The sequence below is a fragment of the Rhinopithecus roxellana genome, chromosome 15 (assembly GCF_007565055.1).
Source record: "Rhinopithecus roxellana isolate Shanxi Qingling chromosome 15, ASM756505v1, whole genome shotgun sequence".
Taxonomy (NCBI): Eukaryota; Metazoa; Chordata; class Mammalia; order Primates; family Cercopithecidae; genus Rhinopithecus; species Rhinopithecus roxellana.
In genome coordinates this window covers 54,045,335-54,622,050 of record NC_044563.1, presented here as the reverse complement: position 1 = coordinate 54,622,050, position 576,716 = coordinate 54,045,335, and the positions used below count along the sequence as shown (strand labels likewise).

Below are 576,716 nucleotides of genomic sequence, written 5' to 3'. Positions count from 1 at the left end.
TCTATAATTGCATGAGTCAATTCCCATAGTAAATCCCCTCTTGTGTAGCTAAATATATTCTGTTGGTTCTGTTTCTCCAGTGAACCCTAATACAAGATTGGATAAAATAAAAGCCATAAAGAAGATACAAACAAAATTCTAAGGAGGTCCTAAGCAGGGAGAGATTATGCTAGTGGAAAATAATTAAGAAAAGCTTAATTGAGAGAGGTGACACGCTTCTTAAACATAATTTTAATGGTTGGATATGAGGAGAGGCTAGGCAGATATAAGAGTAAATCCAAAGGCATGGAAGCAGGAAATAACAGAGTAGAATTGAAGAATGATAGACTTTGACAGTTTTGAAGGATATATCCAAGAACTTTTAGAACCCTAAATGTTCCTATATACCACTATATCAAGAAATTTTTCTCATAAAGTGCACACCTGATGCTGAGTATATAGCTACCAAGCTACACATGCTGTAAAGGATGGACCATTAGCCAGGCTAGCTTAGCAACTAACTATGTGACTTGCTTTTTTTAAGTAATAAACACTAGAAATTGATTTCTCCTAGTTCTGGAAGTCTGAGATCAGGGTGTTGGCATGGTCAGGTTCTGATGAGGGATTTCTGGGTTGCAGGCCGCTGACCTCTCATTGCATCCTCACATGTTAGAGAGCAGAGCTCACCAGCCTGCCTCTTCATGTCCATGTCCTAATGCACAGGATTTAGATTTAGGTCTCAGAAAAATGACACATGACCACCGTTTACTCAGGAATGGTAAAAAAAAAACCTTGAATGTTAAATCCATAAATATCTACTGCCCACAGCAGTTCCATTTGGCTGCAGTGCTCAGCATGAATCATCCCAGAGATGAATCCTACTTATTTTAAGATGAATGAGAACATTCTATCATTTGTTGGAAACTTCTTAATATTTCTTCTACTTTGATGAATCACTTCTGCATGAATATACCCAGTGTTTTGTCTTCTCTCCTGTCCCACCTCTTAGCTAAAACAAAGGGAAAATGGATTTGCAGATCAAGAACTGGAGAGGTCCAGCCCTTCAGAAGGCCTCGTAGGCCTCTTCCGACCATCGAAAGAGTGGCCCATAGTAGCTTCCCAACCATAGGTCAAGAAATGCTGTCTTTTTTTTGAGATGGAGTCTCGTTCTTGTTGTCCAGGCTGGAATACAATGGTGCAATCTCGGCTCACTGCAACTTCTGCCTCCCAGGTTCAAGTGATTCTCCTGCCTCAGCCTCCTGAGTAGCTGGGATTACAGGTGCCTACCACCACACCTGGCTAATTTTTGTATTTTTAGTAGAGATGGAGTTTCACCGTGTTGGCCAGGCTAGTCTCGAGCTCCTGCCCTCAGGTGATCTGCCCGTCTTGGCCTCCCAAAGTGCTGGGATTACAGGCGTGAGCCACCGTGCCTGGTCTGAAATACTGTTTTAAGTACAAGCCTTAGAGATAAGCATGACCTTACGATATTGACTGGGGGAAAAAACCTCTAACCTTGGTCATATCCCAGCTTCTCTCTCCTGCTGCCTCTGGTAGCCTTTAAGCTGTAGAAGAAGAGATTGCAGAAAGAAATACATTTAAGCTGGGCACGGTGACTCACGCCTGTAATCCCAGCACTTTGGGAGGCCGAGGTGGGTGGAACACCAGAAACGGGAGTTCAAGACCAGCCTGACCAACATGGAGAAACCCCATCTCTACTAAAAATACAAAAAATTAGCCGGGCGTGGTGGTGTATGCCTGTAATCCCAGTTACTCAGGAGGCTGTGGCAGGACAATCACTTGAACTCGGGAGGCAGAGGTTGCAGTGAGCCGAAGTCATGCCACTGCACTCCAGTCTTGGCAACAACAGTGAAACTCCATCTCAAAAAAAGAAAAAGAAACACATTTAAGATTGCACAAAACAATGACAAAAACAACAGCACAACCCCACAAAACCGTGGTCTCCACCACTTGACTCACTGCCAGAAACAGTAGGCACTGGCCAGGCACAGTACTGCAGAACCCGGGAGGCGGAGGTTGCATTGCACTCCAGCCTGGGTAATAGAGTGAGACTCTATCTCAAAAAAAAAAAAAAAAATAGTAGGCACTGAAAGAACAAGAAGCAATGACCAGGAAGAACCTCTGTCCACAAAGCAAAGCCCTGATGAATAACTGACTAACTGAAACCTAACTAGGTTTCCAGAAGCTGCAACTGAGGGCTTCAGCAGGCAAGAGCCATGATCAGAGCACTGAGGATTTGAGAAGAAATAAGCACCGATTTGACTCATGGCCATTATCTTGAGATACTAATACTGCAAATCCAATTCTGACAAAAGCCTCCAAAACCAAAAAGACAATGTCCAACTTATTAGAAAAATAGTTCGGCTGGGCGCGGTGGCTCAAGCCTGTAATCCCAGCACTTTGGGAGGCCGAGACGGGCGAATCACGAGGTCAGGAGATCGAGACCATCCTGGCTAACACGGTGAAACCCCGTCTCTACTAAAAATACAAAAACTAGCTGGGCGAGGTGGCGGGTGCCTGTAGTCCCAGCTACTCGGGAGGCTGAGGCAGGAGAATGGCGTAAACCCGGGAGGCGGAGCTTGCAGTGAGCTGAGATCTGGCCACTGCACTCCAGTCCGGGCGACAGAGCGAGACTCCGCCTCAAAAAAAAAAAAAAAAGAAAAATAGTTTTCTGTCCTCTTGGTGTTGTAACACATTGAATGGATACTGCAAAAAGAATTAAAGCTGTGCTTGAGAACATTGCTTAAATCATGAATTAAAAAGGGAGACAGAATTTTTTTTTTTTCAGTAATCCTTAAACTTCATCTCTAAAGGCCTTAAAATATGTAAATTGATAAGACTATTGGTCAGCGGGCAGATAGCTTGGGCCCAGGAGTTTGAGACCAGCTTTGGCAACATGGAGAAACCTTGTATCTACTAAAAATAGAAAAATTAGGCTGGGCGTGATGACTCATGCCTGTAATCCCATCACTGTGGGAGGCCGAGGCGGGCAGATCACCTGAGATCGGGGGTTCGAGACCAGCCTGACCAAAATGGAGAAACTCTGTCTCTACTAAAAATACAAAATTAGCCAGGCCTGGCAGCTACTCGGGAGGCTGAAGCAGGAGAATCACTTGAACCTGGGAGCTGGATGTTGTAGTGAGCTGAGGTTGAGCCAATGCACACCAGCCTGGGCAAGAAAGAAAGAGAAAAGAAAAGAGAAAAATTAGCTGGGTGTGGTTCTGTTGTCCCAGCTACTTGGGAGGCTGAGGTGGGAGGATCATCTGAGTCCAGGACACAGAGGTTGCAGTGAGCTGAGGTCACACCACATTACTCTACTCCATACTGGGCCACAAACCAAGACTCTGTCGGAAAAAAATAAAAAAAGGAAGGCTACATAGGGCTGGGCATGGTGGTTCAAGCCTGTAATCCTAGCACTTTGGGAGGCAAGAGGATCACTTGAGCTCAGGAGTTCAAGACCAGCCTGAGCAACATAGTGAGATCTTGCCTCTACAAAAAATTTTAAAATTAGCCAGATGTGATGGCACACACCTGTGGTCCCAGCTACTCAGGAGGCTGAGACAGGAGGATTGCTTGAGCCCAGGAGGTCGAGGCTGCAGCGAGCTATGATCACACCACTGTATTCCAGCCTGAGTGACAGTAAGACCCTGTCAAAAAAAGAAAAAAAAAGAAGGCTACATAGAAACATGAGTAAATGATCCTTAAATAATGTTGAGTGAAAATAATCAAAATAATAGCCTGCGTTTATTTACAATAGAATTGACAAAGAAAAATATGTACTATGAGTATGAATTAGAATGAAAATAGTTGTATTAGAATATGAGACTTGGTGTAATCTTTTTTATTTTCTTGAAAATTTTCTTTGATATTCTTAACACAGCAACTGATCAATTAAAATAAATATAATCAAATAAAGACAAACTATGGCCAGGCATGGCGGGTCATGCCTGTAATCCCAGCACTTTGGGAGGCTGAGGCAGGCAGATCACTTGAGGTCAGGAGTTCGAGACCAGCCTGGCCAACATGGCGAAATCCCGTCTCTACTAAAAAAATAAAAAATAAAAAATAAAAAAATAAAAAATTAGCTGGGCGTGGTGGCATGCGCCTGTAGTCCTAGTTACTCAGGAGGCCAAGGTATGAGAATTGCTTGAACCCGGGAGGCGGAGGTTGCAGTGAGCCAAGATCGTCCCACTGCATTCCAGCCTGGGTGACAGAGCAAGACCCTGTCTCAAAAACAAACAAACAAACAAACAAACAAAATAAATAAATAAATAAATAAATAAAAACTAATGAATACCCAAATTACACATGATTACATATGAAATAATGATTTTCATGTGCTCTGTCCCATGTCCAAGTTTATAACAGAAAGTATTGATGGGAAATTTGACTTTTATGAGAAACCACAAGTAAATCACTCTAAAAACATACATTTTTTAAGAAGCTGAAAATGAGGGATTTGGTGTGAAAGTGTGGAAAGAAAACTTAACTTAAAGCAATATGTCGCCAGGCACGGTGGCTCATGCCTGTCATCCCAGCACTTTGGGAGACCGAGGTGGCAAGGTCAGTAGTTTGAGACCAGCCTGGCCAACACGGTGAAACCCCATCTCTACTAAAAATACAAAAATTAGCCAGGCATGATGGTGGGCGCCTGTAATTCCAGCTACTCAGGAGGCTGAGGCTGGAGAATCACTTGAACCTGAGAGGTGGAGGTTGCAGTGAACCGAGATTGCACCACTGCACTCCAGCCTGAGCGACGGAGTGAGACTCCATCTCAAAAAAAAAAAAAAAAAAAAAAGTACCATGTAAAATTGGACCTACCTGTGACTGAGTTAATCATCAGGTTATTAAGGATTTACCACTTATTGACTGCCCACTAGCACACTCAGTGCCTGTAACATAGTAGGCTCCAAGAAAAGATATGTTTGATGGATGGACAGATGGATGGATGGATGGATGGATGGATGGATGGATGGATGGATGGATGACTCAATCTCTGTCTTCAGAGCCCTAGAAGAAGAGACACTTGTTTGTTCTACATATATATTTTTTCATTTCTTTTAATTTTTTTATTTTTTATTTTTGTGGGTACATAGTCGGTATATATATTTGTTTCCCTCCCTCCCTTCCTTCTTTCCTTCCTTTCTTCCTTCCTTCCTTCCTTCCTTCCTTCCTTCCTTCCTTCCTTCCTTCCTTCCTTCCTCTCTCTCTTTCTCTCTTTCTTTCTTTCTTGTACTCTGTCGCCCAGGCTGCAATCTCTGTTCACTCCAACCTCTGCCTCCCAGGTTCAAGCCATCCTCCCATCTCAGCCTCCTGAGTAACTGGGCATGCACCACTACACCTGGCCAGTTCTTATATTTTTTGTAGAGATGGGGTTTTGCCACATTGTCCAGGCTGGTCCCAAATTCCTGGGCTCAAGGGATCCACCTGCTTTGGTCTCTTAAAGTGCTAGGCGTGAGCCACCACACCTGGCCTTGTTCTATATATTTCTAAGGAATGCATTTGAGACCAGGAAGTGCGGTATTAATCTCTCTTTGTTATTTTATTTTTTTGAGATAAGGTCTTGCTCTGTTGCCCAGGCTGAAGTGCAGTGGCACAATCATGGCTCACTGCAACCTCCGCCTCCTGGGCTCAAGCCATCGTCCCACCTCAGTCTCCTGAGTAGCTGGGACTATAGGCATGTGCCACCATGTCCAACTAATTTTTAAAAATTTTTTTAGAGACAGGGTCTCACCATTTTGCCCAGGCTGGTCTCGAACGCCTGGGCTCAAGTGATCAGCCCACCTCAACCTCCCAAAGTGTTGGAGTTATAGGCATGAACTGCCTGCCCTGGCCTCTTTGTTATTTTGATCAGAGAAAGTGGGTTTGGCTAAATCAAGTCCAGGCTCTTGGGGAGAAGCCCTTGGGAAGAATAGAAGTGAAAGAGGCTTCTCTGAGCTAGTCAAATGCTCTCCAGATCTTCAGACTCTGCTGTTCCCACATCGCTCGGCCCAGATGCACTTAGTTTCTTTGTGGAGTACGTAGAAGCTACAAGGAAGCAGTTTTCACATAAAATCAAGAACGATATTCTAATAAACTGACCACACATGGGAAAAGTGCTTCGAAAAAAGCGGGTTTCTCATCACCAGCCCCTGAGATGAAAGAGATATTGCCATAGTTGTTGTTACGTCAGGGAGGGAATTCTAGCTTTGAATTGGTGGTTAGATGAGAAAAACTCCTTCCAGCCTGAGATTTTGTGATTTCATTTATGAGACACTCACGCTTTCACAACTAGGCTTTCAACTGCCACCTGGAGGCTTACTTATCGAAAAGAGAATAAATGTTACTACAAATCTGAACCTGAAGAGAACGCTGTTCTTTATCATTTTGAATTTTCAGCTCCACTTGGGCCTACAGGCATCCCTTCCCTAGGTATTTCCAAGGGCAGAATCTTATAACAGACTAAATGTTATGCTCTTGCAATATCAACACAACTCAACACAGCTATAGGACAAGGACAGAAACACAGTTAGAGGAGGCTTCTTCTCTTTCTCAGCCTCAGAGATAAGGACACAAGTCATATACATGATGAAATAAATTACCACGTGAGTTAGAATTTGCCAGACAGCTAATGCAGGTGATTATTGCCATGAAAGTTGAGTCAATGAAGAGATCCCTGTGGTCTGGGGTGGAAAGGCTTTTGGGGAGGGTGTAGAATTACAGCTAGCTCTTGATGAAGAAATAACCTGGGGAAGGTAAGATGGAGCAGGAACAGATGGAGGTGAGTGTAGCTAAAGAGCCTAAGCTTTAGAGTCCAAAACACTAATTTTGAACTGTCTTCACTAGCTGTGACTGTAGCTAGTCTCTTAAAGTCTCTGACAGCAGCTTCCTGCTCTTACAACGGGGATACGCTCACCTTTCTTGAAAGCGTGCTGTTTGGATTAGAGATAATATATGTAAAGCAGCACAATAATAAACACTCACATGGCTGTTGGCATTGCTGTGGATTAGACACTGGGGTGGACCTGGTGTGGGCAGAGCACTTATGGAAGCACAGGAAGTGAGCCCAAGGCAGTGTCGAGTGTTGAGAGAACCCATGACCAGGAGTCAGCATACCTCAGTGTGAGTTCTTGATTTCATGTCACCAGGCAAATCACTTTCATTTTCTCTGGGCTTGTCTTTCCCATCTGTACAGTGAGGGTATTGGTCTGGAGAAATAATTCTCTACCCTGGCTACATAGTACATGAGGAGACTGAAAATCACATGGTGACCACTGAACAGGCCCCAGAAACAAAAACTCCTTACCTGAGAATTTAAAAGGGAGCAAATACCACCTGGTGACCATGAAACAGGCCATCCAGAGACAAAACTCCCTACCTGGGGAAAATTAGAAGTAATTAGACTTCCCTATTTTCTAAAGCAGGTATCTGGCTCCTCTGGTTTTTGGTAACAGATGTGCTCTGGATTACCTCCTAGCTGAACAGGGAGGAGTCTTTGCTGTCATCAACAAAACCTGTTGCACCTACATTAATGTGTCCAGAGAAGTGGAAACTAACGTCCAAGAAATTTCCAAACAAGCCAAATGAATACACACACTTTCCCAAAGTAACCAAAACTGGACCAAAACTTTTACTAATTGGTTTCCAAAACTCACTTGGCTTCTCCCATTCCTTGGACCTTTGTTCCTTGTCATTCTTCTTTTAATATTTGGTCCCTGGTTTTTTTTTAACATGCTCATTAAATTTATATCTTCCAGATTGCAAAGATTCCACCTACAGATGGCTATGCAATCCCAATACCAACCTGTAACAGCAACTTCCGTTTGCATGGGCCTCTTGATGGAATCTGGTTTTCCCTGTACTGAACAAATTTTTCATGACCCTTCGTTCCCTTCATGACAGAGCAAGAAAGGAAAAAATACAACCTATGCCTTCAATGCCCCCTTTCAGCAGGAAGTAGCCACACTCCACACCCCTCTTCACTGTGGTGTTTTCCCTTTCTTGAGACCCCAATTGTCAGGCCTCTGAGCCCAAGCTAAGCCATCATATCCCCTGTGACCTGCACATATACATCCTGATGGCCTGAAGCAACTGAAGAACCACAGAAGAAGTGAAAATAACCAATTCCTGCCTTAACTGATGACATTCCACCACTGTGATTTGTTCCTGCCCCACCCTAACTGATCAATTGACCTTGTGACATTCCTTCTCCTGGGCAATGAATCTCAGGAGCTCCCCATCAAGCACCTTGTGACACCCGCACCTGCCCAAAAGAGAACAACCCCCTTTAACTGTAATTTTCCACTACCCACCAAATCCTATAAAACTACCCCACCCCTATCTCTCTCCCTTTGCTGACTCCTTTTTCACATTCGCCCACCTGCACCCAGGTGATTAAAAAGCTTTATTGCTCACACAAAGCTTGTTTGGTGGTCTCTTCACATGGATACATGTAACATTTGGTGTTGAAGTCCCGGGACAGGGGGACTTCTTCAGGAGACTGGTCCCCTGTCCTCACCCATGAGGAGATCCACCTACAACCTTGGGTCCTCAAATCAGCCCAAGGAACATCTCACCAATTTCAAATCAGGTAAGTGTTCTCTTCACTCTCTTCTCCAGTCTCTCTCACTACCCTTCAATCTCCCTGTCCTTCCAATTCGTTCTTTTTCCTCTCTAGTAGAGACAAAGGAGACACATTTTATCCATGAACTCAAAAACTCCAACGTCAGTCATGGATTTGGGAAGAAAGTCTTCCCTTGGTGTCTGATCACTGCAGGGACTCCTGCCTTGGTCATTTACCCACATTCCATTGGTATCTGATCACCGCGGGGATGCCTGCCTTGGTCATTTACCCATGTTTCCTTGGTGGCAAGTCAATCGTGGGGATACCTGTTTTGGCTGCTCACCCACATTATACCTAGCCCAGGGCTGCTCACCCCCACCCCCGACCCCGTGTCTCTACCTTTCTCTTTAAACTGACCTCCTTCACTATGGGCAACCTTCTGCCCTCCATTTCCCCTTCTTCTCTCTTAGCCTGTGTTCTTAAAAACCCACAACCCCTTCAACTAACACCTGACCTAAAACCTAAACATCTTATTTTCTTCTGTAATACCACTTGGCCCCAATACAAACTTGACAATAGTTCCAAGTGGCCAAAGAATGGTATTTTCGATTTGTCTATCCTATAAGACCTAGATAATTTTTGTTGAAAATTCGGCAAATTGTCTGAGGTGCCTGATGTTTAGGCATTCTTTACACATCGGTCCCTCCCTAGTCTCTGCTCCCAACGCAACTCGTCCCAAATCTTTCTTTTTTCTCCCCCGTCTGTTCCTTCAGGCTCCATCTCAAGCTCTGAGTCCTTTGAACCCTCCTTTTCTACGGACCCATCTGAACTTTCCCCCACTCCCCAGGCTGCTCCTTGCCAGGCTGAGCCAGGTCCCAATTCTTCCTCAGCCTCTGCTCCCCATCCCTATAATCCTTCTATCACCTCCCCTCCTCACACCTTGTCCTGCTTATAGTTTCATTCCATAACAAGCCCTCCCCCACCTGCCCAACAATTTCCTCTTACAGAGGTGGCTGGAGCTGAAGGCATAATCAAGGTTAATGCTCCTTTTTCTTTAGCTGACCTCTCCCAAATCAGTTAACATTTAGGCTCTTTTTCATCAAATATAAAAACTCAGCCCAGTCCATGGCCCATTTGGCAACAACCCTTAGACACTTTATCACACCAGACCGAGAGAGGCCAGAAGGCCGTCTTATTCTCAATATGCATATTATTACCCAATCCGCTCCTGACATTAGAAAAAGCTCCAAAAATTAGATTCTGGCCCTCAAACCCCACAACAGGACTTAATTAACCTTGCCTTCAAGGTGTACAATAATAGAGAAGAGGCAGCCAAGTGGCAATGTATTTCTGAGTTGCAATTACTTGCCTCTACTGTGAGAGAATCCCCAGCCACATCTCCAGCACACAAGAACTTCAAAATGCCTAAACCGCAGCAGCCAGGCATTCCTCCAGGACCACCTCCCCAGGATCTTGCTTCAAGTGCTGGAAATCTGGCCACTGGGCCAAGGAATGCCCACAGCCCAGATTCCTCCTAAGTCATGTCGCATCTGTGCAGGACCCCACTAGAATCAGACTGTCCAACTTGCCCGGCAGCCACTCCTAGAGCCCCTGGAACTTTGGCCCAAGGCTCTCTGACTCCTTCCCAGATCTTCTTGGCTTAGCAGCTGAAGATTGATGCGGCCCAATCGCCTCGGAAGCCTCCTGGACCATCACAGACACTTCAGGTAACTCTTACAATGGAGGGTAAGTCTATCCCTTTCTTAATTGATACGGAGGCTACCCACTCCACATTACCTTCTTTTCAAGGGCCTGTTTCCCTTGCCTCCATAACTGTTGTGGGTATTGACGGCCAGGCTTCTAAACCTCTTAAAACTCCCCCACTCTGGTGCCAACTTGGACAACATTCTTTTTGTTTGTTTGTTTGTTTGTTTGTTTGTTTGTTTGTTTTGAGACGGAGTCTTGCTCTGTTGCCCAGGCTGGAGTGCAGTGGCCGGATCTCAGCTCACTGCAAGCTCCACCTCCCGGGTTCCCGCCATTCTCCTGTCTCAGCCTCCCGAGTAGCTGGGACTACAGGCGCCCGCCACCTCGCCCGGCTAGTTTTTTGTATTTTTTATTAGAGACGGGGTTTCACCGTGTTAGCCAGGATGGTCTCGATCTCCTGACCGCGTGATCCGCCCGTCTCGGCCTCCCAAAGTGCTGGGATTACAGGCTTGAGCCACCGCGCCCGGCCTCAGACAACATTCTTTTATGCACTCTTTTTTAGTTATCCCCACCTACCCAGTTCCCTTATTAGGCCGAGTCATTTTAACCAAATTATCTACTTCCCTGACTATTCCTGGGCTACAGCCACACCTTATTGCTGCACTTTTACCCAACTCAAGGCCTCTTTTACATCCTCCCCTTGTATCTCCCTACCTTAATCCACAATTATAGGATACCTCTACTGCCTCCTTGGTGACTGATCATGCACCCCTTATCCCATTAAAACCTAATCACTCTTACCCTACTCAACACCAATATCCCATCCCACAGCAGGTTTTAAAAGGGTTAAAGACTGTTATCACTCGCCTGTTACAACATGGCCTCTTAAAGCCTACAAATTCTCCTTACAACTCCCCTATCTTACGTGTCCAAAAACCAGACAAGTCTTACAGGTTGGTTCAGGATCTTCGCCTTATTAATCAAGTCATCTTTCCCATCCATCCTATAGTGCCAAACCCATATACTCTCCTATCCTCAATACCTCCCTCCACAACCCATTTTTCTGTTCTGGATCTCCAAGATGGTTTCTTTACCCTTCCTTTACACCCTTCATCCCAGTCTCTCTTCATTTTCACTTGGACTGACCCTGACACCCATCAGTCTCAGCAACTTACCTGGGCTGTACTGCCGCAAGGCTTCAGGGACAGCCCTTATTACTTCAGCCAAGCTCTTTCTCATGATTAACTTTCTTTCCACCCCTGTGCTTCTCACCTTATTCAATATGTTCATGACCTTCTACTTTGTAGCCCCTCCTTTGAATCTTCTCAATAAGACACCCTTCTGCTCCTTCAGCATTTATTCTCCAAGAGATATCGGGTATCCCCCTCCAAAGCTCAAATTTCTTCTCCACCCATTACCTGCCTCAGCATAATTTTCATGAAAACACACATGTTCTCTCTGCCATTTGTGTCTGGCTGATCTCTCAAACCCAAACCCATTCTACAAAGCAACAACTCCTCTCCTTTCTGGGCATGGCTGGATACTTTCACCTTTGGATACCTGGTTTTACCATCCTAACAAAACCATTATATGAACTCACAAAGGGAAACCTAGCTGACCCCATAGATCCTAAATCCTTTCCCCACTCCTCTTTCCGTTCCTGGAAAACAGCTCTAGAGACTGCTCCCACACTAGCTCTCCCTGACTCATCCCAACCTTTTTCATTACACACAGCTGAAGTGCAGGGCTGTATAGTCAGAATTCTTACACAAGAACCAGGACCGTGCCCTGTAGCCTTTTTGTCCAAACAACTTGACTTTACTGTTTTAGGCTGGCCCTTATGTCTGCATGTGGTGGCTGCCGTCACTCTAATACTTTCAGAAGCCCTTAAAATAAAAAGCTATGTTCCACTTACTCTCTATAGTTCCCATAACTTTCAAAATCTGTTTTCCTCCTCACGTTTGACGCATATACTTTCTGCCCCCCTGGCTCCTTCAGCCGTACTCACTATTTGTTGAATCTCCCACAATTACCATTGTTCCTGGGCCAGACTTCAATTTGGCCTCTCATCTCATTCCTGATACTACATCTGAACCCCATGACTGTATCTCTCCAATCCACATGGAATTCTCCCCATTTTCCCATATTTCCCTCTTTCCTGTTCTCCACCCAGACCACACTTGGTTGATTGATGGTAGTTCTTCCAGGCCCAATCACCAATCACCAGCAAAGGCAGGCTATGCTATAGTGTCTTCCACATCTATCATTGAGTCTATAGCCCTGCCCCCTTCCACTACCTCTCAACAAGCTGAACTCATTGCCTTAACTTGAACTGTCATTCTTGCAAAGGGACTACGTGTCAATATCTATACAGATTCCAAGTATGCCCCCCACATCCTTCACCACCATGCTGTTATATGGGCAGAAAGACGTTTCCTCACTACACAAGGGTCTCCGTCGTTAATGCCTCCTTAATAAATAAACTCTTCTTAAAGCTGTTCTACTTCCGAGGAAGCTGGGGTCATTCACTGCAAGGGGCATCAAAGGGCATCAGATCCCATCGCTCAGGGCAATGCTTATGCTGATAAGGTAGCTAAAGAAGCAGCTAGCAGGGCCGGGCGCGGTGGCTCAAGCCTGTAATCCCAGCACTTTGGGAGGCCGAGACGGGCGGATCACGAGGTCAGGAGATCGAGACCATCCTGGCTAACACAGTGAAACCCCGTCTCTACTAAAAATACAAAAACTAGCCGGGCGAGGTGGCGGGCGCCTGTAGTCCCAGCTACTCGGGAGGCTGAGGCAGGAGAATGGCGTGAACCCGGGAGGCGGAGCTTGCAGTGAGCTGAGATCTGGCCACTGCACTCCAGTCCGGGCGACAGAGCGAGACTCCGCCTCAAAAAAAAAAAAAAAAAAAAAAAAAGAAGCAGCTAGCATTCCAACTTCTGTCCCTCATGGCCAGTTTTTCTCTGTCTCATCTTTTCACTTTAGATTTCCAGTTTTGCCTTACGCAAGGTCTCTTCTTCCTCTGTGGCTCCTTCACCTACATGTGTGTACCTGTTAATTGAAGAGGCACATGTACACTAGTTTTCCTTACCCTCAAAAATCAATTTGCAAATGGCACTGAACAGCTTCCTGTTCCCCTCATGACACCAACACTTCACTACTATTTTGTTTTGTTCTTCTTATTACTAATATAAGAAGACAGGAATAGGCCTTGACTTACTGCTCAAAAAGGACTCTGCATATTTTTAAATGAAGAGTGTTGTTTTTACCTAAATCAGTCTGGCCTGGATATGACAACATTAAAAAAAAAAAAAAAAAAAAAAAAAAAACTCAAGGATAGAGCCCAAAAACTCGCCAACCAAGCAAATAATTACACTAAACCCCCTTGGACACTCTCTAATTGGATGCCCTGCATCCTCCCAATTCTTAGTCCTTTAATACCTGCTTTTCTCCTTCTTTTATTTGGACTTGGGTCTTCCATTTAGTTTCTCAATTCATACAAAACCGCATCCAGGCCATCACCAATCATTCTATATGACAAATGCTCCTTCTAACAACCCCACAATATCACCCCTTACCCCAAAATCTTTCTTCAGTTTAATCTTTCCCACTCTAGGTTCCCATGTTGCCCCTAATCCCACTCGAAGCAGCCCTAAGAAACATCACCATTATCTCTCCATATCACCCCCCAAAATTTTCACCACCCCAACACTTCACCACTATTTTGTTTTGGTTTTCTTATTAAAATAAGAAGACAGGAATGTCAGGCCTCTGAGCCCAAGCTAAGCTATCATATCCCCTGTGACCTGCACATATACATCCAGATGGCCTGAAGCAACTGAAGAACCACAAAAGAAGTGAAAGTAGCCGGTTCCTGCCTTAACTGATGACATTCCACCACTGTGATTTGTTCCTGCCTCACCCTAACTGATCTTGTGACATTCCTTCTCCTGGGCAATGAATCTCAGGAGCTTCTCACTGAGCACCTTGTGACCCCTGCCCCTGCCCACAAGAGAACAACCCCCTTTAATTGTAATTTTTCACTACCTACCCAAATCCTATGAAACTGCCCCACCCCTATCTCTCTCCCTTTGCTGACTCCTTTTTCAGATTCAGTTCACCTGCAGTCAGGTGATTAAAAAGCTTTATTACTCACACAAAGCCTGTGTGGTGGTCTCTTCACAGAGATGCATGTAACACCAATAGGCAGTAGGTAGACATGAGCATGGGGGAATTAAAGAGTCAAAGATTTGATCAAAATATTGGTTGGGGGAAAATGAGGAGAGTGAAAATCACCTGGTGACCACTGAACAGGCCCCAGAGACAAAAACTCCTAATCTGAGGAATTTAGAAGGGAAGAAAGACCACCTGGTGACCATCAAACAGGTCATACAGAGGCAAAACTCCTTATCTCGGGGAAAATTAGAAGTAATTAGACTTCCCTGCAGGGTGTGGTGGCTCATGCCTGTAAACTCAGCACTTTGGGAGGCTGAGGCAGGCAGATCACCTGAGGTCAGAAGTTTGAGACCAACCTGGCCAACATGGTGAAATCCCACCTCTAATAAAAAATACAAAAAAAAAAAAAATTAGCCAGGCTTGGTGGCGGGTGCCTGTAGTCCCAGCTATTTGGGAGACTGAGGCACAAGAATTGCTTGAACCCAAGCGGCAGAGGTTGCAGTGAGCCAAGACCTCGCCAAAAGGACTTTCCTATTATCTAAAGCAGGCTTCTGGTTTCAGATTTCTTTCCCCGAAGAAAACCTATAAGTGACTAAAATTTCTATACACCTCTGGAATGCTGAAACTCATTTGACAACCATAAATACCCCTAAGGAAAAACCCATGGAGGGCAGCACTCTCAGTCCTCTCACTGGGGCACCCCGCTGCACCCTTCTGCAACATTCTTCCTTTCTAATAAACTTTCCTTTTTCAAACCTACACTGTTGCCGGTAAATTCTCTTACCAACCCACAAGTCAACCACTGCCGGTGTTGGGACTCTGAAACCTTGCCTGGCAGTAGAATCATCCAGAGATCTTTAAGAAATCCCAATGGGCTGGGTGCAGTAGCTCACACCTGTAATCCCAGCACTCTGGGAGGCCAAGGCAGGTGGATCACAGAAGGCAGAAGTTCACAGCCTGGGCAACACAGCAAAACCCCATTTCTACAAAAAATACAAAACTCAACTGGGTATGGTGGTGCATAGTTGTAGTCCCAGCTACTGGGGAGGCTGAGGTGGGAGGATGGCTTGAGCCAGGAAGTCAAGGCTGCAATGAGCCATGATCTTGCCACTGCACTCCAGCCTGGGGTGACAGAGGGAGACTGTCTCCTAATGCCTATGCTACACTCCAGACCAGAGCCTCGGGCTGGGACCCTAGGCAGCAGACTTTTTCAGCTCCCCAAGTGATTCCAAAGTGCATCCAAGATGGAGAGGCATTGGACTAGATAATCTCTAAGGTTTCCTACCATTGTGGCATTAGGAAGCTAGGGAAAAACAACAATGAATGATTATTATATAATGGCTACTACACATTGAGTGGTGTCAAGCACTTCACCTAGAGCTCTGTGTGTGCTACTTAATATTCACAGTTAACTTAAGGGGTAGGAATTATACAAATGAAGAAATAAGTTTGAAATGATTTTCATTTCCCCAACATCATGTAACTAATGTCAGAGCTAGAATTTTTACACAGTTCTCTCTGATGCCCCAAATGGAAACTTGAAATTATTGCATTCTACTATTTTGCATAACTCTCACATGGCATTGGAAATGGTTTTTTGAAATCTTGCTTACTTGGATGGAGGCAAATGCCTAATGCTTGTGAATGGGTAAAATATTTCTGTGAACTTAGGGGCTTTCACTCTATTTCCAGATAAATATTTCTTGTTAAAATGCCTCCATTTCCAAATATGGGCTGTAACCCTCTTTTTTTGAGATAGAGTCAGGCCGGGCGCGGTGGCTCAAGCCTGTAATCCCAGCACTTTGGGAGGCCGAGACGGGCGGATCACGAGGTCAGCAGATCGAGACCTGGCTAACATGGTGAAACCCCGTCTCTACTAAAAAAAAAAATACAAAAAAAAAAAAAAAAAAAAAAAAAAAAAACTAGCCGGGCGAGGTGGCGGGCGCCTGTAGTCCCAGCTACTCCGGAGGCTGAGGCAGGAGAATGGCGTGAACCCGGGAGGCGGAGCTTGCGGTGAGCTGGCATCCGGCCACTGCACTCCAGCCCGGGCGACACAGCAAGACTCCGTCTCAAAAAAAAAAAAAAAAAAAAAAAAAAAAAAGAGATAGAGTCTAGCTCTGTCACCTAGGCTACAGTGCAATGGCATGACCTCAGCTCACTACAACCACAGCCTCCAAAGTAGCTAAGACTACAGGCACACACCACCACACCTGGCCAGTTTTTATATTTTTTGTAGAGATGGGGTTTTGTCATGTTGCCCAGGCTAGTCTTGAACTCCTGAGCTTAAGCAATCCTCCTGCCTTGGCCTCCCAAAGTGCTATTTTTTATTCAGTATCTTCATACTGAAAAAGTCAACTGTGAAGCATGAATGACCACCAAACAAATGAGTATAAGATGCTGCCATCTTGTGGCATTTTGAGCCAGGCCAAGTGTGTAAGTAACCAAGAGCGAGGACAGCCCAGCACACGAAACTCTAGCCACACCTGCTGATTTGCCATCTTTCCAGTGCCTTCCTACCGGTAACATCATTTTCTTTCTTCAAATTTAATACTAAGAAGGAATCAATGACAGCAACACGAGAAAATAAATAAGAACTGAGGATCAAATAATAAAGTCCTCTAAGGATCAAATAATAAGACCCTCTCCTTTTTTTTTGTGAAATGGAGTCTCGCTCTGTCACCCAGGCTGGAGTGCAGTGGCACTATCTCAACTCACTGCAACCTCCATCTCCCAGGTTCAAGCGATTCTCCTTCCTCCGCCTCCTGAGTAGCTGGGATTACAAGCGCAAGTCACCATGCCCAGCTAATTTTTGTATTTTTAGTAGAGACGGGGTTTCACCATGATGACCAGGCTGGTCTCAAACTCCTGACCTCGTGATCTACCTGCCTCGGCCTCCCAAAGTACTGGGATTACAGGCATGAGCCACTGCGCCCAGTCCTCCTTCTAATAACTTGTCTGTATAACCTTTGTCAGGTTAATTTTTCTGGGTCTGAAATTTTCTTATCTATAAAATGGGGACAGTAACACTCATCTCATTAGTATTGTAAGTTCAAATTAGAACACGTGTGTAAAATCCTGGCAAATTGTAGGCATTTGACAAATGTGGCCAAACGTTCCTCCACTTAAGCATTTGTGCTGTTGTGGGTATTGCAATACAAAACCCTCCCCCTGAGATCCCCCCACCGCCCCCAGCGGTTTCCCCATTACTCACAGCCATTCCAAGATCCTATCAGAGTCTGTATCCTCCAACTCTGCTTATCTCTTACCCCTGGCCCTTTCACCCGCCCGACCCTGGGTGACCTGATACACATCTCCCTCTCTGGCCTCAGTTCCCAACACCATGCCTCTCCTTCACCCTGCTCTGCCCACTGGCCTCCTCCCTTTTGCTGTTCCTCTGCCTGAAAGGCTCCCCTAGATACTCTCACAAAGTAGCAGAAACACACAAATCCATCCCCAGTCCCTTTCTATCCCCTTTGACCTGTGTGGTTTTAATTTGCAGCACGTCTACCACTCATCTCATATTATATGTTTATTATTTTCTGGCTCCCTGCCCCAACTTAAGCACCTGAAGACAGAGCCTTCATCTGTCCCTAGCGCCTTGCACAGTGCCTGGCACAGACTAGGCACTCAATTCATATTCGTTGAGAGAATGAACAAAACCCCGGGTAAGGGAATCTAGATGGGCGGGCAAGGCCATTTCCAGAGCACTAGTTCTCACAGTTTCAAGAGTCACTGGGAGCTTATTCCAGGACCCCATCCACAGATATCTGAGTAAGGATCTCTGAGTAGGCATTTTAAATGACATCCATGTGAGTCTGAGGCAGTGGTGTGTGGCTCCTTTTGAAAAACACGCTGTGGGGGAACAGATAAGCCTAAGAATGAGTTTTCTAGAACAGGGATGTCTTTAGGGCAGTTTCTCAATTTTGGCACTAATAGCGCTTGGGACCAAATCAATTCTTTGTCCTGGATGCTGTCCTGTGCACTGCAGGATGTTTCATAGGATCCCTGGCCTCTGCCTGCTAGATGCCAGTAGCAATCCCTGCTCCCACCAGCTGTGACAATCAAAACTGTCTCTGGACAATGCCAAATGCCCCAAGGGGCAGTGGGGTGGGGGGTGGGGTGAAAAACTGCTGCCACCACCTTCCACAGAAAACTATTTCCCTGGAACGTGCAAGGCCCTGGGCCAGTGTGTGTGAGTGTGTGTGTGGGTGGGGGGAATGTTAATATTAGCAATATGTTTTAAAATGTATTGCAAAACTCATGAGCTCATGTGAGCTATGGTGATTTACTGATGAAGATTTAGAATGAGTAGAGAAGAGGTATTCAGGTGTTTGTTGTCAAGTCAGTGCACATGAATCTTCTTTGTGGTGTCCAGGTGCCGTGTCCTTCTGGTTTGAGAACCATCTTTTTATGTTCTTTATTTGCAAATGCACCATTCCTCGCTGTTTTCATAGCTCCCACTCCTGAAGAAGGTAGCAATGCTGTTATTACTCACAATGCCATGACTGTTTGGAACCTGTTTGTATTGAAGCAATATAGACATTTTGGCCTCTGCTGACCCTCAAAACCTTTAACTCATGACACTGAATCATCCACCATACACACGTGGCTCCAGTGACTCTGTTATAAAGATTGTTATCATGCTTCATTGATGACTAACACAAATGCACGTCTTACCCAGAGTCTGAATGGAAATGATAACTACTTTTCTGGTGATGTTAAATTCTCATTTCAGATTTTTTTTTTTTTTTTTTTGAGACAGAGTTTCGCTCTTGTTGCCCAGGCTGGAGTGCAATGGTGTGATCTCGGCTCACCACAACCTCTGCCTCCCAGGTTCAAGTGATTCTCCTGCCTCAGCCTCCCGAGTAGCTGGGATTACAGGCATGCACCACCACGCCTGGCTAATGTTGTATTTTTAGTAGAGATGGGGTTTCTCCATGTTGGTCAGGCTGGTCTCAAACTCCCGACCTCAGGTGATCCCCCTGCCCGGGCCTCCCAAAGTTCTGGGATTACAGGTGTGAGCCACCATGCCAAGCCTATCATTTCAGATTTTATGGCACAAACACACGACTCACCTTCCAACTATGTCTTCTCTTGAAATCATTAGGCTGTTATCATTGCATTTCCTTGAATGTAATCTTCTTCAATGTCAGTGGAACCCTTTCCTTTCATCGGCAGGCAGAATAGATGAGTGGCCCACCTGCACAAGGGTGCTCTGGATAGGAGGTGTCACAGTGTACACAGGCAAGAGTCAGTGGACAGGCCCACACATGCAGCCCAAGCCAAAAGGTCAGTAGTAGAGAAGCAGCAGAAATTCCAAGATATATGAGGGGGAAGATTGACCAAGTGTAAGGTATAGCAACTCAGTGTCTGCTTGTGACAGTCAACCGAAATCTGCATCGGCACCATCCTATCGGTCCAACTTCACATGAGCTAATAAAATAATATTGTATTGGCCAGCAGGAGTGATCTGCCCCACAGGCTGTCCTTTCGGAAATGTGGCCTGGCCACTGGGCTCTGAGACAACCCCACAGGCACATATTCTGCAGCTCCTCAGGACATCTGTTTGACCCCATGCACTAGGAAGAAGGTTAGAGAGTACTTGAAGGGGAGAAACAGAGTTTGGAGCATCCCACCTGGAGAACACTACTAGTCCCAGCCTGTCCCAGTCAAAAGAGAGAAACTTAAAATTTCAAGGTAGGTACTCCACAGCGGGATGGGGGGTGACAGGGTCCTGTCTGCCCAGGGCCAAGGGTGGTAGTGCTGCACTAGAGCAATGGTGAGTAGTCAGTAGCTTCTTAAAGTGTTCTTTCATGGGAGGGCAAGGTTCACTTGGTGGAGCATTGGGTCTTTAGTAATGGATTATTGCTGGGACGTTAATTATTAATATTTATATATGTTAGCTGGTGGTAAAACATGTAAGATAAAGCTAGAGAAATTTATTTTGCTTTTCTTAATTTTTAATTTTTATGGGTACATAGTAGGTATTTATATATTCATGGAGTGTATAGGATATTTTGATATAGGCATACAATGTGTAGTAATCACATCAGAGTAAATGGGGTATCCATCACCTCAAGCATTCATCCTTTCTTTGTGTTACAAACATTCCAATTGCACTCCCTCAGTTATTCTAAAATATACAACAAATTATTGCTGACTACAGTCACCCTGTTGTGCTATCAAACACTAGATCCTATTCATTGTATCTAACTATATTTTATATACGTTACCCATCCCCATTTCTCACCCACTGGCCTTCTCAGTCTCTGGTAACCATCACACGCTCTGTGAGTTCACTGGTTTTAACTGTTAGCTCCCACAAATAAGTAAGAACATGAGAAGTTTGTCTTTCTGTGTTTGGCTTATTTCACTTAACATAATGTCCTCCAGTTCCATCCATGTTGTTGCAAATGACAGGATCTCATTCTTTTTTATGGGTGAATAGTACTCCATTGTGTATATATACTACATTTTCTTTATTCATTCATCTGTTGATGGACATTGAGGTTGCTTCCAAATCTTGGCTATTGTGAATAGTGCTGCAGTAAACAAGGAAATGCAGATGTCTTCAACATACTGATTTCCGTTGATTATACACCTAGCAATGGGATTACTGGATCATATGGTAGCTCTATTTTTAGTTTTTTGAGGAAATTATATACTGTTCTCCATAGGGGTTATACTAATATAGACACCCATCAACAGTGTATGAGGGTTCCCCTTTCTCCACATCTGTGCCAGTGTTTGTTATTGACTATCTTTTGGATAAAATCCATTTTAACTGAGATGAGATGATATCTCATTGTAGTTTTCATTTGCATTTCTGATGATCAGTGACGTTGAACACCTTTTTAAATACTTGTTTCCCATTTGTATGTTTTCTTTTGAGAAATGTCTATTTGGATCTTTTATCCAGTTTTTAGTCAGATTATTACATCTTTCTCTATTGAGTTATTTGAGTTCCTTATATATTCTAGTTATTCATATCTTGTCAGATGGATGGTTTGCAAATATTTTCTTTCATTCTGTGGGTTGTCTCTTTACTCTGTTGATTGTTTCCTTTGCTGTGTAGAAGCTTTTTAACTTGATGTGATCCCATTTGTCCATTTTTATTTGGTAGCCTGTACTGATGAGCTATTACTCAAGAAATCCTTACCCAATAGCTACAAATAAAAGCCATATATGACAGACCCACAAAATACCCCTGCAGAGTTTCCCCAATGTTCTATTTTAGTAGTTTCATAGTTTCAGGTCTTAGATTTAAGTCTTTAATCCACTTCGATTTTATTTTTGTATATAGTGAGAGATAGGAGTCCAGTTTCATTCTTCTGCATATGGATATCCAGTTTTCCCAGCACCATTAATTGAAGAGACTGTCCTTTCCCCAAGGTGTGCTGTTGGCAACTGTGTAAAAAATGTTCACTGTAGTTATATGGATTTGTTCATGGGTTGTCTATTCTGTTTCACTGGTCTATGTGTCTGGTTTTATGCCAGCACCATACTGTTTTGGTCACTATTGCTCTGTAATATAATTTGAAGTCAGGTAATGTGATGCCTCCAGTTTTGTTCTTTTTGCTCAGGATGGCTTTAGCTATTCTGGGTCTTTTGTGGTTCCATATATATTTTTGGATAACATTTCTGTGAAGAATGTCACTTATATTTTGATAAGGATTGCATTGAATCTGTAAATTGCTTTGAATAATGTAGACATTTTAATAATATTGTTCTTCTAATTCATGAACAGGGAATATCTTTTCACTTTTTGGGTGTCCTCTTCAATTTCTTGCATCAATGTTTCATAGTTTTCATTGCAGACATATTTCACTTATTTGATTAAGTTTATTCCTTGATATTTTATTTTATTTATAGCTATTATAAATAAGATTATTTCCTTTTTCAGATTGTTCACTGTTGGAATATAGAAATGCTACTGATTTTTGTATATTGATTTTGTATTCTGCAACTTTACTGAATTTGTTTGTCAGTTTTAGTAGTTTTACGGTGGAGTCTTTTAGGTTTTTCCAAATATAAGCTCTTATCATTTGCAAACAAGGACAATTTGACTTCTTTCTTTTCAATTTGGATGCTTTTTCTTTCTTTCTCTTGTCTGATTGCTCAGTACTATGTTGAAAACAGTGGTGAAAGTGGGCATCCTTGTCTTGTTCCAGAACTTAGAGAAAATGCTTTCAATTTTTCCCCATTCAGTGTGATACCAGCTGTGGGTCTGTCATATATGGCCTTTATTGCGTTGAGGCAGGTTCCTTCTATACCCAGTTTGTTGAGGATTTTTATCATGAAAGGATATTGAATTTTACCAAATGCTTTTTTGGCAGCAATTGAAATGATCACAGGATTTTTGTCCCTCATTCTGTTGATATGATGTATCAAACTGATGAAGTTGAACCATCTTGGTATCCCTGGGATGAATTCCACTTGGTCATGATAAATGATCTTATTAATGTGTTGTTGAATTCAGTTTGCTAATATTTTGTTGAAGACTTTTGCATCAATGTTCACCAAAGATACTGGCCTGGCCTGTAGTTTTCTTTCTTTGTTTTTTGTTTTGTTTTATTTTGTTTTGTTTTATGTGTCTGTATGTGGTTTTGGTATCAAGGTAATACTTGCCTTGTAGAATGAGTTTGGAAGTATTCCTACCTCCTCTATTTTTTGGAATAATTTAAGTTGGATTGGTATTAGTTTTTCTTTAAATGTTTGGTAGAATTCAGCAGCAAAGCCATTGCTTTGCTGGGAGACTTTTACTACAGCTTTAATCCCATTATTTGTTACTAGTCTATTCAGGATTTGGATTTCTTCATGGTTCAATCTTGGTAAGTTGTATGTGTCTAGAAATTTATCCATTTCTTCTAGGTTTTCCAATTTATTGGCATATAGTTGTTCATAGTAGTCTCTAATGAACTTTGAATTTCTGTGATATCAGTTGTAATGTCTTCTTTTTCATCTCTAATTTTATTCATTTGGAATTTCTCTCTTTTTTTCTTAGTCTGGCTAAAGGTTTGTCACTTTTGTTTATCATTTCAAAAATGCAACTTTATGGCCGGGTGCAGTGGCTCACGCCTGTAATCCCAGCACTTTGTGAGGCCAAGGTGGGCGGATCATGAGGTCAGGAGTTTGAGACCAGCCTGATCAACATGGAGAAACCCTGTGTCTACTAAAAATACAAAGAAAAGAAAAGAAAAGAAAAGAAAAATTAGCCGGGCGTGGTGGTAGATGCCTGTAATCTCAGCTACTCTGGAGGGTGATGCAGGAGAATTGCTTGAACCTTGAACCCGGGAGGCAGAGGTGGCAATGAGCTGAGATGGCACCACTGCACTCTAGCCTCCGTGACAGTGCAAAACTCAGTCTCAAAAAAAAAAAAAAAAAAGCAACTTTTCATTTTGTTGATCTTTTGTATTGTTTTCTTCATTTCAAATGCATTTATTTCTGCTCTGATCTTTATTATTTCTTTTCTTTTTCCAATTTTGTGTTTGATTTACACTTGCTTTTCTAGCTCTCTCTCTCTTTCTCTCTCTCTCTTTCCCTCTATCTCTCTTTTGTATTTTCTATACAGATGGGGTTTTGTCATGTTGCCCAGGCTGGTCTTGAACTCCTGGGCTCAAGCAATCTGCCCACTTCAACCTCCCAAAGTGCTGGCCACAAGGTGTGGGCCACCAAGCTAGCCTTCTAGGTCTTTAAGATGCATCATTAGGTTGTTTGTTTGATGTTTTACCTTTTTTTAATGTTGGTGCTTATTGTTACAAACTTTCCTCTTCATACTGCTTTTGTTGTATCCCATAGGTTTTGGCATGTTGTGTTTCCATTTTCATTTGTTGCAAGAAATTTTAAAATTTCTTTTTTAATTTCTTCATTGACCCATGATCACTCAGGAGCATATTGTTTAATTCCCATGTGTTTGTATAGTTTTCAAAACTCCTTATTGATTTCTGGTTGTATTCCATTGTAGTGAGAGAAGATACCTGATATAACTTTTTTTCAATATTTTTTTTTTTTTTTTTGAGACAGATTTTCACTCTTGTTGCCCAGGCTGGAGTGCAAGGGCACGATCTCGGCTCACCGCAACCTCCGCCTCCCGGGTTCAAGCAATTCTCCTGATTCAGCCTTCCAAGTAGCTGGAATTACAGGCATGCACCACCACGCCCAGCCAATTTTATTTGTATTTTTAGTGGAGTCGGGGTTTCTCCATATTGGTCAGGCTGGTCTCGAACTCCCAACTTTGGGTGGTCTGCCAGCCTCAGTCTCCCAAAGTGCTGGGATTATAGGCGTGAGCCACCGCGCCTGACTTTTTTTTTTTTTTTTTTTCAATTTTTAAAGTCTTATTTTGTGGTCTAACATATAGTCTATCCTTAAGAGTGATGTAAGTGCTGAGGAGAAGAATGTGTATTCTGCAGCTGTTGGATGAAATGTTCTGTAAATATCTATTAGGTCCATTTGGTCTATAGTGCAAATGAAGTTTGATGGTCCCTTTTTGATTTTCTGTCTGGATGATCTGTCCAATGTTGCAAATGTGGTGTAAAAGGCTCCAGCCTATTGTACTGGGGTCTCTCTCTCTCTTCAGCTCTAATAATATGTGCTTTGTATGTCTGGGTGCTCCTGTGTTGAGTGCATATATTTTTATAACTGTTATTATCTTCTTGCTAAATTGATCCCTTTATCATTTTACAATGATATTCTTTGTTTTTGTTTTTGTTTTGAGACAGAGTTTCACTCTTGTTGCCCAGGCTAGAGTGTAATGGCTCGATCTCGGCTCACGGCAACCTCCACCTCCGGGGTTCAAGAGATTCTCCTGCCTCAGCCTCCCAAGTAGCTGAGATTACAGGCATGGGCCACCATGCCCAGCTAATTTTGTATTTTTAGTAGAGACAGGGTTTCTCCATGTTGGTTAGGCTGGTGTTGAACTCGCGACCTCAGCTTTCCACCCACCTCCGCCTCCCAAAGTGCTGGGATTACAGGTGTGAGCCACCGCACCCGGCCTCTTTGTCTTTTATAATAGCTTTTGTCCTGAAATTGATTTTGTCTCATATAAATATAGCTACTCCTGCCCTTTCTTTTTCCATCCATTTACTTTCAGTGTTTGTGTGTCTTCATAGGAGAAGTGTATTTCTTGCAGGCAGTAGATCATTGGGTCTTGTTTTTTTAATCAGTTCAGCCACTCTGTGTCTTTTGATTGAAGTTTAGTCCATTTGTATTCAATGTTATTGTTGATGAGTAAGAACTTATTACTGCCATTTTATTTGTTTTCTGGTTGTTTTGTAGTCTTCACCTACTTCTTTCCTTTCTTCCTGTCTTCCTTGAAGTGAAGGTGATTTTTTCTGGTGGTGTTTTAAATTCTTGTTTTTTATTTTTTGTGTATCTGTTGTATGTTTTTTGATTTGAGGTTACGAGGCTTGCAGATAATATCTTACAAGCCCATTATTTTAAACTGATGACAACTTAACACTGATTACATAAATAAATGAACTAACAAACATGCAATGAGAAAACTTACAAAAACTCTACATTTTAACTTCATCTGCTTGTTTTTTACGTTTTTGCTGTTTCTATTTATATCTTATTATATTGTCTATATCTTGAAAAGTTGTTGTAGTTATTATTTTTGACAGGTTCATTTTTTGTGAGGGAGGCTTCCAGTAAAAACAAGAAAGCCTGCTGGACAAATTCTTAAAAAGCTGTAACACTGACAGGTTCATCTTTTAGTCTTTCTACTGAAGATGTGAGTAGTTTACATACCAAAATGACAGTGTTATAATATTCTGTGCTTTTCTGTGTACTTACTACTACCAGTGAGTTTTATATCCTCAGATGACTTCTTATTGCTAATTAACATTCTTTTCTTTCAGATTGAAGAACTCTTGTTTGCATTTCTGGTAGGACAGGTCTGGTGTTGACAACTCCCTCAGCTTTTGTTTGTCTGGGGAATTCTTTGTTTCTCCTTTATGTTTGAAGGATATTTTCACTGGATATACTATTCTAGGATTAAAGTTTTTTTCCTTCAGCACTGTAAATTGGTCATGCCACTCTCTCCTGGCTCGTAAGATTTCCACTGAAAAGCCTGCTGCCACGCATATTAGAGCTCCATTGTATGTTATTTGTTTCTTTCACCTTGCTGCTTTTAGGGTCCTTTCTTTACCCTTGACCTTTGGGAGTTTGGTTATTAAGTGTCTCAAGGTACTTTTATTTGGACTAAATCTGTGTGGTGTTCTACAACCTTCTTGTACTTAAATATTGATTTCCTTCTCTAGGTTTGGAAAACTATCTGTTATCTCTCTGAATAAACTTTCTACCCAGATCTCTATCTCCTCTTTAAGGCCAATAACTCTTAGATTTCCCCCTCTGAGGCTATTTTCTAGATCTTGCAGGCATGCTTTCTTCTTTTTACTTCTTTTTTGTCTCCTCTGACTGTGTATTTTCAAATCGCCTGTCTTGAAACTCACTAATTCTTTCTTCTGCTTGATCAGTTCTGCTAAGAGACAGCTGGGACTGGTCGCTGGTGCTTTATTTAGTTCATTCAGTGAGGTCATGTTTTCCTGGATGGTCTTGATGCTTCTGGATGTTCATCGGTGTCTGGGTATTGAAGAATTAGGTGTATATTGTAGTGTTCACAGTCTGAGCTTGTTTGTACCTGTCCTTCTTGGGAAGGAATTCCAGCCATTCGAAGGGACATGGATGCTGTGATTTAAGTTTTTAATCACTGCAGCCATATCTGCACTAGGGGGAACCCCAAGCCCAGTAATGTTGTGGCTCTTGCAGACTCGTAGAGGTAGTGCCTTAGTGGTCTTGGGTAAGATTTAGGAGAATTCCCTGGATTACCAGGCAGAGACTCTTGTTCTCATCCTTTACTTTCCCCCACAAATGAAGTCTCTCTCTGTCTGTACTGAGCTGACTGGAGCTGGGAGAGGGGTGACATAAGTTCCCCTGTGGTCACCACCACTGGGACTGCCCTGGGTCAGACCTGAAGCAAACATAGCCCTGGGTTTCACCCAAGGTCCACAGTGACCATTGCTTGACTACTACTTACTTTCACCCAAGACCCAAGGGATCTACAATCAGCAGGTGACAAATAGAGCCAGGCTTGTGTCCTTCCTTTTAGGGTGGTAAGGTCCCCCTGGCCCTGGGTGTATCCAAAGATGCCATCTCAGAGTCAGAGTCTGGAGCCAAGAACCTTAGAAATCTTATCTACTGCTGCTGAGCTGGCACCCAAGCCACAAAACAAAGTCCTTCCCCCTCTTCACTCCCCTTTCCACAAACAGGAGTCTCTCTTCATGGCCACCACTGCCCTGAGCCTGCAGCAAGTACTGCCAGGCTACCACCAACATTCACTCAAGGCCCAAAGGCTTTTCAATCAGCTTGTGGTAAATGCTGTGAGGCCTGGGACTCACCCTTCAGGGTAGAAGACTCCCCTCTGGCCCAGGGCAGGTCCAGAAATGCCATCCATGAGCTGGAATTGGGGACACCAAGAGACTGCTTGGTGCTGTATCCCACTGTGGCTGAGCTGGTACCCAAGCTACAAGACAAAGTGCCCTTTACCCCTCCATCTTCTTTCTTCAAGTAGCCACCACAGCTAGGAATGTGCTGGGTCACATCTAAAGGCAACACAGCTCTGAGTTTTACCCAAGGCCCAGGGTGAGTAATACCTGGTTACCACTGCTGATTATTCCTTCCCTTTAAGGCAGTGGGTTCCCTTCTGGTCCATGCTGTGTCTTGAAATGTCATGTGATGGCTAGACCCTAGAATGGGGTCCTTAGGACTCTGTCTGGTGCCCTATCCTCCTGTGGCTGAACAGGTATCCAAGTTGCAAGACAAAGTCCTCTTTACTCTCCCTTCTCTCCTCAGGTAGAGGGGAGGAGTCTCTCCCAGAGCTGTGAACTGCACCATCTGAGGTTGGGAGAGGGATGATGTAAGCACTCCCTTGGCCTCCCTGGCTCCATGTACATGTCACAAGTACCCAAGTATGAGTACACTGGCTCCAAGCCCAGCACAGCAATAGGACTTGCCCAGAAATTGCAATCCTTAGGGCCTAGACTGCCTTTAAATTTATTTAGGACCCCAGAGCCCTTTACCAAATGGTGGTGGCTTGCCAGAGGTCAAGTTCTGACCACTGGGATGGGCAACATGCCTCTGGCTAGGGCTGATCCAAATGCTCCCTCCATGGGCTCCAGCTGAGTTCTGCCTTGTGTTGCTTTCCGCTGTGACAGGGCAGCACTAAGTTCCAATGCAAAGTCCCATAATCACTGCACTCTCCCTCCCACAAGTGCACAGATTCTCTCTCTGTGCTATGCAGCCACAGCCAGGCAATGAGAAAGGGGTGCTGTAGGCAATTTGAAACTATTTCTCCTACCCTTTTCAGTGTCTCGTTCCTTAATGTGCTGTTAAAACCAGGTACTATGATTACTCACCTGATTTTTGGTTGTAATGAAGGTGTTTTTTGTGTGAATAGTTGTTCAATTTGGTGTTCCTGCAGGGAGGACAATTTCTGGAGGCCCCCACTTGGCCATATTGCTCCTCAGTCTGTATTCCTTTTGCATTTAGTTTTACAGAATCCACTTATTTCCAAAGTTACTTAGGTGAGCAATTTTCTCCCATTTCCTTCATTGAGGTTTTTTCATAATATGGTTGGATTATTTTGTCATGTTCTTTATTTCATCTTGGGATCATCTATCTGAGCTCCTAAATGATTTTTTTTAATTTGCATACATTAGGTTCTAAGGGTTTTGACAAATGCAAGGTGTCATGTATCATGTCACTACCATTATAGTATTACACAAAATAATGTCACTATCCTAAAATATCCTGTGATTTACCTATTCAATCCTCCACCCTTACTGAATTCCTACCAACTTGTTTTTCATCTCTGTAGTTTTACCTTTCATAATGTATATAAGTAGAATCATGGCCGGGCATGGGGGCTCACACCTGTAATCCCAGCACTTTGGGAGGCTGAGGCGGGTGGATCACAAGGTCGAGATTGAGACAATCCTGGCCAACATGGTGAAACCCCATCTCTGCTAAAAATGCAAAAACTAGCCAGATGTGGTGGTAGGCCCCTGTAGTCCCAGCTATTCAGGAGGCTGAGGCAAGAGAATCGCTTGAACCTGGGAGGTGGAAGTTGCAGTGAGCCGAGATCACGCCGCTGCACTCCAACCTGGCGACAGAGCCAGACTCTGTCTCAAAAAGAAAAGAATTATACAGTAAAAATTCATCAGACTTGCTTCTTTGACTTACTGATATACATTCAACATTTATCCATGTCTTTGCTTTGCTTGATAGCTAATTTCTTTTTTTTTTAATTGTGGTAAAATAAACATAACAATTTCCATTTTAGCCATTTTCTTTGTTTTGTTTTGTTTGAGGCGGATTCTCGCTCTGTCACCAGGCTGGAGTACATAGCGTGATTTTGGCTCACTGCAACCTCTACCTCCCAGGTTCAAGCAATTCTCCTGCCTCAGCCTCCCAAGTAGCTGGGACTACAGGCACGTGCCACCAGGCCTAGCTAACTTTTGTATTTTTAGTAGAGACAGAGTTTCACCATGTTGGCCAGGCTGATCTCAACCTCCTGACTTGGTGATCCAGCTACCTTGGCCTCCCAAAGTGCTAAGATTGAAGCAGAAATTTAAAAATAAATATGCATTCATTCACTCCAAGAAAAGTAACAGGCAAGGCAAGGGTTAAAAGCAAAAGAACAAGTTTTCTTCTGCCTAGCAAGCTCACTTCAAGGACAGTTATAAGATAAAGCTGTTTGAGAAGCCAAGGCCAAAGGAATGGGCTCCAGACACCCCTCCCTCCAGAACAAGGTTGAAGGAAAAAAAAAAGAAAGACAAATTCCTTTACTGTTACTCCTTTCTCTGGCTTGTTAAGCATGATTATGTCTTACAAATGTCTGTATTTAGCCAGTTCGTGTCTTTCTTTTGATGCAGCTACAAGGCCAGCTATGCAAGGCCACAAATTATGCACTATATGATTAACTGCTTTTGTTTTACTTTTTAAGTCCACTTATAAAAACCCTGTTCTGTCTTTGTTTAATGCTCAGCTTTTTGGATATGAATCCACTCAGCCAGAGCATACCTAAAAATAAGTATCTTCCTGTACTCTCATACCAATCTCTCCATTCCTCAGTTTCCCGTAACATTTCTTGGTGAGCCAGCCAGGAGTGGAGATGACAGGCTTACTGTCTCCTCTGCCTATGGAGGGCTGCAGCCCTGAGCTAGGGGAGACCTGTGACCCCAGGCGCCACCAGGAGAACTTCAGCCTGGAGGGGAAATCAACTCTCCCATGACCAGGCACCACTACCCAGCAGCACAACGGAACCTGAGAGGAGCTGCAGGATGATTCTAGAAAGAGTGCACTTCAGGAACTGTGGTAAGGTTTTGCGGCCCAAGGCAGGACCCATCGTAAGGATGGAAAGGGAGCCTGATCATCTCCCAGGGTGTGCCTAATAGTCTGACCCAGAGGGGCTGGGGGGCGATGAGAGTGGCTCATCAATTCGGATGAAACTCACACCCTAATTGACACAGGAAGTGAGAGTGGCTCACTAAGTTGGTTAGGAAAAGAAAACTGGAGGTGGCGAGAGTGGCTTATCACCCCAGTTAGGAACACAGGAACTAGGAGTGGGGAAGTGTGTAAAAGTGTGTGAATGGAGGGGCCTAATTAGGCTCATCAGCCACGAAGTGGGGAGTTACAGATCTCTTCGTGTGAACTATGTGCCCGAGCAAAGTGTGGGGCCAACAAGAGTAGTAGCAATCTGCATACAGCTAATAGGAGCTGCCCTACAGCTCAGAGTTGTAACAGGAATGAGAATCTCTCCAAAGCCATGCAGCGTCTGCAAACTGCTGTCATAGGAGATGGTATAGTAGGCCTAAACAAGAGGAAGAGTGAGTGTGCAAGAGTGAATGTGCTGTGCTGTAAAGGGAGGAATGGTGGGAAAGTCATCAAAACTTACTCCATTGGAGTCCATGTTACAGAACTTTAAGAAAGGTTTTGCAGCAGATTACGGAGTTCAGTTAACCCCTCAGAGGTTGAGAACTCTCTGTGAATTAGAATGGCCTTCTTTTGGTGTTGGATGGCCAACCAAAGGAACTATAGATAGGGAAATAATTGGCTGTGTATTTAAGAGGGTGACAGGAGTCAGAGGACAGCCTGGGTAACCTGATCAATTTCCTTATATTGATTCACAGTTAAATATGGCACAGATAAGACCGGCCTGAATCCAGCCCTTTTTAGCTGCTTATTGCAAAACACTTGTGGCCCGAGCCCAGCCAAGAGTAAAAGTAAGAGCAGTTTCGCCGGCAGACACAAAGTTAAAAGGGAAGTCCCAGAGAGAACAAGAAAAGCCAATTTTGCAGAAATCGCCAGAGGGAACAGAGATTCTTCCTCCATATGTCCCAGCCTACCCCCGTTTACCGAGGCCAACAGCCCCCCAGGAACCAGACTCAGGAGTCAGCGTGCCCCAAGTTGCACCCCGAAGGAGAGGATCAGAGCCTCGAGATGCCAGGGAAAGAAGTCAAGATAGTCAAGCAGGCTGTCTCAGATCTGGCCGTTCTCAAGCTATGCAAATGCCTCTCAAGGAGATGCAAGAGCCCATTTATTATGATGACCAAGGCCAAGTTCAGGGGGGCAACAGACTTTCATTTACCAGCCCTTTCAACCGCTGATCTCTTAAACTGGAAACACCATACTCCCTCCTACATGGATAAAGCCCCAAGCTCTTATAGATCTGATGCAATCCATCTTTCTGACACACAATCCAACCTGGCCAGACTGCAGGCAGCTCCTCCTCATGTTATTTAACAGTGAAGAGCATAGGAGAGTAACACAGACAGCTCTCTGCTGGGTAGAAGTCCATCCATCAGCAGACAAAGTGAATGCTCAGGCATATGCTCAGGGTCAGTTCCCAGACCAAGATCCCAAATGGGACACAGAGAATGCAACTCAGCTTCTGTGCCTGCAGAGGTACTGAGAGGCACTTCTGCAGGGGCTAAGAGTTGGTGGAAAGGAAGCAATTAAAACAGGGAAGATTTCAGAGGTGCTTCAGGGAAGTGATGAGAGCCCTAGCCAGTTTTATGAAAGACTCTGTGAGGCATACCGACTTTTTACCTTGACCCTGAGGCTGCTGAAAATCAGCATATGGTGAATACCTCATCTGTAGGACAGGCCCTGGGTGATATCAAACAAAAGTTTCAGAAGTTAGAAGGTTTTACAGATATGAATGCTACCCAGCTTCACCAAAGCGTATGTTAACCATGACCAGGAGGCAAAGAAGGAAGCAGTTCGGAGGCTTAAGAAAAAGGCTGATCGTTGACAGCAGCCCTTATAGAAAAAGAGATTAACAGTGTGAGAGGATGTGGATGCAGACGTAGCCATAGAAGAAGTAAAGTTAGACTAGGATTTGAAAGCCAACCAAGGCTAGAGAGGGATCAATATGCGAGATACAAAAAGAAAAGACACCATCCTGGCTAACACGGTGAAACCCCGTCTCTACTAAAACTACAAAAAAACTAGCCGGGCGACGTGGTGGCGCCTGTAGTCCCAGCTACCCGGGAGGCTAAGACAGGAGAATGGCGTGAACCCGGGAGGCGGAGCTTGCAGTGAGCTGAGATCCGGCCACAGCACTCCAGCCTGGGTGACAGAGCGAGACTCCGTCTCAAAAAAAAAAAAAAAAAGAAAAGAAAAGACAGTGGAAGGATGAACATCCAGAAAGCAATGAAAGAAATGGCCAAGGCCATGAGATGAAGAGGCCATCGGCCAAGGGCTGCAGCACCTTAGAAAAACCAGATACTGATCTGGTCGGGGTGGTGGAGTTAAAGGATGTGAGGACTAGGACACACCGGGCTTCTTCTTATTGGGCCTTCAGGAGCCTATGGTCACATTAGAAGTTGGAGGCCAACTGATGGACTTTTTGGTAGACACTGGGGCTGAACACTCTGTAGTAGCTCAATCCATAGGGCCACTATCCAAGAACTATACAACTTTTTTTTTTTTTTTTTTTGAGACGGAGTCTTGCCCTGTGACCCAGGCTGGAGTGCAATGGCACTGATCTTGGCTCACTGCAACCTCCGCCTCCTGGATTCAGGCAATTATCCTACCTCAGCCTCCTGAGTAGCTGGGATTACAGGCATCCACCACCACACCCAGCTAACTTTTGTATTTTTAGTAGAGATGGGGTTTCACCATGTTGGGCAGGATGGTCTTGATCTCCTGACCTTGTGATCCTCCCGCCTTGGCCTCCCAAAGTGCTGGGATTACAGGCATGAGCCACCGTGCCTGGCCGAACTATACAACTATTGTAGGAGATATTGGAGTCTCAGAGAAAAGACCATTCTATGAGCCCAGAAGGTGTGTTATAGGACGACAAGAAGTCCAGCATGAATTCCTATACCTCCCAAATTGTCCAGTTCCCTTGCTAGGAAGAGACCTACTTCAAAAATTGCAAGCACAAATTACTTTTGGCCTGCAGGGAGAAATGACTTTAAATCTAAGTCACTCGAAAGCCATGGTGTTAACCCTTGCCATTCCACAAGTGAGGAATGGAGACTGTATAGAAAGAAAATGCAGGTGCCAATGCAGCCTCATACACGGGAAGAAAAATTATTATTTGGACTAGCCAATAAAATTCCTGGGGTATGAACTGAAAAAAAAACCACCTGGGCTGGCTGTAAAGCATCCAGCCGTAGTAGTTGAACTGAAACCAAGAGCAACTCCGGTCTGGGTTCATCAGTACCAGTTCCCCAAAAGGCTGTACAGGGTGTCTGCAAATATTTAGAATGGCTCTATAAATATAGGATCTTAATCTGATGCCAGTCCCCCTGGAATTCTCCACTTTTGCCAGTATGAAAGCCACTGCTGGGACCAAGGTCTGATGAGTACATACTGGTGAAGTTTTGCAAGCCATAAACTGGGCCATGGTGACCATCCATCCAGTGGCACCAAACCCATAAACTTTAATGGTACTTATTCCAACAAGTGCCACTAGGTTTACAGTCTTAGACTTAAAGGATGCTTTCTTTTATATTTGCTTAGCACCAGTTAGCCCATTTTTGCATTTCAATGGGACAAGGAAGCTATGCAGCTCACCTGGACTAGGCTCCCACAAGGGTTCAAAAACTCCCCTACAATCTTTGGGGAAACACTGGCCTCAGACCTCAAGGCCTATACCCCGCCAAATGATAACTGTGCCTTGTTATAGTACACAGGCAACCTCCTTTTGGCGGCCCCAACCCGAGAGGACTATTATCAGAGAACCCAAGACCTCCTCCATCTCCTGTGGAAAGCATGTTACAAAGTATCTAAAAAGAAAACCCAAATTTGCCATAAAGGGGTTACATATCTAGGTTTCATAGCGAGCCACAGGAAATGCTGGCTTGGCTATAAGTGAAAGCAAGCCATTTGTGCACTTCCAACCCCAACCACCCAATGTCAAATAAGAGAATTTTTAGGGGCAGCAGGATTTTGCCGCATCTGGATTCCAAATTTTTCATTGATGGCTAAGCCGTTATACGAAGCCACAAAAGGGGGAGAAAAAAAACCCTCCTTTGGGAGACTAATCGAAAACAGCATTCAAACAAATCAAGGAAGCTTTAACTCAGGCCCTAGCCTTAGGACCACCAGATATGACTAAGCCTTTCTTTCTATGTGTTCATGAACGAAAAGGAATGGCTATAGGAGTTCTGACTCAAGTTAAAAAGTCATAGCATCACCCAGTAGCATACTTATCCCAAACAACTGGACTCTGTGATGCTAGGATGGCCTCCCTGTGTTAAGGCATTAGCTGCCACCACCTTGCTAAACACAAGAAGCTAGCAAATTGACTCTAAAGACAGCAGTTAATCATTCGGGTGCCACACTCAGTCATAACTCTGATGGACCAAAGGGGGCACTATTGGTTGTCAAACCTGAGAATAACTCAGTACCAAGGGCTTCTATGTGAAAATCCCTACATTCCTTTAAAAACAGTGAACACCCTAAACCCAGCTACCTCGCTCCCAGTCAAACCGGGAGCTCCCCTTCATGACTGTGTTGAAACAGTAGATGAGGTATTCTCCAGTCAGAAAGATCTTACAGACAAACCCCTCAGAGACCCCGATGTCGAGTACTTCACAGATGGAAGTAGTTTTGTGTTGGAGGGGGTCTGACGAGCCAGGTGTGCAGTAGTAGCATTGGACTCAGTAGTAGAGGCTCAGCCTCTGCCTACTGGACCATCAGCACAAAAGGCAGAGCTGATGGCCTTGACAAGAGCACTGTTGCTAGCAAAAGACAAGAAAGTCAGTATTTACACAGACTCTAAATATGCTATTACTACATTGCATGTACATGGAGCTATATATAAAGAAAGAAGACTTTTAACAGCTGGAGACAAAGAAATAAAGTATAAAAAAGATTCTACAGTTCTTAGAGGCTGTATAGGCTCCAGAAAAAGTAGCTGTAATACACTGTAGAAGGCATCAAAAGGCAAGAACACCAGAAGCTAAAGGAAACAGAAAGGCAGACAGAGAGGCAAAGCAGGCAGCAATGATTGTGCCACATTTTAAAGAGGAAGCTTTAGCTATGCCTCTCCTCCCAGAACCCCCCTCCAAGAGGACCCAAGCTATACTCCAAATGAAAGAGTCTGGTTTGCCCAGGAAGATTAAAAATATATTAAAGGAGGGTGGTGGAAATTCTACGATGGGAGATTACTCATTCCAGAGATGTTGGCTCCTAAGTTCGTAAAACAAATTCATCAGGGAACTCATATGGGGAAAACGGCACTAGAAACGTTATTAAAATGTCATTTCTATGTGCCATGGCTCTCTGCCATCACTCGAGCTGTCTGTGAGCAATGTTTAACCTGTGCTCCGAACAACCCGCAACATAGACCCACGTGGCCCCCAGGAATTCAGTAAGTAGTAGCCATGCCTTGTGAAAACTTACTTTTAGACTTCACCTAATTGCCCCATGCTGGAGGCTATCGGTACATGCCAGTGTGTGTTTGCACCTTTTCAGGGTGGGTTGAAGCTTTCCCCATCAAAACAGAAAAAGCACAAGTGATTATAGTACTGTTAAGAGATATTATCCACAGGTTTAGACTGCCTTTAACTTTAGAGTCAGACAATAAGCTGGCATTTGTAGCTGAAATAATGCAAGATTTAACAAAACTGTTAAAAAATAAACTGGAAGTTACATACAGCCTATCGGCCACAAAGTTCAGGAAAAGTGAAATGCATGAACCGGATACTCAAGCAGCTACTGAAGAAATATTGCCAAAAGACTCATCTGAAAAGAAATCAGGTTTTGCTTGTAGTCCTCCTCCAAGTCAGATGCACCCCCACCAAACAAACTCAGTGTTCATCCCATGAGATTTTATTCAGTCGGCCTCCCCGAATCATAAGTCAAATTAAAGGAAACCTCTGAGAACTAGGGGAATTAACTAAGAAAACAAATGCGGCTGGGTGTGGTGGCTCACAACTGTAATCCCAGCACTTTGGGAGGCCAAGGCGGGTGGATCACAAGGTCAGGAGATCGAAACCATCCTAACACAGTGAAACCGCGTCCCTACTAAAAATACAAAAAATCAGCCAGGTGTGGTGGCAGGCACCTGTAGTCCCAGCTACTCGGGAGGCTGAGGCAGGAGAATGGCATGAGCCCGGGAGGCGGAGTTTGCAGTGAGCCGAGATCGCGTCACTGCACTCCAGCCTGGGCGACAGAGGGAAACTCCGTCTCAAAAAAAAAAAAAAGGAAAAAAGAAAAAGAAAAGAAAACAAATGTAAGCTTTAGGAATAGCCATGCAAGAGATCCGTGACTGGATACAGAAAAGAATGCCTATAAGTCTAATAGACCCAGAACACCCCTTTAAACCTGGAGATTCTGTTTGGGTTAAAAAGTGGACTCCAACTTCTCTAGGACCCATAGGAGATGGGCCCTATACTGTGATCTTATCCACTCCCACTACTGTTAAAGTTGCAGGTGTTGTGCATTGGATCCACCACAGTCGGCTGAAACCGACAACTCAAGACAAGTGGACCAGCCAGCAGGACCCAGATCATCCAACCCAGCTGATCCTGAGATGAGACCGAACTGCTGCTAAAGATGACCGCCCTGCTCTGGTCACTCTAGAGTCCAACCAGCCTACACACGGCTGAAGCTTGAGGAAACAACAAGCCCTGCTCTAGTCACACACTGAAAGTTGACTAGTCTATGCACGGCCAAAGCTTGATGACTCATCAACCAAGTAAATGTAGTTAGAAATATTAGGACTAGTAGTTTTCCTTGTAATATTAACTGTTTTAGTATTGTTCTGTCACTATTCTCAACCTCCTCCCCCAAGTAAGGACCTCTTCTGTCCTTACTAGATATGAATATACTGTACATTGTTTTGCTGTTGTTACCCACCTTAACCATGCTAGAAGAAACACCCATAGAAGGGTATTCCTATTGTACACATACTACATGGTCAGAAAACAGTATAACCAGGACTCTATTATACCATACTTACTATGAGTGTACAGGGACTTACCTAGGAACTTGTACTTACAATGAGATCACCTATTCAATTGATGACCCAGAAATGGCCAGCTACCTACGCGGAAAATAGGTCATGGAGTTACCGTATTCCTACTTACATGCTTTAGCGCGTCATAAGGTTACAGGCAGGGCTTGAGATCATTAATAAAACAGCAAATGCATTAGATTTACTGGCCCAGCAAGCTACAAAAATGAGGAATGCTATCTATCAAAACAGATTAGCTTTAGACTACCTCCTAGCCCAGGAGGGAGGAGTATGTGGAAAATTCAGTCTAACTAATTGCTGCCTGGAAATCAACGACAATGGAAAGACAGTTATGGAAATAACTGCAAGAATAAGAAAATTAACCCATGTTCCAGTTCAAACGTAGAAAGGGTGGTCTCCAGTTCTCTCTTTGAAGGATGTTTTTCATTTTTCGGAGGCTTCAAGACTTTATTTATTTATTTATTTATTTATTTTTTTGAGACGGAGTCTCGCTCTGTCACCCAGGCTGGAGTGCAGTGGCCAGATCTCAGCTCACTGCAAGCTCCGCCTCCCGGGTTCACACCATTCTCCTGCCTCAGCCTCCCGAGTAGCTGGGACTACAGGCGCCGCCACCTCGCCTGGCTAGTTTTTTGTATTTTTAGTAGAGACGGGGTTTCACCGTGTTAGCCAGGGTGGTCTACGATCTCCTGACCTCATGATCCGCCCGTCTCGGCCTCCCAAAGTGCTGGGATTACAGGCTTGAGCCACCGCGCCTGGCCAAGACTTTAATAAGAGTGGTTCTGGCCATACTAGGAAGTTGCCTAATACTCCCTTGTCTCTTACCTCTCCTTGTTGGAAACATTCAATCAACTATAGAGGCAACAGTAGCTAGGCAAACTACCAGTCAGCTAAAGGCTCTATGTAAATACCAACCTCTGTCTAAAGAATAAAACTTGTCTCTTCATGCAAAATTAAATAATAGTGATGCCTCCTATTAAACTTCTTTTATAAAAGGCATCAAAGGGGGGAAACTGAGGCAGAAATTTAAAAATAAATATGCATTCATTCACTCCAAGAAAAGTAACAAGAAAGGCAAGGGTTAAAAAGAAAAGAACAAGTTTTCCTCTGCCTAGCAAGCTCACTTCAAGGTCAGTTATAAGATAAAGCTGTTTGAGAAGCCAAGGCCAAAGGAATGGGCTCCAGACACCTCTCCCCTCCAGAACAAGGTTGAAGGGAAAAAAAAGAGAAAGACAAATTCCTTTACTGTTACTCCTTTCCCTGGCTTCTTAAGCATGATTATGTTTTACAAATGTCTGTATTTAGCCAGTTCTTGTTTTTCTTTTGACGCAGCTACAAGGCCACCAGCTATGCAAGACCACAAATTATGCACTATATGATTAACTGCTTTTGTTTTACTTTTGTAAGTCCACTTATAAAAACCCTGCTCTTTGTTTAATGCTCAGCTTTTTGGATATGAATCCACTCAGCCAGTGCATACCTTAAAATAAATACCCTCCAGTACTCTTAAATTGGTCTCTCCGTTCCTCAGTTTCCCACAACAAGATTACAGGCATGAGCCACCACACCCGGCCCATTTTAACCATTTGCAAATGGAGAATTCAGTGGTATTAGGTACATTTACATTGTTGTGCAACCATCACCACCATCCATCTACAGAACTCCTTTTATCTTATGAAACTAAAACTCTATACCCATTAAACACTAACTCCTCACTCCTCCCTTCCCTCATCACTTGACAGCCATCCTTCTACTTTATGTCTCTATTCATAGGTATGAGCACCCCCCACACACAAAAAATCGCTAATCTAAAAGGAAATGTCAAGTTTGGAACTTCTTAGGGCAAACTTGCCTCCCATTCTATTCAAACTTACCCCTCTGCTCTCTGAGATAAATGCATATCTCATTGCCTCCTTTGGAGAGGCTAATCAGAAACTCAAAAGAATGCAACCATTTGTCTCTTTTCTACCTATGACCTGGAAGCCCCATCCCTGCTTTGAGTTGTCCCGCCTTTCTGGACCAAACCGATGTTCATCTTACATATATTAACTGATGTCTCATTTCTCCCTAAAATGTATAAAACCAAGCTATGCTCTGACTACCCTGGGCACATGTCATCAGGACCTCCTGAGACTGTGTCACGGGTGCACATCCTCAACTGTGGCAAAATCAACTTTATTTTTTATTTTTATTTATTTATTAGAGACAGAGTCTCACTCTGTCGCCCAGGCTGGAGTACGGTGACGCAATCTTGACTCACTACAACCTTCACCTCCCAGATTCAAGCAATTCTCGTGCCTCAGTCTCCCGAGTAGCTGAAATTACAGCCTTGCGCCACCACACCCAGTTAATTAGCAAAATAAATTTTCTAAATTAACTGAGACCTGTCTCAAATTACTGGGGTTAACATTTTGGTAACCACATAGGGACTCTGCGTGCAGGAACAATTGAACTTTGACAAATCTCCTACTGGTGTTTGGTATCAGCATAAGCTAATTTTATGCATACTTTGCTGAGGACTTCTCTGAGGATTTCCAGAGAATCCCCGCTCTCCCTAAGTCTGGTTGAGATCTAAAGTTTATTTTGCTGTACAACTGCCTCTTTTTTTTTTTTTTTTTTTTTTTTTTGGAGTTTTACTTGCTTCCATGACAATGGCAGGTAATTCCTTTATGAGTTTGAGCTTGCTTCCAACAGAAAAAATGATTTTTTTTTCCTGCTTCTAGGATGGTAGAGAGCAGTCTTCAGCCTGAGACCCATCCCTAGGGAAGTAGCCTGAATTGAGGCTTAGTCTTGGCTAAAGTTAACAACCAGATGATCATAATTTCTCCTTACCATTAAAGCATTCAGTAATCATGTAAGTTTATGATCATTTGTTTTGCTTAGCTGTTTGTCGTGGTTGTTTCTGTTTTTGTTGTTGTTTTGGTCTTTGTCCCATTAGGTTTGAGCGACTCTATAAAACTTGATCAAATCTGAAGGAAAGTTCCAAATTATGGGGAACAAGGCCTCTCAAATACATAAATTCCCCCCCGCCACACACACACACACAAAGGTGGTATGGTGGGGGAGAAAAACAGCCAGCAAAAAGAAAAAAGAGGAAAGATTTTTGATTTTGAGTACTACACGGGCTTTATTTACAAGGCCACCTTTTAGCTAGCCAGGCCAATCTGAAAGAGCAATGGTTGTACTTCTGAAATAGCAGCAATTTTAAAAACAAAAGCAAACAAACAAACACAAAATAAAAAACAAAAAAATAAAGGTGGGAACGGTGGCTCATGCCTGTAATCTCAGCACTTTGGGAGGCCAAAGCAGACTGATTGCCTGAGCTCAAGAGTTCATGACCAGCCTGGGCAACATGGTGAAACCCTGTCTCTACTAAAATACAAAAAATCAGCCGGACATGGCAGTGTGCACCTGTAATCCCAGCTACTCGGGAGGCTGAGGGAGGAGAATTGCTTGAACCCAGGAGGCAGAGGTTGTAGTGAGCTGAGATTACACCACTGTACTCCAGCCTGGGCAACAGAGAAAGACTCCATCTCAAAACAAACAAACAAACAAACAAACAAAGAAAAGAAAATGAAATACAAAAATTAGCTGGGCATGGTGGCACATGCCTAATCCTAGCTACTCGAGAAGCTGAGGCAGGAGAATCACTTGAACTTGGGGGCAGAGGTTGCAGTGAGCCGCGATCGTGCCATTGTACTCCAGCCTGGGCAACAGAGCAAGACTCCATCTAAAAAAAAAAAGAAAAAGAAAAAAAGAAAAAGAAAAAAGAAAAGAAAATGAAATAGCACCAATTTGTCTCAGTTGAAATATGGTAATGAGATTTAAAAACTTCTTTTTTTAGAGGAGCTCATTTGTTAAAGTCAACTTAATTAAAAGCTAACATCCAAGATACGTATGTGTGTTTGTATTTAAAAGGTCTTAATGGTTTGTTTTTTTCTCTCCTATGACCTTGTTCTTTTGAGCAAGGTTTTTCTTCTCAGTTGACTTAATTCTGTTTTTTTCATTTACTTCTGCTGTCTCTCCTTTCTCTTGCACCCTCTGCTGCATGAGGGACCTGAAATAGTTTAGCCTGGGTTCCTTTAAGAAAGTGGAGAAGGTGCCAAAAGTATAAACGGACAAGTTCATCTCAGCTTTTAAACTGTTTGCTTTTGTATTGTGTTACATGATTTATTGACTAAAATAGTTATTTGCAACAGAGGCTAGCCTTGGGTCTTTAAGGAATAGTGTATTCAACACTTAGAAATGTCTGTTTAAAAAAAATTCTCTTTAAGTACAGTGTAAAAACATCATTTGGTCTAGCCTCATAATAATTCTCCCCTTTTGGAAACCCAGGATTTGGTATAGGCTCTGCCTAGAGCTCAGAGATCCAGTTAAAAGATAGGCAGTCCTTACCCAAATAAAATTGGTCTCCTTATACAATCCTATGATAGATTTTTATAATTTTATGTTTGATTTGACATCTATCTTTAATCTCCCTCTGGCACACCAGACTTTTCCTCTCTGTACCTTATGATGTAAATTCTGTTACTTGATTTGCACCTGAGTTGTTTTCCTTTAATATGCAAATTTAAGGCTATTTAGCTATTTAACTGCCTAGGGTTGTGAAACAGGTTATCAAGAACCTGAAAGTCTAAGATTAAAAAAAAAAAAGGTCTTTATGAATCTACAGGATATACTTCTATCAGCATGCCTAATACATCTATGTATTTATGTGTTGTGCACACAATATTTCACTATTGAAAATATATAAAAGAGCTAATTAATTGGCTTAAAAAAACAAAAGCACTTAAATCGGATACTAAAGAAAAAAAGACTAGTCAAATGCTTTTTCAAGTTCATGGGACTTAAATAAAATCTTTAATAAATAAGCTGGATTTAAAATTATTGGTAAAATAATATTAGAAATGTCTTAAGAATTTGCCAGCAATACATCTTTGTTTGCATTTACTAATCAAGCAATTTTATACTTATCCCAGCCAGATACTATAAGGTGTCAAAATTTGGTATAGAGGTTACAAAACTATAAAATCAGCCCAAGACAGAATTATCTTTGCTGGTATAATCTTTAATAAATAATACATTGATATTGGTTTAATAAAAATAGCTACATCTTGAATTTAGTAAGATTACCATACTTCTTTTTTTTTTTTTTTTTTTTTTGAGACAGAGTTTTGCTCTTGTTGCCCAGGCTGGAGTGCAGTGGCATGATCTTGGCTCACTGCAACCTCCACCTCCCGTGTTCAAGTGATTGTCCTGCCTCAGCCTCCCAAGTAGCTGGGTTTACATGCATGCACCACCATGCCTGGCTAATTTTGTATTTTTAGTAGAGACGGGGTTTCTCCATGATGGTCAGGCTGCTCTCAAACTCCCAACCTCAGGTGATCTGCCCAGCTTGGCCTCCCAAAGTGCTGGGATTACAGGCCGCCCATGCCCAGCCAGATTACCATAATTTCTAATCCTGTGGTGTTAGGCAGTCTAGTCCACAGGCAGTAAGAGATTTCCTTTGGGAAGACAGTTACTATTTTTGTTTCAAAGCTAAACTATAAACCAAGTTCCTAGTAAAGTTAGTTCAGTCCATACCCAGGAATGAACAAGGACAGCTTGGAGTTTAGAAGCAAGATGGAGTCACTTAGGGCAAATCTTTTTCACTGTCTCAGTTATAATTTTGCAATGGCGGTTTCATAAATTTAAGTGATGACTATCGCAGTTTTCATAAATAATCTAGGTAAATGATTAAAATAAAATAATTAGATAAATGTAATAGGATAAATACTAAACTAGTCATAATTTAGAATCTAAAGTTATATTAAATTAAATTATAGATATTTCATTATTTCAGTATTTTTCAATAAAAACACATTGTAGGAAAACATTCTTTCTTAAAAAAAGTGTCCCTTTTAAAAACGTGAACAATTTTTGTCTAATTCAAAGCTTATTTAAAGGTCATGTATAAAACAAAGTAAAAGGAGCCAGGAAATAAGAGAGGTATAAACAAAATTATAGAAAGAAAGAGTTATTTTTTGGTCAGAAAGCTTAAAGAGAAATAATTTAAAAAAAAATTTTTTTTTTTTTTTTTTTTTTGAGATGAGCCTGTCTCCCAGGCTAGAGTGAAGTGGCACAATCTTGGCTTGTTGCAACCTTCTTCCCACAGGGTTCAAGTGATTCTCCTGCCTCAGCCTCCTGAGTAGCTGGGATTATAGGTGCCTGCCACCACACCCGGCTAATTTTTGTATTTAAAGTAGAGATGGGGTTTTGCCATGTTGGCCAGGTTGGTCTCGAACTCCTGACTTGAGGTGATCTACTAGCCTTGACCTCTCAAAGTGCTGGGATTACAGGCATGAGCCACTATGCCCAACTGAGAAATAATTTTATATGAAAAATAATCTTGTGTGGTAAATTTAGACCAAGAATAAAATGAGTGGTTGTTTAAGAAAGAAAGATGTTCAGGACAAACCCGAAAGTCCAAGCATGTCATGAATGGTCTGTGTAAGTAACAATAAAAGGATTTACCTAAAAAAAAAAAAAAAAAAATTTTCATATGATCAAGTTGTCTATAATTAAAGGAAAATTATAATGGGTTTTTCTAGACATTGGGTTTGATGTAATGAAACACACATGCTAAAGAATTCAACAATAAAATGTCCTTAAGGGATTGATTACTTCTTAATAAATTATAAAGATTTTAATTTTTTTAACCCAAGGTTCAACTTTTATTTCATCATGCTGTTTTCAGTTTTCTTTCCCCTTTTAAAAGGTGCAAAATTATAACACTCTCCTTCAACCCATTTTCAGCTCATATACGGTGTTTTTTTTTCCCTCAAGTTCTGTCTGTTGTGGCCTGATGCTAACAATATTTTCTTAAAGATCTAAAGGAAATGTTTTATTCCAACATAATTTTCCGAACACAGCAGAAGATCTTTTCTTTTGCCTTTTGGTAACTAGCTTAATAAATTTTACATTTTATCAAAATAACTCCTATGTTATTACTATTAAGTTTTGGTTTGCTTAGGAAAAAACTGAGATTAAAATTTATTTAATTAAGATTATTACATCCATAAATTAACCATTAATGTCAAAGGCACATTGATGCAAGACCAGAATATGTGTCACTGTGTCAGATTAACAAGATTATCTTGAAGCATTAACTCCTTAGTAAAGGTTATAAAAGGCTTGTGGAAGTTATATCTTACAATCTCTTACAATCAAGATTAAAATGTTATATAGAGTGTTTGTACAATTTTGAAAAACAAATTTAATTGGTTTCGTGCTGTTCTTTTTTTTTTTAGTTTTTGAGATGAAGTCTGTCACCCAGGCTGGAGTGCAGTGGTGTGATCTCAGCTCACTGCAACCTTTGCCTCCTGGGTTTAAGTGATTCTCCTTCCACAGCCTCCTGAGTAGCTGGGATTACAGGAACCCACCACCATGTGTGGCTAATTTTGTTTGTTTGTTTGTTTTGTTATTTTGAGACACAGTCTGGCGCTGTCACCAGGCTGGACTGCAGTGGTGTGATCTCGGCTCACTGCGACCTCCGCCTCCTGGGTTCAAACGATTTTCCTACCTCAGCCTCCCAAGTAGCTGGGACTACAGGCCCATGCCAACAGGCCTGGCTGATTTTTTGTATTTTTTAGTAGAGACGGGGTTTCACCGTGTTAGCCAGGATGGGCTTGATCTGACCTTGTGATCCTGCCCGCCTTGGCCTCCCAAAGTGCTGGGATTAAATTTTTTGTATTTTTAGTAGAGACAGGGTTTCAGTATATTGGTCAGGCTGGTCTCGAACTCCTGACCTCCAGTGATCCAACCCCTCTTGGCCCCCCCAAAGTGCTGGGATTACGGTGTGAGCCACTGCACCCAGCCTGTGCTGTTTTTGTCAGGGCTTATTGTTTGGAAAATTAAATATCCTCTCTCAAAGAATGAAGGTTTTCACCTTTTCTTTGAAATCCTTGAGTTATCACTTTGGTTAAATGAATAACTTATTTACCAATGACCTGTGATTCTATTTTGTGATATCAAGTGTTTTAAACCTTTGATATTTGACAAACTTTCCAAGATCAAATTATAAATTATGTCTTTTTCTGATTTAATTAATCCTTTAAGATATTATTAATAGGTTCCCTAAAGTCCAAAAATGACATATTTGCCTTATCTGGTATAAAAACTATACAGGAATCATTGTCACATACAAAATAGTGTTTGGTTTTCTTTGGGCTACATTTATACAAATATGTTACTGGTATATGTTCCAAAATTATGGGAAACTCCTATAATTATAACTTAGTGTACACAGTGAGAGACATTTAGTGATATAACTTACTGTACATTATCCATAATAATTATAATTCTTATGTTAAATTATTGTGTGCCACAGAGGTAACAAATGTCCTTGTCAATTGTGTCTTTGACTATGGCTGCTCTAAAACTGTCATCCACAGACAACTGTTGTCTTGTTTTGGCCCTCTTTAGAAGGTGGTTTTATAATCAGCTACAGAACTCTAACAGGTGTTCTTAAATGTAGGTTTCTGATAACTTTGGAATTTGTGACATTAGAATAGAGGAAAAAAGAAACTTTTAGGACTCTTATGGAGAGCTGTGAAATGTTCATGAATATCAAGCAGAACAGGAGCTAATTGCATAAACTGAACTGATAGAAGACTAAAGTAATCTTTTTGACTTTTGCTTTAAATGTTGCTGATTGTTTTTTTTTTCAGAGTCAAGGAAACTTTTCTTTTGAGCTATTGACAGCTTTTAACAATTTAGTATACTCCTATGACTAAAATTTGGTGCGTATTTGTTTCTCTCTACCTGATTTCTCCAGAACTTGCAAACTATTTTTGAGTATGCTTCACTTATGGCAATACAGTAATTTGTACAAGTGTAGTAAGAATCTGTTTTCATTTTGCAACAAGACACAAAAGGAGAAACTGGTTATTTTACCAAGGTTCTGACTGTAATAGTGTGCTTTCCTTTAAGGAATCAAACTTGACTTATGGAAGTCAATAAAGCTCCTTGCGGAAACTGGCTTCATACCTTCCCTGTACAGCGTTCCTGACCTGTGATAAGTAAAGAATGTCACTTTCTGACAGGCCCAGGAGCCCCAAGTTTACTTTGGAACCTCAAAAGCAGAGGATCATCCAACTTATAGGTATTTAATGGCACAAATCCATGACTGGTCTCAGCTTTAAATAAAGGTCTTAGCTGGGTGCAGGGACTCACGCCTGTAATCCCAGCACTTTGGGAGGCTGAGGCAGGTGGATCATTTGAGGTCAGGAGTTTGAGACCAGCCTGGCCAACATGGTGAAATCCTGACTCTACTAAAAGCACAAAACTTAGCTGGGCATGGTGGCATGCACCTATAGTCCCAGCTATTTGGGTGGCTGAGGCAGGAGAATAGCTTGATCTTGGAAGGCAGAAGTTGCAGTGACCCCAGATGGTGCCACCGTACTCTAGCTTGAGGACAGAGTGAGACTGCATCTCAAAAAAGAAATTATAAAAAATTTCAAAGATCTTATTTGGGATTCCTTCTATAGAACAAAGTTCCATCAAAGCCAATTTAAAAGTGTATTTGAAAAATAATTATTCTTGCTGTATTGTATACAAATAATTAGGCCAAGAATAATAAAGCAAATCAAATTACTAAAGACATCACTTGTCTTTAGTAAAAATGGGAAACTAGAGAAAGAAAAATTATGTTTTGAAAACTGTGGTACACCTGTTGTTAGATTCTAGTCTTGCCTAATGTTTTTCAATTTTCATTATTGTGGTACTATTTGGACAGAATTCTAATTTTTTTGTAGCTACATGTATTTGAAATAAGGTTTTCAACCTTTTCCCCCATTTTTTCTAGTTTGAAGTCATGGAAAACTAAGCTGTGCTTTCTTTTTATTATTTTTGAGACAGAGTCTTGCTCTGTCACCCAGGCTGGAGTGCAGTAGCACGATCTCAGCTCACTGCAACCTCTGCCTCCTGGGTTAAAGCAATTTTCCTGCCTCAGCCTCCTGAGTAGCTGGTAATTACAGGCACCTGCCACCACACCCAGCTAATTTTTGTATTTTAGTAGAGATGGAGTTTCACTATGTTGGCCAGGCTGGTCTCAAACTCCTGACCTCAAGTGATCCACCTGCCTTGGCCTCCCAAAATGCTGGGATTATAGGGGTGAGCCACCATCTCCAGACTAAGTTTTGCTTTCGTTTTTATTTATTTATTTTTATTTTTTTCAGACAGAGTCTCACTCTGTCACCCAGGCTGAAGTGCAGTGGGGCAATCTCAGCTCACTGCAATCTCCACTTCCTGGATTGAAGCGATTCTCCTGCCTCAGCCTCCCGAGTAGCTGGGATTACAGGTGTGCACCACCATGCCCAGCTAACTGTGCTTTCTTAAAGCCCTGCAAACTGAAGCCAGACAACTTAAATTTCAGAAGAAAAGAACAGCAATCTATTTACATACGTAAGCCACTTTCATACTTGCCTATTGATGTATGGACTTCAGAGTAATCCAGCCTGTAATGATTTTCCAGGATTGTTCTTTTGTTTGTTGTTTTTCTCCCTTGCTCCCCCTGTTTTCTTTTCACAGGACATGAGACTTCACAATCTTCTAAAAATGAACTTTCCTAATAACTCAGGACCTACTCGTCTAGGAGTAAACCATCCTAGCCATGACAGATCAGACGAAACCTGAGACCACAAACTCATTTTCTCCTAAAATGCTTTTTCCAAAAGATTTTAAAAAAGGAAAGTGAGAAATGTGAAAGGAAAATATCTTATGTCCCCCAAATCACTAAACTAAAGGGAAAAGTCAAACTGGAAACTGCTTAGGGCAAATCTGCCTCCCATGCTATTCAAAGTCACCCCTCTGCTCACTGAGATAAAAACATATCTGACTGCCTCTTTTGAGGAGGCTAATCAGAAACTTAAAAGAATGTAACCATTTTTCTCTTATGTACCTATGAACTGGAAGCCCCCTTCCTGCTTCAAGATGCCATGCCTTTCCAGACCGAACCAATGTTCTTCTTATGTATATTGATTGATGTTTCATGACTTCCTAAAATGTATAAAACCAAACTGTGCTCTGACCACCTTGGGTAAATGTCATCAGGACCTCCTGAGGCTGTGTCATAGGCATGCGTCCTCAACCTTGGCGAAATAAACTTTCCAAATTAACTGAGACATGTCTCAGATTTTTGGAGTACATATCTGATAAAACACAATGAGAAAAATGTGGCATCAGTTCTGTGATATTCCTGCTAAAGATGCATACCCTGTGAGGCTGCATTGAGCCGCCATCACACACCCCTGCACTCCAGCCTTGGCAACACAGTGAGACCCTGTCTCAAAAAAAAAAAAAAAAAAAAAAAAAAAAAAAAAAGACACTTCACCTACTATCTAGGAAACATTAAACAAACCCAAACTCAAGGAGGTTTTACAAAATAACTGATCTGTAACCTCAAAATTGTCCAGGTCATGGAAGTCAAAGAAGAGCTGAGGAACTTCTCTAGATTGAAGGACACTCATGAGACATGACACTAAATGCAATGTGCAATTCTGAATTGGATCCTTTTGCTAAGAAGTACAATGTTGAGACAATTGGCAAAACTTGAATGGGATCTGAGGAGTAGATGGTGGTAACAATGTTAATTTCCTGATTTTGATAGTCTTATTATGGCTATGTAGGACACAGTTGTTTAAGAAAATACACCCTAAAATGTTCTGAGTAATTAGGCATGGTATCAACAACTAATTTTCAAATGGTTCAGGAAAAAAAATTTTTTGTACTATACTCGCAACTTTTCTGAAAGCCTGAGATTATTTCAAGATAAAATATTTTTTAAATGCAGTTACTTAAATTCTTCCCATGTTTCTGCCCACGTAAACGTCAATCCGAAGGACATGCCTTCAGAAGCTTTTTTTTTTTTTTTTTTGAGATGGTGTCTCACCGTGTTGCCCAGGCTGGAGTTTAGTGGCACAATCTTGGCTTGCTGCAACCTCCACCTCCCGGGTTCAAGCGAATCTCTTGCCTCAGCTTTCCGAGCAGCTGGGACTACAGGCGTGTGCCAACACGCCTAGCTAATTTTTGTATTTTTAGTGGAGACAGGGTTTCACCATGTTGGCAAGGCTGGTGTCGAACTCCTGACCTCAGGTGATCCACCCACCTCGGCCTCCCACAGTGCTGGGATTACAGGTGTGAGCCACTGCGCCTGGCACAGAAGCTCTTAAATGCTTTATCTCCTTGCAGATGTTAATGAAATGCAATTCTGAATTTTGGCGGGTTGTTTTTTTCTTCATTTCTGTCTTATCTGAAGCTTCAGTGCAAAATCCATGATTATTGAACTATCACCTATTTTACCTCCATTTTTACATATTAAACCTTATTAAGCACTACTATGTGCTGGGCCATGTACTAAATCTTTTTCAGGCATTATTTCTTTTAACCTTGATCTCTTGCTACTTCCCCCCTTCATACTCCAGCCTAGAGCACGGGGACTCCTGTGGGCTTTCTCTCTGCATGTTTGCAAAATGCAGTGCCTCTGCCTCTCTTTTTTCTCCCTCTTGTCTTCACTCCTTAACTCCTATTTATTCTTCAGGTTTCAGCTAGGATGACACTTCCTCCAAGGAGCCTTGCCTTAAGTCTGAGTGGGGGCCCCTCCCTGTGCCCAGGCCTCTCTTCTTTTACCATTGTACTTTTACACTATATTTTAATTTTCTGTTTTCTCTTCTGTTCCCTCTTCTATGCTTATTCAAGAGCAAGGACTGTTTTTACTGCTGTTTTACCAAAGCTATCAGAGGCCGTCATCCATGATGTCACTCTCAAGAGATTTTAATTAGTGATTTCTTGCTTCTGAAAATAGGAAGGTTGATTTGATGTAAAATATCCAATCACTAGTAATTAATTACGTTAATTTTGCCCTTGTTCTTTAATTAAAACAATGTCCAAAGTCCTTTTAATGACAATGTGTATTACGATGATACTAAAATTTCTTACCAAAGTCCAAAACACTGGTTTTCTACATGACTCTTCCAGGTAAAAGTGAGTTATCAGCAGAGCAGTAAATAAAATACATTCACATTAATCCTCAAGTGACTTCTAATCTAGGGGAGCACTGAAAGGGTTACATTCATAGGATTGATTTAAAGGCAACTTCTATAAACAGCAGTGACTTAAAAATAATTCTAATTTACTCTAAATTCTTTCTGGCCAGGCAATTAACACAGGAAAGAGAAAAGGTCTTGATTTTCTACTAATTTGTGTCTTGCAAAAGAATTTTTTTTTTCCTTGAGACGGAGTCTCTGTTGCTCAAACCGCAGTGCCGTGGCGCTATATTGGCTCACTGCAACCTCCACCTGAATTAATTTTTTTAATTCAGAAAACATCTATTGGCACCACAGAAATCTTGGAGTTACAATAAAAGTGAACTCTATGTTATAAAAGGACAAGTCGAGATTGGTGAGCAAAGCTGAAAAAACCAGCAAGAACACCTTCCAAGTCCTCTACCACTTGAAGTTAACGATTCCCTTCATTTTTGTTCCTCTCTCCCTCCCCTCCAGCCCCATGAAACATGGACTTGCAGTCCACAGAGTCCAGTGGAGGCGCTGAGCAGCTGGAGAGTGACCCATTACACTGTGCCATTAGCACAGAATTGTTCTAGGCTGGGGTCTGAGGAAACCGACATTCTCTTCCACTCTGCACCCACAATAGGCCACCGCAGGGGACCAGCTGCTGGGACTCAAGAGCCGTGGACTCTGGCTGCTGGAACCTGCTGTTTCCACTGTAAGCTACCATATAGTGAACATTTTCTACGTATTGGGAACCGTTGTAAGTGGCTTTCATGTTTTGTTTTTGTTGTTGTTGTTGTTGTTTTTGAGACGGAGTTTCGCTCTTGTTGCCCAGGCTGGAGTGCAATGACGCGATCTCGGCTCACTGCAACCTCTGCCTCCTGGGTTCAAGCGATTCTCCTGCCTCATCCTCCCGAGTACCTGGGATGACAGGCATGGGCCACCATACCCGGCTAATTTTGTATTTTCAGTGTAGACGGGGTTTCTCATGTTGGTCAAGCTGGTCTCGAACTCCCGACCTCAGGTGATCCGCCCGTCTCGGCCTCCCAAAGTGCTGCGATTACAGGCGTGAGCCACCGCGCCCAGCCGAGCCTGGTTTGTTGTTGTTGTTGTTGTTTCTAAAAACAGCGTCTCACTCTGTGGCCCAGGCGCGGGGTGCAGTGGCGAGATCTCGGCTCACCGCAGTCTGGAACTCCTGGGGTCTCCAGTTACCTGTTGTTTCCTCTTCACGTAGGAAGAGTGCATGTAACAGTAAGACACAACTCTTTCATATTATAGGTAAAGAGTTTATGCCAAAGGTTATAGATAACAGTCACACGCCAAAACTAGGCTACAATTCGAAGAATCACCGCTCAAGTTCTGGAAAAAAGAGGTGATAGTTGAACAACACTGTGAAGGTAATCGATGCCACTGAAACACGCTTAAACTGGTTAAAGTGGCGAATTTTGTCTGGCATATATTACCACCATTTTTAGCAATGTTTTTTGGCAGGTGAAGAAAAGCAAGGCTCCAGGAGGCCCTGCGCACGGGTCTACGCCCACTAACTCACCCGCCCCCTGCGCCGTGTCTCCCTTCTCAATTTCAGTCGCCCCATTGATAAAAACGAGGTGGCTATCTGAGGTGGCCTTTAGCGGTCTTTCCAGCTCCACGGTTTTACAGTCTGGAGCCGGTAAAGAAAAACTCCAAGGTCCTCACTTCAAAGCAACCGTCGGAGCCCCGCCGCGCCGCTCCTCTCCGCCCCGGGTCCGAGAGCGGCCGCCCGCAGGGGCGCAGAGGCCGCAGCACGCGTGCGCAGTGGGCACCAAGAGCGCTGCGTCGTCCACGCCGCGCCCGGCCCTCCGTCGCCGCACCCGCCTGCAAGGCCCTGAGGGAGGCGGCGGAGGGCGGAGGGCGAGTGCGCTGAGGACGAGTGCGCGGCGGGCTCGGCTGACCGTTGGCCCCTCGGCCGGCGCCCTAGCCGACCTCCCCTCGCCGCCCCGCGCCTCCCCGCCTCCCCGGCTCTGGTTCCAACACCCCAGCCCCGAGCTAGGGAGGCGGGGAGGACTCCCCAAGTGTGCCGCCCCGGGGCCTCCCGCTCGTCCCGCCCCGAGGGGCGTGAGGAGGGGAGGGGCTGCGGACTTCGGACTCGGGCCTGGAGACTGCCTCCTACCCAGAGCGGGAGCCCGCAACCCACTCAGGCGGCGACAGAGCCATGTCGCCGCTGCTGGGGCTCCGGCCCGAGCTGCAGGACACCTGCACCTCTCTGGGACTGATGCTGTCGGTGGTGCTGCTCATAGGGCTGGCCCGCGTGGTCGCCCGGCAGCAGCTGCACAGGCCGGTGGCCCACGCCTTCGTCTTGGAGTTTCTAGCCACCTTCCAGCTCTGCTGCTGCACCCACGAGCTGCAACTGCTGAGCGAGCAGCACTCTGCGCACCCCACCTGGACGCTGACGCTCGTCTACTTCTTCTCGCTGGTGCATGGTCTGACTCTAGTGGGTACATCCAGCAACCCGTGCGGCGTGATGATGCAGATGATGCTGGGGGGCATGTCCCCAGAGACGGGCGCGGTGAGGCTATTGGCTCAGCTGGTTAGTGCCCTGTGCAGCAGGTACTGCACAAGCGCCCTGTGGAACTTGGGTCTGACCCAGTATCACGTCAGCGAGAGGAGCTTCGCTTGCAAGAATCCCATCCAAGTCGACTTGTTCAAAGCGGTCATCACAGAGGCCGTCTGCTCCTTTCTTTTCCACAGCGCTCTGCTGCACTTTCAGGAGGTCCGAACCAAGCTTCGTATCCACCTGCTGGCTGCACTCATCACCTTTTTGGTCTATGCAGGTTTGTCATTCCCACTAAATACTTGGCACTTCCAGAGCCTCTATGACATGAGGCTGTAAGTTCTTTACTAAAATACATTTGAAACCCTCTATCACGCTATGATGTAAATGCTGGAATCCCCGTTATTCTAACCATTTTGCAGCCCGTTCTTAACCAGTAGGGCCGACACATAGCGCCTTTATGCAGTGCTTTTTTGAACACCCAGAGAAAGGAGCCACCTCTGTGCTGAAACAGATATTGTGAGATATTGCCAGGGGTTCACATATCCTACAAGGGGTTTGTTTTAATGGTAGAAAGGAAAGATAACTTATTTATGCCAAGGTGCTATTGATCCTTTCGGATACTCTTACTGAAAAATGATCCTGGCTTTACAAAGTTCCTTTCGATTTAAAACACAAGGCACATGATTGGTTAGTATAACAGCGGAGAGTAGGAATTTTGTAGTTCCATTCTAGTCCTATAAATTACTTAAAGTCATTTCTTATTTCCTTAATTCATTTTGAGTTACGAAATTTCTTATTTTAATCATTCATTTTGAGTTATACATGAACTTTTAAGTGACCTATCAAGAAAAATGTGTTTAAATGAAAACTTGCTTCAAATTAAAAATGCTTTTTAAAATATAACTCCTGAGAAATCTGTTGATTTCTTTTAAACCATTTATTTACTTTGAAAGATCTCAGATGCAGTGGGCAATCTAGTCCTAAATGGGAGGAGGAAATCCAAAACACAAGTATTTAATGATGAAATGTGTCATGTTAAATGCGTACAACAGAATATATTTATTGTGGCTACATCTAAATTATAAAAGACTGGAGGCAGAAATTACAACAAAGGAAATTTGTGGTAATAGTTATCTTCTGCCCATTAAAAGTGAAACCATGACTAGAAGCAAACTTCAAGATTATAAGGACTCCTAAACATGTACTTGACCTTCTAGGGTAAAAATGAAAGCCTTCAGCCGGGCGCGGTGGCTCACACCTGTAATCCCAGCACTTTGGGCGGCCGAGGTGGATGGATCACCAGAGGTCAGGAGTTTGCGACCAGCCTGGCCAACATGGTGAAACGCTGTCTCTACTAAAAATACAAAAAAAAATTTAGCCGGGCGTGGTGGCGGGCGCCTGTAATCTCAGCTACTCGGGAGGCTGAGGCAGGAGAATTGCTGGAAACCGGGAGGCGGAGGTTGCAGTGAGCGGAGATCGCGCCCTTGTACTCCAGCCCGGGCAACAACAGTGAGAATCTGTCTCAAAAAAAAAAAAAGAAAGAAAGAAAGAAAGAAAGAAAGAAAGAAAAGAAAGAAAGAAAGCCTTCCCAATCAATTTCCCCTTCTTTAGGTGTAGTGCCACTTTTTAAGTAGGCATAAATGGAAATAAGTGGTGTAGGAGAGTGAAAGGGACCGGGCGCGGTGGCTCACGCCTGTCATCCTAACACTTTGGGAGGCCAAGGCGGGTGGATCGCTTGAGCCCAGGAGTTCGAGACTAGCCTGAGCAACACAGAGAAATCCCATCTCTACAAAAAATACAAAAATTAGCCGGGCGTGCTGGTGCGCACTTGTAGTCCCAACTACTTGGGAGGATCACCTAATTCCAGGAGGTTGAGGCTGTGGTGAGCTGTGATAGTACCACTGCACTCCAGCCTGGGTTATAGAGACCCTGTCTGTCTCAAAAGAAAAAAAAAAAAAAAAAAAAAGTGACAGGTACAGGCATATTTGAGGGATTGGTGAGTAGTTGCTTATTTATTGAAGTGTTAGATTTTAGCTAAAGCAGAAACATCCCCTGTATATGAACAAAATTGTCACTGCAAAAAAGTTATGCCATGGTTTACCTCTGTATTTCTACAATTAAAAGCAGTAAAAACTTAAAAGAATTTTTAAATCAATAGAACATCAACTACAGTTGGATTTTTCAAAACCTATGTTCCTCTTCCCTCTCTTGATTAGCCTGAAGTTGATATTCTTTCTCTACTTTTAATACATATTTATGATTCCATAGATAATACTGTATAAGCCATTCCCTATTTTATCAGTGACAAAAAATTTGAGAGAAGAGACACAGATAATATTTGGAGTTATAGATCCAGTCATAGATATAAGGAAAGTTATTAGAAGGAATCTGTAAAATATCAACTTAAGAGATCAAAAATACTGCCCTTTTTTTCTTGAAATGAGGGTACTAATTGATGTGGGAGAGGGAGAGTATAAAGGGATCACTAGAGCAGTGGTTCTCTCTGTATTAAAATCACCTGGGGAGCTCTTTAAACATGCTTACTTATTCTGGGCTCACAGATTAAAATCCAATTGCTCTGGCAAGGGGCCTAGGCAGTGACGTATGTTAAACCTTCACAGGTGATCCCATTATGAAACCAAGGTAAAGAAGCACTGCTTTAGGAGTCTAGACCTGCACTGTGCAATTCAGTAGCCACTAGCAGCATGTGGTTATTTACACTTAAATTAACTGAAATTAGATTCAAAGTAGCCACATTTCAAGTGGTCAGTTGTCAAATTGTGATGTAGCTAGTGGCTAAAGTATTGGACAGTGCTAGACTCTGTTTGCCTGGGTAGAACAAAATAGACAATTGTTGATTACTACTAGTTACAGAAATTTATAATGCAGTATGATCTTCCCTTTTTTTGTTTTCTGCCAATATAAGGGAGATAAGAATATTCAGTTGTCAGCTGTTACAGGCCAAGCATTTTGCTAGGTAATTTATGAGAGTTATCTTAATCAATCCTTACAAGAACCCATCGATGAATACATTCTTCCCATTTTAAGTAAAGTAAGTGAGGCCCAGAAAAGTGAAATGACTTGTCCAAGCTTACATAACTAGACTGTGCTAGAACCATGGTTCCAAATGGCACTAAAGCTCATACAGATTCATTATCAGCATTTCCACAGTGTGCTCCTCAAAAGTTACAAAACTAGACACAATTGAATATATTCAGCCATAAAAAGAAATGAGTTATGATATATACTACAACATGAATGAACCTCAAAAATATTATGCTAAGCAAAATAAGCCAGACACAGTAAGACAAATACTGTGTGGCTCTACGTACACAAAATGTCTAGAATAGGTAAATTCATAGAGACAGAAAGTAGAATAGAGTTACCAGGGACTGTGGGGAGGAGGAGGAATGGGGACTTACTGTTTAATGGGTACAAAGTTTCTGTTTATGTTACGAAAACCTTTCAAAATGGTGCTGCTGGTGAAACAGCATGGTGAATGTAATACCAATAATACACTTAAAATGGCTAAAATGGCATACTTTATGTTATATATATGTTTCACCACAATTTATACAATTTTTAAGTTACAAAATGATGTTCCCAAATAAATTTGGCAGACACTGGATTAAACAGGTTTTCTAATTGTAAGACTTCATAGAGCCTTTACTATGCTTCTATGTATTGTGAAACTCCAAGAGGAGGATTTGGAGCACAGTTTTTCAAACTTATGAGATCGTCTTGTCTAGGAGCATATAGCAGAAGAGAACATACTTTGGGAAATGCTGCACTAAGCCCCATCTCTCCCTTTCATTTTCTATGGCTATAAGTCATAACTTTGGAACAGAGTTGTTACAAATAGGACTGTCTTGGGACAGTTGGCTAAGTCAGGCATCATTACAAGTTATTTTGAATGTCTTTTTTAAACTTCTAACATACTGCAAGTACAGATTTGACAAAGGTGCATATTGGGAGATTTCTTTAATCATTTGCATTTTAAGGGCAGTCAGAAGTCACCAATACAGAGTACATCAAAATAACTGATTATGTATTTTAGGATTACAGAACATAAGCGTCCAGCAACATAGCCACAGGCTCCTAGGATAGCCAGTGACCAAGTGTCTGTGTATTTATTGATTTAGCACCCCAAATTTTGATGGACACATGGAGCCTCAGTTATGTCATTACCATGTATCATGTATTAGCTGGCTCCCCTAATAGTGTAAAAAAAAAGAAAGAAAGAAAAAGCTGTGTGGTTTATTAACATATTAGAGCTATAAACTGTTAATCAGATTTCAAGCAGATCTTTTTTTGGGTTCTGGAAAAAGTTAGTTCAATGAACAGTTTGAGAGAGCTGCATTCATTTTTATGCATAATTAGATATTGAAAAACATGTGGGCTGGGTGCGGTGGCTCATGCCTATAATCCCACCACTTTGGGAGGCCAAAGCAGGTGGATTACCTGAGGTCAGGAGTTTGAGACCAGCCTGACCAACATGGAGAAACCCCACCTCTACTAAAAATACAAAATTAGCTGGGCATGCTGGTGCGTGCCTATAATCCCAGCTACTCAGGAGGCAGAGGCAGGAGAATTGCTTGAACCTGGGAGGCAGAGGTTGCAGTGAGCTGAGATTACGCCATTGCACTCCAGCCTGGGCAACAAGAGCAAAACCATCTCAAAAAAAGAAAAAAAGAAAGAAAAACATCTGTTATTTAACACGTGTCAATTGTCTTTATTACCGCATACTGTTCATTTCTTTCATAGAATTTTAAATTATATTGTTTTCTGACACAACGCCTGTTTTCCTCTACCAGATGATAAGCTTTGAGTCTATAGACCACATTTGTTTTATTTGTCATAACGTATATCAAGATCTTAGCATAGGACCTGGTACAAAGTAAATAGTATTTTAAGAATAAGTGAACAAACTAGCAAATATTCTGTTTACTCTAAAAACTTGTATAGAAAGAAATAATATAGCAGGTGTGGTGGCTCACACCTGTAATCCCAGCACTTTGGTAGGCTGAGGCAGGCAGATCACCTGAGGTTGGGAGTTTGAGACCAGCCTGACCAACATAGAGAAACCCTGTCTCTACTAAAAATACAAAATTAGCCAGGCGTGGTGGTGCACACCTGTAATCCCAGCTACTAGGGAGGCTGAGGCAGGAGAATTGCTTGAACCTGGGAGGTGGAGGTGGGAGGATCCCCTGAGTCCTGGAGGTGGAGGTTGCAGTGAGCCAAGATCATGCCACTGTACTTCAGCCTGAGCAACAGAGCAAGACTCAGTCTCAAAAAAAAAAAAAAAAAAAGAGAGAAGGGAACATATGTTCTTTTTAAATAGGAGCTATTATCAATTTACAAATGAAAAACACCTTCAAAGGTCCAAAATTTATTTTGTTATGCCAGTATAATATAGTGGTTAAGGCTGGGTGTAATGGCTCATGCCTGTAATCCCAGCACTTTGGGAGACGGAGGTGGGTGGATCACCTGAGGTCAGGAGTTCAAGAACAGCCTGTTGATTCATAATCTGAATCAACATGACCACCCATAGCCTATTCATTAGCATCATTACTCTACTATTCTTTAACCAATTCAATGCCAACATGGTGAAGCCCCGTCTCTCCTAAAAATACCAAAATTAGCCTGGCATGGTGGCGGTCGCTTGTACTCCCAGCTACTTGGAGGCTGAGGCAGTAGAATTGCTTGAACCTGGGAGGCAGAGGTTGCAGCAAGCTGATATCACACCAGTGCACTCCAGCCTGAGCAACAAAGCGAGACTATGTCTCAATTTAAAAAAAAAAAAATTATATATATATATATATGTATGTGTATATATATGTGTATATATATGTGTGTGTGTATATATATGTGTATATATATGTGTGTGTGTATATGTGTGTGTGTGTGTGTGTGTGTGTGTGTGTGTGTGTGTGTATATAGTGGTTAAGGCCAGGTATGGTGGCTCATGTCTGTAATCCCAGAACTGGGAGGTCAAGGCAAGAGGACTGCATGAGGCCAGCAGTTTGAGACCAGTCTGGGCAATGTAGCAAGACCCTGTCTCTGCAAAAAGTGTTTTAACTGAGCCAGGTATGGTGGTGCACACCTGTAGTCTTAGCTACTTAAGAGGCTGAGGCAGTAAGATTGCTTGAGCCCTGGAGTTTGAGGCTGTATTGAGTCATAATTTCATCACTGCACTCCAGCCTGGGTGAAAGAGTGACATCTGTTTTGATTAAAAAAAAAAAAAAGACTGTGCCCTTAGGCTGGGTACTTATTTTGGGCCTCACTTTCCTCATCTCTAAAATGAGGAATACTATCTCATAAGACTTGTATGAGGAATAATAATTCAAGTTTGTAGCATAGTACCTGCCATATACGAAGTGCTTGGGAAATAGTGACTTTTTGTTATTATTTCCCTCTATATTTCCAACAGGATTCCAGTATAATTTGATCATTTTTGCATATAATTTGATCAGTTTTATTGCTCACAACTCCTTCTGGGATAAATTCAGGAAAATGTAAGTTGTAACTTTTATAAAGAAATTTGTCCATTGCAAATAAGTCAAAGATTTTGGTACAAATCCCTAGATGTTCCCCACAACATCTGAGAACAGTCTAATGTCACTCTTCCAGGTCTGTAAGAATAACAACTAATTTGAAAACAGGCCAGGCACAGTGGCTTATGCCTGTAATCCCAGCACTTTGGGAGGCTGAGGTGGGCGGATCGCTTGAGGCCAGGAGTTTGAGACCAGCCTGCCCAACATGGCGAAACCCAGTCTCTACTTAAAATACAAAAATTAGCTGGGCATGGTGGCTCAGGCCTGTAGTCTCAGCTACTCAGGAAACTGAGGCATGAGAATCACTTGAACCTGGGAGGTGGAGGTTGCAGTGAGGTGAGATTGCACCAGTGCACTCCAGCCTGGGTGACAGAGTGAGAATCTCTCAAAAAAAGAAAAGAAAAGAAAACAGCTAGCTAGCTAGCTTAGTTAGTAACATTAGAATATCAACAGAATACAAACCAGAAATGAAAAGTGGAGTTTGGAGATGCAAACTTTGAAATTATTTGCCTAGTAATGTCTGGGAGTAGAGATTGAATTTGGGGAAAACAAACAGGCTTGTCATTAGAGAGGTATTTTCAACTCCTGACAATGACATTTTATCAGAGCTCATCATGGTCTGATAACACTCCTTTTGCTTTGCTTACGTGCTCATTAAAATGGGTGCTCTGGAGAGGGAAGACAAATATTCCAGTTACTAGAAAGCTAGCTTCCACTCTAAATTAATAAAGAGACCTTCCAGCTTCTACATGAGTGTTAGGTGATTTTAACTAGTATTCTTCTGTCACAGAGAATTTTATTCCCTTCAGGAATACTGAGAAACTTTAGCACCTAAAATGGCCAGATTTGAGACTTAGCCTCTGGCTATGGTTATTTCACCAAATCCATGCTGTCCTCTGACTCTTGGCAGTGGACTAGCTGGATCTCCCGGTTATACCTCTTCTTCAACATGCATGATTGTCATCTCCCCTTCAAATGTCAATAAATAGTAACTTGTTTTTGGAAGCCACCTTCTGATAGTTCCGTGCCTGATGATTCTTTAAAAAATAATTCATGTTTAATGACACATTACGTGATATGTTCTTTATGTAAAAAATTCAAAGACTGAAGTGCCTTTTGACTCCATCCTCCATGCCTCCGTGCCTGCCTCCTCTCCTTCCCCGTCTACTCTTACTTCTAGGGTAATCCTTGTCTCTGATGTTTGTGTTACAACCTTCCAAACTGTTTTTGTTGTTGTTGTTGTTGTTTGGGGGTTTTTTGGGATGGAGTATTGCTCTGTCACCCAGGCTAGAGTGCAGTGGTACAGTCTCGGCTCACTGCAACCTCTGTATCGCAGGTTCAGACGATGATCCTGCCTCAGCCTCCTGAGTAGCTGGGATTAAAGGCGACCGCCACCACACCTGGCTTGTTTGTGTGTGTGTGTGTGTGTGTGTGTGTGTGGTTTTTTTTTTTTTGAGACAAAGTTTCACTCTTGTTGCCCAGCCTAGAGTGCAATGGCGCAATCTTGGCTCACTGCAACCTCTGCCTCCTCAAACGATTTTCCTGCCTCAGCCTCCGGAGTAGCTGGGATTACAGGCATGCGCCACCACGCCCAGTTAATTTTGTATTTTTTGTAGAGACAGGGTTTCTCCATGCTGGTCAGTCTGGTCTTGAACTCCCGACCTCAGGTGATCCTCCCGCCTCAGCCTCCCAAAGTGCTGGGATTACAGGCATGAGCCACCATGCCTGGCCACACCTGGCTAATTTTTTTTTCTTTTATCTTTTTCCTCCGGAGTAGCTGGGATTACAGGCACCTGCCACCACACCCACTAATTTTTTAAAAAAATATTTTATTTTTTAAAAAAATTATACTTTAAGATCTTGCTAGTTCTTTGCTACAATAAACAATCTTGTAGAGCTGCGTGCAGTGGTTCCTGTAATCCCAGCACTTTGGGAGGCTTAGGCGGGTGGATCACGAGGCCAGGAGATCAAGGCCATCCTGACTAACACAGTGAAACCCCGTCTCTACTAAAAATACAAAAAATTAGCTGGGCGTGGTGGTGGGCGCCTGTAGTCCCAGCTACTTGGGAGGCTGAGGCAGGAGAATGGTGTGAACCTGGGAGGCGGAGCTTGCAGTGAGCCAAGATCTCGCCACTGCACTCCAGCCTGGGCGACAGAGCGAGACTTTGTCTCAAAAAAAAAAATATATATATATAGTGTATATGTCTTCTCATACACAAATACCAGTGTTTCTATAGGACAGCAATTCTCAACTTGGGGACAGTTTTCTTCCCAGGGGACATTTTTGGTTGTTACAATGTGGGGAGAGGGAATAAGCCACTGCCATCTAAGTAGAGGCCAGGGATGCTGCTAAACATACTACGGTGCACAGGACAGCTCACAACAAAGAATTATCCAGTAAGACATTAAAGCCAATGCCATGTTTTTGGCTTTTGTTAACACAGAACCCACACCTGACATGGATTTCTGTATCAGTTAACTATTGCTGTGTAACACACCATTCAAAACTTTTTTTTTGTTTGTTTGTTTGAGATGGGTTCTCACTCTGTCACCCAGGCTGGAGAGCAGTGGCACAATCTCAACTCACAGCAACCTCAACCTCTGCAGGCTCAGGTTATTCTCCTACCTTAGCCTCCCAAGTAGCTGGGACCACAGGCATGTGGCACCACACCCAGCTAATTTTTGTATTTCTTATAGAAATGGGGTTTTGCAAGGCCGGGCGCGGTGGCTCAAGCCTGTAATCCCAGCACTTTGGGAGGCCGAGACGGGTGGATCACGAGGTCAGGAGATCGAGACCATCCTGGCTAACACCGTGAAACCCCATCTCTACTAAAAAATACAAAAAACTAGCCGGGCGAGGTGGTGGGCGCCTGTAGTCCCAGCTACTCGGGAGGCTGAGGCAGGAGAATGGTGTTAACCCGGGAGGGGGAGCTTGCAGTGAGCTGAGATCCAGCCACTGCACTCCAGCCTGGGCAATAGAGCGAGACTCCGTCTCAAAAAAAAAAAAAAGAAAGAAAAAGAAATGGGGTTTTGCTATGTTGCCTGAGCTGGTTACAAACTCCTGGGCTCAAGTGATCCAACCGCTTCAGCCTTCTAAAGTGTTAGGATTACAGGCATGAGCCACCATGCCTGGCCCCAAAACTGAGAATAACTTATTTTTCATGATTCTGTGGGTTATAGATGGGCAGTTCCTCCGAGATCACTCATGTAGCTGCATTCAACTGGACAGTGGTGAGGCTGGAAAGCCCAAGGCAGCCTCACTTATGTGTCTGGCAGTTGTCAGCTGTCATCTAAGATGCCTCAGTTCTCTTCCGTGTGGCCTTCCATCCTCCAGCAGCCCAGACCAGCAAACTCACATGGTCACGGCATTCTTCTAAGAGAGCAAAAAGTGGAAGCTGATGCGTTTATTGAGACATGAACCTAGAATTCACACAGCATCACTCCTACCACATTCAGAATTCACATAGCCCTACTCTGCTCCATTCTATCTATCAACACAAGTTGCAAAGCCAGCTCATTTTCAAGAGAGGGAAAGTAGACAACCTCTTGGTGGAAGAAGCAGCTACCACTAAGTCACCTGATCAGAACTGCTGTGTGAGGATGAGAAGATTAGGAAGTGAAGTCGTTTGAGTTTTAGGATGGTGTAAGACTGATCGGTGGTGTTCATCTTAGATGCAGTGGAAAACCTTCAGTATACCATGGCCTTGAATACTGAAGTAAACTAATTGAGGGTAATGATTCAGTCCATTTTTATCAATACATGCCTAAAAGTCACAGGTCATTTATATTATCATAGGTCATATTACGTTATATTGTAAATGTCTGTGTGAGTCTTTATCTTTCTGCCCATGGTATCTAGTACACAGGAACTCAGTAAGTTTTTGTGGAATCAAACTGAAATGACTAGCTGCCAACCAGACAATTCTGTTCACCCTTAGCAGTTGCAGGTTTAACATTCCAGGATTTGACTATTCAAGAATGATTCTGAAGGTCCATGATATCATTTATAATTGCTGAGTTATGAATATGAATCATGCTGTGAGGCTGGTATGCTAGAAAAAACTCGTAGCTATTGAGTGAGCTTAGTTCATTGCTCAATATCTTCATCTCGACACAGCTTCATTGTTCTCGGCCTATTCAAGTGTGAAATCTCAGTAGTGAAATCTTATGAAAGGGCCACTTAATTTCCATGAAAACAGGCTACAGTGGTGCACGTCAATAATAAAACTTGTGAAGATCTCAAGATCTATCTCTGTGGCTAAGTAAAGGAGGCAGAGGTGTGCCTTGGAAAGCTTCCACTTGGAAAAACTGCTGAAAATGTCACCGTCTGAGGGATGCTCTTAGGCTGGACTTTGAAAAGCGAAGACACAGCTCTGTGGAGTACTGCTGGACAGGCATCCAGCCTCCTCTACTGTTCCTTACCTGTGTGGTCAGACTACAGACTCCTAGGCCCCACATCAGAGAGATACCCTGGGTGCAGAGCTGGAACACACATCCTAAAAAGTAGCCAACAGTTATAATTTCTGCTTATCTCTCATGACTACTCCCGGTCACTTCTTTTTTTTTTTTTTTTTGAGACAGAGTCTCGCTCTGTTGCCCAGGCTGGAGTGCAGTGGCCGGACCTCAGCTCACCGCAACCTCCGCCTCCCGGGTTCACGCCATTCTCCCGCCTCAGCCTCCTGAGTAGCTGGGACCACAGGCGCCCGCCACCTCGCCCGGCTAATTTTTTGTATTTTTAGTAGAGACGGGGTTTCGCCGTGTTAGCCAGGATGGTCTCGATCTCCTGACCTCGTGATCCGCCCGTCTCGGCCTCCCAAAGTGCTGGGATTACAGGCTTGAGCCACCGCGCCCGGCCGCGGTCACTTCTTAAGGGTTCTGTTGACAAGTGAAAATGATAAAGCTTTGGTCTGTTGGTCCATTTTACCTTTTCTTTTCAATACAAAGTTATGCTTGTACCCAAAGGATCTTGGGGCATTGTATCTATTTAACTATATTTTCATTTTACCTTTCTTATTATTCATTCATTTAAACTGATGAATGTTCAGGGCAGCCAAATCTATTTTATAAAACTGTAGGAATAGTAATAGAGCACATTAACTTTCAGTGTCCACTTTATAGTCTATAGGAAAAGCCCTGGGTTCAAACTTTAATGTCCTTTGTCTTTTTTTTTGTACCTGGCATATAATCTATGATTATAGTCTAAAACATGCCAGGTGATTCTGCAAAGGAAGATCACAGACTAAGAATACCGAAAATAAAAGTCACATTAAGTAACCATTTATTTCCAGTTACAAGAAAATGTAAGATAAATCATTTGGAATCACTCTGCTTAAAATCTATTACAGGAGGAAGTCTAACAGGAGCTGTATTTAATCCAGCTTTGGCACTTTCGCTACATTTCATGTGTTTTGATGAAGCATTTCCTCAGTTTTTTATAGTATACTGGCTGGCTCCTTCTTTAGGTAAGCATATTTTAATTTAATATGTCGGAAGGATTAGGGTATTTTAAAATATGATATGTGTATATTATTGTAACATGTCAATTTCCAAAGCCAGAGCAGGCACAAAACAGAAAATGAAAAAGGTAGTTAACATGCCTGAAATGATACTTTGTGTAGTATCCTTTAAAACTGTTTTTATCTTTAAAGAAACAGTATCTAGTTAAGGGTAGTCAGTTTCAGATACGCTATTACTTTAAGAAACCTTGAGATCTGAGCACCAAAAAAGCAGAGTGTTTACTTCCCTTCAAATACAATCTTTTTTTGTTTTTTTGCTAAAGAAATTTGTTTTTTCACATTTGTGATCTCCAGATAAAGTATCATTTAGTTCATTTGACTCATTTTGCAGAAAAGCATCTCATGAAACAGTGAATACCTGTATTAAGTATAGTTTAAAAGTCATCCACAAGTTACATTCCTGTTATTTTTATTTTATTGTTTTTGTTTTGCTTTTTTTTTTTTTTCGAGACAGGGTCTGTCTTTGTCACCCAGGCTTGAGTGCAGTGGCATGATCATAGCCATAGCTCATTGTGCTTGAACTCCTGGGCACAAGCAATCCTCCTGCCTTAGTCTCCTGAGTAGCTGGGATGACAGGCATGTGCCACCACACCCAGCTAATTTGTGTATATTTTGTAGAGATGAGGTCTTGCTATGTTGCTCAGGCTACATTCCAGTTATTTCTATTTGGATCAGATATATAAACTCTTTATAAAGATGGGTCAAATAACACACAAAATTATACAATATACAAAAAATTGTTATGTGTTTCTTATGCATTACTTATATAAAGTTATCAGCATTTCTTGATTTTGTTAAGTCATCTGTTTTAAGCCTGGTTATAACTCATAGCTGTAAGTGAATATGAAGATGCTTGGCCCTCCATTAATTCACTCTTCTTTTTATCCAGTTAGCATATTGTTTCTTGTTAGTCATTTTCTTTAAAACATACACACACATACACAGAAGGGAACACAGAAGGGAAGTGCCACAACAGGTTTGAAGAGTCAATCACACTTTACTCTTCCTGTTTACCTTCCATTCCTCTATCTCACATTTATGTTATTGTCATGCTCAGTATCATATTGTTATGCTCAATGATATCTATAGGCCTCAACATAGAGTATCAAAGAAAAATTGGTTTTAAATGCTAGTAATATAACTTTTGGTCAGTTCTGAGTGCTAGTATTTTCCAATAACGTCTTTAAAGAAAAATTTTCTCTGTTTTTAGGCCGGGCGTGGTGGCTCACGCCTGTGATCCCAGCACTTTGGGAGGCCGAGGTGGGCGGATCACGAGGTCCGGAGATTGAGACCATCCTGGCTAACACGGTGAAACCCCGTCTCTACTAAAAAAAATTAGCCGGGCGTGGTGGCGGGTGCCTGTAGTCCCAGCTACTCAGGAGGCTGAGGCAGGAGAATGGCGTAAACCCGGAGGTAGAGCCTACAATGACCCCAGATCACGCCACTGTACTCCAGCCTGGGTGACAGAGAAAGACTCCGTCTCAAAAAATCCATTTTAAAGTTAAAAAGGTCACTATTGTAAAGAAGTTAAGAAGTTAACAAGGTCTAATTGGGCAGGCCTACTTGTAGTTTTTATATGAAAAAATTCCCCCAGTATGTCTGGAGACTAACATATATTAACATGATTTATTTGTTAGCATGCTCCAACTACAATTGTAATAGTAGGCTAAGGCAGAGGTCCCCAACCTCTAGGCTGCAGACCAGTACAGTCCGTGGCCTGTTAGCAACCAGGCCACACAGCAGGAGGTGAGTGGCAGTCAAGCTTACAAAGCCCATCTCCTGTCAGATCAGCGGTGGCGTTAGATTCTCATAGGAGCATGAACCTTACTGTGAACTCAGCATGTGAACGATCTAGGTTACACGCTGCTTATGAGAATCTAACTAATGCCTGATGATCCAAGGTGGAAGAGTTTCATCCCAAAACCATGCCCCCAGTCCATGGAAAAACTGTCTTCCAGGAAACCAGTCCCTGGTGCAAAAAAGGTTGGGGATCACTGTGTTAAGGAATTATTTCATCCATTACTTGACAGAACATTAAAAAGTGTAGCCAGGTAGGCTGGGTGCGGTGGCTCATGCCTGTAATCCCAGCACTTTGGGAGGCCGAGGTGGGTGGATCACCTAAAGTCAGGAGTTTGAGACCAGTCTGGCCAACTCTACTAAAAATACAAAAATTAGCTGGGCGTAATGATGCGTGTCTGTAATCCCAGCTACTCGGGAGGCTGAGGCAGGAGAATCGCCTGAACTCAGGAGTTGGAGGTTGCAGTGAGCTGAGATCGCACTATTGCACTCTAGCCTGGGTGACAGGAGTTCAAGCCTTGGCCTGCCAAAGTGCTGAGATTATATTTATGAGCCACCATGCTTGCCTGAGATCAAACATTTTCAAATTCATATGATCCTTTTTATATTTAGCTTGTTGAAAATATGTATTCCAAGATTCTTACTTGGTCTAAGGACCCCTACCTTTTAAAATAGACCCAACATAAAATTTGTATTATATTTTTGGTTTAAAGAGGCATGTTTGTATATTTCTTTCTGAGATTTATGAATTAGAATAAAGGCATCCTTCAATATATGTAGATAAAAGACATGTATGTGAATAAATGATGATTTTTAGAATACTGCGTTCTAGCCTGCCATTGAATTTTGTCATATATTGAAGTTACCTTCTCACTGGAAAAAAAAAAAAAAATGGCTCCAAATGAAATAAAGAAATAAAGCGACACATTATATAACTCTGAAAAGAATAGGAAAAAATAAATTATAAATTAAAAGAATCATTCAGAGTTAAGAGATGAGGAGTCCAAACTAAAAATAAAAACAAAAACCCCAAAACAAACACCACTCAACTACCAAAGTTACATTAATTAGGCAGTGCTGGGGGAGTGAGACAGAGGAAAGAGTAACCCCAAGATATCCACCTTCTTTCCTTTCTTGACCAAGCAGGAAGCAAACTCTTCTTGGGAGTCATAGTCCATATTCTTTCTTGTTTCTCATCACAGCAGAGATAATTATAATTCCTCTAATGGCCCCTGCCATCTTCCCAAATTAAAAATTTAGAAAGGTGACTATAAGGATGCATATGTGGCCTGGTGTGGTAGTACATGCATGTAGTCTCAGCTACTTGGCAGGCTGAGGTAGGAGAATCACCTGAGCCCAGGAAGTCGAGGCTGCAGTGAGCCGAGATCTTACCACTGCACTCCAGCCTGAGTGATGGGAGTGTGACCCTGTCTCAAAAAAAAAGAAAAAAAAAAAAAAAATATATATATATATAGTATTCTCTAGTCTATACATTTCATACAGTGAAAAGTGGAAAATTCTATTTGCTTCTATGAAAGTACAATTCCATTTTTGGAAAAAAATTTAAATGTAATATCTTATTTTCTAGTTCTGACTTTATAAAAAATGACAAAAAAAATTGTGGGTCAGTTAACATAAAGGTTGTTTCTGATATATTTTCATTTAAAGCCTTTGGTTGCAAACAGACTCATCTTTCACAAATATGTTAAGGTATCTGGGTGCTTGCAAAACCTTAAGGTTTTTTGTTGTTGCAAACAAGAGAACATAATTTCAAATGTGCATGTGACAAAACTTGTTTTCAGTCTGAATTTAAACTGATCTAGGGCTCTAAGCCTGAATACATTCAGATCAAGATGAAAAATTAACCACTGCAGATTTACTTTTCAGGATAGTGACTTGAGCCCTCACTCTCCTTAGTCCCTATTTCGCACTGAAAAATTGACCAATAGCTACATGCCAGATTTCTCTGTTGTAATTCTCAGAAATGAAGAGTACTAATATGTGAATTTTCAAAACATTTTGGGCTGGGTACAGTGACTTACGCCTGTAATCCTAGCACTTTGGGAGGCCAAGGCGGGTGAATCAAGAGTTCAAGACCAGACTGGCCAACATAGTGAAACCCCGTCTCTACTAAAAATACAAAAATTAGCCAGGCGTGGTGGCAGGCGCCTGTAATCCCAGCTACTCAGGAGGCTGAGGCAGGAGAATGGCTCAAACCCGGGAGACAGAAGTTGCAGTGAGCCAAGATCACACCACTTCACTCCAGCCTGGGCGAAAGAGCGAAACTCTGTCTCAAAAACAAACAAATAAACAACAATTTTGTATTATATTTAAGATTTAAACTTCCACCATCGACTGAAATTTTGTTTTAGATATTTTATTTGCTTGACACATCTCTAAAAGCGGTTGTCAGTTAAATAAGGTTGAGATAAAAATGAAAAAAAAAAGCTGTTAATGGTTGAGATTAATGAAAAAGGAGAGACTGGAGGAAGTAACCTAACATTGTTTTTATTTGAGCATTCTAAGTGAAAACTCCGAATGCTTTCAGTTGCATTATTCTCCAGGTATGTCCCTGGGGCACGGAGGGAAGGGAGAGTGTTACCATTTTAAAGAGAAGACAATGAAGACCCAAGTCTAGGGTTTCTTACTTAGCAAGTCAGTAACAGAGCCAGAACTAAAACTATACATCTTTGGATTTGGTTTATCCTTTGAATTCATTAGATCCTATTGGTTTTGCCAAATGCATACTGTTTTTAAGGATTCACGGTTGAAGAAAAAATAATCTGAGAATATTAGATTTAAATATCTAACATGTTTCACGTAGAATTGATGTAACAATTCTTTAAGCATAGCTTTCCAAACAGCTAGGTATATAATTGTATAAAATTTTAAAATATACCCTCCTAGTGATTATGAACTTCCTTAAAGATTGTTTTTTATTTTACTGTATTTTGTCTTTCAGGTATATTGTTGATGATATTGATGTTCAGCTTTTTCCTTCCATGGCTGCATAACAACCATACAATTAATAAAAAGGAATAAATACTGTTACAAAGACTCAGACTAACATACAGGACAGTCCAGCTGGATGTGATAAAGATTTTATCACCTCATATGGAAAACACTGGCTGCACTGGATTCATCAGTGTTAACTTCCTTTGAGGAAGCTGCCTTATAGTTTTCATCACTGGGACTTAAACAAAAAATTACTGTGAAAATGAGGTATCCTGTACTTCTCAGTTAAGACTTGTTCTTTGAGTGATGTATTAAATGCTGCTAGAAAAGCCTCATTACATTAAACATAAATCAATCTTAAATGGTAATTGTTAACTTTGATGAAAAATGAGTACAGGATGAGAAGGGAAGTAGTGGTGGTAGTAAGACCAAAGAATTTGTGTATCAAGTGTCACCCAAATGAACAGAATTTTTAACTGTAAGTACAACCCATCAACTTACAGAACTGGCGAGAGGATACTTTCAGCCACCACCTCACACAATGATACCATCAAGCAGTGTCATCTTTCAGCAGGAAAGTCGCTTTTAGAAGTAGAATATAGGCCGGGCGCGGTGGCTCAAGCCTGTAATCCCAGCACTTTGGGAGGCCGAGACGGGCGGATCACGAGGTCAGGAGATCGAGACCATCCTGGCTAACACGGTGAAACCCCGTCTCTACTAAAAAATACGAAAAACTAGCCGGGTGAGGTGGCAGGCGCCTGTAGTCCCAGCTACTCGGGAGGCTGAGGCAGGAGAATGGCGTGAACCCGGGAGGCGGAGCTTGCCGTGAGCTGAGATCTGGCCACTGCACTCCAGCCTGGGCGACAGAGCGAGACTCCGTCTCAAAAAAAAAAAAAAAAAAAAAAAAAAAAAAAAAAAAGAAGTAGAATATATATTCACTCACATATAAGCAATTTCCTACATTTTAAGTACATTATAATCTAATATCTAAAATATTTTCTCTAAATAGACCATCTCACTAGCTCTAGCCAAGTGGTTATTCTTTAATAGAATATACTAAAACAAAACACCCATACGAAGTCAGGATTTAAACTTTTCACATTCTCCTTTGAGCCAACAGCTAGCTACCTTATGAAGCAGGGAGGGCATGTATTTTTAATCTCCATTTTACAGATAAGGAAACTAAGCCTAGATGGGTTTGCTGCCCTGGCTTAGATCACATAGAGCCAAATACCATCTCTAGTCTTTGACTTCAATCCAAATATTCTTCTCGGTCATGATTATGACTAAAGGGAAATCAAGGGTTCATAGAAATATTAAATACTTATAATAACATTAAAACTTGTTTAGAAATTAGTTTTTGAGATTTAAAGAAACTTCCAGTTTTACTATATTAGAAGGCTTCTTTTATTGTATGTGGTCTATTTTTTTATTAAAAGTTCAGGCCATGAAAGGTTAAGTGTGTTTCCCTTCAAAGGAAATTCCATTATCAGAGTTAGAATTGAAAGTAAAGGCTGGGCGCGATGGCTTACACCTGTAATCCCAACACTTTGAGAGGCTGAGACAGGAGGATCACAAGGTCAAGAGATCGAGACCATCCTGGCCAAGATAGTGAAACCTCGTCTCTACTAAAAGTACAAAAATTAGTCAGGCATGGTGACGTGCACCTGTAGTCGCAGAGCTACTCAGGAGGCTGAGGCAGAAGAATCACTTGGACTCGGGAGGCAGATGTTGCAGTGAGCCGAGATCATGCCCAGCCTGGCAACAAAGCGAGACTCTGTCTCAAAAAAAAAAAAAGGTAAAATAATGTAAAATAATATGGGGTGAGATATAATCCGTTTGAGTAATAATCAGTTAACAAACAACTGATAATTTGCCAGGTAATTTAAGTGATGCTTGGTGATCAGCTTGTAGACGGTAACTCTATTTATATCTGCAGACTGAACAGGTGCAGCCTTTTGCCAAGTCTACCCAACAAGGCAGCCAGCTTTGTATTTTAAAAAGCAGAGTTCAGTCAGGCACAGTGGCTTATGCCTGTAATCCCAGCATTTTGGGAGGCTGAGGTGGGTGGATCACAAGTTCAGGGGTTCCAGACCAGCCTGGCCAAGATGGTAAAACCCGTCTCCACTAAAAATACAAAATTAGTCGGGCGTGGTGGCAGGCACCTGTAGCCCCAGTTACTTGGGAGGCTGAGGCAGAAGAATCGCTTGAACCCGGGAGGCGGAGGTTGCAGTGAGCCGAGATCACACCACTGCACTCCAGCCTGGGCAACAAGAGCGAAATTCCATCTTATTAAAAAAAAAAGCAGAGTTCACAAATGTGACTAAATGACTAAATGCAGTCTCTGACCTATTTTATTTGGCCCGCACAGTATTTTTTTTTAAAGTCAAAATTAAGTAAAATCTATAGTTCCAGCTGCTCTCAGAAAAATTCCAAAGACCTTGCGATACTAGGCCCGAATTCTGCCATACAACACAAAATAATGGTTGTTCCCTTTAAAATGGTCCCGTCTTGCAAACATGAAGCTAAGTTTCACTTACTGTTTCATGGCTGTTTTTCTTATAGGAATGTGTCTTTTTACATCTTTAGCATGAGGACTTCTGTGGGTTAAGAAAAATGAGTATTAATCTGTGCAAACGCCTAACCCTCTGTACTTCACCTGTCAGACTTTGGAGTTTGTGACTTCTGATGGCATTACTACCTCTACAGCCCTCTCAAGTAGTGGCTATTTTCTCTCCCACACTTAGTATACCACTGTGCCTGGAGGCAGAGTAGATTTCCTTGTCCTCATTGCTGCTGCTCATCCATTCTCCTCTGCTTCTTCCATTAAAAACATGTCATCAGTTACCTGGGTACTTGTTGCAGTCTTCTAGTATATAGTCCCCTCAATTCCCCTTTGTTCCTTTCAGATCTTAGTTCCCGTCTCACTCTCTTACCACCACCACAGTTGTACTTCTTGGTGACAGATACAAAGATGATCCTTCCAGCTTCGTGGCCTTGGAGTTCACTGGATCTCTCCTTTGGTAATTTTGTCTTCTGCTTTGCCTCACCTGCAATTTTGGTGGTAACCTTGAACTTACTACCAATAACTGAAATATTATATGAACTCAGACACCCTGCTCTCCAATCACTGACCCCTTTCCAGCTCAGTCTCTTTAGGACCCCATCTCCAGTGAACCTTTGACCCCCACGTGGAACTTCTGTTCATTGATAACATCACTTTTTCACATCTCTCACCCCTCTCAAGTAGCCTCTTTTCCTTAAGCAGCTTACTTGGCCAGTCATCATCACATGCATATACCCTTAACTCCCTTGCTCCTCTATCTCATACTCACAGAGCTTAGCCTCAACTTGATTAAATCCAACTGTTTGCTTATTCCATGCCTGCACATGTGCAACAGAAGAGCAACTTTTTTTTTTTTTTTTTTTAAGATTTGGGGTTGTAGTAGACAGCTGTACATTTTTTGCAATCCAGCATCTAAGCATCCTTCTTATCTGGCGTAATCCACTCCTGTGAGCATCTGCATAGGAGCAGTGTCCTTCTATTGTAGAAGCTGAAAGGCCCAGATACTCCTTCTGCCCTTGGCAATGAAGACACACAGTGCCAACCAGAAGTTTGTATCTTAAGTGTGGTGACTCATAGACACAGGGACAATCAAGAAATCAGTCTAACAGCAGCGGACGAATCGTAACATCTAATGTAGATTTCATCTTTTTATAAGCCTGGTTTATTTCAACTTTCCTGTCCATTTAGTGAGCTACCAGATAGCTTTCTAATAAAAATTTTCTGCTTAGGCCGGGCACAATGGCTTATGCCTGTAATCCCAGCACTTTGGGAGGCCAAGGCAGGCGGATCACTTGAGGTCGGGAGTTCGAGACCAGTCTGACCAACATGGAGAAACCCTGTCTCTACTAAAAATACAAAATCAGCGGGGTGTGGTGGCACATGCCTGTAATCCCAGCTACTCAGGAGGCTGATGCAGGAGAATTGCTTAAATCCGGGAGGCTTAGGTTGTGGTGAGCCAAGATCATGCCACTGCACTCCAGCCTGGGCAACAAGAACAAAACTCCGTCTCAAAAAAAAAAAAAAAAAAAAAAAATTCTGCTTAGTCAGATTTGGATTTACAATCATAATTTGGGTTGATACAGGGTCATAATTTTATGAACATAAATTGCTACGCTGTCCTCATATTTGTACTGTTTACTATAGAGGCTTAGACTGCTATATTTTGTGGGAATATAAGCACCTTTTTCTCCTTGTCAAACCCACTGTGTGCCTAGAAACTAGATATTCAAGTACATTAAACCTGTTTGTAGAGCAAGAGTAGAGATTTGCAGTGAAGGTGTGAGGTCCTATGAGAAATAAGTATAGATTTCATGATGTCTAATTGCTCAGTGGATTTTTAAACTTCAAGCTAATCAGATGTATTCTAAATAGTGAGTTGATATATTTGTAGCTGCTGCTTTCTGTTACGAAAAGGATTACTACTATTAGTTAACAACTACCATTACTGAGCTATATTCTAGGCACTGTTGTTCTAAGTGCTTTATGTGTACTAGTGATTCATGTAATCTCCAAAATAATTCATTTTTTTGTCATTTAAAATTATGAAGTTCCCCTACTGATTTTACTTATGTAAATATAAACAGAGTGAGATGTTAGTGGAAATATGTTCCAGCTTCTTCATAAAGGGATGGCAATAATTCTATGAGGATCCCCATGAGAGACAATGCTTAGAATTCAGTTATTTGTCACAAAAGATGAGTCCCAGATATGGATTCATCCATTCTATACTTTTAAAACAGGATTTGCATGAGAATCAGGTATATAATAGTGAACCCATCTGAAATCCTGCAGATAAATTCTATCTAAATATCTATTATCTCTGAGCAGTAATCATACCTGTCTTCTAAAAGTAAAGGACTATACAGATTGAGTATCCCTTAAGCGAAATTATTGGGATCAGAAGTATTTCAGATTTTGGAATGTTTTTAAAATTTTGGAATAATTCGCATTATACTGGTTAAGCATCCCTAATCCGAAAATCTGAAATCCAAAATGCTCCAATGAGCAGTTCTTTTGGGCATCATGTTAGCACTCAAGAGTTTCAGATTTTGGGGAATTTCAGATTTCAGATTAGGAATACTCAACCTGTATATTATGATCATCTGCACATAATCTCTCACCTTTACCAATATTGAGGAAGCTCCTAACAGAACCTCAAAAATACATAACCTTTTTTTTTTTTTTTGAGACGGAGTCTCGCTCTGTCACCCAGGCTGGAGTGCAGTGGCCGGATCTCAGCTCACTGCAAGCTCCGCCTCCCGGGTTCATGCCATTCTCCTGCCTCAGCCTCCCGAGTAGCTGGGACTACAGGCGCCCGCCACCTCGCCCGGCTAGTTTTTTGTATTTTTTTTTTTTTTTTTTTTTTTTTTTTTTTTTTTTTTTTTGAGACGGAGTCTCGCTCTATCACCCAGGCTGGAGTGCAGTGGCCGGATCTCAGCTCACTGCAAGCTCTGCCTCCCGGGTTCACGCCATTCTCCTGCCTCAGCCTCCCGAGTAGCTGGGACTACAGGCGCCCGCCTCGTCGCCCGGCTAGTTTTTTGTATTTTTAAGTAGAGACAGGGTTTCACCGTATTAGCCAGGATGGTCTCGATCTCCTGACCTCGTGATCCGCCCGTCTCGGCCTCCCAAAGTGCTGGGATTACAGGCTTGAGCCACCGCGCCCGGCCTTGTATTTTTTTTTTAGTAGAGACGGGGTTTCACCATGTTAGCCAGGATGGTCTCGATCTCCTGACCTCGTGATCCACCCGTCTCGGCCTCCCAAAGTGCTGGGATTACAGGCTTGAGCCACCGCGCCCGGCCTCTTTTTTTTTTTTTTTGAGACAGAGTTTTGCTCTTGTTGCCCAGGCTGGAGCGCAATGGCGCAACCTCAGCTCACTGCAACATCCACCTCCCAGGTTCAAGGGATTCTCCTGCCTCAGCTTCCCAAGTAGCTGGGATTAGACGTGCCCCACCACCACACCCAGCTAATTTTTGTATTTTTGTAGAGATAGGGTTTCACCATGTTGACCCGGCTGGTCTTGAACTCCTGACCTCAGGTGATCAGCCTGCCTGCCTCAGCCTCCCAAAGTGCTGAGATAATAGGTGTGAACCACTGCACCCAGCCTCTATTAAGGATTTAAACAAGTTTATCGCCTTGGCTCACTGCAACTTCTGCCTCCTGGGTTCAAGCGATTCTTGTACCTCAGCCTCCTGAGTAGCTGGGATTACAGGTGCCCACCACTAGGCCTGGCTAATTTTTGCATTTTCAGTAGGGACGGGTTTCACCATATTGGCCAGGCTGGTCTCAAAATCCTGACCTCAAGTGATCTGCCCACCTCAGCCTCCCAAAGTGCTGGGCTTACAGGTGTGAGCCACCACGTCTGGCTGGGACCATATCTTAATGAATACATTTTTTAAATGATAGAACCTAGAACAGAGAACCACTAACTCTAGCTTTTAGGAACATTTAGATGACTTACATTTTGGAAGGGAAATGTCTATGTACCTTTAAAGTGTCTCTACATCAGGAACACAAAAAGAAAACAATTACAGCAACCCTAAAGTTAGGCTCAAATGAAATCAATAAATATTGTCTGGCTGATCATTATACATGTTATCTTTTAAAAGCCTGGCCTGCTCTTTTTTCTCAGCTTCTATTTTCTCAACGCTACAGTTCTAATTTACTATTTAGTGAATTATAGCTCAATCTTTGAAAGTCATTTAGTCTAATGAGGAAATAAGCCCAGAGAGGTGCCCACATGCTTTGGTCTCCTGCCTTTTTGCATACTGCATTGACCACAGCAACACCAGTAAGAAACCCAGTACACTCTGAATCTCCTCGATATTTTGCTATCAGAGCAATTTTGGCTTCATGGAAAGTCACAATTACAAATTTGTTCCCTTTAAAAGGAACTCAAATGGAATTTATAATACTAGCCTTGAGAATGTCCTGACTGCTTACTGAAGAATGGACAAACTCCTAGGATAGAATTATGGGTGTTGCTCAGATGGGTGGCAGAGAAACTTGGGAAGCTCTTGTACTGCCATTGAAATGTTAACACTAAAACCCTGCAGCAGTGGGGAGAGTGTGCATGCTTTCTGCTGCTGGTAGATGGTAAGGCTGTATGATGTTTTAAAGCACAGGCTCAAAAATCACAGTTCACTATCTACATGACCTTAAGCAAGTTATTTTACCTCTCTCTATAACTCAGTTTCCTCAACTATAAAGTGGGATAAAAGTGTATCTCATAAGTTAATTAAGAATATTATAATACATAATAAAGAACTCAGGACAGTGGCTGGTACAGAGAAGGTCTCAGTAAATTTTAGTTTCCATTTCAAGTGGCTGTTTTACTCACCTATTGTTAACAGACTCAGAAATTCTGAGAGTCTGGTTAGAAAAAGGAAAATTAGTTTTTGTTTCAGTCTACCTTGCAAGCTGAGGGAAACCAAGTGACAATGCTGAAACGAACACTGGGCTGAGTGTCACCAAACATCAGTTTATTCACTAATTAGCCAAGTGATTCTGGTAGTAAGATTAGCTTGTATAACGTTATTTTTAAGGCCACATAATGGTATCAAAAGTCCAAGTATAAATCAGTAATTACAAATCAGCCTTATAATACCCAGGTAATCTATGAAAACTGAAAATTGAGAGTTGATAAATAAAAGAAATTACTGCTAATCTAAAAGGAAGTGGCAGAAATCCCCTGAAATGTGTTAAATCTTTGCCTTACTAAATACTTGCCAGAAGCTCTATTTTATTTCATGTTCTCCTTAATAAGTAAACAAAAATAAAGCCAACAAAATTCTCATATTTGCCAGCATTATTTTTTAAAACACATTTCTCATTAATGGTTTTAGTCAAGAATGAGAGCACAGTAATATAGAAAACCTAGGTTTATTTGTTAAGCTATTACAAAAACAAAACAATTACCATTTGAAGTACTTTGAGGACTTCATCCAAGACTCACTTGCTCTGTTACGGAAACTAACCTAAAAAGCTGGAAATTAAAGGATATAACCTAAGAGTTTGTAACAGCAGACTGATAAAACATGGCAAAAGGAGCTCTCTCTTTCCTACCCAGTCTACCTACACCAAGCTCCTGTGCATTTTCACCACATAAATCTGCTAGCTTACAAAAGATGCACATAGTCAAGGCAGGAATTATAGGCCTACTCAGAGGGTACCCAGACACAGAAAGTTTTGGGGTAAATAATAAACTACAAATACCCTCTTGGTTAAGTTAATTCATCAAGTTAATAAAGGTCATATTATCTATCTTCTGCTGGTGACAACTTATTGTCTCAGTATAGTCTGTCTCAAGAAGGAACTGGTTCAGGTTGGGTTGTGGAAAAGGAAAAAGACTTCCATCAACTTCACTCCAGAGTGGAAGAGGCACCAAGTTCTCTCCTACAGTTAGGAGCAGAATCTGAAAAACAAAAGGTTCACAGTGTTTACAATAGTAATAATAATAATAGCTACTATTTATTGAATGCCTAGTCACAGAGTGCCAGAGGACTTAGGTACATTTTATCTCAGCCTCTGCAACAACCCTGCAAGGTAGTTATTATCCTCTCCATTTTACAGATGGAGGAAGTGAGGATTAAATAAGTTATATGCCTTGTCCAAAGGTGTACACAAGTATGTGGCAGAGTTGTGATTCCACCATTAATGTGCCATCTCCACCCCACCTCATGCATTGAGAAGTCCTAGTTCCATTATCATGAAATTAATAAATGGCTGCATAAATTACTCTAATTATTTATACCTTGTTCATTCTTTAAAAGCATGTACAATTTTAAATGATTAAAAATTTACACAGCCAGGTGTGGTGGCTCACACCCGTAATCCCAGCACTTTGGGAGGCCAAGGCGGGTGGATTACCTGAGGTCAGGAATTTGAGACAAGCCTGGCTAACATGGTGAAATCCCGTCTCTACTAAAAATACAAAATTAGGACCAGGCGTGGTGGCTCACACCTGTAATCCCAGCACTTTGGGAAGCTGAGGCAGGCGGATAACCTGAGGTCAGGAGTTCAAGACCAGCCTGACCAGACATGGAAAAACCCCATCTCTATTAAAAGTACAAAATTAGCCAGATGTGGTGGCACATGCCTGTAATCCCAGCTACTCGGGAGGCTGAGGCAGGAGAATCGCTTGAACCCGGCAGGCGGAGGATTCGGCAAGCCGAGATTGCGCCACTGCACTCCAGCCTGGGCAACAAGAGTGAAACTCTGTCTCCAAAAAAAAAAAAAAAATTACCCGGGTGTGGTGGTGGGCACCTGTAATCCCAGCTATTCAGGAGGCTGAGGCAGGAGAATCGCTTGAACCCCGGAGGCAGAGGTTGCAGTGAGCCGAGACTGTGCCACTGCACACCAGCCTGGGCGACAGAGTGAGACTCCCATGTCAGAAAAAAAAAAAAAATGTAGACATTGTTTGGAATTCAGATCAATTATCCAGATGAAGAATATGTATAAACATTATTTACAACGTTTATACATTATAAACAGGGTGCAGTGGCTCATGCCTGTAACCCCAGCACTTTGAGAGGCTGAGGCAGGTGGATCACGAGGTCAAGAGATCAAGACCATCCTGGCCAACATGGTGAAACCCCATCTCTACTAAAAATACAAAAATTAGCCAGCCGTGGTGGCACGTGTCTGTAGGCCCAGCTACTCGGGAGACTGAGGCAGGAGAATCGCTTGAACCTGGGAGGTGGAGGCTGCAGTGAGCCAAGACCACGCCGCTGCACTCCAGCCTGGGCGACAGAGCGAGATTCCATCTCAAAAAAAAAAAAAAAAATTATGAATAAAATAATTCTCTGCCTCTGAGCTCTAGGATAAAATAAACAGAAAACAAAGTTCATTGAAAAGTTTGTGGCTATTTCACCATTAAAAAGAATCCTAAGAATTCTTGCCAAGGACTGCAGTAACACCCCATTTGTTTAACTGTTAGTGACATACCAAATGAGTTTCTCATGATTCTGATTAATTAAAGAGTGGCTGATGTTCTCTGAACAGTCTGTTCTTCAAAAGAAATATGTGAAAGCCCAAAGACCCAAAAATCTGTTTTCTAACTGCAATAAAACAGTTACTAAACAAGTATCACTGAACTGAAAAAATTAATATGCTATAATGTGACGAGAAATAAGGAAAAAAGACTTAAGTTGATAACAAAAGATTTCCCATGAAGTAGAACAGTGAAGTTACTGACAATTGGAACTGGGAGAGCTAAAAATCAAAGTTAACAGAGCTCCAGTGATACAAACACATGATTTCAACAGAGGGGACATTGCTAATATTAGACTGTATGGCTACCACTGACAAACGTAAATGTGGAAATTAAAATTAAGTATTTAAGGGAAGATATAAATCATAGAACTCTAAGAGGTTATTTTCTGATAGTTCCACTGGCAGGACGTGAGAAGAAAGCAGAGGTCCAATATCACAATTCATGGTCAGTATAAGAAGCAATGTTATACAGTTTTCACAATGGCAGTAACTTGGAAGCTAACTGGAACTTTAAAAGGCTGGTTTCTGAAACGAAATAGAACAGGGGTAAAAGAATTAAAACTTGTAACTGGAGAAAAGCCAATGATTAGAGAACTAGGTTCAGAACTAAAATCTGTATCAGAAGAAATGAGAAGGAATTCTGAAATATTTATCACTGCAGGGAATAACAAAGGGTCTCATAACTGGATGACTGATAGTGGTAGCAGAGTCAAGTCAAAACACATAAATTTTGCCATGCTATTACTATATGCTTTAGTAAAATAAAAGGAGGATAGCAAGAGCATCTCAAAGACTGGAGGATAGCCAGTATTCAAGAAAACAATGCTATAAGGTAGGAGGAAGTTGTAGTGGGGAAAGAGGAACAACAATTTAATAACAGTTTATAAAGGACTATTACAATTACTAGTTCTAGCTCTGTATGATATGAACATGACCTTCAGTTATTATCTAACATATAGTTGAAATACTTAGGCTGGCAAAGGACAATATATTTCTCAGAATAATGGAATAGCAAATAAATTGTCAGGGACAATTTGAGCTTTAAAAGAAGAAAAATATTTTTTAAAGAAAGAAAAAGAAATAGGCCGGACACAGTGGCTCAGAGCTGTAATCCCAGGACTTCGGGATGCCGAGGAAGGAGAATCATTTGAGGCCAGGAGTTTGAGACCAGCCTGGGCAACATAATGAGACCCTGTCTCTACGAAAAATTTTAAAATAAGCTGGGTATGCCTATAGTCCCAGCTACTTGGGAGGGTGAGGCAGGTGGACTGCTTGAGTTCAAGGCTGTAGTGAGCTAGGATCATGCCATTGCACTCTAGCCTGGGTGACAGTGTAAGACCCTGTCTCAAAAAAAAAAAAAAAGTAGGAAGTAATCATTTCACATGATTTTCATGTTCAGTGACAAGGAGAAAATGAACTACTCACCTTAAACCTGCATAAATCATTTTCAGTGATCAACATCTGCATCCTCAAACTGTCCAGCAACTGTTGGTGTGGTATCCACCTCCATCCCATCTAAACAAAAAAATTACTGAGCAATCCCTATGTACACTTCAAACAGGTAGATGCAACTTATAACTTCTACCAGAAGGAAGCTAGTGCCCTCTGCTGGTAAGAATTGCTTTTTCCTCTTTTTTGAAAAGAAAAGTCTGAAAGGACAAACAGAAAGAAAATGCTACCTGGGGATTTAGGCCACATCAAAATCAGTCTGTGACATTTACTGTGTAAAGTGTCAACCTCAATACTAAAATAACTCTACGTAGGAACTTTCAAATGCAGGATCAACTGTTCACCCTTTACAGATCTAAGTATTTACTGCTGGGCTTTTTTTTTTAAGCTATCCTCACAAAGCTTACAACATAATTCAGGAGGAAGACAAAAATCAGTACAGCAAGCTTTTTGCTTATTTCCCCATTTTTGTCATCTCATTAAATAAAAGGTGGGAGGCAACAAGAGAAAAAAACAAGAGCCCTGATATGGTTTGGCTGTGTCCCTACCCAAATCTCATCTTGAATTCCCACGTGTTGCGGGAGATAACTGAATTATGGGGCAGGTCTTTCCCGTGCTGTTCTCATAATAATGAGTAAGTTTCATTAGATCTGATGGTTATTATAAGGGGGAGTTTTCCTGCAAAAGCTCTTTTCGCTTGCTGCTTTCCACGTACGATGTGACTTGCTCCTCCTTGCCTTCCACCATGATTGTGAGGTTTCCCCAGCCATGTGGAACTGTAAGTACAATGAAACCTCTTTCTTTTGTTAATTGCCCAGTCTTGGTATGTCTTTATCAGCAGTGTGAAAACAGACTAATGCCCCATGGAAAGAGTTGTCTTAGCTGGGCACAGTGGCTCATGCCTGTAATCCCAGCACTTTGGGAGGCCAAGGTGGGTAGATGACCTGAGGTCAGGAGTTTGAGACCAGCCTGGCCAACATGGTGAAACCCCATCTCTACTAAAAATACAAAAAAACTACCCGGGCGTGGTGGCAGGTGCTTGTAAATCCCAGCTACTCGGGAGGCTGAGGCAGGAGAATGGTTTGAACCAGGAAGGCAGAGGTTGCAGAGAGCTGAGATTGCACCATTGCACTCCAGCCTGGGCGACAAGTGCACACAAAAAAAAAAAACTCCAAAAAGAAAAAAAGAGTCATATACAGCTATTTTCTTCACTTGCTCACCTCCCAGTCACCCCTCAACTCTTTGGCCCACCAAAAAATGTCTTCTGCCCACAGCCCCAGGGCACCCCGTCACCTGCAGATGCAAATGTAACGTATCTAAATTAACTGTTCATCTTTCCACATTTAAAAAATGCCATTTTTTTCCAGTCTTACTAAAGGGTGCCTCTTATCCATTTAAACTAGAAACCCTTATCCCAAGCCCCTAACTTCTGTTGCTTCTATCTCTTCAGAGTCTGAAATCTGTCAGGTCTTTTGATATTCACTGCCACTACCTAATTTAGGTGATCACCTCTTATTTAATATGTAAGTCACACAACAGGGTTTCTCTTTTTCTCTCCAGTATTTTTCTTCTCCAATCAGTTTTCCAAATTATAACCACAGTCACCTTCTGAAACACTAATGAAATTCTTCAATGGCTTCCCACTGACCTAAGAGTTCCTCTAAGACGTTACCCAGTTCACTATTCTACCTTTATCTGTTACCATAATAACTACCTTTCACACTGAACTACTTTCAGTTCCCCAAATCTGAATAGTCTCTTGAACCCTTCTTTGCACATGACTAATCCCTTTACCTGCATCTCCCCTCAACGTCTTCACCTGGGCCATTTTTTTTTTTTTTTTTTTTTTGAGATGGAGTCTTGCTCTGTCACTAGGCTGGAGTGCAGTGGCTTGATCTTGGCTCACTGCAACCTCTGCCTCCTAGGTTCAAGAGATTCTCCTGCCTCGGCCTCCCAAGTAGCTGGGACTACAGGCATGCGCCACTATGCCCAGCTGATTTTTGTATTTTTAGTAGAGACGGGGTTTCACCATATTGGCCAGGATGGTCTTGATCTCTTGACCTTGTGATATGCCCACCTTGGCCATCCAAAGTGTTGGGATTACAGGTGTGAGAAAACATGCCCAGCCCACCTAGGCCATCTCTATACATCTTTCAGATCTTGACTTAAATGTCACTTATTCCATGAAACTTAACACTCCCCCTGACTATCCAGGCTGGGCAAAGGGCCCAGCCCTTACGATTCCACAGCTGCCCAAGCACCTCCTATATCTCAATGTACTGTTAACTTTTCTTCCACCAGAATGTCACTGATATGAAGTCAGTAACCTCATCCCTTGAGTACTGCTGTATTACCTGTACCTGGTACAGCTCAATAAACACCTCTTACATAAAGGAGCACATGAAGCACTAAAAATGCCACACTAAAAGTGTTTCACTGGCAAAAATAATGATGTGGGTGCTCAGGACTTCAGAGATGGAGACTGGCACAGGCTGAAGAATTTTTATATATAGGCAACTCCAATGTGTTAATGAGGCTTATGAATAAAAGTCCAATAATCTCAACTTAGCAAAAAGTATTTATGACCTTAAAATCATTTGCTATAAGGCATGAAGTAAGCGTTCACATGGCACTCTTTAGGCAATTACTATAATAAAAAAAGGTAACATCTTGACCGGGCGCAGTGGCTCATGCCTGTAATCCCAACACTTTGGGAGGCCAAGGCGGGCAGATCACCTGAGGTCAGGAGTTTGAGACCAACATGGTGAAACCCCACCTCTACTAAAAATACAGAAATTAGCCAGGCATGGAGGCGCATGCCTGTAATCCCAACTACTCAGGAGGTTGAGGCAGAAGAATCTCTTAAACCCAGGAGGTGGAGGTTGAAGTAAGCCAAGATCATGCCACTGTACTCCAGCCTGGGCGACAGAGTGAGACTCCGTCTTAAATAAATAAATAAGACAGAATCATGGCTGGGTGCAGTGACTCATGCCTGTAATCCCAACACTTTAGGAGGCCAAGGCAAGCGGATCACCTGAGGTCAGGAGTTCGACACCAGCCTGGCCAACATGGTGAAACCCCATCTCTACAAAAATTAGCCAGGCATGATAGTAGTGGGTAATCCCAGCTACTCGGAAGGCTGAGGTGGGAGAATCACTTGAACCTGGGAGGCAGAGGTTGCAGTGAGCTGAGGGCACACAGAGCGAGACTCTGCTCAAACACACACACACACACACACACACACACACACACACACACAAAGAATCAGTGTATATACACATACAAAAGGACACAAACAAGAAAGGAGATGCAACAGAAAATTAATAATAATTGCCTCTCAGAATTCTATTTAATTTTTCTACCTCTTCTTTGCCAGTGCATACTTTAAGCCAACATGGTGAAACCTTGTCTCTACTAAATATACAAAAATTAGCTGGGAGTGGTGGCAGGCGTCTATAACCCCAGCTATTCAGGAGGCTGAGGCAGGAGAATCGCTTGAACCCAGGAGGCAGAGGTTGTAGTGAGCCAAGATCATGCCAATGCACTCCAGTTGGGGCAACAAGAGAGAAACTCCATCTCAAAATAAAAAAAAGAAGGATGTGATAGTCAAACTTATGCACCAACTTGGCTAGGCAATGGTGTCCAGATAGTTGGTCAAACATTATTCTAGACGTTTCTGTGGAGGTTATTTTTTAGATGAGATTAGCCTTATAAACTGGTGAACTTTGGGTGAAGCAGATTACCCTGCATAGTGTGGTGAGTCTCATTTAATCAGCTGGAGGACTCAACAGGAAAAAGACTCACCTCCCCTGAGCAAGAAGAGATTCTGCCAGCAGAACTTCTGAGGCAGCAGAATGCAACATCAACTCTTCTCTGGGTCTCCAGTCTGCCAGCTTACCCTGCAGATTTTGGACTTGCCAGCCTTCTGTCACATGGGCCAATTTCTTAAAATCTCTCTCTCTTGCTTTGGTGGGTGTGTGTATACCTGAAGAGATGCCTGAATTGACAGCCCTCAGAGATAACCTACCATGGACTTCTAGCCTCCAAAACTATGAGACAATAAAATTCTGTTTGAGCCACCCAGCCTGTATGACACTTTGTTATAATAGCCCTAGTAAACTAATACAGAGGTGCAACAGAAAATTAATAGTGGATATCTCTCAGTTAGAATTACACTTATTTTTTTTTCATGTCTACTTTGCCTGCGCACATTAAAAGAATGTTTTTGACTATGAACAGACTGTTTTGGTAATGAGGAAAAAAAAATCACCAAAAACAAGTGACATAAGCATTCCCACACTATATAATTCTGTATCTGCTTCCTATACTACAGTCAATTATTTCTCTTAGTTATTAAAAGAACTTTTATGACTATCCATAACTTATTGCCCAAGTGCTCATCTGACTGTTCACAATGCAAAAGAACACTCACCTTCATAATCTCTTATTGAATCTTCTGTCCTGACCCCAGCCATATTATACTGGCTGCTCACAGACTGAGAGAGCATTCCTTCTAATCTCTCCAATGTGGCTTGGCCTTCTGCTGTTAGATGGGATAATCCTTCTTCATAGGTGTAAAATGTAGGGATGTCCCCCTGTCCTTGTTCTAAACAAACAGAAAACTTAAAGTTTAAATACAACAATTAGAAAAAACAAAATGGAATCCATAATTGCTGCCAGCCTGGCCAACACGGTGAAACCCTATCTCTACTAAAAATACAAAAATTAGCCAGGCGTGGTGGCACGCAACTGTGGTCCCAGCTACTCAGGAGGCTGAGGCAGGAGAATCACTTGAACCCCGGAGATGGAGGTTTCAGTGAGCCGAGATTGCACCGTTGTACTCCAGCCTGGGCAACAGAGCAACATTTTGTTTTGAAAAAAAAAAAAAAAAAAAAAAAAAAGAATCTGCTGAAGGTAACATACAGTCCAAATAGGCTTCCAGGAGATACTTTTCAACATTTATTTATACACATATATAGGCTACTGCTGAAGCCGGAAATACAAAGAAAATGCCCCTACTCTCTAGGGTTATTAAAAGAGATAACAAGCCAGTAAATAGCAATTCCCAAAGAATTCCATGTCCAGGGACTAGAAAAAAAAAGTGTGTTCCTAAGGTCAGAGAGTCCTACATTATCCTGAGGTGGGAATTTTACAAGTGAGCACAAATTAATTTACATTAATTTGTATAATGAAGATGTTTTCTGATTAAAAAACATGCTCCTTTCTTAAAAAAAATCAGGGCCAGGTGCAGTGGCTGACGTCTGTAATCCCAGCACTTTGAGAGGCCGAGGTGGGAGGACTGCTTGAGCCCAGGAGTTCAAGATCAGCCTGGGCAACACAATAAGACCTCATCTCTCCAAAAAAATGTTTTTTTAATTAGCCAGGCACAGTGGTGTGCACCTGTAGTCTCAGCTAATTGGGAGACTGGGGTGGGACAGCTTTAGTCCAGCAGCTCAAGGCTGCAGTGGGTGGTGATGGTACCACTGCCTTCCAACCTGGGCAACAGAGCTAGACCCTGTTTAAAAACAGAAAAAAAAAAAAAAAAAAAAAAAATCAGAAATTCTGGAACATACAAAAAGGATAAAAAATTTTAAATCACTCAAAAATCTCAGAAAGGTAAGGATATATTTGGACATATTTAGGTATGTAATGGAGAATCCCAGAAATGTGTTTATCTAAGGCCAGGAAGTGGGTGTACATGAAAGAAAGGGCTTTGGATACCCAGATTGGTGTACATAAGACCAATAGGGAAAAGAAAAGAGAACAGCAAGCACTTCAAGCTATAAAGACTCTTTATCACACTAGTGACTACATTCTGGTCTGGGGAAGGCAACGGGAAAGAGTTCTTAAATAAATGACGTATAGTTCTGAGAAAAATAAATGAAGTATGGTTCTGAGAAAAAGAAATGACCTTGGCAGTGAGCTGTTTGAAGGAACATGTTAAATAAAGATGCAGGCCAGGCCCGATGGCTCATGCCTGTAATCCCAGCATTCTGGGAGGCCAAGGCCAGAGGCTTGCTTGAGCCCAAGAGTCGACCAGTTTGTGCAATATGGCAAAGCCCAGTCTCTACAAAAAATACACAAAAATTAGCCAGGCATGGTGGCACAAGCCTGTCGTCGCAGCTACTCAGGAGGCTGAGCTGGGAGAATCATTTGAGCCCAGCAGACAGAGTTTGCAGTGAGCAGAAATCACGCCACTGCACACCAGCCTGGGCATCAGAGTGAGACCCTGTTGCAAAATAATAATAATAATAAAACAACATAAATGATCCAGGTTCTCAAGGTGTAGAGAGAGAAGCTTGTTCTCTGGGGGCAGCTGCCTCAGTTTAAAAGACTTTCTGACTATCCAGTTTCCTCTCTACCATTTTCTTTCCTTCCATATGCTCTACTTATCCATTCTTCCCAACAATCTCTACTTTTTACCCTCAAAAATTTGTCTGCTGCAAAGGGCTTTGGCATAAAGTGTACTACTGTGTCATTCTCTTTCAATAATAATCTTACCAGCCAGGCGCAGTGGCTCACGCCTGTAATACCAGCACTTTGGGAGGCCGAGACAGGCGAATCACCTAAGGTCGAGAGTTCAAGACCAGCCTGACCAACATGGAGAAACCCCATCTCTACTAAAAATACAAAATTAGCCTGGCGTGGTGGCGCATGCCTGTAATCTACTTGGAAGGCTGAAGCAGGAGAATCGCCTGAATCTGGGAGGTGGAGGTTGCGGTGAGTCGAGACCACACCATTGCACTCCAGCCTGGGCAACAAGAACAAAACTCCGTCTCAAAAGTAATAATAATAAAAATAATCTTACCATACTGCATATTTTACAGACATATAAAGAACTATAATCCTCTACCCTTAATACAAATAAATGCTTACAATGAAACACTAAACAAACAAACAAAAAAACATTTTAAAATCCATTTCACTAACCATGCGCTTCCACATCATATTCTTCTCCATCGTAGTCATCTGAATCCTCATCCTCAGGATCTGGATGCAAGGCCTGGCACTCGCACATTGCAGTGAACATCGCCTCCACTGAACAAGGGAATTAAACTGTAACCGATTTTTTTTTCAATGTAGAATATAATTTTATAATAAAAATAATCATCAGTGCCAATAAATTTAATGGGTACACAAAAGGCCACAGTATTTACAAACTTGCCAAATTGTAAAATCAATCTTGAAAGCGGCTGAAGCAAAGGACAAGTCATAAAATAATAAGAGTTCATTATGAGAGATTATTACGATCTCTTCATGGCTCATGGGGTTTTCCAAGAAAAAAAGGTCAGAGTCCTGGTAAGACTGCTGGCATCAGGGTGAAGCCTCTCTCAGCTGACAGTGTTCTTTCCAGCCATCCTGAGATCTTCCACTTTAAAACTGCTGTAACTCCTCTGCCATCCAGCAGGTGAGATTAAGTCAACAGCACCAATCAGTAAAACTAACCAGAGTCCATTCACAAAAGAAAACCAGATAACAGAGTGTCTACAATATTCTCACTACATTCACAACCTTTGATGTTAATAGGTATTTGGTCCTCAATATTACCAATGCTAAAATGAAGAAAAAGCAGTAAAATGGAGGTAATGGTGGTAAAGGTGAGAGCTGTGTGTGTGTGTGTGTGTGTGTGTGTGTGTGTGTGTGTGTGTTAATTGGGAATGCTTGGTACATAAAAGGGGAAGAATCAATACTGTAGAACACTCACATGCTGATTTATCACTAGGCACAAATCTAAATTCAGTAATAGGTTCAACATCATCATCACTGTCTTCCTCTTCTTCATCAGCAACAGGTTCTTTTGATTCTTCTAGAAAATAAAAACACCCTTTTAATGTCATTATTTGACTTTAAAAAAATGAAGCGTATTGATAAATCTGAATACTGCAATTCAATTTTAATTTCCAATTGTGGTTGACAAATTTATTTCCAATTATGGTTGAAAAATCCTGATTATTTATCCAGTGAGCATCCTAGAAAAGCCTTGCCTCGATCTCCTTACTTCTAGATCCACCCACCTCGGTCTCCCAAAGTGCTGGGATTACAGGCGTGAGTCACCACGCCTTGCTGGGAATGAATTTTTAAGGTTATTTTTAAGATAATCTAATCTCATCCACAGATGACAGAGCTAATGGTCAGTCTGTTTTTTTTCTGAGACTGGGACTTATTTTGTTGCCCAGACTGGACACTCTTGCCCTCTCAGGCTCAAGCGATCCTCCCACCTCAGCCTACTAAGCAGCTAGGACTACAGACACTTGCCACCACACCCTGCTAATTTTTGTTTTTTTGAGATGGAGTCTTACGATGTTGCCCAGGCTGGTCTCAAACTCCTGGGCTCAAGTGATCGTCCTGTCTTGGCCTTTCAAAATACTGGGATTGTGGCTGGGCGTGGTGGCTCAGGACTGTAATCCCAGCACTTTGGGAGGCCGAGGCGGGCGGATCACGAGGTCAGGAGTTCGAGACCAGCCTGGCCAACATGGTGAAACCCCGTCTCTACTAAAAATACAAAAATTAGCCAGGCATGGTGGTGGGCGCCTGTAATCCCAGCTACTCAGAAGGTTGAGGCAGAAGAATCGTCTGAACCCAGGAGGCGGAGGTTGTAGTGAGCCAGGATCACGGCATTCCACTCCAGGCTTGGTGACAGGGCGAGACGCCATCTCAAAAAAAAAAAAAGGTTGGGATTACAGATGTGAGCCACTGAGCCAAGATCACGCCATTGCACTCCAGCCTGGGTGACAGGGTGAGACTCCGTTTCAAAAAAAAAATGCTGGGTTTACAGATGTGAGCCACTGTGCTCGGTCTTGATGGTCATTTATAAAGAGACTTATAGAGGTATGCCAAAGAGAAAAAAAATATTGGAATTTGGAGAATCAGAATGTGAGGAACAAAGGCTGGGAAAATATGATTCAAGTATGTGTAATTTATGAGAGAAGTTTAAGATAAAAAGAACTGGAGGGCCAGGCAAGGTGGCTCATGCCTGTAATCCCAGCACTTTGGGAGGCTGAGGTGGGCGGATCATAAGATCAGGAGATCGAGACCATCCTGGCCAACACAGTGAAACACTGTTTCTATTAAAATACAAAAAAAAAGATTAGCCAGGCATGGTGGCAGGCGCCTGTAGTCCCAGCTACTTGGGAGGCTGAGGCAGGGGAATCGCTTGAACCCAGGAGGCGAAGGTTGCAGTGAGCTGAGATCGCGTCACTGCACTCCAGCCTGGCAACAGAGCAAGACTCTGCCTCAAAAAAAAAAAAAGAACTGGAGAATTAGTGAAATAAACATGACCCAGGAAGATACTAATTTCTAGTAAGATAGGAAATCCTGCATATTTTACTAAGAAAGGATTACTCATAATTACATCAATTACAATCAAATAATCATATAGACTCTGTAAGATTATAGAGCACATATTTAAAACACACACCCTAAAACCTACTGAACTGCTTTTTCCTAGTTTAGGACTTACAGCATTTGCATTTTAAACAAGCTTCCCACGTATTTCTAATGTGTATCCGTTAGTCTTGAGTTTGAGAACCAGAGACCAATACACTCCCTTAACTTTTTTGGATGAAATTCAGGCTCAGAGAGATGCAAATGACTTGCCTAGCAAGTTAATGACAGAGTTTTTACTTTTTTTTTTTTTTTTTTCCAACAGAGTCTTGCTCTGTTGCCCAGACTGGAGTGCAGTGGCGCAATCTCAGCTCACTGCAACCTCCACCTCCTGGGTTTAAGCGATTCTCATGTCTCAGCCTCCCGAGTAGCTGGGATTACTGGCGCCCGCCACCAGGCCCAGCTAATTTTTGTATTTTTAGTAGACACGGGATTTCACCATGTTGACCAAGCAGGTCTCCAACTCCTGACTTCAGGTGATCCGCCTGCCTCGGCCTCCCAAAGTGCTGGGATTACAGGCATGAGCCACTGTGCCCCGCCTAATGACAGAGTTTTCTTATTCAATGTGCTTTTGCCCTTTATTATTAAACGCTATTTCCTAAGCCTTTCTCTTGATATGTACCTTTCCCACCTCCAATGCCCGTCACTATTTAGGGCCATTTCATACAAGCATTTGGAGCTGACTGGCAAGAGTACCTCCAAGGTTTTGCATTTCTGGAAATGAATGAATGCTTTAAACTAAACATTACACATGATATTCTTAGTTATAAAATCATAGTTGCATTTACTTAGATGAAGAGTAAATTTTGTGCCTAATGCCTTATTAGGAAGTCTTACTACACTACTACACCCCAGGGTTAACAGCCTTTTACTTTTCCTAATCCTCTTCTTCAGACTTCACTAGATTTTTAAATGTCTTTGAACCTTTTCCAACGGCAAGAATTTGAAATCTTATAACAAAAATATTTTCAGATAGCTGAATCAGTCATTACCACTTAATGAGGCAGGGCTTGCCAAAAGTCCTAAGAATTACTAAATAGTGTCACAACTGAATATAAATGATCATATTATTATATCTGGAACCGTATTAAAATCCCAATTTGAAAGAGCAATAGCCTTATAGATAAATTCATGGGATTGTCTCTTACACACTACTTCAAAGAAAAGCAACCCATTATTTTAAACATGAACATCTTCACTAGATTTTTACAAGTCTTTGCAATTATCCCAAAGCAAAACTTGAGAATCTTTATATCCTACAGTTTCTCAACCTTGGCACTACTGACATTTGGATGGAATAATTCTTTGTTGTGGTGGACCATCTGCGCATAGCAGAATATTTAGTATAATAATAGCACCCTTGGCATCTAACTGCTAGATGCCAATAATATCCTTCCTCTTTCAACCAAAATGTCACTGCCGAATGTGGGGGAATGGTGAGGTTGGTGGAGGTCCATGGAAAATATATTCCCCCTACACCCACTGATAACCACTATTGTAACAAAACGGAACAGTTCTATCTTAAATTCTCAGAAGCACAGGGTATACTGATCCAAGCCTCTAAGGGTGCCTTTTAAAAAGAGAAAGGCAGAATAAACAGTGAAACTTTAGAGGAAAGCTAGAAATACATATCCATAATAAATGAAGAATTCTAAGTGTAAATATATAGAAATATATACAGACACACACAAACGTCCATTATGAAAACTTCAACTGTCCAAGTTGCTGTGCTGAAATTTTGCTTAATAAACTACTATCCAAAATGAGTCAATGGCCTCAATGTTACATTGATTATTATCAAACACTCTTTTTTAAAATATAATTTGCTATCAAAGGAGGCATTAGATTAAATTACACCATACATACCTTCAAATTTGGCATTCACCATAACATACAAATGCTCTCCTAGACAGTCACTTCGGTCCCTGGATAATGCATGTAAACTAATGGTGGGGTATTCCAGTGAGAATCCTAATCCAGAACCATCTAACCAAGAGAGGCGGCTGAAAAACATGTTTTAAGTAGATTAGTTTTAGAAAGTAAATCCTAATGTAATATCACAAAGTATATAAAAGTTCAGCTTGGACACCTTTATGCATATAAATAAATTCAAGCTTACTTTTTTAGAAATGTTCATAAAATAAGAAAATTCAGTAGTGGAAATTGAATTTTCTTTAAGATCAATTCTGTTAAAGTCTCTTTCCCTCTAGCTATAAATTCAAACAGACTTGAAATTCCATTTTCCTCAGTCACATGTATGTTTCTATGACTTTCAAGCTTACTCTTTTTTGATATGTCTTCAAATACCCTCTTTGCTTTTGCAAATCCTCCTCTCTTCCATGAGGTCTCCCTTCAACTACACCAGTCCATAAAGACCTCTTCTTTTTCTGATTTGCAAATTTTAGTACTTAACTCTGTGGTAACGAGTCTTATATGTGCCCTTATGGAATATGAGCTATTTGACAGCAGAACTCATCACATTCCTTTATTTAACATTCTTCAAAACCATTAACAAAGAGCTCAGGAGGTAAGTATGCAATAAATCCTTGGTAATAATTTGTTTCTCCATGAATCCTACACTAAAAGACATAAATGGGTGTCATTACACTCGCCGCAACTCAGGAAATATTTATTACCTTGAGAGACAGACTCCCTGAAGCCTCTCATTTATTCAACATCTTTAAGAGAAAGCCACAGAAAAGCTAGGCCTAGTTTTCCCTCAAATGTGGTCAAATGCAAATATTTTATTGGTGTACCAAAGGAAGCACATCACCAAAATCAGTACGTTAAGCTTTCAGTAGAAGCTAGCTAATTTTCTAATACTTCATCCATCTGTACCACTTAGCAGAAGAAAAGTAAAAAATCCTGAAGAAGCCAAAAAAAAAAAATGTTAATGCAATACAGTGGTTGTCTAGGGCTAGAAGGAAATGGGAATGTCTGCTAATGGGTACCAGGTTCTTTTTGGGGTGAAGAAAATATTCTAAAATTGTAGTGATAATTGCACGATTCTGTAAACAGACTAAAAACTACTGAATTGTATATTTAAATGGTTAAACTGTATGTTATATGAATTATTTTTAAAAGTTAATGAAGTAAGACCCATGTATCATTCTATATTCTATACAATTTTAACAAGCCTGGCTGTCTAATTTTTAACCAAGCAAAAACAAAAGTAAAACAGGAGAACCTAGGACTGCCTTGGGCAGGAACAATGACAGTGTGACAGTCTGAGATCATTCATGTTCAGTGGAAGGGGAGGATGAACTTCACACCACAGTTGCCCTAAAGGAAATCAATGTCTAACCACATACTATGAGTGTTAAACACGTCTGACCCTCAGTTACCAAAAGCATTACCAAAACAAAGGCAGATTATTAGACTGTGGTGATAACTGTACAAATCTGCAAATATACTAAAACTTATCTAATTGTTTACTTCAAAAAGGCAAAAGTAAGTATATGCACTGTCATATGGAAAGATCTCCGTTCAACATTCTTATCAAAAAAAAAAAAGTAAAGGAAATCTAAGAAGCTTAAAGGTGATAAATCTTTGTTTTTGTTTTTTTGAGATGAAGTCTCGCTTTGTCACCCAGGCTGGAGTGCAGTGACATGATCTTGGCTCACTGCAACCTCCACCTCCGGGGTTCAGGCGATTCTCCTGCCTCAGCCTCCCAAGTAGCTGGGATTACAGGCCTGTGACACCACACCTCGCTAATTTTTGTATTTTTAGTAGAGACAGGGTTTTGCCATGATGTTCATGATGGTCAGGCTGGTCTCAAACTCCCAACCTCAGGTGATCTGCCACCTCGGCCTCCCAAAGTGCTGGGATTACAAGCCTGAGCCACTGCACCTGGCCTAAAAGTGATAAATCTTAAAGAGCTAAAAGTGATAAAACCTCTACAAATTATTTTCCAGAACAACTCATTCCTACTGGTTCCAAAGAAACATTGTATTATGTAATGAGTTATGTGCTGTATGCATCTTTCCTGCTCACTGCCTTCCTTTTAATGTGGAGATGAAATAATATCCAAGTATCACGAGTCCCCTACAAAAGCTATATAATTTTAAAGCAAATAAACTGCCCTTTTCTGATCTCAAAACTTTTCTGGCATTATCACAATTCAGAAAGAAACATTCCAAATTTGGGTGTTCAAAATAATTTCAAATATCCAGAGCCATAAAACTTGAATGAGGGCATGGAAAAACTGAAACCTAAACATAGAATCATTGCCTGTCAAATTATGGCCTTTACTTTTAAAAGCCGTAATAATAACTCTGTAATTCCTTACTAGTGCAGAGAGAATAAAATGCTCCTCTGCACAGCATTTGCTATGGAGCTCTCATAATCTTTACATGAACTGGGATTATGCACTCTACAGGACAGAAGCCAAGTTCCACACTTAAAAACACTTACTCTAATGGTTAAATTCTTTTTTTTTTTTTTTGAGACAGAGTCTCACTCTGTCGCCCAGGCTGGAGTGCAGTGGCGCGATCTCAGCTCACTGCAAGCTCCGCCTCCTGGGTTCACGCCATTCTCCTGCCTCAGCCTCCCGAGTAGCTAGGACTACAGGTGCCCGCCACCTTGCCCGGCTAGTTTTTTCATATTTTTTAGTAGAGACGGGGTTTCACCATGTTAGCCAGGATGGTTTCGATCTCCTGACCTTGTGATCCGCCCATCTCGGCCTCCCAAAGTGCTGGGATTACAGGCTTGAGCCACCGCACCCGGCCCTTTTTTTTTTTTTAATAAAAAAAGAAAAGAAACCCCTAGGTTTCTATATTTTACTTTTTCAGATTTACAAATGCATATCATATATTAATATTCACAGATATTTTTAAATGGAAAAACAACTTACTTTCAACAACTTATTTTTTCCAACAGCATGTTACTATGTTAAAAAAGATTTGACATTATAGGCCAAGCGTGGTGGCTCACGCCTGTAATCCCAGCATTTTGGGAGGCTGAAGTGGATGGATCACCTGAGGTCAGGAGTTCCAGACCAGCCTACCAACATGGCGAAACCCTGTCTCTTATTAAAAATACAAAAATTAGCTGGGTATGGTGGCAGGCACCTGTAATCCCAGCTACTCGGGAGGCTCAGGCAGGAGAACTGGTTGAATTCAGGAGGCAGAGGTTGCAGTGAACCAAGATCACACTACCACACTCCAGCCTGGGCAACAGCGGGGAGACTCCATCTCAAAAAAAAAAAAAAAAAAAAAAAAAAAAAGAGAGATTTGACAGTACATTCATTTATCTGGCAATTTTAATTTGAACAAATAGCTATTAACAACAAATTAAATCCTATTGCACGTAAATTATTTGTTGTACCACCACCAGATTTTCTAATTCTAGCAGAGGCCACGATGAAATAGGCCAGACATGCTGCCATTAAAGTTTGCTGGGATGAGACTGTAATAAATCTACTCAAAGTATTCAAGTTATAACTTTTAAAGTGCTGTAGAGAAACATAAAAGATTTCACTGTATCATCTAAAAATATAACTGTTTTGTCTGATCATTAAATTCTGATTTTCATTTACTCTTTGTATATATTCTAGAAGAAATCCTTCTAAAATATCTAATTAACCATACCCAGTTTCAAAGAAACTGTGAGTCAAAAGGGAAAGACAAGAAGAATTAGAAACCAAGTAAACATGTAGAGAAAATGTTTTGCTGAATTCAAATGCTTTTGCACAAGTATGGTCAGTGTCCTTTATTCCCAGCATGGGATGAAAAACAGGACAAGAAGCTACGAGAGGTCTTGAATTTGGGTTAACTTAATTATTTGGTTTAAAATTAATTTTGGAATGAGATACAAAAAAAAATTATAAGTTTAAACTACTAATTTTAATGTGATAACCTATTTTATTTTACCTGTTTTAAACTATTTTATATTATTCATGCCTCTGTATCTTCCTTATTTGGATAAAAATTCAACTTCCTGGCCAGATGCAGTGGCTAATGCCTGTAATCTTGGGAGACCAAGGTGGACGGATCACCCGAGGTCGGGAGTTTGAGACCAGTCTGACCAACATGCAGAAACCCCATCTCTACTAAAAATACAAAATTAGCTGGGCGTGGTAGCGCATGCCTGTAATCCCAGCTACTCAGGAGGCTGAGGCAGGAGAATCTCTTGAACTAGGGAGGCAGAGGTTGCAGTGAGCCGAGATTGCACCATTGCACTCCAGCCTGGGCAACAAGAGTGAAATTCTGTTTCAAAAAAAAAAAAAAAAAATTCAACTTCCTATAAAAAACTAAGCTCTGAAATAAGTCGGAGATTCTAAATCTTTCAACACAAATCTGAGAGACTAAAACCAAGTCCAGCCAAAACCTAATCTGTTGCTGTCCCTCTCTGCCTCAAACTAAATAGTTTCACCAAAGCCTAAAGGCTATAAGCCAAACTCATGAACATGACTGTCTTCTTCTCCAGCTTTGTTATCTCTGGGCATTCTCCCTCACTGCCTCAGAGGAAGAACTGCTGGACTCTATATACATGTATACAGTATGTGTGTGTATTTATACTCTTTTTTTTTTGTATTTATGTTTCACACACAAAAAAATGATCTTGCCTGTAATCCCAGCACTTTGGGAGGCCGAGACGGGCGGATCACGAGGTCAGGAGATCGAGACCATCCTGGCTAACACGGTGAAACCCCGTCTCTACTAAAAATACAAAAACTAGCCGGGCGAGGTGGCGGGCGCCTGTAGTCCCAGCTACTCGGGAGGCTGAGGCAGGAGAATGGCATAAACCCGGGAGGCGGAGCTTGCAGTGAGCTGAGATCCGGCCACTGCACTCAGCCCGGGAGACAGAGCGAGACTCCGCCTCAAAAAAAAAAAAAAAAAAAAAAAAAAAAAAAAAAAAATGATCTTGGCCTGGCACGGTGGCTCACGCCTGTAATTCCAGCACTTTGGCAGGCCGAGGCGGGTGGATCATGAGGTCAGGAGTTCGAGACCAGCCTGACCAACATGGTGAAACCCCGTCTCTACTAAAAATACAAAAATTGGCTGGGCGTGGTGGAGCACGTCTGTAATCCCAGCTACTCGGGAGGCTGAGGCAGGAGAATCACTTGAACCCAGGAGGTGGAGGTTGCAGTGAGCTGAAATCGCACCACTGCACTCCAGCCTGGGCAACAGAGTGAGGCTCTGTCTCAAAAAAAAATAAAAATAAAAAAATAAATTATCTTAAAGAAGAAACATAAGAGATTTGTTTGTGAAAAGCTGAAACAAATAATTTTTAATTTTTTTAAGAGACAAGGTTTCACTGTGTCACCCAGGCTGGAATGCAGTGGCATGATCACAGCTCACTGTAGCCTCAACTTCCCAGGATTAAGTAATCCTCCCACCTCAGCCCCCCATAGTAGCTGCGACTACAGGTACATGCAACCATGACCGGCTAATTTTTGCAATTTTGTATTCTTTGTAGAGACGTGGTTTTGTCATGTTGCCCAGGCTGGTCAAGAACTCCCGGGCTCAAGCGATCTGCTCACCTTGGCCTTCCAAAGAGCAGGGATTTACAGGTGTGAGCCACCTTGCCCAGGCTAAGAATTTTTAAAAAACTGGTAAGAGGCCGGGCGTGGTGGCTCAAGTCTGTAATCCCAGCACTTTGGGAGGCCGAGATGGGCGGATCACGAGGTCAGGAGATCAAGACCATCCTGGCTAACATGGTGAAACCCTGTCTCTACTAAAAATACAAAAAACTAGCCAGGTATTGTGGCGGGCGCCTGTAGTCCCAGCTACTCGGAGGCTGAGGCAAGAGAATGGCGTGAACCCGGGAGGCGGAGCTTGCAGTGAGCCGAGATGGCGCCACTGCACTCCAGCCTGGGCCACACAGCGAGACTCCGTCTCCAAAAAAAAAAAAAAAAAAAAAAACTGGTCAGAACTTAAAAAGAGTTATACTTCCTTGGTGTGAGAATTGTATTGTGGTTATACAAGATAATGTCCCTGTTCTTCTGAACAGGAAGTGGAAAACATGTCTGCAATTCTCAAATGGCTCAGAAAAAAAAGAAAAACAGACAAACATGGCAAAATGTTAACTAATAAATCTTTGTGAAGGGTGTATGGGTAGTAATAACACTTACAACTTTTCCTTAGGTTTGAAATTTTTCTTTTTTTTTTTTTTTGAGACAGTCTCTGTTACCCAGGCTGGAGTGCAATGGCATGATCTCGGCTCACTACAACCTCCACCTCTTGGGTTCAAGCAATTCTCCTGTCTCAGCCTCCCAAGTAGCTGAGATTACAGATGCCTGTCACCACACCCGGCTAATTTTTTTTTTTTTTTTTTTTTTTTTTTTTTTTTTTTTTTTGAGACGGAGTCTCGCTCTGTCGCCCAGGCTGGAGTCTGGAGTGCAGTGGCCGGATCTCAGCTCACTGCAAGCTCCGCCTCCCGGGTTCCCGCCATTCTCCTGCCTCAGCCTCCCGAGTAGCTGGGACTATAGGCGCCCGCCACCGCGCCCGGCTAGTTTTTTGTATTTTTTTTAGTAGAGACGGGGTTTCACCGTATTAGCCAGGATGGTCTCGATCTCCTGACCTCGTGATCCGCCCGTCTCGGCCTCCCAAAGTGCTGGGATTACAGGCTTGAGCCACCGCGCCCGGCAATTTTTGTATTTTAGTAGAGATGAGGTTTCACCATGTTGGCCAGGCTGGTCTTGAACTCCTGTCCTCAGGTGATCTGCCCGCCTCGGCCTCCCAAAGTGCTGGTATTACAGGCGTGAGCCACCGCACTGGACCGTAGGTTTGAAATTTTTCAAAATGCAAAAACCAATACAGGACTGTCCCTCAAAAGGAGTTATAATATTGAAAGAAGTGTCAACATACAGCAATGTCATGAATAAAAAAGGAATGCCTAGGAACTAGGAATGTATCTGTGCTCCATCTTCTACCACTTCAAAGAAACTGCTTTCCCCAAATACCAAAGATTTCCTTGTCAATACTCAATATACGCTCTTGACATTTTGTTTTGACTGCTCCTTCCTCCTTTCTCAAGTCTCTTCTTCCATGACCCACCCACAGGTGTATCCCTAGGGTTCTACACTTGGTCCTCTTCTCTTCTGAGATAGCTAATCCATTTCCATGAGTATACACTAATACTTCAACGACTTCCAAACATCTATCTTTAATACCACTTTCCCAAGACACACACTCTTTTTTTTTTTTTTTTTTTTTTGACACAAGGTCTCACTCTGTCACTCAGGCTGGAGTGCAGGGGCACAGTCACGGCTCACTGCAGCCTCGACCTTCTGGACTCAGGTGATCCTCCCATCTCAGTTTCCTGAGTAGCTAGGACTACAGGCCGCCACCATGCCTGGCTAACTTTTGTATTTTTTGTAGAGACTGGGTTTCGCCATGTTACCCAGGCTAATCTCGAACTTCTGGGGCGATCCGCCTGCCTCAGCTTCCCAAAGTGCTGGGATTACAGGTGTGAGCCACCGTGCCCGGTCCAACACACACTCGTATGTACAATTACTCCACACATGTCCTGACCAAACTCATTATCTGCCTCTTACCTCAATCTTGCTTTTCCTACCACCCATATGTCCTATCTCAGTGACTGGCCTGAAGCCTAAGCCTTGTTCAATGTCTAAATTTCCCTTTAAAGCAACAGTTCTTTACAGTTTTTGTGCTCTGGATTCTGTGGTAGGCAAAATTTTGGCCCCCACGACCTTCAGTTTCTGGTGTCATGCGTGTGAATATGTTATATTACACAGCAAAAGGGACTTCGCAAACCTAATTAAGGTTGCCAGTGGACAGCAACATAGGGAGATTATCCTGGATTTTACAGGTGGTTCGAAAGTAATCACATGAGTTCTTAGAGAATTTTCTCTGGCTGTCGACAAGTGATGGAGCAAAAGGGGAAGCAACACATATCTGAAGGGCAGGAAAGATTAAATGTGTCATTACAGGCTTCAAAATAAAGAGAACTAAATGTCAAGGAAACAGGGACCTCAGTTCTACAACCACAATATTTAAGGTAGATCTATCTGACTGTGAAAATACCAAAGTGCTCCAGGTGGCCAAATAAAAGGGCAATTTCTTCCAGGACCCCAAAACGGGAGTCTGGTACCTCTGCATATGACCCCTGTCTGTGTCGAGTTAAGGATGTTCCTCTCCTTACTATTCCTACAGAAAAAATCTATATTGTGTAACCAAACTTTCAAAGTCCTCCACCCTCGGCTCTGAAACTACGTATCCTGCAGAGGGGAACACCTCCTGCATCTGTTCATCCGGAAAGACAGGCACACTTCAGACTCTTAAAACGAGACCGTGCGTTAAGGGCAACGCACGCGCCAGACCTCCAGTAAAAGGCGAGTTAAAAAAAGAAAGAAAGAAAGAGAGAAAAAGAAAGAGGAAAAAAAGAAAAAAAAAAAAAAAAGTACAATCCATGAGGGGAAATTCCGGCCCGAGAAAATAGAGAATGGAAGACTCCGGAGGAGTGCTAGAAAAATCGAGCCTTCCAGCCGGTACAGGTATCCCTGAGGCGTCCCGGACACGCGCCCCCGCTCCCAGCAGCCCTCCAGGCCGCCCCTTGCCCGGCTCCTTCGCACCGCCTGCTCCAGCAAGGAGGAGGGTGGCACGCAGGAGGCCGGCGCTGGGGACCGGGAACCCTACCTCTCAGCGATGTAAAGGGTACCAGTGCCGAGGCCCTTCCCGTTCAGCACAGCCTCGGTGTCTGGTTGTTGCCGCAGGAGCCCCTCCGCCGGCCCAGGAGGCGGGAAACTTTTGAGGAAGCTCATAGCAGCAGACAGTGCGACAACACAGCCCCTGAGGAGTTAGAAAACAGCAATGCCTGCACCACACCGCTCGCCCTGGAAGAGGCACTCACCCCGGAAGAACAACTTAGTCTGCCCCGGAATCTGAACGCCGGTCGACCATAGAGATGAGACATTCTAGGAAAAGCGTCGGAAGTCGGCTAAGACCGTGTGGAGTTTAACACCCCTCCCCTTCTTCCTCGTCATTTCTGAGGCTTTGGGCTTCAATAACTGAGGGTTCTGTGGGAAGTCCCTCAAGATTGTCACAGTGAAATCACCATTGCAAAATTGTAACTGAGACACTGAAAGCAATCTGACCTACCCAAATCCATGTTGTTTCTAACCTCCAAGCTGTCCTTGTTCATTCCTGGTATAGGCTGAACTAGCTTTGGGAGGAACTTAGTTTACAGTTTGAAGTTTTAAAACAAAGATGATGGGCAGGGCGCGGTGGCTCAAGCCTGTAATCCCAGCACTTTGGGAGGCCGAGACGGGAGGATCACAAGGTCAGGAGATCGAGACCATCCTGGCTAATACGGTGAAACCCCGTCTCTACTAAAGAATACAAAAAACTAGCCGGGCGACGAGGCGGGCGCCTGTAGTCCCAGCTACTTGGGAGGCGGAGGCAGGAGAATGGCGTGAACCTGGGAGGCGGAGCTTGCAGTGAGCTGAGATCCGGCCACCGCACTCCAGCCTGGGCGACAGAGCCAGACTCCGTCTCAAGAAAAAAAAAAAAAAAAAAAAACAAAGATGATGACAGCCTTTTTCCAAAACAAACTTCCTTCTTGCCTGGGGACTGGACTGCCTTTGTAGGACTAACAAATCAGCCAAAGATTAGAAATTTTGTAATTTAGAAATTACAGCTGGAGGCCACAAGATTCTGACCCTCCCTAAACTGCACCTAAGATCGGTGCTTGAGACATGTTTGCAGACCCTACACTTGATGGATCAGCTGGCACCACCAGATGGATAAACTGGCTATGTGATCTTGTGCCCCCTCCCCCACAACCCAGGAACTGACTCAGCGCAAGAGGACAGCTTCAACTCCCTGTGATTTCATCTCCCACCCAACCAATCAACACTCTTCATTCACTGGCCTTCCCCAACCTTCCAAATTATCCTTAAAAACTTTGATCCCTGGCCGGTAGGGTGGCTCACGCCTGTAATCCCAGCACTTTGGGAGGCCAAGGCAGGCGGATCAGGAGGTTAGGAAATCCAGACCATTCTGGCTAACACGGTGAAACCCCGTCTCTACTAAAAATACAAAAAATTAGCCGGGTGTGGTGGCAGGCACCTGTAGTTCCAGCTACTCGGGAGGGTGAGGCAGGAGAATGGTGTGAACCCGGGAGGCGGAGCTTGCAGTGAGCCGAGATCGCGCTACTGCACTCCAGCCTGGGCAACAGAGCGAGACTCCATCTCAAAAAAAAAAAAAAAAAAGAAAGAAAGAAAACTTTGATCCTTGAATGCTCTGGAAAACTGATTTGAGTAAAAATAAAACTCTAGACTGGGCACAGTGGCTCATGCTTGTAATCCCAGCACTGTGGGAGGCCGAGGCTGGCAGATCACCAGGTCAGGAGATTGAGACCAGCCTGGCTAACACAGTGAAACCCCGTCTCTACTAAAAATACAAAAACAAAATTAGCCGGGCGTGGTGGCGGGCGCCTGTAGTCCCAGCTACACGGAAGGTTGAAGCTGGAGAATGGGGTGAACTGGAGAGGCGGAGTTTGCAGTGAGCTAAGATCATGCCACTGCACTCCTGGCTGGGAGACAGAGCGAGACTCTCTCAAAACAACAACAACAACAAAAACTCTAGTCTCCTGCACAGCGGCCCTGCGTGAATTACTGTTTTTCTAAGACAATTTCCGTCTTGATAAATCAGCTCTGTCTAGGCAACAGGCAAGGTGAACCCACTGGGCCATTACAGCAGCAACCCTGTTACAACCCTGTTGTAACTGCCCAATGGGTTCACCGTGCCTGCTGTTTAGACAGAGCCGATTTATCAAGACAGGGGAATTGCAATAGAGAAAGAGTAATACACCAGGCGAAGTGGTTCACACCTGTAATCCCAGCACTTTGGAGGCCGTGGCGGGCGAATCACCTGACCTCGGGAATTCGAGACCAGCCTGACCAACATGGAGAAACCCCATCTCTACTAAAAATGCAAAATTAGCCTGGCATGGTGGCGCATGCCTGTAATCCCAGCTACTCGGGAGGCTGAGGCAGGAGAATTGCTTGAGCCCGGGAGGCGGAGGTTGTGGTGAGCCGAGATCACGCCACTGCACTCCAGCCTGGGCAACAAGAGCGAAACATTGTCTTAATAATAATAATAATAATAATAATAATAATAATAATAATAATTTAAAAATAAATAAAAAAAGGAAAGAAAAAGAGAGAAAGACGAATACATAGAGTCCCTTGCCTAAGGATGCACAGGACATAGAGACCACTCATCTGGAGATCAGAAGTCTCCCAGCTCGGTTATGATGTTCTGATCTGGCCACCCTGTCCCCATCTCCCGGGACTGTTCACATCTGAGGTCTACACAACCATGTAGCATACGTCGATCTAGGTCTTTATACTGCCCTGGTGCACAAGTCACGTCCCCACGTGTCAAGTGAGCAGATAAGCATAAACGGTTAATAAGGGCAGGGTGAAGAGCTGGCTACATCGGTAAGGAGCTGGGGCACTGACTGGAAAGGAATTAATCCACCAAAATTGCAATTGATGTTCTGTTTCTTCGTTAGGCACTAAACAGTATAGTAGTAAGAGGAAGAAAGACTTCCAAAATCGTTATAATGGTAGCTAAAGTCAACGAGTGTTCTGTGCCAGGCTCTCTTCCAGGCACTTTACCTGCATCATCTCTTCATTTACTCTTTGCAAGTTTGTGAAGTTACTATTATTATTATTGTTATTATTATTATTATTATTATTTTTGAGACGGAGTCTCGCTCCGTCACCCAGGCTGGACTGCAGTGGCCGGATCTCAGCTCACTGCAAGCTCCGCCTCCCGGGTTTTTTACGCCATTCTCCTGCCTCAGCCTCCCGAGTAGCTGGGACTACAGGTGCCCGCCACCTCGCCCGGCTAGTTTTTTGTATTTTTTAGTAGAGACGGGGTTTCACCATGTTAGCCAGGATGGTCTTGATCTCCTGACCTTGTGATCCACCCGTCTCGGTCTCCCAAAGTGCTGGGATTACAGGCTTGAGCCACTGCGCCCGGCCGTATTATTATTATTTTTGATACCGTGTCTCGCTCTGTCACCCCGGCTGGAGTGCAGTGGCGCCATCTCGGCTCACTGCAAGCTCCGCCTCCCAGGTTCTCCCCATTCTCCTGCCTCAGCCTCCCCAGTAGCTGGGACTACAGGTGCCCACAACCGCCCCTGGCTAATTTTTTTGTATTTTTAGTAGAGACGGGGTTTCACTGTTGCCTCGATCTCCTGACCTCGTGATCTGCCAGCCTCAGCCTCCCAAAGTGCTGGGATTACAGGCGTGAGCCATGGCGCCCCACGCCCCCCCACCCAAAGTTACTGTTATTGACCCACTTTACAGATGAGAGACCTGAGGCATTAAACTCAAGAGCAATAATTTGGCCATGAGAGAACTAGTGAAATTGAAGTAAATCCTCTTGTTAACTCAATATGGTAATACCTTTGCAGTAGGACTGCTGAGGCTGGAAGTCAGGATGTGTGGGGTAGTTTTGTTTCTATCCTCTCAACAGTTAGGGTAGCATTAAATTTTTAACCTGTTTGAGATCAGCCTGGGCAACATAGTGAGACCCCCCCATCTCTACCAAAAAATAAATAAATAAATTAGCCCAGCATGGTGGCACTTGCTGTGATCCCAACTACTTGGGAGGCTGAGGTGAGAGGATCATTTGAGCCTCAGAAGTGGAGGCTACAGTGAACCACGATTGTGCCACTGCACTCTAGCCTGGGTGGCAGAGCAAGACTCCATCTCAAAAAACATTTTTTTTCCTTTAACCTGGACTAGTTTGTTGGTAGTGTTAAAGTGAATTAAATAAGGTCTGAGGAGGGCTCTGTACTTCTATATTTGAGTCCTTGTGGACGAACTGTAACCTAAGTTAATAGGGAGATAACTTTGAAAATCTAACTTAGGAGTATTCACCTGTAACAATAGCTGAACCTTGGCCAATCCCAGCAGCCATGTTTCAACCACTCATACACTGCTGAGTGTTCAAACTGTGTTCAAATAAGGCAGATGCCAACCTGTATCCAATCCAGCTGTTTCTGTACCTCACTTCCAATTCTTGTACGTCACTTCTCTCCTTTTTTTTTGTCTATAAATTTCTTGTGACCATGAGGCATCCCTGGAGTCTCTCTGAATCTGCTGTGATTCTGGGGGCTGCCTTGAAATTTAATTCTACTAAAGTTTTTCTTTTAACAGATGGTATCAGAAGTGGGATCTGAAGTACAGCTTGTAACGATCCCCAGGAGTGCTGAGTGAACAAGTCAGGTACCTGCAGAATCCACTGTGTCCTTTGATCTGTCACAGCAGCTGGGGATGCTGGTAAGTTCTCTCTCAGATTTCAGAGTTCCACAGATTTGTGTTTTGAGCTCTCCGAGTTCCTTTTGTTTTTGTTTTTTGGTTTTTTTTTTTTGAGAGGGAGTTTTGCTCTTGTTGCCCAGGCTGGAGTGCAATGGCGAGATCTTGGCTCACTGCAACCTTAGCCTCCTGTCTCAGCCTCCCGAGTAGCTGGGATTACAGGCATCTGCCACCATGCCCAGCTAATTTTTTATATTTTCAGTAGAGATGGGGTTTCTTCATGTTGGCCAGGCTGGTCTGGAGCTCCTGACCTTCAGGTGATCTAACCACCTCGGCCTCCCAAAGTGCTGGAATTACAGGCATGAGCCACCACGCCCGGCCAGCTCTCTGACTTTCTTTGAGCAAATTTCTGTTCCAAACTGGGTTTGGAAGTTGCGACAGAAACTGGACTGGGTCCAGGATAAAATTTGATCTGGTAATTAACTGGCTTGGATCCAGTTAGAGGCCTTTTATATCTGACTAGGCCAGAAAGAAACTGGTAGTACATGGTAATGTTGTTGGGGTTGTAAAATTTGGCTTTTGAAAATTTACAGGTGGCGGGGCGCGGTGGCTCACGTCTGTAATCCCAACACTTTGGGAGGCCGAGACGGGTGGATCACAAGGTCAGGAGATTGAGACCATCCTGGCTAACACAGTGAAACCCCGTCTCCACTAAAAAAAAAAAAAAAAAAAAAAAAAAAAAAAAAACCAAAAATTAGCCAGGTGTGGTGGCCGGCGCCTGTAGTCCCAGCTACTGGGGAGGCTGAGGCAGGAGAATGGTGTGAGCCTCGGAGATGGAGCTTGCAGTGAGCCGAGATCGCACCACTGCACTCCAGCCTGGGCAAAAGTGAGGCTCCATCTCAAAAAAAAAAAAAAAGAAAAGAAAAGAAAAGAAAATTCACAGGGATTTTTCTGTTCCTCCCCTTTATTTCATTTTTCTTGCTTGCTTAGATAGGAAAAAAATCATTGGCTAAGTTGATCAAGGGAAACTGAGAGCAAAGCCAATATCTTAGGTAAAAATAGATGCTTAATTTCGGGAGGACTGAATTTCTTCCAGCTTATACCTGCATAAGTGTTAGGCCTGGGAAGCAGCGAAGCCTTACAGAAATGGCAAAATCTTACTAAACATAACTTACAGTGGAAAGTTTCAACTGAACAATAATGCACTGAAGTGCATTTAAAAATGAGGGCTCCCAAATTAGTCTCATCTAGGGATGCCTATTAATATGCAGAATATTCCAAAAAGATTTAAAGATGCCAGGGCCCATCCAGGGACAAGTTTGAGTCTTGCCCGTTTGATATTGGGAGCTAAGTGGAGTGGCTAATGTCTATGTTTTGTCACATGTATGTTGGTCTCGCCATAGAGGAAAAAGATAAATTCTCTTTGTGTTACAACTTGGCCCCAGGGCTATAGTGCGGCGAGCCGGGTTACTAGAACAGCTCAGGGAAAGGGAACCCAGAAGCCTGGCATGCCAGCAAAAGTGAAAGGATTTCTTGACAAGCAGACTCTGTCCTCTCTCTGTGCAAACCGGTTGAATGAATGATAACAATCACTGTTTATATCCTCTGTAAAGTTTTTCTTAATGCAACAAAGGATTCTAAGGTTATTCTTAAACAGTAGCGAATCTGGTGGGCTTTGTGTGTCTTTCTGTATGGGTCTGTCATAAAGAGAAGTACCTTAGGATAGAACAAAAGGACCCCATAAGCCCAGTGTTCAAACCACCCCAGCAAACTACTCAGTTCCAAGCTTTGCTACAAGTCTCTGAAGAAAAAAAAAAAACAAAAACAAAAACCAGAAAAACTGGATGAGGTCTCCATCTTGTTTTATGTCCTAGGAGCTTGACCTTATAACCATGTGAGAGTACTTTCTCTTGGTCTCCACCTTCCAGGAAAAAGGAGTTTTAGGGTTCATATCATAGTTAGCTCCAAAAACCATTTTCAGGAGTTAAAAGCGTTTGCAAGCTCAAAATTAACTACCTTGGACTACTTCTGGGAAGGGCAACGGGAACCACTCGGTGCTATAGCTCAGCAGCTAAGGCTTTGCCATTTTACAATGGTGGCCTGAGTACAATTCCTGGCTTAGGGTATGAATACTTTCTGGGTGATATTTGTGTGACTTTTTTTTTTCTTTTTTTTTTTGAGACGGAGTCTTGCTCTGTTGCCCAGGCTGGAGTACAGTGGTGTGATCTTGGCTCACTGTAAACTCCACCTCCTGGGTTCAAGAGATTCTCCTGATGCAGCCACCCAAGTAGCTGGGATTACAGGTGCCCACCACCATGCCTGGCTAAGTTTTTTGTATTTTTAGTAGAGACAGGGTTTCACCATGTTGGACAGGCTGGTCTCGAACTCCTGATCTCGTGATCCGCCTGCCTTGGACTCCCAAAGTGCTGGGATTACAGGCGTGAGCCACCACACCCGGCCTGTGTAAACTTTATCATTTGTTAATTCTCTTCCTCTGCATGAACAACTTTGGGGTTCCCTTCTTGAATTTTCTTCTCTCTAAACATCTGGGAGGTTACCTTTGGTAAAGTTCAAAATCCAGAAATGTTGGCCACTTGGCATGGCTAGTCAGGTAATAAGAGATTTAAGAGGATTTTAAAAAGAGCACTATGGTTAAAAGTCAGCTTAATTAAAAGTGGATATCTGCCAGGAGCAGTGGCTCCCGGCTGTAATCCCAGCACTTTGGGAGGCTGAAGCAGGAGTATCACATGAGCCCAGGAGTTCGAGACCAGCCTGGGCAACATGGTGAAACCTCGTCTCTACAAAAAATACAAAAATCAGCCAGGTGTAGCATTGCAGGCCTGTGGTCCCCGCTACTCGGGAGATTGAGGCAAGAAAATCACTTGAATCTGAGAGGCAGAGGCTACAGTGAGCTGAGACTGCACCACCGCACTCCAACCTGGGAGACAGAGTGAGACTCCATCTCAAAAAAGAAGTGGATATCCAATAGGTATATTTAAAAGGCTTTTATGTTTTTTTTTTTGGTCTTGGATCTTGTTGTTCTAAAAAGAAGTTTTTTCTTCTCAGTCAACTGAATTATTTTTCTCCATTTTTTCTTGCCACTCAATGCATGCATGAAAGGCTCTAAGATAGCTTCTAACAGCCTGAAACTCCTTGGGAAAAACAGAGAAGGTGCCACACAATCTGTTTTGGGAAAAATCTCTGTTTTCTTCATGGAACCCCAGGAACTGAAAGTCGATAGATCCTTCTCAAAATCTAAGGCTCTGTGTTTTTATTTATTTATTTATTTTTCCTTTCTTTCTTTTAAGACAGAGTCTCACTCTGTCCCCCAGGCTGGAGTGCAGTGGGGCAATCTCGGTTCACTGAAGCCTCCGCCTCTCGGTTCAAGATTCTCCTGCCTCAGCCTCCTGGGTAGCTGGGACTACAGAGGTGTGCCACCATACCCAGCTAATTTTTGTGTTTTCAGTAGAGATGAGGTTTCACCATACTGCCAGGCTGGTCTCGAACTACAGTGCTGGGATTATAGGTATGAGCCACCACACTGGCCAGGGATCAGTTTTTAAGGATAATTTGGTGGGTATGGGGTGCCAGTGAGTCAGGAGTGGGTCAGAGATGAAATCATAGGGAGTCCAAGCTGTCTTCTTGTGTTGAGTCAGTTCCTGGGTGGGGGCCACAAGATCAGATGCGCCAGTTTATTGATCTGGGTGGTGCCAGCTGATCCATCAAGTGCAGGGTCTGCAAAACATCTCAAGCACAGATCTTAGGCCTTACAATAGTGATATTATCCCCAGGAGCAATTTGGAGAGGGTCAGAATTGATCTTTTGGCTAATCTGTTAGTACTATAAAGGCAGTCTAGTCCCCAGGCAAGAAGGGGGTTTGTTTCGGGAAAGGGCTGTTACTGTCTTTGTTCTAAACTACAGACAAAAACTAAGTTCCTCCCAAAGTCCATTCCTAGGAATGAATAATGCCCAGGAATGAATAATGACAGCTTGGGGTTAGAAGCAAGACTCACTATGTTGCCCAGACTGGTCTCAAACTCCTGGGCTCAGGTGATCCTTCCACCTTGCCTCCCAAAATTCTGGGATTACTGATGTGAGCCACCATGCCTGGCTACTTTGTAAAAGAACACCTTCTCACCCATTGTCTAAGACAAATAGCATGAGTATGATTATATGCTGACTCCTAGCATCCTCCTGTCCATCCTAAGAGTTGTCTTGATGACCCTGACACAGTACGTGTCAAAAGTGAAATTCACTAGAATGAGTCTGACTCAATGATATGTGGTCCGCGCACTGTCTGGGTAGAGGCAAGATGAAGGAGAATAGGGTATGACGAACCTTTGGTGCCTGGGTGGCTATGGAATTATCCATGGCATAATAAAACAGCTGAAGCTCTGTTGTGAGGGGCAAAATTTACCTATGGAATTTTAAAATGGTAGCTCCAACTCCAACTCTAGGAGATTTGCCTTACTGGAACCCCTGGCTGCTTTTGGCTCTTCAGGCTAACACAGGGTTGGGGAGGGATGCAGTCCGGATGATATCTTTCATATTCGTTCTGTCTTTCAGGTGGAAAAAATAACCTCTCTTCCGGCGGTGGGGAAAAGATAACATCCAGTGTCCAGGGCTACAGTAAAATTTTAGACAAACCAGAAGGAGAAGAATACCGACTCTTTCTTCAGTCTAGCTGCTGCCACTGATGCAGCAGACCTTCCATGCCCACTCCTTAGATTCCAGCCAGAATCTTCTCTGGCAACTCAAATGTTAACCCTGTAAATGCTGAATTTACTACTGAGGTTTGAGTAAATTTGCAGTGAGAGCAACAAAATGGGGAATTTAAAAACATGGTTTCATATTTTGTGGCTGTTATGTCTGAATGTATAAACATTGATGTAAAATGTTATATGCTTATAATTTATTTGTTTGTTTGTTTGTTTGTTCGAGACGGAGTTTCACTCTTGTAGCCCAGGCTGGAGTGCAATGGCACAATCTCGGCTCACTGCAACCTCCGCCTCCTGGGTTCAAGCAATTCTCCTGCCTCAGCCTCCCGAGTAGCTGGGATTACAGGCATGTGCCACCACGCCCGGCTAATTTTGTATTTTTAGTAGAGACAGGGTTTCTCCATGTTGATCAGGCTGGTCTCAAACTCCTGATCTCATGTGATCCACCTGCCTCAGCCTCCCAAAGTGCTGGAATTACAGGCGTGAGCCACCACGCCCACCTATATGCTTGTAATTTCATAAATGCTAGAGGAACCATTCCAATCATAGAAAGCTGCAAAGACGACATGTTAATGATCAATACCTGTGAAAAGAAGGGAATGATAATAAAAATTAAAGAAGAAAAAAAGAAAACGCATTAGTGAAATGACTTAATGAACTCATTTTGTGGTCAAAACCTTGCTTTTTGTGGGCATGTCAGAATATAAGCTCATTGAGTACTGGAAACAGAACAATTCTCCATAACTGATTTTTTTTTTTTTTTTTTTTTTTGAGACAGAGTCTCGCTCTGTTGCCCAGGTTGGAGTGCAGTGGCGTGTCTTGGCTCACTGCAACCACCGCCTCCCAGGTTCAAGCGATTCGCCTGCCTCAGCCTCCCGAGTAACTGGGATGACAGGCGCCCACCACTATACCCGGCTAATTTTTTTTGTATTTTTAGTAGAGATGGGGTTTCACCATGTTAGTTATGCTGGTCTCGAACTCCTGACCTCAGGTGATCCGCCTGCCTCGGCCTCCTAAACTGCTGGTATTATAGGCATAAGCCACCACGCCCGGCCCATAACTGATTATTTATACTGTAATTTTTGCTTATTAGAGCTTCAGGAAAACGGGAGACAGCATGAAAAGACAGACAATCTCCAGAGAGATACACTTTTGGAGTTTCAAAAGCATTTTTTATTTTGGTAATAAGCTTTTGTGAAATCAGACATCTGACCCTTAAGAGACAGATGATTTTCTGGCCTGATATGTGATTTTTTTTTTTTTTTTTGAGACAGAGTTTTAGTCTTGTTGCCCAGGCTGGAGTGCAATGGCATAATCTCAGCTCACTGCAACCTCCGCCTCCCAGGTTTAAGTGATTTTTCTGCCTCAGCCTCCCAAGTAGCTGGGATTACAGACAAGAGCCACCATGCCCGGGTAATTTTATATTTTCAGTAGGGACGGGGTTTCACCATGTTGGCCAGGCTTGTCTCGAATTCCTGACCTCAGATGATCCGCCTGCCTCAGCCTCCCAAAGTGCTGGGATTACAGGCATGAGCCACCGTGCCCAGCCAATGTGTGATTTTTAAGTGGGTCATTTTGGACTATAAGACTAATAAGACAAAAAGGGTAAGTAGAGTCCTGATTGTCACTTAGATTTGGAACACAGTTTTCTGGTCCTGAAGCATATTGACTTTGCTGGTGCTGAAGAAAAGCTATTGGCTTTTATGTTATCCTGAATTCACAGACCTTAATTGCTTGGAACTGACACTACATAAAACTGGATACTGTCTGTAATGGGCCTGTTTCAGTCTGAACATGAGCTGTGCTGAACTGAAAGCAGACATATGCTCAAAAACAGCTCTTCCACTCATAGACCATTGCAGATTTAGGACAGTCCTTTGTGGGGCCATTAATTGTGATAACATCAGGGAAGCTGGCTGGTCCATCTGGGTCACTTGCAGATACCTACAAGAAAGTGTTTATTGTCCGATGAGATTGTGTGAAATTAAATTACTCATCATCTCTATATTTTGGATGCAGAGACTGATTGCATTCCTAATGTGTGATTCCTACCAAAAGCTGCAACTTAGGGGAGGGCACATCACAAACAGTATGAGCCCTCTGACAGATTAGACTCAACCCTTTCTCGGGAATGCCTCACTACTGTTAACTTGTGCTTGAATTTCCTAATTATTTGCAGCTTGCAACAATGGATTGATGATACCGTAACCCTACTTTTCTCATCTTTTTCCTGGTACACAAACCTAAGTGCAGCTTGATTGTAAAATGCCGCTGTCTTCAGTAAAGCAAGGCTTTTCTAGGATGCTCACTGGATAATCAGGATTAAAGGGCTGAGAAGTTAAATAAACCCATTTTGAAAATGCCAGAAAATTCAGGATGTTGTCCTGACCAACTTCTGAACATGATGTGTCTTTCTCATTAAGTTGTATAAAAATATTTTTCTGTGAAAATTCTTTTTCTATTTTTTTCATTTATTTTTGTCTTTATTTTTATTCTTATTCTTCATTTTATTTTTTTTCTTTATTTAGATGTTAAGAAACTGTTCTATAATATCTGTGAAAATTCTTTTGTCCTTCTTACATACAACTCCTCCAGACAAAAGGTCTGGGTAAGAATATGGGATGAAATAAATGTAAGATATTGATCACTGACTGAATGGAACACACTGATTTTGTAACCGTGGAAGAAAACAGAGCCCCAGCACCTGGGGAGGCCTGGTTGAGGGCAAGGGCAAGAAGGGAATTGATGTTCTTGTTTTTCAGAGTTGTTTCTGGAAGCTTTCCTCTCGTACTGAACAAAAACTTCCCATGCTGCCTTTCCGAGCTGCTTTGAGCACCTTTTATTCAAACTGACTTCTAAGCCTATGATCACAGCTGATAGAGCTGACTTTGAGACAGCAAGGGTGGTCCCCGCTCCTCAGCTTTCCAGGCAGAACGCTTACAGATGTCATCCACACTCGTGAGACTGATGAATTGATGTCAAGGACAAGTAAAACTGTTTGGAACTGGTCGGATGTGGTGGCTCACGCCTGTAGTCCCAGCACTTTGGGAGGCTAAGGCAGGCGGATCACAAGGTCAGGAGATCCAGACCATTCAGGCTAACATGGTGAAACCCGTCTCTACTAAAAATATGAAAAATTAGCTGGGCGTGGGGGTGGGCGCCTGTAGTCCCAGCTACTCAGGAGGCTGAGGCAGGAGGATGGTGTGAACCTGGGAGGCGGAGTTTGTAGTGAGCCGAGATAGTGCCACCGCACTCCAGCCCTGGGAGACAGCGAGACTCCGTCTCAGAGGAAAAAAAAAACCAAAAAAAAAACACAGGAACTGACTGCAGCACCTCTGATATCAAGAACTGAGGTGAATTATTTTATTTTACTTTACTTTATTTTATTTTATTTTTAAAGACAGGATCTCATTCCATCCAGACTAGAGTACAGTGGCTCTATCATGGCTCACTGTAGCCTTGACCTCCTGGGCTTAAGCAATCCTCCCACCTCAACGTCCCAAGTAGCTGGGAGCACAGGCACACACCACAACGCCCAGCTAACTTTTGTATTTTTTGTAGAGACCAGGTTTTGCCATGTTGTCCAGGCTGCTCTCAAATTTCTGGGCTCAAGCAACTGCCTCAGCCTCCCAAAGTCCTGGGATTATAGGCATGAGCCACCGTGCCTGACCTGAGCTGAATTATTTCAAACTAGAGTGGAAACCCTAGGGTTAGAGGCCCCATTGGTGGGAGGCCGCATTGGGCACTCTATTAACCTGTACTGCCTGACTAATGCGTATTCTGTTTTGCAGTGCCCTAATTATTATAAACTCTTTTACAATAAGGTGTCTTTTGCTCTTAGATAAGGGCCAAGAGGTTGGATTGTGCAAAAAAAAAGAATATTATAGCAAGCCTGAGAATACTTATCCTTAGAAAGACCTGCTTACAAGCTTAGCCCTTCACTAGTGCCTGGGAACTTTGATTTTGAGACGATTCCTACTACCCTGGCTCTAAGAGGGGCTCACTGTGCCCTGTGTCTGTGCAAACAACATGGCTTATGCTGAACATGTGCTTTCCTTCTGGAGGTCTGAAATTTTGGTATGCGTTAGGCAAAATGGTGTTTGTGTGACTGGCTCCCCAACAAAAACTTGCCCCAAGCCTCTAGTGAGCTGCATAGGTAGGTAACTTTTCACATGTGTTGTCATAATTGAGTCTTGTGTGACTCGTCTGAGAGAGGACCTTTGGAAGCATGTACTTAATTACCTCCTGTCTGCCCATGGGCCATGTCCCTTTGCTGATTTTGTTTTTTATCTTTTCACTGTAATAAATGACAGCTGTCAGTCCTCCTGGTGAATCATTGATCCTGGAGTGATCTGGGAGATTCCTGACACAATAACCAAGTGAGATTTATCCCAGGAATGGAAGATTGATTGAACATATGAAAATTAATGTAATACACGTATTACTAAAGGGAGAAGCCATATAACCATCTCAATGGATACAGAAAAAACATTTGACAAAATCCAACTCCCTTTCATGATAAAAAGACTTGCAAACTAAAAAATTAGGAGACGAAGGTAATATCCTCAATCAGATAAAAGACATCTATGAGAACCCTCAGCTAACTTCATACTTAATTGTGAAACACTGAATGTTTTCACCCAGGATCACGAACAACAGAAGGGTGCCCATTTTCGCTGTTTCTTCGTTGTACTGGAGGTTCTAGCAGGCAATTAGGCAAGAAAAATAAATAAAAGGAATCCATCTATCTCTAGTCACAGATGACATTATCTTGTATCTAGAAAATCTTAAGGGAATCCACATCAGAAAAATTATTAGAGCTAAATAAAGTTCAGCAAGGTTACAGGTTACAAAATCAATATACAAAACTCAGGGCCGGGCGTGGTGGCTCACACCTGTAATTCCAGCACTTTGGGAGGCTGAGGTGGGTGGATCACAAGGTCAGGAGTTCGGGACCAGCCTAGCCAACATGGTGAACCCCCGTCTCTATTAAAAATACAAAAATTAGCTGGGTGTGGTGGCACACTCCTGTAATCCTAGCTACTCCGGAGGCTGAGGCAGGAGAATCACTTGAACCCAGGAGGTGGAGGACGCAGTGAGCTGAGATCACACCATTGCACTCCAGCCTGAACCAACTCTGTCTCAAAAACCAAAAAAGCAGAAAACACACACACACAACCAGAAAAACAGATACCCCTTTGAAAGTCTGCTTTCAGTTCTTTTCGATGTTTGCCAAGAAGCAAAATTGCTGGATCACATGATAATTGTGTTTAAACATTTTTGAGGAACTGCTGTACCTCTGTATTGTTTTCCACAGCAGCTGCACCATTTTACACTCCTGCCAACAATGCTCAGGGATTCCAGTTTGGGCATGTCCTCATCAACCCTTATTATTATTTTTTGTTTGTTTGTTTGACAGCAGTCGGTACACAAATCTTTCATCTGCTTAGTTAAGTTTATTCCTAAGTAAAAATCAATTGTATTTAGGCCAGGCGTGGTGGCTCACACCTGTGATCCCAGCACTTTGGGAGGTCGAGGTGGGTGGATCACCTGAGGTCAGAAGATGGAGACCAACCTGACCAACACAGTGTAACCCCATCTCTACTAAAAATACAAACTAGCTGAACATGGTGGTGCATGCCTGTAATCCCAGCTACTTAGGAGGCTAAAGCAGGAGAATCACTTGAACCTGGGAGGCAGAGGTTGCAGTGAGCGAAGACTGCACCATTGCACTCCAGCCTAGGCAATAAGAGCAAAACTCCATCTAAAAGAAAACAAAATAAAACAATAGTATTTATTTCCTGCTTAGCTTTTTTTTTTTTTTCTAGAGATGGGGTCTTGCTATGTTGCCCAGGCTGGCCTTGAACTCCTTGGTTCAAGCAGTCCTCCTGCCTCAGCCCTCTGAGTAGCTGGGACTACAGTTGTATTTCTGTACACTAGCAATGAACAATACAAAAATGAAATTTGGCTGGGTACAGTGGCTTACACTTGTAATCCCAGCACTTTGGGAGGCTGAAGTGGGTGGATCATTTGAGGTCAGGCATTGACGACCAGCCTGGCCAACATAGTGAAACCATCTCTACTAAAAATACAAAAATTAGCTGGGCATGGTCGTGCGCACCTGTAATCCTAGCTACTCAGGAGGCTGAGGCAGGAGAATTGCATGAACCCAGGAGGCAGAGGTTGAGGTGAGCTGAGATTGCGCCATTGCACTCCAGCCTGGGCAACAAGAGTGAAACTCCATCTCCAAATAAACAAACAAACCAACAAACGCGATCTATATAAAAATTCCAGCTGCCTTTTTTCACAGAAATTGACAAATGGAACCTAAAATTCACATGGAAATTTAAGGAGCCCAGAATAGTTAAAACAGTCTTGAATAAAAAAAGGAGCCAAATTGAAGGACTTACATTTCCTGATTTTGTATCTTAGTAAGAAGCTACAGTGATCAAGACTGTGTAGTAGTAGAATAAGGACAGATGTATAGCTCAATGGAACCAAAGTGAGAATCCAGAAGTAAATCCATACATTTAGGGTCAATAGATTTTTGACAAGGAGGTCAAGATAATTAAATTAAGGAAAAAATAGTATATTTTCTTTTCTTTTTAATTTTTTAAGACAGGGTGGAGTGCAGTGGTACAATCTCAGCTCACTGCAACCTCCGCCTCCTGGGTTCAAGCAATTCTCCCATCTCAGCCTCCTGAGTAGCTGGAACCTTAGGCGTGCACCACCACACCCGGCTAATTGTTGCTGTTGTTGTTGTTGCTTTCTAAAGACAGCATTTAGCCATGTTGCCCAGTCTGGTCTTGAACTCCTGAGCTCAAGCAATCTGCCTACCCTGGCCTCCTAAAGTGTTGGGATTACAAGCATAAGCCACTGCAACTGGCCAAGAATAGTATTTTCAATAAATGGTGCTTAGACAACTGTTTAACTACATGCAAAAGAATGAATTTGGATCCTTACCTCTCATCATATACAAAAATAACTCAGAAGGGATCTAAGGCCTAAACTTAAGAGTTAAACTTCCCAGCACTTTGGGAGGCCAAGGTGGGTGGATCATCTGAGGTTGGGAGTTCGAGACCAGCCTGACCAACATGGAGAAACCCCGTCTCTACTAAAAATACAAAATTAGCTGGGCATGGTGGTGCATGCCTGTAGTCCCAGCTGCTCAGAAAGCTGAGGTAGGAGAATTGCTTGAACTTGGGAGGCGGAGGTTGCAGTGAGCCAAGATTGTGCAATTGCACTCTAGCCTGGGCAACAAGAGCAAAACTCCGTCTCAGAAAAAAAAAGAAAAAGAAAAAAGAGTTAAACCAATTGGGTCAGGTGTGGTGGCTCACGCCTGTTAATCCCAGCTACTTGGAGGTTGTTGGCATGAGAACTGCTTGAACCCAAGAGGCGGAGGTTGTAGTGAGCCAGATCGCACCACTGCACTCCAGCCTGGGTGACAGAACAAGACCCTGTCTCAAAAAAAAAAAAAAAAAAAAAAAAAAGCTAAACCTATAAAACTCTTAAAGAAAACATAAAATGTAAATCTTCAAGATATTGACTTATGCAGTGTTTTCTCAGATCTCTAACATCAAGCACAGGCAACCAAAGGAAAAAAAACCCCAGAAATTGGACACCGGCAAAGTTAAAAATTCTTTGTGTATCAAAGGACACCATCAAGAAAGTGATGTATCAGAATCATAGAAAATATTGCAAATCATATATTTGGGAAAGGTCTGGTATTCAGAATTCAGCAGGTATTTACTTATAGCTCAACAATACAAAGACAGATAGCTCAATTAAAAATGGGTAGAGGCTTTTGGGACATTTCCATGAAAAAAAGCCAAAAAAAAAAAAAAGCGGGGGGAGCAGAGGATTTATTTTTGTTTTTTTGGTAAAGACAGGATGTTGCTCTGTCACCCAGGCTGTAGTATAGTGGTGCTATCATAGCTTACTGTTACCTGAAACTCCTGGTCTCAAGTGATCCTCCCACCTTGGTAGTGCTGTACTGAGATTAGAGTGAGGCACTGTGCCTGGCCTCTTTTTTTTTTTTTTTTTTTTTTTTTTTTTTAAAGAGAGGGCATCTTGCTCTGTCACGCAGGCCAGAGCGCAGTGGTGTGATCATGGCTCACTGCAGCCTGGAACTCCTGGGCTCAAGTGATCCTCCTGCCTTAGCCTCCTAAACTGCTGGGACTACAGGTACATACCACCATGTTTGACTAATTAAAAAAAAATTTTGTGTTTGTCAATGGGATCTCACTATGTTGCCTAGGCTGGTCTCAGACTCCTGGCCTCAAGCAATCTTCCTGCCTTGGCCTCCCAAAGGGCTGGGATTACAAGTATAAGCCACCATTCCTGATCATAAATACAGGCAAATGATTTAAATGGACATTTCTACAAAGAAAATATATGAGCAGCCAGTAAGCACATGAGAAGATGCTCAACATCATTAATCATTAGGAAATGCAAATCAAAATCACAATGAGATACTACTTCATATCCCCTAGAATGGCCATAATAAAGAGACTGTCAATAACAAACATTGTTGATGTGAAGAAATTGGAACCCTTGTGCATTGCTAATGGGAATGTAAAAAGGTGCAGGCACTGTGTAAAACAGGTTCAAAGTTCTTCAAAAGTTAAACATAGAGTTGTCATATGATCCAGCAATTCCACTCCTAGGTATGTACTCAAGAATGAAAAACATGCATGCCCACACAAAGCTTGTACATGAATGTTTATTATTCCTCATAGCCCTGACCATTCATAGCCTCAGAATGGAAATTACTCAAATGTTCAACTGATGGATAAACAATGTGGCATATCCATACAGTAGAATATTATTCATGCGTAAAACAGAATGAAGTACTAACTTATGCTATAACATGATGAACCTTGAAAACATGTTAAATAACAGACGTTAGATCCGCAAGGGCTACACAGTGTGACCCTATTTATATGAAAGGTCAAGAAGAAGCACATTTGTAGAGATAGAAAGTAATAGTACTTGACAGGGACTAGGGAGGAAATAGGTCACTAGTCACTAGTAGGGCGTTTTTAGGTTGGTGACAACCTTGCAAATATGCTAGATGAGGCAGGAGAATAGGGTCTGGAGGCAGGGAACCTAAGGCCGTTTCATACAGACTTCTTAGAACCAAATTGAAAAGAAAACTCTAACTTTTCACAGCCTAAGTAACAAAAGGACCAGAGGCTACTCCCTTTGCAACGCCCCCACCTTTTCTGCTGGGCAGTTGGGAAACTGGCTGCTGGAAACCAATCAGACTGTTTGCCGGTCTGTCTTCGTTTGCAACTTTCTAACTTTACCTTAGCCTCTCTCACTGGTTGCAAAAAAAGGAGTGTGATCTTTGTATCCTCCACTTCAGTCTTTGATTAGTTGTTTTCCACAACTAATCAGACCAATTGAGGGCTACCACTTTATTTACATGAGGTGAGCATCAAGTGGCCAATAGAAAACCTCTAGGGAGGGCTGGGCGTGGTGGCTCAAGCCTGTAATCCCAGCACTTTGGGAGGCCGAGACGGGTGGATCACGAGGTCAGGAGATCGAGACCATCCTGGCTAACACGGTGAAACCCCGTCTCTACTAAAAATACAAAAAACTAGCCGGGCGAGGCGGCGGGCGCCTGTAGTCCCAGCTACTCGGGAGGCTGAGCCAGGAGAATGGCGTGAACCCGGCAGGCGGAGCTTGCAGTGAGCTGAGATCCGGCCACTGCACTCCAGCCTGGGTGACAGAGCGAGACTCTGTCTCAAAAAAAAAAAAAAAAGAAAGAAAGAAAGAAAGAAAACCTCTAGGGAGTACTCGGACCCGAGAAGATTCTGCATGCGGGCCCTTGAGTCGCTGCTCCTCCAGCTTCCACACTGTAGAGTATACTTTCATTTTCAATAAATTCCTGCTTTCCTTCTTTTGTTGCTTCATTCTTTCTTTGCTTTGCTGGGTGTTTTCTCCAATTCTTTGTTCAAAACGCCAAGAACCTGGACAACTTGCAGTCAAGACCCTCTACCGGTAACACTAAAGACCACTGAATTGTACACTTTATAATGGTGGACTTTATGGTATGTGAATTATCTCAATAAAAAACAAGAAACTTTTTTTTTTTTGAGAGGGAGTCTCACTCTGTCGCCCAGGCTGGAGTGCAGTGGGGCAATTTCGGCTCACTGCAAGCTCCGCCTCCCAGGTTCACGCCATTCTCCTGCCTCAGCCTCCCGAGTAGCTGGGACTACAGGCGCCCGCCACCACCATGCCCGGCTAATTTTTTGTATTTTTAGTAGAGATGGGGTTTCATCATGTTAGCCAGGATGGTCTTGATCTCCTGACCTCGTGATCCTCCCGCCTCAGCATCCCAAAGTGCTGGGATTACAGGCGTGAGCCACCGCGCGCGGCCAACAAAAAACTTTTATAAATAAAACTTACAAGTTCTTTTGGATATCGTCATGTAAGCACATCCAGATTATTAAAAGTGGCTATGTCGGCCGGGTGCGGTGGCTCATGCATGTGATCCCAGCACTTTGGCAGGCCCAAGCAGGCGGATAATAGGTCAGGAGATCGAGACCATCCTGGCTAACACAGTGAAACCCTGTCTCTACTAAAAATACAAATAATTAGCTGGGTGTGGTGGCGGACGACTGTAGTCCCAGCTACTTGGGAGACTGAGGCAGGAGAATCACTTGAACCCGGGAGGTGGAGGTTGCAGTGAGCTGAGATGGCACCCACTGCAGCCTGGGCGACAGAGTGAGACTCCATCAGAAAGAAGCGGGGGGGGAGAGAGAGAGAGAGAGAGAGAGAGAGAGAGAGAGAGGAAAGAAGAGGGAAGGAGAGAAAGGAAGAAAGGAAGAAAGGAAAAAAGAAAGGAAGAAAGGAAGAAAGAAAAGAAAAGAAAAGAAAGAAAGAAAGAAAGAAAGAAAGAAAGAAAGAAAGAAAGAAGAAAGAAAGAAAGAAAGAAAAAGTGGCTATGTCAAAAAGGGGAAAGTCATCTTAAAGACGGCTTCTTAGCATTCCATCTCTCCTCTCTGATACACTTTTCCTGCTTGTGGATCCTTGCCTTTTTCTTTTTCTTTTCTTTCTTTTTTTTTTTTTTGAGATGGAGTCTCGCTCTGTCGCTCAGGCTGGAGTGACCACTCATCATCATCACTTACAACGTCAAGTGATCCTCCCATCTCAGCCTCCCAAAGTGCTGGGATTACATGCACGAGCCATTGCACCCGGGAGATCCTTGCCTTTCATCCTTGGCTCTCTGGTACTCTCTTGGTTCTGCTCACAGCATTGGCCAGTAAAATTCTAGCCCTACTTCTGCATTATTCTGAATCTGAAGCCAACTTTCTGATTTTCTATTAGGTTGGTGCAAAACTAATTATTAGGCCAGACATGGTGGCTCACGCCTGTAATCCCAGCACTTTGGGAGGCCGAGGCAGGTGGATCACCTGAGGTCAGGAATTCGAGACCAGCCTGGCCAACGTGGTGAAACCCGGTCTCTACTAAAAATACAAAGAAATTAGCTAGGCATGGTGGCTCACACGCCTGTAATCCCAGCTATTTGGCAGGCTGCGGCAGGAGAACCCCTTGAACCTGGGAGGCGGAGGCTGCAGTGAGCCAAGATTGCACCACTGCACTCCAGCCCGAGCGACAAAGAGAGATTCTGTCTCCAAAAAAAAAAAAAAAAAAAAAGGCAGTTTTTGCCTTTTAAAAAAATTTATAAAATGTATTATATATAGCGGAAACTGCAATTACTTTTGCGCCAACCTAATAGCATTGAGCCAGCTTACCTTTCTTTGTTGTTACTACAGAAAATCTTTTATGGCTGAAGCTAGGGACAGTACAGGTTCAAATAAGGTTCCACCATCATTAGTGAAGTACTTCCTCTAACTTTTTGGTTCTAAATGGTAGAGTAAGAGCTATTTGGTTTTGTGAGTTCACAGTGCAATTACTGGTGTCCCACTAGCAAGCAATAATGTCAAAGAGAAAACAAAATCCACATTACATTCAACAGGAAAACATGAAGCCGAGTGCAGGTAAAAGGGAGGAATCACATTCCTGCTCTAAGTTTCAGCTTTCTGTAACAGTTGTTCATGATAACAAAGTATGTTGCTGAGATGGTGGCTTGTTTTCTGGAGTTTCTCTTAGGAATTTCTGACATTTCAGTAATAATTTCCAAATACAGTTTAGGGTTTTCCATAGTCTATTTATTTTAAAGACTGGAAGTTAAATAAGAAGTAACTGGGAAGGGTATCAAACCAGAGATAGGATCAAACTTTTGTCTTCCACAATAGGGAGAACTTTATTTAGAGAGGAGTGTGTGTCAATAATGGAGATCAGAGATAGAGAAGTAAGACGTGAAAACCCAGAGGCGGTAATAAAAAGGACACAGGCAGACAAGGTACTGCAAAAAGAAGATACCTCCTCGGAGACAGGGTTAGGGAGAAAGATAGGTGCTTAAATGTGGGTAAAGCGGCTCTGAAATGGGCAAGGAAGCCATAGGTGGCCGATATCAATACTAGTAGGTTCCCAGCTGACTTCATTTGGGATTTGACTAAACTCATGTTGCAATGTCCAGTTACATCCTCTTAGAGTGTCCCTTCTCTTTGATACTCATTTAGACTTTTAGGACCCTAAAGAGCTCATGCAAACTCACTAAGAATCAAAATGACACAAGCATTAATCTCACCCAAAAGGGTTCCGACATCTAATTTCAACAGAATATTTTCATTACTTTTTATAATTCTGCCTCTACTAAAGAATCACAGAATAGTACACTAATTCTATTTGTAAAAGAAAAGAACTGTTCTACATCTTCTGGTCTCATAATCTGACAAAGAAATGGGCTGGTCGGGCACGGTGGCTCACGTTATTTGACTGATTCTCTTAAAGTGAAAATTTCAAATAAATTTAGCATTGTAACTAGCCATTTTCTTGCTAGCACAGACCAAGTTTTACTCCACTAGGTGAAATTCTTCAAAAGTTCTTTACCTAGTTAATATTTTCAATCAGAATCACAAATACTCTGCTAGTTTGTTGGTAAAAAAGCAAGCTCAGTGTGAATTTTACTGTATTTCAAGAGTAAATAAAAACTGTCAAATCATTTGGAGTTGAGAAGCCTACTCGGGGTTGGAAGGACCCGTTGGTCACTTGGTCTAATCCATTTTTAAATGTGTGGATCAATGTGTGGATGTTTGGACTTCTAAACATCCCCTATTCCTAATAATTCACTTCCAAGCTTGTTTATTATTAGAGAACTAAGTTTCTTCCACAGAATGACTGGAAAACTTTTGCCCTATGGCTTCTGCCCTCTGGTCTAGTTCTGTGCTCCTATGGGACCACACAGAACAAGTCCACAGCCTCTATAATGTATTAGTTTTCCAGAGGCTAAAGATAGAAATCAATAATAGTTTTCTAATATCTATATTTGTCTAGTTGGCAAATAGCCTTAAAAATTATTTTAGGGAAACTAATGCACTTGTACGTTTACTTTCCAGATAGTGGGAGAACAATTTATCTAGGCCTGGATGATAAATTTTAACCATCATGAACTGCTACAGACAATTTGTTCCATGTGCCACAAAATTTAAAATAAGCTAAGTTTGCAAACACATCATGCTAAATAATTCAAATTTAAATTTTTATTATGACAATTGACATATTAAGTGAAAGAAATGACAGAAGTATTATAATAAAACATTTTGAAAGAAAAAGTTACACAATTAGGCCAATAGCTATAAAATGGCTTTAGGCCTGGTTTATAACACCAAGAGTTCTGATCAGACTGTAGTGAGACACTGAACATTTCATTAACAAAAATCTTGGCACCAGCCACAATATATTTTGGTTGTCACTTACAAGGAATATTGTATTTAAACAACTATGCACTGCAATTCTAACACACTAGGTGTTCATACACTGAAGTTAACCCCTGAAGCTTTAAGCTACCAAGAATTCCCATACTTTTAATGCACAATTTACTTTGTGTGTTACCAGAATTACATTTCCAGTTTTCTGATCTTCCCTGCCCCCCCGCCCCCACACACATGCAGTATATTATGTGACAGAGAGCACTCCAGCTTCTATTTGACTAACAGCACGGCCCTGATTACCTCAAGAGTTATATGCTAATCTTGGAGCTTCTGCTTTAAATCTCATCTTCTAGAAACCAAATAAAGCATTCTGAGAACCTATTCCAGGAATACATTTTTTAACGCATAGGAAAATAAAGCATTTCATATAAGCATGCTGGAAAATTCAAGAGACATTTTGATCAGACAGTCCCTGAATTCCAGCTATTACTTCAAATCAAAATTCTAAAAGATACCATTTACAAATTTTTATCTGGAATTTGTATTCTTCACATGGAAACTCATGATCCCCAGGCTTTCCTTCTGAATGAGGACAGCAAAAAACTGACGCTGGCAAAACATGAATATAGCTTTGATAGAAATTATGACACACTTAGATGAATTTAATTATTTTCAAGAATACACTTGTACTACAAAGGTGAGAAATTAGAATGGCAAAATTATGAGATGGGAAAAAGCACTGACATTTAAACGAAGCTGTGAATATACCATGGTAAAACGTGCCATGTAAAAGACTGTGCTAGAATCAGAAGTTCTACAAGATTTCAAAATACTTAGCAAATAAGGAGGGAACTGAAATTTGAATTTGACTTCCCTTGTTGCCACGCTTCAGCAGACAACTATTCCTGTGGAATTAAGTCCACTGAATAACCAAATAGAGCAATTCTGTTTTTTTCCTTCTTTTATATGAATAGATTAAAATCAAGCCTTGCTCTACCCCTATCTTAGCATAGGACATACCCTTTCCAAGTGTACACAAAACCTCATGGCAGGTTTGGGCAAGCTACAACAGATACCATCATCAAGAAGCTACTTTGAAAGAGAATAGAACACCAGACTAACATTGAGAATACCCTAGTTAGGAATCACAAAAATCATGCCCTATAAGAATATGCTGTTAACAGCCAAATCTGGGCTATTGTAGCTGTTCTGATCCTGAAAATCCATTTACTAATATAAGCTAGATCTGTGTGTGTGTGTGTGTGTGTGTGTCTGTGTAGACAATTTTCATGCAGTGACCTTAAAGCTTTGGAGACAGGGCTTGTTACTCTATTAATTTCAAGGCTTGTCCACATAGCAGTTGACATGCACCAATTCTGCTAAAGGGCAGGGGAATGAAAAAGACATGGCACAAATTTTTAAACAATTTTAGGTTTAATTACATAATGCACCTGTAGATGATCTAGCATAAACACAATTGTAAAAAAATCTACATCCTATTTTAGGGTATTTTCCCACCTCCCATCCCTTAAAAGCTGTACAGTTATTTAAAAAAAAAAAGGTGACTCTCAAGCAAAATAAACTTTTTTTTTGCAACATACAAAATAAGTTAAATGATTCAGAAGGTTTTGAGCCATGAAGTTCCCCAATAACTGTGTTCTGGCTGTTCATGAGCATGACATGCAAGCTGCTGGTCTATGACCAAAACTCAATAAATACAGATCAAATAAAACCGCAAAACACTTAAATTAGATTTCTTTAGAAACTGATGAAAGTCAAGAAAATATATACTTAGAATTAACAATTCCATTCTTAACTTACATCATCCAGTGGCAAAAAGCACAAGGCAAGTATTCAGTCCTTAGCAAACTTTCTAGCTTGTACCGGTTTGGACAAAAAAGGAAAAAAAAATTCCTTTAAAAATGTTTTTTCTCATTCAAAATATCCAAGAAATTTAATAAATTTCTACTCATCTATTGTTATGCCCTCTCATATAACTTACGTATAGGATAGTAATATTTTAAAGTTATTAAAATAAAAATAACATCTTCATTAACTGAAACCATTACAATGTGCCAGAATTGGGTTTACTGAATTTTCCAAAGTGGCATAAATATGAAATGAAAAAAAAAAATTGTGCTCAGGTGTCCAAAAGGAGGAAAAAAAGTCCACAAATGGGATCCTATTCTAATTGACTTCCAGGAGGGTTTGCATGAATGAATACAAAAAGTGGTGAGTGTATAAGCTAAAGTGGTTATATACTAAGCTCATTACATTTTGGCTTATGATTCCTTGCTTACATTGGGAATTACTCTGTTCAACATATTACAGTTACTTAGTAATTCTTGGCACTCAAAAGATGTTAAAAGATAATTTAAGTTGGAGCAAAATATTTTGAAAACAAATTAAGTGAACACATAGCAACTCAGTTTAAATACATTGATAGCAAAAGGCTTTGACCTTAAGGATTGGTATAAAAACGACACAAAAAAATCAGTTAACTTGCCACTTCCAAGGTAGGTTTACAGGTACATACTTTGGGAAAGGTAGATAAAATAGGAATGGATTTTAATCTAAGAAGATTCAATAATGGATATTAAGCAGAAGAGGGCTAGGTAGATTACAGCAGATATGCAGCCTTGGCATTCTCTGCTTCTTGGAGAATGAGGAAGGTATTTTGAGAACGTCAAACTTCAGGAGAAACTGTTGCCTAGATTTTCTGTAATTAAATGATATTTATAATATTTATATCTGTTGCAATGCAGCCATCTTCTTTCAATAGTTAATGATGGATTCATTTTTATTTCTTCTGGTACTTATCTGAAGTGTGTGCGTGTGCACACACACACAAATACACATGTACCATTTCACTCTGGGTCTCTGAATAGTTGTTCTATAGCTGTGAGGCATCACCTTGAATAATGGACCTGTTCCACTGTGTTAGTGAAGAGCGGAGTTCCTAGCTTTTTCTGAATGTTAAACTTGTAGATTCATTAGGTTCTTTACAGTTGTGTGGTAGAACTAGCGAATGGTTAACATCTCGTATGCCCACAAACAAGCTAAAATGGCATTCCTTGTGACAAAGGACATTCCATCAATCCCACTTAAAAACAGCTAACATTTCCTCATCATTTTGACTATTAAGTTAAACAAGTAAATGTCCACGTTTTTCTTAATGTATGTACTTTGCTCAAATATATATTATAGGATGCATTTCGTCAACCAAAAAGTAAAACTGGATATGTGTAACACCCTTTTAAAATTAATTTGTTTAAAAATTTTCAAAAGCTTCATTAGCATTTAAAGTTTTTGGTTCTTGGGCAGGTCACTTTTATATAAATTACCAGTAGACATGAATTTATTCTAAATGAAACTCTCCTTTATCCTCTGAATCTGTAACCTTGAACAATTGAAAAAAGGATGTCGAGGAAATACAACTTGATGTACATTCTTGAAAATATCTCTGCCATCATTTTGCAGTAATGTGCCAATGATGGAAAATGTTTTACGCTAAAACACTATTTTATCAGCACTGATGTACAAAACCAAAATGTTTTCAGTCTGAGTCCTTTTCACATATATTTCAGTTCAAAGTTTCTGCTTTGTGAAAAGCTGACTAGTTTTCAGACCTTTACAGAAATTGCAAACTGAATATACTGAATGTTAATCTACATCTCCCTTTAATACATTTGCTACAGTCTAGAGTTTGGGAGTCCAGTTTGAATTTCAAAAAGGGGGGATTAAATTATTAAAGGGCTCTACTACGTAGCAGCTATTGAGTCTAAATCCATGGTTAGTGCTCTAAAAAAGATCCAAGACTGTCTATCTAAACTCTAGATCAATTACTGCTTTCCTATACTTTCTGCAGTTCGTAGGGACTGTATTGTCTTTGTATACAGAACATTTCGTTTTCTGAATTTTTTTTTTAACTTCTTCAGAATACCTTCAGAGTGTACTTCAGTGATCATAAACTCTTTGAGGGACTGAATTCGAACTCCAAGCAGCAGAACTGTTTTTGCACTGCTCAAAATTTAATAATCAATAATCAATCTGCATAATAATTAGTTTTATCAACTGCCTGGATTACATTCTTGGTAGATGACCTATAGTTAATTGATTTAATCAAAATATAAGATGAGAAGGGGTACATTCACTATCAAGTTGACAAAACACTTATTCAAGTTTGGTAAACATCAGGCAGCACAAGTGGTCTCTAAACCCATGTCAGTGGGACATTTACAAATGGAATACTCAGTCTTTGCAATGGTAAAAATTACCTTAGGCTTTCTACAGTAGAAGAGTAAAAATAACTCCTTATTTCACATTAGGCATCCTGTTAAAATTATCTACCAATTTAATACTACTTCTGATCACTTGGCTTAACTGAGGAATAGAACTAATAGGTGGAAGGAGGAGCTGGTGTGTCCAGAGGTAGAGACAGGGCACATGGGAGAGTTTCCACACAATAGTGGCTTTACCCAGCTGCAGGACTAAAATGGTGGGGTGAGACTGGGTGGCAGGAAAGGGCACCTGTACATTCAAACCACTTACCTTGCACTGGTAGAAATCTTTATATTGCTGGCCTGTTTTAGATAGTTTAAAAGGTTAATTCTTAGCTGACTTGCAAATAAATAAAACAAACCTAGCTGGAAAGGAGACTGTAAGTGAATGCAGCTCCTTCCACAGTCCTGCTTTACTGTCTGTGAATGTAAGCCCTTCCCTCCCTTCCAGTGGAACACTGTCTCAAAATAAAAATCACAACTTACTTGGAACCACATGCTACTGGTGCATCCTATTTTTAGGCTGCTTTCATTATTTTATTTTTTATACAGATACATACACATTGCTAGAATCAAAGCAAAAATATTAATGGGCAGGTACTACAGAACTAAAGTGAAACAAAACAAAACAACGAACAACTGAAAAACAATAGCTATAAACTTTCAAGGCCAAAAGATAGGATTTAAGGGCAATAGCTGTTGAAGAAGGAAAAGGAGTATAAAGTTCCTAGAGAGGTATTTATAATGCAAATCTAATGCCAGCTTTTTAGTAATAAAAAAGAGAAGTGCTTTACTATATACTGACTAGCACATAATATTTAATTTGGAAAGAAAAATTAATGACGTTCCTTGGGCCAGCAGCAGATATGGTGTGTCCATTGCCGGCAACAGACACAACACTGGAACAGAAAAACCCAAATCCCAGGGCAAAAGTATTCACAGAAGTAATGGTTGAAGGTTTCAGGATTTAACAGGCTAGGTTTAATCACAAGTGCTACACTCTGTACAATGTTATGGCTCTGCCTGAAGTTTTACAGCTATAACAGAAACTAAATAAGACAAAGTTCATATTTTAGTGTCAATTACATGTTAGGTATTTAGTTAGTTACAAACCCTTTTTTTTGAAACAAAGGGCTTTTCTTTAAAGTGTTGAGATGTTTGAAATGGATGTCATGCCTATTAATTACATCGGCAGTTCTCATTCAACTCTATGTTGGTTGTATGACTATTAAAGAATTTTAATAGAAGTCTAACGGCCAAAGGCCAAAACTACATTCAAACTCTGCTAATATATCCAGGCAGATAGGAAATTCCAACACACACGCATATGCACACGCACACACACACACACACACACACATACACATATGCACACACGCTAAAACTCAAACTAAAAACCTCCCAAAGGAACTGCTTTGTTTGTAGACTTCAATTTGAAGTAGATACTAAGGGCAAGAATAGACCAGTTAAAATTCACCTGAAAATCTCTTCCCAGTCTTCAAATGTGCTAAAATATCACTGTCAGCTTAGCATCTCTTCATGTATGTTATATATAGATGTATTTTTTCAAAATGATATTTCAGATATTTAAACATCAAGTGGCCAGAAGACAAGAGTTATACTATTGGCAAAGTTTACGGTCCACCCAGGCCTTAAGAAAGACCACATCCATTTCACTAATAACTCTCCATCAGACATAATATATTTGAGGCCACCTTATTACCACTGCATAAAGCTATTTAAAAAAATGTGTTGCTAGCACAGTCTGGTTGGCAAAGCTTCATTATACATTTTACTGTACAAATGCTTTTCAGATGATTTTATTTTTTTAAAAACAAGAAACTCTGCTATAACAGACATTTAGGTTAATTATGATGGTACTTTCACTGTCTCTTCTTTATTAAGTGTGGTTATCTCCAATAGTAAACAAGTTGATTTCACAAAGGCTGTTACTAAATGACTTATGTATGATGTTATCTACAATTCTCAAACTGTAACAGTACAGACTTGAACTTTTAAATTGTCTGTAAATCATCATCTATGCCATGAATGTTTAAATATAATATATATTTAATATGAAAAAGCTAAAGCACAAGTGCTTTCTCCCACCCCTAAATTCTGTTTTGGGCCCTCACAGATTCGGAATGCATTCTCATCCACCCTTTTTCACAAAGTCAGGAGAGCTCAGGAAATATAAAGTCAAAAATATACAAATCTTTGTTGTTATTATAATAAGATTTTTTTCCATGAATGAAATTACCAAGGACCATGAACCTGGAAAAAGAAAATCAAAAGGAATTTACAGCAATTATTTGTCTTCAGAGTTCAAAACTGGTCACTTCACAGAAAGACTTCAGGATTTGTTGAAATTTTTCTTCTAAAAAGTCATTCTGTAGTGGAGTTTTCTAGGAAAAATTAAACAGCTTTTAATAACTGGCCCGCTGGTGTGAGAGCTACCGTGGAATAAATTAGCACAAAAATGGAAAAAAAGTCTTATAACTGTTCACTGTTACAGACATAATCAACAAGGTCAGTCACTCTCAAAAGCTCATCTTCCTCCTCTTCTGGTGCTCCTGCCTCCTGCCCACCACTTGTCCCATTGGAGGCTAGGCTTGCACTGGCTGTGCTGTTGTCCTTGGGGGTCTGAGACTTCTCAGTAGGCTTGCCAATCAAGTTCTCAATGGCTTTGCCAGGACTCTGTCCATTGGTTGAAGGTAAGTCCACTAAGCTATAGTCCAATGGGCTCCCCACTTTGCCTACATTTTCAAAGTCCTCTTCCTCATCACTTTCTATCCGGTAGGGCTTCTTGGTGCTCTCTTGTTCTGAGGGCAGGACCCTAGGCTGGCTGTCATGGGCAGGCTGATTTGCATCTCCATGAGCATTGTCACAACTCTCCTCTTCATCCGTTTCAATCCGGTGTAGCCGTTTGCGGGATGGTTTGCCTTCCTCTTCCTCCTCCTCCTCATCTGCTTCTGAATACTCATCTGTGCTTCGGCCCCGCTTTCGAACTGACCGCTTTGATTCTTTAGCTAGCTCGTCATCTTCAGAGTTCTTGGACAAATAGCTCTCTAGAATAAACAGCACATTTAAGCCATTGGCATGGGTAACCATAAACGAATTTAATTCTCCTTTTCCTCCCCATATTCACCACGTCCTTTCAGAATTGCTTGTACATAAAAATGTCCTTTCGATAATTGGCCTGATTTCTCTCTTCTCAGTCCCACAACAGTGCCCAAAATGATTCATGGTATACTTTATTTATGATTTTAGAGAATATTTTCTTTTTTTTTTTTTTTTGAGACCAAGTCTCGCACTGTCGCCCAGGCTAGAGTACAATGGCATGATCTTGGCTCACTATAACCTCCACCTCCCAGGTTCAAGCCATTCTCCTGCCTCAGCCTCCCAAGTAGCTGGGATTACAGGTGCCTGCCACCACACCAGGCTATCTTTTTTTATTTTTAGTAGAGACGGGGGTTTCACTATGTTAGCCAGGCTGGTCTCGAACTCCTGACTTTGTGATCCATCTGCCTCGGCCTCCCAAAGTACTGGGATTACAGGCATGAGCCACCGCACCTGGCCTACTTTATTTTTTGAGACGGAGTCTCACTCTGTCTCCCAGGCTGGAGCATAGTGGCGCAAACTTGGCTGACTGCAACCTCTGCCTCCCAGGTTCAAGCAATTCTCCTGCCTCAGCCTCCCGAGGAGCTGTGATTACAGGCATGTGTGCTGCCACATCCAGCTAATTTCTTTACATTTTTAGTAAAGACGGGGTTTCACCATGTTGGCCAGACTGGTCTCGAACTCCTGGCCTCAAGTGATCTGCCCACCTTGGCCTCCTAAAGTGTTGGGATTACAGGTGTGAGCCACTGTGCCTGGCCAACAGCAGATTTCTTGGGGAAGATGTCTGATAATGCTTGAATTAAATGAAGATAGGTTAGTTACAAACTAAGAAACTCCTTCCCACTAGTACACAAATTAGGTTATCATGTCGACATGCTGATAAGGAAAGATTCAAACTGGACACCCAACTCTGTACATCTTAAACACTGTGCCAGTTCTCATCTTAGTTATCAGACACCCTTGGTAGTCTTAATTGTCTTCTCTTCTTTGTCTATACAGTTGGGCCTCCCTATCCATGAATTTAACCAACTGCAGATGGAAAACATTCAGGAAAAAAATAGATGGTAGTGTCTGAACTGAACATACATAGACTTTTTTCTTGTCATTCACTAAACAATACAGTATAACAATTATATAGCATTTACATTGTATCAGATATTTTAACTATTCTAAAGATTAAAGTATATGGAGGATATGGGTAGGTTATATGCAAATATGACACCATTTTATAGGACAGACTTGTAAATCCAAGGATTTTGGTATCTGCGGGGATCCTGAAACCAATCCCCAATGGATACTGAAGATGACTCTACTTCCATTTTAGAAGAGCTCACCTAGTCTCACAACTTGGCATGTCATCTATGTGCTAACAGCTTCCATATTTATTTTAGGCAACCACTGAATTCCAGACTAGTGTATCAAACTGCCTACTCGTCATCTAGGCTTGGATATCTCTAAGCAGGCCTCTCAAATGATGTGTCTCAAACTGGACTCCTAAATTTTCTCCTTAATCCTGCAGCACTGTGGTCTCTACCATCTTAGTTTTTCACAATTGCTCCTCCAATTTCTCAGTCATCCTTGATTATTTTCTTTCTCTCACCCAACCCAACAGTAAATCCTTTCGGTCTCACTTTAAAACATATCCCTAATGTGACTGCTTTCGCCCCTTTACTGCTACTGACCCAGTTCTACCCTCCATCATCTCTCATCTGGACTATTACAATAACTTCCCAATGGGTCTTCTAGCTTCTGCCCTGGCCCCCTTCAATCTATTCATAACACAGCTACCACAGCAAATTAAAACCTAAGTCAGATCATATCACTCCTTTGCTCAAAATGTGGGATGGTTTGCTTTCCTCTTCCTCTTCCTCCTCATCTGCTTCTCAATACTGATCTGTGCTTTGGCCCAAATGTTTCTCACCTCACACGAAATAAAAATCCAAAGTCCATACAATACCCTACTCTGTGTTATCTAATATGGTAAACACTAGTCACATGTGGTTATTTTAAATTTAAATTAGTTAAAATTAAATAAAAATTAAAATTCAGTTCCATGGTCACACTAGCCACATTTCAAGTGCTCAATAGCCATATGAAGGCTAGTGGCTACTGTAACCATCAGCACACATATAATCACTGCAGAAAGTTAAACTGCACAGCACTATTTATCATCAGAAGTTAGCACATCTTTTACATAAGAGGCAGGCCCTATACTCTCAGTCACAACAACTCAGCTTTTTGAGAAAGCAGGCAATAGACAATATGTAAACAAGCGGGGATGGCAGTCTTCCAATAAAAATTGTAATACAGGGTAGGGTGCAGTGGCTTACACCTGTAATCCTAACACTGTGGGAGGCCAAGGTAGGGGGCAGGTCACTTGAAGCCAGGAGTTTAAGGCCAGCCAGGGCAACACTGCAAGATCTCATCTCTATTTAAAAAAAAATTTAAAAATTAGCACAGTGTGGTGGCTTATGCCACTTCTAGCCACTTGGGAGGCTGAGGCGGGTGGACTGCTTGAGCACAGCAGATTGAGGCTATGGTGAGCTGTGATTGTGCCACTGCACGCCAGCCAGGGTGAGACCTTGTTTCAAAAACAAAAACAAAAGCTTGCTTTTTTATTTATGTAAGCAGGTGGGCTGTCGTTTGCTGACTGGTCCCCACTGACCTCTTTGCTTCATCTCATTATGTTTGCGTTCACTCACTCTGCTCCAACAACCCTGCACTCCCTTCTGTTTGCTGAACATGACAAGCACAAACATATCTCAAGGCCTTCATACTTATTGTTCCATCTGCCTGTATCATTCTTCTTTTAGATAACTGCATGACTCACACACAACATTTCTTTCAGGTCTTCACTCAAATGTTTTCTTAGTGAGGATTTCCTTAGTATATTATCTGAAATTCAACTACTTTCCCAACCCCCTTTTCTCCTTTATTTTTTTCCACAGGACTCATCTCTAATATATCATATATTCTACTTATCTATCTTGTTTATTGTCGCCTTCTTCCCAACTAAAATAAGAGTTTCATAAGAACTATTTTGTCTGCTGTTATATTCCAGTGCTTGGAATAGGGCCTAGTTTAATAAATATTCATATTTAATGGCTTAACTAATGCATTTATGTTTGTCTCTGTGACACATGAAGGTAACTGCACATTCAAAAAATATGTTCACCTCCCTTCTTTAGCATTCCACATCCAAACATTTTTTTTCCCTTTCTCTTTTGTCTTGGGCTCAAACTTAAATTCATGTTTAATCTATGAAAGCAAAACAATCTTCAAAACAGGCCATAAAGCTGGGCGCGGTGGTTCAGGCCTGTAATCCCAGCACTTTGGGAGGCCGAGGTGGGCGGATTACCTGCGGTCAGGAGTTCGAGACTAGCCTGGCCAACATGGTGAAACCCCGTCTCTACTAAAAATACAAAAATTAGCCAGGAGTGGTGGTGCATGCCTAAAATCCTAGCTATTGGGAGGCTGAGCCAGGAGAATCGTTTGAACCTGGGAGGCGGAGGTTGCAGTGAGCCGAGATCCCACCACTGCACTCCGGCCCAGGCGACAGAGTGAGACTCTGTCTCCAAAAAAATATATATATATCTCTCTCTCTCTATATATAGAGCTATATATAAAAAATAAATAATAAAATAAAAAAGACTAAATGGATGTCAGAAATTCATATTTTAGAGCTTGTCTTGTACTACTGGTAGGGGGCACAGCTATAGCTATTAGGAAATAAAACAGTTTCCAATGGAAATCATAGTAAAGGTGGAAAGAGACAGTAGGCACTTTTATTTGAAACCTTTCAGCTACTGAGGACATAAGAGGTTATTTCAAAATGAGGGCCATGAATAAGGGAGTAAAAAAAGAAGCAGAATAAATTTTGATCAGATCACAATTTTCTGAGATTCTTCTAGTTTCAATGAAAATTTTAACTACAATGGAGATCTTAAAAATTAGCCTCTTATCAAGTATCCTTTATTTAAACTATAATATGCACAAAATTATAGGTTTTATCTCAAAGATACTATTGGTTATATGAATTTTTTTTCTTTTGAGACACAGTCTTGCTCTGTCACCCAGGGTGGAATGCAGTGGTACGATCTTTTTTTTTTTTTTTTTTTTTTTTTTTTTTTTTTTTTTTTTTGAGGCAGAGTCTCACTCTGTCGCCGGGGCTGGAGTGCAGTGGCCGGATCTCAGCTCACTGCAAGCTCCGCCTCCCGGGTTGACGCCATTCTCCTGCCTCAGCCTCCCGAGTAGCTGGGACTATAGGCGCCCGCCACTTCGCCCGGCTAGTTTTTTTGTATTTTTAGTAGAGACGGGGTTTCACCGTGTTAGCCAGGATGGTCTCGATCTCCTGACCTCGTGATCCGCCCGTCTCGGCCTCCCAAAGTGCTGGGATTACAGGCTTGAGCCACCGCGCCCGGCCTAGTGGTACGATCTTGGCTCACTGCAACCTCTGCCTCCCAGGTTCAAGCAGTTCTCCTGCCTCAACCTCCTGAGTAGCTAAGGTTACAGATGCAAATCACCACACATGCTAATTTTTAAATTTTTAGTAGAGACAAAGTCTCACCATGTTAGACAAGCTGGTCTTGAGCTCCTGGCCTCAAGAGATCTGCCTGCCCTGGCCTACCAAACTGCTGGGATTACAGGCATAAGCCACCATGCCTGGCCTGGTTACATGAATTTTAAAGAATGGTACAGAATCACAATCCTGAGTTCACTTTATAATGTCTATTTTGCCCTGTCCAAACTTCTATACATAGGACCTATGCCTTACCTTCACTCTCTGAGCTGGAAAGTCTTCGCTTGTGAACTCGCCTTATTTCTTTACCACGTCGTAAACTCTTCTGGGAACCGTCACTTTCTGAGTCTTCTTTGTAGTTAATTTGTCTTTTCTGATTTCTCCTTGACCGCCTTCGCCGAGTTTCTACAAAATCATCACTAAAATCATCACTGAAGTCACTTTCTATTTTAAAAAAAGGAAGAAAAAAGTACAAAATTTAAGTCTATTAAGTAGAAATGTAGCTTAAAAATGAAAAACTACTAAGCAGAGTTCAGTCATAAATATTTTTAAGTGAACAGTAACCTATATAAGTCTCATTTTATTTGAGAGAGTATCTCACTGTCACACAGGCTGGAGTGCAGTGGCATGAACGCAGCTCACTACAGCCTCAACCTCCCGGGCTCAAGAGATCCTCTGGCCTCAGCCGCCCCAGTAGCTAGAGCTAGGATCACAGGCACGCACTACCACACCTGGCTACCTACCAAAGCGTTGAGATTATAACACGCCTGGCCTTTAAGTCTCACTTTAAAAAAAAAAAAAAAAAAGAATGAGTCAATCTGTGGGGGTTTTTAATGCCAAACCTCACAATGTATACTCTTAGCAGTGAATCCTCAAGATTAGAAAATGTTTTATCCTTTTTTGTTTTTGAGACAGAGTCTCACTATGTCACCCAGGCTACAGTGTAGTGGCGTGATCTTGGCTCACTGCAACCTCCACCTCCCAGGTTCAAGCAATTCTCCTGCCTCAGCCTCCCAAGTAGCTGGGACTACAGGTACCCGCTACCACATCCAGCTAATTTTTATATTTTTAGTAGAGAAGGGGTTTTGCCATGTAGGCCAGGCTGGTCTTGAACTCCTGGCCTCAAGTGATCTGCCTGCCTCGGCCTCCCAAATTGCTGGGATTACAGGTGTGAGCCACCACTCCCGGCCTAAATGTTTTATACTTTTTTAGAAATAGTCCTTATTGCAATTGACCTACAGCTACCTGGTCAGGTACACAGTTGCCATGACTGCTCTTCTTGGTAGACGGCTACCACAAATCTGCCTCCTGATAATCTGCTGTTCTACGTGTGGCTGTAGTCATAATGTATTGCAGAGATTAAGCCCTCTAACCAAAGAAAACTCATGAATCTGTTCCACATAAATACAGAACTCAAGTTATATTTTTGACTTTTCTCCATAAAGAATACAAATCTGCTAAATAAAGTACACAGACCTAAACTTGCAAAGCACTGCTAAATAGCATTGTTCTTGTCATCTCTGATCAATAAACCAGAGTGAGGCTATTGCATTATGTCACTGCTGTTTTTCAGAATGTTAAATTCCACCAAAGTACTATATTCAAGCTTGCTATTCTTTCATGGATTTCAAACATTTCAAAATAGCTTGCCAATAGGTTGAAGTGGTTCTCATTGGCCAAATTTCAGACAAATGGAGCCTAAATGGTGATGGGAATGTAGTATATCCACTGATCAGAATAAGAATCCATGAGTATACACTGACATAAATAAATAAACATACGGAGGAGAAGGGAAATGTTCTTCCTTACAGAACAACAATAAATAAATATAACAGACATGACAGAGTTAGAATTATCCACAGAAACTAAAACTAGTAGGTGAAATATAAAGAACAGGATATTTAAATAGTCTCAAATTCCCACAAATTACTTATTAACTATAAGGAAAAATAATAAAGAGACTCAGAAGATGCAACATTCTCTGTGCTATTCCTGCCATAAATGCGTAATCTGAATCTTATCACAAGGAAACAAAAGAAATCCAAACTGAGAAACATCTTACAAAACAACTAGTATGTACTCTTTAAAAATATCAAGATCAATGAGACAAAATTTGAGGAACATTCCAGATTAATAGAGACTAAAGAGATGTGAATAAACACATAGCCCTGGAATGGATCCTGGGTTAGGAAAAGAATAAAAAGATATAAAGAATAATATGGAGATACTTGATAAAAATTTGAATGTGTACTGTTAATTAGGTAATAGCATTATATCAATGTTAAAATATCTGAATTTGGTAACTACACTGTGGTTATGAAAGAAAATGTCCTTGTTCTTAAGAAATAATCACTGATAAAGCGGCATGATATTATCATCACTTATTTAGACAGTTTAGGAAAAAAGATAAATAAAACCAAAAAACCCCCACAAAGATTGCCAGAGTCTGATACTCATATCTATGGTTCTTCTCCAGTAAGATGACACTTATCCAGTAAGTAAATGCATGTTCCAGTAAGATAAGGATGCATTTCTTTTAGTGGCTGAGCCTCTATTTACTCACTTAATAAGGATAAGCATACTCTATAACAACATCAACTACTGTTAATCTGTAAAAACTACTCAACACTGACTGTGGTCTAAATGAGAATTAACTTATATTCTTCTCTCTCCAACAGCTGGGCATCTGATGGAAATGTTCACAGTTTATTGAAAATGATTTCCAAGAAACCCTATGAAGATGAAGGTTTAGGCATGGAAACGTGACAACCAAGGAGTCATCACAATCCTACTAGGCATCTGATATGAAGTTAACATACCAATGTGTATGTATTTTCTCAGATGTGCTTTCTATGAGAAAAATTTAGTCAGAAATAAGTCTTAGGAACAGAATTTTAAGAACTCTTAACTCCAGCAGTCATAAGAATTTGTTGAGCTGGCCGGTGTACTGGCTCGTGCCTATAATCCCAGCACTTTGGGAGACCAACGCGGGCAGATCACCTGAGGTCGGGAGTTTGAGACCAGCCTGGCCAACACGGAGAAACCCCGTTTCTAAATACAAAATTAGCCAGGCATGGTGGTGCATGCCTGTAATCCCAGCTACTTGGGAAGCTGAGTTAGGAGAATCGCTTGAAACCAGGACGCAGAGGTTGTGGTGAGCCGAGATGGTGCCATTGCACTCCAGCATGAGCAACAAGAAAAAAAAAAGAATTTGTTAAGCTGAGGTATCATATGGATACGGATTATTTTTACCAGAGTCTCTACTATTCTCCTCAGATTCCTCCTCTTCATCATCATCAGAATACTTTTTCTTTGGGGTCTTTCTTCGCAAACGCCTGCTCTGCCTCATTGGCCGAGAGGGGTGTCGCCTCAGTCTACGGCTACAAAAGTCAGTGTCACTGTCATCATTAGATGGTGGATCTTCTTCACTTTCATCTGGGTTTTCATCAGACACAACAAACTCATCTTGAGATCTGTCCAAGAGAAACCAGATAAAATACAATGGTATTTAGAAGAGTGAACCCATTTTTTAAGAGTACTAAGTTCAAATTCTAGTGAGCCCAGTGAATCATTAAGTATAGTGCAACATATGCAGACAATTGTATCAAATGCCCTATTTATAAAATGGGGAAAATGTTTTGCCCCCTATCCTCTTAGGAGGGGTTGTAAAGATGAATTAATGTTGATTTCTGTACTGCTTTGACCTCTTGAGATGTCCCCCATGTTAAATTCAACATATTCAAAAGTGAATTCATTATTTCCCAATCTACTTCTCTCTTCTGTTCCCTGGACTGGTATTTGGCGCCATCACTTATCCAGTAACTCCAACCAGAAACGTAGTATTTATCCTAACTTTCCGCTTTTCATTGATCATATCTAATCAATTATTAATTTCTCTAGAGTCTACCTCTTAAAAGATAATATCTCAAACCTGATCTCTTCTGTTTTCAGCTTTTCATACTCACCTAAACTACAAAAGCAACTCCATAAATAGTTTCTCTAATATCTGGTCTCATTTCCCCTCAATCTATCCTCCAAATGAATGCCAGGATGAATCTTTCTGAAGCATAAATCTCACATTAATTTTGTGTTTAAAACCCTTCACTGGTTTTTGTATAATTTTCAGGATAAAGTCAAAACACTTATGCATGACTAATAAAACACTCCCTAATCTGGTTCTTTTTATCACTTTGCCAAATCTCCAGCAGGGCACTCTCTACTTCATCCCCTTATTCCTGCTATCCTGAGCCAACAGGAGTTTCCCAAACATTCCATGACATTTTATGGCTTGCTGTCTTGGACATAAAACTTCTATGCTTATAATACCTTTTTCTTATCCTGCTTTTAGTCCCACACTTGTTGATTCCAAATATTTATTCTTCAAATTTCAGATCAAGCTTTACTTTTACTTTAAGCTAACTTTCCTCTGTACCCTAATTTATCTTTCCCTGTATTTTAGTAGCAGTTACGCAGAATGACTTTTTTTGTGGTTTATATGCTTGTTTCCTCTTCTAATAATCTGAAAGGAGAAACTCTGCAGTATTGTTTCAGTTCCAACTCTGCATAGAAGCCTTTCTTGATCTTCTATACTGGATTACTTGTCCCAAGTCCAACTCCTATGAGTCATGAGAGGATAATATCTAATTACTTATTTATTTTTCACATAGGACTGGAAACCCCTCATGGACCTGGCAGAAGGTGGCAGAGGTACAGAGAAAGCTCTTGACAAATCAAAGTTTAATTGTAGTCAGTAAAATTTAAATATAATTTTGAATGTTAAACAACCATAAATCTATTTTCTGTTCTAAATTTTAAAAACGGGCCAAAATTAGTATTCTCGAATTTGCTTTAAATATCCTGAAAATAAACAGAGCTAGTCTATGGACATGAAGAAGAAAACCCTCATTACAGCACGGGCAAGCCTCTCTGCTAGTCCAGTCCTGTTCCTGCTGGTATCTAGGGATTGGGGTCTAATGGGAGACCACACACCCATCACTGATCTTGAATTCGTCCTCGCTCTCTTCTTCATCCAGGTTGCTATCACTATCCAGATCGTTTAACCGCCGGCGTTTCTTCCTTCGAGCAGCAGCTGCCCTCTGGGGTCGTTTATTTTCTTTTCTTTCTTCATCCAAAATAGTAGAGATGTCTTTCCCACGATGACCTGTGATGGTGGAGATATCTTTTCCTCGGCCAACTCCTGAGTTTGGAGGAGGGAAGTTCAGGGGGAGAAAAATATGTGTTTATTAAAAGCTTCCCTTTAATTTCTAGAGACAGTCCTTATTCATGCTTAGCAGCTCTTCATTTCTTTATTTTCTTCCTACAAATATGCAGTTTTCTCATGACTTCAGCTGACAGAGGTCTCAGAGTTTTAGCATTCGTTTATCCTACTGAATAGAAGTTTACTATGTAGGGAACCTCTTGTTTTTTAAATTTTTATGTAATTCACACACCATAATATTCACCCTCTTAAAGTGTGCGATTCAGAGGTTTTCAGTATAGTCACAAAGCTGTGCCACCATCACCACTAACTAACTCCAGAACATTTTCATCACCCAAAAAAGAAACCTCATACCTATGAGCAGTCACTCAAGAATCTCTTCTTGAAAGCTGTCTTTTGGACAAGGCTTTAGAAAGAGGCCAATAGAGTTTTTAAAAACAGTGTTTGCAGGACAGAAAAAGCGAGATTTCAGCAGCAAAGATGTAAACAAGACAAACATTTCTGGAAAAGCCTTAAACGACCTACTAATCAATCTTTTCCAGAGTTTTCATAATAACTAAGTAGAAACCAGAATGTTCCATATTGGAGCATTGGCTAATAGTGCTTTAATTAAATTACCTTCTAGTTCTTCTATTTTAATGCCACTTACTGAAGACTATGAAACTAAGAAACCAATTTTTAATAGGTTAACTTAAATTTTGGTTTAAATTATTTTGGTTCTGATTATCCATAATTGTTGAGACTTTGTAGTCTCAAAGACAACACAAAAGTTTCCTCAGTTTTCTATATGGAATTAGAAGTAAATTTTTTTTTTTTTTTTTTTTTTTTGAGGCAGAGTCTCACTCTGTCGCCGGGGCTGGAGTGCAGTGGCCGGATCTCAGCTCACTGCAAGCTCCGCCTCCCGGGTTGACGCCATTCTCCTGCCTCAGCCTCCCGAGTAGCTGGGACTACAGGCGCCCGCCACTTCGCCCGGCTAGTTTTTTTGTATTTTTAGTAGAGACGGGGTTTCACCGTGTTAGCCAGGATGGTCTCGATCTCCTGACCTCGTGATCCGCCCGTCTCGGCCTCCCAAAGTGCTGGGATTACAGGCTTGAGCCACCGCGCCCGGCCAGAAGTAAATTTTTTAACCTATGTAGGAACATCAATGTTATATATCAGGTTGTAAAACAAAACTGCTTTAAAAGTAATTAGTAAGATCTGAGTCTATACACTGACATTGTGTCCACAAATTACTCTAAATCTGAGACAACTGACATCAGTACTAATCATAATACACACTGGGAAAGAGAATAAAAAAATATGCTCACTGTCCTAATTTGGCACCTGAATGAACTTCTTGGCAGAGTTCTATGAAGAAGAGAGAATGACAAACACATACCTCCTCCATCAGCCTCTTTGATATCATCTTCAATAGCTTCATCAATTGCTTCATCAAACTCATCAAATCTAAAATATATACAATGATCACATTATAGCCTGTCCTGGTTTTTTTTTTTGTTGTTGTTTAATTATTTTTATTTATTTATTTATTTTTGAGATTCAGTCTTGCTCTGTCACCAGGCTGGAGTGCAGTGGCACTATCTCGGTTCATTGCAACCTCTGCCTCCCGAGTACCTGGGACTACAGGCATGCGCCACCACACCTAGCTAATTTTTGCACTTTTAGTAGAGATGGGTTTTCACCATTTGGCCAGAATGGTCTCCATCTCTTGACTTCGTGATCCGCCCGCCTCGGCCTCTCAAAGTGCTGGGATTACAGGCGTGAGCCACCACACCCAGCGGCCTTTTATTTTTAAAGATTACCTTTAGCAGATGTCTGTTACTGTCTGATTGTTTATGTCCCCTCAAAATTCACATGTTGAAATAATAAATCTCAAGGTGACGGTATTAGGAGGTGGGGTCTTTGGCAGAGCCCTCATGTATAAGATTAGTGCCCATATAAAAGAAGCCAGAGAGAGACCCTTTGTTTCTTCCACCATATGGGGTTACAGTGAGAAGATGCCCATCTACGAAGGAGAAGGCCTTTACTAGGCATTAGGTCTACCCTAAAGAGTCCCTTCATCCCTTCTGTGATTAAGAACACCCTAGAAAGTGCCATCTATGAACCAGAAAGCAGGCCCTCCCAGACACTATACCTGCCAGTGCCTTGACCTTGGACTCCCTAGCTTCTAGAACCGTGAGATATAAATTTCTGTTGATTATAGGTTATCCAGTTCAAGGTTATTTTGTGATAGCAGTCAAATTGGACTGAGGCAATGTCAGCAAAAATTTTTATAAAGGGCCAGATGGTAAATATTTTAGGCTTTTCAGACAATGCAGTCTCTGTTGTAACTACTCAACTCTGCTACTGTAGTGCAAAGTAGCTACAGACAACATGTAAGTAAATGATACAGATGTGTTTCAATAAAACTTTATGAGCATTAAAATTTGAATTATAGGTAATTTCCATATAATTTTCACAGGATATTATTTTTCTTTTGATCCTTTTTTTCAAGCATTTATAAAAACCACTTTGAGGTCACGTTGTACAAAAACTAGAAGTGAGCTGAACTGGGCCCACAGGCCATAATTTGCCAGCTCCTAATTATACAAATCACATGGCAAAGTAAGTAAAATTACAGTTCCATAAATACTATTAAGTCCTAATAATATGTCTGGGCACAGTGGTTTACATCTGTAATCTCAGCATTTTGGGAGGCCAAGGCAGGTAGATCACTTGAGCCCAGGAGTTCAAGACCAGCCTGGGCAACATGGTGAACCCCTGTCTCTATAAATAATACAAAAAATTAGCTGGGTGTGTGGTGTGTGCCTGTAGTTCCAGCTACTTGGGGGGCTGAGACAAGAGGATTGCTTGAGCCTAAGAGGCAGGGGATGCAGTAAGCCGAGACTGTACCATTGCACTCCAGCCTGGGGGACAGAGTGAGATCCTGTCTCAAAAAAAAAAAAAAGTCCCAATAATAGGGCTATGTTATTACTGCTATTGAAAATTATATTATTACTAAAATTCATACATGAAAGGTTAAAATTTTAGAACTAGGTAAAAGTACTTCTTGAAGCTGTTTACCTTGACTTAAAGAAAAGGATCAAGACTAAAGGATTCCTAAGATTTCTTCACATATAAAATGCCTTTTACTTCAGGGCTCAGCCAAATCTCAAAACAAGTTATGAAGTAACTTGTGTAAAACTATGCTAAAAATGGTAATTACTAGCCATGTGTGGCTATTTATATTTAAATTCATTAAAATTTAAAATTCTGTTCCTCACTAGATATAATTCAAGTATTTAATAGTCACATATGGCTATGGTCACTGTATCAGACATCAAAGAAATAGAACACTTCCATCACCAAAGTATATTATATTGAAGAGGGTGGGATTACGAGCACACAATGGATTAACAGCAGCATCAAAACTAAAAGCTGGGGCTGGGTGCAGTGGCTCAGCACTCTTGGTAGGCTGAGGCAGGAGTATAACTTGAGCCCAGGAGGTTGAGACTAGTCTGGGCTATATGGTGAGACCCTGTTATCTACAAAAATTAAAAATTAAAAACATTAGCCAGGTATGGTGATGTGTGCCTGTAGTCCTAGCACTTTGGGAAGCTGAGGCAATAGGACTGCTTGTGCATAGGAGTTCCAGGCTGCAGTGAGCTGTGATCATGCCACTGCACTCCAGTCTGTGTGACAGAGTGAAACCCTGTCTCAAAAAAAGAAAAAAAGACTAAAAGCTGGAGGCTGGGAGTGGTTGTATACACCCATAGTCCCAACTACTTGGGAGGTCGAGACAGTAGGATGGCTTGAGTCCATAGTCCCAACTACTTGGGTGTCTGAGGCAGTTGGATGGCTTGAGCCCAGGAGTTGGGAGTCTAGTCTAGGAAACAAAACAAGACTCCATCTCTAAAAACTAAATATCTGGCCTTCATAGTTAGAATATATAATTTCAAAGGACTCATAAATTTCAGATGGAGAGCTCTTCTTTTACAATGTAATTTTTACTGGCTGCATAGTATCTCATCTTACACATGTACCATATTTAGTCAAAACAGTTTATTTCCAATTTTTCACAACTGCAATATTTTGAGAATAAAGGTAGCTGTAGTGCGGATTTTTCCTAAGTTCTGGGAAAGTAAAACTCAGCACCTACTCACTAGGGTGAATTTTCATTAGGGTAGAATAGCAGATACAGATAAAGCCAGATGCCAGATGCAAAGTTAACTGAAAACAGCGTTTGTCCTGAGGACAGGGTGCAGCTGTAAGGTGGCATAATAACCTATTTCTTTGAGTGACTACTTTCTTACTGAGAAATTTGTTTGCTAAAATCAAAGACCACCAGAACTTCAGGCATCTGAAACTATTTCAGAAAGAATGAAACATTCCACTCTTGCCTTAATGATAATCTAAGTAATTTTTAATGCAACTAAACAGTCTTGATTTATATCCCAGATGCAGATAAAAGATAATCAGATAAAAGATTTCTGAACACAACACTCCATGTATCTATATTCCCTTGGTCTTGGTTGTCTCATCTGTGATGGTGGATTAACACAGATTATCCCTTTAAGCTCTAAAATTATATACGAGTAAAATAGGAATTTAGGGTAAACTATGTTTTTTCATATAAAATGTATTATGTAATGCATTTATTTTATACTCTACCTAGTTCCAAAATGACTGACATATTACAAAACAACTCAAACATGATATGTATTTCATTCATACATGCTTATGTGCAATTTCCTTCCTTCCCTCCTTCCTTCTCTTCCTTTCCTTCCCTCCTCCCCGCCACCCTCTCTCTTACAGAGTCTATGATGCCCAGGATGGTCTTGAACTTCTGGACTGAAACGATCCTCCTGCCTCAGTCTCCCAAAGTACTGGGATTTCAAGTGTAAGCCACCATCCCCAGCTAATTTATGTGTAATTTCATTTGTGAGAAACACTAGGTGAACGCAGAAAACTGCATCTAGCTGAACTGAGTTGCACAGCAATCTACAAAACACACATACCCAAGACATCTACCAGTAACATCAGTTCACTATGTGTTATAAACTATAGCCTTTTGCATGTGATGTTATACTTTTCTGATTTCAGATAAACCTCCTTCTGCCACCAAACCATAATTTACAAACTGCAATTCTCTGCTTCCACAGACAAGCTTCAGGTCTTTTCTCAGTATAAAATGCCATAGTTAATGTAGTATTTATGTATTTCTTACTTATTTAACATATGTCAAATGGTGCTCCCATTTTTAGTATATTCCTATCTTTTTTAATGCATTGCCACCAATGAAGTCTTTAATGTATGTCTCTAACCCCATATTTTCCATAATCCCTATGGTTTTTCCTGTATAATTTTGCACAGCATGGTGATTTTTAAAAATACATGTTATGTTGCAGCAGAACTGACTTTACATTTGCACTTTCCATCTGTCAGCTTTGACTTCATACATATAGAAGAATACTTTTTATTTTTTGAAGTGTGTTTTTAAAGACTAGGATGGGCACTATTCCCGTGTACATGAGATTTTACCCTAACTGATTCTACCATATTTTTATAAAGTTTTAACACTAACAATAGAGGCAAATTCCTCCATGATTACTGATGCAAGTTTATAAATAAGAAGCAAGTTCAAAGTTAAGAGTTTTATAAAATCCACTGTTTTCCTTTTCCATTTCCAGTTATTCAAGTTAAAAAAACTGCTTTGGTGTTATCCCAGATTTTAGAAGCTGTAGGCCGAAAAATTATCTAAAATAACTAAAATATAATTTATTTATTATTTGAATGAGACAGCATGATTTAGTGGAAAGAACACTAGACTGGAAGATGGGGTTTTAGAAGATAAGGTTTCTAGGATTAGCTACTAACAATGACCATGGAAAAATCTCCTTTTCTGGTGTCTCTGGTGTTAAAAGGTAAACCAGGTAATATTTACTGATTCTTTCACTAGGTACTAACGAAGCATTAACTATCTGTCAGCACTATGCTAGGTATAGGGGACACAAGTCCATGTAAAAGAGACATGGTCCTTATCTTCATACTAACAATCTAGTGATGATTAAAAATGTTAGTAAGTCATCACAACCACACTCATTACAATTATAAGTGCTTTCAGGGAAAAGAACTGGTTGCTATGAAGGCATATAATGGGGGGATTTCATATAGAGGAGGTTAACAAGCTAAAACTGAAAAGGAAATTGCAGGTAAACAGTATGTACAAAGGGACTAAAAGGAGATGCAGCAAATGCAGAGAGTGTAAGGGAGAATGTGGTAAGACAGAGTTGGAGAGGGAAGTAGAGATGAGACTATGCAGTGACTTACTGGCCTTGTTAAAAGTATCAATGCTTGGCCAGGTGTCGTGGCTCACACCTGTAATCCCAGCACTTTGGGAGGCTGAAGCAGGCGGATTACAAGGTCAAAAGATTGAGACCATCCTGGCCAACATGGTGAAACCTCATCTCTACTAACAATACAAAAATTAGCTGGGCATGGTGGCGGGCGCCTGTAGTCCCAGCTACTTGCGAGGCTGAGGCACGAGAATTGCTTGAACCCGAGAGGTGGAGGTTGCAGTGAGCGGAGATGGCGCCACTGTACTCCAGCCTGGTGGCAGAGCAAGACTCCATCTCGGAAAAAAAAAAAAAAAGGAACAATCCTTATCCCAAGAGCTATGGAAATCTGACAAACTATATTAAAGCAAAAAGAGGATGACATGAACAGATTTACATTTGGAAAAGATTACTCTGCTCTAAAATTCTATGACTAGGCCGGGTGTGGTAGCTCATGGCTATAATCTCAGCACTTTGGGAGGCTGAGGAGGGTAAATTACCTGAGGTCAGGCGTTCGAGATCAGCCTGGCAAACATGGTGAAACCTGTCTCCACCAAAAATACAAAAGAAATTACCCAGGTGTGGTGTTGGGCACCTGTAATCCCAGCTACTTGGGAGGCTGAGGCAGGGGAATCACTTGAACCCGGGAGGTGGAGGTTGCAGTGAGCTGAGATTGTGCCACTGCACTTCAGCCTGGGCGATAAGAGTGAGACTCAGTCTCAAAAAAAAAAAAAAGAAAGAAAAAAAATTCTATGACTAAAGATGGAAGGCAGGAAATATATATATACAACTGCTAATAATCAGCATGATAGGAAAAGCATATACTTCTGGATCATGCTGTGTACTTGCAAAATAAATCCTCTTTCACTGTAGACATTTCCACACATTTCATACCTGTAACTTATACATTTCCTTGTTCTTGTTGACCTCCTTTCAAGCAAGTTTGCTTTGGATTTTTTTGAATCTTTTTTCTTTTCTTCTTGATCTTCAGAAAAGTCTGGCTCCTTAAAAAATATGATAATAAGCATCGAGGTTATTCCTTATGACAGAACAAAGTTCCTTGGGATAAACAGTTTTGTAATCTCCATCTAGGTAGCACATGTGAAAGGTCTGAAAAAGTTCGAGATGATTCCCTCTAGAAGTGAATAAACATGGCAACACTGAGTATACAGATTAAAAAGAATGCTGGTGATTAAAGGATGAAATCCTTCTGTATTAAAATTCTTATGCTTTTGTGAGTTTACAACCAGTACTTGTTTTAAAACAGTCATGATGAATTTTTTCCACTGATATATCTTTTAACAAATAATTAAACTTGCAACAGAAGATGTTCAACAGGTATGCTGCATGAATGAAAGATTTAGAAGAAAGGGGTTGCTACTCAAGGAAATAACTTGACAGGCCATTTAAGCTTGTGATTTAATTAAGCCGGAATGAAATTACTTTTACACATTTTTACAAATTACAAAAATTTACAAACTATGTAAATTACAAAACCACATTATATGCACTTTCACTCATGATATATACACCTTAGTTATAAATTAGACTAACAAATGCAAAACAAAGGTAATCCTTCAAAAAACCCAAACTGTGATGAACAATACAAACTGAAGTTTTCAACAATCCCCAAAGTAAAAATTAAAAATCAAATCTCTCCTAACTATTCTTTAGTCATTTTACATAAACAGCATGCAAAACAAGCTAACAACACATTATAAAGTTCAGGGTAAAAACAGGAAACATACTCCAAAGGTAAAAGCTCTAAGTTTAGTTTAGATGTGATATCACATTTTGGAGTTACCTGCATATATAAAATTTCAATCATGAGGGATTAGGGGTGATTTCTCAAAGGTCTTAAATTTCCATTTTTAATACTGGTATAGCATAGATTTAAAACCACCGTCCAGGCGCAGTGGCTCACACCTATAATCCCAGCACTTTGGGAGACCGAGACGGGGGGATCACCTGACGTCAGGAGTTCGAGACCAGCCTGGCCAACATGGTGAAATCCTGTCTCTACTAAAAATACAAAAATTAGCCAGGTGTGGTGGCAGACACCTGTAATCCCAGCTACTCAGGAGGCTGAGGCAGGAGAATTGCTTGAACCCAGGAGGCAGACACTGCAGTGAGCAGAGATTACGTGCCATTGCACTCCAGTCTGGATGACAAGAATGAAACTCCTTCTCAAAATAAATAAATAAATAAAACCACTAACATTACATAAGGTGGGTAAAATTTTAGAGCATTATGACAATCTCCCATTTAAAAATATTACAAATCAGAAACTTACTTGTGGAGGAATGATGTTTTCAATACTGATACCGACATACACCAAGCGTTCTTTTCTTTAGGTGAAAAACAAACAAAATACATGAGATTTGCTGAAAATAAAATTGTTACATAAACATCATGAATACACACAATGTTAAACTTACAATTTCATGTTAATAGCAGAGGGTAAGTCACAGAAATGTTAGCTATTATTTACTTATTTATTTAGAGATAAGGTCTCACTCTCTTGCCCAGGCTGGAGTGCGGTGGTGCAATCTCAGCTCACTGCAACCTCCACTTCCCAGGTTCAAGTGATTCTCCTGCCTCAGCCTCCCAAGTAGCTGGGATTACAGGTGAGCGCCACCACAACCGGATAATTTTTGTATTTTTAGTAGAGATGGGGTTTTGCCATGTTGGCCAGGCTGGTCTCAAAATTCCTGGTCTCAAATTCCACCCACCTTGGCCTCTCAAAGTGCTGGGCTTATACGCGTGACCACTGCTCCTGGCCCATGTTAGCTATTAAGTATAAAACTTTAATATAGTATTAGTATGTGTGGGGAGCTCAACATTTCCTAGGGTTAAGATAACAATATAACAATATCTTTCAGAAATGACTTACATTGGTCAAATAAAACCTATAACTGAAATAAGACAAGCAACTTCATAAAGAGTTATACTATGACGAGTTGATACGATTAGATGGAAAGCCACCTTGGATTAGACAAATTAGATCTTTGTGATGCTGGAGAAAGTTTTTAGTAATATTTTGGGTGTATGTATTAACATTTATAATCTCATGGTAATAAATACTGCTATAAAAATTATGTAAACAAAACCTTATCAAGGTCCCAGTGAATGACACTGAGACCATTCATTCCTTCCTGTTGAAAGAGAAAAAAGCAATGCAGACATATAGCTCTGCTCTAGAAGGCCATAACTGAAGATGACTATAGCCAGGAAATGAAGACTTGAGCCAATGACATCTCCATAGTTTCATTTCCAAGAAACAAACCTTTGCTGATTTAAATTAAATTATATATAAAAAAAACAGCAGGATGGCTGGGTGTGGTGGCTCATGCCTGTAATCCGAGGCACAAGGTCCCTTGACACTAGGAATTCAAGACCAGCTGGGCAACATAGTGAGACGCCTGTTTCTATAAAAATTAAAAAAATAAAAATTGGCCAGGTATGGTGGCACACACCTATTGTCCCAGTTACTCAGAAGGCTGAGATGGGAAGATTACTTGAACTCAGGAGTTTGAGGTTGCAGTGAGTTTTGATCATGCCACTGTACTCTAGCCTGGGTATCAAGAGTGAGACCCTGTCTCTTATTTAAAAAAAAAAAAAAAAAAAAAACGCAGGTGTTTTCCCTGGTTCTCCCAAAGTTAATCCAATTCAAGGACAGCTGAGCTCTGACATGCCTCTGTATGTTAAATTGAACTGAACTGAAATAGTAACCATTCTGTCTCCCTCTGCTTGTAACGTTCCTTATATAAGGATATTAACGTATCCAGCTGGCTAGGTCTTTTAGAGTGCAGCCTTTAGTGCCCTTCTAACAAGAATATTCATGGTCTTTTTAGAGATAGATTGTGATGCTATTAAAACCAGTATGTTTAAAAATCATTCAGTGGACTTCCAAAACATCACAGAGCATCACACCATCAGATCTGTAGACAGTTGCTGGTCAGCCACTAAATACTCACTGAAATTTACATCCATCCCTCTTTTCCACAAGACTGTAGAGACCTCTAAGGTAAAGACCACATTATATACTTCCTCATTCGATTACACTCATTGGCATAAAGTAGGTACCCAATACATGTTGCCTAAATGTTGAATGAATGCATAAACAAGGGTTGCTTAGGGAGCAAATAGGGAGTAAAATGCTCTTGTATTATGACACAGGGAGTAAGTATGGCTCTAAGCTGCTAGGATGAATGCTAAATAAGTTATTTCACAGATTTTTTAGAAGTGAATATAAGTGCTTACTTTAGAAAACTGAATGACGATGGCTAGAATTTACAGCTAGTATTTATTTTAGAAACACATATTTTGCTGTTTAGAGCTCCTAAGATTCATATATACATGTGTGTATACATGCACACACACACACATACATGTATTCTAGGAACTATAAACAGCAACAGCTTTGTTAACCAGATTATTAGGGAGAATCAGCAAACACCAACAACAATTGGTTAACTGGCTCTGTGCCAGACTGGTCTTCCTGTAATAGTAACTTTCCTCTCCTTTTTATACACAATCTGAGAACTTAGTATGTGATATAAAGTCATAATTACAGACGTCCTCTTAAAGGATGACATTTAAAGCTGGGTGTGGTAGCTCACGCCTGTAAACCCATAGTTTTGGGAGGCCAAGGTGGGCAGATCACTTGAGGCTAGGCATTCGAGACCAACCTGGCCAACATGGCAAAACCCTATCTGTACTAAAAAATACAAAAATTAGTCAGGCGTGTGGTGTGTGCCTGTGGTCCAAGCTACTCAGGAGGCTGAGGTGGGAGGATCGCTTGAAGGTGGGAGGCAGAGGTTGCAGTGATAGCACCACTGCACTCTAGCCTGGATGACAAAGCGAGGCTCTGTCTCCAAAAAATAAAAAAGATGCCATTTAAATAAAGAGGATTACCTAGAGTAGGAGAGAAAATAAAGGAACTAGTAAATTGGAGACAGTAATATAAACAAATATTGTGGCATACTTTAAAACATAAATTTCTAAAAATCAAAATATTTCATAATTGCAGTGGCATATCCGATAGTATATGAGGCTGTTTTCAAAATTTTTCACCAGGCTTTTATACATATAAATGGTATATGCATCAAAGGGCTCCAAAGAATAAGCAGATAAGACATTCTTAGTGGTTTACATTCTTGGCTTTTAGAAAGAATACATTCTCAGCTGGGAGTAGTGGCTCATGACTGTAATCCCAGCACTTCGCGAGGCCAAAGGAGGTGGATCACTTGAGGTCAGGAGTTCAAGACCAGCCTGGCCAACATGGTGAAATCCCCGTCTCTACTAAAAATACAAAAATTAGCCGGGCATTGTGGTGTGTGCCTGCAATCCCAGCTACTCGGGAGGCTGAGGCAGGAGAATCACTTGAGGCCATGAGGCGGAGGCTGCAGTGAGCTGAGACTTCACCACTGCACCTGAACTCCAGCCTGAGTGACAAAGTGAGACTCCGTCTCAAAATAAAACAAAACAAAACTCTCTTCCTTAGTGGGTGAGCCTATTAGCTATCTACATTTTTGAGACAAGTCAGCTTCAGGACATGGGAAAACCACTAATTTCTGAAAAGGATAAGCAGATTTGAGCAAGATGGAGGCAATGGAAAAATCTAGTTTTTATTTGTGATTTAATTTAAATATTTTTAGTTATAGCTTTTGCAGTGTCAAAAATAAAAACAAGAGAAACAGCACATCAAAATAATCCTAGTAATTTCATACAGGATCATTCTTTATTTTTAAAAATGTTCTTGGAAGATATTCCAAATATCTGAAACACAGGCAGTTTATGGAAATAACCCAGGGTTTAGCTGGGTGTGGTGATGGGCACCTGTAGTCCCTGCTACTTGGGAGGTTGGGGCAGGAGCATCCCTTGAGCCCAGGAGTTCCAAGACCAGCCTGGGCAACATAGTGAGACCCTGTGTTCAAAAAAAAAGAAAGAAAGAAATAACCTAGCATTTCTCAATTCAAAGTACTTTTATGTCCTAGTCAGTTTGAGAGATTAACTTGCCTTTAAACTAAGTAGCATCCATTACGAGCCAGAGTGCTCAAACTGGGTAGTAAAAAAAACAAAACCTTTAGGTTCTGGAGGCCGAATCCATTATTCTGGTTCACCTTTGCACAAGGTAAAGTGAGAGGATCATGGGACAAGCTGATTGCCTTAAGGCAAGCTAAATTTGGAGGGCAAGACTATGAGTCAGGGGATATACGGTAAAGAAGTAGCAAATGAAGGTAAAATCAGGAGATAATACTTAGATTTCCTCAATCATACTAGTGTATAAATGGGCATCAAGTCCTACAGATTAATCCTCTGAAAATTCTCCCTAACAACTTCACCTTATTATCACAATGCCTGGCCTGATTCAGGCCTCTTAGGTTTGCTATTCCAACAGTCCCAACTCTAATTCATTCTTCTGTTACCAGAGCATTTTTTTCTGAAATAAACATATACTTACCTATGTCTCCTTTGATGGCCGCCCCACTTACTATAGAGAGTAAGTCAAATTCCCCAGCCTGGAGAGCTATTCGCAATTTGGCCTTACTCAGCTTTTACAAAAATCTATCTACTACCACTCATCTACTATCACTTTTACACTTCGCCTTTGTTCATGTTTGTGCTCTTTGTCTGAAATACGTTCATCGGTATAACCTGAACAATGCCTCTCCTGAGAACCCCAAATCCTACGGGAACTAAAATGCTTCTCCACCATGTTCTTGTATTGCTTTTAATATACCTCCACTTTTCTACTTTATTGTATCATTGGTTCATATGTCTGTATTCTCTAATAGAAGGTGAGTTCCATGTAAACAAGAGCTTTGTTTTTGATCTTTCCTCTTCAGTTTGGTACATAGTAGGTGAAAATGAATGTTTAGAAATAGATTAATTAAAGAAGGTACAAATAAATATAAACTATTGTCCTGATTATGTCCCCTTTTAAAGATTAGGCTCAAGTTCAGTCTTAAGAACTTCATCTAAGAACCCTTCTCCAGGCTGGGCAGGGTGGTTCACACCTGTAAACCCAGCTCTTTGGGAGGCCGAGGCGGGTGGACCACAAGGTCAGGAGTTGGAGACTAGCCTGGCCCAAATGGTGAAACCCTATCTCTACTAAAAATACAAAAATTAGCGAGGTGTGGTGGTGGGCACCTGTAGTCCCAGCTACTCAGGAGGCTGAGGCAAAAGAATCACTTGAACCCAGGAGGAGTGAGGTTGCCGGGAGCCGAGATTGTGCCACTGCACTCCAGTCTGGGTGACAGAGCGAGACTCTGTCTCAAAAACAAACAAAACAAAACAAAAAAAGCCTTCTCCAATTGCTTTAGACCACCATCGCAATGCTATATTGAGAAGAGGGCATCTCTTATAGTTAGTAGGACACAATTCAGCATTTAATACTCTTTATTTCACCAATGTTAGCTGTCCACCCAAGGAGATGACAGGGATAACTAAATTATAGATCAGTTCTTATAGTTTTCTTGTATTCTCTACAATACTTAGTTATGGACACACCCTCCACAATACTTGGGCCAATATTTATTCAGAGAAGGTTCTGACAAATACTTCATTCATTTATTTATTTATTTTGAGACAGAGTCTCACCCTTGCCCAGGTTGCAGTACAGTGGCATTCACTGCAACGATTCTCCTGCCTCAGCCTCCGAGTAGTTGGGACCACAGGTGTGCGCCACCACGCCCAGCTAACTTTTGTATTTTTAGGAGGGACAGGGTTTCACCATGTTGGCCGGGCTGACCTCAGGTGATCCGCCTGCCTCGGCCTCTCAAAGTGCTGGGATTACAGGCGGGAGTGCTGGGATTACAGGCGGGAGCCACCATGCCCAGCTAGTTCTCATAAATACTTCAGATCAAAAGTTGGCAAACATTTCCTGTAAAAGGAAAGATAATAAGCATGCAAGCGTGGCAGGTCATAAGGTCTCTGTTGCAACTACTCAATGCTGCTGTCGTAGGGCAAAAGCAGCCACAGACAATATATAAACAAATGAGCAAGGTTGTGTTCAATAAAACTTTATTCACAGACAATAAAATTTGAGTATCATATGATTTTCATGTGTCATGGAATATGATTCTAGCTTTTCCCCCCCAATCACTTAAAAACATAAAAAACATTCTCAGTCAGCAGGCAGTATAAAAACAAAAGCAGGCTGGATTTGGCCCACAGGCCACAGTATGCCAATCCTTGTTTTAGATGGATCCATTTATCCATACAGTGAAACAATTCTGCTCTCATATTCCCAAACAAAACATTAACACACATATAAAAATACCTTCGTTCGGCACGCTCTTTCTTCTTTAAGGCAACATCCAAATCCTGCAACTGTTCCTCTAATTTTTCACAGAGCAGTTTCTGAAGAAGCAAAATAGATAAGGGTCATTTTAAACAACTTTTAGCAATCATTTATTACATACATGTTAACTTCATGGGTAGTGTGCTCTGAGAGCTGGAAAGGGACCACACAGTAAGTGAACAATGAAGCTTTTCTTGTGTTTAATCAAATAAAAGGTGCCTCAGCATCCTTTGAACAGAAGATGAGCACAGTACCTTTGAAATAAAGCACACGTTAAAGAAACATACAGCTTTGCCAAAAGAAACGCATTCTGTATCTATCCTACTGGCAATCATCAATGTTTAAAATAGCATTTGGTTCGATTTGTGTATGCAACAGTGATTATACTTTTTAAAAAAGATTCAAAGATGTTTTAAAGGGAGAAGGTTATATGTACGATAAAACATAATGATGCCAAAAACTATTTTTTTAAAAAAGAGACTGGGCTGGTGTGAGTGCAGTGGTATTTACAACTAATTGATCACAACCAGTTACAGATTTTTTTGTTCTTTCTCCAATCCTATTACTTCACTTGACTATCCTTAAAAAAAAAGAGAGACTAGAAAAAAATATACAAACAATGCTACACAGTTACTGAGTCAAAACAGAGCTGAAAAATGTAATTGATAATAAAATTGTGCTAAGCCACAGAAGTCCATTTCACAGAAAAATGCATAAAGCTCATTATTTTAATTTAATTTAATTTAATTTAATTTTTTGAGACAGATCTCACTCTGTCACCCAGGCTGGACTACAGTGGTACAATCTTGGCTTACTGAAACCTCTGTCTCCCATGTTCAAGTGATTCTGGTACCTCAGCCTTCTAAGTAGTGGGGATTACAGGAGTGTGCCACCATGCCTGTCCAATTTTTGTACTTTTAGTAGAGATGGGATATCACCATGTTGGTCAGGATGGTCTTGAATTCCTGGCCTCAAGTGATTTGCCTGCCTTGGCCTCCCAAAGTGCTGAGATTATAGGCATGAGCCACCACGCCTGGCCAAACTTTTATCATTTTAAAAAAATAATTATTACTACTTTTAAATTTTTTAGAGATAGGGTCTTGCAATGCTGCCCAGGCTGGCCTCAAACTCATGGCCTTGAGTGATCCTCCTGCCTCGGTCTCCCAAGGAGCTGGGACTATAGCTATGTGTCACCATGCCTGGCTTAATCCATCATTTTTTTTTTTTTTTTTTTTGAGACAGAGTCTTGCTCTGTTGCCAGGCTTGAGTACAATGGCGTGATCTCGGCTCACTGCAACCTGTCTCCTGGGTTCAAGCAATTCTCCTGCCTCAGCCTCCCGAGTAGCCGGACTAAAGGCGTGCGCCACCACGCCTATATAATTTTTGTATTTTTTGTAGAGAGAGGGTTTCACCATGTTGGCCAGGATGGTCTCGATCTATTGACCTTGTATCCACCCACCTCGGCCTCCAAAAGTGCTGGGATTACAGGTGTGAGCCACTGTGTCTGGCCTAATCTATCATTTTTAAGGCAAATGAAAGTAGGTTTGTGAGAGAAAAGTAACCAATGAGCACAGTAGCACAGAAATAACCTGATTCTTCAGCTTCCAAAAGAAATTTGCCTAAGATAGAAGAGAAAGAGAATCTATGTTTCTCCTAACCCTGATAACACCATCTACAAAACTACTGACAAATACAAAGTAGGCAGAAACCAAAAAAGAGGATGAAACAAAGTGATACACGGGAAGAAACACACATCCTTCCTTCTACATATCTACACTTGGTGCTTTTTGTGCTTATAACGAATACAATAAAAAAACCGTTCAGAATTTTACAAAACTTAGAGGGCTTCTGATAATTGCTTTGGAAAAAAAACAGAAAGGAAAACCTTAAAACTATTAATAAAAGGTAGAAATCTAAACAGAGGTAAATACTATTTACACATTGCTTTGAAGGTTAAAAATATTCATTCAGTAGCTATTAAACACTTATTATTAATTTGAGTACAAACTCAAAGACTAGGAAAGCAGAAGTGGGCGGGGTCTTACATGTTGGCAAGGTGGGCAGAACCATTCTCCGTCTGGGATGATCATCAGAGGAGGGCGAAGGCAGGCAGTATGGTATCCACTATCGCAAGAGTCACACAGAAGAATCTGAAATAATCACACTGACATCAACCTATGACTAAAATTAAATGACTCTTAGGTTAAAGACATTTCAGTATTTCTGAGTACTATACTGCAAAGCATTCTTTATTTGCATAAAGCTAATAAATAAAAAAGCTCTGATGATTAGGGATCTGACATACCAATATTTATTTATGTATTTGTTTGTTTGTTTGATGCAGTCTTGCTCTGTAGCCCAGGCAGGAGTGCAGTGGCGCAATCTTGGTTCACTGCAACCTCCGTCTCCCGGGTTCAAGCCATTGTCCTGCCTCAGCCTCCTGAGTAGCTGGGACTATAGGTGCCTGCCACGACACCTGGCTAATTTTTGTATTTTTAGTAGAGACCGGGTTTCACCACGTTGGTCAGGAAGGTCTTGATCTCCTGACCTTGTGACCCACCCACCTCGGCCTCCCAAAGTGCTGGGATTACAGGCGTGGGCCCACCGTGCCCGGCCCATGCTAATGTTTTAAAAAAACCTTAAAAAAAAATTAAGCTACAAAATTTAGTTAAAAATAACAAGTCCTTTCTGACCTAGAGTTAGAAGCCTTTTTCATTCAGCATATAGCCATAAAGGCTATAACAACATATTCTTTATAACAAAGTTTTAAAGCTCAAGTATCAAAGACTACTACACAGGATTTTTAAAACACAAAAAATGTCCATTTTAAACAGCATTTCAATTACTTACCTGTAAGAAACACTCATGGTTCTTTTTACCATGTAAATTCAAATAAGGAAGAGAATGAGGTATAGAAAAAGAATACAACTACATTCAGAACCGTCATGATATAATACAAAGGTTCGTAACATCACTTAGTCTTAGAGTTGCTTTATCGGTATTTGAGTTTAAGAGGACCAAGGTCTAAAACTTAACATAGTATGCTCGAAAATGTTTAACTTAAAAGAAAACCTTTTATTTTTAAATAATTTTAGATTTACAGAAGAGTTACAAAGATGGTATAAAGTTCTCATATACCCTTCACCCAATTTTCAACACTGTTACCTCATATAACTATGGTACATTTATCAAAACTAAGAAATTAACATCAATACTATAAACTTGGCCGGGCGCGGTGGCTCAAGCCTGTAATCCCAGCACTTTGGGAGGCCGAGACGGGCGGATCACGAGGTCAGGAGATCGAGACCATCCTGGCTAACACGGTGAAACCCTGTCTCTACTAAAAATACAAAAAAAAAATTAGCCGGGCGAGGTGGCGGGCGCCTGTGGTCCCAGCTACTCGGGAGGCTGAGGCAGGAGAATGGCGTGAACCCGGGAGGCGGAGGTTGCACTGAGCTGAGATCCGGCCACTGCACTCCAGCCTGGGCGACAGAGCAAGACTCCGTCTCAAAAAAAAAAAAAAAAAAAGAAAGAAATTAACATCAATACTATAAACTAAACAACAGGCTATTCAGATTTCACAAGTTTTTCCACTAATGTCTTTTGTTGAGTTTGAATCTTGGATAGCATATTGCATTCAGTTATGTTTTGTTAGTATCCCCCAGTACATAACTGTTTCTTGGTCCTTCTTTGTTTTCCTTGACCAACAGTTTGAAGAGTACTATAGTAGTCAGATATTTTTGGTAGACTGTCCTGAAATTTGAGTTTGTTTGATGTTTACTCATGATTAGACTGGGGTTCTGGGTTTTGGAGAAGAACTCACAGAGGGGAAGTGCCCTGCTCACTGCATTGTATCAGTGGATACATGTTATCAATATGACTTACTACTGCTGGTATTAATTTTGGTCACTTGGTTAAAGTAGTATCTGTTGGTTTTATCCACTGTAAGGTCACCTTCCACACTCTATTCTCATAAGTACAGCCCGCACTCAAGGAAAAGGGGATTAAGTTTTCTATAAGTATGAGTATCAAATAATTTGTGGATATATATTAAAATCTCAATAGTAATAAATCAATAAATGACTTGGGGGAAATGCACTGAAATTATGCCAATATCTTCTGTCTCCTTAGAGTTCTGCTCACTAGTTTTAGCAATCGCTGGGATTTTGCTTGCAACCATTATTACTGTGGTGTTCTGATGGTGATTTTCTATCTCCCTTATGCCTTCTACATATGTTATTAGGAATTATTCTGTAAGGAAAATAAGTCCCTTCTTCCCCACATTTGTTTATTCCATTATTTATATCAATATGAATTAATGAATATTTATTTTAGTCTTTGGGTTACAATCCAAAGCTATCATTATTTAATTTGTTGTTGGAACTGTTCCAGCCATGGACACAATGGAAGCTCTTTCAGCTTGTCTCTTGTGTTCTTAGGACTTGCCGCCTTTCTTTCTTTCTTTTTTTTGTTTTAAAGTACTTCCTTACTTTCTGGCACTACAGGATGTTTCAGGAACATCTTGTATTTTCCATGCCAAGCCTTAGAACCAACCATTTCTTCAAGAAGCCCTAGCTCCTTTACTGGATAATGGTACTTTGAAACCAAGATCTGGATGCTCTGAAAGCTCATTGCTACTGGCAACTACTTTTCATCTCTCTCAGAGGACAGCGTTAAGATATATATGTATGTATACGTATACACATATATCTTTCTGTGCCTATATTAAAATAAACATGGAGTTCATGCTAATATCTCTAGTTCTAATCTACCATCATAGGGTTCATCATGGCTCCTATTATCTGTGCTTTCTTTATTTGCTCAACCCTAGTACAGATGAAGTTTCTGCAATCCTAACCTGTACCATAGGTGTGGGAGGAGGCACACCATTACAATGCATCACCACTTGCTCCTAATAGCCAGGGTTTGGTAGTTACATTAGTATTATACTGCCGGTATACCGTTGATTACATAGGCACATGTGGACTAACCTGGCCACCTAAATCCATTTATCACATAGTTTTATAAGACATAATCTAAATTTCAAATATCAAAATTACAGGCAAACTTTCAGAATTTATTTCTAAAGTGAAGATTGTTTCTACTCTGCAGCACAGTTAAAGTCTCACTAAATAAATACTACCATGTAAGATTTCCAAGTCTCAGATAATAATCCATTTATTTTGACTAAAACATCTGGAAAATCCCTTAAAGTTCTATATTCATTTATACGTTTATTGCTTTTCTGCTGTTAAAGCTCAATTAAGACAAGGAACATGTCTTTCTGGCTCAGCAGCATATTCTTACGATTTAACATATAATAGCTGCTTGATATTTTGACTTGACGTTTATCCTTAAGCACTTGGCATAAGAAATCTGCCATATTTGGGATCTTCGGTTTCCAATGTCATTCACAATATAATTTCTGCTCACCCCATTTTACTTCTCATTTCTTCACATCAGTTCCTTACAGCAGTCATTGATGCCTTAGGTAAAATGCACTCTTTTAGTTTAAAGGGACATTAGAAAATGGTAAGGAGAGAACATAAGTTTTGCTTTTTTTCTTGATTTAGAAGGCAGAAAAAGACTACTATCTCAAATGTCCTCTTGGCCTTTCTCTGTATAAAAATATTGATTTAACTTGCATAGACCTTGATGATCATAAAATGCTTAGAGGAATCTTCTCAGCATAATTTCAATATCTATTCTTCTCAGAGCTCATGTCATTCACTAGTTTTTACTTGAGCCCTTAAAAACTATTGGGTTATGATAAACTTCATTGATAACACATTTAGTTTCCAGATATGATATTAACAGTAAGAAAGAAAAGAGTAAGTAAACCAGAATTAACTTTAACCCAGCACATAATATGTATCAGAAACGGTGCTAGGCAACTTTATATGAGCTGTTAAAAAAACGCCCCTCAGAAGTATGTGGTGTGAGTCACACCTTACAATAAAGAAATCAAAATATAGAGAAGATAGCTCCTGATAAGTGGTATCCTGATAAGCAGGATCTGAATTCAGGATGTCTGGCCCTATGCTTTTCCCATCACATCATAACGCCTTGCAGGAAAAAAGAGCCTGGAGAACCACTCCTTAGGAATTTTCCAAACTTCAGAGGATCTCAAATGTTTCTGGTCCACACGATTCTACTCAGGTAGAAACATCTTTCTTTATATTTTCTTCTACTTAATAGCTGGAGCTTGCCTTTAAAGTAAAATATATTCAAAAGAACAGCACAGGTACATAGAATTAGGTATAACAAGGCTATTTCCTCAACAGACTCACTTATGAACTGCAAATTATATATATATTATATATATAGATATAGTATATAAAATAGATTAGATATTGATTCTCCTGATTCAGGCAGCCTTTGAAGCACGTACTTCCTGGGGAAAAAAGCTCCCTATAAATGCAGTATGATTCTTTTTGGAATATATCTGGTCTATGATTTATCTCTTATAAATTAAAAAAAATTTTTTTTTTTTTTTTTTTTTTTTTTTTTTTTTTTTTTTTTTGAGACGGAGTCTTGCTCTGCCGCCCAGGCTGGAGTGCAGTGGCCGGCTCTCAGCTCACTGCAAGCTCCGCCTCCCGGGTTGACGCCATTCTCCTGTCTCAGCCTCCCGAGTAGCTGGGACTACAGGCGCCCGCCTCGTCGCCCGGCTGGTTTTTTGTATTTTTTAGTAGAGACGGGGTTTCACCGTATTAGCCAGGATGGTCTCGATCTCCTGACCTCGTGATCCGCCCGTCTCGGCCTCCCAAAGTGCTGGGATTACAGGCTTGAGCCACCGCGCCCGGTTAAAAAAAAATTTTTATGTTAAAAAAATTTTAGTGGGTATAGAGTAGGTGTATATATTTATAGGGTACACGTGATGTTTTAATAAAGGCATCTAATGAGTAATAATCACATGGGGTTACTAGGGTATCCATCACCTCAAGCAAATTTCTTTATTTCAGAAACATTCCAATGCCGCTCTTTTGCCATTAAAAAAATTTAAAGCCCTACTACATTACTACTTGACTTACATGTTTTTATAGGAAGGCAGTAAGGCCTTCAGACCTAATTTACTTAAAGCTGGCACTTCAAAAATATCATTATAAAGTTACCTATTTATCTTACCTATTTATCTATCTAACCATCCATGAGACAGGGTCTTGCCATGCTGCCCAGGTTGCATTTGAGTTCCTGGGCTCAAATTCTCCTACCTCAGCCACCTGAGTAGCTGCAACTACTGGCATGTGGCCACCATGCCAGGCAGAAATACCATTATAAAGTAATTTAAAGAGAAAGAAGAAAAACTTTAAAAGAACAAACTAAAAATACTTGAATACATTCATCAATTTGTGAGAAGAGATTGAGCTGTATTATTATGTAGAGGAAATATCAATGTATAAGCTAGGCAGAATGAAAGTAGGATCTTGATCACTGGCCTTCCTAGAATTAGGTTGTATGAGAAACAGAAATAAAGGTTACTCTGTAGCATATAAGTTATCATTAAGAAATTCAAATCATGAAAAAACCCAGAAGAGTTAGCTGCTCTGGGCAACCTCACCATGTCTGTGATATGAGTATTGTTCATTTATATCAGGTACATACAAGCTCAGGATGGTTTGGAAGGCCACATTTTTTGCATGGTTCGTCATCATCTGCTAGGATGGCTTCTTCACTTTCCTTTTCTTCTCCCTCTTCTGAGGCTGCAGATGATTTTTCACTGTCAGACCCTTCACTTTCGTCATTGCTGGAGTATTTCCATCTGCCACGTGTCCGAGAACCAGTCCATCGAACTTTGCCTTTGGGTTTTACCTTGTATAAAATAAAAAATTGGGATAATTTGATATAAGAATGTCTTTTAAAAATCTCCTGATTCCATGTGCATTGTATAATATTCAGCCAATATACCAAAAAAAGGAGAAAATTATTATCATCTCATCATCAGATATGGCTATGGTTAAATTTTGGTATATATTTCCACTATTTTTTATAATTTTTGTTTTCTTTTTTCTTAAAATTGAACTATAATGAACATTTGGTCTTATATTTTTCCTAGTCATATTCTCCTAACATTACTATAAATGCCATTACATAACTGTTTTTATCTAATCCTCTACTAGACATTTAGGTAGTTGTTTCCCATGTTTTTCACTTTCATCAACAATGTACTGTATCTTTATAAATATTTTTACACACATCTCTGTGGTTAGGATAAATTCCTTGAAGAGGATTCTGGGTCAAAGGTCATGTACATTTTAAATACTTTATAAGAGAATGATGACTATATTCTCACATATTTTCATGTAAAAATTTAAAATCCTGTATTGGAGATAAATTTTAAATTTTAAATAAGTCAGAACTGCATTAAAAAAATCTTGACAAACTTAAAAATATATACATTCAGAGAACAAATTTACAATGTGATTAACAGCTTTTTATTGTTTAGTTTTTTACTCTTTCAGCTTGTATTTTAGTTTATTCCTACACTATAGTTCTCCAGCAAAGAACAAAATTAATTATAACAACAAAAGAGGAAACTTTAAAAAAAATCATTAAAAATTCAGTATATTTCAGGGAACACAGGATCACTTACAATGAAAAATGATCTGATTGTTTAAATAAATTAAAAAGAAAAGTAGCACTTTTGATTATAAAAATTCCCATAGACTAGCAAAAGACTTGTAAAATATTTTGCTTAAAATAACAGGGTCATAGAAAAGGGAATTCTGATGAGTAACACCAATATTAATGAGTAAAATGGGGAAAATAGGCACTGTCATACACTGGTAATAAGATGCTATATTAATGGGGCTTTTTTGGAGGGCAATGTGGAAGTAGCTATCAAAACTTAAACTACACATGTCCCTTGACCCAGCAATTCCAATTCTAGGAGTCTATTCTAAAGAAATACTCACTCATGTCCAAAAGGATCTTCAATGCAGCATTGCCTGTAATAGTGAAAAATTGGAAACAACCTAAATGTCAATCAGTAAGTGAGTGGTTAAATAAACTGAGGTATATCCACACTATGGAGTACTGTGTGGCCATTAACAAGCAAAAGTATGCTATACTGACATGAAGAATTCAGAGACATTTTAAGTAAAAAACTCACAGAAAAATGAACATATTTGATAAAATTTTTAAAAATAAGTACATATTGATGAACATCCACATAAATGTATGAAAAAGGACTGGAGGGCCGGGCGCGGTGGCTCATGACTGTAATCCCAGCACTTTGGGAGGCCAACGTGGGCGGATCACCAGTTCAAGAGATAAAGATCATCCTGGTCAACATGGTGAAATCCCACCTTTACTAAAAATACAAAAATTAGCTGGGTGTGGTGGCCCGCACCTGCAGTCCCAAATACCTGGGAGCCTGAGGCAAGAGAATCACTTGAACCAGGGAGGCAGAGGTTGCAGTGAGCTGAGATCGTGCCACTGCACGCCAGCCTGGCAACAGAGCAAGACTCTGTCTCAAAAAAAAAAAAAGGACTGGAAAGATACTATACCCCAAACTGTTAATAGTGGCAATTATCCCCAAACTGTTAATAATGGCAATGGGGAATTCTCATTCTATAATTCTACAGGTTGGATATTATTTGAATAGTTAACAAGGAGAATATATTTCTATACTACTTTTAATTTCTTAAAAAAGTTAAAAGATGACAAGAGTATAGAGTATAAGAGTATAAAGTCTGAAAAGGTATCTCAGAGGAAGAAAGACACTTTTTCAGTTGTCTTTGATGACTAAGTTTTAGACAAAACCAAAAAACCTATGAACATATAGAGACAAATATTTTTAATTAAAAATTAAAACAAGTAGAAGTTTTACCTTGCTTACTTTAGAATTTGTATCCTTCTCTGATTTTTTCAAAATTTCCTTTTTGTCAGTTTTTTGCAAAGCTGTTGACTCTTCCTCCACCTCATCTTCTCCTTCCCCTCTTTTTCTATCAGCTTTCTGATCTCTGATCTCAGCCACTTTTGCAGTGGGTCTAGATATTCTTGGAGATCTTCTTAAAGTACGACCCACATTTGTTTTCTCCTCTTCCTTTTCCGTCTTTTCTTGCTTATTTTCTGGTTCTAGAACTTTGGGGGGAGAATCAGTCTTCTTTTTCCGACTTGATATCCTGATTGTTAATTTGATGCCTTCTTTCTGCCTTTCAGAGGTTATCTCTGTATTTTCTGAGGCAGTGGCTACTTCTTCAGGAACCAACTTATATTTGAATTTGCTTTTTTGCATAGAACCCTTTGTCTCAGACGGCTCCTCTATGCCAGAGGTCTGGGCATTGTCCAGATTATCCATTTCTACCTTTGTGAACTCAGAATCCTCTTTTAGGGTTTCTAGGTCTACTTTTTTCACAGACTGACCACCAACAGTACCTCTACTCTGGCATTCTACCAATTCTTTTTCTGAAGCCAGTTTCTCACAGTGGTCAATCATATTAGATGGTGGAGAAGTTTCAGCTGCCTCAGGAGAGCCAGGCTTTTCTGACTCTAGAGTACTCTTTGGAACTTCTTCTGGTATTGGACTCAATCTTTGTGTGTCCTTATCAAGGAAAGTCTTTTTGGACTTCTCTAACTTTTCTAGACATTCTAGGATTGGTGGGCGCTTATCCTTCTTAGTTTTGGGAGACTTTTCTTCAACTTTCATGGTACACGACTCAGTTGTAGATAAAGCAGTTTTTAAAGAGAGATCTTTTGCCATCTCAGAAGACTCAAGAGAAGTTTCCATTTCTGGAGGACCGGGTTCCTCTATTTGTGCTTTTTGACTATGGATGTCTAAGACTGATATTGAACTATCTGCACCTTTCCTCAAAGGGGCTGTTTCTTTCTCAAGCTCACCTATATTCAAAATCGTTATGACAGAATTTAAGGACTCTGTTCCATTTCCCTCCATGATGATACTTCTGTCCTTAGAGGGGCTATAGCTCTCTTCCTTTGTCTCATAAAACTTTGTCTCTATTGGTTCTATCTTAAAATTTGGAGCTACCCTTTCGTCACTAACTTCTCCATTTACCAGCTGTTTCCCTTCATAACCCAAAGCGGTGATTGTAGAGATCCTTTTACAAGTCTCTTCCTCTTGTTTTATTTCATCTTTCAAAAACTCTTTTGTTGGAGTAACTGATTTACACAAAGGTCCCTTGACTGGACTGTCAAAATCATCACTCAGTTTAATTTCTCGTTTTTTTAGTGGTATCTTGGCCTGCTGGTCATTTTTAAGTTTCTCAGTTTCTTCAGTAGATTTCTCAGTAATTTCGTGAGAAAATTTAATATTGCCACCAAATTCGATCCTTTCAGGCTCCTGTGCCACTGGCCTCTCCATGCTACTTTTGGTATCTTTAGGATCTGCTCTACACTCCTTCACTTCAACCTTAATGGGTTTGACATTTTCCTTGAAGGAATCACTTTCTTCTTTGATAATCTTTTTTTCTTCATTTTCTGGCAAAGGTTTTTCTAGCTTCACTATGACTGGCAGTTTCACAAGTTCCTTTTCATCTTCTTTTTCTTTTTTCACAGTAGTCTCTTCTAGAACATTGGCTGCAGAACGGTTTTCTATATCCATAGGCTGCTCCTCACTTTTCATCTTCTCACTTTCTTTCTGTTCCTCTAAAAATCAGAAAAAGTTTAATTACATGAATAGAAACTTTCAAGGCTATAAAATGTAAGTCTTAGTATAATGTATATTTCCATTTAAAGTTTCTATTTTAAAAGAGGTAGCCTTTGTCATTGGATATTTGACAATAAAAAATAAAATCTGACAATGAAGAAAATTATAAAAATGTTGAAATACAACTTCTAGATATTAAAAAACATTTAGAAAAATTTAGGTTTCTGATTTTTACTTTTTGTTTCAGTGTTCTCAATGGATTGCAAATATTTATGCAGTTCAAATAATTTATTCAAATTCAAGAGATGGCTTAAAAACATAAAATTGAAAATGCTACATAAAACATTTCCAAAAGACCATATTTGTTTTACAAACTGACAACTGTTCTTTTTCGCAAGTCACTGAGCACTTCATTTTACTTGCACCAGGAACACGGCAGTGGGAAAATGAAAAATATAGAAAGACAAAAAGCCCGTATCCTATTACCCAGAGGCAATCACTAGTAATATTTTAGGTTACTTCCTTCTGGTCTTGTATATTTTTCACTAAGTTGGTATCATGTTGCCTCAATTTATTCGTTGAAACACTGGCACTTTCTTATGATACTAAATGCCTTTTATAAAAATTGAGTTTAATAATTATATAACAATCTTCAATGTGATCATATTACAACTTACTTTATCAAATGCCACCACTGAACATTTCAGAAGTTAGTACTATACAAAGAAATTGTTTAGATTTATCTGTCAATTCTTCTTTATACCTTATTGGCTATATATTTTCAACTTTTATGGAGTACCTAATACTGGTGCAGATTTAAACATAACCAAAGCTATATTCAGTAAATAGCATAATCTCTGAATAGGATTATAGAGATTGCATTACAGAATATATTAACTACTAATTTTACTTACATTTTTAATCCCTTCACCTTATCCTTGCTACTGAAAAACCTAACTCTAAACAAAGTTTTACTAAGATATAAATTTTTTTCAAAAATTTTGAAATGATTCGCATCAAATTGATAAACCAGTTAGGATATATTTCATGGGAATAATGGGATGGAAAGAAGTGAGAAGATAAAGCAGGATATGTTTTTTGAAATGAAAATTTAACATTTCATTAAAAGTGAATATTTTCATTACAAACCACCGTTTCTTTTATGTCCAATGATGTTGCAAATAAAAAAGCCAAGAACCATTTAGAACCATTCAGGATCTGAGAGTTAAGCAACTGTAATCAGTATTTCTTCCTTCTTTACAAAGTCAGTGCTGTAGGGAATGCTGCTAAAATATGTCAAGAGATGACAGCAAAAAAAAAAAAAAAAAAATTAATTCAAAATATAAAATAGTTCTACTACAGTATAAATAAGGTAAGAAAAAAACAGAGATGACAGTAATTACCTAATTCGTATGTTTTCTCTTTCCCACTGATAAAACAGGTTTGATAAATTCTCATTTAATGAGATTAGCTAGTACATCAGGAAATTTAACTAAATGAACACCTTATTTAACAGTTAAAATACTGATTACTATCTTTAAAAATAACTTCAACCGCCACGTGCAATGGTTCGTGCCTTTAATCCCAGCACTTTGGGAGGCCAAATTGGGCGGATCGCTTGAGCTCCGGAGTTCGAGACCAGCCTGGGCAGCATGGTGAAACTCTTGTCTCTACAAAAAATACAAAAAGCTGGGGCATGGTGGTGTGTGCTTGTAGTTCCAGCTATTAGGTAGGCTGAGGTGGAAGGATCATTGGAGCCCAGGAGTTCAAGGTTAACCCTGACCCCTGATCATGCCACTGCATTCCAGCCTGGGTGCATTCCAGCATCGGTGACAGAGTGAGATCCTGTCTCAAAAAAAGAAACAAACAAACAAAACAAAAAAAACCTTCAACCCAATACTAAGTGTGCACTAAACACAAGTTAGTATTTTTTATCTCTATTCTGTGGTTCAGAAAGTATCTAAAGATCTCATCATGACCCTGATCCAATGTCAAGTTAAGTTTCTCAGTTTCTTCAGTAGATTTCTCTTACGTTTTCATTCGCAGGTAACTGATCTTGGTTTGAGTAACAACACAGCAAAATAAAACAAGAAATGACATTAGGTTCAAGATTCTTCTCAGGTTAACTAATTTAGCTAGTGATGCATCTTTGGGTGTGTCACAAACTCACTGATCTTTCTTCATCTATAAATAAAGCAGCTGGACTAAATAACCTCAACTATTGTTCTCCACTGGTGTTATTTTTCTTTTATTCCAAAAATGTTAAATTCTTGGGTTTTTGTGTATTTGGCTTGGTTCTTTTTTTTTTTTTTTTGAGACGAAGTTTCGCTCTTGTTGCCCAGGCTGGAGTGCAATGGTGTGATTCGGCTCACCACAACCTCTGACTCCTGGGTTCAAGCAATTTTCTTGCCTCAGCCTCCAAGTAGCTGGGATTACAGGCATGAGCCACTATGCCAGGCTAATTTTGTATATTTAGTACAGATGGGGTTTCTCCATGTTGGTCAGGCTGGTCTCGAACTCCCAACCGCAGGTGATCCGCCCACCTTGGCCTCCCAATGTGCTGGGATTACAGGCGTGAGCCGACGCCCTGGCCGGCTTGGTTCTTTTAAGAAAAAAAAATGACAACAATTAATATTCTAGCTCCTCTAAATTAAATAAATACGTTTCCAAAATAGTACAGAGAAACAAAGAACTAGGACAGAATATGAACCTTTAAGCACTATAAAAATTAGTGAAAAGGTCAGTGACACAAGGATTTTCCCAAAGTTTGTCAAAAAAAAGTTGTAAAAGAGCACATAAACGAGTTTAAGAGGCATAAAATTTGAAGTGACCAAAGGAAAAATTCACTCCAAAAACTGAAACACAGCATCACATTTCTTCACAAATGAGGTGACTCAAGAGAAGTTTTATCTACTGTGGGTTTTTAAAAGTGATTCATTCATTTACTCAATAAATATTTATTGATCACTTATTATGTGCTTTCTCCACCACCCCTAGCAGAATCACTCTGTAATGATACATTGAATATTCTATATAAGTTAACAGTAGAAGACACTACGAGTTGCCTGCCCATTATCTATTCTCCTCTTCTTTCTTACAAACAGAATGAATTTTGTTCAGGAAGGCACTTGCCTCCTCAAATACCTTAAAGCTGTGAGTCATGTGATCCAGTTATGACCAATGACATGCATGAGGAAGTCGTGGGTGAGAAAGGAGTCAGCTGACTGGTGCCTTTTGCCCTTTTCCCTTCTTTGGGTCCAGATTCTATACACAATACCTGGAGAAGGAGCTGTGATCCCAGCTACGTGGGAGGATTGCTTGAGTCCAGGAAGTCAAGGCTGTAGTGAGCTATGATTGCACTACTGCACTCCTGCTGGGGCGACAAAGCAAGACCCTGTCTCAAAAAACAAAAAACAAAAAAACAAAAAAACCCACCACACAAATAAAATGTTGGATATACAAGTGTTTTATACTATTTTTTATTTGAACTATTTCACTACAAATTAAGACTCCTGGCCAGGTGCGGTGGCTCACACCTGCAATCCCAGCACTTTGGGAGGCCAAGGTGGGTCGCACAAAGGTCAAGAGATTGAGATTATCCTGGCCAACATGACGAAACCCCGTCTCCATTAAAAATACAAAAATTAGCAGGGTGGGGTGGTGTGGGCCTGTAGTCCCAGCTACTTGGGAGGCTGAGGCAGGAGAATAGCTTAAACCTGGGAGGCGGAAGTTGCAGTGAGCTGAGATTGCCCCACTGCACTCCAGTCTGGCGACAGAGCAAGACTCTGTCTCAAAAAAAAAAAAGAAAAAGAAAAAGAAAAAAGAAAGAAAGAAAAATAAGACTCTCAAAGAGTCAGAAAAACCTTAACGCTTTTGTGTCACCTCCACCTTGGCCAGCTGTGGGACCTTTAGAAAATTACTTGAAACTTTCTAAGTCTCTTTAGACTCTAAACTCTTTAAAAAACTGAAACATAAATATCTATACCTCAAGGAGTAACTGTAAGGATTTTTTTTTCTTTTTATCTAAGGGGAATTTTTGAAAGTGGAGCATGCAAAGTACTTTTACATAGTACTTGGGAGCTATTATTAATTACTTGGCCCGTCTTTTTACCACAAACTTCAGCCACATAGGAAAATTCAGTTTCCCAAAGCTGCCATCACTTTTTTGTTTTACTCTGTTAACTCTGCCTAGTAAGCAATTGCTATTTTGTACCTTTTAAGATTCCTTACTTTCCTAATTTTTTTTTAACTTTTACTTTAGGTTCAAGGGTACGTGCACAGGTTTGTTACACAGGTAAACTGCGTGTCACCAGGGTTTGACATACAGATTATTTTGTCATCTAGGCAATAATAAACATAGTATCTGATAGGTAGTGTTTTGATCCTGACCCTCCTCCCACCCACTTTCCTAATTTGTAAAACAACTAAAATAACAGGCACAATCTGGGTTGCCAATGATTGCATACAATACTACACATAAGGCCTTCAGAAGAGTAATACCAGGCAAGCACTCAATGTTTGCCAATATTATTATATTATAGGCAAGATCTTACCTCCTTCAAGCCCAGTTAAAATATCACTCCATTTTATAATTTTATCTGATCCTTTCCCTATAAAGAAGTAACTGCTCCTTTTCTTGTGTTTGCACATTGCTTTATACAGACTTATATAATAGCACTTACTGCCCAGAATTATAATTCTTTATTTACAAATCTATGTGTCCTACCAGTCTTACGAACTACTCTGGGGCAGAATCATGGATTATTCACCTGCAGTAAGACACTCAAACATGTGCTGACTAAATTGAATAAACTCAAATGGCAACAAATTCTAGTCCAAATGCTGGCAAATAACATCAATACTTTTCATGAGGTAGCTTTTACTAACAGGAAGTCTTATGTAGACTGTAAAGCAATATTTAATTAAAAATTCTATGAAGGATATTTCACCAACTTACAAAGTGAGATTTGGGCAAGGACATGATACATTTAACAGATGCTAAGGTATACTGTATTGAAGGATTAATAAATGCATTTACTTAAAAGATCATTTAAAATATAAGCTAAAACTAAAGATCCCAAAACAAAATTAGCCATGGATGTCAACCAACAATACAATGGCTGAAATGTTCAAACTCCACTAGTAATCAAAGAAATTAAAATTCAAAAAGCAGCGAGATTTTTAATTTAACCAACCAGCAAAGTTTTTATTTAGTCATAATGTTCAAAGCTTCTAGATATGGCAAAAGGAATTATGCTCATACATTGGTAGTATTAGCATAAATTAGGTAAAACCATTCAATAACTATTCAATACATATTTACTGAGTGCTTGCTTTACACTTGGAAACCTCATTAAAGAAATTTTCAAAGACAGGGAAACTATCATGGTAGCATGTTAAATGCAAAAAGTAGAAAATAAAACTGCATTTTTCATGTAATCCTAATTCAAATAAATAAACCAATAAATCTGTAACCATGCCGAGAATAATGACTAGAAAGAAACAGAACACAATGTCAACAGTATTGTTGCATCTTGATAATAGGATAACAACCAATTTTTATTTTTTGCTTTACACTTTCCCAAGTTTTCTATAGTGAACATGTAATATCTTTTTAATTAGATAAATAAGAAACCCAGTGTGTTTAATGCAGGGAGTGGAGTGACAGGATCAGATCTGCACTTCAGAAAAGGTACCTTCGGCCAGGCATGTTGGCTCACGCCTATAATCCCAGCACTTTGGTAGGCCAAGGTGGGCAGATTGTTTGAGCCCAGGAGTTTGAGACCAGCCTGGGCGACATAACAAAACCCGTCTCGACCAAAAATAATTAGCCAGGCATGGTGAAAAATTAGCCAGGCATGGTGGCGCACACCTGTAGTTCCATGTAGTTCCAGTTATACTAGAGGCTGAGGTGGGAGGATCACCCGAGCCCAGGGAGGCTGAGCCTGCAGTGAGCCATGACCACGCCAGTGCACTCCACTCTGGACAACAAAGTGAAACTCTGTCCTGAAAAAATCCCCAAAATAAAAAAAAGCCAGTGATACCTATTTTAAGTTAAGGCCAATCCTTCCATTAATGTTTTGCATTTCATATCCTCTAGCCTACTTAGAAAGAGTTTTAATCAAAGTTTCATCATCTCACTTGTTTTAATGAGCTCTCACTAGCTGTAGTATTGAAAACAGATTAAAGTGAATGATGACAGAAACAAGAATAGTTAAAGGATTATTGCAAGATAACTAATTATAAAAGCTCTTCACGGCCATTCATATTGAAAACCAAAATTCTCAATAAACCACAAGGCCCGGTACAACTGGCATGTCCCTCTTCCCACTCTTCCAGAGCCTTACCTGCCCAACCTCTTTTTTCCCCTATTACAAATAGTCCCCACTCATTCTGCTTCAGCTATATTGATAACCTTGCTTTTCTATGAAACATATCAGCAAACTTTCCATAAAGGGTCAGAGTAAATATTATTAGCTTCCCAAGCCATGGAGTCTGTCACAACTACTTAAGACTACCATTGTAGTGAAAAAGGAGTCACTGACAATCATATATTAAATGAATAAATAAAATTTAATTAATAAAACAGGTGGCAGGTCAGATTGGGAAGATAAACCCTGGTCAGTCAATCTTTGCTCTAACATAGTAAGTAAGTAGGCTTGCTCCACCTCGGGGTCCTGCCTGTTTTTGTCAGCATAAAAGTCCTTTTTCTCTGGTATTTGCATGGCTTGCTCTCTCAGATCCTTTAGGACTCTACTTAAGTACCAACTCTTCGATGAGTCATTTTCTAGCAACTCAGTCTAAAATTATGTCCCACTTTCTTCCCCAAATTATTTTCCCTCTATACCTCCTTATCACCATCTATATTGTATATTTTATTTACTAATCTTGTTTATTGTTTGATAATTATGACATGTAATCTCCATGATGGGAAAAATTTGACTGATTTTTTTCACGGCTACATTCGCAATACTGAAGATAGTGCATGACAAATTGCACATACTCAATAAATATTTGTTGACTGAAATGAGTGAAATATGACAGGTTTACCTGTGTCTAAGAGTATATTTCTGTAACTGAAGTTTTGTTTGCCAAAGAAACTTTCACCACTTTGAAAATGTCAACAGACTTAACAGTTTCCAAAATGTGCTCAAATACTGAAATTATCATTTGATACTATCAAGATGCACATAATGGAAAATTTTATGCAAGCTGCCTGCACCATTTCGCTGTATGATAAAGGGATCTGAATTTGTGCCAATTCTTTTTTTAAATTTTTTTTATTTTTAGAGACAATGTCTTGCTCTGTCACCCAGGCTGGAGTGCACTGGTATGATCATACCTCACTATAACCTCAAACTTCTGAGCTCAACCGACCCTCTTGAACCTTTTGTAATCCCAAAGTGCTGGGATTACAGGCATGAGCCACTGCACCTGACCAGTGACAATTCTTTTATAACTTTAAAATTTCATGGTACTAGGCCGGGCGCGGTGGCTCAAGCCTGTAATCCCAGCACTTTGGGAGGCCGAGACGGGCGGATCACAAGGTCAGGAGATCGAGACCATCCTGGCTAACACAGTGAAACCCCGTCTCTACTAAAGAATACAAAAAACTAGCCGGGCGACGAGGCGGGCGCCTGTAGTCCCAGCTACTTGGGAGGCGGAGGCAGGAGAATGGCCTGAACCTGGGAGGCGGAGCTTGCAGTGAGCTGAGATCCGGCCACCGCACTCCAGCCTGGGCGACAGAGCCAGACTCCGTCTCAAAAAAAAAAAAAAAAAAAAAAAAAAAAAAAATTTCATGGTACTTACTTGACAAAGGTATCAAGAATTTTTTAATGATTAAGTATAGCAAAGAAAATCACACAAAACAAATGCATAGCTTAATACAGCGAAGGCAAAAATGAATAAGAAATTTAGCAGCTACCCCAAGGGAGCTATACATGCCTTTTCCAATAATAATTCTCTTCTTTGGAAAACAGTATGGCGATTCCTCAAGGACCTAGAACTAGAAGTACCATATGACCCAGCCATCCCATTACTGGGTATATACCCAAAGGATTATAAATCATGCTGCTATAAAGACACATGCACACGTATGTTTACTGCGGCACTATTCACAATAGCAAAGACTTGGAATCAACCCAAATGTCCATCATGTGACAGACTGGATTAAGAAAATGTGGCACATATACACCATGGAATATTATGCAGCCATAAAAAAGGATGAGTTTGTGTCCTTTGTAGGGACATGGATGCAGCTGGAAACCATTATTCTCAGCAAACTATCGCAAGAACAGAAAACCAAACACCGCATGTTCTCACTCATAGGTGGGAACTGAACAATGAGATCACTTGGACTCGGGAAGGGGAACATCACACACCGGGGCCTATCATGGGGAGGGGGGAGGGGGGAGGGATTGCATTGGGAGTTATACCTAATGTAAATGACGAGTTGATGGGTGCTGACGAGTTGATGGGTGCAGCACACCAACATGGCACAAGTATACATATGTAACAAACCTGCACGTTATGCACATGTACCCTAGAACTTAAAGTATAATAATAATAAAAAAGAAATTACATAAACCCCACAATCCATAATATAATGACACATTTCACTTTCAAGCCAAATTAGAAAAATCTAAAAATAGGCTAATGGACAATAACATTAAGGAACCAACTGTTCAAAGTACAAAACTCTAAAATAGAATCTTGGAAGAAAATACTCTGTTATAAAAATATTGTTTCTAAAATCAATGTTATTTTATGACTATAAAATTCTGTTAAAAAAACATTAAAATTGTGTTTTAAGGTTAAAAAAATTCTCTTCTTTACCAAAAATAACTATTATTCTGACTTTTTTAAATTAAAATTTATTGACAAGTAAAAATTGTATATATGGCAGACAAAATTTGTTGACAAGTAAAAATTGTAAATATGGCAGATGTTTTGAAATATAAATACAGTGTAGAATGGCTAGATCAAGCTAGTTAACATACATATTACCTCACAATGTAATTTTTTTTTGTAGTGAAAACACTTAAAATCTATTTGGCAATTTTAGGCATACAGTGTTACTAACTAGTCATCACATAGTACATATCTCTTAAACTTATTCCTTATTTTGTTGATAGTTTAGTTTTACAAGTTTATTTTCTTTTTAAGGATACGTTAATGTTATCCCCTCTATCCCTTGTTTTTCTTGCAATTTATTTGTTCAAGACACTAAATCCACTGTCCTACAGTTTCTAGACACTGCAGACTACATTCCCATGTTCCTCTGTTCTTTGTTTATCCTGTGAATCATCACTTCAACAGATTCAGGTTCAATTTCTGTGACAAAACTACTTATCTGGTGTTGGGAAGTTCTTTATTAACAGGCATATGATATCTGGTTATTTCTCTTTTTATCAGCAGATGTTGATGCTCAATATAAAATCTTTTAACTTATTAGCGATTTCAAAATGATGACATTCCCGTTCAATCATTCATTCATCTGTGACTAGCTGGAATACTTTTATAAAAACAAGAGTGCTTTACTCATTTACTATCTTGTTACACAGTGGTAAAGTTCATATACAAAAGGAAGGATAAGTGTTTGACTCTTTATCTTGAGTCATTTTAACATGACTTTGATAACCTCCTTATTACCTGGAGTGACAAGATGATTCTGAGCTTATCATGCTGCAGAACTGAAATAAACCATTTTTCCATTTTTCCGATTTTTAAATTGGTTTAGTTTACTGGGAAGTTGTATTTCAAGACCACAATCTGGGCATTAAGGATGCTCACAGGTACTGGGTTGACCAATGTTTCTAAGCCTTTTTAGTAAACAGGGTTAGGACACACACACACACACACACACACACACACACACACACACACACACACACACACATTTTAACTAAAAAAAAAAAAGGCAAAACAAAACTCATGAGTTCATTCTGATAGTTCGTGTTTTCTTAACGTTTTCTAGCTTACATATTATTTGCTTTTCCCCCACACTGAAAATCTTGGTTTTCAAGGACACAGATGATACAGTAGGTGGCTGGGTGCAGTGACTCACATCTGTAATCCCAGCACTTTGGGAGGCCGGGGCGAGCAGATCACAAGGTCAGGAGTTTGAGACCAGCCTGGCCAACAAGGTGAAACCCTGTCTATACTAAAAGTACAAAAAAATTAGCCGGGTATGGTTGCAGGTGCCTGTAATCCCAGCTACCCAGGAGGCTGAGGCAGGAGAATTGCTTGTACCCTGGAGGTGGAGGTTGCAGTGATCCCAGATCAAGCCATTGCACTCCAGCCCAGGCAAGAAGAGCAAAAGTCCTTCTTAAACAAAACAAAACAAAACAAAAAAAGAAACAGAAAAAAAACTTCAAGTGCACTCTCACCCTACTTTTCCTAATGTTAAGAACTTACATAACTAAAGTATAATTACCAAAACAGAAAATTAACATTGGTAAAATACTATTAAACATATTTTACTCAAATTTCACCAGTTTTCCTTCAATGTCCTTTTTTATTCCAGGATCCACGTCTCAGTGTATTCTTTTTCCTTGGTCTCCTCCAACCCTTAGTCTCCTCCATTCCTCATTCTTTTTTTGTCTCTTCTGACTCCGACACAGTTATTCTGTAGAATACCTCTTAATTTGGGCTTGTTTGCTGTTTTCTCTAGATTAGATTGAGGTTATACAATCTAATGTGGAATTTTTTGACAATAATTCCACAACAGTTACGTTGTGCTTTGTATAAAGAGTTACATGATGTCAATATACCTGATATGATTTGGCTGTGTCCCCACCCAAATCTCACCTTGAATTGTAATAATCCCCATGTGCCTAGTCATGGAGATAACTGAATCATGGGGGTGGTTCCCCTATACTGTTCTCGTGTAGTGAGTAAGTCTCAAGAGATGTGATGGTTTTATAAACGGGAGTTCCCCTGCACAAGCTCTCTTGCCTTCTGCCAAGACATGCCTTTGCTTCTCCTTTGCCTTCCACCCTGATTATGAGGTCTCCCCAGCCATGCAGAACTGTGAGTCCATTAAACTTCTTTCCTTTATAAATTACTCAGTCTCAGGTGTATCTTTATTAGTAGCAGGAGAACAGACTAATACAACATCTTACTGGTGAGGTTAACTATTTGGTTAAGGTGATGTCAACCGGGGTTATTTCACTGTAAAATTACCATTTTCACCTTTGTAACAGTTAAATATCTTGGGGGAGATATTTTGAAATTATGCTAATATCCTGCTTCTAAACAAACTTTCACCCACTAATTTTAGTATCTATCAGGGATCTTGCTTGCAACAATTATTACTGTAGCATTTTCTTTCTTTTTTTTTTTTTTTTTTCTGAGACGGAGTCTCGCTCTGTCGCCCAGGCTGGAGTGCAGTGGCTGGATCTCAGCTCACTGCAAGCTCCGCCTCCCGGGTTCACGCCATTTTCCTGCCTCAGCCTCCCGAGTAGCTGGGACTACAGGCGCCCGCCACCTCGCCCGGCTAGTTTTTTGTATTTTTTTTTAGTAGAGACGGGGTTTCACTGTGTTAGCCAGGATGGTCTCGATCTCCTGACCTCGTGATCCGCACTTCCCTCATTACATCTACATGTTTTAACAGATGTTCACTTGCAGAGAAAAGATGACCCTTCACTTTTATTTATTTATTCAAATTGTACTCACATAAGTCTGAACTCATAGATACTATTCTATGGATTAAAATCTATCTATCTTTATATATTTTGTTACTAAAACTCTTACTGCTTTCAATACCGGGAAACTCCTTCCACTTGGCACCTATGTCCTAATGATATGCCCAAATCCCTTTTTGAGCACATCCTTATTTTCCAGCATTACCAGACATTCCAGGCTCATCTTGTGTTTTCCCTGCTTGTTCTTGGGATCAATCTCTTCTCTAAGGAGCTCTGGTTCCTCTTACAGGAGAATGACATTTTGAAATCAAAATCTGGAGGCTGTGTTCATTGTTACTGGGGTGTCACTGCTCTTAGATTCCTCTCATAAACACAAATATGCAGGTATACTAACTCATACATGTGATTAAACTTTTATTTATTTCTTTATCACCTACTACTGATGTTTTGTTAGTCATTTTGGCTACCTAAAGCTTATTCATGACAAGATTCCTATACACAACACTCATGGGAAAAGAGATTATAGATTTTGGTAACAGCTTATCTGCAGTCTATCTGAAAGTCACATTGGCTGGACATGAAGTCCCTGGTTGACATTTTCTCCCTGCTGAGAGTCTCTCAAATACATTATGGCATTTTCTTCTGGCATAAAACACTGATGTCATAAGGCAGTCTGATTTTCCTTCCCTTGTAAAAGTCATTTGGTCTTTTTGTCTGGATACCCGAAGTATTTCTTTCTTCAAAGCCCTGTAACTTTACTAGAAAATGTCTTGATATTGATTGGTCTGCACTGAGTTTCCATCTACTTCAGGAAAGTGTTTTCCAACATAGTCTTTAGTTATTTATCTGTTCCCCGCTTTTTCTATTTTGTGGACACATATCTCTTGGATCTTCTTTGGCTATTTTCAGTATAGCATTTTCTCTCAAATCCTTATATCCTATGTTTCTTTTTGTTTTTTACAAATACCCTGGTTTCTATTTTTCTATTTTGTAAAGGCATTAATTCTTATGTTTGTTGACTCAGATGTTTATCTTAGTCTTTTTAAAATTTAACTCTTCCGAGTCCTACCACTTATTATAGTTTTCATGTTTGATGGGCATGTCTTTCTGAGAAGCTTTCATTGTCTGTAGGGATGTTATTCTGCTTCTTGTTCTCTTTTGTTCTTATAATCCCAGGAGATTTGAACTTGCTCCCTTTTAGTTGTCTGGTTTTACGTACAAGTAGATTCCCTAAACTTTTAGAAAAAAGTCATTTTTATGATAGTTTTTCCAATTTCATAACTTTAGAGTTTCCCTGTTATTTCTGTGAAATACTCAAAATTAAAGCAATGTACTTTATGAGATCACCTAACTCTATTCCTCTCCCATAATTTTACTTGAACCTTCTTTTTGTTTGTCCTGTTGTCCCTGTCCTACTTAATTTGGAGCCTATGCCCAGCAGTTTCACGTCAGCGTGGAGCTTAATCCTGGAAAGGCTTTGGGTGGTGAGAATTGAGAATTCATGAGGCCCATAGTACCTGAGAATCTTTAAGACCTTTGCTGTAGATTTTGTCTATATGATTTGTTGTTACCACCAATATGTTCCTTTTATGGGGGAATTTGTAGAGACTTAAAATCCACACCACTATTACTTTCCAAAATTCATGAATGATAAATTTTCCCCTTCTAATTCAAACCATAACAAACTCAATCAGAGCAAACCAACTTCAACAGTTCCTCCAATCATGAAATATTTCCTTCCTTCCTCCCTTCTTCCCTCCCTCCTTCCCCAATAAGGAAAAATCTTTCACATAAGAAGCACTATAGGCCAGGCGTGGTGACTCACACCTGTAATCCCAACACTTTGGGAGGCTGAAACAGGCAGACCGCTTGAGCACAAGAGTTTGAGACCAGCCTGGGCAACATGGTAAAACCTTGACTCTACAGAAAATACAAAAATTAGCTGGGCATAGTGGCACATGCCTGTAGTCCCAGCTACTCAAGAAGCTGGGGCAGGAGGACTGCTTGAGCCCAAGAGGCGAAAGCTGCAGTGAGCCATGTTTGAGCCACTCAACTCTAGCCTGGAGACAGAGCATAAACCTTGTCTTAAAAAAAAAAAAAAGACTTACTCCTGTAATCACACTGCTTTAGAAGGTTGAGGTGGGAGGATTCCTTGAGGCCAGGAGTCTAAGACTGGGCAACATAGCAAGACCTCATCTTTACAAAAACAATTTTTTTTTTTTTTAATTAGCTGGACATGGTAGTACACGCCTGTAGTCCCAGTTACTCGGAAAGCTCAGGTAGGAGGATTGCTTGAGCCCAGGAGTTCAAGGTTACAGTGATTTATAATCATGACACTGTATTCTATCCTGGGCAATTGAGCAAGACCTTATCTCTTTAAAAAAGTTCTTAAATTATTGGGAATGATAGAGGAGTTAAAAACATTATTTAAGTTCTTAAAAAAAAAAAAAAAGCAGCAGCACTATGGTCTGTGTCCTATTGTTCATGGCAAAAAAATAAGAGAAAGAAATGCAAACGTCAGTGTATTTCCTGTCATTTTTTCTACTTAACTCAAACATGATGTAAAAGACAGATGGTGATAATACAGAGTATCTTTTCTTTTATTCCTATAAAAGGAAACTCTTTTAGATATCATAATGTTGTAACAATAACATCTGTATTTATTCGTCTCCCTATAGTTGTTTAAAGTAAAACAATGTTTTATTTTATTAATTTTTTTGAGAGGGAGTTGTACTCTGTCACCCAGGCTGGAGTGCAGTGGCGCAATCTCGGCTCACTGCAACCTCCGCCTCCTGGGTTCAAGCGATTCCCCTGCCGTGGCTTCCTGAGTAGCTGGGATTACAGGCACATGCCACCACACCCAGCTAATTTTTGTAATTTTAGTAGAGATGAGGTTTCACAATGTTGGCCAAGCTGGTCTTGAACTCCTGACTTCAAGTGATCCTCTTACCTCGGCCACCCAAAGTGCTGGGATTACAGGCGTGAACCACCACACCCTGCCAAAACAATGTTTTATATGACAATAAAAATAGTACTTTTTTTTTTCCTTTTTTGAGACAGGGTTTCACTCTGTCGCACAGGCTGGAGTATGCCGGTGTGAGCACAGCTCACTGCAGCCTCAATGTGCTGGGCTCAAGCCTGCATCAGCCTCCCCAGTAGCTGGGACCAAAGGCGTGCAACACCATGCTTGGTTAGTGCATTATTATACATTCAGTACAGAAACTTTTGGATCCCTCTCCGTAAGTTTCTAGAAATTGCCCACAAGTATCAAACAATGTTCAATCTTACTACTCATCAGGAAAATGTAAACCGAAACCACAAAGAGATATCACCTAACGCCTGTTAGGGTGGTTATTATCAAAGACAACACAACAGGTGTAGGCAAAAATGAGGAAAGAAAAAAAAAAAGACAATCCCCGTACACTGTTGTTGAGAATGTAAATTAGTATAGCCATATAGAAAACAGTATGCAGGTTCCTCAAAAAACTAAAAATATAAGTACTATAGGATTCAGTAATCCCACTGCGGGGTATATATCCACAGAAAATGAAACCAGTTTGTTAATGAGATATCTGCACTCCCATGTTCCCTCCAGCATTAATCACAATAGCCAAGATATGGAATCAACCTAAGTGTCCATCAACAGATGAAAGGATAAGGAAAATATGATCTATATACACGATGGAATATTATTCAACATTAACAAAGAAAGAAATCCTGTCATTTGTGACAACATAGATAAACCTGGAAGAGATTATGCTAAGTGAAATAAGTCAGGTATAGAAAGAAATACCCCATGATCTCACTTACATGTGGAATCTCAGAGTTGAACTCACAGAAGCATAGTAGAATAGTGGTTATGAGGGACTGAAGGTGTGGGGAGATGCTGGTCAAAGATAAAAACTTTCAGTTAGGATGAATAAGTTCAAGAGATCTACTGTACAACATGGTGACTACAGTTATAACAATGTACTGTACACTTGAAAATTGCTAGGACAGGAGACTTTAAGTGCTCTCACCACAAAAAAAGACAAGTCTGTGAGTCAATGCATATGGTAATTAGTTTTAGACAGTTCACAAAACAGAATTAGTTTTAGATATTCCATCATAAATATATACAACTTTTCTTTGTCAATTAAAAAATTTAAACCCAGCTAGGCACGGTGGCTCATGCCTGTAATCCTGGCACTTTGTGAGGCCAAGGCGGGTGGATCACTTGAGCTCAGGAGTTCGAAACCAGCCTGGACAACATAGTGAAACCCTATCTCTACAGAAAAGGCAACAATGAGCTAGGCATGGTTACTTGTGCCTGTAGGCCCAGCTACTTGGGGGTCTGAGGTTAGAGGATCACTTGAGCCCAGGAGGTGGGGGTTGCAGTGAGCCAAGATCGCACCACCGTACTCCAGCATGGACCTCCCCCCCCAAAAAAATTAAACCTTGCAATCTAGAATAAAAAATATATATAAATACAGGACAAAGGTGTCACCCTTGGGACCTCCTGAATGCAGTGAGAATCCTGGGACTTTGGTCCATAAAGTTGATATAAGAGATATCAGCTTCCATGGAACATGAGGCTTTTGAGATAGAGTGGTTCCTGGACCCGCTCAATGTAAATCCCAGCTACTTGTTTCTCCAGTTGTTACCTGGGAGAAAACAGCTTCTGGATGGCCGTAAGAATTGTTGCAAAGACTATTCCTAAGGCTAGATATTGCTCCTGCTGGCAAGCTATGATCCCTGTCCTACATCAATCTCAGTATACTGATGCCAAGTGTTGTCTATAGTAGTTTTGCGAATCTGAATACTTAAACCTAAGAAGGATCCCAACGGGCACTAAAGATACAAAACTGCAATGTATGGAAAAATACTGTGTTGTGTAGCTCATTTATTAATCAACACATTGCCTCATGTATGGGAGCTTATCCAATTCACAAGTTTACCATGACAATGCCATGTTCCACTTTTAACTTTTTAATACAAAAAAGTCCCTAGATAACGATACAGGGAAGTGAGTTCTTTTATCTCCAATCATATTAAACTTCTCATCAAAGTTACAAAGAAATCATTATGAGTAACATCATAAATATCTGTGCTTTCATCAGGTACAATAGAAAATATAAAAAATGATTTACTATCTTGTCTCACTTATTACTAGTAATCTATTCACTATGAACAAGAGTATTGCCAATTGTACTTACATATGCAAATGCTCATTGCAGTTTGATACAAATGCTTTTTTGCTGCACTCAAACTCAAAATTAAAATAAAGTTTTGGCTGGGCATGGTGGCTCACACCTGTAATTCCAGCATTTTAGGAGGCTAAGGCAGGCAGATCACCTGAGGTCGGGAGTTCAAGACCAGTCTGACCAACATAGAGAAACCCCGTCTCCACTAAAAATACAAAATTAGCTGAGCCTGGTGGTGCATGCCTGTAATCCCAGCTACTCAGGAGGCTGAGGCAGGAGAAACACTTGAACCCAAGAGGTGGAGGTTGCGGTGAGCCAAGATTGCGCCACTGTGCTCCAGGCCTGGGCAACAAGAGTAAAACTCGGTCTCAAAAAAAAAAAAAAAAAAAAGAAAAAAAAAAAGTTTTGATACACATAATGTTTTTATCTTAAGAATATATAGCTGCACATCATAGCATTCAAAAATAAATCTCCTTAAATATATCAGTCCTCCCCCTCCCAATTTCTTCCTCAGGTATCTTATGTTAACCATCATAGTTTTTACAATGGATAGTTTCATAATATTACATGCCACAGACTGAATTGTGTCCCCCACAAATTCATATATTGAAGCCCTAATCCCCAATGTGACTGTATTTAGAAACAGAGCCTTTGGTGAGGTAATTATGGTTAAATGAATTCTCGTAAGTTGGGGGGGAGGAACTTTAACATTACAGGAATGGTGCTTTTTTTTTTTTTTCTTTTTGAGACGGAGACTCGCTTTGTCGCCCAGGCTGCAGTGCAGCGGTGCCATCTTGGCTCACTGCAAGCTCCGCTTCCCAGGTTCATGCCATTCTCCTGCCTCAGCCTCCTGAGTAGCTGGGACTACAGGCGCCCGCCACCACGCCCGGCTAATTTTTTGTATTTTTAGTAGAGACGGGGTTTCACCATGTTAGCCAGGATGGTCTCGATCTCTTGACCTCATGATCCGCTCACCTCGGCCTCCCAAAGTGCTGGGATTACAGGCGTGAGCCACCGCGCCCGGCCAGGAATGGTGCTCTTATAAGATCAGAGGAACACACAACAGATAGCTTTTTCTCCACACACACAGAGAAAAGAGTCATTTGCAAGCCAGGAAAAAGCCCTCATCAGAAATCAAATTTGCTACTTTTAACTCCAGAACCGAGAAAATAAATTTCTATTGTTTTAAGCCATTCAGTCTGTTTATTTTGTTATGGATAGCCTGAACAGACTAATAGACTGCATTAAGTTATATTATTTTGCCACATAGAATTTAAGCTTTATATCTGACATCACATTAATAATGATCAAAGGAAAATCATCAGTAACTATATAACTATATAACTATACTGGGCTGTGTGCAGTGACTCACGCCTATAATCTTAACATGCTGGGAGATCAGGGGGGAGGATTGCTGAGGCCAGGAGTCTGAGACCAGACAGGGCAATATAGTGAGACCCTGTCTCTACAAAAAATTTAAAACGTAGCCAGGCATGGTAGCATGTGCCTGTAGTCAGTCCCAGATAGTCAGGAATCTGAGGCAGGAGGATCCCTTGAGCCCAGGAAATGGAGGTTACAGTGAGTTGTGATTGTGGCACTAGATTCCAATAAGAGCAAGACCTTGACTCTAAAAATAAATAAATACAAAAAAACAAATATACTGACATACTTTACTTCAACAATTAGCAACTCTCCTTTTTCTGAAATAATTCTTGGTCTTTGTTTTTCTAAAATTGATAAAGACATGAACACAATAAATATCTTATTTTCATGTTAACTACACTGTAAGAAAAAAATATATAAGTCTAAGCACGTGAGACTAAGCCCGATTTTAGAGGGCACAAGAAAGGAGTATGGCAAAATGGAATATAAATCTCACGTAAATAGAAACAACCATTACTCAGCTACAGAGTATTTTTGACATACAAAAATGATGATCCAAAGTTGACAACTTTTCTAATTTTCAATTTTAGATGTTGACAGCAACTTCATTTAAAAAATCAGTCATATGAAAACATATGTTCCTTCAAAAATTTGTACATTAACATTCACCACTGCATTATTTATACCAAAAAGTGGAAAAATCCAAATGTCCATCAAGTGAACAGATAAATAATATGTGGTATATCCATACTAATAAATATTATTCATAAAAAGGAATGAAGTATTGATATATGCTACAACATGTATGTTGTAATATTTAGTATATGTTTTTAACATTATGGTAGTGTAATGTTAAAAACATTACGCTAAATGGAAATGTCAGACACACACGGCCACATGCTGCATGATTCTATTTTTATGAAATGCTACAAAGAGGCAAATCCATAAAGACAAAGTAGATTAATGGTTTACAGGGGATGAGGGTAGGTAGAAATGGCAAGTAACTTCTAAGTGGGTAGAGTTTCTTCGTGGGGTGCTAGAAATGTTCTAGAATTAGTGGTTATGGTTGCACAATGCTGTGAATATACTAAAATCACTAAAATGGTGAATTTTATCTTAGCTTTTTAAAAACAAAGCAGCACTGCAGAAACCAAAATAAACATGTTTTTGGGCCAAACTAGGTCTGTGAGCTGCCAATCTGTAAATTCTATTCTTTATAAGAAATTCTCAAATGGTATCTTATCTGATCACCTGTAGGCAGAAGTGCATGACTACAAAAATTAACAAAAGGACAATCTTCTTTCAATTAGTAGAATTAAAAACTAAATGTTAGTTGAGCTTCCCTCAACTTTGTTATTCCCCAGTAAAGTTTCTTTTTAACTTTTTGGTCCCTTCTAAATTAGAATACAGTGTCCAATGTAGACAGCAAGTATATCTTAAATTCCATGGTGTTTTATATGCACAATACCTTCCAGGTAGTTTATCACCTAAATTAAGACACTGGATCTTAAACTCCCATAAAAGGGTGTAAATGACACCAAACACTTACTTGGAAATCTACCATAGTCTGAGAATAACAACTCAAAAAGTATCTGAGAGCTTCAAGTCGGATGCCATGACTAGCCCTAATATAAGTGGGACACAAATAGTATAAATAAAGTTTCAGATGGTCCTTGAAGTATAACCAGACTTTCATGGGAGTTGGGGAGACAACATCTGAGGGAGAGAAACAGCACGCAGACACAGAAGGGAATGCCCAAGACATATGGAGAAAACAAAAGCATCTAAATGATCTGGAACCAGTACTCATATAAGAAAAAGCAGGAGCTATTGCTAGAAAGAGAGAGAGACCAGACTGAGATTCTGAATGTTAGTTTAGCAAATTTAGACTTTCAGAAGGCAATTCTAATTACCTTTGAAACAAACTCAACTTAATTATTTAGTTGGTGCCACCATTTTCCAGGCCACTTGCTGTCATTTTTCATTTTTTTGCCCACGTTTACAGTTAATACGTTTCTCCTCAGCACCCATACAAAAATAAAAAACTTATCTTACTGAGTTAAGACACAAGGCATGGCAATTTAACTAATGACTAAAGAAAAATCTACTTTAGCTACCAGAATAAGAGTGGCTGTTTATTCCCTCTCCAGTGCCTATTTATTTTTATTTCTTGCTGCCCAATTTGCAAATATCCAACCATGCTTAATTTTTAACTTTTGTCACATTTTGCTTCAACACTCTATGTTAGACATTCCCCAGGACTGTTTCTGGCTTTTGACCTACTCCTTCCCACTTGGCCCTGATCCCCCAACACAGTCCAAGGGTAATGTTTGCTTACATCCGAAAGGAATAAAAATGACAGAACAGAATCATATTTCTTTGGTCTTGCCATGGAATAGACTACAAGAACTACATCTGAGAGGACAAGGGTGAGAGGCAGGGTTTTGGGGGCTGAAATTGTATGTAAGTGCAGCATTAAAAGGGCACAGGGACTCTGGAGGCAGACTGCCTAGTTTTGAATATCAGGTCTGCCATTAACAAGCTATTACTGAAATAACTCTTTATCTAATTTCCCTCATCTGAAAAAAGGGAAGTAATAATATTATACTACTAAACAGGGTTTGTTGTGAAAATGATCTGACAATACAGGCAAAACATTTAGAACAGTATTGGCACATAGTAAATGGTTTATGTGTTACTATTTTATCCACTATAGTGTAAGCTTTATAAAAGCAAGGATTTTAGTCTTTCTTTATTAAACTATATGCCTAAAATCATGCTTAACACAGAGAAGGTGCACAGTAAGTATTCACTGAATGAATGAATGAATGAATGAATGCATTAATAAAAAACATTTTGTTGTTAGAGAAAGAGAAGCAGAAAAGCCTTATTTAAAAGAGAAGGTAGGCTCTGTGCAGTTGCTCACATCTGTAATCCCGAAATTTGGAAGGCTGAGGCAAGAGGATTGCTTGAAGTCAGGAGTTCGAGACCAGCCTGGGCAACAAAGTGAGACCCTGTATTTACAAAATTAAAAATTAAAAAACATTAGCCAGGCATGGTGGCACACACCCGTAGTCCCGGCCACGCAGGAGGCTGAGGCAGGAGGATCACTTGAGCCCAGGAGTTCCAGATTGCAGTGTACTATTGATTGCACTACTGCACTCCAGCCCAGGTGACAGAGTGAGACTGTCTCTAAAATAAAAATAGAAGACAGAAAAACAAAGAGAATGAAATGTCCTGCTCCTCCTCTTCTACTTTTTCAAGAGATGCCATCCCTCACAGACCATTTTCTCTTAGTTGTGTTGAGAGGTATAACATCAGTATTCATTGAGAAATGTTTTCAGAAACAGGTGTATAACAGCCTTTGGTGTATTTGTTTCAGAAGTTAGGAGATGACCTTATTACTCAAAATGTGGTCCTCTAACCAGCAGTATCAGCATTACATAGGTCCTTGTTAAAACAGCCAATCAGCAGACAGCCAAGACCTACTTCACCAGATTCTGTATTTTAAAAAACTCCTGAGGTGAACACCACGCATATTAAAGTTTGAGAAGTACTACTCTAGACCACTAAGAGCACAGACTATAGAAGGATCAGGCTTCAAATGTAGACTCTGATACTTTATTATGTATATGACCTGAGGCAACATTATAAATGTTCTAATTTCCTCATCTGTAAAATTAAAATAATAATAGTAGTTACCTCAAAGAGTTGCTATGAGGATTAAATGAAAATCCATATGCAGCATTTGGTAGACTGCAAAGAAAACAGGATGTGCCCAATAAATGTTAGCTGTTGTTGTTGTTGAAATCCCCCATTATCTACTATAAGGCCCCACAAATAAACTTTAGCATTAACTATTAGGAAGAGCTTAACTAGAAAAACAGTATGTTCTGCTTTTCTTTCTACTTTAAACTACACAGTTAGTCTCCCTTCAAAATCAGTGTCAATTTTGAGGTCTTGTATTAGAAATAATTGCCTCTTAAAATTTCTATTATTCTGACCGTGGTTTCCAATTCACATTTTCTCTGGCTTTGATTTTAATTGTGTATGGGAATAAGAAAATATGTGAATGAATGACTGACATGAACAAATAATATTAAGTTTAAACCTAGAACTAATCCTTGGAAAATACTACTAAAAAAGAATAGAAATCCAATAGGAGTTTTAGACTACTTTAAAATTATTATGCATGGCTGGGCACAATGACTCATTCCCGTAATCCCAGCACTTTGGGAAGCCAAGGCAGGAGGGTCGCTTGAAGCCAAGTCAAGACCAGGCTGGGCAACAGAGCAAGACCCCATCTCTACAAAAAATAAAAAATGAAAACTAGCCGGGCCTGATGGCACACGCCTGTAGTCTTAGCTACTCAGGAGAGGCTGAGGGGCTGGGATCACTTGAGCCCAAGAGTTCTAAGCTGTAGTGAGCAATGACTGCACCACTGTACTTCAGCCTGGGCGACAGAGAGAGATCCTGTCTCAAAGGAAAGAAATAAATAAATAAAAAAGCTTTCCTAAAGTAGTCTGTAAGTTTAACTTTAGCATATGAAAAAGAATTCTTCAAAGCAGAAATTGGGCTTAGAAATAAAACCACCAGACATTTGAAATAAAACCACATAAGCAATGAAGGACGATAATCAACATTTCAGCTAAAAAATGCTTAATATATAGGAACATTATTATATACTACACAGAAAGGCATAATTCCTTGTTTACAAGCAATGCTTGCAGATAGAGAATGCTTTCTATAAATGGTTTCCTAAGAGCAGCAAATAGAGGAATAACACATTATTTTTTAGGTTCTAACAGTAGAGGCAAACTAAAAGCAAAGAAAACATGGTAAGGAAAGCAAATTCCTTTCCTTGTCATTAAAAGGTTTATCAATAACAAACATTAACTAAAAAGATGTTGGTCAAAATTTCAGTTGGCTTCTTTCCTTTTGGAGAGCTCAGGACTTGGCTCTGTTTTCCTAGAATGGTTAGAATTTGATCTGCCTAGTTAAGCAAATTAGAAAACTCAATCGAAATCAGGTTTAACAATTACAATTATCATAGACTTAAAGAGTTTTCAAAGCATAAAAAAATTAACAACCCAAAAAAAAATGGACAAAGAACTTGAATAAGCATTTTTCCAAATAAGATATACAAATGGTCAATACTTGAAAAGACAGATGCTTAACATCACTTGTCAATAGGAACTAATAATTACAATGAGATGCTGCTATTAAAAAAAAAAAAAAAACAGAAACAAGTGTTGGTGAGGATGGGAAGCAACTAGAGTCCCTGGATATTACTAGAAGGAATATAAAATGATGCAACTGCTGTGGAAAACAGTATGTGCTTCCTCAAAAAATTAAACACAGAATTACCACATATGATCCAGCAATTCCACTTCTAGATTAAAAGAAGGGAAAGCAGGGACTCAAAAGATATGTGTACACCCAGTTCATGGCAGCATTATTCACAATGTCCAAAAAGTGGAAGCAATTCAAGTGCCCACTGATGGATGAATTGATAAACAAAATGTGGTATACACATACAATGGACAATTATTCAATAATTTATTATTATTAAAAGGAAGAAAATTCTGACATACACTACAACAGTGGTTCCCAACCTTTTGGCACCAGGGACCGGTTTCATGGAAGACAATTTTTCTACAGGAGGTGGGCTGGGGGGATGGTTTTGGGATGAAACTGTTCCACCTCAGATCATCAGGCATTAGATTCTCATGAGGAGTATACAACCTAGATCACTCACATAAGTGGTTCACAATAGGGTTTGTGCTCCCATGAGAATTTAATACTGCCATTGATCTGACAGGAGGTGGAGCTTGGGCAGTAATGCTCACTCAGGTGGTAATGCTCACTCGTCCCTGCTCACCTCCTGCTGTGCAGCCCAGTTCCTAACAGGTTACAGACCAGTAACAGTCCTTGGCCCGGGGGTTGGGGACCCCTGTAACATGGATGAACTTTGAAGATACTATGCTATATGAAATAAGCCTGTCACAAAAGTGCAAGCATTATATGATTCCTCGGATATGAATGATCAAATTCATAAGAGACAGATAGCAGAATGAGAGATGCCAGGGGCTAAGGGGAAGGAAAAATGCAGTTTAGTGTTTAAAACATACCGAGTTTTAACTGAGAAAGATCAAAAAAGTTCTGGAGATGGATGGTGGTGATGAGTGCGTCACAACAATATGAATGTACTTAATGCCACAGAACTGTATGGTTAAAAATGGTTAAAATGGTAAATTTTATGTTATATTTTGCCACAATAAAAAAGTTCATTAAATGTCTTCACATTCCTTAGTAAAAAATACTATGTTTTGATGATTTGACCATTTTTTAGTAAGATATCTTTAAATGTTCTATATAAAAGAGCAACATATTTGATGTTTTTGGCCTCATTTTCTTTAAATTAAGGAAAAATCAACCTCTTTTTATAAGAAGGTTCCCAATTCAAATTGAGATAGAAATTCAGAATTATATAGTTGGGAAGAGGAGTGGAAGAATATAGAAGAGATTACAAAACAAAGCAAAACAAAACACACAAAAAAAAACCTTGTTTAGGTGTTTCTTCCTCTTTTTTAGTCTCCTCATCCTCTAAGCTGGGACTTTCCCGAGAAGAGTTGTCTTGTTGGCTAGAGTTTTTCAATAGTACAGGATCAATTTGTGCTTTCAGGAGTGCAAGAGTCTCAGCCAACTCGTTTCGATTTCTAAACAAGGAAAAAAATAAGACAGCATAAAAATCTTTTTCCTGCTCTAGAGAACTTTCTGAATAATACTGATAGAAATTAAAAGAAAAAATAAAAATACATTAAGAACATCAAAAACACAGGTACAGCTAGCCCTAATTAATCCTGAATTTTAAAAGCACTAAGAAAAACACATTAAAATATACTGTTCTTCAGAGAGGAATATTAGATTTTCCCCTCTACTGTTTGGAATGACAATGAATATCTCTTTGGTTGAAAAGAAAAGTAGGAACAAAATTAAACAAAAATCAATGTTTAATAACTTTAAAAGTAGTATGTAATCTCTAAGGAGATGAAATCAATGTAAAACTTGATTGCAAAAGTATTTTTTGTTTTGTTCTTGATTCATTTGGAAATAATTCTTTTCTACCTTCAGAGATAACAGCATTTGATATTGCTACAAAATTAAGATCCAGAACTTTCTGAATAATTACAGCAAAACATCAGTTCCAATAACACAATTTAAAAACATAAAAAATTTTGGTAGCTGATTTTATTTTGTTAATAATGGTTTATAACTGATTCAACAATACCAGAACATTCCAAATAAATAAGAGTCTAACGTATAAATTCTACTTAAAAAAAAAAAAAAAAAAAAAAAGGCCGGGCGCGGTGGCTCAAGCCTGTAATCCCAGCACTTTGGGAGGCCGAGACGGGCGGATCACGAGGTCAGGAGATCGAGACCATCCTGGCTAACACGGTGAAACCCCGTCTCTACTAAAAAATACAAAAAACTAGCCGGGCGACGAGGCGGGCGCCTGTAGTCCCAACTACTCGGGAGGCTGAGACAGGAGAATGGCGTGAACCCGGGAGGCGGAGCTTGCAGTGAGCTGAGAGCCGGCCACTGCACTCCAGCCTTGGTGGCAGAGCAAGACTCCGTCTCAAAAAAAAAAAAAAAAAAAAAAAAAAAAAACAAGGCTGGAGTTCAGTGACCTGATCTTGGATCAAGGTAACCTCAAATTCCTGGGCTTAAGACCCTCCACCTCAGCCTCCCAAGTAGCTAGGACTACAGTTGTACATCCCTATACCTGGCAAATAAAATCCCATATTTTTACTAGCAAAAACAAAGGTGTGGTATGGTTAATTTAAATGCCACTTACAACTGAGAAAACTTACTTGGATATTTTTCTTGCTCAGACAAGCAGTGCGTAACGCTGAAGATAAAGAGCGACTCTGGACTAAGAGTTGGGAAACTTAGTTCTAGATGTGCCACTAGGTTATTAATTAGCAAAAAGATCCTCCAAATTGTGTTCTCAATGTGTGATGTAAATACCTCTAACGCAAAGTGAAAACTGTTAAGATGAAATGACTCTTTTTCTTATCTGTCATGTCACATATATGCCTCCTACCCTCCTCTCCCTTTCCAATTCCATGCCAGCTAGATTCTGCTGCTTTAGAGTAGGAACTCTGCGTTCCAAAGAGCCCCTGGACAAGTCATATATCTCATTAGGCCTCAGCTTTCTTATTTATAAAAGAATGGATTCTCTTGAGTATTACTAAATTGGTCTTCTGAAGAAAGCAGTAAAATTGCCACAGATAAAAATCAGAAATTAAAATGACAACAATTTACTATGCATGAGAATGAAACATACCTGTTCATACATATCATATGAGCATATACAATACACAGTCTAGAATTTTAATTATCTAATATCAAAAGGTAAGACTAGATGTTTTGTCTTGTCTGGTCTTGCCTCCGCTTTACAGAAAGGAAAATTAAGACTCAGAGACTTTATTTACTTTTGGCAAAGATCCAGTCCCCTAATTTCATTACAACCTTCTTCTAACTTAAGGATCTATGCTTTATTACTTCTCATACTCCATTCAGAATTCCATGTTGAAAAAAAAGAAAAAGAGGATTCCATATACAACAAATGGCTCAATCTATTTGTTATTTCTCAAAGTCATGGTGGGAACTGAAGAGTATACTGAAGTTACACAACATACCAATTTTAAAAAGCTTCAAAACGTAAGGGAGCTAATATTTCAATTACTTCCAGTACTTTTTCTTTTTTTTTGAGATGGAGTTTCACTCTTGTCACCCAGGCTGCAGTGCAATGGCAGGATCTTGGCTCACTGCAACCTCCTCCTCCTGGGTTCAAGCGATTTTCCTGCCTCAGCCTCCCGAGTAGCTGGGATTACAGGCACCCATCACCACGCCTGGCTAATTTATTTTGTATGTTTAGTAGAGATGGGGTTTCACCATGCTGGTCAGGCTAGTCTCCAACTCCTAACCTCAGGTGATCTGACTGCCTCAGCCTCCCAAATTGTTGGGATTACAGGCGTGAGTCACTGCACCCGGCCTACTTCCACTACTTTAAGCAAAAAGGGAATTTAGCAGTAAAATTTATTAAAGAACAGCTCCCTAAAAGGCTTTTAATCTGTTTAATGTGTTTAAACACAAGCCTAAGGTAGTGGTTATTATATGAAAACAGAAAACTACCCATCTTTGGGTTTTTCCTATTTTGAATAACGAAAAAAATCCTAAATCTGAGTTAGAGGAAATTTTTATGAATTCCTTCAAATCACATCCAAATTTCTTTTTTTCCTTTTTTTTTTTTTTTTTTTTTTTTGAGACGGAGTCTCGTTTTGTCGCCCAGGCTGGAGTGCAGTGGCGCAATCTCGGCTCACTGAAAGCTCCGCCTCCCAGGTTCAGGCCATTCTCCTGCCTCAGCCTCTCGAGTAGCTGGGACTACAGGCGTCCGCCACCATGCCCAGCTAATTTTTTTGTATTTTTTTTAGTAGAGACGGGGTTTCAGTGTGTTAGCCAGGATGGTCTCCATCTCCTGATCTCGTGATCCATCCGCCTGGGCCTCCCAAAGTGCTGGGATTACAGGCGTGAGCCACTGCACCCGGCCAATCACACCCAAATTTCGTAACACTATCTACAGAATCTTTTAGACTAAGGACCCTAACAACAATCCAGTTGTTTTGCTACCCCTCACTCACTTGTTCTCTGTTCTCCCTACCATTTCTTCTCTCGGGCATGTTAAATCAGATATATCCCTCCAAAATACCAGGCTTTCTTAGGATATCAGGTGACTGATTACACTTCTGCTCTCTTCGCCTCGAATGTGTTCCCCATGGCTAATTCTAATTACTCTCTCCAAGACAACAATAGAATGAATAAACAAAACCTAGTATATCTACATATGGAAATACTATTCAGCCATAAAAAGGAATAAAGTTCTGATTTATATTACATGGATAAACCTTGTAAAGATTATTCTACTTGAAAGTGGTCACATATGGCTGGTGGTGGTTCCCAGCACTTTGGGAGGGCAAGGCAGGCGGATCACCTGAGGTCAGGAGTTCAAGACCAACCTGACCAACATGGAGAAACCCCATCTCTACTGAAAATACAAAATTTTCCGGGTGTGGTGGCACATGCCTGTAATCCTAGCTACTTGGGAGGCTGAGGCAGAATTCCTTGAACCTGGGAGACAGAGGTTGTGGTGAGCTGAGATCATGCCATTGTGCTCCAGCTTGGGCAACAAGAACGAAACTCCGTCTCATAAAAAAGAAAAAAAAAGAGAGAGAAAGTGGCTGCACACAAAAAGTCACATATTATATAATTCTATGTTTATAAAATGTTGAGAATAGTCAAATTATAGACACAGAAAGACTGGTGGTTGCTAAGGGCTAGGAAAAGGGAGAACGAAGAATAACTGCTAATGGGTACTGGGGTTTTCTTTTTAGGGTGAGAAAAATATCCTGGTGTTAGATAGTGGTACCAGTTGCATAACTTGTTAAAAAAAAAAAACAAAAACCTAAAAACTACTCAATTATACGTATTTTACGAAAAAGCGATGGTGGCTTGGACAAGAATGTAGCTATGAAGGAGAACTGATCAAATTCTACATACAATTATGCATGAAGAGCTGACTGGATTTGCTGTTAGGGTAGATGTGGAGTGAGAGAAAAAGCCAAGTTACAGATGTGCTCCAAGGTTCTGGGCCTTGGGGTTTACACTTGGTATAAAAGCACTCTCTGTAGTCCCACTCTGTTCCTGAAGAAGCACCTGATGGAATCTGGTACAAGGTCTCCATTTGCTAAAATTCTCTCATCATTAATAACCAAACACTATACCACTTGGTTATATTTACATCTTTGCTTATCTTTTTCATTCCTAAAGAAATTCTATCGACATATTCCATAGGGTTGAGCCAGTAAAAGAATGTAGCTGCTATTAACTGAGATGAGATGCTCATATTAGGGTAGAAAGGTTCAAAGTTTAGTTTTGGGCACACTGGTTACTGACTTTGACTTAACCAGATTCTAAACTGTTTCCTATATGTACCTTAAGTTAATTAGACTTCAATGAAATGGAACACATCATCCTAACCATTATTATTGTGAAATATGATTTCTCCCAGCCTAGGAGTTGTTCAGAGTTTGAATTAGTGGTAGGTGCTAAACATTTCAGAAGCAATGAAGAAAAATAAATAAATAAATATTTATTATTAAAGAAACAGAACCCCCTGACCACCCACCTCCCGCTGGCAAAAAAAAAAAAAAGTCAAGCATAGGTATTATCTTCTACCAAGTATGAGCCAAGTATCTGGTTCTTCCACAGCACCTTTGATAATCTCCATCACAGACTTTGTGACTGTATTATTTAAAATTTCCCTGTACCTTTCTTCCATAACAAGAACTCCTTAAGAAATCGGACCAGGTCTTCACATCTACAGAGCATAGCACAGCATAAATATAACAAGTCTTTTGTAAATATTTTAAATATATGATTCCAGAATTGAGCAACAACATTGCAACTTTTTGGTATAAATTCCAAATTATTCAGTAGGAAAAAAAAAAAAATTATGGAGGCCAAGAAAACTGAAGAGAAGCATTAATTAGTAATATCAATAGCAGTACTATTAATCTAAGATGTTAACATTAGTGAATGAGTACTGTGTTCCAAGCATTATTTCCAAGAGTTTTATATTAATTAGTTCATATAATTCCAATATAACCCAATTAAATAGGCATTAAATTATTCTCATTTTATGACTGAGGAAACTGAGGACACATAGAGAGGAATGGTAATTTGCCTAAGGTAAGTTAGTACAATTTAGCAAGACTGAATTTTGAATAGTCTGACTTTAGAGCCCATCTTAATCACTGTGCTATATTAGCAGGTTATATATATATATGGTTTAGAAATGCACTCATACAGTTTGTAATTATGGGTACATGAAAACTGTATACACTATTTCAAATTCAGCTTTTTGAAAATGACTATCAAACCATTATCAATTTTGAAAATATTTTTAATGAGGTATAATTCACATACTGTAAAATAAACATATTTTAAGCACTAAGTTCATCAGTTCTGACAAATGAATACATTGTGTAATCTAGACCACAATCAAGGAATATCACTATTCCCACAAAAATTCCCTCCTGTCCTTTCCTACTGAATTCCTTTTCCCCACCAAAGCAAGAAGAAATCAATCTTGATTATGATAACCATAGATGATATGGTTTGGCTGCATCCCTACCCAAATCTCATCTTGAATTGTAACTCCCACAATTCCCACGTGTTGTGGGAGGAACCCAGTGGGAGGTAACTGAATTATGGGGTGTGTCTTTCCTGTTCTGTTCTTGTGATAGTGAATGAGTCTCATGAGATCTGATGGGTTTAAAAATGGGAGTTTCCTGCACAAGCTCTTTCTTTGCCTGCCATCACTGATGTAAGACATGACTTGCTTCTCCTTGCCTTCTGCCATGATTTTGATGCCTCCCCAGCTACGTGGAACTATGAGTCTAATTAAACCTCTTTCTTTTGTAAACTGCCCAGTCTTGTCTTTATCAGTGGCATGAAAAAGGACTAATACAGTAAACTGGTACCGGAAGTGGGGCGTTGCTGAAAAGGTACCCAAAAATGTGGAAGCAGCTTAAAAAGTGGGTAAAAGGCAGAGGTTGGAATAGTTGGAGGGCTTAGAAGAAGATACGAAAAAGTGGGAAAGTTTGGAACTTCCTAGAGACTTGTTGAATGGCTTTGACAAAAATGCTGACAGCAATATGAACAATAAGGTGCAGGCTGAGGTAGTCTCAGATGGAGATGAGGAACTTGTTCCCAAACTGGTGTAAGGGTGACTTTTGTTATGTTTTAGCAGAGACTGGTGGCATTTTCCCCTGCCCTAGAGATTTGTGGAACTTTGAACATGAAGAAGATGATTTAGGGTATCTGGAGGAAGAAATTTCTAAGCAGCAAAGCATTCAAGAGGTGACCTGGGTGCGTTAAAGGCATTGTTTTATAAGGGAAGCAGAGCATAAAAGTTTGGAAAATTTGCAGCATGGCAAGGTGATAGAAAAGAAATCCCATTTTCTGAGGAGAAATTCAAGCTGGCTGCAGAAATTTGCATAAGAAACAAGGAGCCAAATGTTATCCCCAAGACAATGGAGAAAATGTCTCCAGGCATGTCAGAGGTCTTCACGGCAGCCCCTCCTATCACAGGCCTGGAGGCCTAGGAGGAAAGCATGGTTTCGTGGGTCAGGCCCAGGGTCCACATGCTGCGTGCAGCCTAGGAACTTGGTGCCCTGCATCTCAGCCACTCCAGTCATGGCTGAAAGGGTCCAATGTAGAGCTCAGGCCATGGCTTCAGAGGGTGCACGTCCCAAGCCTTGGCAGCTTCCATGTGGTGTTGAACTTGTGAATGCACAGAAGAATTGGAGTTTGGGAACCTCTGCCTAGATTTCGGAAGATGTATGGAAATGCCTAGATGCCCAGGCAGAAGTTTCCTGCAGGGGTGGGGCCTTCATGGAGAACCTCTGCTAGGGCAGTGTGAAAGGGAAATGTGGGGTCAGAGCCCCCACACAGAGTCGCTACTGGGGCACCACCTAGTGGAGCTGTGAGAAGAGGACCACTGCCCTCTAGACCCCAGAAGGGCAGATCCACTGACAGCTTGCACAGTGTGCCTGGAAAAGCCACAGATACTCAATGCCAGCCCATGAAAACAGCCAGGAGGGAGGCTGTAGAGGGGCGCAGCTGCCCAAGACCATGGAAACCCACCAGTTGCATCAGCATGACCTGGATGTAAGACAGTCAAAAGAGATCATTTTGGAGTTTTAAGATTTGATTGCCCTGCTGGATTGCGGAATTGCATGGGGCCTGTAGCCCCTTTGTTTTGGCCAATTTCTTCCATCTGGAATGGCTGTGTTTACCCAATGCCTGTACTCCCACTGTATGTATCTAGGAAGCAACTAACTTGCTTTTGATTTTACAGTCTCACAGGAAGAAGCGACTTGCCTTGTCTCAGATGAGATGCTGGATGTGGACTTCTGAGTTAATGCTGAAATGAGTCAATACTTTGGGGAACTGTTGGGAAGGCATGATTGGTTTTGAACTATGAGAACATGAGATTTAGGAGGGGCCAGGGGCAGAAAAATATGGTTTGGCTGTGTCCCCACCCAAATCTCATCTTAAATTGTAACTGCCACAATTCCCACGTGTTGTGGGAGGAATCTGATGGAAGGTGATTGAATTAAGGGGGCAGGTTGATTTCCTGTGAGTGAATGAGTCTCACGAGATCTGATGGTTTTAAAAACAGGAGCTCCCTGCATAAGCTCTTTCTTTGCCTGCTGCTATCAATGAAAGGCATGACTTGCTCCTTCTTGCCTTCTGCCATAATTCTGAGGCCTGCCCAGTCACATGGAACTGTAAGTCCAGTTAAACCTCTTTCTTTTGCAAATTGCCCAGTCTTGCGTATGTCTTTATCAGCAGCACGAAAATGGACTAATACAACAGATTATTAGCTTTATTAATTCTAGAACTTATCACAAATGCAATCAAACAGTATGTGCTTTTTTCACATACAAGGAATTTTGAGACAAATCCATACAGTTTCATAGATCACCCCTTTTTATTGCTTAGTAATAATTCATTGTATGAGTAATGTTAAGAATAAAGATGCTATGAACGTTCTTATACAAGGCTTTTTGTAAACATGCTTTCATTTCTCTAATATAAATACCCAGAAATGAAATTTATAGGTTATGGGATAACAGTTTGTTAACATTTGAAGAAACTGCAAAACTGTTTCCCAAAGTGGTTGTATCATTTTACATATACAACAAAGTGTTAAGAGTTTCAGTTGGTGCATATCCTTGCTAACATTTGGTGCTGTAAGCCATTTTCGTTTTACTAATTCTAATGGAAGTAAGATAATACCTCATTGTGGTTTTAATTGGAAATTCTACAATGAATAATGATGCTAAGCACTTTTTCATATGAATACTGGCCATATGTATATATTCTTTATGAAGTAACTGCTCAACAGTCTGCATATAACTTTGTATTCCTTAGTATACTCGATATAGAAGTACTTTCTGTAGTCCCACTAAGATCCTGAAGAAGCTTGTGATCGAATCTGGTCTAAGGTCTTTATTTGCTAAAATTCTCTAATCATTAATAACCAAACACTACTACCTTGTTATGTTTACATCTTTGCTTATCTTTTTTTTTTTTTTTTTTTTTGAGACACAGGGTCTCACTCTGTTGCCCAGGCTAGAGTGCAGTGGTACAATCACAGCTCACTGCAGCCTCAAGCTCCTGGGCTCAAGCAACCCTCCCACCTCAGCCTCCCAAGTCACTGAGACTATAGGCAAGTGCCACCACACCTGGCTGATTTTTGTATTTTTTGTAGAGACAGGGTTTTGTCTTGTTGCCTCAGCAGGTCTCAAACTGCTGGGTTCAAGCAAACTGCTCACCTCAGCCTCCCAAAGTGCTGAGGTTACAGGTGTGAGCCATCGTGCTGAGCCCATCTTTTTCATTCCTAAACAAATTCTATTAACATACTTTATGGGGTGAATAAAATCACTTATTACATCATATTTGATTAGACGTAAAATTGGTTTTTCTGTACTTTTATCTTCTTTCATTGAGGCCTAAACTAGACATGAAATAATACTTTTGTGGCAATTCTGTTTTAAACATTAACCGGAATAAGTAGGACACTGGCTGAAGCTTAAATATTTTGGTATTGAAACCTGTTATAATACTAGGTTGAGCCATATGAAATCACCATTTTTACAGGTCAAAATGTTCAAATGTTAACAATTTCATATGGTTTCATGAAACTTAACTACTTTTATTGTTTTGTAAATCACATACTAAATCTTGTTTCAACTTAAAGTATAATTCTTTATATATGAGTTAATTGCGTCCTATCTATTCATCTAATATATATTTATATTATTAATTTTGCAACTAGCAGAAATGGAAGTTGCTACATAACAGTACAAATTTTAAGACTGTGGTGATGTTATGGTATGAAATTTTCAGTAGAAGATCAACTATGTAAAATTATCCCTTTTTGGTGGATTCTCATTTTTTAAAAAATTCCATTTGATTTTTAATTTACAAAGTTCAGTTATATTTCTAAATTTATCAATCATTAAGAAGGCTGACTTACTGGCTTTAGAAAACAGAACCCTAAAGACCAGATAATTTTTGTTATATAATGCTCTTTTAAGAATCAGGTAGAAATATGTTTCCAACATCAGCTGATCACCAAGAAAATAATACTGTTACTTTAAAGAAATTGTTTTAAGAAAAAACAAGAGGCTTTTAATTTACTAGTAAAAAATAATATTTACTAGCTAAGAAGAGCACCTAAATGCAACCTATTAAATGAAAAAGTCAAAGTCAAAATCTTATTTGCTTTACTTGTTCTTTCAACTTGATTTTCTCTTTTCTTTTTTTTTGAGATGGAGTCCACTCTGTTTCGCCAGGCAGGAGTGCAGTGGCGTGATGTCCGCTCACTGCAACCTCTGCCTCCTGGGTTCAAGTGATTCCCCTGTCTCAGTCTTCCGAGTAGCTGGGACTACAGACACGCACCACAACGCCCAGCTAATTTTTGTATTTTTAGTAGAGATGGGGTTTCACCATGTTGGCCAGGATGGTCTCGATATCTTGACCTCGTGATCTGCCCGCCTCAGCCTCCCAAAGTGCTGGGATTACAGGCGTGAGCCACCACGCCCGGCCATCACTTGATTTTCTAAAAGAATCTCTTGCTGAAAAGATTAGTGCCTCTTACAAAACTCCACTTCACATAAACTTGCATGTTCAATTGAAAAATGCTTTGACAACATCTATCAGCCTTAAGATAATCATTCCCCTGCAATGTAAAACAAAAAACAAACATTCTTGCTCCTGTCAAACTCAGTTCTGCTTCCCCATAATTTGAATCCAGTGATCCTGGCTCAGCCTTTGAGATATTCTTCCACAAATCTATCTTCTAAATGTCCGAAGACATTTATGTCTGAGTAAATTTCTGCTAGATAAAGCATTTTCAGTTCATTCAATCGTCTTCTTTGTGGTTGTTCCCATAATGGACTTCACTATATTAATGTTTCTTTTTTTTTTTTTTTTTTTTTTTTGAGACGGAGTCTCGCTCTGTCGCCCAGGCTGGAGTGCAGTGGCCGGTTCTCAGCTCACTGCAAGCTCCGCCTCCAGGGTTTACGCCATTCTCCTGCCTCAGCCTCCCGAGTAGCTGGGACTACATTAGCTGGGACTACAGGCGCCCGCCACCTCGCCCGGCTAGTTTTTTTTTTGTATTTAGTAGAGACGGGGTTTCACCGTGTTAGCCAGGATGGTCTTGATCTCCTGACCTTGTGATCCGCCCGTCTCGGCCTCCCAAAGTGCTGGGATTACAGGCTTGAGCCACCGCGCCCGGCCTAATGTTTCTTTTAGAGTTTGCCATTCAAACAGAAATACCATGCTCCAGGGATGATCTCATCCAAGTCAAATGAGATGATGCCTCACATTATTTTAGGCACTAAATATATATTAGTGACAACTAAGATCCTTATCTCTATGAGGAGGCAAAAATCATTACAATGTTTTCTACATTCAATCTTTGCAACGAGAGACCTATGTGAACAAGACAGTTTACTATGTTTGTCAATAACAGTTCCACTGTGTTGGGTTAAAGCTAATTGGAATGTCATGTCATAGTACATCTCATTTATAATAAGCATAAACACATGCAACTGAAAATTTGAGATAAATTACCGTCCTTCCCCAGAAAATATGCATTTAATATTCACCTAAAATCTATTCCTTACAAGTTGAGGCCTTTCACAGGTGCCTGCAGCCCCTCTTACAGATCTTAGAGCCATACTATTCACTATTACATCACCAATTGTTTAGCATAGTACCTATTACACAGGCACCGATGTAACAGAATTTATAAATTTAATGAAATAAAGGAATGTTAGTATGACAATCAGGTGTTGAAAAATTGAATTTCATTATACAAAACCAGAGAGTCAATAAACCAAATGATTTCTGAATGGTCCCAAATATTTCTACATTATTTGGGCAATGTTCCCTGGCTCACTGTAAATAGAAATATATGTATTAATAGATGCCATCAAAATGGCTAAAAATAACCTGGCACCACTTTCTAAAGAAATTTGTGGTTGTGAAAATGAGAAAAGTATAGGACGGGCCTGGAGGCTCACATCTGTAATCCCAGCACTTTGTGAGGCCACAGCAAGTGAATAGCTTGTGCTCGGGAGCTCGAGACCAGCATGGTCAATGTGGCGAAACCCCGTCTCTACTAAAAGTACAAAAATTAGCCAGACATGGTGGTTCACACCTGTAATCCCAGCTACTTGGGAGGCTGAGGCAGAAGAACTGCTTGAACCTGGGAGGCAGAGGTTGCAGGGAGCTGAGATTGTACCACTGCACTCCACACTCCAGCCTGGGTGACAAAACGAGATCTTGTCTCCAAAACAAAAAAAGGGAAAACTGTGTGTAGGCATTATTCTACACAAGCATCTCCTTCTAAACAATTGCCACATACACCATTTTGTTTATCAAAAACAAATTTTAACAAATGGAAAGAAGTTTTGTGTGTGTTGGGGTGTGTGTGTGTGTTTAAAAAGGGCAGAAGCCCAAGGAATAAAACATGGAGAAATGGTCAAGCATGAGAAGAGGTGAAAGCAACACCACGGAAATTTTCCGACTGCTAATAGGTATTTCTTTAGTGAATAAACTAAATTTCAGTCTTTGGAATTAGAAAGGTTTTGTAAGAAAAGCGAATAGTTGGCCGGGCACGGTGGCTCACACCTGTAATCCCAGCACTTTGGAAGGCCAAGGCAGGCAGATCATAAGGTCAGGAGATCGAGACCATCCTGGCTAATACAGTGAAACCTCGTCTCTACTAAAACTAAAAAAAAATTAGCCAGGCATGGTGGCGGGCGCCTGTAGTCCCAGCTACTCAGGAGGCTGAGGCAGGAGAATGGCATGAACCCGGGAGGCGGAGCTTGCAGTGAGCCAAGATCGTGCCACTGTACTCCTGCCTGGGCGACAGTGAGACTCTGTCTCAAAAAACAAAAAACAAAAGAAAAGGGAATAGTTAAAAAGTTAAAAAGGTGGAAATAAAAAGAGAAAAGGTTTATTGAGCATGTATTACAGTGCCAGCACCATTTCTCATACATTCCTTATCACTTTCATTTTAAAGTATAGGAATGTAACTCTCAGAAAAATTAAGTACAGTTAGCCCTCCATATCCACAGATCAAAATATTTAGAAAAAAATAAACTAAAGCTAATACAATAAAAATACAAACTAAAACTACAGTATAACAATTTTATACCTAGCATTTACATTGCATTAAGTATTATAAGTATATGGGAGGATGTGCACAAGTTATACACAAATATTATGTAAAGGGCTTAACCATTTGCAGATTTTGTTATCCATGAGGGTCCTGGAACCAGTGCCCCATGAATACCAAGGGACAAATGTGTCTACAGATGGTAAGTGGATGAACCCAGATTCAAAAATAACTATTAACTCTAAAATTTCACATCATGCATTAAGGTATAATCTACTTACAACAGTATACATTAGACCTTTTTTGTTTTTTGAGATGGAGTCTTGCTCTGTTGCCCAGGTTGGAGTGCAGTGGCGTGATCTTGGCTCACTGCAAGCTCTGCCTGCTGGGTTCAAGCGATTCTCCTGCCTCAGCCTCCCAAGTAGCTGGGATTACAGGCGTGTGCCACCACATCCAGCTAATTTTTTTGTATTTTAGTAGAGATGGGGTTTCGCCATGTTGGCCAGGATGGTCTCGATCTCCTGACCTCGTAATCCGCCCACCTCAGCCTCCCAAAGTGCTGGGATTACAGGCGTGAGCCACCGTGCCCAGCCTTTCAGTTCTTTTTATTTTGAACTCCTCTCATAAATTACACCTCTGCCTCACAGGTTCAAGCAATTCTCCTGCTTCAGTCTCCCGAGTAGCTGGGAGTACAGGTGTGTGCCACCATGCCTGGCTAGTTTTTTGTATTTTTAGTAGAGATGGGGTTTCACCATGCTAGCCAGGCTAGTCGCGAACTCCTGACCTCATGATCCTCCCGCCTCGGCCTCCCAAAGTACTGAGATTACAGATGTGAACCACCGCACCCAGCCCATGAGACATCATTTTAAACAACTGTGACTGATCAATAGTAATCGTTATTTCACTGTCATATTTTCTTCATCTACAAAGAAGAAAAGAATGTTTTAAACAACTACACAAGGTTAATATGGGAAATAATAGAAACAGTGGTATAATGTCATGAATAGATCATATTTGGTCTTTGTATTCAAAGGAGAAATGGTAAATAAATTTTAGTTTAGGACTACTTTGTTTACTTGTGTTTAGCAAATTAATTACAAGGAAAATAATGTAATGATACATGCTTATAAAACAATCTCCCATGAGATTAATCAATATACATTTATTCTTAGGAAATGAAAATTGAGCTTTTCTATGGCTTATTTCTTCAAAGCGTTAATAAATAATCACTAAAAGAAATTGCTGAATTTCAAAATGGGACAAAAAACAGATATGAGTTAATGTCAAGAAAGTTTTTCATAAGCTAGCGGTTAGATAGCTATGAGTTTTCCCTACTTTATAGGACCCCTGATATCTTCCAAATTAATATATACTGTATTTGTGGAATATTTCTAAATAATAAAGTTACAGTGACAGAAAACTAAAGACACAAAGATTCTGTAATAATGGTTCTAGTATTACAGGGTTTTTTTTAAAGTTATATTTCATTGTTATATATTAAATGTTTCTGTTCAAATATATTTGTCAACACAAATTAAAAAATCAAGATTTTTAAAAAGAGAACTATGACAAAAAAGTGCAACGTTCCCAAGATTTCCTCAGAACTCCAATAAAGAAATGTATGCACAGCAAATAGAATATATACTGTGTCAAGATGAAATGAATAAATTAAAATAATTAGAACTAGTTAACGCTGAATAGAAAACTACAGCTAAAGGCTGGGCGCGGTGACTCACGCCTGTAATCCCAGCACTTAGGGAAGCCGAGGCAGGTAGATCACTTGAGGTTGGGAGTTCGAGACCAGCCTGACCAACATGGAGAAACCCCGCCTCTACTAAAAATAACAAAATTAGCTAGGCGTGGTGGCACATGCCTGTAATCCCAGCTACTCGGGAGGCTGAGGCAGGAGAATCGCTTGAACCCAGGAGGCGGAGGTTGCAATGAGCCAAGATTGCATCATTGCACTCCAGCCTGGGCAACAAGAGCGAAATTCTGTTTAAAAAAAAAAAAAAAGAAAACTACAGCTAAATAAGAACCAAACAATGCTTTTCTTGTGCTTTTGTCTAACAATGTATTTTTCTGTCCATATAACTATTCAGATTCTGGCTTCCTGATGTATAAGGTATGTGTATATAATATGGACTGAACTGCTGAATATTTTCATTTACTTGACAAATAAAAAACTAAGTGCGCACTATGGATACTATGCTGGATACTAGGTGAGGCCTTGAAAACTCCCAAAACCCACAAACAAAAAAATCACTTCTGTCTCACAGATAACATCCTAGTTTTTAAACGAGATCAATGTATAAAACACATAAATAAGTGTAAAAAGGTTTAGATACCTGACAATGCATTTCCATGAAGAGCCATCTTGATCATCTTGTTCTTCTATGTACATTCTGACATTGTGATCTTGATCCAATTGGTACCAGTACATGAGGCCATCTTTGTCTCGCCCAATTGGCTGGAGACGCATAGTATCGGCATCCTCCTCATTAATAATATTCTTGAATTTGAGATTGTCATCAAACTGACACTCGCAGAGGTACTGAAAAATAGTCATAACACGGCTTAAAATACTTCAAAAATATTTCTCCATCACAATAAATATGATACAACCGTAGAACTGATTCAGGGAAAGCAGTGGACAGAACACACATGCTGCATTCCTTCTTTCACTATCCTCTCCCCACTTTCATACATACTGTTTAGAATAGCCAACATTTTAAGGAACATTTTATATTAACACCATACCAATTTATAGGTTTAACACAATCACTGACACACAAATCAAGTTTTATTTCAAAAGGAATGAGCCAGTTTGCACTAAAAACTCCCAAATCATCTCATGGTGTAAGATTTTCTGTTTTAGGCCAGGCACAGTGGCTGACACTTGTAATCCCAGCCCTTAGGGAGGCCAAGGCAGGAGGATCGCTTGAGTCCAGGAGTTAAAGACTAGCCTGGGCAACATGGTGAAACCCTGTCTCTACAAAAAATACAAACATTGGCCAGGTATGGTGGTGCACGCCTACAGTCCCAGCTACTCTGGGAGGTTGAGGATGAGGTGAGCTATGATCTCACCACTGCACTCTGGCTCGGGCAACAGAGCAAGACCCTGTCTCAAAAAAAAATTTTCTATTAAAAAAGTTTCGGCCGGGCGTGGTGGCTCAAGCCTGTAATCCCAGCACTTTGGGAGGCCGAGACGGGCGGATCACAAGGTCTGGAGATCGAGACCATCCTGGCTAACACAGTGAAACCCCGTCTCTACTAAAAAATACAAAAAACTAGCCGGTCGTGGTGGCAGGCGCCTGTAGTCCCAGCTACTCAGGAGGCTGAGGCAGGAGAATGGCGTAAACCCGGGAGGTGGAGCTTGCAGTGAGCTGAGATCCGGCCACTGCACTCCAGCCTGGGTGACAGACCGAGACTCCGTCTCAAAAAAAAAAAAAAAAAAAAAAAAAAAAAAAAAAAAAAAAAAAAGTTTCATGTAGTTTTTTCCCATTTTCCTTATTTAAAATGACAAATAAAAATTGCATATATTTATGGTATACACCATGGTATTCTGATATATGTGTCTAGTGTGGAATGGCTAAATCAAGCTAAGAAACACATCTACTACTTAATGTATTTAGAATTTTTAGTGGTGAAAACATTTAAAATCTAGCCCCTTAGCAATTTTCAAATATACTTTATATTGTTATCACCTACACTCACCATGTTGTACAACTGATCTCCTGAACTAATTCCTCCTGTCTGACTTTTTGTAGCTTGGGCCAATATCTCCCCAGTCTACCCCTCACCTCCCTAATCCCTGGTAATCACCACTCTACTCTGATTCTATGAGTCTGACTCTTAGATTCCACATTAAGTAATATCTTGGGGTATTTCTTTCAGTGCCTGGCTTATTTCACTTAACATAATGTCCTCCAGGTTCAACCTTATTGTGATTAATGCTGCAGTGAACACGGGAGTGCAGACACCACTTCAAGAAACAAATTCTACTTCCTTTGGATATATATCCAGTATTACGATGCTGAATTATATGGTAGTTCTATTTCAAATTTTTTGAGGAACCCCCATGCTATTTTCCATAATGGCCAAACTAATTTACATTCTCACAATCAGCACACAAGGGCTCCCTTTTCTTTCTTGAGACAGAGTCTCATTCTATCATCAGGCTGGAGTGCAGGGGCGTGATCTCGGCTCACTGCAACCTCTGCCTCCTAGGTTCAAGCGATACTGCTGCCTCAGCCTCCCGAGTAGCTGGGACTACAGGGGTGCGCCACCATGCCCAGCTAATTTTTGTATTTTTAGTAGGGACAGAGTTTCATCATGTTGGCCAGGATGGTCTTGATCTCTTAACCTCGTGATCTGCCCGCCCCAGCCTCCCAAAGTGCTGGGATTACAAGCATGAGCCACCGTGCCTGGCCTCAAAGGTTCCCTTTTCTGTACATCTTTACCAAACTTGTTATCTCTTGTCTTTTTGATAATAGCCATCTAAACAAGCACGAAGTGATATTCCATTGTGGTTCTAAAATGCATTTGCCTGATAATTAGTGATACTGAGCATTTATTCATATATCTGTTGGCCATTTCCTACGTCTTTTTCTGAGAAATGTCTATTGAAGTCCTTTGCCCATTTTAAAATCAGATTGTTTTCTTGCTGTTGTTTGAGTTCTTTATATGGTTTGAATATTGAACTCTTCTAGTAGTTTTATACTTTCGGGTCTTATATTTAAGTCTTTAATCCGCTAAGATAATTTCTGTGTATGGTGTAAGATAATGGTCTAATTTCATTCTCCTGCATGTGGATGACCAGTTTTCCCAGCACCATTTATTGAATAGACTGTCCTTTGCCCAGCGTGTAATCTTGACACCACTGTCAAAAAGCGACTGACCATCAACACGGGAGTTTGTTTCTGGGCTTTCTGTCCTGTTCCAAAGGTCGGTGTATCTGCTTTTTACCAGTACCATGTTGTTTGATTACTACAACTTAGTAGATTCTGAGATCAGGTAGCATGATACCTCCAGTTTTGTTCTTTTGGCTCAAGACTGCTTTGGTTATTCAGGTTCCTGTGGTTCCATATGAATTTTAGGGTTGTGTTTTATTTCTGTGAACAATGCCACTGGAATTTGATAGGGATTGCAATGAATCTGTAGGTCATTTTGGGCAGTATGGACATCTTAACAAGATTAATTCTTCTAATCCATGAACGCAGGACATCTTTTCATTTGTCTTTTTTTTGAGACAGAGTCTCGCTCTGTTGCCCAGGTTAGGGTGCAGTGGCGCGATCTCAGCTCACTGCAAGCTCCACCTCCTGGGTTCATGCCATTCTCCTGCCTCAGCCTCCCAAGTAGCTGGGACTACAGGCGCCTGCCACCACACCCGGCTAATTTTTTTGCATTTTTAGTAGAGACGAGGTTTCACGGTGTTAGCCAGGATGGTCTTGATCTCCTGACCTCGTGATCCGCCCGCCTCGGCCTCCCCAAGTGCTGGGATTACAGGCATGAGCCACTGTGCCCAGCCTCATTTGTATTTTCTTTCATTAATGTTTTGTAGTTTTCAGTACAGAGGTCTTTTACCTCTTTGGTCAAATTTACTCCTAAATATTTTATTTTTTGATACTATTGTAATGAACTGGTTTTTATAATTTCTTTTTTGGATAGTCTGTGATTTGTAAGTAGAAACACTTCTGATTTTTGCATATTGATTTTATATCTTGAAATTTTACTGAATTCATTTATTAGTTCTAATAGTCTGTTGGTTGAGCCTTCAGGCTTTTTTACACATAAAATCATGTCATCTGCAAACAGTGACAATTTAACTTCTTCCTTTCCAATTCCGATGACTTATTTCTTTTTGTACCTAATTGTTCTGGCTAGGACTTCCAGTACTATGTTGAATATAAGTGGCAAGTGGGTGTCCTTGCCTAGCTCCTGATGTTAAAGGAAAAGCTTTCAGTTTTTCACAGTTGGGTACCATGTAAGCTGTGAGGTTGTCTTATATGGCCTTTATTGCACTGATACATATTCTTTTCATACCTAATTTGTTGTGAGTTTTTATCATGAAAGCAAAGTTGAATTTTCTCAAATGTTTTTTCTGCATATATTCATATGATCATATAATATTTGTCCTTCATTCTCTTAATGTGGAGCATCACAACTTTATTTAGTTAATTAATTAATTAATTTTTTTGAGACAGAGTCTTCTCTGTCACTCAGGCTAGAGTGCAGTGGTGCGATCTCAGCTCACTGCAACCTCTGCCTCTCGAGCTCAAGCGATTCTCCTGCCTCAGCCTTCCTAATAGTTGGAATTACAGGTATGCACCACCATGCCCAGCTGATTTTTGTACTTTTAGTAGAGATGGGGTTTCACTATGTTGTCCAGGCTGGTCCTGAACTCCTGACCTCTAGTGATCCATCTGCCTCAGCCTCCCAAAGTACTGGGATTACAGGCGTGAGCCACCCCCACCTGGCTTATTTATTTTTTAAAGACAGTCTCACTCTGTTACCCAGGCTGAAGTGCAGTGGCACGATCACAGCTTCAGCAATCCTCTGCCTCAACCTCCCCAGTAGCTAGGACTACAGGTACACACCACCACACCCAGCTAGCCAGCTTTTTAAAATATTTTGCAGAGAAGTGGTGTCGCTGTGTTGTCCAGGTTGGTGTTGAACTCCTGGGCTCAAGTGATTCTCCTGCCTCAGCTTTCCAAAGTGCTGGGATTACAGGTGTGAGCCACTGTACCTGGCCATGTATCACATTTATTGATTTGCATATGATGAACAATCCTTGCATTCCGGGATAAATCCCACTTGATCATGGTGAATGATCCCATTTACGTGCTGTTAAATTTGGTTGCTAGTATTTTGTTAAGGATTTTTGCATCTATGTTCATCGGGAATAGTTCTTTTCTTATGGTGTTTGTGTCCAGCTTTGGGATCAGTATAATGCTGGCCTTGTAAAATTAGTCTGGAAGTATTTTCTCCTCTTCAGTTTTTTAGAAGACATTGAGAAGGACTAGCATTAGTTATTCTTTAAATGTCTGGTAGAATTCAGCTGTGAAGCCTTCATACCCTGGGCTTTTCTCTGATGGGACATTTTTGACTGCTGGTTCAATTTTCTTACTTGTTATTGGTCTGTTCAGATTTTCTATTTCTTTGTAATTCAGTCTTGGTAAGATGCATGCTTCTAGTATTTATCCATTTCTTTCTATATAATCCAAACAATTGTTCATAGTTGTTTCTTTGATCCTTTGTATTTCTGTGGTATTAGTTATAACGTCTGTACTTTAATTTCTTTTTTTTTTTTTTTTTTTTGTATTTTTTAGTAGAGACGGGGTTTCGCCGTGTTCGCCAGGATGGTCTCGATCTCCTGACCTCGTGATCCGCCCGTCTCGGCCTCCCAAAGTGCTGGGATTACAGGCTTGAGCCACCGCGCCCGGCCTTTCTACTTTAATTTCTGATTTAAGTCTTCTCTCTTTCTTAGCCTAGCTAAGCGTTGTCAGTTTTGTTTATCTTCTCAAAAACCAACTCTTAAGTTTTGTTTATCTTTTCTACCATTTTTTTTAGTCTCTATTTCATTTAATTTTACTCATATCTTGGTTATTTTCTTCCTTCTACTAAGTTTGGGTTTAGTTTGTTCTTCCAGTTTCTTGCAGTGTAAAATCAGGTTGTTACTTGAGATTTCTTCTTTTTTAATGTGGCCATTGATTGCTATAAATTTCCCTCTTAGATTTGCTTTTGCTGCATTTTGTAAGTTCTGGCATGTTGAGTTTCCATTTTCATTTCTCTCAAGAGTTTTAAAATTTCCTTTGGATTTTTTTTTTTTTAACATGCTGGCTATTTTCAGGATACATGGTATAAAACTTTCTATAATCTTTCTTCCAGTTTTTAGGTGAACATTATTCTTCAAAGGACTATCTGTTTTTGAAAGCCTGAGACATATGCAGTTTTCAAGGAAGGTAGATTTTCACTGATAGCTGGCTCTGGAGAATTCTCTTAAAAAAAAGATATTCACATACTAGACTGGAAGAACTAACTAATTTTTGGTTATATATTTCGTATATGATTAGGGTATAAGTCAGATTTCTTCCTGGGTATCGCTGCCTAGGCAGACAACACATTAAGTTACTTCCTATTACAGCCCTTATGCCTTTGCCTATGTCAGCTATCCCAATGGTCTCTAAACATTTTTGATCAAGCATCCTTACTACTAAAAAAATTTGTAACACATCCTGAAAAGTTATATGTGTGTATTATATCCACTTTCTTATGTATTTACATAATACACTAACATATATATATGCACTAATATATAATATATGTAATACTAAAGTATTACATACATTTCAGCAGCATCCCCCTAACCTAGAGGTCAGTATGGATACTAAAGTATTACAAACATTATAGGAATGCACAAAAAGGTATTTCAAAAATTGGGATTAATAAAAGTTATGAGTATAATTTCTATAACTTTGACTAGCAAGGAATCACCCTAATTACCCCCTTGGGACCACAAGCTGGTCTAGAGACAGATGAACCTGCATGATTATACACTCTGAAATCTGAGTTTACTATGATGTTTGGTTTTCTAAGGTATCTTTTTGATCTTGAAGACTTCTGTGTAGGCACCAACAGCAATCAACATCTAACAGCAAAATAACACCTACTCTATAGCCTTATCTATCTCCAAAATAATAATATGTATACTGACATTATATTTTAAGGTTCATCATAAAATCTTGAGGTCTTTTGAACAAAGAAGCCCACTTACAAAATACTATAAATTTTAGAAGTAGCAAAAACTTCATTCATGTTTTCACAAAGAATATTTTTCCCCTCTATTATGCTGGCCACTTTGCTACTAATTAGGGCCAACGATAGGAAGTGGGCAGGAAAAGAAAGGAAAATTCAAATTTGTAAAAAAGCCTACTTTGAGATGACCCATTGAAATCAAGTTGGTTTGGTTATGTGAGGGTTGTATTAAGTACAAAATGACATGCTCCCAGTCATCCAGAAAATAGCATCAAATTGCTAATTTAGTAAAACAGTAGAAAATTATCCACAGTTTATAGTATATAGTAATGATTGTGAAGGTTGAAAACAATGAATAAAACTAATTTGGACCAACTGCTTGCCCATGTTATTACTGTCCTTACAAGAAGAGATAATTAAACCCAGATATATGTATGCATTAAAAAAAAAAAACAGCACTTTAAAGAATAGATTGTTTGTCACCAAAAAATAGACTCCTCTTCTGCTAATAATAAAAATGTCTACTTTTAATTTATTTTCCAATTTAACCAGAAGTCAAAAATTAAATTTTAAATTAAAATGACTGTAACAAATAATAAATTTATTACCTTTAAGAGTGCTAGTTTGCATTCAACACTCATTTCAAGATAGCCCTTCTTCTCCATCTCCCATGCCCAGGTACTGTTAAACTCTTGGCATATCTGTCAGATAAAGTTAACATCTTAATACATGAAGGCAATTTTTGTTTTATTTATATTGGTAGGCTTGTACAATTATGCTATCTGTTCTTGTTAATACATGTTTATAAAGAAAAGAGGTTTACACCAAACAGTCCAATCCAACTGCACCCTAAAATGCATACTACTTAAAATGATAAAAAGTATTTACTATTGTTTGAAAACCAAATTTAGGGTAAGAAGGGATCTCTGTAGCTCTCTTCTCTGCTATCAAGAACTTTATACATACTTTCTAGACACATTTCCCACATGAGAGTAATTATTTGATTCCATCTCTCCAAATGGCTGGAAGTTCCTTTAGGGCGATTATAAAAATTTATTCATCTTTATGCCTAGGACAGAATTAGTTCAAAAAACATGCCAAATTGTATACATACTTTTAACCATGCCTCTCTCGAACTCATTATTCTACTATATAGGAGTAAAGCTAAAATTCCATTCTTGGCATATGAAAACTTATGTAACTTGGCTTTAAGATAAATGTCTAGGCTTCTCTTTCTACACAAGCATTTCAGGCAAACCAGAGCCACTGTAACAGACCAAAGAAGATCTGAATAACCACTGCACTTCAAAGCCAGTGCAAGAAACTTTTTCTCATTTTAGCAGCATCCCCCTAACCTAGAGGTCGGAGGAAGCCAGTAAGGGAAGTTAACACACAGTGAAATGCAAATGGGTTCTATGAAATGCAAACAGGTTCTATGACCTCTGTGAGTTAGTTTTTTCAGCAATAAAACCAGAACAGTAATAATATTATCTTAAAGGCCATTAAATAGGCATAAAATGATAAAAAATGCCAGCAATTTCACATATTTCTTGCAATTCAAGGAGCAAAGAGCATAATGAGGGCCAAAGGAGAAGAACCAACACAAGGCAAGAGATTAACCTGGAGTACAGGGAATGAGGTAGACAGGAGAAAAACAAGCTGGCTCTCTCAGGTGGGTTATCCTTTTCCTAGCCTGCACTAGTGTCATCTCTTTTCATCGATTTGTGTAATAAAATAATAGATTAGTATTAATATAGAAAAAGAATACAAAACAAGCAGTATGGCCAGGAACAATATAATAGAGGATCTTTTTTTTTTGAGATAGGTCTCACTCTGTCACCCAGGGTAGACTACAGTGGCACAATCACATATCACTGCAACCCTGACCTCTCTAGGCTCAGGTGATCCTCCTACCTCAGCCTTCCAAGGAGCTGGGGTTACAGTCATGTGCCACCACTCCTGGGTGATTTTTGTATTTTTTGTAGAGACAGGGTTTCTCCATGTTGCCCAGATGGACAATGGACAGTCTTAAAAGACTCACAGGAAGCATAAGTTTCCCATTCTCTAGAATATATTACTTCCTCTGGCTGACAGTGTTATGTTTATAGAGCGAAAAAAAAAAGATATACAGAAAAAGGGAAAAATAGAAATATTACACGAGGAAGACCCTAAAGTGATTACATCAAAAGCTAAAATGTCAGAATCTGAATAGACACTTTACCACAATGAGAAAGATAATAATAAATGTTGGTGAGGATATGGAAAATTTGAATGCTCACAGGTTGTTAGTGAGAATGTAAAATGGTACAGTTGCCTGGGAAAACAGCTTGGCAGTTTCTAAAATGTTAATATTTAGCTACCATATGACTTAGCCATTATACTCCTATTTACACAAGACAGAGGAAAACATACATCCACACAAAAACTCGTATACAAATGTTCCTAGCAGTATTATTCACAACTGCCAAAAGGTGGAAGCAACCCAAATGTCCACTAACAGGTGAACGGATAAACTGTGGTACATCACACAATGGAATTTTATATAGCCATAAAAAGAAATGAGGTAATGATATACTATAGCATGGATGAGGCTTGAAAACATCTTAAGTGAAAGAAACCAGACACAAAAGGCCACATATTGCATGATTCCATGTATATGAAATGTCTAAAATAGTCAAATCCATATAGGTAAAAGTAGATTAGCAGTTCCCAGTAGATAGGGGAAGGAAGGAATGGGAAGTGACTGCTGATGGGTAGGCAGTTTCTTTTCAGAGTAATAAAAGTGTTCTCAAATTAAGATAATTATGATGGTTGTACATTCCCTGTAAATACACTAATAAACACTAAATTTTTTATTTTTAAAGGGTAAATTTTCTGGTATGTGAATATCTCAAATTTAAAAAAAAGAAAGACAATCAACAATGCAGAGTCCGGCTATGACCTGAATGAAGCATTTATTGAGTGCTTGGTTGACTACCAGGCCCCTAGAAGAAGATAACATCGGCTGAGTATCCCAGAGGCTAATGCCAAGTATGGGAAGCTCATCCTTAGTATCTGAGAGGTGAAAAATGACATAGCTCCAAAGTTTGGCCAACAAACCAGATACGGAAGCACAGCCAATGGCTCACGGTGTCACAAATTCCAAAAACAACAACTACTGATTAGCATCTATGTGTAAAAGGGGAGGATAAAAAAAGAGAAATGGATATAAAGATGATAAAAATCCTTTGCCCCCACACTGCTTAACTTAAATTTACTGACCTTTATTTATAGCATTTAGGGTACAATACATTTGTTTTGCAGATTTCAAAGATAAATTTACTACTCATTTTGTATTTCTGAGACGGAGTCTCACTGTCGCCCAGACTGGAGTGCAGTGGTGCGATCTCGGCTCATTGCAACCTCCGCCTCCCAGGTTCAAGCGATTCTCCTGCCTCATCCTCCCGAGCAGCTGGGACTACAGGCGCCCGCCACCATGCCTGGCTAATTTTTGTATTTTTTATAGAGACGGGGTTTCACCATATTGGCCAGGATGGTCTCGAACTCCTGACCTTGTGATCCACCTGGCTTGGCCTCCCAAAGTGCTGGGATTACAGGCGTGAGCCACACGCCCAGCCCATTTTGTATTTCTTTAAGGGCAATTCAGACATACTGCTGTGCCATTTGATGTTAAAAAAAAAAAAAAAAAAAAAAATCCACTAATTAGCTATGCACAAAACAGCCATAACCTACTGTTACCACAAAATGAACACTGCAAATAAAACTTGCAAATAAAAAGATTATTCAAAAAGACATCTAAATAATTCTTAGGCAAAACTATTTAATCTACACCCGGGATAAACAAACTTTTTCTCAGGGCCAAAACAAGAAATAATTTAGGCACTGTGGGCCATAGGGTCTCTCTTGAATCTATTCAAATCTACTATCATGGTGCAAAATCAGCCACAGAATATACATAAATGAATAGGATGGCTGTATTCCCGTAACACTTTGTTTATGGATAATGAAATTTGAATTTAATTTTTACATGTCACCAAATATTATTCTTCGAGTTTCTCTCCCAATTATCTAAATATGTAAAAACCATGCTTAGCTTTTTGAGACAGGTACCAGGCAGGATGTGGCTCATGAGCTATAATCTGCCTAGGCAGCCAGAAATTAGCTGTGTCTATCAGAGACTGTCTATAACGGTGAATTTTTGGGTCCTGGAAGCAACCAGATCCTAATTACATTGGTAATTCATATTAATTCCCCATGCTCCAACTTGATTCTGACCAAGAAGCCTTATAATTATAATTTGGTTTTACATGCAATTTCTCTTGAGGGAGGGAATGTTCTAATATCTAAAACATGAACAATTTGACATAAAATTCATACCTATTATCACCATAAATCATTATTCTATAATACTTGTTCTGTTTGATTCTCTATAAATCTAGCTGACAGGTCAGGTCCTATTGCATTCTCCTGCATGGTGCTTGAGGAACAACCGTTCTCCTGATATAACACCAGAATCAATGTTTGGTGCCTTCAAGGGTGAGAGTCAAATATGTGGCCAGGGAGGCATCCTGGCCACCAGTCTACTGCCATTCCAATACCCCCTGCATCTTTTCCTCCTAACCTCTACATACAGGTAAACAAAGCGGAGGATGAGGATGGAAAATGTTGGGTGGGAGCTTTTTTAAAGGTTCCATATCAGCTCAATATATATAGGAAAGGTGACTTCACATGCCTACAGAGCAAATATATAGACTTTATCTCAGTGGGATCATTAACTGATTTATCTTGGATTTATATAAACAATCAAAGTACCAATAATTCTTTCGGATAACTCATAAGAAATTTAAAAAGAGATTCTAAGAGCCTAAGGTCTCATCCCTGGGGGGAGCTAGCCCTCGTTAAGTTCCAGTCTGGAAAACCCAAGGCTCTCAAAGGAATTTACTTCTGATTCCAGCCAACATCTGACTGAAGACAGGTCCCAGACCTTCCCTTCCCATGTATTAAACAAACAAATTTAAAATTGTAAATCCTTCTTCTGTCCCCTTGAGATGCATATGTATCTCCTAAGACTCAGAATATCTTTCTGAAGGACCTGAAGGCCCTTCCTTTGAAATGTAACCAACAGACAGGGCCTTAGTCTACCAGTCTCTGTGAGAGGGTAGACGCCTAATTTCCATTAATGCTAGTTAGAAGACAAAAATGACATAATCATAGAAAGTCAACAATGCTCTTAGCTGCTTTTTAAATTTTTCACTTCCATAACTTGACTAAAGCTCCCCCATTCCTCCCACTCCTCTCCCTATTCCTTCTTTCTCCCTTATAAACACCCAGTCACCTCTGCACAAATTCGAACACAACACAGCTCCTTCCTGTACTGCGATAGTTACTAAGTAAAATCTGTCTTTATCAGCTTTAACTAGTGTCAAGCTTTATCTTTGACAAGGGGAATCCTTGGAGATCATTTAGATCCAAATCCTTATTTTACAATTGAGAAACATAAAGTTGATAGAGATTCACTTAACCAGTAATTCCACAAATATTACTATGTGCAGACTAAATGGCAGTAACTAGTCTAGGAGCTCAGATACCGTGGTGAAAAAGACAACCCATTGAAACTGATACAGGAGATAGAAATTATTTAGGCAGATAGTGAGGGCAAAAGAGTCCTCAGCAGAACTTCCCTTCTAACAAATAGCAGCCCAAGAAGTTATTTATTTTTCTAACAAAAAACAGCCTGAAAAAATCGAGCTGCAAACATAAATATGGAAGCTGAAAGCTTGCACGGGGGAATGCTGGCAGCTGTGCCAATAGAAAAGGGCTACCCGGGGGCCAGGCATGTCCACCATGGAAACTCCATCTTCCCTTTTTCATTAGCACGTGCACAGTAAGAAAGAAATGGGGAACATGGCACAGCTCAGGCTGAAAACTCGCCTGCATAATAAAAGACTAAGGTGGGGGATGCCAGAGATTCGCTCCTATGCGAATGGCACACCTGTTCTTAACTGTTTTTTCATGCCCTATGTAGATCAGACACCACCTCCCCACCATTTCATCTATAAAACCTCCTGCATGTCACGGTAGATTGGCAACCCATTTTTCTGGGACCCCTCTCTGTGGCTGAGAGCTATTCTCTCTTTTGCCTATTAAACTTCCACTCTTAACCTCACTCTCTGTGTATCTGAGTCCTTGATGTCCCTGGCTGTGAAACAATAAACCTTGGATGTTACCCCAGATGAGGTCGCAAACTGTCAGAGGCATCTGAACCAGAGCAGCTTCATGTTGAATAGGAGCTGAGTAAAATAAGACTGAGACCTACTGGGCTGCATTCCCAGGAGGTTAAAGCATTCTAAGTCACAGGATGAGACAGGAGGTCGGCACACGATAAAGGTCATAAAGACTTTGCTGATAAAACAGTAAAGAAGCTGCCCCAAACCCCCCAAAATCACAAGATGGCCACGAGAATGACCTATTTGTCCTTACTGCTACACTCCCCCTGGACCAAAACAGTCTACAAAAGAGATGGCAACACCAGAAAGTTACCCTATATGGTCTAAAAATGGGAGGCATGAATAATCCATCCCTTGTTTAGCATATAATCAAGAAATAACCATAAAAACGGGCAAGCAACAGCCCTCAGGGTTGCTCTGCCTATGGAGCAGGCATTCTTTTATTCCTTTACTTTCTTAATAAACTTGCTTTCATTTTACCTTATGGATTTGCCTCGAATTCTTTCTTGTGTGAACTCCAAGAACACTCTCTCTTGGGGTCTGGATTGGGACCTCTTTCTGGTAACAAAATCACCTTTGCAAAAATTATACTAGTGAGAACATTATGGCAATGGGGGAGATCTGATCTAGCCAACTCCCATCTTACCTTTAATCTGCCCTTAATTATTCCTGGGCTTAAATTTTGGGAGACATTTAGTTTACAATTTAAATGACAAAGGCCCTTCCCCAAAACTCAACTGCCTTTGTAAAGCTAATGAGACACCACTAGGCTAGGAGGACAGAGGAGCCTGAACTAACTAAGGTGTGCAAACTTGTCCAACGCGTGGCCCACACCAGGATGGTTTTAAATGCGGCCCAATACAAATTTGTAAACTTTTTTAAAACATGAGAGTTTTTGTGTTTTTTTAAAGCATATCAGCTATCATTCATGTTAGTGTATTTTACGTGTGCCCCAAGGTAACTCCTCCTTCTTCCAATGTGGTCCAGAGAAGCCAAAAGACTGGACTCTCCCGGTACAGGTAAAGGACTGCCAGCCATTATTCAGAAGGTAAAAAAAGACATGTAACTTCTCCAATTATTCCTGCAGATAACATCACTATTGTACAACCTAAGATTGGCCTTTTGAGAGGTCTTTCCAGGTTTGTTGCATGTCTAATGACCAGTGGCTCCACCTGGACCTGCCAACCTGTGGCCCCACCCAGCAACGACCAAGTATGCAGGAAGACCATTTCTCTTGCACCTCCAACCAATAAGCAGTAAGCACCCATTGCCTAGCCACCCCGCCCCTTCCCCTAAACTGTGTTTGAAAAACCCTAGCCCCCAAATGCTAGAGGAGACTAATTTGAATAATAATTATGACTCTGGTCTTCCCTTTAGCTGGTTCTATCTTGGTAAAACTCTTCCACTACTGCAATTCCCCTGCTCTGCGTGGACAACGGGCATTCGGTGGTTCTACTATCATGATGGAGGTTATATCCTATGAGGCAGTCAAACAGGAAAACTAGTAAGAAAATATCAAGCACTAAAAATGATATGCTGAAAATAAAAAAAAAAAGTAATGTGATAACAGAAAGTCTGAGTACTACTTTGGGCACTTACTGAAGACCTCATTAAAAAGGTGACATTTGGCCGGGCGCGGTGGCTCAAGCCTGTAATCCCAGCACTTTGGGAGGCCGAGACGGGCGGATCACGAGGTCAGGAGATTGAGACCATCCTGGCTAACACGGTGAAACCCCGTCTCTACTAAAAAAATACAAAAAACTAGCCGGGCGAGGTGGTGGGCGCCTGTAGTCCCAGCTACTCGGGAGGCTGAGGCAGGAGAATGGCATAAACCCGGGAGGCGGAGCTTGCAGTGAGCTGAGATCCGGCCACTGCGCTCCAGCCTGGGCGACAGAGCGAGACTCCGTCTCAAAAAAAAAACAAAAAAAAAGTTGACATTTGAGACTGGAGTAGGTGACTCATGCCTGTAATCCCGGCACTTTGGGAGGCCGAGGTAGGAGCATCACTTGAACCCAGGAGTTTGAGACCAGCCTGGGTAATGTAGGGAGACTCTGTGTCTACTAAAACTTTTAAAAATTAGGGCTTGGTGTGTGGTGATTCAGTCCTGTAATCCCAGCACACTGAGAGACCAAGGCAGGAGGATCGCTTGAGTCCAGGAGTTTGAGACCAGCCTGGGCAACATGGCAAAACCCTGTCTCTACAAAAAATGAAAAAGAATTAGCCAGGCATGGTGATGCATGCCTGTAGTCCCAGTTAAGTTTGTGGGGTTGGGGTGACGGGGCGGGGCTGAGGCAGAAGCCAGGGAGATGGTGGTTGCAATGAGCTGAGATCACACCACAGCATTCCAGTCTAGGCGACAGTGAGACTCTGTGCCAACAAAAAAAAAAAAAAAAAAAAACAACCCATAAAAACAAAAACTAAAACTAACAAAATCAGCAGGCATGGTGGCTCATATGTGTGGTCCCAGCCTGGTATGGCAGTACACACCTATAATCCTAGCTACTAGGGAGGCTGAGGTGGGAGGACTGCTTAAGCCCAGGAAGTCAAGGTTGCAGTGACCCGAGATCTTGCCACTGCACTCCAGCCTGGGTGAGACAGTGAGACCCTGTCTCAAAAAAGAAGAAAGACCAGTGTAAATTAACTAGACTAAGGAGGCAAGTGGCAAAAGACAGGGCAAAATAGATAACCAAAGGCCAAATTATGTAGGTCAGGGTAAGGAATTAAGATTCTATTTCAAATATCATGGGATACCACTAAAGGATTTTAAATAAGGGGAAAATAGTATGATCTGAATTACGCTTCATTTGAAATCATGGCTGCTGTGTAGAAAATGGATTGCAGAGGGGCAAGAAGGGGAAACTAAGAAACCAACCTGAAGGCCAATGGTGGCATGCATTATGAGGGTAGTGGCGATCAGAGAGAAGTAAGCTGTGATTTGGAGGTAGAATTATCAGGACAGCTGATGGAACAGATGTGGAGGATAAGTGGAAAGAAAAATCAAGGGTAACCCCTGGATTTATCAAGGTTCCCTGGCTTGAACAAACAGGAAAAATGCTTTTAACTAAGGTATTAAAACTGGGAGAAGGAAGTTAATGCGAGATTTGTTTGTACGTAAAGATAATGGTATGTATCAGACATCTAAAAAGTGTGTTGCTGAAAGTCATTCAGAGATCTTCTGACTGGGTCACACTGTCTTTACTCAAATCTTTCAAATCTGAATCAAGATTTTTTTTTTTGAGATGGAGTCTTGCTCTGTTGCCCAGGCTGGAGTGCCATGGTGTGATCTCAGCTCACTGCAACCTCTGCCCCCCGGGTTCAAGCAATTCTTCTGCCTCAGCTTCCCGAGTAGCTGGGACTACAGGTACGCGCCACCACACCCGGCTAATTTTTGTATTTTTAGTAGAGACAGGGTTTCACCATACTGGCCAGGCTGGTCTCAAACTCCTGACCTCGTGATCTGCCTGCCTTGGCCTCCCAAAGTGCTGGGATTACAGGTGTGAAGAAGAATTTAATAGCTGAGCTCTGGAAAGTGAAGAGCTGCATCTTACTCATATTCATATCCCTTGACAAAGTTTGAGACAAAGAGCAAGTACAAAACAAACATGATGAGTATTCGGAAGACACACAAAGGTACTGTTTTTATCTTAATTTAAAAAAATTATCTTAACTAGCAATAATTTCTTTAGGTAACACAACACATCCTAAAGAAACTTTTCAGGCCAAGCGTGATGGCTCACACCTGTAATCCCAGCACTCTGGGAGTGCGAAGTGGGCAGATCACCTGAGGTTGGGGGTTTGAGACGAGCCTGACCAACACAGAGAAACCCTGTCTCTGCTAAAAATACAAAATTAGCCGGGCGTGGTGGCACATGCCTGTAATCCCCAGCTACTAGGGAGGCTGAGGCAGGAGAGTCGCTTGAATCCAGGAGGCAGAGGTTGCAGTGAGCTGAGATCACACCACTGCACTCCAGCTTGGACAATAAGAACAAAACTCTGTCTCAAAACAAAACAAAAAGAAACTTTTCAATTTTTACTAGAATAATAACATTTTTTGCATATTTACTATGTGCCAAATACTATTCTAAATACTTTAAAATATTAACTCAGTAAATTCTCATAACGACCTTTTCAGTAATTCCACAAACATTTACTATGTGTAGACTATATGGCCGGAACTAGTCAAACGCTTGGATACCATGGTGAAGAAGACAATTTGTCATCATGGAGGCACTAAAATGGGTAAACTAGTAAGAAAATATCAAGCAGTGAAAATGCTACACTGAAAAGAAAATAGTAACATGATAAAATTCTCTAACAACACTTAGATTGAAAGTAATGTTAACCTCAGGAGGAAAGTAGGGCAAAGTGGATATGTACTTTACTCAAAGAATGAGAGAAACAGGAATTGCAATAATCATTCTGGAGGACTCAAGCATTTATGGAACAGTGCTACGAGACATACCCCGTTTTAAATACTGGAAGGGCAAAGATGGATTAAAAGTCTCTGCTCCAAGAATTTCAGAATCCAGAGAGGAAGAGACAACTCGTAAACAAACAATTATCCGGGGAGAAGTAGTCAGTGAGTTATCTACAAAGTGAGTAACTGACATAGGTATAAAGTACTGTGAAAACAGAGAGGAAACACTAACTCAAGCCAAGGGATGAAGGGAGACCAAGGAAACTTTTCTTCAGGTGGTAACATCTGTGCTAGGACCAGAAGGATGATTGAGGTTTAAATGGATAAGGAGGTACAGCTCATTTCAGAAAGAAAAAAAACTGTTTTTTTTAAGGGGAGATGTGAATGATTATGGCATGTTCTGTCAAGGTAGAGTTGAATACAGTTCCTTATGCTAGAGCCCTAGCATAAAGGCTAGCATAGAGCCCTGGCATAAACGTTTTTGGGATTGGCAATGGACAGAGACAAGACCATGAAGGAAGACAGTGAGCAGGTCTATGAACGTGGGTCATGCCTAGTAAATATGGAGACCCAACGAGGCTCTGGAGGTACTAATAGGAAACAGTCCCGGGGCCAAGTGCGGTGGCTCACACCTGTAATCCCAGCACTTTGGGAGGCCAAGGCAGGTGGATCACGAGGTTAGGATATCGAGACCATCCTGGCCAACATGGTGAAACCCCATCTCTACTAAAAATACAAAAATTGGCTGGGCGAGGTGGTGCATGCCTGTAATCCCAGCTACTTGGGAGGCTGAGGCAGGAGAATCACTTGAACCCGGGAAGTGAAGAGTTGCAGTGAGCCAAGACTGTGCCACTGCACTCCAACCTGGTAACAGAGCGAAAGTCCGTCTCAGAAAAAAAAAAAGAAAATAGTCCTGTTGGCACTGTAGGACAGATAGGAACACAGATTCTGATGTCAAGAGAACAACTAAAGCCTGTTGTAATAATTCAAAGGAAAGGTAACAAAGCTTGAGCTACACTGTGGCAGAGGATATTCAAGAGAAGTCAGATTCAGGCTGAGCGTGGTGACTCATGCTTGTAATCCTAGCACTCTGGGAGGCTAGGAGATCACTTGAGTTCAGGAGTTCAAGATCAGCCTGGGCAACATAGTGAGACACTGTCTCTAAAATAAATAAATTTTAAAAATTAGCCAGGTGTGGTAGCGTGAGTCTGTAGTTCCAGCTACTGGGGAGGCTGAAGTAAGTGGAACGATCACTGAGCCCAGGGGATCAAGGCTGCAGTGAGCTGTGACTGCGCCACTGCACTCTAGACTGGGCAACAGAGGGAGATCCAGTATTTAAAAAAAAAAAAAAAAAAAGAAGGTAGATTCAGATTGTGCAAATATTTTAAAAGCAGTAACAAGTTTACATCGTTTTACCACTCACAAAAGAAGTTTCACAGATTCCATTTTTAAGTGGATGTCCAGCAAAACCACAAGATTTCTGAAAAAAGTCCAATTCATCTTTCTTTTATATTATACATAAGATTTCTTTTCAATGCAACATCCATCCATCTGTTGAGGAACACAGGTTGTTTCTACCTTCTAGCTACAGTGAATAATGCTGCAATAAACATTGGCATACAAAGATCTGTTTGAGTCCCTGCTTTGGAGTAATTATATATGTAGGAGTGGAACTGCTAGGTCATATGGCAATTCTGATGAGCTTTATGAGGAACTGCCAAACTCCTTTCCATAGCAGCTGTACCATATTATATTCTCACAAGGAATTTAGGAGAGTTCTAATTTCTCCACAAAATCACCACACTTACTTTAAAAAAAAAAAAAATAGCCATCCTCTTAGGTGTAAAGTGGTATCTTACAGTTTTGAATCACATTTCCCCAAGGACAAATGATGAACTTCTTCTCATGTGCTTTTTGATCTTTGTGTATCTTCTTTGAAGAAATGTCTATTCTAAATTTTGCCAATTGGGTTGTCTTTATGTTGTTGAGTTTTAGGAGCTCCTTATATGTATTTCAAACATTAAATGCTTATCAGTTATATGATTTGCAATATGTGCAATTTGCAATATAATTTCTTCCATTCTGCAGGCTGTCTTTTTACTTTCTTCGTAATGTCCTTTGATGTACAAATGTTTTAAAATTTGACAAAGTCTAACTAATCTATTTTTTATGTTGTTGCTCAGTCTTCTGGTTTTCTATATAAGAATCCATTGCCAGATCCAAGGTCATGAAGATTTCCCTTTATTTTTTTCTAAGAGTTTCATAGATTTAGCCCTTATATTTAGGTTGTTGATCCACTTTCAGTTAATTTTTCTATAAGATATGAAATAGTGTATCCATTGTATTTTGCAAGTTGTCATAGTTCAACAAAAAAGTAGTTTATACTATAGGCAACAGTCAAAAGATATTTTAAAAATACCACCAACCAGGTGCAGTGGATCACATCTGTAATCCCAACACTTTGGGAGGCCAAGGCAGGAGGATCACTTGAGCCCAGGAGTTTGAGACCAGACTGGGCAAACGTGGCGAGATGCCATCTCTATGAAAAATAAAAAATATTAGCTTGGCATTGTGGCACTTGCCTGTGGTCCTAGCTACTCAAGTGCCTGGGGCAGGAGAATCACTTGAGCCCAGCAATTAGAGATTATAGTGAGCTATGATTATACCACTGCACTCCACTTTGGGTGACAAGAGTGAAACCCTATCTCTAAAATAAATACATAAACAAAATACAAATAAAAATACCACAATAAAAACTCAATAAATCTTCTATATTGCATTCTTCCATCATATTCAGCTCAGTCGAAAATCAAGAAAAGTATGTCATTAATATAGCAATACTTTACAATGCATTCCTAAAACTTTTTATAGTCATGAAATTTTAAGAAAAGATTTTTTTTCACTTCCACATTTATCTGCTTAGTGAAAGCAATGATAAACAACTTTAAAATGCTATTTTTATGTAACTTCTTTCAAAACACACTGACATTATACTTACAGGCATTCTTTACCAAGCAAGTTCTGTCACTATGAAGGAACAGTACCTTCTCTATTTTTTTGAGATGGAGTCTCACTTTGTCACCCAGGCTGGAGTGCAGTGGTGCGATCTCAGCTCACTGCAACCTCTGCCTCCCGGGTTCAAGCGATTCTCCTGCCTCACCCTCTTGAGTAGCTAGGATTACAGGCACCCGCCACCACGCCCAGCTAATTTCTGTATTTTTAGTAGAGACAGGGTTTCACCATGTTGGCCAGGCTGGTCTTGAACTCCCGATCTCTGGTGATCTGCCTGGCTTGGCCTCCCAAAGTGCTGGGATTACAGGCATGAGCCACCACACTCAGCTGGAACAGTATATAATTGATATTTTATAACTAATACAAATCTTGCACACTTGAAAAAAAATTCAAGAGCACTCTTGCCACAGGAGGTTTCTCAGATATTAAGGTATTTAGTGAATGCGTCTCTACGGGAAAAATATTTAGGCATTTTAGTATTACAAAACATTCATTGGACCATCTGAAGTCACATAGCAGTTCAGTAGAAAACTAGAGAAAATGCAACCTAACATTTCTACATCCACAAGTATAAATAATTTGACCCAAGTTCACACCAATTTCCAAAGGAATGCCAGCCATAGAGGAGAAAAAAACTTCTCTAAAATTACTCTCCTGTTGCTTTGGTAATTTATTATTAATATTTAAAGAATATTTGCTGGGTTCCAACTATTTGAAAGACACTATGCAGAGACTATACCTTCATGAAAAAACTTACACACCTAGTAATTAGCATTGTTCAGGTAAATGCTTTCCCCAATACAAATCCAATGTCCTTTCTGCAATACCACCTGCAATTCAGTTATGAGAATAAATCCTGGTTGCTCATACATTAGCATAGAGTAAATGGTATTCTCTAAGGAACATTTTACAAAGTTAAATGCTTCATATAACTTTGTAAAAGTTATATGAAGATGCTAAGGCAGGGTGCAGTGGCTCACGCCTGACCATCCTAGCCAACATGGTGAAATCCCGTCTGTCTACTAAAAATACAAAAATTAGCTGGGCGTGGTGGCATGTGCCTGTAATCCCAACTACTCAGGAGGCTGAGGCAGGAGAATCACTTAAATCCGGGAGGCAGAGGTTGTAGCGAGCCGAGATTGAGCCACTGCACTCCAGCCTGGTGAAAAAGCAAGACTCCGTCTCAAAAAGAAAAAAAAGAAAAAGAAAATCCTTTGCAATATATAAAGCATTATGCATTCATGCCCTGCTATCAGACAAACCCGTGTCCAATCCTTGCTTTACCATCTGGTGTCTATGTGACCTTGGGAGTAATTTACCATTCTATGGTCCAGATTGTGGTGAGAATTAAATGGTGATGCATGTAAAAAAAAAAACAAAACAAAACAAGCATAGCACTGAGTTTATAATAAGCTGTCAAATATTATCTATTATCATTATTATTAAAAAGTTACAAAGAAACTGGAAACCTCATAAATTGCTATGAGTACAACATAAATTGCTATGGTACAGCCGCTATGGAAAACAGTTTGGCAGTTCCTTAAAAAGTTAAACACAGAATTACCATATGACCCAACAATTCTACTCCTAGTTATACACAGGAGAGAAATGAAAATACATGTTCACAGAAAAACTTGTACACAAATGTCCATGGCAGCATTATTCCTAATAGACAACAAAGTAGGAAACAAGCATATGTCCCTCAACTGATGATGGATACATAAAAGATGCTATTATCCATATAATGGATTAGTATTTGGCAATAAAAAGGAATAATATGATACATGATACAATGTACATAAACCTGGAAATCATTATACTAAGTGAAAGAAAATAGGAAAGACCACATATTTTATGATTCCATTCATAAGAAATGTCCACAGTAGGCAAATCCATACAGATGGATACAGGGGAAAAGGTGGGGGTGTGATTGATACTGATTGATAATAAATACAAGGCTTCTTACTGAGATGTTAGAGAAGTTCTGGCCGGGCGCGGTGGCTCAAGTCTGTAATCCCAGCACTTTGGGAGGCCGAGACGGGCGGATCACGAGGTCAGGAGATCGAGACCATCCTGGCTAACATGGTGAAACCCCGTCTCTACTAAAAAATACAAAAAACTAGCCGGGCAAGATGGCGGGTGCCTGTAGTCCCAGTTACTCGGGAGGCTGAGGCAGGAGAATGGCATAAACCTGGGAGGCAGAGCTTGCAGTGAGCTGAGATCCGGCCACTGCACTCCAGCCTGGGCGGCAGAGCGAGACTCCGTCTCAAAAAAAAAAAAAAAAGGGAGAAGTTTTGGAATTAGTGGCTATGTTTGCACAACATAGTGAATACACTAAAAACCAATGAAGTGTACATTTTAAAATGGTGAATTTTATGTTACATGAATTACATCTCAAAAAATAAAAACACAAAATACTAACAATGTAAATAATAATTAAGAGTATTAATCTTAATTTACTTTTGAGAAATACAACAGTAAAGTAACATCCAGTTCTTGTCAAAATATAACCAAATAAACAAATGACAAAAAGCGGCCTTCATGATGACAATGGGTCTTTCTGAAATTGCTGTTTAGATCAAGGGCATCTATTGCCAAATGTATTCATTTTCAAGGGATTTCTAAACCTAATACTAGGTACTTTACTTTCAAGGTACAAATGAATATGGTCATTTCCTGTTGAGGGGTAGAAAAACACCCCAGAAAAGACACATTAGGTTATTTTCTTTCTTTCTTTTTTCTTTTCTTTTTTTTTTTGAAACGGAGTCTCACTCTATCACCGGAGTGGAGTGCAGTGCTATGATCTTGGCTCACTGCAACCTCCATCTCCTCAGTTCAAGCGATTCTCCTGCCTCAGCCTCCTGAGTAGCTGGGATTACAGGTGTGCGCCACCATGCCCAGCTAATTTTTTCTATTTTTAGTAGAGATGGAGTTTCATCATGTTGGCCAGGATGGTCTCAATCTCCTGACCTTGTGATCCACCTGCCTTGGCCTCCCAAAGTGCTGGGATTACAGGCGTGAGCTACCGTGCCCGGCCACATTAGGTTATTTTCTACTTAATGACATAATCTTTCAAGTATTGAGCCCCCCAAAATACTTTCTGTGTATTCTAAGACTCATATTTGCTTTCATTTTTTAACATTTCTTTGAAACACTTACTATATTTGATGTTACAGTATTTTTTTAAAAAACAACTCCTATTTACTTAGAAATTATTCTGAGGCTAAAAGAAATCAAGTGCGATTTCTTTTAAGGGATAACTTATGAAAAATTGGTTATCCCACTAGTTTTAAAGGTCTTCACATGGTTGTCTTCAGGAAAGAGGCAGGGCAGATGGAAGTAGAGGTGTGGGTACTAAATTTGTGAAGGCATGTGAAGGCAAATTGTTATTTAGTATAGTGGTATTCATTATCCATGGTCAAGGTGTCTGAAATTGCTCATCAATCAATCATTAACAACCACAGAAAACAGGGGAATTTCATGGAAGCGTAAGGGAAGCATAAGGGCTCACTGGCAGAGAAATTTCTTTATGACTTGCCAAGTAAAAGGAATGTGAAGAATAAGGCCAAGGCCCATCCAACTAAGCAAGAGTTAACAGGTCCTAGCAGAATCTGCTAGTTTAAATTTCCATTCAATGATTTTTTTTTTTTTTTTTTTGAGACAGGGCCTCACTCTGTCGCCCAGGTTGGAGTGCAGTGGCACAATCTTGGCTCACTGCAGCCTCGACCTCCCGGGCTAGCTGAGGCAATCCTTTCACCTCAGCCTCTCGCATAGCTGGGACTACAGACTTGCACCACCATATCCAGCTATTTTTTGTATTATTTTCTTTCTTTTTTTTTTTTTGTAGAGACGGGGTTTTGCCATGTTGCCCAGGCTGGTCTTGAATTCCTGAGCTTAAGCAATCTACCTGCCTCAGCCTCCCAAAGTGCTAGGATTACACATGTGAGTCACTGTGCCTGGCTGGGTTTCTTTATTTTTAGAAGGGTAATTGCATTCTTTATTTTTAGAAGGTAAAAGTAAAAAATCATCTGCCTAGATTTTTGAGTTCCTGTCTACTATGGATGAATGTATGTTAGCAAACGCAAGATACAGCACAATAACAAATGAATGCCCTTGGTTAAGCTCAGTTCCTAGACACCTCTCTCTCTCTCTCTATCAATTATCAAAAGTTGTTGATTTTACCTTCCAAATAGCTCTTACATCCACCCCCTCCTTTCCATCCCTAGTGCCAAAACCCTAATTCAGGTCTCCTTATTGCTCAGTTGGATTATCACAGTAACCTCCTGAACACATGATTGTTAGGCCTCCACTCACTGTCATTTTCTCTAGGTACTTTCTATTACAGTAGGGCTAAGCTACTGGTTATTTCCTAACAAAATTTCTGCTCATTCTATAGGTCTTAGTTCAGCTGTCTTCGGGAATTACTAACAGGAGTTGACAAATACATGCCAATGCTGACTGATTTATGTAATAATGTAGTCTGCTAAGTCTAGGGTTAGCAGGAAAGGCTTACGTTGGTAACGTCTGCTATGAGCGAAGCAACAAGGCCTAGCAGATGTCAGATATTTGCTCTGGATTTAAACATATTTTTATATTAATTATATTCCATTTACTTCAAAAGGAAAAGAAACAGCTTTCAGTAACACATATGTACAATGATGCCACAAGGAGAAAGATGAGAGAGCCGTAAGACCCATGTAACAGGGAAGGTAAAAATTCCATCAGAAAACTAGCTAATGATTATAACTAAGAAATAAATATAACAAAGTTAAGCTTACTGGCAGTCAAGGGAAAGAAAACTAAAACTGTCTCAGTGATTAATTGATCCATCTAATACTGATGCATAAAAGATTAAAAGAGGCCGGGGGTGGTGGCTCACGTCTGTAATCCCAGCACTTCGGGAGGCCGAAGCAGGCGGATCACCTGAGGTCGGGAGTTCAAGACCAGCCTGACCAACATGGAGAAACCCCGTCTCTACTAAATATACAAAATTAGCCAGGCATGGTGGCGCATGCCTGTAATCCCAGCTACTTGGGAGGCTGAGGCAGCGGAATCGCTTGAACCTGGGAGGCGGGGGTTGCGGTGAGCTGAGATCGCACCATTGCACTCCAGCCTGGGCAAAAGCAGCGAAACTCCATCTCAAAAAAAAAAAAAAAAAAAAAAAGATCAAAAGAAGCCGCCGGGCATGGTGGCTCACACTTGTAATCCCAGCACTTTGGGAGGCCAAGGTGGGCGGATCACGAGGTCAGGGGCTCGAGACCAGCCTGGCCAATATGGTGAAACCCTGTCTCTACTAATAATACAAAAAAAATTAGACGGGCGTGGTGGCGCGCGCCTGTAGTCCCGGCTACTCAGGAGGGTGAGGCAGGAGAATTGCTTGAACCTGAGAGGCGGAGGTTGCAGTGAGCCGAGACAGTGTCACTGCACTCTAGCCTGGGTGACAGAGTGAGACGATGTCTTTAAAAAAAAAAAAGATTAAAAGAAGCCTTCAAGAAACTTACAATACACAAGAAAGACAAATGTGAGGAACATTTCATCAGTGATATTTTAAAGCACTGGATTCACCAAATCCTGGATTTGAATGCTGACTTTGTCATTTTTAGCAATGTGAGACCGGTCAAGTTACTGTATTTAGTTTCTCAAAATCAATTTCCTTGTGAGTAAAATGAGGATAATCAGTATTTTAAAGCTGAGATAATGCAAAGAAAGCCCTAAACATCGCCTGGTACATAATGAACCATCAATATAAAACCATACGACAGTTTGTAAAACAGGGTTAAACAAATCCATGAAGGAACATCTTCCTGAGAGAAGGACTCAAGGAGACAGTACTACTTGAGCTGAGACCTAAAGGACAAATAAGTTGGCTAGGAAAACAAACTGATGGGAAGGTATTCCAAGCAGAAGATACCATATATGCAAAAATGCTGAGGAACAAAAAAGATGGCATGTTTCTGCATCAGCGGTCCTCAACCTTTTTGGCACCAGGGACCAGTTTTGCAGAAGATAATTTTTCCACAGACTGGGGGTGGTGTGTGGGAGGGAGATGTTTTGGGATGATTCAAATGCATTACATTTGAATCAACTAGATGGTCCCCATCTGGAAGTGATGGGAGATAGTGACAGATCATCAGGCAGTAGATTCTCATAAGGAATGTACAACCTAGATCCTTCGCATGCGTAGTTCACAATAGGGTTCGCACTCCTACGAGAATCTATGCTGCAGCTGATTTCACAGGAAGCAGAGCTCAGATGGTAAGGAGAGAAATGGGGAGGACCGCTATTGGTCTGTGGCCCAGAGGTTGGGGACCCCTGTTCTATATAATAGAGTCTAGGGGAATCACTAAATAAGTCTATGCATACTATGTGAACTAAAGCAAAAATGACAACATCCCTAAGCCTTATCAGTTTCTTATTTGACGTGATCAGGGTGATTGTAAGAATTAAACAAGAAAAGACATGAAAAGTCCTGAGCACAGTGTTAGGCACAAAAGAAATACATTATTACTAAGTAGCAGGAAAAGAAGAGAATCATATACTTGTAGTCATGTGGATTTCGGAGCCATAGTCTTACTTTTAGTAAACTAATTAAAAATTATGTGTATTATAAAACATATCAATTTATGCTACAGTAATATTTCAGTAATAGAGCAGGAAATGTATGAATACTAGTTACCTTGATCAAATATTTTTCCCATCTGTCTGCAGTAACAGATTTGCCAATCTTCCTCATCAGCTTCAAATGGAGCTCCACCAATTCTTTTGGTACTTAAAAGAAAGAAAAAAAAATATTGTTAGCCAACAAAATAAAACATCGGTAAACATTTAAGATTATAAAAAAAAAAAACCTTTCCCAACCCTGGATACCTTCTCAAAACAGACAGTGTTGATACTAGCTAACTTTTAGACCTCTGAATCAAAAAAGCCTAAACTACAGCAAGAAATGACCAAAAACCATTTTCTTAAAGATAAGCAGGAATACTCACATTTTCTTTCAAAACACCATCAAATAAGAGTAAAACCTAATATAAACTATGAACTATAGTGATAATTATATGTCAATGTAGATTCATCAGTTACAAGAAATGTACCACTATTGTGGAAGTCAACAGTAGAGAAGTTGTATGTGTGTGGGGACAGGGATATATGGGAACTCTCCATACTTGCTGCTTAATTTTTCTGTGAACCTAAAATTGCTCTTAAAAAAACAGTTTGTTAAAAAAAAATACCATCAAGTAAAAGCACTTAACTATACAACTAAAGTTTGTATTCTGTTTATCTGCAATAACAAATATTTGGTTCCTTTGCTGAGATTTCAAAGACATACATTCATAGAATTAGAAAGCAACCAAGAAATATGAATTCCAAGTTGATAGATATGTCAGAAATTAAACTAACGGTTTCCAAGCTGCTTTGGAAAACTCTTCCAATCTATCCCTTGTCTGATGTGTTAACCTTCTCTGTAGCCTTTCTATGAATCTTTGCTTGACAAGCTTCATGGACAAAAAAATGACTTACCTTGCATAGCACTAAGTTCTGTTTTCTGGATAGTTCTAATTACTAGAAAGCTACCCTTACTCTCAAAATCTGCCCTCTGACAACTTCCTCTCCTAATTCTGGCTCTTAGTCTCTAGTTTCAAAGACAGTACTTTTAATCCCTCTTCTGTTGGAACCTTCAAATATTTGAGGACTGTCGTTATCTTCCCTCAGATTCTCTGCTTTGACTGTAAACAATCAGACGTCCTCTAAATATTATTTAGGCATGGTCTGATTGTATTTAATTACATTAATTAGACCAGAGGGACACATACGGCTGTCAAAAGAAGCATTTCTCTTTTTTATTTTGAAACGGTATCTCACTCTTTTTGCCCAGGCTGGAGTACAGTGGCACAATCTCGGCTCACTGCAATCTCCGCCTCCTGGGTTCAAGCGATTCTCCTGCCTCAACCTCCCAAGTAGCTGGAATTACAGGTGCCCACCACTACTCCCGGCTAGTTTTTGTATTTTTAGTAGAGAGGGGGTTTCACCATGTTGGCTAGGCTTGTCTGGAACTCTTGATCTCAGGTGATCTGCCCGCCTTGGCCTCCCAAAATGCTGGGATTACAGGCATGAGCCACTGCACCAGGTCTGAAATGACCATTTCTCAAATCCCAAATACCACTAGTAACCTAAGAGCAATATACTACCTAAGAAGATCCCATACTCAAATATATTGGCAAAATGCTGGATCAAAAAACAAAAAAGTTTTTTTTTTTTTTAAACCACAGGACTGTTGTCTTTATCATACGCCCTTTGTGCATTGTGAATATCCAAAATAGGTATACAATCTGCAGCATTCTCTAATATATTTGATCCACCATCTTGTAGGATACAAACACTCTGAGCGACAGGCTGGGAAATGATGACCTAACATTTTTCAGTCATTCTTTCCTTCCCTACTAAAGCTCCTTCTAAATTTGAAACACTTTGAAATATAAAAACATTCACCCATTCAACTAATTTCAATGGGTCAACTATTAGTAAGAAAGAACAAGTCCCTCTGTCCTTAATGAATCTACTTGAGTGAATCTTCATAGCAGGTAGAGTGGTGGGTTGGGGGTGGGAGTGGGAAGGAGCGTTCACAACAAGTAAACAGACAAATCTACTAAGATGTGAAGTATGGGGTTAAGGGTGGAATGGAGAAAAGGAGGGAAAGGGCATTGCTTGTACAAAAATAACAGATGCAAATAGCTAAAAACCCAAAAAGAACATGGAACTGGAAGAATGGACATAGATAATTACAGACTAATGAGGCCGGGCTCAGAAGTTTAGATTTTATGTAAAAGTTTAAGCAGGAAAGTCTGCTGCATTTTAGAAGACCTTAATGACTGAATTGGAGGAAGACAGATTTTTAAATATTAATAAAAGAAGTTTTTATTTGCTTTTTTGTTTTAGGAGGTGGGGTACAGGGCCGAAGCTAGATATAAATTCAGGAAAACCTCAATCCAGAAGATAGGAGTAGCCTAAACTAAGGTAGAGGTGGTACAGAGAGAAGTGGACAGATCTGAGAAATGTTTAGGAAACAAAATTATTAAAACTTAGTGATTGACTTGTTGTGCAGTGATAAAAGATCTGGGCTGGATTCTCAGCTGCCCCACTTATAGAAGGAGACAACGGTTCTGGTTGAGTCCTTTAAACAATGAAGCTCAATTTCTCCATTAAAAAAGGCTATCTCACAGAATTTTGAAACTGTATAGCATTGTATAAATATAAAACACGTTTATTTCTGTTGTGTTTTAAAACCAAGGTTACTTTCTTCAATTTCTCCTTTTCCCCAAACACAGAAGTCTTGAGGGTTCTCCCTTCCTATGCATCTTAAACCTGCCTCCTATTTCCTTTCCCTAGGACATTACTATACCTTCTCACATCAGAAAAACAGCTATGGACAGTCTCCTGCAATCAAACCAATTTTCCAAAAAGACTGCTTTCACATTACTTCCCAGTTGGTAAGTAATTTTTATGGCTCCTAAATACCTACATAAACCCAGCCAGATTTCTTACCCTAGCCTCAGAGTCCCAATATTCAGTCTCATCCTAACTGCAATCCTTCTCTTTTACTTCCTGCACTGATATCCTCGATTTGAATCATTTTGCCAGTTAATGGTCCACTAAACATACTCAGCCCATTACCTATGTGGGCTTTATTAAAGAGTTATTTATTGTTTTCTGCCCACTTGAATCATATTTATCTTTCAATGTCTAGGCAATACAAGTCCCAAAAGTCTCTGTGAGAGATTTCTAGTACCAGCAACCTCTTTGTCCCTGGAATGCCCACTGTATTCATACTGTCTGTGTCACTCATTTAGCAGTTGGCTAAAACCTTTGCACCAGTGTTTTACGCACGTCCCCCACCAGTGTTCTATGCTACACAGAATCATGAAAGATTTTGATACTATTGGTATTATTTTTTAAAAGCCACTACAAGACAAAAATAAAAGTGAATAAATATGTTTTCATCCCACTTTACAAATCTACTCATTGTTGATTTAGGCATGTACAAATAGATTATATATTACTTGATTTATTAGAGTACTGGCTCTTCTACAGTCAGCACTATGCAACAGAAATATAAGATGAGTCATATAATTTCAAATTTTCTAGTAAAATATTATAAAAAGTAAAAAGAGATTAAAATTAATTTTAATAATATATTTTATTTAATGCCCTATATCCAAAATTATGTCAACACATAATCAACTTTTTTTTTTTGAGACGGAGTCTTGCTCTGTCACCCAGGCTGGAGTGCAGTGGTGTGATCTTGGCTCACTGCAACCTCCGCCTCCCGAGTTCAAGCGATTCTTCTGCCTCAACCTCCTGAATGGCTGGGATTACAGGCATGTGCCACCACGCCTGGCTAATTTTTGTATTTTTAGTAGAGACGGGGTTTCATCATGTTGGTCAGGTTGTTCTCGAACTCCTGACCTCATGATCTGCTTCCTCGGCCTTCCCAAGTGCTGGGATTACAGGTGTGAGCCACCGCGCCCGGCCAATCACTATTTTTAAAGTATTACTTTCTTTTGTACTAAGCAGAAGATTTTACTTTTTGGACTATTTAAAATACATTGTGCATTTCACACTGACAGCACATCTCAATTCAAACTAGCTATATTTCAAGTCCTCAAGGGCCACATGTGGCTAGAGGCTACTGTACTGGATAGTACTGCATAGTGTAGACCTAGTATGCTTAAAATTAAAATTTATAACCCACTAAACATACCAACTGAATGAATATTTTGTTACAAATAGAACTGATATGCTGATAATCTTTAAGCGCACTAGTATAATCTGTCAGTTGATAAGAAACAAGCTACAGGAAAATCAATCAACATTATAGTTTATTAAACATTAAAACCAACATACTTTTTATTCTTTAAAACGGCACTGTCTATTCAATAGATTGCTCCAGGATGATTGAAATGTTCTGTATCTGCACTTTTTAGTGCAGTAGCCATTAGCCACATGTGTCTACTGAGAAGTTGAAATGTGGCTAATAAAACTAAAGAATTCAATTATTAATTTTATTTATTTTTAATTATCTTAAATTTTAATAAACAGGTAGTAAGTTGCTATGGCTTTGGACAGCTGTAAAGTATCAATCATATATATACATTTTTTGAGATGGAGTCTCACTCTGCTGCCCAGGCTGGAGTGCAGTGGTACGATCTCAGCTCACTACAACCTCCACCTCCTGGGTTCAAATGATTCTCCTACCTCAGCCTCCCAAGTAGCTGGGACTACAGGCACATGCCACCACACCTTGGCCTCCCAAAATGCTGGGATTACAGGTGTGAGCCACTGCGCCCAGCCATCAATCATATTTTTTAAATACATGATCATTTTCTGAAACACCGACAAGCTCTAAATTCATTTATCGCCTGTAAGATTTCTAAAATAGTTTCATTTCCAGAAGATAATTATTAACTTCCTTCCAAAGATTTACTTATTAACCACTTTCCATCAATCCAAAAAACAGTAGTATTTGTCCCAATTAAACTGAAATTCCTCTACCTTTTCACATGATAAATTTCATAAAATAACTTTTAACAAACCCTCTTCTTTCACAGGGCCTCAGGAGGTGAAAGATTCTGAAGGAGAAAGAAACAGGGGCTATGTGAATTCACAAAGCGCTGCCAATATGATGTAGGTATGAAGTAGCAGAAAAGTGGTAGAATCCCAGATTACATTACTGATCCAATTACTCAAAGATGTTTTATATTTTGACATTTTTCTAAGCATCTTTCTAGCACCATGTCTTAAAACTGTCACTGCTCCTGAAAATCTATTGTGTTACTTATAATTTTACTTTTTTGAATGGTAGAAATGTACATCACCTCATAATGGCTAAAGACATAATTCTTATCATTCTTCAATAAAGTCTTCTACTTCAATTTAGTTTAAGCTTATAAGCAGAGATACAGTTATGAAAACAGTTGACTTTATCTAGGCCATTGATAAAAGAACACTGATTTCAGATACAGTGATTCAAAGACAAGCTTACAATAAGCTTTTACTTACTGCCTAGTTTTTAGAAACTCTGTTGGGGGAGCACAGTTTTAGAATAATGAGACTGATCCCACAGGCCACTTGATCCTCGAAATCACTGTCATGTATTCATACACCTTATCTTCGAAGAGTTCACTTAATCAATCATCCTAGTTTTCTGAAAAGCAAAGAAACAGCTCAAGACTATGAACTGTAACTCAGACGATCATCTAAAAAGGTATAGTACAGAAAGGCTGGGTTGCAGTGGCTCACACCTGTAATCCCAGCACTTTGGGAGGCCAAGGTGGGCAGATCACAAGGTCAGCAGATTGAGACCATCCTGGCTAACACGGTGAAACCCCATCTCTACTAAAAATACAAAAAATTAGCCGGGTGTGGTGGCGTGCACCTGTGTAGTGCCAGCTACTCGGGAGGCTGAGAATTGCTTGAACCTGGGAGGTAGAGGTTGCAGTAAGCCCAGATTGTGCCACTGCACTCCAGCCTGGGTGACAGAGTGAGACTCCATCTCAAAAAACAAAACAAAACAAAACAGAAGTATAGTACAGAGATTCCAGCTAAATATAAGCTCACCTCATTACCACTGCAGGAAAAAATAAATCTGAGAATAACTGTTATACAGGCAGATAAACCAAGGGGTATCTGCTGCTCCAGTTTAGGTTTCTGAGTTCTACTGAGAATCATACTGTTGTTCCCACATACATAAACACACCAAACATGGCTCAGATTATTTCAGAACCAAAAACTAGAAAATGTTATCTGCCACAAAGAAAGTCATCGTATCAGCATGGCTTGAGGTGGTGATCAGACCAGCAATTCAGAAAGAAGAACCGTATTAAGAGAAATGAAACCCTGTAAAACTGCAGCACCCTGTGAAACCACCTTTCCTGAAGAAGAATTCCTTAAAGAGAGGCAAGGCCTCTATAAAATGAAGTGGATAACCCACACAGCAGTCAGTCTTTAAAGGGATACTCTTTGCTTATACTTATAACCACCATCCTGGTAGAGGGAATTTGTGGTAATTGAGGCAATGGCTTCCAGTACCAGATGTCTCCAGCTCCAATCAGATGACCCCATTTCCCTCTTTCTATTCTTTCTAACTCAATTTAATGATCATAGAGAGGAGTTGGGGGGAAGAAGGAAAGGGACAGAAAGAGTCAAAACAAATTTAACAAGAGTGATGTGACAGTACTTAAGGGGGAAGGAGAGATTTTTTCCCCCAAACTAATTTCTTTCCCCAGTAATTTCAATCTAGTGAAAAGTTCAAAGACTAGTACACTCTTCACCTAGATGCACACCACTTGTTAACATTTTTGCCATTGAAAGGGAAACATGTGACACACAGTTAAAACCATCAGGAAATGCCTCTTTAATAAAGATGACACCATAAAGATAAGAAACAGCCAACCAAGCCAAGGAAGAAGGGAGCATGGCAGGAAAAAGGAAATGCAGGTGTAAAAGTCCTGAGGAGGCCAACAGCTTCTTCCAATGTGGCTAGAAAAAGAAAAGGATACAAGATGCTGCTAGAGAAGGGAACAAAGGCCAAGTCTTTGAGCTATATAAAAAGTTTAGATTTTATTCTAAGGGTAATGAGAACCCACAGGAAGAATGCAGGAAAGTTTCATGATTAAAGTTCTTAAAAGATCACTCTTTTAAATCCAGGGTCTGTTTGACAGGGGGCAGGAAGCAGGGGTAGATAGAGTTACTGAAGAAACAAAATTGTACTAATGCTGAGTGACGGGCACATGAAAGTCCATTATATAACTTACTACTTTTATATATTTCATATTTTCCATAATTTAAAAATGTCCATAGGATAGAAAGATTACTTGGCTGCACTGTGAGGAACAAATTGGAGAGGGTATAAATATGACTAATTAGGAAGACATCGCAATACTTCAGACCGGATAATGATGGCTTGGACTAAGGCTGTGGCGCAGAGATGTAGGAAAAGTACCCTGAAGGAAAATTGCAAAAATTTACAACTTTTCTAAGATTTTAAAACATTTTCTAAGAAGCACCTCTGCCAATCTTAATCCAAAGAAGTGACTGCTTTATGTGTCCTGTACGATGATCCCTATTAGTTTATTCGTTCTGAAAAGCAGAAATCATGACTTTTAGTTTAATCACACTCATATTTCAGAAAGGCAGTATGTACACACAGACATTTAATCAAGTCAAATAAATGTATTTGTACCACATTTTGTTTCTGACACTTTTTTTTTTTTTTTGAGACAGGGTCTCACTCTGTCACTCAGGCTGGATTGCAGTGGCACAATCGTGGCTCACTGCAGCCTCGATCTCCTGGACTCAACTGATCCTTCTACCTTAGCCTCCTGAGTAGTTGAGATTGTAAGCAGGCACCACCATACACAGCTAGTTTTTGTATTTTTTTTTGTACAGACAGGGTCCCACTATGTTGGCCAGGCTGGTCTCAAACTACTGGGCTCAAGTGATCTGCCCGTCTCGGTCTCCCAAAGTGCTGGGATTACACCTGTAAGCTACCATGCCTGGCCTGTTTCTCATACTCTTCATCATTTCAAAGGTCACATATCACTTAAAAACCTGCACTTAATATAACAACTATGACATTACTAAAAACTACGTTATATGTATATTACAAAAGCACTAGAAAGTCAGGAGAAAGGGGTGCAAACATTGAATCTGTCATTCATAATTGAAGGAATTACACAAGATGATATAAAGTCCTCCAGCTCTAATATTCAATGTCTATAACTAGGTATTGAGGTATTTATTTACTTGCCTTATAACAAGGCAACAGTTGATAATACCATCTTAGAATTTTGGAACTGGAAGCAATGATCTAATTCACACTCTTTGACAGACTGGAAAACTTAGACCTGAGATGTGACAAGACTCGCCCAAGATGGAAAAAAAAAAAAAAGGGCCAGGAAGAACCCAGACTTTTAGCCTTCTATTCCAGGGCTCTTTCCGATGTTTCTCCAAGTATCAAATGGATGAAGAAATAGTTCACAAGACCTAACTTATGAATCAAACCATTCTTTCTGCACAGCTTCGTATCTGGTTTTTGATATTCGGTTGTTCCTGTCTATGCACCTTGAGGCATCATCCATTTCTAAAACATAACCCTGTCAAATAGTTACTGTGGAAACAGAAAAATTATTAATACTCCTTCTAATCCATTCTCCCTTTCTTAAAAAACACTATTGAGATGGAATGCACACACCATACAACTCATCCACTTAAAGTGTACCATCCAATGGCTTTTAGTATATTACATTATTTATTTAACAGTGGTAAAATATATTTACTATGAAATTTGCTATTTTAATCATTTTTTTAGTGTGCAATCAGTGGCACCAATTACATGCCCAGCATTGCACAACCATCACACTATTTCCCAGTCTATTCTTACAGTTTGAAGCAGCCATTCTACTTCCAAACTGATTTTGGAAAATTTTAAATACAAAAAGCAGAGTCTGCTATAGTATATATGCTCAACGGGGGCAAACACTCGTTCTTGGAGGAAAAAAATCTAAATCTGGTCCTCTAAATCTTACTTAACCTTACCTGTCAAAATCTTATTCCTTTATATTTAATGTCTCTTGCTAGAGAAAAATTAATTTAAAATTAAATTACACTTTTCTCTTCAGTGGTGTAATACTTTTTAAAAATTCAAAAGCAGGTGTTGTTACTTAAAATGTAATATGCTATCATAGACAATGCCCAACCTACAAAGCGGCTCTATCCCACTGAAACCCACACAAAACTAGTTTTTTTTGACCGCCCAGTTACCCCTCAAAAACTAATTTTATCAATAATGTTCACTACAATAGATAAAATTATCTTGTAATTTTAATATTTAAAGCAGAAAAGGCAGGTACACTAGCTAAAAACTGTCTTAAATTTATCCCAAATGCTGATAATTAAGAGAAAACAAATACTTAGATTTCTGGCTAAGATCAAGTGTAATATCGGTTCTTATCAGTGTAATATCAACAACAACAACAAAAAATACAGAACACACCAACTAAGTAAAACCAGGAAAGGAAAAGAGAAAGAAAAGAAAGGTAAGCTCTTTAACTTCATATAGTCATAATTATCTTTAAGTCTCAAGTCCTAATGATCTATCTTCTATCTCCTCTTCCTTTTCTCTCATCCTTAGATGTAGGCTCCATGAGCACATCCACCTGCCTTTTTCATCACTGTATTCCCAGCACCAAGCACAGTTCCTACTTAATGGCAGACACTCAACTATTTGATGAACTGGAACAGGGACAAGAAAATAAAAAGATAAGGAAAGCAACAGGGAGAGGGGAGTAAGCAAAGTAAAATATTTCTGCAGACAGCTAGAAAAGAGAGTTCCAGGCTGGGCGCGGTGGCTCACGCCTGTAATCCCAGCACTTTGGGAGGCTGCAGCGGGCAGATCATGAGGTCAGGATTTCGAGACTAGCCTGGCTAATATGGTGAAACCCGGTCTCTACTTAAAAAATACAAAAATTAGCCGGGCATGGTGGTGTGCACCTGTAATCCCAGCTACTCCAGAGGCTGAGGCAGGAGAATCGCTTGAACCCAGGAGGTGGAGGTTGCAGTGAGCTGAGATCGCACCACTGCACTCCAGCCTGGCCATAGAGTGAGACTCTGTCTCAAAAAAAAAAAAATAATAATAATAATAAATAACAAAATAAAATACAGAAAGAAAGAAAAGAGAGTTCCCAGGCCAGGTGCTGCAATGGTTCATGCCTGTAATCCCAGTACTTTGGAAGACAGATGCAGGCAGATCAGCTTTCTCATGTAACTGGGACCATAAGCATGTCCCACCATGCCTGGCTAATTCTTAAATTTTTCTGTAGAGTTCAGGTTTCCTTACTATAGCCCAGGCTGGTCTTGATCTCCTGGGCTCAAGTGATCCTCTGGGCTCAGCCTCCCGAAGTGCTGGGATTAACAGGTGTGAGTCACTGTGCACAGCTCCCCTACACCTCTCAAAAAAGACGCCGGGCATGCTAACATGTGCTTGTAGTCCTTAGTTACTTGGGATGCTGAGGGAGGAGAACTGCTTGAGCCTAGGACTTCAAGGCTATAGTGAGCTATGATTGCACCAACTGCGCTTCAGCCTAGGTGCCAAAGTGAGACACTGTACCATTAAAAACAAACAAACAAAAACAGGGAAAATACCTTCAACAGCATATTAAAAGATTCCTTTATGATTCAAAACCATAATTTTAGGTGTTACAAAATCAGTTAGATGTTTCTTTTATAGACAATTCTACAGAACTATAAACTTATACTATAAGAACTCCATTTCTTGGTGAAATTTATATTCTGTCTTTACTCCTTGCTAATTAGTGATCAGCTCATACCTTTTCTTCAGTTAACATTCATTTGACAAGCAGAGGTACCTAGATAAGTGCATACTATGTCATCTTATAGTTTCCTGAGATTTTATCATAAAGCAGAATGAAATGAGCTCATTATAGTTTCTAGTTATTTCAATAAATTAGAAAATGTATATGAATGCACTTTATATATCATAAAGCAATACCCAAGCCAAAGTTATCATTATTCACCAGCAGATGGTGATCATGTCTTACTTAAAGAAAAATTCTGACACCTTATTCGGGGACTAGCCAGCCAACTGCTAAAAATGATCAATAAGCAAATTAGAGTATCTGAATAAAATGTTGGTGATTTTTAAGTACAATCAAATGGAACATCAGCAAACACAAGCAATAAAAAACAGGTTTAGGAGTCTGAAGACTTCTAAAGGAACCGTTTTCTCTATGTGAACATTTGCAAACTGGTAATTAAAGAAAAAGATAACAATGAATGTGTTTCTGGCAATCCTATATAGATTATTAAACCACTCATTCCACACTGAACTTCGTGAACTACAGACAGAAAAACTTCTACCCAGCAAAATGGTGACACTAAACCATTTAGAAAAAAACACAAGGACAGACTAGTACAATAAAACCCCATGACCTCATCACCTCACTTAAACAATTATAAATAAATGAACAAGAGACGTTTTTTCTTCTCCAATGGAAGAAAAGCAAATTCTAGATATCATTATTTCATTCATAAATACTTCAGTGTGCATCTCTAAAAGATAAAATTGCCATAATACCATTATTATCTCTTTGAAAATAATCATAATACCATTATGATATTAACCATAATTATTTTATTTTATTTTATTTTTGAGATGGAGTCTCGCTCTGTCGCCCAGGCTGGAGTGCAGTGGCCGGATCTCAGCTCACTGCAAGCTCTGCCTCCCGGGTTTATGCCATTCTCCTGCCTCAGCCTCCCGAGTAGCTGGGACTACAGGCACCTGCCACCTCGCCCGGCTAGGTTTTTTTTTTGTATTTTTTAGTAGAGACAAGGTTTCACAGTGTTAGCCAGGATGGTCTCAAACTCCTGACCTCGTGATCCGCCCGTCTCGGCCTCCCAAAGTGCTGGGATTACAGGCTTGAGCCACCGCGCTCGGCCTAACCATAATTATTTTAAAATAACAATATCATTATTACCACATTTTCAAAATTAGTAATCCCCGCCAGACGTGGTGGCTCACGCCTATAATCCCAGCACTTTGGGAGGCTGCAGCAGGTGGATCACTTGAGGTCAGGAGTTCGAGACCAGCCTGGTCAACATGGTGAAACCCTGTCTCTACTAAAAATACAAGAAGTTAGCCAGGCATGGTGGTAGGTGCCTGTAGTCCCAGCTACTTGGGAGGCTGAGGAAGGAGAATCGCTTGAACCTGGGAGGTGGAGGTTGTGGTGAGCTGGTATCACATCACTGCACTCCAGCCTGGGCAACAAAAGCGAAACTCCATCTCTAAATAAATAAATAAAGTAATATTTCCTTCTAAAGGTTCAGGAAAGCTGAGATCTTAATGACATTTTTAAAAGAGTTCCACCAAAAGTACTGAGTTGTGCTGGGTGAGGTGGCACACACCTGTAATCCGAGCTACTTGAGAGACTGAGGCAGGAGGATTGCATAAACCCAGGAGTTCAAGACCAGTCTGGGCAACATACCAAGACCCTGTCTCAAAAACAAACAAACAAATGAACAAAAAAGCAAACAAAATTATTCAATTGTATTGAAAAATTAACATCCTTACTACTCTTCATTGTTGGCAAAGAAGCATCATTATCTCAATACCTAGTTCTTATGTGCATAAAATCTAACCTAACAGAAAATAAGACAAATAGTATCTTAAACTTCACGCATGGTGGCTCACGTCTGTAATCCCAGCAGGCTGAGGCATAAGGATCGCTTGAGACCAGGAGTTTGAGAGTAGCCTAGGCAACACAGGGAGATCCTGTCTCAGGAAGGGGAGGGGGAGGGGAGGGGAAGGGGAGGGGGGAGGGGAGGGGAAGGGGAAGGGGGAGGGTGAAAAATACCTTCAGGCTTTAGAGAAAAACAATGTTCCTAGCAGTGTTTTACTAAGGCTGGGTCCCTTGAAAAATCATAAAACATAAAATTAAGTATTTTCATTTATATGTGACATTGAACAAATCTTTTACACTGCTGTTGGTCTCAAACAACAATAATATAAGGTTATCAAACATGTGGAAACTGTTTTTTTTAAATCAACTATTACCATGTTAAGAGTATGATAAAGTCCCCTCTAACATATGCTCCCTCTTCTCTCTTTCTGAAAATAGTTCTTTGCAAACTCTTGCACTCAAGTGATCCTCCTACCTCAGCCTACCAAGTAGCTTGGACTACAGGCACACCCCCATGCCCAGCTAATTTTTAGCAGAGATGAGTCTCACTACGTTGCCCAGGACTAAATGGACTCTTCAGTCTTTGTCTTAATTTGGGAACATATGACACTGTTGATCATATCTTCCTTCTTGAAACCTGGGCATTCTGTGACATCACTTTTCTGATTTATCTTATCTCTCTGTCCTTTTTTGGATTCCTTTGCAAGCCCTCTGTTTCTGGTCTATCCTTGAAAGCTAGTTATTTCCATTTTAGAATTTCATTTCTTTAGTCCCTAAGTTATCTGATCCACCGTTTTGTTCCAATTTATCTTTTCATTCATTCATTCATTCACTCACTCATTCATTCATTCATTCATTCATTTTTTGGAGACAGAGTCTCACTCTGTCGCCCAGGCTGGAGTGCAGTCGCACTATCTCAGCTCACTGCAGCCTCTACCTCCCAGGTTCAAGTGATTCTCATGCCTCAGTCTCCCAAGTAGCTGGGATTACAGACGTGCACCACCATGCCCCGCTAATTTTTGTATTTTTCGTAGAGACACGGTTTCACCATGTTGGCCAGGCTGGTCTCAAACTCCTGACCTCAGGTGATCCACCCACTTCGGCCTCCCAAAGTGCTGGGATTATAGACATGAGCCACTGCGCTGGGCTATTTATTTATTTTTAGAGACAGAGTCTCACTCTGTTACTTGGGCTGAAGTGAAATGGTGTGATCATAGCTCACTGTAGCCTTCAACTCCTGGGCTCGAGTGATCCTACTGCCTCAGCCTCCCTAGTAGCTAGGACTACAGGCACACCACTATGCCTTGCTATTTCTTAATTTTTTTTTTTTTTTTTTTTTTGAGATGGAGTTTTGCTCTTGTTGCTCAGGCCGAAGTGCAATGGCGCAATCTTGGCTCACTGCAACCTCTGCCTCCTGGGTTCAAGCCATTCTCCTGCCTCAGCCTCCCAAGTAGCTGGGATTACAGGCATGCACCACCACACCTGGCTAATTTTGTAGTTTTAGTAGAGATGGAGTTTCTCCATGTTGGTTAGGCTGGTCTCAAACTGCTGACTTCAGGTGATCCGCCCACCTCGGCCTCCCGAAGTGCTGGGATTACAGGTGTGAGCCACCGCGCCCAGCCTCTTAAAAAATTCTTTCTAGACACGGGCTGCTTAAATTTAAATATACTATTGTCTTGCTGTGCTAGTTAAAGATACGTTCAGGTAACAGAAAACCTTACTAGAGTGACTTTACAAATAAAAGGTTAGTTTTTCTCATGTAACAAGAAGTCCAGAGTAATGAGTTGCCAGTTTCTGTTTACAGACTCAACAAATCTATCATACTGAACTTCTTGGAGTTCCCAAATTTACCATGCTATTTCTACCCTCCAGGGCTCCTCACTCCATCTCCTCCCATCATGGGGTTCAATTTAGACGTTGCTTCCTTTGGAAATCATTCTTTTATCCCACCATATCCAGACTAAGAGCCAATGCTGGGTGTCCTCAAATGATCCTAATTTGTACTTATGCAACACATTGTATCATAAATGCCCGTTTAATTAGCTCTATTCCACATTAAACAGGCCTGTATCTTCAGCACCTAGGACAGTGGCTAGCACATACCATGCATTCCATAAAGACTTGTTCAATTGCATGGGTTTGGTCTTTTAAAAAACCAAATAACTGTTTTTGATAAACATGAACTTCTAACCCAAGTAACTAACTGATTAGCAAACAATAATACATGTTTCTTGCTCAGACTTAAAGAATCAAATAGAAAAAAATAACAAATTTCTAAAACCACTAAGGAAACATGTAAAATAAAATATCTGTCTTCAGGATGTGCAATCGACCATTCCATGCCATCAACTTACAGGTGGCCAACCATAAACTGGCTTTTATGGAAACTGAAGTTTTAGGAAGTTTAGTGAGTTTGCTAATTAATACATGACAAAAGGTAGGCTACCTAAGATAATAAAAAACAAAACAGAGAGAGACTATGGGCCAGGTGCTGTGGCTCACACCTATAATCCCAGCACTTTGGGAAGCCGAGGTGGGCAGATCACTTGAGGTCAGGAGTTCGAGACAAGCCTGGCCAACATGGTGAAACCTGTCACTACTAAAATTACAAAAATTAGCTGGGCATGGTGGCATATGCCGGTAGTCCCAGCTACTTGGGAGGCTGAGGCAGGAGAATGGCTTGAACCCGGGAGGCAGAGGTTGCAGTGAGCCGAGACTGTGCCACTGCACTCCAGCGTGGGCAACAGAGTGAGACTCCGTCTCAAAAAAAAAAAAAAAAAAAAAAGACTATTACTAAACGAATAGTTCTCCCATGCTCCACTTTGCAGTCAGTCACCCTACTTCTGAACTCAAAAAACCATTGATCTGTTTTCCATACTACAGATTTGTCTTTTCTAGAGTTTCATATAACATGAACTCTTTTTGTCTGGCTTTTTGCCTCACATAATGTTTTTGAGATTCACACTTTGTAACATCAGTGTCCCTTTGTATGAATTTATCAAAATTTGGTCATCCAATCATTGGCTGATGAATGAACTGTCTTTTTTTTTTTTTTTTTTTTTTTTTTTTGAGACAGAATCTCACTGTCACCCAGGCTGGAGTGCAGTGGCTCAATTTCAGCTAATTGCAACCTCCACCTCCTGGGTTCATGCAATTCTCCTGCCTCAGCCCGCTGAGTACCCAGGATTCCAGGCACGTGCCATCATGCCCGGCTAATTTTTGTATTTTCAGTAGAGATGGGGTGTCACCATGTTGGCCAGGCTGGTCTCGAACTTCGGACCTCAAGTGATCCGCCCACCTCAGCCTCTCAAAATGTTGCAATTATAGATGTGAGCCACTGTGCTTGGCCTCTGTGTTTTGACTATTATAAAGTTGCTATGAATATTTCTGTGCATGTCTTTGTATGGACATACATTTTTATTTCTCTTGAGTAGATAGCAGTGGAGCTCATGGGTTGTGCGGTAGACACAGGTTTAACTTAATAAGAAACTCCCAAACATTTTGCCAATGTAAGCGGTACCATTTATTATTGTCTAAGAATTCCAACTGTTTCACATCCTCAAAAACACTTGAGGTGTCAGTCATTTTAAAAGAACGTTTTCTTCTTTCTTGGATAGTGTTTTAGAAATGTCAATAATATCTGTTGATAATATTGTTCATGTTTTCTATATTCTGAATGATTTTGTCTAGTTGCACTATTGATTACTGAGAGGGAAGTGTTGAAATTTCCAATTTTAACTGTGCATTATATATATTTTTTAAGTTGTTTTTGCTTCATGTGTTTTAAAGCTCTGCTATTAGTGAAAATACTGTCAGAATTGTATCTTCCTAATGAATAGCACTATGAAACACCCCTATTTATTTCTAATATTCCATTTCATTTTCTGATACTAATATAGTCATTAGTCTTCTCATTTTAGTTGGCTATAGTAATATAGCCATCTCATTTTCCAATATTAATATAGTAATTCCAGCTTTCTTACAATGAGTTTTGCATATCATTTTACATCCTTTTACTTCTAACCTATATCTTTATGTTTGAAGTGAATTTCTATAGACAGCATATACCTGGCTGGGTCTTTCTTTTCTATCCACTCTGCCAATCTCATTTAATTTTAATTAAAATACCACATGTGGTTTAGTGGTGACATATTGGAGAGAGCAGGTTTAGAACAAGGATTAGGCCAGAAGCGGTGGCTCATGCCTGTAATCTCAGCACTTTGGGAGGCTGGGGCAGGCAGATCACTTTCGGTCAGGAGCTGGAGACCAGCCTGGCCAACATGGTGAAACCTCGTCTCTACTAAATATACAAAACTTAGCCGGGTGTGGTGGCGTGCACCTGTAGTCCCAGCTACTCGGGAGGCTAAGACAGGAGAATCGCATAAATCCAGGAGGTGGAGGCCACAGTGAGCAGAGATCATGCCACTGAACTTCAGCCTGGGCCACAGGGCGAGAATCCATCTCAAAACAAAAAGCAAAAACAAACAAACAAAACAAACAAGGATTAGCAAACTACTGCCCACAGGGCAAATGCGGCATGTTACCTGCTTTAGCGATGCCTGCAACTAACCATGTTTCTACATTTTAAAAAAGGGTGGAGGAGAAAAAAAAAAAAATCAAAGAAAGCATAATATTTTGACACACAACAACACGAAACTCAAATCTTAGTCTAACGTTTTATTGGAACACAAAAAATGTAATTTCTATGGCTACTTTTGTGCCTCAAGAGCAGAATTAAACACTTTTAACAGACACTGTATTGATGATCACAAAGCCTAAAATATTCTTTAATGTCTGAGAAAAACTTGGCTAACCCCAAACTAAAATTATTTCTGTTTAATGCAATAACTGATTTAATTGAGTTAAAATCTATAATCCTACCATTTATTTTGTTCATATACATTTATTTGTTCCTTTCTTACTCCTTTTAATGTCTTCTTTTGAATTAACCTGATTAAAATTAACTTCATTTAATATCTACTCTTAGCTAATTAATTATACTTCTTTAAGTTTTTATGGTTGCTTCAGGTTTTACAAAACAAAGCATCTTTAACTCAATATGGTGTACTATTAAATAATATTCTATCACTTCACATACAACGTGAACACTTTTTACCCTCAGGACATCATACTTGCATTTCCTTGTTCTCATCCTTAGTACTAGAGCTTTCATGTTTCACTTCCTCATATATTGTGAAATTTGCAATACCTGGTGATTTTTGCTTCAAATAGTTAATTATTTTTTTAAAGACTTTTTAAAAATTGGGTAAAATTTAATTTTAACATATTTATCCTTTCTTACACTTGTCATCGCTTTGTCTAGGTCCAAGTTTTCATCTGAAGATGTTTCTTGTAGTGTAAGTGGCTAGCTCATAACATGTTCTTTCGCTTTACCTGCCTGAAAAAGTTTTTATTTCACCCTCATTTTTGAAGGGTATTTTGTTGGATATAGAAGTTTTCATCTAATACTTTTCATTTAGTACTTTTGCAACATCCATTATCAGCCGGGTGCAGTGGCTCACTCTTGTAATCCCAGCACTTTGGGAGGCTGAGGTGGGCAGACTGCTTGAGCCCAAGAGTTTGAGACCAGCCTGGGCAACACAGCAAGACCTACTCTCTACAAAAAATTTAAAAATTAGCCAGGCATGGTGCTGTGCGTCAGGAGTCCCAGCTACTCAGGAGGCTGAACTGGGAGGCTCGCCTGAGCCTAGGAAGTTGAGGTTGCAGTGAGCCATGTTTATTCCACTGCACTCCGCCTGGGTGACAGAACAAGACCTGATCTCAGAAAAAAAAAAAAAAAAAAAAAAAAAGTTAATTATCGCCTAGTTTGTATAGTTTCCAACAAAACGTCTTCTTTGTTCCTCTGTATATAATATGTCTTTTTCTTAGGTTGCCTTCAAGATTCTGTCACTGCTTTCTGACAACTGACAAACATACAAATGTCCGTGAATGTTTGTTTGTGTTTGTCCTGCTTTAGGTTTGTTGAGATTATTGGGCTTGTGGGTTTATAATTTTCATCAAATTTGAAATTTTGCAGCCATTATTCTTCCAATATTCTTGGCTCCATCCTCCTTCTAGGATCTCAAATACACTTTATGGAGCTTGCTTGATACTATTCCACAGACCAGTGAAGCACTTGATTATTTTCAGTTCTCTTTCTCACTGCTTCATTTTAGGATAACGTCCACTGACATGTCTTTAAGTTCACTGGTTTGTTCTGCGCATCCAATCTTCTGTGAAATGCCTTTCAGCAATTTATTTAAGATACTAGTATTTTTTTAAATCTCTAGAAGTTCTATGTATTTTTCACATCTTTTATTTCTCTCAGTATGTTCATATTTTTCTTTAAATACTTTTACTAATACTTATTTTACTATCCTTGTCTGCCACTAGTATCTCCATCATTTCCGAATCTGCTTCTTTGGGTTCATTTTTTTCCTGGTTATGAGTTAGACCAGTTTCTCAGCGTTATCTAGTAATTTGAGCCATATTGAGTAAAGTAAGGTCGGATGTTGGAAAATATCAATGTTACAATGCTGCTAAGATGTGCTGTTAAGATTTTGCAATGTGCTGTAAAAATGAGTTGGGCTTTGTTTTGGCAGGTACTTATTTGTAGATTCATCTGATCTTTTTAAGGCCTTTCCTGTCAGGTTTACTACAATGAATCAATTGGGTTCTCCATTAATGTCCTGAATGCTACAAAAAATACTTCACTCTGGTCAGAGTTCAGACATCTCCAGTTTAAGTTCTGGGAAATGTTCTGCTAATAATAACCTGGATGTTCAATGCCTAGCCTTGTGGATTTTCACTGTTTGCACATATGACCTAGTCTTCAGGAAAGACTCAAGGTAGCCCAATACAGATTTCTCGAATTTTTTCTTCTGCATAGCCCTCTTCTTTTCAGAAGCTGGCCCTGCAACTTCTAGCTGCCTAAGCCTCTTGAAATCCAATCTTTGCCTCCTCAATTGAGCAAAGCTGCCAGACTCTCGTTAGATTCTATCTCTAACAGCTAAAGCTGCTTCCAGGCAGGAAACCCTGGTTGTGGTATAGGGCTCACTTCTTTTATTTCAGCCATCACCCAGGGATAACAGTCCTGATTTGCCTTAGTACAATATCTAAAAAGAGATGGTTCAAGTATCTTGATCCAGTTTACTAGCTGTTTATGACAAGCAGGTAAAAGCCCCTTATTATTTCATCACGTCCAGAGAGAATTCTCAATTTTTAAAGCAACATTGGCCGGGCACAGTGGCTCATGCCTGTAATCCCTACACTTTGGGAGGCCGAGGTGGGTGGATCACCTGAGATCAGGAGTTTGAAACCAGCCTTGCCAACATGGTGAAACTGCGTCCCTACTAAAAATACAAAACTTAGCCAGGCATGGTGGCGTGCACCTGTAATCCCAGCTCCTCAGGAGGCTGAGGCAGGAGAATTGCTTGAACCTGGGAGGCAGAGGTTGCAGTGAGCCGAGGTCATGCCATTGCACTCCAGCCTGGGTAACAAGAGTGAAACTCCGTCTCAAAAAACGAAAAAAAAAAGCAACATTAAAGAAATAAAGATGTGTACTTGAGCAGATGACACGAATTTTTAAAAGAGTGAATTGGCTAGGTGCGGTGGCTCACGCCTGTAATTCCAGCACTTTGGGAGGTCGAGGCGGGCAGACCACAAGGTCAGGAGATCGAAACCATCCTGGCTAACATGGTGAAACCCTGTTTTATATATATATAAAAGTGAATTATACGTACATCTATTTGTTAAACATGAACTATGAACTCTAAAAGAAACCATCCACGTATCGTATAGTGGTTTTTAACGTTTCCATAAGGAAAAAGATCCTTAAAACTTTATAGGACGATATTACTGTCTCCATTATGAAGAAACTCTGAAGTTAATAAACTGCCAGGTCACACGAATACCAAATGGCAAGGCTAAGATTCCAACCCAGCTAATACTAAAAATCATGACATTTACGACGTACCATCATGCTTCCCATTAATTTATCACCACAAATACTATTCATATTAAGAGATTTAGTCAACCAAACTGAATTTATTAAAGTATCCTATGTTGTGCTTAGCAAGATTATTATGAACTATCATTCAGAATATCTGATCAGCATGGGGAATAAAAAATTACCACATTTTGGTGAATAAATGTATTATTTATTTAAATTTAAAATTGGCATTTAAAAGTATTTAAAATGGAGTCTTGGACACTTTTTCACTCAAACCAGGAGTACCCCAAAGAACACATATATTTCCTGTTTCATAGAGTTGAACATTATATTTATGATCTGTTGTTGAGACCACTAGAATATATGTTTCTTTAAAGTTTTAGTCACAGGGTCTACAGAAGGGGTTAGCATACACTAGACACTCAATATACATTGGGGAATAAAAGATCCCCATAATTTTAATTCTCCTAAAACCATAATGGTGGAGGCATATTACATCAAGATGACCCTCCTGCCCAAATCCCTTAAAATACAGTAAAAAAAAAAAAAAAAAAAAAAAAAAGGTCTGTTCTTGTGTTTCCAGTAAATATGGAGTAATAAGGACAAAGTTTACCTTATTGAAACAACTAAACAACAACAAAAATATATAAAACTAGACACTCAAGACATTACACAAGTAACAAAAGACTATGAATAGTGATACATGAGAGATGCGAAACAGAGATAAAACCTGTAACTACCCCAATTTACAAACTGGGTAAAGAGGCAAAGAGGGAGGATCAATCAAAAACCTGGCAACTTCCCCTAGAGAGATGAGGTGAAGAGTAGAGAAGGCGGCTGGGCGCGGTGACTCAAGCCTGTAATCCCAGCACTTTGGGAGGCCGAGACGGGCGGATCACGAGGTCAGGAGATCGAGACCATTCTGGCTAACACGGTGAAACCCCATCTCTACTAAAAAAAAAAAAATACAAAAAACTAGCCGGGCGTGGTGATGGGCGCCTGTAGTCCCAGCTACTCGGGAGGCTGAGCCAGGAGAATAGCGGTAACCCGGGAGGCGGAGCTTGCAGTGGGCTGAGATCCTGGCCACTGCACTCCAGCCTGGGCGACAGAGCGAGACTCTGTCTCAAAAAAAAAAAAAGAGTAGAGAAGGCAAAGGTAGAATTCACAGAGAAAAGAGTCAGGGAAGAGATCTGCAGAAAGTACTGTGGAAATTTGCAGAGTCCCTGTGAGTCTTCAGCAAAGGACTGAGCAATGCATGTACACGAGGAAATTACCCAAGGTCAGGAATAGAACTGCTCCAAAGGAATAAAGGGAATAGCATCCAACACCCACACAGGCCTATGAACAAGGCCTGCTCCCCAGCAGCAAGAATGGAAAAGCTCATCTTTTGACTAACACTGGTTAGAGCAGCACGGGGTCAGTAAATTATATCCTACAGATCAAACGTGGTTCAGCACCTATTTTTGTATAGCCCAAGAACTAAGAATGACTTTTACATTATTAAATGGCTGAAAAAGGTCAGAAAAAAAAGAACATTTCACAACAATTTAAAACTACATAAAATTTAAATTGGCCAGGCGCAGTGGCTCCCGCCTGTAATCCCAGCACTTTGGGAGGCCGAGGTGGGCGGATCACGAGGTCAGGAGATCGAGACCATCCTGGCTAACACGGTGAAACCCCGGTTCTACTGAAAAATACATAAAATTAGCCGGGCGTGGTGGTGGGCACCTGTAGTCCCAGCTACTCGGGAGGCTGAGGCTGGAGAAAGGCGTGAATCTGGGAGGCGGAGCTTGCAGTGAGCCAAGATGGCGCCACTGCACTCCAGCCTGGGAACAGAGCGACACTTGGTCTCCAAAAAAAAAAAATTAAAATTATAGTATCTAAAAATAAAGTTCACAACTATGTTTATTCTTTTAAATACCATCTATGGTTGCTTTTATACTCAGTAGAAGAGATAGCTGACACACAAACTGTAGAGCCCACAAAGCCTAAAATACGTACTATCTGGGTCTTTACAGAAAAATAGGTCTTGCCTCAATATGAAAAAAATAAAAACTAGACTAAATGCATATCCAGTCCCACTTAACAAAGCTTAAAAATCAAGATGCTAAATAATCAATCTATTTCCAATCACCTTAATCATAATGCAGAACAAACATCAAGAATATCATAGGAATATAAAAATATCCAGCATCGAGCACAGTAAAGTTCAGAGTTTAGTATCTACTAAAATCTTACCAGGCATTGCTGATGTACCTTCAGAACAGTTAAAAAAAAAAAAAAAAAGTTTGAGTGCTGTGACTCACACCTGTAATCCCAGCACTATGGGAGGCCCAGACAAGCGACTGCTTGAGTCTAGCAATTTGAGACCAATTTGGGCCACACAGTGAAACTCCATCTCTACCAAAAATACAAAAAAATTTGTCAGGTATGGAGGTGCATGCCTGTAATACTAACTACTCGGGAGGCTGAGGTAGGAGAATCACTTGAGTCAGGAAGGTCAAGACTGCAGTGAGCCAAGATCACATCACTGTAATCCAGCCTGGGCAATCAGAGTGAGACACTGCCTCAAAAAAAAAAAAAAAAAAAAAAAAAAGTAGGGGGAAAAAAAGTAAAATATTACCAGGCATGCAAAGGAAGCAGAAAAATTCAACCCAAAGTGAGAAAAACAAACAAAAAAAAAACAATCAAACCTGACCCAGAAATTACTGATCATAGAATCAGTAGAAAAAGACATGAAAAGTTCTTACATGACTATGACTATAATCCATATGTTCAAGAACCTAGAGGAAAAACTGAAAACATGTTGAGATAAGGGTAATATAAAAAAAGACCCAAACGAAAATTCTAGACAGGGAAACTCTAAGGTCTAATACTGAATGGGGTAAAAGGTAGATCAGACAGGTTAAAAAAAAAAAAAAAGTAGCGAATTTAAAAATGTCAATGAAAACTAAACAAAATGATACAGAGAAAAAAAAACCTGTCTTAGTCTAGTGAAAAAGGTATCCAATATAATGAAAATAACAGTTGTGGCATGCATCTAAAGCAGTATTTGTAGAAAAATTTATATGCTACAAATCCCAGTGGATACAGTTAAAGAAAAAGGAAAATTACAAAACTAAAAATCCATTAGAACAAAGAAAAATCTCAAATCTATGACCAAAGCTTTCACCTTAAAAGGCAACAAGGGAGAGATTTAAGATTGCTAATTAGAGGCCTCCTCTACTAAGAACAACCAAAATAGTGAGTAGATAATGACACTTTGAATAGATCACCCAAGACATAGATGCCAGGAGAAGAAAGGCACGTGGCTATAGTTCCAGCTACTTGTGATGGTGAGATGGGAGGAACACTTGAGGCCAATAGTTGGAGACCAGCCTGGGTCAAAAAGCAAGATCTCATCTCAAAAAACTAATTTTAAAAAACAGAACACTGGAATTCAACAGAAAAAGGACAGGAAACATCTACGGCAAGGAAGGAGAGAGAAATAAGACAGCCTGCTCAACCAACATCAAATGGGAGCCAGGAGAACTCCCCAATGTGGAAAAAGAGAAAGTGAGAGAACTGAGCGGTCCACGTTCCCCCCATGGATTTCTGCAATTCTAGCCATGGGAGAGGGCCTCAACTCTCACAGGCCCTGAAACTAACAAAGGAAGCCGTCGGGAGATTGTATGAAGATGCAGCTCCAGGGAGGGAGCTTGTCCTGGGTTCCACAGATTCCCTGAGACCTAGGCAGCTGTAGCAAGGTGTCATTTTAGAGTCCTGTCCCCAACAGACTGCCCATTGTCCTGGGGCCCAATGCCACCAGGGCTGAGGCACAAGCGATGCATGGATTACTGCCGCTGGGGCTGAGGCACAAGCAAGGCACAGGCTACCGCTGCCAGGGTTGAAGCATGAGCAAGTTGCAGGCCACTGTGGCCAGAGCTGAGGAGCGAGTACCCCACAGGCTGATCAGGAGCTGAGATGTGAGCAGAGCTTGTGCTCCCTACCCACCAGTCTAAGCTACTACCATAGAAGGCAGTTCCACCCTTCACAGTGGCAGGGCCTCAACACATCCCTGATGGTCCCCAAGTCAATTATTCTGCCCAGGGCCTGGGGAATGCCCCACACCTGCCCACCACCTGCACAAACCAACAGGGAGCCTGAGGATAAGTCCTTCTGGCCCAGCTTCACCCCCATTCACGCCATCCCAGACACACATTCTGGAAACAGGGGACTACCACTGTTGGTATGTGAGCACACCTCCCGGGGGTCTGAGGTTGGGCCTGTTCACCTGCAGCTACCACCACAGCTGTAACTTCCTGCAGATGCCACCTGCAGGCCTTGGGAGTGGCTGGCCCAGTCTATGGGTGGGATGGGAACTGCCAACACCAGTACACACTGCTCAGGACTGAGAGGGTAGTCCTGCCACTGCCATCAACCACACCACGCTGGCTGCCTAAGAGCCTGTATTAGTCCATTTTCATGTTGATTTACTGTATTAATTCCATTTTCACACTGCTGTTAAAGACATACCTGAGACTGGACAATTTACAAAAGAAAGAGGTTTATTGGACTTACAGTTCCACATGGCTCGGGAGGCTTTACAATCTTGGCAGAAGGCAAGAAGGAGCAAGTCATATCTTACATGGATGGTGGCAGGCAAAGAGAGCTTGTGCAGGAAAACTCCCCCTTAAAATAACTATCAGCTCTCATGAGACTTAGTTACTATCACGAGGACAGCATGAGAAAGACCTGCCCTGATGTTTCAATTACCCCCACAGGGTCCCTCCACAACACATGGGAACTCAAGATGAGATTTGTGTGGGGACACAGCCAAGACATATCATTCAGCCCCTGGCCCCTCCCAAATCTCATGTCCTCACATTTCAAAACCAAACATGCCTTCCCAACAGTCCCCCAAAGTCTTAACTCATTTCAGTATTAACTCAGAAGTCCACAGTCCAAAGTCTCATCTGAGACAAGGCAAGTCCCTTCTGCCTATGAGTCTGTAAAATCAAAAGCAAGTTAATTACTTCCTAGATACAATAGGGGTACAGGCAGTTGATAAATACAGCCATTCCAAATGGGAGACACTGACCAAAACAAAGGGGCTACAGGCCTCATGAAAGTCTAAAATCCAGTAGGACAGTCAAATCTTAAAGCTCCAAAATGATCTCCAGTGACTCCACGTCTCACAGCCAGGTCACGCTGATGCAAGAGGTGGGTTCCCATGGTCTTGGGCAGCTCCGCCCCTGTGGCTTTGCAGGGTATAGCCTCCCTCCTGGCTGCTTTCATGGGCTAGTGTTGAGTGTCTGCAGCTTTTCCAGGCATAAGGTGCAAGCTGTCAGTGGATCCACCATTCTGGGATCTGAAGGATGGTGGCCCTCTTCTCACAACTCCACCAGGCAGTGCCCCAGGTAGGGTCTCTGTGTGGGCGTTCCAACTCCACATCTCCCTTCTGCACTGCCCTAGCAGAGGTTCTCCACCCATTCCATGAGGGCCCTGCCCCTGCAGCAAACTTCTCCCTGGGTATCTAGGCGTTTCCATACATCTTCTGAAATCTAGGTGGAGGTTCCCAAACCTCAATTCTTGACTTCTGTGCACCCACAGGCTCAACATCACATGGAAGTTGCCAACGCTTGAGGCTTCCACCCTCTGAAGCAACAGCCTGAGCTGTACCTTGGCCCCTTTTAGTCATGGCTGGAGTGACTGGGATGCAGAGCACCAAGTCCCTAGACTGCACCCAGCATGGGGACTCTGGGCCAGTGCTGGGAGGGGCTTCCGTGAAGACCCTCTGACATGCCCTGGAGACATTTTCCCCATTGTCTTGGTGATTAACATTTGGACCCTCATTACTTATGCAAATTTCTGCAGCAGACTTCAATTTCTCCTCAGAAAATGGGTTTTTCTTTTCTATTGTCAGGCTGCAAATTTTCCAAACTTTTTTACTATGCTTCCCTTATAAAACTGAATGCCTTTAACAGCACCCAAGTCATCTCTTGAATGCTTTCCAGCTTAGAAATTTCTTCCGCCAGAAACCCTAAATCATTTCTCTCAAGTTGAAAGTTCCACAAATCTCTAGGGCAGGGGAAAATGTTGCCAGTCTCTTTGTTAAAACAGAACAAGAGTCGTCTTTGTTCCAGTTCCCAGCAAGTTCCTCATCTCCATCTGAGACCACCTCAGCCTGGACCTTATTGTCCATATCGCTATCAGGCTTTTGATCAAAGCCATTCAACAAGTCTCTAGGAAGTTCTAAACTTTCCTACATTTTCGTATCTTCTTCTGAGCCCTCCAAACTGTTTCAACCTCTGCCTGTTAGCCAGTTCCAAAGTCGTTTCTACATTTTCAGGTATCTTTTCAGCAACACCCCACTCTACTGGTACCAAGTTAATGTATTACTCTTTTCATGCTGCTGATAAAGACATACCTGAGACTAGGCAATTTACAAAAGAAAGAGGTTTATTGCACTTGTAGTTCCACATGGTTGGGGAGGCTTCACAATCATGGCAGAAGGCAAGGTGGAGCAGGTCGCACACTCTGTGGATGGCGGCAGGCAGAGAGAGCTAGTGCAGGGAAACTCCCCCTTATAGTAACCATTGGATCTCATGAGACTTACTCACTATCACGAGGACAGCACAAGAAAGACCTGCCCCCATGATTTAATTACCTCCCACCAGGTCCCTCCCACAACACATGGGATTTCAATATGAGATTTGGATGGGGACACAGCCAAACCATATCCAAGCCCAAGAACCGCCCCCACTCTCCCAGCCCATGCGGCCACTACTGGCATCTGAGTAGGCTAGCTAGAGGCCCAAGAATCGGCCTGTCTGTACCTGGCTAACACTGGTGCTGGTATACATCACCCTGGGACCAAAGACAGGTATGCTCAGCCCATAAATCCCACCACTGGGGACAGAAGACTAGCCCAGCTATCAACCCAATCCCCAGCAAAACTTCCTCACAGCCTCTACTAATAACCAGACCCTAAGCTGTCAAGGACAAAACAGGTACCCCTGACATTGTTTAGAGCCAAAGAAATCATACAGAGATTACATTACCATATATAGCCAGAATCAAAAAGTGACCTACCCAACCAACAATATATATACCTTTTCAGGAAAAAGTCCTCCAAGCAAATTCAAAAAATTGGAAGAAGCAACAATGATATCAGATGTTCAGGTATCATTTGATACCTACAAAGGAATACAGTAACCCTTTAGCCAGAGATCTCAATCAAAAACAAATTTACAAAATCTCCCCCCAAAACTCAAAATTTTGCTCTTAAAGAGGCTCAGTGAAATATAAGAGAATACTAAAAAATAATACAAAGAAATCATAAAAATAATTCAGGTTGTGAATGAGAAATTTACCAAAGAGAAACAACCAAACAAATTCTGCAATTGAAGAACTCACTGAATGAAATACAGAACACATTTGAAAGACTCAACAATAGATTAGATCCAGCAAAAGAAAGAATCTCAGATCTTGAAGATAGGTCTTTTGAAATAACCCAGTCAGACAAAGAAAAAAAATTAAAAAGAATGAGAAAACCCTTCGTGACATATGAGACAATATAAAACAACCAAGTATTTGGTATCCCAGAAGGCAAGGAGAGAATGAAAGAGTTAAAAAACCTATCTAGTGAAGTAACAGATGAAGACTTCCTGTATGAGGCCGTTCTTGCACTGTTATAAAGAAATACCTAGCCGGGCGCGGTGGCTCAAGCCTGTAATCCCAGCACTTTGGGAGGCCGAGACGGGCGGATCACGAGGTCAGGAGATCGAGACCATCCTGGCTAACACGGTGAAACCCCATCTCTACTAAAAATACAAAAAACTAGCCGGGCGAGGTGGCGGGCGCCTGTAGTCCCAGCTACTCCGGAGGCTGAGGCAGGAGAATGGCGTAAACCCAGGAGGCGGAGCTTGCAGTGAGCTGAGATCTGGCCACTGCACTCCAGCCTGGGAGACAGAGCCAGACTCCGTCTCAAAAAAAAAAAAAAAAAAAAAAAGAAATACCTGAGCCTGGGTATTTATAAAGAAAAGAGGTTTAATTGGCTCATGTTTCTGTAGGCTTTACAGGAAGCATGGTGTAAGCATCTGCTGGACTTCTAGGGAGGCCTCAGGAAGTTTATAATCCTGGCAGAAGCTGAAGGGGGAGCAGAAATGTCACATGACAAAAGCAGGAGCAAGTGAGACAGACAGAATGGGGGAGGAGGTGCCACACACTTTTATTTTTATTTTTATTTTTTTTGAGACGGAGTCTGGCTCTGTCGCCCAGGCTGGAGTGCAGTGGCCGGATCTCAGCTCACTGCAAGCTCTGCTTCCCGGGCTCACGCCATTCTCCTGCCTCAGCCTCCCGAGTAGCTGGGACTACAGGCGCCTGCCACCTCGCCCGGCTAGTTTTTTGTAGTTTTTAGTAGAGACAGGGTTTCACCGTGTTACCCAGGATGGTCTTGATCTCCTGACCTTGTGATCCGCCCGTCTCGGCCTCCCAAAGTGCTGGGATTACAGGCTTGAGCCACCGCACCTGGCCCACACACTTTTAAATGACCAGATCTTGTGTGGACTCAGGGCAAGAGTTCACTTACCACTTAGGGGATGGCCCAAGCCATTCATAAGGGATCTGCCTCCATGATCCAAACACCTCCTACCAGGGCCCACCTCCAACACTGGGGATTACATTTCAACACGAGATCTGGGCAAGGACAAATATCCAAACTATATCACTTCCAAAGTCTAGCAAGAGAGTTAAACAACCAGATAAAGATGGCCCAGAGATCTCCAAATAGATACAATGCAAAAAAAAGGTCTTCAGAGAGCACATTATAGTCAAACCGTCTATAGTCAAAGACAAAGAGAGAACGTTCAAACCACCAAGTAAGTGAAAAGCGTGTAGTCATCTATTAAGAAACTTCCATCGGATAACAGCGGATTTCTCAGCAGAAACTTTACCGGCCAGGAGAGAATGTCATGACATATTCAAAGGGCTGAAAAAAAAATAAAAATAAAAACTGCCAATCAAGATACTATACCTACCAAAATTACCCTTTGTGAGAAAAATCCTTCCCTGACAAGCAAAAGTTAAGAGAATTCATCACCATTAAAGGGAATTCATTACCCTTAGACCAGGCCTACAAGAAATGCTCAAAGGAGTACTAAATCTGGAAGTGAAAGGATGAAATTTACCATTATGAAAACACACAAAAGTATAAAATTCACGGGTAAACATACAAATGAGGAAGAGAAAGGACTCAAAAGGTACCACTACATAAAACCTGTAAATCACAAAGATAAAAAAAGAAAAAGAACAAATAATATATAAAACAACCAGAAAACAATATGACAGGAACAAAATATCGCATATCAATAATAACCTTGAATGTAAATGAATTTGTCTCCACTTGAAAGATACAAACTGGCTGAATGGATAAAGAAACATGATCTGGCCAGGTGCAGTGGCTCACGCCTGTAATCCCAGGACTTTAAGAGGCCGAGGTGAGAGGATCAGTTGAGGTCAGGAGTTTGAAATCAGCCTTGTCTACATAGCAAGTCCTCATCTCTACACAAGAAAAAAATTTAAAATTAGCCAGGCATGGTGGCCTGCACCTGTAGTACCAGCTACTCAGGAGGCTAAGGCAGAAGATTGCTTAAGTCCAGGAATTTAAAGCTGCAGTAAGCCATGATCATGCCACTGCACTCCAGCCTGGGTGACAGGAGAGATCTTGCCTCAAAGAAAAAAAAAGGAAAAAAAAAAAAAGAAAGAAATATGATCCAACTATATGATGCCTAGAAAAAACATACTTTACCAGTAAAGACACATATAGACTAAAAGAAAAGGGGTTGAAAGATATTCCACACTGATGAAAACCAAAAGTGAGTATGAGTAGCTAAACGTATATCAGATATGGATGTGAGGGTGATCTGGCTGTGACATCTGTCACCCCACTGATCACCAGGATTGATTCAGTTGATCTGGCTGGCTAGGCAGGTATCCCCTACCTCCTTCACTGGCTCTAAGTGCGTCCCTCCGGAAGCTCAGCACTTGGTCGAAGAGGACGACCATCCCCAATAGAGGAGGACCGGTCTTCCCTCAAGGGTATACAAGTAGCTGCGCTCTCCCACTAGAACCTCCAAACAAGCTCCCAGGGGTAGCTATACATAAAACCAACTTTGAGTCAAAAAAGGTAATAAAAAAAAGATGATGAAGGTCATTTTTTAATGACAAAGGGATGAATCCAGCAAAAGGATATAACAATTCTAAACATATATGCACTAAACACTGGAGCACACAAGTTCATAAACAAAATATTACTAGATCTAAACAGAGAGACAGACTCCAATATAGTAACAGTGAAGGACTTCAACATTCCACTGTTGAAGGGAACAAGACAGACACTCTAGGCAGAAAATCAACAAACATGGATTTAAAAGGGACTTTGCACCAAATGGACCTAACAGATAGATACTTACTGAACGTTCTAACTAACTGTGCAATACCTTCTTCTCATCAGCACATGGAACATCTTCCAGGATAGACCAAGTGTCAGTCCACAAAACAAGTCTCAATTAATTTTAAGAAATCGAAATCACGTGAGTATCTTCTCAGTCCACAATGGAATAAAAGGAGAAATAAATGCCAAGAGCAACTTTAGAAACCATACAAATACATGGGGCCAGGCTCTGGTGGCTCATGCCTGTAATCCCTGCACTTTGCAAGGACAAGGTGGGAGGATCACTTGAGCCCAGGAGTTCAAGACAAGCCCAGGCAAAATAGTGAGACCCTGCCTCTAAATAAAAAATAAATAAAATATTTTTAAAAAACATACAAACACATGGAAATCAAATAACATGTTCCTGAACAACCATTGGGTCAGTGAAGTAAGATGGAGGTCAAAAACTTCCTTGAAGCAAATGATCAATCTCTTCATGATAAAAACTTTCAACAAACTAGGCATAGAAGGAATATACCTCAAAATAATAAAGCCCATAGATAACAAACCCACAGCTAACAACATACTGAACAAGTTGAAACATACTGAACAAGTTGAAAAACTTTCCTGTAAGAACTGGAACAAGAAAGACAAGGATGAATACTTTCAGCACTCCTAAATCAACGTAGTACTGGAAGTCCTAGCTAAAGCAATAAGGCAAGAGACAGAAAGGAAAGGTATCCAAATTGGAAAGAAGGAAGTCAAACCATCCCTCTCTGCAGATGATATGACCCTGTCCTTAGAAAAACCTAAAGACTTTACCAAATACCTCTTAGAACATTCAGTAATGTTGCAAGATACAAAAATCAACATACAAAAATCAGTAGCATTTGTATACACCAATAATGCAAGAGGAAAAAAGGAATCAAGAAGGGAATCCCGTTTGCAGTAACTGTAAGAAAAATGAAATACCTATAAATAAATAAGAAGATAAAAGATCTCTACAAGGAAAACTATAAAACACTGACTGAAAGAAACTGAAGAGGACAAAAACAAATGGAAACACATCCCATGTTCATGGATTAAAAGAATATCAATAAAATGACCATACTGCTCAAAGCAATCTACAGATTCAATGCAATTCCTATGAAAATACTAAGATCAATTTTCACAGAACTAGAAAAAACAATGCTGAAATCACATGAAACAATCAAAAAAACCCTGCCAGAATAGCCAAAGCAATCCTGAGCAAAACGATCCAAGCAGAGAGACAGTTGTCAACAAAGCTGGGGGCATCACACTACCCAACTTAAAAATGTATTACAAGCTACAGTAACCAAAACATTTCAGTATTGGTATGAAATTAGACACACAGACCAATGAAACAGAATAGAAAAGCCAGAAATAAATCAACATATTTACAGCCAACTGATCTTAGACAAAGCCATCAAGAACTTACACTGGGGAAAGGACACTCTCTCAAATAAGTGGTGCTGAAAAAACTGGAAAAGCATATGCAGAAGAATAAAACTGGACCTCTATTTCTCATCAGACACAAAAATCAAACCAAGATGAATTAACAACTTAAACATTATTTATAGAAAACATAGGGAAAACTCTTCAGAACACTGACCTAGGCAAAGATATTAAAGCTAAGAAGAGCTCTGGTAGAATTCGGCTGTGAATCCATCTGGTCCTGGACTTTTTTTGGTTAGCAGGCTATTAATCTCTGCTTCAATTTCAGAACTTGTTATTGGTTTATTCAGCGATTCGACTTCTTCCTGGTTTAGACTTGGAAGTGTGTATGTGTCCAGGAATTTATCCATTTCTTCTAGTATTTCTAGTTTATTTGCGTAGAAGTGTTTATAGTATTCTCTGATGGTAGTTTGTATTTCTGTGGGATGGGTGGTGATATCCCCTGTATCATTTTTTATTGTGTCTATTTGATTCTTCTCTCTTTTCTTATTAGTATTCCAAACAATAGGAAAAGAAGGAAACCTTCCTAATTCATTTTATGAGGCCAGCACCATCCTGATACCAAAACCTGACAGACACAACAAAAAAAGAAAATTTCAGGCCAATATCCCTGATGAACATCAGTGTGAAAATCCTCAGTAAAATACTGGCAAACTGAATCCAGCAGCACATCAAAAAGCTCATCCACCACGATCAAGTCAAATTCATCCCTGGGATGCAAGGCTGGTTCAACATATGCAAATCAATAAATGTAACCCATCACATAAACAGAACCAATGACAAAAACTACATGATTATCTCAATAGATGCAGAAAAGGCCTTTGACAAAATTCAACAGCCTTTCATGCTAAAAACTCTCAATAAACTAGGTATCGATGGAACATATCTCAAAATAATAAGAGCTATTTATGACAAACCCACAGCCAGTATCATACTGAATACGCAAAAACTGGAAGCATTCTCTTTGAAAACCGGCACAAGACAAGGATGCCCTCTCTCACCACTCCTATTTAACATAGTATTGGAAGTTCTGGCCAGAGCAATCAGGCAACAGAAAAAAAGCATATTCAAATAGGAAGAGAGGAAGTCAAATTGTCTCTGTTTGCAAATAACATGATTGTATATTTAGAAAATCCCATTGTCTCAGTCCAAAATCTCCTTAAGCTAATAAGCAACTTCAACAAAGTCTCAGGATATAAAATCAATGTACAAAAATCACAAGCATTCCTATACATCAATAACAGAGAAACAGAGGGCCAAATCATGAGTGAACTCCCAATCAAAACTGCTACAAATAGAATACAATACTTAGGAATCCAACTTATAAGGGATGTGAAGGATGTCTTCAAGGAGAACTACAAACCACCGCTCAAGGAAATAAGAGAGGACACAAACAAATGGAAAAACATTCCATGCTCATGGATAGGAAGAATCAATATCGTGAAAATGGCCATACTGCCAAAAGTAATTTACAGATTCAATGCTATCCCCATCAAGCTATCACTGACTTTCTTCACAGAATTGGAAAAAAAACTACTTTAAACTTCATATGGAACCAAAAAAGAGCCTGCATAGCCAAGAGAATCCTGGGCAAGAAGAACAAAGCTGGAGGCATCAGGCTACCTGACTTCAAACTATACTACAAGGCTACAGTAACCAAAACAGCATTGCTACTGGTACCAAAACAGATACACAGACAAATGGAACAAAACAGAGGCCTCAGAAATAACACCACACATCTACAACCATATGATCTTTGACACACCTGACACAAATAAGCAATGGGGAAAAGATCCCCTATTTAATAAATGGTGTTGGGAAAACTGGCTAGCCATATGCAGAAAACTGAAACTGGACCCCTTCCTTAAACCTTATACAAAAATCAACTCAAGATGGATCAAAGACTTAAATGTAAGACCTAGGACCAAAAAAATCCTAGAAGAAAATCTGGCCAATACCATCCAGGACATAAGGATGGGCAAAGACTTCACGTCTAAAACACCAAAAGCAATGGCAACAAATGCCCAAATTGACAAACGGGATCTAATTAAACTAAAGAGCTTCTGCACAGCAAAAGAAACTATCATCAGAGTGAACAAGCAACCTACAGAATGAGAAAAAAATTTTGCAATCTATCCATCTGACAAAGGGCTAATATCCAGAATCTACAAAGAACTTAAACAAATTTACAAGAAAAAACCAAACAACCCCATAAAAAAGTGGGCAAGGGATATGAACAGACACTTCTCAAAAGAAGACATTTATGCAGCCACAGACATATGAAAAAATGCTTATCATCACTGGTCATTAGGCAAATGCAAATCAAAACCACAATGAGATACCATCTCATGCCAGTTAGAATGCAATCATTAAAAAGTCAGGAAACAATAGATGCTGGAGAGGAGGTGGAGAAACAGGAATGCTTTTACACTGTTGGTGGGAGTGTAAATTAGTTCAAACATTGTGGAAGACAGTGTGGCAATTCCTCAAGGATCTAGAACTAGAAATACCATTTGACCCAGCAATCCCATTACTGGGTACATACCTAAAGGATTATAAATCATTCTACTATAGACACATGAACACATATGTTTATTGCAGCACAAATCATAAGAGCAAAGACTTGGAACCAACCCAAATGTCCATCGATGATAGAGTGGATAAAGAAAATGTGGCACATAGGCCAGGCGCAGTGGTTCATGCCTGTAATCCTAGCACTTTGGGAGGCCAAGGTGGGTGGCTCACCTCAGGTCAGGAGTTCGAGACCGGCATGGCCAACATGGTGAAACCCCGTCTCTACTAAAAATACAAAAATTAGCCAGGCACGCTGGCGCGCGCATGCACACCTTTAATCTCAGCTACTTGGAAGGCTGAGGAAGGAGAATCGCTTGAACCTGGGAGGTGGAGGTTGCAGTGAGCTGAGATCGTGCCACTGCATTCTAGCCTGCACAACAGGAATGAGACTCTACCTTAAAAAAAAAAAAAAAAAAAAAAAAAAAAAAAGGCACATATACACCATGGAATACTACGCAGCCATAAAAAAGGATGAGTTCACATCTTTTGCAGTGACATGGATGAAGCTGGAAACCATCATTCTCAGCAAACTATCACAAGAACAGAAAACGAAATACTGCATGTTCTCATTCGTAACAGGGAGTTGAACAGTGAGAACACATGGACACAGGGAGGGGAACATCACACACCGGGGCTTGTTGCAGGGTGAGGGGTTAGGGGAGGGATAACGTTAGGAGAAATATCTAATGTAGGTGATGGGTTGATGGGTGCAGCAAACCACCATGGCATGTGTATACCTATGTGACGAAACTGCACGTTCTGTACATGTACCCCAGAACTTAAAGTATAATTTAAAAAAAAAAAGAGCTCAAAAGCCTAGAACAAAAACAAACAAATGGGACTATATTAAATTAAAGAGCTACATACAGAAAAATAAGCAATCGACAGTGTGAAGACACAACCTCTTGAATGGGGGAAAATATTTACAAACCGCTCATATGACAGAGGAATAAAATCTAGAATATACAAGAAACTCAAACTAAATAGAAAAAATAATAATAATAAAGACTAAAAATAAATTTCATTAGAAAATGGGTAAGCAGGCTGCAGTGGCTCATGCTTGTAATCCCAGCACTTTGGGAGTATGAGGCAGCAGGATCACTGGAGCCCAGGAATCTGAGACCAGCTTGCAACATGGCAAAACTTCATCTCTATAAAAAATACAAAAATTAGCCAGGGGTGGTGGCATGTGCCTATAGTCCCAGCTACTCAGGAAGTGAAAGGATTGCTTGAGATCAGGAGAGGCTGAGGCCGCAGTGAGCCATAATCTCATCTATGCACTTCAGCCTGGGTGACAGAGTGAGACCCCGTCTCAAAAAAAAAAAAAAAAAAAAAGGCAAAGGATATGAATAGACACTATTGTGTAACCATCACCACTACATAATTACAAAATATTTCCATTAACCCAGAAGGAAATCTTGTCCTTTCAAATTTCACCACCCCAATCTCGGGCAGCCATTAATTTATTTCCTGTCTCTATGAATTTGCCTATTCTGAATTTGTCATGTAAATGGAATCACACTCAAAGAAAACAAAAGCTGGTTGTTTGAAAAGATAAATAAAATTGATAAACCTTTAACTAAACTGATAAAGAAAAATAGAAGACTCAAGTTTCCCAAGTCAGAAGAAATGCAAGCAGGGATAGTACTAACAACCTTACAGAAATAAAAAGATTATAAGAGAATACTATGAAAATTGCATGCCAACAAATTAGATGAAATTATCAACTTCACTGAAACAAACTACCAAAATGTACTCAAGAGGAAACAGAAAACTTGAATATCCCTGTACAGAGTAAAGAGATGGAGTCACGAATCAGCTTTCCCACAAAGCATTGCAGCTATGTGGGAGGCTAATGTGAGAGGACCACTTTAGATGAGGAATTTAAGGCCAAAGTGCCCTATGATTGCTCCTGTGAATAGCCACTGCACTCCAGCCTGGGTAACGTGGCAAGACCCCATTCTCTTAAAAAAAAAAAAAATTTTTTTTAAGGAAAAATTTGGCCGTGGCAGGGCGCAGTGGCTCACACCTGTAATCCCAGCACTTTGGGAGGCTGGCCGAAGTGGGTGGATCACTTGAGGTCAGGAGTTGGAGACCAGCCTGACCAACATGGTGAAACTCCACCTCTACTAAAAATACAAAACTTAGCCAGGTATGTTGGTACACACCTGTAATCCCAGCTTTGCGGGAGGCTGAGGCAGGAGAATCACTTGAACCCAGGAGGCAGAGGTTGCAGTGAGCTGAGATCACACCACTGCACTCCAGCCTGGGCAACAAAACAAGAACCTGTCTCAAAAAAAAAAAAAAAAAAAAAAAAAAAGAAGGAAAAGAAACCCAGAAAAGAAAAAAAGTATTTCCCACAAAGAAAGTCCAGTACCAGATGGCTTCACTGGTAAATTCTACCAAACATTTATAAAAAGAATTAACACCAGGTATGTGGTGGCGCATACCTGTCATCTCAGCACTTTGGAAGGGGGAGGGCGGATCACTTGAGGTCAGGACTATGAGACCAGCCTAGGCAACACAGCAGGACTCCATCTCTAAACACTCAAAATTAGCTAGGCGTGGTGGCAAACACCTGTCCTCCTAGCTACACGACAAGCTGAGATGGGAAGACAGCTTGAGTCCAAGACTTCAAGGCTGAAGTGAGGTATGATTGCACCACTGCACTCCAGCTCGGGCTACAGTGAGACTCTGTCTCTTTATTTAGCTGAGTGTGAATGGTACACCTTAAGTTCTCAGGAAGCTGAGGCAAGAGGACTGTTTGAGCCCACTAGGTCAAGGTGGCAGTGAGCCACAATCACACTATCGCACTCCAACCTGGGTAACAGAGCAAGACCTTCTCTCTCTCAAAAAAAGAATTAATTCCAAATCTTCTCAAACTCCTCCAAAACACAGAAGAGGATAGAACACTTCCCACATTTTCCAATTCATTTTATGAGGCCAGGATTACCTTGTATGATATAAGAATACATGGTTGGGGCTGGGCTCAGTGGCTTACGCCAGTTAATTCCAGCACTTTGGGACACCAAGGTGGCTGAATCACCTGAGGTCAGGAGTTTGAGACCAGCCTGGCCAACATGGTGAAATCCCATCTCTACTAAAGATACAAAATTAGCCAGGTGTGGTGGCACATGCCTGTAGTCCCAGCTACTTGTGAGGCTGAGACAGGAGAATCACTTGAACACAGGAGGCGGAGGCTGCAATGAGCTGAGATCTTGCCACTGCACTCTAGGCTGGGCAAAACAGAGCAAGACTCCATCTCAAAAAAAGAATACATATTTGATCTCTGCTCCATAGTTCCTGACACAGAGCTCCTAAAATCCTTGTAACTTCCTGAGTGATAGGGTGCTAGCAGCATCTTTTGTTCTAATATGTGCTCTTTGGACCTGGTTCCTGACACAGAGCTCCTAAATTCCTTGCAATTTCCTGAGCAATGGGGTAACAGGCGTGTCTACACAGAGCTCTTAAATCCCGTGGAATTTCCTGTGTGACAGAAGCATCTTTTGTTTTAATAAGGCAACTCTTGGTGGGCTCCTGGAATCTTCAGAATGAGAACTGGTCACCAGAAAGACCAAGCCATGATTACACGCCTAGAGCCTGGAACTTTCAGCCCCATCCACATCCTCCAGAGAACGAAGAGAGTCTGGAGATTTGAGTTAACATCAATTGTACCTACATGATGACACCTCCATTAAAAAAAAATCCCTAAACTGATTGGGCATGGTAGCTCATGCCTGTAATCCCAGCACTTTGGGAAGCTGAGGCAGGAGGATCGCTTGAGCCCAGGAATGCAAGAACAGACTGGGCAACACAGAGAGACCCCATCTCTACAAAATAATAATAATAATAATAATAATAATCCCTAAACTAGGGTTTAGACAGCTTCTGAGTTGGTGAATGCATTAATTTGCTGGGGGACCGAAGCGCCTGCACTTGGGACTCTTCCAGACCTTGTTTACCCTGTGTACCTCTTCATCTGGCTGTTCATTTGTATCCTCCATAATAAACCTGAAACAGAAGTGAAGTGTTTCCCTGAGTTTTGTGAGCCAATACAGCAGGTTATTGAACCTAAGAAGGAAGTTGTGAGAACCCCCAATTTGTAGTCAAGTCAGACAGAAGTGTGGGGACCCTTGGCACCCAACACTTGCAACTGATGTCTAAAGTGGGAAGGCAGTCTTGTGGGTCTGAGTCTTTAATTTGCAGGACTGTGGTAATTCTAGGTAGTGTCAGAATCAAACTAAATTGTAATACACCCAGTTGGTGTGTGCAAAGAAATGGAAAATTGCTTGATGTCGAAAACCACAAATTTGGTGTCAGAGTATTCTGTGGATAGAAGAAACAATTTTTCATTTACTTTAATACCAAAACCATTTAATTAATTAATTTTTTTTTTTTTTTTGAGACAGTTTCACTCTTACTGCTTAGACTGGAATGCAATGGCGCGATCTCAGCTAACTGCAGTCTCCACCTCCTGGGTTCAAGCGATTCTCCTGCCTCAGCCTCCCAAGTAGCCAGGATTGCAGGCACGCACTAGCACGCCTGGCTAATTTTGTATTTTTAGTAGAGACAAAGTCTCGCCATATTGGCATGTTGGCCAGGCTGGTCTCAAACTCCTGACCTCTGGAGATCCACCCGCCTTGGCCTCCCAAAGTCCTAGGATTACAGGAGTGAACCACCAAAACCATTTAAAAGATATCACAAGAAAAAAACTTTTAACAATATACTAGCAAACTACGATATATAGTGCTTCTCCAGTGCCTCTCACACCAGTCTGGGTGACAGAGTGAGGCCTTATCTCTAAAAAACAAACAAAAAACTAGCAAGCTGAATTCAGCAACATATGAAAGACATTGTATACTATGAACAAATGGGACGGGATGGGGCTAGCCATGCCAGGAGGACCTATTGTGAGATTAGATGGTAGGGGCTTTAAGCCACACAGTATCAGCCCAACCTCCAGGGAGAGGATAGGAGCTAGAGAGTGAGTTCTTTTGTTTGTCTGTGCACTGGCACAATCATGGCTCACTGGAGCCCCTACCTCCCAGGCTCAAGCAATCCTCCTGCCTCAGTCTCCCAAGTAACCAGGACTTACAGTCGTATGTCACCACACCTGGTTAATTTTTGTATTTTTTGTAGAGACAGGGTTCACCATGTTGCCCAGGGTAGTCTTGAACTCCTGGGCTCAAGCAATCCACCCACCTAGGCCTCCCAAAGTGCTGGGATTATAGGCATGAGCCACTGTGCCCAGTCAAGACGGAGTTCTATTGCAAAACAAAAACCCTAATAAAAACTGTTATGCTGGCTGGGTGTAGTGGCTCACGCCTGTAATCCAGCGCTTTGGGAGGCCAAGATGGGCAGATCACTTGAGGTCAGGAGTTCCAGACCAGCGCTGCCAACATAGTGAAACTCTGTCTCTACTAAAATTACAAAAATTAGCCGGGCATGGTGGTGTGCACCTGTAATCACAGGTACACAGGAGGCTGAGGCAGGAGAATCGCTTAAACCCGGGAGATGGAGGTTGCAGTGGGCCGAGATCATGTCGCTGCACTCCAGTATGGGCAACAGAGTGAGAATTCATCTCAAAAAAAAATAAATAAAAAGGCTGTTATGCATGGCCAAGTATGGTGGCTCACACCTATAATCCTAGCACTTTGGAAGGCTAAGGCAGGAGGATCATTTGAGGCCAGAAATTCAAGATCAGCCTGAGCAATATCGTGAGATCTCATCTCTAGAAAAATATAACTAAATTAACTGGGTGTGGTAACATGTGCCTGTAGTCCCCCCTACTCGACAGGAGGATCGCTTGAGCCCAGGAGCTCAGGGTGGGCCATGTTGCACCACTGCACTGCAGCCTGGGCAAGAGAGCAAGACCCTGCCTGAAAAGAGAAACAAAAAGCTGTCACACTGAGCAGTTCCCTGACTGGTGAACACAATGATATGCTGGGAAGGTGACATGCCCTGATTCTACAGGGAGAGGGGCACAGAAGCTCTACATCCAAGACCCTTCCAGACCTTGCCCTATGTGTCTCTGCATCTGGCTGGTCTTATGTTGTATCCTTTACAATAAAGCCATAACTGTACATAAAGCACTTTCTTGAGTTCTGTGAGTCATTCCGGTGAATTATAGAACTTGAGGTGGGTTATGGGAACTCCTCAGATTTGTAGCCAGTCGGGTAGAAGTGCAGGTAGCATGGGGACCCCACGTGTGGCTGGCATGTGAAATGGGGACAGTCTTGTTGGTGACATTCTACCTTGTAAAATGATAGAACCATCCTTCACTAATTAAATGGCATGAGACCAGACTTTACTTATAGCTCAAATAATATTACAGGTCTACATTAGCACATGGTGTCTAATAGCACATTTAATAGTTGGAGAACCAGGCACGGTGGCTCACGTCTGTAATCCCAGTCTTTGGGAGGCCAGAGTGGGTGGATCACTTGAGCCCAGAAGTTTAAGACCAACCTGGGCAACACAGTGAGACCCCATCTCTAGAAAAAAAAAAAAATAGCTGAGTATGGTGGCACGTTCCTGTGGTCCCAGCTACTCAGGAGGCTGAAGTGGAAGGATAGCTTGAGCTCAGGTCAAGGCTGCAGTGAGCCATGATTGCACCACTATACTCCAGCCTGGGTAACAGAGCAAGACCTTGTCTCAAAAAAGGCTGGAGAGAGAGTTGTTCCCCAGATGGAATTCAAGTCAAATTGTATTTCTGCTAGACAGTTTTTCAAGATCAATCAAGAATCTCTTTATCAACTTTCAACCCCCACAAACACACATATCACTTATGTGTACTTCTCATTTACAATGAACTAAATCCACACTATATATTAAACATATGTGTTTATTTATCTAGAGTGGTATTTCAAATCACTTGAAGTTCCCGTTTGTTTCTTTGTGGGGAGAAAGGAACAGAAAGGATGTCTAACGAGTATCAAATCTCTGTACCAAGCAGAAAAAAGTAATCTCTAAACTTCCAACAAACTTTTTTTGCAAATAAAAATGACATATCTCGGCAGGGCACGGGCTTGTGCCTGTAGTCCCCACACTTTGGGAGGCTGAGGTGGGCAGATCACTTGAGGTCAGGAGTTCAAGACCAGCCTGGCCAACATGGTGAAACCCCGTCTCTACTAAAAATACAAAACTCAGCCAGGTGGGGTGGCATGCTGAGGCAGGAGAATTGCTTGAAACCAGGAGGTGGAGGTTGCAGTGAGCCGAGATCACACCACTATACTCCAGCCTGGGAGACAGAACGAGACTCCATTTCAAAAAAAAGAAAAAAAAAAAAAAAAAGAAAACAAAAGACAGATTATTTCATTAAAGAAAACTTTACCTATAACAGAAAACAATTGGGCACAAATGCCAAGATAGTACCTGCAAATTCTCTTTCTCAGATCTAGGCTTTTCTCTCACTCCCTACGGACATTTGCCCAATTCACATCTTACAATATGAATGTAATATTATAACAATCTCCAGCTGGTTTCCCTATCACCACCCCAAACTGCCCACTGCCTTTCCAACACCGCAAAAGAATTGTTTCAGAAATGAGAATTTCAGATCACCCCTGGTGAAGATCATATAAATCAATTCAGAGAAACTGGGGTGAGGCTCTTAAAAAAAAAATAAAAGGTAAATAACAGAAACGGAATAATGACTTTTCCCTCATGGTGTCTTGGGAAAGATAAATGAAAAATTGGATTTTTAACTATACTCAGAGGATTCAAATAAAAAGTAATAAGCTTAGAAGAGGTTAATAACAAATGCTTTTCATGCAGTTAAGACATGGTATAACCAAATAACCCAAGAAATGAGTTGAGGGATTACCCAAAGATTTTCCATCTCAGGCATCTCAGGCACTATTATAAAACCCAGCATGGGCTACGTAGCAACACCCATCTCTATAAAAAAAAATATATTTTTTTTAATTAGCCAGATGTAAGGGCACAAGTAGTGCTAGGGCCAGAGGATCACTTGAGTCCAGGAGTTCTATGTTGCAGTGAGCTATGACTGTGCCACTGCACTGCAGTCTGGGCAATAGAGCAAGACCCTCTCTCTAAATAAAGAGAAAGAAAGAAAGAAAGGAAGAAAAGAAAGAAAGACCAAAGATGGGGAAACACCTGAGAAAGACCAGAAGGAAACACTTGAGTCATTAAAAAAAAAAAAAAAAAAAATTAAATAAGTGAAAAAACAAGTGGGGGCGGGGGAGGGGGAATTCAGTAATGTGTATCTTTACAGCAATACCCAAAAGAAAAAAGAGTTATACCATGAAAAATGTGTAGCAAACAAGGGATGAAGAGAAAATCTAAAAATATTTTGAAATATGTGACACATTCATTCAACTAACACTTGAGCATCCACTATATGCTAAATACTAGGCTAGAAATAGAGTGAATAAGAGAAAATGAATTCCTTATGGAACTTATTGTCAGTCACTGGCACATTGCTTTTATTTAATGTGCTACATTTTTACTTTAAAGAAGGGAAAAATACATGCAAAGCATTTATAATTCCCAATCTAATTTTCTCATATTTTCTCATATTTTCTCTCTTAAGTTCCTCAACCACAAACCTTATCAGAAACCTAATGTATACAGTTAGGTTACAATTTCCCACACATGCCATATTATCAGAAACTTCTATGCCTTTTCCCATGCTGTTCCCTGCCTCAAATGCTTTTCCAACTTTTATTCAACCATTAAAATTTCCATAATGCTTACAGTGATGTTATGATTTCCCCGGCCAAAATTAAGTACTTGCTCATTTATATTCCCAAAGCACCTTAGAATTACTCTAAACAGCAGTTATACTTTGTATTATAACTGCCTGCATAATTATATTCATGCAAACAAGATCATGCAAACATGATACAAATATATGCTGTCTACAAGAAACAAAGTTTAGAATCAAAGACACAAGGAGGTTAAAAGGATGGAAAGGAACACACTATGCAAAGTAAACAAAAGACAGCTGAAGTGGCTATGCTAATACCAGACAAAACAGACTTTAATCTCAGCACAGAGTTTAAGACAAAGTTTGAAGTATTAGGACAAATAGGTAAGAACAGACATTCCTGATTATACATTAAAATCACTGATGCCAGGGCCTCAATCCTCAAGAGATTCTGATTTCAACGGAGCATTGTTAAGGCCTAAGCATTAGTATTTTTCAGAGCGATTCAAGGGATTCTAATGCATAGCCAGAGTTAGTTAATGACACATGATTATTATAAAGTTGGAAATACACTGAACTACAAGGAAAAATAAGACAATTGCTTTAATTCGGGTAAATGGAGTCAAGGCAGCATGGGAACACACCCTGGAGGCATCTGATAACACAATGCACAAAACTTTTATAGTTACAGGAGATGGAGTCTAACTGCCAAAATATTCAAGAAGAAAATTATTTCGTTGAGCCAATCCCATTAAAAAAATTTTTAAAAATAAAAAAATTAGGCGGGGTGTGGTGGCTCACACCTGTAATCCCAGCACTTTGGGAGGCCAAGGCAGGTGAATCACTTAAGGTCAGGAGCTCAAGACCAGCCTGCACAACATACTGAAACCCCGTCTCTATTAAAAATACAAAAATTAGCTGGGCATGATGGTGCGTGCCTGGACTCCCAGTTATTCAGGAGGCTGAGGCAGGAGAATTGCTTGAACCCGAGGTGGAGGCTGCAGTGAGCCGAGATCATGCCACTGCACTCTAACCTGGGCAACAGAGAAAGACTCCGTCTCAAAAAAAAAAAAAAAAAAAAAAAAAAAAACCAAGAAGAAGAAAATTGTTTCAAAGTGTGAGGAAAACTAGGATTTTCCCAAACAATGATGAAAAGCTGGATGAAAAGATTCATGTTCAAATATCAAGGCATGACCTGTACCTATGACTTGTAGTTTTTTGGTTTCAACATATTTTAGTATCCCATTCAAATATTATACCTTTTAAAAATAACGTTCATGCTAATAAAATTTAAACTTTTAAAGTAAAAAGAGGTGAGTGGGGAAATATGCTACGTTATCTGACTCAGAAGCCTAAGTGTTCAGATCATTGCTTAGTGTTCAGACCACAACCATAGTACTGTGGATCACACTACAATCATTATAAGAGCGTACCTGTGGGGACAAAACACTGGTTAAGAGTTGGACTCCGAAGCCAGACTTACCCAGTTTTAAATTCCCACAGCATTACAAACATATTTTTATCAAAATTTTCTCCAACCCTTTAACACTGTGTGACTTCAGGCAAGTTACTTTACCTCTCTAAATAGTTTCCTTATCTATAAAATGAAAATAATGATACTATAAATAGAGTGGCTCTAAGGATTAAATAAGGTAATCTTGGTAGATGGCTTTATCATGGAGTCTGGCTCAATAGTAAGCTCTGATAATTACAACAGTATTACTCCAGGCATTTAACCTATAAAATTACGGTAAAGCATGCGTACTACAAAGCCCCTTATTTTTGCATTTTTGTAATTTATTTTTCTATGAAAGACAAGAATGGAGAAGATAATTAAGGTTTAAAGGGGAGGTCCAAAATATGGGAAAATACGACACTAAAGGAGTGAGATATAGTTATCATGGTGAATAAAACTAGGTAATAATAGAAGACAGGGTATAAAATGAAAAGGCCATGAGGCAAAAAGATAGCAAGGAAAAACCAGTTGACCACAGTCAAAATTCATAGGACAAAAAAATCTCAAAAATGAGGAATATTATGGAATGTCTGAATTCAGATGCCAGACCAAGTTAGTGCTGCTGTAGATGGCTTACTTATGGTTCTGATAAACTGGAGGTTGGCAAGACTTTAATGGGAATATAAAGTAAGCTCCATTATACTTCTGATTAATCAAAGTTTTCCAACATTACAATATTGCTATATCCCCAAATTCCAAATACCAAAAGCAAGTTAGAATGTATCATTTGGAATAACTCATTCTATCTAATTTTCTTTTCCTAAAACACTTTTAACATCTAAACACTGAAGAAGTGACAATTATATTTATTTGCAGAGCCAACTGTGAGGATGCTAAGGACAAAAGGAAAAGAGTAAGTATCAAATTCCCTGAGATATCTAGCATAACACATGCCTAAGCTTCATAACCAGTACTGCCCTTTTGCTGCAAAATACACTGATGACCAAGGCATTTAATCCCACTTACTAGGAAGCTATTATCTAGTAGATTATTTCCCAGTTCTGTGTCCTTTAAGTAACCTAAGTAAATCTTTTAAGTTCTATCTTTAATAACTACATCCTTTCCCATCTGAGTACACAGCATCATCATTCATCCAACCTTACCCTTACCTAATCAGTTCACTTGGATAAGACTTTGAGGCTGGTATAGCAGCAATGTTACAACAACTCTTACCTTTACTACCAATTACTATGTCACATGGCTCCCATCCTAGCATTGCCTTATGACAATTAGACAGAGGTAGCCGTGGCTATTCTTGAATGAAAGAAATTTAGTTCAATGTAATGTCATCACCTTGTTAACAAAAAAGCTTTTAGACTCACCTAACCCGAGAGAGGAGTAATTAATACCAAAATAGTTGGATGTAAAATTAGATCAATATTGAGACTACTGTTCCACTAATTGTTTCATTCACAGGACATTCTAGGCATTTAATTTGTATTATATTTGTTATTTTTTATTTTTATTTTTTTGCCGGGGGTGGGAGGGGTGGAGTCTCGCTCTGTCACCCAGACTGGAGTGCAATGGTGTAATCACGGCTCACTGCAACCTCTGCCTCCCGGATTCAAGCAATTGTCATGTGACAGCCTCCTAGGTAGCTGGGATTACAGGTGTATCCCACCACATCCAACTAATTTGTATTTTTAATAGAGACCAGGTTTCACCACGTTGGTCAGGCTGGAAATTTGTATTATACTGGCTCTAAATGTATTTTCAAACACAGCAATCATCATCTGATAAGACTTCCATCTTCATACACTGGAATACAGATCAGCAAATTTTTTCCTGTAAAGGACTAGACAGATAATAAGTTCTTCAGGTTTTGGGTTTTGTTTTGTTTCTGAGACAGGGTCTTGCTGTGTCACCCAGGCTGCAATGCATTGGCATGATCAGCCTCAACCTCTGGGGCTCAGATAATCCTCCGAAAGTGCTTGGATTGCAGGAGTGAGCCACCATACCCAGCCCAATACTTTAGGTTTTGAAGTTACATGTTCTCTGTGACAACCACTCAACTCTGCCATAGTTGTGTGAAAGCAGCTACAGACAACAGTATGTAAACAAATGAACGTGGCTGTATACCAATAAAACCTTATTTACAAAAATAGAGGACAGACTGTAGATTGCCCACCCCTGTACTAAGCTATCACAGACTAGGCTTTAACTTCAAAGTTTTAGAGCAGAACATGGTCCTATAAGTTGAGGAAAACTATTAATTTCACAAACATTTACTACATATATTTGCTATTACTCACCAATTGCTAGCAATAAAATAAAATAAGAATCCCTGTCCTCAAAGAGTTTACCATCTCGTAGGCTAGGCAGTAAGTGCAAAAAGTTTTATGAGTACTGTGACATAAAATCTACAAAGTGTACATGCAGAGTAAGGAGACAGAAGTGGTTAACTTGAGAGACAGAAAGCAGGAAATTTTTCACAGAGCACTTGATGCTTAAAGAGCAGACTAATGACGGGTATAGTGAACAGGCAAGGGAAGGAAGATGGAGATGGGATATTCGACTCAGTGGGAGGAGGATGAGGAAAAAGCACAAATGTAAAACAACCTTTCACATTTTCAGAGATGTGAAAGTAGTTCAGTGTGATTAAAACTAGCAATGAGAACAGAAAAGCAAGGTTGAATATAAAAGGGGATAAAAAGACTCAATATGACTTGGTATCAAAGTAGAAAGTGTCTAGGGCTAAGGTCTAGGATGCCTCCTTTGTTTCTGATCTGAGTGACTTGGGTAGATGACAGTAACATTCACTGTAAGAGGTAATTCAGGATTAAGAATAAATAAATAGGCTGAGCTTCGTGGCTCACGCCTGTAATCCCAGCACTTTGGGAGGCTGAGTCAGGTGGACTGCTTGAGCCCAGCCTAGGCAACATAATGAAACTCTGTCTCTACTAAAAATACAAAAAAAATTTAGCTGGGTGTGGTGGCACATGCCTGTGGTACTTGAGAGGCTGAAATGGGAGGATCGCCTGAGTCTGGGAGGTAGAGGTTGCAGTCAGCAGAGAACAAGCCACTGCACTCCAGCCCAGCTGACAGAGTAAGACTCTGTCTTTAAAAAAAAAAAAAGAGTAAATAAATACAAGCAGAAATTCAATTTTCCTTTTATAAAACCTCTTTAGAAATCTAGTTTTAAATAATTTTTGTGGTGATTATCAAAGAAATGCGCAATTAACATAGAAAATAAAATGTGAAAAAATGTAAGAAAAAACAAAGGAAAAAACCTATATAACCCTACTATCCAGAAAATGATTAAGATAAACATGTACAAATACTGGGGAAAAAAGCTTAGAGTCTAAAATAAATACAGACTAAACCTTCACTATGAAAGCTTTCTGGAGGAACTCTTGCTTACACGAGCCATATACACATTATATACTTTATGTTGCTCCTCAAGCAATCCTTGTTCAACTACAGGAGGCTGAAGCCTGGTCTGTCTACTGGTGGGGCACCTGTCAAGTTCTCCCCTTACGCTCTTCTTTCTTAAAATCAGTTTGGGCTGGACGTGGTGGTTCACGCCTGTAATCCCAGCACTTTGGGAGGCCAGGGCGAGCAGATCACTTGAGGTCAGGAGTTTGAGACCACCCTGGCCAACATGGTGAAACCCCATCTCTACTAAAAATGCAAAAAAATTAGCTGGGCATGGTGGCAGGCACCTGTAATCCCAGCTACTCAGGAGGCTAAAGCAGGAGAATTGCTTGAACCCAGGAGGCAGAGGTTGCAGTGAGCCGAGATCACCGCACTCCAGCCTGGGCGACAGAGTGAGACTCCATCTCAAAACAAACAAACAAACAAACAAACAAACAAAAACAGTCTGGTGTAGTTTCTGCTTGGTGTGCCCTCACAGCTCATGTTCTTACATTGAACAGATCACCTTGATTTTGGACAAACATTCTAAGCGTAAATTTTAGTTCTTACTCGTCCAGTATCTGGACTGGTAAGATTAAATAAACACTGCAAATTCCCCATCACCTCATCCCTGCTTCTTCAGAAATTTTACCTTTTATTAACAGAAAGGCACAAATTATGAAATAATTTGCTATCAGAATATCTTACACAACTTACTTTGAGAGAAACCAAATTTATTTAAGTATTTTTAAATGAGTATTAAAACTTAATTCTGAGCAAAACATGAGAGCAAAAAGTAGTCTAATGATGAATGGGATCAAGCTTGCCATTTATTATTTTTTTAACAACTGGTAATCAATTTATTAAAATAGTTGACTTAAGCATCTGTAATGGTGACTTTCACCTCAACTCCTGGCTCAAACTGATGGAAGCAATCTGCTTAACAATCTCAGAAGGACTGTGCAAGTCAATGAGTCGTTTGTGGATTCTCATCTGGAAAGGATCCCATGTCTCAGAACCTTCACCACAAGGAGTTTTTCTTGTAGTCATTCTCAAAGTCTTGGTAGGCATTCGAACTGATCCTTTCACTTGGAGATTCTTTTCCTTTGCTCTTCTGACGAAGTCAGCACACACCTTTTCCAGGGATTGTATGGTGACGCCCGTTAGAGTGATTCGATTTCGGTGAATTGCCACCTCTGGCTCCACGGGTGTTTTTCCGGTATCCTTAAAAGCCATGGCTGCTGCGCAGCTTCCTGACTGACTTGTTCCTCGGCGAGAGTGAACAGTGGTGAGTCAAGGAGCAGGAGCCTGCGGATCACCGATCCACAGCACCTACACCACGTCTTCCTCAAAGAGCGGCCATTTATAATTTGTAAAAGGAAATACACACACACACACACACACACACACACACACACACACACACACACACACACAGATAATGGAGAATTAATACAATTTAACACATCCCTAAACTCAGGATAAAAATAAGAAGTGGCTGGGCACAGTGGCTCATGCCTGTAATCCCAGCACTTTGAGAGGTCGAGGTGGCTGGATATCCTGAGGCCAAGAGTTCAAGACCAGCCTGGCCAACATGGCAAAACCTGTCCCTACCTAAACACACAAAAATGAGCCAGGCATGGTGGTGCATGCCTGTAATCCTAGTCACTTGGGAGGGTGAGGCAGAAGGATCACTTGAACCTGGGAGGCACAGGTTGCGGTGAACCAAGATCGCACCACTGCACTCCAGCCTGGGTGACAAAGCAAGACTGTCTCAAAAAAAAAGAAAAGAAAAAAGAAAAAGAAAAAAAAAGGAGTTTTAGCCACAAGTGCTGACTCATGCCTGTAACCCTAGCACTTTGGGAGGCCAAGGTGGGAGTATCACCTGAGGTCAGGAGTTCAAGACCAGCCTGGACAATATAGCAAGATCTCATTCTCTACCAAATAAAGCTTTAAAAATTAGCTGGGCATGGTGGCATGCGCCTGTAGTTCCAACTACTCAGGAGGCTGGGGCAGGAGCATTTCTTGAGCCCAGGAATTCAAGGTCCTAACTCTGGGGAAAAAAAAAAACAAATAAACAACCTTTTCTTTTGAGACAGAGTCTTACTCTGTCGCCCAGGCTGGAGTGCAGTGGCACCATCTTGGCTCACTGCAACCTCTGCCTCCTGGGTTCAAGCGATTCTTCTGCCTCAGTCTCCCGAGTAGCTGGGATTACAGGTGCCTGCCATCAGGTCTGGCTAATTTTTGTATTTTTAGTAGAGACAGGGTTTCACCACGTTCACCAGGTTGGTCTCGAACTCCTGACCTCAGGTGATCTGCCACCTGGGCCTCCCAAAGTGCTGATTACAGGCATAAGCCACCGCGCCCAACCAAAAAAATACATTTTTATAAAGTAGGCATTCACCTCAGAAATCCTTTGATAATGTTTGAAGCAATACCAGTTTAATACTAAGTCAGTTTCCTCTATTATTGTGGTTCAATTGTTTAGTGACTTGGAAACTCCAAAAATATGGGTTTTTTTGAATTTCAGTGCCTCCCTTCTTCCTAACACACTGGTACAAATCTCATACAGAGCACACTTGAGCTAGCAGGTGAAGCGTTTATGGCATAGAAGTGAAAGAAAGCATAATATGGAAGAAGCAGCCCCTTCAAACGGCTAAAGGTGGTGCAACTTCAGACATAAGGATCAGGAAATGGAAGAAAAGGGGAAGTGGAAGAGTAAGGAGAGAATGCCTGCTGTTCTCTCTAGTTAGGACATCAATTTGCCTGGAGGCACTGCTTGTGCCCAACTGTGCAAGAGTGAGCAAAAATGTTTAAAAGTTAGCTAATATAAACCTAACTTACAGATATGACCATATAAAGCTAAACAAATTATAAATCAAACCCTGCTAGAATATATGTAATTACAAAATGCACATTATACTTGCCCATATAATTAAATGTTTTAAAAGAAAATAGAAAATACCCTAATACCTTTTGTGGGATCTACTCTACAATAAAAACAGAAAACAACCAGAAAAAAACAAGCATAATATATTAAGACTATACTCATCAGGTAGAGTAAAATTTTATTAAATCCAACAACACACATAACTGTCTTCCTTGAATATATGATTCAGTTTAACATGTACTTTAGGCCTGAATTATTCTTACTTTTTCATATTGCATGTGGTCATACATCGTACCATAAAATTGTTAGATAATTTTAGTCTACAACTGTAAACTAGAATGCACAGACTATTGCTCCACTTGATAAAATCTCAGAGAAAAAAAAATGTCTTTGAATGATGTCATTAGTTTCAAGCTCAGTTTAGCTACTTCTTACTAGATAAGAAATTTCTTTTAAAAGGCTTATGTTTAATGTTTTGTTTTTTTTTTTAAAAAAGTCTCCACGGCCGGGCGCGGTGGCTCAAGCCTGTAATCCCAGCACTTTGGGAGGCCGAGACGGGCGGATCACGAGGTCAGGAGATCGAGACCATCCTGGCTAACACGGTGAAACCTCGTCTCTACTAAAAATACAAAAACTAGCCGGGCGAGGTGGCGGGCGCCTGTAGTCCCAGCTACTCGGGAGGCTGAGGCAGGAGAATGCCGTAAATCCGGGAGGCGGAGCTTGCAGTGAGCTGAGATCTGGCCACTGCACTCCAGCCTGGGCGACAGAGCGAGACTCCGCCTCAAAAAAAAAAAAAAAGTCTCCACAATATTTACTGTAGCTACATCTGTACACAGCAAATGCTCAATATTACATATTAAGTGAATGAACTCACAATAAATGCTTACTTACCTTCTTACCGGTGTGGTCTGTTTGAGAATTTAACAAAACATCTAAATTTAAGGCAAACTTTTTAATCATTAAAAGACAAAAAAGTCAGCCAGTTTGCATTATTAGGCTCATGGTAGCCAGACAAGTCCCTCTGTCTCCATTACCTCCTAGTTCCTAGGACAATGCCAACAACCTCCCTCCAAACCTCCATAACTTTAGGACATATCAAAAACGGTGGAGATGAAATTTATTTCTCTCTTTCCCTCTATTAAGTGCCCCAAAGAATATTTACTTTTTCAAAGGCAGAAGAGCCACAACTAAAAAGTTTCAACCTAACCAGGCTCTGGCTCCAGCAATACTACTATGAATGTATGTATGCCCTATCAGTGTCTACCACGGTAGACTCGTGCAACCTCTAGTACATGCACCTGGTAAAATCTTTTGTTTAAATCAACACATGGTGGCCCCAGTTACAGTAGTCACCTTCCACTTTATCAAATGCACCTAAAAATATATTGTCACACACAGATCAGTTACAGTACCAGTAAGAGAGATCATAATTACAAAATTCCAGTTTAAAAAGCATACTTTTTTTTAACCTTGATATTTTGACTTCAAGAGTTAAAATTCAAATCATTAAAATTAAATGCAAAAGCCTGGCGCGGTGGCTCAAGCCTGTAATCCCAGCACTCTGGGAGGCCGAGACAGGTGGATCACGAGGTCAGGAGATCGAGACCATCCTGGCTAACACGGTGAAACCCCGTCTCTACTAAAAATACAAAAACTAGCCGGGCGAAGTGGCGGGCGCCTGTAGTCCCAGCTACTCGGGAGGCTGAGGCAGGAGAATGGCGTAAACCCGGGAGGCGGAGCTTGCAGTGAGCTGAGATCCGGCTACTGCACTCCAGCCCTGGCTACAGAGTGAGACTCTGCCTCAAAAAAAAAAAAAAAAAAAATTAAATGCAAAAATGAAACAAAAAACTAACGGCTCAACTTACTTAATATACAACTAATTCAGCCAACCATAGTACAAACTATGAGAATCCTAACACGTTATCTGTATTTACCTTGATAAGCTTATTAGATATATGTAACATCTCAACCAATATCCAGACTGTTTTTAAAGAATAAAGTGGTATAGTTTTCTCTTGAAAAGAAATATTCTCTGCAGGCGAGGAAAGATACTTAGGAGCCTTGGGTGTCAGGAATCTCACAAAGTCAATGTTGACTTTATCCCTAACCACCATCATCTACCTCCGGTTAGGAGAAACCTGGGGAAGCCCACACAAAGCACAGAATCGGAAGGACTAAAGTAGACTGCAGAGAGAGGAGGATAAAACACCACCTTCATTTGGCACATCCTTTTATACTGAGTATCAACTATAAATCTAAATTTTTTGACAATTTCAGCATATACGTGGGCTTTTCAAATAAGAATTTGACTAACACCAACAGTTAGCTGTATACACTTGAAATCTCTCTCTGTAGCTTGATTTTCCTCCCTGAAAAATAAAGGCAATGACATAATAGTCCCTTCTTTCTGGCCCCAAAACTCAATGATAGTTTCCAGAACAAAGGTTCCCAAACGTTCTAGGTTCACAGCACCCTCAGTATCTCAGCAATTTTCTCTCAGCAGCCCTAGGCCAGAAATAATAACACTTCCACTTATTAAGCAGTCAGTAGCCATGTGAAAAAATAACCTAGCTACATTTCAACAAATAATGTTTTTACTTCATTCTTAACCATAATTACTGGTGAAATGTGTATTACTGTTGGGCACTGCACAACTTGTGAAACTTTGGAATCAGAGTGGGCCCTGCTATCCTCTTTCCTGCTGCATACAGATTTTTTTGTGCATTTTACCACAGCAACCACTAAAAAACCAGCTTCACAAAGATATATCATCTACAGAAATGTAGCACAATCTTGAAACCATGAACTATGTCAAGGCAGTAGTTCGCCTGGCAACCAGCAAATTTCAACTACCACTGTATCCTACTTGAAAATTTAAACTATCAGATGGAGTTGGCAACAATGCTCTAGGGTGCCTTGGTGCAGTTTGGAAACCATGATCCTATGGCAAGGTATATAATTTTGTGGCTTTGGACTCAGACTTGGGTTGGAAATAATATTTCACCCTTAACTATATAATCTTGGGCACCTTAATCTATTGAGCCTTACTTTGTTTCTATGCCTGCCAAATAGGAATAATACTATCAACTTCAGAGAACAGTAGCAAAAACTAAATCCATGTCTTTTAACTCTTGTACACCACAACTCTTTCCCAAAAAGACTCAGTTCAAATCTTGTTGGCTGAGCCACTATCGTCTTATCAGCTATTTGAAACAGGCAGAAAGTCTGTAATAGCTGATAAAACGATAGTGGTTCACCCAACAAGCCAACTTTGATGATGATATCGTGGTTCATCATCAAAGTTCTGAAAATCTTTTCCCTGCACAGTAACAGCATTTCACCTGCAGAGACTTCTCATTTGCCAAGTGTTCTGAACTGTGTAATATTAATTAATAATTATTCTAAGATCACCTTATGACAGGATCTATTATCAATCCCCTTAGCAACTCTATACCAACGGTAATGCAGTGGTTGAAATAAATGATCCTCCTTAGCCCAGGTTACCTGTCATTTTTACTTACTTAGTGGTCCACTATTCAATTAAACTGACTCTAATATTTTATTCCTCTGATATTAATATAAACTAAATGCAGTGGTCAAAATACCTAAAAGAAATGGAGATGCAAGCAATCTCATATACTACCCAAAATACCACACCACCCCAGAAAACCTGCATTTCATCTTGGTCCAAGGCAATCAACAAAACAATTTGCTAGCCATCCTTTCCCCAAACGCCCACAGTTCGTTCTCTGAGAGATACATTACTAGCATTTCCCAAGGCATCCTAAAAGCAACTTACTAAGGCATTCTACTTCACAATGACTACGTTCTTAAAAATTAAAAAAGGGTCCAGGCGTGGTGGCTCACGCCTGTAAAGCACTTTAGGAGGCCAAGGTGTGTGGATCACGAGGTCAGGATTTCAAGATCAGCCTGGCAAACATGGTGAAACCCCGTCTCTACTAAAAATACAAAAATTAGCCGGGGGTGGTGGTGCACGCCTGTAATCCCAGCTACTCTGGAGGCTGGGGCAGGAGAATCGCTTGAACCTGGGAGGAGGAGTTGGCAGTGAGCCAAGATCCTGCCACTGCACTCCAGCCTGGACAACAGAGTGAGACTCTGTCTCAAAAAATAAATAAATAAAAATAAGAAAAGGAAGATAGATACAATTTGATAATGAAATTACTACAATGGGGCTTAATTTTTAAAGAAATTCTGCGGGAAGCCTTTATATAATGTCACCCTCCTATTTTGTACTATTTTTTAAAAATAAGCTTTTTGTAAGTCAGTTTGTTACGGGTAGAGGGGATGTGGACAGGTAAGAAGAGATTAATAGGCCTGTATTATAACTGCTGTATTAATCTGAATCTTCGGTAGCCATAACATCATACAGATTCTTTATAGGTAATATTCTGAAGAACTTCATACTTGGCACTTCCTAGCAATGCAAATAAATTCAGTTAACAGAAACTTCTTCATTTACATAGAGAATAGAAGAGCGACCCTGCTTTCTTGGAAAGGAAACAGCTATCCGTCTTGTACAATACCCAGTCCACTTTGGCCCGCTAATATGGACAAAAAAGAGATCTATTTGGAAAACGTTTCTTCTCCAGCCAAGGGCTGTTTCCAGATAAAGGCAATGCTCAGAGTATAACAAAAAAGCCTTCTCTGAGGAAAGAAAAGTGCCAGAAAAGGAGAGGCAGGGATCGGGAATAAATGGGGATGAGTATAAGCACTCAGTGTGAAGGCTGGAGGTAGCAGGCGCAGCGCTGAGATGCTCCAGCAAAAGAACCAGCAGCAGCAGCAGGAAGTTTCAATGGGGCCGGGCAGAGCATGCGCCCTGCACCCGCGCGGTGGCCTTATGTGGAAGGAGCACCGCTTGCGAACACCAATAATAGACCAGCGGCACCAGAGAGAGAAACATGAGCAACAAGCACCTTCTTCAACTGTTTCCCCCTCCGTCAGAGCCCCTCCTCCAGCCTACATACTAACCACCCCACCCTACCGTGCAAATGGGAGGGAGACGACTTCTTCGCCTAAGCCCGGCTGCCAAGATGAAGGGGGAAGGGATTGGAAAAGTGGGGAGATGCTCGTCTATTATTTTGGGGGAGGTGGGGAGAGGAAGGAGAAGAACTATGGAGGAGGAATTAACCCTCTCCTCTCCAAAGTGGAGCTGAACCTACTTCGCCCCCCTACCGAGAATGGAGAAGAACCCCCTCCCGTGGGGGAGGAGCAGACCTCCCCACTCCAAGGAAGGAGTTTTAGGGGCCCTCGAGGGAAAGGGAAAAGGGACAAATCTCTCGGGGGAGTTCCCAACAGAAAGAGGGAGAGTTGAGTGTCCGCTGGCCCCCGCCCACCCAGGTGAAGGGAGATAAGGAGGTGTCCGGAGCAGCCGATCCCAGCCTTCCCCGAGATGGTCGGGAAGACTGGTGGGAGGAGGGGAGGGAGTAAGGGTGGGGAGGAGGAGAAAAGCGCAAAGCTGGCCGGAACCTGCGCTCCCCTTCCCCCGCCGCCAAGGGGGAGACGGGGTGGGGGGCCGCCCTCCGCCGCGAAGCAGCAGTCCCTGGGGTTGCAGACCGACACAATGACCCCTCCCTGCCTCCAGCCCACACCTAGCCCGCAACGCCCCCACCTCAGCTCCCCGCCCGGCCGAGTGGCCCTAGGGGGCCTCCGCCCCGCCTCCCCACTGCCCAAGACCCCGGAGGCTGGGCGGAGAAGACCAGCCCGGCGGAGTTGCTTCCCAGGGGGAGGACAGAGCCGCGGAGGCCCAAGCCGCGAAGAACTGGAGCGTCTGTGAAGAGCAGAGAACAGGAGCGCGCCAGGGCCGCTTCCCGCCGGGCGTTCGGGCCCCTCGCTTACCTTCTCCGTTGCCGACGTCCGGCGGCGGCGCCTGCAGCACCCGCTCCAGCTCAGGGAACGGCAACTCAGGCAGGTCTAGCAGCGGCCCGTAGCGCTCCAAGAAGGAGCAGACTACGGCGAAGTTGGGGCACGAACCCGGGCAGCCCGGAGGAGCCATCACCGCCGCCGCTGCCGCCGCCGTCGCCATTTTGAACTGGAGGATGGAGGAGGAGGTGATGGGGGGGCGGGGGAAGTTGGGGTGCCGAGGGATGGCAGGGCAGCCTTACGGACGACAGGAGGCGCTCTCAAGTGGGTTCCTCTGCGGATCCCAGCGTCTCAGGGACGGCTCTGCGATCCCACAATACATCGGCGGCCCGGAGCAGTCGAGAACCGAGTCAGACGGGAGACAGAGAGGCCCTCTGCGCCTTTCACTTTCCGCCCTCTTTCCGCCCCCTTCTCTCCTCCCCTTCGGGCCTGCCACTGCCTCGTGTGACAGGGGGAATGAAAACAAGGGAAGCGGGACGGGGAGGCGGGCTGGAAGCGGGAGGGGCGGGACTTCTCGAGAACAATGGCCAATGGAGGCAGAGGGGGTGGGGCTTCGGGCGCTGATCAACTGCAGGGCGTATTACCGGAGAGCAGTTGGGGAGCGCAGATCCCCGAGCAGCGCTGGGAGCGTAAGTGCGGGGAGAGCACTGCGCCGTTTGGGAACTTTGAGGAGACAGTGCGGTGGGTGAGTTTTCGGGGGAATCCTGAAACTGGGCCACGAGACGGTGATGAGGTTGAGGAGAATTAATAAACAGAAAAAGAGAATAGGGCCGGGAAAAGCCCAGTTGTGGGAGAAGGTGGGAAGGGGAAAGGTAGAGAGGTGCTCTTAATTAGGGGCTGGGCTGAGACTTCTGTAAGACATCTCTGTGAAAGTTTGCCGAGGGGGTATTGCTCTCTGCTGAGGTACAGGAATCGCAGCTTTGCTGGAAAAGCAGGATCTGAGGGAACGGAACTCTGGGGGAATCGTCGGAGTGAGGAGTTGGGGCCCTGCTGGGAGAAGAGGGTCTGAGGAGACCAGGCTCTGCTAGGGGACCATGGTGTGAGGGGAAGGGGCTCTGTTAAGGGACCAGAGTCGGAGTGTGGGCTGGGACTCCACTGAGAGGCCGAACATGACAGGAGACGGTGGAACAGCAAAAAGTTTGTTAGAAGACAGGGTTCCACTTCGGGGCGGGGCGGGGTGGGGGGACAGTGAACATTCCCACAAAGAACCCCAGAGAGAAACTACCAATAATGTAAAATAGAATGTGCAGCTTGAGAAGCAGTACACATTGTGCTTAGAAGCCTGAGCTTTGGATTCAGCCAGGCTTGAGTCCTAGCGGGACCACTTCATGACATTGTGGAAGTTTCTTCATTTCTTTAAACTCCTTAAAGTGGGGTGATAATAGTACCTACATCATACGGTATTACTAGATAAATCACAGAAAAGTGATTAGCACAGTGCCTTAGCACATAGTACTTTAAAAATATTAGTTATCAAAAAAGGAGTTCCTATAATTTAGACTGAATTCCGCTATATTTATTTAATGTACAATTTATTACTTTGAGAATTTTCTGAGTGCATTTAAAACTTACGTAGTACCTAATTCCTAAAAAGAATTTGGCCGGGCGCGGTGTCTCATGCCTGTAATCCTAGCACTTTGGGAGGCCGAGGTGGGTGCATCACCTGAGCTCAGCAGTTCCAGACCAGCCCGGGCCACATGGTGAAACCCCGTCTCTAGTAAAAATACAAAAATTAGCCAGGAATGCTTGGGAGGTTGATGCAGGAGAATCCCTTGAAACCGGGAGGCGAAGGTTACAGTGAGCAGAGGTCACTCCACTGCACTCCAACCTGGGCGACAGAGTAAGACTCCCATCTCAAAAAAAAAAAAAAAAAAAAAAGAATTTGGGCCTGGCGCGGTGGCTCAAGCCTGTAATCCTAGCACTTTGGGAGGCCGAGACGGGCGGATCACAAGGTCAGGAGATCGAGACCATCCTGGCTAACATGGTGAAACCCCGTCTCTACTAAAAATACAAAAAACTAGCCGGGCGAGGTGGCGGGCGCCTGTAGTCCCAGCTGCTCGGGAGGCTGAGGCAGGAGAATGGCGTGAAACCGCGAGGCGGAGATTGCAGTGAGCTGAGATCCGGCCACTGCACTCCAGCCTGGGCGACAGAGCGAGGCTGCGTCTCAAAAAAAAAAAAAAAAAAGAATTTGAAGCAAGATACAACACAAACCCTGTAAAAAAGAAATCTATAACTAAAGAAAGATAAGAAATAGATGGGCAAATAATTATATGAGTAACAGGAAAAATGGTTACACAAACACTGAACTTTGTTCTTCATTTCCAGGTTTTAAAAAGGGGAAAAACCATAAGGGTGTATATTATTCCCATCATCTAAAGAAAGAATGCTCAATTTATCAAGAGAAAAATTCTATATTGTAAGAAGAATTTATTACCTTGAATAGTGATTCGTAGTCTTGAGTAGTATACAAACCCTTTTTAAAGGAAAAAAGTTATTTTGAAACTTGACAAATACTTTTGAAAATTTCACTGTAAAAAATACTGATGTAAGAAATGAAAGTCTAAAGAGCACTGTAAATGTACTTAATGCCACTGAAGTATACACTTAAAAGTGGTTAAAATGGCGTATTTTATGTTACATGTATTTTACCACAATAAAAAAGTTTTTAAGCGGCCGGGCGCGGTGGCTCAAGCCTGTAATCCCAGCACTTTGGGAGGCCGAGACGGGCGGATCACGAGGTCAGGAGATCGAGACCATCCTGGCTAATACGGTGAAACCCCGTCTCTACTAAAGAATACAAAAAACTAGCCGGGCGACGAGGCGGGCGCCTGTAATCCCAGCTACTTGGGAGGCGGAGGCAGGAGAATGGCATAAACCCGGGAGGCGGAGCTTGCAGTGAGCTGAGATCCGGCCACCGCACTCCAGCCTGGGCGACAGAGCCAGACTCCGTCTCAAAAAAAAAAAAAGTTTTTAAGAAATTAAAATCCTACTTCAGAAAATATCTTTATGGTTATGAATGATCACTGCCAAAGAAGTTTTAGTTTAATGAGAGGGAAAATATTGTTTTTAAGCAATTACTGAAATGAAACACAAAACTAAACTAAAAAATTTTTATAGAACTCCCAAACTGTCAAGTATATATCTCTTGACCCTGGGGACCTGAAGACTCCAATTTAAGAATAATCTGGGCGAGGTGGGGTGGCTCACGCCTGTAATCCAAGCACTCTGGGAGGCCTAGCAGGCGGATCCATTGAGCCAAGAAGTTGGAGACCAGCCTGGGCAAGGTAGTGAAACCTCATCTGTAATCCAATGTAGAGGCAGTAGTTGCCACTGCACTCCATGTAGTTGCTACTGCACTCCAGCCTGGGCGACAGAACTAGACCCTATCTCAGGAAAAAAAAAAAAAAAAAAAAAAAAAAGGAGTAATCCGACCCAGAATACAGTTTTTACAGTTTGTGGAAACATACAAAGACTTTCATATACTGGTTACTTAACTGACCTTAAATAAAAGCCAGGTACAGGTTATTTTAAAATAAAATTATATCTTTGTGAAGGAATATCTATGGAAAGAACCTTCAAACCTAAAAGGAAGATTTATTATGTGAACCTTGCCTGTACTTTCTATCTTTGCTTCCAGCTTTTGCAGTACTCCACTTCCCACATTCCAGTGAGGTTGTGAAATAACATTCTAAAAAAGAAATAAAGCTTTATTACTATAGTTTTCTTTTCTCATTGTTCACACTGTTAGTCAAACAGAGACTGATAAATAAGGTTAGAGTTTCTACCTTTTCGAATCTAGATGGGCACAGAAACAGGGTCCTTTGGCATCAGAAAGTTACATCCACCCAAAGATATGAAGTGTTTTACTACAAAGCAAAGTTTAAGTCATGCCTTCCTTCACTGAAGTCTGTTCTTGAAAATAAATGACACCCATAATGCTGTCATCACTTCTTGCCTTCCTGGGCTAAGAGAAATTGTGGAATACAGAGCTTAACCACAATTTATGTAATTATGTAAATGAGTTATATTTATCGGACTGGAATGTAACGGTGCAAAAAAGAGTAGCTATTTTTAAAACCTGTGTTTGATTTATTGCTACTGCCATGAAGAGGTCTTTAAATAAGCATTAAGTTACACTTGGTTCAACTTTGTTTATGAATAAGAAATTTCTTAAGGTATTTCAAATTTCATGTCCTATTGGGGGAATATTTTGCTCAATAAGAATGAATGGCTAGTTTATTAAAAATACCAAAAAGTCAAAAACAACCCAAATATTCATCAACAAAAATATAAATTGTGATAGACTACTCAAGAGTGAGAAAAGAAAACTATAGAAATAAACACACTGTTGATACACAGTACAGCCTGGGTGAATCTTAAAAACATATTGAGTAAAAGAAGGCAGACACAAAAGAGTTAGGTACAGTACAATTCCATCAATATGAAGGTCAAAACTAATCTGTGGCAATAGAAATCAAAGTAGTTGTTTCCTTTGAGCTTAGTAGGGTATTGACTAGAAAGGGACACAAGGGGACTTTGTAGATAGTTTCTATATCTTTATTGGCAAGTTTATTTCTCAAAATTCATTGAACTCTATAAACATTGCATTCAACTAAATGCAATGCAATTATGCTTCAATTTTAAAAGTTAATGGTTTATTCCTATATAATCCCAATTAGCCTTTTATCAAAATTTACACACATTTTTGTCTCCTTCATATGTTATCTTTGCATTTGTTACACAGTTTTTTGTGTTGCTTTTTTTTTTTTGAGACAGAGTCTCGCTCTATCGCCCCCAGGCTAGAGTGTAGTGGCGCAATCTCGGCTCACTGCAAGCTCCGATTCCCAGGTTCAGGGCATTCTACTGCCTCAGCCTCAGCCTCCCGAGTAGCTGGGACTACCGGCGTCTGCCACCATGCCCAGCTAGTTTTTTTTTTGTATTTTTAGTAGAGACAGGGTTTCACCATGTTAGCCAGAATGGTCTCGATCTCCTGACTTCATGATCCACCCTCCTCAGCCTCCCAAAGTGCTGGGATTACAGACAGGCGTGAGCCACTACGCCGGCTGCTTTTTTTTTTTTTTTTTTTAAGTGGATATTATAAGCTCAGTAAATGTATATTGAGGCAAACTGAATTCCATTTTAGGGCCAATATGGGGAATTCCTAATCAAGGATGAGCAAATTAGGTATATTTAAAACTCACTTTAAAAAAGCTAAAATAAGCTGGGCACGGTGGCTCACACCTGTAATCCCAACACTTTGGGAGGCCGAGGCAGGTGGATCATGAGCTCAGGAGATTGAGACCATCCTGGCCAACATGGTGAAACCCTGTCTCTACTAAAATACAAAAAATTAGCCAGGTGTGGTGGTGGGTGCCTGTAGTCCCAGCTACTTGGGAGGCTGAGGCAGGGGAATCGCTTGAACCTGGGAGGCAGAGGTTGCAGAGAGCTGAGATCGCGCCAGTGCACTCCAGCCTGGCGTCGGAGACTCCGTCTCAAAAAAAAAAAAAAAAGCTAAAGGTTTTTAGCTTCGTGTAGCTTCAGATCAAAAAAGCTGAGGTATATGGACATTATATTACATGTAGTGAAAAAGCTATTAAGTGTCAACAGAAATAGGAATCTCTACTCTTCGAGACAGTTTAATAAGAAAATTATGAAAATAAAAGGAAGGCCTAATATAAACAAGATGTAAACCAACCATTTTCTGGATATTTGTCTTGATAACTGAATTCTGTGTTATAACAGAATTCTACTCATTGAAGAAGGCACCTTTAGAAGTGTCTTACCACCTTTTTATTTTTTTTTAATTTTTATTTATGTATTTATTTATTTTGAGTCAGAGACTCACTGTCGCCCTGGCTAGAGTGTAGTGGCACAATCTAGGCTCACCGCAACCTCTGCCTCCTGAGTTCTAGTGATTCTCCTGCCTCAGCCTCCCAAGTAGCTGGGATTACAGGCAAGCGCCACCACACCCGGCTAATTTTTGTATTTTTTGTAGAGATGGGGTTTCACTATGTTGGCCAGGCTGGTCTCAAACTCCTGACCTCAGGTGATCTCACCTCGGCCTCCCAAAGTGCTGGGATTACAAGCGTGAGCCACCGTCTTCCTACCCATCTTTTTTTGAGACTTAACGCATCAGTCTATTCTCTGACAAGCCTGGCTAAGATTGGTTTCTCTGATGGAATAAAGATTTTTACTGAAAAGAAAAATGAGTGGGGGGCCAAGTGCAGTGGCTCATGCCTGTAATCCTAGCACTCTGAGAGGCCGAGGTGGAAGTTCAAGACCAGCCTGGTCAACATGGTGAAACCTCATCTCTACTAAAAATGCAAAAATTAGGTGGGCATGGTGGTGCATGCCTGTAGTCCCAGCTACTTGGGAGGCTGAAGCAGGAGAGTCACTTGAACCCAGGAGGCAGAGGTTGCAGTGAGCCAAGATCACGCCATTGCACTCCGGTCTGGGTGACAGACATCATCTCAAAAAAAAAAAAAAAAAGATGGGGGACAGCCTGTATTATTATGTTTTATGTCTTATAGCTATGTGTCTACATTCAAAATTTTTATTATTAAATATTTCAGAACAGGGATAATCATTGGCAGTTTGACATCATGTACAGCAAGGCCTGATATTCACTTGTATGGACCAGAAAGGTTGTACTGACTGTTAAACTGTTAAGATGCTATATTTATATGCCAGTTGCAGCATAGTCGCTACCGTGAGCCTTCTGAGTACACCCCTGCTACACTGGCTACCCAGTCTTTCTCCAACAACACCCAGCAACTGAACCTTTGAAACAGATACACCAGACCCTATAACTGTGCCTGCAAATTAGATAATCTCAATGAAATGAACACATTTCTAGAATAACACAAACTATGGAAACTCACTCAAGAATAACGAAAATCTGAATGAACCCATAATAAGTAAAAATATTGAATTGGAGCCGGGTGCAGTGGCTCATGCGTGTAATCCCAGAAATTTGAGAGGCCGAGGTGGGCAGATCACCTGAGGTCAGGAGTTCAAGACCAGCCTGGCCAACATAGTGAAACACCATCTCTACTAAAAATATAAAAATTAGCCAGGTGTGGTGGCGCATGCCTGTAGTCCCAGCACTTTGGGAGACTGAGGCAGGAGAATCACTTGAACCCAGGAGGCAGAGGTTGCAGTGAGCTGAGATGGGGCCACTGCACTCCAGTCTGGGTGACAGAGTGAAACTCATCTCAAAAAAAAAAAAAAAAAACCATCAAATTGGGAATTTGAAATTTGCCCCTGCCCCCACCCCACTCAAAAAAGAATAAAAGCTCAGATTCAGATGACTTCGTGGTCAGGTCTACCAAAAGTTGAAATAAGAATTAATACCAGTGCTTCACAAATTCATGCCAAAAACTAGAAGAGAGGGAACACTTCCCAACTCATTCTGTGAGGACAGATTTTCCCTAGTAGCAAGATAGGGAAAAATATCACAAGAAAAGCCCAGTACCTCATGTGAATTTAGCAAACACAGCAATCCTCAATGAAATACTAGCAAACCAGTTCCAGCCACATATAAAAAGGATTATACACCATAAACAAGTAGGGATTCATCCCAAGTATGCAATATGGGCTTAAAATCTAAAAATCAATATATTATAATATATTAACACAATAAAAGATAGAAACAGTCATCTCAATAGATGCAGAAAACTCATTTGACAAAATGCAATATTCTTTCATGTTAAAAATAATAGACTAGGAAGAGAAGGGAGCTTTTTCAGCCTGATTTTAAGAGCATTATGAAAAACCCATATCTAATATATGGGATGCGGAAAACTGATTCCTTCCTCCTAAGGTCAGGAACAAGACAAAGATGTTTGCTATATCCACTTATATTTAATATTATACTGGAGGTTGTAGCCAGTGTAATATGTCAAGAAAAAAATAAAAGGCATCCAGATTGGCATGGAAGAAGTAAAACAAGCTCTATCATAAATTACTGATTTTGTATATAGGAAATCCTAAAGAATCCACAAATAAAGCTATTAGAACAAATAGACAAGCACGTTTGCAGGATACAAGATAAATACTCAAAAATCACGTGTTATTCTATACATTAGCAATGAATAATCCAAAAATGAAATCAGACCAGGCATGGTGGCTCCTGCCTATAATCCCAGCACTTTGGGAGGCGAGGTAGGTGGATCACTTGAGGCCAGGAGTTCAAGACCAGCCTGGTCAACATGGTGAAACTCCATCTCTACTAAAAAATACAAAAAATTAGCTGGGCATGGTGATGCGCGCCTGTATTCCCAGCTACTAGGGAGGCTGAGGCAGGAGAATCACTTGAACTTGGGAGGAAGAGCTTGCAGCGAGCCAAAATTGCACGACTGCACTCCAGCCTGGGTGACAGAGCACGACTCTATCTCAAAAAAACAAAACAAAATACACAAACAGCAAAAAAAGATATCAATAACTCCATTTACAATGGAATCAAAAAATATTTAGAGATTTCTTAAAAAGAAATACAAGACTGAAAATTATAAAACATTGTTCAAGGAAATTTAAAAAGACGTACATGGGAAGAAAACACATATTCATGGATTGGAAGACTTAATATCGATAAGATGCCAATACTCTTTAAGTTGAAGTACAGATTCAACAGATTCACTCTCCATCAAAATTCCAGCTGGCTTCTTTGCAAAAACTGACAAGTTGATCTTAATAATAATATGGAAATTCGGAGAACCCAGAATATCCAAAACAGTTTTTCAGATGATGAACAAAGTTGAAGAGCTCACACTTCCTGGCTTCCAAAGTTACTACACAGGTACAGTCATCAGGATTGTGTGTAGTAATGGCATATGACAGGCTGTGTCTCCCCCAGATTCATATGTTGAAGCCCTAACCCCTAATGTGACTCTATTTAGAGATAATGCCTATAGGAAGGCGTTAACTAAAGTTAATGTCATCAGGGTGGGGCCCTAATGTGATAGAACTAGTATTTTATAAGAACAGAAATAGAGAGCTCTTTCTCTTCACATGCATATGCCAAGGAGAGGCCATGCGAAGACACAGAGAGATGGCAGACATCTCCAACCCAAGGAGAAAGCCCTCACCAGACAACAGTCAGGCCAGCACCTTATCTTGGATATGCCAGCTCCAGAACTGTCAAAAATAAATTTTTGTTGTTTAAGTTACCAATCTATGATTTTTTTATAGTAGTCAGGCTGAATAACAAATAGCCATTTGGGTCAGTGGAATAGAATGGAGACTCAGATATAAACCTGTATATCTAGAGTAAATTAATTTAAAATAAAGATACCAAGACCATCTAATGGGGAAAGAATAGTCTTTGCAACAAATGATGCTGGGAAAACTGGAGCTCCACATAGAAAAGAATGAAGGTGAACCCCTAATTAATTCCATATAAATAATTCAGAATGTTTCAGATGACTACATTTGTAAGACCTGAAACTATGCAACTCTTAGAAGAAAACAAGGGTAAATCTTTAAGACTTGGATATGGCAATGGATTCTTAGAAATAACACCAAATCCACAAGCAACAAAAGGAAAAATAAATTAATAGACCTCATCAATATTAAAAACCTGTGTGCTTTACAAAAACATGTATCAAAAGTCAAGACCATCAGTCCAAATGTGGGGCTTAAGAAAGAAAATCAAGTCTGGGCACAGTTGTTCATGCTTGTAATCCCAGCACTTTTGGAGACCGAGACCAGAGGGTCACTTGAGGCTAGGAATTTGAGACCATCCTGGGAAACATAGTGAGACCCCATCTCTACAAAATTTTTTTTGTAAACTTAGCCAGACATGGTGCTGCATACCTGTAGTCCTAGCTGCTCAGGAGCCTGAGGTGGGAAAATCACTTGAGCCCAGGATTTTGAGGCTGTGGTAAGCTATGACTGTGCCATTGCACTCCAGCCTAGGCAACAGAGCAAGACCCTGAACATAAAAGAAGAAAAGAAAGTCAAAAGACAACCTACAAAATACGAAAAAATATATCCAGTAAGAGATTCATCTAGAATATGTTAAAAACATGTTGGGAGCTGAAAAGGCCAAAGGGATCGTGACCAACTCAGCATTCCGCTGGAGGCTATATGATCAAACAGCAAACTGTTTATCATGAATGCAGGATGTTGGCAAACTGATACTGCCCTGCCACCAAAAGTTTTGCTGAGGACCTCACTCCCTGGCCCTGGGATAGTTATCTGTTGAGAAATCTAGCGCCTATTGTTCAAAGAGTGCAGTCTTACAAGCCCGCCAACACCCACCCCCTACCCACCTCCATTTCTTGCTATCACTTTTGCCTGATAAATACGGAGGGCTGTGTAAAGCTCAGGGCCCTTGTCCACTAGAGGCAAGGTGCCCCCGACCCCTTCTTCCAAATACACTCTTTTGTCTCTTGACTTTTATTCCCGCATTCGCCCCCCTTTATTCAGTCCCATAGGTCCGTGTGGGTTACATAGTGGCACCCCAAACAGCAACAGGATCGGGTGCTCTACAAAAATACGTCAATAACAAAAAAAAATTGGCATTTCATCAAAGAAAATATACAAATAGCCAACAAGCAAATGAAAAGATACTCAACATCTTGATCATCAAGAAATAAATAATGAAAACTACAATGAAATAGCACTTTATGGTTGGGCACAGTGGCTCATGCCTGTAATCCCATCACTTTGGGAGACTGAGGTGGGAGAATTGATTGAGTCCAGGAGTTTGAGACCAGTCTGGGCAACATGGCGAGACCCTGTCTCTACAAAATACACACACAAAAAAAAACAAAAAAAAGGCCAGGTGTGGTGGCATGTACCTGTAGTCCCAGCTACTTGGGAAGCTGAGATGGGAGAATTGGTCGAGGCTTCAGTGAGCTGTAATCATGTCACTGCACTCCAGCCTGGGCAACAAAGCAAGACCCTGTCTCGGAAAAAAGAAAGAAAGAAAAAAATATCACTTCACACCCACAATGACGGCTTGAAATTGGCGTTGACAAGGATATGGAGAAAGCAGAACCCTCATCACTGCTGGTGGAATTGCAAAGTTGTGGATCTGCTATGTAACAGTCTGATAGCTCCTCAAAATGATAAACATAAAGTTATTTGAACCAGCAGTTCCTTTCCTAGCTATACTCAAGAGAAAGGAGCTATGTCCATGCAAAAATTTTTACATAAATGTTCATAACAAGCATTGTTTCTAATACCAAAAATTGGAGACAACCCAATGGCCATCAGCTGATTAATATAGATTCTTTGGCTACTCCTTGAAATTCTTACTTAGTAGATCTCTGTTGGAGCCTTGGTATCTGCAATCACATGATGTGATTATCATTCTGGTGTTCTGGGAACCAATCTTAATATACCCTGCTCTACCCTTACCTTCTTGATTTTACTCTCCCAAGCCATGCCTACTATGGATTATAATTTCTTCCACACAACATGAAAGAAGCAGCCGCCTTTCGCACTACTTAGGTATCTTTTTTTTTTTTTTTTCTGAGACAGGGTCTCACTCTGTCACCCAGGCTGGAGTGCAGTGGTATGATCTCGGCTCACTGCAACCTCCATCTCCCAGTTTCAAGTGATTCTCCTCCCTCAGTCTCCCCTAGTAGTTGGGATTACAGACATGTGCCACCATGCCTGGCAAATTTTTTTTTTTTTTAATAGAGATGAGGTTTCACCATGTTGGCCAGTCTGGTCTTGAACTCCTGACTTCAAGTGATCCACCCACTTTGGCCTCCCAAAAGTGCTGGGATTACAGGCATGAGCCACCTTGCGTGGCCAGGTATCTTTTTAAATCTTGTATGAAATTATGTCACTGTTCTGTTGACAAACATCTTGTGACTGCATTTTCTCTAAAGTCCAAATCTCTTGACATACCTATGATATCCACCATAACCTGAACTCAATTTACCTCTCCAGCTACATCACTCACTGTACTCTAATCACACTGACAATAGACAACTCTACTTACAAAATTATAGGTTTGGAAGTCGCAATACACAAATAACCATCAACATCATGTATTTCTGGCAAGGTTGATTTTCATATATAAATTTATTCTTTGAGTTTATAAGTTTATAAAATGAAACTTCACAAATAGAGGAACTTTTTTTTTTTTTTTTGAGATGGCGTTTCACTCTTGTTGCCCAGGCTGGAGTGCAATGGCGTGATCTCAGCTCACTGCAACCTCCGCCTCCTGGTTCTAGTGATTCTCCTGCCAGCCTCCCCAGTAGCTGGGATTACAGGCATGCGCCACCACACCAGGCTAATTTTGTATTTTTAGCAGAGGCAGGGTTTCTCTATGTTGATCAGGCTGGTCTGAAACTCCCGACCTCAGGTGGTCCGCCCGCCTTGGCCTCCCAAAATGCTGGGATTACAGGCATGAGCCACCACGCCCGGCCGTAGAGGAACTTTCATGTTTATTCTTCAAATGTTTTTCCAGTATTTTCTCATGTAGTACCCTCTGTTTTAAGAAAAAAAAAAGTCCCCCTACCCTTCAGTTCTCCCTGTATTTCCCTGTTGAAATTTTTTTTATACCCAGGCTTACAGTGATGTTGTCAAAGAAGAATTCAGTCCATTTGTGCTCTGTAACAGCAGTCCCTAACCTTTTTGACACAAGGGACCAGTATCGTGGAAGACAGTTTTTCCACAGATCGGGGCAGGGATGGTTTCAGGATGATACAAGCTCCTTATATTTATTGTGCACTTTATGTTATATATATATATGTGTGTGTGTGTGTGTGTGTGTACATATGTGTGTGTGTGTGTGTGTGTGTATATATATATATATATTTTTTTTTTTTTTTTTTGAGACAGAGTCTCACTCTGTTGCCCAGGCTGGAGTGCAGTGACGGATCTCAGATCACTGCTCTATAAGTCTTCTCAGAGTTAATCACTATTCCTGCTAATATCCCCTTGTACTTTGTTTGTACCTATTAGAATGTTTATCAATACGTAACATTAAAATTCTCTACTCACCCTGGACTTAGCACAATCTGATTTGTATTACAGTTAATTGTATATTAATATTTATCTACCATTCCGTCTAGATTTTGACCTTTCTTCTTGAAGTCATGAAATGATTCCATTTATTTTTGAGTAATTCTACCTTCCTAATTATTTATTCTGCCAGCTCTTAGCACAAAGAGTTATACATGTTAGAAGCTCAAAAATGTCTCTTGAGTAGAAATAAACTGAAAAGGCAACTGAAAGCAGATACAAACTGTAGATGAAGAAAACTACTTTTGAAACTAGTTACCACCATGTATTAAGTAAAGTCAACAGCAGAAAAAGTGTCCCATTATATGTCTTTTTTTTATGGTGCTTTAAAAGCTTATAATCCTAGACATAGTCATGCAGATTTATATATACTCCATACAGAAACCAAGATTATAAATACTAATCAATGAATAAAATGCAAATTACATATCAACAAATACAAACTCACTTAATGGTTAAGGAAGCAATGGTTTCATTCCCAACAAAGAACTAAACACTTTAGGTAGTTTTGAAGAAATGAGAAGATGCAAAGTTTCTACAGAAGTAAAAACATAATGAAGATCAGAGAATCTCTTAATTACGATTTTATTATCAAAGTGAGAAGGGCATGAGGAAACCATTACATCTTTTGTGATGAATTTCATGGAGAAAAAATTTTTTTTTTTTTTTTTTTGAGATAGAGTCATGCAATCTCGGCTCACTGCAACCTCCTCCTCCCAGGTTCAAGTGATTCTCCTGCCTCAGTCTCCTGAGTAGCTGCGATTACAAGCACATACCACCTTGTTCAGCTAATTTTTGTATTTTTGGTAGATATGGGTTTTCACCATGTTGGTTAGGCTGGTCTCGAACTCCTGACCTTTGGTGATCCACCCACCATGGCCTCCCAAAGTTCTGGGATTACAGACGTGAGCCACTGAGCCTGGCTGAGAAAATGGATTTTAAGGGTAATTCAAACGCCTAGTAAAAGACTGATTAAGTACTTGCAGAAGAATGTTTCTAGTATCAAGATAAGGAGGTATAATGGAAAGGACATAACTTTTGACATCTGGTGACTTTAGTTCCAAATCTCACCTTTACCACTCAGAAACTGTAACATTATTGATAATTAATACTACGAGTGGGATATAGAAGTTAAAAAAATGAATGTTATCTCATGAGCTACATCAGAGTAGTCCAAAGGTTATCCATATTTTTATAAAAAGAAAGAACAAAAACCTGATTTATAAGGATAAATAATTATTTCGGAGACTAGTACCTCCTTAATACATATTCTCCCCTTGAAATCTCTACTTTTAAGCTGGGCATATTGCCTGTTAGAACAGATAGATCTAGCATTCTTTGCAATTGAGTGTGACCACATGACTATATTCTGGCAAATAACATGCAAACAGAAGTATTCTCTGAAACCTTTCAGGAAATTTCTTAAAGGACACAAGACATATACCCTTTGCCCCTTCCCACTTTATCTCTGTATTCTGTTGCTTGGAACATAGATGTGATCACCAGAGCTCCATATTAAACTATGAGAGTGAAGGCCTCATCATCAAGACTGTGAGGCTGAAACCTGCAAGCCGCCGAATTCCTAGACTTTGAGATAACCACTATACCTGCCCTATGTTGACTACCTCTGGACTTTAAACTTTGTCTTATTTAAGCCACTGTGCTTTGGGGTATGTTTAACTCATGTAATGATTATGGTTTATTTTCTAAATCAGACTCATCTTCCTTGTTGATACTCCCAAAAAAGCAACAGTGACATTTTATCTACCAAAAAGTTGTTTTCCTAATACTAAATTCTATAATTTTCCTATACATTTCCTTATTTAATAATTGTTGAATCTTAAGTTGGGGTCAGGTGTGATGGCTCACACCTGTAATCCCAGTACTTTGGGAGACTGAGGTGGGCGGATCGCTTGAGGTTAGGAATTTGAGACCAGCCTGGCAAACATGGCGAAACCCTGTCTCTACCAAAAATTACAAAAATTAGCCAGGCATGGTGGCATGTACCTGTAATCCCAGCTACCAGGGAGACTGAGGCATAAGAATCATTTGGAGGTTGCAGTGAGCTGAGATCATGCCACTGCACCAGCCTGGGTGACAGAGTGAGACTCTGTCTCAAAAAAGAAAATAATAATAATAATAATAATAATAGTAAAGTTGGAGGAGAATGGCAAAGTGAATTGAAGAATACAGGCTGTAGAGTCAGACAGACTTGGATTCAAATTCTCATTTTCTCACTTATTAGCTACATAATTTGGAACAAAGTTCTTAACCACTCTCGAATCTTGATGTTGTTGAGATAATAGATCTAAAATATCTGGTACATAGTAGGTTCCCAATAAATATTCCTTTTTTTCTCAATTGAATTTTAAGATCCAGTTCAAATACTATTCCCTCAAACATATTTCTTTAATTTCCTACCTAGAAATTGCTGTAGACTGAATGTGCCCTCCAACCAACTTCATATATTGAAGCCCTAACCCTAAAAATGACTGTAGTTAGAGATAGGGTCTTCAAGGAAGTAGTTGAAATTAAATGAGGTCGTAAGAGTCAGGCCCTAATCTAATAGGATGGGTGAATTTATAAGAAGAGAAAGAGATACTAGGTGTGCCCATGCAAGCAGAAAAAGCCATGTGAGAAAACAGAAAAAGGCATCCATTTCCAAGCCAAAAAGAAAGGCCTCACCATAAACCAACCAATCCTATTGGCACCTTGATCTTGGACTTCTAGCCTCCAGAACTGTGAGAAAATAAATTTTATTGTTTAAGACACCCAATCTGTGGTACTTTGTAATGGAAGCCCTATCAGACAAAGAAATCCTCAAAACATACTCGTTATGTCTCTCCTTATATCACTTTTTTAAAGTTACTTTGGTTTTTCTTAAGAAGTTACCTTGTGGCTGGTTGTGGTGGCTCATGCCTATAATCCCAGTACTTTGGGAGGCCGAGGCGGGTGGATCACCTGAGATCGGGAGTTCGGGACCATCCTGAACAACATGGAGAAACCCCGTTTCTAAAATACAAAATTAGCCGGGCATGGTGGCGGGCGCTTGTAATCCCAGCTACTGGGGAGGCTGAGGCAGGAGAATCACTTGAACCAGGAGGCGGAGGTTGCAGTGAGCTGAGATCGCGCCATTGCACTCCAGCCTGGGCAACAAGAGCGAAACTCCATCTCAAAAAAACAAAAAAGTTACCTTGTAATTATATGTGTATGTCTTCTCTACTGTAGTATTAGATCCTCAAAAACAGGAATCATGTTTTATGAATTGTATCTTTCTTCCATAGCACCCAAAATAATATATTGAACTTCTGTGTTATTTGTTTTTGTTTCTTTGGGTTTTTTGTTTGTTTGTTTGCTTGGTTGTTTTTTGAGACATAGTCTCGCTCTGTCGCCCAGGCTGAAGTGCAGTGGCACGATCTCAGCTCACTGCAACCTTCGCCTCCCAGGTTCAAACGATTCTCCTGCCTCAGTCTACCGAGTAGCTGGGATTATAGGCGCCCGCCACCACACCCAGCTAATTTTTGTTATTTTTAGTAGAGACAGGGTTTCACCATGTTAGCCAGGCTGGTCTCTAACCCCTGACCTCGTGATCCATCCGCCTTGGCCTCCCAAAGTGCTGGGATCACAGGCGTGAGCCACTGCGCCCATTCCTTTGGGTTTTTTTGTTTTGTTTTGTTTTTTTGAGACGGAGTCGCGCTCTGTCACCCAGGCTGGAGTGCAGTGGTGCGATCTTGGCTCATTGCTACCTCTGCCTCCTGCCTCAGCATCCCGGGTAGATGGGACTACAGGTGTGCATCACTACGCCTGGCTAATTTTTGTATTTTTAGTAGAGACAGGTTTTCACCCTGTTGGCCAGGCTGATCTTGAACTCTTGACCTCAAGTGATCCACCTGCTTTGGCCATCCAAAGTGCTGGGATTACAGGCACAAGCCACCACGCCCAGCCCTCTGGTACTTACTTTTTTAGATGGACATTCAGAAATCGAGGCTGGGCACAGTGGCTCATCCCTGTAATCCGAGCCCTTTGGGAGGCTGAGGAAAGAAGATAGATTGCTTGAGCCCAGGATTTGGAGACCAACATGGGCAACATAGTGAGAACCTGGCTCTTAAAAAAAATAAAAATAAAAATTACAAAATTAGCTGGACGTGGTGGCACACACCTCTAGTTCCAGCTAGGAACTAGCCAGGGGTGGGAAGATCACTGGAGCCCAGGGGCTTGAGGTTGCAGTGAGCTAAGACTCATGCTACTGCCTCTTTGATATTAATAATAAGTTGAACTTGCAAAAATGGGTTCTTAGTTGTTAATGTTAATCAGAAGTAAGACTTTCTAATCGTCTTTATATGGAGATTAAATATGGTTAAGGAGATACATATAGGTGCCAAATTGACAAGAGGTAGACTGTGACTGTTAGTTTTATGTGTCAACGTGGTAAAGTTATAGTATGCAGTTATTTAACCAAATACTAATCTAAGTGTTGCTGTGAACATACCTTGTAGATATGGTTAACATCTACAGTCAGTAGACTAGTGTATATATGAGATTATCCTTGATACACTGAGTTGGCCTCTTCCAATCAGTTTAAAGTCCAAACAAAACTGATGTTTCCGTAAAGAAGAAGAAATACTGCCTCAGTACCATAAGAACTCTTGCCCAACAGTGAGCAGCTTATCAGTATTATCTACACATTTTACACTTGCCAGCTTCCAAAATTTTGTGAGCCACTTTTTTTAAACAAGTCTGTCAATATTTATAGTCATCTGCTTCTGTTTCTCTTGATAACCCTGACTGATACAAGTACCTTTTACTTACTGTGCTTACCAGTTCTAGAATTTCCATTTTATTCCTTTTTGAAATGTTTCCTTGAGATTCTGTATTTGCTGAGTCATTGTTACCATATTTTTGTTTATTTCTCTGTGCTTTATTTCCCTTACAATACTTTCTTTGAAGTCTTTGCTAAATGTCAGACTTCTGGGAATACTCAATTACTCAGATACAGTTTATTTTTTAATTAAGTAATTAATTTTTGGAGACAGGGTCTTGCTCAGTCACCCAGGCTGGAGTATAATGGCAAGATCATTGCACACTGCAACCTCAAACTCAAGGGCTCAAGTGATCCTCCTGCCTCAGCCTCCTGAGTAGCTAGCACTATAGGTGCAAGCCACCACACCTGGCCTTTTTTTTTTTTTTTTTTTAAGAAACCAGGTCTCCACCATTCTGGCTAACATGGTGAAACCCCGTCTCTACTAAAAATACAAAAAATTAGCCGGGCATGATGGCAGGTGCCTGTAGTCTCTGCTACTCAGGAGGCAGGAGAATGGCATGAACCCGGGAGGTGGACCTTGCAGTGAGCTGAGATCGCGCCACTGTACTCCAGCCTGGGCGACAAAGCAAGACTCTGTCTCAAAAAAAAAAAAAAAAAAAGAAACTGGGTCTCCCAATAGGAATGCTTTTACACTATTGGTGGGAATGTAAATTAGTTCAACCTTTTTGGAAAACAGTGGGGCGATTCCTCAAAGACCTAGAACTAGAAATCCCATTTGACCCAGCAATCCCATTACTGGGTATATGCCCAGAGGAATATAAATCATTCTGTTATGAAGATAAATGCACGCTTATATTCATTGCAGCACTGTTTACAATAGCAAAGACATGGAATGAATCCATATGCCCATCAGTGATAGACTGGATAAAGAAAATGTGGTACATATACACCATGGTATAGTATGCAACCATAAAAGGGAACAAGATCATGTCCTTTGCAGGGACACGGATGGAGCTGGAAGCTGTTATCCTCAGCAGACTAACACAGGAACAGAAAACTGAACACCACATGTTCTCACTTGTAAGTGGGAGCTGAACAAAGAGCACATGGACACAGGGAGGGGAAAAACACACTGGGGCTTGCTGGTGGGGGTCATAGGGAGGGAGAGCATCGGGATAAATAGCTAATCCATGTGGGGCTTAACAGCTAGGTGATGGGTTGATAGGTGCAGCAAACTACCATGGCACACGTGTACCTATGTAACGAACCTGCATGTCTTACACATGTATCCTGGAACTTAAAAAAGATGTTACATACATATAACAATTTCCAAGGTATCGGAAAGCAAAAAAGCAAAATAAAGACCAGGGTTGATAGCATGTTATCATTTGTGTAATATTAGAGTATGGAGAGGGGGACTGTACACACACAAACACAGCACCCAGAGATTTGAATGATTAATGCACAATATACCTTTGAAAAGAAACATGAAAACTAGGTATCTGGGGTTCATGGGAGCAAGGAAACTTTCACTCTGTACTGTTTAGTACCTTTTGAATTTAAAAGTGTCTTTAGGCCAGGCGCAGGGGCTCACGTCTGTATTCCTAGCACTTTGGGAGGCCAAGGCAGGTGGATCACCTGAGGTCAGGAGACCGAGACCAGCCTGGCCGACATAGTGAAACCCTGTCTCCACCAAAAATAGAAAAATTAGCCAGGCATGGTAGTGCACGCCTGTAATACCAGCTACTTGGGAGGCTGAGACAGGATAATCACTTGAACCCCAGAGGTAGAAGTTGCAGTGAGCCAAGATTGCACCACTGCACTCCAGCCTGGGCAAACAGAGCCAGACTCCATCTCAAAAAAAAAAAAAAAAAAGTGTTTAATGTATTTCTATTAGAAAAATAAAATTCTAGTAAAAACATAAAAGAAACTGGGTATCTCTGTGTTGCTGAGGCTGGTCTTGAAATTCTGGCCTCAAGTGAAACTCCCACCTCCCACCTTGGCCCCCCAATGTGCTGGGATTACAGGCATGAGCCACCACACCCAGCCCCAGATAACAGTTTCAGTTTACTGAGTGTGGGTCATAGTTTTTGTTTATTTGCATGCCTTGTAATTTGTTGTTGAAAAGTGATATTTTAGATAATATATTGTAGGAAAGTCTGGATGGCATCCAGCCTGGGGAAACAACTTTTCCCCTTGAAAGTTGTTCTTTGTTTGTGTGTGTGGGTTTAGCTGTTTGCCTATACTAAGTGTCTTAATCCATTTTGTGCTCCTATAACCGAATACCTGAAACTGGGTAATTTATAATTTATAATGAAAATAAATTTTTGTCTCTCAATTCTGGAGGCTGGGAAGTCCAAGATCAATTGGCTCTCATCTGGTGAGAGTCTTCTTGCTGCATCATCCTATGGTGGAAGTCATCACATGGTGGAAGCTCAAAGAGAGGGCCATACTCATCCTTTTATAATGAACCTACCACTCCTGCAATAACAGCATAATCCATTCATGAGGGCGGAACCCTCATGGCCTAATCAGCTCTTAAAGATCCCACCTCTTAATGTTGTTATAATGGCAGTTACTTTTAAACATGAGTTTGGAAGGGTGCAGACATGCAAACCATAGCACTAAACTAAATCTATGAATTCTCCCATGCAATATGTGTCTACTGAAGTCTCTGTTCTGTTAGGGTTTTTTCTTTGATTTTATTCTTAAACCCAGTTTCCCAAGGTTCTCTTTGGTGTATATATAGCTTAGTGTTCAGCCAAACATTAATTAAACATTTGGCTCCAACACTAAGAGCCAGTAAGACTTTCTCTCTCTACTAATGGATCACTGTGTGTACTGGGGAGTGCGTGCAAAGTCCAGCTGTTGTATGTCTTCACTGGCTTTTACATTCTGCAAGGCCCTCTTGAACCTTCTTGCTTATCCACTGTGTGTGTGCTCAGGATCCATCAGCCCAGAATGTTTGGGTGTCTTGGGTATATCTTCCAAGTCTTTGATGCAAATCCTTGCAGCCTCTGGTCCACTTGGGATATGTAGAGAGCTTATAAAACCCCCTATGGCTGTGTCATCCCTGGGAAATTCCTGTTAAATCCCACCTAGTTTGCCAATCCATTGCTTGCCCTAAACAAAAGGCAACATAAGGCTAGCAGAGCTACCTTCTATCCATGTTTGCTTGCCACTGAGATCACCTGTTTAAACTGATAATGGCTCTAAGTGAAGTAAGCCTATTTTGGCCATGGCGGCAAGGCTGTTCATTTTCATGTCCTGCCCCAACCTACTTGAACTTCACTTACAACAGAACTGGAGTGGTGGAATGGGAGTCGTTCCAGGCAAGAACAACAAAAAAATCGGCCGGGCGCGGTGGCTCAAGCCTGTAATCCCAGCACTTTGGGAGGCCGAGATGGGCGGATCACGAGGTCAGGAGATCGAGACCATCCTGGCTAACGCGGTGAAACCCCGTCTCTACTAAAAAATACAAAAAAAAAAAAACTAGCTGGGCGAGGTGGCAGGCACCTGTAGTCCCAGCTACTCGGGAGGCTGAGGCAGGAGAATAGCGTGAACCCGGGAGGCGGAGCTTGCAGTGAGCTGAGATCCGGCCACTGCACTCCAGCCTGGGCGACAGAGCGAGACTCCGTCTCAAAAAAAAAAAAAAAAAAAAAAAAAAAACAAAAAAATTGTTGTTCTTACCTGAAATTCAGTGATCTTCATGAATAAGCATTTCTCTGATTGTGGTATATGCCTTTAATTTTATTTCTAGAGTGACAAATTTTTGGTTTTGACAGTTTTTTTTTACCTTTATAGTTTCTTCTTGGGAAGAGAATGTGTCAACCTCACTCCATCATGCTGAAGTAAATCTTCATCTCTTAATTTTATCTCTCAAAAATATCCTGAGGATTCCCTCTGGAGTCTGATAAGTAATTGTAGTATCTGGTTTCTATGGTTGGATGATTCAGGATTCCAAGAATAATAGTTACTTTTTAGATCTCTAAAGAAGAAGTGACAACCACATGAATGAAAAGATGCTTCTTAAATCATGGAGAATTGGGGCTTACTATCACTGTATTTTGAAACTGTTTCAGCCTTACTTTATAACTGATTTAGTATATTTTTCTTTTAATTTCAGATTTCAGTGAAGTTCCTTATGACTTCCCCTGAAATTGCTTCCTTATCATGGGGGCAAATGAAAATAAAAGGCTCTAATACAACCTATAAGGACTGCAAAGTATGGCCAGGGGGCAGTCGGACTTGGGATTGGAGAGAAACAGGAACTGAGGTAAGATATTAGTCTTTGGTTGACACTACATGAGGCTGGCCAAGTGATTTCCAACCTCTTAAGCTGCAATGACTAAGTAAAAAACTATTTCTCTTGTGTATTTTTGAGCTGTAGTTAATATACCATTAAATTCACCCTTTTAAAGTATGCAATTCAATGGACTTCTTAGATTCAATGCCCCTGTAGTGACATTATAGTGACTTATATTCATAAACTTGTACAACAGTTACCACTGTTAGTTCCAGAATATATTTATCACCTCAGAAAGGAACCACATAACCACTACCAGTCAGTGCCCATTCACTACCACCCCAAGCCCCTAGCAATGATTAATCTACTTTCTGTTGTTATAGATATGCCTATTCTGGATATTTTCTATAAATGACATCATTCAAATATCTTAGGTGTGTTCCTAGGAGTGAATTTCTGGGTTATATAGTGTTTAACCTTTTGAGGTACTGCCAGGCTATCTTCCAAGGCACCTGCACCATTTTACATCTCCACTAGGAATATAGGAAGGTTCTAGTTTTTCCACATTCCTCCTCAACACATTGTTCTTTTCATTGTTTTGTTTTTATTAGAACTGTCCTATTAGGTGTGAAGTATTGTTCTCATTGTGGTTTTGATTTGCCTTTCCCTACATTTCCTCAAGGATTCCCAGTGTGCCATGCCCAAGGTAGAGCCTCATTTCCATGAGTATAAGTTGGGCAAAACAAGGGAGCCTCTACCTTTTGACCCCACTCACCTGGGATGTAGCCTCAACAACAGAAAGATGGGGGCAGGATGAGAGGCACTAAAGTCCTGCTCCTTCTGGGAAGGAAGCCTTCCAGCTAGATGCTGAGGGGAGAAAGGGTCTTCTGTTCTTGGCTACAGCAGTCTGGAGAGTAGTCTGTGCCTCACAATGGGGATGGGGCAGGGAGGCATTTATCTTGATGCCTCCACTGTACATGTGCACAGATTCTTACCTGTCTTACCAAATATCTCAATGAGTTCTGGCTTCTGTAAAAAAATTGTCACAGACTGAGTGCCTTAAACAATAAACATTTATTTCTCACAGTTCTGGAGACTGAAAGTGTGAGATTAGGATGCCAGCATGGTCAGGTTCTGGTCCTTGTATTAGTTTGTTTTCACACTGCTGATAAAGACATAACCGAGACTGGGGAGAAAAAGAGGTTTAATGGACTTACAGTTCCACATGACTGGGGAGGACTCACAATCATGGCAGAAGGCAAGGAGGAGCAAGTCACACCTTACATGGATGGTGGCAGGCAAAGAGAGCTTGTGCAGAGAAACTCTTCGTTTTTAAAATCATTAGATCTCATGAGACTCATTCACTATCACGAGAGCAGCACAGGAAAGACCCACTCCCATAATTCAATCACCTCCCACTGAGTTCCTCCCACAACATGCAGGAATTGTGGGAGTTACAATTCAAGATGAGATTTGGGTGGGGAAACAGCCAAACCATATCAGCCCTCTTCCAGTTTGTAGACAGCCAACTTCTCTTGGTATCCTTACGTGGTGGAAAAAGAGGTAGCTAGCTTTTGAGCTTCTCATAAGGGCACTCATCTCATTCATGAGGGCTCCACCCTTAGGACCCAGTTACCTCCTGTAGGTCCCACCTCTAAATGATATCACATTGGGATTAGAGTTTCAATGTATACATTTTTTTTTTTTTTTTTTTTTTGAGAAGGAGTCTCACTCTGTCACCCAGGCTGGAGTGCAGTGGCCAGATCTCAGCTCACTGCAAACTCCGCCTCCCGGGTTTACGCCATTCTCCTGCCTCAGCCTCCCGAGTAGCTGGGACTACAGGCGCCCGCCACCTCGCCCGGCTAGTTTTTTGTATTTTTTAGTAGAGACGGGGTTTCACCGTGTTAGCCAGGATGGTCTCGATCTCCTGACCTCGTGATCCGCCCGCCTCGGCCTCCCAAAGTGCTGGGATTACAGGCTTGAGCCACCGCGCCTGGCCTCAATGTATACATTTTTAAGGGGCAATCATATTAAGTCCATTGCAGCAATTTTTTTTTTTTACAGTTTTTTTCTTTCTTTCTTTCTTTCTTTTTCTTTTTTTTTTTTTTTGGAGACAGTCTCCCTCTGTCGTCCAGGCTAGAGTACAGTGGTGAGATCATGGCTCACTGCAGTTTACACCACCTGGACGAAAGGGATCTTCCTCCCTCAGCCACCTGAGTAGCAAGGACCACAGGCATGCAATCACACCTGGCTTATTATTTTAGTTTTTATAGAGATGAGGTCTTACTACATTGCCCAGGCTGATCTTGAACTCCTGACCCCAAGAAATCCTCTCACCTTGGCCTCCCAAAATGCTGAGATTACAGGCATGAGCCGTCATGCCCAGCCAAATTTTCTTGAATACACGTTTATTCATTGGGTATTTGCTCTTAGGACCATTTCCAGAGGCTTTAGGGGTTTTGTTGTTGTTGTTTTGGTGAGTTCTTGGCTTGAGTTTTTCTTTGTTGTTATTATTAATAATTTTCACATAGGAGTGAGTCAGTGGAGCTCCTCATGATGTAATGATGGAAGTAGATCCTTCGTTTTTGAAGAATAGTTTGTTGGATATAGATTTCTTGATCAATAGTCTTTTTCTTTTCAATATGCCATCCCACCACCTTTTGGCTTCATTGGTTTCTAATGATAAATCAACCATTAGCATTATTAGAGCTCCCTTGGACTTGTTGAGTTGCTTCTTTCTAACTGCTTTCAAAACACATCATAGTAATTTAACTATGATATGTCTAGGTATGGATTATCTTTGAGTTTGTCCTACTTGGAATTTATTGAGCTTCATGAAGATGTAGATTATCGTTTTTTTAAATCAAATTTGGGGGAGTTTAGAGCCATTATTTCTTCAAGTATTCTTTCTACTCCTCTCTCCCTTTTCTTGTGACTCCCATTATGAATATATTGGTAGGCATTAGGGTGTCCTACAGGTCTCTGAGTCTGTATTCTTTGTCTTCATTTTTTTTTCTTTTCTTTGTCTTAGACTGGATAATTTCAATTGACCTATTTTCAATTTTGTTGATTCTTATCTGCTATTGAGCCTCTGTAGTGACATTTTTATTTCCATCATTATACTTTCTAACTCCAGAATTTCTTTTACTTTTTTTTTTTTTGGCGGGGGATAGACTATTGCTCTGTCGCCACAGCTGGAGTGCCATGGCACAATTTCGTCTCACTGCAACCTCCGCCCTGCCTCAGTCTCCTGTGTAGCTGGGATTACAGGTGCGCTCCACCATGCCCAGCTCTTTCTGTATATTTAGTAGAGACAGAGTTTTACCATGTTGGCCAGGCTGGTCTCAAATTCCTGACCTCAAATGATCCACCCACTTCGGCCTCCCAAAGTGCTGGGTTTATAGGCGTGAGCCACCACACCTGGCCCAGAATTTCTGTTTGGTTGTTTTTAACAATTTATATTTCTTTATTGATATTTTTTATTTGGTAAGATATTGTTATACTTTCCTTTAGTTCTTTTGAACAGTGTTTCCTTTAGCTCCTATTACATATTTAAAATCACTGATTTAGAGTCTTTCTCTTTAAGTCCAATGTCGGGGCTTCCTCTGGGATAGTTTCTACTGTCTGCTTCCCCCAATCCCCATATGGACCTGCCTTTCTGTTTCTTTCTGTATGTCTTTCTTTGTTGTTTTGTTTATATTTCTCAATTTTTTTGTTGAGAACTGGACATTTACATAATATAATGTGGCAACACTGGAAATCAACTCCCCCTTCTGATTCTGAGGGTTTGTTGTTGCTATTTTTTGCAGTTATTTGTTCCTATGTGGTTCTGTAAAGTCTATAAAGTCTGTATTCTTTGTTTGTGGCTCATTTACCTTACTGATGAGCTAATGATTTGACTGAGACTTCTTTACATTGCTGGAATCAGGTGTTTAGATTTACCCATGTGTCTACCAGTTGCCTTTCTTATTATTCCTTTTTGTAATTTAGATCTTTTGAGGTCAATTTCTTCTTTTAGAAAAATCAGTATCCAGCTGGGCGTGGTAGTTCACGCCTATGATCACAGTACTTTGGGAGGCCAAGGCGGGTAGCTCAGGATTGATACCATCCTGGCCAACATGGTGAAACCCCGTTGTCTCCTCAACTTTGGGAGGCCGAGGCGGGCGCATCACCTGAGGTCGGGAGTTTGAGACCAGCCTGACCAACACGGAGAAACCCCGTCTCTACTAACAGTGCAAAATTAGCCAGGTGTGGTGGCGCATGCCTGTAATCGCAGCTACTTGGGAGGCTGAGGCAGGAGAATCGCTTGAACCCAGGAGGTGCAGGTTGCAGCGAGCCAAGATCGCGCCATTGCACTCCATCCTGGGCAACAAGAATGAAACTCTGTCTCAAAAAAAGAAATTAGTATCCTTTAGAAGTTCTTTCAATAAGGATTTCTTGGTGATCTCTCCCAGTTTTTATTTGTCTGAAAAAGTCCTCGTTTTTTAATTCTAATTTGTCTTGTATTCTAAGTTGACAATTTTTTTTTAGAACTTTATTTGTAGGAATCCTGAATAATCAGACTATGCCATTTGAGATCTGTCCCATAAAGGAAGATTCATATTTGCTTCTTTTCTGTATCCTGTGTTACTCTCAAACTGGGATCACTTTTTTTTTTTTTTTTTTTTGGAGACGGAATCTCGCTCTGTCACCCAGGCTGGAGTACAGTGGCACGATCTCGGCTCACTGCAAGCTCCACCTCCCGGGTTCACGCCATTCTCGTGCCTCAGCCTCCCCAGTAGCTGGGGCTACAGGCTCCTGCCACAACGCCCGGCTAATTTTTTTGTATTTTTAGTAGAGACGGGGTTCCACCATGTTCACTAGGATGGTCTCGATCTTCTGACCTTGTGATCCGCCCGCCTCCGCCTCCCAAAGTGCTGGGATTACAGGCGTGAGCCACCGCGCCCGGCCCTTCAATCTGGGATCACTTTTAATTTTTTTTTTTTTTTTTGAGACAGAGTCTCGCTCTGTGGCCCAGGCTGGAATGCAGTGATGCGATCTCTGGTCACTGCAAGCTCCACCTTCCAGGTTCACGCCATTCTCCTGCCTCAGTCTCCAGAGTAGCTGGGACTACAGGCGCCCACCACCATATCCAGCTAATTTTTTTGTATTTTTAGTAGAGACAGGGTTTCACCGTGTTAGCCAGGATAGTCTCGATTTCCTGACCTTGTGATCCGCCCACCTCAGCCTCCCAAAGTGCTGGGATTACAGGCATGAGCCACCACGCCAGGACCACTTTTAATGTTTTTTGACTGACGGCTTCCAAAACTAGGCTGATAGTGTAAATTTGAGCCCCAAACTGACGTGTGAGCAGGTTTGTGGTTATAAATTATCAGGGAAGACATTTTTCCCCTCTAGCGCCATGACTGAGCAGAAAGCTTTCCTCATCTTTTTCATTTGCCAAGGGGTGAAATTTTTGGGTCTCAGAATGTGTGTAAAATGGAAGACTCTGAGAATGGCAGTGCCTCAGGGTAACTTTAATATCAGTTCACCATTTTGATTTCCAACTCCCCCTTCACTTTGGCCTCTGGGAATTTCCCTTTCCTTTCTGCAAGCTCAGTTACGTATTTCAGAGGATGTTTATTTTTATCTGGTATTTTGTTTAAGGAAACTTTGTAGGTTGTGTAGTCTATCACATTGTTCTTCATTGTAAACAGTTATGCCTACAAAATTAGGCCCCACATAGAAAGAGAGCCCTAACACATACTCTTTGTGTATGCCTTGGTTTTGAACTGCATGCACTCATTGATGATCGTGACACCCAGTTTGGTTTGTTAGTTACTAACCTAGATCATAATGGGTGGAATATACCTAGATTGGTAAAAAGAATAGAAGGGCATGGAGATATAGAAGGGACAGAATGAAAGAAAACCGAGGAATAAGAAGCCTTAAGTCAGGCCGGGCGCGGTGGCTCAAGCCTGTAATCCCAGCACTTTGGGAGGCCGAGACAGGCAGATCACGAGGTCAGGAGATCGAGACCATCCTGGCTAACATGGTGAAACCCCGTCTCTACTAAAAAATACAAAAAGCTAGCCGGGCGAGGTGGCGGGCGCCTGTAGTCCCAGCTACTCGGGAGGCTGAGGCAGGAGAATGGCGTAAACCCAGGAGGCGGAGATTGCAGTGAGCTGAGATCCGGCCACTGCACTCCAGCCTGGGTGACAGAGCGAGACTCCGTCTCAAAAAAAAAAAAAAAAAAAAAAGAAGCCTTAAGTCATGTAACCTACTTGAACCAAATGGCTCCATTGGAGTGAAGTTGGAGAATGGGAAGAATAGGTGGTGGTGTGGTTAATAGAGCATCTATATATGCAGAACTGAGTTTATATTGTATTCAGTGAATAAGTCAGAACCACTGTAGCTAGTGTATTAGTCAGGGCTCTCCAGAAAAACAGAACTAGGAGGAGATACATATATGTAAAATAAGGTTTACTATGAGAAATTGACTTGTCCATGATCTGCTGTCTGCAAGTCTGAAGTCCTAAAAACCCCGGGAGCTGAAGGTTTAAATCCCAGTCCAAGAGCAGAAGAAATTGAGATGAGATGTCCCAGTTAAAGTGGTGAGGCAGAAAAAAAGAGGCAAATTCTCCTTCCTCTGCCTTATGTTCTTTTCAGGCCCTCAATGGATTGGATGATGCCTACCAACACTGGGGAGGGTAGTCTACCGAGTCCACCAATTCAAATACTAATCTCCTCCATAGACATTCTCACAGACACACCCAGAAATAATATTTAATTTGGGCAGTCTGTTGTCCAGTTGAGCTGGTACATAAAATTAACCATCAAAGGTACTTATGTGGGACAGTTGATGTGTCTGACAAAGGTTATCCAGACTGTGGTTTAAGTTATACTTACACCACAAACTTACACAGAGCACAAACGTACATGGGTTCCACACTTGAGAGATTCGTTTCCCTTCAGAAATGGCTTTAGCACTGTATATTTCTATTTTTCCCACATGAGACCATATGAGTTAATCCTCATTCTTTTTTTTTTTTTTCTTGAGACGGAGTCTCGCTCTGTCACCCAGGCTGGAGTGCAGGGCGCGATATCGGCTCACTGCAACCTCTGCCTCCCAGGTTCAAGCGATTCTCCTATCTCAGCCTCCCAAGTAGCTGGGATTACAGGCACCCACCATCAGGCCTGGCTAATTTTTTTTGTATTTTCAGTAGAGATGGGGTTTCACCATGCTGGCCAGGCTGGTCTCAAACACCTGACCTCAGATGATCCGCTTGCCTCGACATCCCAAAGTGCTGGGGTTACAAGCGTGAGCCACCGCGTCTGGCCAACGTCATTCTTTATAGAAACTTAAGCACAGAGAAGTTATATAACTTGTGTAGGCACAGAGCTAGAAACGTGTGAAAGCAAACAGTAAGCTCAGGTCAGACTGTAACTTTCTTTCCTGTTTCTTTCTACTACATATTGTTTCCTCTTATATCCACAACACTGGAAGTGCTGGAGTGCAGAGTTGTAATCATAGCTCACTGCAACCTCGACCTCTTAGATTCAAGCGATCCTCCAGCCTGCTCTTATCATCCCAACGAGCTAGAAGTAGAAGCATGTCCCACAGTGCCTGGCTAATTTATTTTTATTTTTTGTAGAGACAGAGTCTGTCTATTTTGCTCAGGCTGGTCTCAAACTCCTGGCCTGAAGTGGTCTTCCTTTTTTTTTTTTTTTTAAAGATGAGATCTCACTCGGTCCCCCAGGCTAGAGTGCAATGGCACCATTATTGTTCACTGTAGCCTTGATCTCCCAGGCTCAAGCGCTCCTCCCATCTCAACCTCCCAAGTAGCTGGGACCACAGGCAATTGCCTCCATACCTGGCTAATTTTTTATTTTTTATTTTTATTTTTACAATTTTTTTTTGAGACAGAGTCTTGCTCTGTTGCCCAGGCTGGAATGCAGTGGTGTGACCTTGGCTCACTGCAACTTCTGTCTCCTGAGTTCAAGCGATTCTCTTGCCTCAGCCTCCTGAGTAACTGGGATTACTGGCGTGCGTCACCACTCCCGGCTAATTTCTTTTGTATTTTTAGTAGAGATGGCGTTCACCATGTTGGCCAGGCTTGTCTCAAACTCCTGACCTCAGATGATCTGCCCATCTCAAGCCTCTCAAAGTGCTGGGATTACTGGTGTGAGCCACTGCACCCAGCCTAATTTTTAAATCTTTTGCAGAGACAGGGTCTCACTCTGTTGCCCAGGTTGGTTCAAACTCCTGGGCTCAAATGATCCTTTTGCCTTGGCCTCCCAAAGTGCTGGATCTGGTTTTTTTGTTTGTTTTTTGTTTTTAAATGATGCAGTTCCCAGTTATCCTTTCACCCTCCTATATTTCAAAACACATATTTGAAGACCTAGCTATTCCATATCAAATGCTTTTTCTCTTCCAAACCTGTCATGATCTTTCTTTCCTCTGCACCTTTGCTAAAACCATTTCCTCTGTATCTGATGAAATCTTATACATTCCTCTATTCTTGGCTTTTGCATTATCTCCTCTATGAAGCATTTTCTTAATCCTGAGAATGAGCTGCTTACTCCCTTCCATTATTTAATACTCTGTGCCTCTATTATAGTACTTAGCACAGTTCACTTGTATTATAATGAGGATCTGTTTCCCCCACTAAGTGGTAAACTCCCTAAGGTTAGCAAGAACTATGCATTTAACACAGTGCCAGTAAAGCAAGAACTCAATAAATGTTTGCTAAATTGAAATTTCCATTATAAATGTCATTAAACAAACTGTTTTTATCCTTTTTAACATTCCCTCTGAGCTAGGTTAATGTTATAATTCCTTTTTTATTAGTTTAAAAAAGGAGAGAGCAGATTTTGTAGTGATTACTGAATGGAAAAAAGAAAATTTAAGGTCTTCAAGCAGTATCCTGAAATAATAATTAGTATAAACTCCAAAATCTCTACCAGTCATTAAAACAACTAATATGTACCTTATACCTTTATGTACCTTTAAATAGGTACTAATGTGTACCTTTATGTACCTTATGTACATACATATTAGTACATAAAGGTACTAATTTTTTTTTAAAGGTACATAAAGGTACACATTATACATGTACTAATATACACATGTACTAATATACATATGTACTAATATGTATGTACTAATATGTACTAATGTGTACCTTTAAATATAACTTTTTCAGGGTCACATAACTAATACTTTTTGGAACCAAAATTTGAGCAGAAGTTGTTCTTTTCTTTTTTTTTTTTTTCTTCCTCCCCCCATTCTTTCTCTAAAGACCATATACTTTCCTTCTGTTTTATACTATTCTTGCTCATTTCTATCCTACGGCAATACCTATCTTATTATAGAAGAGTTTTCTATATGGAAACATGCATAGATCATTCATTCATGTGTCCTTTTCGTTAGACTGAAAGCGGTCAAGAATGAAGGTATAAATATATAAGTATAAAATTAAAAGAAGAAACTAATTAGTAGCCACCCAAAGAAAATTAAAGGAAGTATGGAAATGTTTACCCCAACTTTTTATTTTTAAAAATGTTAAACCTACAGAATAGTTATGTGAATAATATAATACATTTCCATATATCCTTTACCTAAATCCTCAAGTTGTTAACATTTTACCATGTTTGTTTCTTTTCTCGCTCTAAACACACACACACACACACACACACACACACACACACACACACACACACACTTTGTCCCCCTATCATTTGACAATAAATCACAGATATGATATTTCAGTATTTCTCTCCTAAGAACATGAATATTCTCCTCTATAACTACAGTTCTATTATCAAAAACAAGGATATTATCATTGATACAATAATATCTTTTTTTTTTTTTTTTTTTGAGATGGAGTCTCGCTCTGTGGCCCAGGCTGGAGTGCAGTGGCGCGATCTCGGCTCACTGCAACCTCCGTCTCCCGGGGTCAAGCAATTCTGTGCCTCAGCCTCCTGAGTAGCAGGGATTACAGGCATGTGCCATCATGCCCAGCTAATTTTTGTATTTTTAGTAGCGACAGGGTTTCACCATCTTGGCCAGGCTGGTCTTAAACTCCTGACCTTGTGATCCACCTGCCTCAGCCTCCCAAAGTGCTGGGATTAAAGGCGTGAGCCACTGCACCCAGCTGATACAATAATATCTAATATACAGTCTGTCTTCAGATTTCCCCAGTGTCCCAAGAATGTTCTCTATAACTTTTGTCAATTCTCAGAGAATTGTACAATTGACCAGGCTAGAGTTTCTTCTGCTCAGGACAGTTCTTCTTAAGGAAAGACCGATGAGCTGTTCCTAGCTGTTCCTTGTGTTTTTGTTTGCTTTTGCTTTTGTTTTCCTATTCACCTTCTAAAGCTGGTTGTTGTAGAAGGCTGATATAGTTGGATATTTGTCCCCACCCAAATCTCAGGTTGAAATGTAATCCCCAATGTTGGAGGTGGGGCTTGGTGGGAGGTAATTGGGTCATGTGGGCAGTTCCCTCGTGATTGACTTAGTGCTGTCTTGGTGATAGTGAGTCAGTTGTCAGGAGATCTGGTTTTTTTTTTTTTTTTTGAGACGGAGTCTCTTCTGTCGCCCAGGCTGGAGTGCAGTGGCCGGATCTCAGCTCACTGCAAGCTCCGCCTCCCGGGTTCATGCCATTCTCCTGCCTCAGCCTCCCGAGTAGCTGGGACTACAGGCGCCCGCCACCTCGCCCGGCTAGTTTTTTGTATTTTTTAGTAGAGACGGGGTTTCACCGTGTTAGCCAGGATGGTCTCGATCTCCTGACCTCGTGATCCACCCGTCTCGGCCTCCCAAAGTGCTGGGATTACAGGCTTGAGCCACCGCGCCCGGCCGAGATCTGGTTATTTAAAAGTGTGTGGTACCTCCCCCAACCTTGCTCCTGCTCTCGTCATGTGACATGCCTACTCCCACTTCACCTTCTGCCATGGGTAAAAGCTCCCTGAGGCCTCCTCAGAAGTCAGGCAGATGCTGACATCATGCTTGTACAGCCTGCAGAACTGTGAGCCAATTAAACCTCTTTTGTTTATAAATTACCATCTCAGGTATTTCTTTATAGCAATGTAAGAAAGGCCTCTGTTGAACTTCTTGAATTTTGAAAATTTTCAAACTGATGTAACAAATTATAGAAGAAATAGAATAAACAGTTGTATACCATCAATTGAGATTCACTAGTTGTTAACATTCTGCCACATTTGCTTTATCTAGCCCTCTGTGGCCCTCTTCTCTCCTTCTCATAATTATTTTTACTAAATAATTTGAAAGTAAGTTGTGGGCAGTCACAGTGGCTCACATCTCTAATCCTAGCACTTTGGGAAGACAAGATGGGAGGATCACTTGAGTCCAGGAGGTCAAGGCTGCAGTGAGCCATGATTGCATCAATGAGCTTCACTCCAGCCTGGCCAATAGAATGAGACCCTGTCTCAAAAAAAAAAAAAAAAAAGAAAAGAAAAGAAAAAAAGAAGAAAGAAAGAAAGAAAAAAGTCACTGAAATTAATTATTTTTAATGTTGTCAATTTGACATACAGAATTTGGTTTATTTGTTTCTGTTGGCATACAATTTTAGATGCCTCCTATTTCCTGTCTTTGTTGATTTAACTCTTTGAATATGTAAAATATTTACATGATTCGGAATTCAAACTTGAAACTATGACAGTCACTTGCTGTTCACTATCACCAGAACAGCAAGGGAGATATCTACATCAATGATCCAGTCACCTCCCATTAGGTCCCTCCTCCAACATTGGGGATTACAATTCAATGTGAGATTTATGCAGGAACACAAATCCAAATCATATCATAGATGCACTTAGAAAGTCTTACTTACCTCCCTATCTCTTCCATCACATTCCCACCTCGCTCCATGTAGGTAATTATTTTGTATTAGTTTCTGGTTTATCCTTTTTTGTATTTTTCTGGAAAAAATAAGCAAATGCAAATATACATATATAATACTTTTTTTCTTTTTTCTCCGTTTTCCATACACAAAGGGTAGCAAGCCTTACTTCTTTATATTTTGTTCACTTAATATATACAGAAAATCAGGATATCAGTTCATAGAGATATGTCTTTTTCTTTTTTACCACTGTATATTAACCAACTTTGTGAATGTAATATCGTTTATTCAATTTAGTCCTAAGGAGTGGGCACTCTATTGCATTCAATATTTTAGTACTATAAACAATACTACATTGAATAACCATGTACATCTTTTTTTGTATTGTTGAAAGAGTATGGCCGGGCGCGGTGGCTCAAGCCTGTAATCCCAGCACTTTGGGAGGCCGAGACGGGCGGATCACGAGGTCAGGAGATCGAGACCATCCTGGCTAACACGGTGAAACCCCGTCTCTACTAAAAATACAAAAAACTAGCCGGGCAAGGTGGCGGGCGCCTGTAGTCCCAGCTACTCGGGAGGCTGAGGCAGGAGAATGGCGTGAACCCGGGAGGCGGAGCTTGCAGTGAGCTGAGATCCAGCCACTGCACTCCAGCCCCGGCGAAAGAGCGAGACTCCGTCTCCAAAAAAAAAAAAAAAAAAAAAAAGAAAGAGTATATCCAGGGTAAATTTTTAGAATTGAGATTGTAGTTAAAGAGTAAATGTAAATTTAGATTTGTTAGATATTGCCAAATTCTCCTTTATAGGTGTTGTACCATATTTTAGTATTACTAACAATTTATGAGAAGGCCAATTTTAAAATGTAGAAATGTTTACATTTGTTAGTAAAAATTAACAGTATTTGTATTAGTCCATTCTTTCATTGCTATAAAGAACCACCTGAGACTGGTTATTTTTAAAGAAAAGAGGTTTAATTGGCTCAGGTTTACATAGGCTATACAGGAAACATTTCTAGGGAAGCCTCAGGAAACTTACAATCATGGCAGAAGGCAAAGAGGAAGCTGGCATGTCTTACATGGCCAGAGCAGGAGGCAGAAGGAGAGTGGGAGGTGCTACTTTTAATCAACCAGAACTCAAGAGAATTCACTCACTATCACGAGAACTGCAAGGGGGATATTGGCCCCATGATCCAGTGGCCTCACACCAGCCCCCTTCTCCAACATTGGGGATTATAATTTGACATGAGATTTAGTCAGGGACACAAATCCAAACCATATCATTCTGCATCTGGCCCCTCTCAAATCTCATGTCCTTCTCACATTTCAAATTACACCCATGCCAGGCTGGGTGCAGTGACTCACCCCTGTAATCCTAGCATTTTGGGAGGCCAGAGAGGGCAGATCACTTGAATTCAGGAGTTCAAGACCAGCCTGGCCAACATAATGGAACCCTGTCTCTACTAAAAATACAAAAATTAGCCGGGCATGGTGGCACAGCCTTGTAATCCCAGCTACTTCGTAGGCTAAGGCAGGAGAATCGCTTGAACCCAGGAGGTGGAGGTGGCAGTGAGCCAAGACTGTACCACTGCACTCTAGCCTGAGTGACAGAGTGAGACTCCATCTCAAAAAAAAAAAAAAAAAAAAAAATACAACCATGCCTTCCCAACAGTCCCCCAAATTCTTAACACATTCCAGCATTAACTGAAAAGTCCAAAGTCTCATCTAAGACAAGGCAAGTCTCTTCTGCCTATGAGCCTATAAGATCAAAAACAGTTAGTTACTTCCAAGATACAATGGGGTTATAGGCATTGGCTAAATACTTCCCTTCCAAAAGGGAGAAATCAGCCAAAACAAAGAAGCTACAGGCCCATGCAAGTCTGAAACTCAGCAGGGCAGTAGTTAAATCTTAAAACTCCAAAATAATATCCTTTGTCTCCATGTCTCACATCCAGGTAACATTGATGCAAGGAATGGGTTCCTAAGGCTTTGGGCAGCTCTGCCCCTGTAGCTCTGCAGGGTGCAACCCCTGTGGCTGCTTTCATGGGCTGGCATTGAGTGCCTGCAGTTTTGCCAGGTGCATGGTGCAAGCCATTGGTGGATCTACCATTCTCATGTCTGGAGGATGGTGGCCATCTTCTCACACCTCCATTAACCAGTGTCCCAGTGGGGACTCTGCGTAGGGGCTCCAACCCCACATTTGCCCTCCATACTGCCATTGTAGAGGTTTTCCATGAGGGCTACGTACCCCCAGCAGACTTCTGCCTGGACATCAGGCATTTCCATACATCCTCTGAAAACTAGGTAGAGGCTCCCAAGCCTCAACTGTCACACTCTGTGCACCCACCGGCTTAACACCTCATGGAAGCCACCAAGGCCTATGGCTTGCACCCTCTGAAGCATCAGCCTGATCTGTACCTTGGCCCCTTTTAACCATGGCTAGAGCTGGAGTGGCCATGATGCAGGGTGCCGTGACCCGAGGCTGCACAGAGCACTGAGGCCTTCTACCTGTCCCACAAAACCATTATTTCCTCCTAGGTCTCCAGGCCTGTGATGGGAGGAGCTACTGTGAAGGTCTCTGAAATTCCTTCCAGGAATTTTCACCATTATCTTGGTTATGAATATTTGGCTCCTCTTTACATATGCAAATTTCTGCAGCTGGCTTAAATTCCTCCCCTGAAAATGTTTTGTTTTCTTCTTCTTCTTTTTTTTTTTGAGACAGAGTCTTGCTGTATTGCCCAGGCTGGAGTGCAGTGGCGCAATCTCAGCTCACTGCAAGCTCCACCTCCCGGGTTCACGCCATTTTCCTGCCTCAGCCTCCTGAGTAGCTGGGACTACAGGTGGCTGCCACCACACCTGGCTAATTTTTTTTTTTTTTTTTTTTTGGTAGAGACGGGGTGTCACCGTGTTAGCCAGGATGGTCTCAATCTCCTGACCTTGTGATCCACCCATCTCAGCCTCCCAAAGTGCTGGGATTACAAGTGTGAGCTACCGCGTCCGGCCTTTTTTTAGTTTTATGCCACATGACCAGACTGCAAATTTTTCAAACATTATACTCTGCTTCCCTTTTAAATGTAAGTGCCAGTTTTATGTCAATTTTTTTTTTCTCAAGAATATGAGCATAGGCTGCTAGAAGCAGCCAGACCTTATCTTGAGTGTTTTGCTGCTTAGAAATGTCTTCCACCAGCCAAGTGCAGTGGCTCATCCATGTAATCCCAGCACTTTGGGAGGCCGAGGTTATGAGGTGGGCCAAGGTGAGCAGATTGCTTAAGCTCAGGAGTTCAAGACTAGCCTGGGCAACATGGCAAAATGCTGGCTCTACCAAAAACACAGAGAATTAGCTGTGTGTGGTGGTGTGCACCTATAATCCCAGCTACTTGTGAGGCTGAGGTAGGGGGATTCCTTGAGCCCAGGAGGCAGAGTTGCAGTGAGATGAGATTGCCCCATTGCACTCCAGCCTGGATGACAGAGTGACACCCTGTCTCAAAAAAAAAAGAAAAGAAAAGAAACATCTTCCACCAGATACCCTAAATCATCACTCTCAAGTTCAAAGTTCTACAGATCTCTAGGGCAGGGGCACGATGCCTCCAGTCTGTTTGCTAAAGCATAGCACAAGTAACCTTTACGCTAGTTCCCAATAAGTTCCTCATCTCCAATAGCTTCTCAGCCTGGACTTCACTGTCCATATCACAATCAGCATTTTGGTCACAACCATTCAACATGTCTCTAGGAATTTCCAAATTTGCCCTCATCTTCCTTTCTTCTTCTGAACCCTTCAAACTATTCCACCCTCTGCTCATTACCTAGTTCCATAGCTGCTTCCACATTTTCAGGTATCTTTATAGCAGTACCCTCTTCCCGGTACCAATTTTCTGTTACTAGTCTCTTCTTGCATTGCTATAAAGAGCTACCTGAGACTGGTTAGTTTCTAGAGAAAAGAGTTTTAATTGGCTCACAGTTCCACAGGCTGTACAGGACACATAGCTGGGGAGGCCTCAGGAAACTTACTATCATGGTAGAAGGTGAAGAGGAAGCTGGCACATCTTACATGGCTGAAGCAAGAGGAAGAGAGCAAGCGGAGAGGTGCTATACACTTTAAACAACCAGATCTCACTCAATATCATGAGAACAGCAAGGGGGATACTGGCTCCATGATCCATTCACCTCCTACCAGTCCCCTTCTCCAACATTGGGGATTACAATTAGACATGAGATTTGGTCAGGGACACAAATCCAAACCATGTCAGTATTCCATATTTCTTTCTTTCTTTTTTTTTTTTTTTTTTTTTTTTGAGACGGAGTCTCGCTCTGTTGCCCGGGCTGGAGTGCAGTGGCCGGATCTCCGCTCACTGCAAGCTCCGCCTCCCGGGTTTACGCCATTCTCCTGCCTCAGCCTCCTGAGTAGCTGGGACTACAGACGCCCGCCACCTCGCCCGGCTAGCTTTTTGTATTTTTTAGTAGAGATGGGGTTTCACCGTGTTAGCCAGGATGGTCTCGATCTCCTGACCTCGTGATCCGCCCGTCTCGGCCTCCCAAAGTGCTGGGATTACAGGCTTGAGCCACCGTGCCCGGCCCATATTTCTTTCTTTTTTTCTTTTTTTTTTTTTTTTTTTGAGATGGAGTCTCACTCTGTCGCCCAGGCTGGAGTGCAGTGGCCGGATCTCAGCTCACTGCAAGCTCCGCCTCCCGGGTTTAGGCCATTCTCCTGCCTCAGCCTCCCGAGTAGCTGGGACTACAGATGCCCACCACCTCGCCCGGCTAGCTTTTTGTATTTTTTAGTAGAGACGGGGTTTCACCGTGTTAGCCAGGATGGTCTCGATCTCCTGACCTCGTGATCCGCCCGTCTCGGCCTCCCAAAGTGCTGGGATTACAGGCTTGAGCCACCGCGCCCGGCTGGCCCGTATTTCTTTCTTTACTGAAGTCAACGTTGAAAACAGAATACAAGGTGGAAGCTCCCAAGAATGAAAGGACAGACTGGTGATTTCTCAGAGCATGTGAGAATCCTTCATTTAAGCTCAAACATTCTAGCATCCAAAAATGAATTTGGATGTGAAGCATCATTAATTCACTATGAAGTAATAGTCTATATATCGTCACCCAACATTAAAAGATATGTAGGGTTTGCTTACTGGCATTGTCTTTAAGATAAATCACCTGTTTCTGTCTTCAAGAAGCTCTACAGAGGAATTAAGCAAAAAGCTAATTGTAATAAGTGCCACAGTAGATGAATCAAGAGAGGTATAATGGTAATGAGAGGAAGGAATACCTAAGACTGCCTAGATGACTTAGAGGGATTCCTCACAGAAAGTGGGATCTTCTTTTTTTTTTTTTTTTTTTTTTGAGAGGGAGTCTTGCTCTGTCACCCAGGCTGGAGGGCAGTGGCGCAGTCTCGGCTCACTGCAAGCTCCACCTCCCAGGTTCATGCCATTCTCCTGCCTCAGCCTCCTGAGTAGCTAGGACTACAGGCGCCTGCCACCACACCTGGCTAATTTTTTGTATTTTTAGTGGAGACAGGGTTTCACTGTGTTAGCCAGGATGGTCTCTATCTCCTGACTTCGTGATCCACCTGCCTCCGCCTCCCAAAGTGCTGGGATTACAGGCGTGAGCCATCAAGCCCAGCCGAAAGTGGAATCTTTGACCTGACTCTTGAAGGAGAAGTTTCCCAGGTAAACAATGGTAACTAGCTTACTGGCAGGAAAAACATATGTCTAAATGTAGAAGTGTAGGAAAAAAAGGAGTAGAATCATGGGAAGAGCTCTTCAATTGGTCATCAATATCTATAAATATTTATTTATTTATTTATTTATTTATTTTTTTGAGACAGAGTCTCGCTCTATCACACAGGCTGGAGTGCAGTGGCCGGATCTCAGCTCACTGCAAGCTCCGCCTCCCGGGTTTACACCATTCTCCTGCCTCAGCCTCCTGAGTATCTGGGACTACAGGCGCCCGCCACCTCGCCCGGCTAGTTTTTTTGTATTTTTTAGTAGAGACGGGTTTTCACAGTGTTAGCCAGGATGGTCTCGATCTCCCGAGCTCGTGATCCACCCATCTCGGCCTCCCAAAGTGCTGGGATTACAGGCTTGAGCCACCGCGCCCGGCCTTATAAATATTTATTTTTATAGACAGCTCTAAAGTCATATAATTGGTTGAGGCTAGATTGATATTTAAGGTCCATCCAAGCCTTGGATCCTATGACTCTGATTATTTTGTTTTATTTATTTATTTATTTTATTTTACTTTAAGTTTTGCATGTGCTGAACATGCAGGTTTGTTACATAGGTATACATGTGCCATGACGGTGCACCTATCAACCCATCAACTAGGTTTTGTTGTTATCATTGTTGTTGTTTGTTTGTTTTTTCTGAGACGGATTCTCGCTCTGTCACCCAGGCTGGAGGGCACTGGCGCAATCTTGGCTCACTGCAGCCTTCACCTCCCAGGTTCAAGTGATTCTCCTGCCTCAGCCTCCCAAGCAGCTGGGACTGCAGGTGGGCGCCACCATGCCCAGCTAATTTTTGTATTTTTAGTAGAGACAGGGTTTCACTGGACAGTATTGGCCAGGCTGGTCTTGAACTCCCAACCTTGTGATCCGCCCACCTTGGCCCCACAAAGTGCTGGGATTACAGGCGTGAGTCATTGTGCCCAGCCATCATCTAGGTGTTAAGCCCCACTTGCATTAGGTATTTGTCCTAATACTGTCCCTCACAGGGTGACCCAGGCTGGCGTACAGTGGTATGATCATATTTCACTATAACCTCAAACTCTTGGACTCAAGCAATCCTGTCATGTCAGCCTTCTGAGTAGCTGAGACTACAATTGTGTGCCACCATGCCTGGCATGTGTGTATATATATACACACACATATATACACATACATATATGTACACACACACATATATACATATATATACACACACATATACATATGTATGTACATATATATACACACATATATATACATACATATATACACACCTACACATATACATATATGTGTGTATATATATGTGTGTGTGTACGTGTGTGTGTATATATATGGTTTTTGTTTTGTTTTGTTTTTTGAGACAGGCTCTTGCTCCGTCACCCAGGCTGGAGTGCAGTTGTGCAACCTTGGCTCACTGAAACCTCCGCCTCCTGCGTTTAAGCAATTCTTTTTTTTTTTTTTTTTTTTTTTTACAGTTTTAAGATTTAATAGAGTGAAAACAGAGCTCCCATACAAAAGGAGGGGACCCAAAGAGGGTTGCCATTGCCGGCTCAAATGCCTGGGTTTATATCCTGATCATTGTCCCTGCCGCTGTGCTCTTAGGCGATAGATGATTGGCTATTTCTTTACCTCCTGTTTTTGCCTAATTAGCATTTTAGTGAGCTCTGTTTACTACCTGATGGTTGGGTGTGAGCTAAATTGCAAGCCCTGTGTTTAAAGGTGGATGCAGTCACCTTCCCAGTTAGGCTTAGGGATTCTTAGTCGGCCTAGGAAATCCAGCTAGTCCTGTCTCTCAGTACCCCCTCTCAACAGGAAAACCCAAGTGCTGTTGGGGAGGTTGGCCGACAACCGCTCTAACTGCTTCCTGCTGAACTGGGGTGTCGTAGGGGTTGTGCAGTTGAGATTTCCTTGGGAGGGGTGCCTTCAATGTCATTAACATCTGAGCATGGGCTAGCAGGCCAATCCAGGGGTCCATGGTAGGTCTTAGTCATAGACTGCATCTGGGGCTCCATTTGAAGAACCAATTGTAATTTTACAGCTTTGATTCTGGAAAAGACAAACTTAACAAGGAGGTTAAAGATACAGGGATTGAAATGTATGGCCTGTAGTGTAGGGGATTATTACTTTGGCACACTTTACAGGCCCTGACTATCTGCTTGATAGTTTTGAAAAGGCCTGCTCCAGTAAACAATGATTTGGCCATCTGATGGGTGTTATCAATGCCTAAATGAAAGGTTTGGTGAAGGGTTTTAAGTAATTTCCATTGGTTAGCTGCAAGCAAATGTATTTTTCCTTCTTCGCTGGCTAGCCATCCTGAGAGGAAAAACTATGTTCTCGTAAGGTTCCCCATTCTATTTCTTCTTTTGAGTACTGGGGCTTAGTTTCCCAGAGGGGATTACCCCATACTAGGGGTCTTTCTATAAGCATTTCTGATAGAGGGTCCTGCCTTGCAGCTCTTTTTGCTTCAGTATCCACTTGGTGGTTCCCTTCTATTTCCCTTTCCTTTCTTTTCTGATGACCCTGGCAGTGTAAGACTGCCACCTCTTTAGGTTTCTGTACAGCCAATAATAATATCCTAATGGCTTCCTGATGTTTGATTGGTATTCCCTCGGAAGTTAGGAATTCCCTTTCCCTCCATATTGCTGCATGGGCATGGAGGACTAGGTAAGCATACTTAAGAGTCTGTATATATATTTACCCTTTTTCCTTCTCCTAATTCTAGTGCCCAAATGAGGGCTATTAGTTCTGCCAGCTGAGCACTAGTTCCTGGAGTGAGGGGTTACTTTCAAGTATTCCATTATCACTGACCACTGCATACCCACTTTTCGAAGTCCTTTTTCTACAAAGGAACTTCCATCAGTATACAAGTTGATGTCGGGATCAATCAAGGGAACCCCTAAAAGGTCCCCTTGAGTGGCATAGGTTTGAGCAATTACTTGATGACAGTTATGTTCTATCTTTTCTTTGTCTGGAAGAAATGTGGCTGGGTTAAGAGTTGCACCAAGTGCGCAGTCACAGCACTGGCCCTTCAAGTAATAGAGCCTGATATTTAAGTAAACGGTTGTCTGACAGCCACAAGTCTCCTTTAGCAGTGAGTACGCCATTCACATCATGAGATGTCCACACAGTAAGATCTCTTTCCTGTACTATTTTAACTGCTTTAGATACTAAGACTGCTACTGCTGCCACTACCCGTAAACAATGAGGCCAACCCTTTGCCACTACATCAGTTTTCCTACTCAGGTATGCCATGGGTTGCAAGCTCATCCCTCGGACCTGTGTAAGGACTCCTAGAGCTATTCCTGTTTTTTCCTTGACATATACGAAGTCTTGCCCTGTTGGCAAGCTTAACACAGGGGCTTGGGTTAGGGCCTTCTTTAGGGCCTGGAAAGCCGCTTCTGCTTCAGGTGTCCTTCTTACTAAATGGGTATTGGCTTTCTGAGTTTCTTTAATTAGTGTATATAATGGTCTGGCTATTTCGCCATACCTGGGAATCCATATTTGGCAGAAGCCTATTATCCAAGGAACGCTCTTAGTTGCTTTAGGGTTTTGGGATGAGGATAAGCCAGTATGGGCTGGATAGGTTCCGCACTGAGGACCCTGGTGCCTTTGGATAATTTTAGCCCTAAGTAGGCTGCTGTGAGCAGAGCTGAGCCTTTGGTTTGGAAACCTTGTAGCCACAGGTAGCGAGGAAATTTAAGAGCGCTTGGGTGGCTTGATGGCACAAGGTTTCTGAACTGGTGGCTAAAAGTAAATCATCCACATACTGAAGGATAAGAGTGTCCAGGCTCAAATCTTGGGCTAATGCCTGGACAAATAGATGGGGGCTATCACTGAACCCTTGGGGAAAACAGTCCAGGTGAGTTGAGACGTTGAGTTCAAAGGATCTTCAAAGGCAAACAAGAATTGAGAGTCAGGATGTACAGGGATGCAGAAAAAGACATCCTTAAGGTCCAGGACTGTAAACCACTCTGCTTCCTCTGGTATTTGGGAAAGCAGAGTATAAGGGTTAAGTACAGCTGGGTATAGAGGGACAATGACCTCGCTGATAATCCTGAGATCTTGCACTAACCTCCACTGTCTGTTGGGTTTCTGTACTCCTAAAATTGGAATATTGCAGGGGCTATTGCATGGTTTTACTTGGGCTTTAAGTCCTTAACAATTTTTTTGAGTCCTTGTTGGGCCTCGGGTCTAAGGGGGTACTGCCTTTGGTAGGGAAAGGAGGCAGAATCCTTTAGTTTAATTTGAACACGACGGGCATTTTTTGCTCGTCCATAGTGTCCTTCTGTTGCCCAGACTTCAGGATTAATTCCTTCCTCAAGCAGGGGACAACAAACGGGTGTTCCTTCTCCTATGTTTAGGTGTATAATGGCCCCTGCTTTTGCTAGAATGTCTCTCCCTAACAAGGGAGTGGGGCTTTCAGGCATAATTAGAAAAGCATGTGAAAAGAGTAAAGTTCCCCAGTCACAACTTAGTGGCTGGGAGAAGTATCTAGTGACTGGCTGTCCTAGGACCCCTCGGATAGTGACAGATCTGGAGGACAGTTGTCCGGGACAGGAGAGTAAGACTGAGAAGGCCGCACCAGTGTCCAGGAGACAGTTAACCTCCTGGCCCTCAATGGTTAAGCATACCTGGGGCTCTGTGAGGGTGATGGCATGGGCTGGCACTTGCCCTGGGCACCCTCAGTCCTGCTGGATCATCTGGTTAGTGGCTTCTGACTCAGAGGACCTTCGTCCCCTGGGGCAGTGGGCCTTCCAGTGATTCCCTTGACATAAGGGGCATGGATGAGGGGGCAGCTTATTTCTATGTGGACAATCTTTTATAAAGTGTCCTTGTAGACTGCACTGGAAGCAAGCCCTATTAGGCATTCAATTTCCCTAGGCTTTCTGTGTTCCAGAGCCTCCAAAGTCTGCTTGCCTGAGGGCCATGACTAAAGCGGTGGCCTTTTTTTCATCCTGTTTATCCAGTTCTGCCTGCTCCTCCTGATCTCTATTATAAGAAACTAAGGTTGCCAAGTTCAATAGGGTTTCTAAGTTTTTTGAAGTTTTTTCTAATGTCTGCAGCTGACTGAGTGATAAACCTGTCCTTTAAGATTAGTTGGCCTTCAATAGTCAGGTGACAGAGAGGTATGCTTTCTCAATGCCTCCCTTAGTCTCTCCAGAAAGGCGGTGGGATTTTCTTCCCTTCCCTGTGTTATAGTGGACATCACTGAATAATTCACAGGATTCTTCCTAGTTTTCCTTAGTCCTTCTAGCATGAAAGTTAGCGAATGTCTGCGGCACCAATCTCCATGTTCTGATTCTGTGTCCTAGTGTGGGTCTACACTGGGAACTGCCTGCTGGCCTGTGGGGAATCATTCTCTTTCCTCTGTTGTCATCCTCTCATTGACCTGACTGAGATACCAGAGATCGCCAGACTCTCAGGCTACAGTTATGGCAGCACTTCTCTCATTTGGGGTTAGTGTCTGATTTAGCAGTAACATTATATCTCTCCATGTCAGATCAAAGGATTGTCCTAACCCTTGTAAAACATCAATATGGCCATCACGGTTATCTGAGAATTTACCTAGGTCTGTTTTAATTTGCTTCAAATCTGAGAGAGAAAAAGGTATGTGCACTCTGGCTGGGCCGAATTCTCCTCCTCCCACTGCTTGGAGGGGGCATAATTGGGGAATATTGGCACTCTTTGGTTCATTGTTTATCCCTTTGTCTATCTCCTTTTGGACCGTTTGGGTTGAAGGGGATTCCTTATTAGTTGGGGAAGGAGTTGGGGGGACGCCGGGTAGGGAGGTAGACTCTAAGGGCTTCCTATAGGGCATAAATCACACTTTTTACATAATTGTGAGTTGTCTCTTAATGAAAAGAAAGTTTGTACATATGGCACTTCACTCCATTTGCCTCCTTTTCTACAAAAGAGGTCTAGGTGTAAGATAGTGTTATAATTTATACTTCCTTCAGGGAGCCAGGTTTCTCCCCCTTGAAGAGGATATCGTGGCCAGGCGGTACTGCAGAAAATTATAAGTCATTTCTTTCTTAGTGTCTGAGAGTCAAATTGGTCCCAATTCTCCAGAATATATCTTAGGGGCGTTTTTGCCTTACGGGGAACATTTCCCATCACTTTGGAGGTCCCTTCATGGTCGCCAAATGTTACCGGGGGGTCCTTGCTCCCAGAGCTCCCAAGATGGCGGTGGGCTGCTTCCAAGATGGTGGCAAGCCTTATGTTCTCTGACCTGGGGTTCTTGGCCTCACAGATTCCAAGGAATGGAATCTTGGGCCATGCTGTGAGTGTTATAGCTCTATTAGAAGCCATGGGTCACGGAAGAGAACCATGGAACCCAGTGACTAGTGTTCAGCTCAGTTAGGACGAACCTGGGCACTTAGTCGTGCAGGAACAATGGCAAGCCTTTAGCTCAATCGGGAGCGGCCATGGGCACCTTGCTGGATCAGGAGCACAGCGGACACCCTGCTGGATCCAGAGGGATGGAGTCAGCGGCAGGTCTGTGACAGCGGCAAACAGCAGTGGTGGACATGGAAGAGTGCAGCTGCAAGATTTAATAGAGTGAAAACAGAGCTCCCATACAAAGGGAGGGGACCCAAAGAGGGTAGTCCGTGTTTAACCAATTCTTGTGCCTCAGCCTCCTGAGTAGCTGGGATTACAGGCATGTGCCACTATGCCTGGCTAATTTTTGTAATTTTAGTAGAGACAGGGTTTCGCTATGTTGGCCAGGATGGTCTTGAACTCCTGGCCTCAAGAGATCCACCCACTCTTGGCCTCCCAAAGTGCTGGGATTGTAGGCATGAGCCACCACACCTGGCCGATTTTTTTATAGAGACAAAGTCTCACTATGTTGCTCAGGCTGGTCTCAAACTCCTGGCCTCAAGTGACCCTCCTGCCTCAGCCCCTCAAAGCACTGAGATTACAGGTGTGAGCCCCTCTGCCTACCCCTATAACTCTTATTATTGCAGCTAATATGGTGGACTTGAATCTTACTAAGGGATTATATTTTAAAGTCGGCAATTATGGTAAAATTTGCAAATAGTTCAAATCCTTTAAGATGATCCCCCCCCCTTTTTTTTTTTTTTGCAATAGTTTCACTCTTGTCGCCTAGGCTGGAGGTCAGTGGCGCAATCTTGGCTCACTGCAACCTCTGCCTCCCACGTTCAAGCGATTCTCCTGCCTCAGCCTCCCGAGTAACTGGGATTACAGGTGCCTGCTACCACGCCCAGCTAATTTTGGTATTTTTAGTAGATGTGGAGTTTCACCATGTTTGCCAGGCTGGTCTCGAACTCCTGACTTCAGGTGATATGCCCGCCTTGACCTCCCAAAGTGTTGGGATTACAGGCGTGAGCCACCGCTCCTGGCCAAGATGATCCCTTTAATGTTAGAACATAATGATTATTCTTGGGCCCGTCTCTATTGAAAATATAAAAATTAGTCAGGTGTGGTGGCACACACCTGTAATCCCAGCTACTCAGGAGGCTGAGGCAGGGAGAATCACTTGAACCCGGGAGGCGGAGGTTGCAGTGAGTCGAGATCAAGCCACTGCACTCCAGCCTGGGCAACAGAGCGAGACTCCATCTAAACGAATAAAAAATAAAAAAAAACCATAGTGGTTATTCTTTGATTGAGAACCAGATCAATTAGTTGCCTTGCATTTAGGGTGTATATTATATGAAAAAATGCATACTGTAGTTCTAAACACTAGAAATACACTCAGTGAGTCAAAGGTTCATATTGGAAGCAGCAACTATGAAACTGACATAGAAGGAATAGTAGATACTTGTCTGCTATCTCATGTACAATCCAGGGCATATGTTCCTTGAATAGAATGACTGAATTGCCAGGCACAGTGGTTCACACCTGTAATCTCAACATGTTGGGAGGCCAAGATAGGAGGATTGCTTGAGCCTAGGAGTTCAAGACAAGCCTGGGCAATAGAGAAAGACCGCGTTGCTACAGAAAGTTAAACAATTAGCCAGGCACGGGGGCATGCATCTGTATTCCCAGCTACTTGGGAGGCTGAGGTGGGAGGATCACATGAGCCTGGGAGGTTGAGGCTGCAGTGAGCCCTGATGGCACCACTGCCCTCCAGCCTCAGTGACAGAGAGCGAGACCCTGTCTCAAAAACAAAAAAGAATGAATGAATTACTCTATTTCCATAGTTCTTACTCTCTCCTTCTCTGGACCATATAGCTGAATCCCCAAAAGGTAAAGGCCCCTATAATATGGCTCCCTTATATATATTTTGCAAATTGGACATAGTGTCTAGTGTGGTTGAGTCCCCAATATTTATTCTACAGCTCATGATTTGCCTAAGTTGTCATGGTTTAGTTTAGTAATGGATTACTTAGCGTGATTACTTAGTGTGAAGGCCAAGTTGTTGTAATAGAAGTCTCAAAATTCAGTAGCATAAAGAAGATAGAAGTGTCTTTCTCTGATAAATTATTGTGGCCAGTCCAAACTTGTGGGGGGTGGGAGAGATGTGAATAGCACAGGCTCATTTAGGGACCTAGGTTTTTTCCTTTTTATTGCTCTACCATCTCCTAGAACATTTGAATTGTAGGAACCAGTTGTAGGCATGGCAGGGCTCTAACTTGCAAGGAAGAGGAAAGAGAAGAAAAGCTCATGCCAAACCTAGATATGAAATCGTTTCTTCTGCTCACATTCCATTGAATTTTATATTAGTGACAGCACAGTCACATGACCACACTTAACTGCAAGAAGGACAGAAAATGGAGTGTCTAGCTTATCAGCTATGTACCCTAGAAAATAGGCAGAATAGATTTTGAAAGAAAAACTAGTCATCTGCCATTATGAGATGGGAGGGTAAGTTACCTAGCAGACTTTTGGAAAAGATTTCCATTGTCCTAAACTAATAAAGAAACACATATAATACTAGACCAAAAGTTTGTTGTTAATATTTTGATAATTCCACTTGTAAGAAATGTTTCCTCTATAATCTTACATATCTTCTTTTGTGTATTCTAAAACATTATTCTGAGAAGGGGACCATCGGCCTCAATAGACTGCCAGAGGGGCCTGTAGCACAAAAACAGGCCTCTGCCCTGGCAGAGGCAGCAAGATTATTTAAGAGCCTGTTAATTCAGACAAGCAATAATGAGAATGTGACTCAGGCAGCGTCCACAGGGGATAGATTCCAGAGATCCTTTAACCTTCACTCACAGAATCTGCTTTTATCAGCAATACAGCAAGATGATAGCATTGCTACTACCCATTTGTGCTCACTTAATTTTGGCAGAAGGAAATACTTCTTTGGAAGTGTAGTTTAGGAATGTTTTCTTTTTTTTTTTTTTTTTTTTTTTTTTTGAGACGGAGTCTCGCTCTGTCGCCCAGGCTGGAGTGCAGTGGCCGGATCTCAGCTCACTGCAAGCTCCGCCTCCCGGGTTCACGCCATTCTCCTGCCTCAGCCTCCCGAGTAGCTGGGACTACAGGCGCCCGCCAGGTCGCCCGGCTAGTTTTTTGTATTTTTAGTAGAGACGGGGTTTCACCATGTTAGCCAGGATGGTCTTGATCTCCTGACCTCGTGATCCGCCCGTCTCGGCCTCCCAAAGTGCTGGGATTACAGGCTTGAGCCACCGCGCCCGGCCGGAATGTTTTCTTTTTAAAGTTAACATGAAATAGGGAGAAACGTTCAAGACAGATAGGATGCCATCTTGTTGCTTAGCCAGCATAATGGATATTAGCTGGACATTTTCCCACAATTAATAGCTTCCCCCACAGAAAAAATAGTAAGCTTTTACCACCTTAGGTCGTGTGACAGAAAGCCTCTTAAAGTAGAGGAACAGAATCAGACACTCAATAGGAACAAGAGCCTTAGTCATTTGCCCTGAGGGATTGGAAGCAGCACAGGAATTGCTAGTGGCAGGTTGAGGATGCCTCAATAACAGTCTCATGCTCCAATCCCAGGCCTCTGCACAAAATTGTGAGTAATCACTGCCAATGCGTGGATCCACAGGCCTTTGCAGAGTTATCTTTCATTGCTTTGTACATGACACTGTGAGCCTTCAGTAAAGCAGCAGCAGCCCAATTCATCACTTGAGTTCCATTGATCCAGCCACTCCAATGGGCTATGGCTGTCTCTAGTCTAATCTCCAGAGGATTATGGGTTTGCAGTCTCCTATGACCTTACACTTGGATTTCCAGCAGTCAGTGGCCTTGTTTCATTTTACTAGAATGTGAGCTCTGGGTGAGAGAGCGAGACTCCATCTAAAAAAAAAAATTAAATAAATAAAACTGCACATGTAAATATGTAAGACATTATTATTACAGGATTTAATGAAAACTCATATTCATCCTCCCCATACGTTTCTTTTTTTTTTTTTTTTTTTTTTTTTTGAGACAGAGTTTTGCTCTCGTCACCCAGCTGGAATGCAGTGGCACAATCTCAGCTCACTGCAACCTCCACCTTCCGGGTTCAAGCAATTCTCCTGCCTCAGCCTCCTGAGTAGCTGGAATTACAGGCACACACCACCACATCTGGCTAATTTTGTATTTTTAGTAGAGACAGGGTTTCACCATGTTGGCCAGGCTGGTCTTGAACTGACCTCAGGTAATCCGCCCTCCTTGGCCTCCCAAAGTGCTGGGATTACAGGCGTAAAAGCCACTGTGCCTGGTCCCCATACCTTTCATAAATATATAAATTTTAGTCCTATCTCCATGACGCATCATCTTCCTGAACTGGAAAACCCTTCTTTGGCCCATTTGTTATCTCTTTGAGAATTTCAACAGCTCTTTTCCTATACCATCACTACCATTAGAATATACCCCTTCTACAACCACTGCTTCAAGGCCTATTCATGTTCATACTTCGAGACCCAGTTAAAACAGCATGTCTTCAATGACAGTTTCCCATTTGGCTTTATTCACTCTGTCTTCTGAGATCCTCAACTCCATTTCTTCTCATCCTACTATAAATATTTGCACATTTTCACTAACCTTACCTGAATGAAACTCCATGGAACGTTTGGTTCATCTCAGTATTTCTACTGCTTAGAAATACTGAGACACGGCACAGAGTTAAGTTCTCAGTAAATGCTGGATGAATGAAAGGACAGAGGTATATGGGTCAGGAAAGGAATGCTTTGTCTCTGAGAGCTTCAGTGCTAAAAGCATTGTCCTTGTGCAGATACCTAATAGGCAGAGACCGGTAGGTTGGGCTGGTAGTTCCCAAACTCTAACTCCCATATCCCCTCTGCTGACGTAGAGGTAGTTCAAGAAGTCACCATCCTTTAATGCTCAATTCATCTTTGTTAAACACTTCACCTTAAATGTGCCTGGAAGACTGGGAAGACTTTTCAGAGTGATAGGTAGATTTTAAAGCGTAAAAAGAAGTTTCCTGGAGTTAGCTGGGAAGGTTAGGAAGTTCAGAAAAAAGTAACAATATAGAGATTCTTAGGAAATTTTTCTAAAGTCAAAATTTTAGCATGCTATGCAAGTGCTTTCTTTTCCCACCTCAACTGTCACTCTACATACAAGTTGTACTGAATTAACTGTTCTTCTAGTCTTTTTCTTTCCTCTGAGTCTTTTATTTTATTTTATTTTTGAGACAGAGTCTCACTCTGTTGCCCAGGCTGGAGTGCAGTGGCAAGATCTCAGCTCACTGCAAGCTCCGCCTCCTGGATTCACACCATTTTCCTGTCTCAGCCTCCCAAGTAGCTGGGACTACAGGTGCCCGCTACCATGCCTGGCTAATTTTTTGTATTTTTAGTAGAGACAGGGTTTCACCGTGTTCGCCAGGATGGTCTCGATCTCCTGACCTCGTGATCCGCCCACCTCGGCCTCCCAAAGTGCTGGGATTACAGGCGTGAGCCACTGTGCCTGGCTTTCTTTCTTTTTTTTTTTTTTTTTTTTTGAGATGAAGTCTCGGTCTTGTTGCCTAGGCTGGAGTGCAATGGTGCGATCTCAGCTCACTGCAACCTCTGCCTCCCAGGTTCAAGTGATTCTCCTGCCTCAGCCTCCCGAATAGCTGGGACTGCAGGCACGTGCCACCACGCCCAGCTAATTTTTGTATTTTTAGTTGAGACAGGGTTTCGCCATATTGACCAGGCTGGTCTCAAACTACAGACCTCAAGTGGTCTGCCCACCTTAGCCTCCCAAAGTGTTAGGATTACAGGAGTGAGCCACCATACCTGGCCACCTTTTTTTTTTTTTTTTTTTAATGTACAGTCCAGAGGTTTTTTTTTTTTTTTTACACAAATTATGGCATGAATTCACAGGGAATAGGCTCCAGCAACTCAGGCTTCTTCCCATTGGTTCTTACACAGTGTGCTTCTCTGGGCGGGGCAGGCTGGTGTTTCATTTGAACCCAGGTACCTTTCTCTCTGGTTTCCTTCTTTTACTGAACATTTTCCTTCATGCATTTCAGGAAACTATATTGGCTCTTAGAGTGCTTAATGTGCTCAATAGGCACATTAATTCTCTTGAAGGCAAGAAAATGGCCCGTAACTTACTTGTTTACAGCAATGCCAACAGCATGTTGGGTAATAGTGTAGATTCTTCCAGTTTTGCCATGGTAACATTTGTGGGACATTCCTTTTTGAACAGTATACCCATTCCCTTGATGTCTACAATATCACCTGTCCTATAGATTCACACGTACCATGTGGCCAAAGGAACAACTCCATATTTTCTAAAAGGCCTAGAGGATATATATTGGGGGCATCTCCTCTTTCCCTTTGTATTTGTCATTTTGGCAAATTACTGGAAGATGGTTGTTCCAGCCAAAAGGTCCTGAGCCTTTTTAAATGCTTTTTCCTATACTTGGAATGCCTTGTTTCCCTGATTTCCTTGATTTATCTCTTTTTTCTTTCTTTTTTTTTTTTTTTTTTTGAGACAGGATCTCACTCTGTTGCCCAGGATGGAGTGCAGTGGTGCAGTCATGGCTCACTGCAGCCTTGACCTCCCAGGTTCAAGCAATCCTCCCAACTCAGCTCTCCTGAGTAGCTGGGACTACAGGCCTAAGTCACCATACCCAGCTAATTTTTTATTTTTTGTAGAGACAGGGTCTCCCTATGTTGTCCAGGCTGGTCTTGAACTCCTAGATTCAAGGGATCCTGCCTCGTCAGCCTCCGTAAGTGCCTTAAAGAGCCTATGAGTGATGCTTGGCACAAAGTGAACCTCAGTAGACATTTCTTGAATGAATGAATCCCACAAGAATGTCTATTGCAATGAAAGATTGAGAGCAGGTAACTGTCTACTTTCTCTTTCCACATCCAGCATTCTCCTGGTGTGCAGCCTGCAGATGTGAAGGAAGTTGTTGAGAAGGGTGTACAGACTCTTGTGATTGGCCGAGGGATGAGTGAGGCCTTGAAGGTAGGTGTTGGTATGCACAGCATTCCTGAGGACAGGTGGGGATCTCTTGGACCTTTGTCCTACAGATTTGTCCTTCTTGGGAGGTCATCTTTATATATCATGTACCCTCGTTTTGCTGACCCAGGGTAGCAATGGCTGCATACATTCCTCTGCCTCATCAGTGTTGGGCTCTCCAGTCTACCTAACCCTGAGACAGTGTCATTTCAACTATTTCTCAGAATCTCTCAAGTTCTACAAGGATCACTATTTGGTTCTTTACATTTTAATAATACTTTCTATCCTCATAGTATATTTTATAGTACTTCTAATTTTCTTTTCTTGGACACATTTATGTTTTTCCCCTCTTCAGAAAAAAATGTAATTTTATTTTTCTTTTTTAAAAAATATAGATGGGGTCTCACTATTGTTGCCCAGGCTGGTCTTGAGCTCCTGAACTCAAATGATCTCCTGCCTTGGCCTCCCAAAGTGCTAGGATTACAAATGTGAGCTACCACGCCTGGCCTATTTTTTAATTTTCTTTTTTTTTTCTTTTTTTTTTTTTTTGAGATAGAGTCTTGCTCTGTCACCCAGGCTGAGTACAGTGGTGCCATCTTGGCTCACTGTAAGCTCTGCTTCCCAGGTTCACCCCATTCTCCTGCCTCAGCCTCCCGAGTAGCTGGGACTACAGGCACCTGCCACCGTGCCCAGTTAATTTTTTTTAGTTTTAGTAGAGACGGGGTTTCACTGTGTTAGCCAGGATGGTCTTGATCTCCTGACCTTGTGATCCACCCGTCTCAGCCTCCCAAAGTGCTGGGATTACAGGTGTAAGCCACCGCACCTGGCTTATTTTTTAATTTTCTTATAGAAATAATACATGCTCATTGCAAAATATTTAAAAATTCAATGCAGAAATGTAGAAGTAAAAAGGTGAGATATTCCCTTCCCCATCTTCACATTTGGTGTATATTTCTCCAGTCTTCTCTGAATGCATCTGCAAATATATACACACTTACACATATAGATATACGTTTATATACTTATAACCATTTTACATAAATATGTATTCTGTAACTTTTCCCCCCACTTATATTACTATATTTTGTATAGTCTTCCACATAGAGGCCTACCTTATTCTTTCCTTTATAGATGTCCTACAGTCCTGTTCCCTACTGATGAAGGTGCCCCTTATATCTATGGCTTGATGTATATAGGGCACTTTCATCAGTAGGGTTCAAGCAGTCCTCCTACCTCAGCCTCCTGAAGTGCTGGAATTAAAGGCTTGAGCCACCATGCCCGGCCTATTTATATTTTTAAAATTTAAACTAGTTTTTTTTTTTTTCACCAATACAATAATTCCTATCTGATAGGTTACTTTTATAAATCTCAAATATATAGAAAATATAGGGCATATTAAAAAATATTTCACGAGTTCTTTCTGAGGCAGAGTCTAATTCAAATCTATTTTTAAAAAATATTCAGGACAAGCCAGAGTTGAGAAAATATTATCTAATAATAGGTGTCACTATTAAGAACATCTTTTATATAAATTCATTTACAAATATTTATTAAGCATTTTCTATGGGTAAAACACTATTCTAGGCACTGGGGATGGTGCAATAAACAAGACAAACAAGGTTCATGCCCCTCATGGATAATAAAAAACTAGACAACTTCAGATAATAATAAACAGTGAAGAAAATGGTGACTTATGCGGGGCTACTATGGGGTGACCAAGAAAGGCCTTTCTGAGAAAACTTTTGAGCTGCAGTGTACATACATGAGTCAATTTCATCCTCACACCAACCCTGTGATGTAAGCACTATTATACCTATTTTACAAGTGAAGAAATTGGGGCTGGGATACTTTAAACAGCTAGCCTAACATTTCTTAGTATGCGGCAAAGAAGACATTTAGACTCAGTTTAGACTAACTCAAACATTTAACATTTATGGAGCTTGCACACCAAGGTAGATGTTTCACATACCCTTAGCTCAGCTAGTTGTCATACCAACCCTGGGAGCTAGGTGTTAATATCCCTAATTTACAGACATGAAAACAAAGACTCAGAGAATTTAATTTACTTACCCAAGGTTACAGTGCTAGTAAGGATGTAAATCCAAGGCTAACTGCAAATTCCATGTTCTTTCATTTCCATTCACTTGAGCTTTATGCTTGGGTATTATGATACCTCTGTCAAAGAGGGCTTTTTGACTCATTGGGGCTCCCTGCCCAATTTTGAACTGGTGATACACTGAGTGATCATGAAGTGGCGATTGTCAACATCTAATTCTGTAGAGTACACCTGCCTCATGGCAGTAAAGGAAACCCTGGGGGGCCTTTCCCCTACTTAACTCATCTCTTTTCCACCTTCCCAGGTGCCTTCATCAACTGTGGAGTACCTCAAGAAACATGGCATTGATGTGCGGGTCCTCCAGACAGAGCAGGCAGTGAAGGAGTATAATGCCTTGGTTGCCCAAGGGGTCAGGGTGGGAGGTGTCTTCCATTCCACCTGCTGATGGAGCCTTGAGAGGAGAATAAATCACTAAGTACCTATGCCTGTGACTGTCACTCACCATTCTCCAAAGCAGCCTCCCCTAAGCATTTTTGGACACCTGCTCATGCCAGGTCCTGTGCTAGGCTCTTGGGATGCAAGGGATGACCAAGACAAGGTCCCTGTCCTTGAGGGTGTTAAAAGAAAAAAAAGAGGAGACAGAAGTTTAATAATGTAGTGAATGAACTGAGGGAACATTTGAGTAACAGGAACAGTAGGAGTATGCCCTGGGAGTTGGGTTCTAGACAGGCTGTTCTACTAACCAACCCTGAGACTGGAGCCAGATCGTTCTCTCTGGACTTCGAATTTCAACTATAGGCCAGGTGCCATGGCTCACACCTGTAATCCAAACACTTTGGGAGGCTGAGGTGGGTGGATCACTTGAGGTCAGGAGTTCAACCCCAGCCTAGCCAACGTGGTGAAACCCATCTCTATTAAAACTACAAAAATTGGCCAGGCGCAGTGGCTCACGCCTGTAACCCCAGCACTTTGGGAGGCCGAGGTGGGCGGTTCACGAGGTCAGGAGATTGAGACCATCCTGGCTAACATGGTGAAACCCCGTCTCTACTAAAAATACAAAAAAAAAAAAAAAAAAAAAAATTAGCTGGGCGTGGTGGCGGGCGCCTGTAGTCCCAGCTACACGGGAGGCTGAGGCAGGAGAACGGCGTGAACCCGGAGGGCGGAGCTTGCAGTGAGCTGAGATCGCGCCGCTGCACTCCAGCCTGGGTGACAGAGCGAGACTCCGTCTCAAAAAAAAAAAGAACTACAAAAATTAGCTGGGCGTGGTGTCACAAGCCTGTAGTCCCAGCTACTTGGGAGGCTAAGGCAGCAGGAGGATCACTTGAACCCGGGAGCAATAGGTTGCGGGTGAGCCGAGATGGCACCACTGCACTCCAGCCTGGGTGACAGTGAGAGACTCTGTTTAAAAAAAAAAAAAATTCAACTATAAAATGTTGGGGCTGGACTAGATGCCCTTTAAAGGTTCCTACTGGCTCAGATAGTCTTTGTTCTACTAAATACCCAGATGGCCTTTGTGAAGCCTTAGAATAGACTGAGAGAATTACAAGTTATCAGCATCACCTTATTTTTAATTTTTCTTTCTTTTTAAAGAACTATGGGCTTTGGTGTCAAATAGCCTTGACTTTGAACTGCAACTCACTGCCACTCACTGATTGGGCATTTGTCTAATTGCTTAGTTTCACTGTTCTCATATGTAAGATCAGGATAACATTATCAGTACCTGGAGTCACTGTAGGTATTAAATGAGGCAATTCATAGAAAGTATTAACTCACTGCGTGGCATTTAGTAAGGACTCAATACATTAAACCACTGTTGTCCTTATCTTTCTACTAATGGGGATACTGTGTAAAGCCAAGTAGTTTCATTTTATGTCTTAATATAGCAGCTTATTATTTCAAAGAGTCATAGAATGTTGGAGCCCAAAGGAACTATCTCACTCATTTATTCAGTAATCCTCTTTCATATCCATTTGCGGACAGCCTATTACTAATTTTCTTATGACCAGTTATTGTTGGGCCCTGGGGAATAAGGATGAATGTTATAATTCCTGCCCTTAGGAATTATGTTGTATGAGAGAAAGACAAACAAGTAAACAATAATGATACAATGCTAATATTATAATAGTTACTACGTCCAGTAGTAGCACAAAGAAAAGACTAATTTATCCTACTAGGATGGAAGGAAAATTAGGGAAGACATCACTAAGGAGATGACATTTAAGTTGAGTCTTACAAAATGGAAGGTTCATTAATTCACTGAAAAAACATTTACTTGGCAGCTCTTTTAACTAGACATTTACTAGGTATGGTATTTATCACAGCCATAACTAAATAAAATCGCTTCACCCCAGCCATCATTGGAGCAGCAGCAGTGGAAAGATGATTTTTGCTTCACATGATCCTGCCACCTGACTACATAGTTAGGCTTCTTACCTACAGGGACCAATCCATAGACTGGACAGCAACTTAAGATGTGGCTTGGCAAGAAAAGCTGAAACAGTATGGAAAGTGAAGAGATTTATTTTTTTCCAAGTTCACCAAGTAAGTGGCAGACATAGGATTAGAACCCAGCACTGTGTCTTGATCATTTTATGGCATACACCTCCTTGCTCCCTAGAAGCAGACGGGAGTGAGTGCTTCACAGACCCGACACCCAGCGTTGAAATCTTGGAAGGATCTGCTTGGTGCCCCTTCCACAGCCCTTTCAAAATTGTCAGATGGCAGATCCTTCTAGATCTGTTCCCTCGGCTCATAAAGCCAGCCCTCTGTATAGCTAAGAGGGATGTTTGATAAAATTCAGACTGTTTCTCTAGTGATGCAGTCTTTTTTTTTTTTTTTTTTGTCAAATGTAAAGTGAGACAGCTCCAATGGGTGTTGAATTCAGTGTGGGTATAATCATTGTTTCTAACTGAGCTGTCTCCAGTTAAAGAGAACTTAGTGTAAACTTCTTAGAGACAGAAGTATCTGTCAGTGACATTATTAAACTTTTAAGAAAACCTGCTAATACATAGCCTCTACCTTTGAACCTGGTGCACATGGTCAATGATGGAAATATGTAGAGCTTGAAGGGAAGCTGTTTCTTCACATAACTATACTTAGTACTATCTTAATCATTAAAGCATCTCAGTTAGTTTGTAGTTAGCACAGCCCTCAAGCTGCCCATAGGTAATTTCTTCTAACCTGAGTGGTTAAGACAAGAAGTTGGCCGGGTGCAGTGGCTCACGCCTGTAATCCCAGCACTTTGGGAGGCCAAGGTGGGTGGATCACCTGAGGTCAGCAATTTGAGACCAGCCTGGCCAACATGGTGAAATCCCATCTCTACTAAAAATACAAAAATTAGCTGGGCATGATGGCACGTGCCTGTAATCCCAGCTAGTCTACTCGGGAGGCTGAGGTAGGAGAATCGCCGGAACCAGGGAGGCAGAGCCTGCTGTGAGCTGAGATCGCGCCACTGCACTCCAGCCTGGGCAACAGAGCAAGACTCCGTCTCAAAAAAAAAAAAAAAAAAAAAAAAAAAAAGACAAGAAGTTGGCCACGGCTAGGTGTGTACCTTTCTTCTCCATAATTGTGTTTGCTGAGTTCAATCATCTCAAAGCAAATATAAAATCCTTTCAGAAACTTGAATCTTTTTTTGCAGCATGCCATGGTACCGCTACCTTTGCTCTGGATTCATAGAATCATTCTTTCCTTGCCAGATATGTGCCAGGAGTTGTGCTGGGGATACAGCACAGACATTCTTACGGTCCAGGTACAGATCAGTTGGAAGAAATAAAACATGTAAACATACAGTGAGGATGCAGAAGTTGCAAATTGGCAAAAATCTACCTGGAGACATGTTTTGTTTGTCTCAGTAATTTTAACATTTACTGTAGTTACCAAGGTTTTTTAACTTTCATGAAAATGAAGATTTCTGGCTGTTTTGGAAGAATGGGAAGAACTGACACCACTAGGCCCACATTTATAAATGAAAACAACTTGAGTGGAATGGAATAGAGAATGTACTTCTCTGATTGCCTTCTCCAACAGAGAATGTGCTCTCTGATTCTTCAATTGCTGTTATATTCTAGGCCACTTTATTCCTTTACTTTTCCTGCCTACCTTTCTTAAGGGGTTTGCATTTGTGAACCTGCAATGCAGTATTAATAAATACTATACTATGTGTGAAGAATATCGTATAGGAGGCTGTGGGAACATAGAGGAAATGTTCCAAGCCTGTAAGAGACACAGATATGTCCTAGAACAAGGCCCAGTCCTGAAGAATGGAAGGAAAGGAGCTATAGGAGACAGTCTGAGGAGCACATTCCCAGGCTCAGCAGGTCCAAAGGCCTAGAGGTGAGAGAAGAACACTACAGGTAATTCTGTTCAGCTGGAGTAGTACAGAGACAGTTTGGGACAGGGAGTATGAGGCTGGAGATGAAGCAGAGGCATGAAGAGCCTTCAAGATAGGAGTTTTGACTTTTTCCTGGGATGAGTAGTGATCCACTGAAAGGGCCTGATCTGTTCAGATGAGCTCATCACTTTAGGAGGGCTGATGGTGGCTCCATCAATATAGAAACAGTGTAAGAAGAGGACTAAGAAACACGAAGGAAGAGGAATCTAAAGGACTTGATGGCTACTTCTGTATGAGGGATGAGGAAGGAATCCAATGTGACAAACAGGTTTCTGGCTCTGACTGCTGGGTTCATGCTAGACCACTCACTAAGAACAGACCCCTGTGATGCAAGTCACCTGGGGAAGAAACAGGAGGCCTGGGTTCTAGCCTTAGCTTCACCACTAACTCAGTCTCTCTGGGCCTGCGTATTCATTTGCAAATGAAGGTGCCACACTGAAATGCTCTTTATGCCCCCTTCCAAGCCTTTATAAAAAGGTCTTTTTATTTTTTCACTTCAGTGGAAAAGTACAGAACCAGAGAAAACCTAAAATTCTCATATTCCCCAGAAAGTAAAAATTCAGGGTAAAAACAATTTAAAAAGTTGAGTCCAACCCCAATATGATACTTGAATTCCTTAGCAACAAATTTTTCAGGAGCTTGTTCAACCTTTGCTCAAACTCATCTAGCCTGGAGAATTCCATATCCCCTAGTGCAGCCCATTCAATTCTTATACAGCTTTTAAAAATGTATTCTGATACTAAGCCAAAACCTATCCCTTAGTGCTTGTCTACCTTTGATGGAAAAAGTACTACATTTTACATTTTTAAGACAGGATCAAGTCCTGGCTTTGTCTCTTAGACAGATACTATCTCAAAGCCTCTGTTTCCTTACATGGAAAATGAGGGCTAACTTGGAGGATTTTTTTATAAAAGGGGTACTTATCTGAAAAATATCCAGCATATTCTTCCCTTAGAAGGCTTTCTATAATTACAGCACGATGGGCTCAGGCAGCAGCCATGGTTCTTCATGTTTTTGTCTAGGCTCCAACCCAGCAAATGCCATCAGATGTTCATGTCGGGGCTGTGGTAGAATTCCACCTGGCTACAGCTTCATGGCACATCCTTGAGAGATGCAAAACAGGTAAGCACACTAGAAAAGTCAGCTCCCTGGAGTTAGTCATTCTTCCCCTTGTCCCTCTTTAGCATTCATGACCTCGTGGAAACAGACGGCCTAGAAACAGACTGCCGGATCTGTCATTGATTAATTGTATGACCTAGGACAGTTTACTTACTTCTGTCGACTTCAGCTGCCTTGTTTATAAAATGAAGACAACAGTACCTAGAGAGTTAATTAATTAATGTAAAGAGCTTACAAAACTGCCAGGTACACCAAAGTACTTATAAACCAAAAGTTAAAACATGCTTGAATTTAAATTCCAGCTCCACCTCTGAGTAATTGTATTATCTTGCTATTATTTTTATAAGCTTGCCAAGTGGCAAATACAATCAAGACTGGCTGCAGGTTCAGATTCTACCAATCGTTATTTAATCCATCCTATTCAACCACCATTGAGGTCCAATTATCTCTGTTTCACAGATGAGGAAACAGACAGAAAGAGCTTTTTCCCATATACTTCCCCTGAGGTGATACAGCATAGACCTTTGGGATCTTCTCGGATTTGAATGAATACAGGCTTTATTACTTACTGTATAGTTGTCCCACCAGTGACTTAAGTCTCTGAGCCTCATTTGGCTATTGTGAAGATTAAATGACAGGTGAAGTACATAGCACAGGCGGTACCAAAGGGTAACCTCTCTGGAGCACTGACTGTTATTGTATCACACCTGCAATGTTTTTTTTAAAAAAAAAACAGAGATGGGGTCTTGCTATGTTGCCCAGGCTGGCCTTGAACTCCCTGGGCTCAAATAATCCTCCTGCCTCCCATAATCCCAAAGTGCTGGGATTATAGGCATGAGCCACAGCCCCCAGCCTCACACCTAAAACTTTAACTCACATGCAGCATCAACTCGTGAGAGATGCTGCAGTAAATGACTTTATTTCTTGCACTGGTTCCCTATTTCCCATAATCCTGATTTCTTTTCTAAAATATAGCTCTTCTATATTATTTATTTAAAGCCATAGAGGTCCTAAGAATAATGGCAGGCAAGATCAAGAATTTTCCTCACAGCCAGGCACAGTGGCTCACGCCTGTAATCCCAGCACTTTGGGAGACCGAGGTGGGCAGATCACTAGGTCAGGAGATCGAGACCATCCTGGCTAACATGGTGAAACCCCATCTCTACTAAAAATACAAAAAACTAGCTGGGCGTGATGGCGGGCGCCTGTGGTCCCGGCTACTCAGGAGGCTGAGGCAGGAGAATGGCATGAACCTGGGAGGCAGAGGTTGCCGTGAGCCAAGATCATGCCACTGCACTCCAGCCTGAGGGACACAGCAAGACTCCATCTCAAAAAAAAAAAAAAAAGAATTTTCCTCAAAGATGAAAATGATTCATTCTCCAGCTATTGAGTCCTTGGCCCAGCTACTGCCTGCGTTAGGGAAGAGGCTTCCTAGCAAGATAACGCAAGTTTAAGGTCCTTCAGCAACTGTCAATGGTAAAAAAGTACAGTTGTTAAAGCGGCCTTGGAGTTGCCCTGACAAACACACCGTCACTTTAAGAAATAAGACTATAGCTCAAATAACCAGTTGTCAGGAGGTAGCTGGACCTTTGTGTTTCACACCTGAGGAAGAGCATGTAAGCATGTAGTATAAAAGCTGAAGCTACAGCCACACATTTCTTTACAGACCAGGAACTAGAACAGCTTGGTGTTTTCTCAACTTTATTATGGAGACGGGGAGGGGAAGTAGACTTGAAGGTTTTTTATTTTTTAATGAAGAAACAATTTATCCTGTGTTTGATACCAGATGAGACTGTAAGGGTCACATACTCCTTAAGCCTACATATCAATTCCAGGTGAAGTGCTTCAGGCTTGGCTCATTCTGACACCTAAGAAGGGCCCTCTAGGCCATGGTTGGAAAGAGTGTTTTTGCCTCAGCGCCGTGCAGGTTTGGGCATTATATAAACTTTTACAGGCTTGCTGAAGGGAATGGTGCCCTCGATGTTGGTTTCCACCTGTGGTGACACCTCACCACCCTCCATCCAGGGGCATTTTGGAATGCGAGCGCTGGAGTTGTAGGCCAGCAGCAGCCTCACTTCTACCTGGCATGCCTCTGAAAAAAAGATAAAAGAAATCGTCTATAACTAGGCACCTGCTAGGAATGAGGATGAAATGTGAAGTTAAAGCAATATCAAAACGGAAGCAGTAGGAAGAAATTTCTTCATCCGTCCGCATCCCTCCCCTTACCCTCACCAAACAAAACACTTCCCAGGCGAAATCCTGGTAGGCTGACAATGAGCCTGCAGATGTGATGCTACTCCATCACCTTCCCCTCGGGCTCACTGTGGCACAGAGCCAAAACTGCTGAGACAACTGGAGAGCAAGCTAAAAACCCTTTCAGAAAGATTAATTGCTTCATGATCTGCTTTATGAACTGGGCTAAAATTCTTACGCAGGTGTGGATTTGGGCACTTTCTGAGAACTTCTCAGCGTTTCAAGACTTCCAGCCTCAGAACAGAGGGTCAGAAGGTGCATGTGGCTTATTCTCATACCCAGTTGGGCTCTTCCTGCGCAGTTCCATCTCAAGCCTCAGGGCTGCATGTACCACAGACTACTTTATTAGTGGAGAGGAAGCCTTTGAATAGGAAATGGTTGGCCAAAAATTTCTGGCCAATGAACAGGAACATGTTTCAGGGACCTAAAATGTCTGAAAACATTTCATTCTCTCATTACATTATCTTACAATATAATCATCTAGTGTCTCTATGTGGCACGTCCTAACAAGAATAAATAAGAACTCCCCTCAAGTCGCTGGCTGTTTGGTTGAGGAAACAGATAGTTGCAATGGAGTACAATACACGCTCTAACCAAGCCTGCAAGAAGTACTGAGGAAGGGAGTGCAGGAAGGCTTTGGAATAGAATATCCATTCTGTGCCAAGCACATAACCCCAAGAGTTCTTATCCTGCTACATTATGAAAGAAAGACTGTCAAAATCTTGGCAAAAGTTCCAAGAATCAGATAGGTTCTCAGAGACTCCCCAAATGCACACCTGGGTAAGAATTCGAGCCCAGTTCATAAACTGAAGCAGTTATTCATTCTATTAACCACAAGCTTCTATAAAGAAGAGGGAGAGAATTTCAGAAAAATGAAAGGACAAGTGCAAAGGCCAGAAACAGAGTGAACTTGGAATGTCTCCTTAATTTGGTGCAACCAGAGTAAAAAGTGCAAGTGTTGAAGATGATCCCAAGGCTAAGAAGTTCAGAGGGTAGGAATGAAGGCTAGATGGATCTAAATTAACAAGGGCAGACACTCCAGGACTTTTCAATGCCTCCCCAGACCTCTTCCTGGTTACATCCAAACTTCTCTCTATGATCAGAGGAGAGACTGGATTGCTGTCCTCCAGGAAGAGAAAGGTTTGCAGTCAGCCCAAGGCCAGAGCAATCCAGTGCACCTCAGATTTCAGCATGAGATCTAAGTGCAGTCTCAGCATCAGCAAGTACCAGCCATGTGGTAAGCATACACTCACATGACAACATGAGGGTCATGCAGCAGCCATGAGTGTAACTGTCATGAAATTAACACTATTCTCTGATACCAGACTCCAGATGAATCTCCCACTCAGGATGGAATCAAGATAGGTACCTGTATCTGCTTTCCTGCCACACCCTCCCATTCCATCCCAGGTGGCAGACCACAACCAAAGCCCCAGTTGGCAGAGCACTTTCAAGAAGCCAAATCCTGGTAAAAGCTGGATAAGGCTCAAGCCTATAATCCCAGCACTTTGGGAGGCCAAGGCAGGAGAATCAGTTAATCCCAGGAGTTTGAGACTAGCCTGGGCAACATAGTGAGACCCCATCTCTACAAAAAAATAAAAATAAGTTAGCCGGGCGTATAGTCTCAGTTACTAGGGGGACTGAGGTGGGAGGATCACTTGAGCCTGAGATGATCACACCACTGCACTCCACCCTGGGCAACAGAGGGAGACCCTGTCTCAAAAACAAACAACAACAACAACAACAAAAAACAAATCCTGCTAAGATCAGAGGGTGTTGATGTAGGACTCAGCCCTACAGGGTCATTTTGCATTCCCTTACCAACATTTGATAAGAATGGCAATTCAAGGCAATGCCATAGGAGTAAAGCGGAGAAGAGAGAAAACAAGAGGATGGGGAACTAGGGAGAAAGAGACAAGATCATCTAGGACAACTCAGGCAACTTATGCATCATGCCTGGAAGAATATATCTCCTAGGAAGTTTATATTCTTATTCTCATCTTAATGAGACAGGGAGGTAAAATAACTTTCTCAGGATCACACAGCAAAGGAGGCAGAATTTGAAACACGGTCTGTGACTCAGCTTCCTACGTGGCAGCATCCTGCCTCCCAGAGGAGAGGCCCCACCCTGGTGGGGAGCTACTGAGGGATTGAAGGAGCTCCCTAAAAACTCCAGGCCCCATCACCTAGATTAGGAGAAAGTGCAAGCTCATTTACAATGAGACATATTTCAATTCAGTGCCCCAAACCGGAAGGGACATAGCACAGTGAGGGCTGGGAAGGGTGACTGCCAGCTTTAGCACTATCACTGATCAGCTATGTGGGCCTCCATTTATGTATCTGTAAAATGAACCAGAGAATACCAATTCCCACTGCAGAGTTGGTCTAAAGATTAAATGAATTTTAATTGCACATTTAAAACCTTGTATTCAATTTTCATTATTTGTTGAGTGCCTACTATGTCAGGCACTAGAGACATAGGCTACTAAAACACTGGAGATACAGAGGCAAAGACAGGCAAGTTCCCTGCTCTACAGGAGCCTACATCTTAATGGGAAAGTCAGTAAATAATTAAATGTGAAAACACATCTGACACCAGTACACACTATAATATATAAAGAATTAAAACAGGGATTTGTAATAGTGACTGGGTAGCAACCACTTAGAGGAGGTGATCTTGTTTTCTTGTTTCTGATGGGTTTTTTTTTTTTTTTTTTTAGTCAGGGTCTTGCTGTTAGCCAGGCTAGAGTGTAGTGGCACGATCAGGGCTCCCTGCAGCCTTGACGCCCCAGACTCAAGCAATCCTCCTACCTCAGCCTCCTGAGTAGCTAGGACTACAGGCACATGCCACCATGCCCAGTTAACTTTTTTATATATATTGTACAGATAGGGTTGCCTTATATTGCCCATGCTGGTCTCAAACTCTTGGGCTCAAGCAATCCTCCCACCACAGCCTCCTGAAGATTATAGGTACAAGCCACCGTGCCTGGCTGTGATCTTATATAAGTTAAAATTATTCAGGCTCAGGATCACCTGGCATTAACAAACAAGGAAGTCTGCAATGAACTAGGATACCTTAAGAGCAAATGGGGCCTAGGAGAAAGAACCTTGAGCTTGGGGGCAGATCAGCTAACTCTGGCCTTGGCAATGACTTGCTGTGTGACCAGAGACAAGTAACTACCCTCTCAAGACCTTCCACGATCTTTTGAGCTATAGCATACTGTAATATGCTTTCCTGAGCCTTGTCCCTCCCAAAATGCTCCCACAGCATTTCCTTCCCCATATCCAGGATCCCTTCATCAGAAGGTATTAGAATAAGGAATCTACTTTCCTGTGGGGCCAGTGGTTTGGCAAATAGTGCAAAAACATTCCAGGCAGCCAGATTATGGAATGAGGAATGTTCAGGGAAGCACATCCTGGGCAGCAGAACCACTGGATGCTCCTTCAACTACACCAGGCCTACCGCCACTAGAACCTCAAAGGGGCTGCCCTAACATCCAACAGCTTTATAAAGTCATCACTACCCATCTAATACCCTGACAGAGGGAAACCATTACTAAAGGCCCGGCGCAGTGGCTCACGCCTGTAATCCCACTACTTTGGGAGGCCAAGGCGGGTGGATCACCTGAGGTCAGGAGTTTGAGACTAGCTTGGCCAACATGACGAAACCTTGTCTCTACTAAAATACAAAAAAATTAGCCAGGTGTAGTGATGCGCACCTGTAATCCCAGCTACTCGGGAGGCTGAGACAGGAGAATCGCCTGAACCCAGGAGGCAGAAGTTACAGTGAGCTGAGATCACACCACTGTACTCCAGCCTGGGCAAGAGCAAGACTCCATCTCAAAATAATAATAATAATAGCCTTATAATTATGGGTTTAAAAACACAGAGTGAAAGAAAATTCCAAAGGCATTCCCTATCTCTAAAATAAACCACATTTGGTGGCATTAAACACCTCCAGTGATAGTGCTCCTGAATCATCTCCAATTATTGGGAAACGCCACTGAGGTCAATTCTGCCCCCTATTCTAGGTTCTGCAGACTGAGGTCTTCTTAAGTTTTTTAAAGCAGCCTTACTGGCTTGAAATGTAATCTCCTTTGTACTTGTATTCTCCCATTTTATTCTTATGGATTAAAAATCCTCAAAATTCAGACATAGAAGTTGGAGAACGAAAAAAATTTTTAAAAATCCTCAAAACTAATTTGTAGATTGAGAATTATTATTGTCATTTGGAAGATGAGGAAAAAGACTCAGAAAGGGAGAGCCTTGTCCAAGGTGACCAAGCAAGTTGGTGGCAGAGTTAGGATAAGAATATAGTCTCCTGGTGTCCAGACCAGGGCCCTTTCCATGAAACTCCATTCTATCATAATCGCCTGTATATCTTCTAACAGAATCTTATCTCTCATGCAATCAAAGCACTGTAGCAAATTAGCCCAGATATACCCAGTTGGGCTTATAAACTCATTAAGGAATCAAGTTCAATTCTTAGAAGGCCTGATTCATCCACATTTTTTTTTCAAACTTTAAAAACCAAACGCTTAAGGGTAGGTGTGATCTCCAGCAGTATATTTTCCTGCACACCCTGGCCCTGACTCCTTACCTGTCCAAGCAGTGTGGGAGAGGTAAACCTGAGTGATGAGCCGGTGCCGCCCTGGGCCAGGATTCCGGAAGTCTGCAGGCTTGGGGTGAATCATCTGAGCCTGGCCATCTGGATATAAGACCTAAAGGATGACAGAAATGAGAAAAAGAGGCAGAAGCGAGAGGAGCATTTAACAACGATGACATCTGTTGTGAACCTCAAAGCACAAGAAGAAAGATGACACCAACTTTCCTAAGACAGCCTTGAGGGGAGGTCAACACTGTAGACATCTCTATTCCCCTGATCCAGCATGAAGCAGTGTCCAGTAAACATTTCCTGAATTCATGGTGAATGAGTAATATGAACAGAGTGTCGCTATTAAGCGCAAGGACAGGTAAGAACATTAATTCTGATTACGAAAAGTGTTCTCAGGCACCTTCACCAGAAGAGCACTCCCTCCCTGGCTCTGAATCACACCATGGCCCAGCATCCATCACCAACCACCAGTATTTGGAGTTATTTTATAACTGCATTCTCTCCACTAAATTTCAAGCAGCTAGGAAGTCCTTTATCTCTCTTTCTACGAAGAGACGGCTCAATGAAGGGTCCACTCAAATCACTGGCCAATTCTTTAAGTCTCACGAACTGCGACAGAGTTCTTTCCTCAGCATTCTGGGGGACCTCCCAGCTCCCTGTGTAGACAGCCTACTTAATACTGCAGCGTACAAAGGAACTACAGGAACAAATGAAGCTTATCCTAGGACCAGGACTTGCTCTATGTAAATATGCTAATGAAGGCAGAGTAGGGAACCACACAGGTCTTCCATTGTTGAAACTGTGGAAGGCATGTCTCACCCACTTGCCATATAATCCTTCATGTCTCCTCAGGTCATGGGGCCTCCCCCTGATTCTACACTTTTCTTTTTCTTTTTTTTTTTTTTAAAGACAGGGTCTTACTCTGTCACCCAGGCTGGAGTGCAATGGCATGATCATAACTCATGGAAGCCTCAAACTCCTGGGTGCAAGTGATCTTCCTGCCTCAGCCTCCTGAGGAGTGGGCCTCCTGAGGAGTGGGGATTGCAGGCACGTGCCACCACACCAGGTAATTTTCTTTTTAAACTTTTTTGTAGAGACAAGATCTTGCTATGTTGCCCAGGCTGGTCTCCAACTCCTGACCTCAAGTGATCCTCCCGCCTCAGACTCCCAAAGTGTTGGAATTACTGGCGTGAGCAACTGTGCCGGGCCTACCCTTATTTCTTTTTCTTTTTTCTTTTCTTGAGACAGTCTCACTCTGTCACCCAAGTTGAAGTGCAGTGGCACGATCTCAGCTCACTGCAACCTCTGCCTCCGGGTTCAAGTGATTCTCCTGCCTCAGCCTCTCAAGTAGCGGGGATTACAGGCACCTACCATCATGCCCGGCTAATTTTGTATCTTTAGTAGAGATGGGGTTTCACCATGTTAGCCAGGTTGGTCTACGAACTCCTGACCTCAGGTGATCCTCCTACTTCAGCCTCCCAAAGTGTTGGGATTACAAGTGTGAGCCACCATGCCTGGCCACCCTTATTTCTTAAAGCTGCTACTCCCCACTCTAGTTCTAGGCTCCAAGCTCCCAAACCTACTATAGAAGAAAGATCCAGGTGTGTCAGTTTCCTGATCCTTATTATCTTTAAAGACAAGTGCTTGGGCTTCTTTTTTTTTTTTTTTTTAAGAAAATGAAGGGGAGGGCCGGGCACAGTGGCTCACGCCTGTAATCCCAGCACTTTGGGAGGCTGAGCCAGGTGGATTACTTGAGGCCAGGAGTTTAAGACCAGTCTGGTCAACATGATGAAACCCCTTCTCTAATAAAAATACAAAAATTAGCTGGGTGTGGTAGCACGTGCCTGTAGTCCCAGCTACTTGGGACGCTGAAGCAGGGGAATCGCTTGGACCTGGGAGGCGGGGGTTGCAGTGAGCTGAGATCACTGCCACTGCACTCCAGCCTGGGTGTCAGAGTGAGATTCTGTCTCAAAAAAAAAAAAAAAAAAAAGAGAAAAAGAAAGAAAAAGGGCAGAGGAAGGCTGAAATAGCAATGATATTGGGAAAAACAAATGAACAGGGGCCACAATTTTTGTGTTCAGTGGGCATGGTGGCTCATGCCTATAATCCCAGCACTTTGGGGGGCTGAGGCGGAAGGATTGCTTGAAGACAGGAGTTTAAGACCAGACTGGGCAAAAAAGTAAGACCCCCCCAATCTCCACACACAAAAAATTAAAATTAGCCAGGTGTGGTGGTGTGTATCTCTAGTTCCAGCTACTGAGGAGGCTGAGGCAGGAGGATCCCTCAGACACAGGAGTTTGAGGTGACCATGCCACTGCACTCCAGCCCAGGCAACAGACAGAGACCTTGTCTCAAAAAAAAAAAAAAAAATCCCCAGCATTCTCAGCAAAACTGTCCTTGGTGAAAGGCCTTGACTGCTCTGTGAAATGGTTGCTGGAAGTCTTCTTTCATTTGTCTACTCCAAAAGTGGAGCTTAGAAACCTATGGCCCAAATAGGTCAGAGGAAGGAAATGGCCAGTATGAATGATCATCGGGTAGAATACAGTAACCTAGATTAGGCTTACAAAAGTGTTAATGAATGGAGTTCTGCAGGGTCTGCTTTAAAGAACAGATCTACAGTATTTTAATGGGGAATGTAATCTCACTGTCATCTCTGAGGCATGTTTACTGCTATATCTTTATCAAGCACCTGAAGTAGTGCCCAGAACAGAGGGATGATTCAGGGTGTGGTGACTGGACTGGATGGTACTTTCGAACCACTGGAACTGTCCCACGATGGGGCAATGAGTTTCCTGTCCCTCTACCTGTAAGGTATCTAAAAGGTTTAGCCTTGCATGTGGTAGATGTGCTTTGAAGGGGGTTTTTTAGGAGACAGTCTAGGAGATGACCCTTAAATAACCTGCCTACAATCTCCTTCATGCTCAGTTGATCAGTGAAGTTTTTTTCAGGGACAATGTGAAAAAGTAGTTCTGCTGGTATCACGGACTACATATTAGAATCATCCATGAACTCTTAAACACTAGTGTCCATGGGCCCTATTCTCAGGATTTTGATTTAATTAATGTAGGCTGACACCTATTCATCTGTTCTTAATGCTTTCTGAGTAGTCCTACAGTGCAGTGAAGGTGGAAAACCACTAATGTGGGGAAAACACACACACACACACACACACACACACACACACAAATGCTGCAATATGCAATACAACTTCACAGCTAGCTCAGAACTAGTTCTCTGCAGGTCTCATAATTTATAATAATTCCTGCTTGGAAGCCAGAAGGCCCATTCCTCTACTGTCACCATAGCCAAAAAAAGCATCATCTTTAAGGTCTGATTCATCCTTACCTCCTCCAGGAAGCCTTCTCTGCCTGTTCCAGCCTATTTTTCTGTCCCCTTATTGTACTTCCTGCCAGTGCTTGCATCCCTGCTTTGACTCATATCCCTTCAGCCCTTCTCCCATATCCATTGTGCCCTTCTCCTTTCCTTTCCTGAGCCTCCACCACACTCCAAATTGAGTACTCTAAAAGGTTTAGCCCTGCATGTGGATAGAGGTGCTTTGAAAGGGGTTTTTTAGGAGGCAGTCTAGGAGATGACCCATCCTGTGCATGTCTACTCACCAAACCTTGTTTTCTAATTGCCTGCCCATTTGTATGTCTCTCACTGAAACTGTGCACACCCCGAAAGCAAGAACTGTGACATATTTACCTTGGCAACCACAGCACTTAGCACTTGCAATAGAGTAAACACGATTGCACAGATGGATGGAAGGATGAATGAGTGGACAGATGGATGAATGAAGTACTACCACTTCATTGTGAGGCTTAACTGCACTGTCTAAATTGATTAGTGTCTCTACTACATTTCTCACATGTATCTATTACATCTATGTAACTTGGGAAAGAATATTTCCTAGTCATCACCTTTTCCCATCCATAAATTTTATCTGCCAGCTCACTGACTTACAGACTGAAGGGAACTTGTTTATTACAGTTTTCTGTAACAAAAGACCAAATCTTAACGTCACATTACAAGATTAGAAAAGGTCTTATCATTTAGTGAACCCTTACTGGGTCCTGGGGGCTTTAAATACATTATCTCTTTATGTCAACTCCTCCTGTTTGTTAGTTGTAGAATCTGAGACTCAGAGTTTAAAGTAACTTGCTCCAAACCACACTCAGCAGTGGTTGAGATTCAAGCCTAGGTTCTTTCCCATGGAGGCTCATTTCTTCTCCTGTTCCAGTTTCTGTCCCTCAGATAGAGACTACAGGGGTACTAACATTAAATACTTCAACACAAGGTCAGTCTAGAAGCTCCATGAGGACCCACACTCGACAGACCTGGACCTTAACAGTGTTCTGAGGATCCTGCACATGCTCCAGGGTTGCATCAACATCCAGGGCCACCACCAACCCGGAGGTAAACCGCAAAGGGTTGTCTGACTCGCCCGCTGGCTCGATGATGGTGGCTGAGGCTTTGTGGATCTGTAAGCAAGAAGAAAATACTATGATTCTAAAGCCAAGTCATTCCTGGATAAGAAAACACAATCTTTTTTCTGTCTCCTTATCTAATGAGTGGGCATGTGGGAGCCACTCAGAGGAAGAGCCTAGCCCAGTTGTTCCATTGGTCAAAGAAGATCACCAAGGTAAAGATTTTTGTCCGTCTGGACAGATTTGGCCTGTAAGGGCCAAATAGACCCTGACCTGCTCTGGAAGCGGGAGATGCAGGAAGGCACTCTGTCGCAGCATGGTCTGTAGAATTTTGACCACTTCTGCAGGTTTAGATGTCATGAGTCGGGGCATAAGGTCAAGGAGTTTGTCCACAAAGCTGTCCTGCAAGTGGGGCAAATCAGCGATGAAATACCTAGAGGAACAAACAGAAGCAACTGACTCATTCAACTGTGTACTCGTTCACCACAGGTTGGGCCCCAGACACCTACCAAACCCTGAAGCAGGAAGAATGATGAAGTGAGAGGACCTTGCAGTTTATGACCAAGATAGACTGGTACCTATACAAACATGCCTCACTCATGATCATCAGAAAGGCCTCTGTTTACTGATAACCATTATGTGCCAGGAATACTCTTAAGTGTTTTACATGATCTTATTTAAGTCCCAGCAATCCTATGCATCATTAGAATTTTTATTTTCATATTATAGATTCATTAATTATTTTAACAAATACATTTTTAAGACCTACGAAGCACCAAGCACTATTTCAGGTTCTGGAAACACAGTGAACAAAAGAGAACAAAATGATTGCTTCAATGGAGCTTGCATTCAAGTGCAATGGAGCTTGCATTCAAGAAACACTGAGACTCAGAGGGGATGATGCCACATTGAGGCTCAGAAAAGTTAAGTACGTTACTTTTGGCTCGGACTGATCCAATTTTGTGCCTTGTGCCAAGGGACAGTCAAAAAATATCTCACTGAGGAGGTGATATCTTATGCAGGAACTCAAAGGATGAATTAAGAACAACAGATGAAGAACTTTGGGGATTCAGAGCTATCATCTTCCCAAAAATCTTTTCAACCCAACGGTGCAAAAACAGACTCTCTACTTTAAAGAATCTAAAGCCAAAAGTAAGGCATGAACTTATTTCAGATTCAAAACTAGAATTTTTTTTTTTTTCTTTTTGAGACGGAGTCTCGCACTGTTGCCCGGGCTGGTGTGCAATGGCATGATCTCGGCTCACTGGAACCTCCACCTCCCGGGTTCAAGCAATTCTTCTGCCTCAGCCTCCCGAGTACCTGGGATTACAGGTGCCCACCACCACGCCCTGCTAATTTTTTGTATTTTTTAGTAGAGACGGGGTTTCACTATATTGGCCAGGCTGGTCTCGAACTCCTGACCTCGTGATCCACCCACCTTGGCCTCACAAAGTGCTGGGATTACAGGTGTGAGCCACCACACTCAGCCTCCAAACTAGGATCTTAAAAAGCCAAGCTAGATGGTACAATTTGCTAGAGAGCATTACCTGCTGGTGAATGTAGTGTTGCAACTCAGCCCTATAAGAAGCTGTCATCATCCAAATGACAAGTACAGAGTCATTAAAACCTCAGGTTTGGTGAACTTCATGAGGGCAGAGACGATGAGTGGAAGAAATGAAACAGACTTCATCTCAGTGCTTTAAGATCCTATGTCTTCTCTCAGTATTATTCTGCCAGCATACCAAAAGTCTGGTCATTCCCTCGACTCCTATTTCTTTTTTTTTTCCTTTTTGTGGAGAACGGGGTCTCGCTGTATTACCCAGGCAGGTCTCGAACTCCTGGGCTAAAGCTATCCTCCCGCCTCTGCCTCCCTGAGAGCTGGGATTACAGGCGTGAGCCACCACGCCCGGCCGACTCCTATTTCTTCATCAAGCTTTCCATTCAACTACTGCATGTGCTTCAATGGATTCATTCCATATAAAATTCTGAAAAAATACATGTATTCTACAAAATAAAATTTACCTACAGAATTACAAAACAATTGTTTGTAGATTATAGAGAAATATGCAAGTGTAAGAACAGTGTGGGCCTGGTGCAATGGTTTACACCTGTAATCCCAATACTTCGGGAGGCAGAGGCAGGAGGATCTCTTGAAGCCAGGAGTTTGAGACCAGCCTGAGCAACACAGCAAGACCCCATCTCTAAAAAACATATTAAAAATTATCTGGGCATGGTGGCACATGCCTGTAGCCCTAGCTACTCAGGAGTCTGAGGTGGGATGATAGCTTTAGCCCAGGAGTTCAAGGGTGCAGTGAGCTGTGCCAGCCTGGGTGACAGAGTGAGACCCTGTCTCAAAAAATAATAATGAGGTCAGATGCGGTGGTGGCTCACACCTATAATCCCAGCACTTTGGGAGGCCAAGGCAGGCAGATCACTTGAGGTCAGGAGTTAGAGACCAGCCTGGCCAACATGATGAAACCCCATCTCTACTAAAATTATAAAAATTAGCTGGGTGTGGTGGCGGGTGCCTGTAGTCCCAATTACTTGGGAGGCTGAGGCAGAAGAATCACTTGAACCCAGGAGGCGTAGGCTGCAGTGAGCCAAGATTGCGTCACTGCACTCCAGCCTGGGCGACAGAGCAAGACTCTGTCTTAAATAAATAAATAAATAAGAATGGTGTGAACGAACAGTGGTGAAAAAAACAGATGACTAATGATTTTTTTCAACAAACGTATTTACACGTTTTCTTCATATTATTTGTCTTTTTATGGCCTAGCTGAGTGCTAAATGCAAGTGATTCCTGGTAGGTTTAGTTCTGAAGCTCTAACTTCAAAGAAGTTTCTACAACATTAAGGAAAAAAAACCAAATTAGGGTTTTTTTCCTAATTTAAGGTTAACGACATGGCCACAGATGATAGCTTGGCTGCACTAGCTATACCAAGGAATGTGATTTGTGATTGTTCCTATTGCCTGCAAGTGCTATCCTCCGTGTAACCAACATTTAATAAGCCAGAAGAGTTATAAAATACTTACCTCTGAAAAAAATCCACTTCTTGTAAAAATTTTTCGCACATCCCAAATAAGGGATCAAGTCTGTAGAAAAGAAATGTAAAAGGATTTGCTTGTGAAATCTGCAAACTGAGGAGGACCAAAAGTCCCAGAAACCTGAGCCTAAATTAAAGGAAAATTAGCATATTACGCTATAAAAATGATTTCTAAAAGTAATAGAAGACTCCTAATGGACCTGGTGGAAACACCTGTCGGGATCCCAAGACCTGATTAAACCACTGCAGTGCCCATTAAGCTCAAAGAATATTAAAAATCAAAGACTATCACACGCTACACTTGGCACTAGACTCACTACGAATACAGGAGAGAAGCATAGCATGTGGGCAGTACAGTGTCAAGTTCCCCTTCTGCGGGAGTCCTGGCGTCATTAGCATCTCAGCTAGTATGGTCTCTATACCTACCTGATTTAGAGCTCATCTTGCACATGAGCTGTCAACATTGGGATGAAAGCTCCCAGATAGCTGTGTGGACTGCTGCAAGATCTATCCACTTTCAAGAATCATTGCACTCAATGAAGCCTATAGCCATTGTATCTGCATCTTGAAACTAGTTTATTTATATTTCCTTCTGGTCTACATGCAGTTTACTCAGAGATCATTTTTTCCATAGCGGTATAGCCTACTAATGTAGTTGACACTGTAAAGGCTCCAAGAAACATACCTAAAAAGTTGAGTAAATTCTTACGCAAGAGGGGAAAAGGTTTTGTTACTACTTTGCCCACGGACACAGATGGTGTTCCTTCCTCTCTATCTTGATTTATTTGGCCTCACAGTACTTGAGAACATTTCATTTCAGGAAAAAGTTAATGCATACCTAAATAATCCAGGCAACATGCTAGGTCCATATGACTTACTAAGTTTTGACCTTTGTATGTTTTCTTCCTATTTCTTGTATGTAATTTCTGCATGAAACTTCCACTTGTTTTCTTTAATATTTTATTCATTGGAGGAATAAAGTTCTCACTGAGATAAAACAAGTACTCTTTCCTTATATAACAATATGTAAGAGAATCATGTTTAGTCTTTTTATTAAAATATAGTCTCCTTGGCCGGACGCAGTGGCTCAAGCTTGTAATCCCAGCACTTTGGGAGGCCGAGATGGGCGGATCACGAGGTCAGGAGATCGAGACCATCCTGGCTAACACGGTGAAACCCCGTCTCTACCAAAAAATAAAAACTAGCCGGGTGAGGTGGCGGGCGCCTGTAGTCTCAGCTACTCAGGAGGCTGAGGCAAGAGAATGGTGTAAACCCGGGAGGTGGAGCTTGCAGTGAGCTGAGATCCGGCCACTGCACTCCAGCCTGGGCCACAGAGCAAGACTCTGTCTCAAAAAATAAAAATAAAAAAATAAAATAAAATATAGTCTCCATGAGTAGACTTTGTATCCTTCATCATACATTTCCTAGCACAGGCAGCATTCAATAAGTATTTGCTGAATGAACAAAAAATGGGGCCGAGGGTAGATGGCAAATGGAAACCTACTCTGGAAGCAACATTCATTCTAATTATTTTCCTGAAAAAAAAAAAAAAAAAAAAGTAGCACTTGAAAGTTTTTAAAGTAATCTTCTACCAGAAATGGAAGTGAAATTTCATAGTGAGGTCACCCACCAAAGACCACAAGGAGTAAGAGGGCTAGAAGGGAGAATTCCAGCCAAGCAGGGGCACAAAAGAAAGCAATTTGGCCAAGCAGTGACATTTCCTTATTTATTTCCCTGATTATATAGAGAATCATCTTGGAGAGACTCCAGGCAGTAAAATACAAAAAGATTTGGGAACTCTCCCCAAACGTCAAAAAACACCAGGCATCCTCTTCAACATGCCATATATATGAAGTAGGCCTCTAATACTAAGAACTCCTACTTTTCCTTCGGTGTGAGGGAAGGAAAGCTATGAAAGTGAGGCTCACTCGGGGCTAACAATCATTAAAGAAGAATACAAATTACCAATTTAAACTAGTCTAGACTTTCATTGTAAGTATGCAAAGACAATGGAAAATGACTAGGTGTTGTAAACGACAATCAGGAGCTGTAAATAAGACCAAGCAGTTCTCAAAAACAGTTAAGGCAAGAAAGCACAGAAAACTTTTTTTAAAATTCTAATCAACAACCTTGGTGAGAGTTAACAGGGATTTAAAAGGATATTACACTGACAAAGCAAGAGAAACTGCTACAGAAACAGCAGATGAAAAGATGAGAAGCTTTACAGCAGGAAAAAAAAAAAAGAAAAAAATAGTAGAGAAGCACACTTGGAAATAAAACACATAATAATGAAATCAAAGTCAACAGTTCAGAACAGTGGAATCGACAACAATGTAAACTGAAATGATAAACTAAAAAGAGCATATTAAAGAATTTACTGGCTGGGCGTGGTGGCTCAAGCCTGTAATTCCAACACTTTGGGAGGCTGAGGTGGGCGGATCACCCGAGGTCAGAAGTTCAAGACCAGACTGACCAAACATGGAGAAACCCCGTCTCTACTAAAAATACAAAATTAGCCGGGTGTGGTGGCGCATGCCTGTAATCCCAGCTACTTGGGAGGCTGAGGCAGGAGAATCGCTTGAACCTGGGAGGTGGAGGTTGCAGGGAGCTGAGACTGTGCCATTACACTCCAGGCGGGGCATCAAGAGCAAAACTCTGTCACAAAAAAAAAAAAAAAAAAAAAAAGAATTTACTCAGAATATAGAATAGAAAACAAAGAAACTGAAATTACAAAAGAAAAGGTATAGGAAAAACAGATCCAGAAAATCCAATGTTCAGTGTGACAGACTAAAGTGTATAGAAGAAGTAAAGAAATAATGGAGGAAAAAGAAAATCCCCGAGCTGAAAACAGCTGATACTTCAAACTCCCACTGAAGATCAGCAAGAATATTGAAAGAAAACACATACCTAGACATATCCTGATGAAATTAAAGAAAGAAAATTTTAAAGGTGTCAGCATGAAAAATAAGCTGTAGGGAAGAGAACCAGACTGACATAAGACATCCAACTGTAACATTAAATACTAAAAGGGAACGAACATAGCAGAGGCAGAGAGTCTCTATGAACCTATTCTGGTTTGGCAGGGGTTGCCCAATAAAATAAATAAATAAAGGCACCATAGCAATATGGAAATATTGGAAAAGAATTCCATTTATGTATGAGAGCAAAGGAATTTAAAAGGTGACGGAGAACAGTGGTGGCAAAGCTGGAGCTAAACTTATAAAGATTATAAGTGGTGGCTCACGTCTGTAATCCTAGCACTTTGGGAGGCCGAGGTGGGAGGATCCTTTGAGTTCAGGAGTTCAAGACTGGCCTGGGCAACACAGTGAAACTATGTTTCTATTATTTTTAAAAATAAAAAATACTTTATAAAAAAATTAAAAATAAAAATAAACAAAGATATAGAAGGATTATGTACTTAACAACTTTAAAAGATTATATTTATAAACATAAAAATTAATACAAGCTACATTATAAAAACATAATCAGCTGAAACAAACTTCCAAGTTTTTTTTTATTATTTTATTATTATTATTATTTTGAGACGGAGTCTCACTCTGTTGCCCAGGCTGGAGTGCAGTGGCGTGATCTCGGCTCACTGCAAGCTCCACCTCCTGGTTTCAAGCCATTCTCCTGCCTCAGCCTCCCGAGTAGCTGGGATTACAGGTGCCTGCCACCATGCCCAGCTAATTTTTTTTGTATTTTTAGTAGAGATAGGGTTTCACCATGTTAGCCAGGATGGTCTCGATCTCCTGACCTTGTGATCCGCCTCGGCCTCCAAAAGTGCTGGGATTACAGGCGTGAGGCCCCGCACCCGGCCATATTATTGTTATTATTATTATTATTATTATTATTATTTTTTTTTTTTTGAGACAGAGTCTCGCTCTGTCACCCAGGCTGGAGTGCAGTGGCCGGATCTCAGCTCACTGCAAGCTCCGCCTCCCGGGTTCACGCCATTCTCCTGCCTCAGCCTCCCGAGTAGCTGGAACTACAGGCGCCCGCCACCTCGCCTGGCTAGTTTTTTGTATTTTTTAGTAGAGACGGGGTTTCACAGTGTTAGCCAGGATGGTCTCGATCTCCTGACCTCGTGATCCGCCCATCTCGGCCTCCCAAAGTGCTGGGATTACAGGCTTGAGCCACCGCGCCCGGCCCTTTTTTTTTTTTTTTTTTTTTTTGAGACGGAGTCTTGCTCTGTCACCCAGGCTGGAGTGCAGTGGTGCGATCTCGGCTCACTGCAAGCTCCGCCTCCCGGGTTTACGCCATTCTCCTGCCTCAGCCTCCCGAGTAGCTGGGACTACAGGCGCCTGCCATCTCGCCCGGCTAGTTTTTTGTATTTTTTAGTAGAGACGGGGTTTCACCGTGTAGACCAGGATGGTCTCGATCTCATGACCTTGTGATCCACCCGTCTCGGCCTCCCAAAGTGCTGGGATTACAGGCTTGAGCCACCGCGCCCGGCCTATTGTTATTATTTTTAAGAGATAGGGTCTTGTTCTGTTGCCCAAGTTGGAGTGCAATGGCATGATCATGGCTCATTGCAGCCTGGAACTCCTGGGCTAAAGGGATCCTCCCAACTCAGCCTCTCAAGTAAATAGGACCACAGGATGCACACCACCCATGTCCAGCTAATTTTTCATTTTCATTTTTTAGAGACAGGGTCTCACTATGTTGCTTAGGCTGGGGTCAAACTCCTGGCTGGGCTCAAGCCATCCTCCTGCTTTGGCCTCCTAAAGTCTGGGATTATAGGCATGAGCCAGTGCATCTAGCCCAAATTGTTATTATTATTTAGACCTTAACTGGCCTAAATTATTATTATTATTTTTTGAGATGGCGTCTCTATCGCCCAGGCTGGAGTGCAGTGCCACGATCTCGGCCCACTGCAACCTCCGCCTCCTGGGTTCAAGCAATTTTCTGCCTCAGCCTCCAGAGTAGCTGGGATTACAGGCACCCACCACCACGCCTGGCTAATTTTGTGTACTTTTAGTAGAGATGGGGTTTCACCATCGTGGCCAGGCTGGTCTTGAACTCCTGACCTCGTGATCCACCTGCCTCTGCCTCCCAAAGTGCTGGGATTACAGGCGTGAGCCACCATGCCCAGCTAACTGGCCCAAATTATTTAAGCAGTAAGAGACAAACAAAAGCATACTAAAATCTTCATCTTGATCTTAGATCATCTTGATCTCTTAGATCTCTTAGATCATCTTTTTTTTTTTTGAGACAGAGTCTCGCTCTCTCGCCCGGGCTGGAGTACAGTGGCCAGATCTCAGCTCACTGCAAGCTCCGCCTCCCAGGTTTACACCATTCTCCTGCCTCAGCCTCCCGAGTAGCTGGGACTACAGGCACCCGCCACCTCGCCCGGCCAGTTTTTTTGTATTTTTTAGTAGAGATGGGGTTTCACCGTGTTAGCCAGGATGGTCTCGATCTCCTGACCTCGTGATCCGCTCATCTCGGCCTCCCAAAGTGCTGGGATTACAGGCTTCAGACACCGCGCCCGGCCTAGATCATCTTGATCTTAGAGAGGTGACCATAAATTGTTTAACTTTTTATGCTGATAAATGTTAAGTTCAGTATGTTCATTAAAAATATAAGTAATAACAGTATTACTAAAACTAATATTAGTTAACATGTATCAAGTATTTATAATGGACGTGACAGACACCATTTTAAAGACTTTGCCTGTAATAATCCAACCAGGGGCGGTGGCTCACACCTGTAATCCCAGCACTTTGTGAGACCAAGGCAGGTGGCTCACTTGAGGCTAGGAGTTTGAGACCAGCACGGCCAACATGGTGAAACCCCATCTCTCCCAAAAATACAAAAAATTAGCTGGGCGTGGTGATGCGTGCCTGTAGTCCCAGCTACTTGGGAGGCTGAGGCATGAGAGTTGCTTGGACCCGGGAGGCAGAGGTTGCAGTGAGTTGAGGTCACGCCACTGCACTCCAGCCTGGGTAACAGAGCAAGACTCTGTCTCATAAACAAATAAAATAAATAAATAAATACATGGTTTTGCATATAATAATTTCATAACCCTTACAATAACCCTGTGAGGAAGGGGTAAGTACTACTATAATCTCAATTTAACTTATGAGAACAAACTGAGGCCAAGAAGTGTTAAGTAACTTGTCCAAGGGTTACTTAGCTTGCAAATGGTAAAGTCAAGGTCTGAAGCCAAGCAGTGTGGTACCACAGCCCTCTTAACCAGTATGTTCTACTGCCTCTCACTTGAAGAGTTTAGAATAAGGGTGCATAATTTTCAAACCCCTGGAGGAAAAAAGAAAACAATCCAGCAAAACTCAGAAAGAAAAAAAAACAGCAGGAATGCATACAAATGAAAAATATAGGCTGGGTGCGGTGGCTCACGCCTGTAATCCTAGCACTTTGGGAGGCCAAGGCAGGTGGATCACCTGAGCTCAGGAGTTCGAGACTAGTCTGGCTAACATGGTGAAACCCTGTCTCTACTAAAAATACAAAAATTAGCTGGGCATGGTGTTGCACGCCTGTAATCCCAGCTACTTGGGAGGCTGAGGCAGGAGAATCGCTTGAACCCAGAAGGAGGAGCTGAGATCGGACTACTGCACTCCAGCCTGGGTGACAGAGCGAGACTTTATCTAAAAGAAGAAAAAAAGAAAAATATAAAATATTATAGCCTGAGTAAAGTCCTAAAAACATTAGTATCTTTATATAATGACATGACAAGATAAGTATATTATAATGTTGGGTGAAAGGAATAGGAGGCAGAACAGCAAAGAATGGTATGATCCCCTTTATGTTATTGTACACACCTTTATAATCTATGTTTGTATGGTTTGGGAAAATCTGGAAGTATACACATGAAATACTGGCAGTTGTTTTAGAAGTGGCAGATTACCAGGGAACTTTCACTTACCCTGTAATATTTTAATTTTTGTAACAATTATACATAAACTAAAAAAAACTTTTTTTTAAAAAAAGTATAGATGCCATCACACAAGCACCTTTGTTTTTTCAGCTGTAACTGGCACATAGTAGGGATTAAACGTTTGTTAAATGAATATATGATACCTTTTTTTTTTTTTTTTTTATGACGGAGTCTCACTCTGTCGCCCAGGCTGGAGTGTAGTGGTGTGATTTCAGTTCACTGCAACCTCCGCCTCCCGGGTTTAGAGATTCTCCTGCCTCAGCCTCCCGAGTAGCTGAGACTACTGGTGCGTGCCACCACGCCTGGCTAATTTTATGTATTTTTAGTAGAGACAGGGTATCACCATGTTAGCCAAGATGCTCTCTATGTCCTGACCTCGTGATCTGCCCACCTTGGCCTCCCAAAGTGCTGGGATTACAGGTGTGAGCCACCGCACCCGGCCATATATGAATATCTTTATGATTAAATGATTCTCTGACTTTATGAGGTCACTATCAAGATAAGTGAAAAAATAAAATATTTTATTTTTCAGGATGTCATTTCTGACCTAGTATATTTCTGTGTTTAAACATTCATATTTATATCTCTATGCCACTTTTCTTGTTGACACAGTGGCTTGACTGAGCGTCAAACATGTCTGTGAGCTGGCAATGAGTCACCTAAGTATTTTTTTGTATCAAATCTATGATGCCATTATTCTTAAGATGCACCTTTATTTTATGAAATAGTAAAAAACAAAAAACACTATGGGGACACCATCAAAATACCTGATTTCAGAGAAGTTACAATAATAAAAACTGTGTATCTTGGAATTAATGAAATGTGGCAATTCCAGTTATCTGAAAGTCTTACAGCTATAATTACACTGAGCTCTTATTACGTATCAAATGCCATGCTAAGTATTTTTACATGTATTATCTCATTTATTCTTCATAGAAATGCCATGAGATAGATGCTATCTTCATTTTCATTTTGTACAGGGAAACAAGGTACAGAAAGGCTCATAACCAAACAACTAGTAAGTAGATAAAGCAAGATTTGAACGAAGTAGTCTGACTTCCCAGTACATCCTCTTAATTTATCCTTTCTGCTTGACAAAAAGCTTATTAGTCCCTTCAGAACAGAAAAATGGTCCTTGGCAATAAATTCTTTTTTTTTTTTTTTTTTTTTTTTTTTTTTTTTTTTGAGGCAGAGTCTCGCTCTGTTGCCCGGACTGGAGTGCAGTGGCCAGATCTCAGCTCACTGCAAGCTCCGCCTCCCGGGTTTACGCCATTCTCCTGCCTCAGCCTCCCGAGTAGCTGGGACTACAGGCGCCCGCCACCTCGCCCGGCTAGTTTTTTTATATTTTTAGTAGAGACGGGGTTTCACCGTGTTAGCCAGGATGGTCTCGATCTCCTGACCTCGTGATCCGCCCGTCTCGGCCTCCCAAAGTGCTGGGATTACAGGCTTGAGCCACCGCGCCCGGCCATAAATTCTTAAGGAAATCTATCAAGTAGGAGGATACAGAATGTCCTTATTGCCAGATAAAGTCCTGTGTTGTGCTATATGTAATGGAGAGTCACCAGAGGGTTTTTAGCAAGGGAGACACACAACTGGATTTCCAAGGGTCTAATGTGACCCAACAACAGAATCTGTAATACCTGAAAAAAAATGAATAGATCACACATTCCTTAGGTCGTCTTACCTAAATCTCATTTTACTTATCATTAACTTTCGTGTAATGTCTGAATGCATTTGAAGTATCTTTGAAAGGAACATGCCACATATTTTGGCCAACCCCACATCTTACCCTCGTGTAGTTCGTGCTGTTACTATAAGCTGCAAAGCTTTGGCCTGCAGTCTCATGTGATGTATAATCACCACCTGCTTATTCTCCACACCACTGTACATAAACTCCATTTTGTAGGTCTCTTCCATAATCTATAAAGAAAAGATAATTAACAATCGATAAAAATATCATAGTCTTACTTGAGAGCAGCATAGAATTCTACTGTTAAATGACCTTAGGTAAAACTCTGAACTGAGATTTTACATCCCTATGCTTTTAAGTGTTGAAAGAAATTAGTATAGTATGCCTTGTGAAAAGAGAATAAATTATTTTGCCTATTTAAAAAGAAGACTGACCTGGTAATAAAATCATCTTAGTTGATGATGTGAAGATAAGAAAGCTTAATCACTAAGCAAACTGCAAAGCACTGAAAGCACCGCTTGTTACCCTAAACGAAGCCCACTCTGCTGTGGGAACAAATTAATATATATTATGTATGGAAACCCAATCCCCAGAAAGTCCTCAAGAATTAAGCATCAGGAACTATTAACCAGATGTTAGTTATCCTGACAGACTGTTCTATGGGCCTGGTCTGAGGGAGTTTGGGACAGAAATAAGTGCAAGAAAACATTGTCTATGACCCCAGATCAAGTCCACGATCTTGCTCGGTTCTATCCAAATAAGCTACTTTCATCAAAATGATGCTTCTCTTTCCTTTCTGTGCTTGCCTCCCAGTGAACACTATGGGGTCACAGAAATGACTCCAGATTCTCTTACAATTGGCAGTAAGACAAGTTAAATTACATGAGTGTCTCAATCCCTTTCTGTAAACAGGGAAGAAACAGTACCAATATCATGAAGTTTCAAATATCAAACAGAGCATGCAACGTGTTTATCACAGTATCTGGTAAACAGCAATGGTAATTCCTTTTCTCTTTTCCTTCCAAATTATTGCTCCCTGGTCCCATCCTTCCAATATGGCCCAATTATTGGGTTCTAGTCATTAAATTCTACTGCTCTACAACAGGCCACATACCAGGTCTGAGAGAGAGAGTCTGGATCAGACAAGAGTTCAGCACTGTAGCAGAAAATAGGTTCTGGGTATCAAAGGATCTGGTCTCAATTCCTGACTGTATTAGCTATAGCTCTATGAATTTAATCTTGCTGAGCCTTAACTGCCTCATCTCTAAAATAGACTTAATACTTATTCCTATCTAATGGGATTATTAGGAGGGTTAATTAGTTAATTAAGCTAATAGACTTGAAATCATTTGGTGAACTGTAATGTAACAATAACAGTCACCATCATTAGCTTCCTGCTGGGTCATTTACAGACTTCCTATCTGGAAGACTTGACCTGCAAGAGATCACCAAGTCTCAATACTTAGGTACAAAGGGGAACTGCTCAAAGCTAAAAAGAAATAAACTAGAGGCAAATAAAATTAAAGCCTACTTAATGAACTACCCAGATATGTAAGGACCTTTTAACGTTGAAGAGATGGTACAGGCTAAAGATATAAACAACCTTAATTGAGTTGGGCTACATTTTCAGATGAAAGATTCATGATAGTAAAGACAGGGTTTCACCATGTTGGCCAGGCTAGTCTCAAACTCCTAACCTTAAGTGATGCGCCCGTCTCAGCCTCCCAAAGTGCTGGGATTACAGGCGTGAGCCACCGCGCCTGGCCCAACTGCCACATTTTATAGAAGAGAAAAAATCCAGGGAATTTAAGTAACTTGCTCAATATCACTCAGCAAATCAGAGGAAGACCTGGGACTAGGACCCAGGTCCCCTGAGTCCAAAGTGAGTGCTGTGTCCCCTAGTTACGCTCCTTCTCATATCACTAACTTCTGTCCTAGCCTAAAATTAGGGAGGCCACACCAGAGGTAGAGAACTATAGGAAGGCCTCTGGCTCTGCCTTGGACTGGACAATTCCTGGCGAGAGACCTATTTGAAGGGAAGGTCTGAATAAGCTTACCTGTTTCGCTGCTGCTGAGGCCAAATCACTCTGCTTCAAATACAAAGGGGCAGCTACATTCCACAACTTTTCCTGCAAGGCCTACACAGACAAATCAGGAGGGAACAGAATACAGAGGTCACAAAGACTGGCATATCATTTGGGATTTACATTTTTGTTTTCCTTTGAAAGTCTACCATGAACAGGACTTCTCAATCTTATTCTTTTAATCCAATAAGCTGTATTTATTATGGAGAAAGATGAGACCAATGGTTTGGGCTAAATCATTTGATCCAATTCCTGGCCCGAAAGCTCTGTGTCCCAGATCAGTGCTTCTGGAAGCAGAGGACAGGAACCATGAAAGCTTCACCAGAATGCGCAGGCCAGCCAGCTTCCGGGCTCTAGGCACTCCTTGTTCCCAGAGCCACTGGACTAACCTAAGTCACCTAGATACTTCTTCCTTGACTGTGGTTCTTTTTTCTTTTCCCCTATGCTCATTATGTGATGAATGACACCTGCCCCCAACCACTTTACCAACATACTCAACTAGAAATCTAGCAGCTTTCCTAGATTTCTCTCTCTTTCAATCTTTCTACATTCAAAACCATCACTAAGAGCCACAATTTTACCTTCCATCTCTCTCCTCACCTATCCATCCACATGACCTCATCTGCTGCACAAACTTCTGTGACAGCCTCTTATTTTCTCAGTCCTTCTGAATTACAGATGTAATCAAATGATATTACAGAAAACCTAGACTGACACTGTCCAATAGAAATATAACGAGCTATATATATGTAATTTTAAATATTCTTGTAGCCACAGTTTTTAAATTACAAAGATGTAAGTTAATTTTGAAGATACAAAGACTAAGTTAATTTTTTAAAAAAGTTTATTTAACCCAGTATATCCAAGATATTAACATTTCACCACGCAGTATTTTTTAAATTATTAATTAGACAGTTTACATTTTCTTTTCATACTAAGTCTAAGAAATCCAGTGTGTATTTTGCACTTAATAACACATCTCAGTTTGGACTAACAACTTTTCAACTGCTCAAGAGTCCCATGGATCTGGTGGCTATCAGATTAAATAGCGGTAGGTCTCAACTATAGATAAACTATAGGAATTTCTGGAATATTTACTTCTAATCATTTCTTGTATGCATGTTTTTTGATAGTTGTAGTCAGAAAGCAGAATTAAGTTTGGGAATTAGATCATAATCCCAAAACATGCAATCCCAAATGTTGAAATCCTGACATCCAAATTCTGGGGAAGTGATTAGTGTGTTTTGGGTTGTATGCAGGATAGCTGCATCATGTTAGCTGTATCATGTTAGGCACAACTATTACCTTGTTACTGTCTTTATTTGGAAATTAAGTATGGCTTAAGGAGATGCGTATGAGTGCCAAGCTGACAAGGGGTGGACTTGTGGACCTAATTTTAGGTATCAACTTGACTAGATTAAGGAATATCAGAAACCTGGTAAAACATTGTTTTGTTTTACACATTGAGGGTGTGTCTATGAGAGTGTTTCCAGAAGAGATTAGTGTATAAATCTGAGTGTATTAGGCGGAGACTACCTGCCCTCAATGTTGGCAGGCACCATCCAATCAGCCAGTGGCCAGGAGAGAACAAATACTAAAGACAAAATGGGCTGGGAGCGGTGGCTCATGCCTGTAATCTCAGTACTTTGGAAGGTGGAGGCAGGTGGATGACCTGAGGTCAGGAGTTAAGAGACCAGCCTGACCAACATGGCAAAACCCTGTCTCTACTAAAAATACAAAAATTAGCCAGGCGTGGTGGTGCACACCTGTAATCCCAGCTACTTGGGAGGCTGAGACAGGAGAATTGCTTGAACCCAGGAGGCAGAGGTTGCAGCAGTGAGCCGAGATCACACCACTGTATTCAGCCTGGGTGACAGGGTGAGACTCTGTCTCAAAAAAAAAAAAAAAAGACAAAAGGGCAACATGGACTCCCTGGGTTCTGCTGCTTGGATATCAGAAATCTGACTCCATGAAACTGCATTATCACAATACTGACTTTGTGTATAAGCATTGAGTGTGTACATAAAATGTTGAAACTTCCTCGATAAATGAAGAGATACCCTTTTCGTACATCTGCATTTGTGAAAGATAAAATTTCTTGAGATCTCAGCTCTTTGGGTGACTGCATATGCAGTGGTGACCCAACACAGTTTCTATCAATCTCGTCAAAAGACCTGAGGTTGCTGGGTACAGTATTTCATATGACCATAGTTAAAAACTGGGTATACGTGGCCGGGCGCGGTGGCTCAAGCCTGTAATCCCAGCACTCTGGGAGGCTGAGACGGGCGGATCACAAGGTCAGGAGATTGAGACCATCCTGGCTAATACGGTGAAACCCCGCCTCTACTAAATACAAAAAACTAGCTGGGTGAGGTGGCGGGCGCCTGTAGTCCCAGCCACTCGGGAGGCTGAGGCAGGAGAATGGCGTAAACCCGGGGGGCGGAGCTTGCAGTGAGCTGAGATCTGGCCACTACACTCCAGCCTGGGCGACAGAGCGAGACTCCATCTCAAAAAAAAAAAAAAAAAAAAAAAAACTGGGTATACGCAATTAACAACCAAGTGATACGCATTTATACCTTTCCCTTTATGACCATATTCTTTATAAATATGGCTCATCTGCTCATAACTGTTATACCCACCCAACTGTCATTAGTAACCTGAGTGTTTATGCTTGCAAATTTGTTGTTATTGTCTATTTTATTATATTAAGTAGTATATAAAGTATTCTGTTGTGTTTTTATGTTTCTCAAATAAATTTCCCTTTAAAAAATAAATATGTTTAAATTTTTAAAATTATTTCTTCCATAATTGTATTCTGGGGATTTTGATCTTTTCCGGGCTATGTTTTTTGGGATTTTAGTCTTTTGGAATTTAAACAGTTTAGGACTATGATGTTGTGGACTGTCTTTTGGGATTATGATTGGCTCCCCTTCTTTTGGGTACATAACATTACACCCTAAGTATAGATCATAAAGATCATTACTGACTACAGAATATACTGCTAGGTAGCTGTACCACAATTTATTTAGCTTTTTTCCTGTTATTAAATACACTTGCCTTGGGTTCTGGCTCGGCCCCTTACCTACAATGTCACCCCTTGTCATTGAATAACCAACAATTATGTGTTCTTTTTAGGAGCAATCGCTTCCCTTTCCTCACCCATCTTTTGCTACTATAGAAAAGTAGATTCTTCTCCATGGCCTCCTTGAATTCCTGGGGTTTCACAGAGGCTTGGAAAAGCCGTTTAAACAACTTTGCAAAGGGGCATGAAGGAACTTCTTGGAGTGATGAAAATGTTCTATGACTTGCCTGTGGTGGTGATTACACAGATATATACATTAGAAAGAACATATCTAACCTAACAAGGACCATTTAAGTACCAAGTATACATACCCACCCTTACATGTATACGCACACCTGCACAACTGTATATATAACATTTAGCACAAGATCACACAGTAGAAAATAACTTTTGACTCCCTGATTTACTCTGACTTTAGTCAAATATCATTAATCACTTTGAAAACAAAGAACATTTTGAACTAGGGCCAAGATAAAAGTTTGTCAAGTGAGAAGGGCTCTCCTAAATTCTGTGCCAAAATTTATAGTAAAATTCTGCTACAGAAGCTGAAAGATACTGAACTCATTTAATTGTTTTTTAACTCAGCAAAACTAAATAGATTCTTGGGTACCAATTCTGTGTATAGCTGACTACTGAGTAAGAAATGCCAGCAAGTTGGTCCTTTTGAGAGCAATGAAATTAACCTTTTAACTTTGATGAAGTGCAATGAGTTTTTTTGTTTGTTTGTTTGTTTGTTTTCTTTAAAGACAGGATCTTGGTCTGTCCTCCAGGATGGAGTGCAATCTCACTGCAGCCTTGACCTCCTAGGCTCAAGCAGTCCTCCCAACTCCAACCGAGTAGCTGGATATACAGGAATGCACCACCACACCCACCTATTTCTAAATTTTCTTGTAGAGATGAGGTGTCACTATGTTGCCCAGGCTGGTCTCTTGAGCTCAAGCGATCCTCCTGCCTTGGCCTCCCAACGTGTTAAGATTACAGGTGTGAGTCACCACACCTCACCTTCAAATGAGCATTTTAAGAAAATAGTCTAAAACTTTATACAATTCCTTTGCTAATCAAATTATACAAAACATTTACAACCTTGGGATTCCAACTAAAATGATTATCCAATCTGCTCTAATTACATTATGATAAAGGAATTCTCCCAAAATTTACAAATTCCTATATGAGTTAATATTTTGCTAATTAGAGACAAATGTAATCACACTGCAGAGTACACAATTTCTCCATTGTCAAGTGGTTGCATTAAGACCATAAGTTTTGCAACTTATGGCCTCACACACTGCTGGATCCACAAAGATGCATTTTTAGCATCACAATCATTTTTTTTTTTTTTTTTATTATACTTTAAGTTCTAGGGTACATGTGCATAACGTGGAGGTTTGTTACATATGTATACTTATGCCATGTTGGTGTGCTGCACCCATCAACTCGTCAGCACCCATCAATTCATCATTTATATCATTCAACCATTATGGAAAACAGTATGGCAATTCCTCAAGGATCTAGAACTAGATGTACCATATGACCCAGCCATCCCACTACTGGGTATATACCCAAAGGATTATAAATTATTCTACTACAAAGACACATGTACACGTATGTTTATTGCAGGCACTATTCACAATAGCAAAGACTTGGAATCAACCCAAATGTCCATCAGTGACAGACTGGATTAAGAAAATGTGGCACATATACACCATGGAATACTATGCAGCCATAAAAAAGGATGAGTTTGCGTCCTTTGTAGGGACATGGATGCAGCTGGAAACCATCATTCTTAGCAAACTATCACAAGAACAGAAAACCAAACACCGCATGTTCTCACTCATAGATGGGAACTGAACAATGAGATCACTTGGACTCGGGAAGGGGAACATCACGCACTGGGGCCTATCATGGGGAGGGGGGAGGGGGGAGGGGGGAGGAGGGAGGGATTGCATTGGGGAGTTGTACATAGCATCACAATCATAAACGGAATGGATGCAAACCAACCTTGATGAGAAGTAGTTGACAGCGAAGATAGGTGGCAGAGAAATCAGCTACTCCTGCCAATTCAGACTGAAGTTCTCCAAGTCTTTGCAGATCCCTATAGTGAATAAAACAAGGCAAACACAGGATAATGCCACCAACATAAAGATCATGTCAAAAGCATTTTACCATTTTATACTTAGTAAACTGGTCATACATTTTTAAATGACAACACTGAATGCTGGAGTGGTTATAATAAAATTGGTTCACTCACACTATGATAGTAGTTTAAGCTGATGTAACCCTTTTGGAAAGCAAAACCATACTGTTATAAACGCACATATATGGTAAAATATTTTGATTCACAGCTTTACACTGAAAAGTAATACTAAGAGAAATATTCAACAGAAATGAAACGCTTTATGGGCCATAATATTCATTGTTATGTGGACTATTAGAGTAAAAACTCAGTAACTACTTATTCAACAGTGAAAGAAACATTGAATAAATTACGATGCATCCAATCAAGTAAATTTTTTATTATTATTATACTTTAAGTCCTGGGGTACATACGCAGAACATGCAGGTTTGTTACATAGGTATATACGTGCCATGATGGTTTGCTGCACCCATGTTTTTTTTTTGGGGGGGTGGGGGGTGGAGTCTCGCTTTGTTGCCCAGGCTGGAGTAGAGTGGCGTGATCTCGGCTCACTGCAACCTGCACCTCCTGGGTTCAAGCAATTCTCCTGCCTCAGCCTCCTGAGTAGCTGGGATTACAGGCGCACACCACCATGCCCAGCCAATTTTTGTATTTTTAGTAGAGACATTGCTTCACCATGTTAGCCAGGCTGGTCTCCAACTCCTGACCTTGTGATCTGCCTACCTCAGCCTCTCAAAGTGTTGGGATTACAGGTGTGAGCCACCGCCCCCAGCCCAAATAAATATTTTATAGCCATTAAAATACGAAATGGCTAATAAGGTGTATGATCTCAACGATGTACAAACTATACAGAGGAGAAAAATACATTGAGTTGGTTTTCTGGATAGTGGTAATAGGGTACTCTTTAGTACCTTCTCCCAACTATGCTTTATTTTCCAAGTTTTTAAGACAATGAACAAGTACTTTTTTGTATCAGAAAAAAACATTATTTTTTAAAAAGGTATTATGGTAGATACTGTTGGTTGCCTGTCTAGTTAACCATTCTCCACTTCTTTATTACTAACTGAACTCTGATTTTGTTCAAGGGAACATTTCCCCAAGCCCAATTCCAAGTAGTATCTGATTGAACTAGGCCAATTAGTGCATATTATCCGTCTGGATATGTGACCTGTGTTGACCTTATCAGTTCAGATGAAAGTACTTATATTCCATGGTGTCTGTCTCTTGCTGGACTGGGCAAGGATGCTTATAGCCCTGATTGCCATTGGCAGCAAACTGTAACTCTAAGTGGGGAAAACCTTAAGATAAAGCCAATGCTGAAGACAAGAAAAGTCCAAAGAGAAATAGAGAAACTGGGGCCTCAATGATATAAACAAGCCACTTAATCATACCATATCTCCAATTTCTGGACATCTGGAAAAACATCTTAGTTATTCAACTGCTATAACAAAATATCATAGACTGGGTGGGTTATAAACAACCAAAATTTATTTCTCACAGTTGTATAGGCTGGGAAGTCTAATATCAAGGCACCTACAGATTTGGTTTCTAGTGAGGGCTCATTTCCTCATAGGTTGCACCTTCTACATGTATCTTCATATGGTGGAAGTCACAAATGAGCTCCCTTAGGCCTCTTTTAAAGGTTATTAATCTCATTCATGAAGGTTCTACTCTCATGACCTAATCACCTCGCAAAGACCTTACTTCCTCATAACATCACCTTGTGGGTTAAGATTTCAGTATATGAATTTGGGGGAGACATAAACTTTCAGATCACAGCAGGAAATAAATAGCCATTATAAGCTAGCTTGTGAAAAGCATCCTAACTGAATATAAGTATAAACACAATGATTGTAACCATATGAAAACATATCTGCCTACAGTAAGAAATTAGAAAGTGTCATACACAAATAAAATAGTTGTGCTAGAATTATTGGTGATTTAAAACATTTAATTTTTTGAATAGGTAACACATACTTAAGGTGTAGAATTCAAAGGATATACAATTAAATTAAATTATATTAGTCCCCCTTCCTATGCCTGTACCCTGTAGCCCTGCCACCTTATACACCTTCCCAGAGGCAACTACTATTACCAGTTTCTTTTGAATTTTGAGATATGCCATGCATTTACAAAAAGTATTGGTTTTCTTTGCTTCCTTCTTTTTTAGAGGAGGAATGTGTGTATGTGTTTGTGTATTACCTAACCATCTCAGCATTCATAGAAAGCCGCCTCATTACTTTTTAATAGCAACATTAAATTCTGAATAGAAATGGAAACTGTGGGAAACCTTAAGGTTTCAGTCACTTGGGAAGCTGTCTGTTTCAGAGCTGGCATAGCGCATCAGGTTTCACAGTAGCCTGGAAAAAACTGTCCACTGGACTATGCCACTTCCTCTCATCCCATGCTCGGCAGGTAACGTTATGATAGTTAAAGATGCCTCCTAGGGACTTTGACATCAAGAAGGAGATGCCTACAAAGGGGCACAGAGTAAATTACTCTCAAAGTGATTGAAGAATTAATGTATGATATATATCACTTCTTATTTGTTTGGGTTGCTTGAACTGGTCCTGGAAGGCCTACCCAAAGCATGGGAACCCAGCACAACGAAAGCCAAGACCACAGACTAGCACAACTGTGAACTGTGAACTGTGAGTTTGGTGGCCAGATGGTCTCTTCCTTTCACTTCTCTGATATTTCTCTTGCAAGAGACAGCCCTGAAGTATTCTACTTCAGAAGCATTTGTGTTTCCTCTCCAGGAAGATTCTGCCTTCTATGACAATTATACAGAATACAGACCAACTGACTGTACATTAACTAACTGATTCCAAGTGTTACTTTATTCCCCTGCCCCGGAATTGTAGCAGTTGTTCTGAAGTGCACAGAACAAGATGTAACCCAAACCAACACAATTAGCCATAAGAAATCTGAACTTCTATAGAAACAAAAATGGAAACTTGTTAGCTCTGGGAAAAATCCTCTGTGTCCCAGTGTTTCCTCTCTTTATCTCTTTATGCTTATGAGGCTTCTCGGGAAGCTTCAGTCTAGACATCCATCACGAGACTATAGGCTCTAATGAGAAAGGTACACTGAGCACATTCTATGTGCACTGTACTGTGCTAGCTGTTTCCTTACTTGAGCTCACTTAATCCTCACAATATGAATTGCAATTAATCCTATTTCACTGAACAGGAAACTAAAGATCAGAATTTAGGTGGCTTGCCTAAGGTCACAGAATAAACAACAAAACAGGACATGAACTAGACAGAGTTAGCTCTGACTGCCAAAAGTATTTTTTTAACCATATCATATTGCATCTCATTTATTTATTTGCTATTAAATTCTTTTCATTTATTTATTAACTACATCAAACACAGATGAGACCAAAATTAATTTAAAACTAGATACGGCTGGGCGCAGTGGCTCACGCCTGTAATCCTAGCACTTCAGGAGGCCAAGGCGGGCGGATTGCCTGAGCTCAGGAGTTCGAGACCAGCCTGGGCAACATGGTGAAACCCCATCTCTACTAAAATACAAAAAATTAGCCAGGCATGGCAGAGTGTGCCTGTAGTCCCAGCTATTCGGGAGGCTGGGGCAGGAAAATTGTTTGAACCTGGGAGGCAGAGGTTGTAGTGAACTGAGATCGCACCACTGCACTCTAGCCTGAACGACAGAGGAAGACTCCGTCTCCACACACACACACAAAAAAACTGGATACACTGGGCCACTTTTCTATAGACGCTATCAGGCAGAGCAAAACAGTTCCTCCCGGGAACACACACATTAGCAATCTACATGATGGCACTATGCCACTATGTGTAAACACATTTACATATCGTGTGACTCTTTTTAAGCTTACAAAATAGGCTGAATTATTTAAATCACTATTAAAGATAGAAAGATTCTGGATGTGCAAATCAAAGGTAGTTTATTTTTTTCAATCTCTTAGAATCTCTAAAAATCAAATTTATAATTAATGTCTCTTAGTAGCTTAGTAGAGCAAAAAGGAATGTTAGGAAATACAAAATAAACACAAAGTCTTGGTGACTTCGAAAACGCCATCTTTATTCCTGTGCCTAGATAATTACAAATTACAAACGTGTATTTCTACTCTTTAATTACTAGACCAGTTCCCATACTACAAAATAGGCGCTCTCTCTTAAAGACAATAAAAGTTTTAAAGCAAAAAGAGGATTGTAAAGAATTCAACTAAAAAATCCCATGTTCTTCAATGGTTAGTATGTAAAAGAATTCCCATAAGAAAAGTAGTACGTTTCTTCCTATTTCTCATAAATGAAGTCCCTTCTGTTTCAGATTATAATGAGCTATTTTACTCCAAAAGAACAATTCTCTATTATAGAACACTTCTAAGGTGATATGGTTCCTGAAACAACAGTGTGTATAGCAACAGCATTTTCATGGACTTACACAAAAATGTAAACTTTGAAAGACAGGAGGTCACTATTCATACTGAGAAATAGCAGACAAATGACTGCAGCATTCCTTAAAAAACAATCCCCTTCAACCCTGCTTAGTGAATTTAAACATGATGACATTTATAAAATTTGATTTACTTACAAAATGTCAAGAGCATGTCCAGTATGTCAAATAAGCCATAGTTTAAATTTTAAAGCAAACATCCATAAATGTCCAACTATTATCTATGTAACTGATATTCTCAAAATGCTTTTACCACATATTATTACAATAATCTTCACAACAGTTCTACAGGCGCAAGCCACAGCATCTGGCTCATAGGTGAGAACTTCATTGGGTTAAATGGCTGTTTGGATTACAAAACAGGGCATTGTGTATGACAGTGAAATTTGTTTTACACTCATACTAACAATACATGGCTCCAGTCCTCATCAGAGAACCTTCTGTATGAAAGGCTAACATTTCACTCCATAACAACTCAGAAAGTGTAAGTTGTGGAGAACCCCAGGGGTCAACTGATCTAATCTCATGTGATTAGATCTCAGGAATCCCGTTTATCACTGCACATCACAGAATATGGATTTTAGAGTTCACAAAGCTGAACTCAAATCCTGGTTCTGCCTCTTCTTAGCAAATTACTTCATGTCTGCAATGATGGTTGTAAAGCATCGCAGGTGCCCTCAGTGCTATGGTCCATCTGCTTCCCTTTCCAGATTTTTCACCATCCTGCCTATGCTCCTGAATACACACTCAAGCTAGAAACACAGAGTCCCGAACTTAGAACAGTGATCTGGCCAGCCACTGCCCAGCAAGACTATCACTTCAGGAAACCCAGACCATGAAGGCGAGTATCTTCTAAGAGCCAGTGCTGCAGCTGATCATTAAATTGGCTAGCTTTTGTGCCTTTTGCACTTGCTTTAGTGCCAACAGGATAAAATTGTCAAGGACAAAATCTAAATGTTTATTTAGGTGGGGATGACTCAGGAAGTAGACTTTATTTTACGGGGCTCAGGGCCAACAACCTCGTTCAGTGGCCTCCAAAACTAAGCACTTTGTTGAGGGAGAAGAGAAATCACTTCACAAGAGGTATAGAAAGGACTGGAATCTCTGCTTACAGAGCTGTGGACTGTCCAGAGCTTACAGCAGGGTCAGCAAATTTTTTCTATAAAAGGTCACATAGTAAATATATTAGGTTTTACAGGCCATATGGTCTCTGTGGCAACTACTCAACTCTATGATTGTAGCATGAAAGCAGCTACAGACAATACCTAAACAAATGAGCGTGGCTGTGCTTCAATCAGATCTTACATACAAAAGCAGGCAACAGGCCAGCTTTGGTCCACAGGCTGTAGTTTGATGACCCCTAGTTTAGAGTACTGTTACTGGCACATCACAGACACACAATAAATATCAAGTATATGATTCAATGTACAGTGGCAAGAGAACAAACTGTTGTGCTAAAATCTTTTCAACCTTAAAAAAAATTCAGTTTTCCCTTTTATTGTTACTGATTACAGTGATGGTATTCAGGCGAACACTCTGCCATTCAGAGTATCATTTGGGCTTAGCCTGTGCAGCTAATGCAGCTTCTTCACACCACACAGCCGTCTTTGCAGTGTTTCAACTTGTGAATGATTCATATTCTGCGGCCCTTTTGGCTGATGCTATCACTGCAAAGCAGTCATATGTGTGAGTCCATTCATTACGGTAACAAGCTTTCACTCAAGCTTTGTTTCTTGCAGTGTCTATCATTTCTAGTGTGATCTCCTCCGATGATTTTTGAAAATCAAGTCAACAGTAGGATTTTTTTGTTGAACTGTGAAGGCCTGTGCTTGGTAGGGACTTTGTGAATCATCCCTGCGTGGGTCCCAGAGCTACTGGGGTCCCATCACTGGAGTAGCTGGTGAGACCCTCCAGGGCATGAGAGGTGCTATGGGCCTCTGTGTTGGCTTCTAGAGGCTTCCCAGGGGCACAAAGACTATGTGACCCAGGTGGAAGCTCAGGAGGCTCACACTGGACACATGCTGCACACTCTGGCTTTCCTGTGGCTACAGCTGCACCCACCTACCCAGCATTCTCCCCACAGCCTGTCCAGCCCAAGCCTATGGCACTCCCAGGGGAGCCCAGGACACCCTCAACTTTTTATTGGATTACTAGAGTATCAAACCACCCATTTATCTCTCTCAGTTCCTCACTCCCACCCCTGTACCCAGCAAGTCATCAGGTCCCCCAGGTGAGTAAACTGGAGTTAACAGCAGTTGGTACTTATGGCATACACTGGATTTGGCTCACTCACACGTGGTATTCCTATCTTCATCTACTGTATCTTCCAAAACTACATAAGCTGCAAAGTTAAAAACTGCATTTCTCAGATTCCCTTGAGCTAGGTTCCAGACATGATTTATTATCAGTCAATCAAACACATTCGCATGGATTTTGCATGGGGAACAATGTTAAGTGGGGAGAAAGGCAGAATGCAAGACATGGTTCTGGAGCCAGTAGCTTTATTGGCAGCATCCTGACTCAATAGACAGCTTCCTGATCATAGCAGGAACGTCAGCCTCCTCGGTGGTCCACTCATTGTGTGGCTCTGGAAATCATTCCCAGATATTCCACTAGTCTGTTTCTTTAGCCTTTCCAACAACTCTGTGAGCCATGTAACATTCTGTAATAAATTTCTTTCTGCTTAGTTAAAAGCCTATTTTGTTTTCTGCACATGAACCCTGAGCAATAAGCTTACGACTAAGATCAAACAACTACAAGTCATGTGTTGCTTAACGATGGAGATATATTCTGAGATATACACTGTTATGTGATTTTGTCACACAAACATCATAGAGTATATTATACAAATCTAAATGGTATAACCTACTACACACCTAGGCTATATGGTATAGTCTGTTGCTCCTAGGCTTCAAATCTCTACAGCACATTACTGTACTAAATACTGTAGGCAACTGTAACACTGGTTACAATGGTAAACACTGGTAAATATGGTAAATATTTGTATATTTAAACATAAAAAAGGTACAGTAAAAATATAATCATGGGACCACCACAACATTGTTATTCAGTGCATGACTGTATTAGCTCAGACGTTAACCAAAATGAGTCTGCCTTCAAAGCTCCATTCACTCAATCACTACACTAAACCACTGCAGTTCTAGGGGGCTGTTCTCCCTCAGGTCTCCCAGATCTTCTAATGTCCACTGAAGTTGGAATTCTCTTCTGCACATGGACTACAAAACTGACATGCTCAGTTATCATTTCATACTAGCTAAAGGATCTTCTCCTTTGTAAAGCATCCTTCACCACCACTACTGTGATGGGTCGGGGACTTTCATCTGTTTTTCCACAGCATCTATGCTTCTCTTCACTGTATCATTTATCAAATTGATGATTTCTGGGTCCTGTAATAAACAGTGAGTACCTTAAGAACAAATGTCATTTCTTATTTCTCTCTACCCTCAGCAACTGGCTTATTAGAATAAACAAATAGTTAATGCTACTAAGTCAATGAATGACCTAACACAATGGGAAAACATAACTTGGAGGATGGTTCAGTTGGCCTGCTTTATAACATATTAAGATGCAATAATGGACAGGAATGTATGAATAAAGTACAAAGTGCTGTTATCCACCATCATAAGTCTTTGTCTATATTCATCTTGTCTACATGGGCTCTCTAAGGGCAGAATCCTATCTAGCTGATCTGTATCTAGCACAGAGTTTGTTTCTTAGTGTATGGAATGAAATCATCCACTAAAAATTATTAACTGAATGTGGCTGATACCAAATACTCTTTGGGGCAGATCAAGAGAGATCTCAACCAAGATACAAATGATATAATATTTTTCTTTTTTTTTTTTTCTTTTGAGATGGAGTCTCACTCTGTTGCCCAGGCTGGAGTGCAGTGGTGTGACCTTGGCTCACTGCAACCTCCGCCTCCCGAGTTCAAGCGATTCTTGTGCCTCAATCTCCCAAGTAGCTGGGATTACAGGCGCGTGCCACCACACCTGACTAATTTTTGTATTTTTAGTAGAGATGGGGTTTCATTCAACGGGGCTGGTCTTGAACTCCTGGCCTCAAGTGATCCTCCCGCCTCGGTCTCCCAAAGTGCTGGGATTACAGGCATGAGCCACTGCACCTGGCCGATATAATATTTTTCTATCTTTTAAGAGCAAACAATAAAGAATTTAAACTCATTTGCCTTTAGCAAAAGCAGTATTGTTTGCTCTTAAAAGATATAATTTTTTTTTTTTTTTTATCTTTTAAGAGCAAACAATACTGCTTTTGCTAAAAGCAAATGAGTTTAACTTCTTTTCATAACATTCAGGCCATTTTGAGAAGGTCTGGCAGAGCCTCTTGGTTGTTCCCCAGTATCTTTCTTCCATTCTTCCTATTAGAGTCATCGCATGTAAACCAGGCATTAGTCACCCAGAATAAAGATGGTATGTCCTCGTTTCTTGAAGTGAGAGATGGCCATGTGACTTAAGTTCTAGTCAATGGAATGCAAGTAAAATTAGAGTGTACAACTTTTGGGAAATGTCTTTAAAAAAACCTGCAGGGTGGAGATGATACCTTTCTCTTCCCGTTTCCTTTTCCCCACAGGATGGAATACAGGGGGGACAGTTAGATTCTGGATTGTTAAGCAGAGGCTGCTTGATGCACAAGATGGAGACACAAGAAACAATGAGCCTAGGCCAGACACAGTGATTCATGCCTGTAATTAAAGCACTTTGGGAGGTCGAGGCGGGAGGATCGCTTGAGCTAAGGAGTTTGAGACCTGCCTGGCCACCATGGTGAAACCTCAACTCTACAAAATAAAAAATGCCAAAAAAAATTAGCCAGGCATAGTGGCATATGCCTGTGGTCCCAGTTACTTGGGAGGCTGAAGTGGGACAATCACTTGAGCCCAGGAGGCTGCAGTTGCAGTGACCTGATATTATGCCACTGCACTCCACCCTGGGTGACAGGGCAAGACCCTGTCTGGAAAAAAAAAAAAAAAAAAAGCATGAGCAAGCCTAGATCCCTGATGGTCATCTCAGCCCTGTCCTGCCTATGAGAAAGAATTAAACTTTGCTCCTGTTTTAGCCACTGTTACTTTGCATTTCAGTCACTCATCCTAATATATAAAATTAAAAAACTAAAAATAGGTTCTTTGTAACTATTTCTGTTGTGTACTAATCATCAATCGAGTCATGAACTATAAAGAGCTCTTTTAAAAAATGTTCACACCACAATCTAATCCAAATATAAACAGACCATAAAACTGTGTGTGAATGTAGACCAATAGAGTCAGAATATCAAGCCTAGTAACCAACACTAGAATTCAGAACAGTCAAGCTGAGTGTAACAGCACTAACTCTGTCAGATGAAGGGATGATTACCCTTACCTGATGGTGAATTCCAGTAGCTCCTGGGCTCCCTGAGGGTCCAGGTGCTGAAGACTATACACTCTTTCAAGGCTCTGCTGCAGAAACTGCTGGGAAGGATCCTCTTGAGATATGATGCTGGGAGAAACAGCTGATGACACTAGTTTTCTACCTGGTAACTAAGCAAACCCAGTGGGATTATACAGCCATTAAGTTTGGTGGCTCAACTTTTGGTAACACACACACACAAACACATAAAAGCACATTAAAAATGTGAGCTAAACAAAACAAAGGGGAAAAAAGGCTAGGAGAGTCTATAAATAACCTTTCTCCCCTTCCTCAGCAACATCGGGAGTTAAAGAGAAAGAGACAAAATGCAAACATGGTCCACCCAATACAGCCACAGCTGCCAGGAGAAGAACAGAAAAGTATAGTATTTTCTATTGCTAACTGAAATGAATGGGCCAACCATAGGAAGGAGACTAAAAATTAAACTGTTGTTACATTTTTTTTTTTTTTTAGACAGAGTTTCGCTCTTGTTGCCCAGAGTGCAATGGTAGGATCTTGGCTCACTGTAACCTCCACCTCCCAGGTTCAAGTGATTCTCCTGCCTCAGCCTCCTGAGTAGCTGGGATTAGAGGTGCCCGCCACCACATCCAGCTAATTTTGTATTTTTAGTAGAGACAGGGTTTCTCCATGTTGGTCAGGCTGGTCTCAAACTCCCGACCTCAGGTGATCCACCTGCCTCAGCCTCCCAAAGTGCTGGGATTACAGGCGTGAGCTACTGCGCCCAGCCACATTTATCTTTAAAACACTATCTTCTCTTTCACTTGACAGAAGAGTAATGATTTATTCCCAAATAAGTTACATAGCATATAATTTTTTCATGAGAAAAAAAATTTTTTTTTTGGCCCTTCAGATATACTTATTCTTACTGTTAAAAGAGGTTTCCTTTTAAGATGGATGGGAAGGAGACAGCAAAGAGTATTTCACTTTTCATTTTGTATCTACTTGTTTTTTGTTTTTTGGCTTTTTTTTTGAGATGGAGTCTTATTCTGTCACCCAGGCTGGAGTGCAGTGGTGCGATCTTGGTTCACTGCAACCTCTGCCTCCTGGGTTCAAGCAATTCTCCTGCCACAGCCTCACGAGCAGCTAGGACTATAGGTGCCCACCACAATGCCCAGCTAATTTTTGTATTTTTAGTAGAGATGAGGTTTCACCATGTTGGCCAGGCTGGTCATGAACCCCTGACCTCAGATGATCCACCCTCCTCGGCCTCCCAAAGTGCTTGGATTACAGGCATGAGCCACTGCGCTTGGCCTCATTTTGTATCTTCTATCAAGTTTGTTTTCTAACCATATATATATATATATATATATATATATATATATATATGTTCCTATAAATAAACACATATTACTTCATTGTCTTTCTCTCTTGGGCTCTTTGCCATTGTTTTATACTTTTGCTTTTGTATCCTTTACCTTTTAAGATGATTCATTTTTTTTTTGGTGTCCCTGCGTTATTGATACTAGGCAAGAAGAAAGGAATCTGGAGCAATAGATTATATTTTAGATCAAGAATTTAAATTGTTATATTTTAACAATTACATAAAGCCATGATTCTCCACAAGTGCTTATTTCTTAAAAATAAAACCGTTACTATTTTTAAAACCTAGAGATATATAGAAGAAAATTTAGAAATGGATCATAATAATAGCAGCAAACCCTTAGTGAATGCTGTGGCCCAGGTACTCGTCTAATCTTTCTATTTGCATCAACTCATACCTGCAAAAGTATAAAACAACGGCAAAGAGCCCAAGAGAGAAAGACAATGAACGAGCAAGTTTTCGGAGAATATATGGACTGCTCTCTACTATTTAATAACTACAAAGCACGAAAAATAAAAAGCCAAAAACAAGCTGCACACTGTGGTGCGCACCTGTAATCCCAGTGACTTGGGAGGCTGAGCCAAGAGGATGGCTTAAGCCCAGGAGTTTGAGACCAGCCTGGGCAACATAACAAGACCCTCATCTCAAAGGAAAACATGAACAAAAAAACCCCTACCCCATGCAAAATAAAAACAAGGACAACAGATGTTTTCAACATACCCTTAAGGCAGGAACAAGATGAGAAAGACTGTCTCGGAGGTAGGCATAGTGCCTGAAGGTGTGATCTGAGAACAATGCTGGCATTGTTGGACAGGTTTTAGCAGCATTGAAAATAAGGACCAAAACTGCAATATCTGATAGATCAGTGGGTTAAGTAAACTTGCAAGTATAAAAGGTTGGCCAGAATCTGGCACTCTCACTTTCCACCTCCAAAATCTCCATCAAGAGACTATGATTTTCTAATAATCAAAGAAATGCAAATACAAACAAGAAAATACATTCCCCTACTCCACCCACACCCCCAATTACCAAAGGTTTTTTAAAATGCCAGATGCTGCCAAGAATACAAAAAAAGGGAAATGATTTTGCCTGTAAAGTAGGTAACTATATTGCCTATCAAATTACATACTGGACAGATGTGGTGGCTCACGCTTGTAATCCCAACACTTTGGGAGGCTGAGGCGGGTGGATCACTTGAGGTCAGGAGTTTGAGACCAGCCTGGGCAACATGGTGAAATCCTGTCTCTACTAAAAATACAAAAATTTGCCGGGCGTAGTGGCAGGCGCCTGTAATCCCAGCTACTTGGGAGGCTGAGGCAGAAGAATCATTTGAACCCAGGAGGTGGAGGTTGCAGTGAGCTGGGGTGGTGCCACTGCACTCCAGCCCAAGCAACAGCTTAGGAATTTGAGACCAGCCTTGCCAACATGGTGATACCCCGTCTCTACTAAAAATACAAAAGTGAGCCGGGTGTGGTCGTGGGCGCCTACAATCCCAGCTACTCAGGAGGCTGAGGCAGGAGAATTGCTTGAACCCGAGAGGCAGAGGTTTCAGTGAGCCGAGATCAGGCCACTGCACTCCAGTCTGGGTGACAGAATGAGACTCTGTCTCCAAAAAATAAATAAAAGGAAAGAAAACTCAGATCACCCTAGCTACACTGCTGAAGGAGATGCCAAAGCTGTCTGCCAACACATGAGGGCCCATCCTAAGCACGGAGGATACAAGCTGGATCATCCATGTCTGGTTCAGCCGTGTCAAAAAATGGGTGGGTGCTCAGAAGCTCTGGCACCAAGGGAAGCACCAGGGTTGGATGCCGACTTCCCAGAAACTTCAAGCACCTGAAACAAACAAATAAGAATGCACATCAACAAATTAGTCAAGTTAGCCCTTTGAAAAGTACTAGGAACTGGAATCAGAAAACCTGAACTGGATTGGAAATTCTCGATCATATACTTTTGCTAACTCTATGACTTCAGATATGTCACCCAATTATTCTGGAACTCGGTTATTTCATCTAAAAAAATTGGTTATTATAAAGATAAAAGAAATGGTTATTTAACCAGTAGCCATTTCCCCCATCTTTCTTCCTGAGAGGTGCCGGATTTTACTCAGGTATCAGGCAGGCAGCAATGTGCTTGGAAAAGGCAGGTCCAGCCCAAGAGCTGAACCACTATTGGTCTAGACCCATCTCGGCAATCCCATTCCCATTTTCCAGTGACTGGTTTGCTGGCAGGCAAGTAAACCAGTTCTAGTCAATGGAGCACGAGAGTATGCTGGCTGGGTTGGCTGGGGAGCTTCTCAGGGATGTTTCTGCAAATCAAAAGAGCAATGAATGAAAGGGAATGACCGTTCCTTTCTGTCTTGACATACTATCTTATGAGGCAGCCATCTTACAACTATGAGAAGAAAGTCGGCGGGCGTGGTGGCTCACGCTTGTAATCCCAGCACTTTGGGAGGCCAAGGTGGGTGGATCATGAGGTCAAGAGATCAAGAAAAAAAATTAGGATAGGTGACTTCAAAATATTTTGGAGCACTATGTGGTTGAGGAGTTCTTTGTCCACAATCACCCAATAAAGACAGCCTTATGTAAATATTCTAAGTGGACCAAATAACCACAAATCTTATTTTAATGCTAGAAGAATGTTCTAGCATTCCTTCTGTATTCATTCTAGGTCTCCACAGAACTCCAGTTACTTATATAGGTGTTTATCCCCACTGCAATCCCACACCCTAAATGACTGAGAGTTCCTTGAAGACACTCAATAAATATATGTCAAATTGAGCTGAATGGGACTATACAAAGGAATGGCAAAACAGAAAACCAGATACCAAAAATGTTACCAAGAGTAAGATTCCCCTGGTATTTTCAGTTTTAATATACTTTCTTTCTTTCTTTTTTTTTGAGGTGCCCAGGCTAGGATGCAATGGCACTATCTTGGCTCACTGTAACCTCCATCTCCTGGATTCAAGCGATTCTCCGGCCTCTGAGACAACAGGTGCCTGTCACCACACCCAGCTAATTTTTGTATTTTTAGTAGAGACAGGGTTTCACCATGTTCATCAGTTTTAATGTATTTCCTAAGTAGCTGATTCACCCCACGGTTTTTCTACTTTTAGTAACAAAATTTTTAAAGATAAACTAAACACAGTTGAACTGGTCTTATCATATAAACTTATTTAAACATGTGGAACACACATTTTATATTAATTACATGTATGGAAGTCATTCTTCAAACAAAGGTTCATAAACAGTGTTAATAACTTGATGGTAGTCAGTAAAACTAGAGATAATCAAGGGACAAAATGATTGTGATTTCCCATCTGTAGGTCAAGTGCCAGCCCTGCCTCCTGCCCTGCCTCTAATCTCTATGATGATGGATCTGATTCTTTACAAAAATGCAAAGTAGACATAGGAGTGATTAACACTATACAGGAAAGGCTGGGTGTGGTAACTCACACCTGTAATCCCAGCACTTTGGGAGGCCAAGGTGGGCGGATCATTTGAGGTCAGGAGTTCAAGAACAGCCTAACCAACATGGTAAAACCCCATCTCTACTAAAAAAAAAATACAAAAATTAGCTGGGTGTGGTGGTGGGCACCTATAATCCCAGTTACTCGAGAGGTTGAGGCAGGAGAATGGCTTGAACCCAGGAGGCAGAAGTTGCAGTGGCTGCAATCATGCCACTGCACTCTAGTCAGGGCGACAGAGCGAGACTCTGTCTCAAAAAAACGTAACAAAACAAAACACTATATAGGAGAAAGAGGAAATCTAATTCATTTCTGTACTTCTAACAGCTACCACAATGGTTGGTGTGTAGTCAGCACACAGCAGGCACATAATATTTGCTAGGTGGATAGATGGACAAATTAGTAAGTAATCTAAAATGTGATACTCAGCTTAGGAATCAGATTCCTGAGAGTTTGGTTAAGTTGAATCAGGTTTCTAAAGTAAAGGCAAAACTCAAGGCCATACTATCCTCAATCTATAAGGATGGAACAATGTCAGCATTGTACATTTACCACATTATGAGACTCAGTGAGTAAATGGGCAAAAAAGTCATTACTTCCATATGGAGTCCCTATCAGTAGGGTACTTGGTTAAATTTTTCAGCAGCTCCACCAATGCAAGATGAATCCCTTCTTTGGTTGAAACATTAGTACAGCATAAGAGTTCATGAAGAGCCTCTCGAATATCTCTGGATGAATCCTTAAAAAAAAAAAGTAATAATAATAGTAGTTACTGTTGGTTAGCAGACTCAGCCTCTATCTACCATGCCCTTCTCCCTAGCCACCTTCCCATCTAGGGTGGCCATGTAACAAAGTATGTGGAAGTTTTTTGGCTGAAATTCCTGAAACAGCTTCATTTTATTGATAAATAAAGGACCAGAGGCAGTAGCTTTGTCCCCTTTGTTCTTTAACCTTCCTTTCCATCCTGTCTGGAACTCAGTCATGATGCTGAAGGTACAAGAGCCTTTTTGCAACTAGGAAAAAGGACAGGCTAAGAAGAAAGGCTAAGAGAGAGGCTGGGAATGGCCAGTTAGCAGAACACTCAGAACACACACACTTATTAAGTTTGCCATCTCATACAGGCACAGTTTGTGGCATCCCAAAACAATTACAACAGTAACATCAAAGATCACTGATCACAGATCACCGTAACAGATGTAATAATGAAAAAGTTTGAAACATTGCAAGAATTACCAAAATGTGACACAGACATAAAGTGAGCACACGCTATTGGAAAAATGGCACCAACAGACTTACTCAATGCATGGTTGCTGCAATCTCTCAATTTATTAAAAAAACACAATATCTGCAAAGCCCAATAAAGAGAGGTATACCTGTATGTGTTAAATGGAGGAGTGAGGGAAAGAGTCAATCTATCTGATGTGAATTTCAAGAAGACTTCGAGAATGAGAAATATTAAAAGAGAGGCAAATTGAAACGTCACTCCTATTCATAAAATTCTGCAACAGTTTTCCATAATGTTAGAATAAAATCCAGACATCTTAAAATGGCCTACAAGGCTTTCTACTTGTCCTTAATCCCTTCTCAGACTTCATCTCATGCCACATTTCTACTTTCTCACTGCGGCTCACTCCTACTGGCTTTCTCTCTATTCTGCAAACACAACAAAGATCACTTGTGTTTTAGAGCCTTCCCACTAGCTGTTGCCTCTACCTGAAGTTATTCTCCCAGTCTTCACGTAGCTAGCTTCTGTTTATCATTCAAGACTCAACTTGAAAATCATCTTGGAAAGTCTTTACTAACCACTCAAATTACAGTGAAATTCCCCATTCCTCCATCATACTGTTTATCTTCTGCATAACATTTATCACCATCTGAAATCATTTTGTTTGTTTACTCCACCTCTCTTTAGAATATAAGTTTTATGACAGCAAGAAGCCTATCTGTTTTGATACCCCTATATTTCTAATACACAGACAGTGCTTGTTGAACAAAGAAGTGAATTTTTCTAGGCAGGGTAGGATCTTGGCATAGCAGGAAACAAAAAAGAAAGTGAATTCCAGCTGAAAGGGTCAGCAAGGTAAGGCTCAAAGCAATGAAGCACAGTGACACAGAAAATATAAGGGAGCAGGGCATAGCAGGGTGGAAGAATAGTCTACTGTAAGTTTATATGGGTCTGAACTCCTGAAAAGAATTAAAAGGCAAGGATTCTTTATGAGTTATATACATAAGTACTTATAAATAAGCATACCTGTGAACAATTCTGTACATCAAAACATAGCTTGGAACATAGCTCAGCTATTCAGCAAACATTTACCGAGCACCTAATTGTGCCAGACACTGCTGCAAGACATTGGTAATAAAAAAATGAAGAGTCGGCCGGGCACGGTGGCTCATACCGTAACCCCAGCACTTTGGGAGGCCAAGGTGGGTGGATCACTTGAGGTCAGGAGTCCAAGACCAGCCCGGCCAATATGGTGAAATGCCATCTCTACTAAAAAAAATACAAAAATTAGTGTTGTGGTGCATGCCTGTAATCCCAGCTACTCGGAAGACTGAAGAATTGCTTGAACCCAGGAGGTGAAGGTTGCAGTAAGCCAAGATCGCACCACTGCACTCCAGCCTGGGCGACAGAGCGAGACTCGGCCTCAAAAAAAAGAAAAGAAAAGAAAAATCAAGACACCTTGAGAAGCTCACAGTCTTATGAAATACAGAATTACTGAAAAATGCTAGAGCAGTATACACAGGGTACTATGGGAATAAAGAGGTGGCATTTAGCCCATCCAGGGCTGGGAGTAACAGTTAGGGAAGGCTTCCTGGATATGTTACCTAATATAGGCTGTGGGAATAAGTGGACATCTCCTAGGTTGAAGTGGCAGTTTTGCAAACAGAGGGGGAAAATTACATTGAAGGTAAAATTGTGAGGAAAAGCAATATGTGTAGGAAAGTGACTTCAGCATAAAGTTCAAGGTGAGGAATGGTGGAAAAGAAAGCTAAAAAGGAAAGGAGTGGCTAGACTATGTATGAGGCCACCCATGAAGAACCACACATAGAATGTAAACTTATTTTTAGGAAAAGATACATGAAAAAATTATAAAGATTTATAATTCAGGAAAAATCTTAGTAGAAGTGCTAAGCAGTTGAGAGAATGGTAGGAACCTTCAAAACCAAAGCACCAGCTATTTTTTCAAGTAAGGAGTAGAAATCTGTTACAAGTGTTCTAAAAACTAAGCACCTAATTACTATCCCTTTCATATCTGAACCCCATCTTCCCCAAAAAAGGAAACCAGAAGCCAAACCCCATTTATGAATACTCTGAAGAACTTCAGTAGTTGCAATTAAAATCCAGACATTTTAGAAAAATAATCCAAGAACCACCTAGAGCTGTATGGCCTGGGGAGCAACTCTGTGTTTACATTCTGGTTCAGCCACTAACTCAGACAATTTATTTTCTCCACAAAATTCCCAGGGTAGAATTAATCAATCCCTAAGAGCACTTGCTGCTATAACAGCCTATGATTCACTACAAGAATAAAATCAACTTAAAGGTTGAAAAGAACTCTTCATTATTTAGCCCCTCCCTTATCTATAGCCACTTCTTCCACTCTCCCATCTCTTCAACTCTACGCTATCATTATATAATAAACTTTTTAGTTCCTTGAATATATCGTATTCTAGCTTATCTCTGTATCTTTAGACATTGCTCCCTCTGAGCCGGGCACAGTGGCTCACGCCTGTAATCCCAGTACTTTGCGAGGCTGAGGCAGGCGGATCATGAGGTCGGGAGACTGAGACCATCCTGGTTAACACAGTGAGACCCTGTCTCTACGAAAAATACAAAAAATTAGCCGGGCGAGGTGGCGGGTGCCTGTAGTCCCAGCTACTCGGGAGGCTGAGGCAGGAGAATGGCGTGAACCCGGGAGACGGAGCTTACAGTGAGCCGAGATCGCGCCACTGCACTCCAGCCTGGGTGACAGAGTGAGACTCCATCTCACAAAAAAAAAAAGACATTGCTCCCTCTGTCTGGTACCCTTTCATCCTACCACCAGTGTCACTTCTCCTTTAAAAAAGATGCACTTCAGCTTGAGTGACAGAGTGAGATCCTGTCTCAAAAGAAGAAGGAAAAGAAAAAGCCCAGTTAAGTCCTACTCCTCCTTCAAATGTCCACTACAGTACTTCCTCCTTCTTCCCAACCTCACCTCAGCCAATTCAGGTTAGACACTGTATTCTCTAGGCATCCTATCCTTTCTTGATCACAGAAAGACCAAGCTTATTCAAATTTCCTGTTTCATAGTCAATTCCTTCCATTTTTGGGGGGTGGGGTATGGTGAGAAAACAGAACTGTGCTGCCTGATATACTGTTCTGTCACCAATGCCTAGCACAATACCTGATTTTAACAGTGGGGCTGAGGGATGAATTAATGAGTAACAAACTAGAAACACTCACCTCTAGCACAGCCAGGACAGTGTCAAGCTGATCTTCTCGGAGAGTGATGTTGTTAGAGATTTTTCTCATGGTATGTATGGACTGCAGACGTACTTCCTCAATTTCATCGTTGAACATGTCAACTAGGAAATCAAGGCACTTCTCAGCAAAAGAGGGTGAAGACTGGGCCAACATGCAGAGGGCCTCCACAGCAGCAATACGAACCTCTAGAAAAAAGAGAAAAAACAAAATTGCACATCAGGCTGGGGACAGTGGCTCACGCCTGTAATCCCAACACTTTGGGAGGCCGAGGTAGGCAGATCACTTGAGCCCACCTAGGAAACACGGTAAAACTCTGTTTCTACCAAAAACAATTTAAAAATTAGCTGCGTGTGGTAGTATGTACCTGTTGTCTTAGCTACTTGGGAGGCTGAGGTGGGAGGATCACTAGAGCCTGGGAGGCAGAAATTACAGTAAGCCAAGGTTGTGCCACTGCACTCCAGCCTAGGTGACAGAACGAGACCCTATCTCAAAACAAAACACAAAAAAACAAATTAGCCAAGTGTGGTGGCACACGCCTATAGTCCCATCTACTTGGGAGGCTGAAGCAGGAAGATCACTTGTGCCCAGGAGTTTGAGGCTGTAGTGAACCATGATCATGCCACTACACTCCATCCTGGGTGACAGAGTGGGCCCCTGTCTCAACAACAACAACAACAAAAAAAAACAAAAAACAAAAAAAAACACCCAAAAAACAAAAAACAAAAACTGCACATCAGCCAGGTGCAGTGCCATACACCAAAGTCCCAGCTACTCAGGAGGCTGAGGTGGGAGGATCATTTGAGCCCAGGAGTTCAAGGCTGGCCTGAGCAACACACTGAAGGCCTATATTTTATATACATATAAAGTAACTCATATCAAATTAAGAGCCACGGGAAAAGTCCAAGATGGATTCCTTCTCCTTCAGGCTGTCTTCTATTCTCTACTCTTCTCATTCTATAAACTCTCCCTGGGAGATCTCTGTGCCCACAGTTTCACATACCACCCACCTTAACATTGATCTAAGAACATGGAATTTAGTATCACAAGGACTATGGCTTAAATCTGACTCCACATATGTGTGAAGTCGCATGTCTGTCTATATTAACTTCTTGAAAATTAAACTGTCTTACTTATCTCAGTATTCCAACCACAGTACTTTTTAAAAAGTTGGTTAGCAAATCATGTTATCATTATTATTAAGATTAAAGTAGACTAAATATCATTGTTCCAATTTTAGAGGTAAGATTCAGCAACGTGGATTAACTTGCCTCAAAGCAAATGAGGGTAGAAATAGGACTAATACCCAGGTCTGTTGACTGCAGGTTAAAATCATATAGTGGTTAAGGATACATGCTTGGAATGATAGAGGTCTCAGAGCAAACTGTAGTAAATGATCCCTCCACTAAGTTGGAGGGTGATCTTAAATAAGTAACTTCCTGGCACCTCAAATTTCTCACCTGGTAAATGGAGATAATACTCATTTCCTTACAGAGTTGTTAGGACTAAATGAGATAATACAGGTAAAGCACATAGGGGCTCTGCCTGGCATATTTTAAGAGCTCAATAAGTATCACTTACGGTGTAGATTTGGGTTCTGTAAGCACCCTTAAAACAGGGACATGTTTTCGACCCCTTGGTATGCTCAGAACATGTAAGCAATAAAGCCACTGATCCGAGGAAACCCTTTCTTCATTCACTAATAAGTGGGCCTGCACACGTACTATATGCTAGGTGAGGTACTAAGGGCTAGGATACAAAGATGAGAAATGAGTAAGACACAGAAAATGCTCGCAAGACTTCTATACATGGTTGTTTTTTCCTAGTGATTCCCATATGCTTCTGTAACAAAATGGACTATTTCAAAACAAAACAAAAAGTACCTAAACTTGTGGTTAAAACTCACAAACACAATTTCCTCTTTGTGTAAAGAAAGGTTTTATAGACATGTTAAGAGTAGAGTTACTACATTAAAGACAGATGATTCAGGTTTTTCTTGGTAGTTATGAATTCCTCCTTTTCATCAAAAGAGAACAATTTTCTTCACTTCACAATAATATAATTTAAACATGAAATTGCTAATTATAAGGCAAGCTAGAGATAAACCCAAGTATATTAAGTGGATCTTCCTCCTAGAATTTTATCCATTACACCACACTGACTCATATGTAACCTTTGCAAGTCCACCAAGGCAATCAGGAAGGAACTTCTGACCAGAAAGAGATAATCAGTGTGACCTCAGCTGATACAATTCCAAGCAGAAGCAAAGAAATGTGGTATTTTACTTTGCCTGAACAGCCAGACTATAAGCAGGTAAACTGACATTTTCCACTGAACTTTTTGGAATGTTGAAAATATGTTGACCAGGCATGTCACACCTGTAATCCCAGAACTTTGAGAGGCCAAGGCGGGAGGATCACTTAAGCCCAGGAGTTTGACACCAGCCTGGGCAACATAGTGAGACCCCATCTCTATAAAAAACAGTTAATTAAAAATAAATAAATAATATGTCACAGACTCCCTATGGGTACAGAGCAGAGAAAAGGAATCTACTATACTACATTTTAAAAAAGATTGATCCTCAGCATCTGCACATGTACAATTGGGTCCAGATTTAGCTACTTATTAGCTTTGTACTTAGTACTAAAGATACAAAGATGAACAAAAGCAAGACTATCCCCCAGGCTTACAAACAAGAACAGTCAATTGCATTACAGAGTGATGACTGTTGCTATGGAAAAGCACAGGGAATGTAAGAAAATGCATATGAAGAAATACAGCCCAATCAATGGGATCAGAGGTGGCTTTCTGTAATACGTGATCCCTAAAAACAATACCTAAAAGAGCTGCTAAGCCAATAGAAAGAAAAAGACCTTTCTAGAAGAAAAGCTGCATGCACAAAGTCCCAAAAAGGAGGGAGAAGATGGATAAATTAGAATACTAGAAGCATGTGAGGCACTACACTAGAGTGAACAGCCAGTGAAATAAGGCTCCATTTCATTCCCAGCAATGCACCCCTAAAACCCAAATTTACTCAGAATTGTATAAATGTGATAAAATTAGAAAGCTGTCATACCTGATACCTGGTTATGGTATACTCAGTTTTTTAACTTAAGTTAATTTGATTACATATTAATAACATTTATAACACAAAGGGTAAGTGCTTGAGGAGATGGGATACCTATTCTATATGATGTGATTATTTCATATTTCATGCCTGTATCAAAATATCTCATGTATCCCTTAAATACATATACTAGTATGGAACCAAAAAACAGCCTGCATAGCCAAGACAATTCTAAGCAAAAAAAACAAAGCTGGAGGCATCACGCTACCTGACTTCAAACTATACTACAAGGCTACAGTAACCAAAACAGCATAGTACTGGTACCAACACACATATACAGACCAATGGAACAGAATAGAGGCCTCGGAAATAACACCACACATCTACAACCATCTGATCTTTGACAAACCTGACAAAAACAACCAACGGGGAGAGGATTCCCTATTTAATAAACAGTGTTGGGAAAACTGGCTAGCCATATGCAGAAAGCTGAAACTAGATCCCTTCCTTACACCTTATACAAAAACTAACTCAAGATGGATTAAAGACTTAAACATAAGACCTAAAACCATAAAAGCCCTAGAAGAAAACCTAGGCAATACCATTCAGGACATAGGCATGAGCAAAGACTTCACGACTAAAACACCAAAAGCAATGGCAACAAAGCCAAAATTGACAAATGGGATCTACTTAAACTAAAGAGCTTCTGCACAGCAAAAGAAACCATCTTCAGAGTGAACAGGCAACCTACAGAACGGGAGAAAATTTCTGTAATCTATCCATCTAACAAAGAGCTAATATCCAGAATCTACAAGGAACTTAAACAAATTTACAAAAAAAAAAAAAAAAAACTAACCCCATCAAAAAGTGGGTGAAGGATATGAACAGACACTTCTCAAAACAAGACATTTATGTGACCAACAAACATATGAAAAAAAGCTCATCATCACTGGTCATTAGAGAAATGCAAATCAAAACCACAATGAGATACCATCTCACACCAGTTAGAATGGCGATCGTTAAAAAGTCAGGAAACAACAGACGCTGGAGAAGATGTGGAGAAACAGGAATGCTTTTACACTGTTGGTGGGAGTGTAAATTAGTTCAGCCATTGTGGAAGACAGTGTGGCGATTCCTCAAGGATCTAGAACCAGAAATACCATTTGACCCAGCAATCCCATTACTGGGTATATACCCAAAGGATTATAAAATCATTCTACTACAAAAACACATGCACACGTATTTTTATTACAGCACTATTCACAATAGCACAGACTTGGAACCAACTCAAAGGCCCATCAATGATAGACTGGATAAAGAAAATGCGGCACACATACACCATGGAATATTATGTAGTTATAAAAAAGGATGAGTTCATGTCCTTTACAGGGACATGGATGAAGCTGGAAACCATTATTCTCAGCAAACTAACACAAGAACAGAAAACCAAACACCAGATGTTCTCACTCATAAGTGGGAGTTGAACAATGAGAACACACGGACACGGGAGGTGGGGGGGCATCACACACCAGTGCCTGTTGCGGGGTGGGGGGCTGGGGGAGGGATAGCATTAGGAGAAATACCTAGTGTAGACAATGGGCTGACGGGTGCAGCAAACCACCATGGCACGTGTATACCTATGTAACAAATCTGCACATTCCACACATGTACCCCAGAACTTAAAAGTATTAAAAAAAAAAATTATTAAAAAATCTTAATGGCAAACTGGAAATTGTGTAAGTAAATCATATAAATGTTAAAAGTGACAAAATTCAGTTGTAGAAACTAAACAAAGCAAAAACGCTAATAGAAACAAAATAGGTTTCAGTTACTCATTTTAGAGTAAAATAGGTTTTAATAACTGGACTTCCTCATTATCCAACATTATTTAAATTGTAATTCATATTTTAAGTTCATAGAGAATCAAAAAGCAGAGGTAGCTTTATTTACTTTCTATACATATGGAACATTTTAGAACAAATGATAGGATAACCCAATTGTTATATCTACTGATGAAAAACTGTCTTTCAAAAATAATATTCTTGCCCTTCTAAGAAGTAGTTCTATCCTGAGGTATGATTTTATAGGCATTTTTAAGACCTGGCACAGGTCTCTGGCACAAATTTACTGTAAAATGTGGACATTCAACATTACCTTACCAGGTCTGTTACCCTTGCTGATAATGAAGAGGCTGGAGTCAATCATCTCAAATCACTGAAATTCTGAGATCTACGTGAGACAGAGAACACATAATCACAGGGCTTTATAGGAAGTCTATTACAAGATGGAGGACTAGCTTTATCCTCTAAGGATGAGACAGAGACAAAATATATGAAACAACAGCATTCCAGACACTGGGCATCTGGCAATAAAGGACTGCAGTCCCTGAGAGATGGGAAATAAATGAGGTGATCTCAATGATTACAGCAATTAAGTTTAGAGAGACTCCAAGCACTAGGTCTTCTCTCCCTGAGTTGAGAAGATTGAGCTGGGAGTTTGGGAAGTCCAATGTGGCGAGAGTTCATAGAGCAAATTACTGGAAAGGAGAGAACTACACGGAGAGACAGAAAGCTTGGGAGATCTGCAGACGGTTGCCCCAAGTCTTCAGCTGAATTCTGATCTGTGAGAGAGAGACCATCTGAGGCCTGGAAAAGAAGCACTCAAAACAATGAGAGGAAACAATCTCTAGAGCTCACACAGGGCCTATAAAACCACAGTTAATGTAGAAGAATTTTGCAGCCAGGTGTGGTGGCTTACACCTGTAATCCTAAAACTTTGGGAAGCCGAGGCGGCCAGATTGCTTGAGGCCAGGGCTTCAAGCCTGGCCTGGGCAACATGACAAAACCCTGTCTCTACAAAAAATACAAAAATTAGCCAGGTGTGGTGGTGCCCACCTGTGGACCTAGTTACTCGGGAGGCTGAAGTGGGACGGTCATCTGAGCCCAGGAGGTCAAGGCTGCAGTGATCCGTGACTGCACCTTGGCACTCCAGACTGAGCGATACAGCAAGATCCTGTCGAGAGAAAAGAAAGAAAAGAAAGAAAGAAGAAAAAAAGAGGTTTTCTCTAATCCTGCCTAACAAAGTATAAGACCTGAAAAAATGGATCCCAGAACAAAGCTCAAAAATATTTATAGGAACAAAATAATGTTCAGTATCCAATAAAGTGAAATCTATACGTCTGGCATCCAACTAAAAATTATCAGACATGAAAAGACACAAGATGGAATATATACAAGATAGAATAATATATAATACAGGAGGAAAAAAAATCAATCAAAACCAACCTAGGAATCACAGAAATAATAGACCTAGTAAACAAGGATAGTAAGACAGTTATTATAAACATATTATCTGTTTACAAAGCTAGAGGAAAGATTAAGTATGTTAAGAAAGACATGGTAGATACTAAAAAGACCCAAATTCTTTCTTCTTTTTTTTTTTGAGACAGGGTCTTGCTCTGTCACCCAGGCTGGAGCACACTTGTGCAATCACGGCTCCCTGCAACCTCTAACTCCTGGGCTCAAGCAATCCTCCTGCCTCAGCCTCCCAAGTAGCTGGGACTAAAGGCATGTACAACCATGTCTTGCTAATTTTAAATTTTTTGTAGAGATAGGGTCTCCTTATGTGGTCCAGGATGGAAAAAACCCAAATTCTAATCAAACTTCTAGAGACAAAAACTACACGTCTGAGATGAAAAATATACTGGGTGGGATTAACATCAGATTATATCTTGCAACACTCAAAGACAAAGCAATAGATACTATCCAAAATCAAACAAAGAGAAAATAAAAACTAGAAAAAAAAAAAAGAAAGAGAAAAGAATAGAGCATCAGTGAGCTGTAAAAACAATGTCAGTATCCTAACGCATGTGTAATTAAAGTCGCCAAAGGGCCCGTAGAGTCAGAGAAATTTAAAAAAATAATAGTGGCTGGGTACAGTGGCTCACACCTGTAATCCCAGCACTTTGGGTGGCTGAAGCGAGCAGGTAAGTTGAGCTCAGGAGTTTGAGACCAGCCTCAGCAACATGACGAAACTCCATCTCTACTAGAAACATAAAAATTAGCTGAGAGTGGTGGCGGGCACTTGTAGTCCCAGTTACTCGGGAGGCTGAAGCATGAGAATTACCTGAACCTAGGAGGCAGAGGTTGCAGTGAGCTGAGATCACACCAACGCACTTCAGCCTGGGCGAAACTCTGTCCCCACCCCACCCCCACCCCCCAAAAAAGAGAAAGAAATAAACAATAGCAAAAAAAAAAAAAAAAAAAAAAAATGTCCAACTGTGATGAAAACTATTTGATTCAAGAAGCTCAACAAACTCCAAGCAAAAGAAACATGACATGAACTATACTATACCCAGGCACAGCATAATCAGATTGCTTAAAACCAGTGATAAAGATAAATCTTAAAAGCAGCTGGAGATAAAAAGACACATTATATACAGAGGAAGATAAAAATGACAGCAAATTTCTCAACAGAAAACTAGGGAGCAATATCACTAAAAGACTGGTAGAGGCCATGCACAGTGGCTCACGCCCACAATCTCAACACTTTAAGAGGCCAAGGCAAAAGGATGACTTAAGCCCAGGAGTTCAAGACTGGCTTGGACAATATAGGGAGGCCCCGTCTCTACAAAAATATTACAAAATTAGCCGGGCATGGTGGCACGTGCTTATGGTCCCAGCTACTCAAAAGGCTGAGGTAGGAGGATTGCTTGGGTCCAGGAAGTCAAGGCTTCAGTGAGCTGTGATCACACCACTACACTCTAGCCTGGGTGACAGAGTGAGAACCTGCCTCAAAAAATAAAAAAGACACTTGGAAAAAAAAGTGTATTAATCTAGAATTGTATTTCCACAAAAATATCTTTCTGTATGTATGTATGTATTTATTTTTTGAGACAGAGTTTTGTTCTGTTGCGTGCCCAGGCTAGAGTGCAGGGGCACAATATCAGCTCACTGCAACCTCTGCCTCCTGAGTTCAAGTGATTCTTGTGTCTTGAGCCTCTCTAGTAGCTGAGATTACAGGTGCATGCCATCATACCGGCTATTTTTTGTATTTTTAGTAGATACAGGGTTTCACCATGTTAACCAGGTTGGTCTTGAACTGCTAGCCTCAAGTGATCCTCCAGCCTCAGCCTCCCAAAGTGCTGGGATTACAGGTGTGAGCCACCATGCCTGGCCCAAAAATATCTTTCAAAAATGAAGGTGAAATAAAATATTCATCAGTCATATAAAGGCTTTGTATTCAGACATACCTAGGTTTAAATCTTGCTCTGTCTCTTACTAGCTGGGTAAGCAATATCAAGTTACTATTTTTATTAATATCAATTTTAATTGCCAATTATTCAGTGTTTATTATAAATAGGCACATGTATTATGCCAACTGCTTTATGTGTATAGAACCTCATTTAATTCTCAGAACTCAGAAAGATAGTTATCATCATCCCTGTTTTATAAAAATGCTGGAATTTAAATACAGACTGACTGAACCCAAATCTCTTGCTCTTCACCATTGTCTCATACTACCGGGGTCTCTTCTGTGTGTAAAATAAAAAGCATAGTAAGTACTTCCCAGAGTTTCTGTGAGGACTAAATGAAATGATACATGTGTGTCACCCAGTACAATGCCAGACACATAACAGTCACTCAATTAAAGAGTGTTATTGCTATCATACAGTCATACTTACCATACATCTCATCTTCCAACCCATGAACAAAAGCTCCACAAGCTCCCGATTCAATCAGGTTCACAGCCCCGGTATCTACTTCTTCCTTGGGAGCATCATCTCCCCACTTCCTGCCACTGGAAAACTCCCCTGAACTGTAAAGTTCCTTGGCACGCTCATGTGCAGTACGTTTCCTCTGCAGAAGACAACAATAATTACCAATTGTAGGAGGTTCATGAAGCAACGCTAAGATGAACCCTGAGAACATGGGAAGGCAGAAAATAAAACTGCTCTTTGAGAGTTACGTTTGTAAAAATTATCAGTAGTTCATACAAGAGAAATGCAAATTCAACTTAAAATGAAACCAAAGCCTTGCTGGTCTATAATAGCTGAAAATACCTAATTAAAAAGGATAAAGATAGCTGAAGAATGTGTTAAGAAAGTTGGTTACGTTTGCTGTGGCAGCAACATAGGAAAGAGAGAGCCAGAGAGGCAAATAATGGCAGTGCCCCTCCAAACACCATCTTGGGTAGACAACACATTTACTCTAAGAAAACAATTATCAGGCAGGGTGCAGGTGGCTCACGCCTGTAATCCCAGCACTTTGGGAGGCCAAGGCAGGCTGATCACAAGGTCAGGAGATTGAGACCATCCTGGCCAACACGGTGAAACTCCATCTCTACTAAAAGTACAAAAATTAGCTGGGCGTGGTGGCGCGTGCCTGTAGTCTCAGCTACTCGGGAGGCGGAGATTACAGTGAGCTGAGATTGTGCCACTGCACTCCAGCCTGACGACAGAGCGAGACTCCACCTCAAAAAAAAAAAAAAGAAAAGAAAAGAAAAAAAGGAAAAGAAAACAATTATCTTAAGTCCTAGTAAAAGTATTTTTCTACTTGGCAACATTGCGTTCTATTTCAGTTACAGTACAGTCACTAATCTAGTAAACTCACTTTACACAGAGATTGCCTAAGGTGGAATATACTGGTTGGTGAAAAGTAAGTATCCAGTCCACTTGACAGTTATGGTTCTCATCACAAACGAATGACCTGGCACTCCGCTTTATACATCAGGCTGTCATGGAAACCCCATCTCTAAAAAACTACAAAAAAATTAGCCAGGTGTGGTTGTACACACCTGTAGTCCCAGCTACTCAGGAGGCCGAGGTGAGAGGATCACTTGAACCCAGGAGGCAGAGGTTGCAGTGAACCAAGATCACGCCACTGCACTCCAGCCTGGGTGACAGAGCGAGACCCTGTCTCAATTAAAAAAAACCAAACAAACAAAAAAAAAACATGCACAAGAAAAAGAGCTGAGAGACATACAGCAAAATGACCAAAGTCATCACATTAGGGTAGCAGGTATATGGGTAAATTGCTTTCCTTTCCCTCATCAAAAATTCCACAACCTTCATATCACTTTTATAATCACTTTTATAATTTTAAAATTGAGGTACTAACAATGAATGTACATATTATTTTCTCAGACTCAAATCTGGTTCTGCAAACCATGTTAGTGAACCATCACAATCAAAGCTTAAGGGCATTTCATAAGAGGCAGTTGGGGCCGGGCACAGTGGCTCACATCTGTAATCCCAGCACTTTGGGAGGTAGAGGCAAGAGGATTGCTTGGGCTCAGAAGTTCAAGACCAGCATGGGGAACATAGCAAGACCTCATCTCTACTAAAGATAAAAAAAATTAGCTGGGCATGGTGGAGCATGCCTGTAATCCCAGCTACTCAGGAGGGTGGGGTAGGAGGAATGCTTGAGCCCAGGAGATCAAAGCTGCAGTGAGCTATGATTGTGCCACTGCATTCCAGCCTGGGCAAGAGCATGAGACCCTGTTTCCAAAAAAAGAGGAAAAAATGGTGCGGGGTGGGGGGTATTTTGTTACTGTTTGGAGAAAGGCTTTACTCACTCTTCCACGATAACTGCTGCTGAAAGGAGTCCTAAAATGTCATACCATCTCACAAAATGAGAACAGGCCTTTGTAGTTCCTAACAAACAGAAAATTAGTCTTTTGGGGTTTTTTGGGGTTTTTTTGGTTGTTGTTTTTTGGGGTTTTTTGGAGACAGAGTCCCACTCTGTTGCACAGGCTGGAGAGCAGTGGTGTGATCTCGGCTCACTGCAACCTCTGGTCTCCAGAGTTCAAGCGATTCTCTGCCTCAGCCACCCAAGTAGCCGGGACTACAGGCACATGCCACCACACCCAGCTAATTTTTGTTTTTTAGTTGAGACGGGGTTCACCATGTTGGCCAGACTGGTCTCAAACTCCTGGCTGCAAGTGATCCACCTGCCTCAGCCTCCCGAAGTGCTGGGATTACAGATGTGAGCCACTGCACCTGGCTTAGAAAATTAATCTTGCCTCTTTTTTGTAAAGCATAACCTGTGCAAATTATTTCATTACAATAATACAAAATTTAATGAAGTCACTTGTTATTTGCTTCAATTTACTAAGATTTTTAATTAAAATGTAATATAGTTATCATACATTAATTTAACAAATGCTGCTAAGTTAAATCAACACAACTCAGCATACTGCCCCCCTATATTGGTTACAGAAACCCAGTTTAAACAACAAAGAATAAAAGGTACCCTCAGATCTGACATCAGCTTCTTGTCAAGGGTCTGCTCCAAGAAATGAGAACTGACTTGCTCCATAGAGCCCTATAAAAAGAAAGAATCCAGAGCATATAAAGCAACTTTTATGATTTGAATATTATCTTAAAATTCAAAGTCTGTAGCTAATTTAAGTGCATAAAGATAACATTATTCATGACAGTAAAGATGCTATGGGTTCTGAATCATCAGGAAAATAAAAATATTAGCAGCAGCTAACACCTAAATAGAGCTTACTATGTGTCATGTACTATGCTTTTTTTTCCCCCTGAGATGGAGGTTTGCTCTTGTCACCCAGGCTGGAGTGCAGTGCCATGATCTTGGCCCACTGCAACCTCCGCCTCCCAGGTTCAAGTGATTCTCCGGCCTCAGCCTCCCGAGTAGCTGGGATTACAGGTGCCGGCCAACATGCCTGGCTAATTTTTTGTTTTTTTAATAGAGATGGCGTTTCACCAAGTTGGGCAGGCTAGTCTCAAACTCCTGACCTCAGGTGATCTGCCCACCTCGGCCTTCCAAAGTGCTGGGATTACAGGCATGAGCCACCGCACCCGGCCACTATGTGTCATGTACTATTCTAAGGGCTTTAGACATATATTAACTCGTTTAAATCTTCTGTAACTATAACCCTGCAAAGTAAATACTATATTAGTCCCATCTTATATATGGAGAAAAAACATAAAAAGATTAAGTAACACATTGACGGCCACAAAGAGAATAAATTCCAGAGCCAGTCGATACATCCAGGCTTCAAAATCCTTTCCCTTAACGACTACTCTCCACTCCTTTTCATTCTTCTTTCCATTCCTCTGTTCATTCATTCATGCATTCAGTTAAACAAATATTTAGCAACCATTCAATTATATGTCTACAGTTACCAGGAACAAGAATACAAAAATAAAAAGACAACAGCTCTACACTCAACAATATCACAGACTAGTAAGGGAAACTGACAAGAAAAGAGATTACTGCAATACGATATGAAATGTTGTAATACACATCTATGAATGATGCCATGGGAACGGAGACAACAAGCAGGTGCAGGCAGGGAGAGGTATACTTGGAGAAATGAAAATCACAGTGCAAATGCCAAGTGGGAAATATTAAGTGGTTTTATGAATGGAACATAAGATAGGGCTCCTGAAAATGAGGCAGTACAGATAGGATAATAAAGAGCCTCATTTGCCATAGTAAGGGGTTTGCCTTATAAATAATTATTACATAATCCCTGTTAAACATCTAATGAGCTCAACAATGTAAAAAATATTTTACTTACATTTTTCAAGTTTATTCTTCCCAATAATCCCACATACCTCTCATTTCCATTTTCTAGATGAGAACTGAGGCTGAGATTAGGCAACTTATTCATTTCAAGTAAGAGAGGACATAGATATATATTTCATAAAGCCCATCTTGCAACAGTATGACTAATGGACCTTAAGAAATCAAAATGAAAGCAAAAACACCAGTTTCAGAGGCTGTTGGAGCAGGTCCTAAACATTAAGAAATTTAACTGAGATCTTCTCTAATTCCTAATAAATGCGGAAATGCTTACACAGGCTCAGATCTTTTCTCTAATCACATTTTCCATAGAAAATTACGTGTTCTTGAGGAATGTCCTTACTCAAGTTAACACCTTTCCTATGATTCCACAAAAACAACTGCTGTACTATTTTGACTAAAGTAGTTTCAAAACCACTTTTTCTTTTGGTACATAGATCTAAGCCAATGTCATAGCTAATATCCATTTTTTAAATCCAAACAACAATTTTATAAATAAGAACTATAAATGCTTAAGACCTCCTAAATCTCTCTCCAGTTTTACCACCAGCATTAGCTGTTGGCTTTTTCCTACTAAAATAAAATTTTCATGACTTCACAGTAAGTTGCTTCATCCATAATTCCCAGTGCCCTCCTCCAATGCCCTCAGCTGAGCGCTCATCCAACACAGCAACACAGAGGGAGTACTATGTAAATCTGTGCCCTGCCAAATTAAATATCATTACTTGAAATAAATTTTCAATGTCACCTAAGAATAGGTGAAGCTTTCCATTTTAAGTCTACAAACACAAAGAGCCCTATAGCATAGTAGTCCACTTGAAAAATGGTGAGATGTCTATTACTGCAGGACCAGTGGAAATGGAGAAGGGATGGATTTAGGGATGTCAAGAAGGCAGAACTGATATGAGTTGGTAACTCAATGGATGTGAGACACAGAAAAACTATTCCCACATTTCTCTAGTTCATGACTTAGCAGATGATAGCATCATTTATGAAAACATAGAGAAACAGATTTGTACCAAAAAGATAATGAGTTCATTATAAAGTACACCTTACAGGCCGGGCACGGTGGCTCACACCTGTAATCCCAACACTTTGGGAGGCCAAGGTGGGCAGATCACAAGGTCAGGAGATCAAGACCATCCTGGATAACACAGTGAAACCCCGTCTCTACTAAAAATACAAAAAATTAGCCGGGCATGGTGGCGGGCGCCTGTAGTCCCAGCCACTCAGGAGGCTGAGTCAGGAGAATGGTGTGAACCTGGGAAGTGGAGTTTGCAGTGAGCCAAGATCGTGCCACTGCACTCCAGCCTGGGTGATAGAGCAAAACTCCATATCAGAAAAAAAAAAAAAAGTGCACCTGACCAATCAGAACAACAGCTACATTCTGGTATACTTTAACCAAGACAAATATGTTTAGATTAAGATGAAATCTCTCCAACTGTACTACTAGCACTACTTAACAACCTAAATTTAGGTAGTTAATGCTACGAAAACCTTACTTAACACTGAGAAAACCATTTCACCAGAGAGCCTTATTAAATGTATGTGAAATTTAGATACAGGATATTTAGCAATTATCACACCTGCTTTAAGAGCAAAAACTGCTCAGTTAGTATAAATAACATAAGTCTATGCAACTAGGTGATAAGTACATCAGACATAAAACTGCCACTAACTAGGAATATCTGCATTTACCCTGGGAAAGACCAGTCATGGGAGACTTACAGGCACAAAAGCCTATAATCTAAGAGTCTGAAAATGTTGTAATTTTTAAGGTCAATGACTTCTTAAGGCTTATAAAAGTAGTGACTGTATTCTAAATAGTCCCATGAATGCGCTTACTGGGACATCAAGTTTCTTTGCCCCACAAATAGGGCAGTTACAAATAAGTAAAAGCTAACCTCTTTTACATGGTTTTGAATTTTCTGATATAATTTTTCATCCCGCTATAAGCCAAAGGGATTGGAAACTATTCACTTTTTAAGCAAGATGGACTCGAGTTTACAAAGCTAAGTTGTTGCAGAACCTGGCTTCTGTTTTCCTCTCCAACTTACCTCGTTACAGATCCCCTATATTGAACACTACCCCCAACTAGGAAGCACTAAACTGCTTGTAGTTTAGTATGACATTGCAGCTCAGTATATTGCTATGCATGATAATGTACTGCTTTTATATCCCTGCTCATATTTTCTCTTTCCCTGCATCGCTACCTAGTTACTCATCCTTCAAAACTCAGTTCAGAGATCAGCTCCTCCAAGAAGCCTCCTGTGGTTGTGGTTGGTGCTCTTTCCTACCAGTACCAGGTATTCTTATTCACTGATTAGCTGTCCCTGGCCACCTGACAATCAACTTTGTTGAAGACAGAAACTGTCCTCAGTGTTTGTCGATTTGCTGAACAGGTGATCTAAAGATTATACAGGTTGAACATCCCAGTTCCAAAAATCTGAAATCCAAAATGCTCAAAAATCCAAAACTTTTTGAATACCAACATGATGGTAGGAAATGTTCATTGGAGCATTTCAGATTTTGGATTTTGGAGCATATTTCAGATTTGGGATGCCCAACAAGTAAGTATAATGCAAATAAAATATTCCAAAATCCAAAAACAAAACAAAATCCAAAACACTTCTGGTCTCAAGCATTTTGGATAAGGGATACTCAATCTGTATGCAGATTTGTTTTTTAAAAAATGGCTTACTAGAGTTACCTGGCACACATCACCCACGACAAAAAGGAACAAAAATAACAAATAACTATATTTCAACTAAAATGACTGTAGATACATGCTGCTGAGCACCAGAGAAAGGGCAAAATCCCTGTGGAGCATGAAGGCTTCAGGATAGCACCACAGGGAAGGGAGTAAGGCTTCCTACCTACCACACTCTCTCCCTTGCCAAAATCAGCTTAAAATCAGAGGAACTTCTTACAGGGAAAAAAAGTAAGCTGGAGATACTTATCAGTGGTCTCCACTGCTGCCACAGGCACCAGCAATTCTTGATAAAGGAGAGTCCCAAGTCCTCAGTGGCCACAAATCCAGTCTGGAGAGTAGCCAAGAGATCATTCAGCTGTATTGCCTCAGAGTGGGAGCCCACCTTGTCCTAAGCTACTGTAGCATGGCGCCAAGTTGAAGCTAGACTTACTACTAGTATGCATCCTGCCCTGGGGACTAGTAGCAACTGACTCTCTTCATCCCTGAGAACCCGCCATCATTCTACCATGATCACACGATGGCCTGCAGCACCATAACCCCATCCACATAGAGTCTAGGTCAAACAGAGTGACCATGACCACAGCATCAGACCCCACACAGCACTACCAACCACTCAGAAAACAGGCAGACCTGCACAGCAAGGAAGCCATCAAATAGACAGCTGGCAGTGCTTTACCCAGCACCCCTGTACCATATAAACATCTGGGCTGCCAAGCATGCACATGCCAGTACTCAGCCAAAAAGCCAATCCTGCAGCAGCCCTACTGCCTCTCACAACCCGTCACAGAACCACCTGCCCACGCCCTGCCCGATAGCTGGTAACTCAGTGGTCCTGTCTACTAAACCAGGCCACGATAGAGTCCTACAGCACACAATCCAATCCACAGGTCCTGTGGTAGCCCTGGCCCCCCACCAGACTGCTGCCAAACTGCCCAGCCCCACTGAGCAAAAGCACTTGAGCCCAGCTCAAAGTAATAGCCAACCAGGCAATAGCCCCATCTCCCTAGATAGCCACACAGCTGCCCAGCAGGCTGCCCCAGCAAAAGCCTGAGCCCAGCACAACAGCTACCACGGCAGTAACTACTGCCTCCCTGGAAAACCAGATAGACAGCCTGGCAGCCATTTTAGCCTGCACACGTCGTGCCCAAAATCAGCTTAGCAACCTCACTTGCCCAAAAATCAGCTCAGCACCCTCATCTATAGCATCACCATCGCAAACTCCCATAGTCTAGGCAACTGAAGCAATTGCAAACATCACTGACTAGGTGTATAGCTGAAGATTATAGCTGAAGCTGACAAGGAGTGTTACACCACCCACTGAGTCCACCCAGAACCAAAGGCAACACACCATACCCAGCTAATACCCTAAAAACCATCTGCAGGAAAGAGACTGCTACTATATATTAGCTACTCAATAAAATTGAAAAGAGCAACTATTCTACTAAATGCACAGATATCAACATCCAGTATCTTGGACACGATAAACGAAAATCAAGGAAACACGACACCCTCAAAGGAATACAGTAAGTCTCTTGACTGGGCGCAGTGGCTCACATCTGTAATCCCAGCACTTTGGAAGGCCAAGAGAGCCAGATAGCAGGAGCTCCGGAGTTCAAGACCATTCTGGGCAACATGGCAAAATCCGTCTTTACAAAATATACAAAAATCAGTCAGGTGTGGTGGCATGCGCCTGTAGTCCCAGCTACTCAGCAGGCTGAGGTGGAAGGATCACTTAAGCCCAGGAGGAGAAGGTTGCAGTGAGCGAGATCTTGCCACTGCACTTCAGCCTGGGTGACAGAGCAAGACCCTGTCTCAAAAAAAGAAAGGAAAAAAGTCTCCAATGACAGACCCCAAAGAAAAGGACACTTACAAAATGCCTGAAAAGGAATTCAAAATAGTGATCTAAAGGAAACTCAGTAAGATACGAGAGAATACAGACAAACAATTAAATGAAATCAGGAAAACAATTCATGATCTGAATGAGAAATTCAACAGAAATCAATATCATAAAAAAGAACCAAACAGAAATCTTGGAGCTAAAGAGTTCAATGAAAAAAATAAAAATAGTATAAAACTGAGAGCTTCAACAATAGACTAGGATCAAGCAGAAGAAAGAATTTCTGAACTTGAAGACAGATCTTTTGAAATAACCCATTAAGAGGGGAAAAAAAAATAAGAATAAAAAAGAAAGCCTTGGAACATATAGGACATCAATAGGCAAACAAATATTTGCACTGTAAGATTGCTTGATGGAGAAGAAATAGAGAAAGGCACAGAAAACCTATTTGACACAATGATAGCTGAAAACTTGCCAAGTAGTGGGAGAAATACGGACATCCAAATTCAGGAAGTTCAAAGGTTCACAATTAGATTCAACCCAAAAAGATCCTCTCCAAGGTACATTATAATCAAACTATCGAAAGTCAAAGACTAAGAATTTTTAAAGCTGCCAGAGAAAATTGTCAGGAGAATCTCCATTACCATCAACAGATTTCTCAGCAGAAACCTTGTAGACCAGGAGAGAATGGGATAGTATTAATATATTCAAAGTATTGAATGCTACAATTAGAAACAAAAGGACAATAATCACTATCATGGCACACACAAAAGTATAAAACTCACCAGTAAAGGTAAACTCATAAATCAAACAGATCAAACCACAGTGATACAATATGTCACGTAAAATTTTCAGTCTGCTAGTATGAAGATTAAATTCAAAATGGTCAAAAACTACAACAGCTACAAATAGTAGCTAAGGAACACATAACAGATGAAGAAGAAAATTAAGGCAACAAAAATATAAATTGAAAAGGGGAGAGAAAAAGTCTAGGGTCCTTTTATGTAACCAAAGTTGAGTTGCTATCAGCTGAAAACATTCTATTATAACTGCAAGACTTTTTTTTCCCCCTTGAGACACTCTTACTCTGATGCCCATGCTAGAGCACAGTGGCCTGATCATCGTTCACTGTAGCCTCAATCTTCCAGGCTCAAGCAATCCTCCCACCTCAGCCTCCCAGGTAGCTGAGACTACAGGTGTGTGCCACCATGCCCGGCTGATTTCTTTTTTCTTTATTTATTAGAGACGAGGTCTCACTATGTTGCCCAGGCTGGTCTCAAACTCTTGAGCTCAAGTGATCTGCCTCCCAAAGTGCTGGGATAATAGGCAAGAGCCACCACACGGGCCTAAATGAAGACTCTGTAGTAACTATGTAGAAAAAAATCGCAGCAGATACACAAACAAGAAAGAGAATGAAAATAAAGCTTAGCTCCACAAAAACCCACTAAATCACAGAGATAAACAACAAGAAAGGAAGACAAGAACAAAGGATCTCCAAAAGAACCAAAAAGTAATTAACAAAATGGCAGGAATAAGACCTTATCTATCAATAACAATCTTGAATATAGCTGGGTGTGGTGGTTCATGCCTGTAATTCCGGCACTTTGGGAGGCCAAGGCAGGCAAATCACTTGAGGCCAGGAGTTCGAGACCAGCATGGCCAACATGGCAAAACCCGTCTCTAATAAAAATGCAAAAAAAAATTAGTTGGGCGTGGTGACACATGCCTGTAATCCCAGTACTGGGGAGGTTGGGGCACGAGAATCACTTGAACCCGGGAGGTGAAGGTTGCAGTGAATTGAGATCACACCAGTGTACTCCAGCCTAGGTGACAGAGTGAGACCCTGTCTCAAAGAAACAAAAAAAAAAAAAGAAGAAGAAGAAAAAAATCTTGAATATAAATGGATTAAATTCCTCAATTAAAAGGTACACTAGGCCGGGCGCGGTGGCTCAAGCCTGTAATCCCAGCACTTTGGGAGGCCGAGACGGGCGGATCACGAGGTCAGGAGATCGAGACCATCCTGGCAAACACGGTGAAACCCCGTCTCTACTAAAAAATACAAAAACTAGCCGGGCGAGGTGGCGGGCGCCTGTAGTCCCAGCTACTTGGGAGGCTGAGGCAGGAGAATGGCGTAAACCCGGGAGGCGGAGCTTGCAGTGAGCTGAGATCCGGCCACTGCACTCCAGCCTGGGCGACAGAGCGAGACTCCGCCTCAAAAAAAAAAAAAAAAAAAAAAAAGGTACACTACAGCCTGGGCAACAGAGCAAGAAAGAAAAAAAAAAAAGGTATACATTGGCTGAATAGATTAAAACACAAAATCTAAGTACACATTGCCTAGAAGAAACATACTTTACAAGCAAGAATTAAAACATATACCAAAATCGACAGTATGCAACAAAAGCAGTTTAAGAGAGAAGTGCACAGCAATAAATAGCTACATCAAAAAAGAACAACCTAGTTTTTAACTTTTTTTAGAGGCAGTTTCACTGTTGTCCAGGCTGGAGTCCCCAGGAGTTTGAGGTTGCTGTGAGTTATGATTGTGCCATCGTGGAACTGCACTCCAGCCTAGGCAACAGAGCAAGACCCTGACTTAAAGAAGAAAAAGTAAATAAATAAAATCTTGTAATTTGCAACATCGATAAACCTGGAGGACATCATGTAAAGTGAAATAAGCCAGACACACAAAGACAAATACTGCACGATCTAAGACTTAAACATAAGACCTAAAACCGTAAAAACCCTAGAAAAAAACCTAGGCAATACCATTCAGGACACAGGCATGAGCAAAGACTTCATGACTAAACCACCAAAAGCAATGGCAACAAAGCCAAAATTGACAAATGGGATCTACTTAAACTAAAGAGCTTCTGCACAGCAAAAAAAAAAAAAAAAACTATCATGAGAGTGAACAGGCAACCTACAGAATGGGAGAAAATTTCTGCAATCTATCCATCTGACAAAGAGCTAATATCCAGAATCTACAAGGAACTTAAACAAATTTACAAAAAAAAAAAAAAAACCCCATCAAAAAGTGGCCGAAGGATATGAACAGACACTTCTCAAAAGAAGACATTTATGCGACCAACAAACATATGAAAAAAAGCTCATCATCACTGGTCATTAGAGAAATGCAAATCAAAACCACAATGAGATACCATCTCACACCAGTTAGAATGGCGATCGTTAAAAAGTCAGGAAACAACAGACGCTGGAGAGGATGTGGAGAAATAGGAACGCTTTTACACTGTTGGTGGGAGTGTAAATTAGTTCAGCCATTGTGGAAGACAGTGTGGCCATTCCTCAAGGATCTAGAACCAGAAATACCATTTGACCCAGCAATCCCATGACTGGGTATATACCTAAAGGATTATAAATCGTTCTACTATAAAAACACATGCACACGTATGTTTATCGCAGCACTGTTCACAATAGCAAAGACTTGGAACCAACCCAAATGCCCATCAATGATAGACTGGATAAAGAAAATGTGACACATAACACACCATGGAATACTATGCAGCCATAAAAAAGGATGAATTCATGTTCTTTGCAGGGACATGGATGAAGCTGGAAACCATCATTCTCAGCAAACTAACACAAGAACAGAAAACCAAATACTGCATGTTCTTACTCATAAGTGAGAGCTGAACAATGTGAACATATGGACACAAGGAGGGAAACATCATACACCAAGGACTGTCAGAGGGTGAGGGGCCGGGGGAGGGATAGCATTAGGAGAAATACCTAATGTAGATGACAGGTTATGGGTGCAGCAAACCACCATGGCACATGTATACCTAGGTAACAAACCTGAACTTTCTGCACATGTATCCCAGAACTTAAAGTTTTTTTTTTTTTAAATTGATATCGTAGAGGCAGAGAGTATAACAGTGGTTACCAGACACTGGGGAGGGGAGGGAGTAGGAGAGAATGGGAAGGGACTGGACAATGGACACAAAGTCACAATTAGGAGGAATAAATTCTGGTGTTCAACTGCACGTAAGGGTGACTATGATAAAGAGTAAAACATTGTATATTACAAAATAGCTGTAAGAGAGGTTGTTGAAAGTTCTCATGACAAAGAAATGATAAATATATGAGGTGATAACTATACTAACTATCCTGATTGGATTAATATTCAACATAGATGTATATCAAAACATCAACTTGTGCCCCATAAATATACACAATTACAATGCGTCAATCTTTTAAAATTACTTAATTTTTAATTAAAGATTATACACAAATCACTTGATCACAAATTTATCTACTGGAGAGCTGGAGTAGGGCAGCTTTACCTCTTACCTTGCACAGAGATACTAATAAACCAGCAGGGCCTTAACTGGCCAATCCCAATGTGTAACTGGATGCTCACCAGGAAAGGATTATACATGGACTTTAGATTATGAGGTTTGAAGTCCTCATCTGTCATTTACTATCTGTGTGGTCTTAGACAAATTATACCACATTCCTAAATTTTAATTTTGTTATTTATGAGTAATATATTTACCTCAGAAAGTTTAAAAAGATTAAAAATTACTTGCAAAAGTAAGCAAATGAGTTAGGAATGTGTGCTTGTATATAAAGAAGTGGGTTAATGTTTATGTGTGAATGTGTGTGTATTCACGTGTGTATGTATGACTAAAAATGCCTCAGTAGGCCAGAAACTCTATACATAGTAGTCATTATTATTATTATCAGCAAGATTAGAATGATTATTATTTCTGATACAAACATAATTACTTATATAATTTGAAGCTGTTCAGATTTAACAGGAAATTATAACACAAGGCATGTCACTCAATTTAGAGTCATTCAAGTAGAAATCCTTTCAATATACACGTTATACACACAACTTTATGCAAATAAATTTCAGATCCTATAGAGTACAAAACTGAAAATTTTGAATGATTCTTACTTTAAGGATTACTTTTTAAAACTGCCTACTCAGGTAAAACTATATCATTAATTCATTCCTCTAAAACATCTTTCTCCTCCCCACTCCCACCTAGAGTTCATTGTAGATCCTCTGTAAATGTTGAATGAAAGGATTTGATGAATGATTAGATTGTTCTGAATTTAGAAAGTTTTAAAATATGAATTCAGAAATAAAATCAGTAACAGCTAGCTTGTTTAACTCTACTATGCACAAGATTGGAAATACTCCAATCATCCATTACTACTATATTTCATGAAAACGCTTCACACAGGTTTCAGCAAATACTCCCATAAATACTGGTCACAGGACTAAAACTATCACCAGATCAGTGTCCAGTACAGTCAAATACAAAGCATTCAACCAACAATCTCACCAAGAGTGGCAGGGCTGGGGGCACTCAAAGGGGAAGTGTCCAAAAAGAATCACAGATTTTCCTGCTGTGACATGTATACAATTTTTTATAGATACTTACACATACATATATTTATACACTGTGCCCCCACCCATCCTACATAGTATAATACTTTTTAGTTTATAAACATTTTCATAGACTATATCTCATTTGAGCATCATGACAACACTATCAGGTAAATATGAGAGATATTAGAACCCCACTTAACAGATGAGAAAACTGAGACTAATATCAAGTGACATATACAAGGTAACACAGATATAAAATAAGGTTATTAGGTCAACACTCTATTACAAGACAATTTTATCCCTTAAAAGTTAAATAACTTTTTTTTTTTTGAGACAGGGTCTCGCTCTGTCGCATAGGCTGGAGTGCAATGGCACAATCTCGGCTCACTGCAACCCCCGCCTCCCAGGTTCAAGTGATCCTCCCACCTCAGCCTCCAGAATAGCTGGGACTACAGGTGTGTGTCACCACACCAGGCTAGTTTTTGTATTTTTAGTAAAGACGCGGTTTCACCATGTTGGCCAGGCTGGTCTCGAACTCCTGACCTCAAGTGATTTGCCTGCTTCAGCCTCCCAAAGTGCTAGGATGACAGGTGTGAGCCACTGCATCTCAGCCCAAAAGTTAATTTTTTTTTTTTTTTTTAGATGGAGTCTCACTCTGTCGCTAGGCTGGAGTGCAGTGGCACGATCTAGGCTCACTACAACCTCTGCCTCCCGGGTTCAAGCAATTCTCCTGCCTCAGCTTCCCGAGTAGCTAGGACTACAGGCGTGCGCCACCATGCCCAGCTAATTTTTGAATTTTTAGTCGAGACGGGGTTTCACCATGTTGGCCAGGATGGTCTCAATCTCTTGACCTCGTGATCCGCCCACCTCGGCCTCCCAAAGTGCTGGGATTACAGGCGTGAGCCACAAAAGTTAAAAATTTTTAATAAACGTGCTGAGTCCTCAAAAAGAAAACACTAGAAAAGTACCAGGCTAAAAGTCACAAGATCAGGATCTGATCTTCTACAATTTTCTGTCTGTATAAGCTGGATAATTTACTTAACTCCTCAGAGCCTCAGTTTTCTCATCTAGAAAATGGTAACAGCATTTAAAAAACATTTTTTTAATTTTTTAAAAAATAGAGATGGGGTCTTGCTGTGTTGCCCAGGCTGGTCTTGAACTCCTGGGCTCCAGTGACCCACCCACCTCGGCCTCCTAAAGTGCCAGGATTATGGGCATGAGCCACCATGCCTCAGCTGGATAATGGCACCTATCTTGCAGGATTACTGTAATGAGAAAATGTATGTAAAGGGCCTCCTTCAAATTATCTAAGATAGCAGTCCCCTACCTTTTTGGCACCAGGGTTCAGTTTCATGGAAGAAATCAGAGAGAGTGGTGGAGCGGGGTGGTTTTGGGATGAAACTGTTCCAGCTCAGATCATCAGGCATTAGATTCTCACAAGGAGCATGAAACCTAGATCCCGCACATGCTCAGTTCACAATAGGGTTCACACTCCTATGATAATCTAATGCAGCTGCTGATCTGACAGTAGGCAGAGCTCAGGCAGTAATGCTTGCTCTCCCACCACTCACCTCCTGCTGTGTGGCCTGGTTCCTAACAAGCCATGGACCAGAACTGGTCCACAGCCCAGGGGTATGAGCCTCCTGAACTAGGACATAACAAGTGCTTAATAAATGGGAAAAACTTTTTTTTAAATTATTTTCCTTTTTCTCTAGGCTCTGGCTATCTCAGTTCCTAATAGGGTTAATAGAATGGTTAACAGAATTATGTTTTAAGATTCTTTCTAGTTCTAAAAGGCTATTTCTCTACAGGAGAGTGAACTATTTCTTTCTATATTAAGAAATTCTGGGACTGGGAATAGTGGCTTAAACCTGTAATCCCAACAATTTGGGAGGCCAAGGCAGAAGGATCACTTGAGCCTAGGAATTCAAGACCAGCCTGGGCACAAAGCAAGACCCCATCTCTACAAAAAATACAAATTAGCCAGGCAGGGTGGCACATGCCTGTAGTCCCAGCTACTCAGGAGGCTCAGGTGGAGGGATCGCTTGAGCCTGGCAGGTCAAAGCTGCAGTGAGCTGTGATTGCACCACTGCACTCCTGCCTGAGCAACAGAGTAAGACCCTGTCTCAAGAAAAGAAAAAGAAAAAGAAATTCTGGGGTTTTAAATTCAGGTCACACTGCCCCATCTTGTAGTTTCTCAAAATGTTTGTAAAAACTTAATGAGCAATGTGTTCATTTAAAAAAAGAATTATTGGCTGGGTATAATGGCTCACATCTATAATCTCCGTCTTTTTTTTTTTTTTTTTTTTTTTTGAGACGAGAGTCTCCCCCTTGACGCCAGGCTGGAGTGCAGTGGCGTGATCTCGGCTCACTGCAACGTCTGCCTCCCGGGTTCAAGCGATTCCCCTGCCTCAGCCTCCCGAGTAGCTGGGATTACAGGAGTGCACCACCATGCCCAGCTAATTTTTGTATTTTTAGTGGGGACGGGATTTCACCATGTTGGTCAGGATGATCTCAATCTCCTGACCTCGTGATCTGCCCGCCTTGGCCTCCCAAAGTGCTGGAATTACAGGTGTGAGCCACCACACCTGGCCTATAATCCCAGTCTTTTGGGAGGCTGAGGCAGGAGGATTGCTTGAGGCCAAGAGTTTGAGACCAACCTGGGCCACAAAGGCCCTATTTCTACATAAAAGAAAATAAATAAATACATACACGCATACATACATACATAAAAAGTATAACTTACCAACAGTTTTGCTGCCTGAACACGAACCACCCAAGAGCCATCACTGACCATGTGACAAATTTTTCCAAACGCATCATCAACTAAGCGTATTTCTTCATTAGAGGAAGGAATTGGGACAATGCTAAATTAAAAGAAAATAAATGAAATCACTTAGAACAAAACATGATCCTAAGTCTGCAGGCTCAGGCCAGGCACAGTGGCTCACATCTATAATCCAGCACTTTGGGAGGCCCAGGCAGGTAGACTGCTTGAGCCCAAGAGTTTAAGACCAGCCTGAGCAACATGGCAAAACCTCATCTCTACAAAAAAAATACAAAAATTAGCTAGGCATGGTGGCATGTGCCAATAGTCCCAGCTATTTGGGAGGCTGAAGTGGGAAGATAACTAGCTCTGGAGGTGAAGGTAGAAGTGAGCTGAGATCACACCACGGCACTCCAGTCTGGGTGACAGAGCAAGACCCTATCTCAAAAAATAAATACAGTCTGGGCACAGTGGCTCATGCCTGTAATCCCAGCACTTTTGGAGTCTGAGGCAGGTGGATAACTTGAGGTCATGAGTTCGAGACCAGCCTGGCCAACATGGTGAAACCCCCCTCTCTCCTAAAAATATAAAAATTAGCCGGGTGTGGTGACACATGCCTGTAATCCCAGCTACTCAGGAGGCTGAGGCAGGAGAATCACTTGAACCTGGAAGGTGGAGGTTACAGTGATCCGAGATAGTGCCACTGCACTCCAGACTGGACAACAGAGCGAGACTCTATCTCAAAAAATAATAATAATAAACAAATAAATACATAAGTAGGTAAGGCTGCAGGCTCAATAAACTGAGAACAGTCAATGAAGACTGACACACACGAAAATGATAACTGAATAGTTCAAATCCTAGAATGATTAAATACAGTTCAGAATAAACAAATCACTCTGGGAGTAAAAACCAACTCTTTCAGTTGCATTGCAAATTATGCTTTTTTTTTTTTTTTTTTTTTTTTTTTTTTGAGACAGGGTCTCACTTCTGTCACCCAGGCTGGAGTGCAGTGGCATGATCACTGCTCACCGCAGTGTCAACTTCCTGGGCTCAGGTGGTCCTCCCAGTTTACTCTCCTGAGTAGCTGGGACTACAAAAGCATGCCACCACACCCAGCTACTTTTGTATATTTTTAGTAGAAATGGTTCACCATGTTGCCCAGGCTGACCTCAAACTCCTGAGATCAAGCAATCCACCCGCCTTAGCCTCCCAGAGTGCTGGGATTACAGGGGTGAGCCACTGCACCCAGGTGCAAATTTTCAATGTATTGAATAAAAGTGTGTAACCCACCAAAGCGTCAGCCAGGTGTGGTGGTTCATACCTGTAATCCCAGCACATTGAGATACTGAGGCAGGCAGATTACCTGAAGCCAGGAGCTTGAGACAAGCCTAGCCAACATGACAAAACCACATCTCTACTAAAAATACATAAAATGAGCCAGGTGTGGTGGTGTGCACCTGTAATTTCAGCTACTTGGGAGGCTCAGGCACGAGAACTGCTTCAACCCAGGAGATGGAGGTTGCAGTAAGTTGAGATCACATCACTGCACTCCAGCCTGGGCCACAGGGCAAGACTCTGCCTTTAAAAAAAAAAAAAAAGCATGTAACCCACCAAAGGTTCAAAGATTTATGAAGTTATCAAAAACTAGCTTCCACCAAATATTTCATATCCTTAAGCTTATTATCTCCTATAACTGAACTTCTTTTTTTTTTTGAGAGAGAGTGTCTTGCTCTGTCACCCAGGTTGGAGTACAGTGGTATGATCTCAGCTCAGTGCAATCTCCACCTCCCGGGTCCAAGCAATTCTCCTGCCTCAGCCTCCCTAGTAGCTGGGATTACAGGTGTATGCCACCATGCCTGGCTAATATTTTTATTTTTAGTAGAGACGAGGTTTCACCATGTTGGCCAGGCTGCTCTCGAACTCCTGACCTCAGGTGATCCACCACCTTGGCCTCCCAAAGTGCTGGGATTACAGGCATCACCGTGCCCAGACTGAACTTCTACAAATACAGTAAATCTCAGAATAAATCAAGATAAAACTTACTCGTCAATCTAGTCCTAAAAAAAAGAGACAATTTCCAGTTAGCACTTTTCTTTGTATGTGTCTAAGTCCTAAAACACTACAAATGGAGCCTACTCCTACAGGTTTATTAATTCATTCTGGTTTTCAAATTTTGGCAGTTTAATGAAGAGGAAAAAACACCTCTTTTTCCTATACGAGGAAAAATAAAATATTCTATAAATATTTATAAATAAAATATAAATAAATATAAAGAAAATATTCTATTTTATAAAATATAATAATATTGCCTACCTCCTCAAAGAATCGCTGTGAAAATAATAATTTAATTGCTGTGAAAATGTTTTTAACCAGGAAAACAGTACATAAGAGATCACTATTCTCAAACTCATCTGGTATCTTTATCTGGCATTTGGCATAAACCAAACTAAAATGGTCCCAAACAATTTTAAAGATTTTTTTGTAAAGTACTGAAAACCATTTAAGAAAGATATTCCAATTTCTTCACTTATGGATGAGAACGTTAGGACCAAAGAAGTGAAGTATCTTTCCGAGGGTGTACAGAAAGTTCCTATCAAGATGAAAAATGAGGACCAGGCAATCTGATTTTCAGCCCCTTACTACCCATTGCGTTCCAAAAATCTAACCAACATTTCTTTTCTAGAAGTGGGCTTTCTGCACAGTGAGAGGAGAGGAAAATGGCTTCACAATCAACAAGAGTCAGCTTACACCCACACTGACCTTTCAGGATAGAGCTGACTGACAACCCAGATAAGCTGGACTGCAGCACTGCGCACTTGTTCATAGTCATCAGAGAGCAATTTACAGGCCTGCAAAGAAGAATTCCAAAAGTCTATTAGCTCTGTGTCCTCTCAGGCAGTGTTTAAACTATTTTCAAAGTGAAGATAGGGTGGTTGGATAAGGATGCCCAGTAAAATACTTGTGTGTGGTTTTAACTTCTTGAATCTTTGCCGAACAATGAATCTTGACCTCTGTCAGCTGCTCTGGCTGTATTCTGACTATGCACCCTCCTACCCCATGTCTGAAAGGAGAATCACAGACTGACGGCATAAAAACATCTAGAATAGCATCAAACCCAGCAAAGCATGCTGGGAGCCCACAGTACTATTTTCACAGGCTCAAATACCAAATATGGGTTTTTCCCTCCACCTGTAAAAATCAAAGCACACACTTCTGTTTACTTTGGTCTGAAATAATTGGCCTCCATTTCAATCCACTCACTCTTTCTGGGTAGCCCCATACTCCCTAAATACTGATGGCTCCGAATAACCTACCCTTAGCTCTGATTTCTCCTGATCTCCAGACCTTTATAACTACTTATGGAATTCTCTTCATGTATGTCCCATCCAACTTTTATACTCAACACACCCAAACATGAACTCACTAAGGAACCAAATTCTACCTTATGTCTTAAATCCTACACTATCAATCCACCTCACTCCCTTGAGGCTCTCATTACTGCTTGTTTAGACTACTCTTATGCCACCAAACATCTGAATCAGCCAACTAACATTCCTTCCTTCCTCTGAGTCCTTACTATCCAAGTTTCCTTTAATTATCTGGCTTCCCGCATAGTTTTCCTATAGAAAAAGAGGGCGATGGTCACCCCACCACAAGCATTCTGGACCCATTCTACTTCATTCAATAGAGGAATAAATTTGGTTTACACATCCGTGATAGGGGTTTGGCTAATTATCTTCTTCCCATGAGAGATAAAACCACTCTTGGCAGACTAACAAAACCTAATTTCTGAACATGAATTTAGATTGCCTGTTACCAGATTCAGTCAATTATTCTCCAAGAGAAATATAGCCTTGTAAGGCCTTTTGGTTAGGCCCTCAATCAGCTTTTCCACAACTTCATTATGTCTTTCTTTACCGCTAATACTACATTCATGTGACTTTTCTTTATATGATCCTATGGTTTTGGTCGCCCTTCTCCAGATACACTCTAGTTTGTGAAGTGTGGTGCCCAGAAATGACTTCATGTATGGCCCAACCAAACAGTGATCAGCAAGACCAACACATTCCTTATTCTAAATGCTACACTTTTCTTCAGGTACTCTCACACTCATACTGAGTTGTAAATCCTCCTAAAAGTCCTTTTCATAGGTACTACTGCTATTTAATTACATAACCTCCATTCTCTTCCTGAAAAGTATGTTTTGAATATGACTTCACATCCATCCCAATCAACACTGCCACTATTAACCAACGAAGTCCTTAAGTTTTCAAATTCTGAGAACCAGTGTGCCACCCTCCCAGCTTCACGATACCTCCTCCCCTTCCAGACAGTAATCATTTAAGGTACCTGATTATAAATTGTTTGGTGTAATTTCAGTCCTCTTTCATGGAGCTGCAACTAGATAATAAATATATAGCTTAAGTGCTTGGGAGGAAAAGAGCAATATTTCCAATGTCTCCCCACAATCTCACATATTTTCCCCTACTGTATCAGGCTAACGTGGTTCCATTTAGCCAAAATCAGTGCTATATAAATAAGAAACCTTGTCGCCTTTCAAGAGAAGCATTCGAGCATTTCATAAATCTAACCCATGGACTGTCCCAAGAAGGCATTAGAAAAATATGAAATAATAATATGAAGGCTAAAGAAAAAATGATCAACACCACCTCCCCCTATTATAATATTATACCAAGTCATATCCCTCCAAGTCGAAGGAATTATAACAGGTTCCTACCGTGCTTTTCATGTTTCATAAATACACATGAAAGCTACCAGAGAAAGCCAAAAAAAAAAAAAAAGCACAGTTGTATACAGGGATGTGTGTCACTGAGTTCTGTGAGGCCACCACCAATACCTTCCTGAAAGTATATGCTGAAGGATTCACAATGTATCCAAGGCAGCACTAGCTATAAACTTAAAAAACAAAAATGAACACTAGCCCCAACTAGTTTCCATAATCACGTTTACCATGGCTTTTATAGCTGCTGTTCTGACACGTGGGTCTTGGTCACTGAAGTAATCCCCTATAATCTTCTGGACATCTCTGGCAGCTAGGCCTTCTGCATCTTTTCTGACACTTTTCTCCAAAGAGCCAAGATTGCCAAGTAACTGCAGGCACTTATTTCTTACACCATGAGACGTATCTGTCAGATGCTATCAAAAAAAAAAAAGAAAAAGAAAAAAAGGACACGATTAAGATATCTTAACAAACACAGACAAAACCAGAAACAAAAGCACTGCATCAACCTTAGGGGTGATCTCAATATTCTCAGGACAGTCTGTCTAGCATCATGTTACTTGAGTATGTGTCTTCTCAAAAAAAACATGAGTCCTTAGAAAATAAAAGTCCTAGTTTTTCATCTTTGTATTCCCAATAGCTAGTACTTTGCCTTGTATAGAGTAAGTACTTTAAAATTCGTCCCTGAATTGCCTTTTACTTGTTTTCAAATTTTAAAACAAGACAAAAATGTATAAATTTTTAAAACTTTTAATATCCACAGAAATATGCAAAAATCTTAAGTGTACAGCTCAATAAATTTTCACAAATACACATATATAGCAAGCACCCAGATTAAATAGTATATAACCAACACACCAGAAATATCCCTCATTCCTCCTCCAAGCAACTAACTCACCACACCACCACCAAAAATAGCTACTATCCTGACTTCTAACACATAAGTTCATTTGTTTATTTTTGTACTTTATGAAATCAAATAGTATCTGGCTTCTGTGGCTTAATATTATGTTTGTGAGATTTATGCAAGGTATGGCAGATAGCAATGGCTCATTTATTCTTGTTACTTATACAGTATTCATTTGTAAACACATGAAAATCTATTTAGCCTTTCTGTTGATGAATATTTAAGTTATTTCCAGTCTTTGGCTATTTTGAATAATGCTACTGTGATTATTCTTGTATGTGGCTTTTGGTGTACATGTTCACATTTTTGTTGGATATATATGTAGAAGTAGAATTGATAGGTAACAAGACATGCTTCAGCTTAAGAAGATACTGCCAGTTGCGTACAGCAGCTCATGCCTATAATGCCAGCACTCTGGGAGGCCAAGGCAGGAGGATCACTTGAGCCCAGGAGTTCAAGACCGCCCTGGGCAAATGGTGAAATCCCATCTCTACCAAAAAATAAAAAAATCAGCTGGGTGTGCTGGCACATGCCTATAGTCCCAGCTACCCAGGAGGCTGAGATAGGAGGATCCTTTGAGCCTTGGAAGTGGAGGTTGCAGTGAGCCGTGATCATGCCACTGCACTCCAACCTGGGTGACAGAGTGAGACACTGCCTCCAAAAAAGAAGATACTGCCAAATAGTTTTCCATAATGGCTGTACTAATTTACACTTCCACCAGTGCTGCATAAGTGTTCTAGATGTGCCACATCCTTGTCAACATTTAGTACTATCAATATTTTTTATGCTAGCACTTCTCACCAGGAATTTTAATAATCAGTTTTCCTCCTGCATTACCCTAGTCCAATGCTACTAAAACAAGCTATGTGAATAATATAGTAACATAAATTAAAAATACTTTGAAGAAATGAGATTGTACATGAGGTAATAAAAAAGGTACAAAACTCTGGATTTTAAACTTCTTTTGACTAACATCCAAAGTAAGAAACATACATAATATTGCAACACAGTACATAAAAACACACATACACCAAGTTTAACAAAACAATATTTACCTTATAGCTTGTGATTTACTCTGATATTTATATTTCATTTTCTTTTTATAAAAAAAAAATCGTGTCTGAAGAAACTGGTCGCATTACCCACTAAAGGATCATGATTCTCAAAGTGAGTCACTAGTTTGGAGAAAAGTGAATGGGACTTGGCCAGCTTGAACAACACAGCGAGGCCCCATTTCTTTAAAAAAAAAATTTATAGCCGAGTATGGTGGCACACACCTGTAATTCCAGCTACTCAGGAGGCTGAGGCCAGAGAATTGCTTGAACCCAGGAGGCGGAGGTTTCAGTGAGCCGAGATCATGCCACTGCACTCCAGCCTGAGCAACAGAGCAAGACTCTGTCTCAAACTGCGCCCCCTAAAAAACAAAAACAAAACAAATGAACTATTTATATTTAGCATAAAAACATCATTTCTCATGACTAACCTGTTGATTGCACCTCTGTTACAAATACTTTGATTTTCAAGCATCAAACTAAATCCTTCCAGCTTCTGTTAACCAGGCAACAATAATGCACAATCAATGTATTACTGCACACTGAATCTTAGCCCAAAAGAGAGTCTCATGCTGTCAGGGAAACAATTGCAGTTTTATGATGTCCTTCCCCTACAGGTCACTTCTTGCATCAAGGTTATCATCAAGAACTGCTTTTCTTTATACTGTTGGATAAAAACTTATTAATTAAAAAAAACTGCTAAGTATCTGCAGATGCTGCTTTGGTGTTAGACACTTTGTCAGGCCATCGAAGTGCCATCATTTTTATATTAATGGAGCAAGTAAGCAAACCACATCCCCAATAATAGACCAATTTATGCCAAAAATAAAAATAAACTAGTTTACAATTTTGCTATATATTTAAAAAAATGGTTCTGCATATCAACAAAATCTGAGAATGAAGTTGAATAAGACAAAAATAACATACTGACCCATTCAGCATCGATACGGATTTTTTTTTCTTATGAGATAAGGGTCTCGCTCTGTCACCCAGGTTGGAGTGCAGTGTGGCGATCAGTATTCACTGCAACCTTGGCCTAACAAGCTTAAGAGATATTCCCACCTCAGTCTCCTGAGTAGCTGGGACCACACGTGTGTGCCATCACACCTGGCTAATTTTTAAAATTTTTGTAGAAATGGAATGTTGCCATATTGCCTAGACTGGTCTCAAACTCTTGGACTCAGGTGATCCTTGATATGGATGGTTTTTAAGGACAGATGACAACTTGGTGTATTCTGTATGCAGATTCTAATGGATACCCTCTTTTAACAAGACCTTTGTTCTCCCAGAAAAATCTTTACAAATAGGAAAGAAAGCAGAAGACCCTCAATTTCAGTTGTGCAAATACTACACAAGAAAACTGCATTAATTTCCTGTCAAGTCTTTGAACTATGTCTATTCGTCTCTCAAATGAGGATTAGCTATCCAATAAGTAAAATGATTAAGGAGAGGATAAATGAGAAGAACTTTGAAAAGTATCCAAAAGCATGACTTTCTTCCTACTGTGATACAAAGAATACAACAAAGTAACATCCTGTATTTAAAAATTATTATAAAGAGACCATTTAAACTTCAAAAAATAATGATTATAGTATAACATAGTAAATAAAACAGGAGATGAATGGAAGGAAGGAGGAAGGAATGAGGAAGGGAGACTGGAGGGAGGGAGGGAGGGAAGGAAAGTAGGAAGAAGAGAAGAGAGGGAGGGAGGGGAGGCAAGCTCTTTTTATGGTAATAACAAAGTCAGGCAAGATTTAATAACAGTTGCTAAAATAGTGGGTAAAGTTTGATGAGGAAAAGCGTATTTACATAATCTCAAAGTATCTCTCCACAAATTATTTTTGATTTTAATATTTTATTATTATAGTCATAATTATATATATTTATGGGATAAAATGTGATACTTTGATACATGTATGCAATGTGGAATTATCAAATCAAGCTAATTAACATATATCCATCACCTATCATTTTTTGTGGTGAGACATTTGAAATATTCACTTAGGTTGTTTTTTAAGAGACAAGGTCTTCCTCTGTCACCTAGGCTGGAGTGTAGTGGCACGATTATAGCTCACATAGCCTGGAACTCCTGGGTTCAAGCAATCCTCCTGACTCAGCCTGAGACTACAGGTGCACGCCACCATGCCCAGCTACTTTTTTTACTTTTGTAGAGACAGAGTCTTGCCACGTTGCCCAGGCTGGTCTTGAATTCCTGGGCTCAAGCAACCCTCCCACCTTGACCTCACAAAGTGTTGGGATTACAGGTGTGAGTCACTGCACCTCCCTCCTCTTAGTTATTTTTAAATATACATTATTGTGGACTATAGTCACCTGCTATGTAATAGATCTCAAAACCTATTCCTCCTATTCCTCCTGTTGAGTTGAAACTTTGTAACCTTTGACCAGCAACTCCCCACTCCCTCACTTTACTACCGCTCCCAGCCTCTGGTGATCGTCACTCTACTCTCTTTGAGTTCAACTTTTTAACTTTTTAAAATTATACATATAAATGAGATCATGTGGCATGTGTTTTTCTGTGCTTGGCTTATGTCACTTAGTATAATGTCTTCAAGGTTCATACATGTTGACATGAATGACAGGATCCCCTTCATTTACAAGGCTGAATAGTATTCCATTGCATGTTATATACCACATCTTCTTTATCCATTCATCTGCTGATAAACAGGTTGATTCCATACACTGGCTATTGTGAATACTGATGCAATGAACACTGGAGTGCAAGCATCCCTTCAACATACTGATTTCAATTCCTTTAGATATATACCCAGAAGTAGGATGGCTAGATCACATGCTAGTTCTATTTTTAGTTTTTTGAGACCTTCATCTTGTTTTCCATAAATGGCTATACTAATTTACATCTTTGCCAACAGTGTACGAGGGTTTCCTTGTCTCCCCATGCCAACACTTGTTATTGTTCATCTTTTTTATAAAAACCATTCTAATAGATGTGAGGTGATATCTCATTTAATCTGCAATCTGCATTTTCCCAATGACTAGTGATGTTGCACACTTTTTCATGAACCTGTTGGTCATCTGTATGAAGCGTCTGTTCTGGTCCTTTACCCATTTTTATAGCCAGGTTTTGTTGTTGTTGTTGCTACTTAGTTGAATTCCTTATATATTTTGGATATTAGCCCTTGTCAGATATATGGTTTACACTTTTTTTTTTTTTTTTTTACCTCTATGTCTCTTCACTTAGTTTCTTGGCCGGGCGCGGTGGCTCAAGCCTGTAATCCCAGCACTTTGGGAGGCCGAGACGGGCGGATCACAAGGTCAGGAAATCGAGACCATCCTGGCTAATACGGTGAAACCCCGTCTCTACTAAAGAATACAAAAAACTAGCCGGGCGACGAGGCGGGCGCCTGTAGTCCCAGCTACTTGGGAGGCGGAGGCAGGAGAATGGCGTGAACCTGGGAGGCGGAGCTTGCAGTGAGCTGAGATCCGGCCACCGCACTCCAGCCTGGGCGACAGAGCCAGACTCCGTCTCAAAAAAAAAAAAAAAAGAAAAAGAAAAGAAACTATTTAGTTTGAGACAGTCCCATTTGTCTATTTTTTGTTGCTGTTGGTTGCCTGTTCTTTTAAAGTCACACAAAAAAATCATTGCCCAGATCAATGCCACAGAGCTTTCCCTGTGTTTTCTTCTAGCAGTTTTGCAGTTTCAGGTCTTTTGTTTACGTCTTTAATCCACTCAGTTCAAGTATATATATGACATAAGGGTCTAATTTCATTCTCCTGCATATGAAAGACCACTTCTTCCAGTATCATCTATTGAACAGATTGTCCTTTACCCAGTGTGTGTTCCTGGCACCACTGTCAAAAATCAGCTGACCATAAATGCATGGGTTTGTTTCTGGGCTTTCTATCCTGTTCCTTTGGTACTGTTTTTATGCCAGTACCATGTTGTTTTGACTACAACTGCTTTATAATATATTTTGAAAACAGGGAATGTAATGCCTCTGGCTTTGTTCTTTTTGTTCAAAATTGTTTTGGCTATTCAGTCTTTTGTGGTTTCATACAAATTTTAAAGATTTTTTTTCTATTTCTGTGAAAAATGATATTGGAATTTTGATAGGGATTACACTGAATCTGTAGATCATTTTGGGTAGTATGGACATTTTAACATATTAATTCTTCCAACCCATGAATTTTAGGGAACTGCCATCCTGTTTTTCACAATGGCTGCACCATTTTGCACTACTACTATCAATGCACAAGGGTTCCAATCCTTGCTAATACTTTTTTCTTTTTGGCAATAACTATCCTAATGGGTATGAAGTGATATCACACTGTGGTTTTGACTTTCTTTTCCTAATGATTAATGATTAGTGATATTAAGCATCTTTTCTTATTGGCTTATTGGCCATCTATATGTCTTCTTTGGAAAAGTAAGTTTCCTTAAGGAACTCATGACCCAATAGTCATAGTTACAAAAGAAATGCAATACATTATAACTGCATTTGGAGATGGGGCCTTTCAGGAGGTAATTAAGGTTAAATGAGGTCATAAGGATGGGACTCTAATCCAATAGGACTGGTGTCCTTATGAGAGTTCTCTCTCCTCATGTACAGGGGAGAGGCCACAAGAGAACACAGCGAGTAGGCAGTTGTCTTTAAGCCAGGTAGAGAGCCCTCACTAGGAACTGAATTTGCCAGCACCTTGATCTTAGATTCTAGACTTCAGAAACGTGAGCAATTTCTGTTGTTTAAGCCATCCAGTCTGTGGCATTTTGTTATGGCAGCCCTTAGAGAGGTATACCCCAGAAGTGAATTGCTGGATCATATGGCAATTCTATTTTTGAGTTTGGGAATCAAATAACTCTATAATCAAAACCTGGCAGACACCACCTTAGCCAAGTATCAAAGGCAACATCATCAACGAGTCAAACGTCATCTGTGCCTCATGATATGATACATTGTGAGGGACACAAAATTATTTGTTATATTCTTGTCAGAATGCATTGGCTGAATCCAAACTGAAAATAACAGATGAAACCAGATTGCAAGACATTTTACAAAATAAATGCCCTACACTTCTCAAAAATGTCAAGGTAACAAAAGACAAAGAAAGGTTGAGTGATCTTTTCAGATTAAGGAAAACAAAAGAGACATGAAAACTAAATATAGTCATGCATCAACTACCAAAAAGGATACATTCTGATAAATGCATCATTAGGTGATTTCATCACTGTGCCAACATCAGAGTGTTCTTACCCAAACCCAGATTGTAAAGCCTACTACATCTAGCCTACATGATATAGCCTAATGCTCCTAAGCTTTAAACCTGTACAACATGTTACTGTACTGAATACTGTAGGCAACTGTAATATAATGGTAAGTATTTGTGTATCTAAACATAATCTACACATAGAAAAAGTACAGTAAAAATATAATATTATAACCTTATGTTATATGACTGTTAAACTGTATATACTAATATACATTACACTGTCATATATGCAGTCCATCCTTGACTGAAATGTCATTATTAAGTGATGCATGCTGTAATTGATACCCTTTTAAGGGTATTTTTTAAATACATATGAAGCATTTACTTCGGTGGAAAAAGGGCATGATTTCTCCAATTTACTTAAATGGTACATTATTCAGCTGTAAAAAGGAAGAAAATCCTGACACATGTTACAAGGTGGATGAACTTTGAGGACATTATGCTAAGTAAAATAAGCTAGGCACAAAAGGACAAATATTGCATGATTCCACTTACATGAAATCCCTACAGCAGAAAAATTTATAAAAACAGTATATAGAATGGTGGTTGTTAGGGACTAGGGGATGGGGAGTTACTGTTTAATGGGTATAGAGTTTCACTTGTGCAAAACAAAAAGAGCTCTGTCAGTGAAAGGTGGTGATGATCACACAACTCTGTGAATATACTTAATGTCACTAAACAGTATGTTTTAAAATGGCTGACATAGTAAATTTTATGTTATCTCTATTTTATGACAATTTTATTAAAAACTTAAACACTTAATTACCATATGACGCCAAAATTCTGCTCCTTACTATTCATCCAAGAGAATTGAAAACATGTATTAAGCAAAAATCTGTAAGTGAATATTCTTAGTATACATCCAAGAGAACTGAAAACACATATTAAGCAAAAAACTTGAAAGTGAATATTCATAGCAGCATTATTCAAATCAGCCAAAACGTGGAAAACAATGTAAATGTTGATAAATTCACCAAAATTCAGTGAAGTATAATTTTTTTCCTTATATTGATTTATTTTGAGACAGAGTTTCACTCTGTCACCCAGGCTGGGGTGCAGCAGCGTGATCTCAGCTCACTGCAGCCTCTGCCTCCCTGGTTCAAGTGATTTTCATGCCTCAGCCATCAGGGTAGCTGGGATTACCACCACACCCAGCTAATTTTTATATTTTCAGTAGAGACAGGGTTATCACCATGTTGGCCAGGCTCGTGTCAAACTCCTGGCCTCAAGTGATGTGCCTGCTTTGGCCTCCCAAAGTGCTGGGATTACAAGTGTGAGCCACCACGCCAGGCCTGAAGTATAAATTTTTAATAGTTGTGATAAGATATAATACACTGAAGCAGGAGAACCACTTGAACCTGGGAGGCAGAGGTTGCAGCGAGCTGAGGTCAAGCCACCACGGCACTCCAGCCTGGATGACAAAGTAAGACTCTGACTCAAAAAAAAAAAAAAAATACAATTACCTCATTATATATATGATTTACAAGTATTTTTTCCCATTCTGTGGGTTGTCTTTTCTCTGAAAAACAAGTTTTCAGTTTTGGTGAAACCCAATTTATTTACTTTTTTCTTTTATTACATGTGCTTCTGTTACATCTAATAATCCACTGCCAAATCCAAGGACATGAAAATTTACCACTATATTTTCTTCTTAGGGGTTTATAATTTTAGCTCACATATATTCAGGTCTTTGATTCATTTTGAGCTAATTTTTGCATGGTGTGCGGGAAGTTTCCAGCTTCCTTCTTTTACTTGTCGCAACACCATGCATTGAAAGGACATTTTTTTTCTACATTGAATGGTACTGGCATCCACATAGAAAATCAGTTGACCAAAGACACACGAGTTAATTTCTTCTCCTTCTTCTTCTGTTTTCGTTAGAGACAGGGTCTTGCTGTGTCACTCAGGCTGGACTACAGTAGCACCGTCTCGGCTCACTGGCAGCCTCAACCTCCCAGGCTCAAGCAGTCCTCCCACGTCAGCCTCCCAAGTAGCTGAGACTACAGGCGCGCACCACCATTCCTGGCTAGTTTTTATATTTTTTATAGAGATGGGGTTTTGCCATGTTGCCCAGGCTGGTCTCAAACTCCTGGGCTCAAGTGATCTGCTCACCTCAGCCTCCCAAAGTAGTGGGATTACAGGTGTGAGCCACCACACCTGGCCAATTTCTTGACTCTCAATTCTTTTTTTTTTTTTTTACTTTTTTTTTATTTTGAGACAGAGTCTCACTCTGTCGCCCAGGTTGGAATGTACTGGTGCAATCACAGATCACTGCAACCTCCGTCTCCCGGGTTCAAGCGATTTTCCTGCCTCAGACTCCCCAGTAGCTGGGATTACAGGTGTGTGCCATCACACCTGGCTAATTTTGAATTTTTAGTAGAGACAGGGTTTCACCATGTTGGCAAGACTGGTCTCAAACCCTGACCTCAAGTGATCTGCCTACCACAGCCTTCCAAAGTGCTAGGATTACAGGCGTGAGCCACCATGCCTGGCCTTGACTCTCAATTTTATTCCATTTATCTTTACATCTACCTTCATATAGTACCACAGTATCTAGATATTACTGGTGCTTCTTTTGCTAGATTTATTCATAAGTGTTTTTTTGTTTTGTTTTGTTTTTGTTTGTTTTGTTTTTTTAATAGAGATAGGGTCCCGTTCTGCTGCCCAGGCTTAGTGGAGTGGCATAATCAAGGCTTATAAGGCTCACTGCAGCCTCTTCCTCCTGTGTTCAAACAACTCTCTCTTCGGCTTCCCAAATAGCTGAGACTACAGGCATGTGCCACCATACCCGACTAATTTTTTCAATTTTTAGTAGAGATGAGACCTCACTGAGTTGCCCAGGCTGGTCTCCAGTTCCTGAGCTCAAAAGATTCTATTGTCTCAACCTCCCAAAGTGCTGGGATTACAGGCAAGAGGCACTACCACACCTAGCCATAAGTATTATTTTTGATGCTACTGTAATTGAATTGTTTTCCTAATTTCATTTTCATATTATTCACTGCAAGTGTATATAAATAAAATTTATATTTTGTAGGCTGATTTTGTATCCTGCAATCTTGCTAAACTCATTTATTACTTCAAACAGTTTTTTAGTGGATTCCCTAGGATTTTCTACATACAAGGTTATGTCACCTGTGAATATGAGGAGATAATTTTACTTTTTCCTTTCCAACATAGAGGCCTTTTATATCTTTTCTATGCCTAATAGCCCTGACAAGAACCTTTAGTACAATGTTAAACAGAAGTGAAGAGAAATATAATGACCTATTTATTTTGTCTCTCATTTTAGGGGAAACGCATTTAATCTGTCCAAATTAAGTATGATGTTTCCTGTCAGTATTTTTTTTGAGATTCTATTTATGAGGGTCAGGAAGTTCCAGTCTATTCCTGACCTATACTATCCTAAAAGCCTAAAAATATTACAAGATATTTTATGCGTTCTTACAATACAAGGGTGTTAAGAGTTTGTTAAGTACTTTTTCTTCATTTATTGTTATGATCATGTTTTTTATCCTCGATAGTGTATTATATTCATTTATTTTCAGATACTAAACCAACCTTGCATTCCTGGAATAAATCCCACTTGATTATGGTATATACTCCTACTTGTATGCTGCTAGAGTTGATTTGCTAGTATTTTGTTAAAGATATTTGGATCCACATTCCTAAGAGTCACTGGTCTGTAGCTTTCATTTCTTGTGATGTCTTTTGTCTGTTTCCAGTAACTCATAGAATGAGTTTGGAAGTGTTCTCTCCGGCTCTATTTCTTGGGAGAGTTTGTAAAGAATTTTCATTAATTCTTATTTCAATATTTGGTAAAATTCACCAGTGAAGCCATCGAGGCCTGAGCTTTTCTTTGTAGAGATTTGTTTACTTGTTTTTCTTAATCACTAGTTTAATTACTTTACTTGTCATAGATCTATTCAGATTGTCTATTTCTTTAGTCATTTTCAGTAGTTTTTGTCTTTCTAATAATTTGTCCACTTCAACTAAGTTATCCAATTTATTGGTATACAATTTTTCTTTTTTTTTTTTTGAGATGGAGTCTCGCTCTGTCGCCCAGGCTGGAGAGCAATGGCACAATCTCAGCTCACTGCAACCTCTGCCTCCCAGGTTCAAGTTATTCTCCTGCCTCAGCCTCCTGAGTAGCTGGGATTACAAGCATGCACCACTATACCTGGCTAATTTTTGTATTTTTAGTAGAGACGGGGTTTCACCATGTTGGTCAGGCTGGTCTCAAACTCCTGACCTCCTGATCTGCCCACCTCACCTTCCCAAAGTGCTGGGATTACAGGCGTGGGCCACTGCACCCAGCCTACGATTTTTCATAATATTAACTTATAATCCTCTTTAGTTCTGTCAGGTCTGTAATAATATCTTTTTTTTTTTTTTTTTTTTTTTGAGCCAAGGTCTTGCTCTACCACCCAGGCTGGAGTGCAGTGGCACAATCACAGCTCACTGCAGCCTCAACCTCCCAGGCACAGCAATCCTCCCATCTCAGCCTCCCAAGTAGCTGGGACTATAGGTACAAGCCACCACACCCTGCTAATTTTTTTGATTTTTGTAGATATGGGTCTCCCTATGTGACCCAGGCTGTTCAACTCCTGGGCTCAAGTGACCCTCCCACCTTGACCTCTCAAACTGCGGGATTACAGACATAAGCCACCACCCTAGACAGTATCCTCGCTTTTCCTTTTTTTTTTTTTTTTCTAATATGTCCATCTTCTGGTCCTCTCATTTCTGAGTCTAGTAATTTGAGTCTTCTCTCTCTTTCTTGGTCAATATAACTAAAGGTTTGTCAACTTTGTTGATCTTTTCAGAAAAGTAAATTTGGTTTTGTTGATTATCTGTTGTTTTTCTATTCTCTGTTTCATTAATTTCTACTCTAATCTTTAGTATCCCCTTCCTTCACATGCTTTAAGTTTAATGGGCGCTTCTTTTTCCAGGGTCTTAAGCTGGAAGGTTAGGTTACTGATTTTAGATCCTTATTTTTTTTTTTTTATGATGGGCACTTACAACTGTAAACTTCTATAAGCACTGCTTTAGCTGCATCATTTTCTATTTTATTCATCTCAAAGTATTTTCTAATTTCCCTTTTGATTTCTTCGTTGACTCATTAGTTACACAGAAAAGTATGTTGTTTAATTTCCACGTTTGTGGGTTTACTAAATTTCTTCCCATTAATTTATAATTTCATCCCACTGTGGTCAGGAAACATATTTTGTTTCTTTTCTATCAAGAGTAAATATGTGTACATAAATTATACCTCAATTACAAAACAAAAAACTTCTAGGCACATTGTATGATAAAGTCATAAACCAAAATGTCATTTGGCAATAGAAACAGTGGTTGTAGTTATGAATCATAGATAGCCTTCATTACTATAGTCTGAAAAAGCTTGTGACAGATTTGCCATTGACAAACAGTTCTAATTTTTACCCTATTAAGAACCTCTACAGGCTGGGTGCAGTGGCTCACACCTGTAATCCCAGCACTTCGGAAGGCCGAAGTGGGCAGATCACGAGGTCAGGTGACCAAGACCATCCTGGCTAACACGGTGAAATCTCGTCTCTACTAAAAATACAAAAATTAGCTGGGCACTGGTGGCACGTGCCTGTAGTCCCAGTTACTCAGGAGGCTGAGGCAGGAGAATTGCCTGAACCCAGGAGGCGGAGGTCACAGTAAGCCGAGATCACGTCACTGCACTCCAGCCTGGGCAACAGAGAGAGACTCTGTCTCAAGAAAAAACAGGAACCTCTATAAATGATTTTAAAAAACACACACACAAACTCTATATGCTTAACTGGCAAAGGACATAAAAAGTTAATTCCCATGAGAGGAAATACAAATAAAGGAAAAACATGAAAAAGAAACCTCATTAGCAGTCTCTTCAAAAAAGAGATTTTTTAAAAATGAAGTATCATTTTCCACATACCAAATTAACAGGTTTATCTTTGATTTTAAACATTAATATCTAATGCTAGAATAAAGCAGTGAAACTAGGCACTCTCATATACTGCTTGTGGGCATACAAATTGGAACACTTTGGAAAGCAATTTGACAAAAAGTATTAAGAGCCTTAGCTGGGCACAGTAGTTCACGCATGTAATCTCGGGCAACATAGCAAGACCCTTGTCTTTTTGAAAAAAAATAAAGAACACAGCCTTAAAAAAATTCTAGGCCAGGCACTGTGGCTCATGCTTGTGACCCCAGCACTTCAGGAGGTCAAAGTTGGGGGATCACTTGTGCCCAGGAGTTCGAGAGCAGCCTAGGCAACACAATGAGACCCAGACTCTATTCTTCTAAAAATAAAAAAAAAAAAAAGTAAAATAAATTGTAAATGTTTTCTTTTTTTTTTTTTTGAGACGGAGTCTCGCTCGGTTGCCCAGGCTGGAGTGCAGTGGCCGGATCTCAGCTCACTGCAAGCTCCGCCTCCCGGGTTCCCGCCATTCTCCTACCTCAGCCTCCCGAGTAGCTGGGACTACAGGCGCCCGCCACCTCGCCCGGCTAGTTTTATTGTATTTTTAGTAGAGACGGGGTTTCACCATGTTAGCCAGGATGGTCTCGATCTCCTGACCTCGTGATCCGCCCGTCTCGGCCTCCCAAAGTGCTGGGATTACAGGCTTGAGCCACCGCGCCCGGCCTGTAAATGTTTTCAATTAGTAATTCAGTAATTCTACTTTTGATAGTCTGTGTTTCAGATATAATTTTAAATACAGAAAATAATTTAGACTAGCAATATTCCCTGCAGTATTACTTCCAATTAAATAAATGGCTGCAATGTAAATTCAGTAATAGGTGAATAGTTAAGTAAAAAGTATGGTTTAATTATTGGATACAATATTACACAGCCATTACAAATTATGTTTATAAAACACATACAAGAAAAATACTTATGTTAGCAAAAAAGGAGCAAAATTACATGATTACAGCAATGTGTTTAAAGAAAAAACAACAGCAAATGATTTGCATACAGAAAAAAAATCAGAAAGCCATATATCAAAAGACAAATAATGATTACCTTTGGGTAGTGAATTATGAATGCATTTTTCTTTCCAATTTTTTTTTTTTTTTTTTTTTTGAGACGGAGTCTCACTCTGTCACCCAGGCTGGAGTGCAGTGGCCAGATCTCAGCTCACTGCAAGCTCCGCCTCCTGAGTTCACGCCATTCTCCTGCCTCAGCCTCCGGAGTAGCTGGGACTACAGGCACCCGCCACCTCGCCCGGCTAGTTTTTTGTATTTTTTAGTAGAGACGGGGTTTCACCAGGTTAGCCAGGATGGTCTCGACTTCCTGACCTCGTGATCCACCCGTCTCGGCCTCCCAAAGTGCTGGGATTACAGGCTTGAGCCACCGCACCCGGCCCCCCAAATTTTCTATGACTACAAATTCTTAAAAAATATATTTATGTATATAATAATATAAAATCTTATAGTTAAAAATATATTTACAGCAGATTTAAGAAAGAGTTACTGCAGATATCACAACCCACTCATTATGACAGCTCTCAGAAGCAAACTTCACAGATACATATTTTCTCTCACAGGGGAGATGTACTCACTCTCCCACACACATAATCCCTAGTTTTTCCTTTTTTTTTGAAAGACAGAGTCTCACTCTACCACTCAGACTGGAGTGCAGTGGCGCAATCTCCACTCACATAACCTCCGCCTCCCAGGTTCAAGCGATTCTCCTGCCTCAGCCTCCCTAGTAGCTGGTATTACAGGCATGCATCACCGTGCCCAGCTAATTTTTTTTGTATTTTTAGTACAGATTGGGTTTTACCATGTTGGTCAGGCTGGTTTCAAACTCCTGATCTCAAAGGATCCGCCCACCTCAGCCTCCCAAAGTGCTGGGATTACAGGTGTGAGCCAGCACACCTGGCCCTATTTAAACTTTTAGTATTGTACTTGTCAACGTGTTTTTGTTTTTATGTATATTTGTTTTTTTACGATAAATCAAGTAGTCTTTCCTGGGACTCTGAAATAGCTTTCTAATTTCAAGAATATAATACTCTAACACAATTCAAATGCATTTGACTTTTTTATATTCTCAAAGTTATCAAAAAGATACAAAGTAAAATCAATTATACAAGGTTCTAGTGGTTGCTGTGTATACACAAAAAGAGGCTAATTAACCTCCAAATTAAATCAAATTAATACATGTATTTATTTTAAAATCAGAAAAAAAGAATGTACAAAACTTTTCCCATACATTTACTTGTGTATAGTTTGCCTGTTTATTGAAGCAACAAGGCATAATAAAAACAAAACAAGTTTGGGGTCAGAAAAAACAGAGTTTATACCCTGGTACTGCAACCTCCTAGCTGTGCAAACCTAGACAAATCAGACTCTATAAATCTTAATTTTCACCTTTGTAAAACAGAAATAACAGTACTTACCTGAAGGATTGTGAGGACGAAATGAAAAACTGAATACAAAGCACCATAACAAGCAGAGTGCATTATTAGGCACAATATACACAGTAACTATGTACTGTAATTATTTTCACTTGTTTTGAAAGGATGAGGAAATTAATTTTGTAACAAGTGTACTTAACTTTATTCCTAATCCAACACCAAGAGACAAAAAAATGAGGTAGCTCTTAAAACCATTAAAGGTCCTTAGCAGTCCTCAGTTACCGGTTTAGGATAGATCTGAGTAGATTTTATAGCTCTTACCACCTTTCCAGTAATGCAAAGCAGTTCAAGAAAGAAGAGCATTATACTCTTACCTTGCAGGCCACATCCACTAATCGCATCTGGATAGCTTGATTCTCTGGTAGCTTAGTGCCAATTGCAAGCAAAGTATCCAACAGTTGAGCTAGGACTTGATGAGACTCTAGAGAGAGAGATGGAAAGTTGGCTTGGAGAATTTCAAAAGGGGATAACTATATAAACTAATTTACTTGGGTAAAGAATGTAGATTGGCTAGGTGCAGTGACTCACAACTGTAATCCCAGCACTTTGAGAAGTTAAGGCAGGAGAATTCCTTGAGCCCAGGAGTTCAAGCCCAGCCTGGGCAACAGAGGGAGACTCTGTTTCTACAAAAATAAATCTGAAAAAAATGAGTCAGCCAGGTGGTGTGCACCCAGAGTCCCAGCTACTCAGGAGGCCGAGGTAGGAGGACCGCTTGAGCCTGGGAGATCAAGGCAGCAGTGAGCCGTAATTGCGCCACAGCACTCCAGCCGGGGAAACAGAGCAAACTCAGTCTTTAAAAAAACAGAAGAAAAAAAAAGTAGACTTTTGTCAACTGGGTTCTACTGTGTGATCCTTCATGCCCTCAACTAAAAGCTAATTTCCTAAAGGGATCATGATGTTTAAATGTCTGAGTTCTCCACAGGATAGAGTACAGTTCTATATACATAGTGCGCTCCAAAAATGTTTAGTGCTGTATTGATTCAAGAGTTTTTTCACACTAAGAAACAGAAAAAAAAAAAGGCCAGGCACGGTGGTTTATGCCTGTAATCCCAGGACTTTGGGAGGCCGAGGCGGGCGGATCACGAGGTCAGGAATTCAAGACCAGCCTGACCAACATGGTGAAATACCATCTCTACTAAAAATACAAAAAATAGCCAGGCATAGTGGCGGGCGCCTGTAATCCCAGCTACTCAGGAGGCTGAGGCAGGAGAACGGCTTGAACCCCGGAGGCAGAGGTTGCAGTGAGCCGAGATCGCTCCACTGCACTCCAGACTGGGCGACAGAGCGAGACTGTCTCAAATAAAAAAAAATAAAAAAAAAGGAAGAAAAAAACGTTTTCCATTGCCTTCAAGATAAAGTCCAAATATCCTAGAAGGCATATAACACATACACACTAGGCCTTCCATGATGTTTACCCTTGCCTATCTTTCTAGCTTCATCTCTTTCAGGTCTCCTTTAACACTCTTTTTTCCAACTACTTAAAATTCCATGTCCCTCTATCTTTGCTCAGGCTAACTTCTCTACGTAGAATGCCTTCCCCCACACCTGACTCCATTCTTGACCCCACTCCCCACTGAACACCTAGTTATCCCTTTTTTTTTTTTTTTTCTTGAGACGGAGTCTCGCTCTGTCACCCAGGCTGGAGTGCAGTAGCACGATCTCTGCTAACTGCAAGCTCCATCTCCCGGGTTCACGCCATTCTCCTGCCTCAGCCTCCCAAGCAGCTGGGTCTACAGGTGCCCGCCACCATGCCCAACCAATTTTTTGTCTTTTTAGTAGAGACGGTGTTTCACCACGTTAGCCAGGATGGTCTCGATCTCCTGACCTCGTGATCCACCTGCCTCGGCCTCCCAAAGTGTTGGGATTACAGGCGTGAGCCACTGCGCCCAGTCTAGTTATCCTTAAAATGTAACTTCTCACATAGCTACCATAAGAATTTTCTATGGGAAAAAATGATACTTCTGTACTGAAGCAATGTTATTCTTTTGGTGCTTGTATTTATTTTATTTTATTTTAATTTATTTTTTGAGACAGGGTCTCATTCTGTTACCCAGGCTGAAATACAGTGGCATGATCATGGCTTACTGCAGCCTCAATCTCCTAGGTCGAAGCGGTCCTCCCACTTTAGCCTCCCAAGCAGCTGGGATAAAGGTGTGAGCAACCAGGTTTGGCTGATTTTTTAATATTTTGTAGAGACAAGATTTAATTATGTTGCCCAGACTGGTCTCAAATTCCTGGGCTCAAGGGATCCTTCCACTTCGACCTCCCAACGTTTTGGGATTACAGGCCTAGCCTAACCTGTGCCTAGCCTGTTTTAGTGCTTTTAAAAATATGTCTTGGCCGGGTGCGGTGGCTCATGCCTGTAATCCCAGCACTTTGGCAGGCCGAAGCTGGCGGATCACAAGGTCAGGAGATTGAGACCATCCTGGCTAACATAGTGAAATCCTGTCTCTACTAAAAATACAAAAAATCAGCCGGGTGTGGTGGCGGGCACCTGTAGTCCCAGCTACTCCGGAGGCTGAGGCAGGAGAATGGTGTGAACCCAGGAGGCGGAGCTTGCAGTGAGCCAAGATCGTGCCACTGCACTCCAGCCTGGGAGACAGAGCGAGACTCCGTCAAAAAAAATGTTTCTTGATGAAACGAGTACTACATGTTCAGTTACAGGTTTCACTGTAAGCTGAAATAATCCTTTTAGAAAGCAATAGGGTAATACATAGCAAGGGTCATTAACATGTTTGGACTTCCGGACTCCGGCCTGGAGTCAGGCTGCTCAATATATCAAGGCCCTGCCGCAAAATAAAAAACAAACAAGCAAAAAAAAAAGGACAATAATATCTATATCATATGTAAACTACCTCAAATATATGGTACTTGGCCAATAAATGACAGTTATTAAGAGATAAACTGTACTTCTACTCCAATGTAAATATATATACATGGTTTCATTAAATTATCCTCAAATCCCTTTTCAATAACAATCAACACAACAAAATTTTGTCCTAACTTCTAAAAGAAAGAACTAAAGATTTCTGCTCTGACTATAGAGCTTTTAAATTACAACTTACTTTCATTCTGCAGGATGTTAATGGCATCATCCATAATGCAGTCTGGTGAAAATCCTGCTGTCTTTGATAGTAAACCCAACAATGATGCAATTTTCAGTCTCACAGATGGATCATTCTCCTGGAAAAAAAGAAGCAATTGTCACTTTGATGCTTTACACTTAGCTAACCAACAAACAGGAATATGGAAAACTAACATCCCAAAAGAGATTCAATGATCCAAGTATTCTATGGCATCATTCCTGAAAAATTAATTTTATATACTTCTGGAGAGATAGCTACTTATTTATTTATTCATTTATTTATTGAGATGGAGTTTTACTCTGTTGCCCAGGCTGGAGTGCAGTGCTGATCTTGGCTCACTGCAACCTCTGCGGGGGAGACGGCTTTCTCAGTTGATACATTACATCCAAATGTTGCAAAGTGAATGAGAACTTTTCTATGCCATTCTGATGTCACTAACTTCTAATAAAAAATGTGCTGTTGGCATAAAAAGTACCTGACCTCCACTGAGTAGTCATGTTAGACACAAGTCACAGCAACTTGCACCAACAACACTGGGTATACAACATTGCTGCCAGCACCACTGCTCTTGGAGTCCCTGGAAGGTGAGTGTGGCAGCTACTACTGCTATCACCAGAAAGAATTTTTCATTCTACCTTTTTTTTTTTTTTTTTTTTTTTGAGACAGGGTCTCACTGTCTCCCAGGTCACAGTGCAGTGGCGCAATCACGGCTATCTAGAGCCTTAACCTCCTGGGCTCAAGTGAACCTCCAACCTCTGCCTCCCAAGTAGCTGGAACTACAGGTACATGCTACCACACCTGGCCACTTTTTTAAAATTTTTAGTAGAGAGGAGCTTTTGCTTTGTTACCCAGGTTGGTCTCAAACTCCTGAGCTCAAGCAATCCTCCTGCCTCGGCTTCCCAAAGCGCTGGAATTACAGGTGTGAGCCACGGCGCTCAGTCCTACCTGCTTTTTTGAATCACCAGATCCTGATTAAAAGTCTGGAGGAGGCAAGTGTGATTGTCTGAGTATAAGTCTTGTGCCTGGGCCCGAGCTGCAGGGGAGACTGACAAAGAAATAGTCTGGCTGTTTTAGCTTAGAGAGTGACAGGTGGTCTCTAATGGGCACCAAAATTCCTGTGGTAAGAAATTTATTCCAAAGACAAAAAGGAATGCTCTCTTGTTCACTGCCATATCTCAATATAGCACAACAGCTGACACTAAAAAGATCAATAAATATATGTGAAATGAGAGGGGAAAAAAAGTACCTTGCCAGTGCTGAGAATAGATCATCTTTCTATACTAAAGACAAAATTAATTAAGTGTATGCTCAAAGGATGAGGTACTTTTCAAATAAGACCAACTCCCCACCTCCTATATTCAGTTTCTAAGGAGGTCACCAGGCACAATGAGGAGGCCTAAAGCAGGGGAAGGGGCAATAGATGGCATAGATACAGCGTTGGCATGCTATGCCACTTATTATGCATATAACAGAGACAAAATGTAAAATGAGACCGGGCACAGTGGCTCATAATTCCAACACTTTGGGAGGCTGAGGCGGGCAGATCACCTACATCAGGAAGTTCGAGACCAGACTGGCCAACATGGCAAAACCCTGTCTCTACTAAAAATACAAAACTTAGCCGGGCATGGTGGCGCACACCTCTAGTCCCAGCTACTCGGAAGGCTGAGGCAGGAGAATCACTTGAACTCAGGAGGCAGAAGTTGTAGTGAGCCAAGATCACGCCACTGCACTCCAGCCTGGGCGACAGATTGAGACTCTGTCTTAAAAAAAAAAAAAAAAAAAGGTAGAATGGTAGTGGTTGCCAGGGGCTGGAGGGGGTGCAATGGAGGATTACTGTTTAATGGGAAAGAGTTTCAGTTTCAGTTTTACAAGATGAAAAGAGTTCTGGAGATGGATGGTGGTGATGGCTGCATAACAATATGAATGTACTTAATACACATGAACTGCACACTTAAAATGGTTAAGAAAATAAATTTTAATTGTTACCACAACTAAGAAATGATTAGCCAGGCATGGTGGCACATGCCTATAGTTCCAGCTACTTGGGAGGCTGAGGTGAGAGGATTGCATAAGCCTGGGAGGTGGAGGTTTCAGTGAGCCGTGATCGCACCACTGCACTCCAGTCCAGAGTGAGACCTTGTGAGGAAAAAAAGAGGGGAGGGGGGAGAAAATAAATGAAAAAAAAAAAAAAAAAAAAGAGATAAGACAGCATCTAACCTAGTGACATTCCTTATCCATCTGGGTACTTTACTCAAGTTCTTTTACTTTCTGAAATAATCCCTTAGCACTCCTTCTACTATGACACATAAATGATCTCCTTCACACCTGAGCTAAAAACAGAATTACCTCCAGGGAAGCCTTATCTAATAATTGTTTCTTCTGACCATTAAAACTGTCCTCGTTCAGGCTTGCATCACCTTTCTCCAAACTTAGAGTCTTCTAATTGGTCACTCCAACTCCAGTCATCCAATTCCTTTATCCTCCATACTTTCCCTCAGAGTGACATTTCTAAAACAAAAACTGACAAGGTAGAATACAAGGCCTTTTAGAATAGGATCCCTTCCAAATCTTCTGGTCTTATCTCTTGATGAGCTCCCAACCTAAAATTTGCACCAGCCAAACTAGTTGCATTTCTTCTAATGTGATAGTGTGTCTCACATCTCCATGCCCATGTTACGGTTGCTCACAACTAAAATGTCTTTCCCCCTGTTTTCCAACTGGCCAAAATCTATTTTTAGGACTTTTCTCAAGCATCGCTACCACTCTATAATGCATTTCTGGAACACTGCTTCCAAAAATTAATTACCCCCTTCTCTGAGGCCATATCATAACCTACCCCTTTCAGAAGACCTGAAACAGTATATTATTAATTCATTTCTTATTTACTCAAGACTCAGATCAGGGATTACATCAGATACATCTCTATTACCAACATAAAGCACAAAGTTTGGCACAGAGTAAGTATTCAGACATGCTGAGCAAATGAAAAAATGAGCAAATGGAAAACTTTAGCACTTACTATCTACATACTACATATATGGTCTGCTGACTACACTGCTAGCCCCTAAAGGACAAGGAACATGTCTCATAGCTCTGCATCCTCCATAGCTACTAGCACAGTAGCATAAGTGAAGAATCAATTGTGTGAAATAAGTTCAGATACTACTGCCTGATCACAAAAAAAAAAAAAACAAAATAGGAAAAAGCAGAAGCCAGAGTAGTTTTATCCACTAAAATATTAATATAAGATACCACATTTCTGGACAGAACAGAAGAAAGGGTAAAAAACCCTATGGTCACCAATCTAGAACTAGGGTCCATCTGGCATCCCTCTTCATTTCTTTTGGAGCTAGGGTCCACTTGATTAATGCACGCAGCATGGACTGATTAAAGTGCTTGAGAGCTGACTTCAGAACACCTGAGTTAAATTTTGCTTTTAGACATGACAAAAGATTGTTTTTTAAGAGTCTTCACCATATTTATGCAGCCAACAGACACATGAAAAAATGCTCATCATCACTGGTCATCAGAGAAATGCAAATCAAAACCACAATGAGATACCATCTCATACCAGTTAGAATGGTGATCACTAAAAAGTCAGGAAACAACAGATGCTGGAAAGGATGTGGAGAAATAGGAAAGCTTTTACATTGTTGGTGGGAGCATAAATTAGTTCAACCATTGTGGAAGACAGTGTGGCGATTCCTCAAGGATCTAGAACTAGAAATACCATTTGACTCAGCAATCCCATTACTGGGTATACACCCAAAGGATTATAAATCATGCTACTATAAAGACACATGCATACATATGTTTATTGTAGCACTATTCACGATAGCAAAGACTTGGAACTAACCCAAATGTCCACCAACGATAGACTGGATTAAGAAAATGTGGCATATATATACCATGGAATACTATGCAGCCATAAAAAAGGATGAGTTTATGTCCTTTGCAGGGAAATGGATGAAGCTGGAAACCACCATTCTCAGCAAACTATTACAAGGACAGAAAACCAAACACCGCATGTTCTCACTCATAGGTGGGAACTGAACAGTGAGAATACTTGGACACATGGTGGGGAACATCACACACCAGGGCCTGTCGGGGAGTGGGAGGCTGGGGGAGGGATAGCATTAGGAGAAACACCTAATGTAAATGATGAGTTGATGGGTGCAGCAAACCAACATGGCACATGTATACCTACGTAACAAACCTGCACGTTGTGCACATGTACCCTAGAACTTAAAGTATAATAATAAAAAAAAGTCTTCACCATTTAAAGATATAAATCAAAATTCATGATTAAAATAATACAATGCCAGGAATTTATTTTCATAAGAATCTGGTGGAGAAGGTGAGGGTAAAGAAGTAGAAGTGGATTGGAGGGAAGAGGGAAAATGAAACAAGTTTGGCCACAAAATGGTAAATTTTGAAGCCGGGTAATGGGTACATGGGAATTAATTAAACTATTCTCTCTACTTACATAGTATATATTTGAAATGTTCCATAACAAAAGGTTTAAAAAAAAAAAAAAAAAAAACGAAGTTCAAATCCATACCTTCCATTTACTAGCTGGGTGACCTTGAATACTAAACAGCTCTAAGCTTAGTTCCATTATCTGGAATTTAGAGATAACAATGCTGCTATCATCAGGATTAAATAAAATATTACACATGGAAAGTGCTTTACAAACTCTAACAAGCAAACTAAATGTTAACTGCTCTTAGAAGTATTATATAGATTGTCATTGGTAACAGAACTTTAATATAATAATAATGGTAGATATTGCTAAGAAAAAGACTAACGGAAAATAGATCACTGTGAGATTGAAAACTTCTTGAGAACAGAAATCCTGATTTTGGCCAGATGTGGTGGCTCACACCTGTAATCCCAATCCTTTGGGAGGGCCAAGCAGGAGGGTTGCTTGAGCTCAGGAATTCGAGACCAGCCTGGGCAACACAGAGAGACTCTATCTCTACAAAAAAAATTAAAAAGAAAAAATTAGCTGGGAGTGGTGGCATGCGCCTGTGGTCCCAGCTCCTCAGGAGGCTGAGGTGGGAGGATGGCTTGAGCCTGGGAGTCCAGACTGCAGTGAGCAGTGATCGCGCCATTGCACTCTAGACTGAGAAACAGCAACACTCAAATAGATGCCAGGCACAGTGGTTCATGCCTGTAATCCCAGCACTTTGGGAGGCTGAGGCAGATGAATCGCTTGAGCCCAGGAGTTTGAGACCAGCCTTGGCAACATGGTGAAACCCCATCTCTATCAAAAATACAAAACTTTAGCCAGTCTCATAACCCAGTCTCTAGATAGATAGATACGATTTTTTAAAAATTTTTTTAAAGAAAAGAAAGAACAACAAAAAAAGAAAGCCTGATTTTATTCATGTAAAACATAAGTGAAACATTTATAATGTCCCTTCAATGTTCCAAGGAACCTGCCAGGCACTGGGATAGAGATTAATGGATCTGCAGCCTCTAAATTTAAGGAGATCAAAGTCTGAAGGAGATAGACACATATGACAAACAATTGCAAAGCATAAAACTTAATAATTGTGCTAATAGGACACTGTCCAGTGCCCAGAACGTCTGATACCTATTTGCTGAGTAAAAAGTGTCAATTCATTTATTAATTCAACAAATATTTATTTTACCCGGCACTGTTCTTGATTCTCCAGAAACAACAATTAAAAAAATAAAAATCCCTGCTCAAGGCAAGCTTATGTTTCTGTATGGGGAAATGGACAAGGAACATAATTAACAAGAAATTATACAGAATATTAGAAGATGGTAAGTCCCATGGAGAAAACAAAATCAAGGAAGGGGACTAGGAAGTGCTGGGTGGGGATAGGCAGTTTCGATACGAAACAGAAGGGTAAAGGAAGACCTCAGTGTAACGGTGACATTTGCATGCTGATGGCTGCAATATGAAGTACAAGTCATCATTTATAACATAGTCTTAAAATTGTCAAAGATATACTTAACCTAAATATAACAAAGCCTACAGGTCTAACTTTCAGTTCATAATAAATACAGAGAACAGAGGAACAAGTTAATCCTCAAAAAAGTAAATGAATTCGGAAAACAAGACATTTTACAAAAGAACTGTCTCAGTTTCTTAATCAAATCAATGTCACCAAAATAGTAACTGTTGTAGATTTTTTAAAAAGACTAAATGCCATGTGGGGACCTGGTTTGCATTTTGATTTGAACATATCAACTATAAAAAGATATTGGGGGAACAACTAAAAAAATCTAAATATCAACTAATTCTTAGATGACATTAAAGAATTACTTAACTTTATTCATTATGGTTAGGTAGCTACGTTAAAAAATAAAAAGTCCCTCTACTTTCTCACAGCAGTGAGGAAAAAAAGAAAAAAACAAAAAGATATCCCTTTTTAATAGATACGTAATGAAATAATTAGAAAAAAATGACATATCTTTTAAAAATTCATCAAAACAAGGCTGGGCGTGGTGGCTCACGCCTGTAATCCCAGCACTTTGGGAGGCCAAGGCAGGTGGATCACCTGAGGTCTGGAATTCGAGACCAGCCTGGCTAACATGGTGAAACCCTGTCTCTACTAAAAATACAAAATTAGTTGGGCATGATGGCGCGTGCCTGTAGTCCCAGCTACTCGGGAGGCTGAGGCAGGAGAATTGCTTGAACCCAAGAGGCGGAAGTTGCAGTGAGCCCAGACAGTGCTATTGCACTCCAGCCTGGGCAACCGAGTGAGACTCATCTCAAAAAAAATAATAATAAAATAAAATAAAATTCAGCAAAACAAATAGAGCAAATTTGACAAAATTACTAATAACTGTTAAATTCTAGGAATGGGTATTTGGTAGGTCACTACAGTATTTTATCTACTTTTCCATAAGCTTAATAATTTGGGGGCTGGGTGTCGTGGTTCACACCTGTAATCCCAGGAATTTGGGAGCCCAAGGTGGGTGGATTGCTAGAGCCCAGGAGTTCGAGATCAGCCTGTGCAACATAGAAAGCCCTGTCTCTACAAAAAAAAAAAAAAATACAAAAATTAGCTGGGCATGCTGTACATGCCTGTAGTCCCAGCTACTCAGAAGGCTGAGACAGGAGGATCAATTGAGCCTTGGAGGTCGAGGGTACAGTGAGCTGTGATAGCACCACTGCACTCCCACCTGGGAGAGAAAGCAAGAGCCTGTCTCAAAAATAATAATAGTAATAATAATAATGATGTTTGGGCTGGGCATGGTAGCTCACACTTGTAATCTCAGCACTTTGGGAGGCCAGGGTGCATGGATCACTTGAGATCAGGAGTATGAGACCAGCCTGGCCAACACAGCAAAACCCCATCTCTACTAAAAATACAAAAAAAATTAGCTGGGTGTGGTGTCGCACACCTGTGGTCCTAGCCACTCTGGAGGCTGAGGCAGGAGAATCACTTAAACCGAGGAGGCGGAGGTTGCACTGAGCCAAGATTGCGCCACTACACTCCAGCCTGGGAGACAGACCAAGACTTGGTCTCAAAAAAAAGCAAAACTTGGCCTGGAGTTGTGGCACTTGTCTGTAGTCCCACCTACTTGGAAGACTGAGCCAGGAGAATCACTTAAGCCAGGAGTTCCACGCTACAGTGAGCTATGACGGTGCCACTGAATTCTAGGATGGGTGGCAGTGAGCCTCTGTCTCAAAGAAAATTTTTTTGGCCAGGCGCAGTGGCTCACACCTGTAATCCTAACACTTTGGGAGGCCGAGGCAGGCAGATCACTTGAGGTCAGGAGTTCGAGACCAGCCTGGCCAACATGGCAAAACCCCATCTCTACTAAAAATACAAAAATTAGGGCATGGTGGCACATGCCTGTAATCCCAGCTACTAAGGAGGCTGAGGCAAGACAATTGCTTGAACCCAGGAGGCAGAGGTTGCAGTGAGCCAAGATTGCACCACTGCACTACAGCCTGGGCAAGAGTGAGACTCTGTCTCAAAAAAAAAAAATTATTTTTCATTAAAAAAGAGGGCTACTGCAATTAGATATGAGGGCCATGAATTAGGACAGGAACAGCAGGATGTTAAGGGGACCACATTCCAGAGATGAATGGGTCATGACTGATGTTAACTCCTCTTTTGTGCTTCCACTGCACTCTGCACATATTGCACTCACAGTAACTTCAGCAGTATGATGCACTTTATCATTGACACGTTTTATTTCCATCTACTATACTGTAACTTTCTGAGGACAAGATCTGCATCTTTTTTATCTCTGTATCCACAGTACCTAGCACATGGAAGATACTCAGTAAAAGCCTGCTAATGAATACCTTATTTATTTGTAATATCAACCATTCTGCAGACATGACATAACTCCCATGATGTACTCCCATCAGATCCTCAAGATTTTCTTACCTTGTAATAATGTTCCAAGAGAATCCTGACTACTCCCTCTACGCTTTCTGCCTCGACAGGCTTCCTGGCAAACTGGAGCAGGTATTGCAAAGCATCTGCTGGGGAGGTAGCTTTACACAGATCTATGTGGAGTGCTGCAGATTTACTTGGTTTTGTTAGTCGGAGTTTCTTAGTAGCAATTTCCTCCTGTTGTTGCTGCAAGGGGTAGAGAAAACTGAAAACACAGAATCTGCAAATATAACTTTGCCTCATTTGGTGGAAATAATTTTCCATTATACCAAATAATATATTTAGCTGACAGACTTAGGAAAATACAGTGTTATAAACTTGAAAGAGTACCGGGTTGGTGACAAGGTCATGAGTCTCAATTTTGCCTTTACTAGCTCCTATGACTTTAGGCAAGTCATTTAATTTCTCCAAGTCTCAGTTTATTTCTCTGTAAAATAGGTATACTTTATTTTTTCTTAGAGATGGAGTCTCTCTACGTTGCCCAGGCTGGTCTCTAACTCCTGGGCTCAAGCAACCCTCGCACCTCAGCCTCCCAAAGTGCTGAGATTACAAGCATGAGCCACCATGCCCAGCCTTACACCAACATTTTGCTCTACTTATCTCTGAGGATTGTGGTAGCCTTTGGGTTTAGAGATAACACGAAGGATCTACTCCATTTTTTTGAGACAGAGCAAGACATTGTCGCCCAGGCGGGAGTGCAATGGTGCAATCTTGGCTTGCTACAATCTCCACCTCCTAGGTTCAAATAATTCTCTGACTGACACCCAACACGCTGGGATTGTAGGTGTGTGCCACCTCCACCTACTAGGTTCAAGCGATTCACCTCCCTGACTCCCAGCTAGCTGTGATTACAGATGCGTGTCACCACACCCAGCTAATTTTTGTATTTTTAGTAGAGACAGGTTTTTCCATGTTACCCAGGCTGGTTTCAAACTCCTGGCCTCAAGTGATCCCTCTGCTTCAGTCTCCCAAAGTCCATTCTTTATTAGAAAACAAATATCAGACAGGGCGTGGTGGCTCACGCCTGTAATCCCAGCACTCTGAGAGGCTGAGGCAGGCGGATCACTTGAGGCCAGGAGTTCAAGACCAGCCTGGCCAACACGGCAAAACCCTGTCTCTACTAAAAATACAAAAATTAGCCGGGGGTGGTGGTGTATGCCTGCAGTCCCAGCTATGCAGGAGGCTGAGGAACGTGTGAACCCAGGAGGCAGAAGTTACAGTGAGCCAGGATTGTGCAATTGCACACCAGTTTGCGCAAAAAGAGCAAAACTCCATCTCAAAACAAAAGAAAAGGAAACAAATATTGGATGGGCTTAGCCGCTTACAGCTGTAATCCTAGCACTTTGGGAGGCTAAGGCAGGAGGATCCCTTGAGCCCAGGAGTTCGAGACCAGCCTGGGCAACATGGTGAAACCCTGTCTCTATTTAAAAAATAATAATAATAACAATAAAATAAAATAAATTTCCTTAACAGTGCATTTTTATGTACTGAGCAATCACCTCCTTACAAATTCACATTTCCATAGAAAAGAAACTAGAATTATTCTAGACAAGAACACAGTATGACATGATAAAAAGAATAAGGGCTTTGGAGTCAGAGGAATTTGTATTCAATAACAACTTAATAGCTAGGGAAGGCCTTCTATATGAGGGCATACCAATACTTTATTATCACAGAGCTATTCGATAAATCTAAGTTATTAAACATAACTTTATTATACATATACATAAGTGCTAGGCACATATCAGTTCTCCTTCCTCATCTTTTCAGCGGAGAAAAAAGAACAGAAGCACTAAGATCTCATTTAATCACTTCATGTTAACAACTGATGAAAAATTAAGTGAAGAAATTAGCTCTTCCCTTAAAATTCTTAGCCATTTCTATCCTATTCCTCTCAAACTCAGTTTTCAGTCTTATCAAAGCTGTAGTTAGGTCAAAAGCTAGGAATTTTTTCCCTAAGTATTATGTAAGGGAGAAGACAACCAATATCAACTGTCATTCAACCACTAATAATACTTTAGTGAGCCAGGCCCTACTGTCCATCTCCAGGACATGGAGACGAACCAGGCATTACCTCTGCCATCAAGGACCTCAGACTGGTGGGAAGATAGGTACACTGGTAATTACAGTAGCACTGAATGAAAAGTACAAAAAGATTAGTACCACAGAATGCTACAGAAACAGGTGAAGAAGAGACTAAGCTCTTTACAAGGTTTCAGTTGGGTCTTGCAGCACCAATGTTAAGTCCACTGTGTGGAGAACAAAAAGAAAGGGAAGAATGGCATGTATTCTGTATAAAAGAGACAACCAGTGCAAGAGTTTGGAGATATGCAGACACATGAACACATGGCATATCTGGTTATGTGAGGATGGGTGGAAGAGGGGTGAGCACTCCTGGGAAATGGGAACAACAGGAAGGTTGGGAAGAAAGGAAATTACATTGCACAACAGTACTACAGTACTAATGTTCTTAATGCCACTGAACTTTACACTTAAAATTGTTAAAATTCTAAATTTTATATTATGTATTAACATATTTTATATTATGTATTAACATATTTTACTGCTGGATGAATGAATCAATGTTATGTTTAAGGATCAGTATCCTGCCGGATGCTCTGTCTTGCCACTCTACAAGTCTAAGGATCTAAGAATGCAACCGATGCATTGGCATGAATTTGGGGGCATGTCAGGAATGCAGAATCTTGCCTCACCTCCTCTACTTGACTTATCAAATAGAATCGACATTTGAACAACGTCCCCAGGTGATTTGTATACACATTAAAATCTGAGAAATAAGACATTAGGATGATTTGGGATCAACCCTAGCAACATCTACATGGAGACACACGGAACATCACTGACCGCTCTGACATGGGCTCTGTCCACCTGTCACAAATTCATGGTGAGAAAGGTACTGTCCTCCTTCCTAGGTGAGCCGTTCCACCAGTGGAGAGTTCTTGCCTATGAAGTCTGTGACTCCCGCCTGCTTAGACTGCGCCTGAAGGAATTCTATAGACCCTTCTTTCAGCCCCTTAGAACCTTGTGTATATTCCAACTGGTCCCTGAGAGGTTTTTTTTGGAACGTGGGGGTGGGGAGGCTAGAAGGGTCTCTGCTGCTAACTGGTGAATCCTCGTACCCCTCCGGAAGGCTCAATGTCCACATCTGGAAAACGAGGATGCTAATATAACGCGATGTAGCAAAGTTATATGAGAGAATAAAATGAGATAACGGATAAGATAGTTTCGCAAATTAAAAAACACTGTTTCTCCTAATAATTTTTTTAAAATTCTGTCAGACTTCACATATTAATGACAACAGCGGTTGCAAACTAACACGCCCACTAACGTGCAATATTAGAGATTATCAACAAGTCTGCACTTAACACGGGCGTATGGAGCCTGTTCTGTTCTGGCAAAGTGCATGGGTTTTGGATAATCTACCCTGGTCCGGATCGGTTCTGGATCTTTCCCGCCAGAGCTTACCTGAACCACTTTCGTGAATTCCTCATAAACTCGCTTCTTAAGGTGCGCCGCCATGCCTGCCTGCGAGCCCTCTCAGCTTCCGTACACTGGGTTGGGGCGGGGGGAGTGGACGGATCCGGAAAATTTGTCTAGGCGCGGGGGTTGGTGGATGACTTGCCGAGATCCCACAAGGCAGTGGGGTTTGGGGAAAGAGCGGCCGCTTCCTGTTGCTCGACTGCCCCGCCACTGTACGGCCTGATTTGGCGGCCTAAGCCTTCTGCGCCGGAAGAACGGAAACAAGAGAGCCACTTGTGGGAGGCGGGGCCTCTGGTGGGAGGCGGGGCCTCTGGTGGGAGGCGGGGCCTCTGGTGGGAGGCGGGGCCTCTGGTGGGAGGAGCCGAGATTGAAAGGGTGGGCAACCCAATGGGAGCTTTGGGAGGCTGGCTGGTGGCCTTGGAGTGGCTAAGAGACTTGCGCGGTGCAGCGCGAAGGGAGGGAGGAAGTACAAGTTAAAGGGCAGAGGCGGGGCGATCCAGAACTAGAGGCAAAACCCGGAGCCCTGTAAGGGGTTTGACTAGTGGCTCAGCTGACATTCCCATCATCCTTTTCTGTACACGATGCGGCTTATAGGTTTCCTAAGCACTGCCTTTGTTTAAGCTGTGCGCCACCCCTCTCCTGTTTGGGGGTGCCTTTCCGTACTCCCTTATTCCAGTTTTACAAAAGCTGCCATCCTTTAAGGCATCAATCCCTGCTCTGATAGCTATAGTACAGTAGAAAGACATCTGAGACCAAGGATAAAGCAACGAAGCTACAGGCGACAGTTCTGGTTCTTAAGCAAATGGCTCGACTACAAATGCATTTATAATAACCTGACAAAGATGTGACAATGGAGTGAAATAATGCAGGAACATTAGTGTCAGTAAATCCAAGGTCAAGTTTTACAACCTACATGAAACTAGCTGTTCATTGTTTTGGTCTTTCAAAAGAATTAATGTGGGCCAGGCACGGTGGCTCAAGCCTGTAATGCCAACACTTTGGGAGGCCGAAGCGGGTGGATCGCTTGAGGTCAGAAGTTCGAGACCTGCCTGGCCAACATGGTGAAGCCCCGTCTCTACTAAAAATATAAAAATTAGCCAGGGCGTGGTGGCACACGCCTGTAATCCCAGCTTCTTGAGAGGTTGAGGCAGGAGAATCACTTGAACCTGGGAGGTGGAGGTTGCAGTGAGCCGAGATCACGCCACTGCACTCCAGCCTGGGCAACAGAGCGAGACTCCGTATCAAGAAAGAAAGAGAGAGAGAGAGAGAGAAGAAAGAAAGAGAGCGAGAGAGAAAGAAAAAGGAAGGAAGGAAGGGAGGGAGGGAGGGAGGGAAGGAAAGAAGGAAAGGCATGGTGGCACACGCCTGTAATCCCACCACTTCGAGAGGCCAACGCGGGCGGATCACCTAGCTCAGAAGTTTTGAGACCAGCCCGGGCAACATGGCAAAATCTACTAAAAAATACAAAATTTAGCTGGGCATGATGGTGGCCCACGCCCGAAGTCCCAGCTACTCCAGAGGCTGAGGTGGGAAAATCGCTTGGGCCTGGGATGTGGAGGTTGCAGTGTGCCAACATCAAGCCACTGCACTCCAGCCTGGGCAACGAAGTGAGACCCCGTCTCCAAAGGGAAAAAAAAAAAAAAAAAAAAAAGCCTGGGCGCGGTGGCTCACCCCTGTAATTCCAGCACTTTGGGAGGCCGAGGCGGGCGGATTACCTGAGGTCGGGAGTTCGAGACCAGCCCGGCCAACATGGTGAAACCCCGTGTCTCCTAAAAATACAAAAACTAGCCGGGCGTCGGGGTGGGTGCCCGTAATCCTAGCTACTCGGGAGGCTGAGGCAGGAGAATCGCTTGAACCTAGGAGGCAGCGGCTGCAGTGCGCCGAGTTCGGGCCACTGTACTCCAGCTTGGGCAACAGAACGAGACTGTCTCAAAAAAAAGAAGAAAAAAAAAAGGAAACTATTTCTAATGCGGCTTTAAAAGAATGAGTTTTTCCAGAAACAAAGGCATCCCAGACACCGAGATAAGATATACAAATTATGTCAAGGGAAATGAAAAACATTTAGCAAACAATACCTTTAATAAAGCTTAGCTGCTATTATTACCATTATCATATTCTATCAAATCTAAGCTGCCAGCAATTATAAAATCAATATTTTATTTATTATGTTAAGAAAAGAAATGCTGAAATTAAAAACAATGGTTTCTAATTGCTTAGATTTGTTATGTATGCTTACAGAAACAGCTCTTTTAAACTTATTTAGACATAGATTTGTATCTTACATCACACTGCTGTTTCCATATCTTTCTGTGCACGTAAAAACTTTTTAATGACAAGTTATAGGGTAATCTATTTGGAGATATATTAAATAGTAATTTAAAATAACACATGTAGTACCAACATTGCAGAGCTCAGTTGAAGCGATGACACCATGAACTTCTACGACTCAGTCTACATATGAGCAACTGGCCAACATCTCCTGATTTCAGAGGCATTAAATGTGCATCATAGCATCAATGATATGAGTATTATCGTCATTATTAAATACATGGCGGCTAGGTGTGGTGGCTCACACCTGTAATCCCAGCACTTTGGAAGACCAAGGTAAAGGGATAGCTTGAGCTCAGGAGTTGGAGACAGCCTGGGCAACATGGTGAAAACCCATCTCTACCAAAAATACAAAAAATTAGCTGGGCATGGTGGCATATGCCTGTAGTGCCAGCTACTTGGGAGGCTGAGGTAGGAAGATTGCTTGAGCCCGCTGGGCAGAGGTTGCAGTAGCTGAGATCGCACCACTGCACTCCCGCCTGGGTGACAGAATGAGACCCTGTCTCAAAATAATAAATAAATAAATAAATAAATAAATAAATAAATAAATAAATAAATAAATGTGTGGCTTTAGGAAGGAGTTTGGTGCATTCCGAAAACCAAAGGAACTTCAGTTCATGTTAAAAGTAAAGTGCGTGCAAGGAACAGGAAGAAGCAATAAAAATAAAGTTGAGGCCAGGCACCGTGCCTCACGCCTATAATCCCGGTCCTTTGGGAGGTGGTAGGTGGGAGGATCACTTGAACTCAGGAGTTCCAGACCAGCCAGTGCAACAGAAAGAGACCCTGTCTCTATATTAAAAGAAAACAAAATTATATGGAGTTTAGCTCTGTCGCCCAAGCTGCAGTGCAGGGGCACGATCATGGCTCACTGCAGCCTCGACCTCCCAGGTTCAAGCGATTCTCCTGCCTCAGCCTCATGAGTAGCTGAGATTACAGGCATGCACCACCACACTCAGCTAATCTTTTTGCATTTTTAGTAGAGATAGGGTCTCACCATGTTGCCGAGGCTGGTCTCAAACTCCTGACTTCAAGTGATCTGCCTACCTCGGCCTCCCAAAGTGCTGGGATTACAGGCGTGAGGCACCATACCTGGCTATATAATTTTTTTTTAATTATAAATAAATAAATTTGAGAAGTTGGTATAGCCAACTTCTCAATGAACCAGATTGGCATAGAAACAAGAACACACATTCTTTAATGTTGACTTGAAAAACTGTCTTTATTTTATTGATGCCATTTTCCTTTGAATTTTATTATTACTTATGAGAATACATTAAGGTTCCCCTGTGAATGAATCTATGAGGCTTCAGTCTTCTCTGTCTCTTGCATAGCAGCAGCCCAATTTAGTAACTTCTTCGCTGCCTGTTGGTTCAGCAACAATAGCCCCAGTGGTCTGGGGACAGTCTCATTACATGTCTAATGTCATGAACAATGACTATGTTCTCTAGGGCAACTGTTTCTCCCTTGGGGACTAAGTATTCCAAACCTACTGAGCCCAAGAATTCATAAATGAATTATTAGGTGTAAAAGAGAAAGGAACTGCTCCTACCTCCACCCTTTGATACCCAGACCCATGTTCTAACTGTGGGATAAGCAGTACTATATTTTAGCTGTTGGTATAAGGCATATACCATAAACAGCAGCCCAAACTCACAATGTGTTGGCTCTTGATTAGCACTATAACTGAATCTCCAAAAGATTATTATGCTGCTTTATTATAGCACCTACATCTGAGTGATAGGGTTCCTGGCAAGACCAAGGAGTTTCTTCACTACAATTTTCTCAGCATAAAATAAGCTCCTTAATCAGAAGCAATGTGTGGAATACTATGATAATGAATGAGGCATCCGTAGATTATGGAGCTGGCAGAAATATTGCAGGCAGGGAAGTCAAATCTGAATTTGGAATATGAATTTATTCCTGTGAGGACAAATCACTGCTCCTTCCATGATGGAAAGGATCCAGTATGTAGTGGAATGATTGCAAAAACAGCCCCAAATCTCCCCCTCTCAGTATGTATACACCTTGAAATGTGACTTTGAAGGTGCTTTTATTACGAGATGAAATCTATATTATCACCTTTTGAATTTGTGCTGGCCTTGTGACAGGCCAATACAATGTGCTAGAAGTGACAGTGTGCTAATTTTGAGTCTAAGCCTCAAGGCCCACCCACATGCAATTTCCCAGACCTTTTGTTTGATTTTGGAGCCCCACCATTGCCATGACAGCAAATCCAACCTGGCCTGCTGAAGAGTGAGTGACCACATGGAACACAGGCAAACTGACCCACCTGAAGCCATCTGAGACCAGCTCCACCCCAGCTAATCCACCAGCTGACTACAGATGTATGCGTTATTCCAGCTGAGACCAGAACTGCCCAACCTGTAGGCCTGTGAGAAATAATTAATGGCTGTAGTCTTAAGTCATTACATTTGGTGGTAGGAAATTGTCACACAGTCAGGCACTCCCTAAGCACTAAGTTAACTTGCCACACTTCATGGCTTCATCTGGTAAGGAGACAACAAGCCCAGATGATTTAGGCAGTTGATTATTCACAGCATAGCAGGTGGCATGAACTCCAAATTTGTTTCAGTTCTCCTTGCCAAACAAACATCATGGCAGTGATACAGGTGAATGCCCATGCACACAATAGATCTGTAACAGCTGAGAACACTGAGCTTAGGAACCTCCCATTCTTAAAAGAAGACTGCTGAGAAACTTGCCCTCTGGAGAGAGACTTTATTATTTTGGTCAGGAAAGAAATCTGCCTTCCAACACATGGGGGGCATTTTTTTATCACTCTGAAATGTTTCCAGGATTTGAGGACCATATTAGCTTTATTACCCTGGAATATAAGTAAATCTGTTCCCTGCTCCTAAGCAGCTTTGCAAACATCCTCAAACAAAGCTTTTGATGCCATTTGCTCAGAAACACCAGAATTTTCCCCAACAGTTTCTTAATTGATTTGCAGTGCAATAAACCTCCCACCAAGAAGTGCCTGGTACCCTCTGAGAATAATACCATATCGGGGCTCAGTGTTGGTCTCTCTCTACTACTGGCAGGTTGGACATACATCAGTGGCTAGGTTAGCTTTGGGGGGAGGAAGTCTATACTGTACGGCACATGAATAGCCTCTATCCCTGCCATTATGGCCACTTTGTTCATGTCTCCATCAAGCAAGCACTGAGGAGCTGGCGAAAGAGACTGGCTGACATCCATAAGTTGGATCATTGTGCCCTTGATTTTTGAGACCCTCTTCTAGAATGGGTGCCCTCTGGTGGGCATTCACAAGGGCATTCACATTTTCACCTATACCAGTTTCCCCAGCTTTCTTCCCATCTTTCTTAGGCCCATCTTCTTCCCAGGTTTTTACCCATCTTCCACTCTGGAACTTGCCAAGTCTCTGGCCCAACCAGGAATGGGCCCTGGGCATGCAGTACCTAAGGACCTAACAATCAGCCTCCCAGGACACTAAGCATAGCAGAAAAGAGCAGATAATGAGTGGTGGTTGGGGGAATGCAGGGGAAGATGAGGGAAATAAGTAGAGAATTAAAAACAAACAACACAACACACACACACACACAAAAGGTACCCTAAGAGAAAAAATGTAGAACTGAAAACCTGATGCAGTGCTATGAACTAGGGTATCTTCATGAGGGTAATCTACAAAGGTTGTCATCTTTCTTTGTGTTTTTCCTTTGGATTATGATGACAGTTACGTTTAGCATACGGTTTTAAGATTTTCTCTTGTGACTCTGTAATTTTCTTTGGTTAGTACCAACAGATCTAAGAAGTCTTAGATATTCATACAAATGAAACAGAGATTGCCTTTTGAACATGATTACTATCATTTTTATTTTGGGTTTTTGTTGTTGTTGTCATTGTTTGAAACAGATTCTTGCCCTTGTCACCCAGGCTGGAGTGCAATGGTGCAATCTCGGCTCACTGCAACCGCCTCCCGAGTTCAAGCGATTCTCCTGCCTCAGCCTCCTGAGTAGCTGGGATTACAGGTGCCTGCCACCACACCTGGCTAATGTTTGTATTTTTAGTAGAGACAAGATTTCACCATGTTGGCCAGGTTGGTCTCGAACTCCTGACTTCAGGTGATCCACCTGCCTCGGCCTCCCAAAATGCTGGGATTACAGTCATGAGCCATCACGCCTAGACTGCTATTTTGTCCTTTCTGTTAGGAAGGAGGAAGGGAGGAGATGGTATTAATGAGTAGGTAACCAACAATGTTCTTATAATTTATGTACTTGTAATTTTTGTGTATATGAGACAGCATCTTGCTCTGTCGCCCAGGCTGGAGTGCAGTGACACAATCATGGCTTGCTGCAGTCTTAACCTTCCAGGCTCAAGTGATCCTCCCACCTCAGCATCCTGAAAAGCTAGGACAGCAGGTTTGTGCCACCACACCTGGTTAATTGTTTTATTTATTTATTTATTTGTTTGTTGATTTGTTTTTTGTAGAGGCAGGGTCTCACCAAAAGGTTGGTTTTGAACTCCTGTCCTCAAGTGATCCTCCCGCCTCAGCCTCCCAAAGTGCTAGGATTACAGGTGTGAGCCACGTGCCTAATATATATATATATAGTTTTCTTTTCTTTTTTTTTTTTTTTGATATGGAGTCTTGCTCAGTTGCCCAGGCTGGAGTGCAGTGGCACGATCTCGGCTCACTGCAAGCTCCGCCTCCTGGGTTCACGCCCTTCTCCTGCCTCAGCCTCCCAAGTAGCTGGGACTACAGGCGCCCGCCACCACGCCCGGCTAATTTTTTGCATTTTTAGTAGAGACGGGGCTTCACTGTGTTAGCCAGGATGGTCTCGATATCCTGACCTCGTGATCTGCCCGCCTCAGCCTCCCAAAGAGCTGGGATTACAGGCGTGAGCCACCGCGCCCGGCCTTTTTTTTTTTTTTTTTGAGTTGGAGCTTCACTCTCTCAGGCTGGCGGGCAATGGTGTGATCTCTGCTCACTGCAACCTCCACCTCCCGGGTTCAAGTTATTCTGCCTTAGCCTCCCAAGTAGCTGGGATTACAGGCACCTGCCACCATGCCCGGCTAATTTTGTATTTTTAGTAGAGATGGGGTTTCACCATGTTGGCCAGGCTGGTCACAAACTCCTGACCTCAGGTGATCCACCTGCCTTGACCTCCCAAAGTGCTGGGATTATAGGCATTAGCCACCGTGTCTGGCTGTGTATTTATAATTTATATCTTTTTGGATATTTCTTTTTTGTACAGTCTTGTAAGTCCCTCTACCTTAAATCCTTTTTGGAGCAAATATTTAATTAAATTACATTGAATTAAATGAGCATTCTCCTCACCTTAATTTTAAGCTATCCATAAATGTAATTTTAATAGCAGTATAACATTACATTATTCAGACCTAATGTAATTACTTAAAACTATTTGTTGCTTCTCAGAATAGGGTATTAAAAGAAAAAATACTACTTATTTCCAAAAGTTTTGCTATCGTGAGATAAAAATATGTTTTGTTTTTTGTTTTGTTTTGTTTTTTGAGATGGAGTCTTGCTCTGTCGCCCAGGATGGAGTGGAATGGTGCAATCTTGGCTCACTGTAACCTCTGCCTCCTGGGTTCATGGAATTCTCCTGCCTCAGCCCAACAAGTAACTGGAATTACAGGTGTGCACCACCATGCCTGGCTAATGTTTGTATTTTTAGTAGAGACAGGGTTTCATCATGTTGGCCAGGCTGGTCAAATGAACTTCTGACCTCAGGTGATCCACCTGTCTTGGCCTCATAAATGCTGGGATTACAGGTGTGAGCCACAGCGCCTGGTAAATAGTATGTTGTCTTAACTGTATTATGAATTGAGAGTTGAGGAGATATTGGAATTGCCTTTGTTTAATAAAATAGTTTGGAAGTTGCTTAGGGTTAATAAAATAGTTTGGAAGTTGCTTAGGAGGAGAGTCATACCTTAAGAACATGCATGCAATCTAGAACCAAGCAACAAAGGAGGTAGCTAAACTGGAGCATGGTCTTCTCTTTGCAAATAGAAGGAACATGAGAGGGCTCGTGGAGAATTGTCATGTTTCTAAAGCCTTGGTTTGGAACTGGCACACTGTCATTTCCGCACATATTCCACTGGCTGGCGTAAGTTAGTGGAGCAGGGAAGAATAGCCCCACCCACAGTGGAGCATGGCAAGAAAATGGAAAGAAGAGAGAACAGTTAACAAATACAATCTACTAGTAAAAAGTCCCCAGTGATGGGATGACTGGCACACTGTTAAGAATAAATATGTCCAGTACTCAACTGGGAATTGTGGTTCTGTATTATAAATCCTCTCCCCTTAATTGCCTATATTTTCCACCATCAGCTGTGTACACAAATAGGTCATGGAAGTGGCATTTATTAAAAAAAAAAAAAAATTAAAGACCTGTGTGTTAAATCTGGTGAGCATTGCGTAGAACAGTAACAATGGGTTTAAGACACCCAGATGAGGAGCAGAAGTGGAAGACCAGAACAGACCATGAGAACACAAGCACTCCAGGAATGTGCAGAAACCTTAGGGAGGACATTACCTTTCCGTAACTCATGAAATTGAGATGTTAAGCAAACCTCTTTAGATCTTTTTTTTTTTTTTTTTTTTTTTGAGACGGAGTCTCGCTCTGTCGCCCAGGCTGGAGTGCAGTGGCGTGATCTCGGCTCACTGCAAGCTCCGCCTCCCGGGTTTACGCCATTCTCCTGCCCCAGCCTCCAGAGTAGCTGGGACTACAGGGCCCGCCACCTCGCCCGGCTAGTTTTTTTTTTGTTTTTTTTTTGTTTTTGTATTTTTTAGTAGAGACGGGGTTTCACGGTGTTAGCAAGGATGGTCTCGATCTTCTGACCTCGTGATTCTCCCGTCTCGGCCTCCCAAAGTGCTGGGATTACAGGCTTGAGCCACCGCGCCCGGCCCTGTTTAGATCTTAAGGAGCAGGATGTCTCCAGTGAAAATGCGGGTGACAAAAATATCTGAATCTCTTAAGTACTGCCTTGGATTCTAATATCATAGGAGTAATTACTGATCAAAGTATGAACTCTTTTCCCCAGGCTCTTGATAATGTTGAATTTCTTCATGAAGAAAAGATTAAGTAGACATTCAAGAATGTCCACCCTAAATTGTCGGCCATATTAAAACCAAGAAAGGAAACCACAGACCAACCTTGAAAATAAGAAAAACATTTACAAACAGACGTGATTCCTGAATTACAATGTTCTTTGAAAATGACTGTTCTGAACAATTTTGTGATTGAAACTCCCTATGTATTAATTCCTTAAACCTCAAAAGTTAACAATACCGTAAATACTTAAACAGTTGTCTCTGATGTCAAGTCGAAAAATGTTTTAAGTCTGACAAGAAAGATAGGTAACTGTCAAAGTAAATCTCTCAAGTAGCTATGGATCATGACAGGCTTTATAATATATACTGTACTTACAAAAATCACAAATCATGGCCAGGCACAGTGGCTCACACCTGTAATCCCAGCACTTGGGGAGACCAAGGCAGGAGGAGTGCTTGAGCCTGGGAGTTCGAGACCAGCCTGAGCAATGTGGTGAAACCCCTTCTCTACAAAATATACAAAAATTAGCCAGGTGTGGTGGTTTACACCTGTGGTCCCAGCTACTTGGGCTGCTGAGGCAGGAAGATCACCTGAGTCCAGGGAGGTCAAGGTTTCAGTAAGCCATGATTGCTGCCACTGCACTTCATCCTAGGTGACAGAGCGAGACTCTGTCTCAAAAGAAAACAAACTAAAAAATCGAAAAACAGAAAACTAAACCTTTGGACCTCATAGTAAAATGAAGAATCGAAAAAGAAATTCCAAACAGTCACAAAGGAGCTTTATGTATGCTATGATCCATCTCATGTGGCTTCAGGTTAAACATTTGCTCTACAAAATGATGGAAGTAGTGGCTGCTCTGTCTGTTTAAAGATATGAAGGATGTACAGCTCTACTACTTCCCAGGAGAGTCTGTAAGAGACACCGTGACCTTGGCCTTGCCCTTGCCCTACATTGCTTTTAGGCTTGAAATTTTGACTCAGTAATATCAGAGCCCTAAAATGTGCTGGATATTTTTAAATATATTACTTGATTTTACTCTCTGTATTAGTTTCTTGAGGCTGCCAACCACAAACTTGGTAGCTTAAAACAGCAAACATTCATTCTCTCACAGTTCTGGAGGCTAGAATTCCAAAATTAAGTTATTAGCAGAACTGTCCTCTCTCTGGAGGCTGTAGGAGAGAATCTGTTCCTTGCCTCTTATGGCTTCTGGCTGCTGCCACAGCATTCCTGAGCTTGTGGTCATTTTTATTTATTTAATTTTTTAATTTTTTGAGGCAGGATCTCACCCTGTCACCCAGGCTGAGTGAAGTGGTGTGATCATGGCTCACTGCAGCCTCGAACTTTCAGGCTAATGCAATCCTCCCACCTCAGCCTCCCGAGTAGCTGGGACTACAGTTGTGTGCCACCATGCCTGGCTATTTATTTCTTAGTAGAGATGGGATCTCGCTATGTTGCTTAGGCTGGTCTCGAATTCCTAGATGCAAGTGATCCTCCCCCTCAGCCTCCCAAAGTGTTCGGATACAGGTGTGAGCCACTGCACCTGGCCGCTTACGGTCATATCACCCCTCCTTTACATTATCTTCTCTTCTGTGTGCCTCTTATAAGGATATATAAGGAAAGATTGTCACTGGATTTAGGATCCATCCAGATAATACAGGAGAATCTCCTTATCTTCAAATCTTTAACTTAATTGCATCCACAAAAACTCTTTTTCCAAATAAGGTAACATCTATAGATTCTGGGGATTATGAGGTGGACATAGTATTTGGGGGACCACCATTCAACCCACTGCACTCTCACAACCTTGTGGAGCAGATCCCCTTTCAAGAACTCCCCCAGAGTTTCTTGCCTAAGAACACTGTAATTGATGAGCTGCCATTCAAAGTAAGGTCTCGGACGGTCACAGTGGCTCACACCTGTAATCCCAGCACTTTGGGAGACTGAGGGAGGCGGATCACCTGAGGTCAGGAGTTCGAGACCAGCCTGGCGAACATGGTGAAACCCCATCTCTACTAAAAATACATAAAAATATTAGCCAGGCGTGGTGGCAGGTGCCTGTAATCCCGCTACGCGGGAGGCTGAGGCATGAGAATCACTTGAGTTTGAGAGGTGGAGGTTGCAGTGAGCCGAGATCATGCCACTGCACTCTAGCCTGAGTGACAGAGCGAGACTCCGTCTCAAAAAAAGCAAAGTAAGGTCTATGGTCGAATTCCAGTGTTCCTTCAATTATGCCACACTTTGTTGACATCGCCATAGAACAGTAACAATATGGACACACCTCCTTTTATTGTATTTGCTTTATTGTGCTTCACAGATATTGCCTATTTTATAAATGGAAAGTTTGTGGCAACCGTGTGTTGAGGAAGTCTATAGGCGCCATTGTTCCAGTAACATGTGCTCACTCGAAGTCTCTGTGTCACATTTTGGTAATTTTCACAATATTTCAACTTTTTTATACAGAAAATCAAGATTTTATATCTGTTATGGTGATCAGTGATCAGTGATTTTTGATGTCACTATTCTAATTATTTGGGGCCACCACAAACAGCATCCATATAAGACAGAAAACGCAATAAATAAACGTGTGTGTTCTGACTGTCCCACTGACTGGCAATGCCCTGTCTCCCTCCCTCTCTTCAGGCCTCCCTGTTCCTTGAGATACAACAATATTGAAATTCCTTGACACAAAATAATATTGAACAGTTAATAGCCCTACATAATGGCCTCTAAGTGCTCAAGTGAAAGGAAGAGTCCCAGGCCAGGCATGATGGCTTGCACCTGTAATATCAGCACTTTGGGAGGCTAAGACTGGAGGATTGCTTGAGTTCAGGAGTTTGGACCAGCCTGGGCAACATAGTGAGACAAAAAATAAAATTAGCTGGGCATGATGGCACATGCCTGTGGTCCCAGCTACTTGGGAGATTGAGGTGGGAGGATCACGTGAGCCCAAGAAGTTGAGGCTATAGTAAGCTGAGATTGCGCCATTGCACTACAGCCTGGGCAACAGAGCAGATCTCCATCTCCAAAAAAATAAAAATAAGCAAAGGAAGAGTCCCACATCTCCTATTTTAAATCAAAAGTTGGAAATGATTGTCCGGACGCGGTGGCTCGTGCCTATAATCCCAACATTTTGGGAGGCCAAGGTGGGAGGTCTACTTGAGCCCAGGAGTTGGAGACCAGCCTGGCAAACAAGGAGGACTCTGTCTCTACAAAATTTTAAAAATTAGTTGGGTGTGGTGGCACACATCTGTGGTCCCAGTTACTCAGGAGGTTGAAGTGGGAGGATGACTTGAGCCCAGGAGGTTGAGGCTGCAGTGAGCCATGATTGCACCACTGTACTCCAGCCTGAGCAACAGGGCAAGACCCTGTCTCAAAAAATATGTAAAAATGAAAGAAAGAAAGGAAGAATCTATTGATGTGGCAAACTTCTCTGTTGCTTTATTTTACAAAATTGCCACAGTCACTCCAACCTTCAGCAACCACCATCCTGATCACTCAGCAGCCATCGACATGGAGGCAAGACCCTCCACCAGCAAGAAGATTATGACTCAGTGAAGGTTCAGATGATAGTTAGCATTTTTAGCAATGAAGTATTCTTAAATTAAGGTATATGCATTGTTTTTTAGACACAATGCCACTGTGCACTTAATAGATTATAGTATAGGCTGGGTCCAGTGGCCTATAATCCCAACACTTTGGGAGGCCAAGGCAGGAAGGTTGCTGGAACCCAGGAGCTCAAGACCAGCCTGGGCATCATAATGAGACCGCTTCTCTCCAAAAATCAAAAAACTAGCTGGGCATGGTGGCTTGCATCTGTAGTCCCAGCTGCTGGGGGTGCTGAGGTGGAAGGATCACCTGAGCCCAGGAGGTCGAGGCTGCAGTGAGCCATGAACCCCAAGCCACTACACTTCAGCCTCAGGGACTATAGTATAGTATAAACATAACTTTTGTAGGCAATAAGAAACCAAAAAATTCATGTGCCTTACTTTATTGTGATATTCCCTTTATTGTGATGGTCTAAAACTGAACTCACAGTATCTATGAGGTATGCCTGTACTAATATCCAATGTTGATTGGAGCTTTTTCTATGTCCCAGGTGCTGCCACAAGTACTTTTTATTCCATTTTATTTATTTATTTATTTATTTATTTATTTATTTATTTATTTATTTATTTTTGAGAGTGAGTCTCGCTTTGTTGCCCAGGTTGGAGTGCAGTGGTGCAATCTCATCTCACTGCAATCTCCGCCTCCCAGGTTCAAGTGATTCTCCTGCCTTAGCTTCCTGAGTGGCTGGGATTACAGGTGCCCGACACCACACCCAGCTAATTTTTTTTTTTTTTTTTTTTTTTTTTGTATTTTTTAGCAGAGACAGGGTTTCTTTTTTTTTTTTTTTTTTTTTTTTTGAGACGGAGTCTCGCTCTGTCGCCCGGGCTGGAGTGCAGTGGCCGGATCTCAGCTCACTGCAAGCTCCGCCTCCTGGGTTTACGCCATTCTCCTGCCTCAGCCTCCCGAGTAGCTGGGACTACAGGCGCCCGCCACCTCGCCCGGCTAGTTTTTTGTATTTTTTAGTAGAGACGGGGTTTCACCATGTTAGCCAGGATGGTCTCGATCTTCTGACCTCGTGATCCGCCCGTCTCGGCCTCCCAAAGCGCTGGGATTACAGGCTTGAGCCACCGCGCCCGGCCTGGAGACAGGGTTTCTTCTCCATGTTGCCCAGGCTGGTCTCAAACTCCTGGCCTCAAGTGATCCACCCGCCTTGGCCTCCCAAAGTGCTGGGATTACAGGCACTACAATCCTGTAATCCTGTAGTGAGGCACTACACCTGGCCTTTTCTCTTTCTTTTTTTTTTTTGAGACAGTGTCTCACTTTGTTGCATAGGCTGGAGTACAGTGGTGTGATCACAGCTCACTGCAGCCTCAACCTTCTGGGCTCAAGCCATACTCCCACCTCAGTCCCCCGAGTACCTGGGACTACAGGCCAGTACCACCATGCCTGGCTAATTTAAATTTTTTTGTAGAGCCAGGGTCTTATTCTGTTGCCCAGGCAACATAATAATAGTGAATTTGAACTCAAGTGATCTGCCCACCTAGGCCTCCCAAAGCGCTGGGATTACAGGCATGAGCCACTGTGCCTAGCCAGGTCTTTTTAAAATATCTCCATGTCCTTGTTCCACATGTTCAATCTTTCTGCTAGCTTCTTTAACACATACAATATGGTTATAACCACTGTTTTAAGTCTTTGCCTACTATTTCTACCATCTCTGGTTTTGTTTATCATCTATCATCATAATTTCTGGATCAGTTTCTACTTATTGATTCTTTTCCTCCTGTGGGCTGTATTTTTCCACTTTTTCGCAAGCATTATCGTCCTAGACCAACTCCTCAGCGTTTTTTTATAGGCATGGTTAAGTAACTTGAAAAGTTTGATTATTTCACTGCCTGCCAGGTAACTGAGGTTACAGGAATGCGCCACCACTCCTGGCTAATTTTTTGTATTTTTAGTAGAGATGGGGTTTCACTATGTCGGCCAGGCTGGTCTCAGACTCCTGACCTCAAATGACCTGCCCACCTCAGCCTCCCAAAGTGCTAGGGTTACAGGTATGAGTCACCACGCCCAGCCCTGCTTGCTTTTAAGCTTTAAGTAAAACCAGAACAGTATTTAATTTAGGGTAAATTTTCTCCAATACTAATGCAAGACCTTTTTACTCTAACTGAGGCCCTGTGAATCGTAAAGTCTTTCTCTCTGGCTATTGGGAATATACACTTTTCCTGGTCCTAATCTCTGAACACTGTTCCCACTAATCTTTTCTCTACCCAGCCTTGGGTGGTTTCCTCACATATGTTCACTGATGAGTACGGCACTGAATACTCAAGAGGGACCTCAGGCAGGTCTCCAGAGTCTTCTCTCTGTGGAGTCCTCTCCTCTCTGATACTCTGCCTTGAAACTCTTGCTGTTTGGCTTCCTGGGATTCCCAGATCTTTCTCCTCAATTCAAGGTAACTCCCAGTCTCTGCCTGGGTTCCCCTCTCTGCACCAGGCCCTGAATATCTTCTGCAGTCAGCACGCTAGGGTAATCATAGGACCTATCTCATTTGCTCCCTGTCTCTGAGTTCCTTGTCCTTAGTTGCCTAATGTACAATATGTCGAGATCCATTGTTTCACATATTTTGTCCAGTTTTGCGTTGTTTCGGGTAGAAGGGTAAATCCAGTGCCTGTTACTCCATTTTATCCAAAAAGAAGCATCTCTAGGGATATTTATCACAGTTGCTTTGAAGTTCTGCTCTCCATATTCTCTTTCCTCCAAGAAACATTCTGTTATTTTTGTTTGTTTCTTCTTCTTCTTTTTATTTTATTTATTTATTTATTTATTTTTGAGACAGGATCTCACTCTGTCACCCAAGCTGGAGTGCAGTGGCGTAATCTCAGGTCACTGCAACCTCCACCTCCTGGGCTCAAGCAATCCTCGTGACTCAGGCTTCACAGTAGCTGTGACCACAGGCGTGTGCCGGCATGCCTGGCCATTTCTTTGTTCCTAATTTTAACATTACAAGCTTTCTTCAAATGTCTGTCTCTTGGCTGAGCACAGTGGCTCATGCCTATAATCCCAACACTTTGGGAGGCTGACGTGGCAGATCACTTGAGCCCAGGAGTTCAAGACCAGCCTAGGCAACATGATGAAACCCCATTTCTACTAAAAATAGGAAAATAAAAAACAGCTGATTTGAACCTCTGTATAGGTATGGCAGAGCTTGCTGGTTACATCTCCAATATTCACTTTCTCCTTCTCTCTTAAAGAAGACAACTGTCTGGAGATGGTGTTGTCCCCAGCACACACACACATACACACAAAAGCAATTACATTTTCCAGTCTCTCTTGCATACTCTGTAGAGGTGTGGCCATATGTTACAATTGTGGCCAACAAAATGTAAACAGATGTCATTGGCTGGGACTTCTGGGGAAGTCCCTTAAAATGAAGTGTATCCATTTTCTATTAGTGAATGACAAACCACTCCAAAACATAGAGGAGTTTTACGTATTTATTTTTCATTTTTCTATTTCAAACTACAATCATCAATAGAGCAGAGAGGTTTAAAACATCATTATTTACTTATGATTCTGCAATTTGGGCAGGTCTCCGCTGAGCAATCCTGGGGTCACTCACTCGGCTGGGTCATCTGGTAGCTCATTTAGGGCTTGATGGCCTCCTCTATTCCCCTTCTTATAACCTCTCTGGTGGAATTGCCTGGTTTTCTTTTATGGCAGTGGAAGCATTCCAAGAGAGCAAGCCCCATGCACACAGGCTTATGAAGCCTTGGCTTGTGTCATGTTTGTTGATGTCCCACTGGCAAACAAGTCACATCACCTAGCCCAAAGTCAATGTGGGAGAGGGCTATGCAATTCTATCATTGAGCAGTGAAGCAGCCTACAGCCACTCTGGGAAGCATTCATGTCACCAGGTGTGGAGGCAACCCTGGGGTTGGTGAAGGAGGTAGCTTTTTGGTAAGCCTGGAAGTAGTTCTAACACTACTTGCTCAATATGGGACCCCTTTAGGACATACCAAAGGTCTTGTGCTCAGAGCAATCACATAGAGTAGCAAGTTGGGAACTTTTGTATATACAATCCCCAAGCCTTTAGCTAAATGTTGATGCATATTATCCCTGGCATTAGCATGGTGTGTCCATGCTCAGACCAAAGTAATAAATCCCACCAGTAAGGTCCATTGATGGTAGTTCTACATAGACCCTAGGAAAATCATGATCCAGGAAACGCAGCAATTTGAACAATGGACCAAGTGGTGCTGATTAGCCTGGAGCAAGGTAATGATTTAAAAAAAAAAAAAAGGCTGGAACAAGGAATGATTCACACTACAAGTGCACCACCACCAATCCCAAGGACTCCCAGAAGCAGCTGAAAAAGACTTGGATGGAGAGGGAAGTCAAAGTTCTTAGGCCAAGTAGATAAGGACTTAGTGCATCAAGTAAGTTTGGATCAATGTCAAAGTAAAAAAAGGAAACCGTTGTAGACTAAAAGAGACTAAAGCTATGTTTCTCAAATTTTGATGAATTTTAGAAATGCCTGAGGAAGATTTTTAAAACCCAGTGGTCAGACCACACCCAAAACAGTTAAATTAAGATCTCTAGGGATGGAGCCCATATTTCTTAAGGCTACCTGACCGATTGATTCTAAAATGTGGCCAAGGTGAGAATCTCTGAACTGAAGAAAACCTAACAACCAAGTGTAATGCATCAACTTTTATTGGATTTTTTAAAAATACCATAAAATACATTTGTTGAACAATTGTCAAAATAGATAATACATTACATGTAATATTTCAGATTTGTTAATTTTTTTTTCTTTTTTTGAGACAGAGTCTCTCTCTGTTGTCCAGGTTGGAGTGCAATGGCATGATTTCAGCTCACTGCAACCTCCACCTCCCAGGTTCAAGCAATTCTCCTGCCTCAGCCTCCCGAGTAGAGGGAACTACAGGCACACACCACCATGCCTGGCTAATTTTTGTATTTTTAGTAGAGATGGGGTTTCACTATTATTGGCAAGTCTAGTCTCAAACTCCTGACCTCAAGTGATCCACCTGCCTCGGCCTCCCAAAGTGCTGGGATTACAGGTGTTAGCCACCATGCCCAGCCTAGATTTATTAATTTTTAAAGAAGAGATAATGTGGGCTGAGTGTGGTGGCTCACACCTGTCATCCTAACACTGGAAGGCCGAGGTGGGAGGCTCACTTGAGCCCAGGAGTTGGAGACCACCATGGGCAACATAAGGAGACCCCATGTCTACAAAAAATTTTAAAAATCAGCTACGCATGGTGGTACACACCTGTAGTTCCAGCTACTGGGGAGGCTGAGATGGGAGGATTGCTTGAGCTCAGGAGGTCGAAGCTGGAGTAAGCTGTGATTGTCCCACTGCACTCCAGCTTGAGTGACAGAGTAAGACCCTGACGAGAGAGAGAGAGAGAGAGAGAGAGAGAGAGAGAGAGAAGGGAGGGAGGGAGGGAGGGAGGGAAGGAAGGAGAAAGAAAAGGAAAGGGGAAAAAAGAAATAATGATAATCATGCGTTATTCTTAGGAGCTGTAAACTGAAGTATTTAGGTGGAAGGATGTTAATGTCTGCATCTTACCTTCAAATTGTTCTGCAAACGATTATACATGTATATATGCATGTGTATAGAGAAACAGATCACATAAATGTGTCAAAATAGTAGTAACTGGTGGAGCTAGGTACAAAGTTTACTATGGGCCAGGTGCAGCGGCTCATGCCTGTAATCGCAGGACTCTGAGAGGCCAAGGTGGGCAGATCACCTAAGGTCAGGAGTTCGAGACCAGACTGGCCTATATGGTGAAACCCCATCTTTACTAAAAATTAAAAAATTAGCCCGGCGTGGTGGCACACGCTTGTAGTTCCACCTATCTGGGAGGCCAAGGCAGGAGAATCACTTCAACCCAAGAGGCGGAGGTTGCAGTGAGCCGAGATGGTGCCACTGCACTCCAGCCTGGGCGACACAGTGAGACCCTGTCTTAAAAAGAAAAAAATTCAATATAACACTCTTTTACCTTTTCTGTATATATGAAAACTTTCCAAATAAAAAGTTTGGGAAAAGTTATTTGGGGAATTAACATATGAACACCTGTACTCATAAGCAGATGAAATCCCTCTTGGAGTCCCATCTGAGATTTTTTTTTTTTTTTCGAAACAAAGTGTCACTCTGTGGCCCAGGCTGGAGTGCAGTGGGATAATCTCAGCTCACTGCAACCTCTGTCTCCTGGGTTCAAGTGATTATCCTGCCTCAACCTCCCAAGTAACTGGGATTACAGGCGTGTACCACCACACCTGGCTAATTGTTTTGTATTTTCAGTAGAGTATTTTAGTAGAAATTTAGTTTCACCATGTTGGCCAGGTGGGTCTTGAATTCCTGACCTCAAGTGATCCACCTGCCTCAGCCTCCCAAAGTGCTGGGATTATAGGCATGAGCCACTGCACATTCCCCATCTGAGATTATTAAAACTCATGTAATCATGCATATCTGCACCAAGGCAAGACTGAAGTGAGGCCAGTGAGAAACCTAGCCCTGGCCCTGATACACACCATAGATTAGAACAAGTTGGTAAGTAGAATGGGGTCCATACCAATGAAGAGGAGTGGTCACCCCTCGTTTGGGTCGACCAGTGAACTGTTATTGGCCTGAAGTTAACGAGACTCTGCAGCAGTTGTCAGCCTTAACTGCACAATGAAATCATCTGAAGGAGCTTTAAAAAATATTCTTTCCTGGGCCCCACCTCTAGAGATCCTGATTTGTTTCAGGTGTTGTCAGGGCATGCCCTATATTGGAGTGTTTTAACTCATCCCAGGTGATTCTAATTACTGTGCAGCCAAAGTTGAGAACCATTGCTCTTCATACTGCCTTATACAACCTGGACAACCATGAAGGGATTGGTAAGGTTCTCAGGGAGAACAGGTATGTGGTTTTACCAGAGTTGGAAGAGACTTTTCTATTATCACTTGAGACTCAGAGAGATTCTAGTAATAGAAGGAGCCAGAAAGTTCTTTTATTTTTTTAATTTTAAAATTTAAAAACAGGGACAGAGTCTCACTATGTTGCCCAGGCTGGTCTTGAATTCCTGGGCTCAAGCAATCCTCCTACCTCAGCCTCCCAAAGTGCTAGGATTACAGGTGTGAGCCACCACCATGCCTGGCCTAGAAAGTTCTCATACCATGGAGACTAGGCCTTTTTCCTCAAGGGCAAGGGACAATATGTTTAAAATACTTGGGCATAGGAGCAACCCAACAGCCCCAAACCTGGAGTTCTCAAAGGGATGGGATGAATTACCGCTGTCGGTTCTAAGTATTAGAGACAGCTGCTCAGGCTTTTGAAGAAATGGCAAGGAACAGAAAACTGAAAATATCCTCAAGGAGTCAGATTCTAACCCAAAAGAAAAGCTTCTGGACATTGATTGAAATATACATGACACTGCAGGAGGGGAAGGTATCATAAGGGGAAAAATTCAGTGGTTTGTGAAAGGTCTGGATGGAGACAGTGGTTATCCTATTAGGGGGCAAAGCCAGGTTCTTATAGGTACACATGATCTCTCTTGAATAGAGGTCACTTCCAGATCTGTCACCACAGAAGAGGTGTCCCAAAGGAAAAATAAACAAAGTGAGAGAGAATTGGGTAGGTAGTACTCATTCTAGCTTGCCTGGGACTTCCAAGTTGGTTTTATTTATTTGTTTGTTTGTTTGTTTGTTTGTTTATTGAGACAGGGTCTCCCTGTGTCACCTAGGCTGGAGTGCAGTGGCGAGATCTTGGCTCACTGCAACCTTTGCCTCCCAGGTTCAAGCGATTCTCATGCCTCAGCCTCCGAGTAGCTGGGACTACAGGCATGTGCCACCATGACTGGCTAACTTTTTTTTTTTTAGTAGAGACAGTGATATGGTTTGGCTGTGTCCCCACCCAGATCTCATCTTGAATTCCCACATGTTGTGGGAGGGACCTTGTGGGAGGTAATTGAATCATGGAGGCCGGTCTTTCCTGTGTTGTTCTCGTGATAGTGGATAAGTCTCATGAGAGCTGATGGTTTTAAAAAGGGAAGTTTCCCTGCACTTGCTCTCTCTTGTCTGTTGCCATGTGAGATATACATTTCCACCATGATTGTGAGGCTTCCCCAGCCATGTGGAACTGTAAGTCCATTAAAACTCTTTCTTCTGTAAATTGCCTAGTCTCAGGTATGTCTTTATCAGCAGTGTGAAAACAGACTAATACAGATGGGGGGTTTCACAGTGTTGGCCAGGCTGGTCTTGAACCCCTGACCTCAAGTTCTCCACCCGCCTCAGCCTCCCAAAGTGCTGGGATTATAGGCTATGAGCCGCTGCACCCGATGAGACTTCCAAGTTTTTATACTGGAAGTCCTGTATCCCAAGAAACCCTTTGGTCCCAAGAAAGAAACCCTATGTCCCAAGAAAGTTCCAGACAACCCACAATAGCTGATCAAGCTACTACGCAGGGAAGGGGGTCATCTATCTCAGACCTGGACTTGGAAGAGAATGAACGTCGACATGTATCCTCCTTTAGAGGATGAGTCCTGTATTAGGCTGAGAAGCAGAACCAAAACTGAGACTCTCATGCAAATGGTTTATTGATGGAGTGCTCTTAGGAGAAAGGGAGTGAGGGAAGCAGCGTAGGACAGAAAAAAAAAAAAATTTAAGTAAGAATGTGCTCTCAGAAGACTGACTTCAGCCTGACTCCATGAGGAGCTCTGGGAAAGGAAGTTCCTCGATGTAAGAGGTCAGTCTTTTGTACCTCCATACAAGAGGTAGCAAATCTTTTCTAGAGATGGTCTCAAAATTAGAATACATCAAAATCACTTGGAGGGTTTGGTAAATCAGAATGCTGTGCCAACCCCCGGAAATTCTGATTCGGTAGGTCTGGGGTGGGGTCTGAGAATTTGTATTTCCAGCAAGTTCACAGGTAATGCTGATGATGCACTTTGAAAACCTCCACTCTAGAGAAGAGGACAGCTCTGAGGTTTTAGCACCCACAGCATCTCGCAAAGGGGATCAGGAAAGCATCTGCTACATGAGGGCACATGCCAGAGACAGATGGATTGGACCACAAGCTGGGGCTAGGTAGACTACATCTTTAGGTCAGAACATCTAGATTCACAGTATCTTGTATGTTCCTGTTGTCATCCCACATCTCTTGCCAACGCATTGTTGAAACATTCTTAAAGACACATGAGGCTTTGAAGAGGAAGCAGCTGCAAGTTGCTAGGCAAATATAGTGGTGTCAGTTGCAATAGAGTGGAAAGTCCTTAAATGGGAGATCAATATTTAAGAGCAAGACTCTAGACCAACCCTGGAAATTGCCTGATGTTTGTGAAATTAAAGGAAAATGGCATTGATGGCAACTTTTAATTTCATAAGCCATGCTAGAACTCGTAACAGTCTCTGCTCCTGATGATCACCACCAGGTGAAGGTGAATGAATAAATGTTAAAATGGAATTCGTTTCTTTTGGTGGGGTACGTCAGGTAGAACTTGGAGAATACCTTGTACCCCTGGGCCTTAATGTCCATCTCCAGGCAGTGCATGAGGTCACTGTTGTCTAGGACTGCCTTCCAGGGCCCAAACTTGACAACGGACTTGAACATCTTCTTATCCTGCAGAAAACACAGGACCTCTGAATAATATGCATCCTGCTCCTCCGTTTCCACCAGGCACACAAGCACGCTGGACTTCCGTGCTGTTATGCCCTCTGCACGCGCCAGGCGCACCATGAGCTCCAGGTTCTCGCCATAGCCCGGCACTTGCAGGAGAAACTGCTTCCGAGACACCTGCTCACCAAAGATCTGCGGCATGTCCTCCAGCAGCTTGACCAAAGGCTTGATTTCATAGAACTGAGCCTCACGGTACACTTCAGGGATGTGCTGTGTGGGCACTTGCCCAGTGCGCAGGTAGTCCAGGATGGGTCTGAAATAGGTGCTGGGGCGGTCGATGAAGAAGCGGCCCTCTGCATCCATGGAGGCCTTGGCTGAGCTAGAGAACATCTCTGCCAACTTTGAGCCCGGAAATTTCCTCAGGGTACCCAGGGTGGTCGTGTGGAACTCACCCCCCACATTCAGCTCCACAACAGTAGACATCTGGGGGCACAAGAGGCAGAGTAAACCAACACGCCATCTCCCCTGAGCTCATGACTTATTTTTATCCAAAGAATAACTGGATAAAAAACGTAGGGGAGCCATAATGTTTGGCTTTGGCTAGTGAAAGGCCCATCTTACTAAAGAGGGTTATATTGATGCTGTGTTGCTCCAGGGGGTGGCTTTTTTTTTAAGACAGAGTCTCGCTCTGTCGCCCAGGCTGGAGTGCAGTGGCACAATCTCGGCTCACTGCAACCTCCACCTCGATTAAAGCAACTCTTCTGCCTCAGCCTCGCTAGTAGCTGGGACTACAGGCGCCCGCCATCATGCCCAACTAATTTTTGTATTTTTAGTAAAGACGAGGTTTTGCCATGTTTGCTAGGCCGTTCTCAAACTCCTGACCTCACACGATCCACCTGCCTCAGCCTCCCACAGTGCCCAGCCGAGGGTGGGCATTTTAAGGAGGAAGAAAGGTTTCTGTTGGAAAAAAGAATACCCGGCCGGGCGCGGTGGCTCAAGCCTGTAATCCCAGCACTTTGGGAGGCCGAGACAGGCGAATCACGAGGTCAGGAGTTCAAGACCATCCTGGCTAACACGGTGAAACCCCGTCTCTACTAAAAAATACAAAAAGCTAGCCGGGCGAGGTGGCTGGCGCCTGTAGTCCCAGCTACTCGGGAGGCTGAGGCAGGAGAATGGCCTAAACCCGGGAGGCGGAGCTTGCAGTGAGCTGAGATCCGGGCACTGCACTCCAGGCCGGGCGACAGAGCGAGACTCCGTCTCAAAAAAAAAAAAAAAAAAGAATACCCATTCAAGCATCTTAATTTTAGGTCATAGAATGTTATGGGAGGAGGCCAGGCACAGTGGCACACGCCTGTAATCCCAGCACTTTGGGAGGCTGAGGCAGGCAGATCACCTGAGGTCAGGAGTTCGAGACAAGCCTGGCCAACTTGGTGAAACCTTGTCTCTACTAAAAATACAAAAATTAGCCAGGTGTGGTGGCACGTGCCTGTAATCCCAGCTGCTTGGGAGGCTAAGGCACGAGAATCACCTGAACGTGGGAGGCGGAGGCAAGGTGAGCCAAGATCACCCCACTGCCCTCCAGCATGGGTGACAGAGTAAGACTCTGTCAATACATATTGTAATATTGTAAGACTCTGTCTTACAAAAGCAGAAGAATGTTACAGGAAGAGGCTGCCATGGAAGGAAGTCTCAGCAATGATACTTCCAAAGTCTGTGGCCTTCGGCAAGCCTTTTTCCCTCTTAAGGCCTCAGTCTCCTCATCTATAAAATGGGGATATTGGCTGGGCACGGTGGCTCATGTCTGTAATCCCAACACTTTGGGAGGCCATGGCAGGAGGATCACTTGTGGCCAGGAGTTGGAGACCAGCCTGGGCAACATAGCAAGACCCCATCTCTATTTTTTTTTTAAATAGGTTTAAGGGAAAAATTTTTTTTTAAAGTAAAGGCCAGGCATGGTGCCTCACGCCTATAATCCCCATACTTTGGGAGACCAAGGTGAGTGGATCACTTGAGTCCAGGAGTTCAAAACCAGCCTGGCCAACATGGCGAAACCCCATCTCTACTAAAAATACAGTAATTAGCCGGGCATGGTAGCACACGCCTACAGTCCCAACTGCTCGGGAGGCTGAGGCAGGAGAATCACTTGAACCCAGGAGGCAGAGGTTACAATGAGCCGAGATCGTGCCACTGCACTCCAGCCTGGGTGACAGAATGAGAGTACAACTCCAAAAAAAAAAAAAAAAAAAAAGGAAGTAAAATGGGGACATGGAGTTGTTACAAAGTCAAGAGTTCCAACCTGGCATGCTCAGCTCTGATCTAAGATATAATAAAAGCCAAGGGTAAGGGAGGAGGGACACTTCCAACATTTCAGAAAGACGAAAGAAACCATACATGTGTTCATTTGGGAAGCTTTTCTTGGGTATTTACTATGTATCCACATCCTGTGCTGGGAGTTGGGGACAAAAATTCTTATTTCATGTAGATCAGAAGTTCTGGTTAACAGTTGGCATTACCTTGATTTATTTTAAAATGGAATTTTTTTTCTTTCTTTTTTTTTTTTTTGAAACAGAGTCTCACTCTGTTGCTCAGCCTAGAGTACAGTGATGTGATCTTGGCTCACTACAACCTCAGCCTCCCAGGCTCAAGCAATTCTTGTGCCTCAGCCTGGGAGCTAGGATGGCCACCCTGTAGCTGGGATTACAGATGTACAGTGCACGACCAAGCCTGGCTAATTTTCGTATTTTTAGTAGAGACTAGGTTTCACCATGTAGGCCAGGCTGGTCTCAAACTCCTGACCCCAATCTGTCCACCTCGGCCTCCCAAAGTGTTGGGATTACAGGCGTTAGCCATAGTGCCTGGCCAGAAAATTGAATTTTTTTTAAGAGATGGGATCTTGCTGTGTTGTTGCCGAGGCTGGGGGTGCAGTGGCATGATCATAACTTACTGCAGCCTTGAACTTGGGCTCAGGTCATCCTCCTGCCTCAGCCTCCCAAGTAAATGGGACTACAGGACATTCAACACTGTATCTGGCTACTTAAAAAATATCTTTTTAGAGATGGGTCTTACTGTGTTGCCCAGGCTGGTCTTGAACTCCTGGCTTCAAGGCTTCCTCCTGCCTGAGCCTCCCAAGCAGGTGGGATTACAGGTGCAAGCCACCACGCCCAGCATAAATGGAATTTGTTTGATGAATGTTTTTCCAAATATGGTCCCATGGGACTTAAATAATAACAGGAATATTCTTGGTAATGAAAAGGCCAGTAACTCTACATATTGTGGGTGTAAAACTGCTTCACAAACTGTGAAGAGCAGTGCAAATGCAAGTTAAGTTTGGTTGTTCAACAGAACTTTTAGAGGCCACCTCTCTGTACCAGACCCTGGGCTGAGCACTAAGACTGGTTATTAAGTGATGATGTCAGAATTTGAACTCAGGTCCGTTTTAGTCCAAGCTTGAGCTCTTAGTGATTACATAAATAAATTACCTTCAGTCTTCCAATACCTTCACTCTTCATTCCCTTAGTGACTCATTCATTCAACAAAATGTATGCCTAGTGGGAAGGTTGGTGGGAAGAGGGATATGGAAACAGACAGTCTAGTAACTCTGTGTAGTGCTTTAAATGGATTATCTAATTCAGCCCTCACAACACTTCCATGAAGAACGTATTAAATCTCCATTTTACAGAAGAAGAAACTAAGGCTTAAAGAGATGAAGAAAGTTGCCTGAGACTGGCTATTAAGTGATGATGTCAGAATTTGAATTCAGGTCCGTTTTACTTCAAGCTTGAGCTCTTAGTCATTACATAAATTACCTTCAGTCTTCCAATACCTTCACTCTTCATTCCTTTAGTGACTCATTCATTCAACAAAATGTATGTTGGACCTATTACATGCAAACCTTGTGCCAAACAGAACAAGACACAGTCCCTGCTTTCAAGGAACTCACAGGGGAGTGGGAAACAGATGGCTTAAGCACGTAGGTGCTGAGAGGGAAGACTCAAAGGTAGGAGGGGTCAGGTCTTTTTGTGGATGTGTATTGGAGGCTGTCAGAGAAGGTTTCCTAAGGGATGTGACGGCTGCTGCTGTGGAATAGATGCGTGGTGTTAGAGGGAAGGCTGGATTTCCAACCTGAAGATTTTACTACAAGAGTGGGGATGGGGACAGGGCTCAGGAATGTCACTCAGTCTGATGTAGGTGTGACCTCATTCTCAACTGGTCTGTGGGCTCTCCTAAGATTAAAGTACTGGAGTTAAGAGAGCCAAAGGCAGGCCGGGCGCGGTGGCTCAAGCCTGTAATCCCAGCACTTTGGGAGGCCGAGACGGGCGGATCACGAGGTCAGGAGATTGAGACCATCCTGGCTAACATGGTGAAACCCCGTCTCTACTAAAAAATACAAAAAAAACTAGCCGGGCGAGGTGGCGGGCGCCTGTAGTCCCAGCTACTCGGGAGGCTGAGGCAGGAGAATGGCGTAAACCCGGGAGGCGGAGCTTGCAGTGAGCTGAGATCCGGTCACTGCACTCCAGCCTGAGCGACAAAGCGAGACTCTGTCTCAAAAAAAAAAAAAAAAAAAAAAGAGAGACAAAGGCAACCGAACTGCTGGAGAAATCTGATTGCCATGACAACATCTCCTACCAGGGGACAGTTCTGCTGACTGGAAGGGAGAAAGCAGAGGAGAGGATGCATCTTGACAGCAGCCAAACAATAGAGCTGAGAAAAATAAGCCCAGAACCTCTGACTTTTTCTCCCAAAAACCTCAAGGCCCCTCGGCAGGACTGTTTGGTTAACCCTGAGGTCACCTCTGTAAAGCACCCAGTAAAATGCAAAGTTGCAGACTTTACCCCTTGAATGGACCAATATGTTCTCATTACTCCTACACTGCTGAAAGCTCCCAGGCCCTCCTAATATCCCCATATTACAGGCAAGGAAAGTTCAGAGAGAAGTCACACAGCTAGGATGTGATGAAGTTGGAGCTGAGATGAAACCTGTATTAGCATGACTCCAACACAATATGGGTGCCTCACTCCCATCCTTCCCAACATCCTGCCCCACTACTGCCAATACTTAGATATGTGCCCAGGGCCCTTTGCTTTCCTTCTCTGGGCCTAGGCTTAGTTATCTGTGAAACAGGAAGGCAAAATGGACCAAGAGAACTCTAAGCTCCCCCAGCTCTGAAAGTCTAACAGATCCAATCACATCTAATGTCCTTTCTGAAGCTAATTTCCAGATGCTTCAAAAAATAGGCTGGGTGCAGTGGCTCACGCCTATAATCCCAACACTTTGGGAGGCCCAGGTGGGAGGGTCACTTGAGGCCAGGAATTCAAGAGCAGCATGGCCAACATGGCAAAACCACATCTCTACTAAAAATACAAAAAATTAGCTGGGCCCTGGTGGCGTACGCCTGTAATCTCAGCTACTTGGGAGGCTGAGGCAGGATAATTGCTTGAACCCGGAAGACAGAGGTTGCAGTGAGCCAAGACTGCGCCACTGCACTCCAGCCTGGGTGACAGCGGGAGACCCTGTCTCAAAAAAAGTTTCCTGTGCTGACATCTTCAGCTCCATTTCTTTATCAAACAAGACCTCAGCCCTGTTCCTAAGCTCCTTTTTGTTTTTTGTTTTTGTTTGTTTTTTGTTTTGAGACAAGGTCTCACTCTTGCCCAGGCTGCAGTGCAGTGGTACAATCTCGGCTCACTGCAACCTCCACCTCCCAGGCTCAAGCGATTCTCCTGTATCAGCCTCCAGAGTGGCTGGGACTACAAGCGTGTGCCACTATGTCCAGCTAATTTCTGTATTTTTTATAGAGACAGGGTTTTGCCATGTTGGCCAGGCTGGTCTCAAACTCCGGAGCTAGGTGATCCACCCGCTCTGTCTCCAAAAGTGCTGGGACTACAGGCATGAGCTACCACACCTGGCTGAGAGTACCTTTTCTGAAGTACAAATCTGATCCTATCACTCCCTGTATTAAACACTTGAGCAACTTTTCATTCCCTTCCAGATAAACTCCAGACTCCATAACAAGGTTTAGAGGCCCTTTGCAACTGGACTGCTACTTCAACCCTCGCAATGAGCTACCAGAACCGCCTGTTGCTCCCCACCCCTCCAATCCGGAGCAAGCCAGGCCCCCTCACCTCCAGGAGCTCACTCACTTGGCATCCACACTCCTTTCTCTGACCCTACTCATCCTTCAGATGAATTCCTCTGGGAGTCCTTCAGGGTGGGTTGTCTCATTGTGATCCCAGAAGGTCCTACACTACTATACTTCACTGGCCTGGCAGTTCTTCCCTTATAATTCCCTGTTTGTTCATTGACTGCGAGATTCCTGCCCAAGTGCTGTGTTTCACGCCTGTAATCCCAGCACTTTGGGAGACTGAGGTAGGAGGATTGCCTGAGCCTAAGAGTTTGAGTCCAGTCTGGGGTTTCAACCAGGAGTTCAAGACCAGCCTGGGTCTCACCAACATGGCGAGACTCCGTCTCTATTTTAACAAAAAACAAACAAACAAAAAGGCTGTGAGGCTCCTAAGGGAGGAGAATATCCTCTGATTTACAGGAGCATCTAGTGTTCTGTTCAAGGCCAATCTTGCCCTACCTGGCATCATGCACGGTGCATTACACTTCCCCAGTAATTCATTCAGGCATTTATTGAGCACCTAGGGTGATCCTGGCACTAGGCATGTGACTTTGTCAATAGCCAACAGCAATGACGTGACCACGGCCCTATTAGAGAGAGCCACGCTGACCTGCTGCTGGATCTGCTTTCCCTTCCTCCAGGTCTTCAGGATGGCTCTCAGTGCAGGAGAGAACCCGAGTGTTCTGCTTCTAGAGTGCACCCAGCCTTTTCCCCATCCTCCTCCCCAACTCCCCTCACCCAAGCCCGGGGACCAGGCAGGCAAGCAGAGGGATTCGGGTCCCAGCCAGAGGGCAGGGGCAGGGGCAGGTTGGAGAGGGCTGCGAGTGAGGGAAAGATCCTCTGGCCAAGCTGGTTGGATGGGCTTCTCCCACTGGGAGCAGGGGAGAAGGAGGGGCAGAGGAGAAGCCCTGGACTAGGACAAGCCCGGGGAAGAGAGAAGGGAGGGGAACTAAAGACCGAATGTAGAGGGAGGAAGCAAAAGGGCAAAGAGGAGAGGCTGGACAGAGCCAAACCAGAAAGGGACACCGAGGCGTGAAAGGAGAGCGATCCGAGCAGGAGGGATAGCAAAGACAGAAGAGAGCGACCAGCCCGAGGTGCAGGGAGACAGCGCGCCAGAAGTAGGGGGCTCGGGCGGCTGGAGGGACTGGCGGGAGAAACTGGAAGGGAGGGCAGAGGCGCGGGGACGCAGCTAGCCTCGCACTTACCGTCAGCCGCCCGGGCCGGGGGGACTGGGGCAGAGGGGTCTGGCTCGTCATCCTGCCCTCTGGCCGCTCCACTGCGCAGCCCTGCCACATGCAGATCACTTGGGCCAGCGGAAGTGCCCCTGGCTGCCCGCCCCTAGGTGGGGACACCGAGGCTCAAGGCGGGACGGGGCTGGGCCAGGCGTGGCTTGTAGTGAGACCGGGCCAAGTGCAGAAGGAAATGAACAGTCTGTCTATTTGGGGCTTTTAAAAGTTGTTAGACCCTGAGGAGGGCTGACTTTGGAGACTGAGAAATGGAGCAGACCCCTTAAGTACTGACCTTTTGATATGGATTAATTTCCTTCCTTTTCTTTTTTTTTTTTTCCAGAGACAGGGACTCACTCTGTCGCCCAGGCTGAAGTGCAGTGGCGGATCAGGCTCACTGCAGCCTCAACCTCCTGGGCTCAAGTGATCCTCCTACCTCAGCCTCCCAAAGTGGTGGGATTACAGGCCTGAGCCACAGCACCTTGCCTCTTCCTATATTTTCTTTTTCGGCTCAGATCAGATGGTCCCTGAGATGAAAGACCCCATGACTAAGATAAAAGACCCTTTGAATATTACATCTTAATGTGGAATGTTAAATGTACCTTTCTCAAACAGAAACACTGCCTAGAATCAATTAAATTGCTGTGACTATACACTTAACTAATATGGAAAATGTTGAAATTCTGTTAAGCTTCCCCAGACCTTGCTTCTTCTTCTTCTTCTTCTTATTGCTTATTATTCCCCAGACCTTGCTTATATAAATGAATGACCCTCAAACCACTCTACTCAAGAGCACTGAACCCAGCTTATTGGAGCCTGTGTCCCCCCCCTTGGCCATTCTCAAACTTTACGCTTAAATAAATTATTTAAACATATTGCCTGAATCCCGTTATTAAAGTTGACACTAGTTAATGCCCCTCTCTGGGCCTCAGAGTTCCCAGGAATGAAATGGGGGAGGCAGAGGGAGTTGACATTGACTGACATTGACAGCCAGAGACTTTCTCTTCCCTACAGTCCTAGGGAGTGAAACCGCAACACCATTTTACAGATCAGAAAATCAGCACTCTAGGAGGTAAGGTGGTGTTAAAATGTAAAATCTGAGGATCAACAAAATTTTTTAAAGAGTGTACTTGAATAACAGGCAATTCTTGAATTGGGGAGCACCAGATGGAAAGAGGTTGAATGTTCCCATGACAATGCATCAGAGGCAAATATTTATGGGGAGAATGTGGAAACAAGATATTTTATTGGGGACAGGCACGGTGGCTCACGCCTGTAATTCTAGCACTTTGGGAGGCCAAGGCGGACAGATTATTTGAGGTCAGAAGTTCAAGACCAGCCTGACCAAAATGGTGAAACCTCGTCTCTACTAAAAATACAAAAATTAGCTGGGTGTGGTGGTGCATGCCTGTAATCCCAGATACTTGGGACTCTGAACCAGGAGAATTGCTGGAACCTGGGAGGCAGAGATTGCAGTGAGCCAAGATTGCACCACTGAACTCCAGCCTGGGCAACAAAGTAAGATTCCCTCTCAGGAAAAAAAAAAAAAAATTATATATATATATATATTTCATTAGTTACAGTTACGAAATTGCCTTTTTTGGTTTTCTTTGTTGAAAAGTCCCTAGTTAATTATATGTTAGTTGGTTGCTTGTGATTGCCTAATGTTAAGTTTTGTTTCTGTCTGACATTAGCATTTACCAGAAATGACTGTACTAGTCAGGTTCTTTAGAGGGACAGAACTAATGGAATAGGGCTGGGCACGGTGGCCCACTCCTGTAATCTCAGCAATTTGGGAGGCCAAGGCAGGTGGATCACCTGAGGTTAGGAGTTCAAGACTAGCCTGACTAATATGGTGAAACCCCATGTCTACAAAATACAAAAAATTAGCTGGGCGTGGTGGTGGGCACCTGTAATCCCAGCTACTGGTGAGGCTAAGGCAGAAGAATCACTTGAACCTAGGTGGTGGAGGTTGCAGTAAGCCCAGATCAAGCCATTGCACTCCAGCCTGGGCAACAAGAATGTAATCCCATCTCAAAAAAAAAAGCAAAAAAAAAACTAATGGAATATATATATATATTCCATTACTTTTTAAACTCTGCTTTATATATATATACATATATGTGTATATATATACACACACATATATACATATATGTGTATATATATACACACACATATATACATATATGTGTATATATATACACACACATATATACATATATGTGTATATATACACACACACACATATATACATATATGTGTATGTATATATATATATAAAGGGGAGTTTATTAAGTATTAACTCACACGATCACAAGGTCCCACAACAGGCCATTGGCAGGCTAAGAAGCAAGGAGAACTAGTCCAAATTCCAAAAGTGAAGAACTTGGAGTGTGATGTTCAAGGGCAGGAAGCATCCAGCGTGGGAAAAAGATGTAGGCTGGGAGGCTAGGCCAGTCTCTCTTTTCACATTTTTCTGCCTGTTTATATTCTAGCCACACTGGCAGCTGATTAGATTGTGCCCACCCAGATTAAAGGTGGGTCGGCCTTTCCCAGCCCACTGACTCAAATGTTAATCTCCTTTGGGAACACCCTCACAGACACACCCAGGATCAATACTTTGTGTTCTTCAATCCAATCACGTTGACACTCAGTATTAACCATCACAATGACCCAAGTTAAGTTTTGCTTATGTTTGCAAATCAAGCAAGTCTGAGTTCCTTTATGAGGCCTAACTAGCATTGTCTGGCCAGGGATTCTTCAGGCCTGATCTCCATTTTAATTTACTTTAACAGTGGCCAGTGTAGACTATTTAGCCAGCCCAAGGCAGCTGCTTGGAGTACAAAGCATGCCCAATGATGAAAAGAGTTAGGTATCTGTTTTGTGGGGTTGTTTTCCTAGAGTTAAAATATAACTCTAAAGGAGAGGGAGCATAATTCCCCACTCCTTAAGTGTGGGTTATGCATTGTGACTTCTTCCAACGAGTACAATATGGGAAGGAGGAAAAAGAGAAGAAACTTTACATTGGGGAAACTGAACAATACTACTCTAGCCAGGTGACCAAAGTCAGTGCCAACAGTTATCGGTCATGACAACAGTGTGTGCTTGCTGTAAACCAAAAAGTATCTGAGACAAGTCTCAACCAATTTAGAAGTTTATTTTGCCAAGGTTAAGAACATGCTCACGATACAACCTCAGGATGTCCTCAGGTCATGTACCCAAGGTGATCAGGCTACAACTTGGTTTTATATATTCAAGCAGACATAAGACATTAGGGCCATGCATAGTGGCTCACGCCTGTAATCTCACCACTTTGGGAGGCCAAGGCAGGTGGATCATTTGAAGTCAGGAATTTGAGACCAGCCTGACCAACATGGTGAAACCCCATCTCTACTAAAAATGTAAAAATTAGCCAGGCATGGCAGTGTGTGCCTGTAACCCCAGCTACTCAGGAGGCTGAGGCAGGAAAATCACTTGAACCTGGCAGGCAGATGTTGCAGTGAGCTGAGATCACACCATTGCACTCCAGCCTGGGAGACAGAGTAAGACTCTATCCCAAAATAAAAAAATAAAAAAGAAAGAAAAAAGAAAAGACGTCAATTGGCTAGGTATCAATGGCTCAGTCTGTAATCCCAAGGGAGAGGATCTGGGAGGCCAAGATGGGAGGATCACTTGACCCCAGGAGTTCAAGTCCAGCCTGGGCAACATGGTGACACCCCATGTCTACAAAAAGTACAAAACTTAGTCGGGTACGGTGGCATGTGCCTGTAGTCTCAGCTACTTGGGAGGCTGAGGTAAGAGGATCTCTTGAGCCTGGGAGGTATCTCTGTTGGACTAGAGATTATAAATAAATAAATAAGGCCAGGTGTAGTGGCTCATGCCTGTAATCCCAGCACTTTGAGAGGCCAACGTGGGCAGATCATTTGAGGTCAGGAGTTCGGCACTAGCCTGGCCAATATGGTCAAACCCCAACTCTACTAATAGTACAAAAAATTAGCTGGCGTGGTGGCATGTGCCTGTAGTCCCAGCTACTCAGGAGGCTGAGGCAGGAGAATTGCTTGATCCTGGGAGGTGGAGGTTGCAGTGAGCCGAGATTATATCACTGCACTCTAGCCTGGGCAACAGAGCGAGATTCTGTCTCAAAAAAAAAAAAAAAAAAAAAGATAATTAATTAACATGTAGTAAAAATGAAGATACCAATTAATACATGTATGACGTGCATTGGTTAGGTCCAAAAACACTGGACAGCTGGAAGGGGATGTGGGGCTTCCAGGTCATAAGAAGATTCAATGATTTTCTGATTGGTGGGCCGGTGTGGAAAGTCATGCATGTAATCACAGCACTTTGGGAAGCTAAAGTAGACACACAGCTTGAGCCCAGGAGTTGGGGACCAACCTGGGCAGCATAGCAAGACCCGGTATCTTTTTGGATTTTTTTTTGAGGCAGAGTCTGGCTCCGTCACCAGGCTGAAGTACTATGGTGCAATCTTGGCTCACTGCAATCTCCGCCTCCCAGGTTCAAGCAATTCTCCTGCCTCAGCCTCCCGAGTAGCTGGGATTACAGGCATGTACCACCACAACCAGCTCATTTTTGTATTTTTAGTAGAAATGGGGTTTCACCATATTGACCAGGATGGTCTCAATCTCCTGACCTCGTGATCTGCCTGCCTCAGCCTCCCAAAGTGCTAGGATTACAGGTGTGAGCCACCGTGCCCAGCCAGACCCTGTCTCTATTTTTAAAAAATAAAAATTAAAAAGCAAGGATTTTCTGCTTGTCAATGGGTTATTATCTAAAGACCTGAGATCAATAGAAAGGGATGTCTAGGTTACTATAAAGGGTTGTGTAGACCAAGGTTTTATCACACAGATGTAGCCTCCAGGTAGCAGGCTTCAGAGAGAATAGATTGCAAATATTTCTTATCAGACTTAAAGACTGACAGACTTTGTGCATGACTGACAGACTGACAGACTTAAGGTCTCTGTTTTGATGGTAATACTGGTCAGCTGTGCTGAATTCCAAAAGGGGGAAGGGTATAATGAGGCATGTCTGACCCCCTTCCAGTCATGGCCTGAACTAGTTTTCCAGGTTAACTTTGGAATGCCTTTGGCGGGGAGGAGGGGTCCTTTCAGATGGTTGGGGGACTTAGAATTTTATTTTTTGTTTATAGTACTGAGTATATACCCTTGATGTGATGTGAAGAAAATGATCTTCCTCCCCAAAACTCATAACCTCAGTTCAGTCTTGAGAAAAACATCAGAGAAATTTCAATTAGAGGAACATCCTATAATGTAACTGACCAGTACTCCTCAAAACTATCAAGGTCACCCAAAAGAGGAAAAATCTGAGAAATTGTCATAGTCAAGAGCATCCTCAGGGGCTAGGCACAGTGGCTCATGCCTGTAATCTCAGCACTTTGGGAGGCTGAGGTGGTTTTATCATGAGGTCAAGAGTTCGAGACCAGCTTGGCCAACATAGTGAAACCCTGTATCTACTAAAAATACAAAATTAGCTGGACAAGGTGGCATGCACCTATAGTCCCAGCTACTCGGGAGGCTGAGGCAGGAGAATTGCTTGAACCCAGGAGGTGGAGGTTGCGGTGAGCCCAGATCACACCACTGCATTCCAGCTTTGGCAATAGAGCGAGTGTCCATCTCAAAAAAAAAAAAAAAAAAAAAAAAAAAAAATATATATATATATATATATATATATATATATATATAGCATCCTAAGGGGACATGACAAGTATATTGTAATGTGGAGCCAGGCGTGGTGACTCACACCTGTGATTGCAGCACTTTGAAAGACTGAGGTCGACAGATCAGTTGAGCCCAGGGGTTTGAGACCAGCCTGGGAAACATGGCAAAACCCATCTCTACAGAAAATATAAAAATTAACCGGGTATGGTGGCACACGTGTGTAGTCCCAGCTACTTGGGAGGGTAAGGTAAAAGGATCACTTGATCCTGGGAGGTGAGAAGAGACAAACCAGGTTATTAAAAGACATTCATAAAAATGAGGTCGGACGCAGTGGCTCACACCCGTAATCCCAGCACTTTGGGAGGCCAAGGCGGGCAGATCACTTCAGATCAGGAGTTTGAGACCAGCCTGACCAACATGATGAAACCCCATCTCTACTAAAAAAACAAAAATTTGTTGGGCATGGTGGTGCACACTTATAATCCTAGCTACTGGGGAAGCTTAGGCGTGAGAATCGTTTGAACCCGGGAGGCAAAGGTTGCAGTGAGCCGAGATCACGCCACTGCACTCCAGCCTGAGCAACAGAGCAAGACTCCGTCTCAAAAAAAAAAAAGAGAGACAGAGATGTATAAAAACGAAACAAGGGGTAAGGACAGCTTAGAAATCCTGAAGTTGCTGACACGCCGAGATAACTAGTGACTATAGTTACGCCTGCTAAGATTTGGGTGCATGGGGCTTGGCTTTGGTTAGCTCCCTTGGTCTTATTTTACTGAACAAAGAAACCTCCCAGTTATGGGCACCCTATTTACTCCTATCACCTGACAGTATTTGCAGGGTAATTCCCCAGAACTAGTATATTGATCCAGATTTTCTGTTTTTACCCAGAAGTCACTGGTTGGTTCACAGGAATACGCAGGGTTAATTTAAAATGTAGGCAAAAACTTAAAAACAATTAATGAAACTGGAATGTAATGTCAAGTGTATGATAAGTTTTGAAACTTAATTTTTCTCTCTCCAATTCTCACTTTTGTCAAAAACAGATTATGATAGGACTGAGTTTTTTGCAAAATAAACTTTAGTCTTATGGTTGGCCTGATTATTTGCATAAAGTTCAGCCAGAATAATTATTTTTACTAGGGTTTTTAAATAGGTTTTGATGGAACTCAGTTCCACAAGGAATCTCAGACAAGACTTTTAAAGCTGAGCCCATGGGTTTGTACCCTCAAATACCTGTGAGTTGGGTAAATTCCTCCCTTCTTGAGGTTCAAAGAACATGGGGCTCCTGTTTGTGTTAGAACGTGACATTTTTTGGGCCGGGTGTGGTGGCTCATGCCTGTAATCCCAGCACTTTGGGAGGCCAAGGCAGGTGGATCACAAGTCAGGAGTTCAAGAGCAGCCTAGCCAAGATGGTGAAACCCCATCTCTACTAAAAATACAAAAAATTAGCTGGGCATGATGGTGGGTGCCTGTAAACCCAGCTACTTGGGAGGTTAAGGCAGATAATTGCTTGAATCCAGGAGACAGAGGTTGCAGTGAGCCGAGACTGTGCCACTGCACTCCAGCCTGGGAGACAAAGTGAGACCTCGTCTCAAAAAAAAAAAAAAAAGAAAGAAAGAAAGTGACATTCTTTACTCACCACAGGTTAGAAACCCTGTATGGGATCTGTGTAGACAAGGTATGAGGCCAGTTTTCCCAAGGGGGTTTTATTGGCTCTGCAAGTCAAGCTTGATTCCTCAAAGTGAAGCACACCCTTCCAGTCAAAGTCTTGGTATATCAATCAGTTTCTCCAATGCGTCCTGTTGCAAAAGAAAATGCATTCTTATTGTACTGATGCAAACAACTACATTGCCATAAGTTAAGAATATTCACAAATAGTTTCCAAATTCTAGAGAAACCAGGCAGAGAGAGACAAATATGTTCCTAAGTTGGTTCATAGGAGTATACCTTACTCAATTTTTAAAGGTTGTAAATAGCTCAAAATAAGTTTCCTTGACTCTGAAAAACAAAACAAGGACCAGCAATGTTTTAAGCAAAAAGTTTAAAAGATTACTTCAGTTTTCTATTAGTTCAGTTCATTCTGTTAACAGTTGTTCTGCTTGATATTCACTAACATTTCAGCTCTTCATGAGTCCTGTACATTTTTCCTTTATTCCAATGTCACAATCTCCAAAGATATCAGAAACCTGCATTTAAGAGCACCTATCAAAGTTCTATAGCTGATTATAAACCATCTTTTGAAAAGAATCAAAGCAAGACAGCAATTGTCTGTGAATGGCAAAATATCCAGGGTAGTTACAGTAAAAAACATGATTGAAAAAGAAATTTGGTTATTTCCATGGCCTACAGTAACTTAACATAGGCCGGGTGTGGTGGTTCATGCCTGTAATCCCAGCACTTTGGGAGGCAGAGGCAGGCAGATCACCTGAGGTGGGGAGTTCCAGACCAGCCTGACCAACATGGAGAAACCCCATCTCTACTTAAAATACAAAATTAGCTGGGTGTGGTGGCGGACACCTGTAATCCCAGCTACTTGGGAGGCTGAGGCAGGAGAATCACTTGAACCCGGGAGATGGAAGTTGTTGTGAGCCAAGATCACGCCATTGCACTCCAGCCTGGGCAACAAGAGCAAAATTCTGTCTTGGAAAAAAAAAAAAAAACACTTAACATAATAACCTTAATTATGATTGATAGCACATACTCAGAGTTTTAGAAATCCTATACAATTTGGAACATGCATTAATATTATTCACTAAAATATAGCTGGAAGCAGGTTAAACATTATTTTGATTTTGGCAATCGCATGTAACTAAACATGTCAAAGAATCCTGGTTACCTCTCTTTTTGGATGCTCCAGGGGCCCTCTGTAGCATCCAAAAGTTAGGGGTGTGGTTAATTCCATATGTCCCCAGGCCTTACCAAATTGTAAAGCAGTCAAGTCAAGCAGTTCTCAAAGGCTAAAGAAGCAGTTTACAATCTTAAAACATTTAGCAAACCTAGTATCTGACCCGCATAATTTAGATCACATATTTACATTTTGAAGACATTTGTATTTTACCAATTATCATTAAAACTGTTTATATTTCTCAAAGATTAAAGTCACTTGAACTAAAAGCTTCCCAAAGTACTGGGGTTATAGGCGTGAGCCACTGCACCCAGCGTTTTCTAATCTCTTTATCTATAAGTGGCCTTGCTTAACTTCAAGAGCCGGGCAAGGTGGCAGACATCTGTAATCCCAGCACTTTGGGAGGCTGAGGCGGGAGGATCTCTTGAGTCCAGAAGTTCGAGACCAGCCTAGGCAATATGGTGAAACTCTGTGTCTATAAAAAATACAAAAATTAGCTGAGTATAGTGACTCATGCCTGTGGTCCCAGCTTCTTGGGAGGCTGAGGCAGGAGAATCTCTTGAACCTAGAAGTGTGAGGCTACAGTGAGCCGAGATGGCACCACTACACTCCAGCCTGGGCAACAGAGCAAGACTCTGTCTCATAAAAACAAACAAACAAACAAACAAAAACTCCAGATAGCCCAGGAGGCCGCAGGAGCTTCAGGACCCTGCACCAATTACCAGAGGAAGATAAGCCCTGTGCTAATAAGAACCAGTGACCCCTTGCTACCTGTAGATCATCAACATATCATTATCATGCTAAAATCTCCATCTAGAGAAGAAAATCACCACCATTTTCTGACCATATGTATGAAAAGGCATGTTTATGATCTGCACCTGTGCATCTGGAGTTCCTCCCTGCATGTGTTTACATACTTCTTTGCCCCACCTCTAACTCTTTAAAACTTCCCAGCTTCCCACAGTTCAGTGAGAAAATTTCTTTTCTTTTCTTTTTTTTTTTTTTTTTTTGAGTCAGAGTCTCGCTCTGTCGCCCAGGCTGGAGTGCAGTGGCCGGATCTTGGCTCCCTGGCAGCTCCACCTCCCGGGTTCACACTATTCGCCTGCCTCAGCCTCCCAAATAGTTGGGACTACAGGTGCCCGCCACCACACCCGGTTAATTTTTTTTTTTCTATTTTTTAGTAGAGACGGGGTTTCACTGTGTTAGCCAGGATGGTCTCGATCTCCTAACCTCGTGATCCACCCGCCTTGGCCTCCCAAAGTGCTGGGATTACAGGTGTGAGCCACCACGCCCGGCCCTTCAGTGAGAAAATTTCTTTAGAGCAAGAGCTCTCTCTGTCTCTATTCCTGGACAGGAATATAAAACCTGCTTGCGGCCGGGCACGGTGTCTCAAGCCTGTAATCCCAGCACTTTGGGAGGCCAAGACGGGCGGATCACGAGGTCAGGAGATCGAGACCATCCTGGCTAACCCGGTGAAACCCCGTCTCTACTAAAAATACAAAAAACTAGCCGGGCGAGGTGGCAGGCGCCTGTAGTCCCAGCTACTCGGGAGGCTGAGGGAGGAGAATGGCGTAAAGCCGGGAGGCGGAGCTTGCAGTGAGCTGAGATCTGGCCACTGTACTCCAGCCTGGGCGGCAGAGCGAGAATCCGTCTCAAAACAAACAAACAAACAAACAAACAAAAAAAAACAAAAAAACAAACCTGCTTGCTTTTTTTTTTTTTTTTTTTTCCCAATTGCATGTTCTTTCTTTGCCACCAATGCAAAGTAGGAAAAAAAACTCAGTTTTCCAGTTACATTAGCACATTTGACCCTGGCAGTTCAAAATAGGCATTAGCACCTCCATTTTCTGTTTGAGGACCCCAAGGCTCCCAGAGATGAAGCACCTCTTTCAGAGTCAGTCTGGCCAGGAGAGAAGAGAGCAGGGCTCTAGTTTTGGCTCTGCCACCAGTTTGCAGTACCGCCTTAGACAAGTCCCTCCCCCTCTCTGGGCCTCGTTCTCCACGTATAATATGGTGGGGGTTTGTGTATTTTCTGAGATGGTCTCTGTGATCCTGTCTTGCTTAATGCTAGGGCAACAAAAGAATTCAAACAGCCCCTTGCTATTGTCTATCATTGGATCTTGTTTCCCTTTGGCCTGACTCCAAGAGCAAGCACTGCTTCCTTCTGCCCTCCCCTCACTCACTCACTCCCCTCTGTTCTTCCGGTAGACAACTCGGCCAGCCCCTCTCCCCTCCAGGCGGCTGGGCTTCAGGCCAGCCAGCCAAATGGCAGCTGGGACTCAGATGAAAGGGTCCTCAGAAGGCTGCTTGTGGCAGAGTGCCCAGCCTAGCCCAGCCCAGGCTTGGCAGTCTGGGGCTCAGCTGTGCCACGAGGCATCCTGTCCACCCGCTCCCACACAAGTTTCCCTTTGTGAGTCCTGCAGAGAGGGAGACCCCTGCCAACCCACAAGGATCCTCTTCCCCTTCCTCTGTTCCATATCTGCTTGAGAGATATCCAAGTCTGTAGAGAATGGTCCAGGACTACATCAGGTTGACCTGACTGTGCCAGGCACTTTGGAGAGCTTTATCCCATTGACTCTTCAGAATAATGCTGATAGCAAGTAATGCTTTTTTTTTTTTTTTTTTTTGAGACAGAATCCCACTCTGTTACCCAGACTCTAGGCTGGAGTGCAGTGTCACTAACACAGCTCACTGCAGACTTGACATCCTGGACTCAAGCAACCCTCCTGCCTCAGCCTCCCAAGTAGCTGGGATTACAGTTAATGCTCAGCTAAACTTTTTTTAATTTTTTGTAGAGATGGTGTCTCACTATGTTGCCCAGGCTGGTCTCAAACCCCTGGGCTCAAGCAATCCTTCCACCTCAGCCTCCCAAAGTACTGAGATTACAGGTATGAGCCACCATGCCTGCAATCTCTTTTTATTTATTTGTTGTTGTTGTTGTTGTTGTTGTTGTTGTTGTTTTACTGACATGTTTTTTTTTGTTTGTTTGTTTTGTTTTTTTTTAAATTATACTTTAAGTTCTAGGGTACATGTGCATAACGTGCAGGTTTGTTACATATGTATACTTATGCCATGTTGGTGTGCTGCACCCATCAACTCGTCAGCACCCATCAATTCATCATTTATATCATGTATAACTCCCCAATGCAATCCCTCCCCCCTCCCCCCTCCCCATGATAGGCCCCAGTGTGTGATGTTCCCCTTCCCGAGTCCAAGTGATCTCATTGTTCAGTTCCCACCTATGAGTGAGAACATGCGCTGTTTGGTTTTCTCTTCTTGTGATAGTTTGCTGAGAATGATGGTTTCCAGCTGCATCCATGTCCCTACAAAGGACGCAAACTCATCCTTTTTATGGCTGCATAGTATTCCATGGTGTATATGTGCCACATTTTCTTAATCCAGTCTGTCACAGATGGACATTTGGGTTGATTCCAAGTCTTTGCTATTGTGAATAGTGCCGCAATAAACATACATGTGCATGTGTCTTTGTAGTAGAATAATTTATAATCCTTTGGGTATATACCCAGTAGTGGGATGGCTGGGTCATATGGTACATCTAGTTCTAGATGTACTATTTATTTGTTTATTTTTTAAAATTTTATTTATTTATTTATTTTTTTTGAGACAAGGTTTTGCTCTGTTGCCCAGGTTGGAGTGCAGTGGTGTGATCTTGGCTCACTGCAACCTTCGCCTCCAGGGTTCAAGCAATTCTCCTGCCTCAGCCTCTCGAGTAGCTGGGATTACAGGCACCAGCCATCACGCCTGGCTAATTTTTGTATTTTTTTTTTTCGGTAGAGATGGGGTTTCACCATGTTGGTCAGGCTGGTCTCAAACTCCTGATCTCTGGTGATCTGCCCACCTCGGCCTCCCAAAGTGCTGGGATTATAGGCGTGAGCCACAGCACCCAGCCTGTAATCCCTTTTTAGAGAGGAGGAACACGTATTTGCCTATTATGTGTCAATCATGGCACCAGGCACTGGGGAAAGAGCAGTGAACCAGGGGACAAGAGCTGACCTCATGGGGCCCATTCTCAGCTGTGATTGAATAACCACAGAAACGAATATCTGGTTTCACAGTGTGAGCAGTGCTCTGAGAAGAAAGCAGAAGAAGCTATAGATATGGACAGATATGCTAAAGAGCCCATAGGTAATGGTGGATCACAGATAATGGTGAACCGATGTGTCCTCCTTTCCCTTTGGGAAGTCCCCCACCCCACCCAGGGAATTCTTTATTTAGAAGCAAGCCCCCTGAACTCCGGGAGCCTCATATTCCTCAGTTCAAAATGGGAGTTGTGATGCCCCGACTGTTTCTGGGAGGAATCTGGGAGGCCCTGCACCATCAGTGCCAGGCACAGACAGGCACAGGGAGGAAGTATGGCTGGGCTTCCTTCAAACCACTCCACTTGATTGGGTCCCAGCCCCAGCAAGCTCCTTTTCGGAGGGAGCAGGCAGCCAGAGCTTCTGGATAAGGTTAGAACCTGCTCAGTTTCAGCCTTGACTGGAAGAACAGAGAGCATGGCTGGAAACCAAGCATGCCCCTAGTTCACAAGCTCATGAGCCTTTTAACCCCAAAAATGCCTCTTGCAAGGTGCAGGAGTCAAGATGCCTAGGCTAGGGAATGGTAATAAAAGGTAACCTTTGTTTCACAGGCATTATCTCATTTAATCTTCACAACAACCCTGTAAGGAAGACAAAAGGAAGATTAAAATCACCCCCATTTTCCGGGTGATGAAATTGAAGCTTAGAAAGCCTATTTTGCTAAACCAGGATTCAAATTCAGGCAGTCAGGCTCTAGGAACTGCTCTGTTGTCCACACCCTGCCCTTCCAGACCAGGACACAAGGCCAGCACTGCCCTACTCCCAGCCTTGCCCTCTTTCCTCCACATCTTCTCTGGGAGAAAATAAAGTGGTCTACTTTTTTTTTTTTTTTTTTTTTTTGAGACAGGATCTCAATTTGTCACCCAGTCTGGAGTACAGTGGTGCAAAGATGGCTTAATGCAGCCTCAACCTCCCAGGTTCAACCATGCCACCCCCAACAGATACAGCACCATGCCCGGCTAATTTTTTAATTTTTTATAGAGCTGGGGTCTCACTATGTTGCCCAGGCTGGTCTCAAACTCCTGGGTTCAAATCATCCTCCCATTTTGGGCTTCCAAAGTGCTCGGATTATAGGCCTATCCCATGATGCCCAACCATAGTCTACTTCAAATCTACTACTAGGCTGCTGTCAGACATGGGGCCTCGGTTTCCTCATTTGCAAAATGAGGAGGGAACAGTTAGGCTTGATTATGGTTAAGATCCCTTCTAACACTATCAATCTTTGTTCTTTCTAGCGTAAGTGGTGTCAGCATAAGCCCTTGAAAGGCATGAGGTACCATTTCCATTCTTAGGATTAGCCCCTGGAGCACACATGTGCAAAGACACTACATGCACAAGAATGTTCACTGCACCATTGTTTGCAAAAGCAAAAGACCAGGAGCAGCCTAAATGTCTATCATTTGGGGACTGGTTAAATAAGAATATATCCATATAGTAGAACACTCTTCTATTATCAAAAATGAGTTGAATCTCTGTGGCTAATATAGGAAGGTCACCAAGACAACAAAGAGCACAGTGGCTCACGCCTGTAATCCCAACACTTTGGGAGGCCGAGGCGGGTGGATCACCTTAGGTCAGGAGTTCGAGACCAACCTGGCCAACATGGTGAAACCCTGTCTCTACTAAAAATACAAAAATTAGCCGGGCATGGTGGCAGGCAACTGTAGTCCCAGTTACTCAGGAGGCTGAGGCAGGAGAATCACTTGAACCCGAGAGGCAGAGGTTGCAGTGAGCTGAGATCACACCACTGCACTCCAGCCTGGGTGACACAGTAAGACTCCATCTCAAAAAAAAAAAAAAAAAAAAAGAAAGATAACAAAGACAATAATATTTAAGTGTGTATATATATACATTATATGTAATATATATATGCACACCATTGCATTTGCATTGGTAATTTCTGGAAGGTTATAAAGGAGACTTAGGCATCATTACCTCTGGAAAGAGGACCAGGAATACGCCATGGGATAAAAATTACTTTTTTGTTTCTGAAACGGGGTCTTGCTCTGTCACCCAGGTTGGAGTGCAGTGGGTGCCACACGCAGCTCTTTTATTTATTTATTTATTTTGAGACAGAGTCTCACTCTGTCACCCAGTCTGGAGTGCAGGGGCACCACAATCACGGTTCACCACAGCCTCAACCTCCTGGACTCAGGAGATCCCCCGACCTCAGCCTCCTGAGTAGCAGGAACTACAGGTGCACACCACCATGCCTGGCTAGTTTTTAAATTTTTTGTAGAGACGGGGACTTCCTATGTTGCCAGGGCTGAACTCCTGGGCTCAAGCAATTCTCCTGCCTTGGCCTTCCAAAATGCTGGAATTATAGGCGTGAGCCACTGTGCGTGGAGGAAAATTACTTTCCATTGTTTATTATTTTATACTGTCTTAATTTTTCTTTCTCTCTCTCTCTCTCTGCCTCTCCCTTCCCTCTGTTTTTCACCCAAACACTCTGTATGGGTGTTTCCTTCTTTCTTTCTTTCTTTCTTTTTTTTTTTTTTTGAGACGGAGTCTCGCTGTGTCGCCCAGGCTGGAGTGCAGTGGCGCGATCTCGGCTCACTGCAAGCTCCGCCTCCCGGGTTCCTGCCATTCTCCCGCCTCAGCCTCCGAGTAGCTGGGACTACAGGCGCCCGCCACCACGCCCGGCTAGTTTTTTTTGTATTTTTAGTAGAGACGGGGTTTCACCGTGTTAGCCAGGAGGGTCTCGATCTCCTGACCTCGTGATCCACCCGCCTTGGCCTCCCAAAGTGCTGGGATTACAGGCTTGAGCCACCGCGCCCGGCCTCTTTTTTTTTTTTTAAGTCACGTATAGAGGACAGCTTGTGTGACCTGGGTTCAAGTCCTGACCTTGACATTAACTACATGGTCTTGTACAAATCTCATCTTTTTGCTGGGCTAAGTAATCTTTCAGGTCCCTTCAGTGCGGAGGTGGAAACGGACAGCCCATGTGTTTTCAAGACAGTCTGAGTCATCCCCAAACAGACTATAGCCAAGCAGGGGACCCTGCTCACCACGGCCTCAGTGATCTCAATCTCTGTCGCCTGAGTTTATGGGCCATGAGCACTCCGAGGTAAACTGTACTGAACACGTGTAACATTTCCACCCTGCTTTTACTCACTCTCCTTTGTAAAGAACCACAGCTTTCCTGCGGGGGCCACCCCCTTCTTTATTCTCTACTGCCACCATCTTGCCACCATATGTAGCCTGAACTTGAAGTTAAGCTGCAAAGGAAAATAGAACTAAGAGTTGATGAGAACCTGAACACTGATGCGGCTCTGCCTAAGGCCCTACCCCTGGAGTTTTCAGTTAAGTGACCGAGGGTTTTCCTTTTTGACTTAAACCACTTTACAATGGGTATATCTGTCACTTCTTAAAGAGGCCAGTGGGAGTGGAGAGCATGCTGTATCTCTTCTATTTGTCTCTCCAGATCCACTCCAGCCTTTTCAACTCTGAGAGGCTGATCCTTATGTGGTGCATCCACAGGCTCCCATGCACCCTGGCTTCCAACTGAGTTTGGCCAATGGGAGCTTAGCAGGAGATCAGAGGCAAGAGGAGGCAGAAGCCAGAATATTTCTTCCCGGGCCCTCCCCCTATCGAGTTCCTATATATTGGCTGCATCCCTCTTCTGAAGGTCCCAGCCCATGTCAGGGACCCTCTCCACACAGCTATCATCTCAAGTTGTACTAACTGCCCCCTTCCTCACCCTGTTACTAACCCTGAGGGTCTGCACTATCACATGTTGCTCTCCCCAAACCCTGCCAAAGGGACTCTTTGTAAAGAGTCCCTTTATGGGCCAGGCGTGGTGGCTCACGCCTGGGAGCATTTTGGGAGGCCGAGGTGGGTGGATCACTTGAGGTCAACAGTTCGAAACCAGCTCAGCCATCATGGTGAAACCCTGTCTCTACTAAAAATACCAAAAATCAGCTGGCCATTGTGGTGCGCACCTGTAATCCCAACTACTTGGGAGACTGAGGCAGAAGAATCCTTTGAATGGGGAAGGCAGAGGTTGCAGTGAGCTGAGATCATGCCACCACACTCCAGCCTGGGTGACAGAACAAGACTGCATCTCAAAAAAAAAAACAAAACAAAACAAAAAACAAGAAAAAAAAAACCCAAAAGTCCCTTTATGGCTGAGCACGGTGGCTCACGCCTGTAAGCCCAGCATTTTGGGAGGCCAAGGCAGACAGATCACTTCAGGTCAGGAGTTCGAGACCAGCCTGGCCAACATGGTGAAACCCCGTCTCTACTAAAATACAAAAATTAGCTGGGTGTGGTGGTGGGTGCCTGTAATTCCAGCTACTTGGGAGGCTGAGGCAGGAGAATCGCTTGAACCCAGGAGGAGGAGGTAGCATTGAGCAGAGATCACACCACTGCACTCCAGCCTGCGTGACAGAATGAGACTCTGTCTCAAAAACAAACAAACAAACAACAACAACAAAAAACTGCATGACAGAATGATAGTCTGTCTCAAAAAAAAAAAAAAAAAAAAAAAAAGTCCCTTTATGAAAGTCTCCTGAAATACCCAGGACATGCCTTTGTTTACTGAATGCCAGTATATCTATATGTGTTTTTGAGTGTGAGTGTGTGTGTGCACACATGTGCATGCATTGTGTCTGTGCTGTTCACTTGACAATCTCAAACTGGGACAAGAAGGGGCTGATTTTCACAGGTGCTCACCATGTGCCAGACTCCATGCAGGGCACTTTATATGCACGATTGAGTTTCATCCTCACAATTCTATAAAGTAGATATTTTTAGCCACATTTCACAAAAGATAAAACCAAGGCCCAGAGAGGTGAAGACGCTCTCCTAAAGTCCCACAGCTAAATAAATAGAGGAAGCAGGATTCGAAACCCATATACATCTGGCTCTAAAGCCTGTGTCCTTTAGCCTCCTCTGGGCACTGCTTTCCCAAATGCCTGGCTCATTCTCATACTTTAGATCTCCGCTTAAATGTTACTTTTCCCAAGAGGCCACTCTATTTGAAGGCTGTCATCACTGATTCTTTTTAGTAAGACACTACTTTTCCTTCAGGACATGCCTTTGTTTACTGAATGCCTGTCCCAAGCTCCATGAGGGCAGCCAGTCTCTGTATCTGTGGTTTTGTTCCCCACTGTGATCCTGGTGCTGAGCACACGTGGCTGCTACATGCTAGGCCCCGGATAAATCGCTGCTAAGTGAAAACATGGTAAAGGAAAGGAACAGACATTTATTAAGTGCCTGCCCAACACCAGGCGTTTTACACAGTTTGTCTTAGGAAGTACCTGCTGTTGTCCCATTTTGCTAATGAGGAAACCAAGGCCAAAGAAATAATATAACTTTCCTAAAGTCACAGAGCCATGAGCCAGGGTTCAAAACCAGGTCCCTCTTGATGCCACAGCTGTGCTCATTCCATGGTGCCCTCTGTCCTCTACTCAGGTGTCCACCACAGGGTGAGAGGCAGAGGGGCCAATCAGTAAAACTCATGTGAATCATTCCTGGACAAACAGAAACTGGGGAGCAAATAGTGTCTGCTGCAACCACTCCCCCGGGTCTGGCCACTCCCAGACCTCATGGGCACACACCCTCCCAGCCCAGCCAGGACACATCCTCTTCCCTGTTTGCCCTCAGGCTCTAGGCCCAGCTCCACCCATTCTGTGACCTCCACAAACACTGTTCCTGGGCTCTCTTTGCAGGGCTACTTATGGCTGATAACTTGCTCTCCAAGCTACCAAGGGCCAGCTCCAAGACCCTGAGCACCAGGGACTGGTGCACCCCTGAGCCCTGCAAGTAGGCCAGTTCACCAGCTGATGCCAATAAAGAAGGTGCCTCCTGCTGAGCCTCCAGAACTATACTCAACCCAGGCTGGCACATGGGAGGACCTTTTCCTTCCTCCTGCCTTTGCTCTCAGACCCTGCCCATGTTCCACTTTAAAATCATTGCCTCCAGCCAGCCTGGCTAACATGGTGAAACCCCATCTCTACTAAAAATTCAAAAATTAGCCTGGCGTGGTGGCACATGCCTGTAATCCCAGCTGCTCGGGAGGCTGAGGCACGAGAATCGCTTGAACCCAGGAGGCAGAGGTTGCAATGAGCCAAGATTGCACCATTGCACTCCAGCCCGGGCAACAAGAGCGAGACCCTGTTTCAAAAATAAATAAATAAATAAAATCATTGCTTCCCTAATGGGAGGCTTCTGGGATGCCAAATAAAGTTCTTTTTCTTGAGCTAGGTGCTGGTTCCACAAGTGTGCTTGCTTTGTGAATATTAACTTAGGTGTGTTCCTCTGTGTGTAAGTTACATTTCAATAAAAAGTTGACCAAAAAAAAAAAAAAAATCTGTGCTACCTGACTCTTGCCCCAGGCTTCCCCACCAGACCCGCATGGATTAAGGCACCCTGCCCCACCACACCATCCTTTCTCACTACTTCCCCAAACATATCCAGAGGTCCTTCCCATCTAAGGGTTTCTGACTGAAAATTGGCCAGCAAAGACAGGACATCCCATGTCTTGGGAGCAGCATCCCAAGTCTTGGGACCTCGGGTGTCCTGCTCCTGGTGGACAGCTCCTCCCACCTTCTCTGAGACATCTCTTGAAGCCCCATAGACCTCTCCATGATCCAGTTCGTGTGAGAGGTTCTCGGATCCTTTCCCTATTCTTACCCCAAACCTCTTTCTCAGGCCATGCTGATGGCCTGTGGCCTGCAGGGCCAATTTTCTGGTGCCCAGGACCATGTGCAAACAACTATTGTTTACCAACTGTCCACTGTCACTCAGAAGGGCATCTTCCATGGCCTGGACTCAGGACCTCTCCCAGCTTGTCCTTCTTGGGTTCCTGGAAAGGAATCAACCGCACCCCATTGGGTTTCCCACTCACTGGTTCCCCAGCCCAAGCGCATAGGCCCCAGCTGGTTACCCCAAGTGAACAGCTTCTCCACCATCTCACACAGCCTGGACACCCGGACCCAAGAGAAGGGGGCGACCTGCATACCTAGTGGGTGGTGGTAGCAGAACTTCCCACAGCGAACACAGCAGGGGTGTCAGACAGGGATCCTGGGGACAAGCAACAGAGGCCAATGTCACCCCCTGAAACAGAAAGAGAATTTCTTAGAAGACTATCAGTGTTCACAAAGGACGGGGACCAGGCACTCAGAGGGCCCAGGCCAGGAGCCTGACCGGAGCCACACTGCAGAACTGCATGGCTACTGCTGCTGTGGTCACGGTCAGGCCTGGATGTACCAGGGGCTGCTAGCAGAAGAATCCCATCTCTTGCAAGGGATTCTGTAGTGGGAGCAAGGGCCAGGAATTGGCACTCTGCCTAAAACTCATGGGAATTTCCCCAGAAGGGAGAGTATGGGGCTAGGAGGGAAGGAGTAGAGTCTGGACTTTAGATTACAAAAAAAAAAAAAAAAAAAAAAAAACCAAAAACAGCTATCTCTGACCACAGGGTTGGGCTGAACTGAATTTCAAGAGGACCTTGAACTAGGACAGGGTTGGTGCCACCCCTACTACATAAATATCCACTAACAAAACTTGAATCATGCCATTTAAAATATTTATTTAACCAGGCCAGGTGCGGCGGCTCATGCCTGTAATCCCAGTACTTTGAGGGGCCGAGGCAGGCAGATCGCTTGAGCCCAGGAGTTCAAGACCAGCCTGGACAATGTGGAGAGATCCTATCTCTACAAAAAATACAAAAAAAAAAAAAATTAGCCAAGTGTGGTGGTGTGCTCCTGTAATCCCAGCTACTCAGGGGACTGAGGTGGGGGGATTGCTTGAGCCCCAGTAGTTGAGGCTGCATTGAGCCATGATCTCGCCACTGTACTCCAGCCTGGGTGACAGAGCAAGACTCTGTCTCAAAAAAAAAAAAAAGATTTCTTTAAACATGTATGAGCCTAGGGCAACATGGTGAAACCTTGTTTCTACAAAATAAAAAATAAAAAAAAAAATAGCTAGGCATGTTGATACGTACCTCTAGCCCCAGTTGATCAGGAGACTGAGGTGGGAGGATCACTTGAGCATGGGTGGTTGAGGCTGTAGTGAGCCGGTCTGGGAGACAGAGTGAGACCCTGTCTCAAAAAAAAAAAGTACTCATTTTTTTCATCTGGTATCGTGAAATTTCCCCCATATGAAAGGCTCTTCTGTACCACTTTTTAAAATGGCGACATAGCATTGTGTTGTGTGAATGTATCGTAAATCTACTAAGCCACATTTTATTTCTTCTCTCCTTCCTTCTGTATTTTTTCTCTCTTTCTCTACTGTAACAGTGCTGCAGTGAGCATCCTTGACAGCTAAGGCACTGTGCAAAGAGTAGGCACTTTTCTGAGCTCTTATTCCGTGTTTCCACATTACTAAGAAAGCTGTGCCCACCATCCAGGCACACAGGGTGTGGCTGCCCTAATTATGTTTTTGCCCCATGTTCAGAGTCTGACCTCCAACAGAATTCCGGGGCTGCCGGCAAGGGCTGAAACCAGAGCTGGCTGCTGGCCAGGAGCTGAGAACCAAGCCAAGGCTGCCCCTGTTTCCCGTGTCTTCCTGGAATCTGAAGGATGGGCATTTTATCTGGCTGATTCAAAGTACCCTCAGAAACTCACTTCCTGCTCCATGTTCTTTTTCCTTTCTCCTGTCTTCTCCTTCTTCTCTCTTTCCTATTTTCTCTTTCTTTCTCTTTCTTTCTTTCCTTTCTGTTTCCTCTTTCTCCCTCCACTTCTTCCTGTGTCTCTTCTCTCTTTAACTCTGCTCCTCTTTCTCTCTGGCTCTTTTCTCTTTGTGTGTCTCTCTGCTGTTTTCTTCATCTTTTGCCTTTTTCCTGCACCTTTTAATTTTCTCCCCCTGGAATCTAGCCCCATTTCTGTGTATTTTCTCTGTGTCTTCAGTGGCTGTCTGTCCTCCATCCACCACTCCTGCTCTGTGAGTCATCCCTTCCCCAGGGAGAGAAGGCAGCTAACATACTCCTTGCTAGGCCTTGATTTTTCATTTTCATTTTTTTTTTTTTTTTTGAGACGGAATTTCACTTTTGTCACCCGGGCTGGAGTGCAATGGCATGATCTCAGCTCACTGCAACCTCCGCCTCCCGGGTTCAAGCAATTCTCCCACTTCAGCCTCCCGAATAGCTAGGATTACAGGTGCGCATCACCACTCCTGGCTAATTTTTATATTTTTAGTAGAAATGGGGTTTCACCATGTTGGCCAAGCTGGTCTCTAACTCTTGACCTCGGGTGACCCACCCGCCTCGGCCTCCCAAAGTGCTGGGATTATAGGTGTGAGCCACCGTGTCTGGCCACTAGGAATTAATTTGAATGGAAGGTGATTTTGCCTCCCACAAAGGACAAAGCTAACAGATCTCCCAAGTGGGAACTGCCTGGTAAACCAGGGTGACCCAGGCACTCTGGGCTTCACGGATTGGGAGACACACAGTCTGTCAAGCTTCCAGTAGAGGCTCTATCACCCCAGGGGCCAGCACACTGGGTCTGATGACTTACCAGGGCGGCATTAGCACAGTGGCAGCAGGATGTAGGTAGGGGCACTGGAGTTTATGATGCTGCTACAGGAAGCAAACCTGCTGTGTGTGGGCGGGCTCAGGGCTGGATGCTGGAGACCCAAGAACATAGCAGACCCAGTCTGCATGAAACCACCTTCACAAAATTATCACAGTGAGAGGAATCTGACATGGCTGACTCCATCTTGCTCCCAGCGTCAGAGGTTGACTATCTTTGCTCATTCCTGGGCATGTGCCAAGCTAACTTTGGGAGGAATTTAGTTCATAGTTTTTTTTTTTTTTTTATGTTGAAAAGATATATATATATATATTTAGAATTAGGCAGCTGGACTCAGTTTAGATGATCCCAATTTTGTTGGCAACATCCAAAGCATTGTAATCAGGAGCTAGTCGAACATATGCCTTTTTCTCTCCATCAGGCCGAATCAGGGTGTTGACCTTGGCCACATCAATGTCATAGAGCTTCTTCACAGCCTGTTTAATCTGGTGCTTGTTGGCTTTAACATCCACAATGAACACAAGTGTGTTGTTGTCTTCTATCTTCTTCATGGCAGACTCAGTGGTCAGCGGAAACTTGATGATAGCGTAGTGGTCAAGCTTGTTTCTCCTGGGGGCGCTCTTCCGAGGATATTTGGGCTGCCTCCGGAGTCGCAGTGTCTTGGGCCGCCGGAAGGTGGGTGACGTGCGGATCTTCTTTTTTTTTTTGTGGCTGTGGACACCTTTCAACACTGCTTTCTTGGCCTTTAAAGCCTTTGCTTTGGCTTCGGCTTTAGGAGGGGCAGGAGCTTCCTTCTTCGCTTTCGGCGCCATCTTGTCTAGTTCATAGTTTAAATAACAATGGCTGGGCACCGTGGCTTATGCCTGTCATCCTAGCACTTTGGGAGGCCAAGTGGGGTGAATCACCTGAGGTCAGGAATTCCAGACCAGCCTTGTCAACATGGTGAAACCCCATCTCTACCAAAACTAAAAAATTAGCTGGGCATAGTGACAGGCACCTGTAATCCCACCTACCTGGGAAGCTGAGGTGGGAGAATCACTTGAACCTGGGAAGCAGAGGTTGCAGTGAGCCAAGATCGCACCATTGCACTCCAGCCTGGGTGACAGACCGAGACTCTGTCTCAAAAAAGATAATAGCCTTTCCCCAAAACTAAACTGTTCTTGTAAAACTAATAAAAGGCCACCAAATTAGGAGGATGAGAGGGGCTTGAATTCTAAATAATTACCAGCCTTTATTCCAGAGATCATAAGATTTGCAACTTCCCCAATTACTCTTGCAGAAGACATCACTGTTGTAGAGACAAAGAAAGGTTGACATGGCTGAGTGTGGTGGCTCACACCTGTAATCCCAGCACTTTGAGAGACTGAGGCAGGCAGATCACTTGAGGCCAGGAGTTCAAGACCAGCCTAACCAACATGGTGAAACCTCATCTCTACTAAAAAACACAAAAATTAGCCGGATGTGGTGGCACATGCCTGTAATCCCATCTATTCTGGAGGCTGAGGCAGAAGAATCTCTTGAGCCTGGGAAGTGGAGGTTGCAGTGAGCCAAGATCGTGCCACTGCACTCCAGCCTGGGTGACAGAGTGAGACTCTGTCTCAAAAAAAAAAAAAAGAAAAAAAGAAAGATTGGCTGGGCGCAGCGGCTCATGCCTGTAATCCTAGTACTTTGGGAGGCCGAGGCGGGCGGATCACGAGGTCAGGAGATCAAGACCATCCTGGCTAACACGGTGAAACCACGTCTCTACTAAAAATACAAAAAGTTAGCTGGGCGTGGTGGCGGGCACCTGTAGTCCCAGCTACTTGGGAGGCTGAGGCAGGAGAATCGTGTGAACCCGGGAGGCAGAGCTTACAGTAAACTGAGATCTCGCCACTGCACTCCAGCCTGGGTGACAGAGTGAGACTCCGTCTCAAAAAAAAAAAAAAAAAAAAAAAAGAAAAAAGAAAGAAAGATTGACCTTTTGAGATGTCTTTCCAGGTTTTGCCCCCACATAGGAACTGACTCAGCACAAGAGGACAGCTTTGATTCCCTATGATTTAATCTCTAACCCACCCAATCAGCATGCCCCCATCTTATCCCTCTGCCCACCAAACTACCTTTGAAAAACCCCTAACCTGGGGCTGGGCATGGTGGCTCACACCTGGAATCCCAGCACTTTGGGAGGCCAAGACAGACGGATCACTTGAGGTCAGGAGTTCAAGACCAGCCTAGTCAACATGGTGAAAATCCATCTCTATGGAAAATACAAAAATTAGCCAGGCGTGGTGGCAGATGTCTATAGTCCCAGCTACTCAGGAGCCTGAAGCATGAGAATTGCTTGAACCTGGGAGGCAGAGGTTTCATTGAGCCAAGATCCCGCCGCTACACTCCAGCCTAGGCAACAGAGCAAGACTATCTTAACAACAAAAAAAGGGGGGCTAATATCCAGAACCTATAAAGAACTCAATCAAATTTACAAGAAAAAAACAAACAACCCCATCACAAAGTGGGCAAAGGATATGAACAGACACTTCTCAAAAGAAGACATTCATACAGCCAACAAACACATGAAAAAATGCTCGTCATCACTCGCCATCAGAGAAATGCCAATCAAAACCACAATGAGATACCATCTCACACCAATTAGAATGGCAATCATTAAAAAAATCAGGAAACAACAGGTGATGGAGAGGATGTGGAGAAATAGGAACACTTTTACACTGTTGGTGGGACTGTAAACTAGTTCAACCATTGTGGAAAACAGTGTGGCGATTCCTCAAGGATCTAGAACCATTAGATCCTCAAGGATCTAGAACCATTAGACCCAGCCATCCCATTACTGGGGATATACCCAAAAGATTATAAGTCATGCTGCTATAAAGACACATGCACATGTATGTTTATTGCAGCACTATTCACAATAGCAAAGACTTGGAATCAACCCAAATGTCCATCAGTGACAGACTGGATTAGGAAAATGTGGCACATACACACCATGGAATACTATGCAGCCATAAAAAAGGATGAGTTCGTGTCCTTTGTAGGGACATGGATGCAGCTGGAAACCATCATTCTCAGCAAACTATTGCAAGAACAGAAAACCAAATACCACAGGTTCTCACTCATAGGTGGGAATTGAACAATGAGATCACTTGGACCCAGGAAGGGGAGCATCACACACCGGGGCCTATTGTGGGGAGGGGGTCGGGGGAGGGATAGCGTTAGGAGATATACCTAATATAAGTGACGAGTTAATGGGTGCAGCACACCAACATGGCACATGTATACGTATGTAACAAATCTGCATGTTGTGCACATGTACCCTAGAACTTCAAGTATAATTAAAAAAAAAAAAAAAGAAAGAGAAAAGAAAAATCCCTAACTTATGCGCTTTGGACAAGATTGATTTGAGTAATAACTCTATCTCCTACATGGCATGGCCACCTTTGTGTTGAAGTAGCGTGATTGTCTGGGGTAAATACCTAAGGTTCATTGCCTCATGCCAAAGAAATCAAGGACACAGACTCACACAAGGAGTGAGTTTAAGAGAGAAGTTTAATAGGCAAGGGAAAGGAAAAAGTTCTCTCTCCTGCGGAGAGAAAGGCTCCCAAGTGGGTCTCCTGGTTCTGTGGTGAAATGCACGGGGTTTTCTACATGAGCTTGAGGAGGTGGTGTCTGATTTACATAGGGCCCAAGAGATTGGTCAGACCCAGTGTGCCATTCGTATAGCTTGTGAAGAAGCTGGCCACCCCACCCTAATTTTTTATTATGCAAATGATTTCCCTACCTGGCCGGTGCCACGTTGCCTGCTTCTTTACTGCACACGTGGTTGACAAAGAAAAGGGAAGTGGGGCTGGGCACCATGGCTCAGACCTGTAATCCCAGCGCTTTGGGAGGCTGAGGTGGGCAGATTACTTGAGGCCAGGAGTTCAAGACCAGCCTGGCCAACATGGCGAAACCCCATCTCTGCTAAAAATACAAAAATTAGCTGGGCATGGTGGTGCGTGCATGTAGTCCCAGTTCCTCAGGAGGCTGAGGACCACTTGAACCCAGGAGGCAAAGGTTGCAGTGAGCCAGGATCCGGCAACTGCAGTCCAGCCTGGGCAACGCAGCGAGACTCTGTCTCAAAAAAAAAAAAAAAAAAGAGGGGGGAAGAGGGAACCTCCACATTGAATATACCTGGCTTCCAGGCATCCCTTTTCTATTCGCACAGCTGCCAGCATTTACCTAGGCAAGCTTTTAGCTTGTTTATCTATGCGTGCAGCTTGATTTTTCAGCCTGCTTTTTGTTAGACAAGAAATTATTTGGGGGCTGCTTTTTATTAAAAGAAAGCCTTACCAAAGACTCTCTTACACTCACTATCTGGCTAAATCATTTCTTTCTAGCTCCTGTGTCAGTGTCAATTAAACCTTTTTTTTACTGTAATGCCATGGTCTTGGTGGGTCACTTTTGTTTGTTCAGCGGGCAGGAAGAAACTGCAATCATGTTTCTCATTGTGTGGTCTCACATCACAATGATCAGGTAAGAATGTTTTAAAAATCCAGATTCCTGGGTCCCAATTCATCACTATTAAACCAGAACATCTAAGATAGGGATCAATAATCATTTTAAAGGTGACTGTGATGCACAGGCCCATAAATATCTGTTATACTTTTATTTATTTTTATGTATTTTTTTTTTAGACAAGGTCTTGCTCTGTCACTCAGGCTGAAGTGCAGTGGTGTAATCATAGCTCACCGCAGACTCCAACTCATGGCCTCAAGCGATCCTCCTACCTCAGCCTCCCAGGTAACTGGGACTACAGGCATGCACCACCACCCCTGGCTAATTTTTTTTTTTTTTTTTGGAGAGATGAGGGTCTCATTCTGTTGCACAGGTTGGTCTCAAACTCCTGGACTCAAGGAATCCTCCTGCTTTGTTCTCCCAAAGTCCTGGGATTTTTTCTTTTTTCTTTTTCTTTTCTTTCTTTCTTTCTTTTTTTTTTTTTTTGAGACAGGGTCTCACGCTGTCACCCAGACTGGAGTACAGTGACATGAACATAGGTCCTGGCAGCCTGGGCTCAAATGATCTGTCTCAGCCTCCCAAGTAGCTTGGACTATAGTTGAGCACCACCATGCCAGCTAATTTTAAACTTTTTTGTAGAGATGAGGTCTTGTCATCTTGCCCAGGCTGGTCTTGAATTCCTGGGCTCAGGCAATCCTCCTGCCTCGGCCTCCCAAAGTGCTGGGATCACTGGCCTGAGCCATGGCTCCTGGCCCTGTTACACTCTTATTATTTATTATTTATTATTTTTTTTGAGACAGAGTCTCGCTCTGTTGCCCAGGCTGGAGTGCAGTGGCACGTTCTCAGCTCACTGCAACCTCCGCCTCCCAGGTTCAAGCAATTCTCATGCCTCAGCCTCCCGAGTAGCTGGGATTATAAGTGTGTGCCACCATGCCCAGATAATTTTTCTATTTTTAGTAGTGACGGGGTTTCCCTGTGTTGGCCAGGCATATCTCAAACTCCTGGCCTCAAGTGATCCATCCACCTTGGCATCTCAAAGTGCTGGGATTACAGGAGTGAGCCACCACGACTGGCCTCTGTTACACTTTTAAATGCATACATCCTATGTTCCAGCAGCCCCACCCCTGGCATTTTCTTCTACCAAAATACTCTCATGTGTATTATGTAGTAAGATATTTGTTGCAATGTTGTTTGTATTATCCAGAAAATTGGAATATACTCAATATCCATTCATTAGAATGGTTAGATAAAATGATGATGTCTCTTGCTATGGAATAACTGTCATCACTAAAAAAGAATGAGGTATTCAGAGAAACCAAAAGTAGATTAGTAGTGCTGGGATTACAGGTTTGAGCCATTGCACCCAGCCCGTGTGCACTTTTCATATGAAACAGTTAAACATACTCAATAAAACAAATACCATCCTTGCTTGCAAAGAGCTCAGAATCAAGTGAGGGGATAGATTGAGACAGAGGGAATGCCAACAGAGCTCTTTATGACAGGGCTGGCAGAAGCACAGTGGAGGGGCCCCCCGAACCAGCTCTTGGGGTGCCAGGGAAGGCCTCCTGGAGCAGGTGACATTTTGACTCGGGTCTTCTAAGACCAAAAGGTGTTGGCCAAGTGGAGAAGCAGGGACAGGATTCTTCTGGTGGAAGGTGAGGCAGAGTTGTGCAGCCCACATGCGGCTGACAGAGACGGAAGGGTTTCACTCAGGGCACAGATGGGCAGCTTTGTCTTGGGTGGATCCTCTGAGGAGGTCTCTTCTGGCTCGAGGAGACGGACATCCTGAAGAGCTCTCAGGCAAAGTCTGGAAACTAATACGAAGTACACGAAGATTTTCCAGTAGCCTCAGAATTTCAGCTGAGGCCCCAAAGGCAGAAACAAGGCCAGAGTTGCTGATCCTAAAGTGAGGCTGGACCACCCACTTAGGATTCCCCAGAAGGGAGAATAGAGTTAAAACCCACCTCCTTACCTACTTCCTGACCACAAAGAGAGGTGACATCCCCAGAAGCTGGAGGGGAAATTTCTCTGGACAGAGTTGTCAATGTGCTCCCTCAGCCTGTTCCCCAGCCCACACCCCAAAACAGGGAGTAGAGGGGGCTGCTCTCCCTCACCTCTAACCAGGTGAGCAAGGCTTTCGGAGAACTATCTGGGGAGTCTTGGAGGTGGAGGCTCTGGGGTCTGGAATCTGCCTGACACCTAGCAGGACATGGAGGGGCTGGTAGGCAGGGGCTGTACTGCCAGCTGCGTGCTTCCTGTGACCCACATGTGGACCCCACAGAAGAATCTTCCTGAAAAGGACCTGGTGGAAGAAAGCTTCCATCTAGGGGTGAGGGGACTCCGGCAGAATGAGATTGCAGGTGTGAAGAGCAATGCAGTAGCTGAGGGGCAGTAAGTGAGTGTAACCCCCAGTAGGTTCTTCCACCCATTGCACAGACAAAACCAATTCACTGAGACCACGCAGCATTGTAATAAAGATATAGTTAAAATTGCCACAAGTTTAATTCTGCCACACAGGAGACAGAATTATTACTCAAATTGTTAGCAGTAGTGAATCTGTATGGGTCTGTAGTAACCTCCATTCTTGCCTCCTCAGAGGAAAGAATTAGTCAGAGGGGCATAAGGCAGAGGGATAGACTGAGGCAAGTTTTAGAGCAGGAGTGAAAGTTTATTTAAAAGTTTTAGAGCAGGAACAAAAGGAAGTAAAGTACACTTGGACACGGACCAAGCAGGTGGCTTGAGAGATCTGTGTCCGGTTTGACATTGGACCTGAGGCTTTATACCTTGGCATGCTTCCGGGGTTTTGCACCTCCCCTCCCTTGATATTTTCTTGGTGCGGGCTATCCACATGCTCAGTGGCCTGCCAGCACTTGGGAGGGGCCCGCATGTATAGTGTGTTTACTGAAGTTGTGCACATGCTTACTTCAGGCATTTTTCTCTTACCAGTCAAGTGTTCCTAGAGGAAGGTCACACACAAGTTCAGCTCTGCCATTTTGCCTCGTAGGTGTGAATGCTCAAGCCCACTCACCTAACTCCCGAGATCTTTTCTTGAGACAGGGTCTCCCTTTGTCACCCAGGCTGGAGGGCAAGGGCACAAACACAGCTCACTGCAGACTTGACCTCCCAGGCTCAAGTGATCCTCTTGCCTCTGCCCTCAAGTAGCTGGGACTACCAGCACATGCCACCATGCCTGGCTAATTTTTTGGTATTTTTTTTGTAGAGACAAGGTTTGCCATGTTGCCCAGACTGGTCTTGAACTCCTGAGCTCAAGCAATTGCCTGCCTTGGTCTCCCAAAGTACCAATTTTAGATTCTACAATAGCGATGTTATCTGCAGGAGTAGTTGGGGAAGTTGCCTATCTTCCCTCTGCCTCTGGAATAGTGGCTGGCAATCGTTTAGGTCGGCACCTTAGCAGAACTTAGGCTCAATATTCTCCTGACCTGGTGGTCTTTCATTAGCTTTACAAAGGCAGTTGAGTTTTGGAGAAGGGCAGATATCATTTAAACTATAAACTAAATGTCTCCCAAAGTTAGCTTGGCCTAAACCCAGGATTGACCAAAGGCAATTTGGAGGTTAAAGGCAAGATGAGGGTTGGTTAGATCAGATGTCTTTTGCGGCCCTAATTTTCTCACCGTTAAAATTTTTGCAAAGGCGGTTTCATAAGCAGCCCTGGGGGAGACAGCCCCTCTTTATAAGGGTGCTACTGAGGAGAGATGTGAGAGTTTTCATAGTGCCCATCAACGTGCTCCCAAGGGACAAGTGCGGGCACTGGGAGTACTCCCAGTGCCTGAGTACTGAGTACTGAGTACCAGAGTACTCAGGTAAGGAGTACTCAGGTCCTCCTTAGACCTTGCTGCACCTACCGCTTCTCCCCCACCCCACCCTAGAAGAGTCCGAGGCAGTCCGCGGAGGGGCAGGAGGAGCAGAAGAACCCGGTGAGGACGCAGGGAGGCTGCCAGCCCTCTCCCTGGGCAGCAGGTGTCCCAGTTAGAGGCAGCCTCAGGAGGGGGCGTTTGCCAGAACACCGGCCTGCACTTAGACACAAGCTGGAATTACCTAACAATAAACGGGGGAGGACTCAGAAAAGCGAGCGATCTGCCGAGATTTCACCCAGAAACAGCAAAAAAAGGAGTCCACAGAATCAGTTCGCAAGGGCAGGAGCAGGAAAGAAAGAGATCAGCTCAGTGCTTTTCCCTGCTAAGTCAAGCCCCTTTAGTAAACCAGCTACAGAACATTGACGCTGCCTATGTGGTGAGGGTGTCTTGGAAAGACGAGAGGATTTGACAATTATGAGCCGAGAAGCTCGCGTGTTTCCCCCTTTCCCCGGGGCGGAGTCTGAGCGCGCTGGCAGGAGGCTAGGGTCCCCTCAACTCCAGGCCTGGGCCTGCCCGGCAGCGCCCTCTGCTGGCCGAAGCCGCGACGGCGGGCGCCCCGCCTGAACCGGAGCCCTGAGCCTGGGGCTGGGGGTCCAGTCTTCCCGGAGTCTGCAGTTCTTTCGGGACAGGCATACATGCATGGACTGAGCCACCCACGATAAGAGGAGCACCTTGCAATGAGAGGAGAACCTATCCTAAAGGGGAAAGGGGCTGATCTGTCGAAAATGTCCGCGCGGGGGCTGAGGCTGGACTTAAGGGGGCGAGGTTAGGAAGAGGGGAGCGAAGATCTGAAAGTTATGGTGGAGTTTGGGAGAGAGTGCGCGCATGCTGGAGAATCATGAGTATATATGTATGTAGGTATCTTGCTATTTCATGCCTCTGAACTTTTGCTCAGGCTTGCATTTCTTCCTAGAAAACATTTCTCACTTTTCCTTTTCTGTTGTTGTGAGTACTTAATCTATTAAAAATATTAGATGATGAATATATAAATATTCATGTAGCCATTACTAAGCTTGGGAAATAAGACCTAATGAATATAAAGTACTCATGTACACTTCCCTTTTTCCCCTCCCTCCACCCAGATGGCTCCTTCAATTTGGTTTTTCATCCCTACGTAAGTTTGTGTTTACTACCTATGTATGTATAAAGAATATATAGATACATGAAATCATAATTTTGGGGAGTTTTTTGAGACAGGGCATTGCTCTGTAGCCCAGGCCAGAGTGCTGTGGCATGATCACAGCTCTGCAACCTCGACCTCCTGGGCACAAGCAATCCTCCTGCCTCAGCCTCCTGAGTAGCTGGGACCATAGGCGCATGCCACCACACCCAGTTAACTTTTACATTTTTTGTAGAGATGGAGTCTCATCATGCTACCCAGGTTGCAAAAATATTTTTTAATAGAGATGGGGCCTCTCACTATGTCGCCCATGCTGGCGTCAGACTCATGGCCTCAAGCAATCCTCCCACCTTGGCCTCCCAAAGTGCTAGGATTACAGCCCACCATACCCAGCCAGAAACATTTTAATAGGTACATATTTTATTAAATATACTATATCCTGGCCAGGCACGGTGGCTCACAGATGTAATCCTAGCACTTATGGAGGCCGAGATAGGGGGATCACTTGAGGCCAGGAGTTCAAGACCAGCCTGGCCAATGTGATAAAACTTATACTTCTTGTCTCTACAAGAAATACAAAAATTAGCCGGATGTGGTGGCACATGCCTGTAGTCCCAGCTACTTGGAAGGCTGAGGTGGGAGAATCCTTTGAGCCTGGGAGGTTGAGGCTACAGTGAGCCGTGATTACGCCACTGTACTCCAGCCTGGGTAACAGAGTGAGATCTTGACTCAAAAAAACAAAACAGGCCAGGCACAGTGGCTCACACCTATAATCCCAACACTGGGAGGCCGAGGCGGGTGGATCATCTGAGATCAGGAGTTCCAGACCAGCCTGGCCAACGTGTGAACCCCTGTCTCTACTAAAAATACAAAAATAAGCTGGGCGTGATGGCTCATGCCTGTAATCTCAGCTACTCAGGAGGCTGAGGCAGGAGAATCACTTGAACCCGGGAGGCAGAGGTTGCAGTGAGCTGAGATCACACCACTGCACTCCAGCCTGGGTGACAGAGTAAGACTCCATCTCAAAACCAAAAGCAAACAAAAAAGTAAAATAATAAAATAACATAAAAACAAAACAAAAATACAAGGCACCAGAGCAAGTTGGCAGATGCCTGTAGTCCGAGCTAATGAGCAAGCTGAGGCGGGAGGATGGTTTGAGCCTTGGCGCTCGAGACCAGCCTGGGCAACATCACGAGACTTCATCTCAAAAAAGAAAGAAAAAAATACCATAGCATGTAAAAACAAAAGTGAAAGGAATGAGTATGGTAGGCACACTAATGGCCCCCAAAGATATCCCCTTCCTAATTCCTGGAACCTGTAAATGTTAGGTTACATGGCAAAGGGAAATTAAGGGGGCAGCTAATCAGCTGACCTTAAGATGGAAAGATTATCCTGAATTATCCAACAGTGCCCAATGTAACTCGAAGCGGGAGAACCAGAGAGAGGTGGCATGAAAAGGTGTTCCTGGCTTTGAACACAGAGGAAAGAATTACAAGCCAAAGAGCGCAGGCAGCCTCTAGAAGCCAGAAAAGACAAGGAACGAATTCTCCCCCAGAGCCTCCAGAAAGGAGGGCAGCCCTGCTGACCCCTTGATTTTACGCTGGTGAGACCCATGTTGGACTTCTGACCTCCAGGATTGTAAGGTAATAAGTGTCTGTTGCTTTAAGCCCCTAAGTTTGTGTTCCTTTGTTACAGCAGCAATACAAAATGGACACAAGGAGCGTCACTGGCGGTGAATCTGTATGGGTCTGCAGCAACCTCAGTTCTTGCCTCCTCAGTAGAAAGAATTCGACTGAGGCACATAAGGCAGAAGGAGAAACAGAGGCAAGTCTTAGAGCAGGAGTGAAAGTTTATTAAAAGCTTTAGAGCAGGAAAGGAAGGAAAGTACAGTAGGGGCTGAGTGCAGTGGCTCACGCCTGTAATCCCAGTACTTTGGGAAGCCAAAGCAGGTGGATCACGTGAGGTCAGGAGTTCAAGACCAACCTGGCCAACATAGTGAAACCCAGTCTCTACTAAAAACACAAAAATCAACCGGGTGTGGTGGCATGTGCCTGTAATCCCAGCTACTCGGGAGGCTGAGGCAGGAGAATCGCCAGAACCCCGGAGGCAGAGGTTGCAGTGAGCCGAGATCGTGCCACTGTACTACAGACTGGGTGACAGAGCGAAATTCCGTCTCAAAAAAAAAAGTACACTTGGAAGAGGGCCAAGCCAATGAGTTGAAAGCCAAGCCAAGTGCACTGTTGGATCTTTTGACTTGGGGTTTTATACATTGGCAAACTTCTGGGGTCTTGTGTCTCTTCTCCCCGTGTTCTTCCCTTGGGGCTGGCTATGCGCGTGCGCAGAGGCCTGCTAGCGCTTAGGAGGCGAGCTGCGCAGTGTGTTTCCTGGAACTGTACACTGCTCACTCAAGGCATTCTTCCCTTACCAGTCAAATGTTCCTAGGAGGTCATTTACCAGTTAAACTCCACCATTTTGCCTCTTCTTATAAATGTGGGGGCCCACTTGCCCAGTTCCTGAGAGCTTATCACCAGTTTCAGGTTTTTCCCATCTACTGGGAGACTGCCCGTCCCTGATGCCAGATGCAACCAATTATTATTATTTTAGCGAAACAGCTTAACAACCACCTGACCCTCACCTGATGGTCACCTGACCTTCCTGGTTGAAAGATGGGGGCCTCTCCTGCCCTGCTCATGTCTGACCAGCCACCTACTGTAACAGAGTCATGGAAGGTGTTTGAGTAAGAGATGGATGGGGGGTTCTTTTTGTACTGCAGAAGGATTGGTTATGAAGGGAGGCATCATGGAGAAGCCAGAACCGGAGCATGTCACTGTGAACCTGGCTGGAAAGGGGACAAGGGGATGACGCCCCCGAAGGATACCAGCAGGTGGATTGACAGCTGGAACCTCACAAGGCTGGGAAGAATGGCATTCACTGGCTGAGTTTTGTGGATGAACTCGTAGATCTTGACGCATGTCTCCTCCTTCTCTAGCAAAGCCCTCTCGCAGCACCTGTGCAGAGTGGGGACTGGGTCCTCAAACACTTCCTAGACTCTGGTCTGGGTCCCAGACAGGGGGACCCACCCTGTAGGCAGACCAAGAGGTGGCCCGAGGGAGGGAGACTCCGGAGCTCCTCTGTCAGGGCCTGGCCATGGCAGAAGGATGCAGCTGAGCTTGCTGGAGTCCAGGGGTTGACATTGGCAGCCTCCCTGCTGAGCGCCCTCTGTGGCCAGCACTTCCTTGGGGAAAATTCAGCAAAAATGTGTCGGTTGAGAAAATGGGGGCAGGAGAGAAGCACACCATGGGTAGACAGACTCCACAGTCTTCATTCATTCATCCTTTCAGTCAGCAAACTGAGGACACTTTCCTAAGCAATTTGGGTATAGTAGTCAAACTGAAGACTCAAGGCTTGGTTCTTAGACTGGGCAGGGTGGCTCACTCCTGTAATCCTAGCACTTTAGGAGGCCGAGGCTGGAGGATTGCTTGAGACCGAGTTCAAGACCAACCCAGGCAACATAGCAAGACCCCTGTCTCTCAAAATAAAAAAAGACCTGGTTCTTGCCTCCAGGGGCTCCCAGATGAGAGAGAGAGAGAGAGAGAGAAGAATAGGAAGGCCAGGAAGAAGTCCTCCCAGGGGAAGGAACAAAGCATGACTGGAAATGTAAGTTGGAGTCTCAGTTTTCTCATTGGTGAATTGTAGGGGTTGGGTTGCTGGATTACTATGGAGTCTTGGAGCTCTGACAACCTAGACATTTGAGATTGGCTGATGAGGGGGTGCTTTGTTGACATCGCCCCTCTTTCTACCTCTCAGCAAACCTAGAAGGCCTTAGGTTGACCCCAGGGCCAGTTTCATCAGCTAGAGGAAGGGCTGTGTTTTCCCAGAACTGGGGGAGGGGTGTGACGGGGAGACCTGCTATGTCCTAGTCCACTCTGGTCAGCCCTTCACAAGGTGCCTTTGTAACAGCAGAGTTCATAGCAGATTCTCTGAACAGCAGAGATACCCGTATTCCAGAGTAAGCAGGAAAGGTCTGGGCCTCTTAGCGTGATTTAAGGACTCTAGAGAAGGGGCCCCACCACTTCCTCAAATAAATAGCTTTCCTTAGCTGGTTGTTTGGCTCATGATGCCTCAAAACCCTCCCTTCAGAGGAATTGTGTCTTTTAGCTTGGAAGATCCTGCACTTTCCAGATAGGAGACAGACTGACTTGCTTAAGATCATGTCCAAGTTAGTTGTGTCCTTTTATTTATTTATTTAATTTATTTTTTTGAGACAAAGTCTCACTCTGTCACCCAGGCTGGAGTGCAGTGGCAAAATCATGACTCACTGCAGCCTCAACCTCCTGGGCTCAAGCAATCCTCCCACCTCAGGTTCCTGGGTAGCTGGGACTACAGACGAGTGCCACCATGCCTGGCTCCTTTTTATTTTATTATTATTATTATTATTATTATTATTATTATTATTTGAGACAAGGTCTTGCTCTGTCGCCCAACCTGGAGTGCAGCAGTGCGATCTCAGCTCACCGCAGCCTCCAATTCCCAGGCTCAAGCAATCCTCCTATTTCAGCCTCCAAAGTAGCTGGGACTACAGGCATGCACCACCACCCCCAGTTAATTTTTGTATTTTTTGTAGAGACAGGGTTTCATCATGTTGCGCAGGCTGGTCTTGAACTCCTGGACTCAAGTGATCCACCCACCTCAGCCTCTCAAAGTGTTGGGATTACAGGCATGAGCCACTGCACCTGGCTTAAATTTTTTTTTTTGTAGAGGCAAAGTCTCACTATGTTGTCTAGGCTGGTCTCAAACTCCTGGGCTCAAGCAATCCTCCTGCCTTGACCTCCTAAAGTGCTGAGATTACAGGTGTGAGCCACTGTGCTGGCCGGTTGTGTTTTTGTTTTTGTTTTTTTTTGAGACGGAGTCTCACTCTGTTGCCCAAACTGGAATTCAGCAGTGCAATCTCAGCTCACTGCAACCTCTGCCTCCCCAGTTCAAGTGATTGATTCTTCTGCCTCAGCCTCCCAAGTAGCTGGGATTACAGGTGCGTGCCACCATGCCAGGCTCATTTTTGGATTTTTAGTAGAGACGGGGTCTCACCATGTTGGCCAGGCTGGTCTTGAAAACCTGGCCTCAAGTGATCTGCCCGCCTCAGCCTCCCAAAGTGCTGGGTATACAGGCGTGAGCCACTGTGGTGGCCAGTTGTATCTTTAAGGAGAATATTTTGTGATCAGTAGCACTTGCTCTTCCCTCTACCTGGATAACAGATCTTCCAAAAGCTGAGAACATTCAGGTCTTAGCACAGCTGTTTCTTCTTCCTGGGCATAATAACCATGTTTGGAATTGGGCATCTTCAGAGGATTTTGTTGAAATGCAGGTTCCAATTCAGTAGATCCTGGCTGGGGCCTGAGAATCTTTATTCCTGATGAGCTCTGGGGTATCTTGATGGATGGGGCCGGTCTGCAGATAACAGTGAGTAGTAAGATGTGTTGTCTTCTTTTCTTCTTGTATTTTTTTTTGAGATGCAGTCTTGCTCTGTCGCCTAGGCTGGAGTGCAATGGCGCAATCTCAGCTCATTGTAACCTCTACCGGGTTCAAGTGATTCTCCTGCCTCAGCCTCCCAAGTAGCTGAGATTACAGGCGCCCACCACCATGGCCAACTAATTTTTTTTTTTTTTTTTTTGTACTTTTAGTAGAGATGAGGTTTCACCATGTTGACCAGGCTGGTCTCGAACTCCTGACCTCAGGTGATCCACCTGCCTTGGCCTCCCAAAGTGCTGGGTGTGAGCTACTGCACCTGGCCTTGTTACCTTATTTTCTTCCTAGTACAAGTCACAATGTCATGTTAGCCATATTGATCTGTGCATTGTTTGTCATTGCTCTCTTTCAACTAGTTATAAGCTGCCCTGAGTGCAGAGACCATGCCTACCTTATGTCCTGTTGTATCCCCAGGCCCAGCAGAGTGTTGGCACATAGTGGGCTCCCAATACAAGAACTCCCCTGAGGGACAAAGCAGAGGGTTGAAGCACACGACAGGGGCTGAGTGCCTGGGGACAGGAGTGGGGCAGATCATGAAAATAAGCTCTCGTTTTTCTTTTCTATTTTGTGTGTGTGTGTGTGTGTGATGGAGTTTTGCTCTTGTTGCCCAGGCTGGAGTGCAATGGCGTGATCTTGGCTCACCACAACCTCTGCCTCCCAGGTTCAGGTGATTCTTCTGCCTCAGCCTCCCGAGTAACTGGGACTACAGGCATGTGCCACCAGGCTCGGCTAATTTTGTATTTTTAGTAGAGACGGGGTTTCTCCATGTTAGTCAGGCTGGTCGCGAACTCCCAACCTCAGGTGATCTGCCCGCCTCAGCCTCCTAAAGTGCTGGGATGACAGGCATGAGCCACCGCACCCGGCTTGTTCTTTTTTTTTTCTTAAGATACAAAATCTCACACTGTCGCCCAGGCTGAGTGCAGTGGCTGCAATCATAGCTCACAGCAGCCTCAACCTCCCGGACTCAAGTGATCCTCCCGCTTCAGCCTCCCAAATTATAGGCATGTGCCACCACACCCGGCTAATTGTGTTTATTTTTTGTAGAAAGGAGATCAAGCTGGTCTCAAACTCCTGGACTTAAGCAGTCCTCTTGCCTCAGTCTCCCAAAGTACTTGGATTATAGGTGTGCACCACAGCACCCAGCCAGCCCCTGATTCTTTAAAAATCTTTAAATATATATATTATATATGTATAATATAGCTTATATATTATATAAATTATGTATAAATTATGTATGTGTATTATATATATATAATACATACATATATATATAATTAATTTTTTTTAAGAGACAAGGTCTCACTATGTTGCCCAGGCTGGTCTCAAACTCCTGGGCTCAAGCAGTCCTCCTGCCTCAGCCTCCCAAAGTGTGAGATTACAGGTGTGAGCCACGGCACCTGGCCAGCTCCTGATGCTTGACCCCGGGCATTCCAGACTGGTGTGACAAGGCAGAGAAAAACAGCCTGAAGCCCATAGATACCAGCTGATGTGTGTATATATAAAAATCATTTTTTTAGGCCAGGCACGGTGGCTCATGCCTGTAATCCCAGCTTTGGGAGGCCAAGGTGGGCAGATCACCTGAGGTCAAGAGTTTGAGACCAGCCTGGCCAATCTGGCGAAACCCCATCTCTACTAAAAACACAAAATCTAGCCGAGCATGGTGGTGAACGCCTGTAATCCCAGCTACTAGGAGGGTGAGGCATGAGAATCGCTTGAACCCAGGAAGTGGAGGTTGCAGTGAGCCAAGATGGCACCACTGCACTCCAGCCTGGGCAACAGAGTGAGACTCTATCTCAAAAAAAAAAAGAAAAAGAAAAAGAAAGATGTCTTATTGGCTATAGTTATGAAATTGTCTCCCAGGCAGGAGAATCACTTGAGCTCAGGAGTTCAAGACCAGGCTGGGCAACATGGTGAAACCTTATATCTACAAAACATACAAAAAAATTACCAGGCGTAGCGGTCGGTGCCTGTAGTCCCAGCTACTTGGGAGGCTGAGGTGGGAGAATCTCTTGAACCCAGGTGGCGGAGGTTGCAGTGAGCTGAGATCACACCACTGCACTCCAGCCTGTGCAACAGAGGAAGACTCCATCTAAAAAAAATTTTAACAATCACTTTTTAAACTTGGAAACTTTCCCCAACCTTGGCCGAATTCATTCTGTAGCTTCCTGTGGTCAAGCCCAGTCAGGGTTACTTAGGATCTGGCAGCCTCAGGCACCACTTGTTCATCTTGCCCCTTGCACCACATTCACACACTGTTCCTGGCCTGTCCCTTGAGAGCCTTGACCCCAGTCCATCTGCGGCCAGTTCAGTTTGCCCAGCTTGGGGCATCCGGATCATCTAGATACTCTGGTGGGAGGCCATAGGCAATGCTGCCAAGCCTGTTCCAGTAAGCACCTCATTCAGCCTCAGTTTCCCTGCAAGAGGGCGGGAGGGAACACTTAAGAAACTGAATGAAGCCTGAGGTCTAGTCCAGGCTACTTCCCTTCCCTTCTTTACAGGAATTTTATTTTATCTTCTTTTTTTTTTTTTTTTTTTTCTCTGAGACAGGGTCTTGCTCTGTCACCCAGGCTGGAGTGCAGTAGTGCCATCTCAGCTCACTGCAACCACTGCCTCCTAGGTTCAAGCGATTCTCCTGCCTCAGCATCCCAAATAGCTGGGATTACAGGCGCCCGCCACCACAACTGACTAATTTTTTGTATTTTTAGTAGAGACGGGGTTTCACTATGTTGACCAGGCTGGTCTTGAACTCCTGACCTTAGGTGATCCACCCACCTCAGCCTAATTTTTATATTTTTAGTAGAGAGGAGGTTTCACCATGTTGGCCAGGCTGGTCTTGAATTTCTGGCCTCAAGTGATCTACCTGCCTTGGCTTCCCAAAGTGCTGGGATTACAGGCATAAGCCACTGCACCCAGACCGTTTGCTGGAATTTTCTATCTGCAATGGCTTGAGTGGACCAGATAACCTGTCAACCCTTGGATGTGGCATTTTTGAGCAGGAAGAACTGCATCCCTGTGGAACCACTGTCTCACTGTATCTCTTAAAGAGACCCTATGTCTCCCCCTTTCTGCCTCCTGCCTCCCTCTACTCCTAGAACTCGCCTGCATCTATGTCTGTCCCCTTAGAACACTCTGTCTGTCTTCTAATCTGACACGTGGCTAGCAGCATTTTATCTGGGCCTTCTGTCTGCCAGGGAGACATGGAGGCAGCCTGGGTGCATAGCCTGCTGGGAGGGAGGGAATGACGGAGGGAGGCCTCCTCATGTGCTCTGCCCTCAGTCACTCACACGGCTCCTTTTTTCACCCAATTATTATACTAATTCATTCACTCTCTCCCTTTTCCACCAACACACTCATGTTCTCCCTTCCTTTCTGTCATTCCCTCCAGTTCAAGTCCAAGAACATGTCTGGCAATAGACTTGCCTTAAAAGGGGTTAAAATACACACACAGCCAGGCACAGTGGCTCATGCCTATAATCCTAGCACTTTGGGAAGCTGAAGCAGGCAGATTACTTGAGGCCAGGAATTTGAGACCAGCCTGCAACATGGCGAAACCCTGTGTCTACTAAAAATATAAAAATTAAGCCTGGGCACGGTGGCTCACACCTGTAATCCCAGCACTTTAGGAGGCCAAGGCAGGTGGATCATTTGAGGTCAGGAGTTCAAGACCAGCCTGCCCAACATGGTGAGACCCTGTCTCTACTGAAAATACAAAAATTAGCTGGGCATGGTGGTGCACGCCTGTAATCCCAGCTACTCGGGAGGGTGAGGTAGGAGAATCACTTGAACTTGGGAGGTGGAGTTGCAGTGAGCCAAGATCACAACACTGCACTCCAACCTGGGCAACAGAGCGAGGGGAAAAAAAAATGGCCAGGCGTAGTGGCTCACACCTGTCATCTCAACACTTTGGGAGGCCGAGGCAGTCAGATCACGAGGTCAGGAGATTGAGACCATCCTGGCTAGCTCGGTGAAACACTGTCTCTACTAAAAAAAGACATAAAAAATTAGCCGGGCGTGGTGGCAGGCACCTGTAGTCCCAGCTGCTCCGGAGGCTGAGGCAGGAGAATGGCGTGAACCCGGGAGGCGGAGCTTGCAGTGAGTCGAGATCACGCCACTGCACTCCAGGCTGGGCAACAGAGTGAGACTCTGTCTCAAACAAACAAACAAACAAACAGGCCACGTGTGGTGGTGGGTACCGTAATTGCAGCTACTCGGGAGGCTGAGACAGAGAATCACTTGAACCCAGGAGGCTGAGGTTGCAGTGAGCCGAGATCACACCATTGCATTCTAGCCTAGGTGACACAGTGAGACTCTGTCCCAAAAACAAAACGAAACAAAACAAACAAAAACCACACACACACGCAGAATAACACAGAAAGGCACAAGGACGCTGCGCTCAGGAGTTTCCCAAAGTCTGAGCTGGAGAGGAATTAACAAAGGTCACCCTCTTGATTATCTAGATGGGGGTCAGTGAGCCCCAGGGGGCCCAGGTCTGCTCCACACTACTGGGCAAAAGAAGCAGGAGGCAGCTACTCTTGGGGTACCCTGGCCTGCCCACCATACCAGAGTCAGTGCTCCCAGCCCTGTCCACGCATGGAACATCATGTTTTCCAGTTCTGAGTTGGTCACCCTGAGGCTAAGTTCAAAATGCAAGAACTAAGGCAGAGAGTATTGCCCGTAGGGACCTGGACCTGGATACAGGAGTTATACAGGTGGGGCTGGAAGAGCCTTCGTGCAGAAATCTCCAAACTCCTCACTTGACAGCGTGGATGCTGGAGCTCAGGGAGCCAGCTTGCAAGTGGCCTGGAGGCAGCACCAGAACCCAGTTACAGTCTCCAGCCTTGTGGTCTTTGATTGTGTCCACTGCTCCCCAATCCTGGATGTTTGAATACCAGGGAAGCCCCCACCTTCTTTTTAAATAGAGATAGGGTCTGCTTAAATAGAGATAGGGTCTTGCTGTGTTGCCCAGGCTGGTCTCAAACTCCTGGCCTCAAGTGATCTTCCCACCTTGGCCTCCAAAGTGGAAACCCCAGTTTCTTGAGGAGAAAAAATTCAACAAATTTTTCCCCCAATAAAGTTAGAAAAAAAACAAAAGTGTTACAGGGCTAGAAATGAATTAATCAGGCTGGGCGCAGTGGCTCATGCCTGTAATCCAGCACTTTGGGAGACCGAGGCGGGCGGATCACCTGAGGTCAGGAGTTCGAGACCAGCTGGCTAACATGGTGAAACCCTGTCTCTACTAAAAATACAAAAATTAGCCAGGTGTGGTGGCGCATGCCTATAATCTCAGTTACTTGGGAGGCTGAGGCAGAAGAATCGCTTGAACCCAGGAGGTAGAGGTTGCAGTCAGCCAAGACTCTGTCTCAAAAAAAAAAAATCAAAAATTTTTCTGTGTTTGAAACAGGGTTTCCCTCTGTCACCTAGGCTGGAGTGCGAGTGCAGTGGCATGATCATGGCTCACTGCAGACTCCACCTTCTGGGCCCAAGTGATCCTCCTACCTCAACCTCCCAGGTAGCTGAGACCACAGGTGCTTGCCACCACACCTGGCTATTTTTTTTTTAAATTTTTTGTAGAGATGGGGTTTTGCCATGTTGCCCACGTTGGTCTCAAACTCCTAGGCTCAAACAATCCACCTGCCTTGGCCTCCCAAAGTGCTGGGCTTACAGGCATGAGCCATCATGCCTGGTCAGGTTACATTATTTAACCTAATACATTAATTTAGAAAAATTACTTTTTTCCATTTGTAGGTTAGGAAACAGTTTTATGCAAATTCTTCATTCTGCTGACTGGTTGAGGTAATGTTAGATTGTTACGTCTTGCTTATAGTAAAGTAGAGGAAAAGCATCCTGTATAATGAATATTGTCAGGATGTGTGTATGGCACAATCTTTTCTTTCCTAAGTAATAATTCCAGAAAACAACCTCACCTTATAGTCAGGCCTGTGAGGTATTTTTGAGCACCTGTCATTATACACAACTCCTGGGTGGCCACATGTGGTGGTGGCCACATGGGTCCCTTGCCATACCAGAGGCCTCACTCTGCCTCCCTCTAAGCCAGGGTAACTGTTTTTCTTTTTCTTTCTTTCCTTTTTTTTTTTTTTTGGTTTTTGAAACAGAGCCTTGCTGTGTCACCTAGGCTGGAGTGCAGTGGCTTGATCTCTGCTCACTGCAACCTCCGCCTCCTGTGTTCAAGCGATTCTCCTGCCTCAGCCTCCCGAGTAGCTGGGACTACAGGCATGTGCCACCACGCCTGGCTAATTTTTTTGTATTTTTAGTGGAGACGGGGTTTCGTCATGTTGGCCAGGATGGTCTTGAACTCCTGATCTCTAGTGATCCACCCGCCTCGGCCTCCCAAAGTGCTGGGATTACAGGCGTGAGCTACCACGTCCAGCCTGGGAACCTGCTTTTTGAGGTGACTGGACATTATAAACAAAGACCCTAGAATGTACTAAGAAGTGAATCTAGGCTGAGTGCAAAGGCTCAGGCCTGTAACCCACTGGAATGCACTTCAGGAAGCCAAGGTGGGAGGATGGTTTGAACTCAGGAGTTTGAGACCAGCCTGGGCAATGTAGGGAGACCCTGTCTCTGCAAAAATAATAATTTTTAAACAACTAGGCTGGGTATGGTGGCTCACACCTGTAATCCCAGCACTGTGGGAGGGCAAGGCAGGTGGATCACAAGGTCAGGAGTTCAAGACCAGCCTGACCAATATGGTGAAATGCCATCTCTACTAAAAATACAAAAATTAGCTGGGTGTGGTGGCGTTTGCCTGTAATCCCAGCTACTCAGGAGGCTGAGGCAGGAGAACTGCCTGAACCCAGGAGGTGGAGGTTGTGGTGAGCCAAGATCACACCACTACACTCCAGCCTGGGTGACAGGCGAGACTCCATCTCAAAAAACAAAACAAAACAAAACAAAAAAAAAACAAAACTAGCCAGATGTGGTAGCTATTTGTGGTTGCAGTTACCTGGGAGGTTGAAGTGGGAGGATTGCATGGGCCCAAAAGTGGAGATTGCAGTGAGCCGTAATCATGCCACTGCACTCCAGCCTGGGTGACAGAGTCAGACCCTGTCTCAAAAACAAAAAACAAAAGAAAAAAGAAAAAAAAAAAAAAAAAGTAGTAAATCTAATGGTCATCATTCAGCCAATATTTACTGAGCATTTGCAGTGATGAAATGTAGAGTGGCAAGTCCAGGCATGGAGAAATAAATGAGGGATGCAGGGAGCAGAGTCGGGCGGCAGAATCGGTTAGAAAGAAGGCAGTGCCTGCTTATTTTATTTTTTTATTTTAATTTTTGTTGTTGTTGTTGTTGTTGAGACAGAATCTTGCTCTGTTGCCCAGGCTGGAGTGCAGTAGTGTGATCTAGGCTCACTGCAACCTCCACCTCCCGGGCTCAAGCAATTCTCCTGCCTCAGCCTCCCGAGTAGCTGGGATTACAGGCACCCGCCACCATGCCCAGCTAATTTTTTGTATTTTTAGTAGACACGGGGTTTCACCATGTTAGCCGACTGGTCTCGAACTCCTGACCTCAGGTGATCCACCTGCCTCGGCCTCCGAAAGTGCTGGGATTACAGGTGTGAGTCACTGCACCTGACCCAGTGTCTGCTTATTGAGTCCCACAGTCTCCTAGGCATTTCACAAACAGCATCTCTCACCCCATCACACCCGTGGGGAAGAGTCAGGACACATTCCAACTCCTCTTTGCCAAGGAATGAATAATGTGGGTTCCTTGGCTTATTGCTTTACGGTCTCAGGCCTCAGTTTCCTCATCTGTAAATGGGGTCTACCTACCACGTACAATTGTTGGGAGGATTGAGTTCTGCTCTAAGAACTTTGTATATTGCCAGGCACGGTGGCTCACACCTGTAATCCCAGCATTGGCCATCATGGTGAAACCCCATCTCCACTAAAAATACAAAAATTATCCAGGCATGGTGGAGGGCACCTGTAGCCCCAGCTATTTGGGAGGCTGAGGCAGGAGAATCACTTGAACCCAGGAGGTGGAGGTTGCAGTGAGCCAAGATCATGCCATTGCACTCCAGCCTGAGCGACAGAGTAACACCCTGTCTCAAAAAAAAAAAAAAAAAAAAAAAAAAAAAAGCTTGAGGTTTAAAAAAAAGAAAAAAAGAACTTTGCATATATCACTTAGCTTAGAATAATATGTCCTCAGTTAATGTTTGCCCTTATCATTATTACAACATATGAGGAAGCCGAGGCTCAGGGAGGCTGGTGCTCTCTGTTTCCCTCTACCGCTTGCAGTACACAGAGGGTTAAGGTGGAAGCTTTGCCCTCTGCAGCAGGCCCAGGCCTGGATTTGGCTGCTTGTTCTGCCCTGGAGAAGCAAGGCCAACTGTCAACACAGGGTGACTTCAGGTCATCTGTGGCTATGCGCGGCCAGCCTGCCAAGGGGACTTGACGAGAGGGATGATCGCTGCTTTCCTCTCAGGCCTCACGGAGCTAGGGCATGCCTACTCCTGTCATGTCCGAGCTATGAGACCTTGGGCAAGTACCTCTCCTTTTCTGAGTCTCAGTTTTGTCTCAGTTTTATCTCATGATACTTATGTTTTTCTGTCTCAGGGCCCCTGTGGGAACTGAGTTAAAGGATGGGACTTTGCACACCACTCTGCTGTGCCAACATAAGCGTAGTTAAGGCCAGTAACTCTGGGTGGGGTAAATATTACAATTTAAGGCGGAGGGGTTATAGGGAAGTAGAATATTTTTTCTTTTTCTTTTCTTTTTTTTTTTTTTTGAGACAGGATCTTGCTCTGTCACCCAGGCCGGAGTGCAGTGGCGCCATCACAGTTCACTGCAGCCTTAACCTCCCTGGGTTCAAGCAATCCTTCCACCTCCCACCTCCCACCTCAGCCACTTGAGTAGCTGAGACCTCAGACATGTGCCATCACACCCAGCTAATTTTTTTTAATTAATTTTTTGTAGAGATAGGGTCTCATATGTTGTTCACGCTGGTCTCAAACTACTGGGCTCAAATGATCCTCCTGCCTCAACCTTCCAAATTACTGGGATTACAGGCATGAGCCACCATGCCGGGCTGGGAGGTGGAATTTTGTTCAATCTAAAGATAAGCTTTTTCACAGCTCTGGCTGTAGTGGGAGGGAGCAGAGGAGTGAATGATCGTCAGCTGGGAGGGTGCAGAGAGGGCTCCTGCCCTAGGGTGGAGGTGAGGGTGGCTTAGGTGAGGCAACACTGAGGCCCTGTTCAGCCCCACGTCCCCTCCTGTGCTCCCTCCTCCTCTCTCCTCTTCTGCAGGCGTGGGAGGTATCACTATTCAGCAGATTTCACCGGACGCAGTGGAGGGGGCAGGTACCTGAGCCAGAACTCAGAAGGTCTTATTCTCCACCTGACTCTGCCACTAACTTGTTGTGCAACTTTGGGCCTTTCCCCAGGCCTTCATTTTCTTAAATATCTAATAAAAAAATATATAGCAAATGCAGTTTATAAACTACGACAATATGACCATGCAGAGATTATTATCTTCCAAGACTGCTGGTCCAAGGAGAGGTCAATAATAAAGTGGGAGCGTTGCAGCTTGTGGAGCGGCCGGTTAGATTTGGGAGAAGCCTTAGCAATAATCTAGAATCTGCATAGATAATACATCTGAGGATTGGCCTTTGTGGTTTACAAAGCATTTTTTTCCTCTTTTGATCCCAGCCGCTTGTCTGGACTGATGCAAAGCATTTTTATTGGTTTGTCTTACTCAATTCTCACAATACCACCTCAAATTTACAGAGGATATGGATCCGGTTAACTTGTATGACTGTGTAACCTCATGTCAGTCCAGAGCACTGCCTGGAGGGGGGTAGAGGTGGTCCTGGGCTGGAATCCCAGCCCCAGTGGGACCTTGAGCAAGTTACTTTAGCTGTCTGCACCTAAATTTCCTCATTGGCAAAACAGGAATACTGGTGGTTCATACCTGCAATTCCAGCGCTTTGGGAGGCTGAGGTGGAGGATTGCTTTATCCCAGGAGTTCAAAACCAGACTGGGCAACATAGCAAGACCCCATCTCTACAAAAATTAAATAAATAAAACATTTATGAGGGTTGTGGTGAAGATTAAATGAGATCACTCACAAGAAGGCTCAGTGCAGACCCTGATGTGCAGTAGGTGCTCAATAAATATTAGCCAGCAAAAAACAAAAAAATCTCAGCTAGGAAATTGCAGAACTGGGTTTCTGACTCCAACCTCAATATTCCTTGCCCCACATCAAGCTGTTTCACTTCAAATCCTCTCCATTTCACAATGGAGTCACCCTGGGCTGAAGGAGTGAACTGTGTATTGGAAGGCTGCCCTAAGCAGCAAAGAGACAGCTTGGTCTCCAGTGACCTGAAAGAATTATTTATTGCCCTGAGGTCTAGTGTACCAGTTGCCAAAGGGAAAAGCTTCCTTCCAACTGGCTCAGCAAGCTGACAGAGGAAGTGTCGGGTTCTTGCAGGGGCAGTCATGCAGAGCTGGGATGACACGCAGAAGGCTGGCAGACCTATCTCTGGGCAGATGGATCACCTGATACAGATGCTAGAGCCTGAGCCCTGGGATTGGCCCAAAACAGGGCTGTGTTGACCCAACAGCTGAGCACTGGCATCCTGTCAATCTGCCGAGAGCCTAGAAATAGCACGGGGCAGTCTGCTGGGTTCACTGTGTCAGAGGAAGCAACCATGCAGGTGCTAACCAAGCGTTACCCCAAGAACTGCCTGCTGACCGTCATGGACCGGTATTCGGCCGAGGTGCACAACATGGAGCAGGTGGTGATGATCCCGAGCCTTCTGCGGGACGTGCAGCTGAGTGGGCATGGGGGCCAGGCCCAGGCTGAGGCCCCCGATCTCTACACCTACTTCACCATGCTCAAGGCCATCTGTGTGGAGGTGGAACATGGGCTGCTGCCGCGGGAGGAGTGGCAGGCCAAGGTGGCAGGTGGCGAAGCTGAGGAGGCTGAGAATGGAACTGCAGAGACAGAGGAAGTCGAGGATGAGAGTGCCTCAGGAGAGCTGGAACTGGAAGCCCAGTTCCACCTGCACTTCTCCAGCCTCCATCACATCCTTATGCACCTTACCAAGAAAGCCCAGGAGGTGACAAGGAAATACCAGGAAATGACGGGGCAAGTTTGGTAGACCTTGGACACTAGGGAAGGTAATGGTGGCCATGCTGGTGGGTGTCAGAGTCTACCAAGGGACATTCCAGGAGAGCAGAGGGGGCAGTGGTGCAACCCAGTGGGAGAGGAACAGCCTGGCTCTCAGACAGTGCCACTCTTGCATCAGGGTATTGGGACCACAACCTAGGAGGGCCTAAGACTAGGCCTGTGTTACTATCCTTCTGACCTCAAATTGGCAATTGCAATGAAGTGATATGGAAACAGAAGGAAAAGTGGCCTGTGAGGGCGTATCTCATATGCACATACATATGTTTGTGCACGTGTGCATTTATCTGTATGTGAATACTTGCAAATGTGTGAATTGAATGAGTGTGTTCTCATCATTGACTTCGTTAAGCATTTGATTAAAGAGGGGCTGGGCGCGGTGGCTCACGCCAAATCCCAGCACTTTGGGAGGCCAAGGCAGGTGGATTGCCTGAGGTCAGGAGTTCGAGACCAGCCTGGCCAATGTGGTGAAACCCTGTCTCTACTAAAAATACAAAAATTAACTGGGCATGGTGGCAGGCACCTGTAGTCCCAGCTACTCGGGAGGCTGAGGCAGGAGAATGGCGTGAACCCGGGAGGCGGAGGTTGCAGTCAGTCGAGATTGTGCCACTGCACTCCAGCCTGGGCGACAGAGGGAGACTTCATCTCAAAAAAAAAAAAAAAAAAAAAGAAGGAAGAAACTTACCTAGGGCATGCATATTGACTTAAGTGAACATTGTGAATTCCGTGTGTGTGACAGTGTTTCCCAACATTTTTTCAAGTCACAGAACATGGAAAATTATATGGCACTTGGGGATACATAGGTGAGGCTGCTTGCAGTACTCCTACAACAGGCTGGGGGTACTCTGACCATCCCAGGTTGGAACCCACCAAACGGGAAGCCGAGGGACTACTGTCATGGCACTCTAATCCATTCCAGGCAAACCGGAGTGTACAGACATGCCTGTTGGGAAGCCCTGTTGTAGGTACATGTGATTATGTGTTCCAGTCTGAGCCTACATGTCTATGCACAGAGGGGCTGGGGTGGTGAGTGTGGATGAGCAGCAAGCTAGACAAGCAGGTGGTGGCAGAGGGTAGGAGGTGGGAAGGGTTCTTAGCATGGTCATCACTAGTTCACTCATGGATAAAGACTAGTATTAATAGAAATTGGACCACAATACCTGCCAGTTTTGATTCTGTGCCACCTGCCAGCCCTGCTCCCACCAACTGGTCTCATTAGTTGTAAACAACATCCACGTCCATTGCAATCTCAGAACCATCTGATGCAGCTGTGCAGAAAAAGATTCTCATCCCCACTTTACTAGTAAGGAAATTGAAGCCAGAGAGGTGAAGTGACTCACCCAAAGTCACGCAGTAAAGAGACAAAAGTAAGACCGGCCTCAACTTTGAGCTGAGTGTTCTTTCCTCGTACCCACTGTCTGCCATATTGTGTTATCTTCATAATCTGTGTGAAGGCTGCTCTGCAATTATGGGGAATAAATGTGGACCCCCAAACACAGAGTCTATGGAGATCTCTGCTCCAGGCATTTTCTCAGCCGTTTTTCCTTCTTCCACTTCAAACCCAAACTGTCAACCTCAACCCTTCTTCCCTCTCCCCTGGAGGCTCCCCGAGTTACCTCACAGAGGTTGTTGAATTAGACTGGGCTGTGTCAGCAGCTCTGGGTTCACCTTCTGATTCTATCACTAATGAGCTGTGGGGCCTTGGGCAAGCTACTTCATTTCTCTGGGTTTCAGCTTCTTCACTGAGCAATAACAGTGGTAGTAAAACTAACGACTGGCATTTGAATTTTTTTTTTTTTTTTTTTTTGAGGCGGAGTCTCGCTCTGTCGCCCGGACTGGAGTGCAGTGGCCAGATCTCAGCTCACTGCAAGCTCCGCCTCCCGGGTTCACGCCATTCTCCTGCCTCAGCCTCCCGAGTAGCTGGGACTACAGGCGCCCGCCACCTCGCCCGGCTAGTTTTTGTATTTTTAGTAGAGACGGGGTTTAGCCGTGTTAGCCAGGATGGTCTCGATCTCCTGACCTCGTGATCCGCCCGTCTCGGCCTCCCAAAGTGCTGGGATTACAGGCTTGAGCCACCGCGCCCGGCCTGGCATTTGAATATTTTTAAGATCACTTTGCATATCCATTATCTCATGGAATTATCATTCCCCTTTTTGTTTTTTGAGATGGAGTCTCACCCCGTCACCCAGGTTGGAGTGCAATGGTGCCATCCCAGCTCACTGCCACCTCTGCCTCCCAGGTTCGAGAGATTTTCCTCAGCCTCCCAAGTAGCTGGGATTACAGGTGTGTGCCAACACACCTGGCTAATTTTTTTTTAATCTTTAGTAGAGACAGGGTTTCACCATGTTGGCCAGGCTGGTCTTGAACTCCTGACCTCATGACCCACCTGCCTCGGCCTTCCAAAGTGCTAGGATTACAGGCATGAGCCACCACGCCCGGCCTATCATTCCCTTTTGCAGATGAAAAAACCAGAGGCCTGAGAAGTAAAATGAATCCAACATTACTCAGTAAATGACAGAGCCAAGAAATGAACCCTGGCCTAATTAGTCTAATTATTTTCCTCTACAGTGGTGTTCCTTAGAGCCTTAGACTTTTGCAGAGTGGCTCAAAGTGGGAACTGGGCATGGCAGAATGGGTAGAAACCACACTCTGACTCACCAAATAGCTTCAAAGGCCGGAGCAGCAACTCTACACCATAACATTTCAACACACCCTAACCTGATTTTCATTCAGAGGCAATATGGTATAGCAACAGTTAAAAATCTGGGCTCTTGTTCTGGCTCTTCCATTGACTTCTGTATTATCCTAGACAACTTTTATTTTTGAGGTGGAGTCTCACTCTATCGCCAGGCTGGAGTGCAGTGGCACGATCTCGGCTCACTGCAACCTCTGCCTCCCGGGTTCAAGCAATTCTCCTGCCTCAGTCTCTCAAGTAGTTGGGACTACAGGTGCGCACCACCACGCCCAGCTAATTTTTTGTATTTTTAGTAGAGATGGGGTTTCACCATGTTGGCCAAGATGGTCTCAATCTCCTGACCTTGTGATCCTCCACACTCGGCTTCCCAAAGTGCTGGGATTACAGGCGTGAGCCACCGCACCCAACCTCTTTTTTTTTTGAGATGGAGTCTTGCTCTTGTCGTCCAGGCTGGCGTGCAGTGGCACGATCTCGGCTCACCACAACCTCTGCCTCCCAAATTCAAGCAAGTCTCCTGCCTCAACCTCCTGAGGATCTGGGATTACAGGCTCATGCCACCATGCCCAGCTAATTTTTGTACTTTTAGTAGAGATGGGGTTTCACCATGTTGGCCAGACCGGTCTCGAATTCCTGACCTCAAGTGATCCATCCACCTTGGCCTCCCAAAGTGCTGGGATTACAGGCGTGTCATCAAGCCTGGCCCTAGACAACTTATCTTACCTTTCTGCATCTTAGTTTCCCTGTTAGTAAAATATAGCAGAGAAATCAAATGAGTTATTCCTGCTCTGACAACCTAGGATTCTCCTCACAGTGCTGAGGCACTGCCAGTTTTTCATCAGCAACATCAGCATTGAGTTTTTTCATTTTAATTCCTGCTTCAATGGGCATGTGATAGTATCTTAGTTGTTGGAATTGATACTAACTTGGCCTTTTAAAAATTTCTTCACTCCACAGGTCCCTTCACATGATAAAAGGCAGACTCTGATGAGGCCGGCGGAGCAGTTCACCAGCCGATGATGAGAGCAGAAAGGCCTAGACCTGCAGCCAGAAGTGAAGGCGGCTCACTTCTCTGGGATGCTTCTCTAACTCCTGAGCACCAATTCCTGGATTCTAGTCACTGGCTCACCTTTAGAATGTCTGTTGCTATTATTCACTGCTCCCCTCGCTCCTCTTACCAGCTTGGGGAGGTGACCAGGAGGGACTAGACAGTTACCTGTCCTGTGTGGTATGGTGGGAAGAGCGTAGGTGTTGGCATGTGACCAAAATTCACATCCCTCCTCATGGCAGTCATTCAGTGTGTACTTGTGCAAGTTATTTAACCCATTGGAGCCTAAATTCCCTCATCTATAAAATGGGGATAATATTATGTACCTCACAAGTTGATGAAAACTAAACATGATGAAGCAAAAGCACTTGGCATGTGAGGGCTATTAAAATAGCCTGATTTTTTTTTTTTCTCCCTCTTTCTCCTATGTATTTGCTCTGGCCCTTGCTTTTTACCCTCCAGAGCTAAGGGGTAGCAGACAGTCTCTTGGGATGAGTGGTTCACCCTCTTTTACTTGGCGACCACTGATGAGGCCAACAACAAGTGAACTATAAACATATTTATTGCAGAAGTAATTAAAAAATAACAAAACCTTGTATTTGTACATCTTTATTATTTCTAAAGCACTTTCTCCAACCTAATTTGTTTTTACAAGTGGTACTCAAGAAAATAAAGATGGAATTCATTTGATTTTGCCCAGAAACCATCTGCTTATATTTATAAGGCCACCTAATTTGAAATCACATATAGGCCAGGCGCGGTGGCTCACGCCTGTAATCCCAGCACTTGGGGAGGCCGAGGCAGGTGGATCACAAAGTCAAAAGATCGAGACCATCCTGGTCAACATGGTGAAACCTCGTCTCTACTGAAAATATAAAAATTAACTGGGCGTGGTGGCATGCACCTGTAATCCCAGCTACTCAGGAGGCTAAGGCAGGAGAATTGCTTAAACCCAGGAGGTGGAGGTTGCAGTGAGCTGAGATCGCACCACTGCACTCCAGCCTGATGACAGAGCAAGACTATCTCAAAAAAAAAACAACAACAAAAAACATATATACTTTATCTCCAAAACCGAATCTGATTATAAATTCTAAGCTAGGAAACAAAACTTTTGAGACAAGTACTTTTTTTTTTTTTTTGACAGGGTCTCCTTTGTCACCCAGGCTGGAATGTCACCCAGGCTGCAGTGAACTGTGACACAATCACAGTTAACTGCATCCTCGAACTCCAGGGCTCAATAGATCCTCCCATTTCAGCCTCATGAGTAGCGGGGACTACAGGCACGTGCCACCATGCCCGGCTAATTTCTGTATTTTATGTAGAGATAGTGTTTTGCCATGTTGCCCAGGTTGGTCTCAAACTCCTGGGCTCAAGCAATCTACCCTGCCTCAGCCTCTCAAAGTGCTGGGATTCTAGCCATGAGCCACTGCATCACGCCAGGACAAGCATTTGATAAGCCATAAAAAGTAACCTCATTCCAGTTAGGTACAGTCTTTTGCTTCTAATTGCACCAAGCTCCACTGTAGACAGTATTAGCTCCTGAGTCCACTTTCTCCAGGATAATCCACCTAAGAGCAAAGACACCTTTGCAGTGTAAGATTTCTGTTTTCCTTGTCTGGAGTCTCCTCCTTCTAAACCACCTTCTATATCATTATAGACAGAGCTCAGAAATACAAACCTGACTGTATAATTTAAAATGCTTTAATGACTTAATACCTACAGGATGAAGTCAAAATTATTTGGCAAGAGTCACAGAATCCTCCATAATTTGGCTCACTCTAAATTCACTTTGCACTAGGATGGGACAGGCAAACCTTTTCTGAAAGGGCCACACATTAATTAGGCTTTGCAGGCCATAGGTCTCTATCGCAACTACTCAATTCTGCTCTTGTAGCATGGCAGTCGCCATAAACAACATGTAAACAAATGAGCATGGCTGTGTTCCAATAAGACTTTATTGGCAGTGGGCCAGATTTGGCCCATAGGCTGTAGTCTGCTAACTCTAAACTCGAATTCAACCTCATTTTAAAATCTTTCAGATGGGTGAATGGAAACTGACCATTCTCTGATGAACTATTTTTCTTACAACAATAAAAAGAGTCAGAGTATTCATGATAACTATTTTAATTACAAGGTGTCAACACACAGATAAGCATAAGCTTCAACTCTCATTAGAAACATGTTCCATCAAATTCAGAAACAGCAGGTATCAGTGAAACTGGAGCAAGCATTTTGAAGACTTTAACGTACTGGATGGAATTTTTCAAAAATTTCAGCGTATGTTTTCTTCTCTATAAAAGGAAAGATCATAAAAGATTTATTTTAAAAATACGTTTTAAAAATTGTATTTCCTAAAGGAAAATTAACACTCAGTAATCTTACTGATTGAAATCCTGCTGTGGTCTGAATGTTCATGCCCCACCAAAGTTCATAAGTTGAAATGTAACCCCCAAGATGATGATATTACGAGGTTAGGACTTTGGGAGGTGATTAGGTCACAAAGGCTCTATCCTCATGAGTGGGATCGGCTTAGGGGACCTTGTTTGCCTCTTCTACCATGTGAGGACACAGCAAGATAGCATCATCTATGAAGCACAGAGTGGGCCCTTAGCAGACACCAGCTGTGCTGGTACCCTGATCTTGGACTTCCCAGCCTCCAGAATTGCAAGCAATAAATTTCTACTATTTATATATTACCCACTCTATTCTGCAATTATACAGGTGGTAAGAAAAACAAAGTTAAAAAAATTTTTTTTAATTACCCAGTTTAAGGCATTTTGTTATAGTAGGCCAAATGGACTAAGACAAACCCCTAAGAATTTCCTTATTTTCTTGTCCTCGACTATGGCTTGGTAATCACTGAAGGATTTTCTTTCATTGAATGAAGAATAATTTTGGAGGAATCTGTGATGACAACCAAATGGCTGCCAAGAGGGACAAGGTGCTGCCAGGAATAACCTGACTGAAGAGGTGAAGGAAGACATAAACACAGAAGGGCACAGGTCAGCCAGGAGAGGCCAGCAGCCAATGTGGTCAAGCTCTCTGGGCTCCCACTGTCCGTGCATGAGGCTCCTGGCACAACTGCCAGTAATCTGCAGCTCAGAAACAGAATGAGCCCTGCAGCTATATACACTCCTGCAGACACAGTGAACTCATGGAACTATGTCTAAGCAAAGAGCCAGAGGTCTGGGACTGAAGACTGCTCAGTCACTGGGCGTCACTCCTAGTAATCAATATATCCAAGATGACTTCCAGCTCTAACATTTAATGGTTCTGAGTATTATGCATTCCCGATACATCCACTATTCATGCTTTGTGCTAGTCTTTAAGCTCTTCTTTGGCAAAAAAAAGAAGATGTATCTTTCTGATCCACCATAAATATCATATATGTGACTGAAGGCTGTGGGAAAATTAAAGAGTAATAAAATTTTAGAGCTAAATAAGACCTTAGAGATCAGTCTAATGAAATTTAAATGTTTTATATCACACATTTACATTAATAGGAAAGTCTTTTTTTTTTTTTTTTTTTTTTGAGACAGGGTCTCGCTCTGTCACCTAGGCTGGAATGCAGTGGTGTGATCACAGCTCACAGCACCTTGACCTCCCAGGCTCAAGTAATCCTCCTGCCTCAGCCTCCCAAGGAGCTGGGACTATACACATGTGCCACCACACCCAGCTAATTTTTAAGTTTTCTGTAGGGATGAGGTCTCACTATGTTGCTGAGACTGGGGAAAATCTATTTATATGTTTACAAGTTCAAATTTTTTCTATACTCATTCATTTACACATTTAATAAGGTCATGTGTGCCAAACCCCTGGGAGACCAAAAAAAAGTCCTAGTAAGTTAAACTCCCAGCCTACAGAGACTCATATATGTGCACATGTGTTGTGTGTATCTGTGTAAAACACAGGTGAGAAAAGTTATATTACAACTACTAATAGATTAATAGCAGAATACAGATAGAGCACACTGAGGGAATGCCTGACTGTAGCTCAGTGAAAGCTTCACTGAGATAATGAAAGCAGAAATTTGCTAGGTGGATGGGGTGGAAATGGGCAAGAGGAAGAATAACATAGTAGGAAGAAGGTACAACATGTATAAAGCAATATAGGGCAGGCAGACAAAGCAATTCACCAGGCAAATGATGAGTGATGAGGAATGAGGAAGTGTTCCATTACAGTTCATATCCACTATTATGCATAAATGCCTGCTATGTGTAGGCTCTATGCGAGAGGCTGGGAAACAAAGACAAAGCTACAATCCATGAAGAACACAGACGTGTATATCATACGGTAGATAAGAATGTGGGTAAAGTGTTTCTACCAGAGGACAGGCAATTAGCTAAGCTGGAGGAAACGAGCCATCCTAAGGAGTCTGGATTTTATCCACTAGGCAATGGATGACTTATTTTATTTTATTTTATTTTTATTTAATTTAATTTTTTGAGACACAGTCTCGCTGTGACGCCCAGGCTGGAGTGCAATGGAGCGATCTCGGCTCCCTGAAACCTCCGCCTCCCGGGTTCAAGCAATTCTCTTGCCTCAGCTTCCCAAGTAGCTGAGATTACAGGCACGCGCCATCATGGCCGGCTACTTTTTGTATTTCTAGTAGAGACGGGGTTTCACCATGTTGGCCAGGCTGGTCTCAAGTTCCTGACCGCAGGTGACCTGCCCGCCTCGGCCTCCCAAAGTGCTGGGATTACAGGCGTGAGCCACTGCGCCCAGCCGGAAAACTATTTTAAACAGATGTGATCAGATTTGCTGTCACTGGAAATAAGACCAAAGCAAGTGGTGAGTTAACAGGCAAGTGCAACAGTCCGAGCAAGAGATTATCAAGGCCTGAACCAGGGAGAGGAGAGTTCAAAGTTGAGAAATATTTAGGAAGTAGAACTGATAAGACCTGATGATTAATGGGAAGTGAAAGAGAAAGACTTGATAATTCTCAGGCTTCTGGCTTGAGTGTCCAGGTGGACAGTAGTGCCATTCCCTGAAGCAGGACACAGAGAAGCAGGAGGTTTGGGAAGGCAGAGGGGTCATGAGTTTTGTTTGCTGTCCAAAGGAGACAGAGGTAGTCAGGCAAAAACTGGATATATTAATTGAAGAGAATTTTGGTCTATAGACTAAGATGTGGGAGTCAACAGAATTTAGAAGGTACCTAAAGCCATAGACATGGATAAGATTAACCAGGGAAAATAATAATACAGTAAACACAGATTCTCTAAAATTAACTTGAAATACCTTTTTCAGGAAAATCCTCTGGATGTAATTTCATATATCCAAACATTTCACGGTCTCTCACAGCATACATGTAGTCTTCACGTTTTACAAGATAATATCCAACAAAAAAAAAGGCCGTAATATATAGAAGGTGGCGATGCAAACCTGAAATTCAAATGACAAATCCCAAAGAAAGCAAAAATTAGTCAATGTGTATTAAGAGTTACATTTTTGGCTGGACGCAGTGGCTCACACCTGTAATCCCAGCACTTTGGGAGGCCGAGACGGGTGGATCACCTGAGGTCAGGAGTTCGAGACCAGCCTGGCCAACATGGTGAAACCCTGTCTCTATTAAAAATACAAAATTTGGCTGGGGGTGGTGGCGGGTGCCTGTAGTCCCAGCTACTTGGGAGGCTGAGGCAGGAGAATCATTGGAACCTGGGAGGCAGAGGTTGCAGTGAGCTGAGATTGCGCCACTACACTTCAGCCTGGGTGACAAAGCGCCTGGCCTGTTATGGTATTTATTAAAAAATAAAAATAAAAAAAGCGCTGGGCTCATGCCTGTAATCCCAACACTTTGGGAGGCCAAGGCGGGTGGATCACCTGAGGTCAGGAGTTCAAGACCAGCCTGGCCAACATGGTGAAACCCCGTCTCTACTAAAAATACAAAAATTAGCCGAGCATGGTAGCACACACCTGTAGTACCAGCTACTCAGGAGGCTGAGGCTGGAGAATCGCCTGAACCTGGGAGGTGGACAATGCAGTGAGCCAAGATGGTACCACTGAACTCTAGCCTGGATGACAGAATGAGACTCTGTCTCAAAAAAAAAAAAAAAAAAAAAAAGACCTATCCTATCTTTCTCATAGTAGTAGCATATAAAACAAGACATATGCATGTAAAAGTATTTTGGAAAAGGTATAAAACAATAAAAATGAAAAATATTCCTATGTTCTAGAACTGGACAGAGCACTCTCTCTTACCCCAAACAGCCACTGCTTTCCCTAATGGGCTACCCACCATATAGCAAACCAAAGAGTGCATGTTCTCCCATGTGCCACTGGACTGCTGAGACACAGAACCAGACTCTCTCTACGCTGACCCGTGTTCCTCACAGAAAAACTCCATAAGTGTTTGAGATGATGATGTCGGCTTCCCAGCCCTAAAGGCATGGCTTGGCCTCTTCCCAAGGCCCCGTTTTTCTAACCTCTCTCCTCATTCTCTCTGAGTGGTCTACCTCTCACTACCCGCACACCCCGTCTACAATCATCTTCCCATTCTTTACTCGGTGAGTCTAACCCCGGCAGCTATTGTGCTCTTTGAAGAACATCATACATTACTGATATATTAAACTAGAGATCAATAAATATTTAATTTTGTGGGCTATACTTAGAATACCAACTGACTCTAAATTTAGGGCACATTAAGTGGTAACCAGCAAGAAGGTTAAGTTTAAAAAAAACAGATGATGAGAAAAACTTATTAAAAAATTCTATTTATTGATAGTACAGAGGTTGACTACAGTTAACAATAATTTGTTGTATAGTTCAAAATTGCTGGAGGAGAGGAATTTGAATGTTCCCAACATAAAGAAGGGGTGAATGCTTGGGGTGATGAATGGCCCGTTTGCCCCAGTTTCAACATTACACATTGTATGCACGTATCAAAATACCACATGTACCCCCAAAATATGTACAACTTATTTTTAAAGTCTTATTCTTAAAAAATTCTTTTTAACATTTCCTGCTAATTTGAAAAAGAGCTACACAATTTTATTTCATTGATAGAAATTCATTATTAGGAGACGTATTCATTATTATGAGACAGAATCTTGCTCTGTCACTTAGGCTGGAATACAGAGGCATGATCACACTCACTGCAGCCTCAACCTCCCAGGCTCGAGTGATCCTCTTACTTCAGCCTCCCAGGTAGCTGGGATCACAGGTGCATACCACCATATCCAGATAGCTTAAAAAAATTTCTTTTGTAGAGACAAAGTTTTCCTATGTTGCCCAGGCTGGTGTTGAAACCAAACAATCCTCCCATCTCAGCCTTCCAAAGTGTTGGGATTACAGGTGTGAGCCACGGTGTCCAGCCAGAATATCCCATTACTCACAGAATGCCAGGTACTCTCCAGGGCTGTAGTCTGAAAATCTACCATATCTCTTTCACCACACCTCCAACTCTCTTAGAAACAACATTTATGTGATACACACCCTACATGCACAAACTTGTACCACAATTTGTCTTTTTAATGGATATGGCCATCTGGTCTGTAAACCTTTGGAGGATTAGGACCATGTTTTATATTCCTTGTAATCTACATATAGTTATTCACTCAATACTACTTTTTTTTTTTTTTTTTTTAGATGGAGTCTCAGTCTGTCGCCCAGGCTGGAGTGCAATGGCGCAATCTCGGCTCACTGCGATCTCCGCCTCCCAGGTTCAAGCAATTCTCCAGCCTCAGCCTCCCGAGTAGCTGGGATTACTGGCATGTGCCGCCACACCTGGCTAATTTGGGGGTTTCACCATATTGGTCAGGCTGGTCTTGAACTCTTGACCTCAGGTGATCCACCTGCCTCAGCCTCCCGAAGTACTGGGATTACAGGCATGAGCCACTACACCTGGCCTCACTCAATACTTATTGAACACCTACTATAGATATCAGACACTGACCTAGATAAATACAATATGCATTCAGTAAATGCTGCTGAGGACAACCATTTCAATAAAGTCCTAGGATCTAAATCTTCCAAAGCAATGTAGGGAAGCTCTGGGAGCTCAGGAAGTCTGATCCCTACTCCTGGGCTAAGCAGTTTATATTCATTATCTCATCTAGTTCTGAGATAGGGAATTTCCCCAGAATCAAATGACTAGTGGGGTGGAGGTGGTGTCAAACCCCAAAGCATACGCTCTTAACTGCTGTACTCTTCTGTCTCCCAGAAAGGCACAAACTGCTAAACTAACAACAATGAGATTAAGTGGTGCATACGTCACATTTCAGTCAACCTTTACCTCCTCTACAGCATTCTCCCTCCCATCTGTATCTCCTTTGTGCTCCTAAAGTGCTTTCTGCTCACCCACCTCTATCAAAACATGTATCTATCATACCAAGATCAGCAACAGACTGTTTGTTTGTCTCCCTGATTTCACTAGGAGCTCCATAGGGCACATAACAGAGAAACAGTTCAATAAGGCCAGGCACAGTGGCTCACACTTATAACCCCAGCACTCTGGGAGGCTGAGGTGGCAGGATCACTTGAGGCCAGAAGTTCGAGACCAGTCTGGCCAAGATGGCAAGACCCCATCTCTACAAAAAATTTAAAAATTGGCCAGGCCTGGTGGTATGCACCTGTAGTCCCAGCTACTCAGAAGGCTAAGATAGGAGGATCGCCTGAGCCCAGAGGTCGAGGCTGCAGTTACCCATGATTGCACCACTGCCCTCTACCCTGGGTGACAAGTGAGATCCTGTCTCAAAAAAAAAAAGGGGGGGGGGTTCAGTAAATGAACAAATTACAAATATATGGTAAACTGTTTCCATAACAAGAGCTAAGGAAGGGGAACTCTGTCCAGCACTTTTTACATGTCAGACATTTTACCTATAGAATCTCACTCAATTCTCACAACAAATATGCAAAAATTAATTATTCTTATTTTACAGATGAGGAAACTTTGGCTCTGATCGACCTGACCATGTAACTTGCCCAAACTGACACAGCTGGAAAGCAGTCAAGCAAGTCTGTTTATTTATTTATTTATTGGAGACAAGGTCTCAACTTTGTTGCCCAGACTGTAGTGCAGTGGTACAATCACGGCTTGCTGCAGCCTCAACTTCCTAGGCTCAAGTGATTCTCCTCCCTTAGCTCCTGAGTACCTGGGACTACAAGTGCACATCACCATGCCTAGCTAATTTCTTACATTTTTTGTAGAGACAGGGTCTCACTATGTTGCCCAGGCTGGTCTTGAACTCCTGGCCTCAAGAGATCTTCCTGCCTTGGTCTCCCAAAGTGCTGAGATTACAGGTGTGAACCACTGTGCCTGTGCCTGGTGAGCAAGTCTGTTTAGTTCCAAAGTGGAGCTCTTTTCATTACACCAAGTGACAGTCTTGGGCGAGTGTGAAGTGGTGATGAAAAGGGAAAGCCTTGAGTCCTCAGAGGCATAAATGGACAAAGATCACTCCTTTCTGAAGTGAGGAGTCATGTCCAAGGGAGGAGTCATGCCCAAGGGAGATAGGATTTCAATACTGTTTGAGCACTGGAAATGCTGGGATTTGATGGGCTGGGAGCTGACCTTCAGGCATGACATACAGCTGTAAGAAGGCAAAAGATGTACAAGTGTGGTGACTCCTAATTGCCTGAACCATTGCCTGAGCTTTTTTCCTGATTGTGCTTCTTGGCTCCAATCAATGCCTCACATTGCTGACAAAGATGACTTTTCAAAATACAGAGCTCATCACTGTACCCCCGCAGCTCTCAAAAGCTTACAAAGTTCCTGGCTGGCTAGAAAATAAATTGCCAAGCTGTGCTAAAATCTCCCTTGTAGTTTTATTACTCTAAACCTGAACACTCACTCAATCATTAAACAGCCTCCATTCAGAGGTCCTTGTCCCCATTGGCTCCCACTAGCCCCATGGGCCTAGAAAGCTGTCTGTCTCTCAGCCCTGCCTGATAATCAAAGTTAACTTCAAAGACCCCTCTTCCAAAGTTCCTCTCCTCTTTTCCCTCTGGAAATCCATAGAGCTTAGCAAAGCTACTGTGGTGGTTATTATCAGAATAGTCAGTGTCTCTGATGGGATTACAGCACACTGGTTTAGAGCCTCCTATTCAAACAGTGGTCCTCAGATCAGCAGCAGCAGTGTTTGAGCACTTGTTGGTAACATCAAGTTCCTCCCCAGATCTCATGAATCAGAATCCGCATTTTTTTTTTTTTTTTTTTTGAGACAGGGTCTCACTTTGTTGCCCAGGCTGGGGTGCAATGGAGCAATCTCGGGTTACTGCAACCTCTGCCTTCCAGGCTCAAACGACCCTCCTGCCTCAGCCTCCCTCAGCCTGGGACCACAGGCATGCACCACCACGCCCGGCTAACTTTTTTAGTTTTTTGTAGAGACTGGCTTTCGCCCTGTTGCCGAGGCTGGTATCTAGTTCCTGAGCTCAAGCGATCCGCCCGCCACGGCCTCCCAAGGCACTGGGATTACAGGTGTGAGCCACCGCGCCCAGTCCAGAATCCGATTTTAACAAGACACCTATGCTACTCGTATGCACATTAAGTTTGAGAAGCACCTGTGTCCCATATCCATTCAGAGGTCAAAAAAAAAAAGCTCTGCTACTTAATAGCCATATGACCTTGGGCAAGCTGCTGTTAACCTGTTAGGCTCGGTTTCCTCGTTGTGAATAATACATGCCTAATAAAGTGTTTTAAGGCCTAAATGCTATCAATAATGCCCATAGTGTGAGTAGTGCGTGGCATGGAGCCACGGCTCATTTGTGCACACAGTACAACACGAACTGAGAAGAGTAGTCCCGGGTCCTTCACAGTCTCAGTTCGGGCTTCACTGCACCTCAGTTTCTTCAAGTGCCAAATGACACACTGGCTCTGCTCGATTCTAAAGAGCTAACGGGGCGCGGACCGCCCGGGAAGGCGAGCTGGGGTCAGCTAGGCAACAAGGCACGGAAAAGCAGAGCACCTCAGGAGGGCCTACGGCGGGGCAGGTCTGCAGCCCTGCGACCCCCTCTCCTCCCAGCCGATCCCGCCCGCGCAGCACTCACCAGCCGACACTACCGGCCTCCGCCGGATCACGTTATCAACCAGGCCAGTGCAGTATCCCAAGAAGCCGATGTAGAGAAGCCGCGGGTCGGTCAGCTTGGGCGGGGGCAGGCTCCGGGACTCATCCGGCAGAAACCGTAAGGGCTCTGGGTTCCGCCGTGAGATCATCTTGACGCCGTTCCCACTTGAGGCCTGGTCTCAGACCACGAACTACAAAGACGACCACCACGACCACTACCCGGGACTAAGGAGTCAGCTTTCTCCTCCTCCTCTGCGCGCCGGACTCAAGGCCACGGCGCAGCGCTGTGCAGCGCCCAAAAGCTTCCCGGTGCGTGCTGCTGCAGGAACCCTGCACGCAAAGTTCCGGACTACTAGGTGTCAATTTGCTCGTCCGCCCGCGCTAATTGTCTGGTGGGAGTGGGTTTCACGGGCCTGGTAACGCGTGGTGGAGGAGTACCCCAAACGAGCCAAACTGGGCGAAGTCTAGGAGACACTGATTTTCTTTTCTGCCAACTTCCGCACCCAGAATTGCCTCTCCCTCCCCTGCCTCTTCTAGAAAGATTTATCTTTTCATCCAATGCCCACAAATGAGCATGATGCATAGTTTTGAGAAACGTAATTACTTAAAACTCCATAAAAGCTAGTTTTCGTTTTCTGAGTTTTCAGCCGCTCATTCGCATAGACACATCCTCCAAAGGCTAAAATTAAGGTCTGGTCAGCAACAAAAGAATTTAGAGAAGCCCAGGACTGGATCGTTGTAGTCTTTTCTTGAAATTCAGATTTGGAGGCAGCACCCTAAAATGTTTCACCTCTGGGTCTTCACGTCCTTGCACATGGCTGAGTGAGGAGATTTTCCCTAAAGGTTTGAGTAATGAGGCCAGGTGCCGTCACTCAGGCCTGTAATCCCATCACTTTGGGAGGTGGAGGCTGGTGGATCACCTGAAGGTCAGGAGTTCAAGACCAGCTTGACCAACATGGTGAAACCCCATCTCTATGAAAAATACAAAAAATTAGCCGGGCGTGGTGGCAGATGCCTGTAGTCCCAGCTACTCGGGAGGCTGAGGCAGGAGAATGGCGTGAACCCGGGAGGCGGAGCTTGCAGTGAGCAGAGATCAGCCACTGCACTCCAGCCTGGGTGACAGAGCAAGACTCCATCTCAAAAAAAGAAAAAAAAAAAAAAAAAAAGGTTTGAGTAATGAAAGAAGGAATTTATAATTCTATTAAGCAATTTTCCAGTCTCTGCTGTCAGGCCTCTGAGCCGAACGAAGCTCAGCCATTGTAACCCCTGTGATTTGCACATATGCGTTCAGATGGCCTGCAGGAGCCAAGAAGTCTGGGGCAGCCAAAAACCCACAAAAGAAGTAAAACAGCCAGTTCCAGCCTTAACTGATTAACCAACATTACACCATTCCACCATTGTGACTTGTCCCTGCCCTACCTTAACTGATCAATAGTCATTGTGACATTCTTCTTCTGGACAATAAGTCTTATGATTTCCCCATCATATACCTTGTGATCCCCTCCTCTGCTAACAATAGATAACCTCCTTTTACTGTACTTTTCCTTTACCTACCCAAATCCTATAAAGCAACCCCTTCCCCATCTCCCTTCGTTGATACTCAGCCCACTGGTGCCCAAGTGAATAAACAACCTTGTTGCTCCCACAAAGCCTGTTGGTGGTCTCTTCACATGGATGCACTTGACATTTGGTGCTGTGACTTGGATCGGGGGACCTCTCTTGGGAGATCAATCCCCTGTCCTCCCACTCTTTGCTCTGTGAGGAGGATCCGCCTACTACCTCAAGTCCTCAGATCAGCCCAAGGAACATCTCACCAATTTTAAATCCGGTAAGTGGCCTCTTTCTACTCTCTTATCCAACCTCTCTTGCTATCCCTCAACATCTTTCTCCTTTCAATTTCGGTGCCACCCTTCAATCTCTCCCTTCCCTTAATTTCGGTTCCCTTTCTGGTAGAGACAGAGGAGACACGTTTTATCTGTGGACCCAAAACTTTGGTGCTGCTCATGGACTCAGGAAGACAGTCTTCCCTTGTGTTTAATCACTGCAGGAACGCCTGCCTGATTATTCACCCACATTTCAGAGGTGTTCTATCACTGCGGGGATGCCTGCCTTGATCTTCCTTCCACCTTGGTAGCAAGTACCACCTCCCCTGGGTGGCAAGTACCACACCCCCCCGCCCCATGTCTCTACCTCTTTTCTTTAAATTTACCTTTTTACTATGGGCAACCTTCTGCCCTCCATTCCTTCTTCTTGGCCCTTAGCCTGTGTTCTTAAAAACTTAAAACCTCTTCAACTCTCACCTAACCTAAAATCTAAGCATCTTATTTTCTTCTGCAACACCGCTTGGCCCCAATACAAACTTGATAATGGCTCTAAATGGCCAGAAAAGAGCACTTTTGATTTCTCCATCCTACAAGATCTAGATAATTTTTGTCATAAAATGGGCAAATGGTCTGAGGTGCCCTACATCCAGGCATTTTTCACACTTCATTCCCTCCCTAATCTCTGTTCCCAATGCGACTCGTCCCAAATCTTCCTTCTTTCCCTCCCACCTGTCCCTTCAGTCCCAATCCCAAGTGCCGGTGAGTCTTCTGAATATTCCTTTTCTACCGACCCATCTGACTTCTCCCCTCCTCCCCAGACTGCTCCTCCACAGGTCACTCACTGCCAGGCTGAATCAGGCTCCAACTCTTCCTCAGCCTCCACTTCCCCACCCTACAACCCTTCTGTCATCTCCCCTCCCCACATCTGGTCTGGCTTACAGTTTTGTTCTGCGGCAAATACTCCCCCATCTGCCCAATAATTTCCTCTTCAAGAGGTGGCTGGAGCTGAGGGCATCGTCAGAGTGCATGTTCAATTTTCTCTATCAGATCTTTCCCAAATTAATCAACACTTAGGCTCCTTCTCGTCAGACCCCCACCAAATATATACATGAATTCCAGTATTTAATCCAGTCTTACAATTTAACCTGGAGTGACTTAAATGTCATTCTAATTTCTACCCTCTCCCCAGATGAAAGGGAAAGAGTTTTTTCTCTAGCCCAGTCCCACACAGACACCCGCCAGCATCATGAGCCAGGCCTCCAGGAAGGCATTAGAGCGGTTCCCTGAGAAGATCCCCAATGGCACTATCAGGCAGGTTCCTCAGGTATGGCTAGGTGAGATTACATGATTTCCTACCTAGTTGAAGGGCTTAAGAAGACAGCATACAAATCTGTTATTTATGACAAACTTAAAGAAACTACCCAAGGTAAAGACAAAAACCCAGCCCAGTTCATGGCCTGTTTGGCGGCTATCCTTAGACGCTTTACAGCCCTAGACCTTGAAGGGCCAGAAGGCTGTCTTATTCTTAATATGCTTTTTATCACCTGGTCAGCTCCTGACATTAGAAAAAGGCTTCAAAAATTTGAATCTGGCCCTCAAACCCCACAACAAGAATTAATCAACCTCGCCTTCAATGTGTACAGTAATAGAGAAGAGACAGCCAAGCGGCAACACATTTCTGAGTTATTTGCTTCTGCTGTGAGACAAAATCCAGCCGCACCTCCAGCACACAAGAACTTCAAAACGCCTAAACTTCAGCAGTCAGGCATTCCTACAGGACCTCCTCCCTCAGGATCTTGCTTCAAGTGCCAGAAATCTGGCCAGTGGGCCAAGGAATGCCTTCAGCCCAGGATTCCTCCCAAGTCATGTCCCATCTGTGCAGGGACCCACTGGAAATCAGACTGCCCAGCTCACCTGGCAGCCACTCCCAGAGCCCCTAAAGCTCTGGCCCAAAGGTCTCTGACTGACTCCTTATCAGACCTGCTAAGCTTAGCGGCTAAAGACTAATATTGCCCGATCACCTTGGAAGCCTCCTGGACCATCATGGACACTGAGCTTTGGGTAACTCTCACAGTGGAGGATAAGTCTGTCCCCACTCCACATTACCTTATTTTCTTTTTCTTTTTTTTTTTCTTTTTGAGATGGAGTCTCACTCTGTCACCCAGGCTGGAGTGCTGTGGCCGGATCTCAGCTCACTGCAAGCTCCGCCTCCCGGGTTCACGCCATTCTCCTGTCTCAGCCTCCTGGGTAGCTGGGACTACAGGCGCCGCCACGTCGCCTGGCTAGTTTTTTGTAGTTTTTAGTAGAGATGGGGTTTCACTGTGTTAGCCAGGATGGTCTCGATCTCCTGACCTCGTGATCCGCCCTCTTTCTCAGTCTCAGCCTCCCAAAGTGCTAGGATTACAGGTTTGAGCCACCGCGCCCGGCCCACCTTACCTTATTTTCAAGGACTTGTTTCCCTTTCCCCCATAACCATTGTGGGTATTGATGGCCAGGCTTCTAAACCTCCTAAAACTCCCCAACTTTGGTGCCAACTTGGACAACATTCTTTTTTTTTTTTTTTTTTTTTTTGTGAGATGGAGTCTCACTCTGTCACCCAGGCTGGAGTGCAGTGGCATGACCTTGGTTCACTGCAAGCTCTGCCTCCCAGGTTCATGCCATTCTCCCACTTCAGCCTCCCAAGTAGCTGGGACTACAGGCACCCGCCTCCTCGCCTGGCTAATATGCACTCCTTTTTAGTTATCCCCACCTGCCCAGTTCACTTATTAGGTTGAGATGTTTTAACAAAATTATCCGCCACCCTGACTATTCCTGGATGACAGCCACATCTCATTGCCACCCTTCTTCCCAACCCAAAGCCTCCTTCATGTCTTCCTCTTGTATTCCCCAAACTTAACCCACAATTATGGGATAGCTCTGCTCCCTCCCTAGCAACCAATCACACACCCATTACTATCCCATTAAAACCTAATCACCCTTACCCCACTCAACACCAGTGTCCCATCCCACAATAGGCTTTGAAGGGACTAAAGCCTATTATCTCTCGTCTGCTATAGTACGGGCTTCTAAAGCCTCCAAACTCTCCTTAACATTCCCTCATTTTACCTGTCCAAAAACCGGACAAGTCTTACAGGTTAGTTCAGGATCTGTGCCTTATCAATCAAATTGTTTTGCCTATCCACTCTGTGGTGCCCAACCCATACACTCTTTTGTCCTCAGTACCTTCCTTCACAACTCAGTATTCCGTTCTTGATCTTAACGATGCTTTTTTTCACTATTCCCCTGCACCCCTTGTCCCAGCCTCTCTTTGCTTTTACCTAGACTGACCCTGATACCCATCAGTCCCAGCAACTTACCTGGGCTGTACTGTCATGAGGCTTCAGGGACAGCCTTTATTCTTTCAGCCAAGCTCTTTCTCATGATTTACTTTCTTTCCACCCCTCTGCTTCTCACCTTATTCAATATATTGATGACCTTCTACTTTGTAGCCTCTCCTTTAAATCTTCTCAACAAGACACCCTCCCACTCCTTCAACATTTATTCTCGAAACCATTACATAAACTCACAAAGGGAAACCTAGCCGACCCCATAGATCCTAAATCCTTTCCCCACTCCTCTTTCCATTCCTTGAAAACAGCTCTAGAAACTGCTCCCACACTAGCTCTCCCTGACTCACCTCAACACTTTTCATTATACACAGCCGAAGTGCAGGGCTGTGTGGTCAGAATTCTTACACAAGGACTGGGGCCGTGCCCTGTAGCCTTTTTGTCAGAACTTGACCTTACTGTTTTAGGCTGGCCCTCATGTTTGCGTGTGGCACCTGCCACTGCTCTAATACTTTTGGAGGCCCTTAAAATCACAAACTATGCTCAACTCACTCTCTACAGTTCTCATAACTTTCAAAATCTATTTTCTTCCTCACACCTGATACATACACTTTCTGCCCCCTCCCCCAGCTCCTTCAGCTCTACTCACTCTTTGTTGAGTCTCCCACAATTACCATTGTTCCTGGCCCAGACTTCAATCCAGCCTCCCACATTATTCCTGATACCACACCTGACCCCCATGACTGTATCTCTGTGATCCACCTGGCATTTCAACTTCTGTCACAACCTTCCATAGTCTTTCTAATGACTTTCCTGCTAGCATTACAGATCTATCACAAACTTTATCAGTCCTTTGGGACCAGGTCGATTCCTTAGCCGCAGTTGTCCTCCAAAATCACCGAGGCCTTGACCACTCACTGCTGAAAAAGGAGGACTCTGCATATTTTTAAATGAAGAATTTTTTTTTATTTAAATCAATCCAGCCTGGTATATGACAACATAAAAAAAGTTAAAGATAGGACCCAAAAACTCACCAGCCAGGCAAATAATTATGCTGGATCTACCTGGGCACTTTCTAACCAGGTGTCTTGGCTCCTCCCTATTCTTAGTCCCCTGGTACCTGTTTTTCTCCTTCTCTTATTCGGGCCTTTTGTCTTTTGTTTAGCCTCTCAATTCATACAAAACCACATCCAGGCCATCACCAGTCATTCCATATGGCAGTTGCTGCTTCTAACAACCCCATGGTACTATCTTGTGCCCCAAAATCTCCCCACAGCCTAAACTTCTATTCCTCATCCTATTATATTCCTTCTCACCTTTAGGACTAAGCCAATGATGAACTCCTGGCAACATCTGGACAAGACCAACCTTCCATGCAACACCCCCTCCAAACGGCTGTCTAAACATCTTCCAGGCCTGCTTCACCCGTTCCTCTAAACCATAATCTCTTAGGACCTGCTGTCTATAAAAACAACTGACTTCAGGCCTTGTCCTCCAAAATTTTCCCCACCCCCAAAATCAAAGACCTCTGAATTAAAAATCTAAAACGCTGTCAAATCCATGCTCACGGTGTCCTCAGGCCTACTCATATAGAAATGACCAGCAATATGCATATACAGAACCAGTTCCACATATCTGGCACTCAGGTCAACATCCAGGACAACACATGGTCTGTCGTTGGTTGTTAGAAGGCCTTGGACATTTCTCTCTTGGCCAGTCCCAACTTATTTCAGGAGACAGGGACTATTGTACTTATTATTTTTCCTGTATAAGGTCTGCAATAAGGACTATTGAACTCCTCCATTCAAAACACCACTCACACCTTTGGGAAAAAGGTAATATAATAGACTTTTGGCTCGATGCCAGGGGATCCTATTCATATGATGGAAAATGGGGACAAAAGACCTTGGTATATAAAACATTATTCCTACCTTGGCCTAAAAACTCACTGCCACCTACCTTAAAGCTATTATGCTTAATTGGTTTTTAGATAATCTATTAGGACAATTCCAAGCTCAAAAATATGCTGATGCCTTGTTAGCCACACAAAATTGTACCCAAAAACTTTCTAGACCACTATAAAATTAAATTTTCTTTAGGTGTTCATGCCGCCCCTAAGTCATGCCTGAAGCAGCCCTGAAAAACATCACCCCTGCCCCAATAATCCCCAGTAAAAACTTATATTTTCTTTATCTTTTCTTATAACTTTATATTTTATAAATAAAAAGACATGAATGTCAGGCTTCTGAGCCGAAGCTCAGCCATTATAACCCCTGTGACTTGCACATATGTGTCCAGATGGCCTGCAGGAGCCAAGAAGTCTGGGGCAGCTGAAAAACCACAAAAGAAGTAAAACAGCCAGTTCCTGCCTTAACCGATTAACCACCATTCCACCATTCCACCATTGTGATTGTCCCTGCCCTACCTTAACTGATCGATTGACCTTGTGACATTCTTCTTCTGGACAATGAGTCTTATGATCTCCCCACCATGTATCTTGTGACCCCCTCCTCTGCTAACGATAGATAATCACCTTTTACTGTAATTTTCCATTACCTACCCAACTCCTATAAAGCAACCCCTTCCCTATTTCCCTTTGCTGACTCTCTTTTCAGACTCAGCCCACTTGCACGCAGTGAATAAACAGCCGTTTGCTCACACAAAGCCTGTTGGTGGTCTCTTAACACAGACACGCATGACATCTGCTCACCCACCTCTAATATTGCAGATCGAACAGTTCCCTTTGGAAAGCCCTTCTTGATGTTGAGCTAAAATGTCTTCCTGTCATGTCCATTCGTTAGTAGAATCAACATTTTATCCAAACGAGGCTGATTAAACCAGAGGTTTATGCAAAGGTATATGCATGAAAGATAGTGATTTCCTGAGTGGAAGACTTAAATACCAGCTAAGAGTGATTACATAAAGCATGGACCTTTTATCTCTATAGAAAAAACACTACCTGACAATATTTCAAGTTAGAATTTTGCTTTTTTTCCCCTCAAGTCAGGGTCTCATTTGTCACACAGACTGGAGTGCAGTGGTGCGATCATGCCAGCTAGGTTTTAAATTTTTTGTAGAAACAAGGTCTTGCTATATTGCCCAGGTCGGTCTGGAGCTCCTGGGCTCAAGGGATCCTCCTGCCTTGGCCTCCCAGAGTGCTGGGATTACAGGTGTGAGCCACCTTGCCCAGCTCAAATTAGGATTTTTCTGGAGTGTATATTAGAACTTTCCTCAAAGGCAGCAAATGTTTCAAAAGTTCACACCCTTTAACTCAATAATTACACATCTAGGAATCTTATCCTCTGAAAATAGTATAGGATGAAAAACCTTTTTTGCACAAATTTTTGTTTTTTTTTTAACCACGTTTCTTTTAAAATGTTATCAAAAGAATAAAAACAACCAAAAATGTTCCTCAGAAGCAATATGTAAATTCTGAATACCAGATAAACTACTAGGCAAACACTTAAAATGAAGTTTACAGATTTTCTTAAAACATGATGAAATACTTGTGTATTCAATGGATATTCAAAGGCTCAGCTTCTATAAAAAAAAAAATCTAACTCAGAGTAAGGGGATCCATAACAGAAGCCTAGCCCACTGCTGCCCTACACATAACCCCCCACAATCTTCTGGGCCTATTTTTTGTCTGTTTTTTTATGAGACAGAGGTTCACTCTGTTGCCCAGGCTAGAATGCAGTGGCGCGATCTCAGCTAACTGTAACTCTGCCTCCCTGGTTCAAGCATTTCTCCTGCCTCAGACTCCCCAGTAGCTGGGATTACAGGTGTGTGCCACTATGCCCTGCTCATTTTTGTATTTTTAATAAAGATGGGGTTTCACCCTGTTGGCCAGACTGGTCTCGAACTTCTGACCTCAAATGATATGCCCACCTCGGCTTCCCAAAGTGCTGGGATTACAGGCGTGAGCTACTGCATCCGGCCCTTTTTTGTTTAGTTTCGTGGGTTTTTTTTTTTTTTTTTTTGAGATGGAGTCTCGCTCTGTTGCCCAGGCTGGAGTCCAGTGGTGCGATATCGGCTCACTGCAAGCTCCACCTCGGGTTCACGCCAATCTCCCGCCTCAGCCTTCCGAGTAGCTGGGACTATAGGCGCCCACCACCACACCCAGCTAATTTTGTTTTTGTATTTTTAGTAGAGACGGGGTTTCACTGTGTTGGCCAGGATGGTCTCCATCTCCTGACCTTGTGATCTGCCCTCCTCGGCCTCCCAAAGTGCTGGGATTACAGGCGTCTGCCACTGCGCCCGGCTGTTTGTTTTGTTTTTTTGAGACAGAGTTTCGTTCTTGTTGCCTAGGCTAGAGTGCAATGGTGTGATCTCGGCTCACCACAATCTCTACCTCCTGGGTACAAGCGATTCTCCTGCCTCAGCCTCCCAAGTAGCTGGGTCTACTTGGGAGTAGCTGGGATTATAGGCATGCACCACCACGCCTGGCTAATTTTGTATTTTAGTAGAGACAGGGTTTCTCCATGTTGGTCAGGCTGGTCTCGAACTCCCAACCTCAGGGGATCTGCCCGCCTCAGCCTTCCAAAGTGCGGTGGTGTGAGCCACTGCACCCGGCCAAATTTTTTTTTTTTTTTTTTTAAGACAGGGTGTCACTATGTCACCAGGTTGCAGTGCAGTAGTGCAATCCCAGCTCACTGCAGCCTCCATCTCCTCTGGCTCGGGTGATCCTCCCACTTCAGCCTCCCAAGTAGCTGGGTCTAGAGGTGTGCCCACTACGTCTGGCCAATGAATCTTAAAAACATAACTTTAAGAAAAAGAGGGCCGGGCGCGGTGGCTCAAGCCTGTAATCCCTAAAGAAAAGTAACAGAAAAATTAAAGGCAAATGTTCAGGATAGTTACCTCTGGAGAGGAAGAGGCATAAGACCTCTAAGGTATTAATGATATTCAATTGTGAAGCTATGTGGTGGGTATAGGGATATATATTTTATTATTTATGCATATACATTTTATACAATTTTGGATTTATGATATATGCAATGATAATTTTTAGATAAATTAAAGTATTACCTTTTTATTGGGATAAAAAACCAGAACATTAAATTTACCATCTGAGCTATGTTTAAGCATATAGTTTGGGGCTGGGCACGGTAGCTCATGCCTGTAATCCCAGTGCTTTGGGAGGCTGAGGGAAGAGAATCACTTTAGCCAAGGATTTTGAGACAAGCTTGGGCAACATGACGAAACCCCATCTCTACCAAAAAAATACAAAGGAATTAGCTGGGCATAGTGGTGTGCACCTGTAGTCCCAGCTACTCAGGAGGTTGAGGTGGGAGGATCATTTGAGCCTGGGAGGCAGAGGTTGCAGTGAGCTGAGATTAATGCCACTGCACTCCAGCCTGGCCGATAGAGCAAGACTGTCTCAGAAAAACAAACAACAAAACAAAACAAAACAAACCTACCTTAGAGTTTGGTAGTGTTAAGTATATTCAATTTTTAAATATTTATTTATTTATTTATTTATTTATTTATTTATTTATTTATTTATTTATTTATTTATTGAGACAGACTATCGCTCTGTAGCCAGGGCTGGAGTGCAGCAGCACTATCTTGGCTCACTGCAAGCTCTGCCTCCTGGGTTCACGCCATCCTCCTGCCTCAGCCTCCTGAGTAGCTGGGACTACAGGTGCCCGCCAACATTCCTGACTAACTTTCTGTATTTTCAGTACGGGGTTTCACCGTGTTAGCCAGGATGGTCTCAATCTCCTGACCTTGTGATCTGCTCTCCTCGGCCTCCCAAAGTGCTGGGATTACAGGTGTGAGCCACCACGCCGGGCCATATTCACATTGTTGTACAACAGATCTCTAGAACTTTTTATCTTGAAGAACTGAAACTTTATACTCATTAAACACTAATTCAGCCTTTCCTCTCCCCTAGTCCTTGGCAACCACCTTTTCATTTTGTTTCTATGATTTTGACTATTTTAGATACCTCACATAAGTAGAATCATACAGTATTTTCCCTCTTGCGACTGGCTTATTTCACTTACCTTAATGTCCTCAAGGTTCATCCAGATTGTAGCTTGTGAGAGGAACTCCTTCCCTTGTAAGGCTGCATAATTTATATTCCACTGTATGTATATACCACATTTTCTTTATCTATTCATTTTTTATGGACACTTGGATTCTTTCACCTCTTGGCTATTGTGAATAATGCTGGAATGAACATAGGTTCAAATGTCTCTTCAAGATCCTGCTTTGAATTCTTTTGGTTACATACATGGAAGTGGGATTGCTGGATCATACTGTAATTCTATTTTTAATTTTTTGAGGAACCTCCATACTATTCTCCATAATAGCTGCACCGTTTTATTTAATTAATTAATTTATTTGAGATGGAGTCTCGCTCTGTCACCCAGGCTGGAGTGCAGTGGCATGATCTCGGCTCACTGCAACCTCCACCTCCCGGGTTCAAGCGATTCTCCTGCCTCAGCCTCCCGAGTAGCTAGGATTACAGACGCATGCCACCATGCTCAGCTAAGTTTTGTATTTTTAGTAGAGAGGGGGTTTCACCATGTTGGTCAAGCTGGTCTCAAACTCCTGACCTCATGATCTGCCCGCCGTGGCCTCCCAAAGTGCTGGCATTACAGGCATGAGCCACCACACCTGGCCCAGCTTCACTATTTTAAATTCCTACTAGCAGTATATAAGGATTCCAATTTCTCCATATCCTCACCAACGTTTTTTTTTTGTTCTTTTGATAACCGCCATCCTAATAGGTGTGAGGTGATATCTTATTGTGGTTTCGGTTTGCATTTCTCTTATAATTAGTTATTTTGAGCATCTTTTTACATGCTTGCTGGTTATTTGTATGTCTTCTTTGGAAAATTGTCTATTCAAAGTTATTTTGTCCATTATTCAACTGGATTGTTTTTGTTACTGTTGTAGAGTTCTGGAAGTTCCTTATGTATTCTGGATATTAACCCCATATATATATATATTTTTCCCCTCTTTGAGACAAGGTATGGCTCTGTTGCCCAGCTGGAGTGCAGTGGCACGATCACAACTCACTGCAACCTCCACCTCCCGGGCTCAAGCAATCCTCTCACCCTCAATTACCCAAGTAGCTGGGACAACAGGCACATGCCACCACACTAGGCTAATTTTTGTATTTTTTTGTAGAGATGGGGTTTGCCATGTTGTTCAGACTGGTCTCGAACTCCTGAACTCAAGTGATCCACCTGCTTTGGCCTCCCAAAGTGCTGGAATTACAGGTGTGAGCCACCACGCTCAGCCCAGATATATGATGTGCAAATATTTTCTTCCATTCTGTAAGCTGCATTTTCACTGTGTTTCCTTTGATGTACAGTTTTAAAGTTTGATGTATTCCCGGCCAGGCGCGGTGGCTCATGCTTCTAGCACTTTGGGAGGCCGAGGGAGGTGGATTGCCTGAACTCAGGAGGTCAGGACCAGCCTGGACAACGCGGTGAAACATCGTCTCTACTAAAATACAAAAAATTAGCCGGGCATGGTGGTGGGCACCTGTAATCCCAGCTACTCAGGAGGTTGAGGCAGGAGAATCACTTGAACCCAGGAGGCAGAGGTTGCAGCGAGCCGAGATCATGCCATTGCACTCCAACCTGGGTGACAGAGCAAGACTCCATCTCAAAAAAAAAAAAAAAAAAAGTTTGATGTACTCCCATTTGTCTAGTGTTGCTTTTGTTGCATATATTTTTGGTGTCATATTCAAGAAATCATTGCAAAATCCAGTGTTCTGAAACTATGTTTTCTTTTTTTTTTTTTTTTTTTTTGAGACAGGGTCTCGCTGTCGCCCAGGCTGGAGTGCAATGGCACAATCTTGGCTGACTACAACATCTGCCTCCCGGGTTCAAGTGATTCTCTCACCTCAGCTTCCCAAGTAGGTGCGATTATAGGCATGAGAGATCACATCAGTTAATTTTTTTGTATTTTTAGTAGAGACAGGGTTTTGCCATGTTGGCCAGGCTGGTCTCAAACTCCTGGCCTCAAGTGATCCACCTGCCTCGGCCTCCCAAAATGCTGGGATTACAGGCATGAGCCACCACACCTGGCCTGAAGTTATATTTTCTTCTAGGAGTTTTAGATCTTATAGTTAGGACTTTAATCCATTTTGAGTTTTTTTTTCTTTTCTTTTTTTTGAGACGGAGTCTTACTCTGTCACCCAGGCTGGAGTACAGTGGTGCAATCTTGGTTCACTGCAACCTCCACCTCCTGGGTTCAAGCAATTCTCCTGCCTCAGCCTCCCAAGTAGCTGAGATTACATGTGCTTGCCACCATGCCTGATTAATTTTTGTATTTTTAATAGAGACAGGGTTTCACCATGTTGGCCAGGCTGGTCACGAACTCCTGACCTCAGGTGATGCACCCACCTTGACCTCCCCAAGTGCTGGGATTACAGGCATGAGCCACCGCACCCGAACATTTTGAGTTAATTTTTGTACGTGGGATACGGTAAGGTTCCAACTTCATCTTTTGCATGTGGATATTCAGTTTTCCCAACACAGACTATCCTTTCCCCCGTGTGTAGTCTTGGCACTCTTGATGAAGATCATTTGGCCATATACACAATGGTTTATCTATGTGTGTATACCAGTACCATACCATCTTTCTTTTTTTTTCTTTTTGAGATGGAGTCTTGCTCTGTTGTCCAGGCTGCAGTGCAGTGGTGTGATCTCGGCTCACTGCAACCTCCACCTCCCGGTTCAAGCAATTCTCTTGCCTCAGCCTCCCAAGTAGCTGGAACTACAGGTGCATGCCACCACACCCGGCTAATTTTTTTGTAATTTTAGTAGAAGCAGGTTTTCACTGTGTTAGCAATGATGGTCTCAATCTCCTGACCTGGTGATATGCTGAGTCTGTCCCGCAGACTCTGGCTGAGCAACGGAGGAAAGAAGTATGCTGACACAGGTATTCTGCCTGACAGTACAGCTAGGGTACCTCATGGCTCAGCACCACTGACGAGAGAGTGCAGTAGCCGCTGAGAGAGTGCAGTCCCAATACGCTGGCCCTGCTCGCACTTATTTAGTACATATTTAATGACAAAGGGTTGGAGCAAACACAATTTGTGGGTAATAAACATTGTTGACCCCCCAAGTAGAGAGCAGTCCTGTGCTCGAATGATCAAAGGTTGGTTTCTGGAGATAGGAGTAAACAAATTTATCTAGGTAAGTTTCTTTACATTCCCTTGTTATCTGCCCTTTGCTCTCAGGCTCCGGATAAGAGAATTTGACTGCCTTCAGCCATAATTACCTTCCGAAGCTTTGGGAAAACCTCCTGGCCTTCCAAGAAGGTTTGCATCTTTCCCTATAACTTTTTCTTACAACTTTTCCTGCCACCCTGACTGAACTCCTACAGTGATCCACCCCTCAGCCTCCCAAAGTACTAGGATTACAGGCATGAGTCACCACACCCGGCCTTTTTTTTTTTTCTTTTTCTGAGTCAGTCTTACTCTTTGGTGCAGGCTGGAGTCCAGAGGCATGATCGTGGCTCACTGCAGCCTCAACCTCCTGGGCTCAAGAGATCCTCCTACCTCAGCCTCCTAAGTAGCTGAGGCTAGAGACCTACACCACCCCAGCTGCCTAACTTTTTTGTTTTTTTTTGAGACGGAGTCTCACTTTGTCGCCCAGGCTGGTATGCAGTGGTGTGATCTCGGCTCACTGCAAGATCCGCCTCCCGGGTTCACGCCCTTCTCCTGCCTCAGACTCCCAAAGTGCTGGGATTACAGGTGTGAGCCACCATGCCTGGCCTTCAGCTGGCTAATTTTTTAAATTTCTTGTAGAGATGGGGCCTCACTATGTTGTCCAGACTGGTCTTGAGCACCTAGGCTCAAGCGATCCTTTCACCTTGGCCTCCCAAAGCGTTGGGATTACAGGTGTGAGCCGCTGTGCTGGCCTTATATATATACTCTGATGCTAACCTTTTGTTAAATATATGGCAGATAGCTCTTCCAACTATTCTGCTTCCATTTGTATGTTATTTATGGAGTCTGGGGTGGTTGTCATAAAGTGTAAACTATTGTTTTAGTAAAATGTATCAATTTTTTCTTTGTTGTCTATGTTTTTAATACTATTAAGAAGCTTTGTTTTTTCTAAGATCATAAAGATATGCTTAGATATTTTCTTCCCAAGTTTTACCTTTCCATGTTTAGTCCATTCAAATTTTTGTTTTTGTGTTGAGTGTGAGGAATATTACACATGAAAACTGGCCCAACATCATTTATTATTAAAGCCCATCTTTTCCCCACTAGTATTTAATGCCTCCTTTAATACACATCACGTTCTCACAAATGCCATGGTCTATTTCTGAAATCTATTTTGTTCCACAGTTCTTTTTACCAATTACTATACCCATAGCATACAATCTAATAACCACAGTGTTGAATTGTTCTTTAATATCTGATAGGGTGTATCATCTACTTTTTTTCAAAGCTAATAAATGTTAGCAATTATTATTACTATTAGTACACCTTTAGACTTCCTTATGATTTTAAAATCACCTTGTCAAGTTATTTGAAAAATCTCATTAGGGTATTGATTAGAATGTCATTAAATTTATAGACTCCTATGGAAAGAACTGATACATTTAAAATGCTGAGTCTTCTGATCCATGAACATGGTATATATTTATGCATTTATTCAAATTTCCTTTTATATTCCTCAATAAAACATAAGCATTTTCTCTACAAAATTCTTGAACATTTTAACTAGTATGTCTCTAGGTATTTATAGTTTTTGTTACTGTTGCAAATATCTTTATATTCTATTACCTTTTCTAATTGCTTAATTAGAATGCTGCTCTTGTATTCAGCAATTTTGCTACACTTTCCTATTAGTTCCAATGGTTTTCCACTTGGTTCTGTTGGGTTTCCCCATATCCTTGGCAACCTTTGCCTGTTGTCTGTTGCCATTGCCGAACTTTAATTTTTGCCAGTCTTCTAGTAGAAACGTTACTTCATTATGGTTTTGCTTTTCTTTTATTATTAGTGAAGCTGAATATATTTTCATATTTATTGATTCTTCTAGTTTCCTCTTCCATGAATGAACTGGTTGTTCATCTTTTACCCATTTTAAAAAAATGTTTTAATTTTTTTTGTAGAGATGGGATTTCACTATGTTGCCTAGGCTGGTCTCAAACTCCGGGGCTCAAGCAATTCAACCGCCTGTCTCCCAAAGTGCTGGGATTACAGGCATCAGCCATCACGCCCAGTCAATCTTATTCTTTATGGTTTATAGTGTGTCTTTAGAAATTCTTCCTGGCTGGCCTGGTGGCTCACGCTTGTAACCCCAGCACTTTGGGAGGACAAGGCAGGTGGATCACTTCAGGTCAGGAGTTCAGAACCAACCTGGCCAACATGGTGAAACTCTGTCTCTACTAAAAATATAAAAATTAGCTGGGCGTGGGGACTTGTGCCTGTAATCCAAGCAACTTGGGAGGCTGAGGCAGAAGAATTGCTTGAACTTGGGAGGTGGAGGTTGCAGTGAGCCGAGATCACACCACTGCACTCCAGCGTGGCTGACAGAGCGAGATTCCGTCTCAGGAAAAAAAAAAAAAAAAAAAGTGGCAAAGAATATCAACACAGTTTTCAGAAGAGAAAACACAAATGCCTAAGCTGAGCACAGTGGCTCACACCTGTAATCCCAGCACTTTGGGAGGTGAGGTGAAAGGATCGTTTGAGCCCAGGAGTTCAAGACCAACCTTGGCAATCTAGTAAACCATTTATATTTAAAAAATAATGAAAATAGGGGCAGGTGTGGTAGCTCATGCCTGTAATCCCAGCACTTTGGGAGGCCAAGGCAGGTGGATCACCGGAGGTCAGGAGTTCAAGACCCGCCTAGCCAACATGTTGGAACCCTGTCTCTACTAAAAATACAAAAAGTAGCTGGGCGTGATGGCACACGCCTGTAGTTCCAGCTACTCAGGTGGCTGAGGCAGGAGAATCTTTTGAAAAATCTGGGATGTGGAGGTTGTAGTGTGCTGAGATCGTGCCACTTGAGGAGTAAGACTCCGTCTCAATCAATCAATCAATAAAATACAAATAGCTCTTAAACATATAAGAAGTTTCTAACCTCTCTCATAAGAGAAATACAAATGAAGATAACAGACGTCACTGGCAAAACTTGATGACACAGTAAGTTGGCGAATGTGTGAATAGGCATCCTTATACACTGCCTGTGAAACATAAACTGAAGCAACTTCTATCACCAATTTGGCAACATTTATCGAAAGTACAACTGAGCAGAGCCTTCAACATAGAAATTCTAGTTCTATTAAGCATATTCTGAGAGTGAAAAAAAAGAAATTCTAGTTCTAGAAATTTAATTCAACAACATGTGCAGTCCTAGCACACATGCAGAATGGAATACTGATATTGATTGCAGTGTTATTCATACTGTCAAAAATGTAAACAACTTAAATGTCCATTAAGAGAAATCTTGTTAAATAAATTCTGGTCCATCTATACAATAGACACTGTAATGAACAGACTCTAAGATGGTCCCATTTATCTCTGCTTCCTGGAACTCATGCTAGTAATCCCCTCCAATTAGGTGTGGGTTGGACATGTAACTTCTAACACAGAATGTGGCAAAGGTGACAGGAAGTCACTTTCCTGATTATATTACACAAGATCATGACATACTATTATTTTTTGAGACAAGGTCTGGCTCTATCGCCGAGGCTGGAGTGCAGTGGTGCGATCTTGGCTCACTGTAACCTCCACCTCCCAGTTTCAAGTCACCCTCCTCAGTAGCTGGGACTATCATGACCGGCTAATTTTTGTATATTCTATAGTGTTTTGCCATGTTGCCCATGCTGGTCTCAAACTCATGAGCTCAAGGGATCCATCTGCCTCAGTCTCCCTAATTGCTGGGATTATAGGCGTTAGTCACTGCGCCTGGCCAAGATCATGACAGCTATCTTGATAGCCAACTTCCTTCCTTGATGTCTTTGATGAAGCTAGCTGCCATGTTGTGACTACACCAGGGAGAGGGTCAATTGGCAAGGAATTGAGGGTTGGTTTCCACCCAAAAGCCAACAAGAAACTGAGGCCCTCAGTCCTACAACCCATAGAGAACTGAATTCTGCCAATAACCGTGTGAACATGGAAACAGATCTTTTCTCAGTCAAACCTTGGGATGAGACCACAACTCTGGGTGGCACCTTGATTGCAGCCTTGTGAGAGATCCTGAAGCAGAGGACCTAGATAAGCTGTGCCTAGACTCCTGACTTACAGAAACTGTGAGACAGTAAATGTGTTTTTTTCAGCCACTATGTTGTTACACAGCAATAGATGATACAGATAATATGCAGCTCTTAAAAGAATGATGCAGTTCTATATGTACTGATAATAGAATAAACTCCATACTAAGCATGCACACACACACACACACACACACACACACAAAAGTGAGGTCAGCGGGCACACTGGCTCACACCTGTAATTCCAGCATTTGGGGAGGCTGAGGAGGGGTGGACTGCTTGAGCCAGGAGCTCAAGACCAGCCTGCGCAAAATGGTGAAAGCCCATTTCTACAAAATACACAAAAATTATCTGGTCATGGTCATGCCTCCTGTAATCCCAGCTACTTGGGAGGGTGAGGTGGAGGCTGCAGTGAATCAAGACTGCACCACTGCACACCAGCCTGGGCAACAAAGCAGGACCCTGTCAAAAAATAAAGAATAAAAAATGTGAGGTCAAAAGTGTGTATAATGTTTTCATTTATGTACATAAAAATACTTGTCTATGCAAAGAATCTCTCTGGCATCTCTGGAATGATACATTAAAAAATTGGTAACAATGGTTGCCTCTTGGTAGGGGAACTGGGTAGCTGGGGACCTCATGAATTTTGCTCCATCTACATGAAAGTATAACTCAAAAAATCTGAAACCCATTTGTTCCCATTTGACTTAAAATCAAATTCCCACATGATTTGGGCGCTGCCTACTTCTCCAACTTCAATTTCTCCACTCTTCTTTGCTCTTAGGACCCTCTAGCCACTAGAATATAAATTCCTTGTGGACAGCAATATGGCTTTCTTGTCCACTTTTTGATCTCCAGCATTGAGCACAATGCATAACACTCAATAAAAATTCATTAAATATTTTTGTGAAGTGATAATGGATTTCATTTGCAGTTTTAGTAGGGATTAAGAGATGTAATGTCTAGTACTGTACTTGGCACATAACAGTATGGGGTTTACCTTCTGTGTATCACTTGAAGGGCTGTTATTTAAATATGAGTAGACCCCCAGTATGTTCTGCTCCAGAAACCGATAGGACAAAGTCAGAGAAGGAAAAATATTAATTCATCATTAAAAATGCCCTAACAAACAGCTGCACATATGGGAGGGGCTGCTTTGAGAGGTGAGCACTCCCATCCTGCTTTAATCAACTATCTTTTTCAGAAAATCACTAAAAAAATTAATAAATCTGGCCAGGTGTGACTCATGCCTGTAATCCCAGCAGTTTGGGGGTCCGAGGCAGGTGGATTGCCTGAGCTCAGGAGTTCGAGACCAGCTTGGGCAACATGGTGAAACCCCATCTCTACTAAAATACAAAAATTAGTTGGGCGTGGCGGCATGCTACTCAGGAGGCTGAGGCTCGAACCCAGGAGGCGGAGGTTGCAGTGAGCCGAGATTGTGCCACTGCACTCCAGCCTGGGCTGCAGAGTGAGACTCCATCTTCAAACAATAATAATAATAATAATAAAAATAATAAAAAATATGTGGAATGTTCTTCTGAAAGCCTTTCTAGGACTCTGAAATTCTTATAAAGTCTCTTTTGAGAGTATTGTACAGAGGTATACTGAGTGTTGTCCCTGTCATAGTCACTTTATCAGTACAAATATTTTTGTTGTTTTTCTTTTTAAAGACAGAGTCTAGCTCTGTCACCAAGGCTGGAGTGCAGTGGTGCAATCTCAGTTCACTCCAACCTCCGCCTTCCGGGTTGAAGCAATTCTCCTGCCTCAGCCTCCTGAGTAGCTGGGATTACAGGTACCCACTACCTCGCCTGGCTAATTTTTGTGTTTTTAGTAGAGATGGAGTTTCACCAAGTGGTCAGGCTGGTCTCAAGCTCCTGATCTCAAGTGATCCACCCGCCTCAGCCTCCCAAAGTACTGGGATTACAGGCATGAGTCACCACACCCGACATATATTGCTTTTGTTTCTGACTCCATAGTTTGAAAAAAAATTAGTACCTTTATTGACCTTTGTATAAAATGGAGATGCTGAATATGGGACTTCATTGTGAGAAATGAATGGCTATACTACTTCAAGCTTTTAAGGTTTATATGATCGTTCCAATCTCAGCTGCCATTAGCACAGTAGCCAATTTCTTTGGAGAACAAACAAAGGGATAGATGGATTTTTTAAAAAACCAACAGCATGCTATAAGTGTAATTTCATCTTAAAGAGAAATGTATCTAAAAACAAATGTTCGAACTCTTTTAACAGATGACTCATGATGCAATTAAAATCAAATATGTGCACAAAATTGACATTTTAATAAAAAATAAACACATCTTTTTCAAAGGTCATTATTTTATTGGCACGTTTTCTTTCCTATTAACTGCAAACAGAAGCCGCATGGGCTATACCTAGGGGGCGATTCTGATACTGAGTACTTCCTTCACAAAGTTTCAGGGTGGAAGTCATTAACAAGAAACACTATACCAGAGTTGGGCTAGAAAGACAGCACATCTTCCCAATAGTTCCTGCCCAGTTCTGGCTCTATGCCTCCACCTGAGGAAAGATACAGTGATCAAGAACATAAAGTCCTACCACCTATTCTTTTATCTTCTTAAACTGTGGCACATTGCATATACATTAAGTAGTAGGTAAGAAATGAGTTATGTATCTTATTTGTTTACATTTTGATAACATTATCTTGTTCTTAAATTTTGCTTAATTCCAGATTTCAAAATATTTTGAAACAGCATTTCCTTTTTTTTTTTTTTAAGATGGGGTCTCGCTCTGTCACCCAGGCTGGAGTGCGTTGGCAGGATCATGGCTCACTGCAGCCTCAATTGCCTGGGTTCAAGTGA

At 42.0% G+C, this 576,716-nt stretch overlaps 8 protein-coding genes, 1 non-coding gene and 2 pseudogenes across 23 annotated transcripts; 3 read left to right on the top strand and 8 right to left on the bottom strand.

Annotated features, from left to right (window-relative positions):
- Positions 1 to 26,056: 26,056 nt before the first annotated feature.
- LOC115893734 lies at positions 26,057 to 26,117 on the bottom strand. The gene has a single exon (XR_004053791.1). It is a non-coding gene; the product is annotated as a U7 small nuclear RNA (small nuclear RNA).
- Positions 26,118 to 52,802: 26,685 nt separating this feature from the next.
- Positions 52,803 to 70,675, top strand: AQP11 (aquaporin 11). Its single transcript, XM_010365784.2, has 3 exons — positions 52,803 to 53,766; positions 65,389 to 65,505; positions 70,319 to 70,675. The coding sequence occupies exons 1-3, from the start codon at positions 53,148 to 53,150 to the stop codon at positions 70,396 to 70,398; spliced, it is 816 nt and encodes a 271-aa protein (XP_010364086.1). The 5' UTR covers positions 52,803 to 53,147; the 3' UTR covers positions 70,399 to 70,675.
- Positions 70,676 to 77,836: 7,161 nt separating this feature from the next.
- On the bottom strand, positions 77,837 to 102,033 carry CLNS1A (chloride nucleotide-sensitive channel 1A). Of its 4 annotated transcripts, XM_010365783.2 has the most exons (7): positions 101,804 to 102,031; positions 93,069 to 93,205; positions 89,524 to 89,625; positions 88,749 to 88,856; positions 86,251 to 86,424; positions 81,795 to 81,884; positions 77,840 to 78,789 (listed from the first exon to the last, which is right to left on the bottom strand). In XM_010365783.2, the coding sequence occupies exons 1-6, from the start codon at positions 101,926 to 101,928 to the stop codon at positions 81,817 to 81,819; spliced, it is 714 nt and encodes a 237-aa protein (XP_010364085.2). In that variant the 5' UTR covers positions 101,929 to 102,031; the 3' UTR covers positions 77,840 to 78,789; positions 81,795 to 81,816. The 4 variants fall into 4 exon arrangements, with proteins under 4 accessions (XP_030774355.1, XP_010364085.2, XP_030774354.1 ...); XM_030918495.1 differs by lacking the exon at positions 86,251 to 86,424 and having other exon boundaries at positions 77,837 to 78,789; positions 101,804 to 102,033; XM_030918494.1 differs by lacking the exon at positions 89,524 to 89,625 and having other exon boundaries at positions 101,804 to 102,033.
- A 22,716-nt stretch (positions 102,034 to 124,749) lies between these two features.
- Positions 124,750 to 292,513, bottom strand: RSF1 (remodeling and spacing factor 1). Of its 2 annotated transcripts, none has more exons than XM_010365781.2 (16): positions 292,207 to 292,513; positions 234,931 to 235,022; positions 215,207 to 215,299; positions 208,190 to 208,395; positions 193,082 to 193,236; positions 166,531 to 168,305; positions 164,304 to 164,510; positions 158,747 to 158,851; positions 156,681 to 156,760; positions 150,687 to 150,741; positions 149,288 to 149,397; positions 143,458 to 143,525; positions 141,851 to 142,058; positions 140,114 to 140,334; positions 137,117 to 137,305; positions 124,750 to 132,290 (listed from the first exon to the last, which is right to left on the bottom strand). In XM_010365781.2, the coding sequence occupies exons 1-16, from the start codon at positions 292,391 to 292,393 to the stop codon at positions 131,716 to 131,718; spliced, it is 4,326 nt and encodes a 1,441-aa protein (XP_010364083.2). In that variant the 5' UTR covers positions 292,394 to 292,513; the 3' UTR covers positions 124,750 to 131,715. The 2 variants fall into 2 exon arrangements, with proteins under 2 accessions (XP_010364083.2, XP_010364084.2); XM_010365782.2 differs by having other exon boundaries at positions 166,540 to 168,305.
- Positions 284,174 to 292,402, bottom strand: LOC115893528 (annotated as a pseudogene). Of its 3 annotated transcripts, none has more exons than XR_004053559.1 (2): positions 292,207 to 292,402; positions 284,174 to 284,721 (listed from the first exon to the last, which is right to left on the bottom strand). The product of XR_004053559.1 is annotated as a 40S ribosomal protein S20 pseudogene, transcript variant X3 (transcript). The 3 variants fall into 3 exon arrangements; XR_004053558.1 differs by having other exon boundaries at positions 284,174 to 284,768; positions 292,207 to 292,337; XR_004053557.1 differs by having other exon boundaries at positions 284,174 to 284,803; positions 292,207 to 292,332.
- A 270-nt stretch (positions 292,514 to 292,783) lies between the features above and the next one.
- AAMDC (adipogenesis associated Mth938 domain containing) lies at positions 292,784 to 347,623 on the top strand. 3 transcript variants are annotated; one of them, XM_010365779.2, is made up of 4 exons: positions 292,784 to 292,859; positions 314,103 to 314,252; positions 344,996 to 345,091; positions 347,446 to 347,623. In XM_010365779.2, the coding sequence occupies exons 2-4, from the start codon at positions 314,121 to 314,123 to the stop codon at positions 347,584 to 347,586; spliced, it is 369 nt and encodes a 122-aa protein (XP_010364081.1). In that variant the 5' UTR covers positions 292,784 to 292,859; positions 314,103 to 314,120; the 3' UTR covers positions 347,587 to 347,623. The 3 variants fall into 3 exon arrangements, with proteins under 3 accessions (XP_010364081.1, XP_030774106.1, XP_010364082.1); XM_030918246.1 differs by having other exon boundaries at positions 292,796 to 292,911; XM_010365780.2 differs by having other exon boundaries at positions 292,800 to 292,915.
- A 6,711-nt stretch (positions 347,624 to 354,334) lies between these two features.
- Positions 354,335 to 462,889, bottom strand: INTS4 (integrator complex subunit 4). 3 transcript variants are annotated; one of them, XM_010365777.2, is made up of 23 exons: positions 462,637 to 462,889; positions 459,142 to 459,355; positions 450,737 to 450,854; positions 447,986 to 448,092; positions 432,279 to 432,464; positions 431,658 to 431,708; positions 430,068 to 430,156; positions 427,284 to 427,404; positions 413,327 to 413,398; positions 410,758 to 410,932; positions 401,990 to 402,195; positions 398,139 to 398,281; positions 395,797 to 395,912; positions 394,797 to 394,930; positions 392,708 to 392,865; positions 382,739 to 382,832; positions 377,632 to 377,712; positions 375,674 to 375,804; positions 366,979 to 367,038; positions 364,219 to 364,378; positions 363,856 to 363,999; positions 359,504 to 359,624; positions 354,335 to 354,742 (listed from the first exon to the last, which is right to left on the bottom strand). In XM_010365777.2, exons 1-23 carry the CDS (start codon positions 462,660 to 462,662, stop codon positions 354,564 to 354,566), a joined length of 2,886 nt encoding a protein of 961 aa, XP_010364079.1. In that variant the 5' UTR covers positions 462,663 to 462,889; the 3' UTR covers positions 354,335 to 354,563. The 3 variants fall into 3 exon arrangements, with proteins under 3 accessions (XP_010364079.1, XP_010364078.1, XP_030774105.1); XM_010365776.2 differs by having other exon boundaries at positions 459,142 to 459,336; XM_030918245.1 differs by lacking the exon at positions 459,142 to 459,355.
- A 21,273-nt stretch (positions 462,890 to 484,162) lies between these two features.
- On the bottom strand, positions 484,163 to 512,234 carry KCTD14 (potassium channel tetramerization domain containing 14). 2 transcript variants are annotated; one of them, XM_030918199.1, is made up of 3 exons: positions 512,146 to 512,234; positions 499,879 to 500,038; positions 484,163 to 485,682 (listed from the first exon to the last, which is right to left on the bottom strand). In XM_030918199.1, the coding sequence occupies exon 3, from the start codon at positions 485,680 to 485,682 to the stop codon at positions 485,005 to 485,007; it is 678 nt and encodes a 225-aa protein (XP_030774059.1). In that variant the 5' UTR covers positions 499,879 to 500,038; positions 512,146 to 512,234; the 3' UTR covers positions 484,163 to 485,004. The 2 variants fall into 2 exon arrangements, with proteins under 2 accessions (XP_030774059.1, XP_010364077.1); XM_010365775.1 differs by lacking the exons at positions 499,879 to 500,038; positions 512,146 to 512,234 and adding an exon at positions 492,523 to 492,649.
- Positions 512,235 to 514,921: 2,687 nt separating this feature from the next.
- LOC104664305 lies at positions 514,922 to 515,463 on the bottom strand (annotated as a pseudogene). Its single transcript, XR_748255.2, has one exon. The product of XR_748255.2 is annotated as a 60S ribosomal protein L23a pseudogene (transcript).
- Positions 515,464 to 540,306: 24,843 nt separating this feature from the next.
- THRSP (thyroid hormone responsive) lies at positions 540,307 to 545,136 on the top strand. 2 transcript variants are annotated; one of them, XM_010365771.2, is made up of 2 exons: positions 540,307 to 540,791; positions 544,448 to 545,136. In XM_010365771.2, exon 1 carries the CDS (start codon positions 540,320 to 540,322, stop codon positions 540,770 to 540,772), a length of 453 nt encoding a protein of 150 aa, XP_010364073.1. In that variant the 5' UTR covers positions 540,307 to 540,319; the 3' UTR covers positions 540,773 to 540,791; positions 544,448 to 545,136. The 2 variants fall into 2 exon arrangements, with proteins under 2 accessions (XP_010364073.1, XP_030774060.1); XM_030918200.1 differs by having other exon boundaries at positions 540,307 to 540,759; positions 544,448 to 545,134.
- A 1,339-nt stretch (positions 545,137 to 546,475) lies between these two features.
- On the bottom strand, positions 546,476 to 556,159 carry NDUFC2 (NADH:ubiquinone oxidoreductase subunit C2). The gene is made up of 3 exons (XM_010365772.1): positions 555,519 to 556,159; positions 549,777 to 549,920; positions 546,476 to 546,829 (listed from the first exon to the last, which is right to left on the bottom strand). The coding sequence occupies exons 1-3, from the start codon at positions 555,682 to 555,684 to the stop codon at positions 546,780 to 546,782; spliced, it is 360 nt and encodes a 119-aa protein (XP_010364074.1). The 5' UTR covers positions 555,685 to 556,159; the 3' UTR covers positions 546,476 to 546,779.
- Between the last annotated feature and the right edge of the window lie 20,557 nt (positions 556,160 to 576,716).

Bases quoted from the DNA above. Each gene is read 5' to 3' on its own strand.
- AQP11 (XM_010365784.2), top strand. From the start codon at position 53,148: ATGTCGCCGCTGCTGGGGCTCCGGCCCGAGCTGCAGGACACCTGCACC. The intron at 53,767-65,388 runs GTTTGTCATTCC...AATCTATTACAG, and splicing joins CACCTTTTTGGTCTATGCAG to GAGGAAGTCTAACAGGAGCT. The intron at 65,506-70,318 runs GTAAGCATATTT...TTTGTCTTTCAG, and splicing joins CTGGCTGGCTCCTTCTTTAG to GTATATTGTTGATGATATTG.
- CLNS1A (XM_010365783.2), bottom strand. From the start codon at position 101,928: ATGAGCTTCCTCAAAAGTTTCCCGCCTCCTGGGCCGGCGGAGGGGCTC. The intron at 89,626-93,068 runs GTATGTATGGTG...TTTATTTTCTAG, and splicing joins GGTGAATGCCAAATTTGAAG to AAGAATCAAAAGAACCTGTT. The intron at 81,885-86,250 runs GTGAGTGTTCTT...TTTTTTGTTTAG, and splicing joins TTCAATAAGAGATTATGAAG to ATGGGATGGAGGTGGATACC.
- RSF1 (XM_010365781.2), bottom strand. From the start codon at position 292,393: ATGGCGACGGCGGCGGCAGCGGCGGCGGTGATGGCTCCTCCGGGCTGC. The intron at 164,511-166,530 runs GTAAAACTTCTA...ATTTTATACAAG, and splicing joins CAAATTCTAAAGTAAGCAAG to GTAAAACCCAAAGGCAAAGT. The intron at 142,059-143,457 runs GTATGTGTTTGT...CTCCAAACTCAG, and splicing joins CAAAGAGGCTGATGGAGGAG to GAGTTGGCCGAGGAAAAGAT.
- AAMDC (XM_010365779.2), top strand. From the start codon at position 314,121: ATGACTTCCCCTGAAATTGCTTCCTTATCATGGGGGCAAATGAAAATA. The intron at 314,253-344,995 runs GTAAGATATTAG...TTCCACATCCAG, and splicing joins GGAGAGAAACAGGAACTGAG to CATTCTCCTGGTGTGCAGCC. The intron at 345,092-347,445 runs GTAGGTGTTGGT...CCACCTTCCCAG, and splicing joins GGATGAGTGAGGCCTTGAAG to GTGCCTTCATCAACTGTGGA.
- INTS4 (XM_010365776.2), bottom strand. From the start codon at position 462,690: ATGGCGGCGCACCTTAAGAAGCGAGTTTATGAGGAATTCACGAAAGTG. The intron at 450,855-459,141 runs GTAAGAAAATCT...CTTTTTTTCCAG, and splicing joins TCTTGGAACATTATTACAAG to GAGAATGATCCATCTGTGAG. The intron at 430,157-431,657 runs GTACCTTAAATG...TCTTCTTTGCAG, and splicing joins ACCAAACAATTTATAATCAG to GCCTGTAAATTGCTCTCTGA.
- KCTD14 (XM_010365775.1), bottom strand. From the start codon at position 492,612: ATGTGGCAGGGCTGCGCAGTGGAGCGGCCAGAGGGCAGGATGACGAGC. The intron at 485,683-492,522 runs GTAAGTGCGAGG...TTGTGCCCCCAG, and splicing joins CCCGGCCCGGGCGGCTGACG to ATGTCTACTGTTGTGGAGCT.
- THRSP (XM_030918200.1), top strand. From the start codon at position 540,320: ATGCAGGTGCTAACCAAGCGTTACCCCAAGAACTGCCTGCTGACCGTC. The intron at 540,760-544,447 runs GCAAGTTTGGTA...TTCACTCCACAG, and splicing joins AAATACCAGGAAATGACGGG to GTCCCTTCACATGATAAAAG.
- NDUFC2 (XM_010365772.1), bottom strand. From the start codon at position 555,684: ATGATCTCACGGCGGAACCCAGAGCCCTTACGGTTTCTGCCGGATGAG. The intron at 549,921-555,518 runs GTGAGTGCTGCG...TTTGAATTTCAG, and splicing joins GAGGCCGGTAGTGTCGGCTG to GTTTGCATCGCCACCTTCTA. The intron at 546,830-549,776 runs GTATTTCAAGTT...TTCCTTTTATAG, and splicing joins AGAGGATTTTCCTGAAAAAG to AGAAGAAAACATACGCTGAA.